Here is a 430,572-nt window from a genome sequence, read left to right on the forward strand (position 1 = left end):
CTTTGCAAAGGTGAAAGGACGCATAAATTGTTATAAGCCCTTTTACCTTTAGGCACGCGAATTGTTTTTGGATAATTTAACAATTACCGAAAAGAATTAGGTTTTAAATCTTGTAAATATTTCTTGTGGATCAAGAAGTATGTTAATTTTATTTATTATTTATTGATGTCTAAATAAGGCCCGTTTTGTCGAATCTCAGTCGAAAAAGTAAAAATACAATAAAAATTGATAATAAAATGACTATAGACAAAAAAATTGCATCGAGCAAGAATCAAATCTGGGCGGACAACAAGGTAAGCTACCATTCAACTATTGAATCACCGATGGGCTTATAATAATAAACAAAAAACATTATTTATTTAAATAATTAATCACCTAGTCCACTAATTATCTATTAGTGCCTGGAGTTTATTTATTACAACACTAATTTTCGAGAGATATTAATCTCTTATCTGAAAATATTGTCAGTAATACGGATTTCAAATTTGCCATCGCTGTTTTACTGCTTGATCCACAAGAAATAAATAATTATTTTTCTGAAGACGATACAAGTCCTCGGAAAATGATAAAAAGTCTCTCTTACATTTATAATATATTTTATTTGATATGTACTTATGGAGAGTAGACTCGGAGCCTGGACACTTAAAACACAGCTCTTTAAAAACAATGCAATGATCTGAGATCTGCTGACCCACCCTGACTCTTTGACCCTCATACTTAAATATTAAAATATTCTCTATACTTATATTGTATTATATTCCTCAGTGCATTACTCACCGACAGTTTTATACTCACTTTAATCTTCGATTCATCTTCTATTATTTAAAATAGGAACTGTCGTTTGATAAACACAAAATAATTTTCATTAATGAACCACCAAGATAAATAAATTTGCTCCGAATATGGGTGCGCAGCAACAAAGATTAGTTTGTATTATTGTAAATTAAAGAGTTGCATTATGAATCTGTGAGTTCAATTGTAGAGTCAACGCCCGCATTAAAATCCAGTTGAACTCGAAGTCAATTGATTATTTGTCTATAGTCACTACAGAGGAGGCTTTTTATTTTTTTTTGCGAGAATTTTGCGGGAGTAACCCGAGTTGAAATTTAAATCGTAGATTTAACGTATTGAACGTTAAAATCGTCATTTAAACGTAATGGACGTTAAAAACGTCTTAAAAACGTACATAAATATGAAAAGAACCAATAATGGCTGAAAATAGTAATATTAAAACTGCTCAAATAACTACGCATTTTTAATTTTCTTAGCGAGAAGTTAAAAATTTCAATTTTTTTCTGTAAAAATCCACACAGATACAATTTGAACGTTCAATACGTTGAATCTACGATTTAAATTTCGACTCGGAAAGTAACTGAAAATATTGTATTTAATTTAAAGTTACAACAAGTAAATGCGTAAAATAATTGACTGGACCCGAATAACCTTGTCTGGAATAGTTGTGTCTGGTTTTAGTCTAAATATGTCACGGTTAGGTCATGTCTTGTACTCCTTTTCTCGTTAACAACTTGCACTCTGCTAAGTTATGCCGGGTTTTGTGTTTTGTGTTACTTTTGCTCTACTCTTTATATTGGTCGAGCAACTAACCAGTATATTCCAAGTAAACGGGGATTCAAGAATAGATTCAAAGGTATTTACCCTGTAAATTTCGTGTAAATGGAATTGAGCTAATTTATTAGTACTGGTGTTCTTTATTTATCTAAAAAAAAATTTTTTTGTATACAAATAATTTAAAAGGACAATTTAATTTATTTTTACCATTAATAATTTTTTTTTTACGGAATAAAGTAACTCATAAATTGTAAATTACTCTCAAAGGATCAATAATTGAATAAAGCCAAAAAATCCTCCGAATCAATAAAGAATAAAAGATATAAATATTAAACGGTAGCCGTACGAGCGGGTTGTAAATGCTGCGCGGAAAAAACTAGCGATGTTATTTACGCAAATCCCCGGGTAGCGAATCGGTATACATTTATATATTTCTCGCACAGTAGGAACCCTTTAATTTTATTTTTTTTTCTTTCATATTACAATCTTTCATTTATTTATTTCTCTCCCTTACCTTTTCCTTTTTTTTTTGCTATTTTTTTTTAATTCCAAGCGAATAATCCGGGGATGTTTGCTTAGCGCTCAACTTTCCGTGTGTGAATGCTAATTAGCCGACCGCTGGTCTATGGAAATTATTGTGGTCGTTTTGTAACTTTAATCAGCATGTGGAAGGTTTTTGGTCTAACAAAAGTCGAAATTGTCATAAAATATACACAGAAAAAAATTAACTTCAATCGGGTTAATTATTTTAAGAATTTTCTTGAGTAAAAATATTTTAAAAGAAATTTTTCTCTGTTTAAGAGCGGTTGATAGTTAATTTTCAAACGTGTTTTGCTTATGTATAAGATAAAATTTAGAAAAAAAGCGCTTTGCTCTTCGATAGAAAATTAAATTATCGAAGAGCAAAATGCTTTTTTAAAAATTTGTATTTATTTATGCATGAAGTGCATTTTAAGATTCCATTTGTTGTACAAGTATGACAAAGATACTTTCGTTTGTCCAATAGAGAGCAAGAGAGAAAAAAAATGTAAACCCTTCTTCTCAAGTAAATTCTGTCTTGATTAAAAAACTCTTCAAAATTATCTTCTTGGCTTAAGAATTTTTCTTTTGCTTTTTTTTTCAAAGTAACTTTTTTTTTTTTTTTCAAAGTAACTTTTTTTTTTTTTTTTAATTTTTCTAAATTCAGGTAGAGAAATTTTGAATAAAAATTCACAAATTTTCTATTAAAAATTCTGAACAAATTAATTTCTCACTAGCAACATTGCAGTCACTGTGTGACTCGTGAGCTATAAAAAATAAAAATTTAACTTTATTGAATAATGACTTTTGTTAAAGTGCTGTACTTTCTTAAATATTGACGTTTTTAATTATATAAGCTCATCCTGATGTTACACCCATCAAAAGCTTTCATTTGAGTACCCACATGCATTTTGATATATTTTTCATATATACATATATATCATACATATAAATATATGAAAAATTGATGTGGGTACTCAAATGAAAGGTCTCGATGAGTGCAATGTCGAGGTGAGCTTATATCTTTAAAAATGTCAATAGTTCACGAGATACAAGGTCATTTCTTAATTACAAATGTATCTAGAGATAGAGGATTTTCAATGACCTTAAATTTCACTAAAAAAAAACTGATTTTATCATATGACTATCTAGGAAACAAAATTTTTTTTAAAGATAAATTTATTGTCTCAATGTCTATAAGAGTTGCAAATTACTAAACTGCCTCGCATCAATTAAATATTGTTATTTTAATAGCGATTACAAGACATTGTTGTGGGATTGGAGTGTTGTCTGTTAGAAAACGGTTAAGTTAACGAGCAAATATATATTTATGTATATTGTATACTGTATATAGTATATAGGAATAAGAATGACTAAGAGAGAGATTGGTATCTGGTCTGTTGGGCCAACTGTGGGCGGTAAACGTCAGACTGCCGTGCGTATAAGTTGTTTATGGCCAAGATATACCAACTATGCTATAAAGTAGTAGTAGTTGCTGCGGAGCATATCCTACATAGTATACTATAGCGTCGGGAGACATTCAGAATAGCAAGAAAGAAGAAGAGCAAAAGAGAATAAATTGTGGAAAGGACTAGGCTAAGAACAAAGTATAAGGATGAGATGGAAATTAAATGGAAAGGAAGGAGAATATCCTGTGGGCTATAAATTTGATCCGATGTCTCATGCTCTTCTCCTTCTTCCTCCGAAAGAGTGTCTGAAGGATTTAAGCTGATTTAAACATTTCTTGGGGCTTAGACCTCGTCCTTGATAAATTTTAAGGACTTTAGGACACGCTTTGAATTTTTTAACCTGCAAATATTTTATCAATAGTTTTAAATTCAATGGAAAGTATTTATTTTTACTTACCTTCGTTAGATATATTTACGCTACTAAAATTAAAAAAAAAAAAAAATGCAATAAACTGTTCTATTTAATGGCGTATACGGAAAAAAGTAAACTGTAATAAATAATAGTCTATTTTTAATAAGTAATGATCAACTGCTAAAAATTACTATTTTAAACAGGAAAATCGTGATTTTAATTATTACTATGTAATATTTATCATTTAAATGCAACAATTTATTCTTTACATGGAAGAAAAAACTATTTCAAACAGTAATATTCTCTACACGGAAAAATCAAGATGACACTGGATATCATCCTAGGTTATACTAAGTGAAAATTTTTTTTAGACAGTAGCTAGTATAATCCAGATTATAATGAGTATAATCCAGATTATAATAAGTATAATCCAGATATCACGCAGTATAATCTAGATTTTTCTAGCTACTATCTGAAATATTTTTTAACCACAGATATCACTGAGTATAATCTGGGATGATATCTAGTGTCATCTTGTTCTTTCCATGTATGTGAATGTCAAAAATGTTAAAGTATAATAATTAAGAATTATGACTTTGATATTTATTATATCGTACTTAAAAAATGATCGCTAAAAATGAAACTATAATTATTGACTTGCTTGGACTGGTAAAATATATATTTTAAGGGTAGAATTTTTACTGTTTCAAATTTTAAATTCTCCCAGAGTGAGACCCCCTTCTTCTGGTTCTATGATTCTATATCCTCGGACAAAATATCTTGGACAAAATATCCACATGACAAAAAATCCTCCAGCCATAATATCCATGGACAGAAAATCCTTGGACAAAAAATACATAATTTAAAGAATTAAATTGTGTGTGTTCATTCGATTTTAGACCGACACAAACGCGGGTAATCATGCTGCGCCCTTTTAACATGGTTTTTGCGTATCTTTTTTGACATTATAATATTTTGGTTTTTAAACTTCTTTTTTAATGAATTTTAAGATATTTTGTTCACAGATATTCTGACAAATGATATTTTATCCTGAGGATATTTTGTCTTAAGGATATTTTGTTAGAGGATATTTTGTCGGGGATATTTTGTCCGAGGATATAGACTCCGGTTACCTTTCTCCTCATAGTATGGACTATTTATTGAAACGGCAATTTTTACTGTTTGAAACTGTAATTTTTTAAAATGAGAGAGTCGTTATTTACTATAGTGACAGCTACTAATAATTTATTTTCGATATTAAATTATAAATTGTGGCTTTTACACTTTCTACATCAAGTTCTGTAATATTTTAATTTTGGTCACCCCGATGTCCGCTTTACTGTTTGAAACTATAAAAAAAGTTTAGGAAATCCAAAAATCCACGACTCAATAATGTTCATTTAATTATGAAATAGTAATAAAATAAAGCGAATGTGAAAAAAAATATCAAACAGCTAAAATAGGATGATTATGCCCACGTACCTCTAGTGGGATAAATGTATTCCATATATATAGATATAGACTCCTTTAACTTTTATTGAATTTTATTAATTGTAAATAAACGACACTAAGTTACCTAGCTATTCGCATTTGGTGACCTACAATTCTTTCAGAGAATAAAAAAAAAAAAAATTTCACTCAATGAATGGATTTTTTCGCTAGTTACGCTGTTTTCAGGGTTTCATACATGACGGATAGGAAAATTTTTTAAACTAATTTGATGTTTCTTCCGTTTTTATTGCACTGGATAAATTAAAAAAAAAACATGGAATTAATCTTCATTAAATTATCTTGACATTAGTATGCAAAATATCTTGATTCTGTGAACAAACCAGTATATAATAATGAAAATAGTTGCCGAAATGAGACAAAAAAATTTTTTTGATCGTAAAGCACTCTCTTATGCTTTGCATCATGAGTCGTGCAATTAACCGAAACCCGAGTGAATTTTACAGTTGACTTTTTTCCGTGTAGTAATCTAATAAATCAGGTACTTTATTGCCGAAAGTAAAATATTTAAAATAAAAAATGCAGGATGGGTTAAAATAAAAGCCAAGCGTGTATAATTAAATAATAATAAAATGTATTAAAAATCGTATACAATTTTGATTTACGTATGGTAAAAAATTGTCAATTCTAATTAGAACTGACACTATTATTAATATTATTATTATTTTAAATATATTAATAATTATTCTTTTGGGAAACAAGAGAAAACATAATGGCAGTTGGAGAGTAGAGACCGAGAGAGTTTTAAATAATTATAATAATTCCATAATTAATGAAATTCTTTTTTTTTATTATAATTTTTTCATCAATCGTGACAAAAAATGGTTTACAAATTTAAATAGGCGTACATTTCTCCCTCGTCTCTACGAATATCTATTCCTCTTATTAATTCGTTATTTTCTTTTAATTTGTCCTCCAAATCTTTAATTAAATGTTACAATCAGTACGAGAATTATATTCTAGTACTTAAAATTAGATTTAAAGTTTTATCTGATATGTGAGACTAATTCTCCGTGACTTTTTCCTACTCAATACGTTCTTACATTACAGTTTACAATTACAATTACATTTAATTACGTTTTGTTAATTATATCAATTTTTAATTTGTTCATCCATTTATTCACTTAAATTGCGTGTTTATTTTACTTCTTCTCAGTATTGTTAATTTATTAATAATAATAATAATTTTTATTAAGATGATTTTTTGCATTTGGCAAGTAAAAGTCTGACAAGACGTTTGCATGAGGCAGGTATCGGTTAATTTAATTTTTATTTTTTCCTACTAAATTTATTTTTCAATTGAAAATTGTTTTGAATTTTTATTTTTTTTTTTTTAAACACGCATTTGTTTTAGAATTGACTTTACACTTGGCAATTAAATGAGTCAAAATGTTATTATTTTATTGGATTTATTGTTTAACAGTGACTTAAATGACTTATTTATTTGATAATTGCATTTTGGTCTCTACAACTACAAACTGATTTATTTTTACACGGAAAAAAAAATTTTTTTTTCATCAATTTTAGTAAAAAAAAATTTTACAAAAATTAAAATAAAATAATTTTATTAAAAAAATTTTATAAAAATTAAAATAAAATAATTTTACTAAAAAAATTTTATAAAAATTAAAATAAAATAATTTTAAATAAAATGAAAAAAAAAGAGAGCTAATTTTTTTTCCGTGTACTCGGCGGAGATCATAAAATATTATTATTAGCATTAATTATTAATATTATAATAATAATTATAGGGTCTCGAAGACTTCCAATACTACTTTCACGTATACACATAACATTCAGTGTTAAACTACGGTGCACGTGATTAATTTGTTTTTTGTATTTATCAATACATAAAAAATCAATCTCTTTCTCTCCCTGTCTTTTGTTAATTGTTAATTATTATTATTATTATTATTTTACTTAATAATAAGTGGAATTAGCAAAACGATAAAGTACATCGGAGAGTAAAGATTTTCATTTTAATTTTTATTAATTTTTATGTGTCATAATATAATATTTAATATATTATATCAAATCTATGGAATATTAAACAATGACCAGTTATCTCATTAATTATTAATCTCACGGTAAAAAAAACTGCTCTATCATATATATATTTATATTTATATATTTATTTATATTTATATACTTTTGTTTGTTTTTTTTAATAATAATCACACATTATTGAATAATTAATAATAATTATTTTATTATAAAATATCTGCCGAAGATTTCTCTCTCGTGACTCGAATTCTGTACAAAAAAATTTCCCCAATCATTCATTATTTTTACTGTTATTTACAATGACACTATCATCTAATTATATATTTATTTAAATATTTACACTTTAATAATTATAATAATAATAATCATTTTTTTTTTAATTTCCACAGTAAAAACTACCCTATACATCCTTCAAATTTTTTAATAAAACTTAATGTTTTATTCGCCCTACTATCAGTAGACCAAGCAGCTATATAAATACATCCACAATATATATATATATATATATATATATATATATATATATATATATATATATATATATATATATATATATATATTTATCATTATCAATATTATTAATATTATTTTTATTTAAATAGAGACGGACATGCACTCGAGCCTATAAAGTCAAAAAAAAAAAATATTTCAAGGAGGAGAAATCTTAGGGCTTTTAAATAAACCAATATTATTATTATTATTAATATTATATTCATTCTCACTTTTCATTAAATATATTAAACATACAAAGCATTCAAAATTTTATTTTTACACTCACTAGTGTTACTTAGTACTTATTACTAGCCAGAGACAAAGTCGTGCCATTTTAAAAAAATTTTTTTTTTTTATTTTCCTTTAATTTTAGTCTCACACGGACGGTAAAACTTTCCCCGGCGTCGATAAAAAAATAAAATTAAATATACATATTTTTAAATATATTATCAATTAAAAAAAAATAAACAAAAATCACTGCTACGTTGACTCGATAATTATTTTAAATAATCAGTCAATTTCTCGACAAATTATCCAAAATTTTTACGTATATACGGCAAAAATATATGGCAATATTTTTTTCACCCACACGCAAAGAACAAGATGATACTGGATATCATCCCAGATTATACTCAGTGATATCTGTGGTGAAAACAAATTTCAGATAGTAGCCAGTATAATCCAGATTATACTAGTTGATATCTGGATTATACTCATTGTAATCTGGATTATACTAGCTACTATCTGACATTTTTTTCATTCAGTATAATTTGGGATGATATTCAGTGTCATCTTGTTTTTTCCGTGCACACAGTAAAAAATTTTGCGTCAAAAAATTTAGTGTTAAAAATTTTTGTGTTAAACATTGAACACTTTTGTGTGTAAATTAAAAATTTTTTTTTGTTAAATCAACACAAAAAAATGTTAAAAATTTTAACACAAAATTTTTTGCCGCAAAATTTTTTACTGTGCACTAATTCGATAAATAAATTAGTTTGTTACATTAATTACTGAATTAATAAATTAATCAAAAAAGCTACCATAGGTTGTTACCAAAAGAAGATGAGAGATTTGATCAGACATCAGTAGCTTGAGTGTAAGAGGGCGCGAGACCGTGGGCAGGGGTGAGAGGTCCCGTGGTAGAAGCCAGCGAGCGCCTGGAGTAGATAGTGGCAGCACTGTGTGGGGTGTGTGGCGCAGTGTGGGCGGGTGTGTGCCTCCTGGACGAGGCGGAGGCGAAGGGCTAAATGGGTCCGTAGTTGCTCAGGGCGGAAGGCCTTTCGTTGTGTTGCTGCTGCTGTAACTGTGACTGCTGTAGCTGTGACTGGGGCTCGCACCCAGCCGAGTTCATGTCGCCTCCCGCCGACTGGTGACGTCATACGTGCGACAGCGGGGGTTGTTTCAGTACATGATGATGCAAGTGGTGCTGGGAGGCGCTGGCGACGCTCCCAGGTGGAAGGAGCGCACTTCCAGGCCCGGAGGCCGTGTAGCTGGGCATCATAGACCGTCCCTTCATGCTCGCGCTTCCGATTCCGCTGACCCCTGTGACCCCCGCAAGGCCGGTGTTTCCGCCAGCGGCAACTCCGCCGCCGAACAAGCGTCTCCAGAGCCGCCTCCAGGAGTCCAGAGTCTTGCCACTCCAGATCCAGACTCCGGAAGTTATTCCCACCGCCAGCGCCATGAAGTACTTCAGCATCAGGATTGAATATATGGGCTTTGATTGGGGCCTGCAAGGACACGCCAGGTGAGCGATCCACTCGTCGCGTTGAGTCGACTCGTACAAGTAGCATCCCAAAACTGCGCTAGCTGGCACTGTGTAGAGCACCGAGAAGACTCCGATCCGGATCATCAGCTTCTCCAGCTTGTCCGCCTTCGCGCCGGGCTGTCTTTTTATCACCGAACGTATCCTGAAGAGACTGACGAACCCGGCTAGAAGGAAACTCGTCCCGAGGAGTAAGTAGACTAGAAGAGGCACGAGGATGAATTTCTGGACTCCCTCCGGCGCGACTGTGCAGACTCCGGCCACCGGGTCCCCAGCAATTCCTCCAGCCAGAAGAGCCCACACCGTTTGGGCCGTCGGGGTCAGCCAGGCTGCTAAATGAAAGTACTGGGAGTAGGAAGTTATCGCCTCGTTTCCCCACTTTAGACCCGCTGCCAGGAACCAGGTGAACGCCAAAATGACCCACCAGACTGACGAGGCCATTCCGAAGAAGTAAATCATGAGAAAAACGGTGACGCAGGTCCCTGGGCCTTGAGCTCCTGATCTCAGCGCTGGGCCATCGCAAGCAATCTCCTCGTGGCCCAACACACTCCTTGCCAAGTACCCTAGAGATACTACGAAGTAGCAAGCTGATAAGAAGACAATCGGCCTTTCCGGGTACTTAAACCGCTGAGTGTCGATGAGGAAGGTGATTACGGTTGTGAGGGTGCTTGCGGCGCAGAGGCCGCTCCAGAGAGTTAGCCAGACCGCTGCGAAGCCTCTCTCCTCGGGGGAGAGGAGTACTCCGTGGCAGGGCAGAGTGCAGTCTCTTACCCCGGCAATGCCCGGGTAGTTCGGGTTGTTTGTTAAGGTTATCGTGTCCAGTCCGATTGGCGAAACCGGGACCCCGACGATGTGGGTGGCTCCGGCCCCCACTCCCAGGATTCCCGCCGCGTGGCCGCTTGTGCCTATGCCGCTGCTTGTTACCCCCAGAGGCACGAGGGGAGCTTTGCAACGGCACAAGCAGTCCCTTGCCCTTTCCCCTGGAGGATGCTGACAGTTTTTTGAGTTCTTGCCTTTGCAACGAGAGGTCGTTGAGGGTTTAGTAGGTCGAGGGGGCCGCGGAGGTCCTGGAGGTAGGGGAGCCATGCTAGCTGGGCCTCCTGACCCTCCAGAGCCGCCGCTGCTAGTGTGGTTGTCTTGCTCCATGCAGAGGTTCTCCGGGTCGCCCTGATTGGGCAGCCGCTCGCAGGCCATTCTCTCCGGCCAGGAGAAGCCGTACTGCTGCATCAGAGGGGCACAACCCGCGCGAGCCCTCTCGCAGACGCTTCGGCAAGCTGGTAAGGGCTTGCTGTACTCCGGCAGGCAAATCGGCGTGTACATCGAGCAGAGGAAGAATTTCAAGTCCGGAGAGCACTTTATCTCCACCAGCGGCCAGAACTGATGGACCTCCAGCCCCGCTTCATCCTGAGTATCGTGGTTAAGCTCGTTGGGCATCGCTGTCAGGTTGTACCCAATTCCTCGACACATTGGGATCGTGATGTCCTCACACCTGCCATTTCCGTTGGCACTTGACGCAAGAACAGATGATGAGTGGCCGATGCCTGCCAATCCATCCCCTATACCGACACCTGTTCCTGGAATCGCACCGATTGACCCACTCGAGGACGTCGAGGAGGATGACGAGGACGACACTGCTGATAATGACGAGGCTCCCGAACCGGCTGCTGGAACTCCAGCCCCAGAGGATCCTGGCAGAGAGGAGCCCGAGGAACCGGAGGAGCCAGAAGAGACTGATGCTGAGGACGAGGCTCCTGACAGAGGGTTGACACTATTCGCAGGCCCAGAGGCTGATTCTGAACGCACATTTGGTACGGCTAACACTGATGTGGAGGTCGTTATGCTGAGGAGGACTAGGGGAAAGATAATTGTGAGAAAAATTGCTGGCATTCCACCACTGGTTTCCGGAACTACTCGTCTCCGTACCATTGCGTCCTCCTGGTTTTTTATGCTCTCGAGGTTGGCATCACTGCTCTGTCTGGAACATTCAAAAAATTCTTACGTTAAATTCCGAATATTTTTACACTTTTAAGGTGTCAATTTTTATTTTTTTTTTTTTTTTTATATCAAGATAAGAACAAAAAAAAACTTTTTGCAGCAAGAAAATTTTAAGAAAGACAAAAATTATTTTGGAGTTAGAAGAAATCTTCCTTAATATTTTCTTGAGCCAAGAAAATTTACCCTCAAGTCAAGAATTTTTTTTTTTTTCAGTATAGGTGTTGTATTTTCTTAAAGATCGGGTTAGCTGGTCTTTAAAACGGGAGATGACGATTATATTAATAGACAGAGCATATTGTAATAGCTTAAGACTCAGGACACGTGACACGTGACCGTAACCAATGAAATGTTAAATGTTATTGTACGAGGGGTTTCTGTTAGTTTAAACGTTTGTTAAACTGACTGACGACTGGTTTAATGTTATTATTCAGTATTAGTCGATTACCAGGGTTTTCACGATGACGCAAAAGTATTTATAGGGTCCACACATTCAAACAACAGTTGTTATTATATGTTGTATGCATACGTAATATATGCAGCGTGTGTGGTAGAATATCTGTTGATTCAGGGGACTTAATAATAATATATACACATATACTTAATAATTTATTAATTTTATAAAAATACGATGACAGTTGTGTGAAGACGGCTTTTTGTTTTAATCAAGTGTGACGAATCATATTTTCTCCTTTCATTTCTATCTACTTAAAAAGTTATAACGGGTCGAGCACTCGAGTGCTGACTCGCCGGATAATATAATCGCCAGGTTATATTTCCTTATAACGTTAATGAGAAAAAAGAAACTCCGGTGTTTTAAAGTTCAAATAAATAATTCGAGAGAAATGTTTAGTTGGTAAACTAAATAAACGGCTGCTCGAGCTCTTGAGAGCTTGAATTTTAATATTAAGAGTGTTTGACGTTTAAAAATACAAAGTGTATACATGCCAGCAGGTAAAATTCGTTTTTCTTTCTTTAAAATTGATGAGAATGCATTTTTTTTTTTTTTTTTTTTTTCGGGTAAAACAAATAATCGAAAAAAGTAATGTTTGGAAAATGATTCACGAATTTTAAAATTGCCAACATCATTATTCATTAAATAAATTACAATATTATTTTGACGTGACGTTTAGCAAACATGGTGGATATTTTTGCTGTGCAATAACTCCCCATTAGAAGGATTTTACCGGTTGGGATGAACAGTTTGTGGGCGAAATGCCCTACAGAAGATAAATAAAAAGGATGATGTAAGGACGCGAGATGTCTGTACTATATAATATATATGGAAGAAGCTGTAGAGAACTATCGTTGAGAAAAGAGGGAAAGGAGATAAAAGGACATGATGAATCAGAAGAGTAAATGTATATATATATATATATATACATATATATATATATATATATATATATATATATATATATATATATATATATATATATATATATATATATAAGAATAAGAGTTTAGTTTAGTTGGAAAGAGAACAGAGCACTCCCGGCAATGAATCAGTTTTAGAAGCCCGCCCTGCCACGGATATACGCAGACCGTTGTTTGGGTTATGATATACACTTCTTGTATGTAAATCACGCTCGCATGGCTACAGTCCATTCAAGAAATATTGCCTCCGCTTCCTGTTCACTGTACCACATTGCAAATAAAAAATTATTTCCATCTTCGAAAATTATTTTAAGAAAAATAAAATAAAATAAATTTAATTAAATTACAACAAATTGGAATTTAAAATAAAAAAAAAATCGTAGAAGAAAATGAGAAAATACGTCAAAGAGATAAATAAATTTGCTGGGACTTAATATTATTCATTATTTATTTTACAACTCAGTGTAATATAAGTATCTTTCGCTAACCATGTCAGTGCACTGTCTTGTGCAGAATTTAACGCATAAATTATTTTCCTCCTTTTTCTATGCACGACTGTGGGTAGGTGCAGGAGGTCAAGGGGAGAGGGGATCCAACGAGGTAGAAAATATTAACGTCTGACGAGGCAGCAGTCGAGTGGAAAAGAATAAAAAGAATAAAAATTATATTATAATAAAATATAATATAATATTATGTTGAGGTAGAGGAGAATAGAGGATAGAAAAGGATCTTCTTCGATGTCCCGTGGAGTTTTCTTAAATAAACTACAGGTAGGCGCGATATTCCTCTGCTCGTGATGCTGCAGTCACGACCCGTACTCGTGGTACTGAGTAGACGCGGTTGTCCTCCATCTTTAACTCTTAAACTTTTGCCTCCTGGCCAGCTCTTTCACTTCTACTTATTCTTTTGCTTTTACTTCACCTTAAAGACCTCGGCCGAGAGTTCATTACCTCACGCAGTTACGATAACAATCTAATTTTTTGCCATTTGACACTTTTAATATTTATACTCTTTTAATTGTTTCTTTATAAATTTATAAGTTAGAAATTTTCTTTATTTTTTTTTTAGGACAGTGTTTCTAATATTTATTTTATTTCATTAATAGTTAATAAATACATTTTTTTAATTAATGATTTAATAAATTATTTATTAAACATAGTAAATATTTTTTTAACTGTTAAGAAATTTTTAGTTTGAAGTTTGAATATAAAATTAATGTCAAAAATTACTTAAGAGGGTATTCTGGTCTAGAAATTTGAAAAAAAATCGATTTTTTTTACATATTTTCGAAATTTAGATCCTTAAAAATATGTCCTTAAATGGATTTTTCAAAATTCGAATTATTTTCGGAGATACAGTGGATTTTGTGACGCAGTTGCTTCAGCTTCTGCTTTTTTAAAAGAAAGCAGAACAGCTCGATTAGCACAAAAAATTTCACAAAACATCGAGTATGAAGTAGAAGAAGGCCCAATGTATGGATCTGGGATTGCCGATTAATCCAAAGTGAAAAATAAATATTATTTTACGAGTTATTCTACTGAATTGTTTCTCAAACTTTAAACGCGGTTTTCTCGAAACTACTTTTTTTGAAGTGGTTGACATGATATCTCAAGTTCTACCCAACTGATTCCTTTGAAATTTGGTGAGAATCTTCTTTATATATCTGTCTATCGCGATTGCCTTGGATTTTTAAAAATTTCAATTTGGAGCATTTTTAAAAAATTCGAAAAGGTAAAAAAAAATTGACATTTTATGTCGACGCTATTTTGTGAATTTTTTTTTTTTTTTTTTTTTTGGCTAAAGTCAACGCAATAGCGACATCTTTACAGATTGAGAATTTTCTAAATTTTTTTATTTCAGATCACTACAAGGGCTGGAATTATATCAACCAGGGTGCACCGTTTTTTTTTGTAACCCCCACTTCACTGGCCTGTAACTTGTCAAATTTATGTTTGTTTTTTTTTTTTCAATTTTTTTTTTTTATATTCTTGAAATGTCAATAAACATCATTTAAAAAAACGGATGGTAAAAATGTTTTTCATCTTTTTTTATGTTAGTTTGAAAAATACCTAAAATTTAGGCTTCTAGACCAGAATACCCCTTAATGGACAAATGTGACCGAAAAAATTTGTAGAACTAAAAAACTATAAAAAACTTCTCCAAAAACTTTAAATAAAAAATTGACTCCTAAAAAAATCTATAAAATCAAACTTTTTCCAATAATTTAAAATACACTTTAGAAGACTTAATTTTAAAAAACATTTTTATATAATTTATAATTTCATAAAAATTGCTGTTTTCTGAGTAAAATGTAAAAAATTGCTATTTTTTCTTCTTTAAGACCAGACCAGACGAGAATACCCCGTTAATAAATAAATTAATTTATCAAAATTTAATGAATTTTTTTTCTTAACATGAAATTAAATTTTTATTTAATATATTTTTCATTAATTTACTTGCACTAAAAATTGATAGTAAGAAAATAAAGATATTTTGGATAGAATTAAGTGGATGAGTAGCACTGATCTAGGGACACAGTAGATACTTGAGTAGATAGAATATCCTCGTCGAGTCGAGACAATTTTTACATCGTTGGCGTGGAGAAAAGGGTAAAAGTATATAACAGAAGCTAAATAAAAAAACTAAAAAAAAAAAAAAAAAAAAAAGACGGATGGAAAGTAAATGAACGAAGAGAAGAGGTTAGGACGTAGCTTCGTAGGATCGAGGAACCTCCGGGAGCACACACTAAAGAGCTGAGAGTGCCGTTTACACACGCGATATTTTTTTCTTTTATTTTATATATTTTTTTATTCATCCTCGCATCCTTTTTTCTCGGAGGTCTCTTTCACTCGACGGCGCATGCAGTGAGTACCTATGCAATGAAAAATGGACCGAGTTCGGAGTCTGGGCTCTTCTTCAGCCAGCAGCTCAGTCTGGTGTGTCTTCTCCGGCTCTCCTGGTGAATTAAAAAACCCTTAACTCTCACTGTTGTTTTTATTTTTATTTTTATTTAGTCATGTATCCATATTCTCTCGGGTCGTTTATTTTTTTCTTTAGCCTGAACTCTTAACTGTCCCTCCTCATCATCCACTCATCCATTCTCAGTTTGCAGCCCATGCGAATGTATTTACTAAAGAAATAATCATCCGAGATGAAAGATTAAAGATTAACTAACTGAATAAGATACTGTCCGTATTATTTTATTATTCACACACAGTTAACCAAATTACGCTCTACACACATTCTACAACTTTAATAACTCTTTATATAACACTGCTCGGTACACCGGTTACCGGACACAATTTATTATCAACACCCTTTTTGTCTATCCGTGTCTTTTTTTTTGTTCTTAATTATTTAATAAAAAATAAAACTGACAATATTTTTTTTAAATTCAATTATTAAAAAAAAAATATAATGAATTTTAATTAATAATTTTTCTGTAGTAAATGATTTAATAAATATTTATTAATTATAAACAAAAATTTATTTTGAAATTTTATTCAAATTCTAAATAAATTGATACTCAATCATTATTTTTAATAGATTTCATATAAATCTAACTATTGCATTGGTCCTCATGTCAGAATTTTCAAAAAATTTTTGTATATTCTTACTCAGCTCGTCAATCTGAGTCAGAAAATGTATATGATTCAAAAGTTTATGTATATACGATATAACCGGCCTTGTCTCTACTCTAACTCTCTCAATTTTTAACGGATCTTTATTAAACTTAGCGTCCATATTCTACGGATAATTACCGAGGTTAAGTTCAAGGATGAGCTGAATCGGTCGGTTATTTTAGAAATACGTGCTGATTCAAAATTTTGAAAAATTTTGAAAAATTCAACTTTTTTTGGTTTTCCTTGCAATAACTTTTCATATTTTTGTAAATTCAATTTCCATGCTAATTTATTTCCCTCAATCAAGTAGATCACGAATAAGAGCAGATTAAAAATTTCAAAAATCGCGAAAAAATTCAACTTTTTTTGGTTTTTCTTGCAATAACTTTTGAATGCGATGACTTCGTTTTTTTCGTAAATTTCATCTGAAAGCTTATTAAATAAGCTTCAATTCACATGCTGCATTATCTTTCTTAATCAATTGTGTCAGAAATGACAGCAAATTAAAAGTTAATTCTAGTTAATGAAAATTTGAGTAGATTTCATAGAAATGTCAGAATTTTCAAAAAATTTGAAATGACTTCTTATAATTTTCAGTACACAGAAAAAAAAATATTCTAGAATCAAGTATATATTTTCGAAGAGCTTAATATTCTTGATTTGAGGAGAAAAATTCTTGATTTAAGAAAATTTTTCTTAATTTAAGGAAATTTAAATTGATTCAAGAATTTTCCGTCATGATTCAAGACACCCTCTTCAAAATTATATTCTTGGTTCAAGAATGTTTCTCTTGAATCAAGTTAATTTTTTTTCTGTGTAGATTTCATAGAAATCGAACTATGTCGTTGGTACTTCATGTCGGAATTTTCAAAAACTATTGTACATTCTTACCCAATATATATATTTTTTTTTCAATGGCTAGGCATTCAGTAATAAATTATGAAATCTACTTCCATTTCGGCTGCCGAATTTTTTTTTAATTTATAAAATTATTAAAAATAAATAATATTAATATAATCTTTGAGAAGTAATATATTCATATAATATAAGGCTTTATTCAGACGGTTGGCTGGTCGGTGGTAGCGTAACACGTCGATACTTCCATAAAGTACTCACACATTTACTCCGCATATTAATATAAACCCACAGATAACTTGTATTGGGAGTTATATTAACTTTTCTCTCTATATATGTCAGTCTCGGTCTTGTATTTTGCATCGAACCCCTCGAGTTACACCGGGAGCTAAGCAAAGAGTTTTTACTACGAATCTCAAAGGATACAAATAAATAATATTTTTAAAACATCACCGTAAAAGTAATAATTTTTCATCAATATATATTATACTTGACACACTTAAATCCCTTTTTATTTGGTGCGGATTGAATTCCTCCTAAACTAGTTTTATTCTATTGGCCATATACATACAAATGGGTGTAATAACTTTCATCATACATAAGCCTAAGCGTTTAGTTATTGAGAATAAAATAATAATTAGCGTTTGATAACAATTTATGTTCATTTATTCATATAATGATCTCGAGAAAATAGTAAAATAAAAGTTTATTTAATTAATGTTGAGTACTTATAAATTCATTATTAGTTAATTTATTTCAATTAAACTGACAGTTGAAATGAAACTTGTTTTATAATTAAAAGTTGTAAACTCATTAGTTAAAGCAGAGTTTGTAATTACGCATATGTTTTATCTTGTTATTAAGAGAATTCAAAGTATAATTTTATTATTAATTAAATTTTTTAAATTTGAGTTTAATTACACACAGAGATAATATTGAATATTGCTGAGATTTTTTGTCAATAAAAAATAAAAATTCTAGTATATTAATTTTTTGTCATCAATGGATTTAAATGCAGACTGTCGTATTAAAGTATCGATAAAAAAAAAAAAAAAAAAAAAAAAAAGGAAAAAGTTTTTCACGTGTATTTTTTTAATCAAGATTAACAAAAAGTATAAAAAAAAATTAAGTAGGATAGCGATTGGAATATGATGATGATGACGATGGCGAAAGAGAATAAACGAAAAGAGTTGGTGATTCATTGTCTCACGTCAAGGATTACCGAGATATCTGCGGAGGAAGATGAGGAAAGATTGATGAGACCCGGATAGATAAAACCGATGGAAATAAATCTTTTAATTTTCTCTTGTGTGTTAAGCTCAACCCTTTGTGTGCACTCAGGGATATCGATATGGATATTTATATATATTATGGTTATTATTATTGTTATTTTTGTTATTATAAATGTATGTCGCCTTTATCTTTATCTGACGATCGTCGTCGTGGCCGACCCACGCTCCCTGCCCCTGCCCCAGGAGTAAAAGACATTATTGGGTTTACACGCCGATACCGAAGATATATACCAGATATTTCAGGTAGCACAGCATGTTACAAGTGACATGTGCATAAATCACTGAGAAAACTTTATTAACAAACGGGGATAGGACCGATAAGGAGAGAAGCAAATATATTGGGTGTGTATATTAATAAAATAAAAATATTCTTTTTATTTTATATTTATACGAGATCTTTCGAAAGACACACATGTAACACACGACGACATTTGTATGTAATTAATTAATCTCTACTGGAACTGGTTGCCGGTATTATATATTATATTTTATAATTTAGAATTTAAAATAGCTAGTTTATTTTATTTTTATTTATTTTATTTATCATTTCTCATGGTGAATCATGAGAATAAATTTTTCTCTGATTTATTTCTCAGTTTTGCTATTTTTAATCTGACTAATTTTGTTTACTGATTATTTTTAACTGTATTTATATATTTGTCACTTAATTACTTGCCTTTTTAGTTGAGTAACTTTTATTTATTTAACAAACTTTCGCGGTTCACTGGTAATTGACAAGCAGTTAGTCAAGATTTATTTTTTTTTTTTTTTTTTTTTTTATAAATATGTTTAGGTAAGTCATTAAGATTATTTATTTTTTTACAACTTTTATATCTTGTAAGATCAACTTTTTTTTTAAGTCAAATTAATTTTATTTAAATTTTGTTGAATTCCAAAGTTCAATCCAATTCTTTTCATTTACATGGAAAGAACAAGATGACACTTGATATCATCCCAGATTATACTCAGTGATATCTGTGGTGAAACAAATTTTCAAATAGTAGCCAGTATAATCCAGATTATACTGAGTGATATCTGGATTATACTCATTGTAATCTGGATTATACTAGCTGCTATCTGAAAATTTTTTTACCCAGTATAATATTCAGTGTTACTTGTTATTTCCATGTACCATTACAGTAAAAACATTTTCGTCAATCCGTCAAAAAATTTTTGTGTTAAATATTTAACACTTTTTTGTGTTAATAAAATAATTTTTTTGTGTCAATTTAACACTATAAATGTTGAATTAACACATAAAAGTGTTAAATATTTGATACAAAATTTTTTGAAACATTGACCCAAAATTTTTTACTGTGTTTATAATCCACTTCTTGGATTTACTAAAGATTGTAATAGGATTCACAATAATTCATTACTTTCATCAACTTAAGAAAATTTTTCTCTTGAATATTTGATACCCATTTTATATCATTTTAGCGTGTAATTATACATATGAAATGAAAATAAATGATTTAATATTATTTGATCTTCCAATTTGACATGTTAGTCAATAAAAATATTAATGAAAATTTACTATCAAGATATTTAATTTTTTGGAGCAAGAGAAAAATTTTCTCAAGGCAAGAAAATTTACTTCTATTAAGAACAAAATTTTTTGGAGCAAAAAGCTGAATTTTTTTAAAACAAGAAAATTTTCTTGGACCAAGATACGTATTTCTTAAAGGAAGAGAATTAATTTTGTTGGAATAAGTGAAATTTCTTGTGTCAAAAAAAAATTTTTTTTTTCGCTCAAGAGAATAATTAGGATGAAAAATTTTTTTTTTGGCTTAAGTGAACCTTTCTTTCTGTATAATAATATTGTCTACAGGTTATGGGCCCAGTACGCTTCCACTGCGCCACTCTGCTAGTGCAACGGATAAATTTTAAACGTTGTAAATTGTAAAGAACTATTAAAGTTCACTGCATGAACGAAGAACAGTAGTAAAATAATGATAAAAATTTAAAAATCTCATTATAAATTTTCCAAAGCCCATAAAATTATCCCCACATAATTTAGTAAATAACTATAATCATATAAATCTTGTAAAATAGAATATAATAACGGTATTTAACTTGTTTTCTTGACATCAATGCAGATTACAACCACCGATGTATTATACGAAGCTGTCAACCCGTTCGTTATTTCGCGATAAACTTTCCAGCTCTCACACCGACACACATAATACGTAATACCATTAAAGCAACTCCGGTGTTGCCGTGCTGGAATATGTGTTTGATATACTTACTACACGGAGTAACTAAATCTGGATAATATTGTATTAATATTCAATGATCCTTTTCTACTCACCGAGAAAATTCGCTGTGGTTTTATTTAAACTTGTTGAAAAGTTTCGCTTGTACATGATCCTATCCATGCAAGTCAACCGCTGTAACATCTAAGCTTTTAAAGATACACATCCATCCCATTATATATTTAGCAAACAGGAGTCGTGTTAAAAGTTTAACTTAGCTGGAAAACAACCGGTTGTTGTTCCAAAGTTGTCTATCACGTGTTAAGTCCTTAGCAAAACTAAACTCGTGAATCGGAAAAAGGGGCTTTTTATTTGCCACCACACCGTGAGATGCCCGAGTGAATAACTTCAAGCCAAATGAGACGTGTACATCCAATAAGAAACTGATAATTTAAATAAATTTATTTATTCTAAATCGAGGTGTTTGTTGAGGAAACTTACACGTGTTCTTTGACGTATACCATTTAAATAAATCGCCGAGAAAATAATCCACCCGGAAAAAAAAGTTGTCGCGACATTTTTTTTTTTTTTTTTTTATTTAATTTGTTTATTTTTGCTGTATTGGTTAAGTATCAAAGTTATATCTGCACCGGCTGGAATTCACTGGAGAAAGAGAGGTAGAGATAAATACCCCGTGAATAAAATGAGGATGAGGATAAACGAGTGTCGTAAAAGCTATCGCGTTTTATTCGCTTCAAACTGCCCGCGGGTGTCGTATCGTATCCATAATAGCCAGCTATACATATATCTATATATAAGACAGTAAATAAAATGTATCGAGGCTCTCTACTCTTGATCAAATGAGATGAGCACCGTACCCAGAAGTTCTGCTGGGAAAAAGTTTAAGAACAAGTCTTCGTACACGGAAATAAATATGTAGTAGTTAGTAGTGTTATATTATTATTACTATTGTTGTTGTTGTTGTTGTTGTTGTTGTTGTTGTTGTTGTTGTTGTTGTTGTGACTACTGGTATTTTTATTTAGGTACAACTTTTTAGTCAAGACATATATGCAGTAAAGGATCTATAGACGACTCTCGGGGTTCCGATTAATTTGTCGGAGGCTTCTATCGATAAGATAGTGTTGGGATTACTCCAACTTCCAACTTGGAACTTAACACATACAAAGCGTGTTTACTTTTTTTAAAATATGGAAAAGGACGTGTATAGAAGAATTAAAATATTCATGAGAATTTTTTTTTTTAATATAAATAATATGTTAATGAATTTATATATTTATATTTTATTTAGGTAGTAAGTCGTGTTTAATTAATAGTCACGTTTTATTTAGATGATTTAAATATTGTTGTTATTTATATTTATGTATCTTTAGATTGAACTCTCTGTTTCGTAATTGATTGGATCGAATATTTTTAAAGGTGCTAGCTAGTCTTTGTGTTATTGATGCTTGGGGTTTGATTTATCGACAGTTTTAAATCTACACTCGTTTTATTTTATCGAGATTTACAAAAATGATTATTTCAATGCTGAATTTATTATTAATGATGTTAATATTTTAGATAATAAAGTATTGATGATTTTTTTTTGATTGATGGCTGGGTATTTATTTATTTTAAAGATTGAATGATTAATTTATCAAAATATATTAACTTCCCGCTAAGAAAATTGAAAATTTTCAAAAATCGGGAAGTTATTGTTTTTACCCCGTTTTCAGAAAATCGAGTTTTCATCAGATCTTGACGTTTTGAGGTCCTAGGAAGCTTCCCTGACTATTCCTGTGATTTTGTCTTTATGTCTGTATGTATGAATGTATGTATGTATGTGTGTATGTATGTAAACCTCTCATAACTTTTGAACGGCTTGGCCGATTTGATCGCGGTTGGTGTCATTTGAAAGGGCTTGACCAAACTTAGATTTTGAATACAATTTGGACCGATTCCGACCGGTAGATTTTAAGGAATCTTAAAAAAAACTACGAAAAAAATTTTTTTCAAATCAAGTTTTTTTTGAATAACTTTTAAACGGCTCGATCGATCAATTTCAAAAACTAATCAGCTCTTAACATCAAAAAAACCACGTCGATTGCCACCAAGCCGGTTAAAATCGGTTGATTCGTTCGTGAGTTATCGTTGACGAAAGAAATCGAATAAAAGCGTTTTTTTCGAATTACACCGAAACTTCCGGTCTTATCAATTTGTGTTTAAAAATGTATCATAGAATTTGAAAAACTGCGTCGCTTGCCGCCAACCGCGTGAAAATCGGTTCATTCATTCAAAAGTTATTGCGGTTTAAAAATTCAAAAAATAGTGTTTTATTAAACTTCTATCAGACTTTTGAGCTCGAAAAGCTCAAAACTACATTAAAATTATATTTTTGAGCTCTTCGAGTTCAAAAACGTAATAAGCGCAATTTTGAGCGCTTAATTACGAATGTAACAGGAAGTTGCAGGGATGGCCTTCAGGGTCAACCGTTTTTCTAATTTTTTTATTAATTTTAATAAAATAATTAGAGGCAATAACTAATGAAATAAAGTTAGTGTGAAATAAACGTTGGGCGTCGGTCAATATGGCGTGTGTTGAACGACCACTGAAAGTCTCCCTGTATATATTGTACATAAATTGCACAGAGTAAGAGAGATTATTCACATTGAGTAATGGCAAGAGAGAGAGAGAGGAAGAAAAGAGAGGATTATCATCGGTGGGTATAAGCGCGAAAGAGAGCCACGGATTGCTACGAGTGCCTACTACTTGGTTGCGTTTATCGATCCGACAGCTTCCCAGGAAGGAGGGCGATCCGCTGATACTTGAACAGAATTTTCTCTCCCTCGTGACTCGTGTAGGAAGGCTGAGTTGTGTTTGTGTGTATGGATAGACGTCTACGTGTTTAGGTTTAAAATTCACCTCGAATGATTTTAAAATAAAACCGGAGAAATTATTTTAAAATTTCAATCAGATCATTGAGATGATTGATGAAAAAAGTGTGTAAGACTTGTAGGTAAGCGTTCAACCGTACCACGGCAAGTCCAGATCGTTAACAAGCGCTTACTCGATTAATGCATTATACATGGATAATATGGAAAATTACCGGAAGCTGTTTTACACTGAAATGTATTTTGTAATGGTAATTCAAAGGATTTCTTTTTTTTATTCCGATTAGGGATGAATTTAATGCTCAATTTTTTTTTTTTTAATTTTTGTTTTTTTTTTCTTTTTGAGAAATTTATTTTGTTAATAATCTATATTATTAAGAAAATAAGAAAAACTGTGTCCGGAATAGTAATATGATATAATCGGTTTTTTTAGTAAAATTTAGTGTCATTGCAAAGGTTTTAATTTGAATTTGTGCTTTTCAAGATTTCATATCATTCTCATCGATAGTCAATTTATTATGAAAAATATTCAAGTTGCATTCAAAAATGCTGTAGATACATAATTAAGAAATGACCTTGTGACTTGTGAACTATGGACATTTTTAAAGATATAAGCTCACCTCGACATTACACTCATCGAGACCTTTCATTTGAGTACCCACATCAATTTTTCATATATTTATATATTATATATATTTCACAAATACCATATATGTAAAATATATAAAAAATGCCATGTGGGTACTCAAATGAGAGGTCTCGATGAGTGTAACATCGAAATGAGTTTATATCTTTAAAAATGTCAATAATTAAGAAAGCACAGAGCAATTTAACAAAAGTTATTTAATAAAGCAAAATTTTATTTATTTATAATTTAAATAATTTGATAAATATATTCCGAGTTTATGAAAAAATTTTCTGCGATTGTGATCAGCTTGTAGTTTTTTTGGAGAAATTTATAGCGGTAGAAAAAAATGACTCAAAGGTCCGTTAAATTTAAAATTAAAAAAAATCAATATGCCAAAATTATCGGTAATAAAAGAAAGAAGTCAGTCTAGACATTGAGTTATTAGAGGTTAAAATTTCTGAGAATAGTTTGCAAAAGTACGGCAGTGATAATAATAAAATAAAAAGTTTGTCATTAAATATAAAAATAATTTATGTCACGACTCGATCAAAGATGTAGATAGTGACCTTTTGCCGATTAAGGTATTGGCAAAAGAAGGAATTTAAAGTTTATAATGCCAATGAAAGAGAGAGTGGAGAAACGCGATAAATTGGTATTCCGGACACCTCAAAAATAATTCTTCTCTTTATAAAACAGTTTTTTTAAAACATAATATAAATAAAAGTAGCAGTTGTATTTAGTATTTACTATTTTGTTTATGTTAGTCATCCCGTGTTTTATCTTATCGAGCCTTGAAACCGGCTTTCTATTATCCGTAACCATATTCCCACTAATGTAACTAAACTTTATATGTACTACTAAAGTTACAAATGTGTGCAATGCACAGTTCCACGTGTAGTAAGTGCTGTGAAGATGGCTCAAGCAGTTTACTTCCAATGGATTATTCTAAGATTACGTCGCTATGCGATAATAAAATCTCGGCTCTGCAAACATCCTTCCACACACCTCGTTTACCGACCTCGCCCATTTATTACTCCTCAAATTTATTTAACTGCATATTACACTCTACAATAGTTTCTTTCAGCTCAATCTAATTTTCGATAAATAGCTAAACATATAACTTTGTACTTTTGATTGTTTTTATTTCTCTCCAACAATGTGAGGATAAAAAAAATTTTATCTCATTGAGACGCATCTGCTTTCCGCTCACTTTAAGCCAAGAGATTATCTCAGTCTCAGATAAATATAATAACAAGCTTAAATACTTGACTGGATAAAATAAAATAAGTAGAAAAAATTTTATTTATGAATTATTTTTCAGCTACACAGAAAAAAAAATTTCTTGACTGGAGAACAAAATTCTTGATTCAAGAAAATTTTCGGGTGTCTGAAGGAAGACCCAAGTTGTGTTGGCCGAAGTAAAAATTTTTTTTGAAATTTTATTATTGGTGGAAGTCGTTTTTTCTTCATACAAATTATCATAAATATTTGATACAATAAATTTTTATATTTGATCAAGATTTTTAGATACTTTAGGAAAGCAGCATCACCTATTTCAGCTAAGAAAAAAATTTTCTCACTCTGAGAAAATTTCTCTCTTGAATATTTGATACCCATTTTATATTATTTTAGCGTGCAGTTATACATATGGAACGAAAAAAAAATGATTCAATATTATTTGATCTTCCCCTTTGACATGTTAGTCAATAAAAATATTAATAAAAATTTACTATCAAGATATTTAATTTTTTGGAGCAGGAGAAAAATTTTCTCAAAGCAAGAAAATTTACTTTTATCAAGAACAAAATTTTTTGGAGCAAGAGGCTGAATTTTCTCAAAACAAGGAGATTTTCTTGACTTAAAAAAATTTTCTTGGATCAAGATACGTATTTCTTAAAGCAAGAAAATTAATTTGTTGGAATAAGTGAAATTTCTTGTCAAAAAAAAAAATTTTTTTTTACGCTCAAGAAAATAATCAGGAAAAAAATATTTTCTTAGCTCAAGTGAACCTTTTTTTCTGTGCAGAAAAAAAAATTTACTTGAATCAAGGAAACAATTTTGAAGAATTTCAAATTCTTGATTTGAGTAGAAAAATTCTCAAACTAAGAAATTTTTCTTGGTTTAAGTAAATTTTACTTAATTCAAGAATTTTTCGTCTTGATTCAAGACAATAAAACTCTTCAAAATTATTTTCGTAGTCCTAGAATTTTTTTATTTTTTACTTGATTCAATTTAATTTTTTTTTCTGTGTGCAAAAAAATTATTAATTAAAATTTATAAATTTTTTTTTTTAATAATTGAATTTAAAAAAAATATTATCAGAAAAAAAATATTTTCTTGGCTCAAGTGAACCTTTTTTTCTGTGTAATTAATTTAATCGAGTTGAATAGGACGACGAAGGAAGCTTCAATTGAAGTTTTTAAGAAAAATTTATTTACAAATAAATACTTAGCAGTATTTATCTCGCGTCTCAATGGCTGAGATTTTATTTAAAACGCTGAGATTTTATCAAAAGATTTTTATTTAATAACGCTACAGCGCCTTTTAAAAGAAAAATTGGTAATTAAATTCTTATCTGAGACTGAAATTTAATTTATAAAAATAAAAATAATAGATTTGATGTTGATGGAGAGAAAAATGAATGATAAAAACGAAAGATGAAGGGAAGCTATAGTAAACTAGTGTGTTTTATTATTGGCAAGGCGTGAACTACACTCGTGGGTATTGTCGCTAAATGAATTATTTTTAACGAGCCCGCATTATGTTTGTAACGACAATGGAAAAGTTGGCCAGCGACCCCACTACCGAGTAGACAAAAAAACGAGCAGAGAGAGAGAGAAACGAAGAATGAAAAGAGTTGAGGACAGAAGACAGATAGAGGAAATGGAACTAAAACAACCAACAATACTAAACTTTTTTTACGACTCGGGATTTTTTCCGAACGTTGTTTTGGCAGCCCTTTCCTCGTGACATCACCGTCGAAAATAAAGGAACTGGAGAAAAAAGGAACGCCGGTGCAAACATTCTTTTTCTTCACAGTGTAGCTTTTTTCCTCCTCCTCCCCTTCGCCACACAACTACAACGTACAGACGCTAGTCCTGCTTTCCACCCTCCCTGCCGTGTGCGTCCCCTTTGTCGACGTTTTTCCACCGCATGCTCGGGAACATTTGCCTTTCGTTTCATTTCTTTTGTTTTTGAGTTTTTTATTTCTATCCACCTTCCAGGGGCCTAAATTTTAAATTAAGGCTACTCGAGTAAAGTCGATACTTATTTGCACCCCTAATGACTGTCAGTCTTTCCCTCTTTTATATAAATAACTAAACCCTCTACTATTACATATTTTTATTACACTTTTACCGAAATATCCTATTCGGGTTTTATTACTCCCTTGCAATTAGTCACTATCATTAATTTGTTTTCATCATCACAGACTTTACCCGAGTCGAAATTTAAATCGTAGATTTAACGTATTGAACGTTAAAATCGTCATTTAAACGTAATAGACATTACAAAGGTATGTTGAACGTACCCAACGCATTATAAATATGAAAAGAACCAATAATGGGTGAAAATAGTAACATTAAAACTACTCAAATAACTACGCATTTTTAATTTTCTTAGCGGGAAGTTTAAAATTTTAATTTTTTTTTTGTAAAAATCCACACGGATAAAAAATTTAACTTGACTCAAGATCAAGAATTGTGAATTAAGAACACCATTTTGAAGAAAATAACACTCTCAAGAAGAAAAATTCTTAAATCAAGAAAATTTTTTTTAACCAAGAATTATATCTTGACTAGACAATTTAGCCTCTTGACTTAAGAAATTCTTTTTCTTCAAAATGGTGTTCTTGGTTCAAAATTCTTGCTCTTGAATCAAATTAAATTTTTTATCAGTGCAGTGGTACAAAATTTTATAAAAAGTTATCATTTCATATAGAGATTTATGAGGCCATTTTTTGTATAAAATTGTATGAATGATATTTCATAAAATTATACATAATTTTGAAAACCATTCCGAGGGTAAAAAATTTCGAAAAAGCATTTCCGTCAAAAAAAATGGTAAATTTAAGTTAAGAAGTGTAAAATCTCCCTAACAAAACTGAAAAAAAAATTTGTTTTTGTCTATTTACGTTTCAAGCATGTTCAGTTATTTGAGTAGTTTTAATATTACTTATTTTCACCAATTATTGGTTCTCTTAATATTTATAATACGTTGGATACGTTCAACATACATTTTTAACGTCCATTACGTTCAAATGATGATTTTAACGTTCAATTCGTTGATCTTACGTTTTCAACGTCTAATACGCTCAACTGACGATTTGAACGTTCAATACGTTTAATCTACGATTTAAATTTCGTCTCGGGTACCTATAAAAGTGTTGAAATATTTATAAATTCATTAAATTAAATCTAAAGCCAATGGATTGAGATAGTGGCTTTAAATTAGTTTAATTGTCAGTAGATAAAGTGTCTATGCATGTATGTATATAAACTAAAGTGATATTATATTGTAGTACCGAGGTTGTAGAATGAAACAGAGCAATTTATCACGAGTAATTTAATTAAATTTGTCTTAATGAGTACAATCTTGTTTATAATGGTTAACCCGATTTATCACGTGGAAAAAATAAAAGGGCATTAGAGTTTAATAAAAAGGCAAGTTATATATGTATAGACTGTAGTACACTGGTATACTTTAGTAGCGTTTTACTACAATATACGTCAGTATATTTGTATTAGGCAAAACAAGATTTAGAACGGTCAAGTTAACTCGTATTGGTCTGTTTTATTTTATGGATATAATATACCCAAGCGAGCGTGGAGTATATAGAGGTATATAGCGGTGGATCGGGTCTTGGGTATTTGGAATACATTTATCCATGATAGGATTGGATCTGTACATAATATAAATACGAATACGAATGTAGTCGAGCAGACAGAAGATCGAGAATACATAAAATGATCGAGTTAAATCCGTGACGCAATAATAACGTTACCGGGCAAATGAAAGTTCTCCTCTGTTCTTGTTCTTGCTCTCTTCTCTTCTACATTCTGCATCAATCCAGACAAACTCCAAACTAAGAGTAGACTCCAGCAACAGACCGAGACTGGCTGTAGTTTCTCTCTGTCTCTGTTACATATCTATATACTCTTCTTAGAATTTATCCGGGAATAGTTTTGCTTTTCTTATACGGACGAATAACATATTATATATTTGCAAGTACGTGTGTGTTAGCATTATATCAGGAATTAAAGAACGAGGAGCCAAGGAAAGAATAATTAAAGTAAAGGCTAAGTTAAACACGGGCTGTTTTAAACACCACCAGGATCCGCGACCAGGGAGCACGTGGCTTTTTGCAAACATACTCTACACTATTTTAGAGTTTTACTCAGACTTGAGACTTGTTTTATCGGCAAGCACAAATAAAAAGCTAAGAAAAACATTTAAGCTTGGCTGTAGAGTCAAATGTTTTAATTTCTCCGACCCTGGGAGCTGATATTGATGTAAGGCAGTTGCTATCCCATAATAAAATTGAGATGAAATGTATGTGGCATCAAACTATTTGTAACGTGATTGGTCGAATATATCATGAGCATGAAAATATATGCAAACGCTATAGTAAGGCGCGCGCTTGCGCGCGCAAATTTGAATTCTAGTTTTCGATAAAAGAATAACGACTTTACTTGTTTTAAAGTTAAACAATCAAATCCAGCCACGTACTGCCGATCCCAATCTCCTCCTCTATCTTGCACATTGATTCTCTATTTTATTCTTTTACTTTTACTTTTTATAAAGATTTCGATCTAATACCTCTTTTCTTTTTTTTATTTTTTGTAGCCTATTTAATTTATTCCGAATTTCTTTGTTTCCGAGAAATTTATAGAGTTTCTCCAAGTTTGTAATTAAAATTTTTATCCTGTTTGATTTGTTGTAATATAATTTAAATAAATTTTCTACGGTTCATTTTTTATAAAGATTTATATGAATTATTTATGATTATTTTAATTTATTAATTAAAATTGGCTCCAAAATTTTTTTAAATAAATAAATTGTAATTTAAAAATTTTTAATAATAATAAACTAAGTAATTTTTTTTTTCTAAGAACTTATTACAAAAACAATGGCAAATATAAGAGGAGAATATTGAAATAAATGTTGATTTGTGCGATAAGATAAAAGTAGCAGAAAAAAGTCTGAAGGTCTCGTAGATAGGCAGATAGGGGTACTCGATTGGTCGCCGAAAAAGTGTCCAGCGAATACTTGAGAAGTTAACGATAAAAGAGAGTCCTGGGGCCTTTGCTTCTCGCAAAAGAGAGCCAGCCAGCCAGCCAGCAGTCTCAACTAGTTTGTAACCCTCGTGAAATAAAACCAAGATAGATGTACGGATATACACATAAATCGAGAAAGTAAGCGGGTGAAAGAGTAAAAGAGTGAAAAGACATAAGAGTGCCCGAAGAAAGATAAAGATAAAGATAAAGGATAAAAGACTACAGCCGTTCATTTCGTATTCGGACTACGAATGTGGGGGTGAAACCCGGGTGCCGGGGTGCGTACACACACGTCCTCCGAATATATAGCTATAGATGGTTCTATTTTATATACACACATACGGCTATACTACTCGGGATCGCCATCAGTCGTTCTTTGTATCAAGTTCGACCGCATGTATATGCTATTTTATTCCAGCTCGAAAAAATAATTTTATAAATTGTAAAAATATCTCACCGAAATGAGTATTTGCCGGTTTAATCCATTGTCATCATCAATCCAGAGTAATAATAATAATAGAACTAAAACAAATCTGCACACGAGTAAGTATGTGTTGCAAAAAGGGTTAATCACACATAAAACACAGAACGAGCTCTTAATCAGTCTCTGCGTCGTCCCACACGCTCCGTTAATCAATAAATCAATCACACTAGTCAATCACGGGCATAACGAGGAGAAAACACGTGACGCGAAATAATTACGATTGTTTTAACGTCTGTTTTGCTCAACTGGACGTTTACTCGACGAGGGTCGAGCGCTTACTGGCTCGACTGTTGGCGTCCAGAGATCGAAAAGCGTCGCGGTTCCGAGTTCCAAGTAGTCGACTCCGAACTGTAGCTATAGTTGTAATAGTGGGGACCGCGTACACCCAACACCGTGGATTCTTTGCGCGGAAGAGCGAGAGGGATGGACGGATAAAAGTAGTATAGACCAGCGGCGGGGATACGAGCGATCCCAGTGGTGTAAGAAGGGGTAGCTAGCAGTAGGGAGACTTGCGCTCTGTAGTTGTCAGTGGAGCATGTGTGTGTTGTGTGCGACAGGACACTCTCCTTTGGCTCTTCAGCTTCAGCTTCAGATATTATATCCCCTTACTCGCTGCACACAACTCTACGTGTCCCCGAGTGAACTCGTCTCAATTGGCCATGTCTGCTCTATACTAATACAACACACACACACACGCGCGCGCGCATATACTATTTAGATGTACCGAGCGGGGCTGGAGCTACTACTGGAGTAGTGACGGTGACGTCAGATCGGGCGACGTGGATAACGAGATCGTTTTTAGTACGTCGTTTTATTTTATTTGTTGTTTTTATTAAAAACTCTTATTCATGGGCTGTCTTCTTATTACAATCGCTAATTATCGAACTCGCACCCGTACTTTATTCCTTCAAGTCTTATATCACTTTTATAATTAATTTTTTATGATACCAAAGAGAAAAGAGAGGGTGTAATTATTTTTTAATCTTGTGTGTGTGTGTGTCTGGTATAAAAATTGAAATTTAATATGTATACAAATAGGAAATAAAAATGAAAATATTATGGTGGGTAATAAATAGTCTGAGAAGCAATTGGATGGAGAGAAAATAAAAATACAAAAGTTTGTAGAGGAGCAGTATCGTAATCTAAGTCTGAGGATCGTCGAACGAAATAATGTTACGAAAAGGATGTCGCGGAGAGAAGAGAGGAGAAAGAGGATATAAGAGTTTACTTCGGGGACTTGTTGATGGCAAGAGTTAACCTCTCGACGATTTTTGTCTCGCTCAAGCGCGTATAAGACTCACTCCGAGGTTCGCCGGTCGTGAGTCCCGTGAATCGGGACCCACGATCTCGGTATAAGGGCCTCTTTTTTTTATTCTTATTCTCTTCTTATTCCTCTTCTCCTTGTTCTTTTTGGATTTTACGAGGATCAGAGAGAGAGAGAGAGAGAGAGAGGGAGAGAAGGAACCGGTCACGGGCGTTTCTCGTGTGTATACACACATTACCGATGCCACCAGCGTGCATGCCGAGTCACGAACAAGAACTAAACCCTTGACCGTAGAGCATCGTGTTGTTACCACCGTGCTATCTTATACTCAATATACACAGACTGCATCCTCATACTCATCCTTGGATTATTTTCCTTGGTGAAATTCTTGCCTGTGGCCAGCCAGACTCAACTCCCAGCTGATTTATATCTTAAAGATCTAAAAAATCTAAATAAAGAATAAAAAAAACGGAGCAGTTAAATGAATTAATTTACTCCTCTGTTTACTTTGCTTTTATTTCGGATATAATAAAAAAAAAAAAAATTATTAAATTAAATACTCTGATTACTTCATTAGGGGGCTCATTGTTTGTCTTTTTAATGTTCACCTTTTTTATCGCTGCGTGTTTAAGCGCTTTACGAGTCTGTTTATGGGAAAGTTTAAAATTTTATGGAGTAAATAAAATAATAAAATAGAGAAATTTATTTGACAATGGATTTGTTATGTTTAAAATAAATAAATAGAGAGTCAAAAAAAAAATTGTTTAAGTAACGGTCGTTAAATTGGCGGGAGTTAATCCGCTCGTGTCTTATTCTTTCACGAGCAATAAAGCTAAACGTCAACAGCGTAAAAAGAGACTTTTCAAAACATGCCAGTCACAGAAATTAGACACGAGGTTCCACATAATTGCACCCTGCTGTTATGAGTACGAGAACTCGGTAACCCTCTTGCGGAGACTGATATAATGTAAGAAAAAAAAATTTAAGAACAGATACTCTCACTCTATAATCCTCACGCTGTACTTTCTGTGTGTTTGTAAATTTGCTACCATAAATTTAAGGTGCAGAGCACTTGAAATAGATGTAACAACTGAGCCAAATACGTGTGTAAGTGCCTCAAAATGTGTAAATGAATTTAAGTTAGTCTTGGTATTTTGGTGGAGATACAACTGGGTTTTTTTTTTTTTTTTTTTTTTTTTTTCCCGGGTAATGGGAGGGCACCGGTAGCCAGAATGACGGACGACCATCAGGCAAAATAAAAACCCGTCATTTGGATTATCATCTCACACTAACTATTTTTTTTTACCACATGGTTATCCTTTGCTCCGTTTATACACTTGGGTTCATCCATCCACTAGTAATTATGATAAATTAAACCAACAATCATCTTTCCAATGAAATTAAATAAATAAAGTACTGTTTTATTTACCCAACTCGGGCTTTAAATAACAAATAAGGTACCGGCGGGTAATAAGGCCTAGCTAAAGGAGATTTTGAAAAAAATCGAAAGTATTGCATTTAATTATTGTAATGTATCATTAATTTTTAAATTAATACATTAGCCATAAAATATAATGAAGTAATGGTAATTTTCACCATAAACAAACACAAAATTGAATTTTTTCAAAAACCTTGCGAATAGGCCTTATTTTACTACGGTAGGGTAATAAGGCCTGCGGGTTATACATGCACTGATAGAAAATTTATGTTGACTCAATAGATATTTTTTTGATCTAAGAATTTATTTTGGAAGACAAATGATTATTTTGCTTTAAGAATTTCTTGTCTTGATTTAGATTTTCTTGGCTTAAGAGCTATATTATCTTCAATCGATACATTTAGTTTTTCAACCAAAATAACATTATCGTTTAAAAAACTTAAAATAATTCATCAAAGTATATTTCAAAAACTAAATAGTCTTTGTTATACCGAAAAAAAAATTATTTCTTGGAAATAAGTAAATTAATGACTCAAAAAAAAAAAGCCATTCTTAACACAAGTCGGTAACATCTTGAATCAATGTTATCGTCTATCTTGAACCAAGAGACAAAAATTCTTGAAAGAAATATATCTATATCTAGTTTCAAAAGTTCAAATTTTGAATAAAAAAAGTTTCTTCAATCAAAATTGTTTTTCTATCAGTGTGCTGGAAATAATTATACTATACTTGATAAAATTGGTATCAGAGATCAATCATCTCAAATTTACTTAAATCAATTTTTAGGAATTCTTCTGCGCTATTTTAGCATATGACAGATGATGAAATATAGAAGACAAAGAACGTTGTATCGAGACTCTATAAACTTGCAGCGACATTTCTATGCTAGACGCTTCTACTGAAAAAGTCTTTAGAGGAAGCGGTTATTTTAAATAGCATTTCTATCACTTAGGTCTTATTACCCACGAGTACCTTATTAAATCAATAAATCCAGCTTGAATTAATTTTTTATATATAAGTAATAAAATGAAGTTCAAGAAAAGTAAAAAGAGAACATTAACATATATAAGTAGCACATTTTGGATAAAAGTTTGCAGAACTATCCGGTCTTTTCTCGTCTACGTCTCTCTGTAAAAAGACAGTAATAAAGTTGACGATCAACGTCTTCTTTGGTATTATTATGACGTGCTTTGAGGGTTGCCCGAGTCTTTGAAAGCCCCCGCCTTCCGTCTTCCGCCATGTGATGGCGATTGTCGTCGGAGAAATACATAAAAAAGAAATGAATAAAATCGAGTGGGAGGAGGAATGTTTGCAAACTTTCAGAGCCACCCAAAACTTGAAATAATACCGACAATAAATACTAGAGAACGTACATTGGCTGTGTTTTTAGTCTGGCTGAGCTAAGAACAAAGTTAGGTGAATTTTTTAAAATTTTATTAAGATATTAAAGAGGGTACTGTCGTAATTGTTATTTGACTAGTGTAGCGGTTAAAGTTAATGAGCTTATTCAGTATTCATTTTGAATTCATAATCACCAGGGTCTTGTTATTTTAGTAATTCAATTTATTCGAAAAAAGTTTCCGTAATTTTGTTGGCAACTTTTTTCGTTTAATATTAAATTGAATTTTAATTTTTTTTTTTTTTTTTTGTGATAGAAAGTTAAGAATTTTTTGTCGCTGCTAATGCGGAAAATTAATTGGTTATTCTAAGGAAGCGACCGTAGATGGCGCTGGCGACGCGTCACTTAAACTGTCACTAATCTCTCGGAGATGACAGTGATATTTATTAGTAGAAATGAGGATGTATGCCGGCCTTTATGTCAAAAAACTATTTCGACGGAGAAAAAGATAAAAAAAAAAAAAAAGAGTAGGGAGGGGAGAATAGGAACCCTCGCAAATAGCTAACCCTATTTTTTGCCGTAGTTTGTTTCCTACTTTTATTTTTTCCTGCCATTACAGAGTTACACACTCAAGATAAATTGGTTCTAAGGGATTTTCAAAGCCTTACTGCTATGCGCCAAGCAGAGAAAACCCATGGGATTTGGGTTTGTTAGGCCAGAGATTCTGTCATTCTTGAGTTTACTTTTACGTCAAAGGACAGTCTTATACATCGTGTAGACACACTTTTGTACGTTTAACTCGCGTGTACCTTAAAATTCCAATTGACGTGGTCGAAGAATTTCGCTTTTCTTTTCCGAGGACAGAAAAAAATAAAAAATAAAAAATAAACATAAAAATAGTTTTGTACAAAAATGAAAAGGAATTATCTTGTTAAACGGCAATAATAAATTCGTGATGTCGTTGAAAATGTTTAGAGAGCTAAAGTTTAACCGAGCTGAAGTAGTCTTGTAAAGTTTCGCTAGAAGGAGATTTGTCGGTTTAATTATTATTCACAAGTTTATGCAAGGAGTTTCAAACCCGCAAAATAGTATCCTCTTTCCTCGTTCTTTCAACAGCAATTCTTATCCATTCTGGACCCCCCCCCAACCCATACCTATAACTATACCCCTACCCATACTACTTGCAGGGCATTCAGCATTCTAACTGTTGGTTGCTCGTTTTATTTTGACTATACCGAGCACGAAGCTCCTTTTCCCTTAAGGCTAATTCGATTTCCCGAGCACTCATTCTACCTTTATATATTTTAAAAACCTCTACTCTGACTTTTTAAAAGTCTTGAGACATAACAATCCCAACAATGAGACAAGAAACACTAAAAATACTTTTTATAAGTATATATATATATATATATATATATATATATATATATATATATATATATATATATATATATATTGCTGGAAAATAAGAAAAAAACAACTTGGGAAATCAATTTTAGTAACAAGTTAAGTTATTGTTACCGATTTTATTCAAACTTTGCGAGATATTGAAAGACGTAAAAAATAGTTATTGAACCTTATTACAAGTTACAAGTTTTGTAACTTTATAAATTGTCTCGAGCGATTAAAAAGTATTATTTTTTTAGACAATTTTAAACTTTTTCTCTGTATTGATTTTTTATTATCTTTTTAAATTTTATTATTATTATTAGCAACCTTGCAGTCACTATGTGACTGTCGTGACTTGTGAACTACAGATAAATAAAATTTTGCTTTATTTAATAATGACTTTTATTAAATTGCACTGTACTTTGTTAACTATTGACGTTTTTAAAGATATAAGCTCATCCCGATGTTACACTCATCAAGAGCTTTCATTTGAGTACCCACATGCATTTTTATATATTTTTCATATATACATATATATAATATATATAAATATATAAAATATATGAAAAATTGATGTGGATATTCAAATGAAAGGTCTCGATGAGTGTACTATCAGGGTGTGCTTATATCTTCAAAAATGTCAATAGTTCACAAGATACAAGGTCATTTCTTAATTACATATGTATCTAGAGATAGAGGATTTTCAATTGCAGCCTAAATACTTATCATAATACATTGACTATCCATGAGAACGATATGACATCTTGAAAAGTCACAAGTTCATATCAATACTTTCGCAATGACACGAAATTTAACTAAAAAAACCGATTTTATCATAAGACTATTCTGAAGACAAAATTTTTCTTATTCTCTTAATAATATAAATTATTATTATTATTATCGTTTTAATGGCGAACGACTTTGTATTGAAAGTTAAATATTTATTCAAATGTGTAGTTTGTTGAGTTTAAGCCTAAAAAATAAAAAATACGTGAGTGAAAGACGCGTTGAGGCTGATGTAGCTGGTAAAATGACAACAAAGGGAAAAGAGCCTCAACAAAATTTAGTCTCTATACCATCAACCACCGGAATATTCAGGCAAAGAGACAAGAAGGGCGTCGGTAACTCGATACAAGACAGACTTTACGCAGAAAGATCTTCTGCAGAACGAGATTTAATAAATGTCTCGAGGGTTGGAGTACCAACGGAAGAAAAAATCAAGGAGAAAGACCAAAATAAAATAAAATAAAATAAAGATCTGGTTTAATATTATATGAGTAAGTAAAACGACACATCTTTTTGGCGTTAACAAAAAAAAAAGGATCCTATATAACCGGGGTAGGGGGTTAGTCGGGTTTCCTTCGACGCCATAATCGCCTCTTTCTTCGTAACAATAACCCGAGGAATATCAACTGCAAACAATGCGCTGCATCTAGCACATGTACTGAGGTATGAGTATACAGCACAATAACTATTTTTTGAGGTGTCAAATTTTTTTTTACCTTTCTTATAATTTTTTCCTTGGATTATTCTGTTCACCGATTTATAAAGAATCAAAAATTACTCGTCACCTATTTATATTTCTCAGAGGGTTATAATAAAAATTCCCGATCCGATGAATAAAATAACTCGAGCGAAATGGCTTAAAGATCATCCGGAAAGCGATTTTGAGCGATGAAAATAAAAAATAACGGAGGTGATAGAACAAAGTTAATGTCTGTCTGCAGTTTCTTGGGGCTTGGTTACGATTAGCAATAAATTTCATCAGTTTTATTATTCCGAGGAATTATAGCAAACATATATGTAGGGAAGAAGGGGGTTAATTGAACCAAAATAAGTTTAGTAATTTTTTACTATTCAAATTAAAACTAAATAATAATTTTTTTTTCTTGGAATGGTAGTTCATTATGTCTACTATCATTATCAATACATGAATTAATCAATAAACAACGTGAATTTTTAAAAATTATTAATTCATCCAAACGCGTGGAATGGTTCAATTGAACCCTTCTAGGGGGCAATTGAACCAATAATATTTAAAACTCAAACCCGAACTTTTAATAAATAATACATTAATTGTTACTTGCTAATATTACTGTTGCATCGTTTTAATGCACATATATTATATTAAATAAATAAAAAATCAATTTAAAAATAATTTTCATTATAAATTCAGTTCATCAAATTGTTAGGTTATTTCCCTGAGTTTTTTCACGTTGAATCAAGATGCGCGCGCATGTCCCATGGTTCTCCGTATGGTTCAATCGTCCCCGGGACTGCTAGTTCAATTGACCCCATATAATTTTATAACAATTAATAGTAAATAATAAGCAAATAATTTATTATATCACTATAAACAAAGTTGAGGATTATAAAGTATAAGTATATACAACGACTTCAATTCAAACTTTATCAATTAATTCAAAAATTGAAATATTATTAAACAATTTGTCATCAGCCAAAAAAAAAGTTTGCATGCCTAAAAATAAAAAAATCTCAATTTTTCAAAATTTATTAATGGCAATGATTTCAAATTTTGATTATATCCGAGTTTAACATACACGGAGAGAAAAGAATAGAACTTATTCCTAAGTATAATGGTAACCATTACCATGTTACGCGCAACTGCTGTAGCATTTTAGCATTGGCGCGGCCGTATGACAAAAGTTGCGCGGAATCCTATTTTCAACATTAAATAAAAATTATTGTTTTTTAAGCTAGAGTTTTGAGAGTCGAGATTATTTTTCAGAAATTTCCTCCTCTTTAAGGATCTTTTTTCCGATTTTTGACATCACCAATAGTTATTGAGTTATTTACGAAAAACTGAGATTTTTTATTTTAGTTATGGTTTTTGTTAATAAAAAATTGAAATTTTCATCATAAAAATAAAAAAACAACAAAATTATTTTCAGAATTCAACTATTCATATTTTTATCACAATTTGTAAGATTTTTATTAGCAAATTTACAGAGTCCTCACTAAAATTTCGGTTACTATGTAACATGGTAATGGTTAACATTCTACATAAGAATAAGTTCTATTCTTTTCTCTCCGTGATATTAGAATCTAATAATTCTAAGAGCATGAAGCGTTTTTTCAATTTTTTCGATTTTTTAATTCGAATGGTTAAATTGCCCCGTGGTTCAATTAATCCCCTTCTCCCCTACTAGCAGTGTTATAGATTATTATCAGAATAAAATAGCTCTCGACAATACAATGGGATAAATAATTAATAAAATTCTAAAAATGTAAATATATATAAAAGCATAAATACTGGTTTTAAAAGAACAGCCGAGGGTTTAACTGTATAGTACGGCGAGTAGCGAATGATAAAAATGAGTAGGCCTCACACCAATAGTGTCATAATAAAGTCGTTCTACAACATGAGGATAATAAATTCATGAAAAATATCGCCCCGTCTGGAATAACTGCTATTATATATTACGTATACATATACATATATATTTATATAAGTATATAGTATATAATATAGTTGAGATACCTCTACTCGAGTGGAGTAGTCTCTACTCGTATTTCGTTTCCACTTGAATGCCGTAATCGTTGTTGAAATTTACTGGCATCAAGCTTTTTATTTCAGGCTGCCAACCTGCCATAACATCCTATCCACGGTGTGTATACCTGATCGTTGATTCCTGATTCCCGATTTCGAATCCTCCAACACATCACAACACAACTTTTTACATTAAACGACAACGGTAAGCTATTTTATTCAGTAGTTTCAAATTTCAGATAAAATTAACTCTCACCATCCAAGTTTTACTTTACACATTTTATTTATTTTTTATTATAAATTTATATTTAAAAATCGAAAAAAAAAATTTCGGGATAATTAGTGTCACTGGTAAGTCTGGATACGAGTGACACGAAGCAGCTGTATGCTCTATGCTCTAACTGGCGCTACACTAGCTGCTGTTATGTTATGTACCCGGTAAATGTAGTGTGTAGTCTATTCCATTAGATCTGGCGCTAGATCCCGAGCGTATGTTCTACGGATAGAATCAGAAGGAAGACGAGTGGGTTAAGCTGATACGATGGAACACATCGTGTAGAGTATTTAGCGTTGGCACACACTCCTCTCCTCACATCACCCAGATCCGGCTTCTACTGTTGCTATTACCATTACCATTACTGTAACTATCTAACTATCCACACACACACGTAAACATGTGTGCGCTCTTCAAATAAAAAACTGATTAATTTTATTAATATTATATTTTTACCTCCAATCACACGGTATATAAATATTTAATTTTATCAACAATAAATGAGTAAAGAATCTTTAATCAATTATGTACTTTATCTTTTGTCATCATAGAATATTATAATATGTTTAATTTTATTATTATTTGAATAATTCAGATGGATAATACTTTCTAGAGTCTACAGCTTAAACGTGAATTTATTACAAAATAAAATTTGTTATTCAATGAGGTCAGGACATGAAACATCTTATCGATTTTTATTTCGTTTTTTTTTTCTGGCTTAATTCGTATACAATTAATTCTTTTTGTTTATCGAGCAAGCCAATAGACCTAAATCATATTTTTTTTAAATACATTTTTCAGCGTTGGAAATATTTAAAAATAACCTGTATTATTAAGAGAAATAAGCAAAATTTTGTGGCCAGTGTATTTAAATGATAAAATGAGTTTTTATGGTCAAATTTGGTATCGTTGGAAAAGTCTTAACCTGGAGTTGTGTCTTTTCATGGTTTTGTATCATTCTCACCAATAGTCAATTTATGATGATTATTATTTGGGCTACATTAGAAAATGCTATATCTCTAGATACATTATTAAGAAATGACCTTGTATCTTGTGAATTATTGACATTTTTAAAAATATAAGCTCATCCCGATGTTACACTCATCGAGACCTTTTATTTGAGTACCCACATCAATTTTTCATATATTTATATATATTATATATATAAATATGAAAAATATATCAAAATGCATGTGGGTACTCAAATGAAAGCTCTTGATGAGTGTAACATCGGGATGGGCTTATATCTTTAAAAACGTCAATATTTAAGAAAGTACAATACAATTTAACAAAAATCATTATTTAATAAATTAAAATTTAATTTATTTATAGTCCACAAGTCACGGCAGTCATATAGTCACTGCAAGGCTGTTAGTAAATTATAATTGTAATTATTTCAGAGGATGTTTGAGGGGTCACTTCCGGCAGCAGAAGCCGCTCGAGGTTTTAGGGAGCGAAGGGAGCAGGACGGAATGGGAAGTACACAGAGAATCGAGTAATAACTTTTGAGATTTTTACATGACATCAGAAATGGTATTCAACGTGGCATACGGAAATAATCGTGAGAGTTGAAGACTCTCCTGGTGGCTCAGCGTGGCATATACTGTATGTGATATGTGATATGTGATATGTGAATATGAAAATGTAAGGAGAATTAAAATAACACACCGGGCACGATGCTACTGACTGCGACCTTGAATTATTCATGGGGACAGTAGAATTTTAACTTAAGCAGAAGAAAAATAACCAGCATCCTACATTCTACTCTTCTCTCTATTCTTTTATACATTTCATTTGATTTTTATTCCACATATATTACCGGTGAGTATCATCAGTACTCTATCGGACTCGATCATCCACCCTCGCCCTCGTCAAGCCATCAAAGCACGTTTCTTCAAAATAAAAGTTTAGTTTTTTTTTTTTTTTTTTTTTTTTAAAGAAAATTCTTCAAATTATTTTAATATTTTTCTACTCATCCTTCACTTTAACCTCGAACCATTTATGTATCAAGATGTCACATCTAACCGTTTTTTTCCTATTGAAAATATTTTTTTACCAGACTAAAAAAGATCAAACGATCCGTTAGAAAAATAACCTTAATTATTTTAAAAATTTTTTCACTTTAACCAATTTTTTACGTCACTTTTAATTGATTATACAAAAAAAAATTTTTTTCAACTTCTAATTGATTTGTTAAAAAAAAAGTTGAAATTTTTTTAACCATTTATCATAGTTACACAAAAAAAAAATAATTTTCTAAAATTCAAATTCGCAAATAATAAAATTTAACAGCGATGATAAAATAAAAAAAATATAAAATTTTTACGAGTTTGAGGTATCATCAGCATCAGTAGCGGACGTAAAAATTTTGTTCTCTCAATATATTTCTCTCATCGTCGACGTCTCGACCCACGCAAAAACACGATATAGACAGAGACTAAAATACATGAGCCAACACATCGATCGTACATACATTGAAAAGTTGCGTGTGCAATACAAGTAGAACCCACGACTTTTTCAACACTCCCTTGTACATTTCCTTTCCCTATGTATAATGTATAATGTATTAAGTGTTAGTACCTATAGATCGTTGGAGGAGGATTATAGGGGAATGATATGAACGTTTGTCATGGCCACGATGGTGGGTGAACCAGGGGGTAGGAGCTGAAGTGTTGAGTGGTGTATGTATCAGCGGAACCAAAAGAGCTCAAGTTTCGGTTTAAATTCTTCCTCACACTTTTCTACACGGAACAGAATACATAATGTTCCCTGGGTTCTCAAGAGAAATGTGTCCAGTGGTAAAATAAAAGGTATAAATAATTAAGTCAATTTATTTATATATATATCGGTTCTGCGAATCAAAAACGAGAGAGTTACAGGAGTTAAGTTGGAGGACTTACAATTTACGAGACATTGGCTCTCGCTCGGGGCTATCAAGATCTAATTAATTAAGAAAAAGGTCAACCGGATCCTAGAGCGACGTCTACGAGCCAACATTCGGGGAACCTCAAATGATGTTCGACTATCTGATATTGAATATATTCAGCTGGCTGCGGTCATTTCGCGTACAATCTCTATACTATCTGTTTATGTTAATGTGTGGAGGCTAGCTGGGAGCTGGGAGTGAAACAACAAGAACAAGAGAATTAAATGACGAAGGAGATAAACGGTGAGCTGAGGATACAGGAGGAAATCGGAGTCCGTGAGTCGGGCCCAGCGGGATACGACGCGACGTCCTGGTGTTTGGACATGCACCAGAGTGTTCAGGACGTACGTCCGAGCAGGACGATCCCGGTGGTAACTCGACCGCATAACATGCAAGTCAGATACTACAGACAGCCAGAGAACAGGGGACTTGCCATGGACAGTAGACAAGAGACAAGAGACAGCGACTCTGAGTCAAAGTCAATAAGATATTCTTACTACAATCGTAAAGAGAAATATTGACGAAAGTATAAAAGCTTTTATAAATTAACCAGTCAACATGATTTACTCTAAAAGGTACATTCATTGTCGTTGAAAAATAAACTTACAATTATGTCAATCTAATGATTTAAAAAAAAATTTTTTTTATGATTTATTTTTTCAAATCGACAAATTATACACAGTAAAAAATTTTGCATTAATGCGTCAAAAAATTTTGTGTTAAAAATTTTTATGTTAAATATTTAACACTTTTTTGTGTTAATTTAACACAATAAATTTTTAATTTACATACAAAAGTGTTAATTATTGAACACAAAATTTTTTACTGGATAGTTTTAGATTTTTTGACTGTTAAATTTTTGTTAATTATTTACAAGTTGGACCCACCTTATTTTTGGGCCATATCTAGATGAAAAATTAACATTTTTTAATTTTTTTTATTCTGCTTGTTTTTACAGCGCATTTATGATAAAAAATGTGAAAAAAAAAAATAAATATTTAGATAGCTTTTGTGCCTTCAAAAGTTGGAAAAAATTTTGGCTCTTATGTTTTTGGATAAAATTTCTATTTAATTTTTTTTTGGAAAGTACAAAAAAAAATGAACTAAAAAAAAAAAAAAGTTGAATATCACAATTTTCAAAAAAATTAATAAATTTTTTTTTAAATTTGTAAAATTTTTTAAAATTGTGATAATCAATTTTTTTTTAATTGTTAATTTTTTATGTATTTTTCAAAAAAAATATATCAATAAAATCAAATAGAAATTCCGATCAAAAAAATGAAAATGAAAATGATGGACCCCACTTGTAAATAATTACCGAATTTTTTTGTAATCTACTTTGAAAGATGATGAATGGACGACAGTAAATTATAATAAACAAATAAATAATAATAAAGATGTAAGATGGTAAGAGTGTATGATTGATTGAAAAGATTCTGTAAACTGATAAAAATGTTGGAATATTTTTAACAGAGAAGGGGAAGGTCCCGAAAATGAGTTAAGGTCCCAATATGAATATTGAAATAGTAGGGATGAGACCCGAGCAGCCTGGAGGTGGAAGGGATGAGAATAAGTACGCAGAGTGACTTACGAGCAACTCACCAGTGGTTCTCACGTCTATAAAAAAATGACGCGGTAAAAAAAGAGCTGGTATGTCAAAAAAAAAATAAAATGTGGAAGGGGAAGGGGTTAAATATAAATAAAATATGTAAAAGTAACATTAAAAGATTGTGCTGTTGGTTTTTAAAAAAACGTGTGGGCTGTAAGTAGGTACTCGAGGTGATCAGTTAGTCGACGGGTCTCACAGCGTGGAGCTGAACCCGGATAGAGACAGGGGGAGGATTTATTTTAAATACACGTTTGTTTAATGAGAAGTTGAATTTTTAAACAGGGTAGTTAATTAATTTCTCGATTGAGTACTCTCTTTATCTTTTTCTCGAGTACGAGGCTGAGGCAGAGGCAGGTGTACGTACCACGGTTTGCAATTGAGCCTTCGTTGAGATTATTACGATCCAAGTCTGCGTGCATCTCCTTTCGAGATGAGTGCTTATTGTGGGGATGCAGACAGATGCTCGTCCACAATTACAATGTGGATTCATGGGCGTACCTCGGGTTGTATTTCGTACGTTAATCAATCTCGATACTTTTTATTTCACTCGTACATTTCATTATTAATTTTTAGAGTACGTTTATTTTTTTATTTATTTATTTTATTTATTTATTATTTTTATCGAAGATTCGAATCTCTGAAGAATAGAAAGACAGAGAATCAATTCTGCAGATCACTGTACGACATTCGGAGATTTCAATTTTATTTTATATACACAGAAAAAAAGATTCACTTGAGTCGAGAAAATATTTTTCTTCCTAATTATTTTCTTGATCGAAAAAAAAAATTTTTTTTTTGACACAAGAAATTGCACTTATTTCAACAAAATTAATTCTCTTGCTTTAAGAAATACGTATCTTGATCCAAGAAAATTAATTTGAGTCAAGAAAATCTTTTTGTTTTGAGAAAATTCAGCCTCTTGCTCCAAAAAATTTAGTTCTTGATAGAAGTAAATTTTCTTGCCTTGAGAAAATTTCTCTCTTGCTCCAAAAAATTAAATATCTTGATAGTAAATTTTCATTAATATTTTTATTAACTAACATGTCAAATTGGAAGATCAAATAATATTAAATCATTTTTTTTTCATTCAATATGTATAATTGCACGCTATAATAATATAAAATAAGTATCAAATATTCAAGGGAAAAATGTTCTCAAGGTGAGAAAATTTTTTTCTCAGCTGAAGTAGGTGGCGTTGCTTCCCTAAAGTATCTAAAAATCTTGATCAAATATAAAAATTTATTGCATCAAGTATTTATGATAATTTGAATCAAGAAAAAATTACTTTCACCAAAAATAGAATTTCAAGAAAAATTTTTACTTCGGCCAACACAACTTGGGTCTTCCTTCAGGCACCCTAAAATTTTTTTGAGCCAAGAATTTTGTTCTCCAGTCAAGAAATTTTTCTTTCTGTGTATCTCTAGATACATAATTAAGAAATGACCTTGTATCTCGTGAACTATTGACATTTTTAAAGATTTAAGCTCACTCCGACATTACACTCATCGAGACCTTTTATTTGAGTACCCACATCAATTTTTTGTATATTTTATATATTTATATATTTCACAAATACCATATGTATAAAATATATAAAAAATGCCATATAGGTACTTAAATGAAAGCTCTTGATGAATGTAACATCAGAATAAGCTTATATCTTTAACAACGTCAATATTTAATATAGTACAATGCAATTTAATAAAAATCATTATTTAATAAAGCAAAATTTTGTTTATTTATAATTCACAAGTCACGGCAGTAACACAGTAACTGCAAATTTTACTTTTATTTTATTATTTTTATCAAAGATTCGAATCTCCGAAAAATGGAAAGACGGACAATCAATTCTGCAGATCACTGTACGACATTCGGAGATTTCAATTTTATTTCATACAAGTTTTTGAGGACATAAATAAAGGATATCTGTATAATCCTGTATTCAGTATCAATGACAAAAAAACGTCAGAATTAAAACTGGGAGAGGTGAATTAAACCCCCCGCTGATGTGTCGTAGTAGGAGCGTTTGTTGAATTTATTATGCGTGATTCGTCCGAAGAATTATCGTGTTTTACTACAGTCACGCTATAACCGTTTGTCATTCTGATTAAACGACCAGGATTATAAGTACCACGTACGATTATATTTTTTTGTCTGGTTATAACCAATTATTTTTATCGCTCTCTTATATTCCATTTGTTTTTTTTTATATATATTTTTGACAAATTTAAAGCTCAACTTTTTCGCAGTATTTTTTATAATTATTTTTGATGGCACTGTTTTCTCATAATCATTATTATTATTATTATTATTATTATTATTATTATTATTATTATTTTTGTCAAGTGCAACGGACTGTTTAGACTCTCGCTTGAAATGTCATCCCTTTTCGACGCTAATGGAGACCACAGCAGTAGTCCAAGCAAGCAAAACCAGACGACGCTTATTTCTGTCTGCATTTTTATTTTTATCACAATAATAATTAAAATACTTCTTTCAAATATTTTTTAATTAATTATTTAAATATATAATAATAATAAAAAAAAATGTGTAACCTGAATTCTTAGTCTTTAAACTTGTGAATAATATTTAAAATAAAATTCAAGATGATAATTTTTTAAATAAAAAATATAATTAATTTTATTGGAAAATAATGTGCCGAGTGTTGAGAATCTTAAGAAGCGCTGTGCCGACGAATAAAAAAATAATTTGCCAAGGTGTGAACGAAGAACCGCAAGTTCACTCTTGGAAGCACAACCCCAGTAATTTGACTCCTCTTTGCGCAACATATATGAGAGTACATGCAGTAGGTAAGTAATCCAAAGTAGTACGAGAATAAAAGCTTGTGTGTGTGTATACGCTATTGTATTTTACAGCGTGACACCTTTTACTTAACGATGGGTAGTGTCGCGACACCCGTCACCCTTCATATCCGTCTTTAATCAATCCTCACACATTCGATCGGCAACGACACCCCAGGCTCTCACATGTTTTTATTTAACTCCATCGAGACTCGAGATATCCGTTACTCGCCCGTGTCTTCTGATACTCTTACTCTTACTCCATGAGAAAACAACGTCAATAAGACGCTTTCGACTCGTTAAGTAAATAAAAACAAACCAAGAGATACCTACATACTACATACTACATGTATGTATATTATCAGCTAAAAAATAAGCTAACGAGTAACTGGCACCGGGACGGTGTATGGACCGGTCTTCTGTAGCCTCTACTGTGTAGTTTGAAGCCCTGGCTAACAGCCAGACTCACACGGGAGGTCTCATTTTAAATACGCGGTGTGAGATGTCAAAAGTCAGTTTCAAATATCCACGACATGACAACTACAATCCTTCTCTCTCTTTGCCGATATATTTTTCTTTTTATTTATTATTATTTATTGATACTGTCATATTTTATTAAGATTTATTACACAGTTTATTCGGTTTTAAATTTTTGTCTTGATGTTTAAAATAAATTTTGTTTTGTTTTTTAAAAACAAATAATTACTCAGAAAATTTTTTCAAAACATCCATTTGATATTTGTGAGTTACTGTGTTTTATTTTTTAGTTTATAAATAAAATTATTGTATTCTTGGTAATGTAAATTTTAATCAACAATTCCCGAGTCGAAATTTAAATGGTAGATTTAACGTATTGAACGTTAAAATCGTCATTTAAACGTAATGGACGTTAAAAACGTATGATGAACGTACCCAACGCTTTATAAATATGAAAAGAACCAATAATGGGTGAAAATGGTAATATTAAAACTACTCAAATAACTACGCATTTTTAATTTTCTTAGCGGGAAGTTAAAAATTTTAATTTTTTTTTGTAAAAATCCACACGGATAAAAAATTTAACTTGACTCAAGATTAAGAATCTTGAACCAAGAACACCATTTTGAAGAAAATAATACTCTCAAGAAGAAAAATTCTTAAATCAAGAAAATTTTTTTTAACCAAGAATTATATCTTGACTAGAAAATTTTTCCTCTTGACTTAAGAAATTTTTTTTCTTCAAAATGGCGTTCTTAGCTCAAAATTCTTGCTCTTGAATCAAGTTAAATTTTTTATCAGTGCAGTGGTACAAAATTTTATAAAAAGTTATCATTTCATATACAGATTTATGAAGCCATTTTTGGTATAAAATCATATGAATGATATTTCATAAAATTATACATAATTTTGGAAACCATTCCGAAGGTAAAAAATTTCGAAAAAGCATTTCCGTCAAAAAAAATGGTAAATTTAAGTTAAGAAATGTAAAATCTCCCTAACAAAACTGAAAAAAAATTTTTTTTTGTCTATTTACGTTTCAAGCATGTTTAGTTATTTGAGTGGTTTTAATATTAATTATTTCCACCAATTATTGCTTCTCTTAATATTTATAATACGTTGGGTACGTTTAACATACGTTTTTAACGTCCATTACGTTCAAATGACGATTTTAACGTTCAATTCTTTGATCTTACGTTTTCAACGTCTAATACGTTCAACTTACGATTTGAACGTTCAAATCGTTGAATCTACGATTGTAATTTCGACTCGGGTAATTACTTTCATTTGGTACAAAAAGTGTGTAAATTATTTTGTTAATTTAAGTTTAAGTATTTAATTACTTTTATAGCCGGTAAATTTAAATCCTCATAAAAAATGAATGTTTAAATCTTAATAGTGGGATATTTCCTTAAAACAACCGAGTATAAAATAAAATTTACAGAGGTAAAAATTGAAATAAATTTTTTTTGTATATAATAGAGCCGAGAACGGCAATATTACATGTATATAGAAGATAATCGAGTGAATGGGGCACTCAATGGTTAGGAGCGATAAAAATAAATATTATCCACAGATATTAAAACGGTTAAATAGATAAAAAAGGCGATATACAATTGGCGTCTGGTGAGTTGACCGCTGGGCTCGAGATCAGACACTGCATGCTGTTCACCGTAGACTGGTACATTGGCCCCGTACCCGGTTGCCAATATAATAGCCGAAGGAGAATAATAATACAATGTGGATACTCAGATATAGAGTAAAGTAAGAGAAGAAGCAGAAGAAAGAGCCAAGAATGGAATGAAGAAGCAAAAAGCAAGAAACTCTGCATGCCGTGGGCCAAGTAAAGTGAAATGGCGCGTGCCCAGAGGATTTCACGGCGCGTTAGCTACGCCTTCCCTTTCTATAACCCCGTATATACCTATGTCTATCCATTTTTTCATATTTTTCAAACTATCCCATCGAATATTATCTACGTCTAATATATTTTACAGATAAATATAAATTTGTGGAACTGAAGTACGATACCGCGGAAAATCTTTTTACCTTTTTTGTATATATTTCGCACCCCAACAGAATCCGTCCCCATCTGGTAAAATCCAATACAAGATGGATGAGATATTAAAATGCCAATATAAAATTTTTTTTCAAATCTAAATTTCCGTTTTTATTAAAAAAAAAAAAAAATTTCGATAATTGAAATAATCTATATGATTCAGGGAATAAGTAAAATTTTGTGGCCAGACGGAAAGAACAAGATGACACTGAATATCATCCCAGATTATATTAAGTGAAAAAAAATTTCAGATAGTAGCTAGTATAATCCAAATTACAATGAGTATCATCCAGATTACAATGAGTATAATCCAGATATCACCCAGTATAATTTGGATTCTACTAGCTACTATCTAAAATTTTTTTCTCCACAGACATGACTAAGTATAATCTGGAATGATAACCAGTGTCATCTTGTTCTTTCCGTGTAGTGTATTTATATGATAAAATGGGTTTTTATGGTTAAATTTGATATCATTGAAAAAGTCTCGACCTGGCGTCGTGCCTTTTCAAGATTTAGAAGAATAGTCAATTGATGATGATAAGTATTTAAGCTGCATTCGAAAATATCTCAAGTTACATAATTAAGAAATGGCTTTATATCTTGTGAACTATTGACATTTTTAAAGATATAAGCTCACCCCGACGTTACACTCATCGTGACCTTTCATTTGAGTACCTACATCAATTTTTCATATATTTATATATATTATATATATGTATATATGAAAAATATATCAAAAATGCATGTGGGTACTCAAATGAAAGCTCTTGATGAGTGTAACATCGGGATGAGCTTATATCTTTGAAAACGACAACAGTTAAAAAAGTACAGTGTAATTTAACAAAAATAATTATTTAATGAAGCAAAATTTCGTTTATTTATAGTTGAAAAATCACGGCCGTTAAATAGTGACTGTATGGTTGCTTGTAAATTAATATTTTAATTGAAAGCGTTAAAAAATAAGTGTCTAAGTGATATGCAAATAATAATTATTGGAGATAAAAAAAGGCCAGCAGTAGAAGAAGCAATGAAGCAATAAAATAAACATTCGAATGTGTAAATAAATAAAGAAGTAGCTAACAAGGATATCAGAGTCGATAAGTAACGAGGAATAATAAAATATTAAAAATATGTAAGGTGGAAAAAAAATGTACTTTCGAAAGAGGAAAGACTGAAGAGCTCTCTGCTCGGTCTGGACTCTTATTGTACACACTAGTGCCAGACTCTAGTATGTTATGTATCTACATAAATTCTAGCACATAAAATGTATAAAATACATAACACAGACGCAGATTTACCTATGCGCTTGTATTTAGTGTCTATAGTAATAATAATAATAAGACACATGAAGTAGGTGCGATAACAAGAATTCTCGAGTGACCCGGTGGTTGGTGTGCCTGATGCTTGATCTTGATGCTTGATGGTGTACTGGCTTCTGACTATATCTCTGGGTGTGTCTCTATCACACATATCACATCTATGTATTAACACTCACGGCTATTTTTCATTCTCTTTACTCAAAGTGTTTATTATTTCCATACCAAGTACCTTCTACTGTAAATAACACACACGTTACAAGTGAATTGCGTCGGGTATTTTTTATTACATGTAATTCTAGTACCCACACACATGCATATAGATTCACATATGTTTATATTAAAGGTCCGTAAATATATATGGTATGTATAGGTATATAGAATAGTATAGATAGAAAGCGAGAGACAATGAGGTCCGCGTTAAGCATATAAATAATGTCGATTTATCCTCGGTCACAAAGATATTCATCGAGCGACTCTACTGGTAGTAACACAAGACGAAAGACGAAAGACGATTGAATACGAAAGATACTGAATTAAATAAAGTATATATATATATATATATATATATATATATATATATAATAAAATAAGTATCGAGTGTGGAGGAAATAAAGGAAACGAACCGAACCGAATAAAATCGAATGAAATGAACAGCAATCGCGTTTAGAGGTTTAAGTATTGGTAAATAATGATATGATTATAAGATATAAAGTATGTAGGCAGTATATAGTAGGTTACATGGAGAATGTACGAATGTAAGTACGTGCAAGGAGCAAGGACGTGTGGGTGTACATTTGAGTTTATGTTCGTACCAGTATCGCCCTCTCTATCTCTGTAATTCTCGTGCTTGGGCTCGATCAGCTACGCAGATTACTCCTCGACCGCACAAATCGCTTCGCACGATCATGTCTCTTCTCGCCCAATTTCACTCTTATTACCTTTACCTGCATTCCCAGTGTGAATCTGCTAGCCACTCTGTGTAATGTATAATTTATATTAATGATCTGATTTCACTGCGGATACTTGTGTCTTTAAACTCCCCGTGTTATTTGCTTAATTAAAATTTTTAATCAGTTTGACTTTTAATTATTCCGGAAATATCTGATTGTGGATTGTGTATTTATTCGGTTATGTAATTGGAGGGCAAATATGTGCGAGGGTTTGTTCATGTTGTGAATTTATTTTCAAGGGTGAATTATTTTAAAATTTTATGATAAAATTTTTTTCTTCACAATATTTATTACTAGCAACCTCGCAATCACTGTGTGACTGCCATCATTTGTAAACTATAAATAAATAAAATTTTACTTTATAAAATAATGATTTTTGTTAAATTACATTGTACTTTCTTAAATATTGAAGTTTCTAAAGATATAAGCTCATCCTGATGTTACACTCACCAAGAGATTTTATTCAAGTACCCACATGGCATTTTTTACATTTTTTATATATACGGTATTTGTGAAATATATAAATATATAAAATATAAAAAAAATTGATGTGGGTGCTCAAATGAAAGGTCTCGATGAGTGTAATGTCGGAGTGAGCTTAAATCTTTAAAAATGTCAATAGTTCACGAGATACAAGGTTATTTCTTAATTATGTATCTAGAGATACACAGAAAGAAAAATTTCTTGACTGGAGAACAAAATTCTTGGCTCAAAAAAATTTTTGGATGCCTGAAAGAAGACCGAAGTTGTGTTGGCTGAAATAAAAATTTTTCTTGAAATTCTATTCTTGGTGGAAGTCATTTTTTCTTAATTCAAATTATCGTAAATACTTGATACAATAAAAATAAATTTTTAAATTTGATCAAAATTTTGAAATGCTTTAGGGAAGTAGCGCTACTTGCTTCAGCTAAGAAAAAAATTTTCTCACCTTGAGAACATTTTTCTCTTTAATATTTGATACCCATTTTATATTATTATAGCGTACAATTATATATATTGAATGAAAAAAAAAATGATTTAATATTATTTGATCTTCCAATTTGACATGTTAGTTAATAAAAATATTAATGAAAATTTACTATCAAGATATTTAATTTTTTGGAGCAAGAGAGAAATTTTCTCAAGGCAAGAAAATTTACTTCTATCAAGAACTAAATTTTTTGGAGCTAATTTTTTTACGCTCAAGAAAATAATCAGGAAAAAAATATTTTCTTAGCTCAAGTAAACCTTTTTTTCTGTGTAGAGTATTTTCGAATTTAGCCTAAATAATTATCATAATAAATCATCATCGGTGAGAATGATATGAAACTTTGAAAAGGCATAAATTCAAGTCAAGACCTTTGCAATGTCACCAAATTTCACTAAAAAAAAACGATTTTATCATATGACTATCCTGGACACAAAATTTTTCTTATTCTCTTAATAATATAGATTAGTTTGATAAATTAATTGTTTCTGAATAAATTAATTTATTGACAGATACTTAAGTTTTTCATTAGTGTCAATGATGTAGAAAGATAAATAATAAATGTAAATTTAAGTGGATTTCTCTCGAGATTAACATATATAAAATATTTTTGACCTGATTTAATGGATAATTTTCATAGATTGAAGGATTTATGAGACACTGGATGGAAAACTAGAGGATTAACGTCAAAAATAGGTGCCGAGGAAAGGATTACTGTTGATTAAATCGACAGAGAACTTATTGATAATATCTTAAAGCGGAATTGTCACGACAGGATCAAGAGAAGAATATGATTATTGGACGTCAGTAGTCTTGTTGTCAGTGCGACAACGAGAATAGCACAAGCGATAAATGAGAGTAGAAAAAGGCTGCATTTAAAGACTGGCGATCGAATAGATGGGACATATTTAATATAATATGAAAGCGAAGCAGAAGGAGCTCCTATCCTGGATCCAGGAATAGAAAGATTATTTGAAATCGTGTTGGGACATAATCCGCTTTTCGCTTTTCGTTCAACCAACGTTCACCCGCCGCGTATCACAATATATAAAGCCCGATGATATATCTCACGCATCGATGAGTATCTCTCGAGAGCTCGGGTTTAAATTTTCCCTTTTGAGTCATATTCTACCCTTGGAACATTTTTTTTTTTTTTTTTTTTTTTTTCAGAATTTATTCGAGGGAAAATTGCATATGCTACGAGAAAAAAATGAAAATGGACAATGGCAGAGGTGAAATTTGCATTTTAATTTTTAGTTTACTGGAAAATAAAACTCCAAAGCCGGAAGGGAAATGAAAATTTGTTGGCGTAATATTAAGTTGATATGGGGGAATTTTAACCGTCGAACTTTGAACGTCTGACAATAAATAAACAATGATAATAAAATGAAATAAAATAAAATAAAGATGGGAAGGAACGAAGAAAGAGTAGGAGGAGGAGAAATGACGTGATAAAATCGTGGAATTTCGACAGAGTACCATCTAGTCGGCATACAAAAACATTTTGATGCTTCTTTCGAATACTAATCCACCCTCAAGTGTTATGTGTCTGAGTCTGAAGCCAGTGGAAACTCGCAAAGTTAAAAAATTCACACGAGCTTCCCCCATTTACATAAAAATATACAGCGCGTGATTTCGTGAGACGTGAATCGTTTCCGAGGACATAATATATTTCTTCACATATATTTTTTTACAACTAACTTTACATGGTGTATTGTATATATTTTATCTTTGTATTTAAGACTTTTAACCACATGTCATTATCCCAAGTGTCGTTTCAAGGTGTGAAGGTGCATCTAAAAAATTACTATGCACGCCGAATGATGCGCTGTACTCATTTTAAAAACATCCTCATTAATATTGAAACAAATGTTATTTTTTTTTTTTCTTTCGACAAATTCTTACGATTAAAAAAAAAAATAATTTAATCAAAGAGTTTATTTATTAAAAATTAGCTCGATGGGTTCTTATTGAAAAATTAAAGAAAATAAAATAGTAAAATATTTTTGAGCCCGAGGCAGCAATAAAGAGGCTGCTTTGTAGCTTTAGTACTATACCCTTTGAAAGTATATTGAGTCCCGAGTATCACAATGATCCCAGATGGACAGAGAAAAGCCCCGAGGATAAACGCCGGTCTCTATTTTTTTTTGGAAAATAAATCAGAATCCCTCTTTGCCGTTCTTATCCGAAATTACTCTTATTCAAAAGCGAGATGCCAAGCCTTGCAATTTCACCCAAATCAATACACGTGTGCAATATTTAATAAACTTAAAATTTTTTAGGAATTTTAAACAGAAAAAAAGGTTCACTTGAGCTAAGAAAATATTTTTTTCCTGATTATTTTCTTGAGCGTAAAAAAAATTTTCTTTTGACACAAGAAATTTCACTTATTCCAACAAATTAATTTTCTTGCTTTAAGAAATACGTATCTTGATCCAAGAAAATTTATGTAAGTAAAGAAAATCTTCTTGTTTTGAGAAAATTCAGTCTCTTGCTACAAAAAATTTTGTTCGTGATAGAAGTAAATTTTCTTGCCTTGAGAAAATTTCTCTCTTGCTCCAAAAAATTAAATATCTTGATAGTAAATTTTTATTAATATTTTTATTGACTAACATGTCAAATGGGAAGATCAAATAATAATGAATCATTTTTTTTTTCATTCAATATGTATAATTGCACGCTAAAATAATATAAAATGGGTATCAAATATTCAAGAGAAAAATTTTCTCAGAGTGAGAAAATTTTTTTCTTAGCTGAAATAGGTGGCGCTACTTCCCTATAGTATCTAAAAATTTTGATCAAATATAAAAATTTATTGTATCAAATATTTATGATAATTTGAATTAAGAAAAAATGACTTCCACCAAGAATCGAATTTCAAGAAAAATTTTTACTTTGGCCAACACAACTTCGGTCTTCCTTCAGGCACCCGAAAATTTTCTAGAGCCAAGAATTTTGTTCTCCAGTTAAGAAATTTTTCTTTCTTTGGATCTCTACATACATAATTAAGAAATGACCTTGTATCTCGTGAACTATTGACATCTTTAAAGATTTAAGCTCACCCTGACATTACACTCATCAAGACTTTTCATTTGAGCACCCTCATCAATTTTTTGTATATTTCATATATTTATATATTTCATAAATACCATATATATAAAATATGTAAAAAATGCCATGTAGGTGGCGCTGCTTCGCTAAAGTATTTAAAAATCTTGATCAAATTAGAAAATTTATTGTATCAAGTATTTACGATAATTTGAATTAAGAAAAAATGACTTCTACCAAGAATAGAATTTCAAGAATAATTTTTACTTTGGCCAACACAACTTCGGTCTTCCTTCAGGCACCCTAAAATTTTCTTGAGCCAAGAATTTTGTTCTCCAGTCAAGAAATTTTTCTTTTTGTGTAGACATCAGATTAGGGTGGAATATTCTATTCGTGCATATATACGTAAGTCAGGCTCAAAAGTTACGACAGTTAAACACGCCACGTACCAACAACTATGCTGAATGCATTTCCAGCTTGAACGTAACACGTGCTTATGTATTTACCTTTGATCTTTGAAGCTTTGTTGTAGTTGAAATTTTTTATTAAATTATAATGATAATGATATATTTAGAGATGGAGAATGGATTAATTATTACCCGTGGATAAGTTAATCAAGCATTAATGCATTAAATTAGGCGAAATAAAATAAAATAAAGCCTGCGGTAGGAGACGGAGACAATAGATGGTGAATAATGGATAATGGATAATTGTAATACCTTATTGTATAGTTAAATTAATTACAAGTTGTTACGGAAAACGTGACATTAAATTAGTATATAAAATTATAAGACACATACATGAGCGACATGAAGTAGGTAGATAGAGAACGTATAGCTTTAACCTAGTGTAGCAATTACCCTAAAGCTATGCATCACAATTAATTCGTAATTAAATCCCCGTGACAGGGAATGAAGGCGTGGTACACGCAATATAACCCGTACCGGCAGCCGAACAGTCTGTAGCCGCTTGTGAGTCTATTCTGTTCGGGTAAAGACAGAGACAGAGTTGAGGGAGGAGAGACTCGATAGAGAATATGAGGTTCAAGGGAATGAGAGGACAAAAGAGAGTAAGAGGAAAAGAGTAAGAGACTAAGAGAGAGAATTAAAGGTTGAGTGGGTGGGTAAAGCGTATTATAGAACCTACAGTGACAGCCGGAAATAAAGGGACGGCTCTCTGCATTAACGTGCAGCTCGGTCAAAGGGTTGCTTTCTCGTTTGTCTCTCGTTGCTCTCTACTATTATTATCTCGATCTATATGTGTATGTAACAGCACTAATATACTCCTCTTCTCTCTCCTCCCGAAGCTCTCCGTGTATGCAGTGTTACTTCTCGAGTAGTCTTCCAGAGACTGCTGTGTGCCGTTCTGGGTATAGGGGTCGACAACGTGACAGCATTAAATTGCCATTTATCGGACCGCGAAAATAGTCGATGTGACTCAGACCACCGGGCGAGTACACCACAGTCGAGATGTCAATTTACGTGTCTACTGCCCAAGTTCAAACTCTCGGGATTTTACTTTTGGCACATAGATTTATTGATTCTTCATTTTTATTACTTTATCATCAATCTTGTCAACACTTTTTTTTTTTTTTAAATATTTATTCATGTTTTCTTGATTAAATATTTAGGCAACTTTTTGTGCTCGATAAATTTTTTCGGGCATAAATTACGGAGGCGGGATCTGAGAAATATTTGGTTGATTATTATTTAAATTTTCGTCCATATTTAAAATTTTTAAATAACTTAATCTTGGAAATTTGGACAACAAATTAAGATGTTCAATTATAAGAATTGCAACGTTTGGCTGATTTATTTCAGTTTCATCAGGCGAATCTTTTAGCTAGCATCCTCGTCTACACAGTGAAAAAAACATAAGGATTTTTCTTATGTTGACATAGAAATTTTTCCAATGTTAACATGAGAGTTTTTTCTTTATTAACATGATAGAAATATCCATGTGACTTAGAAAAAATTAATTTCTCACTAAAGTTTATGTAACTCAATTTAATAATTACAAATTTACATAACACTTTTCTCATTCGAGCATAAGAAAAAAGAAATTAAAAATGATTATTATAAAGAAATTTGAAGTTTTTTCAGAAAATCTAAAAAATAACGATGAAGATAGGTTTGAATAATTTTTTTCTATTTTTTCCCAAAAAGAACATTTAATAAAAAAAATTTTGAAAAAAGAAAATGTCCCGATAAGTCAATTTTTGAAAAAGTTATGGCAATTCAAAAATGAAAAAGCGGTTTGGTTGAAAAATTCATAACTTTGAAAAAATTATGAGAGACGTTTTTGATAGGGTAAAAAAAAAAGGAATGACTTTTAGCCAAATCAAAAGGGGTCAGGGTCCATAATCTGCTGAATTTTTAATTTTTTTGACATGTAAAGCAAAATTTGAAAAAAATTTCCTTGTATTTTTTTATCACTAACCGACTGTATATCACTGTTTTACTTTTAAATTATCTGAAATTGCTCGAATGAGAAAATTGTTATGTAAATTTGTATTTATTAAATTAAGTTACATAAATTTTAGTGATAAATAAATTTTTCCTATGTCACATGGATATTTTCATCATGTTAATAAAAAAAAAAATTCCCAGTATGTTACCATTGGAAAAATTCCTATGTCGACATAAAATTTTTTCTGTGCAAAAATAAGAAAAATTACAATATCAACTTGTTTAGATTTCTCTGAAATACCATTCAAAATAATAAAATAAAAAGATAAAATAAAATTCAACAACGTCTATCTGTCAAGTGTGTTTACAACTCAGCAAAACGTTGCAATTCTTATAATTTAACATCTTAATTTACTGTCCAAATTTCCAAGATTGTTATTTAAATATTTGATTGATTTTTAACAAAACTTTGTTTTTTTTTTTTAAATGATACTTAAGTGAGAAAATTTTTAAAAAATTGCATTTGTATTTTTCACAAGAATTTGTCAATTAATAAATCCTAAAATAATTTAAATTTAATTATTTTAGAAGATGACTAAAATGACATTGGATGTAAGATTTAATTGAAACAATAAATCGAGCTGAGAAGTGGAAGCATAATAGAGCCGAGCACAAACTCAGAGGGCCCAGGTGTTGATGAAACTGAATTAACAGACCGACCGATTGGGAATAGAACACGATTACACAATCTAGTCTTCATGCTTGATGTCAGTCAGGTTCATTTAGAATAGCCCATTATTGTTATTATAAATAATGTCTTTCGTACATCAGAGCGTATAAATATATATATTTATATACACGATAACGCGTTGTCAAGTAAAGCAAACATTCACGCGTGTATACCTAATAGTTATATTATGTATATTATAAGAATAGCTACAGAAATTATGCTCGTAAAAATTAATTTTATTCCCCTAATTTATAATTAATTCCCCGGCTTAAATATTTCAAATATTTGCTGAAGAAATTCCAATACCCGAAATTAAAATCAATCAACTTCGTTCGTATTAAATCATCCGTAATAGATAAATACATTGTAAATTATCATAATAGTTTGATTCATTAGCTGCGCAACAAAGCATATAAACGAATAAATAGAAGATATACGGAGAGTTGAAAATAGAGAATAGAGTGTGCTATACAGTTTTTACCTGATTATCTCATCAGATTAGATTAAAATTAATCCTCGAGCAATCTCCTTGTTAGCAATCTCTTTAAATCAGCCTCAAGTTTGCAATTAAACTTCACAGTTAGTACTATAAATTTTTTTTAAAAATTAATTACCGTCGCACAAAATAAATGCAATTAAAAATAGTTTTGAATAACACTTCACTTGAAATAATTGGCAACACTTGTTATTTTAAAATTTAAAAAGTAAAATGGTAATGCCGATTGAAATTACTTATTCATCTGCCGCGAATAAACTTGTCACACGTTTCTATCAATGGTTTGATACAGAATGTATCAATGCAATTGAATTTATTAAATGCAGCGATGCACCGAGTTAATAAATGAATAAAGAGATTGAAAGTTAAATAGAAAATGAAAAGTTATTTACGCGACAAAGCTCCTGTAATTTTTTTTTTTTTTTTTTTTTATGATTATTGCTTTTAAATGAGTGTTTGTTATTGATTGTGATTAATAATCGTGGTTGTTTTTAATTGTTGTCAACATGAACTAAATAGCAGAGTAGACACGCGAGAAATGCACGGTTGCTCGAACGCGTTACGCTTTTATCGATGCTGTGAGACACGCGCGCGCATGTTTTATAGACTTGCGTCCGCGACGTCTATCCGACGACAAACGACAACAGCTACACTATAAACCTGAAAGAGAGAAAGATAAAAGTTTTGTGTCCTCTTTTTTCTCACTTGGTTTATTACTCGGTGCTCTGTACTCAACACACTCGTATCTGTATCGGTTGGTTGGCGTTAAAGCTCCACACTGATAGTTTGTCCATTCTATTGCATCTCCCGCCCACCACCCACCCCTGATATCACTCAGTAATAATAATCTACATTACTGGTATGTCCTAAAAATTCAGTAGTAACCACAGCAACAATTCACGCATGTGCGATCACGTTGTGTCAATTCCCGTTCGACGTATTATTCTAGTGCAGAGCCAAGGAGAACAAACTTTTCATCTTTCGCACTGAAAAGAATAACCTGAGAAATAAATGCTGATGGAAAAACCTTTTCAGTGTCAGCTAAAACCCTTTTGTTGATTGAACTTTTTTTTATTTTATGTCCTCTTTTTATTTTTTTAGTTTTATTCAACGTTAGTCGGATCACTTGACATTTTTTTTAAATTAACATTCCTGGGTTTTATTTTATTTCATTTTATTTTATTTTATTTTATTTTACAGATCCCGATGGATATTATTTTCAACTTTCAATTTAAAAATTCAAATTTATTCTCCAAAAATTTTTTCTTGTTTTTTACACAGATAGAAGGATTAAGTTCTATTTAACAAGATTTATTTATTTAATTTAAATACCAAGGCAATGGCCGAATGGCAAATGATACGAAATAACAAGTAAAAAGTACATATATACAGAAAAAAAAATTTACTTGAATCAAGTAAATAATTTTGAAGAATTTCATTTTCTTGGTTTGAGTAGAAAAATTCTTAAACTAAAAAATGTATCTTGGCTTAAGTAAATTTTACTTAATTCAAGAATTTTTTATCTTGATTGAAAACACTGACTCTTCAAAATTATTTTCTTGTTTCAAAAATTTTTCTCTTGATTCATGTTAATTTTTTTTTTTCAGTGTAAGAATATAAACAGATCTACATAGATAAATTGACAAAGTTAGGATTGTAACTAATCTAACAAAGCATACGGTTTAAAATTTGAATAATAAAATCAACTCATTTCAAGCAATAAGAATGAGGTGAGTAAAAGTGGACAAGAATTTGTTGTTTGAATAATAAATGTCAGACTTGAATTTGAATTTAAATTTTAAATTTAAAGCTCTGGATAAATTTAGTAATAGTTACTAAAGTATTTAGAAACAAACCTTTCATTACCGAAAATTTAATAATAGTAACTAAATTGTTTATTAAAGCCCATTTATTTTCAATAAATAAATATTTAGTAGTATTTAACAAATTATTTATTGCTACTCAATAAATCGTTGATTGGTATTAAAGAAATTTATTTTTTAACTAATTTTAGCGTATAATATGAATTTTTTACTCAAAATAAATCAAAGTTATTAAAATAAATAATTTTAAGTCAAAATATAAGGTATTATAAAGGAAAGAATTTCATTACATTATAATTTCTTATTTGAGATATTTATTAAATTTCAAAAAATAACTCTTAAAAATTTGTAAGACTAACAATGAGAATTTGTTGGAATGACAAATAAATTTGTTACAGTAAATTTTATAAGAATACATTTAAAAAGCAACAAATTAGTTTTGTTATTACAATGAAATCACTTTGTAACAGCAACAAAATAATTTTGTTAGAGCTACAGATTGATTTTGTGATTTTACAAACTATAGCTTTATAATGATATATAAGCTATGAGGTACACGGAAAGAACAAGATGACACTGGATATCATCCCAGATTATACTCAGTGATATCTGTGGTAAAAAAAATTTCATATAGTAGCTAGAAAAATCTAGATTATACTGCGTGATATCTGGATTATACTCATTATAATCTGGATTATACTCATTATAATTTGGATTATACTCATTGTAATCTCAAGTATACTCATTGTAATCTAAATTATACTCAATATAATCTGGATTATACTCAATATAATCTGGATTATACTCATTATATTCTGGATTATACTCATTGTAATCTGGATTATACTAATTATAATCTAGATTATACTCATTATAATCTGGATTATACTAGCTACTGTCTAAAAAAAATTTTCACTCAGTAAAATCTAGGATGATATCCAGTGTCATCTTGATTTTTCCGTGTAGTCCACAGAAAAAAAAAATTAATTAAAAAAATTTGAATCAAGACGAAAAATTCTTGAATCAAGTAAAATTTATTTAAACCAAAAAAATTTCTTAGTTTAAGAATTTTTCTACTCAAATCAAGAAGATGGAATTCTTCAAAATTATTTACTTGATTCAAGTAAATTTTTTCTTCTGTGTATGTGTGTTTTCAAACGTTTGATAAATTTTTCAAAATCGAGCTGAATAAAATAATCTGAGTCAGTGAATAAGTTATGTATCACATTGGAAGTAAAGCATAGCCATCTACCGACAATACTTACCAAAGAAATATTTAGTAATTACTATTAAATATTATTTGGTGAAAACAAATATTTATTTTGATATAATAAGGCTTTGTTCATATTAATCTACTTTATTATTTAGAATAAAAACTGTAACAAATAATTTTGATGGGTAAAAAATATTATTTTCTCCCAAATAACTGACTAAAAATTTTGCTCCTAAATCAGTACGATCCTTCATCAGTGTATCTATTCTTTAATTTAGATGAAAAATATGTAAATATATGTGTCCGCAAACTATTCATAACGTGATTGGTTGAATATATCATAAGCATGAAAATATATGCAAACGCTATAGTAAGGCGCGCGCTTGCGCGCGCAAATTTGAATTCTAGTCAAATCATTATTTTCCATTGGATGCAAAACAGAAAATGATTACTATAAATATCGCACTTGAGAGATAATTAAAAAAAATAATAAATAGAGTTTTTAGCTGAGAATCTCGAGTGTAATATATTTCCAAGATATTATTTCTTGTCAACCAGACGCCTTTGCAAAAAGTTTCCAGCAGTCATGTCGCTGTGATTAAGATATTAATAACACAATCTTCATTTCTTAATCGTTGGCTTACATATCCTCTCTCTCTCTCTCTCTCTCTCTCTCTCTCTCTCTCTCTCTCTCTCTCTCTCTCTCTCTTAGCCTCCATATTCTCATTTTATTTACTATTCTTTCTCATTCTGTATTATACATTCGAAAATTTTTTTTATCCTTAATTCTTCTCCTCTTCGCTTAATCTTTTATTCCTGATTCTGTCGCCATGAGAAGAGACTTCGACACAATTTTTATCTCCGCTCGTCAATCTTCTTGAGAGATTGATCCACCAGCACTACACATTCATTTCAATTCCCTTTGGATATACTTAAAGACTCGAGTACAAGTTGAAATCAATTCATAAACTACAAATATAAATATAAGAATTTTCGTTCCTGTCTTCATTCTTAAAAAACTTTTTATTTATTACTTTTTTTTTTTTTAAGTTAAGTAAATCACACTTGGAGACGTGCTCGGTATATCTGAGCAGTATCGTCGTGTCTCCTCTAAGGTTATTCTTGTTAAATAACTACGATTAATGGTAACGACTCTCGTAATTCTCCATGATGATAGTATTCTGGGGTAGAAACATAAAATTTGGAGGTTATATAGTCCTAGTTAATGTGTACAGTGTTTAAGATAGAATGTGCGGTAGCGGGAACAAGATACCGAATGAATTATTGTTTTCCCTAAAACACTAAAACTTCAGTTATCTCTTTGCTCGGTAAGCTGCACTACTTCTAGAAAACTTGAATTATTTTGCCACTAAATTCGACGAATCTTACCGAAGAAAAGCTTTTAATAAAATGATATAATTATTATTTAAAAAATTCTAAAGAATTTAATGCGCAATAAAATCAAACTGACGGTTTATTTATCATTTTATTCACACACAAAAGCTCAGAGTGACAAGAATCACACAATGCCAGTTTGTGTAAATGCTCCAATCCAGTAAATGCTGATAATGACCTATCTGTTGGAGTCTGGGTGGGAAAAACTAGCTCCACATTCAGTTAAAAATAAACATATCCAAATGTATTCAAGTCACCGGCAGCCTGCAGGCAGTCTAGCAAATCGGAAGTGCTGTCGTGACCACACTTCAACACAATGGACCTTTAGCCTTCAGTCCAAACTTTGCTTTCATTTGTATTTCGAAAATATGTATTTTAAATCAAAATTACCGCGAACTAAAATTCTGGTGGATTATTTTTAACAAATTTGCAGTCACTATGTGACGGCCGTGACTTGTAAACTATAAATGAATAAAATTTTGCTTTATTAAATAATAACTTTTGTTAAATTGCATTGTAATTTCTTAAATATTGACGTTTTTAAAGATATAAGCTCATCCTGATGTTACACTCGTCAAGAGCTTTCATTTGAATACCCACATGCATTTTGATATATTTTTCATACATACAAATATATAATATATCGTGACCCAAATGCCAAAAGGGCGCACATAAATTTATACGCTCTTTTGGCTTTGCAGTGCCAAAAGGGCGTATAAATTTTTTTTTTTTTTTACTAATCACTTTATTAACACTCTAATTCTAAAAATAAAAAAATAAATTTCCAAAGCTAAAAGGGCGTATGTTTTTACTTATACGCCCTTTTAGCTTTAGGACATTGAAAATTTAGTGACCTAAAGCCAAAAGGGCGCATAATTTTTTTGCCGATTGCTTTAAATTGTGATTTATATGTCACTAATTTTGCTGCAGAATTGAAAATGTACATTGATTATTAAATTACAAATAGGTATTTTTAAAAGTTATTAAGGTAAAAGACCCAGTTATTGACACTTGCAATTTTATTTTAATTAAAAAAAAACAAATCAACTCTAATAAATTAATAAATATAATTTTTGAATTATAAATTTTAAGAAAATTGGTTTTTTGAGAACATTTGATTTTTTTAATTAGAATAAAATTGCAAGTGTCAAACAACTAGGCCAGTGTCAATAACTGGGTCTTTTACCTTATTACAATTTTAATATGAATTCTGTTTATAATTTTAATTGAAAAAGAAAAAAAAACAGTTGCGATATCTAACATGGTTGCTGAGTCTGAAGCGCGAAATTCAACAATATTAAATGATCTCGATTTATTTTTTAGAGTTAAATTTTATATTTCAGAGCAATATCGAAAGTTTTATTATGCGCCCTTTTGTCTTTAGACTAAATTTTTTCTAAAGCCAAAAGGGCGTATGTTTTGAGATATGCTCTTTTGACATTAATACGTTGAAAATGTTTTTTTGACAAAACTTTACGTTTTGAGCAGTTCTAAGTTAAATGGCGAAAAAAAATTTTTTTATTCGCCCTTTTGGCATAAAACCCTATTTAGCTGCTGTAATATGACCTTTTGGCATTTGGATCGCGATTTATAAATATATAAAAAATTGATGTGGGTACTCAAATGAAAGGTCTCGATGAGTGTAACATCGGGATGAGCTTATATTTTAAAAAATGTCAATAGTTCACACGATACAAGGTCATTTCTTAATTACGTATCTGAAGATAGAGCATTTTCGAATGCAGCTTAAATAATCATAACAAATTGACTATCAGTGAGAATGATATAAAACCTTGAAAAGGCATAAATTCAAATCAAGACCTTTGCAACGACACTAAATTTCACTAAGAAATCCGATTTTATCATATAATATGATTATCCTGGACACAAAATTTTTCTTTTCTTAATAATATAGATTATCACCTCAAGCTATTCAACTGACATTTTATGTAGAAAAACATTTTTATAATGATTGTAATATTAAATATAATCTGTAATTATTATAAATGGTTATCTTCGGCAAACTGCTTATTGTTTACCAATAAGTTATTGGCCATTACTTTCTATTATGAAAATATGATAATTTATAATGTAATGTAATATGATATCCGGTAGGTAAATATAACGATGTTTATTTTAAAAAAGTAAATTGACAATTAAGTGAATAAAAAGAGTTCGTTGGGCAAGAAAGGACATAAAAATTCATATTTTCCACCGGCGAAAACACTTTTCTCATTAAAAAAACCAATTAACCCTCGTTACAGGCACATACTATCGTTATTTTCTTATCATCTCCAGCTGACTTTGCCCCGTGGAGCCGGCTAATGTAATGACTTGCATAAAAATTTTTCTTTGTTCTCAAACGATCTTCATATCTTCACATTCTCAAGAAGCCTTTTATTCATATTTTAATATTCCTCTCCGAAAATCTTTTTCTTGTGAAGAAAAGCTCATCGTATCCACGACATTGTTACAAAAGTAATCATCAGAGTCCAAGTTCTGATGCAGTACCTGGAGATTTAGCCCCCTGAAGAGACATATAAAACAGAAGCATTCGAGATCTAGCTTATTTTCAGGGTATTGTGTAAGAGTAGTTGGATATTAAGCACCAAGCATCAAACTTGAACAACGACTTTGACTCTCTTTCAGCGGCTCTAGATTGAAGGAAGACGAGCTTGTACGTTTGTAGGTAATCAAAGGGATTTTGCGTATGTCGGTAGCATTCTCCAGAGTGCTCGTTCAAATAAACCACCCACACTTTTATATATAAAAAGTACTAATGTAGAAATGAGTCGAGTAGAGTAAAACAATTGTGTTTCGGGACTTTGAAGTTTGTGCTTGCCTGACCCTGATGAAGCCGCGGGGTTTCTATTCTCACCCCTTTAGATCCCCGCAGAACCTATTTTAGCTTTTGTTTTTACCTCCTTTCTCCTCCTCGAGCATCACCAGCAATATATATATGTATAAAATGTCAAACGTCAAAGAGAGAGAAGCCCGCTTTTAACTCAGCTAATTATTTGGTGATTTTCCGGGCTCTTCGTTTCTAACAATCACTTACTATTTACGATGAAAATTATCCTTGACGGTATAATATAAAGTAAGAAGCAAAACTTGAACTCGTTGCCGTTGAACTCGGTGGTCATCATTGAATATATGAAAAGCCAGAGATACTTGGTAGCACTTTAATTTCCTTTGTGGGTTACACCGCCGAGAGTCTTCACTCCCTCACTTGGCTAATCAACCAAAAGGAATCTTCACAAGCATCACACACACCAGAGTGGGTACTTTTACAACTGCTTCCCTTTTTACTTGGATTTTTTACCGCCACTTGTCGACGGGAATGTGTGTAAATGTGAGCTCTGCAAGCCTCATCTGATGGATGGCTTTACTTTCGTCGTTTTCATTTTCATTTTTGCTCCTATATGCACAAACTTGTACTTCTCAATCTCATTGGATGTGGATGATGCACTTACGATGAATGTAAGCCACTCTCTCATCTCTTGTGGAAACATAAAGATAAAGGCCTCTACCTTCTGACAATATTCTTCTGATTGTGAGGAGTCCTAAGCGTAAGAGCCGCTAAGAGATTACCTTTGTGATGAGGTAATTAGTGTGCCTATTACTTTGTATGATAAATGATAAGGAAGTACAGCAGTGCAATAAAATATCTTTGTGGGCTAGCATAGGTTGATGCTGTGTGTGTGTGTGTGTGTGTGTGTGTGTGTGTGTGTGTGTGTGTGTGTGTGTTTGTATGTATAGGGGGGAAGACGTACGAGCGGACTGCGTAATAAGTTAACCGAATAGGGGATGAATGAAGAGGGAAAAAGAGGATGCTGGTATCGCGAGCGACCGGGGAATCCAATTATTATTTCTCTTGTACGTCAATTCGATTGTGCCTACTATTTTCTCGATTCTTCTGTGTCACCAATCGCGAAAGGTTCCCCTGCTCCAGTGTGCGGGTACTGATGCGGTTTTTGGACGATGTGAGGCTATCAGTACGAGAGTGGGTGAGTGTATTGCGGGTTTCGGATAAAATAGATAAGTGAGTTTTGACTAACTAACCTTTTTGAATTTCAACTCTCGTGGTTATTGCCGCTGGAGTACTCTAATTTATTTGGACGGCTAAATTTTATTTTCATCTAGACCAACCACCGAAAACTCAATTTAACTCCAACGAGAAAACTTTTTTTTTTAAGTTTGTTAATTGACATTTTTAAAATCACTCGGCGCTTTTAATTAGCCTCAATCTCAAAGAAGATTTTTTATTAGATCGGGCAATAATAACCAATTACCTTTTAGGATCATCAGTTTCAATGAAAAAAGAATAAAGAAAAAAGATTATAGAATGGATCTTTTTGTAACTCACCCTTTAAAGTTGTCTCACCCTTCACCGCGTGTCTCATGTACTTGGGCGCCTTGCTAAAAAACAGAAAAAGGATTTGTACTGTAGAGAGAGAGAGAGAGAGAGAGAGAATAAACGTGTAGTATAGGTAAGTAACGCAAGTAGTAACTCCCAGGGTGCAAGGGCCACCGCCGCTTTTGCACCCTCCCTCATATATTTCTTTAGCTTTAGCTTTTTCTCCAGCCGCCTTCGCTCAGCTTTCTCACCACCCCCCACACCTTATCCACCTCATCCACTGGCGTCCCTACATCACGGCCCTTCACTTATTCTTCTTCTTCTTTTTCTTTCGTTTTATGTTTTTTTAATTTTTTTTCCTCCCTTTTCTCACGCACTCACACGCGTGTCGGCACGTCGATGAATTCTTTGATCCGCACTGTAATTAGTCGGTGGCAAGCCTACTCCCATCATCATCATCAACAAATATATGTATATGTATATAGAAAAATATAAAAGGGGGTAACAGCAAAAATGTTTGAGTGGCGATCAAAGTAGTGCTTTGCTGCTACTCATACGCTACTCAGTTTTTCTTTTACATCTTTCTCGCTTTTCTCAGACCTAACATGTCGCACTGCCGGCACATACATATATAGAATAGAAGAGGGTTCACTGGAGTTTCGCAAAAGAAGGAATAGAAAGTAGAGGGTGTGTGACTTTACGAATGCTGTTTACTACTCACCGACAAGGAACGTACGGCGTCACAGAAATTACGTACACGTATGCATATGTGAGTATATATGTGGCTTAGCAATTACTTACATATGTGTTCATATATATTCAGTGCATAGATGATGCTTTGGAGTTTACCAGAAGCTTGGATAAACAACTATACGGAGATGATCCACTGATTTTCAAAGAGAGTAAAAGCTTTAAGGGATATCTCCAGATTTAGCGTCCATTTACTTTTATTTTACGCTCGAGTTCAAGCTCTATTTTTTTACAATTATCTTATTACTACTAGCTGTTGCCCGCCCGCTCCGCTGAGTACTTGATAGAATTATAGTTTTAGATCTAGACTTCAAATTCAATTCGAGTATTATTTTCACTTGCACAGGTTCCACATTCCATCGAATCGGAAGTAGAATTTATTGAAATCCGTATTGAGATGATCTCTACATGACAAATAAAATATCCTTATCACATTTGCAGCTTTTTGAAGCTATATTTCAAAAATTAAGATTTTTTATTGTTACCACCCACCCCCGCGATCTTTATTGGAGGTGATTCGGTGTAAAATCCGTTCTTAGATCATTTTTGTATCACATGTAGACGACTTCTATTAAATTTGGAGTCTATAGGAGCTATAGCTTGGAAATTAAAAACTTTCATTGTTAATACCTACTCCCGCAACCCTCTGTGGGGTGAGATATCGTAAAATTCATTGATAGATTAATTCTACCTCTCTTACAGAGGATTTCTACCAAATTTGAAGTCGATAGGAGCTATAGTTTAAAAACGGGAATTTTTGATTGGTAACGCCCGCGCAACTCCCCTTGTGGGTGGAATTTCGTAAAATCCGTTCTTAGCTGACCTTTACTCGGCAAAAGGAATATTCCTGCCAAATTTCAAGTCTCTAGGTCTTATAGTTCCAGAGATATCGTGATGAGTGACTATATCTATAGAAAGTCTTCTATCTTCATATATATATTTCTTGTGTGCGTGTGTATGCCACTGAACTCCTCCTAGACGGCAGGACCGATTTTGATTAAATTTTTTGTGTCAGTTCAAGGGGATTCGAGGATGGTTTAGATTCACAATTTGATCCACGGGTAAATGTTTATTTAACTAATGTTTAATTTATAAGTAGTTGTTAATTTTGGAATGTTTTACATTGGATCCGGTAGACAGCGCTACCATCGCAGCATCAAATATTAAATATTATTCTATTTTAATTTCAGTTTGTCCCAACAGTTGGTGCTGCGATCAAATTGAGAAAAATATTTGAAATTTTGTGTTATTATTGTGTTCGTTCAAGTCGTGTGCTAATTAAAATATTAACTACGAATAGAAATTGATGTTTGAAGAGTTTTGAAGTGTGCCTAAAAAACGATAATAATTTTCATCAAAACAGTCCAGATTGTTACAGCTTATTGAAGAATATTTGAAATTTTCGAATTAATGACGTGTGTACAGGACAACGTCTGTCGGGTCTGCTAGTATATATATATATATATATATATATATATATATATATATATATATATATATATATATATATATATATATGGATGATTGGACCAACATTTTTACGATTAATAATTCAATTAATGAACCTCAATTATTGTTTGTTTGTTTTGATAAATTCCACGAGGGTAGATTAGATTTCTGTTATTGAATATAACCGGGAATATTCTGTGTAATTAATTTTAATTGTTATTTATGTTTGTTTGGTGGATAGGAGACTTGTGATTAAAAATAATCGGGTTTCAAGAGATTTATGACTCTGAGGTCAGAGATCCAGATAACTTATTAATGCAATTAAATATATATGAAATGTAATTCCTAATTGTAAATTCTGGATTGTGGGTTGTGGATTTTGATTTGTTTGTAAAGTTTATGAAATAGTTTAACATTTATATTGGAATTTTGGCTCGGAAAATCAAATATCAGGTTTATTTCAGGATTTATTTGATACTTTTTAGTGAGATATGTGGTTGGATGTGTGCCGGTAGCAGTAAGGTACACTTTGTAGGAAGAAAAAAATAAGTGGAGCTCAAGTGGCTTACTGGGTTTTTCTCAAAGCCAAAGTCGTTTCCGTCGAGACGACGTGGCGCACAGAATGTACTATTACTATACGTAACGATATGTAGCACTCTCCGTGTCCCTTGATCGTTGCAGACACGAAATCTAAAGAAAAATTCAATGCATTGCCAACTCTTGGAGGTGGAATGAGAAAAATGAAATTCTTTTCTGTTGACTGAAAATTCCGCCAGAGAAAATGACGAATGTAAGTGTCTTCAATCGGCTTTTTTTTATACAAAAAAAAATTATTTTATTTATTTTTGTGAAATTTATTCTTTATTATAATGTTGAAATAAAAATAGAAAAAAAAAAATGTATTGAGTGGTATAAAAAAAAAAAAAATTATCCGAGGTATGTTCTGGAGATTAAAATATATATGAATTATCATCAAGTGTTATTGGAGAGACAGGAATGAAAAGCATAGAGAGATATGTGTCTAGCGTATGCAGGGGTTGATTTTAGTGATTTAAATGCAAACGTTAAAAATAATAGAAAAAAAAAAAAAAAAAAAAACAAAACTGAAAAAATAAAAAATTCTTAAGCAGATGCACTTGTAAGTGTGCGATTATTGTGAGTACATTTTGCATTTCCGTATATAGTTTTAAAAGGGGTTACGCTCTGCCCAGCACCCCCTTTGCTGTGAAAAAAAAGGAACGAAAAAACAAAAAACACAGGAGTTTTCAAGGGTTCCAAACACTTTGGACGTGAATTTTCGAACCCCAGAATCCAGAATATTATTGCTAGGTTGAATTCTCGGGTCTTTTTCTCACATCCACACGAATCCTTTGCACTTACATACTCCACGCATTTATTTAATGCCAGAGAATATATATTTTCCTGCGATATCTCACTCTTGAGATTTAACTCCTTTCTCACATTTTCTCTCTTTGGTCTCTACCGACATGAATCTCCCCGTAGCCCATAACACCATCGTTGTATATATATAAACTCCCAGGACGGAATAAAGGGCACAAGTAATATCTTAATCCGCTTATAAATGCAAACCCAAACATATCCGCACACCGCCAGAGGCTGAAAAAGGTTTGCTCGTGGCTCTGTTTGCAAACTACCAATCCCTCGATAATAAAAAACATAAAAAACAAAATACGCGGCACGCTCCCTTACCGATTGGCTGCCCTTGAATCGAGAATAAAAGTCCAATGGGGCGTATAGCGACCGATCCGTCCAATGATTCCGTGCGTATCGAGTTTTACAAATAACGCTAAATAAAAAATATAAATAAATTCTCTGAATGCTTTTATTTATTCCACTAAAATTTTTCTACCTATATTTCTACTTAATGGATTTTATTTATCATTTTATCGTATAATATGCATTATGATAATTAAAATTTATATGTACCTATCTCAGTATCAATTTTCGTGTAATAAATTAATTTCGCAATGTTTAAATTATTTATTTTTTTACCATTTATTGAAACAGTTGGATAATTTGATTGAATCTGGATATAATATCACGCGAGTTAAAATTAACTAAATGCATTATTCAATTATTATATAATAAAGTTGATAACACTGTTAAATGAACTTAAGAATGAAAAAAGAAACTGATATAATTGAAATCCGTAAATAGTTAAATATCTAAAGTTAAGTTAGTTAATATTTGAATGCTAAAGAGCCAATTTAACATTTAAATGAAATTGAGCGTCAGAGTATTAGTTCTTGAGTTGGCAAAGACCAAAGCTTGAAAATATATATGCGTTGAATATAGTTAGTTGATGGTGTGAGTGATAGCGAGAGATAGAGTAACACGAAAGAGGAGAGGAGTAGCTTATTCGTTGATCGATTTTCCATTCGGAGAGTTGAAATTCCGTGAGTTGATCTCCCGTCCTGTACAAGCGAGTGATCGAGACAGCTGCAGCTGAGCGTGATACCAAAGAGAAGAGAAGTTATATACCGTGGAGTAACAGAGAATAGAGTACTTCCCGAGCACTGATGCACCGAAAATTTCGTTACAGTTTGTAACTAAATTTTGCGAGGGTGGCGAATATAACGGGGGTGAAAAGTGAGCGCCGGGTATAGACTATAGGGTATACCGGGAACTGGGAACTGGGAACTGGGAACTGAGAGCTGTTTCCGAGAGTAGCAGGGACTCTCTTCTCTATATACTTCGTGTACAGCATATATCGAGGTATATGAACTCAAGTACACTCGTACATAGAGAAATCGATGACTACATGAATGTCATCAACGACCATCATGCTGAGGCCGGGGTGTGTCCCCTATCTACTAGTTCGGCTTCGATCTTCATCGGTCCTCAACTCACCCAGCCAACCAAACCGCCTGGCATCCACCCACGACCCTCTCAACTCGCCCCAAAACATCTGTGTTGCAATTACTGTAAATACATTGCACATATGTCTATGTCTATATGTGTGTAGATCAACCATCGCCCATCAGCATCCAGCATCATGATCACTGCATGGATTCGATGATGATTGACATTTCGCTGGACAAAATTCTGTAGTGCTTCATTCACTCCCTTGATGCTGGACTCTATTGAGTTTGTTCATCATAAACTCACTCGCCGATGACATAGCGACAATGTTGTATTGTATTTACAGCTATTCAGTAGCTACGAAGAACTATATGATAATTTCAATGCTAAAAGTATTATTCATGTTATTTTTTTGGACGTCGTGCTAAATGGAGAGAATGGATAATCTGGTAGAGTATCTGGTCCTTTTGTTCGCAACGTGCTCTCTGTCATATCAATTTAACTGGATAGTTTGTTGTGTGTTATTTGGGAGATATATGTAATGGAGAGTTGTCGAGAGTGTACCGTCGTTGACATATTTAAATGTGTCATGTGAATAAAGTAACAGGTTTTAAATTATTCAATGCATTTCATTTTTAGTTGTCATATTTCAAATTGTTCATCATTGAACCGGTATTTTTGTTTGATATTCAAAAAATATTCTCTAATAGTAAATTAATTGTGAGTTGAATTTGATAGATGACGCAGAAACTTCAATGTAATGAATAAAAGAGTTAATTGCCGAGAAATTATTTCGGGTATACAAAATTAAATACAACTGTATTTAATAATACGATCGTTAAGTTTTTGATTTAAATGGTATCCCTAGGGCCATCAGCGGCACAGAAGCTAACACGAATATTGTTCATCCATCCCCATTGATGGTGAGCTGTATGTATGACAGAAATACGGTCTAGTTGTGCGCAATAAGGCTGTTATTTGGTATGGTGACTCGGCAGGCACACTAGAGTCCAACTGCAGATTGTTTGAATCCGATGAGTGTGTGTTGCTCGTCGAAGGAAGGGTGAGTTGACAAAATTTTCCAACTGGATATACAAAGGAGTGAAAGAAACTGTTTATAAGTGTATAAATGCGTGGATGTCGATGTGGGTATAATATGAATTTGGGTGTAGGGTGTAGAGGGGAAACCAACCCCTGAAATTCTAAGCTGAATATTGATTGACACACAGTGACAGATTTGGTTATAGTTTGCCACTATACACCCTGATGGCTACGCACTGTTTCTACCGCTCTCCCTTCTCTCTTCTTAAACCATCTTCGTATACATCTTTTGTTATGTTAATTCAATACAAAGATACTTTGGTATAAATTTAAGTGCTTTGTTCACAATACGAGAGCTTTTATATTATATAAATATAATAGTTTACATTTTAGGATTTTAGATTATCATCCTAAAGGCACAACTGTTGGATTCAATCTTCTTTGTTTTATTTTTTATCCCTTGTGTATAAGTTACAATTCAAGATAAAAAAATTATCGGGTTTTATTTTTATCCACGTGATTTAAATTTTCCGCTTTAAATAGAATTAGATGAGGCTCTAAAGTTTAGGATAGGTTAATTTCGGGTAAGTTAATTCACAACTTCAAAATGGGTAAAGTTCAAGTTAGTTTAGATTGAGAAGTTCAAAATAGGTTTACCGAAATTTTAATGACATGATGGCTGCGAGCTGTCATCAAACACACCAACAAATTAATTTAAATAACTCATTATCGTTTTTTTTCTTTTTCTTTTTTTTTCATTAAAGAAAATTTTAAGGAGATCCAAGTACCCTCCTAGTATAAAAAATGATACGTAGAAATACTTTTGTTATGCATCTTAAAATTAATTTTTTAATTGATTTAAATTTAAATTTTTTAATAAATTTTAAGCGGAGTTGCCAAGACAAATTCAACTTCATCTAATTACCTTCAATTTAAACTATCATTTGTCTCGTTCTGATGATTTTTTTAATTAATTCTGTGATTTTGAAAATTTTAAAAAATTTTACACTAACGTTTTTCGGCCCTTTTTCTTCAAATAATTTTTAAGCCGTAAAAGATAGCTTGAATCTATCAAATTTATGTTAAAATTCACATAATTATCTTTAATTTGAGCTATTTTTCGTCACCTTTTGATACTTTTTTCAATTTATTTCGCAGTTGGGAAAATAAAAAAAAATCAAGAATAAATTAATTTTTAGCTTTTATCATCAAATGACTTTCATCTGTTATAATTTCTATTTTTTGGATAGATGTCTATGAATATATATTTGTTTTAGTGGGTCTATTATCGTTATTTGCAAAAATATTATAAAAAATAAATTTCACAGCATTATTGCCTTTTAATAACGTGTTTTTTTCAATATTTAAACAAGAAAAATACCTATCCATGTCGGATGCGGCTGAATGGAGCTTTTTTTTTATTTTTTTATTAGCTATTAGCCTCAGTAGAATGAATTTTTAAATTTTCAGGAAGTTTTAACAATTTGACAACTTTGCGTGGATCTCCTTAATTCAAGAATTATGTCTCTCATTTTATTTATCATAAATCATTCCTTTCACTGGAGTCTTATTTTACTTGCAACAACAAAATTCACCAAATATGATAAAAAAACACAAACAAAGAGCTGTTTGACGTAGCAATAAGTCCAAGTACAATGTAGACTATTGTTACTCACCGTTTTGATGACGGAGAGTTTTAAATTCCGCAAGATTTATATTTTAAGTTACGCTTCTTATTGTTCTACTTTGATAAAATATTCTTTTAGAGCATAAACTCTTTTACTAAGAATTAAAAGGCTCCCAAAAAATCCCACGCATTAATAAATCATTTTTTTTTTGAAAACTTCAAAAAGAAAACTCAAAAAAACGAGTGGATAATTAGACGTAATTAAAATAACAGCCGGATAATTGATATCTTTATTACAAAAAGTAGCTAAAGAATATAATTTTCCTGTCGTGAAAAGTGTCACTTTACCTGTCATCACGCCGTCACCAGGAGCCCCTTATTAGAGGCTCTCACACAGATAAAGAGAGACAAACAACGATTGTTGATATTTACCCATCGATTAAGACTCCTTCTAATAATTTATGCAGAGCATCGATTTTAATTATAACCCGGATGCTAATTGCCCGTTATTGGAGACCAGTCGTCGAGTGGCGAGCAAACAAGCCTGCGGCTGGTCCACGATGACGATCAAGTAGAAGAGTAGTACTGAGAACTCACTATCCAACGAACGAATGAGCCAACCAACACAGTCATCCATCTGTCCATTCGTCGACAGTGTTTATTTTTAGAAACCTCATAACTGCCTTTTCTTTCTCCACCTTACAGTCTTAAACTTCTTTTTATTTGCCTTTAATTTTTTACGCGACGCCACAAAACTACTTTACGAGGTACACAACCACGCAAATGTGTGAGACATCTGCCAATGGGGCATAATGAGCTAGTAGATGCCATTTCACTGCTAGTATATTATGTATTATGTATTTCAGTTATTAAGAGCTACTTTAACTAAACCAGCTAACCTATACTAACATTAACCTCCGTACATTATATTAAACTCTTCTGTATCTTCTGTATTATGTTAATATTACAGTATTCTGTATCTTCTGTAATATCTTCTATACGATAGACATTAAATGTCTTCAGATTGTCCATTCAACTCAATGATTACTGTCATGACGTGTTAACGATCATTTTACGTGTCACCGTCAATTTGTCGGACTTTTTCACACCACAAGATAATATAATTATTATTTATTATTTATGGTTTATTTTTACTCGTACAACTGTCATAAATACTCGAGTTGTAATTGTCCAAGAAAATATTATTATATCTTTTACATATAAATTTCAATGAAGTTTATTTATTTGCGTCGCGGTTATCTTTTTTTTTTTTTTTTAATGACCCGCATATCAACTCACATATTTATTTATATTTATTGTTATTCATTGAATTTTATCAACTAAAAAATTAATTTATATTCAATAAATTATTTTGATAAGAAGTTTAATTCAACACGTCTTATAAATAATAATAATAATAATAAATATTATTATTTTTATAAAAATTGTTAAGTCTGGTGTTGATATACAAACTTAAGGAGTACGTCGATTAAAAATGCGCATAAATAATACCCTATTAAAATTAACGTGATAATTTATTATTCCATTATTATTACAGGATGAATCCTGTGATAAAGTGGGATTGAATTAAAGATAAATAAACGGAGATTACCAACTGTCGAGAACTTTGGCACACACTGAGTACATAGAGCTTCAGCCCACGTTTGTGTAGTCCATATACGTTCTATGTACCCGGCATAGTGAGTAGGATGAAAAACAAAACAGGAGAACAGAGTAGAGCACACAAAAGGTGTTATAAGCGTAAGCCATCTCGAGGCTCAAGCGTTTGCACACCCTGGTTGGCGCCAGGACAGTAATTATCGGTAGAGAGAGATGCCGAAGTCATGTCGCGGAATAAATTTCATTTAATCGTCCTATTCTATGATGCCACCGGAGAAAAAAAGGAAATCCCCGAGAAGACATATATATATATATATATATATATATATATATATATATATATATATATGTACCTAAAGTAAAAGCAAAAGCAAAAGATCGAATAAGAGCCATGCAGCATAGACAAAAGAACCTCCAAGTATGAGATGAGGATCACCGAGATGCTGGAAATGAGGAAAAGACCGAGTAAGAAGGCATAAAGCAAAGATCTCGAAGTGGAAAATGAAACCAGCTTGCTCCGATTACCGCAAGCTCATCGAAAATTTCCGTGATCCCGCTTGACTTTAATCGATCCAGACTCAACATTACTGATATAATAAGGGAGTGAGAGGGAGAGTGAGGATAACGATTACTCTTTCGTCTCTTTTGCTCACCACTTTACTCCGTCTGCAGCTTCTATTTCAACGTACAGTAGCTCAACCAGTCTTGGTCTTTTTGACGTAAAATCAAGACAGATGGATATTAGAGTGCATGTATTGACGAGCCGTGAGACAAGACAAGAGTGTTTGTTCATCAGTAAGAAGAGAATAAAATTTGGCGTGAGAGTGAAAAGTAATTGAGCAAAGAGAATTTAATTGTAAGAGTGAAGATGAGCATCAGTTTGACATTGTAGTTTAAAACGGGCGGCTTGGACCAAGTGCCAACATGAAGACGTAATTGGTCGACAGTTCGTGACAGTCGCCGTTTCATTTGACGTGTAACATGATTCAGAAGCACATCCAGTCCTTGTCACATCTTCAATTTCCTCTGACATATCAGCCCAATCATCGCTGGCTATCCGTTTATTATATTGTTTCATATAAGTAGGAGGATGCCGATAATGTGTTTTTATCTTATTAAATATAACTATCAACTTTGTTTTTTGACCTATTCAGTTTGTGTAATATTATTATTATTTTTTATAATAATACTCGACTCGAAATTTAAATCGTAGGTTTAACGTATTGAACGTTAAAATCGTCATTTAAACGTAATGGACGTTAAAAACATATGATAAACGTACCCAACACATTATAAATATGAAAAGAACCAATAATGGGTGAAAATAGTTATATTAAAACTACTCAAATAACTACGCATTTTTAATTTTCTTAGCGGGAAGTTAAAAATTTTAATTTTTTTTTGTAAAAATCCACACGGATAAAAAAATTAACTTGACTCAAGATTAAGAATCTTGAACCAAGAACACCATTTTGAAGAAAATAATACTCTCAAGAAGAAAAATTCTTAAATCAAGAAAATTTTTTTTAACCAAGAATTATATCTTGACTAGAAAATTTTTCCTCTTGACTTAAAAAATTCTTTTTCTTCAGAATGGTGTTCTTGATTCAAAATTATTGCTCTTGAATCAAGTTAAATGTTTTATCAGTGCAGTGGTACAAAATTTTATAAAAAGTTATCATTTCATATACAGATTTATGAAGCCATTTTTGGTATAAAATCGTATGAATGATATTTCATAAAATTATACATAATTTTGGAAACGATTCCGAGGGTAAAAAATTTCGAAAAAGCATTTCCGTCAAAAAAAAATGGTAAATTTAAGTTAATAAATGTAAAATCTCCCTAACAAAACTGAAAAAAATTTTTTTTTGTCTATTTACATTTCAAGCATGTTTAGTTATTTAAGTAGTTTTAATATTACTTATTTTCACCAATTATTGGTTCTCTTAATATTTATAGTACGTTGGGTACATTCAACATACGTTTTTAACGTCCATTACGTTCAAATGACAATTTTAACGTTCAATACGTTGAACCTACGATCTAAATTTCAACTAGTAATATTTAATATTATTAATTAAAATGTCAGATGAAATTGTACTAATAAAGTGCTTTGTGTAACATAGATCCGTATACTCATGGAAGCATTATCATCTCATGGAGGTAAAACTATCCAACTGCTAGCAGAGTGGGGTCTACAATACTCCAGGCACGATAAACTCCCAGTTAGAGTACCGAGTTACTCAACACTAATATGGTTTTACCACAAGTTAATCTCCCAGCAGCACTAAAACTCGTGTATACGCTCGTATATGTACATCCAAAAGTATATGTTTCTAAAATTATCACACTACTCTATCCACCCAGATTATATTCTCGAGCATTAAATGGCAACAGCCATTTTGATGCAATCATACCCGATTTAATTCACCGAATAATTACGCAATGAGTACTTTTCTCGCGGTGACAACTCTAATGGTAATAATGGGTTTAATTTAGGATAATAAGAACAATAACAATTACAAGAATAAGAAATATTAAGCAGATTAGGAACAACCGTGTTGAAATTACCGGTTTTAAATGTTAACCTCGATCCTGCTAAACTGGTAACTTGGATATTTGGAATAAAACCAGTGAGAAGTGTAAATTATCAACACGCAGCCGCTTTTATTTCGCACCTGTCCGGGTCGCGTGGCTCCAAACCGAGTATAATATTAAACTGCACTTGCGGTTATCATTATTATTGTATTGATGAGTTATGGCATAAGATGTAGACGTAATATGTTATATTTGGACTGTATATCCGAGTCTATAAATGTGAATAGAGATATAAATAAATAGAATAGAGGGAACGAGGAAGTAAATGCTACTGAATAAGATGAACAGGATGTAGATGTAGAGATGAAAGGTTGTTGGGCAATAAACCGGTCGTTAGAGCGATCGTAAAATGGGCGCGAACCCTCTGGCTAACTGGGGATGATGCTCCGCGACATTCAACATTCTCGTGGTTACCCTACGAATTATATAAACCTAATCCTGATTTATTTGTTCTCTAATTTTTATTGCTGTTCTGTTGGTCATTGTTGGTTATTCTATATTTAGATTTATTGAGATAATTGATTGCTCGAACGATATCAAGAGAAATATTGTTAGAAGTTGGAAAAAAATAGCGTTTAAGAATCGCTTGTCTCCGGTGCCCCGGGCCGAGCGAAAAATGTGAGCACGGTGGTATTCTCAATGGAGTCGTTAGTTTTAAACAAAAAGAATTGTCGTGGAATGAAAGTTTTAGCTGCTGGTGAATGTCAGATGCTAGATAGAGACAGATATTAAAATAAAAATGTTTAAATGTTACAATTGGAAGAGTTGTGGTTTATTATTATTTTTTTCAGTGAGATTGCATTTCTCAGAGCTTCCAAGGAAACTTGGACATTTTTCTTTTGTCATCATAAAAAAATATAAAGACTAGAGGAGAAAATAAAAATCGATGTACCAAGACGAGTTCTCGCGGTCGAGGTTGAAGAACAAAGCGAGTGTCCTTTTTACTTTGCGTATCGTAATGACAGAGAGCTAGGAGAGATTCTTTGTAAAAAAAAAAAAAAAAAGAAAAAAAAATGAAAAATTATACCGAGTAAAAAAAATTTTGCAAAGATGAAGAGAAAATAATAATTACAACGATAAAAAATGTTTTTTTCTTCGCGATAATATTCAGGAGCAAAGTATTAAACAATGACTTTCAATCGGTCCTTAACAGTTTCCAGGACGTGAAATTTATCTTTTACGAAGATTAATAGAGTGTAACGGCCCCGGGGAAATTGATAAAAGATAATTGGTTGAATCTGGGAAGAGCCTTAATTACGAATAAATTGATCTTTCACGATCTTCTTGACGGTATGTCTGAATTACGAGAGTCTGGGTAAGTGTGAGTTCAAGTGAAGTGAAGGAGTCAATGGTCTAAGGACACCAGATATGAGATATGAGAAACGAGATGGGACATTAAAGTATGCACAAAGTAGTAAAGGGTAAAGAAGAGTGTGGAGAGAGCAGAGGAGCCGAATGAGTTTGGGGTTGCTAAGTCAAACAACGGGGGCCACGTGAAATCAAACTTGCGGTTGAGTTGCTTCGAGGGGTGATTTTACATCAGGACTCTCGATAATTAACCTTTCACTTCATATTATTGACTATTTTTTTTTTTTTTTAATATTCCTACAAATAAAATTACATTAATACTTTTGCAATTGTTTCTCCACAAGTAAGTAATAAGGCCTAAGTGATAGAAATGCTATTTAAAATAACCGCTTCCGCTAAAAACTTCTCTAGTAGAAGCGTCTAGCATAGAAATGTCGCTTCAAATTTATAGAGTCCCGATACAACGTTCTTTGTCTTCTACATTTCATCATCCTAAATATGCTAAAATAGCGCAGAAGAATTCCTAAAAAACGATTTGAGTAAATGGTAAACATTTTTTATAATTTTATATTTAATAATTTAAAATCATTCTTCTAATTTTTATCAACATCTTAAAAAGTATTGTTGCTCAATTCAAGTGATGATTGATCTCTAATACCAATTTTATCAAGTATAGTATAACTATTTCCAGTATGTATAACCCGCAGGCCTTATTACCCTACCGTAGTAAAATAAGGCCTATTCGCAAGGTTTTTGAAAAAATTTAATTTTGTCTCTGTTTATGGTGAAAATTACCATTACTCCATTATATTTTATGGCTAATGTATTGATGTAAAAATTAATGATACATTGCAATAATTAAATGCAATATTTTCGATTTTTTTCAAAATCTCCCTTAACTACACACAGGAAAAAAAAATTTCTTGAACCAAGAAAATTGTAAGGAAGACCGAAGTTATTTTGGAGCAAGAAGAAATTTTCTTGGCTTAAAAAAATTTCTTCTTGCTCCAAAATAACTTCGGGCTTCCCTATAAGTTTCTTGGTTCAAGAAATTTTTTTTTTCTGTGTAGGCCTTGTTACCCGCGGATACCTTATTGGATGTGTGCAGGAAAAGTAAGATATAAGTGTGGAGAAAAGGTGAAAAAGCTTTTGAAAATTCCGGGCAATTCGTATGAACGTTTGTCTTTATTACTTTTAATACCAACATTTACGTGTATGCTGTAAGATTCGCTTTGAAAATATTTAGCAGTGAAAATTTCCTCAAGGCTCGCTGGACTAAGGAATTAAACATTAAAGTATACGTAACGCTTTGACGTTCTTTAGAAATATTTTTTTATTTATTTATTTAAAGTAAAAGGTTATTCGAATGTAGACTTTATTTTTTTAATTTCCCGCATATTTTTATTTCTTCAGTAGGTAGGAAGGTACCTGGGACTGGATACTTTTTATTCAAGTAGGTTTTCACATCATGAAAACCGATTACATCATTTCCTTTTTCTCACTCACCAGTTAAGCTCTTATTACTATTTTATTTCACTTTATGCCAAACGGCTTTCACTCATCGTCAGCGTCTTCATCCTCATGTTTTTCTTCAAAGACCTCACGAGCTCACTAAAGAAATGCCCACTTTACTTATTTTGCGGTCTTTTTAACATTCTAGAGCGTCAGTAAGACGCAAGCGAGACTCTGCTCATAAAAGACCAAGTTAAGAAAATCGAAATAAAAAAAAAAAAAAATAACTGATCGTCTCGAGTGTTTTTTTACCTCGATTTAAAAGACATATTTCATCGGTTTGACGTAAAGTAGACATTGATAAAATAATATTTCATTTTTTCCATCCACCCCAAGCATGCAATCGACAACAATAAAACTAAAACGAAAAAAGATAATAGTTTTAACATTTGAATAGCCGCGTTTGATTTTGATTGATTTCTTGTCACGAGCGGGGAGACTTTTTTAATTTCCTGTTGCCAAAGTTCAAACGGTTTTTCAAGTAGCCAAATATATAATATAATAGTTACACTAACTATACTATATCTAACGATTAAATAAAAGTACTGGCTGTTATTTAGTACGTGATGGCCCCCCATAGAGAGCCTCAGATTATCGCAATAACAGTGGAATAGAAGAAGAAATTTTGTTCGTGAGCAGAGGGGCCGTCAAACGATTAAGAGACGCGCCGATGAAAATAGTTGTGTTTCTTTTGTGGACATACTCACTTGAATACCGTTCAAGTGCTCTCAAAGTAACGCCCCTTCAGTTCTTTAGATACATTTATGTAATAAGGGTGCTGAAACGGGGAGTGTCCTATCCCACGGTTTTATTGCAAAAAATATTATTTCTCTTTTATACTTATTCACTTTACATTATTTAAATATACCTTTTTATCTTTAATTATTATTATTATTATTATTATTATTCCAGGTGAAATAAAATTTCACGAACATAGTCAAGAGAAATAGAAGAAATGATATATATTTAAATTTGATTAGGTGACAAGATCGATTATCTTCGCGTTGGAGTTGATGTACAATTTCCCGAGGTGTCAACGCTGTTTTTCCCAGGTAATTCTCGTTTCAATCCGCGTGCTAAAACCACTAATGCCACTTCCATTATAACGTCACTTCCGATTTAGAATTCGTGCAGTAGGCGGTAAAGGGAGTGACACAAATGTTGCGAGACCACAAGGTCCACATGACGCCATTTACTATTCTGTGTTGCGTTGTTCACTCTATCTAATCTGATGAATTTTATTTATTTGACATTTTAATTCAACATTTTTTTACGAATTTTTTGTCTTGAATTTTATTTCAACTGGACTTTTAAAATTTATACGCAATCTAGTATGTGAAAAATTAACCATGACAATTTTTGCATTTTCAAGGATTTTATAGAAACTAGATTCAATAAACGATAAAATATTATTGATGTGAGGTTTAATTAAATTATAGAAGAGCTATCACTGTTAAAACACGGATTACATTATTATTATTATTATATAAATAAATTTATAGTAAAATGAAAATTGTACAGGAAAATGTGAATGTCATTGTAAATTGTACCACAAGCATAATAATTCATGTGTCAGGATGGGTTTTGTGTCCATAATATCACTCGACATTTTCTCATTTCCTTTTGCAAATAGTTGGCACGTTCGTTCGTCCAATAAACGACAATGACAATACAACGGCATTATTTTACCGAGTCATCGCTCGAAAAACGCTTAATAAAAAATCTATAACGCGGAAGTTCGATAAAAACTATTTTCATCGTACCAACAAAAAAATGTAAAGCCTCCAAAATATAGCGAGTTTTTTAATTTTTGTATAGATGACAGTATAAAAGATCGCGCCTCAATTTTTGCGGGAATGGAATTACAGGGACCGTGGAACTTCGGTGAGGCCACAAAAAAGCCGCGAATGGTCTAGAGTCTACTGTGCTCTGTAGACTATAAAGTGTGGGTGTGAAGAGTGCGAGAGTGTGAAAAAAGCGTCGAAAAACCGCGAAAAGCCCCCGAATAGGCATTAGGCGGTGGATGCTGGATTTTATTTCCTTTCCCTCATATCAAATGAATGTAAACGTTTTTTTTAATTCATTTTGTGGGCAACACAAGCACTTACGACAATGCGAATTGGTAGTAGTTTGAAGAAGTATGCGTACCCAAGCAGGGGATGACGATGACGGCGAATACAAGACAAAACTCCCACGTAGCTGTCTGGAAAAAGCATACACGTTTATACTCGAACGCGTTTCCCTGAACTGCACACTCAGTTTGCTCTGTACCATTACTTTGCTTGTACACACTCTATCTTTATTCCTTTCACCTATTATTGTCACGTGAATGAGCTCCATTCGATACATAACAACAGTGGAGAGATTCGATTCGATTCGACTCGACGGTCTCTCACTATTTTAAACTTTCAGCTGACACTTTTGTCTCGCTGTCAGTCTATCTTGCTGTACAAATCGATATAAATATAATAATATGCAGGCGCAAATGCATTTTATCTCGCGTCTCTGTGGACTACAATTGTCCGTCACAGTATTGTAATTTTGGAATATATATCAATATAAATATATACTCCATCATTCGTATCAGTATTCAGGGAAAATTTGAACACCAGTGGTATGAATAAAAATGATTCAATCAACAAATCGATTCTATATGTATATATTTTTTTGTTAAACGGTAATATAATTTTATTTTCATGTTCAAGCGATAAAAAAAATGGTATTGCCAATCGATTGACTGATAAAAATATCAGGGTGAGGGCTAAAAAAAAAAGTAACAAGAATCAAGATGAAGGTGACAAAAAGAGTGAGTGTAAGATAAAGATAAAAGTATGTATCTGTCTATATATTATTGTGAAAAAAAAAAAAAGAAAAAAAAATATGGGAGCAGGAAAAAATGGGAAACTACAGCCCAAGGCGTTGACTGTTCGATAAACGATAAAAAGAGTGGGTATTAAATGTCGAGAGAAACTTTTTCGTTCATTCTTCATTGAACAATTCGAATGTGGTTCATTGTCGCGACAATTTGTTAAACACCCCGCAAAGTGTAACATTTTTTTTTTTGTTAAATCAATAGACAATACACAAAGAAGTTAAGGGCAAAAAGTAAGTTTTAATGATTAAAAAAAAAAAAAAGATATAATTTAATTTGAGCTCTAAAATTTATTGTTATTGCTGTTGAATGACTGGCATTGTAGTTAGTGTTGAAATAAAAAAAAGTTTATATTTTGTAGAATTGTCGGGAATGGTATTTGAATTTGTGAGCCGAATATACAATTAGTAAAGCAGTAATTATTAACAACGGGAATTGTCGAGGCAAGTATTATTATAATAATGAGTGGTGAAAATGCAAGAAAACAAGTAAAGGGTGCAGAGCTGAAGAAGAAGCGAGTGAGAAATAAGTCTTGATAAGAAATTACTACTGTGAAATGCAGGCATAATTTTGTATAGCTGAAAAGATTTCTCTTGGGGAAAACGCTCCCGGAAAAGAGACCGAGAGAGACGGACCGCGAGAGCTAGGGTGAACGGTGGAGAAAAAGATTGCCAGGGAAACGATCTTTATTCGCTTACATCGCGTTCGCGCGTGAAATAACCAGCCTGTGTAAATGAAACTCACGAAAAAGGAGAGAGCTTGATTCAAAACACGCTTTTACCTCTCATACTGCTCCTACACCATTTTCCCCATTGTTATTATATTTTCTTCTCCGTCCAGTCTATTGTTAATCATATTTAATCATATTTTAGCCTCTCCTTCTCCTTCTTTGCTTACTCCCTCCTCATTAATTACTTTTGTCTCTTGATTAAATACTATTATTATTTCATTTTTGGTAATTACATTTATATTTACAGACTGAAAATAAATATTGATTACAAAGAACAATTATCATACGTATATCTTAAATGAAAATTTTATTGGGCTCTTGATAAAGCAGCAATAACTCAGACAATTTGCTCTGAATGATAATAAAAATTTTTTCATACTCCATTAGCATCAAAAGTCTATTTTTTTAAGTATTATGTCTCTGCGGTAATAAAAGTGTCCAATTTATATTGAATTATGCTATCATTAATCTTGAAAAATTTTTTTAACTATTTTTAACAGCTGTAGCACTTGAATTTTCTCTATTTATTGTTTTACAAATTTATTTAAAGAGATAAAAAATGTAATAATGGCAAGAATCTTTATTTTCAATTCTCAGGAATTTAAAAAAAAATAAAACATTAATGGATTTTATCGTGCACTTGACACATTTCAGCAAAAGCGATAGAACAATAACGGAGCTACAAAGCGAGAAGGAAAGACGTAAATAAAACGATTTAGTTATTTTTTATAAGAAGAGAATTTTCTTCTGTAGAACAAACAATCAAAAAGTTTAAGTAAAACCTTCAAAAACTTGAGTCTGTTTCTGACACTCACCTACAAATCTTTGGTTATTTTTTTTTTTATAATTATTATATCTAATATTTTGTGTACATAAATTCCATTGTGTGGTTGAGCGTACTGCGTTTAATATTTATTCAGCGGAATTTCGTAATAATTCTGTCCGCGATAATCATAGTTACAGCTGTAGAATAAAATCCAGGAAAATTAAAAATTATTAGTGTGTTTGCAAGCGTTTAATTGAAATCGTGTGCAATCATCGAGTATCTCGTGCTTTGATTACCGAATCAATTGTTTTATTATCCTCACATATTCATCATCGTCATCATCACGTACACAGTAATTTCTCTCTTGGATTTATAATCACTATGTTTACTATTCAAAGTAAATTTTTGTTATCATTAATCAATCAAACAAATACCAAATGGTAATAAATCGTTACAAATATATAATTAATCATAATTTTGGTATAATTATCATTACTATTATTTAAAAGCCCAACAAACGGTTGATTAATTTTTAAATTTAAAAAATTATCACTAGTAATAATATAGTAAAAATAGTCACTCTAAGTTTATTAAAATTGAATACTTGGTAAATTTATGAATATTCGATTATTCGAGAGTAAATTTAGTCAGAAAATTTATTCGTTCAATCAACACTGAAATAAACCCTTCATTAACTTAACTCGGTTAATTATTCAGAGAATTCAATAAAATATTTATTCACCGTAGAATATTCATCGCAAATATCCTCAATCAATAACAACATAATTTACCAGAGAACAATTCCGTAGCGATCAGCTCTATTTTACCGTCAAGCGAGAGATCTACATCGATTTTTCCTGTTTTACCTTCAAATACTACACTAGGAATTTTTTCTTCTCAACTCTTGAGACCCTAAAGTACACCTGAGATACCTGAGAAGGGATACAGACAGCGGGGGATCTCAGGAATTCCGGTTTTCCCATTAAAAATAAAACAATTTCAAATATTCAGCTATAACCATCAAAAACAGAAAGTGTTTTTTGAAATTAAGGATAACAGCAGTGATCTCTGTGAATTTTTAGGGTATTTATCGAATCAAGGTACGTTCAGATAAAATATTTAGCAAACTTCTGGTTGAGAGTTCGAGTCCTTGGAGGTCGTTATACCCGGAGCTGTTATGTATATGTATCGTATCGCGAACCTGCGTTAGAAAAGCGAGCGCGTCCTTTTTATTTCGCTTTCGGTCGCTTTCGTTTCAAGTCTCTTAAGTTGTTCTGGTGGTTCTTGTGTCTGTGCGACTACTATACACAGTTTAACTAAATCCGGCATCGTTATTATTATATTTTATTTGTTTCTCAACACATTTCACTGATTGTTTAGTGGTTTTCAAAAGTTTAAGTGCCAAAGAAAAATTCAAAAAACTCACTTTTGTGGTTTTGATTGTTTACCGAGTCGATAATTTTTAGAGACTATTCAAGAGCCAAGTGTTTACTCGCGAGTCCACGTGGTAAATGAATTTTGATGATAATTTTATAAACGTTTGTTATTATTTAATCTACAGTAGATAATTATTTCACTTAATTTGATATAACGTCGAGTTATAAAATTTTAAACTCGGGCATTTGATTTATTTGTAGTGCAGGATAGATAATTGGGGAACAATAAAAACCGCTGATGAAAAATATATGAAACATGAAACCACGTAGCACATATGATAGAGTATCGGGTTATTTGGTCCAGTCGAGAGACCGAGTAGTGACCAGAAGCTACACTAGAGAGTAGAGAGCCTACACTAGACACAAAAATTAAACCCACACCGTCATATTATTCCGGATATTTCTATATCTATATCTATGATGTGATGAGCTGGGTTTTATTTCGCGCGTCTGCTCTACACTGCTTTATAAATATGCATGTATGTAACAGCGAATCGTATATACGGTATATTTATATGTGTGTGTGTAGTGAAATGAAACAATGATAATGCAATTAGCGACGATTGTACTCTATTCATTTTTATTTGTTTTTTTATTTTTTGCTATCTCGAGTCGAGGATAAAAAATTGCTGGCTATAATTGTTGACAGATTTTACATGAATGACTAATACTATAAATATCGCTGGGCTTTAAATATTAATTATATTTATTTTTGTTTTACTTTTCGGGTGAATTAATAAAAAAAAAAGGTATTTTTTATTTTTAGGGGTTTATTGTTTCAGTTTTCGAGATAGAATAGTGGCGAATAATAATGGGCACTAGAGCTGTAGGATTAGGAAGTGCTGGAGGAGCTGGAGTGGTCGGAGAAGCTGGTCTAGCGGGTGTACCACGACTTCTTGAAGATTTGACGAGACTTTCTGAGGACAATGAGTCTGCGGACATTGTTTTTCTACTTGGGAGAGACGAAACTCCTGTTTATGGTCATCGGATTATTCTTCAAGTCAGGTTTGTTAAAAAACAATATTTTATTTAATGATATAAATTTACTTTGACGAGAAATGGATGTGTAATATTAATAATAGTAATGTATGTGTTGTGAGTAGAGATGAAACAGTATTAAATTTATATTGCAGAGTGTACAAAGTATACATTAAATATCAATATTATGTCTCTTTGAAGATAATATTTGTACGGTATTCCATTATTGTGCTTTGTGTTTCTGTTGATGTCTTCGGCATCAAGAGCCGGAACATCAAAACGTCATACGCACGCGTTTAATAGTTTGAATTTTCAGAGTTTCTTGTCTTGCAATCAAGCCTCTCTGCTCCTATCGAGTGGTTTCCTCTGTATAACAATACGACTATACACATAACAGAACCAGAAAATCGACCGACAAAGCATCCCTACACTGCGAACCATTTCTGTCTTTGACTTCCACGTCAAAATCCACTTGACGAAATCCTCCCACTGTAAATATACCGAATATGTCGATGCAAAATTAAGGTAATTCGACTCTTCCTATTGACTCTATAATTAAGGGACTATTTCTCCGTAAAATTGCTTCGATTCTTAATTTACTGAATATTGTATAAGTCTTCGGGGTTGAAAGGCCAAATATTCAATATCGGAATTTAATTATAATCTTTAGAATTGAAATCTCATTCAAATTTCAGTCTCTCATTAATGTTTACATTAATATATTCCTCAGGAGTTATTTTACTGCAGTGAAAAAAATGTTTTTTATTTTTTATTTTTTATTATTGACTCATGAAACGATATTACAAGCTACCGTTAAATGGTTATGATTATCATTAGATTGGTATACGACATCTGCCAAAAACACAATAGAATCCTGGACAGTGGCAACACCCTCTGTAGCACTAAAAATTAAATAATAATCGTTTATTGTTAAAATGACTGCTTTTTGTTTGATATTAAGGTACCGGCGGGTAATAAGGCCTAGGTAAGGAAGATTTTGTAAAAAATCGAAAATATTGCATTCAATTATTGCAATGTATCATTAATTTTTAAATTAATACATTAGCCATAAAATATAATGGAGTAATGATAATTTTCACCATAAACAAACACAAAATTAAATTTTTTCAAAAATCCTTGTGATTAGGCCTTATTTTACTACGGTAGGGTAATAAAGCTTGCGGGTAATAAATACTGGAAATAGTTATACTATACTTGATAAAATTGGAATTAGAGATCAATCATCACTTAAATTGAGCAACAATACTTTTTAAGATGTTGATAAAAATTAGAACAATGATTTCAAATGATCAACTATAAAATTATAAAAAATGTTTACCGTTTACTCAAATCGTTTTTTAGGAATTCTTCTGCGCTACTTTAGCATATGACGGATGATGAAATATAAAAGACAAAGAACGTTGTATCGGGACTCTATAAACTTGTAGCGACATTTCTATGCTAGACACTTCTACTAGAGAAGTCTTTAGCGGAAGCGGTTATTTTAAATAGCATTTCTATCACTTAGGCCTTAGTACCCGCGGGTACCTTATTTCAGAATTGTCTGAATACATACTCTCTTAAAACAAGATGATCTATCTTCTGGTGATGATAATACACATATCACACTTAATAGTGCCAGAAAAAGAAAAATAATAAAAATCTTTGACATTTTTTCACAAGTTTGGTTAACTAAAAATTTGTTCAATTTCAGAATAAAAATTAAAAATTGTACTATAATTATAAATAAATAATAAAAGACTTACCAACAGTTCTAGAAACTTGACAAATTTTCAGAGCTTTAATTTTGAAAACGAAAAACACGGTATTAATGTCAACCACAACGAGCAAATAATGAAAAAATCTTTGAATTAATGGTAATGTAGAAATCATAATGCGTTATTTCAATTTAGAGTGATATTAAAGTTACTTTTTAACGACCTTGTAATGATTTTTTTCAATTGAAGATGTTAAATTAAATAGTTCTTATTGTGTATTTTGTTTAAATATTTTTTTTTCGTTCAAAGAAACAAAGAACTAACAATAAAAATTTAAGAATTAATTAATTGATAATAATAAAAGTAATTTAGAAATCTTAAAGCACCGTTACAATACAAAGGAAAGATAACTGATGGTCTTTGTTACGCTTATTTGGGGATTTTTGTTATTAAAAAAATTAAATTTAATAATTGTCAATATCTTTTTAAAAATAATAATAATAAACAGGACAAGATTTTAAATTAAACAGATGATCTAATTAAAAAAATGTAAAAATTAAAAAGATTAAATTCTTAATTAAAGATAGCAATTAACTTGACTGAAGGATCTACTCTCCTTGAGACGCAATCAAAACGACAAACCTGAACGGAAACCACTGAGTAACGGAGGGTAGAAGTTGAGTAGGTGTTCTGTATATACGTATAGGTATCGAGGCAACCAAAAGTAGCGATCAATCTGTCCTGGAGCTATTACTACAATTGGACTCTCACTACCCAGTCTGTGGATGCTCTGGATCTTTGTTCCTCAAAAGAGAGTGCAGGAATTGGATGGAAGTGAGGAGAAAACGAACAAAGACAAAGCGGAATAGGAAGAAAAAACGCCCTCGAGCAGTTGGTACGTGTAACGGACAACTCCCGCGGTTTTTTCGCGCAGATCGGTTCTTCTGGTTCTCCTTCCCGTGATCCCGAGAGGGTATAGGGCATAGGGGGCGTATAATCGTGTGCTTGGTCGTTAGTGCCAGCAAACCCTCAGGCAACATTGAACCCTTGCCACCGACCACCTTTCCCGAGTGACAAGCCCCAAACCCTCAAATCCTTATCACAATCTTTTTTACTTTCCTCATCATCTCTTTTTCTCTCTTCCCGTATCTAGCTAGTCCTTAGTCTCTTTGCTCTGCTACTATATCACATCCACACTATTTTCATTATTTATACCAGTCCTCGCGGATTCTCTTTGTCATAATATATAATAACTAAGGCCTATTGTCGTCATTTTTAATTTTTGGTTTGCCTTCAATGCATCACTTTTTAAATTCGCGTGATTAGAGAAAATCTCTTTGTAATGCGAAAATTTTTTTTTCTTATTATTTTCCTCCACAACTATTATATCCAAAGAATTAAAAAAAATTTGTTTATATTTATTTAATTTTTCCAGTTGATTTATTATCAGAAATTATGCATCATTAAAATTGACCCACAATTTTTCCAAGAAAGATTGACAATTGTAAGCAAGGTGTAAAAATAAAAAAAAGAAAAAATAACAGCACTCAAAAAATACAAGGGATATTGCGCAATGCGGTTGATGTTGAGGCATTGAGAGGTAGGAAGTACCGGATGGGCGAGAAAAATGTGTGGGAGAAAGAGAGAGAGAGTGGGAAAGGTGGTCAGGGGGTGAGGGGTAAGGAGTGAGTTTTTTCCTCTACAACACCCTCGTTGGTGCTCTCGAGACTGCGGAAGGGTTTGTCCTTTTGTCTTTACATCGATCCATACATGTAACACTGAAATCAAAACCTTATGTCTTTTTAAAAATAATAAAAAAGTTTACGACAGTACAGGATAGCCCTGGAGTAGTAAGGAGTAAGGACGCGCTTGTATGCAGTGAAACTTTTTCCTGGCAAAAAAAAAATCTCGAGAAAATCCGATAAGCTCGGAAAAGTTTCTCGCCTGGGATGACTTTTTTTTATTTTATTTTATTTTATTACTATTTTTGTTTGAGAAAAATTATTTTGCGATAAAATAAACTAACTTTTGAGATGTTTGAAGAAGTAGTCATGCGAGAGGATGATAAAGCTTGCTGGTTTTTCTTACAGACTACAAACTTTTTTTAATACACCAACTGTGAACATTAATTCTAAAATGTGACAAGTTTCACCTCCATTCTATTCAATCAACCGTGTCTCAGATATCACCGTAATTTGAACACAACTGCTTTTATGTTTTATTAATATTGTATTTCATATCTTTTTATACAGCGTTTAGTTTACCAAAATTAATAGAAGGAATAATTATTGTAGAGATTTTATTATTATGTGTTGCATTTAAAATCACTTTATCGGCTCAGCGGGTTAAATAACGAAAATGTAATTGCAATCCTGCCATCTTTTAATGGAAGTTATTCTCAAGTTGAAGGATAATTATTAATGAAGTAAATAAAAAAATAAAAACGAAAAATAATCTTTTGAAATGAGACTAGCTTGATCTCATTACTCATTTATCTTTCATGTTATGTTGAAGTTAACTTCCAGCGTAAGCATAAAGGTACAAAGAATATTGAGCTCTTGTAAATCTCACGTGAATGTTCTATTCGTTATTCAAAAAGTTTTTGATTTACAGTAGTTATAAAAAGTGTCAAAGGCGCGCAAAGCCTCGCGTTTGTCAAAAGAAAAGCTCGAGACCGTGGAGCGCAGTAAGATAGAAAAAGAGAGACCAAAAGAAAAATCAAGAGTCGTACATCATCAAACGAACGAAAACGTTGCAATTTTTTTCGAGTGTTTTCTGGTATTTTTTCTCGCATTAAAATATAGAAAAACACAAAATATACAGTCCAACAACCAACAGGCAACAGCCAACAGCTGTTCTGCACTCCTACGTCTATATAAATGTATATTTCTCTATTTGTCTACTTTCTTTCGTATCAAAGTACACCTTTATTTTTCTATCTCGTTCTCTTTCCCTTTTATTTTAACATATTTTTTTAAAGTCATACGCAATGCCAGCAACAACCTTGCAGCCTTTGACACATTTCTTTTGATTCGATACTACTCGCTTTGCATATTACTTACTCCTTCTTTCGATAGCTTTTCTACCTACTCCTTTTATTTTATTTTGCTTACTTTTTCCCTTTTTTTTTTTTTTTCATCTATTTATTTACTAATTTTTTTCTCTATTCATAAAAATTCTGAAACCCAACGATTTTACTCTCATAATCTTGGCTTTTATGCTAAATCCTGAAAGACTTCTCAATGGCTTAAAGAGATATTCATTTTAAATCTTGTCAAGTACTACAACTATTATATCACTCAAGTAATTTAAGGGTTGATCAATTAAATAGAATAAATTTTTATTTAAATTATAAAACAGTTAAGCCTTAGATAAAAACTCTCCACTTGTCTCTGTCTATGCGATAATTGAATCAAAAAATATTTTATTATCTTCTAATTTAGAAGCTAAAATAAAAAGTATTTTTATTTTATTATTATTTAACCAAAGAAATTTTTATAATATAGTATATAGTCCAAGTATTTTTACTTTTTACCCAGCCGAGCATTGTTCCACTGACGAAGTCAATTAAGTTCTTTTGCTAAGGGGACTAGAACAGTTACAAGTGCTCGGTGATGAACAAGTCGTTCTATTCTTATTTTTATACAAAATTCACACACCACTGGAGGAATTAATTATCGTCAAAATCAATTTATATAAAATATTCTCCAAGGAATTTAATCAAATGAAAAATTTCTAATAACTGAAATTATATTTTGAATCAGGTGCAAAAATTTCACAACACCAAAACGTATGGGGACCTCGGGGAACCCAACGCCTATCAGAATGCCTCATGCTCACCCCGAGACATTTCGACAGTTCATTCACTACGTCTACACGGGAAAAGTAAATATTTTGGATTCCTGGGCATTGACCAGCAAAAATGAAATTATTAACACACGACTGAGCAGGGAATTCAGAAATAGATGATTAAATCTCGTATGTTTCCAGATAATGCTTCAAGACAGCGGAATTTTTGAAATGCTCGCTTTGGCTCAAGAGCTTGGAGTCGAGGAGCTCTGGAGGAGTTGTGAAGAACATGTATCAGCAACTTTGAGTCCCGGAAATGCATGTGCGCTTCTTACGGCGGCTCTGGATGCTCAAGACCGAGTTCTTGGTAAGATTCAATTTTTTTTTTTTCCAAGATTTTTTAAGTGGGTTATTGAATTTATATAAAAATAAGAATGTCCAAGACAGACTTATTGACATTAAAGTAAATTTAATCTTGTAGTATAGAGAGTATCTTGTTGAATTATTTATCGAATCGTGTCTCGATATTGGCATTGCCTCGGAAGAGAGTCTTCTCTCTACTGTACTCCACTCCGAGTAAAATCCCTCAGAGTTTTTTTTTTATCGAACGTTGACGTTACTCTTTCAAGTTTGCCCGGTTTATATTGCATGTTTTAAATCACGAGCGAATTATCGATTAAAGCTCCACGTAAAAGCGTTTTACTTGGCTTTTTTACTTTTTAAAGAAAGCAACTAAAAATAACCAATGAAATTGGCTTTACGGTAAATACCATTAGTTACTGCATAGACTGGTGTCTGGTGATGCGATCGTGTAATAAAAAATTCAAGTGAGCTTACATCTACTCTAGCTAATAAATATCTATTTGTGTAAAATTTTGTCCCTTTGACAACGAAACTCTGTTCATTTATACATCACAGACACCTGTGTATTATATACCAGAGTATGATATCATTTTTAAATTCGTCAGCATCAGCAGAATGTTTTTAAAAAAAAGTTTCTACGAAAAAATTATATATTCCCAGGGTGTCATCAATCTTCATTATTTTAATTTAGATTTACGTTTATTCCCCATTCTAGTCACCGGAATATATAGAGCCTGCTGGTGAGAAAGCATTGCGAAAATTGATGTGGGGGAGATTTTATCCGGCTTATATAGTCTTTCCAGATATATACCTATAAGCCATCTTGCTGTCTACCTAACAAACTATTATTTAGTTCAAATAAATTGCTCCCTTGTAATTGCCGTCAATTATTATTTATTGCACTTGTTATTTTACTTTTTTTTTACCAACAATGTTAAAAAAAAAATTCATTTTTTATCCTGTGATGGTTTGGAATGATATTTGATGGAAAGTTGAAAATTTTGTCCAAAAAAATCATAAAAAAATAATTTTCTTTAATTTATATTTAAATTAATGTTTTGTTTTATTCAGTCCTAATTTTTTTGTAAAAAAACTTTTTTTTAATCTTTGAAATTTGATAAAAAGTCTTACTTTTTTTTTTTTAAGAAAAATAACATTTAAGCTTTGATATATACACTTTAATGTTAATGTAAAATAAAAATTTTGAATTTTCCGCTCAAGTATCTTTTAATACAGCAAAAGATAAAAAATATAAACATTTCCTAAAATATCGACTCGTGTTAATCGGTCTCTACATTATCTAGCTCATTCCAATGTGGCTTCAGCTGAATTTTTCCCTCTCAGCAACTGTACATAAAGCCGGCTAGCGTCTCGGTAATACTTATAGCTAACCAACAAAAAGTATTTACAAATTACACGCGTCTAAAGTGACCAAGTATTTAATTTAATTAAGTAAATAAACAAAACTCCGAAAAATGTCGTACAAAGGCCTCCAAAAAGTGCAAAAAGTGATGGTGCAGCCCATCAACTTGATCTTCAGATACCTACAGAACCGCTCTCGCGTCCAGGTCTGGCTTTTTGAGAACATTAACCTAAGAATAGAGGGACACATTGTTGGGTTTGACGAGTACATGAACTTGGTGCTGGATGACGCCGAGGAGTACTACACCAAGACCAAGGTCAGGAAGACGCTTGGGAGGATCATGCTCAAAGGAGATAATATAACTCTGATCCAAAACACCAACCCCAATGGAAATTAACCTCCGATTATTCAAGTATCATCTCCATCAACATCTGATCTACTACAGGGTCACTCAAGAGTCTATTTTGATTAATACTGTGTTTAATTATTATCAAAAACATTCAGATTAATTTAAAGTAATGTTTATAAATATGGAAAATAATAACTTATTAATTTAAATAACAATTTTGTAAACTAAAATCAGCAAAATTAATAATAATGAAAATGAAAATGAAGTTAGCCAACATTTTTAAATTTTTAGAAATTTTTATTGAAAAAATTTCAATTAAATAATTTTTAAAAAAATTTCACTTCTAAAAAACTTGAAAAACTAAAAGTGTAATTTTTTATAAATATTTTTTTAGTTGTAATTTTATTAATTAAAAAAATCAAAAATTTTCATACGTCTGCTAGCTTCAGTGTCATTAATAATAATTAACATTCAACGTGAATTTTAATAAACAGAATTATTTTTAAGTATCATTTGTTGTAAATTGCCGGATAAATAAATTAGATAAATTTTTTGAAGTACGTAAATGTTTTTTTTTTTTTTTTTAATTGTTAGGCCTTCGTTTATTTTTTATTAAATTTAATTATTTAGGATTTAGTATTTAGTTATTTTAATCAATGGAGCGGAAGTTAAGTATGAATTTTTTAATTTTTAGAATTTTAGATGGAGAGTAAGTAAAATTATTTGAACTAATGATTGTAAAAATTGCTCAACAGGCGGAAAAGGAGCTTGCTCGTCGTTCATCGAACGCTGTTTCGCATTTATAAGCGACAATGCTATTGATACAGTAAAAACGTCAGCTTTTAGCAACTTACCTAAGGATGCTCTGGTGAAATTGATCTCCTCTGACTACTTGGGACTCGAAGAAGAAGACGTATGGCGTGCTGTCCTCAATTGGGCTAAATATCAAGTAATTTTATTCACTTTTTCACCACTTCACTATTTATTGTCTTAAAATCAGCAAATACTCAACAATGTATAAAGAACATCAGTATCAGCAAACACCAGAGCATTTTTATTTTTTTTATATTTAAATGGCTGATTATGAGATTAGATTTTGGAAAAAAAATATATTTATTAGTTAAATGAGTCTTGAGGACATAAGTCATAATTATTTATTCATCAAAATACTTTTTCATAATTTTTAAATCAATGTATTGCTAAGTGTCTGCTGATTCATGGTACAGATATTTGAAAAATTTCTATTTTAGAAAACATTAAAGTCAAAACTAAATAAAATTCAAAGAAAAAATTAATTAAAAGTTCTCAGACTCGCAAAATTGGATAAAAAAAATTTTTTTGATGATTATTCATTTAGAATAATAATTTTCAAATGTCAATGGTATTTAAATCAACAGATATTAAATTATCAAAAAACGAAAAATAAATTTTTAAATTCTAAAAAACTTTAAAAACTGGCAGTACAATTTTTTAAAAGTAATTTTTTTTTCTAATTTAATTATTTAAAAAAACTCAAAAAGTTTTAAGCGTCGACTAACTTATGAAAATTAATTAAGCCGACATTAAAAAATTTTTAGATTATTTTTTATTGAAAAAATGATTACAAAAAACTTGGAAAAAATTTTTCACTTGTAAAAAACTTTAAAAACTGGCAGTGCAATTTTTTAAAAATATTTTTTTGTTTTAATTTAATTATTAAAAAAAAAAATCAAAAAATTAAAAACGTCGGCCAAATTTAGTATAATTATTTTTTTAGATTCTTCGTTAATAAATAAATTATTATGATAAAAATTTTAAACAAAATTTACTTTTATAAGGTATTTTAATTTTTTCAATTATAATTTATTCATAAAAAAATAAGATATCTGCTGATTCGAAATTATCAATGACAGATTTATTTATCTAATCATTTACTTCAATATTATCAATTTTATTTAAAACCAAACTTTGTCATGAAAATAAAGTTAGCTGACATTTAAAAATTATTATGACTTTTTTTATTAAAGAACTATTACAAAAAAATGGCAAAAAAATTTTTTTCAATTATTAAAAATTTGAAAAGTTATAAGTGCAATTTTTTAAAAATTGTTTTTAATTATGATTTAATAAATTAAGCAAAATAAAAAAATTATAAATGTCGGCTAACTTTATTATTATAACTTTGTCAGATATCTAAAGTTTTAATAATTATTCTATTACTATAAATAAAACAATTGACAATTGTCAAAAAAAAAAATAATTATTTAAAAGGATATCAAACATTTTTCAGTGGAAAAATGTCAAGTATTTGCTGTTTTTATCGTGACAATTTTTTCATTAAAATTATTGTACATATTAATTTGTTTTTAATTATTTATTTAATTTGATTATTAATTAATTATTAAAATCACTTATTTCAATTACTAAGTACTTAAATCATCAAAATTACATTAAAGAAAATTTTAACCGAGTGCCACACGATCCGACCGCGTCAACTGCCATTTTGTTTATGTTAAAGTTTGAAAATATAACAACAACAATTCGACAATCGAAAATAATCGATTTAAATTTTATAAACAATTTTATTATTTCTCAATGTTTTCTATCAAAAATATTAATTATTATTATTAATTCTTTATTTTCTTTTATTTTTACATATTTGTTAATTTTAAACAGCATTTAATTATTAATTTAATAATTTTTATTTTTAACAATCGAAACTTCGAGAATCGATTGTAATTCAAATTCTGAGCGCTGATTGGTCGAAATGTTTAACGGTTTTTAGACGGCGCTGGACTGTACTAACTTCAGAGTCGACAAGTCTTTATTTGTAAATGTAGCTCCTGCATTTCTGCTAATAATTAATTGTTATAATCGGTTTAATTAGGCTATTAACACATTTTAAGTATTCAATTAGCTTTATTTAAATATTCCGCAGCTACTGAATAATAAATTTCGAATAATCGCTAAAAGTAATAAAAATATCAATCGGAAAAAATTCGGGCCCGGGTCAAATATTTTGTTGACTTTGTTAATTTTTTTTTTCGTTATTTTTTCATAAATGATTGCTAATTAATTCTAAAAGTCGGGTCAATAAATAATTTTGATTAAATTAGGTCGATAATTGAATAGTAAACGGTAAAAAATAGTTTAGAATGATTGACAAGTGGATTTACGCGCGTAATTTAACAAAATGGCCGGCCATTGTTTTTTTTTACGTATTTAATTTTTTTAAGTGTCGAAATAATTCATGATAATTAATTTAGCATGTCATTAAAGTTAGCTGTCACGACAATTTTTTTTATTTTCTTCAACAAAATAATTTGTTCTAAAAAATTATTTTTAAAAAATTTCTTAAAATTTCTACAAGTCCATTTTTTTAATCATTTTTTTTTGCTATAATTTATTTGTAAAAGAAAATTAAAAAAATTGTGAAATGACAGCTAAATTTAATGTCATTAATTTAGCAGATTGTTGATAATTTTAAGAATTTTTCTAACCAATAAATGATGAAAAAAAAAATTGACTTTTAAGAATTTAAAAAAATTAAAAATGCAATTTTTTAAAAATAACTTTTTGGAACAAATTTATTTGTTAAAAAAAATTAAAAAATTGTTGTGATAGCTAAATTTAATGTCATTAATAATTCTCGGGATTAGATTAATGCGTTTAAGATCGCGTGTGAAATAAAAAATCAATAAAATAAATTAATCGTGTCAGAAATTTCGACATCAAGGGTCAGTGTCATGAGCAAAATAAATTTTTAAAATAAATTAATTTACAAGTAAAAGCTATTTTGATAATTATATTAATTATACAGTAGATATATTTTTATTAATTAATTGATTATTTCAGGCAGGTGTTACACAACCGACTCAACATTGGACCGAAGAGGAGCGTGCTCGTGTTTGTCAACATCTAGCTGGTGTTATTAATCACGTTCGATTATTATTGATCGACAGTCATGTATTTGCTGAAGAAGTCGAGCCAACTGGTGCTGTGCCCATTGAACTGTCACTTGAAAGGTAATTTTTTTGAATTATAAATTTATTTTATTTTATAAAATCAATAAATGAATATGAAAATTAATTTAGCAGATTTTTTAATAATTTAAAAAAAAAATAAATTATAAGCAGTAAAAAAAAAAATGACAGAAAAAATGAAAAAAAAAATTAATAAAAAAATTGAAATTGAAAAAAAAAAAAGTACAATTTCTAAAAATAACTTTCTAAAAAAAATTTATTTGTTGAAAAAAAAAGAAAAAAAAATGAAATAGAAGTTGAAAAAAAAAATACAATTTTTTAAAAATAACTTTTCAAAGAAAATTTATTTGTTTGAAAAATGAAAAAAAAAATTGAAATAGAAATTGAAAAGAAGAAATATAATTTTTTAAAAATAATTTTACAAAAAAAATTCACTTGTAGAAAAAAACAAAAAAAAACCAAGTAGCTGATTATTTCAATGTTATTTAATAAATTAGTCACTAAAGAAATTATTTAAATAATTCTAGGTATCGTTATGCCGCAGTACCCAACAAGTATTCTGAAATTTGTGCTGACAAGCGCCTGCAGCCCCGAATCGGGCCTCTGCTGTTCCCAGGATCTCAAATCCTGTCTCGAGACAAAATGGGATATCAACGACTGCTGAATCAGTGGTATGGAAACCCCAAGCAAAATTGGCGACTAATTTATCGCGCATCCAGTAACGGGTACTCAGCATCAGCATTCCACCGTCATTGTGACGGCGTCGCGCCAACCTACACCATCGCCTTGGTAAGTAGCTCAATTTATTTAATTAATTAAATACTAATCAACAGTAGAGTGATTAATTCATGTCAAGTTATAGCTGATAATTGACAGTAAAAAGTAATTAGCAATTATTACGGTGATAATTATAGAGAAATAAAAAAAAAATAATTAAATGAAACTTTCTCTTTGCCTTCAGGGTGCGCGAGGCGAAATATGCGGTGGGTTTAGCGATGTTGCCTGGGACAAAACAAGTGCCAAGGGTCACTACATATCTGCTGAGAAAGCATTTCTTTTTACGCTCACCAATAATCAGGATGTCCCGCCAACTAAATACGACCTTATTAAAAAGCCATTCGCTATTTGCTACCATCCTGAGTAAGTAATTTATTTTTATTTTTATTTTTAAATATTTTATTACCAAGACTTGTCCTATTTTTATTTATTAATAAAATAAATTAAAAAAAATTTTTTTTTGTTGTAGTATCGGCCCAATCTTTGGAGCAGGAGCAGACCTGTTGATATCTAACAATTGTAACGTTAATTTAGAAAGTTACAGTAATCTACCTCACACCTATGACGGTGAAAATGCCTCAAGTACAATTTTAATGGGCGATTATCACTTTACTGTCCTTGATTATGAAGTGTTTACTTTAAACGGCCCGATTTCTAAGTCTGAAAGACACTAAAACTTTAAAAATAAATTACATTCCTCAAGATAACACTTGAACCTGACAGTACATGACTCAAAACACTAACCCAGTGTCACAATCCACTTATCCAGTTTTATCCAGTCCAGAATTTTTTCTTTTCACGTAAGTCACATTTTTCCTTAACTAATTTTACCATTATCAGTTTTTTTTTCTTATCATTCTGTCCTTTATTACATTTACCTGATTGCTTATATGAAATCCTTGAAAAAATTTTAAAGTTATGAAAAATTCATATTATTTCATTAAAATTATTATAAAATAAAAAAAAGAACGCTATTCGGCTATACCCCAAATGGAAGGTAGATTTCATAGAATTAATTATCATATTATCCCATTAACTTTCGTCTGACATTAGATAAAATTTTTAACTAACGTTAGTTAACTACTAGTTGAGAGATATTAAAAAAAAATTCCGAGTAAATTCCAACATGAGGACCAATGCAAAAGATTGATTTCTATGAAATCTACCTAATTACAATAATAATAATAACAATATTTTTTTTTTTCATTAAAATTATTATAAAACTAGCTGTTACCCGCCCGCTTTGCTGGGCGTTTACAGAATTGTATTTATACGCGTAATCCCTTTTGAAGTCAGAATTCGAGAAAAGCTATTTCTAGCTGAATTTAACATCATATGTGAATTTATTTTGTTATTAATACGCTGAAAAATATGTAACCTTGAAATTATTAAAATATTTTTAACCGAGAACACCATTTTAAACAAATAAATTTTCTTGAGTCAATAGAAAAAATTATTGCCTCAAGGATAATTTCTGGGCAACAATTGATATCGCGACATGTTAAATGCGTAAGAATTATGAGGTAGATGTGTAGGAGGAGGTGGGTAGATCAAAAGTATTTTCAAATTCAAGGTTTGCAGGAGCTAAAGCTCGGATATTAAAAATCTTAATTGTTAACACCTATCCCCGCAATCCATATTATAAGTAGGCTATCATAAAATCCGCTCTTATAGCATTCCTACATCACATACAAAAGATTCTTACCACATTTAAAACCTGTAGAAGCTATAGCTTGGAAATTAAAAATCTTAATTGTTAACACCCACCCCTGCAATCCATTTTGAGAGTAGGTTGTTATAAAATTCGCTCTTACATCATTTTGAAATCACTTATAGAAGATTCCTACCAAATTTGAGAACGATGGGAGTTATAGCTTGAAAATTAAAAATTTTCATTGTTAATAGCCACCCCCGCAACCCTTTATGGGGGTGAGATATCGTGAAATTTGTTCATAAATAATTTCAACATCTCTTACAAAAGATTCCTACCAAATTTGGAGTCGATAGGATTAATAGTTTAAAAACGGGAATTTTTCATTCTTAACGCCCCCGCAAACCCCTTTGGGGGAGAAATTTCTTAAAATTCGTTCTTAGCTGACCTCTACATGGTAAAAGTAATATTCCTACGAAATTTCAAGTCTCTAGGTCTTTTAGTTCCAGAGATATCGTGATGAGTCAATCTACCTATAGAACAGCTCCTATATTTTTCATTGTTAACGCTCCCGCAAGTTCCTTTGGGGATGGAATTTCTGAAAATTTGTTCTTAGCTGACCTCTACATGGTAAAAGTAATATCCCTACTAAATTTGAAGTCGATGGGAGTTATAGCTTGAAAATTAAAAATTTTCATTGTTAAAAGCCACCCCCGCAACCCCCTGTGGGGGTGAGATATCGTAAAATTCGTTCATAAATTATTTTTACATCATTTACAGAAGATTCCTACCAAGTTTGGTGTCGATAGGAGCTATAGTTTAAAAACGGGAATTTTTCATTGTTAACGCCCCCGCAACCTCTACTCGGCGAAAGGAATATTCCTACCAAATTTCAAGTTTCTAGGTCTGATGGTTCCCGAGATATCGTGATGAGTGACTATATAGATAGGAATCTCTTATATATATATATAGATAGATGAAAATGATAAATTTATCAATTTATTATTATTGCCATAATTTTTATTTTACAATAATTTCAATGAAATAATATAAATTTTTTTTAACTTGAAAATTTTTTCCGATTACTGTTTACATGATACCTTTCCAATAATTATAGACAGTTTAGGGATTAAAGTCTAACAAGTGTCATGATTAATAATAATTGAGAGATTTAGTGGCTATGAAAGGTATGGAGCCTGGTGAGAGCTCCATTTTTAGCTTAGTATTTATTTAAATGCTCTGAATAAATTTGTCGTTAATAATATTAATAAAAAAAAAATAAAAATGATGCAGGAAAATTGGGTAGGAATTAATAATTTTTTTTTTATTTTAAATTATACGGTATCCGTTTGGCATGACCCCCCGGGGTGAATTGCAACGCCTTTAGGGCCTATAAATCGGTTTAATTGATAAGTAATAGTCGCGGCTGGAGCCAAATCTTGTTTGCTCTTTTTCTCGGTTGTCTTTTACTTGAGGAATGCGGCCCACTTGTAACTGCGTCGACATATTTCAGGTATAAGACCAGTTGTTACTCCAACTAAAGACCTGTTGCTTCGATTGGTCAGTAAAATTCTAAAATTCCTTGTTAAAAAAAAAAAAAACAAAACTTCCATTGGACTATTTATTATCTTTATCAACAACGGAATTTTTATTTGAAAATTTAATTATTTTCCATTTAGTAGAAAACAGTAAGGTGTAAAAATAAGATAATTAAAAACTACGGATTAGATAAAAAAAAAATAAAAAAAAAGTAGAAAGAATCGTATTTATGGTCTTGAGATTAAAATTCCCTTTTGGATAATTAAAAAAAATAAATAAATAAATAAATAAAATGTAGTTGAGATAAAAACTAAAATAATTTAAAATAAATTACAGTAATTTATTGAAGGTTTTTAAAAATACGTAAGATGTATTTATTTTATGTATTTTTATTTTTAAGTAAACTCCCACGATGATGGATAAGTATTGTGAAATTAAATGGAGTAAAATATAAGCTAGGGCTTTATTAGTTTTGCCAAGGGTTATAGAGTATACACAACAACATCTGAGTTATAAGTTGCATGACATGCAAACGATAAATACCTATCCCGTAATATTAAACTTAAGACTCTAGGCACGATATACATATTTAAACATATAAATATATTAATATATATATATGTGTATGTTGTGTTATGTTATGGTATAGGTGATTATTCGGTAGTAGGAAAGGGTTGTAGTTTAGTAGTCTTAACACTGAAGGATACAAAGTATTATATGTACAACAACAGCAAGAGCAACAAGAGTAAGAGCAAGGAGTATCTTTTACAGGCAGGGGTTGAGGAGTAGGTGCATGAGCGTGTTTCAGGTGATGTATTACATTTAGCAGGGATGAACTGTGTGGTTTAATAATAATAAGAGGTGAACCGTAACTCAGCCGAGGTAACCCCGTGAACCGCGGTCACATAAACCACGGATTTATATGCTTCGAATACTACGGAGTCAGCTAGAGCTATAATACTATTAAAGTTAAACTTATAAGTCGAGGAGACGGTGCATACTCTTATTATATTCCCGGGATAAAGAAGGTGAGAATATCGATGTATGTTTTTTTAATTCTACCTTAAATAATAGCCTCTTATTTACGTGATGAAATGATTAATTGTTTATCCTGGTGTATACTTTGTACGTATTATATTACGCTATTTTTATCAGCAGTACTTTTATTTTTTATTAAAAAATAATTTAATTACACTGAAAGAAAGGAAGTCTTGAGTCAAGCGTAAATTTTCTTAAATCGAGAAAATCTTAAGGAAGATTGAAAATTTCTTGAATGAAGTTGAAATTTCTTGAACGAAATTAAATTTTTTTAAGCCAAGAAAATTTTTTCTTGCTCCAAAATAACTTCGGTTTCCCTTACAATTTTCTTGGTTCAAGAAATTTTTTTTTCTGTGTATTCGTAAGATTTAAATTTAACGTTTACTAAAAGCTTTTAATAATAACTAGCAACTTTGCAGTCACTACGTGACTGCCGTGACTAGTGAACTATAAATAAATAAAATTTTACATTATTAAACAATGACTTTTGTTAAATTGCATTGTACTGTTTTAACTATTGACGTACTTAAGGACATAAGCTCATCCCGATGTTACACTCATCAAGAGCTTTCATTTGAGTACCCACATGGATTTTGATATATTTTTTATATATACATATATATAAATATATAAAATATATGAAAAATTGATGTGGGTACTCAAATGAAAGGTCTCGATGAGTGTAACATCGGGATGAGCTTATATTTTTAAAAATGCCAATAGTTCACAAGATACAAGGTCATTTCTTAATTATGTATCTAGAGATAGAGTATTTTTGAATGCAGCCTAAATACTTATCATCATAAATTGACTATTAGTGAGTATAATGTGAAACCTTGAAAAGGCACAGCTCCAGGTCAAGACTTTTCCAACGATACAAAATTTAACGATAAAAACTCAATTTATCATATAAATACACTGGCCACAAAATTTTACTTATTCTTTTAATAATATAGATTAATAATTCAAATTTGAATATTTATAAAGCATCTGGCGTACGATAGTTAAATGCAATCCTTAATTATCCATTAAACATCACCAAAACAAAAAAAATTTTTACGAGCGCATCTATTAAACTTGATTACTGTGGTATAATAACAAGGGTTCGTCTATTAAACCGTTAAAGCTTTGTCTCGTCTCCTGACTAATTGATATTTAAAACCCAAGCTATTTATTCTCACGTACCGCGAATTTTTTCCCCAATACATAATACATAAATATATAAATATAAATACAAATACATTAATATATATGTATGTGTATATGTAAATAAAAATCAAAAGATAATCTCGGCGTGTGTTATGATAGAGCTGAAGAACAACATAACACCGAGAGAATAGAAGAAGAGATGAGGGCAAGAATTTATACTGCGTGTACGTTGAATATTCATGCCCCCCGACCGCCACCGCCGTACATTATAACTCACTACCTCAGCCTCTACCTCTATCTTTTATCCCAGCTTCATTATATTGCCTATTTATGCTCGTAACCTTTTCTTACCGAGTTCATACGCAACCTCGCATTTTTATCCGGTGCTAAATTCATTTTTCAGCCCCATTTTGCTAAACTTTAAATTCCGATACCTCAAACAAATAAAAACAACAAGTTTTTATTTTTTTATTTCTTATTTATTTTTTTCCAATTTTTCAATTTTTTATATTTTACAAAAAACTTAGGTAAAATTTATTATTGTTCTTGAACTTTTTTTTTTTTTTTCATAGATTTATATAATATATATATATACATATATATCTTCATAAATATATATATTTACAGTAATTTACTCAACTGGCTTCAGTCCCTCTTTTAATTAATTATTACAAAAAATTAAAACAACTTTTAATCTTAAATATTTACATGTTCTCTTTTGCTTTTATACAACTTTATAAGTACTCTATTTAAATATTCGTGTGTTTAATAAACATTCGCTTATTATTAAAAGTATATCTGTAAACTTAATACAGTAAATTTAATGATTGCACCGTGATTATAAATTTAAATAAACAAAAAAAAACAATAATTTAAATTATAATTATTATTATAATTTAACAACTATCATAATTACTGGCCGTTAAAATAACTAATAAAATTATTTACATCTTAATGAAAAGAATAAATTCTTTTAAAATAAACCGAGCATTGACAATTTTTTGTCAATTTAAACATTATGCCAAACACGCAACAATTTTTTATTCGGATTTATTCTATTTGACAGATAAATCTTCAACTCGTGTCAATTCTCAACAAAAAAGACAATGCAATATATTAAAATCCCAATGGATTAAATAAAAGTAAAAAATTAGTTCGACAGTGTTGTAAAACAGCGAACAAACATGGTTTCAAACCGTTGATATTGCCCATAAATTAACGTCATAAATCCGATTAGCATTTAACAATATGAAAGACGCGATGGTATTCGTTACTTGTTGATCATTTGCAATCGATTACGACCTTGTGGTGAGATCAATCGGCGCAGGCCGTCTCATAATAACCGGGCTCTCTCGATCGCTTTCGAAGTCCATTTCATCTTGGGTCTGGCGTTCATCATCTGAGTCCTCGCTGGTCGCGATCACACTGGGTGCTTTCATCGACAAGTCAATCGGCGTGTCTTGAGGAGGTAAACAATCATCAGGGGAATTAGTTTCGAAGCGGTCGCAATCTGGCTCAGGGCTTTCATCGAATCTCGAAGAGTCTAGTCTCATTTTCTTCAACGAAGGTGAAGGTAGTTGGTTTTTTAGGACAGCATCCAAATAGACCCTCTTTTTGGTTGGTAATTCTTCGACTACGTTGTGGTTAGCCGCGTATCGGTTATTATTGTTGATATTCTTGCACTCGTTGGTGATTAGCGGCGTATTGCTTTCAGAAATCGAGGAGTTCAACGAGTGAGAGATTAGACTAGGATTGTGAGGGTAGGAAGCGTAGAGATAGGGAGAAATCATGGACATTGAGGGTGGTAGGAACGCCGGAGGCATCATGGGCATGCTACCGAAGGGAAAGCCCAGAGGGAGCCCCATCATGTCTTTTCCGAGTGTTGCTAGGTCTGGTGTTCCTAAATGAGAATGCAGAGGCCTGAATCCAGGGTGGAGACTGTAAGCTGCGCGTCTCTCTGACACCTCGATCGAGCTGTCACTGTTCTGAGACTCTGGCGAGCTAATGGATGGTGAGGTCGAGTTTTTGTACTCGTCTAGGCCCAGCATCAGGGAATCTTCCTTGCTGCGCTGTTGCAGCCTCGGAGGGGTCGTGTTTTGGGGTGTCGGTCTGCTGGGAAGACTCTGTTGCTGTTGGTGATGAAGGTTCTGCTGTTGCTGCTGGACTTGCTGCTCTTGCAGCAAACAGTGGATCTTGAACCAATTCGAACGGCGTCCGTACCTCGAACCCGACTTGGACATTCCGACCATCAGGCATTTCCTCAGACGGCAGGCTTTGCAAGCAGTACGGTTTTTCTTGTTGATGACACACTCGCCCCCGTTTTTGCACTCGGAGATGCTGCTGAGGTTGTTGTAGGATCGCCCGAAAAATGACTGTAACAAAAAAGGAAATAATATTCATTATATTGCTAATAATTTAAATAATTATTGTGTTAAGCAGGTAGGAGTTTTATTGTGACAGTAGGTAGAGGTGGATTGAGGATTGTTGCAATCGCGGTCTCATTGTCTCATTCATCGGACTGTACACTTGTAATACAGAGACTACTGTAGTGTAACAGTTAGGTTTAAATTATTATATGCAGTGGGTGCTCGGTATGAGTTTGAATTGTTGAACATAGAAGGGGATCAAGGCGCGTGCGCGGCCTACTACTCTTTCGCCCTCTAATCTCTAATTGTCAGCGGTGGTGAAATATTTTTACATGATTCCAACATCGTACAGCAAGTATAGTAGACATAAACATGCTACAACATTACCATTATTGTCGCTGAGAGTATTATTATTTAAAAAGGTAGTCTATTCGGGCAAGTAGAGGTAAAAGTCTAGGTATATAGGCAAAAGGTGGAGATGGAGGTGGATTTTGCTTGATACAAATTACCGTGCGAGTGGTGGCTGGTAGCACACGCGGTAAACAAAGTAATTGCAGTTTCGTTTTCTCGGTTAAGAGGGACACGGTCGCCGCTGATGGAACAATAGAACAACACAGCCATGCAGTTGTAATAATGTTACGAATAAAGAAATCCAGATGAATATCTCGGTCTACCATCCAGGCTAAAGCCTCCTGGTGCAATATACTCCTCATAAACTTGGATACTTTTTTAATTACTCTTTATGGCTATAAATGAGCACATGTTTACTTTTTTAGAGCTAATAGTCGATTATAAAATTGATTTTATATTAATAATTTGTTGGGTAGGAAGAAATTATAATCGTTAAAATATAAACTGTGAAAATGAAAGCACTTAAAGTAATTATATGTATACGTGAACATGAACATATAGGTAAAAAAAATAAATAGATGTATATTAAATATAAAAATAGCCTCGACGTTTTCCTGCGCTTTCCCTTTTTTCCGGCCACGTGGATTATTATATTAATAGTTTCCGGTCGCTCTGGTAGGCGTCGTCTTAGTCCTCGATGTTCATAGACGCGTAAGAGTTAATACTTTTTTTATTATAGGGCGTTTATATTAAAGGATAAATATGTACGCAACAAGTAGCTCGTTTAGGTAATATACAGTCGGACTTGCGATAAAGTTAACTTTTATGTTTTGGTTGTCTTCATCGATGCGATCTAAAAAGTGGTAATATTTTTTTCTTGTTCTGTCGTTAGTCCTTAGCTCGTTTACTCGGTGTTTTCAGCCTAACTCATTACACGCTCGGCAAAAGTACACACAAAAGTTTTTTTATTTAGTGTGTATGACTATGACTATGACCATTACCATTACCATTCGGGTAATTTCAGGAGGATTACAAAAATTACAAGAGTACATCGTCAACCACGACGCTCTTCGGACTCAACTAGCTCGACTGATGATGGCTAGGTGATGACACAATCCCCGGTGTCGTGAAAATGCCACCATTATGCACAACCACGCTCTTTACTCCTTTACTCTCTTTTACTCCTAACACTATTACGCAAGTACTTGTATAGGTACACATTATTGTTGACGATGTTGTGATAGTTAACCTCGTGCCCGAGTTTACGCTCGCGTTACGCTGCCAAATTTAATGACCACCACAGTATACCGATCAGTGAAATCGTTAATTTATTTAATGCTTACAATTAATGTCATTCGTTTTTTTTTATTTAAATTATCATTTTCTGAGCAAACAAGATGTTGAATTCTCCTTATAAAAATGAATCTCAGTTTATAATTTTTTATTTTGTTATTTTAGCTTCACGCTTAGATTTTAAGCTTAAAAACTCAAAATTTAGTTAAAGTATTCTTAGAAAGGGAAATTTAGTCCTAGCTTTGTTTTATATCCTGGACTTTTTCTGTATTAATATAAGTACACTTTCCTCATAGAATTGAACGTATATTTGGGTAAAAACATATGTAATTTTTATGGTACTTAAGGAGAGATTTAAACCTCGTTGTAAAATATTTTCGTTAGTTTTTAGTTAGTATAAACGGACTCTTTCAAGCGTAAGGACGTTTATCAAAACGCAGTTTTTTAAATAAATACCAAGTATTAAATATAAAACCTTAAATCACTGCGTTCTATTTAACTAGCCTATCTATAATTTTCTATACAAGACTCCAAAAAAATTTAATAGTACGTACTATGACCTACTTAAGAAAATGAAAACAAAAATGTAATTTTAAGTAGACGATAATTGAGTGGAGTATAAACAAAACAAAAAGTAACGATATCAGATCCAGAGATAAAAAATAAGTGGATTTAAATTTATCCGGCGCTTCGCACTTGCCCGCCACAATTGTTTCCGCCCTAGTTAACGATTACATAACCCGCGACATTGTTTCGTTTCGTTATTTTCGTTTTCAGGCCCATCGTAGCATGTCACCTCCCACCATTAGCATTAACTATTACGTTGCATTACATTACTCGACTCCCGTTCTAATCTGTTTCGTATTTTTTCCACCACCGCCTCCACGCTCGACGATCGACTGCAGACGTCATTGGAACCATCACCTACCACACGGCTCTGTGGATTTAAATTTATTTTTTTTTGTTCCATCCTTTTTTTAGAATTTCACGTGTCGTACATGGTTGTCCGTTTATTTTACAAGTCTGGTTGGTTCCTTTATTTATCTTTATTTTATTTAATATTTATTGTTATTTCTTTTGGTACTTGGTTGGTAGCCCGTGGTACACAACTCCCTTGGACACTTTCGGACTACTCGCGGGGTCGCTGCACGCATGCTTAACCAAACGTTTAACCTCGGGTCGTGAAAGCGATTGCCTTGTGGCTTTGCGACATCGACGGGAAATCATCAGCGGGAAATGTACATTCTTAATTCCTTTTTTTGTTATTGTTATTTTATTTTTTTTTTTTTTTTACTATTATTATTTTTATTATTTCTTTAATCTTTTCTGCAAATGTTTCTCATCAAATTCATTTGACATATATTCAGCCTACGCAATAATAAACACTTTACTCTTTTTTAATTTTATTATTTTTCCTTGACTTTAATTCTGATTTTAGAGTAATCACTAAAAAAATTTTTTTCGGTTAAATAATTATTAGATCACGTAAAGATTATTCAATAACATTCAAAATTATATATAATTAAATTGTCTTTAAGTTGAAAAAAGAAATTTATCATCAAAACTTCCGAATAAGTATGCTAATTTAAAAAAAATAAACAAACCTTGCAGCCTTCGCAAGTAAATGCTCCAAAATGAAATCCCGCTGCCGGTTCCCCGCAAACTTTGCACTGCTGGTTCATCTGTAACAAATAAAATGCATATTTAATAGAAAAAAAAAAAAAAAAAAAAAATGATTTCTCAGTAATTAAAATCAATCGACAAGTCCATGGACTTTTTGTTCAAGTCTATTAATTCTCAGAGCAACTGGACCGTGAACTGAAGAATTATTACGACCATCAACAAAACCATTAAAATAACAATAAAAAATAATAACAATGTACCTATATTTATAGAGAATGAAAATTATATATCTGTTCTCGGGTAATTTTCTACTATAGGCAAATAAAATCCTTATTATTTATCCAATATTTATGAGAACAAACATCGTGTCACTGGTACTCGTGGCGGTTCAAGTGAGTGATCGCGAAAGAGAAGAGGACACCGGCTTAACTAGAACTACACGGGACATTTATTGTGCAATTGGTTCTCTCACTCAGCTCGGTCTACTCGCGAGTCACTCAATCGTAGCGATATAAAACTTAACCACTATGCTAGTATAAGTAAAGTATACGTAAATAATACAAGTGGGAGCGCGTGTTACGTTAAACAAGCGGAAAACTCACCCTCATACATTTTCTTTATTGTTTTCGTCGAGCTTTGTAACGTAATAATGAATAAAATTATCTTATCAAAATTATCGCTCTCAAGGTCTCGACAGCTCAATATAATCCATCCATAGTTGGCTATGTTTTGAATAATCAGGCGAGAAATGACCTGGATTTTATGGCTTTCATACGTGACAACCGATTGCTAAATAGTTGAGCAAATTTAAAAATCAATTCGGGTCTAACGAAAACAAACAGACTCGACTGTTAATAAATCCTAAAAATTTTTGACCTGGTCTATTAAGAAATTATATATTTGTATATTTATCCGGTATACTGTGGTCTATTTTAAAAGCAAACACCTCGACACGGATATTACAATTACTATTACAATTACAATGGTAGTAAAGTAATTATGTATATTTATATTTTTCCATTTATCCGGAGAATTTATATCTTAAACCGCATCTTCAGGGTTAGAAGTGAAGTGGAGATGTTTATCGAGCATCTGAGTTCATCGTCGATAAATTAACGTCTTCCCGAGTGTATACTCGTTCACCGCTGAGCTGACTCATTCTCGGTTTTGTTAAAGAAAATAAAAATATCCATATATTTAATCTATGTGTGTTATAATATATGTTTGTTCTTCCCGTATATTTCTCAGACCCGGCTACCGCAAATAGTTTCACAACCGTTACCAGACTAGACATTTTTCGAGTCAGCCTCTGCCGATTCAAGATTGAAAAGCGGATGCAGGCCCAACGACAGCTACTGAGCTAATCTTTGCGGTTTTTCGCTGATTCCCAGCCTTTTTTATTTCCCCATTCTACAGTTTCTGCGTCAATATTGCTAATTAATTATCAAATTAACTCCAAATGGATGAAAAAATCTCCCTGGAATTTAATAGGAATGCCAGTCGAGGGATATTTGCGCCAGTAAAAGTAATAATAAAAAGAGAGGAAGAATTTGTTACGGAGAAAATAACTACAATGAAAAATTTTAATCTTCTAAGTAAATAAAAAATTAAAACTCTCTTTTAAGCCTCACATATTTAATCATTTTATTGCAATTGTGTCCCTATGTATAATTACTTAGAAAAAAAAAATGCCTGACTTGGTATTGGTTGTGTACACTCGAATTTCAAGTACACACGAATAACGACACTAAATATAGTACTATCAACTCTCTTTACTTATACAAACTTACCGGCTTAGTAAACTGTACTAAAGTGTAAGTGTAAGTCTTTCACATTATATTTAAGCCTGCAGAATTGACTAAATAGTACCATAAACGAAATTACGGTTAAAGACAGCGTATACGTTTTTTTTTTTTTTTTGAACTGAGACATTTTTTATGCTCGCAATAAAATGACTAAAAAACTTGGAAAAAAATGTACATTTAGGGTGAGCTGTAAATGTACGCTTAAAAAATGAGTAAAAAAAAATGGAATGTTTTTTTTTTTTTTTAAATCTAGTTGGAAATTAGGGTCAATATAATTTTTCGTTTTTTACTTCATATTGTCATCAATATAACGGTAAAAAATTTTTTACCTTTTAATTTTTATACATATCGAATTTTTTAGGCTCAACATTTTATTTTTTTAGAGAATTTTTTTACTAGCAATAAAATATTTGAAGATAACCAAAAAAAAGTATTTTTTTTGGATAACAGAAAATTAAAAATAAAAGTAAAACTGCAATAAAAAAAAAGGGTTTAATAAAGAAAAATAAAAATAAGGAAAATAATTTAGTCCGTGAGCTGCTTAAGGCATAAACGAGAAAAGTAGCTGCTGGTACGATTCTCTCACGGCTTGATTCTTAAACTCGTCGAATATCTGTCTGTTAGCGTCGGCGGGAATATCGCGCAACCGATTTTCTACATAGATCACAGTAAACCAGTAAGCGCAGGATATCACACAAGTTTCGAGCGAGCCAGCCAGGCTCATTCCCGAGTAGTGCCTCGTGGCGATTCCCGATCTCGATCATCGTCGGCGGCTTCTCATTCTTTTGTAAAGCGATCGAGCGAGATCCGTGTGCCGGCGTCGGCTGCACGCCATCATCACCAACACACCATCCATGCTCATTTAACTAAAAACGACTGCCATGCTCACTCCTCGAACTCGGTACCGTCTTTCATGAAAATACCAGCAAATATGTATGTTCAAAACCATCAGGCTCGCTCGCCTTCATCCTCCGATTCTTACTTGTATCCTTGAATCCTTCTCTAAGTCCAAGGATAAAAGATAACAATGAGATTATTTTATTAAAAACCCCCGAGAGTATTTATTGTTGTAAAAAAATTTATCTACTTAATCTTCTGATTAACTTGTGCTTTTAAATTTATTTTTTTTCCTCTTTTTATTTACTATACAATTCACAAAGTAGTCCCCGAAGGATACATCCGTGTTACTGGAGGTTAAGACACCTGTAAAACTATCGCCTGTGAAAATATATCTACACACCGGATACACACCTGTTAAATGCATTCGGTGCGGGTCCAATTGTCGCTTAAAGCGCGGATATTACTTTTATTAAATAGAAAGTTTGATACTTTTTTCGTAGTCTAAATTCAAACAATAAAAGTAGAAATATAAATTTATGATAATAAAAATAAGTAATTAATTTCTAATTTTGAATATTTTCACGTTAATTATTTGAGTAATTTAAAAGTAATCTAATCTAGTGATTAAAGAACGTCAATAATACATCAGACAAGATCGTAATATTGAAAAAAAAAAAAAAAAAAATCGTCACGGATGATCGACATGAGGAATAATTGCATAATTATCAGATACCCGGTTAATTATCGAGTACTCATTAGCCGTGACAATCGAATCGTTAATCATGCTTCGAAAATATCCCTCGCCCCCGTAAATATCTATCTAAACCCATCGTCACGATCTGGTTAGCCTGCGCTCTGTCAGCTCTGGACTCTGCAGTAATGTTCCATGAGCTGGTCCGCAGTAGTAGTAAGAGTTTTCGTTCTGACGAAATTTTTGATGTTCGTGACGCACTAGTAAATCCTAGCACCATCAACATCACCTTCAGCCAGATAGATATTGTTGTTATGGGTTATGGCATTTGTTTATTATTTCCCATTGTCTTGGTCTCTTTGCGTTCCATTCATTTATATTTATATTTATATACGTATATTATCTATGTGCATTGGATAAATATATTTACTGGTTACTCGACACATACCTTTCACTCGATATTTGATTCCAAGTGCAATTTACTTTAAATATCGTGCGATTCAATGATTTGTTGTTGCTTTATTATTCATGTGCGTTTTATATCCATACATCATACAGATTTGATATTACAATAAATAAACACAACTATAAATATATTATTCACCGATTTACTCTCAGCTGACGATCATTAAAGTCTTCACCATGAGTTTTGAAATTATTAATTATACAATTACCTAGCGTAATTTCTTTATTATCATTATTTATCTCTTTTCCTTTTTTTTTTTTTTTATTTTTTATCTGCTTTTTAACTAAAAAAAGGGCAATCATAAATCAAATCGAAAGCGTCCAGGTGTTGCAATCAGAGTAGTCGTAATAAGACGACTTTAATTTTTTTTTTTTTTTTTTTCGTTAAATACTACTACTGTTATTATTATTATTATTCATTGGAAGAACCGGCAGTAGTCCATTAGCCGCAAACTAGACAAAATTAATTGGTGGACCGTTTAAATTAATCTTCACACTCGAAAAAAATTTTTATTTTTTCAACCGCGAGAGAATAAATGAAATGAGATAAATTACATATTTTACTACTGACCTTTGATTATTAATTTTACACGTCACACGATATCCTCAGGCTTTTTTTAATTGACAATTCAAAACCGACACTCCGGAATGGAAACCACTTTTTGCACTTCACTCACTTTGATTTTAAAATCCAGAAAAAAAAAGAAAACTAGTAATAGGAATAATAATGTCCGTGCATTTATTTCAAAATCGTCTTCATCGTCTCAGTTCGGTGTTAAAATTTTTTTATAATTTTTTTTCATACGATTTATTTACTAAATAAATCAACACACTATCACAAGCACTGACTCAATCGTAGTCGAAGCCAAAGTAATTAATTTAGTGGGTATGAATGATGACCGCAAAAAATGGAAAAAAAAAAAAAAACTGAATAATAAAGCAAAGGTGTTGATGCGATGATGACCGACGGGTGAATGACTCTGTTGTGATGGTGGTATCGTAGATTTTAAAATCACCTTTGCTTAAAGTACCCCTTCCCTTGTCTGGAGGTATTATCCTTCCTCTAAGTGCTTCTTCTTACTGCCGTATGAACCTCTGAGAAGTAACCTCTCGGCGTGTATGGTAGAGGTGTCTCGTGTCGTCTAATGAGTAAGCCGATTGATTACGATGCAATGCAAATAGAAACTTGTTGTATGTTTACGAAGAAATCAATCGGGAAAATAGTTGAGCAAAGCACTTTTTTACGATCTGAAGCCAGGTAGACATTGAGCAGCCCGGAAGGTATTGAATTGACCGAGAGTCCCAAAAGATATTTATCCTCGATCGTAGGTAAAAAGTAGTGGCTATCTGGAGTGCGTGGATCGATCTTGAGCACACTAGAATCACTGAATGTGTAGTCGCATAAACGGAGAAGTGTGTGCGCAGTGTCGGCTGCCGCCACCAGGTAGAACACAGGTGGGCCGTTTGGTCCCCGACTGCTGGACCCAACTGCTAAGCTATCAACCGATGGTGGGGATGAATTGCAAGGCCCAGGGTGGGAAAATGCTTCGACGACGCCTCGATTTAACTCACGTGGAACTCTCAAGAAGGGGACTTATGGGGAGGGGCTTCTATAAAGTGTTGGCACTCGTTTTAGGGCTCTATCCCCTCTACTACATATGTGTATATGTGTATATGTATATCTATTTGTTTTAGGCTTATAGGGTTGAGTTATTGATGACCATTCATGTCGATAATTACTGGGAAAAATTTTTTTTGAAAATTATCACAATCCTGTGAGTTTTTGAAAGATCAATTCTTGGAGAGATAAATTATGTGCTTCATTTAGGAAAAATGTTTATGCTTAGAAAGTGAAGTTGCAATAAATAATTTTATCGATATTAATTTTTAAAAAATAATTAAGTTAGAGTATTAATAAAAAAGCGATAAAATTTTATTAGAGAAAAATGAAATTTAAAATGTTTAAAGAAATTTTATTTTATCGAATAATAAAATTTTTTTTTTAATTTGAATCTTAATGACTCATGTAAATTAATAGTAATAAATATTGGTTGTGTAAAGGTCAAATTTAATTAATAAAAATGTATAATATTATTATTATTGTCGTTAATAATGTTAATGTTACATTAATATATTAGCCTTACGGCATAATAACATGATTAACGACTAAAAAAACTAATCGATAGGATACAAAATCAATTTTCAAGTTTAAAAAGTTTGATAATGATCAGTCGTTTATAAAGTGTATAATTATCGGTAAAGAAAAGTTTCTTCTACTAATTTGATAATAATAAATACGGTTGGATAATACTATCATAGAAAATCGATTTGTAATTATACATACAAGTATTGAGAAATATTTCAGAGTAGACGTCTAAGTCTTACATTAAAGCCGATGAAATGGAATTCTTTTTTTTTTTTTTTTTTTTTTTTTTTTTTTTTTCATTTATGGGGGAAAAAATAAGTATTTATGAAGGTCACAATTTAAGTACACTAAGTCCCGTTCAAAGTTCTCCAGGGAATTAAATGGATTAGATCAACCCAGTTTATATTTATGTTTATGGAACGCGATAATAGTTGCAATATTTTCGTGCTCGTAAAAAATGTCGCGTCATCGACTATTTGAGTAAAAGACTACTGGCTAATCACCAAAGATTAGAGGCTAAAAAAGATATAGACTGTGAACCAGCGTTTGTAGCCTGTTGGGAAATTACTTCAATACGTACTTTTGAGACACTACTTGACCGTCTCAACAGTAAGTATTCAATGCAGGTATATTGCTTTAACAATCCTCCAAGTAATCCGTGTAATAGTTTTCCTTTCAAAGAACAATCTTCACTTAGCGATAATTTGATGTCATAAAAACAAATTCGTAATGTCCGTTTGGTAATTATACCTATCCTAAGTTCTTTTATTGGGGGTCATCTACATTTAAAAATAGTTTAAGGTTGAGATTTACAAAAACTTAGTTTTAGATTTTTTTCTAAGAAAAAAAAAATCATTTTGACTAAAAAATTCTTTTTCTTAATGACCGCAATTACGTTTTCCTATGGAATTGAAGGGAATATTACTATTTAAGGAGAGTTATATTCAATTAATATCTACTAAACAGCAAAAATCTGATTCTATTTCAAATATTAATAAAAAAATTAACAAAATAGCTCAAAAAACTAAAAAGCGCAATTTTTTAACGTTACACGAAGAGAAAAGTATCGTTAGAATAAGGATACTTGTCGTTATTCTGACTATACGCTGTAGTCATTTTTTTTAGAGATACACTATATACCCAATTCAGCTATACAGCGCATCATCAAAATGACGATCCTTATTTATTATTTTAGGTGTTACATTTAGTTAGGGGAGGTAGCCTAGGTACTCGCAGGTACCTCGCCCAAAGCGGGTAGGTGCTGTTTTATTGTGACACTGAGTGCGAATGTCAAAGTATGCATTTGTAGTGATCATGGAAACACTCCTGAGTATTTGAAAGTTCTGATTGGGTGTTCCAGTTTTGACAGAAAGTCACAAAATACAAAATAAAGAAATTGCTAAATTTGTTACAATCACGAATGAAATGTGTCATCAGATGATTCGGGCACTATTACACTTATGATAATATTGATGAAACCATATTATTTTGGTACCATTTAACTCTAAAGGACGATACAAGTTCGGACGGTTCCCTTCGTATTTTCAATTTTACAATTGTTTAGCGAAAAAACGTGTACTGGGACAAAGCGGGTAGGGCAAAGTGGGTACTTAGTATTATCAATTTCAATAGAAAAATGCTTATTTTGCTTAAAATTAATTAAATAAAAATAAGATCGTTATTTGAATGATTGCAATGCCTAAAAATCTTCTTTTTATGTTAGCTAAATACACAATTTTATTATCAAAATTAGTTTTATCATTAGATTCGTCTATTTGTAGTGCTTATCCGCTTTGGGCTAAGGGGTAGTGCAAAGCAAGTTTTTAAACAGTTTTTATTTTTTATTGATAAAAAATTTTTAGACCCAAACTAAGACAATATTCCTATCTAATATTGAAGTTCGATCACTACTATGTCGGATAGAATATTATTCGTTAGTAAGTCGAAGAAAAACTAAAACTTCTAGGCCTTCTTCGTTAGCTTTAGGCTATCCTCCTCTAAGTGAAACAGATGAATTCTTAAATCAGAAATACGGATCGTTATTTTAAGGAAACATCATTTAAGGATACATTAGATAGTCATTTTAACAATATTTTTTTTTCCGTATATTGTTATTCTAAATATACGCCGTATATTTATTGTTTTTAATTGTATAGCCAATTCAGCTATGCAAGGGATCATTAAAATGACGATCCGTATAATTATTTTAGGCGTTACATTTAGTTGATTCAACCTTACAGATCCTCACGTTAACAAAACCGATGCCTGTTTTGATGAAATTACATATATTTACAAGAGCTATTCTCCGTATGCTCAAGTGAAACAAATGAATCCTTAAATCAGAAATCCGGATCATTATTTTAAGGAAACGTTATTTAAGGATACGTTGGATAGTCATCATAACAATATGTTTTTTTCCGTGTATACGAAAGTATAGAACGAATCATTAAGGGTGATTTCAACGCTTGTAACGAAGCTTTGGTTCGGCGCTCGAGCCCAGAGATGGCGCCACGAGCCTGACGTGGACGCTATTGATGCTTCATTCTCTGGAAAGTCATGTTTATCGTTCTCTCGTCGATAACAATGGTTTTTAATCGCGTTTTAACTAACAAAAAGTCATTTTTAATGATAAAAAGGATTTTTTTTAACAAAACGATGTGTGTTATTCATTTTTTTTTTTTTTTTCTATTAAATCCCTTATTTGAAAAGTGTCCTTTAGTTTGAACCGTGTATCCTGGCTCGTTGGTCTAGGGGTATGATTCTCGCTTCGGGTGCGAGAGGTCCCGGGTTCAAATCCCGGACGAGCCCAAACAACCATATTTTTTGGAATTTTAGGATCTGATTATCGCCGTTCCTAGAATTTGAATTTGGAAATCGAACAATAACTTCGGGTGTCATTTAGAACTGATTACAATGATTTCAAAATAGGTGACACTATTATTACTCACCTCCGGCCTCATTAATGTTCCATTTTCCTATTAATACAATTGAAAAGATAGGCTATCGGTACATTTTGTACCTTATCACTTAACTGTAGTTTCACTTTATCCAGAAATATTTCAAGCATTATTTATCGACACTTTACATTCTTTTATACATGATTGTTACTTCATTTTATGGAAAGATATAAAGGTTTTGGAATTTATATCTAGATTTATGTAGATAGTTAATCCGAAATTTTTGTGTTAAGTATTAGTATTACGTTGGGTATATTTATAAATCAAAGACGTACAATGAAATTTTCTCTAATTTTTCATTATACTGAACAGCATGGTTCCAAAATCTTGAATTCTTCTGAAACATAAACTACTTTTGGTTTATAAATGATCTCATCGCTTTTGAAAAGTGTCGAGCGCGAAAAAATCAATTCTTATGGGTTTATTGACCCAGACTAGATTATGTATAAATAACGTAATAACACATTATTTATATCATAAATATTTAAAGTATAGATATTTTTTAAATTTAAAATGATTTTAAATAAATTTGATATTCATTTTTTTTTTTTTTTGGTGATATAAAAATAATTATCGACTAGTAGTTTTAATCTATTTTTATAACACTTCCTTATTACATATACATTTTTATTTAGCAATTAAAAGATTTAAAAAATTAAGGAATACATTCGAAAGTAGCAGCTAAATTGTAAAAATCACTTGGGCATTTATTATCTCGTGTATGAATTTTTTTGCTTAGCAAAGTGAGTGTTTAGCCGAAAATTGCAGCAATTGAGAAGGCATTAAGCCTAAAATAATGATTATTCTATAATATACATTCATCTCATCGCTTAAAAAAATTTAATCATGTATATAAAAAAAATAATTGTTAATATGCGAATTAATAATTGATTTAAAAGGTGTCTTTACCTTAATTAAATTGTTTTTAACGTGTTGTTAAAAAAGTGAGAAAATTTTTTTTTAATTTTTGGAACTTTTGGGACGTTCCTAAAATATTATCTAGAGGCTGCAGGTGAGAAAGGTGAAAGCGTGTAGTACTCGAGCTGAATTTGTCGAGTTGATGATGATCCCATACGTACACTTTTGGAGTATTAATTCCCTCGGGGCTATAACGACTCTCATTTTCCCAATGGACCCAAAAAATAACAGCGCTGGTGTCTTTGGTTGCATGGGAAGCTGATATATCGCCGAGTACAAGATCAAAAGACAATGAGTTACTTTTATATATATTTATAAAAGTTAACTCTGCCGTGGGATCAATCGATTACGACGTTGATACAGTACTGAGGTGTCGCAAGTACCTTGTACACTCAATATAACGTTTCACCTGCGTCATTTAATGATATTTACGGACATCGTCGTTAAATGTATATGTCTACATATTATTTTATATAAAATTGTATGATTATTAATTAGATTCAGAAACTAATAAAGATGTAACTTTCTTTTAAAATTTCATTTACTCGGGTTAAATTATTAAAATTATCAACATTACACCGGTAATTTTTATTCTCTCGATGGTTCATTCTTTAATGACGATAGTATTTAATAATAATTACCGCGGTATAAAACAGAATGAGCTCTACATTCATAATAATGAGCCTTAAAACATTCCGATGAATTTATTAATTTAGCGAAGTATTAAAATAATAAATAAATATTAATAATGAGGATAATAATTGTTCAGGAAGTTTTTAGAGTTTTAAGAGGCTGGGAAAGTCTCCGCAAAGATATCTAAGCACGTTGAAAAAAATAATATAAGTAAAAAGGAAAAAGCAAAATAAAAAAAAAAAAAAACAGCAACTAACTACGTCTAGAATTAAGAAGATGATTGAATAACGTTAATAATAGCTTCAGCTGGTCATAACTTTCAGCATCTGACGGGCTCCTAGCTCGAAATAGCGTCGTAAAACATCATTTGCCATCTTAACTGTTTTTATTTTTATATATAAAACAAATAAATTTTTTTTTTTACTCTGCAGTAAAGGAACTACCGTAAAGTTAGAAAATGTTAGCAATGTCACCGAGTGTTCTTTTTGATCGCTAAAAATTTTCCTTTGACATTCGACACCCATTAACGTCTATAAATAGTAAAAAAAAGGTGGGATAGTCACCAACTTATCAGCTTCAATAGATCAAGTATATATTAATTATGATAATTTAGCTGCATATGCGTGTCAGACATTCGTATTCTCGAATTTTTTGTTCACCTTCATCATCGCGGATTTAAACTTTATTTTTTATTTTTTACCGTTTATAATATTGCACGTTGCGTGTCCTCAGCTCATCACCTTTTCTTAATTCAATCTTACACTCTACTCACATATCCCAAGCACACATTAATGTATATTAAGCCCAAACCTCCTTTTGTATTTAAGATCATAACATCATATTACTTGAGCAAAAAAATTTAAACGCGTGTTTAATTTTTTTTTTTTTTCAGGTTTTATTGGAAATTTGGAGTAAACGCTGGTTGATCATCGCTCAGTATATCGGTGAGTGGTTAAGAAATAAAAATAATTAACTTTTTTTATTTATGACGAGTAAAAATATTTAATAGATATATTTATCAATTAACGTCTTCGGTAATAAATTAATAAATTAAAAGGGAATAAGTTTGCAAGGTTTATAAGTAAATTGCTCACCCACGCGTATAAATATTTTTTGAGTAGAGTCTGATACTCGTATCTTTTCTATATTACTATACATACTCTCGAGAGCATCAAATCAAGGGTGGAGACTGGCGCAGGTAATAATTAAAACGCGGAGGTGGAGAAAATACATGGTACCTTCTCGAGACTTACAATATCCCATCTTATAAACTTAATATAATTCAAATAAAACCGATCCACCGTACACCCATTACATACACACTTGGATATATATATATATATATATATATATATATATATATATATATATATATATATATATATTTATAATATAATATAATACAACATTAAAGTTATAATACATTCCCCAGCTGGTATAACGGTTTAAATGGAAATAAATCCAAGGCCTAAAAAATTTTATTTTCCTCTTGGATTCAATCCCAAAGCAATATACCCAACGTTTTATTTATTATTTTATACATTTACACATACATCCACATAAATACCATTAAATATTCATCATTTTTTTAGAAATACGATAAGAGAGTCATTGACGAAATAGTTTCTTGGTCCGGTACTAATGTATGTACCCAGACACGACGCATTACGTTTTATTAAATTCAATAATGATATAAAAGACGTTATTAAATACAAAATAGAAAAATAAAAAATTATCGTCAATTTCACGGACTTTAATCGATCATTAAGAAGACCTGATTGGATTATTGCATATCAGTAGCTTTTTTAAACACCTATATAATCCATCAGGCATCATCAGGTATCACTTAAATCTTAAACGTGTTACCTGTGTACGGTTTTTATTATAAAATTAAGAAAAGATTAACAACTTTATCGCACGCGATTCACTAGTTTTAGCCTTTTTGCCACTTTGAGATCTCGTGAAAACAGATCTACTAAGTGATATTTATTTTTATTACTTTAATTAACTCATTATTAACATAGTTTTTTAGTTTTTATTCGTTTATTATTCCGGAAAAAAATTTATTCAATGACACTGTTATTGAAATTTTTGAACGCCTAGGAAAAGCATACGTATTTCATCAAATATTTAATTTTTGTAAAGGTTATTTCTCAGAAATCTACATTCAATACAATAACACTCAAGTGGTTTGAAATATTTTAAAAATTAGACAAGCTTAATTTATTTAAATTTATTTTTATTAATAAAAAAATTATTCCGGGATTTTTTCATAACATAAATCCACATTTTATTATATCGATTAATAATTTTTTCTGAAGCATCAGTTTTGACATTATTAATAAATAGATTTTAAAAAATGATAGAGCGTTAGAAAATGGAATTTAAAATGAATTATATTAATGAGTTGTACTAAAACATATAGAGAGATGATCACGTGGTTGTAATGACTGTGATGGGTTTGATAAAGAGCTTCACCCCGATTTTTCAGCCTCCGTATATAATTATTAATCCAGTAGACTACTCTCTTATAGAGAACTAATGGTTAAAAGAGGCTATGCTAATGAAAGCCAAGTGAGCCTTTTATCCTCGTACATTTTTCTCCTTCAACCACTGATACACACTTTACTTTATATACAGACACACACAAACACAGAGCAACCTTTACTCGTGATTAGCGTCCACTGGATATACATATTACATTGAAGGAGGTTGGATTATTCCTCAATGTCGCGTTTCGATGAAGACCTAACCGTCTACATACATAATACACCACGTCTACTTTCAACTGATGGATTTATCATCGTAAATCTCATAATTTTCCTCTTACAATCCATTCAATTCCCTGTTTCTTAAGCTCAATTATAACGCTACTATATACTAAATTCACCAGCTCACTGCTTATTTATTAATATCGATTAATATTACTTTTTTAATAATATAATTACCAGTGTAATGACTCAATTACCCGCCGAAAAAATTCATTACCTGTTTATTTTATTTTATTTCACTTTTTTTTTTCCATTTTATTTTGTTACTCTTTGGCTAAATAATTACCAGTAATTGATGTACGTAGATGCAAGTCGAGAATAATAGACTAGGTTTTTTTTTTTTTTTTTTTTTCGAGCTGCAATAAAAGACTTTGATAAATAAAATAAGACAGTGGACTTGAAACATCCGGTTAGATTGAATTAGACCGTGTTTAACTCCAACAAGACCATATATACGGTACAATAATTTTTCTCATCACTCTTTAAGAAATATAATCACAGCATTATAAGACACATTGCGTAATGCAATCAGTATTACGTTATAAATTTTATACAGCTATATATATGTGGGTTATTTGTGTGGACGACGAGAAGAAAATAATTTGCAATCCGGTTTTTTTTATTTTCGGGCGATGATGCGACAATTTAATTTTATTATTTTATTTATATGTACTTCCTTATTTTATTTAAATACTTTGGCGTTTTGGGGTCCCTTTAATTTAGTGTACCGTGACTTGTAGAAGTATAAAATAAAAATAAGGTTTATATAGTTTAGTGTTAAGTGTAAACACCCGATAATTTTATTTTTTGAGTCATCGGTGGCATTAAATTTAAAAAATTACTCGATTTATCTCGGCGAGAGGCGCGAAATTAAATTTCATTGCGAGAGCTGTTGCTCTCTTATTCGACGAGTAATATAACAGTCAACCGAGTGGTTATGCTGCTATGCGCAAGTTGTTAAATGTCTTTATAGCACTTTTGGTAAATTAACAGTTACATTCGCCCACGGTGCTTTTTTTTTTTTCCTTATTTTATTATTTGAGTCTTATAACTGCGGATTTTTTGTCCAGCCAAATTATTTATAAACTATTAATACCGTCCCCATTTCTTTAATTAACAAATAATAACAATTCGTTAATTTATAGGTCCTACTTGGAGCTTGATTATAAATAAAACTCTAATTAAAGTCTATTTAATTAAACCGGTTGGGATTGATCGTAATAAAGGGATTGAAATAAACAAAAAATGATCCCGGATCAAGTTTGAGTACTTAATAGAGATGTCGAAAATAAAAAAGTCTACCTATGCCCTTTATTCCCATTCACCCTCTCTTTTTTTATATATTTATAATATAATAATCCTCAGAAGAGATTCTTCTTGGACGTTTGTCAGGATTAGGTCCCTGGGTCATGGCAAAACGGTTAGCGAATTCGTTGCTCTTTCTTCTCCTGGCTTTTTTATTATCCAATACATATATAAGGCAGCAACAGTGCAACGAGATCACACGAGTAATACCTTCCAAGTCCAAGAACGTTATGTTATAATACACAAAATTAATACGACCGGGGATTTAGAGCCAACCGACGAGCAATAAGCCAAGGACGTTCTTTATTTTGACATTCAAATATTTATAACTCTTTAAAAGTCTTATTCATTATATGTTTTTTATTATTATACTTAAGACCTTGTAATCCGATTCAGATCATTTAAGCTTGTCCTTTCTTCTCAATTTTATTTTACTTTATTTATTCCTAAACGGGTATCAAAAATTATACTGAGGTTTTATTTTAGTTGGGAAAATTAATACACAAGAAAAATAAGTTACTAAGCACGTGCTTCGTTTTCGTTAACAGCTACATACACCTGGTATTAAATAGGTGTAACCAAGTAAATTTAAACGTTTAATTTTAGTTAGTTAAACCTAACCCGTATACTGTGAATAATAGAACGATATATATATATATATATATATATATATATATATATATATATATATATATATATATATATATATATTATATATGTGAGTCCTCTGTATGATGATTTTAACCAACGTCCGGAAAAAAAACTCGAAAACTTTTCTTTCAATAATACACATAACTCTCAATATAAAATATGCATAAGGGACGAGTGTGACTTGTCGAGAGGATACGTTTTTAGTACACAACCCGAATGACAAATAAGTCAATTCCGTTTAGACTTTTAAATTGTCGCAGTAAAGTATTTCTCACTGTACACCATACACAAATATATGTATACCTACTATACAAACTACACTCAATAACACAAAAGGAAGTGCTTTAAAAATACCTCACTAAATTTTTTAATTTTTTTTATTTTTTCATCCGCGTCTTCTTAGAAATAATGAAATAATTTACATTCTCTTTGGTATTAGCCTTTACAATATTGCTGCTAGTAGAAAAAAAAATTACAACGCGTGTAAGTTAAAAACAAGTGTATGTATTTTTTTAATTTAGAAAAGAAAAAAAATGGAAATGGAGTGAAATAATGACTGTTTATTATAAAATAAAATGCGATGAGCTGGAGATTAACCCGCGAAAGCATTATATTAGAAGAGTGTCCTAAGACAATGGGCGTTTAAATTGCGCAAAGTTTGTTTCCGGCCTATGACTCTGCGACTTAACATTATTGTACATCCATCACACTTAGCATTACACTGGTAGTACAGTACCGAGTGCAGTGCCCCGATAATATTTCGCAACTGCGCAGGATGTCGGCGAGGCTGCATAGTCCGGATAGAATTGGAGTCGCGGATAGATCCACACTTTAGCCTTACCTGGCATGCAATCGAGCAGAGTCTGTTGTTTGGTTAATTCATTAAATGCCGGTTACTAAATGTCGAGAATCTAGTCTCTACTCTTTACTTCGGTTGTTACGTGCTGTGCGGGAGCATCCATGAGGAGATAATACAATAATATAAAAGGACGCTAAGACTTGAGACTAAATCCAAGGTGAATTAGGCATTAGAGTGGCCAGATTGCTCCCAATGGAACCGGCAGGGGGGGGGGGCGTTTTAGACCCACTAAAGAGGACGTGGTACTTCCTCTGCTCGACACAAGGACGCTGAGAAGACCTCGCGCTAGATGCATCCTCATGCGCCAAAGGTTTGCGTCCTGTTTGCTGCTTTCTGTATTTTTTTTTCTTCAATCTAAGCCATCGCGTTTGAACATTTTATTTAATTAATTAGACATTGCAGAAAATTTTTTGCTTAATTATTATTAGCGAAGCTTCTGTTGAAACGTTAAATATTTTTAAATGATTATTAAAAATTGCGGTGATGTTTATTGATATGATTTGGCTCTTAGGCGAGATTTATGGTGGGTACCAGTGAGCAGTTAGCCATTCTGTTGTTTTCTTATTCATGTATTCACCACGCCCCGGTAGTAGAGTAAAATACTATAGAGCTTCGCTGGGTAGTCTGTCTCAATTCTGAATGTGTGTTATTTTATTACACTACATCTGTACACGTGTACTGTATCTGTGTAAATATTATTCGTATGCATATATGTATATCAGTGGTACACTTTTTGTGTCTGCGTCTCAGCTTCATTAGCCAGTGCCTGATTTAACATATCCGAGTAGAGGCTGAGACCTGAGAGTTAAACTTATTAAGTCAGAGTAAAGAGGAGTGTCGTGCTGCGACGAATTAAAACGTCTTGGCAATGAGATACATTCACCAGTTCACTTCAAGACAACTTTTGCAATAAAAAATTCATTTTAGATAAATAAAACAGAGTTACGAGTCGACTCTGATTATCTGAATTATTCACCACAGTACATTAGTATACTACATTATTATACCTTAATTATCAAAATTAAAATATTAATTATTAATAATTTTAGTTTTTATCCTTTATATTATAATAATTTTTTTAATTGGAGATATAAAGACTTTATTGAGTAAATTTAAATTTAATTTATTGTTATCGGTAAAAAAATTATTTTTTTTTAGGAATAACTAGCAACCTTGCAGTCACTATGTGTCTGCCGTGACTAGTGAACTATAAATAAATAAAATTTTGCTTTATTAAATAATGAATTTTGTTAAATTGCACTGTATTTTCTTAACTATTGACATTTTTAAAGATATAAGCTCATCCCGATGTTACACTCATCAAGAGCTTTCATTTGAGTACCCACATTAATTTTTTATATATTTTTCATATATACATATATAAAATACATATAAATATATGAAAAATTGATGTGGGTACTTAAATGAAAGCTCTTGATGAGTGTAATGTCGGGATGAGCTTAAATCTTTAAAAATGTCAATAGCTCACAAGATACAAGGTCATTTCTTAATTATGTATCTAGAGATAGAGTATTTTTGAATGCAGCCTAAATACTTATCATCATAAATTGATTATTAGTGAAAATAATATGAAACCTTGAAAAAGCACAACTCCAGGTCAAGATCTTTCCAACAATACCAAATTTAACCATAAAAACCCATTTTATCATATAAATACACTGGCCACAAAATTTTTCTTATTCTCTTAATAATATAGATTAAATTTTAGACAATTCATTAAATAATCAAATTTAAAAATTTTAATTCTAAATGATTTACTTAATAAAGTTCTCGTTTCTACGACTTAGATAATTATCACTTATAAAATCTTGATAGGAATGAAATAAAAGCAAATATTTGAATTAAAAATAATGATAAACAAATAAATAAGGTATGTCAATATTTTAGTTTCACGCATACCAATAAAAAAGTGAATTATAAAAATCCGCTGCTGATAAATCATTCCTCGAGGTATTGGATGAGATACAAATCGGTATGGAGATTTACGATTGCGAACTGATACAACAAAAAGACCACGAGAGAAAGAATAACAGCCAGAATAAAAATAAAAACCGTTGTTGGGCTCAAAGACGAAAAAAAAAAAAAAAACAAAAAAAAAAGCAAAAGAAGAATATAAGAAGAAAAGAATGAAGCGACGCGTTTCGCGCGTGCCAGATTGACAGAAGATCTCGATCCGCGTCTCGAAAAGAATCACACGGAACGTTGTGTCGTGTTATTGCAGCTCCGTAAAAAAAACAAAGTCGCGAGGTGGCCAAGGGTTGCTCGGGTATCGAGGCCCGATCCCGGCAAGGTAACGCAGTGCCATCTGAACGGCATCCCCGGCACGCCGAGGCTGTTCGAACGGCAAGATTAATGGGGCTTTAATAACGTTAATTGAAGCCCTCCGAAGAATCGATACAGAGCGGCGATCGCCGAGATCCGAGATACCGATCGATCTTATGATAAATAGTCAGCGGCACTGCGGGCGACCGCTCCGACGCCCTCTATCTCATGCTCTGACCTCTCAAGACCGCCCTCTCTTTTTTATTTGTTTTTTTTCATTCATTTGTACCTTTTTTTCAATCTAAAAGTTTAATAGATCTGCTTCGGTTTCTCATCAATAAAATTCTACAAGCATCATTTATTCACTTTTTATAGATCCTCGTGATCTGGGTCATGTGAAAATTCCTTCGAGTCTGTATATTTCGGGGCTAAAAAAGGATCTAAAATTCTCTGATAAAAATTAAAAGTTTTTCAACAAAGAAAACTTTCAACTTTAATTTAATAATAAAGAGAGAATAATAAGGATAATAAAAAAATGAATATATACGGATTACAAATAGTTTTTATTGCAGTCGGTGGTTATAGAATAGACTAAGTAGTATTTTATTTTCTCATAACGATTAATCCGACGACACGGGACAATGCTCTAGGTACATTGCGTCACGACAATTAGCTAGCTCGCGTATACACATTATTTGCCGGAGGCGCGCGTGCACATTGTCCATTAAGGGAAGCTTGATCCTCTGCATTTGTGCATCAACATCGTCAAGCTGAGCACGTACGTTCACCTGCCCTCTTGTTCTTGCTATTCTTATTACTTATTACTATTGTTGTTATTATTATCATCATCGCTATTATTGTTATCGTGTTGTGTCGTAGCAGTTATTCTTATGTTGAATATGAAGAAGAGTGTACGAGGAGGGTTTTGTATGTGGAGCATGGGATCCAGCATTAAGTTCCAGGCATTGTCTATTGTCTTACTTGCGATTATTATTCTCCGGGTCATGGTCTTCCGTTCATTTTTAATTTACTAATTTTTATTACTCCGTTCCTGCTTGCATTTTCCTTCTTAGTATCCCCGATTCTGAAAGCTCAGGCCCGTTTGTCAACTCGATTACTCCAACAAAAATGATATCATACCCAGACCTACTAGTAGTGGTGAGTCCAAAAGATTGATCGTTTGTATAAAAAACAATTTCAAGGTCTCAATACAATGGTTGAAGACAATGAAGCAGCGAGGGCGCAATTTCTTATTCTCGCGGACTTTATAGAGGCATCTCATTGCTCTATTCTTGCGTAATCTAGGTAAAGAGACTTTTTATGTACAACTAGACGGCGTGTATACGTGATCATGATCATCATAGTCACTGACCCGATGCCACGCGAATGAAAGGAAAAGTGTAGGATCCCAAGATTGTAGAAAAGAGGGCGTCGATTGTTGTTGTTATTATTTTACAATTTTTCATGTCTATGTCTAGAATGAGCGGAGAAGAGAGAGAGAAAGGATAGGATGAAATAAAAAAAAAAAAAAAAAAAAAAGATATGTTTTGGACCCACGCCCGCATTGTGTTCCGCGTCCAACTCCAACTTGTCGCTCTGTGATCGTTCATTGTGTTTGCCTGGTCTTCGCATCCTCCTCCTCCTACAATGCTTAGCTCCTCGTCGCTGGTTTGGAGCCGAGTTGAGTCTCTCTGGCTCAACTCGTATTTGAGAACACACCGGATTAGGTGGGCAGAATGAGTCACTCTGCACTGTGTTAACTTGAGGTGCTGCATAAGAGCGCCAAGTCGACGCCCTAACCCACATAATAAATTTGTGCCATTAGCTTTTGTCTGGTTGAGTATACTTATGCGGTTTGAATCGAATTTTTTTTGTCTAAATTCAAAGAAAATATATTTTTTGACGATTTGAAAATTGACAATAAATCAAACGTGATATGTATGACTGTGGCGAAGCTCGTAAAAAAGAAAACAAGGATCTGTTGTATTGATATACGGCCATGAAGTATAAACTCAGTCACTCAGTCACTCACGAAGGGGAATTGAAATTGGATAGAGGAATAAATGTATTGGAATGAGCAAACGAGCAAACGTGATCCTTGAACGTCTTCACGCGAGACAAATACTGTTTGTGCGTGACCAGGGCGGCAAATAAAAACGATAGCGCGATATCTCCAGCTCTGAGTTGAGTTAGGAAGGAGCCGAGGAGAGTGTTGAGAATAAACTAAGGCTGCAACACGGTCTTTAACTCATCGCGATAAACTCTGCAAACACCTTAGAGCTTTTTCAATGTTCCTATTACATTTTTCACTGTTCTGATTACAAATTGGACGATCGATAAATGTACCTCTCTACTTCTGGTATAATATAAGGATACCAATACACTCAATAAATTTATATTCATGTTATATACTTACATAAATTTTTTGTCTGGCTTATAATCGATCCACACTTTACTGTTATATTTAATTTATTATTCATACTTGAACCCGATGATTGTAATACAAATATTTAACCATTTAATTACTGATTTAAATAATTATTATAATTATCAACCTCCAGTATTTATTAATTGCCCATAATTAATTTATTTTTTATCATATTTTAATACCGATACCTGAAAGTCATCTGATAAGAAATTATTACTCGGAAAAAAAAAAAGATTCTTTTAATTTTTTCTTAGAAAATATTTTTGAGTCTATTTTTCTCGTCTACTTTTTATCAATGTCTATTTATACGTGTTAATTCATTCAGTCTCGAATAAAATGATTAAGATAACAATAAAATAAAAAATCAAAGCTAAAATTTAAGTGCCGTCAGACGTGAGACGTGTAAGATGATGGAATTTATATTTATAACTACAGATATACAATATACAATTCAGAAGTAAAACTTATTATTACATTATACTATATCGTATCTGGGCAATAAAATGCATTAGGAGGTACACACTGTGTTCGTTTTACTATGTGAATAGTGTAATATTATAGACAGACAGACGTAGTAAAGTGTAATAAATTGCGTAAAGACCAAAAGCGGTTTACCGTGTGATCCTAAACACACTTGGACAATAAACCCCGATTATCGTTCCTCTTTCGACGGTATTAGTACTTCCATATCTAGATATCCTCATATATTTACATTAAAAGCCGAGAGTTTAGTAGTTTTTTTTATCTCTCTCTCTCTCTCTCTCTCTCTCTGGTCTCTCGAGCAGAGATATTCATGATTTAAACCAGAGAACAGGTGCAGATAAAATAGTAAATGCTTCGGCAGGTCATCTCTGGTATAGGTAAGTCTCCCTCCATTAAACTCGCCCAAAAGCGTTAACCATTAAATTAGGACTGGCTCATTTCATCTGTTCTCACCAAACAGGTATATATAATGTACATATATGCCGATGGTGCCGGTTCGAGTCTCTACATCACCAGATACAGATACGGAAGGATAACACTAAACTCAAATATTTCCGTCTTCATAGTGTGTCTATGTTACGACCCAAAAGACTTAAAGATCAATTTCATCTTTTTTATTCAATACATAAAAAGGAATTATAATAAATCAAGAAATCTTTAAAAAAAATTTTATTCCGCTTTGAAGGCAACCGAGAAAGCTTTTTTCAGTAGTTAATGTGTAGAGAGGTAAGGGTAGATGAATAAAATTAAAGTTAAATAAATGGATTGAGGTTTGTTTAAATTTAGTATTGCTCGATGCAGTGGTAAAAAAATGAAACAATCGATTGTGCAAGCCAGAACAATAAAATGGAATAATTATTATTGAATATAAATTTTTTTTGTACAGTAAAAATGTACGACATGCGAATTAATAATAAATATAAAAGAACAAGTCATATAGAGATACATATACATACCTTTCTACATGGATCTCAAACTCAATAATCACCAGCAGGGAAAATAATATAGTAATATTTTCATGTTGTTAAATAACGAGGCCACGGGAATCGCGGGGGCGACATTATCGCGTCGTCGACTCACTCTACAGCTATATAACTATCATCAGGGAGTGTGTTTATATTATTATTATTATAGTTATTATTATATATATTTATAAGAAAGAGTATTAAGGCGACGCGCGTCGTATCGTGTGTTAGACCCCATGGAATGAGTAGTCTATAATAATATAAGGAATAAAGCATACACAGTACAGCAGTTGAGTTGAGAGAAAGAGTTAGAAGCCCACACGGTAGCAAACATTGTTATTCAAATCAGGCATTGTCTCCCGCGCTCGGGCAGATGCTAATTTTGTGGTTCCCCCCGCTTATTACACGATCGGCGTTTCTAATGTGTTGCCGGTTTATATTATACACATCTAGAGCTCTACTGCTCCACGACAGTATTATAATGACATGCCTGTACACTCTTAGCCAGCTCGCCAAGATATCTGCCCATTCGACGCTCAAATCGCGACGAGGTGGCGAGATAATATCCGATAATCTAGACCACTTATCATTATTCCCGATTATTCGCGTGGGATGTCCCTCAATTAAGGCACATTAATTATTCCCGGGCTGTGCATTACGAAGTCGGATTATTCAAATTCTTCGCTCGATTCTCAGTCCTATCCTACATTCTTATTTTACAAGTTATTTATATTTATATTTATATTATTGTTTTAAGTTCATTCTGTTAGGGCTCGCGCTAAACGATTCGATTTATCGACCCACACAATTCATTCCCATTTAATTATTTTTAACCACTCCAAAGGTTATGAGTACACGTATTATTTTATGGTTACGATATTTACACACGACATGATGCGAGTACCGCTGATAAATGTTTCTGTTCATTTTAATTCAGGAGCCATTCATTAACAATCAATTATTTTTTTTTTCTATCCTGCAATTATGCGGCTTGAACTTTCAGAGTTTATTTTTTTAATCATAAATTAATTAATTAATTAATTTAATTTTACAATTAATTATTAAAAATAATTAATTGTAAACGTAGAATATAAATTGATGGATTGTAGTTAGAGATAAAAGTGATAACTGTTTGTTATTTATTTAAAAGTATTTATCTTAAATAAAATAAATAGGCAGAGTATAAAGGTGAAGTGGTGTGTATGGTTGAAGAAAATCCTTAGGCCTGTAACATATCCTGGGCCACATGAGCAATGGCGAGTTATAAATCATCAGCACTCGGATTGCATTTAAATGAGTCTAAAAGGAATCACTCTTGTGTCTCATTGTGAGTGTATGTATATATATATATATATATATATATATATATATATATATATATATATATATATATATATATATATATATATATATATATGTATATATATATATATATATATATGTATTTATAATAACGCTGATGTGCGTTCGTTACACATGCAACACGCGCGCATCCGGTGCAATTGAAACCGTCCGCATATATCGTACGTCCCATACTCATACGTAATCCATCTACACCATACATATATATATATATATATGTATATATGTGCATAGGTATTATTAAATTATATATGAACTACGAACTTCAAACCCCGGTTGAGGATAATAGGAATCTAAGAGTAGAGCCCAACTTCTGAGTCATTGAATTGTTAATTGAATATTTAATTTATTTATTTAGCGATTATTATTATTATAAATTATAAATGTGTTTAAAAATCATTTGTTTTATTACCCAGGCGATAAATCATAGCTTCTAATCGCCAGGTAATTGACGCCCAGTAGGTAACAAACTTTCACAACGTTGTTATACGTGTGGGCGAGTGTGAGGAATACAATGACTGACATACGAGGCATAACAATATATGTATATCATAATTTCCTGTGTCTTATTTTTATATTATTAGCTAACACCAAAACAATACTAAACGTTAAACGCCAATTTACTCCGGTGATTTTTTAAATTTTATTAAAACGCTCTCAAAGCGGTTTTTCTTGAGTGATCATCATCATTATGATTGTGATGATAATGACTCGAGACATACTTAATCTCCAAAAAAATTGGGTGAAAGTGACAATTTAATTTATCCAAAAGCCGTAAAAAATTCTAAGCTGACATGTCAGTAGTATTTAAATATCATAATTATTTATCTTTTTGATAAAACACTGAAAGACCGCGGAGATTTACTTGACGAGGAGTTGACGGACGTATATGTATTTAAGACGTGGAACGCGTGCCGTTTTTATCGTGTCTGTGTGATCGATCCCTCTCGCACATAATACATAAATAAATAAATATATAAATATAGGTGTAGAGAGAAGCAGTAGCAGCAGTTAACCTGTTAAATTGAAAAGAATGCGCTCGAGTTAAATCTCAAGTCCCCATGTACCTTTTAGTAGACTATCGGGTTTAGTTGGCTGAAGGCGACGGGCTTAATTGAACGTTTTCACTGTGAAAACGAGTGACAAGCGGTTGAGGCCAAGTGTTAAGCGTCACAATCTCGTTATCGGAGACTTAAATCTTAATTCCTATCCGTCTGAGTTAAAATTGACACGGATGCAACGATCGAAGCTGAGTATCAACATGTTTATTGTCATCGATCACCGATTATTCACTCGATCAACAACATCTCTAATCTTTAAATTGACTCTATCGATAGTGATCTAGATCACGATCGAGGATCGTCTGCAGACTAGTCTCTCTCTGTTAACTTTCAATTCTGTGTCTGACTGTCTGAAAAGCTCGCTGATTTATTGTCTGTATTTTTTTTTTTTTATTTTATTTTCTTCAATCGGATTTTTGCGTGTCGTCGATTGATAAGTATCGAGACACGCACACCTGAATGCAACGCGTGATGAAGGGTGCGTAATGCAGTTCTCCAAGTACGTGACCAGACACGTGGACGTTTTGTAAGTCCAACAGAACAGAAGGAGAAGGCTAAATATATACATGTGTATGTTGTTTGCTGTATAAACTACATAATAACAAGATGGTAGCTCAGGTAGTAGATGATGTTGATGTTGATGTTGATGATGATGATGTTGATGAGTCAAAAGGTTCGTTGAAATGTCAACGGCGGCGGCGTCGGTCTATGTGCCTCCAAGAATACAAATTATCTCTTGGAATCTTCTGTCTTTTATTATTTTCTTATTATAAATTATAAATAAATACTTTGAACTCTTTTTGTTGCTCGGTAAATAAATTAACGAGTCAATTGGGTCAAAAAATAGGAATGGGAAAAAAAAACAATTTTATTATAAATAAAATAAAAATTAAATTGTCCATATAGCCGCGAGTCTTAACTCATCTCTCGTGTGAATATAAAATATAATGCATTGAAATGTATTCCCCACGGCGTTTACAAGCGACGCTTCATTAACACGATATATTTAAAAGTATTTTCTCCTTCACTCAATATCTCTCGGCTCGCTTCTTACATTAACTCATCCCTCTCATCTTACACTTGCGTTTCACATCAATTTTATTTTTCCCCTCTTTACTTACATCTCCTTCGCAAACGTCCTCTCAACTCTCGACTATTATATTCACTTATATACACACTTAAACTTACACCGGTTGTCTCAGCGATAATTTAATTATTACGTTAGATCTGCTAATAAAATTCTCGCGCCGGTCGGCTCTTTAAAGTCCGTAATTTTTAAGCCCGCCGCCTACTCTTAAATTAAAAAAAAAAGTACATATATACATCAAATATCAGAGTCTATCTCTCGCTCTTTACCTTTTCCCTGCATATAATTACACTAAAAGATAAAATAATAATTAATTAAAGCGTATAATTTAATTTAAAGAGTAAGCCAGATTATAATATTGGATAAAACATTAGGATTTATTATAACCAAGTCAGTGGTAATCGTGTAATCTGAGACAAAACTTTCTATTCGACAGTTTGAATATAATAATCGTGATAGTCGTTGTTGTTGTTGTTGTTGTTGTTGTTGTTGTTGTTGTTGTTGTTGCTATTTTAAAGTGTTTAACTCTCACGCGCTGATCTTTAAACTGTGATATAAATATAAAATAAATAATAATAATAGAAAAATAATAAGCAGCAGCACATGCACACCGAGTAGACTATATTTTATGAGTGAGATGATAGACGAGCCAAATCTCAAGTCTCAAGATCGCCAACTAAAGTATTTTAAATGACTCGTTACAACTAAGCAACAAATCTCTTTTCTATTTAGCCCCCGTACCCTTGATCGTAGTATAATAATAATAATAATAATAATAATAATAATAATAATAATAATAATAACAATAAAAAAAATAATAATAATCCACACATTTAAAGAGGAATATTCATCCACATGTATTTATAAATTTACTCACCAACATAAATGCATAAAACTTTTATTCTTTTCCTTGTTATGCTACTTGTAACAAGACTGATATTAAACTCTCTGGTTTAGGTTTACTCTGTAAGAGAGCTCGTTAACGTAGCAAAACCCACAGCCGCGTAATCGTCAAGCAATCAAGACGGCTCAGGACTTGGGTTGAGTTGATGGCGAGACATTATAAATGTATTAAGTCGAGAAAACAATTACCATTTAGACGAAAGATGACAAGAGAAAGAGAGAAAGATAGAGAGAATAAGACCGCGACAAACTGCCTCGCGGTTCTTTACTTTACTCGTTATACTGTTACTTGTTATATTATACACTGGCTTTATTTAGATAAATATTGTGCGTGTAGTATAAATTCAACCCCAGAAAGTACAATTGGTTTGGCGACCGTTCTAATGTGGTCTACAGCCATTATAAACTATTTTACATATACACATTATTATATTTATATATTACTCTCTACGGAAGTCATTTGTATTTATATTTATATTTTACATAACTTGACTATGACCGTGTGAAAAATATTCGCCGTTATTAATTATAAATTATAAATTAGTTGTGAAATTAATAAAAGTATATACTTGGCACAACAGCAGCCTAAAGTTGCGAAAAAAGTGCAGTCGTCAAAGAGGACGCGTGTCGTGGAAATAAAATAAAATAAAAACAAAGAATAAAAGTGTAAGTGTAACCAGGCAAAAGGCAAAAGAGCCAACTAATGGAGGTAATGGAGAAGGAAAGAGGCTACACGTCCTCCGATTGTGTCACAGATGTCATAATCTTGCGTAATAAAAACTACAGTAACAAAGTTGCGGGCAGACACGCGAGTACTGTAGATTATTTGTAAACTCCACGCATAAAAGACTTTGGCTCGCATACGCACAATAATTACCTACCATTGATACTGTAATTACAGTAAAACCTTTCAGGAAAATTTATCCAGCGACACCCACGTAATAACAATAGACACATCAGCGATGAAATCCTCGAGTAGAAAAAAAAATAAAACAGATAATCTAAATTATTACTCATTGCAGTGACGGTTTACGGTTGACTTCCACCGGAAATTTCATTTGGTAAATTGTTAATTTGTATTTTAAGTCTAGAGTCTGGCTGCGTATTATAAATTATAAATTTATATTTACCATTTTGTACACAATGAAAATGGTAAGACAGACACGTCGCAACATTTCCGAGGATCCTATCGGGGATCAAACTTGCATGAGTTTATTATACCTTATACCTTATAGCTGAGAAAGACACAAAGACTCGAGTCAAACTTGGAGAAAAAACAACTAAATAAAAAAAAAAAAGAAACAAAATACACCAGAAGAAACCGACAGCGATCGCAGGTAGCCGACTTGTGTTTCCAGATCCCGCTGATAATATGCGCGGCGTTGAGAGAAAAGAGCAAAAGCCATATTGTGTTTATTAAAATTATACATGCCCGGATACGCGTGAGTCTACCTCCCTGGCAAACTTCCGGTCGTAAGTTCTAGCTTCTGCTTTTTAACTTCCCTCCCTACCCGGATTATTATTCGTAAAACCATCAGCTCATTACCTATTCCGAGCAAGCGCCATCTACTGTCGCCACTTTGCCGACTCAAGGCCCTAAATTTTTTTCCCAATTACAAAAATAGTTTATCATTTTTTTTACGAACTTCACGGAAAGAACAAGATGACACTGGATATCATCCCAGATTATACTCAGTGACATCTGTGGTAAAAAAAAATTTCAGATAGTAGCTAGAAAAATTTAGATTATACTGCGTGATATCTGGATTATACACATTGTAATCTGGATTATACTCATTGTAATCTAGATTATACTAGCTACTATCTAAAATTTTTTTCCACTCAGTATAATCTAGAATGATATCCAGTGTCATTTTGTTTTTTCGGTGTTGATTTTGTTATAATTAATTTTTATTATTGACGCTTGGATGGATGATCTAAATTCAAGTTACGCAATCGGTGTAATGAACGATAGCGAAGAAAAAAGTGACAACTAAGTATTCAGCAAGCGTTATGGCGAGTACGTCATCGCTACAGATTTGGTAAAGCCGAGTGTAATATATTAAATAAAATATAGAGAGCATTGAGAATTGAGGCCCGATTATTGCCCCTCGGCAAGTTCCATCACGTCGATACCTTCCTTTTGTTCTAAATAAAATTGGTATTCACCTGACGAAAACTAGTAGGCAAATTGAAAAAAAAAAAAAAAAAAAAAAAAAAGGAAAAATGAATGTAAATTATAATGAAAACCATAAAAATGATTGTTACAAAGTGCATGGTCATGCTCGGTAAATAAATAATTCTTCCGTACTCGGACAGAGTTATTATGAATCAGATAACGAGCGAGATGACTGGGACTAGCGCACCAGCAACGGGTATGGGAGATGATGATGAGGGCGTACAAGAAAACTCGGTAGCCCACCTGTCCCCTGCGGTGGAGAGATAGGTCGCCAAGATTAAAAGATCGTAAATCGCACGCTTTTCTACTTCCTCCACCTCCAACTCTGACTGCTCCATCTACATCTACATCTCGTATTTATTTTTCTCATTTCTCTGCACCGCGAGTTCACCGGCACTCGTTTCTTTAAAACTTATTGCTCTATTCAAAATAAAATAAAAATAAATAAATAGAATGGAATAGAGCAGAATATATTAAAGATGGAAAAATATTAAAATGCCTACAGACACACGCACTCGGGATACAATGAGCAGTCGCGACGTGCTCTGGATACTGTGTTCAATGGCTTTCCTCATTTTGCCTTCAGATTTAAAACTTTTTCTCTCACGGTTATTGTGATGCTCTTCACGCAAAAATTGGAAGGCCAGTTTTAATTTTAATTTTTTTTTTTTTATTTAAAAATTTTGCTCTACATGAAGCCTTCCCTTGATTTTTTCCTTTTTCTTCTTCTTCTTCGTCTTCTTCTGGTTATTTTATTATTTTTTTTTGGTTCTTCATCTTCATCTCGCTCATCTCTTCCTTAACATTTTATAAGTCGAGTACCCACAGAAATTGGTTCCAGCAAAATACACCGAGGTCAAAAGAGTACTCTGATATACTAAGCGAATAAGAAGTTGGAAAAGATCGCGTGCATCTGATCTTAAGACTCATCCACACTCAAGTATTAACTATAAGTACCAGTTATCTATATACATTATAAAGAATATACATAACCCAAGAGTATAAATAATATAAATAATATATATAAACACCATACTCGCCCATTGTAAATCATCCTTTTTCTCTTTACTTCTTCTTATTTTTCTTTTTTTCTCTAAATCCATTTATCAATTTAAAGTAAATACCCAATATCAAAGTGTTAAATAAAAATTATGTACGTTGATAATACCCATACTATCATATTACCTTGAAAATTTCTCGGGCATTGGAATTTATAAATAATAAAATAAATAAAAGAAAATACCCGTAGAGTATCAGCCTTTCTTCCTTTGCAGACGCCTGAGAATTGCAGCCTAACAAAAGGTTGCTAGGATAAAAGTTAAGAATAAGCTCAATTCTTATTCTTAATATATAATAATATTAATAATAAAAGACGAGAGAGGAGATTTGAGCGTGTGATCACGCGAGTACATTTGCCGTAAATTTACACAGTAACTGCGTCTGGCTCAGTTGCTAGATCTCGAGCATCGATATTATTATTTAGCTTCTCAGATCTAAATAACCACGTTCGAAATATCTCAACACTCATTTATGCATCATATAATAATAATAATAACATCTGAAATAAAAAAATATTATCAAACAAGATTTAACTTTACTAGCATTATCGAATTATTAACTAACTTGGTACGCGATCTATCTTGGATTTTATCGGCAGCATATTATTACGATATTCTCACGTCATCACACTCATCTACTCTCCTTGGAGCCGGTACAGAGTACAGATCCCGAGTAGAGCGATTAAAATCTAATTTTATATTTTTTAGATAAATATAAATAAAATTTGGAATTATTATTGTAAAAATATGATGCAAAAAAAAAACATAAGATTGATATTTAAGTCATACTAGTCAGTTTGTTTATTATATCTTTTCAAGAGCTAGTGGTGGCTTGGTTGGCTGTTGGCTCAACTCGCGAATCACGCGGACTATAATTTACGGTGAGATTGGAGGCCGACGCACGATTATCCGTATTTACCATTGCCAGATCCCGACAGACTCTAATTGCCTTGTGTAATTCTCATAATCGTAAATACACGCGTCGGGGAGGTGTTGAAACAGCAAGCACGCCTCAAGGAGCCCGCTCGATAAATAAATCACGGCCGGCGAGATACGTAATCTAATTCTGCGATACATTGGGAGCTCTACTCCAATACTTCAATGTGCTCTGGTGTGTAAACCCAAGACCCGAGCAAAGCTGAGCGTTCAACGAGTCCTCGATACCTTTACCTTCCACACTTCCACCAGCACTTATATTATTATATATAATGCAACTCGTTATATTACTTTAAAGAGCCCATGCCAAGTAAAGATCCTCGCAAACTACAGGCTCATCCTCATAATCATCCCAGCTCCTATTCGTGAGAAAATAATTCATTCATTCATTCATTTCTTCCTTCGTTTATACACATTTATTTATTCGCTATTCGCGTAGTTTATTCCAACCAAGATTATAAATGAAAAATAAAATATATATTTTTACTTTCAATGGAATTTGTTGAATTGAATAACACGGATTGAAGATATGTCCTTTGACATTCGAAAAACGTCCACAAAATGACGGTCGCTCATCGAATTCGATCACGTATTGCTTTAACGCTTTACATTGACAAGAGCGCGTGCTGTGCGTAGAACGTGCCTCTGATGGGGTTTTATTACGCTCACATTATATTATTCCCGGTTTTATATTTGTGTCTTTCTGTATTGTATGTATCAGAAGACAATTCAATACTACGTGAGTTTTAAACACGTGAACTTGCACATCAATTTGTTTTATTTAAGTATACGCAATCTTTATTTTTTCAACAATCGGAATTTAATGAATTTTTTTATTCACAAAATTAAAGTGACTTTTAAATATATTTCTTAAAATTAAAAATAAAAAAAGACTAATACACAATCCGGCGAATTGAGAGTTTTTTGTTACGAAATTTCGATGCGTCGAGGATAAATAAATTTATCATCGCTATGCAGAAGAATAATTGATATGTGACGCTCGATCGAGGCTTCCTTGAAAAAGTTTCTTACCGGATGCGAAGGAGCTTCTCAGCTACCTATCGTTCAAGACAGCATTGTCGAAGGGGCAAGTCTCTTTTATCTGACCCGACATGTGTCTCATGCTGAATGCATTTCAATTTAATATTTATATTATCATATATAACAATAATAACAACGACAATATCAGTGCATGGGTATTATATAGGCATTTGTGTTGAAAATTTTTCCAGCACCTTCCAAAGTCGTTATAGCTTTATTTAATACGAGAATAATTTGTTTAAAAAAATGAATAATGAAGACGGCAAAGTACACAACCTCGAGCAAATGAGAAAAATGTTTAGGTCGTATATAGTTCCACTTAATAGTGAGCGATTTTAAACCGCTCGGGGCATTACCCATACGAAGTATAATGCCACAAGTTAATCTCTGTGGGTTTAGTCTTTAGTACAGTATAGATATATGCATACTGCATCATCCAGAGAGTTGAGAGTAAAAAGAATTTGTATCTTTCTCTGTTCTCTGAATAAGTCAGAGGTTCTGAAACGTTAACGTAAACATCTTCATCGCCATGATGATGTAGATCGTTGAGAAAACACCTTGACATGCGAGTGAATTATGACGGGCAACACCCACTTCCTTCGTTGATTACTCTCCATTTCTTTAATCCTTTTATTTAGTCCAACGAAAATTTTTATTTTCATCACCCAAAATTGACAACTTACTCACCATAATAATTACAAATCATTAAAATTATCCAAGGCATTTTAAATAAAATGAAGAAACATTAATTGACTGACATAAATAATTTAAATAATTATTAAGTTAATAATGAATTCTAATGATATATATAATTAATGGATGACATCAAAGCCTTGGGATTATGACGGTCATCTTGTTTGTCATTACTTATTATTTATTGCTTATATATTTACACATAATACGTTAAACTGATGTTCGAGCTGATAATGGGAGTAATTGACAAACTGGGGATGATGGAGACGAGGTAAAGAGCTGAAATGATCTTTGACTCTTAAGTCGGTGTTACCATCCAGCTATAACAGAGTGGGGGATAAAAGAGTTAATATACGAAGGATATATGTAATGCAAAAAGGTCCGATAGTATCGGACGGGACCCCCGCGGGTAAATCATCGACGTAGGCGGATCCAACTGATCGATCGCGGCAGCGAGGATGACGATCCGCGTATCATTCGTAATGATCTTAATCAAGCGTTGCATCATATTGGTGCCTCACTCTTCTATCCGTAAGTTACTACAAGTACTTTGTAAGTGGTTGTGCAGAGTGGTATATATTTAAACGATGTAAATACCTTCCCAGGCTTATGACTATTCCGCTGCATTCAGAATCTTTAATGGAAGAAGCTGATATCAGCTCTCTCACTTCAGATCTATTGATATTTATTTATATATGACCTTCTTTTTTATTTTATTTTTTGTTGATTGGAAAAAAAAAAAAAATTTTTTTTATCGATCGAAATTATTGATTGACTTTTTATGGTAATTACTTCTATTTATGTGTTGTACATCTAATTACTGTATTTAAAGAATTTAATTTTGCAATTTTTTTAATTATACAATTTTTTTTTTTTTAATTTAATTGAATGTAAAAAACATTTTAGGAAACAAGAGTAAAAGAATGTTCGACGGATTTTTTTTTATAAATTTCACTTATTACTTTCGAAGATAATTTTGGTATTCTAGTCAATTCAGGATCTGTAAAGTTGATAGAAAAAATTCCGTATCTTTTGGAGTAGCCTCTGGTCCATTCAAAACTGTCAGTAAGTGACCAGGAAAAATATCCGCGGATATTAACACCCTCAGAAATGAGTTTTAGTACGTAATAAAGAGTGTGGTGATAAAAAATCGCTCGCTCTTTATCGTGTAGCTCTCCACTATCTTCGTAACCGCTTTTGGTGATAATGATGGAGGGAATACTTTTGTACACTTTTAACACGTGTTTTATCGCTTTTGCCATGTCTTCAGGCGTACGCTGACAAAAAATAAAGACTTAAATTAATTGATTATTTATTAAATCGTAAAAGTAACTGGAAATTAAAAAAAATTACTCTAGCCTTAGGCGTTGCTGAAAAAATTGATGTCATTCCTGTATCCTCCGTAAAAGAAACACTTTTATTGAGATGATGAGGCAATTTTTTAATAATCACTGAATGATTAAAACTAATCCCCAAAAAATCTGCTGAATTTTGAATCATATTAATTTGATTCTTCGTAAAATGTGGCAATCGCGATTGTGAAAATCTCTGTTTGCGACTGAGTTCACGTACCCGATGCTTCATAGTATGCAAATAGTCACCGTGCTTTCCAAAAATTGGGTGAAGGAACCAACTGTTCCAAAACTCCCAGGATAATGTCGCTCCATGAACTTCGGTGGTTTTATTTGCATGTTCGGCAATTTGCCACGTTAAAAATAATTCGATTCCTATGTAGCCTAAAACATCGGTTGATTCAACATTTTTTAGTCTTACAATTGAATTGGCTTAATGGTAAACGTAATAATAGACAATTAACTATTGTTTTTTTAGTTAATGACAAAATAGATAAGACAAAAAAACCGTTATGCTGCTGATGAAATTCTTGGTGATACATCCGGTAGGTTTTGGCGTGAGCTATTAAAGCGTGATGACCACATAGATAATCCCCAATGCCCGACTGATTGAATCCAGGTGCAAAGTCTCCGTTGTATCCAAAATAACACATCACCGACGGCTCGGCTATTGTTATCCAATATTTAACCTTTAATTTACGCATAAATTTAGGTGTAATCAAAAATCAAAACAGGCTTTTGATGGTTATCTGTGCTTTAGGATTACCCGATCTCCGAATGCGGTGAAGAGAACTTTGGCGTAATCGACAAACCAGTTGACGATCAAAGGATTCGCCCATCCTCCTAGCTCTTGTAATTTTTGAGGTAAATCCCAGTGATAAATTGTGACTACAGGTGTTATATTTTGCTCCGTCATTTCATTGATTACATTTTCGTAATATTGGATCCCTTCAAAATTAATATAATCACTGAATCCGGTAGGCAAGATCCTCGGCCATGATATTGATATTCTGTAGGAATTTCCCTGAATATTTCAAGCAAAAGTTTATTCTTTAAAATTTTATTGATTTTAAGTAAATTTGACTTACGTTAATCTGTTTAATGAGATTAATGTCTGTTTTGTACATGTTGTAAGCATTTGTTGCAACGTCGGCATTGGTCTTATCATTTACTGCATTCGGATTCTGATGAATCATTCTGTCCCAAATTGACTCTCCTTTTTCTATTATTATGCAATAAATTGAGAAAATTTGTAATTAGCTAGTTAATAATTAGATTGAGGATTTACTTACGTGATAAATTCCAGGCTCCTTCGGTTTGAAATGCCGAAGAACCTGCGCCGAGCAGAAAATAATTAGGAAAGTTTGTTTTAACGGTTGCATTTTCTTCTTTAATTTGAAACTTAATATTTTCTGTTTTTGCCGCAAATATTTGAAGTAATATCAAGAAGCCGATTAAGTAAATTAATTCATTCATTATGATTTTATACTTTATACTATAGCAAAATATACAGCTTTTATCGCTTACTATTAACGCGTGCTGTTTGTTACAATAGTTCAAAAATAAAATTAAAGTCAATAAATGCAAAGCAATATTTATGTGGAGTGATACTTCTTATCTAACGAGTTTTTAATGATGTCGTTTTTACTTACTTTACGAATTATTTTTTTATTTTTAAAATGAAATTTAAAATTGTTTTATGGAAATTTTCGATGCTTAATTTAATGAAAATACTTTGTCATTTTTTTTTTTTTTTTTTTTTTTCAATATTAATAGGATAAAAATAAAGGTAGTATTTTTTTTTATTAATGAAATAATTTGTACAATAACACTTTTAAATAAAAAAATTATCGAATGGGTTAAATTGAGCAATTATAAAGGAATTTAATTAGTTAAATTATTTTAACTTGTTTTTTTGATGATTTCATACAAGCGACAAATAATTCTGATAAAATATAAAATTTTATTACAGGCGCTTTTGGTATCAGTAATTATATTTCAGTACTTTAACAAGAATAAAATTATGATTACTTAGATAAAAACTTTTTCAATTTGTCTTCAAACTTTTGCTTGTAATTCTTCTGAAATAGTTTATAAAGAGCTACGGAAAGTTTTAAAAAATTAGTCGCATTCCTGTATTTTATAAAAAAGATATTGATTTTTGATATAATGTGTGTTCATGCTTTACTAAATTGATTCTTCAGAGACGAACAACTCTTTTAGTAAATAATCTTATCTGGTTTCGTAAGCAGCTGATGTTACAACTAACTGATAATTTGCTTCCTAAATATTAAAATGTCTCAATTCGAGCCCACTTGACCTTGATATTTATTTGGAAGTAAATAACCAAAAGTTTCTCTAAAAAACATCCAAATCAATGATTGTAACTAATTAAAAAATGATAAACACTCCATCAATAAATTTTTATATTTCATAATGATACAAAGTATCTTTTTCAAACAGCTGTTATGTTGATGGTAGTCGAAAAAGACGAAGGAACAATTTTGGATTTATAAATTTGAGTTATGAGTTTTGACGACAATTTAGGAGTTCGCGTTCGTTTTGGATCCGTTAAATTAACGGAAATAATTCCGAATTTTTCTGTGTAGCCGTTGCTCCATTCAAAATTGTCCAGAAGTGACCAAGCGAAGTATCCGCGAATGTTTAGTCCTTCTTCAAGCAATTTCGTGACTTCAGTAAGATGAAGGAGGTAGTATTCGGCTCTATTCACGTCGTTTAAGCCTCCGACGTCCCAGTAGCCATTTTCAGTGATATAAATTTCCGGAATTTTGAACTTTTTATTGATATATCTCATTATTTTTGACATGGCCCATGGCGTACACTTAAAATACAAAAAATATTGATAGCATATTAATTAATAATAAAAAAGCAATTCGGCAGCCGAAATGGAAGTAGATTTCATAATTTATTACTAAATGCCTAGAATTTCTGACACGATTGATTAAGGAAGATAATGAAGCATATGAATTGAAGCTTATTCAATAAGCTTTCAGATGCAATTTACGAAAAAAAACGAAGTTATCGCATTCAAAAGTTATTGTAAGAAAAACCAAAAAAAGTTGAATTTTTTCGCGATTTTTGAAATTTGTAATCTGCTCTTATTCGTGATCTACTTGATTGAGGGAAATAAATTAGCATGGAAATTGAAGGTTATTAAATAAGCTTCAAGATGCAATTTACAAAAATATGAAAAGTTATTGCATTCAAAATTTATTGCAAGAAAAAACCAAAAAAAGTTGAATTTTTCAAAATTTTTTGAAATTTTGAATCAGCTCGTATTTCTAAAATAACCGACCGATTCAGCTCATCCTCGAACTTAACCTCGATAATTATCCGTAGAATATGGACGCTAAGTTTAATAAAGATCCGTTAAAAATTGAGAGAGTTAGAGTAGAGACAAGGCCGGTTATATCGTATATATATAAATTTTTGAACCATATACATTTTTTTGACTCAGGTTGACGAGCTGAGTAAGAATATACAAAAATTTTTTGAAAATTCTGATATGAGGACCCATGCAATAGTTAGATTTCTATGAAATCTACTAAAAAATAATTAATTAAATAATGACTTACTCGATCTTTGGTAAAAGGTTTAGCAGTCATAATCATTCCAATATCGTGAACAAAAGATACGTTATTGATATCGTAATTAGTTAATTTAGTTTCGTATCGAGCTGCGTAGAAATTGAATCCCAAGTAGTCTGCTGAGTTTTTAACCAATTTTATCTCATCTTCAGTGAATTGAGGCAATCGTGATCGAGAAAATCCTTGAATATAACTGTAGTTAGCGATTCGGTTTTTCATATCTGGAGGGTAGTCGCCTTGATTAGAAAAAATCGGGTGTAATAACCAGCCGTACCAAAACTCCCATGACAATTTAGCTCCAGCTACTTCCTCAGGATCGTCGGGGTTTAGTGGAACTATCCAACCGAACGACATGACAAGGCCAAGCTTACCTAAATTTAATTATATTTTAATTAAACATTCGATATAATATTAATCAAGTTTAATAAAGTAAAACCTTGTTGCAAGTTTTCAAATTCCTCTTGGTACATTTTGTACGTTTTAGCATGAGCAAGCAAAGCATTGTGACCACAAGTATAATCTCCTCGTCCAGATTTATCGAGTCCGGGGGCATATATGCCTAAGTAACCGATGATACAAAAGATATTCGGCTCATTTAGGGTTATCCAATGCTTCACCTGATCAAAAGTAATCATTAAATTTTGAAAAAATTTTTTTTAATCATTCAACACTTACCCTATCTCCGAACTCACTGAAGACAACTCTCGCGTACTCGACAAACCAGTTAGAAATTTCTGGATTCTCCCACCCACCCAAATCTTGGAGATTTTGAGGCAAATCCCAGTGGTAAATTGTAACAAGCGGCGTGATATTTTTCTCAAGCATTTCATTTATTACATTATTGTAGTATTGGATTCCTTCCTTGTTTATCGAATTATTGAAACCATTTGGCAGAATTCTCGGCCATGATAAAGAAATTCTGTAAGCGTTTGCCTGAAATTTTTTATAATTTTTTAATAATTATTATTATACTCAATTTAATGAAAACTTACTCCAATCTGTTGAATTAGTTCAATGTCCTCTTTGTATTGATAGTAAGAATTATCAGCAATATCTCCATTACTTCTATCGACAATTTTATGTGGCCTTTGGTGAGTCATTCTGTCCCAAATCGACTCACCTTTATCTGAAATTTATTTCTCACATTATTTTTCGCCAAAAATAATTATTGAGACTATGATTAATATTTTATACTTGAAACATTCCAGGCTCCTTCAATTTGGTAAGCCGCCGTAGCAACTCCGAGAATAAAGTCATCAGGGAATCGATTTTCACCTTCATGGGTTCCAGCACTACTTCCAATTATTGTCAAGGTAAGAATCAAATTAATTATATTCATCTTAATGATTTAGACTTTAATTTTTCATGCCTGTCTTCCACTGCGATTGTTTTATTCCACGCAAAAAAATTTTATGAGTGGGGCTGTAAGAACAGATAACTCTTTATATATTGATACTGCTGTAAAAATGCCATATGGCGACAGAAGTTAATATTAGATAGCAGCAGCGACTTTTTATAGTGCCCTCTGTCTGAATAAACTAGACATTTGACATTGTCATTGAACCAAAACCCGTAAAAAAAAGTTGATAATTACAGAAAGTAATTTCAAACTTTAATTTTAAAAATACTATTTCAAAACACTAGTTACATGATAATGAAAAAAAAAAAAAAATAAAAAACTTAAGAGTTTCACTTTAATTTAAAAAATTTCGCCTCAATAAATCAGTAACAGTATTAAATCATTAATTTTATATCCTCTTAAGTGATTTACTAATTTTCTGATCGGACAAACATTTGATTAATTGCTCATTTAAAAGTACTTAGATCAAACTAATGAGATTTTTTTCTGTGCGTTATACAACTTTATTATGAACGTTCTTCTTTAAAAAATTCCATATTTCTCTAATCTCGTAGTCCTATAATCTAATCTGCCCTCGTAAATCACGAGAGACTACCAATATGTCATTCTAAAGATTTAAATGGTCAATTTGAAGGTCCTTTTAGTGCCGACAGTTTATCTCTAAAAGAAACAGCCGAAAAATTCTTTCAAATTTAAAAAATTACATAATTTTCTCAAGAAGAAATATTTAAGTAAGTTGATAAAAAATTGATCAATTTACTTAAATATGTCAATTTCTAATCTACATAATAATTACCAATGTATTGTGTATAAATTTGTTGTTTATCGTCCATCGACATAAATTTATTATCATTTTTAATATTGTAACATAACAGATAATTCAAAGATGGAATCAAACAATCGATTGTAGGCTTTAATCATACACGTAAAATCATTATATCGCAATTAAAAATTAAACGATTATAAGATTACTTGAAAACGATAACCAATATATTTTAAAAGCAGCATCAATATCAGCGTAGAGTATCTGTATCTATATCCGTATTCAGTATTCTGTGTAAGATATAAATATGTGTGGTGTATGAGAGACTCAAGTGTTGGGTTGTGAGTCTTGGAAAGCGGGAACTGGCGTACCGAATTGATGCACACGAAACGGCATGCCCGGAATGTTATAATCGCAAACCTTTGAACCCAAAGCCAAGAACTCCCACACCCCGTTCTCTCGCAAGTCTAGTCAACTTTTCTCTCCTTCTTTATCCTTTTCTTCGCCTTCATCTTAAAGCTGTCTTGTCTTTCTCCATCTACATCACATCATCTTCAACCACCATCAGTACATGTATATCAGCAAAGTTTTCATCCTCCAGAAATTGCTCATTTTTTTTTTTTTTTTTTTTTCTACAATATTTTAACTAAATAAAAATCCAGTAGAGCAAAAAAAATAAAATAAATAAGAGATTAAATAATAACGTTTTATTATATTGGTATATGGAGCCCGGAGCAATTCGAGGGGATATCTTAATTATCGAGGGGAAATTAATTACAACGACGCCCACCGTGGACCCTATGGCGGGAGAGTATTGTGAGGGTGGGCGGTGTTGGTGTGTATCAAAATCGTACCACGAGAATTTGCACGAGGATGATAATTTGATAACGACTAAGACGACATGGAGGATACAAAACGACTCCCTAGGGGGCTGTCGTGGGAGTGGGACACAGCCAGTTGCCGGTTGCTTTCTATACGTATATTATAATATAAATATATATACTTAAAATTTATTCTCGGGACCTGTTTACATGACCTGATACCACTTTTCATAAAACAATTATCTCAACATAAACTTTTAATCAAGATAACCCCAGAAAAATAAATAAATAAACAGAAAAAATGTCCAGCGAGTGGATTGCGGAAAAAAAAAATAATAATAATGATAATAGTATTTATTATTTTTTGTCCAGTCAATAAATTAAACAAACAAGGCATTAATTTAATCCATGTCATAAAAAATGAATTTTAAAAATGCACCTTCCGTGTACTAGTGCACACAACAAAACATTTAACGTTACCAGTATAAATATAAGTACGAGTATGTTTATAAGGCCGTAGCATCATCTACATGAATTTCGCGGTCTCGACTCACGCGCGAGCGTATATTATTAATTGTTTCATCGCCGCCTCGTTCGGTGCCTCCCCCGAGCACGACTAAGCAAATACAAGAGGCGTAACCGACGGAGTGATGTACGAGCTTAAAAGCTGCTCTCGAGTATCAGCCAACAACAGCAGGCAACTCTCCCCAAAGGCCATGCTCTTCTTGCTGCTCCTTCCTTATTTTTTAACCGAGAAGAACAAAATAAATAAAACAAAACAAAACAAAACAAAACAAAACCCCTTTATACTTTATACAATTTTGTTCCTCGTACTCGGCTTGCTTCTTTATCTTACGCCGGATTGTAATTTAAGGCTGGGCTTTTCCGGCTCTGAAAACGTAATTGGTTTGAGCGTGGATCCTCTGATGCACGATAACACTCTTATAAATGGATCCGTGTATTAAAAATAAAAATATAACCAAGTTAATAGTACGAAGAAGATCAGAAAATATTATTTTTTTTATCTTCTCACAATTTCGCGCCCTCGATTCCTATCTTCTTCTTCCCTTGCTCGCTAATTTTGAGATCGTTTCTCAAAGCACACGCGAATGGACAGAGCATGTTCGATTTAAAGTTCGGATGTACTCAGAGACTTAACTTATATTGTGAACGAGGTGCAAATCGAGCATTAAATAAATGAATGCTCGTTATTTTCTTGGGATAATTCCTCGGCTCTTGAGTTATTCTTTAACGAGTGAGTTATTGTGAGATCAATATGAGAAAGGATTAAATCAGAGATCAGAGGCTCACTCTCGATTATTTACAATTAAATAAACACATTAGTAATTAAATATTTTTTTTTCTCAATCTTATACCTCTATCTCGTTAACTTTTAATCTCGTTGATGTTGATACACTGGTGGATCTTGTTAATAAGTGTTGTTATTTTATTTTTTTCTCAACAACTCGGCATATAAATTGATATGCTTAATGATTTTCTGAGAATATAATCTAACTTTGTATTTAATATATTGTAAGCAAATCAAACGGAAAATTACCGTGGAGGGAACGAGAGAGAGAGAGAGAGAGAGAGAGAGAGAGAGGAGTGATTATAATTATGCTCTGATATTATGACTGTGAGGAAAATCCGGGCTCGCAGTACCAGCTTGTGTGAATATAATTGCAATCAATCCGAGAGACCAGAATTACTAGTTTTAATTTACTATTTTTTTATTATTATTATTTCATAACGCAACATCGTCGTTAGATATGATATATGATATATTGTATATTACACTGATGAGCACTAAAGAAAAACACATATATTATTTGTTGTTGATGTTATTGTTATTGTAATTGCTGTAGTAGGACACGTGTAATCATTAGATTGTCGTATTTATCGAGGAAATATAATAAAATAAAATATCTTCAAGGGTGTACGTACAGCGTCAATGTTAAAGTGAGTAAAGTATAATAAATGTGGATATTAATTACAAGTTTATAGGACAGGAATAATAATAATAAATATAATAATGGGCAGCAAAGGGCAACAAATAAAATATTTAACCGGGTATTCAGTGAAGGTTTAGTTGGATGAATCAGCCGAGTCATGTTGTTCGTGGACGTGAATGTGCTCGAGGAACGGTTAGGTACAACGGTGCAAAGAGTAACGATGGAAAATAGATGACAGTAGACAAAGTTCCAATGTTAGCCGGGTGATTTCGCCAATAAAGCTTTTCTAGACTTGCTTCACCGATACGACTCAAGAGATGGATTTATGTCGGCGTCATTAGGGGTTAATTATACGCCTTGTCAGCCAGCTGATGCGCTCCGAACAACCTCAAGAAGACGAACAAGTAACAGTACTAAGGAGGACAACAGCAACATCTGAAGCTAAAGAAGAGTAAGAAGAAGAAGAAGAAGAAGAAGAAGAAGAGGCAACAAAACAACAAGAGACTTATTCTCAGTTCCACTTGCCCGATAAAAAAATACTAAAACACCAGCAGCGCTTTCTTCCTACGCAGAATCTTGATTTACACTTAACTTTAACAGTAAGTGTCTTAGTTCCCAGTGCGTTCCTCTGCCAATGTACTGAGCCTACCGAGATCTCAGTGATCTACGATCAAATAATACACCATCGGAAAGCATTCATTTGTAACCCATATAAATATATATATATATATATATATATATATATATATATATATATATATATATATATATATATATATATATATATATATATATTCTTCAGCTCACGTATGACTGTCAGCGTAAGACAATCTTTTAAATTCCAAAGAGTTTAAGACACTTGGCATGGTAATCACGCGTACAGATCATCAAACTTTCCTCATTCCGTTCGGAACTGTCTATATGGTATGCCGGCTCGGGATCATCACATGTGATGCAAAGTCGGCTGGAATACTACTTAGAACATCAAAGACATCATCATCATCATAATTATTGCAAGAAGAAAAAGACTGCTGAAGGTCTCTATCGATGCAAAATCTCGGGTAAAAAAATGGCAGACCTAGAAAAAACTCGAGCCAAACGACTCACTCATGACGTTAACGCGGACATCACGTAGCACCTTAATGCCAAATGTAGTATCCATTGTGTTGCCTTATAAGTTTAGAGCATTACTATCAAACTCGTGGATCCGCTTAATCCAGAAATCTCAACTAAGTCGGTACCCTTAATACCCGACATAACGTCTTCAACCCTTCTTCTACCTCCGTGGGAAACGGCCGCTAATATACATACGCCGTACTCGACTCAGCGGATAACTTTACTCGTACGCAAAGGAGAAACTCACGCATGCATCATAAACGCAGACAGGTCTGAGGTCGAATTACTTCCACACAGCTCGGAACCAGAAATTACTTCAACTTTCGCTTAAACTCAATATTATTCATTTATTCCTTTTGTATCAGGCGCTAATTCCACCGTGACTAATTTAGTGTCAATTGATAATTAAACGTGCGAATAGCTAATTTCCTCTCAGTGAAATCTAATTCTAATTCGAGTTCTAACGAAGGTGGTCAGGGTGCCGTAGGGAATCGCTCGAGTTAGAGGAATGCACATTTCTGGTGCTCGCCCACACCAGCCGGTAGGTCCGATTGTTCTCAGGATCTCCTCGGATAGGAACTGTTAGACTCTTTCTTATTCCCTTGTATATTAGCCCAGCCTTCAACCTGGATACCAGCACAGGATACCCGACATAGTTAGCCTCGGGCGCGAGAATCACTTACTCTTGCATTATTGGTTTCAAGAGTTTCTTTGTTGCATTCAGATGAATATATTCGTGAGCCGATCTCGACCAGCTGAGCTGAGCGGTATTCTCTTGGCTCTCCTTAAGATCCTGCAATGCGTTTCTCTCGTTGTCGCTGGTTCTCGATTCGTAGTGTCTATTCCCGAGGACGTGGCAAGTCTCACCCACGCCTTGCTTCGGCTACATCTGAGACCAGCCACCAGCGAGTCTCTCACCGGATTTCAAATTAGCCTATGTCTTTTCGCCTGCACACCTGTCGACATATTTATTACAATGCAAATGGAAATTATTATTTTTTCTTCAGCTCCTTCTTTCCCTTCTTTCATCCACTGACTATGTCAGTATTTTTCATTAGACGGTCTGTATTTACAACCACTGGATCTTTGACAGACTAACTATCGTCTAACTGGATGGAGATGAGTTATCGCCGTTCTCGAGCATATTATTTTGACTAAGCACGATCAGACAATTCGCTGATTATCAGTGTAGACCGTTTTTATCCGAGAAGATCAGGGAAATCGGTACTAACTCTCTGTAATATAAATATACGGACGTATTTCAGTTATTCGTAAATCGAGATTGGCTTTGTGGCCTGCCGTCTGAATCATTCTATCTATCTGTGGTGTAAATATCATCACCATCTCTTTTATAACAACACCAGCAGTAACAATAACTCGGTGAAGATGTTGTTATCGTCGCGAGACCTAATAACAAGCCGATCTCACTTCTCGGTTGCCCTGCATCCTTTCTCATTTAAATTCTCAGATTCTACTGATCATTTACGTATCCAGCGCAACAAAACCAAACAAAAGAAATAAAACCACCAAACCACTTGAACCCACTGAGAATTTTTTTTTTCTTTTAATCCACGAGAAAGTTTTTTAACTTATCCTGTAGAATAATAGATCACAGTAGGGGAAAAATTTCATTTCTTTTACACGATTACGATGAGAACTTTGCTGTTAAGTAAAATAACAACAAAATAATGGAAACAACTGTTTGCTTATAAAATAATTTTGCGGGCTGTGGATACCTCGAGACTGTAATTTACCGTCAGTTGATTTTAAGTTCCCAGTAAATTAATAAATATTATACTTGTAAATATTGTAATTTTAATTTATATTTATAAATATTTTTATCATTTTTAATACATTTTAACTCGTCGCCGTAGCTGGTGGTATTATTATTACTTGGTGCTTGGTTCGGCTAGCGGAGGATGGAGGATGAGTTAGTTGAAACAGGTTGAAAGAAGAATCGAGGTCCGAGGTGGTTCCAATCTCAAGCATGAGTTACGACTGACCCCATAAATCCATACAGGTCACCCAGTAATTGGCGGGGCCCAATTCTCGCACCCAATCAGCGCTTTACCTCTGATGTACGATGACGTCATGTATTACCAACGATTTACACGGGAAAATTAGAGTCCACTTCTATCCCGGGTATTCTCAAATCAACATTCAACATTATACATTATCGGTAAATACCTACATATATATACATCAAAGATCCACCCGATGATTGTCCAAGTTAAACTCCAGTACTTCGTGATGATTTGCCCTCTACTGTTAAACTCCTTACTTTACTCTAGATTTATTTATCGTGATTTGATTTATCGTGATTCACGATCCCACTGAGAACTCGCTAAAATCGGTTACCAGCGTATTGAAACAAAAAAACCGAGAATTTATTTTATTTAATAGCATTTCTCTTTCTATTTATGTTTATGCTTCTATTAATAATAATAAACGTTTGCCGGATGGTTATATTGTTCGAGATTAAAATCAATTAAATTATTATTAAAACAGTTTGATATAAATTTAATTATAATAATTATTAAAGTTAGTAGATCGTCAATGGTGAATCATAGCTAGAAATCAGAATAACTATTAGGACTTTCTAAGAATTAATCATTAAGCGTCCGTTATTTTTATTAGTCGTTATTATAATGTATATCTCGGGATCTCTGCTAACTGATAGAATTTTTTTTTTTAATTTAGACGATATAACACAAGAATTGAATCGCGTCAAAGTTAATGATAACCTTGGACAGAATCGGGAGTATAGTAGCCGTATCTTTTTAGACCTATCTCTACGATAAACTCGATTTAGGGGGAGCTTATTCTTGTATATTAACAAAAAATTAAACTAGGAGTACAAAAAAAGGTCTGGTAATCCGGTTTGAGGTCACCCGATGAGCCGTCTCTGCTGTATACTTGTTACGGATGAGCATTAGAGTTAGAGTAAAAGTAATAAATAAGAAAGAAAAAGAATAAGAGAGTTGATATTAGTTTTTAAAAACTAAAATGAGTCGAGAGACAAGTGTATGGTACTGCTGGTAGAATAGAGTAGTATAGTGTGTCCCCACCGTTAATTTCTCTTGGTATTCTGTCCACCCAATGGCAATTAATTATCGGCGATCCGGTTTTTCGGGAATGCTCTTTTGATAGTACTCCTCACTCTTGTTGTTCTTAGTTAGTTGCTGGCTGTAAGTTGTTGTATTGGTTGGTGCTGATGCTGATGCTGATGCTGGATCCTGGATCCTCGATGCTGTTGTGTTGTTGTACGCCGTTACTATAATTCACGATGATCGTTAGTAATTTATTTAAAATATCTCTATATAAGTAGAAGTAGAGGTAAAGATAGAGTTAAGGACCTCCTCTCGGGTCTTCTTCGAGTTCGGAGGACTCTTAAGCTCGTTTCCGGTCTTAATAAAAAATTATTAGTGTCCAGAGGTAATTTTAATAGTTAATACTAAATCGTAACTCAGCTTTTATTTTTGCTGTTATTCTTGAATTACTGGATTTTACGAGTTGGCTCTATCTATTTTATTATTTTTATTTTATAAACCCAATAGTATTTTATCTTTTTTCATTTTTAAATTCCTTTTTATCATTTACTCGATTATTGCGCGCTGATACTTACTATATGCCTACGGCTTACTCGTGTGGGCGAGGGGTCGTAGGTCAGACGCACCGGCCAGCGGCTCTCAATTCCGGATTCTCGTCCCTTTTCATTCATTATTTTTAACCTTTGTACCTCCCTTTATCTTATTTTATTTTTATTTCAAATTTTAAAAACAAATCGACTTTTTAATTATTAAATTTTTTGACTCTGCATTTTTTAAAAATTTTTATTAAAAAAAAAGTACAGTAATTAATTAGTTAGAAATTTTGGTAATTATTTACAAGTGGGGTCTAACATTTTAATTTTAATTTTTTTGAAAAAAATTTTTTTTTGGAAAATTTTGATATATATTTTTTTTTTGAAAAATACATATAAAAATGAACAGTTAAAAAAAAACCACAATTCTAACAAATTTCACAAATTTTCAAAAAAAATTATTAATTTTTAAAAAAATTGTGACATTCAAATTTTAAAAAAAATTTTTTTTTTTTATATACTTTTCAAAAAAAATATACCAAAAACATCAAAAAAAGATGAAATAGAAATTTTATTCAAAAATATGAGATCCAAAATTTATTCCAACTTTTGAAGGCAAATAAACTATTGAATTCTTTGTTTTTTCCTTTCAGGATATTTTCTATCATAAATGCGCCGTAAATACAAGCAGAATAAAAATAATAAAAAAATGTTAATTCTTCACCTAGATATGGCCAAAAATAGGGTGGATCCCACTTGTAAATAATTATAATACGGAAATTAGCGGCCAGCTGTCAATTTAAAAATTTTTTTTAACAAATTAATTACAATAAAAAAATGCTTCTAAAAATTTTCACTTGTAATTTTTATTAATTTTCACATGTGAAACTTTTTAATTAATTTTTTTTTTAATAATTTAATTGCTATAAAATTCTAAAAAAGTTTTTAACATCTGTCAACTTCAGTGTTATAAATAATTACCGAAAATTTTCTTTAAACAGATCATCATCTAAATGTTTAATACAGATTTGTAATAAAAAAAAAAAAAAAAACAAAAAAAATCTTTATCAACCACTGAAAAAATAAGCGTAGTTTGAATTGGTTTGCAGTGCTTTGTGGCTCGTAATTTAATACTTTTATTTCGGAATAATTTTAACGTGCAAGGGGATAATATAAAGTATGGTACTCCCGCAGAAGCAGTTACACTGATTGCCGTGTTTTAAGTCTCGAAAAGAACAACTACTCCTCCCGACAGTGGCCCGTGGGAACCGCGAGCCCGCAAACACCGCGGTCCACGTACGCGATGATGCTGTAGGTACTCTGGGGTCTGAACACACATAATAAAACATAAACAGGGAGCTGAGCCAAGAAAACAGAAAACAGAAAACATTAGTTGCGTACTGCTGAAAGTCTCAAGTCATCCGAATAGCCTAAAAGACTTCTGAGGGTGACTTGACTCATTCTATTCCGACTACTGATAAAGTATCTGAGCCTCGAGCCGGAAGTTTGTTGACAAAACCGTGCGAATATTAGGAACGTTTAATTTAAATGTTCTCTGTCAGGTTAAATTAAGTAACCAGTGATTCATTCTCTGGCGATCAACAACATCTCGGCTCTCCCATTACGCCTGTTGGCTATATACCATGCAGCCAAGCGGTGACTAATAAACTCTGCTCTTAGGGCGGGTATATATATATATATATATATATATATATATATATATATATATATATATATATATATATATACATTTATATATTATGTATTGGTATTACATTATATGGCAGGCCGAGTTTCGTAATTCAGTGTTTAAACGCGGTCAACAATGTCTAGTCAAGTATCAGGGACAAGCCTCACCCCTGCTCGTGGGTGATAGTGAGAATTATTTATTTTTGTTTTTAAAAAATAATTTGTCACCCACATAAATTTTCACAAGCTCACTTTTGAATTCTTCTCTTCTGAAATATTAAATTAGCGATTAAACAAAATGATAAAATACTTTCTATCGTATAATATAAAATAACAGGATAGTTAGCTAAAGGATAGGATCAAAAAATAATGATGATGATAATAATAATTAATAATATCGTAGATGATAAATATAAAAAAGGTACATAATATAAAATATAATATATAAAATTCTCATAATTAGCTCGTGAAAATATCTTGTGAGATGGATCATCATCTTAAGTCATGATAAACCACCGACAAACTCCCGGTAATTGGCTACCCGTTACATAATGTATAGAGCGACGATATTATCAATATAAATATATATATATATAGATATATATATTTTAAAAGCGCGTCAAGGAGGAATTGGTATTAATGTACCAGCGATATTAACGGAGTGATAGGAGCAATAAATAGGATCGTGAAAAGCTGAGCAATAATCTCTCTTTCTATTCTCTCGGGAGTTGACTATCCTTGTCTCGTTTCTGTATCAATGTTCGCCATCTATCTATCTGGCTCGGGCTCTAGCTCTGGATCTAGCGTGTTTCTATCCCGAGGTATAAAGTATGAGGTGTAGAATATTTAACACCGGCATCGCACACACAATCCGGCAATAACTACGGTAACTCGAGCGAGACCGTTACCGTTGTATCTATCAATTAAGCGATTTGTTTGAGGGTGGGCTTTTTTAAATGTTTTTATTCACACTGTTCTTGCCGAGTAAGTCGTTCTGTACTTCTGTGAGTTAAGGGTCTCTAATTTATTTATACTGGGCAGATATCACGCGTTAGATATATATCGTTAGCAAACTCCTCCGCGATCAGATACCATCGGCTTACTAAGATACCGATCGGCCAGCTGTTATGTCGAGTCTTTACTTGTTGGGTATCACACTTCTGTGTACTTTAACTCTACTTCAGGATAATTATCCAATCTACAGTACTTTATTGCACTGGATTATTTTCATTTTGTCAATTATTTTTTTCAAAAATTTATCTTGGCTCGAGAACAATATTTTTATCTACAGAAAATTCGGTAATTATTTACAAGTGGGGTCAACCCCATTTTGGGCCATAACTAAGCAAAAAATTGACATTTTCAAATTTTTTTTTATTCTGCTTGTTTTTACGACGAATTTATGATAAAAAATGTCGTAAAAAAAAAAAAAAATAAATAAATAAATAAACATTTCGATAGTTTTTTTGCCTTCAATAGTTGGAAAAAATTTTGGCTCTCATGTTTTTGTATAAAATTTATATTTTATTTTCTTTTGATTTTTTTTATATATATTTTTTTCGAAAAGTACATAAAAGAATGAACAATTAAAAAAACAAAGTTAAATATCACAATTTTCTAAAAAATTTATAATTTTTTTTAAACTTGTAAAATTTGTTAAAATTGTGATAATTAACGTTTTTTTTTTTTTTTGCATGCCTTAAGCGCGAAGCGCGCAGGTATGCTCTACTCTCGCCTAAAAATCGTGATTTTGAGTAAAACGTGATTTTCATAATTTTAACGAAAAAAATTATGGATAAAAAGCATATTGAAATAAATAATAATAACTCCCGAACATGTTAAAAAAATTTTCTTATCGATTAACTAAGAGTTCTCAGAAAAAACTCCTTTTTTTGATGAATTAAATGAATATGTGCTTGGTATTCACGGGAGCACTGGGCTTGATAACACTACAACTTTGTCAAAAATCACTTTTATGATTAAATTTTTTTTTAATTTTATTCCTGAGGATGTTTGTCAGAACCCTTGTTAAAATTGCGAGTCAAAATAATTCCGTTTTGATACAATTAATTTTTTTCGATTGTCAGTTCTGTTACTTTTCTGCGATTTCGGCAGCCATAATTTATATTATTTTTCATAAGACAGGATTGCAATAACTATAAACAAGCCGCAACTATACGTAAATGATGGTATAATAACTAACTGTTTTATCATCGGTTAAAATTTTCCTTCAGCTCGATCTACAGAGGGGATAATACTGCTCGCGGGAAAATTCAAAAAACAAAAAAATCGAATACACGAAATAATCGTCATATTCCATTATTGATTTAATTTCATCATATAAAATAAAATCAAAGAAAATATAAAACTTTGTTCGCTATTATTATTAAAAAATTATTAGAAATATTAGAAAAAAAAATAATTGCATGTTTTTATTATCATTAAATCGAACATAAAATTGCAGGCCTTAAGCGTGAAAACTATCATTCACGCATTTTTATTACTGTCTAAAATCAGAAAAATGAGAGAAAAAAAAGTACGCCATTACTTCAGAAAAAGAAATGAACGAACAAAAAAAAAAATTTTTTTCTTTCATTTTATTATTACATTTTTTGCATGCCTTAAGCGCAGAGCGCGCAGGTATGCTCTACTCTCGCCTAAAAATTTTTTTTTTTTTTTTAATGCACCCATCGGAAGCGGTAGAGCGCTCGAATCGCATTGAGTATATGTTATAAAATTTAAATGAATTTCAAGTCTTGAAAATTTAAATATAAATATAAGAAAAGAATTATGAATGTAGTTTTTAACATATTTATGTATATTATGAGCGCTTAAGGCATGCTCATTTGGATTTTCCAAACTTTTTTTTTTCAAGTATGTCAATAAAATCAAATAGAAATTTCGTTCAATAAAAATTGAAATGATTGACCCCACTTGTAAATAATTACCGAAAATTTAGAAAAAAATTATTTAATGGATAATTTATTAAAATTAAATTATTTCTCATTTAAATATAAAATATTTTGAATTTTTAAATTCAATTTTTTTTAATTCTACTGTTAAAAAAAATTTTTTTTATAGTTCGAAAAAATTCAAGACGACCAAAATGCTCTTAGCTTAACTTAACCTTTTTTCTGTTAATTTACAACATAACAATACAATTTATTAAAAAGTGAATGAATGAAATAATAAATAATAAATGTCGAAATAACAGTTGAGTAAAAAGACGAGTCACGCATCATCAGGTAAATGGTTTGTTACCCACCCACAGATTCGATTGTCGAGTGTTATATCACATGAGCACTGCACAGGGGCGTTAAAAGCTGCTGCATCTCGTCTCTTCTTACTCTTGCTCCATTCTATTCTATTCAATTGTTTAGTTTTTACGAATCGGTGGGTGCAAGCGTCTCTCCCGGTTATTGAGTAATTGGAACACGGCCTCAATACACATTACAATATTATTTCTCTGCCCCTAAATGGAAACACCAGCAAAGGAAGCTCAACACTCGTAGATACACTACCGGTAATTGATGAAATGTTTTTTTTTTTAAACAATATTTATGAATTTATATTTAATTTTTTTTTTTTATTTAGTCATAGCATTGTTTTAAAAGTCAGTCTCTTTACTCCTCTCGTTTGTATTTAATGCACCGTAGACTAACACACTCACAGTCTCTCTAAGATCCAAGAGTGTATGTATCCTATCCAGCAGTATTCACTTTCGCATTAGGCTTCATTGTCCTCCCACGAGGATTTATGCTAATCCGATTCCCTCAGTTGTCTGACTATGTCGGAAACAAACCAAGGAGTGTCGCCAGGATATTGCTAATAATTTGTCTTTTTCTCACACGAACTCTAAACTCTATTGACACCTGTATTTCCTTTTTTTTTCTAATTAACAAAAAAAAAATATTTTTTTAATTAAAATGTATAATTTTGGAGTTTTTATACTATAAATAGTTATTAATTGAGACCTATGACCGGGTGATTAGATAAAACCACAAGTAATTACTCAACGAAGAGATTTTTAACCTTTCAGAAAAATTTCTACCTTACGACACTTTGAATTAATCAATAGGTAGTGCCGAAATTAATTAAACCCATCCGACATATGACATCCGACCGTCTATTGTAAATCGAAATAAAGCAATTAAGAAAATGTTTGTCGAGATAAAAGTATAAAAGTTTTCTTGGTACATAAATAAAAAAAAAAAAAAAAAAAAAAAAAAAAAATATTTACTCTAAATGATTGTCCCTTTCTCACGACCCAAAAATTCTTAATAGGTCACTAGTCAGAAGACACTAATGACCGAAATGGTAATAAATATAAAAAAAAAATCTTCGAATATCAAACGATTACCGGTGAGCGTCGAAAAGGCTGAACACATAATAAACATTTCTATATATTTTCACTTTTTCCACGGCAAGGTTACTAAATATCATTAACATCATAAAATAGTATGTCCTAACATAACGACAGTGCTCCCAAGTTCACAGGGCGTATCATCCTTTCTCTTGTTCGTCTATAATTAGGCCGTTCTTATTCTGTTTGACTTTAATGTAATATTTCTAGATTTTTTTTAACATCATCTTTACTTTCATTTATGCTTACGCCTCTACCGCTCCCTCTGCTTTAACAAATATTTAAATATTTAAATAATAAATAATAAAGTTTCTCTTTATACTTTTGGTAACAGTAATAAATAAATAAATAAATATTTATATAAATAATGAGTGTGATATCGGGTTATCACTTTGTTAGTATTTCTTGATCTCAGCAAAGATGTCAATCATCGTACTTGATAGTTGAGGTTAACTTCTTAAAGATGAACTACTTACATAGAGAAGATTTATATCTGACACTCGGGTTTCGCGCAAGGGTAACTCAATTTGTAGTTACAAACGAGGATAATATGATAATTGGTTGCTCTTGCGCTGTTAAACTTTTAAAAGAGCTCGAAACGAGCCACCCACCTGTGCTCTGTCATTTATTAACGTCTGTCAATGATGATCCTTTTCAATGCATTACAAGCATCCACGATCCGAGTCAATCGTGTTTTGTATTTCCAACACGTCACTCTTGGGGTTCTTAACAACTACAATACACTCAAAATTTCGTTTTATTATGTAACAATTATTTTTTTAATTACTATAAAAATTATGGGCGGCTGCTCAATCAAATATTTAAATTATTATCGGAAAATATTTCAAGAATTTTTCGTCGGTATTTTAATTTTCTTAATTGAATTAAAAATATAATTATTTACCTTCAAATTTATTCTAATTATCGAACAAAATTTCTTAATTTTAAGTCATTTTAAAAGAAATTAAATTATTTATGAAAAATGAATAAAATAATAGTTTGATATAATTTAAATGATGAAAGGATTTCATAAATAATCTACCGATAAATAAATCATTCCACTTAATAGCTAATAGACTTAATTTGAGGCTCGAAAATAAAAAAAAAAAAAAAAATGATTGATGATAAAGAAGCAACCAGTTCAAAGCAAAATACGAATGTAATATGTGAGTCAAAATGTTATAATTACATGTCTATTGGACGTTCGATAATTTCCCGTCTCTTTGTTGAGTAAATACCTCTTTCCTTTCATCTCTCTCTCTCTCTCTCTCTGCGTCAGTTATTCTTGAATATTTTTTAAGTTCAGATGATTTTGGCCACCGCCAATTACAAGAGGTCTGACACCGACGGCGTCGCGATTGACGGGTTGATTGTTAAAAACAATCGATAGATCCATCGATCATGATCGAAGCCGTCAGAATTTTAGTTTTTTTTTTTCTTAATTAAAAAATGAAGGGAGAGATCAACAGGAAAGAGGGAACAAGAATTAAAGGTAGACACAATAGTGTAGCAGGTAGATAAAAACGTATTGCCTAACGAGGTTGTGATTATCAGAAGGAATAATGGCCAGACAAAAAATATAAATAATTATTGTAGAACTCGCGTATCCTCTAAAATTATTTATTTTTTCTTTTGTAGTCCAAATAAAATATAATACTGATATTTTTTTCCTCATTCTGAATGTCTATCAATCTTCATACCTAAATTATTATTATTATTATTATTAATTGTAATAAAAGATTTGAATAAAGAAACTTTTATTGTGAGTACAATGAAAAAGTTTGAGTGAAAATGGAATAAAACAGAAATCAGTTTAAGGATTTATGGCCGGTACGGAGGGAAATAATCGAGAGCTGACAAGGATCGATGTCGATCCTCGGCAATCGATAGGGGGTCACTGGTTTCATTAAACAAAAAGTATTTTAAAAAGCGGTAATTCTTTGCAAGTGATATTATAACACATAACACATAAGAGATAACATACGGCATTATGGTCTTTAGTCATGAGAGAGCTGAATTTAAAGCGAGCTATCGGGGCGTGGAGAACGTATATGAGGTACCAGACCAGATATATTATAAATGTAATGTGTATAACCCCTTATACGCGAGCTATCGAGACTGGACCACTGGCTGTGCACAATTAGGCCTCGGTGTGGAACGAATTCATCTTCGTTTAATACGTTTCAGACTTATGGACTTTACTGAGGTTAAGTATTAATGTATATGGGGTTCTCCAGAGATCGATTATCAATCATACCACCTTGGATTATTATTTGCAATCTCACTCGGGAATATTGTTTCCCTTTCATCATTTTTCCTCACATTCATATCTAGATATTTTATTTTATAATTGCCGTTTATTTCACTATCACTCTGCCGGTTATTTATCGCCCTCCTTTTATTAATTAAACAGATAAATGCAAATACTGATATTAAATGTTAAATATTATTTTCCGGATCAAAGTTTTTATATTTTTTTATTTAAACGCTTAAATTGTGATAACAAAAATTGTTTAGATCACTTATGTAAGCGCGTCTGACATTTAATCAAAGATTAGAGTCAAGATCTTTGACTCGTACAATGATAAATAAAATGATGACTTAAAATTTATTTAAAAAAAAATTAGTCTATTTTAGATATTTTAAATCTAATTATAAAGTTAAACATGACTGTCGATTATAAAAATTTAAAAAAGACTTTGCATAAAAAAAAGATGAAAATAAATATTTAAATTTTTGAAACAAGCTTTGAATAATAACAATGAATAATCGTAGAATTACTAGAAAGAATATTTTTTAATAAAAAAATAAATCTCTTAAAGCAAAGTCTTATCATCAACAAAGTCGTATATATACAAAGTGCATCACAATTAATTTATTCATCGACCCGTGTCGCTTTCGCTTCCACTGCACACAGTTAACTCACCCGTTAGATTTTAGTTTCACGACGTCAAGTGAATGTAAGTAAATATATTTGCGTAAGTAAACGAAACTCGCATCATTTAACTCGTCTATTGCTTCTATCTACGCTTACACACACGCATTCCTCTTGAGTTAAAAATTATCCTGTATAGTAAATCACAATAATATCCTAAAAACTAAATTTTAAAAAATATTTTAAAATAAAATTCACCGAGCAGAAGATATGTATATATAAATATTCCTGTAAAAATAATTTCTATTCATATTGTAAACACATAATTTATCGTTTACGTTGACTTAACTCACCTCTACACAATGCTAACACACAACACACAGACTCAACAGATGATCCTCCATAAACAGTAAACACCAGCATAAAAGTTAATACTACTAACTTGCTGTTCTGTTGAGCCAACAGAAAGAACAACCATTATTGCGAAAGTTTTAATAAACTAATCGACGCATCTTCACGTCATGTTAAACTTAAACTATTTCACAATATATATATATATATATATATATATATATATATATATATATATATATATATATATATATATTTGTACGTACCTTACACATGTCAAAGATCATATTTTACATATTTACGTAAATATTATTATATATATTTCTATTATTATTCATTTTTATTACCATTATCATTACTCATCTCTTCAATCAAATTTCTTCTATAATATACAATTAAATTGCTTATTAATTACACCAATAATTTATAAATTAACTTTTATTATATTATATTATATTATATTACATGGTTTGATTGACAATATCTATTAAAAATATATTACAAGCATTAGAAAGGCAATCTTTTGATTGAAATAATAATAATTAAAAATCGTGATCAAGAATAATAAAACCGGAAACTTATTCACTAAAAAGAGTTAATCGTAATAACAATTTAAGCGTTTCACCGACTGGAACAAAGCAAGAGCAATAATAAACGATAAAAACATTTAAAAAAAAAAAAAAATAAAAAAAATAAAAAAATATATAAACCGAGAGACCTAAAACTAATATCGAACGAAACCCGCAATTGTGGTCTCGCGGACTTGTCCTCGCTACTGTGGCCGCCCCTCGGAACCTCCTAAAAACCGGGAGCTCGGTCTCCCCTTCATCAACCCCAGAAAGGCTGCGCGGTGAGATCCACCGGGTTCGTAACCTCGCGGCACCTACTCGTGCCGACTCTCCTCGCGGAAGGCTCGCCAACAATTTCGCGATCGGCAGGACTAATTTTGAATGCCATTAGTTAGCACACACCGACTTTAGCTTCTGCATAAACTTCCAGACAGATAATCATAATCATAATCATAATCATAACCATAATAAATAAATTAAAGAAAAATAAAAACAAAGTAAGCCGAGAGATCTGAGATGATACGGAATTATTTTCTCCACCCTGTTTGCTCCTTTGTACTTTCTTCAGTCTCGCTCGAGGATCTCGCTCTCCATCCGACAGTTGTTTATTACTCGGAATCCCTTTTTTTTTATCTGGCTTCATGGCGTCTTTGTTTTATGCATTGTCTGATTGGCTCGGGCCTTTAATATACTTTTATTCCCCTCCTATTACGGCACAATTTTAGATTGCCAAGTTGGCTCCCGTTCAAGTTTACCCGCAGAACAACACGTTAAACCTTAAAAAGAGGATGAGGATGAGGATGAGTTTATATGCCACCGGCTGAGTAGCTACTGTACCAAAGTACATTCATCCTATAGGTACCTTCATCAGGTTTATTTCCAGCATTATCATCATAATCCTATCCAGACGCCGATACACGAGTGGCGCCACCCTGATCTGTAGATTGAATCGCCAAGAATAACACAAATAAAAGTACAAATATCTATTCTATTATCCAGATTCTGCACATCAGCCTTCAATACACATCAATCTTATCCAATTTGTTCCCTCTGGAACCTCCATATCATTATCGATAATAATAAATAATAACAAAAGTTTATTATCAATATTTCATCCTGATGAAATAAATTAATTTTTAAACTTTTACGCAGAAAAAAAAATTTCTTGACTGGAGAACAAAATTCTTGGCTCAACAAAATTTCCAGCTGGCCGGAGTAAAAATTTTTTTTGAAATTCTATTCTTGGTGGAAGTCATTTTTTCTTAATTCAAATTATCATAAATACTTGATACAATTTTTATATTTGTTCAAGATTTTTAGATACTTTAGGGAAGCAGCGCCACCTACTTCAGCTGAGAAAAAACTTTTCTCAACTTGAAAAAATTTTTCTCTTGAATATTTGATGTCCATTTTATATTATTTTAGCGTGCAATTATACATATTGAATGAAAAAAAAAAAATGATTCAATATTATTTGATCTTCCCATTTGTCATGTTAGTCAATAAAAATATTAATGAAAATTTAGTATCAAGATATTTAATTTTTTGGAGCAAGAAAAAAATTTTCTCAAGGCAAGAAAATTTACTTCTACCAAGAACAAAATTTTTTGGAGCAAGAGGCTGAATTTTCTCAAAACAAAAAGATTTTCTTGACTTAAATAAATTTTCTTGGATCAAGATACTTATTTCTTACAGCAAGAGAATTAATTTGTAGGAAGAAGTGAAATTTCTTGTGTCAAAAAAAATTTTTTTTTCGCTCAAGAAAATAATTAGGAAGAAAAATATTTTCTTGGCTCAAGTGAACTTTTTTTTCTGTGTACTATAAAATATTCTAATTGATGCGTTTAATTTTCTAAAAGCAAGAAAAATTTCTCGATTTGTTTTATTTTATTGAATACGACGTCCAGCAAGTATCACGTAGTTGTGCTTTGATGTCTACCGCAAAGCTTATGCACCGCGGATATGATGCATTATAATGCGTACCCGGTACCCGGATTTACTGACAGAGTACAGAGTACCTAACCCGCGAAAGAATTATCCCACGGGGTTCGCGGGGCTTTCGGGGATAAGCCATCAACCAGCAGCCTTCCGTCGATAATCAAGTGTACATACTGTACTATACAGTATGTACATACCGTAACTCGAATTATTGTTGTTATTTAGATTTAATGCGAGTGTTCGTTTGTACTACTGGGTAGTAACGCTAAACCGCAACGTCAATAATCCGGAGATTGTATGAATAGAAAGGCTACTGTCTTTCACGTGAAAGTTTTTTATCTTTGCTTTAAAATTAACAATAAATTTTATTTTTCTATTACCGCTAGAAAAAAAATCAACGCAACAAGTGCTGAGTACTTTTTTTTTTTTTTTTTATCATTTATTATTATTAGTATGTGTGAGATATAATATGGGACGTGGATATAAAAACGCGAACCGGCGAGTAACAAACAAAAGCGAAGAATAAGCTTCTGAGTTACGCGAATGATATTTTATTTTATAAAATTCAAGTTGTTTATTTTCATCGGGCCTTTTGTTACTTTTTTTTAATTTATTATTCTCCTGTGTATAGTATCTCCGATTCGAGCAGTGGCCGAGAGCTGAGGAGAGGGAGGAGGGAGATGTTACGTGGCCTGTAATTTACGCGGTCAAGCCCGCGGGATCTCATCGCGATTCCTTTATGTTAGTTACGAATAATACAACTTTTTCACTGGAATGATATTCTCGATTAAATTTTGCGAGACTTGCTTTAAATAATAATCAGATCATTAAATAGAATTGCCTTTTTTTTTTTTTTTTTTTTTGTTGCTTACTGTAGTTTGTTTCAATAAAACCGCTTACCAAGTGATATAATTCGTTTTCTGTGAGAGTAATTTGTAATTAATCAGTATCGAAGGTAGAAAATTAGTTGGCAGTGATTCAGTTTGAGTAAGAGTCTAGAGAAATTTAAAGCACGCCGCGCGTTATTTTTTTTAATTCCCACGCGCATGACTGACCAACAGTATACTTACGGAAGCAGCTTCTTATTTTTAATCCGATTGGCCGAGAGATTCTATTCGACCGGTGAACGTGTTTAGTAATTAGAAATTTAAGTGTTGGTCAATTTTCGTTTCTAGTGCTATTAACTCTGTAACTAAATAACACTGGCGCCTTTTGTGCTACAAATAATTAACATTCGGTTATTTAAGCTGTAAGCCGGCTTTGTATTTTTATTTAGGATCTTCATCTTCACTTTCCCAGTTTTATTGACCTCGCTCATTTATCATCACCAGTATTATTCAATTACAACATCATTGAGCGTGATAAATATTTTATTTTAAATCTTTTAAGTGAAACAGAATTGTAAATTAATTTTTTAAATATTTTATCTTAAAAAAAAAAAATTAACTCGACCGAATTTAAAAATTTAATTTTTCTCTTAAATCAAAGCTACAAAATAACTTACACCGGAATTTACCGACTCTGGAAGCTTGCAAGTCAATAAAAGGACAATAAATAATTTATTAACACCCCGAGTCGAAATTTAAATCGTAGATTTAACGCATTGAACGTTAAAATCGCCATTTAAACGTAATGGACGTTAAAAACGTATGTTGAACGTACCCAATGCATTATAAATATGAAAATAACCATTAATGGGTGAAAATAGTAATATTAAAACTACTCAAATAACTACGCATTTTTAATTTTCTTAGCGGGAAATTAAAAATTTTAATTCTTTTTTGTAAAAATCCACACGGATAAAAAATTTAACTTGACTCAAGATCAAGAATCTTGAACTAAGAACACCATTTTGAAGAAAATAACACTCTCAAGAAGAAAAATTGTTAAATCAAGAAAATTTTTTTTAACCAAGAATTATATCTTGACTAGAGAATTTTTCCTCTTGACTTAAGAAATTTTTTTTCTTCAAAATGGTGTTCTTGGTTCAAAATTCTTGCTCTTGAATCAAGTTAAATTTTTTATCAGTGCAGTGGTACAAAATTTTATAAAAAGTTATCATTTTATATAGAGATTTATGAGGCCATTTTTGGTATAAAATCGTATGAATGATATCTCATAAAATTATACATAATTTTGGAAACCATTCCGAGGGTAAAAAATTTCGAAAAAGCGTTTCCATAAAAAAAAATGGTAAATTTAAGTTAAGCAATGTAAAATCTTCCTAATAAAACTGAAAAAAAATTTTTTTTTGTCTATTTACGTTTCAAGCATGATGAATTATTTGAGTAGTTTTAATATTACTTATTTTCACCAATTATTGGTTTTCTTAATATGTATAATACGTTGGGTACGTTCAATATACGTTTTTAGCGTCCATTATGTTCAAATGACGATTTTAACGTTCAATACGTTGAATCTACGATTCAAATTTCGACTCGGGATCTGATGGATTAGATAACATTGTTCGGTAAAATATCAGCCGGTAGTCTTGTCCAATCGAATATTAATAAAATAAAATAAAATATGCATATAAAAGTTTAGAGTAGTATTGAGTTATTTAGCGAAAAGGATCGATGTGCATTTATTTGAATGAGGAAAAGAAAATAGACAATGGCGCGATAATTCCTGGAACTTTTCCCAAGTATTTACGAGCATATATATCGTACTGAAGAAGTTACAAGAAGCACGTTCTGCCGGCAGCCGTTCCTATATACTATATATAGCATGTATGGAGTACATAGACTACATACATTTCTGCATCACCAGTACTAGAGACTAAGACAGTATTCTGTTGGCTGTAAACTCTGCCCTGTGCAGAGAACAGATCTGTGACTATGTATGTATGTGGCTCACACACGAGCATTGCTCAGTGTCTTATCTACTTAACTTAACTTAACTTAACTTAACTTAACTTGTTGTATGTACCATCGCTTTCAATGTAGATTCAATGGGAATAATATTTTGTTGTATGAGATGTACACCAGAGGCGCGTCGTCTATGAAAATGCCTACCGTTGAATCGTGTTCTTGTTCTTGTTTTTGTTTTTTATTATTATCATCATTATTATTATTTAAGCCAGTCGCTGTTATTGTTGGGGAGATTTTTTACGAAGAACCCGATCCGAGAGAGAAAGGAGCCTTTAAATAAAGAGACAGAATCACACATTACTATCAGCATCAACCGATTCAACGGTATCCATTTCACCGGTACGGTGTATATATCAAATACTGTATAGGCACTATGTGCCGAGTAGAGGATCCCAGTGTCATATATAGATATATGTTATAGAGTAGAGCAGACTGGATAATATTAATGAAGGACGAAAAGGACTCGCCGGTGGTCTTGGGTTAAACGGACACCAAAAAGTAATGCGTTGACTTGATTAATTGTCGGTAGACCTCGACTGGACGAAAAATTTGTATTGTAGGGCAGCTTTTTTTATTTCTTTTTGGACTTTTTGTTCTTTGGTCAAACAAAGGACCGTAGCACGGGTCCATAGAAGAACAGTCGACAAAGAAGGTGAAAAGGGAGACAGGAGTGGCTGGCTTTCAACGTACGTGTCGCTCCGTGTAGACGAGTGGCAAGCGTGGGTTAGCCCACGGACAGAACCCATTACTTAGTGAGCTATTAAAAGATCTTTCTCGTGTATCAATATTGAGATTATTCATTCGGCTCATGTATTACTAGATATCCAAATTATTCTCAATCATTTTTTCGAGGTGATATAACAGCCATCATATATCTTACATATGACTCACTAATATTTTTGTTGTCTAGTTTTTTTCCTAATTGTTTTATTATTGCTACATATTTTTTAAATTCAAATTTTTTAAAAATAATAAAATTTTTAGTAGTTACTAGCAACCTTGCAGTTGCTATGTGACTGCCGTGGCTTGTGAATTATAAATAAATAAAATAATTTTGCTTTATTAAATAATGACTTTTGTTAAATTGCACTGTACTTTCTTAAATATTGACGTTTTAAAAGATATAAGCTCATCCCGATGTTACAATCATTAAGAGCTTTCATTTGAGTACCCACTTGCATTTTTGATATATTTTTCATTTATACATATATATAATATATATAAATATATGAAAAATTGATGTGGGTACTCAAATGAAAGGTCTTGATGAGTGTAGCATCGGGATGAGCTTATATCTTTAAAAATGTCAATAGTTCACAGGATACAAGGTCATTTCTTAATTGTGTATCTAGAGATAAAGCACTGTAATTGCTTAACTATCGATGTTTTTGAAGATATAAACTCATCCTGATGTTACAATCATTAAGAGCTTTCATTTGAGTACCCACATGCATTTTCATATATTTTTCATATATACATATATATATAAATATATGAAATATATGAAATATATGAAAAATTGATGTAGGTACTCAAATGAAAGCTCTTGATGAGCTCATATCTTTAAAATAGTCAATAGTTCAATAGATTAATTATTATGCCAATAGATAGATTAAAAAAAAATTAATTATTGAGAAGTATTAACATTTTTTCCTTAATAAATATTTATTAAAATTTTAAAAATAATTATTTATACTAAATAAATTTTTAAAAAATTCTTAACTAATAAATTTATTAAATATCAATAAAATAAACCTTCCAAAAAATGTTTAATAAATAATCCGCGTAATAGAAGCGATTTGTATCAAAGTTAGGGATTTTGTAAATTCAAGAATCGTGATCAGCGGTGGCTGGATAAGTCCGTCAGGGCTTCCGGTTGGCGCCAAGTCGGTATTTACAGCTCTGTCATTACCATGTGCTCGCCCGTGGCTTGCTCACGCACGATCGTACACACACAGCGACTGAAGTATTAGTAGAGTGCACTATCGCGATTCCACATGTGTGTAATGTATAATGTATAATATATATAGCTCACAAAGACAGCTAAAACAGAGATTACACGGACTGTATCTGTAGATAAATACCAGCGAGGCATGTATGTAATGCGTGAGCACGTGCACGCGCAACTAAACGCGTGGGAGTCGACGACGAGGTGTCTCGCTCTCCAGGATCCATTGTCCGACATAATAGCTCTGCACGCGCGAGAAAATTTACTTCCTGACCTCTATCCCTTGGAGCTTTCTCACCGAAAATATTTTCGCCCCGATACTTACGCAACTCAATGACTAATCCTCAACCTGCACTAATAATGATTATTATTATTATTATTATTATTATTATTATTATTATTATTATTATTATTATTATTATTATTATTATTATTATTATTATTATTATTATTATTATTATTATTATTATTATTATTATTATTATTATTATTATTATTATTATTATTATTATTATTATTATTATTATTATTATTATTATTATTATTATTATTATTATTATTATAATTGCTCATACATCTATATTTTTTAGAGCAATAAACAATAATAGAATAAAAAAGTAAAACATGAGATGTAATGACGAAGGCAAGTGAGTACTTACAAAGTAACTAAAGCAGCGATTTAAGTCTCCGCAATGCCCTCAGAAGTTGTTTCCACAGAACACTGGTTAATGCATGCTGTTAACTTGAAAGGAGAATAAAAGAGACGGACGAAATAAGTTAAGTAGTGAGTAGTAAGTAGTGACTGAGGGAAGTTAACTCTAACTGTGTAACTTAACTCAAGTCCGAGCAATAAGACTTTACTTCGCACGACTAGTCATAAAATTCCACTTGAGATCAACTCCAGTTTAATTTGTAGTTTGCGTTGCAAATTATTTGTAGGGTCTAATTCTAATTTAATATCACTTTTTTCTAACTGTGATCTATTTTTAAATACAAATTATTGCGATCAATCATCAGAGCAAACAATAATAATTTATAATACTTGATGATTAGGTTTTTTTATAAATGCAAAAAATGACCGAGTTAAGATTAATTTTTTGTGAGTATTAAATGAACAAATTCAATTATTATTTCCTAGTTGAGTACTCATATAAAGTTGAGATATAATAATAGTTCATTTATTATTTACAAGTTAGCTAACGTGACTTGTCCGTTAACTTATCGTTCCTGTGGATATCGTGCAACGCGTGGGCCACTTATTACATGTATATTATCGTAAAGTTTATCCCACGATAAATCGATATATCGGTTTTAAAAGTCTTTATCAACAAAATCCTTATAATCTTATAATCTCATCATTATCATCGCTATTATCATTATCATTATTATTACTATTACTATAAACAAGTAATAATTCAACCCTGGCCATTGTCACACGTCAATTCGATCATTAAGCAAATAAAATATAATTCGACAATAGACACGCAAACTTGTTATTGACATTATTTAGTTGTTTAAATAAAATAAAAGTGACGATTATTATTGCTCAAGACTTTCACAATGATCTTACAATTTTTAACGTCGATAAATATCAAAAAATCAAAACTAACAATAATAATCTCAATCTGTTTTTATTTATATTTAATGTAATACAATACATTATTAATTACATTAATATCTGTTCCCTACCAGAGTTGTCACAATATTTTTATTTATATTGCAACACAAAATTTTAATACACTAATAAAACAGATAATTTAACTCAGCCCAGTAAAAAAAAAAAAAAAAAAAAAAATATTTATTTATTCAGTAAGTTTAAATAAAAATTTTATTACTCATAAAAAAGTAGCTTCGATTGATTTTTATTAATTCTCTCGTGAATTATTAATTGTTATTATTAATTATTTTATTTTATTTCAAGCCAACTAATGTCGTAAATATTTTATTAATTATTGGGCAACATCTGAGAGCAAAAAAACCAAAAAAAAAAAAAAAAAAAAGAAATATCATCTGAAGAATTAAAAAAATTAGTAATCTAGATGTATAAATAATAATAAAGCATACATATATTTGTGTGTAAATATAAATATAAAGGTGGTGCGAGAAGATCATGAGGTGAAAGAGAGTGGGCGAATGTTGGCGAGTCCAATCAGGAATTCGGCCCGGATCTTAAACTCCTCGAGGGTCGAACAAGGAGAAAAGAGAAAGATAAAAATAAAAGACGAGTCACTAGCACTATTCCTGTATACTGTAGCGATGCTGCTCATCTCTGCTTCATATATATACATATATATATATATATATATATATATATATATATATATATATATATATATATATATATATATATATATATATATATATATATATGTATCTATAAAAGAGAGAAGACCATTCGAATGCGGGTCCACCCCTCTTAGCTCTCCACTTCTTAGCTCCACCGCTTTAGCTCAGCTTGGTACATAAACTCGGACGCGTAAAAGGTCACTCGAGGAAAGGCCTTCTCTCAACCGTTTTATTTTATATACTATACATACATATAGATATAAATGTATAGCCAATCGCTGTCAGCTGCCATTTCTGGCAAATAGAATCTCATTCAGCGTAGGGCAATGTTGCATCGGTCTGTCGCGACGAGAAATCGACTTTCCATGAAGTTTTATCGATACATACAAATACTTAAAGTCCTTAAATTTCTCTTAACGCGCTTTTTTAATCCGAAAATTAAACATCAACCCCTCGATCACGCTATCAGCGATTAAAATCTCGGAGATCATTTGCAGAAACGCGAACGAGCAGATAAAGTAAGTGCAGTCGCGCCCAGCCAGTCATTAATTCTCATGGCGAGGAAAGAACAATCGGTCGATTCGCGCGAGCGCGTAAGTTGGGCGTGTTTAAGAGCGACCGAGAGATGGCTCGATACATTTTCCTCCTCGAGAGAACGACATTAATCCACTATTTACATTCACACACAAGTGCAACAATGTTTAAGAGAACGGGAGAGTGATCTCGTTCGGGTGAGAATGCCGTGAGCGGTAGGTGCATGCATATCCTGTAATAATGGATAATATTATTATACATTCGATTTCTTTCACTGAGATTGAGACTCAGCTCTGTTATATTAAATTACTCTCAATACTATCTAGGAAAAAATAAAAATAATCTGTAATATTTAAATAGTAGCGTACGTGTTGTGTTGCGCAAATTCCTTCGCATCTCCTTATTATATATCCTTCTCCAGTACGGGATACTCACTTTATCATGTTTCACACAGGGTCATAATAAATAATACTATTATTATTATTATTATTATTATTATTATTATTATTACTATTGTTGTTTTTGTTCTTTAGTTTGTTTAATTGACGTGTAATACCTGTTCGACATTAATTGTTGTTATTATTAATTACTATTACTATAACAATAATTAATTATTAATAAATAAGTAACAAATAACAGTTAATAATAATAATAAATAAATAAATACAAGTAATTACAATAATTATAAATTGTTTTGAATAACTAAATATTCATATTATTCTGTTGGAATGATGCGCAGCATCTTTCATACATATTTTATTCAACGATTGATGATTCTCCGTGATCAATTAAATAATTACCTCATCTGGATACTGAATCATATCACAAATGTACATCTAGTAACCGTTTATTTGAATAACCTGTTTCCGGGTGACAAATTATTTTTAAAAAACCATTTTAAATCATTGTCTTCTTCTTCTTCTTCTTCTTCTTTCTCTTTTAATTACATCGAATAAATTCCACAATAATAATAATAATAATAATAATAATAATAATAATAATAATAATAATAATAATAATGACATATACCGGAAAAGTATATAGGAATGATTTTGCTTAAGTAGTACAGAGAATGATCGGATCGAAGTACGTCGCCTCTGACCCGATGGCAAACGACTGTACCGGTAAGAAGCGACGTCTGATTTATAGTCGATCGGTTCGCGGTGTAGTTGTGTGGCTGCAACCACGGATAGGACGCGCATAAGGCAACCAACGCTCAGCCGCATCTTCTTCCGCTCCGGCGTCAATGTTCCACCGATTAGAGATGGGGAAAGCTCGTTTTCCCCCTGAACTCACCTCCAAGACTCCACAGACGTTATATTAGCTTAAGCTCGTAAGAAAAATAATGTCTCTTCTTCACACACTTACAAACACAAACACACAAACACACACACACACACACACACACACACACACACACACACACACACACACACACACACACACACACACACACACACACACACACACACACACACACACACACACACACACACACACACACACACACACACATTCAATTCATCGTTTTATGCGTTTGCTTCCTTTATTTATATAAAAAAACATATTATATATATAAAACATGTTTATATGCGTATATCTATAAAATGTCCATTGAATTCTTCGGAGAGAATCTTTCTCTCAACAGAGAATCTCTAATATTTTCACCTGATGCTAAACGATCGCATATCTATCGAGCTGATCCTATTTCAATCCCAGTCGGTGATACATTAATTCTTTTTGCCATCACTGGTGACTTTCTGCTGCTGTTGACGGTGAGTTTACTCAACTTCAGAAGAAGAAGAAGAACAACAACAACAACTACAACAGTAACAACATATCAGAAAGGTTTACATTAATGTATGAGCAGGGCAATCGTAAAACTCGATGTCTACACAATTCTCGATTGGATATTTCCGCAACAACATCGACTAAAAAATTATATTATATATTCTGAATTCTGACATTACTTGTCAGATCCCAACTGACGCAGTGTTATTTTTTTTTTTCATTCATTCTATGATCAATGCGTCCTGGAATATTATTTTTCATTCTATATTTCTACCGTCAGATTTATATATTTATATTCGCAAGATCGCTCTGTTGGCTCTGTGTCAGTTGCGTGTTGCCGTCTGTCAATTCAGCTCTGGTATTTACTTTGTGTTATATGTGTTTCAACTCAAGTATTTGTATTTATATTTGTGTTTGTGTTTGTGTAATGCCAGATAAGTGTAGAGGAAAAAAAAAAAAGTAACGGATAGGATGCCATCGCACGCGCGAGAAGGCCACGGGTCGAGAGCTGAATCGGTAAATTAGATCTACGACAGATAGGGTGGCTTATAGAAAGGTTAAATCACGCCTTTCTCCATATATCTTCTTATATATTTATATATATATTAACTTCATTCACTTTTCATTTTAAAATTACGCGAAAATAAAAAAAAAAAATGTTTGAATTTATTTGAAAAAAATAATTTATAATAAAACAATATAAAGCTTGACATAATAAATAAAATTTACAATAAAAAATTTGCAAATCATTGTTTGTCGAAAGCCATTTAAAATAAATCAAACGAATACTCCGAGTGATTTATTATCATACTCAAGGTATAAATTATCATAATAATGTCACACAAACAAACAGGGCATATATATTCATGTATATTTATATGTATTTATGCGTTAGTATTATTAATTTAAATGCGTCTGACTCACGCGGAATTAATCTACTTACGATTCGACATTATTCTCTCACGAGCCGTTACTACTTAGAAAGTGCTCTACTCGGTCAGCTCGCGAGCACTGCATCACTAAATACAACACACAAATACAAATGCAAACATAAATACATCTACATAAACAGTGAGATAATGTAAGCAGCGATGAATCCGGATCACGCGTTTAGTTCCAATGAAATTTCCTCGGCATTTTCACCTTTACCAAAGGATAGAGATCCTCTGTCCTTTGCTCGAGCCTATACGTCTCCCTGGTGCACACCGCTCAGCTATTACGACGACATGACAACACAAACTCCAGCTTTAACTTTGTGAGACGAGGACTCGTGACTAATTACGCGGACAATGTGTAACACGCGCGGGCGTCCTTTCGCGGGCTCTCAGTCGTACTCGCTCGCACAAGTGAAATCAACATTTATGCACTTACACATTAGTACCTTATACCATTGAGAACAAATAAATGTCTCGTCTGGTGAAGCTGCTATATTTGAATGCTAAAATCCTACGATCACTCGTTAGCAAGGAATTTGCCCTCGGGATCATCCTCGCCATTTCAAATAGCTTCACGATTCCCCGTGATACACATCGGAATCTTGTGAATGCGTCTCTTGTGTATTTGGTCTCTTTCTATATATTTTCCAATAGATCCAACGGATAATCTCATCGAAAATATTCAATATATTTTTTTATTGTGTGTGTGTTACGTAAATTCAGTAATTCTCAGGCCTTGTTTTTATTTTACGTTTAATTGTACCTGATCAGATTTATGAGTCTTGTTTGTGAAATTAATAATGTGTAATGTTAAATTAAAACTCGATGAGCCGTGATAATTAAAAATAAAATGTTATTAGATATTAACAAGTTACAACGCTTGAAAAGTAATTATTTAATTGCACGAAAGAAAATAAATTTTTAGTTAATTATTTAAGTGGGTAATTTATTAAATAATTAATTGTTAATTACTTTAGTTTAGAAATTTTAAAATTTATTACAAAAGATAAAGAGTTGTTGAGGTTAATAAAACGTGTCCAAGGTCTACTGGTATATTTAGACCGAAAGATAAAAATAATAATAAATATTAAAATCCGATTATTTAAATATTAATAGCAGATGATAATCAGAATCAGGTTAATTAATGGGTGACAAAAATATAATTAATATTATATTTTAGGGGAGAGTTTAGTATTAAAGTGTAAAGTAAGAGTATCACTGAGGACAATTATTTTTAAAAATGTATTTATATTTGCGAATAGCCGAGTGGAATGTCGGATTAAACTCCTAATTGCCGAGTATTACCGGCAGTTACAGATATATACTCTGGGACATTACATGCGTGCAAGAGAATTGAGTGTGAGAGATGCGGTACGTAACGTCCGTGAGAGACCGAGCAGTAGGTTATAATGTGCATAAGAGAAGTGAGGAGTGTGTGACTTGTTGCAAACTCTTCTTCTTCTTCTTTCACTTCTTCTTTCTTGGATGCTGGTTCTTATTTCTTCCCCTTCTTGTTCTGAGGCAAAGGAGCATCGAACAAGTCACGTATGAGCATAAATGTATTGGTAACTATCGGGTTTGTGCGCGCGCTAATGTCTTCCGATGCATACGCATATTCTCCAAGACAGATAGAGGTATTGAATTTTATAAAAAGAGACAAACGGTTTACTATAAGACCATGGAGACCCTAGTCTTGCTTGCAACGACCTCTTCAAATTACCGGGCTCAAGAACTTTACCGGAAGATATTTATTCAAATAAATTTTTAATAAATCTTCCTTCTATCATTTAAAATAATTCTCTTTCTGGTTTTCTTACCAGTCTACAGATTAATAAAAGTAATCATTTCTTATTATTTATTTTTTTTCCTAAGCCTCGCAATTATTTGAAATGTTTATGAATTTTGAACCGTGGGATTAAAATAAATAACAATGACATTTAAGATAAAAATATTAAAAGATTAAGCAAAGGAACCGCGAGCGGAGGATCAATATTGAATAGAAATATATGGGTTTTGAAAGAAGATCCGAGCTGGCTAGAGTATAGATCGTCTCAGTTACAATTTGTGTTCGCACTTAAAAGAAACATTACCCATGCATTGGGACCGCGGGGCTAGTACCAGTCCCTTATACATACTGTATGTGTAGAGGCTGATCTTCAACGGCAACACTCTGCGTGTGTGGTCTTCTCGCGTAAGTCTGACCCGTCTAACCGACCGTATCTCGCCGTTTGTTACCGATTCGATTGTCGTCCAAACTCCAACTCAAACTTCTTCCTTTTTTTTCTTTTATTTTTATAGTATCTTACTCACTCACATTCGTATGATAGAGATCCATTTACCGAAACCAGCGCAGTCCTGACAAAAATCCGGGTTTAATTACGCCGTTAACTGGATAAGAATCAGACACTAGCTGAATATGAGAGACTTTGTCCTCGAACTCTACGCTCAGCTGTCTTTTCTCAACATGACGTTTCTTGATTAGTGATATACAACTATTTATTTATTCAACTAGTTAGACATTAAAAAAAAATTAATAATAGAAAAAAAATTTTAATTATTATTATTAAAATTTTTTCTCAAAATATTTATCGAATTAAAGTCACATAAAAATAATAACTAGCAACCTTACAGTCACTATGTGGCTGCCGTGACTTGTGAACTATGGATAAATAAAATTTTGCTTTATTAAATAATGACTTTTGTTAAATTGCATTGTGCTTTTTTAACTATTGACGTTTTCAAAAATATAAGCTCATCACGATGTTACACTCATCAAGAGCTTTCATTTGAGTACCCACATGCATTTTCATATATTTTTCATATATACATATATATAATATATACACTAATTACAAAAATTAAAGGATATCAAAAAAATTCGAAATTTTTGGGTGACTCAATGAGCTGTAACTCCGAGGAAAATGATCGCACAGCAAAAAAAAAAAAAAGCAATTTGTAGCTCCAAGTGTCTAGTTTTTAGATATGACCATGAAAATTTTTCATTATGTTCAGATCTGGAGAAATCCTAAGAAAACTACAAAAAAAAATTTTTCCAAATTTTTTCTCGGCTTAAAAAAAGGTCTACAGGCTTTAAAAAAATTTTTTCCATTGTTTTTCTCAAATGCTTTTAGTGAATTTAATGCCCTTCAATTTGACGTATTTAAAAAACCTGTACGATCATTTGCCGCGGAGTTATCGTCAGTCAAAGCAAAAAAGTACTTTTTCACTTTGACAATCAGTAACTCTGGAAATAATAACCGTATAGGAAATCGAAAGACGGTTTTAAAAACTACTCAATATTCTCTATAAGATACCGTGAATAGCTTTTGTAAAAAAAATTTTTTTTGAATTGATAACTTCAACTGGACAAACGACAAAAATTCGCATAATTAAGGATATTTGGATAACTTGGTATAACTTTGGATAAAATGAATGAACAAAAGATATCGTCGGTAATTTTTCAACCTCTGTTTCCCCTAAAATCCCTAAAAAATTCAAAGCGCTGCGATTTTATTTTTATAGTGCCCCGAAGCTTCAAATTCTTTGTTTTTGCAAAAATCACCATTATGGGCAATTTTTCGATTTTCATTTATTTCTTCAATGGAAAAAAATTTTTTTTCTCAAAAATCTTTATTTTTCCAATGAAAGAAATTAATTTTTCAAGAACTTTGAAAAAAAAAAAATGATTATATTTTATTATATGAATACACTGGCCCCAAAATTTTTGTTATTCTCTTAATAATATAGATAAAGCAGTTATAAATGCACTTGATCTCATTTTTTGCTTCTAGTTCGATCACAAATCAATGAGTCAAGGTCTTTGCTTATACAAATGTCATCTTTATTATTAATTGATAATTTTTTATTCAGTCATTGAGTCTTACATTAATCACTGAGTAAAAAAATTTGTCAAATGTCAGATATATAATTAATTCAATTGATTCAGTTATTAGTCTTGTATTTCTTTATCATTGGACTGTATTGAGACCAAAAAAAAGAAAAAAGATCAAAAGGATTATTATATATGTTACATAATTTTTATTTAATAGTACAGTGTAGAAACCGGATGAATGGTAGATCCTGAGTGGGTAGATCATTAAGGGTCACTCTTTTTATTTTTTTTTTCTTATTTTCTGGTGTTTAGTATGTACTCTACGGTAGAGTTTGTACCGAGTTAGAGTAGAGTATTGTATATGTCTGTATATGCTTTCATTGAAGCCCATGTCGGCTGACACGGGCGTAGGCAGATAATACCCTTGTAGTTCTCCTGGTTGATGCTTAGACAGTACGACTACGAGGACGTAACGCTCCGCTGGAACAAGGTAATTCCCGTTTTTTGGAGACACGCTGTTAAGTCTGCTCGTTGTGTTCCATCGGCTCCATACACACCTAACATACACGCTCCGTTGGCGAAGGACCACTCGCCCACTGACTATTATCAATCGAATTACACTGCTGTATTGTTACATTGTTCTACTACCATTTTTTACACCCGTCTGCATTTTATTTACCTGCTAAATAATTCTATTCTCACGGTACCACTTATTTTATTTCAATACTTGTTGCTATTATTACAGTATAAATCCGATGGATAAATTTATCTAAATTGTTTCCCAGATGTGTAATTGAAAAATCAACTTTTTTTTTTATCTTAATTATATTTATTTTTTATTTAAGGAGATCCACGCGAAGTACTTAAATTTTTTAAACTTCTTTAAAAATTGTAAATTTAATCTACACAGAAACAAAAATTTCTTGAACCAAGAAAATTTTTAGGAATACCGAAGTTATTTTGGAGCAAAAAGAAATTTTCTTGACTTAAAAAAATTTAAGTTCGTTCAAGAAATTTTAACTTTATTCAAGAATTTTTCAGTCTTCCTTAAAATTTTCTTTATTTAAGAAAATTTACACTTGACACAAGACTTTTTTTCTTTCTGTATACGTAGCCTAATAATTAATAAAATAATTAAAACAGTAGGTTTCCGGGATGTGTAATAAAATAATTAGGTTTAAAAATTGTAATTTTCACATGTACACTAATAAAAAAATTAATTTGACTTAAGAGCCAAAATTTTGAACCAAGAATACCATTTTGAAGAAAATGATTTTCTTGAGTCGAAAGAATAAATTCTTGAAACAAGATAATTTTCTCAGATCAAGAGTAATTTCTTAACTCAAGAATTCATTCTCTTGACTCAAGAAAATAATTTTCTTGAAAATGGTATTCTTGGTCCAAGAGTTTGGCTCTTGAGTAAAGTTCATTTTTTTTATCAATGTACACGGAAAGAACAAGATGACACTGGATACATCCCAGATTATACTCAGTGATATATGTGGGGAAAAAAATTTTTAGATAGTAGCTAGTATAATCCAGATTATGCTGGGTGATATTTGGATAGTACTAATTGTAATTTGGGTTATATTCAATGTAATCTGGATTATACTAGCTACTATCTTAAATTTTTTTACCCAGTATTATCTGGGATGATATCCAGTATCATCTTGTTCTTTCGGCGTAGGTAAATGGAGATTCCACCATAGTGCTATATTTTTTATTAGTCAATTAAATGTTAATAATTATTTAATGAGTGAATTTATCGGAAATTTCCTCAAAAATGTTATTAATTAATTTTAAAATGCATAACAAAAATATTTCTGAGTATTTTTTTTTATAGACATTTTTTACACTAGGAGAGTACTTGGATCTCTTTAATTGGAACATTTTTTTGATATGTAATATCATTTGTAAGTTTTGAGGGGAATTATTAATAAAATAAGCCCGAAGGTTGGGAACTCAGAGCAATAAATTCGCTGATAATCCTCATCGGGTGGATTATCAAAAAAGATGAGATGCAAATGGATTGAATATTTATATTTGTAATAAATATTATTATTTTATACGTTTTAGAGGTATTTTATTTTAGATATAAAGTCTACTTAGCGGAATAATTTATCTATTAATCAAAGCGTGTAGCGTAGATAGTGATAGTCTATCACCAATCTCGAACAATCTCAAAATATATACACATATATACTAAACCAGGCTCTAATTTCTTAGTCGCTAGCTGATGTAGCTGGTTTGCTTTTACACGCCAGTATTTTTAATTCGTATATTATATACATATAGAGATTTTTTTTTTAATTCTCAATTCTCGATTAAAAATATTACAAACCCGTTATAATAAGATACATCCCGATCGTTAATTATCGTTTTAGTCACCAATACATTACTCTCATTCTTAATTTTGTTAATCCCAATTTTAGTATATATGTTGTTTACCATTACCATTAAATATAATAATATTATTAATTTTATTAAATGATGGGTAACCCACTTGAAATCATTAATATGGAGATTTTTAAATATTTATAAATTTTAAAGAAAAAATAATAAATAAATAAATTAACTCGTGGTAAATTAAAATTTTAGCTTTAATTTTATTTCGATATACTGTGAGAAAAAAAATTAAATCGATAAATTAGTGTATTGATATATTTATTTGGTGAAAAAATAAAGAAATTTAGTATTCACACGAGTTGCGAGTGCGAATATGAGGAACTAAAAAATTTTTTTAAGACAAAATATATTTAGAATGAAAGAATATAAAAAATTTAAAAAAAAAAAAAAAAAAATTAAATGTGGGTTTCTCGAAATGGACGTGGGCTCTCACCATTTAATCGCGTCCGGGGATCGCGGGATTGTAAATCGCACGATCAACTTCAGGTCGTTAAGGTTCTTTCTCTAATCGTAAAACTAACGTTCTTAGTTTCGTTGAGAATACACTCATATATATTTATATGCGAAGATATAGATATACATTAACAATCCTGGGTTAGGTTATTTCGACGGGAATTTTTTTATGTCCAGAATTCCATTTGTATCACGATAAATTGCCCAGTTGCCAGTATAGTAGTGTGTACATCTTTAATTATTTTTATTTTATATACCAAATTATATTATTTGGTTATTTATTGGCGACAATCTCCCGATTACTTTATATATTTTATGCTTTTATCTATTCTAGACAACCCAGCGTCTATTTAATACATTTTTTATTGTTACCATGTCTTTATTACATACCCAATTTGTTTTTTTTTTTTTTTTTTTAATTTAATTTTATTATTTTTTTTTTTGCAAACTCACGAATTAAATCCTGTTTCTAGAATTTTAAATTTTACAACACCACTATTTATTAGTCTCATTATTTAAATTTTAAATCCATTAAGTTTCGATAATTATTAATTAATTATTTAAACTCGATATTCTTTAAGTAAAAATCAATTTTTATTTAACATTTTACACTACCTCTAATTTTTACTCCCCAAAAAAATCTGGAAAACGGTTGACCCTAAAGGCCATCCCTACAACTTCCCGTTAATTCCATATCTAAATGCTTAAAATTGCACTTATGACGTTTTTGAGCTCTCCGAGCTTAAAAGTCTGATAAAAGTTTAATAAAACATTATTTTTTGAAAGTTCAAATTGTCATAACTTTGGAATTAATCAAGAGATTTTTACGTGATTGACGGCAATCGATGTAGTTTTTCATGTTCTTTGAAATAATCGGCAACAAAAATTTTTTAGATTTATAATTTCGAAGTAATTCCAAAAAAACACTTGTTTCGGGTTTCTTTCCTTCACGATATCTCTCGAACGAATCAACCGATTTTTACCGGATTGGTGGCGATCGACGTGGCTTTTAAAGGTTAAGTGCTAATTAGTTTTTGAAGTTGATCGATTGAGCCGTTTAAAAGTTATTCCAAAAAAACCACTTTTGAAAAAAAATTTTTTCACAGTTTTTTTTAAATTTATCGAAATCTATCGGTCCGAATCGGTCTAAATTTTATTTAAAATATAAGTTTGGCCAGGCTCTTTCAAATGACGCCAGCCGCGATAAAATCGGTCAAACCTTTTATGAGAATTTGATTTTTGCAAAACGGGGTGAAACCAATAACTTCTTGATTTTTTTTGAAAATCTTAAATTTTCTTAGCGTGAAGTTAAAAAAATAAAACAATTATTCACCCTTATTTAACGAGTGACGAAAAGAGGGAGGTGAAAAATAATTTACTAACAATAAACCCCATAAAAAAATGAGTAATGACATTAAAAGATATCTTTTCCAAGAATGATCTCGGGCGATTCGTCGTGGCATTCTCCATGGACGTAAGGGCAAACCTCGCGACGAACATATAACGCAACAGAGAGTATAGAATATAAGTAAAGAGTCTTTGCCAATTATCCTTACCTACGGCGCGTGTAATGCGCGTTAACTCGGCCAGCTCTCTCGCTCGTGGACGAACCGGCATAAAGGCATCCCCCGAGTAAATTGTACCGTGCTCTTGTGCTATATACAATATCGTAACCCAGCTCAGAAGACATATCCGCGAGAGCAATAACACGAAACACAAGTGCATGCGGCTTATTAGCGAAGCTCCCCGCGTCGTCGGCGAATCAGTGACACAAAGCTCCGAGCTCCACAAAACTAACAATAAAAACAACTAAACAAACAATCTTGCACATATTATCTAGACTCACGCAAAACTAGAATCAACTATCAAGGGTAAATGCTCCTTCAGTCGCAACATGGTGATTTTAAAAGAGAAAAGGATCTATATAAGATACCGCTACTAGTTTTTGCTTCTCAACAAACGGCCTCAATATAACACGATCCTTTTAACTTTATTTCCCGGTTTTTAAAATATTTCTAATGAATAATTGCGTGCTCGTGAATTAATCTGTTGGATCTTGTATGTTTATTTATGATAATGATAAATGTCGAAAATATTTTATTCATGGGCCAAAAAACGTTTATCCTATTTCATTAGAACAAAACTCATTTAATTGAAGATAATAAGAAGAGCCTGAGGATTTATTTACTGCAATTTTTAACTTTGTTAATTTCTGATTATCCGTTGAGTAAAAAAAAAAAAAAATAATAATACAGAAAGCCTGATGGATGTGGATTGAGGACGCGGGTATTTTTTATTGAGAAATTAGTGCTGGTAGACGGTGAGACGGTGAGACGGAGGATAAACCGAGAGCAAGAGGACGATTTGGTGCTCCGTCACTGTCACTGGTGTATTAAATGAAACATTGGTGAGTAATAGTTGTTAGCTTCTGAGTAATTTTCCGTAGTAATGACTTTAAATTTATAGTAATAATAGTAATAGTAATAAAATTATTATTACAAAGGTGACCCACATTATTAGCATGGATTTTCTTCCGCATAAAGTACCTCGATTCACTCGATTCAATAATATATATTATAATCGAATTGAATAAAATTGAATAGAATGAGTTTATGGCCAGAAATATAGGTATATAAACGGTGTTGCACTGGAGGTATATAAATAGTGACAAATGTAAGTGGGACAGTAATAGATAGAGAATAGAGTAATAAAAAAAAGGGTAATTGAACAATCATGTGATTACGGTGAATAAAGTAAAGCGCGGATAGTATAAGAGTAAAGTGCAGATCGTGTTGATTGGTAGATGTGGGATCGCGGATCGAAGGCCACGTTGAGCCTTCACCCGATCATTTTCCTCGATTTATATAAATCCCCGGTATTGGCACAGTACTTTGTACTAGACACCAGCCACCAGCCACCAGCCACTAGGACACGGTGCAGCTGCATATATATACATTATACACGATATACATATCCAAGCATTTCAATGTTTAATCCTCCCCCGTTTATTTGCCAACTCTCTGATTCTATAGTTATACACCGAGGCTGCAGGCTAACCGCTGCACCGTACCGGTGATTTACTGTCTCGTGATCGGCAAGATTGCGCCCCGACCTCGACATCGATACCCTTTTGACTCGCCAGCCGAGCCGACGATCAGATTCGTATCAAAGCCCATCTTTTTTTATCTCCTTCTTTCTTCAGCTAAACTCAATCAGATGATTAGATGCATTAGCGCGAAATCGTTGCGGTAATTAAAAAAAAAAAAAAAAAAATTTTTTTTTTTCCCAACATCACCCTCGGAGCAATAAATAAATAAATATATAAAATTAGAATTGAAAAAAGTAATTCAGCCGTGAAATAAAAATGATAAATCTTAAAATGGAATTATCTAATTTAGCAGTAAATTTTCTTGGCGCAATTTAAATAGACGTAAATGTGTTGGTAAATAATGTATGTAGAGTAATAATGATAATGATAATCAGTGTACATGGGTTGTTAGTATCTCGACACATGCTCGGTGGTCCCAATCACGGGAAGCAAATTATCTCGACGCTTATGGATGGACAATGCGTGTTGCGAGGGCATTACAGGTATCTATTATATTATGAGCGCGGACTTAATCGACATTGCGAGAGATGAGCTGTAGAGTGGATCAGAACTTTACTCTGTATCACGAGCGCGGGTCTTTTTACCTCTGAATTTCCAGTTTTATACTTGTAAGAGCACAGGTGAGAAGAGCCAACTTATAAATGTACTCAACTTGGATAATTTATATTTTTTTTTTGTTTTATTTTATTTTATGGCTCTTTGTTTTATTTGTTTTATATTAAAATTGTTGTTGTTAGCACTGGTCTTATTCTAGCGTATCGCAACGGTTTATGTCCCAGGCGCGGCGAGGTGTCAAAAGCGTTTTAGTTATCTCACGGGTACGTAGATAGCGGCACTTCTTCTCCAGGCCATAGTATAAGAATAATCCGCGAGTGGACTCCACACGGCGTATTTATTCCCGCAATAATACTTTACTTTAGGGATTCAAAAATCCTTTTCATGTTTATTTTATTATATATTTCTTATTATATCTCATTTAATGTAGATTACTTTTATTCGTGTCTATATATTACCGCCAGAGATATATCCGACAAATATCCAGATATTAAGTCGACCCTCGGACTCATAATGGACTCTGAGAATATTTTACTTTTTTACATTTACATTTCTTGGGTATCATTTTCAATTAATTAATTATCCTAAAGAGATCTTTTAGCGTCACGTTTGTCAACTCAAAAGCCTCATTTTTAAGAAAATTTCTAACATTTTTTTCAAATTTTTAGTTACAAAAATTAATAATAATTTTTTATAAATATTATAATTAAAAAAAAAAATTAAAAATAAATGGCATAAAAAAAAAATATAGGGATTTTTCCTATTTTTGCATAATAAAAATTCCTATTTTTTGCATAGGAAAAATTCCTATGTTGACATAGGAATTTTTCCAATGTTAACATGATAGAAATATCCATGTGACATAGGAAAAATTCATTTATGACATGAAAAAAAATTTTTTTTTTCAATTAAAAAAAAAATAGACATCAAAATAACACTATTCTGAAATTTTCAGGATATTTGTAGAAAATTTCAAAGTTTCATATGAAAGAAATAAAAAAGAAATTAGAAATGTTTATCATCGAGAAATTCGGAGTTTTTTTCGGAAAATCTAAAAAATAACGATGAAGATAAGTTCGAATAATTTTTTTCTATTTTTTCTTGAAAAGAACATTTAATAAAAAAATTTTGAAGAAAAAAACGTCCCGATAAGTCAATTTTTGAAAAAGTTATGGCAATTTAAACCACACCGTCCATAATCTGCTGGATTTTTAATTTTTTTCGAAATGTAAAGCAAAATTTGAAAAAAAATTTTCTCGAATTTTTTTTATCACAAACCGACTGTATATCACTGTTTTACTTTTAAATTATCTAAAATATCTCGAATGAGAAAATTGTTTTGAAAATTTTTTAATTATTAAATTAAGTTAGATAAATTTTAGTGATAAATGAATTTTTCCTATGTCACATAGATATTTTTATCATGTTAATAAAGAAAAAATTCTCAAGTTAACATTGAAAAAATTTCTATGTCAACATAGGAATTTTCCCTATGCAAAAATAGGAAAAATCCCTGTTTTTTTCATTGTGTAGAATTTTTTTTTGCCAAAAATTGAATTTAACTAAAATAAAATAAAATAAATAAAGGTGTATGTTAAAGTGAGTGGAATAAAAAAGCCAACCAACAGAGCTCGTCATCCGGGAACAGTGGAATATAATAGAGAAGAGTGTGAGAGAGGTGTCGTAACTCCAAGACGAGGCAGATGGCTATCCTATCTAGCTCTGACTCTGGGTGAGGAGTGAGCATAGGAGCTTGAGAGGATAGGATAGGAACGCGACCGGCACTCGTATCGCGTATGCCAGCCTAAGAATATAAGTACAAGAGATACTTTTTACCCGAGCAGACTAGGGACCAGGGGACGAGGATAAAAGAATATTATAACAACAACAATAATAATAAAAGTAAGTGAGTAAGGAGAGAAGAAAGAGGTTGATGGTGATGGTGGCGAAGAAGAAGAGGTTAGATCGATTTTTCATAGCCCTCGAGAAAATCGGTCTACGTCGGCTAACAAGCGCCAGATGCAAATCGCATGAGGGCATTCTCGCTTGTCCTCTCTTTTATTCCTCCGACTTTTGTTCCTCTCTCTCTTTTTATATTCTAGTCTCTCTTCTCTATCTTCTCCATGGGTTTTAATCCGGCACTTGTGCCAGTCAAACACTTGAGCAGACTCTACTCTCCTCGTTATTGTTATTATTGCGTCTATCTGTGTCTACAGCAACAGATTGGATGAGTAGAGAGGAAATTGGATACACTTCTGATGAATATTATATACTTACATGCTGTACCTCGTCCCTCACACCCGTAATATATTTTGTATTATAAATTTCATATAAATTTGTCCGAGTATCCACTTAAAAGTTAAAAAACATCTAATTCTGATCATTTGTAAAAATTTTTCAAATTTGATTCGACGCCCACTTGTATTATTATCATTATTATTATTGTTATCCTTATAAACTACATTAAACTCTCCTCGTCCATTCAGCCTACGTTTTAAAATCACCGTGAGCAATATTATTCTAATAGATGCGAGCGAAACACCTGGATACATCATGTGTGAGTGACAACGGGTTTGCACTAACAATGAAAATTGACGTATGTAGATTACACATTATTTATTTTTTTGGTCAAAGTTGAATGTCCCCGCGGGCGTAATTATACATATAAATAATATTTTAACATAATTTACTGTTCCGTTTAAAATAATGAATCGGTAAATAAAATTCCGGGGATAAAAATTATGACATTAGCGAGCGGATTGTAAATAAACCGGGACTCGAAGCTAAAAAATGTTCGGACTTTACACCATTAAGCTAACGTCTCATTCTCCATAAAATCGTTTGTCACGAGAGACTAGCGAGTTAGAGATGCTAAAACAAAAATAAAGAAGATACCAATACCAGCCCGATAACAATCTAGCCGTGATGGTGTACATCGCGTTGAGTCTCCAGCAGGTGAAATAAAAAAATTTAAATATCTAGCATTCGAACCACTTGATAAATGTATATGTAGATCAAGGAATTCTACGGAGGGATTCCCCGGTTACACACACAACAGAGGGCTCAGGTACAAACAGTACCTTATGGGGCCTCGTGAACATGAAGGTCTTTTATACCTGCTGCGAGCCACTCGTAGCGACATTAAATTCACTGTCTAAGAATATACATCCATACTCTATATTTGTATATTTATATATTTATACATACAAGACAATAAAGTATCTCGTTGAGACATTCCCTTGCTCGAGATATCAGCCATCCAGATTATTCGATGACATAGCGCTTGGGGTTTTTAAAAATTAAAGAATGCGACGCATCTGCATGAGCATACTCCAGTCATTTACTTTCGAAGTTATCATCACCCAAATCTTTCTCATCCTCGACTATCTTTTATTCGCTATTCTTATTTTTTTACTAATTAATTTTCAAAATTTAATTTTATTGAGTGAAAAAAAAAATTTTCGATTTAAATAAAACTTTTTTTTATGTGAAATTCTCTTTAAACATAAACTAGCAATCTTGCCAGTCATTATGTGACTGCCTTGACTTGTGAACTATGAATAAATTTAATTTTGCTCTCAACTATTGACGTTTTTAAATAATACTGAAGTTAGCGGTCAGCTGTCAATTTTAAAAATTTTTTTAACAAATTAATTACAATAAAAAAATATTTGTAAAAATTTTCACTTGTAATTTTTATCAATTTTCACATGTGAAACTTTTTAATTAAATTTTTTTTTTAATAATTTAATTTCTATAAAATTCCAAAAAAATTTTTAATATCTGTCATCTTCAGTGTTATGTTTTTAAAGATATAAGCTCATCCCGATGTTACCCTCATCAAGAGCTTTCATTTAAGTACCCACTTGCATTTTTGATATATTTTTCATATATACATATATATAATATATATAAATATACGAAAAATTGATGTGGGTACTCAAATGAAAGGTCTCGATGAGTGTAATGTCGGGGTGAGCTTGTATCGTTAAAAACGTCAATATTTCAAAAGATACAAGATCATTTCTTCATTATGTATTTAGAGATAGAGAATTTTCGAATGCAGCCTAAATATTTTTCACCATAAATTGACTATCGGTGAGAATGATATAAAATATTCAAAAGGCACAAATTCAAATCAAGATCTTTGCAATGACACTAAATTTCACTAAAAACACTGATTTTATCGTATGACTATTATATCCAGAGCACAAAATTTTTCTTATTCTCTTGATTATATAAGTAAAAATTTCCTTGAATAAAAATAATACTTACCAATTTTGAGTCCAAATTGAACTTTAAAATTTTCACTATGACAAAAAATAAACTTTGGTTTAAAAAAATTTTTTTGAACCAAAAACAACCATTCAAGTTATTCAAAATAAATTATTTATCAGTCTACTAATTGCTCTTGAATAAATAAAAAGAATTGACTGTAAATTAAAACAATTTTGTGAAGCCTGGTCTTACAAAGCTGAGGAAATGATGTCTGGGGTCAAGGCGATGAGCAGGTGGCGGATATGTTTGTCTGAGGGCAGAGTGTAGAGTGAAGACTAAGACAGAGCTGGAGATTGTAAATAGAAGCAGGCGATGAGAGCGTTGAGATCACGTCCATATTTTCTTCCTCTTCATCGCCATCATCATTATCATCATGATTATAATGATGACGATGATGATGATCTCTGTTAACCAAAGAGTCTCGGTGGGTATTGTGCTAGATAGGGCATATTCACAAGAACGACGACAGCGGGCCCTTGTTCGCTCACTCTATATAATTTGGAACGTCCACGTGACCCGGGATAAAGATCATCCTCGGGTCATCGGCACATTTGTAATCTTCCGAATGCCGGCGCGACCTGTTCACGCTCTTCGTTCTTTCTCCTCCGTTATCGCACTCGGGGGTTATAGTTATAACTATAACTATACTGATATATTGATCTGATAGGAGGATCGATACCGATACTGATACTGATACTGATACCAATTCCGAGATTGATACCGATCGCTGATCCGCTGTGTTGTGTGTAAGATGTTGCTTTTAATGTAGACTAGACTAAACAATGATGATGAGTTTGTTAAAACGTGTAACGTGTAGGGTACTTAAAAGTATCTATGTCTCTATCTATGAGGTATAAAAAGGGAGATAAATCGGTACTGAGAGGAGATGAGGACAGGTCGATCTCTATTGGCCTGTGTCGTGAATCTCAGGGTCTTATCCCAACCATCTACAGTTATCGATCTCGGCCATCGATCGGCACGAGTCTCTACACGCTTCCGGGCCCCCTTAACCCCCATAGCCCTCTGTCCTCTACTCAGTTTCTGTTATATCAACTGACGAGAACAACAACGACACTACACCGTCATTATATAAACTAGCTATTCATACATTTAATTTTAACCCGCTGACAGAGAAAATAACCATCGTTTACTATTAAATATTGTTTTTTTATTTTTTAAAAGGTTACATTGCTCAAGCTCTATTTAAACTATTAAAATTTAAAAAATTTTTTATTTTTATTGCATTAATAAATTATAAAAATTCTGAAAATCCGAAACTGCACGACTCATAATGCTCATTTAATTATGAAATTATAAAAAAATAAAGCAAACATGAAAAAATACAGAAAACAGCTGAAATAGGACGATAATGCGCAAGCGTCCCTAATGAAATAAATGTACACAACGAGTCTGAGTTACCTAGCTATTCGAATTCGGTAATCTACAATTAAAAAAAAAAAAATTAACTCAAATAATGGGTTGTTTTGCAAGTTATAATGTTTTCAGGGTTTCACAGAAAAAAGAGAATGGGAAAAATTATATTATATAATGTACTGTGGTGCTTCATATAGAAAACTGAAAAAATTACAGTTTTAGATTGTAATTATTACAGATTTTGTAAACGGATAAAAAATTTAACTTGACTCAAAATCAAGAATTTTGAACCAAGAACACCATTTTGAAGAAAATAACACTCTCGAGTCACAAAGAAAAATTCTTAAATCAAGAAAATTTTCTCGAACCAAGAATTTTATCTTGACTAGAGAATTTTTCCTCTTGACTCAAGAAATTATTTTTCTTCAAAATGGTGTTCTAGATTCAAAATTCTTGCTCTTAAGTCAAGTTAAATTTTTTAATAGTGTAAAAATTACATTGTAAAATTCAAATATTACACTGAAAGCTCTGAAAATTAATATTCAAAGTTTGAATTTATAAAAACATTATTTCGAACTGTAATTTTTCTAGTTTTTTACATGAAGCGGCACTTATTACTATTCATAACGTAATTTTTACATTTTTCTTTTTTGCGTGTTCATACCTAACGAGCAGGAAAATTTTTCAAACTATTTTTATCTTTTTTTTCCGTTTTATTGGACTTAATAAATTTTGAAACGTATGAAATTAATCTCAATTTAATTATTTTGACAATAGTATGCAAAATATCTTGATTCCGTGACCTAACAACGCTATAATAATACAAGTAGTTGCCGAAATGAGGCAAAAAAAATTTTTTCGATCGTAAAGCATCATGAGTCGTGCAATAAGATCTTAATATTTAAAATAAAATAATGTTTTAAAATTTTAACGAGATCAAATGTTACATAATTTAATGGAAGAATGGAATAATATAGAAGAGAAATCTAAAATGATGTTATGATGTTGAGTATCTCAGTCTCGTAATTCGTGTAGATAAGCATAACGAGCATTTAGCTATCTTTGATGTTCAATGTACCTGTAACTGCACGCTTACACTTACAATACATATTTTAAGTACTGGAGAAGTTAACGTAAGGGTTAAAAGGTATACGCGCCTTACAGGATAGTCCTCGACTGCGATACAACGTCCTAACATTATATCGAATGGTTGTACTCTACTCTACATATATACAGTCCGCTGGAGAGAATGAGGAGTAAGGAGGCCGGTAATGAGAGTGCTCTGGTCATATCACACCAAGGAACAGAGGACCAAGAGAATAGGCGAGAGGAGGAAAAAGGAAAGAGAAAAGAGGATTACATACTGTGTATGGATCGACTATCAACAACCTCAACCTCCTCCAGGTTCTTTGCTCCTTTGGTTTAGTACCGGCATATATTAAATAGCATGTAGACTCGTGATCGTGCCGTGTGAAAACAAGTGCCGATCGCTCCAATTACCTTTCGAGCCTGCTGGTGTATCCCTCTGGTATGTGCCCTCTGGAACATATCACGACCCTGACTTAATATTCAGCTATTTAAATAATTATTTTCAACATTGGATTTAAAATTTTTACGGCTGTTAATTACATCTCAGATGTTTGAGTGGATGTTATATGGTTATATTAACCAGCAATCAATCAGAATTGACGGTGAAAAATGAGAGAACTGTTAAGAGAAGTTGAAAATTTATTTCCCAATCGGTCGGGTTTATTTAAATAGAGTACAGCAATAAAATAAATTAAATAGAAGCAATAGAGAACTCTTAACACACCAGTAAATATATCAAGCTCCAGGGAGATCGTATCCAAGATACGCCCTCTGTCGTCAATCTCGTCAACCGGATCACGAGAAAACTCTAAATAAAAGTAGGCAGAGCATCGCTCATGCTCTTGGCTCCTATACCGCGGTCTTTGCTTTTATCTCATCATTTAAGCTCGACGCTTGCCCCATTGCAATTGACAAACGATCTTAAAATCGTATTTAAGGCTCTCATTCTTCACTCGACCGAATCGACCAAGAGCAAAACACAGTTTAAATATATAAATAGAACCAATAGAGTGGTTTCCTTACTTAATACAATCACTATTGCTCATATACATACTCGTATGTAGAGATAAAAGAGCGGTACGTCACGACGAGTTAAGACACTGCTGTCGTCATAAAGATCAGCTCAGCTCTTTCAACGTTCGACTACCAGCAGTCTGTTTTATTTTTTATTTAAACTCTTTTTTATTTTTTCCGTCATATCCACTTGTCAGGCTGGCCTCTTTGCTTAACCTCCCATTCGGTCCATTCGGTGGTTTACTGGCTCATGTAGAGTACACTCTCTACTCGGTAGACCTTAGTTTAAGATTAAGGCTGACTTGAGGATTCAATAGCAAGACCATGACCAAGAAACTTTAGACGTACTACTGCTCGCTACTAAACTACCGATCCTTGCTACCATCATACCGTCTTTATAATACACGAACTAAAGAGTAACTCGTGACCCAGGAGCTCAACAGTTGAGATGCTCTCTCACGAGTTACAAGTAGACCGATCATCCATCCGATTCAAACGATCCATGACCATGAAACTACTCTTCTCAACGACCTATGCATTAAATTATTTTACTGGTTCACTACTAAACAATAATATACCCAAAAATTAAAACTAAATAAATTTTTTAATTTATTATTATTATGATTATTATTAATATCTACTAAATTTTAGGATAATATTATAATATTTGGCAATAGAAGGTTTGCTTAGAAATAATATCTAAATATTTTTTCAAGTCGTTAATTAATTCAAAGGCTTTACAAATGTAAATAATATTCTAAAAACATAACACGATATTTGAGAGGTTAAGAAATAAAAACTCTTGTACTCATTACCATGGTCATTAAAATAAACTAAAATAAAACAAGTAAACCGTGTTCTATCACTCGAGAGATAAATATATATTTATATAAATAAATAAATATAAGTAGAACAAAATTTAAAACGATAAATTTGCCGCTATCAACCTCCAAGAGAGCCTTAGCTCAGTTATTGATGTAACCCAACCACAGCTACGCATCACCTAATGGATTGTAATCAGTATCACATTGACGAGGTTTTTAAAAAAAATATAAATAAAAAATTCGAGCCCGATAAAAAAAAGGTATAAAATAAAAATGAAATCTAAAAGGTGTACTGTCACTATAATTAATGACCTGATATCGAGAAGATGGGGAGCATCTTAAATTCCTTTTGCTTATACTCATTTTAGTGTCCAGCTTGGAGGTCGCCACGAGGTCGGTTGCGCAACCTCCAGATACTATTGAGTACACATTCACACACAAATTACAACTTTATGTCCAAAGCTAACCCATACGAATAATTTCTAACGCGCTTAATCTCGAGTCTCGATCGCACCGGACGATATTAACTTGCTCTCATCTCTTCTTCTTTCTTCTGATCTCGAGCTTCGGCTGAGTATCTTTGCTTCCACTTCTTCTTCTTCTTCTCCTTCTTCTTCTTCTTTTCGAGGTATATTTATGAGCTGGCGGGCTCTACACACGACATGATCAACGATTTATACAAGACACAACATCATACAAACCCTAACGGTTTGCTTTGGATACACATATATGGTTTTAAAATGATGACACACACCGTTTGCTCTCCGGCAATCAGAGCGAAATTTTTTTTATTATTCCCGGTTAGAAACCCAGGTTAGAAATCCACGTGTTTAGTTCTGCTGCGTACCTTTTTTTCGACACACATTTTCGATTATTTAAATTACCTTATACATTTTAGTGGGTCAATTTATTCATTCAAACAACGCGCAAGAATGGCCCGGCCCGTTCATGAATCAATCATAGACAAAGAGACCAAGGACTACTACACTCGGAAATCGAAAAAATATCATCATCATCTCTCGAATTGATTCGTTGAACTTTAAACCCGGTGCATTATACTGAGTACGTGATACACATACACGTTCCTCGGGTATGCTGCAATATTGCAGAATTCTTTTAAATTAATCCCCCGTAAGAATGAGAATGAGAATATAAGAAGAAGATACGGTACGCGTGCGTGTTCCCAGTACGATGTACTGACGATCGCATCTCTCATGGAATTTCTCTCGTTCTGAAGATTCCTTAAGCTTTTTCATCAGCACTGGTACACTATTATATCGGCCAAGTCTTTGTGTATATTTATTGCTCAGCTCTTTGTCTGTCGAGTGAGAAGAAACTTTGATTATTGCGAATAGAGAGTCGCTCGAGCGCAACGACTTCCGACTTTAAGCACCGCGTACGCGTGGGATATATAAAACACACATATATCGGTACATTTATTTATTTTTTTTTTTTTAATTGATTCAATCATTTTCACGGAAATTTATGCCCAGAAAGTAATTAATATCCCTTGGGTCGTTACGTGACTTTTTAAACTTTTTAATTTCTCTAATTGGGTGAAAAAATTTATTTCGATAAGTTACAGGTTAAATTCCACCGAAGGACAAGGACGCTCAACGCTTAAGTTCTGATGGAGAAATTTTTTTCGTAACCCAATTTTATATATAATTTAATCAAAAATTCTTTTTACCCATCACTATTTGAATTACAAATTAAAAAAAAAAAAACATATATTTAATTCTAATGAAATTTATTTTTTACCGTCACAAAAAAAACATTTATTTAATGATTTTGTTTATCTAGATCTCAAAGATACTCTTAAAAAATAACGCGGTGTCTTTTTATTTTTATTTAAAAGTTACAAGTCTCTTTTTTGGTTATTATTAATGAGTATAATCAGGAAAAATATTTTTCATCAACAATCTCGGAATTATTATCGGTATTTTTATTAAAAAAAAAAAAAAAAAACAAAAAGGCCAAAACACTCGACTCATACCTACCGAAATATCAAATATAAATAATAAATACAAGACAATTAGTGAATGCCACAAAAAGTCAATCAATTTTCTCACATCAGACTAGCATGTTACAAGACATTTTTTAGTAACATATCAATTATAAAAAGGCACTGTAAAGCTATTTAATTGATTTAATTTTAATGATTACATCTTCTTTTCTTCGGTTGGAGCTGAAAGAAAATAAAAGAAAAAAAATTAAGACGAGTAATAAAAAGGGACGTATAAATAGTTACGAAATGGTGTTATTAGGGTCACCTGTGTCTCAGTGAGTCTGCGGAGGACTTGTTGAGAATAAGAATAAGAATAAGAAGTTGATATGAGCGTATAGAGAAGTGCTTTGGAAGAGGACACGAGTCTTGCCGATATAGTATAATATAATATAATATAATATAATATAATATAATACTATAGTAGAGTCTAGAGTTGAGGTGAGTTGAGTTGAGGATATAGAGCCAACCTGTTGGCCTTTCGCTCTATCCTCTCACGGTCTCTTTCTCCCACCTGTGTGTTATATATGTATACACATAACACCATAATACCCCGTATATGCCGTGGCGTACAATTATATGTATGCTTAACTGTCGAATAAAATACTATCGATCACGATTGCGTACCATCCTTATCCTCATATAACAGTGTGAGTATAAATGAGCAGTCGGAGTTGTCGTTCTCTATTTATTTATTTATTCTATCTGTAAATCCAAATGTAAGATCACACATTTGTAATGTGTAATGCGTTTCGTCAAAAAACCAAAATCCGAGATTCACCTTCTCTCAACATAACAAGAGTTTGTTCTTACTCTCACACTCGTCGGCCCTATACTAACTTACAGCATAACATTACATTAGTAGAAACATATAACATTTATATATGTATACATCTATACATTTCCTCTCTCTTTTTTGTGTCTTAGCGTTTTATCGCACCGTAAATAACGCCCGTAATCCACCGATAGAACTCGAGACTCGGATCGTAAAGTGCTATAATTAAGAATCCTCAACGAGCTGTAAGGATAACCTCAGATAAAACCACTGAGAATGAGAGAAAAGATTATTTATTTTTATTTATTAAATTAAAAAAAAAAAAATAATCTTTTTGTTAAATATTTACACAAATAACTAAAAATCATTACAATTTTAATGGAACACAAAGGTTTAATTAATTATTTTAATTATTGTGATTATAATAACATTTTTCGGGGATATTTTATACAAACTAAATAGGTATAAAGTATATATACCGATGATAATACACCGAAAGAAAGAAACGGTGAAATAGGTGTCGATTGTCGAGACTAAAAAGGATTATAATACACAGCTAAGTGGTCGAGTCGTTGACCCGATGGATGGTTTAAATGACACAAGAGGCTCGGACTTGTAATCCTTTTGAGTAGTCGCGATCCCAAACAGAAAACAGCTCGGTAATGTCTTGTGATAGTGCTATAAAACACCGCAAGTGAACAAAATCCCGGATTTTATTTTATTATAAGACTTTTTAAGAAATATTGTGTATACGGGTATCGAGTATACATACACATAAATTTTTATGCGTGTGTAATGCCGATCCATTGAGAGAACGTGTACGTCTGAGACACGTTCTGTCACTTAATTGCGCAAATTAAACGCGTCAACCTGCAATTTGTCCGTTATTGTTTATTATCCTTCCACATATATACAGAGATACACTTCTCTTGTTTCATTAAATTTAAAGTGCTTTTTTTTATTTTTATTTTTACCATATATGAATCACCGAACAAGTTGGCTGTTTATTTCGCTATAAATCCCGAATATATCGATGGGAATTTAAATTTATTATTTATAATAATAATTATTATTTTTATTTATTCAAAAAATCGATGAATGAAATTTAATCTTAGTTGCGGAATTTACGGAGAAATAAAAATCTTCAGGATTCAATGGAATAATAATCTATGGAGGAAGAAATCTCGGTCAGTAAGCAGTTAGTTATAAATTGTTGGGTAGAATAGAATATCGAGAGATTGAATTAAGAAGCTGCTAATAAAACGGCTGAGGAAGAGGAAGAGGATAGAGGATAGAGAATAAAAGATAACAGGGATGCATACTTATATATACAATGATACTGATTGCTCAGCTGTAAATTCAAACGGTGAGTTCTCACAGTGTTGTCACTGGGAGGCGATACCGATCTAATAACCCTATACGCACTTGGTGACAGTTCCCATTGGAAGCGGCGGCTACTGCAACTGAAACAGCAACAGCTACTGTGCAGAGTGTAGAATGCACTGAAGTTTTGTTTTATCGAGTGTGTGCTAGTGTGCACATAGAACACTACTACTTGCCGGTACTGCTTTGCGGCGACTTCCGCGAGTTTGTCGTCCAGTGGGTCCACGATGTGCATTCAACCAAACGCACCAGAGACTTGTAGGTTTATATGGAGACTAGTGGTGTATGCATCCGCGGAACTATACAAACACGAGGGGACCAGAGGGAGGACCCAAAGCGGTATTCATTGATGTCACATGGAAAAATTGGCCCAGAAAAGTACCGCGTTGCAACAAACGCGTTTAAATGTGTCCGCTCTAACTCTGCATTATCTTAAGACTCACCTGAGATGGTGAGTCTGAGCCCGAGGCTCAGGTATGTTCCCACGGATTTAAATAATTCCTCTTTCATATTATCATATACCTTTATTTATATTTATATATATTGTATATGTATTACTATTATGGATAATTAATCCTTTGTAATATTCAACTTTATATTTTTATTTTCATTCATCATTTATCTCATTCAAAATAAATTTGCAAAGTAATAGTTTTTAACAGCTCTTTACTTGCTTACTTTTTTTTTTTTTATTTTTAATATCTGAATACAATGTCTGAATTTTTAGGCCCCACAGATATTTCTTTGGTTTGGAAATATAAATGGTTTAAATTATTGACAGTAAAATGAAAGCTTTAAATCATCACTATATTAGAAATTTATTAAATTTTTAATTAATTCAATTAAATTCAAGCCTTTAATCTTTTTCTAACTTTATAAAAATTTATAGTGATAATATTTATGAAAATGAAGTTAGCCGACATTTAAAAATTTTTAGAATTTTTTTTATTGAGAATATTATTACAAAAAAATTAAAAAAAAATTTACACATGTAAAAAACTTTAAAAATTGAAAGTGCAATTTTTTAGAAATATCTTTTTAGTTGTAATTTAAATAATAAAAAAAAAATCAAAATTTTTCAGACGTCTGCTAACTTCAGTGGCATTAATATTTTTATGTGATAAATAAAAATTAACTTTAAATCATCCCAATATTAGAAATTTATTAAATTATTTTAAATTTTTTATTAATTTAATTAAATTCAAGTCTTCAAATTTTTTTTTAATTTTATAAAAATTTATAGTGATAATATTTTTATAGAATCAATAAAAATTAGCTTTAAATCATCCTTATATTAGAGATTTATTAAATTATATTAATTTAATTAAATTCCAGTTTTTAATTTTATAAAAATTTACATTGATAATATTTTTGGGCTTGATAAAAATTTGATAAAATTTTAATAGTAAATTTTCTATCGAGTATATCTATTGATAAATAAAAAAAAAAAAAAAAAAATAAAAACATGAATCAGTAAATGTACATTAAGAGTTTGGAAAACAGAAGTCAAACGTTGGTCGTGTAATTTGATGCAAGCAAGGTACCTCGGTACCTGAAGCCCGGGGAGCGAGAGGAAAGTAGGAAGCAAAAGGAGTACCATGTAAGCACGGTAAAGTACAGCGTCTTAGAGAGAGCAGGTACACTCTTGTCTCCTTTGGCGGATAGGAGCACGGAGGGTCACGCGCGCGTCCACGACTTAGAGGAGCCGAAGATCCAGCCTGCATTCTGCTCGAAAAATAGCCAACAAAGCGACTAATAAAACCCGACAAGACATAACTCCCCTCCTGGCTTATCTAGCGAGGATGTAACCAGATCACGACGCAGACAGAGGAGCAAAGAGCAACGCATTGGAGTCAGCAGCCAAAGAAAGAGCTATTACGATTATTAACAATTACGACTGATTTAGCATTGTTCCACTGGAGGTTGGCATTATTTAAATTTATTCAAATGACATGCTCGTATGGGTTACTGCCAGAGAGAATAACCAACATCCTTGCATCCTCCCTTCACCCGCTCCCGATCTTCGTATTGGTTAGTTCTGTTTAAATAAAAGGATCCTGTACAACAAGACACTCTCTTGTCTATTCAGTCCTGTGCCTGATGCTGTTGTCTCTCCTCGGTCTCTGCACCATATATACCTTATATACCTCACCTCCAGGCACCTCCAGCCTCGAGCCTCCTCTACCCCTGGGGGTCGTTAGACCTTACGAATAAAGGCCACGTACGTTAATTGGCTCGAGCCATTTTTGGTCCCGCTCCCGCGAGAAGAGAGAAGAGAATCTCGGTGCCGTTAGTTCTGGTTCATGGGTTTATAATGCAGCAGCTATCTGGTCTCTGTTCTCGCTTATAGGGTTGCCAATGTCAGCTCTAAGGGTCGTCACGAGTTGTCTTCTGCTTCAAAGAGAAATACTATTTTCAGCGATGCGTGGAAATGTTTCATTGAAATTTTATTTTAAAATAATCTATATTGTTAAGAAAATAAAAAAATTTGAGTCATAAGATAAAATCAGTTTTCTTTTAGTAAAATTTAGTGTTATTGCAAAGGTCTTGACTTCAATTTGTGCCTTTTCAAGGTTTCATATCATTCTCACCGATAGTAAATTTATTATGATAAGTATTTAAGCTGTATTCGAAAATGATTTATCTCTAGATACATAATTAAGAAATGACTTTGTATCTTGTGAACTATTGACATTTTTAAAGGTATAAGCTCACTCCGATATTACATACATCAAAACCTTTCATTTGAGTACCCACATCAATTTTTTATATATTTATATATGTTATATATGTATATATGAAAAATATATGAAAATGCATGTGGGTACTCAAATGAAAGCTCTTGATGAGTGTAATATCGGGATGAGCTTATACCTTTAAAAACTTCAATACTTAAGAAAGTACAACGCAATTTAACAAAATTCATTATTTAATAAAGCAAAATTTTATTTATTTACAGTTCACAAGTCACGGCAGTCACATAGTAACTGCAAGGTTGCTAGTGTTTTACTTAAAATATTAAATCCGTATAATTTTATTGGGATAAATGATGTAGATTTATTTATCGGGAAACAAATAACACATATAAAATTTTGAAGGCAAGAGTAGCGAGCACAGCTGACGTATAAACTCACCGTTTTAAATTAAATGCCCCTCGAGGGGGTAAATACGGTGGTGAAGATAATATGAAGATGTGCAATGGAGTCGGCGTAAAATCAGTAGGGAGTCTTCTTCTCCTTTATCCGGCTCAACTGTTAACTGTTAGTAGGCACTGGTACTCGACTCTTTCCTCATATCATCCTCATACTCACCGATATCCACTCTGCTAGCCAGCATAATATAACTGAGATGATTTTACACTAACGCTCTCGCGACGTCATTGTAAATATCGCTTGCTATATGGCCTCGTAAATATCTACCTCATATATAAATTTATTTATATAAAATAAAAATAAAAAGTTCTTGCCTTTTAATACCCAGTTTATCGCAATTTTTCTCGACAAATTTTATTTTATTGTTTTGCCGATTAAAATTTTATTAATTTAATACATTTTATTTTACAGCTTGTATTTTAAAGTAATTATTATCAACTGTGTGATAAAATTAGTCTCGAACATGCTGGTAATTAAATAATCACCTTAATTTAGTGTTCATTTACTGTACTACGTCCTACGTGAGAACGTTTCGGCTCTCAATTTACCGTATGCTAATTTTCATTAACCTATCACGGATAAACTTTACATCTATCTAATAAAATAATCCACTTAATCTTAATTATACTCACTAACGTTCAAATGACATGTAAAAAAATTTTTTGATAATTTTTTTTTTTATCAAAATTCAATTTTTATTTTATACGGAAAGAATAAAATAACAATGCATATTCTTCTATATTATACTCAGTGTAATCTCCGATTTGACCAAGTAATTTTTCTATTTATACCGCTCCAGATTACACTGGATATAATCCGAAAAAATATCCCGTTTAATTTGAATTATACGTAGTAAAATCTTGGATTATATAATTTTTTAATTTATAAATTTTTTTTAAAATTTGTAAAATTTGTGAAAATTTTGATAATTAATTGTGCATTTTTTTTTTAATATATTAATGAAGTCAAATAGAAATTTCGTTTAAAAAAATAAAAATTAAAATAGTGACCCCACTTGAAAATATTTACCAAAAATTTTTCAATCCCAAATCATCGGAAAAATTGTGCTTGAATGATCCTTAAATATTTTCTATCCATGCATTGCATTGCATTTTTGAAAAATACATACAAAAATGAATAATTTAAAAAAAAAAAATTAACTATCAAAATTTTAACAAATTTTCAAAAAAATTTATAAATTAAAAAAGAAAAAATTTGAATATCACAATTTTTGAAAAAATTATATAATCCAAGATTGTACTGAGTATAATTCAAATTATACGGGATATTTTTTCGGATTATATCCAGTATAATCTTACGCGGTATAACCAGAAAAATTACTTTCTGTTGTCAAATCGGAGATTACACTGAGTATAATATGGGAGGATATGCAGTGTAATTTTGTTCTTTCCGTGTATAATACTTTACATATAAATTTTCTATAAAAATTATATTTTGCTTGAAATAAAAATTGTCCTTAGAAATTTTTTTTTAACAAAAAATTTGAATTTGAAAATTTTTAAATTAGTCTTTAAAAATCCGGAAATGTTTCGGGGTAGCTCGGTTTAAATATTTTCCCCGAACCGGTGAGTTTAGTATTTAAAAGAGCAGCAAGTTGGCCAATAAAAAGCTGTGTTCGGGATGACTGGCCGGCTCGACTTGATACAAGAGACAGGAGACAAGAGACAAGTGAGTGCGTCGCCGGCGGTAAAAGAGATCAAAGGGACTATGGTATTGAAGTCTCTGGCCGTTTCCCTTCCTCGGTACCGATCTCCTCATGTATGCCCATACCCGGGAAGTTTTATTATACAGGATTGAGTCCGAGTGCGTGCGCCGGGAATCATAATCAGGGCTCCACAAAGTATCTCCTACGTCCAAGTCCGAGTCTCCTCCGGCTTTGTCTCTCGAGTCGCTCTGGACATCTGGAAGAAGCTCTTTCAGTTTATCTACTCTCCTTGGACTCTTATAAATATAATAACAACAATAGTTGTAAGAATGAATATAGAATATAGAATATACCGTAATAATTTCTTTGTCGAGAGCTAAACAAATAGTATAATGAAATAATAAGAGTCCCGAGAGATTTAAACAACTCCGAGTGAGTAGATAAATCCATTAGTCCTGCTGAAAGACTCAAAGAGCTTCATTACGTCAGTACATTTACTTTATTATTACTATTACTATTACTATTACTATTACTGTGGTACTCATTGAGAAAGTTATAAGAATAGCGATAGTAGTAGTAGTAGTAGTAGTAATAAGTATATTTATGAGTAATTCAAATAAAAAATTTAAATATCCCCAGTCCTCGACACCTGATGCATATTCAGGTGTTCGCTCATCCGTAACACCATTTAAAACGCCATTAAATCTTACTATTTAAAATCGATTATTCGGCTCTCGATTTTCTCTGAGAGATTCGAGACGGCCGCGGGCTCTGGGCAGATTTAGAAGGCAACAGTCAACCACCGAGTTATTTATCGTCGCCATTTAGAGCACACCGTATAATAATACATCTTTTGCAACAAACTATTTCTTAATGTCCCAGAACTCACCCAGTTATACTATTTTAGAGTTTTATGATAATAATCCTTAGCTATTTCCCGTTCCCTGTAAAATAGTTCTAGTTCTCTTATCTTCATTCTTAACAACTACCGGGTCAGAGTTGTAAATTATTTTATTTTTAAATTTAAAACTATTTTTATTACTGTAATTATTTGAATTAGGGGCATTCCATAGTGACTGGTGGGACACTTGACTCTGGAATTCGATCAATTGTAAGCTACAATTATGTGACTGAAATTTGTACTCTAGTAAAATTTATCTTATAATATAGAAGAATAATTAATTAACATCATTTTGTCAAAAACTTCGATTACTTTTTAAATTTCTCGTAATTATCGTTTGACTGAGTGTGATTGGTGGGACATCGAAAAATCCTTCTCTCTTACCGCGGTGTACTTAAAGTCGAATTTCAGTTCGACCATTAAGCTTTTAAATATACTTCCCTCTCAATACAAAATTTATCATACAAACATTCAATATTATGAAGAATTAGATTGATTATCTGTGTAAGAACAATTAGAAAAATTTTTTTTATTGTGATTGGTGGGACAAGTACAAAATGCGTACATAAAGTTGTTTATTAAGAACCTTTCATATTATTCTAACCTTAGAAGCGTTATTGTTTATATATTAAACTATTAATTATTTAGGATAAATAAAATTAATAACAAAAGAACACAAATAATGGATTAAGCATACTGATAACACAATCGTGATAAACTTCGGTGTTAATTAATAGAGAACATACAATAAATTTTTTCTTAAAACTCGTCCATTTTTTATCGGGTTTATAAATAAGGATGACACGCGAAATCGTGAAGCGTTTCACATTTTTGAAATTAAATAATTTTATTAAAAATCGCTAAATTAATGATTATTTATGTTAAAAAAAAAAATTAATCATTTAACTGAAGATCACTAAGAGAAACAAAGCTGTAAATTTCAGCACTTGAACTAAATTCTTTGATGCATTGACTATAAGCCAGATGTGACTGGTGACATGTGACTGGTGGGACATATTTCAAATGATCCTCAAAACTATATTTTGGATTTTTTGTCAATTATAAGAAGTTTAAACCATTTTCAACATGTTTATTGTTACTTCTACAAAGAAAAAAAATTGAACAAGTCAGATTTGAAGTTGGGAAAACAATTTTCCTATCTTTTTGTGTGACTGGTGGGACATGTGATAAGCTTATGTTCAAATACGAAATATACAAAATCTAACATATTTTTTCGTTTGAATCAAACGTAATTCTTTTCTTTATTTAATTCTTTTTCTTAAATAAAATAAATCACTAGCTGGAATTGATCAGATGATTAAAAAAACGTGTTGCCAACTTAAACAACATTTGGCCCGGATACTAGTTAATACAACTGAAAAGTTACTAGGAAAGAAAAATCGATTTTACCATTGATTAAAAAAAATTTTCTTTATAAATAAGTAAAATATAGACTTTTAATAATAAATTAGAACTAAATTAGAATTAACTAGAGAAATTTTAAAATTTTAGTCATTTTCCCATTTCGCATGGAATACTTCATTATCGATTTTTTTTATTTTAAATAAATTAAACTCATTCAAAAAATATTTAATTAATTTTTTTATTAAATAAAAACTATTTTTTGTTACAGAATCACTCAATACTTCACCAAAAGGACAATCATCATTGATCTCCAGCATAGTAAAAAAACTATCCTGAAAATTTCTCCAAAAAAAAAAAAAAACTTCACACCTGATTCCAGTTTTATCCTACCCAGTACCAGACTCCAGAACTAATGTAAGTCACAACCTTTCCTTAAATTAACTATTAATCTAACTTTCCTCTCAATTCATTTCCTTAAACAATAATCAGCAATAAATAACTCGGATACTAAATTTAATCTAAAAAGCACCTATCAACACAATCTAAATTATTTCTCGTAGCAATTAAAAAAACGAAAGTAATAAACCATTAGATTGAATATAAATTTTTTTTAGAATATCGATCAATCTGTAATTCCCGATAAAAGTATAATATCAGATGATAGGAGCGATTAAAATGTAAATCGTCCGGATCCCGTAAAGCATATAGGTATAGGTAGTCGCACACAACACGGTGTATTGGTAACCTCTCAACACGATGAGTCATTAATGAATAAGGCTGGATCTTGTATATTGTAGAGCGTATATTGCATACATCGGTCTCTTACACACCTGTGAGGAGCCGCGATATCTGGTTGTATACGTTTTACACGCGACGCCTTGATACCTTGATGCACGATCCTGTTCTCTCTCTTAGCATGTACGCGGTTATTTTTCTTTCATTTTCTCTGTACTCTAAACTGAGTACCAGGTATCCTCTTATATTAACACAATCTTGTCTTTCTCGTGCACTTATCCACCTATAACTATAACTGCATTATAAATATATATATATATATATATATATATATATATATATATATATATATATATATATATATAATATATATATTAGGGTGGGTCAAAAAAATCGAATAATTTATGTTTGACTTTATACTCTGAAAAATAGGTTCGTAGACACCTAAAAAGAATTCTCTCCAAGTATAAGCTCTTAATTATAACGGGAAGGTCCTCCGCTTTGCGGGTTTCTATTTTTTCGAATAATCAGATAAAAAAATTTATATCTCGCTTCCAACTGCTTGGAAAAATATTCCGTGGCATAGATTTTGTGAGAAATTGAATGCTTTACAAAAAGGTCTCTTATGACTTTTTCAAAAACTCAACCGATTAAAAGATATTCATAGTTGAAGTTTGGCTATTTTAAGGAAAATATTCGTTTTTATTATGAATTTTATAAGTCGATGAAAAAAATTATTTCGGATTGCGGAACTCATGATTTTGTAGGAAATTTACTGCTCTACAAAAATGGTCTCTTATGATTTTTTGATTAAGTGAAGCCGTTACGAGATATTCATCGTCAAACATTAACGAATATCAATATTTCCAGTTTTTGATCAATAATTCGATAAATTTTAATTTAAACTATGAGTTTCAGGAAAATTTACATAAATTTGAGTTTCGATCGATAAAGAAATGTTATAATAAGTTAGATAAAGAATTATTGGAATTATCATTGATTTTCCTTGGAGAAATGCCTCAAGAAAAGATTTCTTTCAAACGTCCTGGTGCTGTTCATCATGCTAGATGGATGGCTAAGGCCATTTATAGTTTGAAAATGTATCTATTCAGAGATGAATTCAAACTCTCTCAGAAAGAATTGCATGGTCTTCGTCATTTCTGTATTTTTATAGTCACATTGTATTTAAAAGCTTGGTTTTCATCAACTTCTGCAACAACTGCTGCTTATCATGACTTGCAGTTTATGAAAAATTTATTGGAGTACAAACATATCAATCCTTTGATTTCTTCAGCTACGTGTGAAAAAATGATTTCGCACTTATGGTATTTGAGCGATGAACTTGCCATTTTATCACTGTTTGACGATGGCGTTCCATTAGAAGTAAAAAAACGTATTGTTGAAGCTGTTAATACTCGTGAAGGTACAGATTCTAAAGCTAAAAGATTTGTAATTGCTAAAAAGATTTGAATTCATTGGCGCAGAGAACTCTGAGTGACTTTGTGTCTAAAAAGTCATTAAATCTTTTCAAAATCTTCGATCTACCGTATGACTTTCTTGATGTCGATGTTGAATTATGGCCTACTAATGAGAGTTATCTCGAAAATAAAGAATACTTTCAACAACTAAAAGTTGTCAATGATTCAGCAGAGCGAGCTGTTGCATTAGTCAGTGAATATAATCAATGCTTGACAAAAATGAAGAACAATTCCAGTACTTATTGCAAGTTGTCAAAGAACATCAAAAAACATTCCCAAATTGTAATAAAAGAAATTATTTATAGTAATAGCGTACTGTTATGTTAAAAATATAGACAATTATATTGCAATTGATAATTCAATAAAAAATTTATCTATAAAAAAGTTAAATACTGGTTGTTTCTCACTTGATTCAATACTTTTCATATTAAATTTGACAAAGAAATATGTCATTCACTTCAAATTAAACTAATCATTGGCTATATGTCGAAAAAAATGCTCTAATTTCTTGTTTTAATGCAATCAAACAAGCTCAAGACTGAAAACAATATTAAAAAAATTGTTTATAACATTTCTTTATCGATCGAAACTCAAATTTATGTAAATTTTCCTGAAACTCATAGTTTAAATTAAAATTTATCGAATTATTGATCAAAAACTGGAAATATTGATATTCGTTAATGTTTGACGATGAATATCTCGTAACGGCTTCACTTAATCAAAAAATCATAAGAGACCATTTTTGTAGAGCAGTAAATTTCCTACAAAATCATGAGTTCCGCAATCCGAAATAATTTTTTTCATCGACTTATAAAATTCATAATAAAAACGAATATTTTCCTTAAAATAGCCAAACTTCAACTATGAATATCTTTTAATCGGTTGAGTTTTTGAAAAAGTCATAAGAGACCTTTTTGTAAAGCATTCAATTTCTCACAAAATCTATGCCACGGAATATTTTTCCAAGCAGTTGGAAGCGAGATATAAATTTTTTTATCTGATTATTCGAAAAAAATAGAAACCCGCAAAGCGGAGGACCTTCCGTTATAATTAAGAGCTTATACTTGGAGAGAATTCTTTTAGGTGTCTACGAACCTATTTTTCAGAGTATAAAATCAAAAATAAATTATTCGATTTTTTTGACCCACCTAATATATATATATATATATATATATATATATATATATATATATATATATATATATATATATATATATATACATACATAAAGCTGTGTATTCTAATACATAGAGGCTCATACTCTACTCCCCGGGATACTTCTCAGCATTCACAGAAGCCGTCGCTACCGAATGTAACGCTCTTGGACCGACATATTGCACTTACTACTATAGTCCTTAGTATTTTATATTTATTTATACTACTACTCATGTAATATAATACAACTCTTGATCGTGTATTATTATTACACTTAGGCTCATTCGATAGAAAAGAGGGAAGCAAATATAATAAAGCAGTAGGGTTTGCCATGAGAACCCAATTGTGCGAGTGACCTATTCCGATCCAAGGCCTCGCTAATCGATTGTCTCGCGATAGGTCGATACAATTCGATACCCGAGTTATTCAGAGTATTTCGCTATCTCGTGTGAACATTTAATAACTACATTTAGCTTTATTATTTTGTTATTGTAATGTACGTACATTGCAGACACGGTGATTACTGATTAGAGAATTTATTTGGAAGTTCAATCAATTGTGGAGATATATATATATATGTACATATATATCATTGTAACATATTGACAAAGACTTACATTTACATTTGAGAGAAAAGTTTAAGCGCTGGGCTCTTTAAAGCGGAGGTTAATTTAAATAATCGGTGATGGAAAAAATAAATTACCGATAAGTTGTTTTTTAGATGACAGTGTCTGGGTGATTGTGACACGAAATTAATACCGGACTAATTTACTTAAGAGTTTTTCGAGGGTATTAAATATTTAAATAATAAAAAAGAAATATGGGGCACATAAATATTAATAATGATAAAAAAAAAGCGTTAGCATAATCGTTGTAATACACCGTAAAAGACATAATGGAGGGCGTCAAAGAGAGCGGATCAAATTGAACCTGTCCTGAAGCTTCTGGACCCTTTCAACGTCCGTGTCAGTGTCAGTGTCAGTGTCGGTGTCGGTGTCGGTTTCGATATAATGTATAATAAAAAAATCTACATTATATAAAGTTAAGGTGAGAGTATGTCGATATGTGGATGTGAATAAGATACTGTCAGAAGCCGGGAGGCCTTGGGCCAAGGAATAGGTCACCTGCTCTCCGATCGGATTCTCGAGAATAACTGATTCGATAATTCCACAGCATCGCGGCTCAATCTTACATCTTATACATTTATAAATTGTATATAAATGTATACACGTATGCTTTACTCATCCTCCAATCTCCAATGAGTAGTAGGTATTTTTAATCGAGGTAATTGCATCATTGCGCATATCACTTTTACATATTTTTCACAGAATTATCTTGCTCATTAACTCATTACAAACGGAGTGTGTAAGAGCCATACCACGCTGTGGATTATTCGATCTATCCATTTAACTATATTATTTATTTATTTATTTATTTATTTATTATTATTATTATTATTATTATTATTATTATTTTTCGTGTCCTCGATGCGCTCGATTTGATGCAGAAATCATCCGTGTGCAATAATGATAATAGCAACAAGAGTAATGGATTAAAAATATAATAACAAAGTATGTAATATAAATACTTTCGCTAAATGCCTTGAGGTGCTGGTAGAAAAGTTGACGACCAACACCAGACCGTTTGTCTTCCGGTATTATTATTATTATTATTTTTATTAATACGAATAACTGATCGTCTTTTACCCTTACCTTGATCTACCTGTTCCCTGTTCTTCTTCTCGGCCGTGACAAATTTTAAATTATCCCCTGTGCGATTAAGATTAATTGAATTTTTTTTCATAATTCACTCTGATTATGGTACTTACATACTTTTGGCTATTGCCCAACTCTTTATTGCTTTAATTTATTCACTTACTTTATTTTTTCCTTCATTGAATTTCCGAGAGCCGACATTACACGATAAAACTCTAATTATTTTTATTTTTAAATATTACAAATTATTTATTATTTATTACTCCGGTCTAGTACTCGCAAACGGCAATTATTATTTCTTTAATAATTTAGATAGTTTATATTACTTGTATTAACTTCATATTTACCGTTTTTATTTAATTGATCAGGTTTACAGTGAATTTATTCACTTTTTTCCACCCACTAAAGACACCTAAGAAGTTGATAATAAATATTTAAGCAAAAAAATAAATTCTTGTTTTTAGACAGATGTTGTAAAGAAAATAATGAGATTCATTGGATAAAAATATGAGAGCAGATAATTATAAATAAGTAATAAGTAAAAAGATAAAAAATAGTAAATATAATAAACACTACTGTATTAGAAGCTTCCCACGTGAGCTCATCGTGAACATTAATTGAAATGTCACTTGGAATAGCGACATTTTCACGCTTATTTGCTGGCTTCCTGGTTGCGCCTTATTAAAAGGTACACCACACCACAAATATTAAATTAACATAGCCATGCGGGATAAATAGAGTGCGAAAGACTACTCGGGTAAGAGATATTAAACACCGAGAAAGTATTTATTTTCTTTCTCCCGTGTCTCTATCTCGTGATGTGGCTCCTTTCTCCTCCGCCCTCCGCCTCCTCTATATATACTCACACCATAGATACTCTTATATATCTGAACTAAACTTTTTAGTTAACTTTGTACACAGTCAGTACCAGCCTTGTGCCTTGTGTGGATCGTGCATTGCCAAGGGGAAATTTATCACCATAGAAGCAATTAATGGGATTTTTCGCGTGTCTCTTTTGCCCTCAGTTCACGATCCTCATGCTCATGCCAGCGTGCTCACGTACTCAACGTATTAACTTACAGACACTACATTACCGGGTTGTTACATCATTTTTTTTTAATATTAATATTTACTAAAAAACTCATCCAGCTTTTTTTTTTTTTTTTTTTTCGCGGCCCCTAAAAATTTATCTTATCAATAATTATTTTTTTTTATCAAATTTTTTATTTTTATAAATAAATATTTACGAGTAATTGACCGCTTGAAGAACTTGCTTTTTAAATGAAACTTGTATATTATATATTATATGTCTGTGTGAAGTAAACGACAACATGAATTAGCGAGTGGTTCGAGAATCAAGACCATTTATTTCCATAACGGGAGTAAAAGGTCGAGAGTAAATAAATATATAAATTTGTAATGCGGTCTCTGTTATTACCTTATAATAAAATTTATCAGTACAGTATAATATAAAAATAAATATGAATTTAAAGATAGTTAATGAATTTTTACAGAGCGATTTAATATGAACAAAAAAAAAAATTTTAAGATCAAAATCAAATGATTTAAATCCGATAGATTGGGCGCGAGGATTTAGCGCGAAATAACGTCAGCGAGTTTAAGAGGATAGACAAAAAAAAAAAAATAAAAATAAGTAACTACAGAAAGCGTGCGCTCGAGTTTGACGTTAATTGGCGGTAATTACGGGGCGAAGCCGCTTAATTAGGCGGAGGGATTCCAAAATTTATCGGCGACGGCGTTATCCAGAGTTGAGATTGCGGAGATCGGGGCAACAACGAGCTCAGAGTACGGAAAAAATCGGGAGAATGAAAGAGGACTCGAGAAATAACGCAAAAGAGGTAAAAGTATCGCTAAGTCAAGTTCCAGCGCTATCAGATCAACCGATAGAGCGTAGAGGCGTTAAGCTCATGCTTTTGTCGTTAATTAAGCGACGCCACCGCTTGAGGGCGCTGTCCGATTTAATTCAACGGTAGCACCTGCGGGTTTTACTTTCGATCTCTAAAAAAATACTTTTAGTCTTTTTGTCGCCTTCGAGAGCCAAGGGGGTTAAAGGAAGAGGCGTGCTCTTCGAAGTTCGAAGGACAATCTGCCCTTTGGAATCGGCTCGCGAGACTCGAGTCCGCAGTTAGCCGGCAAGTTCCTTAAAGAGGTGTTAAGGCGCTTGTAACCGAGATAGCCGTATCGAGAAGCGCTAATCGCGTGTCTACTCGATATCCAACACCCACTACTATACTCGGGCTGGGCATATTACTTAAATACTTTTCGTAAGCCCTAACTCTTAATCACATTTTTTTAAATTATTTTATTTAGAAATAATCATTGATATGTTATATAATCCATGGGAAAATAGATATTTATAAAATATTATTTCTGATTAATTTTAAATTTATTTCCGTATAATACTGTCGTTAATTTATAATCTTGTTATACCCGATATTTTTCCTCATTATTCAAATGATATGTATTATGTATCATAACATTCATTGTATTGTATTTATATGTGAGGAAAAATAAAAATAACTCGACGATAAATCGGTTTGGTAATTCGTTTGGATGTCATTGCCAAGATACTCAATACACTTTCAATAATTTAAGATTACTTATTCCGTGTACATATGATCAATAATCTCGCATATATATCCGTTTATATGTATGTATAAATGCAAATCGTTTGTCGATTGACTCTGCTTGTCAAACTAGTCCGCCCACATTACATCCTATCGGATATACTGTAAGTACTGTACAGTGTACACAGGACGATGATTTATGGTACCGAGAACAATACTTATTGCGTGATTTTCCGGGTACAAATAATCATTAAAATTATTTTATTGAAGACTTTTTTTTTGACACCTAGCTAATTGTTTTATTTATTAGCCTCCCTGTTAATTGTTTTCACAACACTTCATCAATCATACACGCTCATACTTGCATCACATGTCCTTTAAAGTTTGTTATAATTTTTTTGGGCAAGCAAACATTTTTTTAACCACATTATTGATTAGTCGACAGGACAAGTGGGTGGTTTTGCAGTTTAGTCCAGGAGGAATCAGCGCATGAGTACCGAAAACTATTCCACCTCAATTTTTTTACGCGATCCTCTTCAAATTGCCCTACTGATGATATAAATGCATGTTGCCATGGGGCAACCCGGTGCCATATTGTTTAAACAATTGCAAGGAATTGTTATTTTTCAACCGGACAAATTTTTTTTATATTTTTTATCGAAATACCAATAAAAAAGGTCCTATTACTTTTCACGGTAAAGTTAATATTTTCAAAGATATGAATTTTTTAAGGATTGAAAAATCTCAAATTTGGGTACTTTCGACCCATGAAAAATATATTTAAAAAAAAAAATAATATATAAGTAATATTTTTTTTTTCAATTCTCTATACAATAGTTAATAATATTGTTAATAGAGATTTAAGAAAATTTCATTGTTTATATCTGTTTTTTAATTGTTAACTTCGCGCGCTCACAAGTATGCACCGCTTACCTTTAAGTATCGCCTTCTCTCTCTGACTCATGCGCTGCATCGGTCTCTTTGTGTCTTGAATCATTATTTATCATTTATCTTAAAAACTATCAACTATATCAAGATTTTTAAAGAGAGCAATCTTATTAATAATTAAATTGTCTACAATTTGTTTCTTAGAAAATTTTTTTCTAAAATCAATTTTTTTAAAGTTATTTAAGCATAAATCGAAAAATGTAATTAAAATTATTTTTTTATCAGTTTATATTACTTTTTTGTTATTGAAACAGAGAGTAAGGTAAAAGACCCAGTTATTGACACTGGCCTAGTTGTTTGACACTTGCAATTTGATTCTAATTAAAAGAATGAAATGTTCTCAAAAAACCAAAGATCTTCAAATTTTTAATTCAAAAACTGTATTTATTAATTTATTAGAATTGATTTGTTTTTTTTTTTAACTAAAATAAAATTTAAAGTGTCAATAACTAGATCTTTTACCTTATTAAATACATTGAATAACTTCTTCAAACGAAAGTTATAGATGGAGAAGTATGAAATAATAAAACAAGATTTAAAAATAAGTATTTACTTATTATCAATATTATTTGTATATATTATATTCTTACAGTCTTCTGAATCACAACCACATAGAAGTATGCAACTTGTGATTTCAAAAAATGTTCAAATACTATTATATCTTATTATTGTTAAGATAAATGCAAAAATTACTTATGATAATAACAAAAAAGTAATATAAGCTGATAAAAAAGTAATTTTAATTACATGTTTCGATTTATGCTTAAATAACTTTAAAAAAATTGATTTCAGAAAAAAATTTCTAAGAAATAAATTGTAGACAATTTAATTATTAATAAGATTGCTCTCTTTAAAAATCTTGATAAAGTTGATAGTTTTTAAGATAAATGATAAATAATGATTCAAGACACAGAGAGGCCGATGCAGCGCATGAGTCAGAGAGAGACGGCGATACTTAAAGGTAAGCGGTGCATACTTGTGAGCGCGCGAAGTCCCATAATAAAATTGAGATGAAATGTATGTGGTATCAAACTATTCGTAACGTGATTGGTCGAATATATCATGAGCATGAAAATATATGCAAACGCTATAGTAAGGCGCGCGCAAATTTGAATTCTAATTAACAATTAAAAAACAGATATAAACAATGAAATTTTCTTAAATCTCTATTAACAATATTATTAACTATTGTATAGAGAATTGAAAAAAAAAATATTACTTATATATTATTTTTTTTTTAAATATATTTTTCATGGGTCGAAAGTACCCAAATTTGAGATTTTTCAAACCTTAAAAAATTCATATCTTTGAAAATATTAACTTTATCGTGAAAAGTAATAGGACCTTTTTTATTGGTATTTCGATAAAAAATATAAAAAAAATTTGTCCGGTTGAAAAATAACAATTCCTTGCAATTGTCTAAACAATATGGCACCGGGTTGCCCCATGGCAACATGAATTTATATTATCAGTAGGGCAATTTGAAGAGGATCGCGTAAAAAAATTGAGATGGAATAGTTTTCAGTACTCATGCGCCGATTCCTCCTGGACTAGTTAAATAGTTCGAATATTTTCTATTGCCTCAACGTCCCGGTAGCGCAGATGGCAGCGCGTAAGTCTCATAATCTTAAGGTCGTGAGTTCGATCCTCACCCGGGGCATTATTTTTTCACTATACCGGTAATTTTTTTTTATAGAATTAATTTAAACAACAACTGAGAAGAAATTTTAGAATTAATTGTGAGAAACAAACAATTACTTATTTAATTAATTACGAGACAATTCTACAAGTCAAAAGTAAAAATAAAACTTTAAATTTGATAGTTTTTTTCGATTGGCGCAATTTGAAAATTTTTGACCATTTAGTTTCAGAGATATTTAATTTCAAAGTTTAAGTTTTGAACGCTTTTATACATTACGGTATACGGGATATCCAAAAGTTTACCTACAAACATTTTTATACCTCAGAAACTTTTCTTAGGATCTTTTTAAAAAACTAGAGTAACGTTAACTAACAACTAAACAATGTTTTAAAAATAATTTCATTGTTAATTACCACACAGTTTCATAGATATTTATTAATAAGTAATGAAAAATTTACCAGACTTTAGCCGAGGAAGGGATACGTTAATAAAGCTATGACAACAACGCAAGTTTTGTGAGCCGCGAAAAAAGTATGAGACGCGCATGCGCTGAAAAATTTGAAAAGTTTACTGTACGCAAGGTGTAATATTATAGTTATTAATTTTATTTATTTAAAAAATAAGTAACAATGATTATTTTAGGAAAATAAGTATTTTTCTATAATTATTGAAAATTCAAAAAAGTTAACAATTTTAATATAATAATATATATTAATCTTTCATAAGTTATAAAAATAATAGTCAGATGAAATAACAAAAAATAGTAAAATTTAAAGCCAGTTAATTTTAATCCATCAACACAAAAAATTTAATTACTGATTTTTCTGAAAAAACAAAACAATACTGTCAATTATTTTTTTTCAGACATTGTAATTATATTTCCGAATAAATGTATGTAAATAAATAAATAAACGCATGTATCAAAACAGAGGTTAGTCTACAGCTGGTCCAAAACACTACAGTTTAACCACTATAAAATATCTTACCGCTAATGCAGTATTGCCACACTGATAAAAAATTTATTTTGACTCAAGAGATATTTTCTTGATCTAAGAATTTATTTTGGAAGACAAATGATTATTTTACTTTAAGAATTTCTTGTCTTGATTTAGATTTTCTTGGCTTAAGAGCAATATTATCTTCAATCGATACATTTAGTTTTTCAACCAAAATCACATTGTCGTTTAAAAAACTTAAAATAATTCATTAAAGTATATTTCAAAAATTAAATAGTTTTTAATTGTTATACCGAAAAATAATTATTTATTGGAAATAATTAAATTAATGACTCCAAAAAAAAGCCATTCTTAACACAAGTCAGTAACATCTTGAATCAATATTATCGCCTATCTTGAAACAAGAGACAAAAAATCTCGAAAGAATTATATCTTTATCTAGTTTCAAGAGTTTCAATTTTGAAGAAAAAAAATTTCTTGAATCAAGATTGTTTTTCTATCATGTGCTGACTTTTCAAACGATCAGTTCAACTTTCTCGTTCGTGATTGGCTAAAATAAGTACATAAACAGCAAAAAGTTTTAGGCTTGTCAATAATGACTCTCAAATATACGTACCGTACACTCTAACATAAACTTTTGACTACGGAAGTCGCGAGGGTTCTACCTTGGGTTTAAGTAAATAATCTAAATTGATAAATTAGTAAAAAAAAGTGGGTGTAAGAAATTAAAGTTGAAAAAATAAAATTGAATAATTTTCTCCCGGAAACAGAGTGGATCTATAAATGAAATATTAAAGTAATAATGATGATGATAACAATTATAATAATAAAGATAAATATTAAAAAATAATTCCCGCTAAGTAGAAGTAGCGAATGGGAGAACGATGTCACGGCTCGGTAATAAAATTCACGTGACATTAAGCCGCTCCCGCAGAGCATCTAAGTCCTCTTGGCCGCATCGCATCATTCGGATACGAAGAGTGAGAGGACAATAATAAATATAAGTACTTGGGTGATGGTTCTCGCGATTAAATCGCTGCATGCCTTGGGAGCACAAAAGAGACGGCAATACCCGGCTGGCTGAAGCTGACTGAGGACAATAAAAAATAAATAAATAAATAAATAGATGAGACGGTACTTGAAATGAAGGATCTTAGGCCATTCGAGATGGACGACTCAGTACTCGTGTGTGCAAACGTTCTTACATATTTATTATCCGCTGGCCTGGAACTAGACAGATTTAAAAACGGTTGTCCCGGGTAAATGTCACCAGGGAGCATCCAGGGAGACGGTTTTGCTTAATCAGGGGGTAGGGAATAGAAGGGACACTGGTTCACACGGACTGTGGACTCATCTCCTTTACTTAACTTTGCTTTGAGAATTTCATTTCGTTCCGTTTCCCCGTACCGGTACTATACGGGTGAGACGTATAAACGATTGTTTCGACTCGAAACGAGCCATTAGCGTCACGCGAACGTCCCACTATCTCTGCTCTCCTCGTTTAGTTTGCCGTGACGCACTCCCGATCGGTTTCGTTCTTCATTCTGATGGTATACAATAATAATAATGGATGTTCATTCACTTATCAAACACACAAACACACACTGATACTCTCTGACGCTTTTTATTTATCGTTCGATTCAGAATTTACTATCCAGTATCCAGTATTCAGCATCCTCTAATGTTTATAACGATTTATTTTATTTATTTATTGCCAGCCAGGAGTTGATGTAACCGATGTTTACATCAGTCCTTTTAAATGAATTAACATCCACGATTTTTATTCAACAGGTGTCTCAATTCTCGTAAATCATCCTCTCTTTAGTATTTATTATCAATAATCAAGATTTTTGCTTTTTAAGATCCACGCAAAGTATTAAAGGTTTTAAACCTTTCTGAAAATTTGTAAATTCAATTTACACGGAAAGAACAAAATTACACTGCATATCCTCTCATATTATACTCAGTGTAATCTGTAGTGAAAAAAATTTCAGATAATAATAAATATAATCCAGATTATACTAAATTATTTTTAGAATATACTCGGTCTTATCTCCGATTTGCCCAAGTAATTTTTCTGGTTATACCGCGTAAGATTACACTGGATATAATCCGAAAAAATATCCCGTTTAATTTGAATTATACTCAGTAGAATCTTGGATTATATAATTTTTTAATTTATAAATTTTTTTAAAAATTAGTAAAATTTGTGAAAATTTTGGTAATTAATAGTGCATTTTTTTTTTAAATATATCAATGAAATCAAATAGAAATTTCGTTTAAAAAAATAAAAATTAAAATAGTGATTTCACTTGAAAATATTTACCAAAAATTTTTCAACCCCAAATTATCGGCAAAATTGTGCTTGAATGATCCTTAAATATTTTCTATCCATGCATTGCATTGTATTTTTGAAAAATACATACAAAAATGAATAAAAGGAATAATTTACTGAGTGACAGAATTTATTTTTTGTTAAATAGATCTAATACTAACTATTAAAAAAACTTCTGGACAATTGGATCTTAATCTACAAAAATTAAAGTTTTTAACAAGCATTAGCCCTCGTTAAAAAATCACGGAAGTAAAACCACACCGGATCTCGGCAATATTTCAAAATAAATTACCCATTGAATAGAAGATACTAGAATAGAAGAAAGATGTAGGATAGGAATTAAAATAAAGGTAGATCGGTATGCAGCGAGTATAACAGCTCGAAACGCCCGATAAATTCGAGCTGGTGATAGTAATCGCCCAGCTCTGAGAACTCTGTCTTCCTAGTATAAGTACTGCTAGTACTACAAGTAGAGTTAATACTCAACTAATACTCTATAACTGGAGGTGAGTGAGACACCCGCGTTTATCTCCTGTCGAACACAGGGATCATGAGAAAGCCCAACTCAATACTCCATATAAATATCGAGAGCAGCCGATCGTCGCCCCAGATCGTATCGATCCGTCGCTACCGTTCAATATAATATACCAAGTCCATTTGATTCCGTTTCTTGATCTTGATCGGCATTCTAAGACCGTCATTCGCCCTTTTCATAATAGAGACCTCTGTTTACTGACATAGATATTATTTTTATTCTATATCTGTATTTATATCTGTAGAAACTATTGAAAACAATCAATACTTTTGCAATTAAAAATTACTAGCGGCCTTGCAGTCACTATGTGACTGCTGTGACTTGTGAACTATAAATAAATAAAATTTTGCTTTATTAAATAATGACTATGGTTAAATTTTACTGTACTTTGTTGACGATTGACGTTTTTAAAGATATAAGCTCATCCCGATGTTACACTCATCAAGAGCTTTCATTTGAGTACCCACATGCATTTTTATATATTTTCCATATATTTATATGTATAATATATATAAATATATGAAAAATCAATGTGGGTATTCGGATGAAAGGTCTCGATGAGTGTAACATTCGGATGAGCTTATATATTTAAAAATGTCAATATTTCACAAGATACAAGGTAATTTCTTAAATAATGACTTTTGTAAAAATTGCAGTGCACTTTCTTAAACATTGGCGTTTTTAAAGATGTAAGTTCATCCCGATGTTACACTCATCAAGAGCTTTCATTTGAGTACCCACATGCACTTTGATATATTTTTCATATATACATATATATAATATATATAAATATATGAAAAATTGATGTGAGTACTCAAATGAAAGGTCTTGATGAATGTAATATTGAGATGAACTTATATCTTTAAAAACGTCAATAGTTCACAAGATACAAGGTCATTTCTTATTTATGCCTCTAGAGATGGAATATTTTTTAATGCAGCCTAAATACTTATCATAATAAATTGACTATCGGTGAGAATGATACGAAACCTTAAAAATGCACAAATTCAATTCAAAACTTTTGCAATGACACTAAATTTCCCTGAAAAAACCGATATTATCATATCACTATCCCGGAAACAAAATTTTTCTTTTTTTTTTAATAATATAGATTATTATTTTGATGTTATTATTATTATTAATTCGGAGGGAAATAAAAAATCGTTAGACAATCTGCGGCATCTACCAATGAATAAAGGAACTCAACAGTCTGTCTTATCAATTCGATCTCTGAATGGTCCATTCTAATAACCATTTAACTTGAAGAAATCTTCTAATTACTTCATCATTTTTTTTATTGAATAATGATAATAATAATGACCCGTGTGAATCGTTTGATTTTTCATATTAATAATTTTTCGAGTGTTTCTAAATAAAATAGGATTTTTTTCCGCGAATAAGAGAAAGATTATGTGTAGGCGACGTTCCTTCGGAAAAGACAAGAGACTTCTTCTAGTCTTTAGACATTTGCTACTTTCGCGTTTGTCAATGTCGGGCAATTAAAACCTAAGGCTTCCAGAGTATCGCTTTTATATATATGGACATTTATAGAGACCAGAGGACAAAAAAAAACGTGATTTATATTTATTCTTCGCTGACACCATCGCGGATTTTAAAAATGAACAATTAAATCTCGTTATTTACTGTTAATCTTAATCAATTAATAAATTAATGAAGAGTCTGTTAATCAATTAAATTATTTAAATTTGTTAGCGAGTCGCTGTGAATAATAGAGTTTAAAATAAAAGTGCGTTTGGCTCTAAATGATGAGACTTATAATTAGCCCTGACGGGCTGACATTAGGCCACGGATTTATACAGTAATTACACTAATTAATTTATCATAAGATCATGGGTCATAATACCATCAAGTGGTAATTTAAAATATTATTTTTCTAGATTATTACCGAGTGCATGATGAGTAATAATAAAATAAAATAAAATAGAATAATAATAAATGAAATGAAATGGCAAATAAAAGTAGTATTGAGATAAAAAATTGTTAGCTAAAGAATATTTCATGATTAACACTGACATTTAACAATATCCCGTCAATTATACGTTCATCGTGGTTGCCTTTATTGGTGAATAGAAAAAAAAAATATATAAATATAAAAATAATGAACGAAGACGCTACAGATTTGATTGATCGCTCGTTTATTCGCGCCCGAACCCAAAATTCTCCGCCTTCTCTTGTCTACAGTCTACATTGTTCGAAGTAATACCACTGATTCGAGTGAGCCAAAGCCGGTGAGAGAATCAGATTGAATTCAAGTGATAAAAAAATAATAAAAATAAATAAATAACTCGGATATACAATTGAGAAAGATAAAAAGAGCGAGAGATGTGATAGTTGTAGTATAGTGGGCGCCTGCCTTTGCTTGATTAATCAATAATCCCGGATTGTTCGACGTCAGAGTTAAGATATTTAAGATCTTTATAATATTATACCTCGAGTCCCTCACGAAAAAAATTTATAATTAGAATATAAAAAAAATATATTCCATTTTATACACAAAATATATGTGAAATATATTTGAGCTATATTCAAAATTTACTTGCATATATTTCAAACTAGCGACCCGGTCCGCTTCGCTGAGCCTCAGTCGAAATGACTAAAGTTTTTGTTAAAAATTAATTGATCATTATAATAAAATAAAAAATTATTAACTTCGAACAATAAGTTCAATACAATAATAATTAATCTAGAGCAATAACTAAAATTAATAAAATCATAAGTAATCAATTTTGCACTATTCATCGTCAAATAAAAGATTCCTACCAAATTTCAAGTCTGTAGTAGAAGTTACAGTATGGAAATGGAAATTTAATATTCTAACACCCACCCCCGCAATCCTTATTGGGGGTGGATTGTTGTAAAATCCGCTCTTAGATCATTTCCGCATCACATATAGAAGACTCTACCTAAATTTGCCTTCTGTAGGATCTACAATTTGAAAGTTAAAAATTTTCATTGTTAATATTCACCCCCGCAACCCCCCTGTGGAGCGAGTTATCGTAAAATTCGTTCATAGATTATTTATATATCTCTTACGGAAGATTTCTACCAAATTTAGGAGCTATAGGAGCTATAGTTTACAAACGGGAATTGTTCATTGTTAACGCCTCTGCAATCCCCTTTGAGGGAGGATTTTTTAAAAATTTTTTTACATACAAACCTTCTCCTAAAAATTCTGAAAAAAACCAAAAAAATTTAGCTCAATCGGTCCAGTCGTTCTCAAGTGATGCGTGGACATACATGTGGCATTTTATTTTTACTTATATAGATGTAAGCAAATTATATTTGGTTCACTGGACTTTTGGTCGTTTTTGGTAAACGAGAAATATATTTCAAGTATTAGTAAAATATATTATTAATACATTTATTTTATATAATAAATATAAATTATGAAATATAATCGGAATATACGAGCAATAAATTGACTTTATGTGAAAAATATAAGCTGCAAAATATATTCGAACTATAATTTGTTTATATAAAAAATATACCAAAATAACATTTGAAATGTGTACTAAAATTTTAAATGTCCGAAATTTTTGGATGCACCAGAAACTTAGAAGAACCCATGTTTATTTAAATGAATAAGTTATTAAGTGCACGACTCATGACGCATATATTTTAAATATAATTTCCGTATATTTTTATTATATTTTTCACATAAAAAAATTATAATTCGAATATATTTTGCAGCTTGTATTTTTCATAGACAGTAAGTATATTTTTCATATGTTCCTGTTATATTTCATAACTGATATTTGTCATATAAAATGGATATATTAATAATATATTTTACTGTTATTTGAAATATCTTTTTCATACATAAAAAAGTGGCTAAAAGTTCAGTAAACCAAATATAATTTGCTTACATTTGAAATATACTTGAAATATATGCAAGAATATTTTTAACATAGTTCAAATATATTTCCGGGATATTTTGTGTGTAAAATGAAATATATTTCTTTTATATTCTAATTACAAAATTTTCTCGTGGGGGCGTACTTTAATAATTAGTTCTTTCATCAATTTTTATCAATAATTTTTTCCCAAATTAAACTTTTTATTTTTAATTTAATAATTAAAAAAAAAAAAAATTATGAAACTACAATTAAAGTAATTGTTTTAGTGTTAAAAGAAAAAAAAATGACGAAACAAATTAATTAGTTTTATACAGAAAGTAATTATCAATTAACTGAAAGATAAAAAGAATTAAATGCTCTAATTTGTCTTGTAATTGATAACAATAAACAAGTTGTCTTCTCGGCATTCTCTTTATTGTTGCCCGCTTACTTAAGGTAAATCTTATTAAGTGAGAGCGAGTTTAAAAGAGGAAGCGATTTTAGTCGCGTAACGACTTTAACGCGCGCGGTAATCACATTGTTCTTGTGGTAATTGCGCATTAATAGATGAGAACTGGGTCTTGCTGCCTCCGGTCCCTTGCGCAATCGCCCGCGCCTCTCTTCGAATGATCCTCAATCCTCAATCCTCACCGCAAGTTTAGTTCCACTCGAAATATCCCAATATAATATTTAACTCGAATTTAAACTTCCTGTAATTAATCATGTGTCGATAAACCCATCCATTAAATTCGTTTGAAAAAATCTCAACCATCTTATAAAATATAACTATGGCAGCCTAGATTGTAACCTTGAATAATTATTCCAAAGCTGTTACTCAATTGGTGAATCAGCGGTTTCTATTCAAGTGTCTTAAATTATTTAGAACATTTTTTCAGTATCAAATAAATAAATAAATAATACGGGCAACCTTGCAGTCACTATGTGACTTCCGTGACTTGGGAACTATAAATAAATATAATTTTGCTTCATTAAATAATGACTTTTGTTAAAATGCACTGTACTTTCTTAAATATTGACGTTTTTAAAGATATAAGCTCATCCCGATGTTACACTCATCAAGAGCTTTCATTTGAGTACTCACATGCATTTTGGTATATTTTCCATATATTCCATATATATAATATATATAAATATATGAAAAATTGATGAGGGTACTCAAATGAAAGGTCTCGATGAGTGTAACATCAGGATGAGCTTATATCTTAAAAAATGTCAACAGTTCACAAGATACAAGGTCATTTCTAAATTATTGATATTTTTAAAGATGCACAGAAAAAAAATTAAGCTGATTCGAGAGAAAAATTCTTGAACCAAGAATATAATTTTGAAGAGGATAATTGTTTTGAATCAAGACGAAAAATTCTTGAATCGAATCAAATTTGCTTAAATCGATAAAAATTTCTTTAAATCGAGAATTCTTTTACTCAAATCAAGAATATTAAACTCTTCAAAATTATGTACTTGATTCAAGAACATTTTTGTTTGTGTGTAAGCTCATCCTGATGTTACGCTCATCAAGAGCTTTCATTTGAGTACCCACATGCATTTTTATATATTTTTTATATATACATATATATTAGGGTGTGCCAAAATGTAACTTCCTTGATGGACCTTTTAAAATTGGAATTTTCAGTTCCGCTTTTGAAATTAGCTGTGTTTAGGCCTTTCCTAAGATATTTTGGGGTAAGACGATAGATTTTATTTTCATAGAATTTTTTAGCAGGAGGTTTAATTGGGCACTTCCGGCGAAAATTTGAATTTTCAGCGGAAGTGCCCTAACTAAGCTTCAGTTAAAAAATTCTATGGAAATCAAATTTATCGTCTTACCCCAAAATATCTTAGGAAAGGCTTAAACACAGCTGATTTCAAAAGCGGAACTGAAAATTTCAATTTTATAAGGTCCATCAAGGAAGTTACATTTTGGCACACCCTAATACACTAGTCACAAAAATTAAGGGATATAAAAAAAATTCCAAATTTTTTGGTGATTTTCAGCGAGCTGTAACTCCGAGGAAAATGATCGCACAGAAAAAAAAAAAAAAAGCAAATTGTAGCTCCAAGTGTCTAGTTTTTAGATATGACCATGAAAATTTTTTGTCATCGTCAGGTCTGGAGAAATCCTAAGAAAACTACTGAAAAAAAATTTTTCGAAATTTTTTTTCGTCTTAAAAAAGGTCTACGGGCTTCAAAAAAATTTTTTCGATTGTTTCGTTTAAAATCTCTTTTAGTAAATTTAATACCCTTTAATTTGACGTAATCAAAAAGCCTGTACGATAATTTGCCGCGGAGTTATCGTCAATCAAAGCAAAAAAGTTTTTTTTGACTTTGGAAATCAATAACTCTGGAAATAATGACCGTATAGGAAATCGAAGGAGGGTTTTGAAAACTACACAATATTCTCTATAAGAGAACGTAAACCGCTTTTGAAGAAAAATTTTTTTGAATTGAAAACTCGGACTGAAAAAAGACAAAAATTCGCATAATTAAGGATATTTGGATAACTTGGTATAACTTTGGATAAAATGGATGAACGAAGGATATCGTTGGTAATTTTTAACTTCAAAGTGTCCCCTAAAATCCCTAAGAAATTCAAAGCGCTGCGATTTTTTGTTCATAGTGCCCAGAAGCTTCAAATTCTGTGTTTTCGCAAAAATCACCATTATGAGCAATTTTGTGATTTTTATTTATTTTTCCATTGAAAAAAAATTTTTTTTTCAAAATTCTTTATTTTTTCGATCAAAGAGATTGATTTTTCAAGAAATTTGAAAAAAAAAAAAAAAAAAAAAATTTTCAATTTTTTTCGAAATTTTCTCAATTTTTTTCGACTGTTGTTTTACCGCCGGCATTAGCGTTACCCAAAGCGTACTACGTGGAGGTTGCTCGGTCGGATTTACGCTTCTCACACACGTGTGTGTGTGTGTGTGTGTGTGTGTGTGTCTTTGTCTGCGTGTTTGTCTGTTTGCAGCTGCCGAATGACCTCTGTACGCACGGCAGTAACTGCTCAGTACCGTGTATTGCCACCTCTGTTCCGAATCACAGCTCGTAAACGCTCTTGCATGTTGATGCATCGTCGAATATCACGTTGCGAAATTCCTTGCCAACAACGTAACAACGCTTGAGTCAACTGATGAAGATTGTGCAGTTGCGGATAGTCTCGCCGCAATCGACGCCCAAGCATGTCCCAAACATGCTCAATTGGGTTCAAATCAGGACTCATCGCTGGATGATTAAGCGTTGTTACGTTGTTGGCGCGGAGAAAAGTTCGCGTACGAACTGCAGTGTGAGGACGAGCATTATCCTGCATCAAAATGAACCGTCTTGCTCCCATGCGTGTGCGCATAGGCAGGACGTGTGGCTCCAGAATTTCGTCGACGTACCTATCGGCAGTCAACGTCCCACGAACGATGACCAACGGGGTTCTGGTATTGAAGGACACGCCTGCCCACACCATGACTGATCCACCTTTGAAAGCTGTAACTGGTCTCGTAAAACCATCCCGATCTCGTTCTCCACGACGGCGCCAAACGAGAGATCGTCTATCGCTGCCATGAAGACAAAATCGAGATTCGTCAGTCCATAATACACTGGTCCACTGTCTACGACCCCAATGGTGATGATCATGAGCATAGGCCAATCGGGCTCGGCGATGTCGTGGAGTGAGCATAGGCACGCGATTTGCGCGTCTAGCACGTAGTCCTTGCTCTCGAAAGCGATTTCGAACCGTCGATGCCGATATGTGTTGTTGGGGAGGACGTTGTCGACGATTGCGAAATTGATGAGCGATCGTGTGGGCATGCGCAGTAGGGTTTCGACGAGCTTCTCGAATGATAGCTCGATCATCACGCTCGGTAGTGATTCGTAGTCTACCTTGACCCGGACGACGATCGTAACTTTGAGTCGCGTTAAATCGGGCATAGGCCCGACTGATAACGGACTGGCTCACTCCCATAGAAGCTGCTACTTCCACCTGACTGTAGCCCTCTTGAAGGAGGGTAACAATGCGAGCCACATCTGTGGCAGCTAAATGTCGACGAGGCATATCAAAAGGTGCTTATCAAAGAAAAGCTTACATAAAATTCACGTAAGGAATTTAGGCTAAAAAGAAAACGTAAAATTCAAGTTTTGTGTGAGGAAAAGCCGAACTCCGCGGGGGTATATCAATTTGTTTTTATTGAATTTTTAAAATGAGATTTAAAACTAAGGCAGTTGTAGCGGACAGAAAAAATTGAGTTAATTTTTTTGACAATAGTGAAGCATTCTGAAGACGATAAAAAAAAAAATTAAAAAAAAATTTTTGATAAAAAAATTTCGAAAAAATTTTCGAAAAAATTGAAAATTTTTTTTTTTTTTTTTCAAATTTCTTGAAAAATCAATCTCTTTGATCGAAAAATAAAGAATTTTGAAAAAAATTTTTTTCAATGGAAAAATGAATAAAAATCACAAAATTGCTCATAATGGTGATTTTTGCGAAAACACAGAATTGAAGCTTCTGGGCACTATGAACAAAAAATCGCAGCGCTTTGAATTTCTTAGGGATTTTAGGGGACACTTTGAAGTTAAAAATTACCAACGATATCCTTCGTTCATCCATTTTATCCAAAGTTATACCAAGTTATCCAAATATCCTTAATTATGCGAATTTTTGTCTTTTTTTCAGTCCGAGTTTTCAATTCAAAAAAAAATTTTTTCTTCAAAAGCGGTTTACGTTCTCTTATAGAGAATATTGTGTAGTTTTCAAAACCCTCCTTCGATTTCCTATACGGTCATTATTTCCAGAGTTATTGATTTCCAAAGTCAAAAAAAACTTTTTTGCTTTGATTGACGATAACTCCGCGGCAAATTATCGTACAGGCTTTTTGATTACGTCAAATTAAAGGGTATTAAATTTACTAAAAGAGATTTTAAACGAAACAATCGAAAAATTTTTTTGAAGCCCGTAGACCTTTTTAAGACGAAAAAAATTTCGAAAAATTTTTTTCAGTAGTTTTCTTAGGATTTCTCCAGACCTGACGATGACAAAAATTTTCATGGTCATATCTAAAAACTAGACACTTGGAGCTACAATTTGCTTTTTTTTTTTTCTGTGCGATCATTTTCCTCGGAGTTACAGCTCGCTGAAAATCACCAAAAAATTTGGAATTTTTTTTATATCCCTTAATTTTTGTGACTAGTGTATATATAAATATGTAAAATATATGAAAAATTGATGTGGGTACTCAAATGAAAGATCTTGATCAGTGTAACATTGGTATGAGTTTATATCTTTAAAAATGTCAATATTTCACAAGATACAACGTAATTTCTTAAATAATGATTTTTGTTAAATTGCACTGTACTTCCGTAAATATTGATATTTTTAAAGATATAAGCTCACCCCAACATTACAGTTATCGAGATCTTTCATTTGAGTACCCACATCAATTTTTCATATATTTATATATATATTATATATATGTATATATGAAAAATATATCAAAAATGCAAGTGGGTACTCAAATGAAAGGTCTCGATAAGTGTAATGTTGAGGTGAGCTTATAAGTCATTTGTTAATTATGCATCTAGAGATGGAGTATTTTTGAATGCACCCTTAATACTTATTAAATTGACTTTCGTTGAAAATAATAAAAAACCTTGAAAAGGCACAAATTAAAGAGTAAAGACCTTTACAATGACACTAAATTTCAGTAAAAAAAACCTATTTTTTTTTAATTTTTCATATGACTATCCTACAGACAAAATTTTTCTTATTTTCTTAATAATATAGATTACAATAGAGTGAACGGTAAAAGACTTTTGTAAAAGAGGGAGCATCAAAACAAAATATTTTCTTCAACTATATATAAGATACTAGATACCAAAGTAGGAATCCGGAAATTCAGGATCACACGGCATAAATTGGCTGTCTGTGGATTTCTTGAGCCTCGATACTGAGACTCCAACAGGACGTTTGATTCTGACGAAGACGAGTATCTGTGTCGCAACCAGATGTTTATTATTTTTAAAAAAATCGAGTACTCCGAATAGAGAGAAGATATATCTGCCGGTGAGATGTCATAGTCCTGAACAGCGGCACCGAGTTTAGTTGCAAGGTGACGAGCCGTGCGAACGACAACTGTCGGCTTTTAACACTATAAATCTAGCCGGGAGATTGCCAAAGAACAAGTCCTTAAAAAATCTTCCACCAACAATAAAAATAAATAATAACAGTCGTGTGGGGTAAAAAATAATATTAGATATGTACAGTAAAAATTAAATGTACGGAATAAAAAAAGGACACGAGTAACGGACAATCGGAGACTCGGAGACGTGAGAATGGAAGTTTAAGTAGGATTGCAAGAGTCAGGACGCATCCGTGGGTAATTCGTGCGACGATAATAAAGCGATGTCGTCATATACCCGCTCACGACGACCAATACTAATACTGCTCTAGGAAGACTATAGGATCCGCTGGTGCATATACGGCCCTAGTAAGAAGCATGTAACGGTCACTGGATGCTACTCTCCATGTGTATGTACTGTACTCTCTATGTGTAGTCACTCTGGACCATTCTAATATCAAGGACTTAACTCTGGTGGTTGCTAGCACCGGCACCAACTAAATTATACGAGCTGGATGTGGATGTACTCTATGTATGACCGTACATACGTTCCAGACACGAGCTCACGTGCATCTGTTGATTGTATAGGACAAGCAGTTTGAGGAACAACGAAGAGGTTGGCCTTACGGATCGGCCGAAGGAAGGAGAGATGACCTGTGAACCAGCACGATTAAACCTCATAGGATAGATATCCTATCATACACTCTCAGATGACAAGTCCTGTCTCATGTCAGCTTCTTTTATTTATTTATTCATTGGAAAGAATAAAATTATTCTTTTGGCTTATTAATTATAATTAACAGAACTGGAAAATAGTTTAAAGAAAAAAAAATTAGGAAAACCGTTGACCCTGAAGGCAATCCCTGCAACTTCCCGCTACTTTTGTTATTAAGCGCTCAAAATTGCGCTTATTACGTTTTTGAACTCGTAAGTGCTCAAAAATATAATTTTGATGTAATTTTGAGCTCTCCGAGCTCAAAAGTCTGATAGAAGTTTAATAAAACACTATTTTTTGAATTTTCAAACCGCAGTAACTTTTGAATGAATGAACCGATTTTCACGCGGTTGGCGGCATTCGACGTAGTTTTTCAAATTCTATGATACATTTTTAAACACAAATTGATAAAACCGGGAGTTTCTGTGTAATTCGAAAAAAAACGCTTTTATTCGATGTCTTTCGTCAACGATAACTCACGAACGAATCAACCGATTTTGACCGGCTTAGTGGCGATCGACGTAGTTTTTTGATGTTAAGAGCTGATTAGTTTTTGGAATTGATCGATTGAGCCATTTAAAAGTTATTAGAAAAAAACTTGATTTGAAAAAATTTTTTTTCGTAGTTTTTTTAACATTTCTCAAAATCTACCGGTCGGAATCGGTTCAAATTGTATTCAAAACCTAAGTTTAGTCAAGCCCTTTCAAATGACACCAACCGCGATCAAATCAGCCAAGCCGTTCAAAAGTTATGAGAGGCTTACATACATACACACTTACATACATACAGACATACAGACACTATCACGGGAATAGACGAGGAAGCTTCCTAAAACCTCAAAACGTCAAGATCTGATGAAAACTCGATTTTTGGAAAACAGGGTAAAAACAATACCTTCCCAATTTTTGAAAATTTTCAATTTTTTTAGCGGGAAGTTAAAAAAATTTTATTGGCTAAAGATAAAATAAAAGTTTGCGGAAAATAATTTATTTATGAAAAAAGCGTAAGCAGTTTAAAGTTTTTTTAAAAAAACGTGAGACGCCTGGAGCTGTTGGCTGGTCGACATTCTCTATAATAATATTTAACTTTATACATGTATATATTTATTATATGTATCGAGGGAAGAACAATAACTGTCCGCGCGAAAGATAAATATCGAAAAAAATAAAAGTATCTAAAATATATACCGTCCTTAGCAGACAGAGTAGACATTATAAAACACTGAAAACAAATAGCCGTGAATTTTTTTAACAATTTTAAAATTGAATTAAATTACACGGTGCAAAGTAATTTGACACTCAATTCCTCGACTATTAACGTGTATTTATTTATTATAAAAATATCTACGTAAATTTAAATCGCAATCGATTTAATTTTGAGTAGTTTATTTTATTTTATGTTTTTTTTTAATATTTTTATTGTGACTAGTATAACCATTTCCGGCAAAAGAGTGTATATAGTAACGCGTGCGGACGTGATCGTCGATTGCAATCGTCCTACGAATAACCATTACGTCTTACGGGACATGATTATTGGACGATCGAATAATAATCGTAATCATCGCCGAGTACCAGCTAGGAATAATGACCAGGGAGGCGCGAGAGACCCTAAGATTATTATAATAAAGAAAGAGAATGTCAAAGGATGAATGGTAGTACATAAGACCGGGTATTTTTTAAAAATTTGAAAAGCTAAATAAGTATTTATAAAGCAGAGGTGACGGTGAAGGTGACAGTGCTCGGCAGACAGGAATAAATTCTTTACAATTCAAGACTCGAGAGTTAGTCCATACTTGAGAGTAATAATGAAAAAAAGGATCGGCAATTGTTGTAGTGAGCGAAGAGTGAAACAATCTGCACCTATCCGCGGATTGGCAGGCACGACCTAATGTTAAGGCAACAGCTGAAGCCATCAGGAGTGAGCTCTTAGGTCTGAGTCGCCCAACGACAGGCAAATGGCTAGCTTTACTTTTTAAATCATCAACTTAACTATTCACTTCACTTATAACTCAACTTCATGTTACTTTACTCGCCTGTTTTTACATCACCTGTTATAAATATTAGCATGTGGGTGTGTTATATGTTTCAATCGAGAGCCATGATCCCTCTCTTCATCTCACATCGATCTCAGACCAAAGCTTTGCATTTTATTTTTTTAATTAGTAATTGTAATTAGCGGTTACTTTTCTTCGCTGTAAAATTAACAACATTCTTCCTTATTTAATAATAATAATAATTATAATAATAACAGATCGAATTATTTTTTTAATCAACTCTCAAATTGATCCCATTGATAATTTTCTTTTTAATTCAAAAATCGTCAATAAGTAACAACTTAATCGGTTAATAAATAATTAATTTTTATTGATTCTCGATCGCTGATAAGATCCACAAAATTATTTACACTTTGCGGTAGAATTAAAATTTTATAATTAGATATTTTATTAAAGAAGTTTGTTAATAAAAATAACCGAGATTGAGAAAAGGAAAAATAAATTAGAGGCGTGTATCTTTTCCTCGCCTGGAATAACGCTCTGGTTCATCCGAGAAAGTTTAATCGCGGAGATCGATTTTAAAGGAACTTAAGATAAGGAGTGTATAAGATGGTCCCTTGTAATCAAGACTCATATCTCTCTGCTCGTCGAATAATATTCGGTTAATACTGAACAAAAAATTAAGAGCAATAATTTTGTTGGCTCCGTGCTAGAGAGTTAAGATCTCAGATCAAGAATCGAGAGTAGACCGCATTAAACACTTATTTTCATCACTTGTAGGGCCTCTTATTTTTATTTTCATTTTTTTTTTTTTTTCGTCCTTTTTTATTATTTTTATTCTGGTAGTTGGCGGAGTTATTATTATTCCCAATTCTCATTCGTGTCCTTAGGCGGATAATCAGGTAGCTCTTAGCAACTGTGGTTACGCAATAAATCCTCTTCCTAATTCTTTTCTCTGAACCTTTGTGGTACACTGAGGAAGATCGATATAATATATAATTTACAATACGTACAAGTTTGGGTGAAAAATAACACTCGACACACCTTGGATTCTAATGCCGGTGATTCGGCACCAAGAACACGCACTATCGTCTCTTACTCTGAAGGACAAGGCCATTCTCATCGAAAATCCTCAACGTGATCGGCATCGTTTTAACGCTAATTAAACTCACGGTGATACGACCTTCAGTTCCGCTCCTCCCTCGTTATAATACACTTCTTTTTACGTAGTCTTCACTAACACAATTAATCGACTTACAATTGCAACTATTTTTATTTTTTAATTTTATTAATTTATTAATTGATTTATTGTTAATTAATTTTATTATTTTAGAATTTAATTTACTGAATTGAATTCTAAATAGGGGAAGGTGACTTAAAGCGGGTAAGCTAACGAAGAAGGCCTAGAAGTTTTAGTTTTTCTTCGACTTACTAACGAATATTATTCTATCCGACATAGTAGTGATCGAACTTCAATATTAAATAGGAATATTGTCTTAATTTGGGCCTAAGAATTTTTTATCAATAAAAAATAAAAACTGTTTAAAAACTCGCTTTGCCCTACCTTTTAGCTCAAAGCGGATAAGCACTACAAATAGATGAATCTAATGATAAAACTAATTTTGATAATAAAATTGTATATTTAGCTAACATAAAAAAAAGATTTTTAGGCATTGCAATCATTCAAATAATGATTTTATTTTTATTTCATTAATTTTAAGCAAAATATGCATTTTTCTATTGAAATTGATAATAAGTTTTCAATCAAGAATGTATTTCCGCTTTTTTCTTATATTTACGTATTACTTGATAATATTGTATGACAAAATAAATATAGAATTGGATCAGAGCAGCGCAAGTAGGTATCCACTTTGCCTTACCAGCTTTACCCCAGTACACGTTTTTTTGCTAAACAATTGTAAAATCAAAAATATTAAGAGAACCTTCCGAACTTGTATCGTCCTTTAGAGTTAAATGGTATCAAAATAGTATAGTTTCATCAATATTATCATGAGTGTAATAGTATTCGAATCATCTGATGACACATTCCAATCGTAATTTTAACAAATTTAGCAATTTCTTTATTTTATATTTAGTTACTTTCTGTCAAAACTCGAACACCCAATCAGAACTTTTAAATACTCAGGAGTGTTCCCATGATCACTACAAATGCATACTTTCATATTCGCACTCAATGTCACAATAAAACAACACCCACCCGCTTTGGGCGAGGTACCCGCTTTAGGCTACCTATCCCTAATTAATTTATTGTTAATTAATTTTCTTTTTTTAAAATTGAATTTACTGAATTAAATTCTAAATTATTCTTAAAAATACAAAAAATTAAAAATAAATTTTTTAATGACAAAAAAAAAAATACAATTTTTCTAAATAAAATTCTTAATTAATTTTTCTTTCAGTGTATCAAAAAAATTAATGTAAATATCCTTAAAAAATTAGAAAAAGAAATAACAAGTTGATCGATTAATTAAGCGTTAGTTGAACATGTTAAATGATCTGCAAAAAGTAACTCCATAATAACGAAACAATATTTTTTTGCAGCTTACGTACACCTTGTACTGCCACGAGTACTTGTCAGTAACTTACCATGCATGTATATAGTTGGCGCAACGATGAGTGAGGTACCTTGTTATGCACTCGTTTTATCTCGCTTCCCGCGGAGTTGCCGTACATCCATACACATATACATAAATATAAATATAGATATAGTTAAATGTACAGCCATATAGCCTACAGACCGGCGTACTCTAGTGCAAGACACGATGACCTGTCAGTCACGTCGTACACCGCGACACGGCGTTTCATTTAATCCTTTTAACATTTATTCCATTGAAAATTCAACACATTCCTACAAAATATCAGCTATCAAATCTATAAATATAACTTTGTGGTTTTTTTTTTGTTGTTGTAAATTAAAAGTATGAGGTTTAAGATGGCAGGTCGTGCACCTGACATGCCTGACAATTTTCGAGGAGGAATTGAATAATTTATTGCTAAGTATAATAGAGGAGTTGGGAGTTGTAAGTAAAAATAGCATTGAAAGCAAATCGAGGAGTTCAAGAGCAAAGTCTTGACATAACATTAGTGCTCTTGGGCAAGTCGTAAGTCAAGAACTAAACAGTCTGCAGTAGAATGGACGAATGTAGAATGAAGTGGATAGAAGGATGGAAGGATGTAAGGAGTTGTGAGTAGGATGAATAATCCGAAACAAGTTGAGGAGACTATGTGTGAGGAGCGACAGAGTAGAGAGACAATAGGTCGAATGTAAATGTGGGAACGTGAGTCCCATCAGTGATCGTTTCAAGTTGGGACTGAGACTCTATACTACTCGAGTAGAGTCTTGATGTATTTATCGAGCTATCAAGATTCCCTTGGCCTCGCTCTCCTCTAACTATAACTTTTAGCTTCTCTACTTTACTTACTAAACTCCTTTTATTATTCATTTGCCGCGGACTTTTTTTTTTTTTCTTTGATTAGCGCTCGACACTAATAACACGTGGAGAGGGCACAAGTAATTTGCAGTAATAATCTTGAGGATTATGAAATCCTCGAGATTTATCAGTAATCCAAAAAGTAAGTGGAGATTGATGGAAAGATTTAATGGATGGGATGTATGGGAAAAGGGCGATTTAGTCTGCTCGAGGCGATATGCTCCAGTGTATGCATACTCGACTCGTGTTTGTATAGTTTTTAACTCGTGTTTAACGTGTGATTAAATGTAATGCAACCAGAGTGTTATCCAGTTAAAAGATAAATTTTATCGCGAGATACTTACCTTTACTGAGGATCTAAATGTTGTTAAGAGATAATCCTTGAGTTTATTATTGTGTTTCTATTCAGCTACTGTTTTTAATTTCATACGATTTTAATTTTATACGAAAAATTATAAGATTGTACGTTTTATCATTTTTTAAGGAAATGATAATATAATTTTATCGTTTAATAAATATTTATCAAAATGTTTTAAGACACGTTTTATAAGATTATAATTTAAATAGATTAATTGTTTAAAAAATAAATTTTTTTCAAATAAATATAATTTATTTTTTTTTTTTTTTTATATAAGGTACCGGCGGGTAATAAGGCCTAGCTAAGGGAGATTTTGAAAAAAATCGAAAATATTGCATTTAATTATTGCAATGTATCATTAATTTTTAAATTAATACATTAGCCATAAAATATAATGGAGTAATGGTAATTTTCACCATAAACAAACACAAAATTAAATTTTTTCAAAAACCTTACGAATAGGCCTTATTTTACTACGGTAGGGTAATAAGGCCTGCGGGTTATACATACTGGAAATAGTTATACTATACTTGATAAAATTGGTATTAGAGATCAATCATCATTTAAATTGAGCAACAATACTTTTTAAGATGTTGATAAAAATTAGAACAATGATTTTAAATCATTAAATATAAAATTATAAAAAATGTTTACCGTTTACTCAAATCGTTTTTTAGGAATTCTTCTGCGCTACTTTAGCATATTTAGGATGATGAAATATACAAAGAACGTTGTATCAAAACTCTATAAACTTGTAGCCAAATTTCTATGCTAGACGCTTCTATTAGAGAAGTTTTTAGCCGAAGCGGTTATTTTAAATATAATTTCTATCACTTAGGCCTTATTATCCGCGGGTACCTTAATTTAGCCATTGAAATCTCCAAAACTAATTAAAAAATTTGTTCAATAGATCTCCTTGGCAAATCAATGACCAAAAAAAAAAAAACAAATAAATAAAAGCGATTTCATAATAAAGTAATTTCGAATAATATTATTAAATTACAAGAAGCAATTAAAGCATTTAATTTTTCACGCCCTACTTTCAATTGAATTTCTCAATTTCAATTAAAAATAATTAAGACGATTGTCATCAACAAGATCACTTAATCACCCGCAAAAGTAAAAAGGCTTATCGGGGGAATTAATTTTAAGCACGCGATGTAAAAATCATGGCAATCCCGCAGCCGGTGCGTTGCGCAATTTTATATTTTTAGGAGCAATATTTCAGCGGATACTCTGGTAGGCAATTAACCGTGATCCACCGATAATACTCGTACACTTCCAGCTCCAGCTCCAGCTCAGGCTCTCACTCTCATCGCCATTAAAATTAAAATATATAATATTAAAACAAGGCTTTCATTTACTTCATTTTATTTCACCACAATTATAAAATCTACCTAAAATTTAATATCCCTGCGCTAACTGCCCCACAGCAAACGTTATACTTACTAACTACCAACGGGTTTGACACTTTTTTTATCGGCGATATTAATCTTTAAAGATTTCCGTGCTGTATAACCCTCGAGAGGCATCTTTACCTCTTTACAGCTTACTCCGTGAATAAATTTATTTCGAATTATTTTAATTGTCTATCCTTAATGTTATTACACCTCCCGAGGCAGAGGAGAGAATCTTGATCAGTTACCAATTGCGAAAATAAAGTCTACCTACGGTGAGATCGAGATTTAAAGTTCGATAGTTAAATATTGAGGGTTAAGTATATAGCATGTAGTGTCGATAGCGTGGCGGCACACGTTCAATTTAAAAGTCCACGAGTTAAGTGTGAAGACATCAATCGAAACATGACAGACATGTTGACGTTAACATATCACCAAGTCCTTCGACATCATCACTGACTAACACTATAAGCTAAAGACGTATCAAGGTGATCGTGTCATCAATGAAATCGACTCACTTATTTCGAAATTATTTTTATCATTCACTTATTTATATTTATTCTACTTTTTTGTGCCCATTTATTTTATTTCGATTATATTGTCTCACTACTCTGCTCCCAAACTTTCTTAAATAATTCCGTCTGCACTGATAAAAGGATTTAGTACGGAGTAATAAACTGATTTAGTAACAAAATTTTTAGTTATTTATTTGGGAGAAAAAGACATTTTTTATCCATCAATATTATTTGTTACAGTTTAATAAATGATTTTTTTATTCTAAATAAATTATATTAAAATAAACAAAGCCTTATTAATCGAAGTAAATATTTGTTTCTACACACAAAAAACAAATTTATTGGGCCAAGAAAATTTTAAGGAAAACAAAAGTTATTTTGGAGCAAGAAAAAATTTTATTGGTTCAAGAGATTTATCTTGTCTCAAGAAACTTTCACTTCATTCAAGAAATTTTCAATCTTCCTTGATATTTTTTTGAGCCAAGAAAATTTACACTCCAGTCAAGAATTTTTTTTTTCAGTGCACCAAATAATATTTAGAAGTAGTTACTAAATGTTTCTTTGATAAGTATTGTCGGTAGATGGCTAAGCATTAATTCCAATGTGGTATATAACCTATTCACTGACTCAGATTATTTTATTCAGCTCGATTTTGGGAGATTTATCAAACCTTTAAAAACAAACATTCTCCCACATGGCTTATGTCATTTCTCAGAGGAGTTTAGTTAAAATTTTTAATTTGTCTATTATTGATATGTTAAAAACTTGTTGAATTTTAAATTTTATGAGTGTCTCAAATAAAAATTTATAATTTATTGAGATTATTTTCTTTATAATACCTTATATTTGTACTTAAAATTATTTATTTTAATAATTTTGATTTATTTTGAGTAAAAAAGTTATATTATATGCTAAAATTAGTTAAAAAATAAATTTCTTTAATAGACAGAAAGAAAAATTTTTTGACTGGAGAACAAAATTCTTGGCTTAAGAAAATTTTCGGGTGCCTGAAGGAAGACCGAAGTTGTGTTGGCTGAAGTAAAAATTTTTCTTGAAATTCTATTCTTGGTGGAAGTCATTTTTTCTTAATTCAAATTATCATAAATACTTGATAAAATAAATTTTTATATTTGATCAAGATTTTTAGATTCTTTAGGGAAGTAGCGCCACCTACTTCAGCTAAGATAAAAATTTTCTCACCTTGAGAAAATTTTTCTCTTGAATATTTGATGCCCATTTTATATTATTTTAGCGCGCAATTATACATATTAAATGAAAAAAAAAAAAAAAAAAAGAAAATGATTCAATATTTTTTGATCTTCCAATTTGATATGTTAGTCAATAAAAATAATAATGAAAATTTACTATTGAAGTATTCAATTTTTTGGAACAAGAGAGAAATTTTCTCAAAACAAGAAGATTTTCTTGACTTAAGTAAATTTTTTTGGATCAAGATACGTATTTTTTAAAGCAAGAGAATTTTGTTGGAATAAGTGAAATTTCTTGCGTCAAAAAAAATTTTATTTTCGCTCAAGATAATAATTAGGAAGAAAAACATTTTCTTGACTCAAGTAAACCTTTTTTTCTGTGTACTAATAAACAATTTATTGAGTAGCAATAAATAATTTGTTAAATACCACTGAATATTTATTTGGTGGAAATAACTGAGCTTTAATAAATTATTTAGTAATTATTATTACTAAAAATTTGGTAATGAAAGGTTAGTTACAAAATCATTTAGTAACTATTCCAAAATCTTATTAAATAGATAAACTACTCATAAAAAACAAATTTCTTGTGCCAAGAAAATTTTAAGGAAGACAAAAGTTATTTTGGAGCAAAATAAATTTCTTGGCCAAGAAACTTTGACTTCATTCAAGAAATTTTCAATCTTCTTTAACATTTTCTTGAGCCAACAAAATTTACATTCCAGTCAAGATTTTTTTTTTTCAGTCTAAAAATCCTTATATAAAATCCTTTTATCAATGAGATAAAAAATTCTATTAAAAATTTTTCCCCAAAAATTTAAAGATTTTATTAATACATTACTTGGCAGGAATTATTAATTGGTTGCGATCTTGGCGAGGTGAATCCTTTTACGTGGGTACAAATAACGAACACGAGCCATGAAGAAGGAGGAAAATGGAGAAGAAGTTTAACCAGATAAATGTTTTAAGCAAAGTTATAATATAGGATATGAGAGAGGCACCCACGCTCTTTACTCAGCTCTCAGAGATCTGCTCTCCTGGATCATCAGTATATCCTTACACATTACTCACCACTGCGTTATATTATACATAACAGAGTTGCCGACACGCGCACACGCTGGCTCGAGGTCCTTCTTCGCCCATAAATAAGTCCCCTAGTCCTGAGTCCTGAAAGCTTTCGAGCCAAGCTAAATACTAAGTACACTGCATACACAAGTTGAAACTAATACTCACCCTTGGTCGGAGGATGATAGCACTGTATAGCCTTGAGCCGCGAGATATCTCCGCAATGACACGTAACGAGGGATCTAATGGGTTTGCAGACACCGGCCGATCTTATGCTTCCTCCATTCTGCATGTGCTGGATAATGCCCAGGACTTAAACTCTGACTCTTATTCTCATTATGTGTGTGTGTGTGTGTGTGTGTGTGTGTGTGTGTGTGTGTGTGTGTGTGTGTGTGTTTGTGTGTGTGTGTGTTGGGATGCACAGCATCACTTGTCCGTTTACTCTACTGAGAATTCGCCCACAAGTTATCACACGGCATCAAGATGTGGAATGCCTCGAATTAATTCTCCTTTAATCACCTTCCTCGTGTTTATTCAACTCGGTACCATGTTAACACATTCATGCTCAACCTTGTCATGTCGCTTGAGTATTTCAAGATCTTGCTACACATTTTTTTTAATTTTTTTAATTTAACAAATTCTTCTTTTTATGTTTTATTAATATTTTTTTATTATATTCATTATATTCAGGAATTTTAATTTTTGACTAGGAAAAAATGTATTATGATTAAATTTTTCTTTTCAATAAAAATTAGTAAATTAAAAAAAATAAAAATTAATAATCTTCAAAGATTAATTAGTGATTGCATTTTTTACTTATATAAATAACAATTTTTTATATTGAATTTTCATTAATTTTTTAATTTTGCCAATTAAAAAATTGACTTTGTCAATTATTTAATTTTATTTATATAGGAGAAGGTAACCTAAATCGGGTACCTCGCCCAAAGCGGGTAGGTTCTGTTTTATTGTGACATTGAATGCGAATGTCAAAGTATACATTTGTAGTGATTATGGGAACACCCCTGAGGATTTGAAAGTTCTGATTGGGTGTTCGAGTTTTGACAGAAAGTAACTAAATAAAAAATAAAGAAATTGCTAAATTTGTTAAAATTACAAATGGAATGTGTCATCAGATGATTCGAACACTATTACACTTATGACAATATTGATGAAGCTATAATATTTTGGTACTATTTAACTCTTAAGGACGATACAAGTTCGGATGGTTCCCTTTGTATTTTTGATTTTACAATTGTTTAGCAAAAAAACGTGTACTGGGGCAAAGCGGGTAGGGCAAAGTGGGTACCTACTTGCGCTGCTCTGATCCAATCCTATATTTGTTTTGTCATACAATATTATCAATTAATACGTAAATATAAGAAAAAAGCGGAAATATATTCTTGATTGAAAATTTATCATCAATTTCAATAGAAAAATGCTTATTTTGCTTAAAATTAATGAAATAAAAATAAGATCATTATTTGAATGATTGCAATGCCTAAAAATCTTTTTTTTATGTTAGCTAAATACACAATTTTATTATCAAAATTAGTTTTATCATTAGATTCATCTATTTGTAGTGCTTATCCGCTTTGGGCTAAGGGGTAGGGTAAAGCGAGTTTTTAAACAGTTTTTATTCTTTATTGATAAAATATTCTTAGGCCCAAATTACGACAATATTCCTATCTAATATTGAAATTCGATCACTACTATGTCGGATAGAATAATATTCGTTAGTAAATCGAAGAAAAACTAAAACTTCTAGGCCTTATTCGTTAGCTTACCTGCTTTAGGCCACCCTTTCCTAAATCTTCGAAATAAAAATTCTAAATTAATAATTAATGTTAATTAAAATTTTTCTAAATAATAAACATTAATAAAATTAAAAAAACCAGAAAATTTTTTTACCTAAAAAAAAATTCAAACTTTATATAAAAAAAAAAGTGCAACCAATAATAACAACGCTTGAAATTACTTCAATCTTAAAAAGAAAAAAAAAAGATGTTCAAGCAGCAGAGAATTTCCATAAATCGGTACATTCAATTAAAAAACAATAAAATTTCTCAAGACTAGCCTTCAAATCGGTATCATTGAAGCGAAAACCGGTAGTGATCTAATTACAATAATTATTTAATGAAAAATATGTAAATCGGTGAGCTGGAGCATGATGCTTCTTAACCACAAACCACAAGGATCCGAGCGCAGGTTCATCGGAGTTAACCTTGAGAGTATGATTAGAAAGCAAAAGGTTCCCCGTCGTTTGCCGATCACGATTCGTCCTCGGTGCTCGTTGGGAGCCTGGACTGCGAGCCGGTGAGTCGGTGCAAAGACATATCGTACGATCGTCGCTCGGGAAATAAAAACGGCAACATCGGGTACAGGTGCCGACTATCAACAATCAACTATCGACTATCGACTATCGACTATCGACTATCCGCTACCGATCTCTCAACTCCTTCTCGGATCTCGGATTAACTTATTTTAAAAATAGCTAACGGACTTGGACTTATTATCTCACACGCTCAATCCTCAAGGAGCCTTTAAAAATAAAAATAAAAATAAAATTAAAATTAAGCTCTAAGCTCGGGTTAAGCGTATTCCGTGTGAACATACAGGTTTCGGTAGAGATCGTAATCGATTAAGCGACGCCTTGCTCTTCTTGTCTTGTGCATCCTCCGAGTTAACCAAGTAAAAAGTAAAGAGAGTACACATAAGTGAGCTTTAGCTGGAATATATGTATATACGATCTTATTCTCCACCCTCGATAAATTTTCGTGGTCAAGCCTAATCGTACGGCTGAATCTCAAGATCCCGAGGTGTGCTGATAAATTCACCTGAAATAAACGATACAAGAACAACGTTAAGAGGAACTAAAAATAAATAAAATGATAACAAAAAATAAAAGATTAAAATAAATCGACTGCATAAAGTCACGATTGAGGGAGCTCTTACAGGAGTTTGTTACCGGAGTAATTTCACTTACACTCGCCACCAGATCTTCACTGTCTTCCGATAATCTCAGGCCTCAATAGCAAAACAACAACACCGAGTTGAACAACTCCAGCAACAACCAACAACCAACAACCAACAAGCAACCAGCAACAAGACCATGATCGATAGCACTCGAATAATGGATAATCTAGACCACGTTCCTCCTGCTAGCTGGTAGCTCTTTTACTCTCTCTCTCTCTCTCTCTCTCTCTCTCTCTCTCTCTCTCTCTCTCTCAGCTCTCTGCTATATCGAGAGCTATCATCGATATTCCTCCTCTCGGATAACGAGTACACCAGAATACGGAATAAGGAGTAAAGAATAAAGAATAAAGAGTACTAGATTTAGAAAAGGAAAGAACCATCCGGAATCAAGTCCTGGGACTTAATCGAGGTTAACTGACACTGAACCGTTCGATTTCGTTCCAGCCTTAATATCAAAGCTTGGAAAAATGAGGAGGCGAATGATGAAAATTGATAAATCAGTGGAATAAAGAGGAAGGAGACCTCCCTAGTACACTCGGTATGTTGTGGACGTCGAGGTTTTACGAGCAAATAGCGGGAAGTTGGTCTTTGATAGATTACGCGAGGAGTGTAGCAAGGTACGGAGACTTTAGTGGAGTAGTCAGGAAATAATAGGATTTTTTTTTTTTCTAGTTATTTATTTTCAGTTGTTTTCTCGTGTGCTATTTCCTCTTTGTCTCCGCGTACCACGACAATACGTTGAGTGAATTGGAAATTATTTTTCGAGAAATGGTTAAAATTATTTCACGGCGGTCACCGGAAGCCAACACATCTAATCATGGAATCCTTTATTCGCTATTGATACCAAGAAATTTTTTTTATTAATTATCGATTTTATTTTTTATACACAGAAAGAAAAATTTTTTGACTGGAGAACAAAATTCTTGGCTCAAGAAAATTTTCGGGTGCCTGAAGGAAGACCGAAGTTGTATTGACCGAAGTAAAAATTTTTCTTGAAATTCTATTCTAGGTAGAAGTCATTTTTTCTTAATTCAAATTATTATAAATACTTGATACAATAATTTTTTATATTTGATCAAGATTTTTAGATACTTTAGGGAAGTAACGCTACTTATTTCAGCTGAGAAAAAAATTTTCTCACCTTGAGAAAATTTTTCTTTTGAATATTTGATACCCATTCTATATTATTTTAGCGTGCAATTATACATATTGAATGAAAAAAAAATGATTCAATATTATTTGATCTTTCCATTTGATATGTTAATCAATGAAAATATTAATAAAAATTTACTTCTATCAAGATATTTAATTTTTTGGAGCAAGAGAAAAATTTTCTCAAGACAAGAAAATTTATTTCTATCAAGAATTACATTTTTTGGAGCAAGAGACTGAATTTTCTCAAAACAAAAAACTTTTCTTGACTTAAATAGATTTTCTTGGATCAAGATACGTATTTTTTAAAGCAAGGGAATTAATTTGTTGGAATAAGTGAAATTTCTTGGGTCAAAAAAAATTTTTTTTCGCTCAGGAAAATAATTCCGAAGAAAAATATTTTCTCGGCTCTAGTGAACCTTTTTTTCTGTGTAGGTAATTTATATTTTATATTACAAGATAGGTAATTAGTTTATTCAGCGGTAATTAAAATATCAAATTTATTCACTTACAACGACAGATTTAAAAGAAGATATTATATTACTGAGTATTTTTATTTTTCGTGGTACCTTGTCAGAATTTATCGAGGATAATTTGCACCTACAGATCATCTTGCTCGAAGATCTCAAGAAAATATCTTGAAGCATTTTTTACTCGATTTTACGACCCACCAAAAAGGTTCCAATGCTCGGTACTTAAATGTTTTTATTTTTTTCATTTATTTACACTAGAGTAATGAATATGTAACAAGTGATTAAACAAAGAATTTTAAACATTATTTCCCTTTAATGGATAATCAATTGAACCGGTAACTTTATGTAACAACTACTTGCTGTTTAAGACAATTCAACTTTTTTCCCACTCAAGTAATTATCTCTGTAAAAAATAAATTTTCTGGTAAAAATAAATTACAATTAAATAATTTGTGTCTATTTTTATCTAAACACAAATATTTTCTGTCCTAACTGAAAACATTGTTCTGATAAAAATAGATAGTACCGAATAGCCTAGATTCTCTTCTATCTCTTCCTATTAATGTTTCCGAGCACTTAGAGGCACTGAGAGAGGAAGTGACTGAACTTTTTCAGCTAGAAAAATCCATTTAGATCTCTCCGATCGCCGTCTGAGCCTCAATATCCCGCAATTGACGCGATAATACGGCCTGCTAATGGAATTAACTCGGCTGGCTCATAAGTCAGATCCAAACTCACAAGATAATAGTAACGACGCCGAGACGAAGACGGATACGGATGTACTTGTAAATCCATTTACATTACACTTTACTTTAAGAGTATACATATTACTCGATAACGCAAACCCCGTCTGTTCGGAAATGCAACTCTATATTGGCCTTGTCATCCTTAACATTAACAATCATTATCATTAATGGTAATGTTAACACTAAAAACCGTAACTACTTCCTCTTTTTATTTAAGATTGAATTTTTTTTCTGATTAAAAAATTATATTAAAAAAAATTTTTGAACCAACAAAATTATTTTTTGACAATAACAAGCAGAAAAATTTTTTATTAAACAAAATTCTTTCAACTCAAAAAAAAATTTTTTTTTTACTTCACTAGAAAATCGAACGCTCTTCGCGCGCTTTTATCAAAATATTTATTTATCGACAATTTAATTAATCAATATTTTAAAAAATTCTACTCATTAATATTTAACAGTTTCCATGTTAACCTTTGCTATAGTAACCGTTGCTATGGTAACTGTTGCTTTAGTAACCGTTGCCAAAATGGTCACTGTAGCAACGAAAAGCGACAACAAGGAAAACGTCACATCAATTTTTTGATGAAGGATTAAAAACAAAAAAAAATTTTTCATTAAATTTTTTGAACTAAAAAATTTTTTTTTCAATCAAATAAATTTTCGGTAATTATTCACAAGTCCATGGAAAGAATAAGATGACACTGGATATCATCCCAGATTATATTCAGTGATATCTGTGGCAAAAAAAAATTTCAGATAGTAACTAGAAAAATTCCAGATTATACTGAGTGATATTTGGATTATACTCATTATAATCTAGATTATACTGAGTGATATCTGGATTATACTCATTTTAATCTGGATTATACTCATTGCAATCTGGATTATACTAGCTACTATCTGAAATTTTTTCTCACTAACTGTAATCTGGGATGATATTCAGTGTCATCTTGTTTTTTCCGTGTGGAGTCTACCATTTTAATTTTAATTTTTTTGAACGAAATTTTTTGTTTATTAATTTTGATGTACATTTTTTTGAAAAATACATAAAAAATGAACAATTTAAAAAAAAAGTTGATTACCACAATTTTAACAATTTTACAAATTTCAAAAAACTTTATAAATTAAAAAAATTTGTTATATATAACTTATTATTATTTTTTTTAATTGTTCGTTTTTTTATCCACTTTTCAAAATATATTAAGAACATCAAAAAAAGATAAAATAAAAATTTTATCCAAAAACATGAAATCCAGATTTTTTACAACTTTTGAAGGCAAAAAAGCTATCGAAATATTAATTTTTTGATATTTCCGATATCACCACCATAAATTCGCCGTAAAAATAAGTAGAATAAAAAAAAATAAAAAAATGTTAATTTTTCACCTAGATATGGCCAAAAATACTTTTGCCCCCACTTGTAAATAATTACCAAATTTTTTATCAATGTAAAATTAAGATTTAAATATAATTGTATAATAATAATGTAAACCAAAATTTTTTTTTAATTATTTAAAGCGTTATCGGTAATTACTGTCCAATTATTAATTATCAATCTCAATTACCACCAAAGTAAAAATTGGGTTTAATTTTTCTTAAATAATTTATTCATTTTTGAGTTAGCTGGAGGGAATTCCTTGACGCAATTCCCCTCGGGTAAAACGAAATGCCCAGCTCGAGCTCCAGCAACTCTTAAACGACTCAATCATCCTCACAGCCATTGAAAGCGATCTGTCTATTCGCACACCGGACGATTATAAACTCGTTCGCGGTAACCGGAGCCTCGGCGAGCAGACCACCTTACTCTATTACTGCACTCGGTCTTGGTCTTGTAACTCGACGCCAGTACGGGTAATTACACTTAACTCTCAATGCGTCTCAACTGTATAGGCCGAGGAGGCTAGACACACAGCCGCTCTTTCCCTTATCAGACACTTGCTAAATCATTCGATCGCGAAATCCTCATACCTGTCAATTATCAGCAAATGATAGATGACAACACCCAGCTGATGAGACCGGCTCTAATCTAATATCTTATGATTATAAAAAAGTTATAAACACGTATTGTAATAGTCACTCTCACGAGTGTTAGTCTTGGTTCTTGTGTATCTCTAGGCGTCGAGGCAATTTCCCTGAAACCCCATTAACCCCTTGAAGATGAACGGTCCAGGTCTCGTTTAAATATAAAGGAGCAGAGCGAGAGGGAGAAAGCGAAACTCTTACTTAGTGTCGTTCATAGCTCTTCCTTCTTTCCTCTTGCTTTCGTGCATTCCTTCGGCTGGCTGTGTTCGAAGAGGCTCTTCCACGCTGGCTTGACTTTACTTTACTGGACTTGTACTTGACCTCTTCCTCACATTATACTTTGTATTGAACGCGTAGATATTATATCTGAGCTCCGTTCCGGTGAAAGAGACCCGTGAGGTCACAACCCCACCGCTTATGTAAACCATTTATCTAATAATATTACGGTTCAACTATTATTTTTCTTTATTTTGTCCTCTATCCTTTATTCCTTGGATTTTTTATTTAGAGAAGGGGTGTGTTAGCTTTCACATTTTATCGATGGATAAATTTATTTCTTATTTTCATTTTTATGAAAATAATTCAAGTTGAGAAAATTCATAAGCCCATTTTATTATGATTAATAAATTAAAAATAAATTTATTACATTATCAATTTTTATGAAAAAAAATTTTTTTTAATTATTACACTGTAAAAAAAGCGGTGTTAAAAATGGACTTATTTAATACCGCGCGGTGTTAAAATAAAATAACACCGGCGTATCGGTGTACTTTTCCGGTGTTAAATCGATATAAAAACGGAGTAATAAACAGAAAAAAAAATGTTCTTGAATCAAGTATAAATTTTTGAAGAGCTCAATATTCTTGGTTTGAGTAAAAAAATTCTTGATTTAAGGAAATTTTACTAAATTCAAGAATTTTTCTTCTTGATCCAAGACAATTACCCTCTTCAAAATTATATTCTTGGTTCAAGAATTTTTCTCTTGAATTAAGTTAATTTTTTTTTCTGTGTACCAGTGTAAAAGCAGAGTAAACAGTCTATTTAAAATATCAAGATTATAAAATCTATAAAACATAATAAAACTTAGTTCTTAAATCAAGAAAATCAATAGAAAGTATATTAAAATAGTATTCATTACACCAGCCCAAAAAGAAAACTTCAGATTCAAATTCATAATAAAAATCATATTTGATCCGGGTCCACAAAATTTACTCATCGCTGTGACTAGTTTTTCGCAATTTTTGCCTTTTTTTGGAGTTTTTTGCATTTTACTCAAAATTTTGAGGGTGTACGGGCAAAACTGACTTCAGATTCGAATTTAGCGCTTCAAAATACATAAAGATAGGTAGGTCCAGTCAAAAGTACAGACGACTTTTTTTTGTAGGCTAGTGTTATTTTATGATTTTTAGTGAAATAAACAAAACTGTGCCTATAAAAATTAAGAAAAAAATGTATGACATAAAAAAATGTAAAAAGTCTATGAGTATCATTCAGAACAAATTTTAATTTTGGTTTGTAGTTATTTAAATTGTTACCTATGTAATATGAAATTTATTCAAAAATTATACAATTTTTCAGCTACCATTTTAATAATTAATAGTTTTATGAATTAATAAATATACTGTCCGACAGTAGTAATTTAGTGAATAAAAATATTCACAAAGTAAAATATCTTCAACATCGAAAAATATTTTAACACCGGAAAATTTTTAACGCCTCTTTAACACGGAAAAAAAATATTTACACCGGCAGCGGTGTTATTTTAACACCGCTTTTGGTTTTGAAATTAAACACCACAAATTTTAACACCTACATCGCTTGGACTTATCCCGTTTTTTTTTTTTTTTACAGTGTACATAAAGTCTCAAAAATTTTTATGTTTCTTTAATTTGTTTTCGTAATTTTTTTTGCTCAAAATAAATTTTCAAAAAATAAAAATTAGTTTTCATTGAATTATCTCTGCAATAGTATATAAATAAAAATGTTAATAATTTTTTAACAAAAATAAAATAATAAAAGTAGTTGCAAAGAAGAAATAAAAAATTTTTTCGATACTCATGAGTTGTACAATTGTAATAAAATATTAAAAAAAATAAAAAATAACAAATTGTTGTTTTTAATAAAAAAAATTGTTGTTTCGCAAGTAAAGAGAAATACGTATGTCTTGTGGTTTGATCTCGCGCCCGTTGACAAATTTGACAAGGTAGGCAATCGATTGCTCTTAATCGGTGGTAATCGATACAGCGATCGGGTCCCATTAGTGCTGCGGGCATCGGCGGGTAAGTCATCCCGCGGTTCTTACTTTTATATATATAAATACAAATACAAATACTTGGGAATAGCGTGGACCAGATCGCGAGTTACCAGTTAAGAGTCGCGGTTATTGCATTTACTTTTCGATCACGTCCTGCACTCCTCACCCATAAGACCAAGAAAATCGAGTGGAGTTTTCTCTGCGCCACGTCACTTGTCACAGCGATGCTGACTGAAATATTTTTTTTGCAATCGAAAAAAACGCGCGTTCCGTCTCCTCCATCATATATATATATATATATATATATATATATATATATATATATATATATATATATATATATATATATATATACATATATACATATATACCTATACATACATGACTATCCCGGAGAGTACCTTCGACAGTTGTGCGACCGTTTACGTACTCGTATGATCCGTATCGCTCGCGGTTTTATATATATGTATGTACTTTCACGATGATATGCCATTCACGTTTCTCGTGCAGACATTTTAACTGAAAAAACATTATATTCTTAAACTTTATCTTACCAACAAAATACACACATAATTTCATTTTATTGTATCCATTATCCATTTCATTATTATTATTATTATTATTCATTATATTTATCGAATTTTATTCACTCAATAAATTATTTATCTTTCAAAGGTTTTCAATCGAAAAAATAAAATAGTTGTTTAATTAATGATTAAATTTAAAAAAATAATAATAAATTTTTATTTAATATGCAATTTTTTTTCAATTGCAAATATGTATTGATTTTTTTTTAATATAAAAATTTGGTAATTATTTACAAGTGGGGTCCACCTGATTTTTAGCCATATCTAGGAGAAAAATTAACATTTTTTAATTTTTTTTATTCTGCTTGTTTTTACGGCGTATTTATGATAAAAAATATCGTGAAAGATAAAAATAATGATTTTAATAGCTTTTTTGACCTCAAAAGTTGAAAAAAATTTTGGCTTTCATGTTTTTGGATAAAATTCCTATTTTGTCTTTTTTTGATATAATTTGAAAAATACGTCATAAAACGAACGATCAAAAAAAAAAAGTTGAATATCACAATTATTTAAAAAACTTATGAATTTTATTGAAAATTTGTTAAAATTGTAATGATCAATTTTTTTTTAAATTGATGATAGCTAGTATAATCTAGAACATCACGTAGTATAATCTGGATTACAATGAGTATAATCCAGATATCACACAGTATAATCTGGATTTTTTTTAGCTAGTATCTGAAATTTTTTTTCCACAGATATCACTGAGTATGATCTGGGATGATATCCATTGTCATCTTGTCCTTTCCGTGTACCTTGAAAAAAAAAATTTTTTTTTAATTCTTGAACAAAAAAAAACGTTCTGAAAAGCTTCATTATTTTGATACAAGTAAAAAAATTCTTAAACTAAGAAATTTTTATTGATTCAAAAATTTTTCTGTCTAAATAAATTAATTTTTTTTTGTAAAATTTTAAAAAACTACAACTAAATTTTTTTAATAAAACTTTAAATTCTAAAATACTAATTAATGACTTTTACAATTAAATTAAATAAAAAATTGTTGTAAATTATTCTGACAAAAATTCAAAGTTTAATTTTCTTCTTACAATGCTGATTGGAAAATAATCAATAGTGTATTAAAATAAATGAACTAATAATGAAAATGAGTGTGCAGTGTCTAGAAAGATTGTCAGATTGTCGATCGTGAATTTATGGGCCACCTTAGCGCTAAAGGACTTGGACTGTTGGTTAAGCGCGAGCAAACAAGTACCACACACACATACACACACATGAAGTCAAGAGCGAGCTTACTAAGCGAGTACCGTGATCCAGTGATGCAGCGCATGAGTCTGAGGCCAAGAGAAGATCTTAAGTAAAGTAAAGTCGTGCCAGCGCGGCCCAATTACTTTAAATTGAGTTATAACCGGATCAAATTGCCGATAATTGGCGATTGCATAGCTTAATCGGCATCCCCTTTCTGCCCTTACTTGTTTTTCTCCGCCCCACGTGCCTCTACTCGCCTTTCCGCCTTTTTGTATCTTAAAAAATCCTCTCAGCAAAAAATAATGATAAACTCGAATTTAATTGACAATAAATAAGTCGAGAGAAATTAAGACATTTTCGGATCAATTACATGCGAGTTATTTATTTATTTATTGATATGTCAAATAATGAATACACTTATCCGGTGGTTGCTTTCTTAATTTATATTTCTATTTGTAGTTGTATTATAGATTTAAGTTAAGAGACACAGTAGCGTTTCGCGTTGCCTAACTCATGCATAGAGTCATGACAGGCTTTAACGATTACTTATTGCCTGTACCGGTGGTGTGTAACCAGTCGCAATAACAAACTGAGGCTTATAAGCCGCTGGCCACTGCTATTTTATATTTTATATTTTATTTGTTCCTCTTTATGTATATGTTACACTACATGGAACCTGCTCACGACAGCATGTGTATATCCATTAACTATTATTGCACGTACGCGTGCATTTTATTTATTCATTTATTTTTGATCAAGGGTGTTAATAATTACTTTTATTTATTAGCGCCTTTTTCGTATTTTTTTATTAAAATAAAAATTAATTTACAAACTTAATCTTACACAGAAAAAAAGGTTCATTTGAGCCAAAAAAATATTTTTTTTTCTAATTATTTTCTTGAGTGAAAAAAATATTTTTTTTTGACACAAGAAGTTTCACTTATTCCAACAAAATTAATTTTTTTGTTTTAAGAAATACGTATCTTGATCCAAGAAAATTAATTTAAGTCGAGAAAATTCAGCCTCTTGCTCCAAAAAATTTAGTTCTTGATAGAAATAAATTTTCTTGTCTTGAGAAAATTTATCTCTTGCTCCAAAAAATTAAATATCTCGATAGAAGTAAATTTTTATTAATATTTTCATTGATTAACATATCAAATGGGAAGATCAAATAATATTAAATCATTTTTTTTTATTCAATATGTATAATTGCACTCTAAAATAATATAAAATGGGTATCAAATATTCTCAAGGTGAGAAAATTTCTTTCTTAGCTGAAGTAGGTGATGCTGCTTCCCTAAAGAACCTTAAAATCTTGATCAAATATAAAAATTTATTGTATCAAGCATTTATGATAATTTGAATTAAGAAAAAACGAATTATCAAAAAAAAAAAGTTGACTATCACAATTTTTTAAAAAACTTATGAATTTTATTGAAAATGTGTTAAAATTGTAATGATCAATTTTTTTTTTAAATTATTGATTTTTTTATGTATTTAAAAACAATATATATCAAAATTTTCCTAAAAAATTTTGTTCAAAAAAATAAAAATTAAAATGGTGGACCCCACTTGTAAATGATTACCAATGACAACCAAGAATAGAATTTCAAAAAAAATTTTTAATTCGACCAACACAATTCCGATCTTCCTTTAAGCACCCGAAAATTTTCTTGAGCCAAGAATTTTGTTCTCGAGTCAAGAAATTTTTCTTTCTGTGTAATATAAATCTTTCAATTGCTTTCAAAAATTATTTATTTATTAATAATTATTTTTAATTGATATAAATAAAATAAAAAATAAAAAGACATTAAAGAAAAGATCACTGCATACATAAACCCGACAAATGAAGAAGTCAAACAAGAATAATAACCATAAATAAATAAATAACACGTTATTTGTTTGTTTTTCCAACGCAATGAATGAGTAATTTAGCAATTGATCACCTGAGCATCATCATCATCATCATCATCATGCTCGTCCTGATGATTATTATCAGAAAACCGGAAAGAATGCCGCGACCCGACAAGGTCAAACGTCACGATCCTTGATTTGTGATTCGCTGTTTGCTATTCGCGATCCTTAGAGCCACTCGATGATTTAGCAATCGCTGCTTCCTGGTGGAATTGATTGATGGTACCCACTCTCCATCGAGTAAACAAATAACAACCTACTCTTCAATAGCATCCACATAAACTACTATTTCATTTTACAACTTTTATCCTCACACAACTCTTAGCTTTAAAGTACCACAATAAGCCATCAATATTTATCTCTGCTTCGAACACCAACAACAATCTATAAAATCAACATTTAATGTATATATTGGATTTGTATCGGCAGCAGGAGCAAAATCGAACATCCTCATCTCACCGAAGTTGAGTTAAGTGCAAAGTTATACAACTTGTTGCCGGGTGTTACAACGCAGACGCATAAACTCGATAGCTTACAAGTACACGCCAGTGATAGTCTTTGTTTGTGAGGAACATTAGGTGTACATTGAATTTCGCCCACGGTAATACCTCCAGAATGTCTGGCTCTTCTGCAGTTGCAGTTGCTGCTGCTGCTGCTGCTGTTTGAGCTTTTCACGGGTGATTTATATGCCAGCTAAGTGATTCCGCGTGTAGTTCTTCTCGACTCCTGAAGAGAGCTCAGCAGAAAGATCCTCAAGCCTTTTACTTAAACTTTTAACCAAACTTGAATAGAACCTTTTTACCTTTTACTTTCTTTTCTTATGCGCTCTGGTGTGCGTATTATTGCTCCGCACTGGCTGAGAACTTACCAACCTGAAGGATTTAGGATTAACCGCGGCCATAAATTCAACGCATAAACATCGCCGTTAGTCGTTAGTCGTTACTTAATCGCACAACATTTATATTACTTTTTTTTTTTTTTTTTTTTTGGTTAGATTATACGCTCTTTGTTTTGCTATTGGATTATTTATTGTAATTATAATTATAATTAATTGTGTCGGGAGGTTAATTAACTCAGATTATGTAAATACAATACGAAAAATATTTATTATTATTTCTTTAAATGTTTTACTGGCCTCTCAGATCACCTATTTACACTTATGTAAAAACTTTATCATTTATTTACACCTTTTTTTATTTTTAACAATATTTATTATCATTATTAATAATTTAAAAATTATAGGCAAATTTTTAATCAAATTTATTATTCATTTGGTAACTATATAATTCTATTTTTGAACTTTGTTTTTTTGACAACTTCAAAAATAGGAAAAAGCGTAATTACACAATTACCCAGAATAATTTAAAAATATACTTGATATTTTATTAAATTTTTTTTTTTTTTTTTTTTATAAATTGACAATTTACGCTAAAACTTATATCTAGCTTATAAAAGTAGCAGACATTAAAGGTATTTAAATATATCAAAAAGTGAGTAAAAATTTTTTCAAAAAAATTATTGCTCTGCTACTTTTTCATTTAAAAAAAAAAAAAAATAATTTTATTACAAAAATTGTAATAAAATTTTTTTTTTCTCAGTATTATTTATAATTTAAATACTAATTAATTAATTAAAATTATTTTAATATTAAGTCACCTACTGGCCATTAATACACTCGACATCGGACTTCTCACATAAATGACAAAAAAATCCATATCCATTAAAACAATAAAATAATAATAATCATAATAATAATAATAGGAATAATAATAGTTATTAAAATAATAATAATAAAAATCTGCTAACTATTACAATAAATTAATTGTCTGCATAAAAATATATATATATATATATATATATATATATATATATATATATATATATATATATATATATATATATATATATATATATATATATATATAAAATGTATGTATATATATTTACAGATTGAACACAGTTATTTATGAGCCACGACCTGCATGTTGGGTCCGGCCTCACTCGTAAAATCATTGTTTAAAAATAATAAAAACAATTAAAACCCTCAACAATGAATTTACAACGAAACCGGAAGTTCTGGCCTCTTAACAGCAAGCGTCAAGTCCAAGGGTTTTCCTTTCGTCGCGGTTTCCTCGCCGGCGTTATGGCTGGTCTCGGGGTGGTCGTCCACCTGAAGGTGTTCAACGGGGGACTCCACAGGCCGGGGTGAGCTCCTGGAGCACTTAACACTAAGATCAATCGGTTGGTCCTGTTCTACGGCGACGCCGCCAGGGCTGGGACTGACGAGGTTGAGGTCACCGCCGCGAGGAGAAGGTTGAGAGGCGACGGGAGTCGTAACGAAGCTCCCGCTCGAGTAGACTAGTTGCAGCGGATGTCGAGGGAAGGCAGCGACAGTCGGGATGGACTTGACCGGAGAGAGATTTTTGTAGTAGTCGGACTCGCTGCAGGACTCGCCGTCTATTGAGGAGGCGCCACTGTCGCTGGGGGTGTCGGCTGCCCTCTTGAAGGAGAACGGCCGGAAGACTCCCGGAGGGCTGGTGTCCTTGGGGTACACCAAGCAGGGAGCCACCGCGGAAGTTTTGTAGTTGTAGCTGGAGGGAGGCGAGGTTTCGCGGGGAGGAGTCCCTGGGCCCTGGTGCTGCTGCTGGTGGGTCAGTCGCTCCTGGTCCCGCTGCCAGGCGAGCATTCTCAATCTCTGCTGGAGCGCAATGTCGTCTGGGTGCGGGGACTTGGTCCTGTCGAATTCCTTGTTGATCATCGCCATCTGAAGCAGGTGCCTGTGTATGTTGAGGTTTTCGTCGCTGGCCGAGGCAATTTCCTTCTCTTTCAGGCTTCCGTCAACTGGATTCTGCGACGGCATAAAGCTTGACATGTAGCCGGCGGGAAAGGGGGACGCTGATGCGTGGTTGTGCGTCTGCTCTTGTAAAAGACAGTGGATCTTGAACCAGTTGGAACGCCTGCCGTATCTTGATCCCGATTTTGACATTCCTACCACCAGGCATTTTCTTAAACGACAGGCCTTGCACGCAGTTCGGTTTTTTTTGTTTATTACACACACTCCGCCGTTCTTGCATTCGGAGATGCTGCTTAGGTTGTTGTACGTTCGTCCGAAGAATGACTGAAACAAAAATTAATTTTATCATTAGTATTTTGAGTTTAAATTTAGATTATTATTAATTTTATTCTTTTAAATAATTTTTTTGCTTTAGAAAAATGTTTGGCTTGATGATTTATGATCTAGTCAAAATACATAAGTTCATAAATTTTTTGAAATAATTTTTTATAAAATTATTATGAAAAAAAAATTAACGTAAAATTTTTTAAATAAATGACTAAAATTATAAAATGTAGAAATTCAGTTGACTAATTAAGATGTCAATAAATTAAAAAACAAAAAAAAATGAAAATGATTAATTGCAAGCTGTTAGTTTTGGATTTAGAGCTGCGGTTTATTATACGAGTGTATCTCTGGATTAAACGTCAAGCTAAAATGTTACGCGCGTCACGAGAATTAGCGTGATGCGCTTCAGACATCAGACATCAGCGAGTAGGAGAGCAGAATCACAAGAGAGCTCAATGCTTTGGGGTTTTGCTCTTCAGCCCGTATATTGTATATTGTATATTGTATATTGTATATTGTGCGGCGTGGTCGATCGTAAAACGTTAAACGCTTGTCGGCCGACGATAAAACCCAGTCAAAAGGGATATACGATGTACGATATACGAGAATACCCCGGATAGGCCACGCCAGAGAATAACCAAAGGATCTTAATGCATATAATATAATATAATATAATATAAACTGAATTCTCTGCTCTTACAAAAAGTATTGAGAACTAATTTATTATCACAGACCAGAGGTACAATTATGTCAGTCTTTGTAGAAAGCCGTCGATTGGTGTTTTAAGTTTCGAGACAGTACATAGTTGTAGAAAAATTTTAATCCAATTTGTCGATGTACTTGTATGGGAATTGGTCGCGAATGCGGTAAGAATTATTTAAAAGTAAGTGATAAATCGATTAAAATAAAACAGAGGTAAATACCTCTATTTAATCCGGATTTGTTTTATTCGATGGCAGTAATCGCTTACAACGGGATTCGCGCGTACTTTTATGTAATACCTAATAGTTGGAGTTGTACTTAACCATCAGAGCTACCTGCTAAGAGGTAAATGGTATATGGTAAGCAAAGTTACTCGAGGTAGCAGCTAGATCAATCTCTTAGGGGATTTCACCAGTTTTTGTCTTATTTGCCGGAGTGTCCAGTGGCAGAACACGTTGTTGCGGGTTCTCTAAACGGCGAGCTCCACTACACACCATTTAGGGGTCGCGTGCGACAAATCCGTCGCACGCGGACAATCTTACTCTACAATATACAGCCGAGGATTATCTAAAATCAGCTGGCACGCCCGGAATCCCGGACCGATTTGTTGCCGCAAACTTGCTCGAGAAAAACCGCTCAAGCAAATAACAGATACAAATGTATTTTATTTATTTTATTTAATCCCCTCCAGATAAAAATGGATTTATTTATTCTGGAATCCGGAAAGACGCGCTCTTCTATTCAAGACCATTGAATAACTGTTTTGAATTATTTAAACGTTTAATTCAACCGGCGGTTAAAATTTTCCGGGGCAAAATTATTTTCCACACAGAAAGAATAGTTTTTTTATTTATGGTTATTTTAATTTATTTATGGTTATTATTCTTGTTTGACTTCTTCATTTGTCGGGTTTATGTATGCAGTAATCTTTTTTTTAATGTCTTTATTTCTTATTTAATTTAAAATAATTATTAATAAATATATAAATTTTGAAAGCAATTGAAAGATTTATATTACACAAAAAAAAAATTTCTTGACTGGAGAACAAAATTCTTGGCTCAAGAAAATTTTCGGGTGCCTGAAGGAAGACCGAAATTGTTTTGGCCGAAGTAAAAATTTTTCTTGAAATTCTATTCTTGGTGGAAGTCATTTTTTCTTAATTCAAATTATCATAAATACTTGATACAATAAATTTTTATATTTGATCAAGATTTTTAGATACTTTATGGAAGCACCGTCACCGACTTCAGCTGAGAAAAAAATTTTCTCACCTTGAGAAAATTTTTCTCTTGAATATTTGATACCCATTTTATATTATTTTAGCGTTCAATTATACATATTAAATGAAAAAAAAATGATTCAATATTATTTGATCTTCCCATTTGATATGTTAATCACTAAAAATATTAATGAAAATTTACTTCTATGGCGATATTTAATTTTTTGGAGCAAGAGAGAAATTTTCTCAAGACAAGAAAATTTACTTCTATCAAGAACTAAATTTTTTGGAGCAAGAGACTGAATTTTCTCCGAACAAGAAGATTTTCTTGACTTAAATAAATTTTTTTGGATCAAGATACGTATTTCTTAAAGCAAGAAAATTAATTTTGTTGGAATAAGTGAAATTTCTTGTGTCAAAAAAAATTTTTTTTTTCGCTCAAGAAACTAATTAGGAAGAAAAATATTTTCTTGGCTCAAGTGAACCTTTTTTTCTGTACAGGCACTAAAATTCGCAAAGGAACATTTACGTTATTGACCGACTAGACTCATCACTTAAATAATAACATATAATAACAACTTTTGTTGAAATAAGCTGGCTCTAAGCAGTCATGACTGTCCCGAGTCGAGTTCCGAGGCCGAGTGTCCGTGTGAGTGCACTCTTACTGTGTTATATTATATTCTACACTACTCCGCGTATCAACAATCTATATTAAGGACGTGGGAATGTGAAATGGCCTGCACTCTGTACTGTCCAGACGTTTGCCGAGAGCCATGGCATGCAGTTGCCGGCTACGCTCGAGCAGTCTGTAGCTCGTGCTATGCACTCATAGTCATATTCAACTTCAGTGTGGTCTGTGCCGCATCTGAATTGCGTCTCATCCTGCTCGTGTGTCGCCTCTGCTGACCTCTAGTCAACCAGAGACCGAATAAAAGTACAAGTTCCCACACCCACCTGCCAGGACACACTCTTCCGCAGTCACCTGCTATGCTAATTCATATAAGGAGAAAATAAAATCAACAATGTTATTATTTATCGATCGAGTTTGACGGGTTGTCATTGATCGATTTGATAAATAAAACATTTCACTCAATTAATCACGAGATGTAGAGAAGACGATGATGATGCTGATGCTGCTGCTGCTGGCGATGAGTCACCAATACTGGACGCCGGTTGATCTCCTACGAAATCGAGATCGTTTCCTTCCTCGTAGGATCGCATTCCTCGGAACATGACTCGGCTAACAAATGACCCATATATTGCATATTTTATGCCGGCTTTAATTCCGCCGGGGACTTTTAACGTTAAGAGATAATAATTAACGCTAAGTGTCTCATTAGTGTGAATTACCGTGACTCTGACAAATATATAATCTAAAATGTACATAATAATGTCGAATCAAGATCATTTCCTTCACTAATTTTTTTTTAACTTCATTTCCAACTAATTCAACTATTAACTTTCTTGCTCATGCTCTGGACCGTGACTAATCTCTTAAATATTTTTTTTCCGGAGAATTGCGTCACTTGTTTTTGTTTGTTTTATTCGAGGAACTCGGGGTGAGGTAACACCTGGGGTTTTTTTAGAAAAAAAAAAAAAAACTATTTTTTATGTAAATCAATAAAATCGTAATTTATAAAATATAATTGAAGGTAAAAAAAAAAAAAAACTAAAATCAAGTGAGTTTGTGAAAGGGATTGAGTATCAAGTGTACATATGTGTGTTGAATGGTCATATATATAAATCGTTTTCCGTGGACTTGAGAGATCACAACTCAGCGATCTAAACTCTCAAGTTAAGCTGCCGGACTGGCGAGTCAAGATAGAGCACACTGAAAAGTAAAGAGAGTTTCCGTCCAAGTCGTTTTATGGCAAGACACTCCAGCAGGATCGTAAGTCACTATTTTTTACCGCGTTTATTTTTTATTTTACCGGTGGCGTGTATCCTTGGCTACCGATACGGTAGGAGAGAATTTGTCTGGAACGATTTGCTCGCATCAGTTTTTCGAGATCGTCCTATCCTATCCATTAGATTTTAAATCCGAGAGTAGACCAGAAGCTAAAGCTAAAGAAGAAGACTCGATTTATTTAAATTAACGTTATAATAAATATTTAGATAAGTGTATGAATGGACGTATAAATGGATTCTCGAGTCCTGGTCGGATTTACGGATGCGTAAACGCACCACACATGCAAATTTCTTATGCAAATTATTTAATAGTTTACTGGTTGGTGCAATACATAAAAGATTGACAATAAGAGATGGATTATTCTTACGAGCAAGAGCTTTAATAAAACATTTGCCGGTTTGTTTCCGAGCTCTGCTCTTTACACTTATACAAATACATCTATTTATATAGATACATTTGACTCGCCTTGTGTGCGATAGATCCACTCAAAGATAAAGTCACGCCGGCAATGGCAAGAATCTACGGTCAATTATGTGCGTACTCTGCCTACTGGCAATATAAAAACTATTTTTCTAGTACGATACAACGGGCGATTAGTTCTCTATTTATTTAGCCTTTTTTTTTTCACCCTATTGCAATTCTTAAGAGTTTACTTTGCCACAGAAACAGATTCGCAAGTTTCTATGTCAAATGTCTAGTGTGTAATGTGTAATCTTTAATGTGTAATATGCAATGGGAATAAGTTTTACTTTTTATATTAACTACCAGCTACAACATATTCGGATTGCAAAAACAGAAGATGGACTTGATGAATGCGTAACGTGATCTCGATTCGCGATTATTTCGATTGCGTGCTAGGTTACACAATTATCTTATTGAATTAAATGTACAATAGTACTTACTATACCAAGTGATTTGATTATATACGTCTGATATGCTTTTCCTTCGTGAATACTAATATTTTTCGGACCCGGGATACCTAAGTGGTTCAAGGGCGGCTTTTTTTTTTTTTATTGCTGCTGCATTTTAATCATTGAGAAATCGATTTCCTTTTTTATTCTTACCCGGTAATTAAATTAATATCTAACAACAACAATAATAATTAATTTAGCAGATAGGAAGTTGTAAAAAAAATTTTTAAATAGTGGATTGATTGTAAGTGGTATTAAAGGAGTGATAAAACCTCGGAATTTAGCAAGAAAATAAAAAGCTAAGTAAGGATTATTATTACCACCTGGTGTTTGGTTTAAAAAAAAAGCAAGTTACGGCTATGACAAAAGTTTTAGTGTGCATGCATGACGATCTTAAATTTTACAACCGAATTTATTAACACGGTTTTTTTTATTTGTTGTTATTTTGTGGGTTGCGAGCTGTTCGCGGCGCCAGAGGATACTCTGATACCGATCATTTCGGTGGGACTAAATTTATTCCCTCGTAAAGAGTAGTCGTAAAGGTGGAGGATACTGCGTCGTATGTCGTATGTCCCGTCTACATTAAATACAAGTATTGGTGTATCTTCCCTGTAGACACTGACACTACTGCAAATAAATAAACACACACACACACACACACACACATACACACACATATACACACAAACGGGACAAGAGTGGCTTGCTTGGCCCACATACGGGGGTCCCGGGTTAATCCGTAGGTGGGCTCTTGTATTATGGACTCGCTCAAAACACACAAGACTAAACACAAATATCCTCAGCTTTGTGCTTATAAGTCATGCTGATACCTGTGTAATACTGATACTCTACCACATAATACAGCTTGTGAATGTTATACATACACATGCTCATATGTCACACACATGAGTGAGTAAGCCCGAGAAATACCGAGCCATAAATCGTTGGCTTATGGATGCGATTGTGTTGTGGTCTTAGTACACCAGTTTTATTTTATCCTCGCGAATTTAACGATTTCAGATTCAGGCATTCGGAGTAAAAAGCTTTAATTTATTTGGTTAATAAAACCAATAAAAATAAAAATAAAAAAAAAAGATTGAACAGAGGTAAAAAAAAAAACGTAATTGCTATTACCCAGTCCCGGCTGGATAATTATTTTTCTCCATATCAACAAACATGATCCATTTAATTCAATCCATAGCAGATACCCGATAGTAGGATGAAAATTTAATAGCTTAAACAAGTATGTGGTTTAGTTAGAACAGAAACTTATTTCAGAAGATAGTTATTTCAAGTAATCAAGAGTTTAGTTCGCAAGTGAATCGCTAGTTGAGCGTAAGCACCTGCTGGAATCCGAATTGCAGGTAATTAACCGTATAATCACCGTGTGCTCCCATCAACTATTTTTCTCTTTCTCTTTATTTTTATCTTTATCTTTATCTTACTAGTTTACACACATACTTATTGTAGAGTTGGTTTGAGCACGTGCGCAATATTTACTCGGATAATTAATATTATTTATATATCTAAAGTCTTAAGCTTTATGATGCTCGGGTAATCGGTGGTTATGATTGGGTTTAATCTAGCTTTATCGTCTTCATTATTATCGCTATTTATCATCCTGATTATTACCATCAACATTATCCACATCCGGAAATTAAATTACGGTTAATGTCTTGTGTTTTATGTTTAATGTAGTTCGCTAAGTGTCTTTAGTGATTGCCGGAAGTTCTTTTTCTATACAGATATAAATAATGCAAAGTGACTTTTCACAAAACCAAAACGGGATTCTTCGTCACACTCCCCCTTCTTACAGAGCATCTCTTTGTCCCCGATGATCTAGAAGCAACAAGGACAATATGAAGGAAGAATAATAGGAAGCATCGACCTCCGGAGAAAAAATTCGACACTTGTTTAACTAAAACAGCTCGGTTTTTAAATAATAACCGAGTGAGTCATATTTTTGGTGGTCGTATACGTTTGGGATTTCCATCTTGCATAAATATTACTTCTATTCTGTTTACTGTCATTGTTTATTCATTGTTTGTTGTATTTGGTACATTGTTGAGGCGACAATGAGCAACTCATTTACATTGAACAAAGCCGCGACCTGAATTGCCGGAAAGCTGATGACCCTTAACGAGAAACAAATTTAAGAAGACCGTTTTTATTATCCCGAGAATGTATATATGTACAATATACAACCTGCTGCTGCTGTTGCTGCAGAGTTACTGATGGACGATACATATATGGATTGAGGAAGATGCTCTGTGAGAAAAATCACCGTTAATATTCATGCGTTTAATTTTTTTTTAAAACCTTCCTCGTTCTGCTTTCGTGTTCTGTGTTATTCTCAAATTTTTTCATTTTACTCTTCAGTTAATTTTCGTGGGATAATATACGCTTGGTTATTCTTTTTTGGGGGATCAAGAGGTTAAAATATATCAGGAATTTTTTACTCAACAATTTGTTCAAATATTTTTAAAATTATACGGCATTAAAAAAAAAAAAAAAAAAAAAAAAGCCATTCGGCAGCTGAAATAGAAGTAGATTTTATAATTAATTACTAAATGCCTAGCATTTCTAACACAATTGATTAAGGAAAATAATGAAGCATGTGAATTGAACTTTATTTAATAAGCTTTCAGATTCAATTTACGAAAAAAACGAAGTTATCGCATTCAAAAGTTATTGCAAGAAAAACCAAAAAAAGTTAAATTTTTCAAAATTTTTTGAAATTTTGAATCAGCTCATATTTCTAAAATAACCGACCGATTCAGCTCATTCTCGAACTTAACCTCGATAATTATCCGTAGAATATGGACGCTAAGGTTAATAAAGATCCGTTAAAAATTGAGAGAGTTAGAGTAGAGACAAGGCCGGTTATATCGTATATATATAAATTTTTGAACCATATACAATTTTTGACTCAGATTGACGAGCTGAGTAAGAATATACAAAAATTTTTTGAAAATTCTGACATGAGGACCAATGCAATAGTTAGATTTCTATGAAATCTACTAAAAAAGAAAAAAAAAATTGTTTTAAATGAGTGGAAAATATTTTCTAATTACTAAAAAATTATTAAGAAAATTCCAGTTTAATATTATAAAAAAATAAAAAGGCTGTAAAGATGAATGAGTAAAAGAAAGAAAATTACCCATATTACAGAGCAATAAAAATATTTTAATATACTTTCTCGCGATATATAAATCTGTCAGGGGTATATATAAATATATAAATAAAAACAAATAATAACCCGAGAAGACATTTAAATACTTTAATAGTAGGAATTTAAGAGACTCAAGTTATTTAGAAATTGTTAATTCGGTTCGTTAGACAGCCGTTGTTTAACGAGCTTTTAATTATTCTGCGTTTTCCACCAGAAGCGCATCTCGGCAACTATTCCCGGATTTATGATTGCGACGATCCGAGCCTTGGAAAATTTTTTTCAGTCGATACTGCAGAGTCCTCAGATGAGAGAGACCTTTTGCTGTTGTTATAATGTAAAAGAGCTTTCGGGTTATGATATGATGGGCAGAGCTCGATTTAATAGACGAGCGTGCTCATGTACTAAGCAGAGATATGAACCATTTCCCGTACCGGCGGTTATTTAGTTACAGTCGACATCAGCCTGCAAGGTGAAAGGATTCGTGAAAGTGTATACCGTAACATAACAAATAACAAAGTGTATATTTTATACTTATACGAGCACATACACCAGGGAGTGAGAATAGTTTTTTTTTTTTTTTTTTTTTTTCGCTAGCTCTAACTCAAATATAAATTTATATTGCATATATCTTTTGTATCTGTATCTATAAACGCTGAGGATCATTTTATAAATTACTTTAAATATCCATCGGAACGTCAACTAGTAACTGGTAACTACCATCCAGCTGTAGATTGTACTGTCGATAATTATTGTTTGTTATAAAATATTATTCAGAGTCATCAGACTTTCATTTTAAAGGAGACTTTTATGATTTTAATTCTATTTATTTTTTTTTAATTTATTTATTATTATTATGAGTGTATAAAAGTGTACTGTGAGAATATGTAGAATTTGAATCTTAAGAAAGATGAGAAGAGAGAAGAGATAATCAATTCGGTGCGCTGGATTCCCAGCAACCACTTACGGATTCGAAACGGGCGTTAGTTTTTTCCACGCTTTTCGCACCTTATGCTCTTTTATTCGAACGTGTTGATTAGTATCGGCTTATTAACCTTTTTTTAAATCGACAAATTAATTTACACCTTTTATTTATAATTAACAGATGATTTTAATTAAATTATCAATTTATTTATATTAATTGAAGTATTAAAAATTAGGAAAACGGTTAACCCTGAAGGCCATCCCTGCAACTTCCCGCTACTTTCGTAAATAAGCGCTCAACATTACGCTTATTACGTTTTTGAACTCGAAGAGCTCAAAAATATAATTTTGATGTTGTTTTGAGCTCTTCGAGCTCAATAGTCTGATAGAAGTTTAATAAAACACTATTTTTTGAATTTTCAAACCGCAATAACTTTTGAATGAATGACTTGATTTTCACGCGATTGGCGGCATTCGACGCAGTCTTTTAAATTCTATGATACATTTTCAAACACAAATTGATAAGACCGGAAGTTTCGGTGTAATTCGAAAAAAACGCTTTTATTCGATTTCTTTCGTCAACGATAACTCACGAACGAATCAACCGATTTTGACCGGCTTGGTAGCGATCGACGTGGTTTTTCGATGTTAAGAGCTGATTAGTTTTTAGAATTAATCAATAGAGCCGTTTAAAAGTTATTCAAAAAAAACTTGATTTGAAAAAATTTTTTTTCGTAGTTTTTTTAAGATTCCTCAAAATCTACCGTTCGGAATCGGTTCAAGTTGTATTCAAAATCTAAGTTTGGTTAAGCCCTTTTAAATGACACTGACCGCGATTAAATCGGCCAAGCTGTTCAAAAGTTATGAGAGGTTTACATACAAACACACATACATACAGACATCATCGCGAAAAACATTAAGGGAAGCTTCCTAGGACCTCAAAACGTCAAGATCTGATGAAAACTCGATTTTCGGAAAATGGGGTAAAAGCAATAATTTCCCGATTTATGAAAATTTTCAATTTTCTTAGCGGGAAGTTAAAAAAAAAAATAATTTTTACCTTGCAACCCTCGCACGTAAAAGCTCCAAAATGAAAACCTGCTGCCGGCTCGCCGCAAACTTTGCACTGTTGATTCATCTGTAAAAAAAAAATAAACAAAAATTATTCATGAGATTATTAAACAGTAGCTCTTAAAGTAAAAAAAAATCTCAAGGTCAACCGTAAAAAAAACGTTTTATAAAAAGTAAATTCCCTCTGAGAGGAACAATCAAAAGGCAACAAAAGTCGGGGTAAAAAAAAGCAGTTCTATAAAAATGCGGGGGAGATAACCGGTTTACTCCAAAATTAAACACATATCCGAGTTGAGTGTAAAAAAATAAAGTTGACCGGTTAAATTTTTCCTTTATCGACGGTTAGTAAGCATTATTCGGTGTTTATGGTTTTAGGCTCGCTCTTTATGCTATTCATCTTGTCTCGGTATTCGTTCAAAGATATGGATTAGACTTTATTTTAGAATTTAGAGGAACCATATATTAGGAAGCTTCGTTAGAGCCAACGGAAACTCGTTCTCTGTGTTCATAAATCAGCGCTATCTGCCCGCCCGGTGCCATCTGCCGGACGGAGTTCCCTCGATTCGTTAGTTCTCTTCTACTTCTTCCACCCTCTAAATGAATATAAACATACAAATCCAAATAACTCGGATATGTACTGCATGCTCATACAAATGCTTGTTCTTAAATTTAAAAACTAAACGGGAATAAAATTAGGCCAGGATCTGATAACAAGCCCGCGGCCTTTTTTACAACTGCTGTCTTTTTTTTTTTTTTTTTAAAAAACTTTTCTCACTATTTTATTACAGTCCCCTGCTCGGTACTTTCTTCGTGTTTGCTTTATCTAGGCCTTTTTGCTTCGATATAAATTAAAACGGTCACCGAGTTGGAATTTTAACGGTGAGAACATTGAAAAACAATTAAAACAATAAATTTAAAACTCAACAGCCCTTGAAAAATTTTTATTTTAAATTAAATTATTTAAAAAAATTATTAAACAACTTTAAAAAAATTATTTAACAAATTATTAAAATTTAACGGTCTAAATAATTTATTTATTTATTTAAAAAACGTATTTATATTTATTAATTTTCAAGCCACGTTTACATCTCAATTTAACCATCAAATTTCCCCCGGGCGATAACGTGTTTAGATATTTTATTAAAAAAAAAAAATTATAATTCTTACAGAGAGAATTCTCAAAATCCCGAATAATAATTTATCAAAAAAGCAAAAATTTAACTCGAGGCAAAATGAAACTTTGCGAAGCAGGAAGCAAGTAAATGCCCGTAGGAGTCCGAGATTGTGCGTCGAGATATGATGATTGGTTTTAAACTCTGTGTCCCTCTATCGCTTAGAGGGTATAGTACATACCCAGCCAAGAGTGAGGGTAAAGGGCGACTAAAAGGTGCCTCGGTAAAAAAGTTACTAACAAACAGCCGGGCGATCGTTAACGAAGAGCAAGGACAATAACGAGCGGACAAAGCGTTGTCTCCGTTTTAACGCAATTATCCAGGAGTCAACGCTTCGTCCGCAGAGAGTTCTAATTACCCAGTGAGTTCTCGTTAAAATACTCGGCTCAGAGTCTCCTCTTTGTATGTTTATATGTATATACCTCCGGCAAAAACATCCCTCTTGATACCGGTAAGACCATTAAATATTTCATTCCCGAGCTCATTTATCCTCGGAATTTTTTCACAGTCTCTTCTTTTCGGCAATTTCGACTCGGCTCCAATTAGCTTACATTCAGCATTTGCATTTTATTTTATTTCTTATCGAAAAATTTTGAGCTAAAATAATTTAGAGGGTTAAAAAAATGACCCAGTGCCCCAGTTGTATTTTTCTGAGTAAATATTTGCTGGTTAATGAAGTCTGCGGAGCAACGCGTGCCTCAGTCGGCAAAATACTTTCGAAGATATATTATATGTAACATGTACATTTATTTCCCTTATTTTTGGGGTGAGTATATTCAAACGTCTACAAGAAAAATAACACGGACTGGTATTTGCTTTATTGTCTGCTCGGGTTAGCTCCCGTCAGACCTAGTTGACTTTTTAAGTAAACTCAAGAGTAAGATATATATTTATGTATGTATATGTACGATGTATAAAGAAGAGGATCGGACGAGGGGTGAGTCGTGGTACCCCAGTTTACGCACCATTAAATTCGAGCACAAAGTTAATCCCTTTCATGACCTTTATTATTGTTATACTTTATATTCTGTTAGAAGCGAGTCCCCATTCACCCAAAGTTAAGTTGAATCGGAAGTTGGGGCTGATATCTCAACCCTTTTGACTCTTGTCACTTTTCACTCTCATAAACTAACTTTCTCTATACCTGATCCGATTTTGCGCTTGTCCTGTTATTGCTTTCAAAACCAAAAAGAGACTACTTGCAATTTTTTTTTTTTTTTTTGTAAGCTATTGTTCGGAAACGATGACTAATTGTTGTACAAAGAATATAAATACTTTTTATTTTTTTTTTTATTTAATTAAATTTATTAAAAATAAAAAAAAATATTTTTATTTTTAGTAGACTGAAAAATAAAAATCATATTAAATGTTTGTGTATCTTTCTCGATTTTTAACGATCATTCTGATGGATGGATCGACATTGTCAAGTGAGCTAGCAAAAAAATAAAATAAATGCTTAAAAGAAGAGCGAGAATAATAAAATAAAATAAAAAAAAAAGGTAGGAGTGGATTTAAAAGAGCTTATTCGAGCTAGAATTGATCTAAACAGAGCCAGAGCGAGGGGAGGCGAGAAGCAAGAGGGTGATGTTTGAAAAATGATTCTCCTGGAAAGACATCCACAGAAATTCATCCACCGGGGGACAACGAATATCTTTCGGTTAATATTTTCGCGATCAAGCAACAATGTAAAAGAAGAACCAGGAGCCGTAGACAATTAATAACTTTCTTCTCGAGGATCGTTTATCGCGACAGTTTAGTCTGCTGTCTGGTTATTATTTCCATTCTAAAGAGTGGGGACCCAATACTGCCTAGTCTTCCACGCCGATCTAATAAAACTAAATAAAAAATTATACAGGGAGAAGTGGCCGAGTAGAAGATTTTAAAAACCTACATTGTTCGACTTCTCGAGCCGTGACCGATTCAATTTTTAACACGAGCCTATATACTCGCTCAAAGCCACATTTCAATTCTAGGATACGACACTTGAGCTTGAGAGTTTATATATCTGCAGATGAAAGAGCCAAACCCTTTTCAAGCAGATCCTTGCGCTGTATTTATTTTATTTTTTTTTATTTCTTTTTTTTTTTTTTTTACATATGTACATACCTATATCTACTCTCATAGTTCTCAGAATATTACAAGAGTAGCGTGGCATTACGTCTTGGCAATTCGTCTTGCCTTAAAAAACTTACACGATCGCCAGCTGTTGTAATTCCTTCCTACCTTCTGTATTAAAGCTAAAGATCTTTACCGGGTCGCTCGATACTCGATACAATTCAACTGTGACTCATTATCTCTGTTATTTTTTATTTTAATAAATTATTTTATTATTAAGAGACCTTATGGTTCACGGAAATATTTACAAGATTAAAATCAATTATAATAATAGAATGTTATTTTTATTTATTCAATTTTAAATAAATAATTATTTATTTTCATTACCATCATCGGCAAGACGTCATTATTATTGTAATTTTAAAAGATTGCAGTTCTCACGCTCATACTTAGTAGCCTTGTTAATTATTTATGCATTTATTCGCTTCAATTCCTGAGAATACAAGACTATTATGTTAAAATTTATGTGCAAGCAATTTTTATTTTTAAAGTGATCTAATTATTCGTTTAAATTAAAATAGCTGAGATTGAGGGCCGAATTTAAGGAAGTAGTACGAGTAGACGCAAGGGACTGAGGTAGTCCAGCACCCGGCCGACAATAAAGTGACACACCGCAGCCCTTTGAGACGCTTGTAGACAAAAAAGGTTAATAAAAGAAATGCAATGGTAATAATGAGGGTAATAATCCGAGTAAGGACAGAGCAAGAAAAGAAACGAGTGCAATAAATATATTTTGACATGGGAGTGCCTTTGTGAGTTTATATATGCATAATAATTGTAACGTTTGCTTCGGCACTCGAAAGAGTCCTTTCAGAGAAAAAGAAAGAGATGGAACCAGGATCCTTTTTACCTTTGCCTTGACTTATTTCAGGCTTTGTTCTCTCGAATTGCCGGGAACAAATATTTTAGCAACACAAACCGACCACCGCATTGCTTATTGAGGGACACTACTTTAATGTTTTCATTTCGCTGGAGCACGTGTGCCGAGTTTTAAGAGTTTGTCTTTATGTCTAAGTCTATAGTAGGGATATTACGACCGCTTGTTATTTATTGCAAGTATTTTTTACTTATGAATAAATTAAATAACTGACAAAAATTAATGAAACTAAAACAATTTATTTTTAGGATAAAAAAATTATTTGTTTTACTTTTTTTTAATTAAAAATTTTAACTATTAAAAGTTTCATTAATTTTTTAAAAAATTATTCAAGCTTTAAAAATTTATTTTTAGGATAAAAAAATTATTTGTTTTAATTTTTTTTAATTAAAAATTTTAACTGTTAAAAGTTTCATTAATTTTTTAAAAAATTATTCAGATTTTAAAAACTTATTTTTCGTATAAAATAAATGATTAATGTTACAATTTTTTTATTCAATCAACAAATTAAATTTAATACAAGTTTAATTTATTTTTACAAAATTATTCAAACTTCACAAAATTAAAATTATAAGATAAAAAAATAATCGGAGCATTAAAATCACCAGAGATAGCATTGAAGTCACCAATGATGTCTCTTACGTACCTTTTAAAATAAATAACTCCCACGACGGAATCCAGCAGACAGTAAGAACGTAATTGAATAATTAACTAACTAGTTTGTTAAATTTAGGATAAATCACAAACACACTGGGTCCTTGCACTAAAACTTTAAAGTCCACCATCAAGTTGATAAAATATTTATTTTTATTTATAATCACTGAGTTCGTAAGCGCAAGCGTGGATGACAATTAAAATTATGACTATTAGTTTTAATAAATAACGATTGAATAAATAAAATATTATTGAGTAACGTCCGTGGCGCACGAAGGAGACGAGGTGCGGCCACGTCGATGGACGGGAGAGGACTAGCGCACTTGGAGCGTTGCGACCTGTTCGTCTGGCCGAAGGTGAGGAGACACACTCAGCACAAGAATCTCTCTTACCTGGCTCCGCTTCGTCAATCTTTCAATCCTCTCGCGACATAAGAATGGAGGGAGAAATGGGACCGACCGGCTTGTCACGCCTGTTCACCGATCTGCCAATTGCCGACCGAGGGGGATCGGTATCCCAGCCAATCCAGCATCCCAAGATGAAGAACCCTCCCAGGTTTAATAATCTTTAACAGATTTATCCGGATCGGGGGTTTTAATATGTTCCGCTTGTAATGTTTATTTAATTATTTGTTTTCTAAATATTTGTTTTTCTGAACTGGTTGTTTATTTTCTTTTCAATCTATTTTATTGTCTAAATTTTAAAGCGAAAAATTCATTTTAAATCACATTTACTTGAGAATAATTAAATTTTTTATTTATAAATTTTTTTACTCAAAATTTTTTATTAAAAAAAATTTTTTACTTAAAATTTTATAAACAAAAATTTTTTTTCTTCATACCTAGGTCGAAAGTACGTACTTTCCTCTCTAATGGCAGGAAAGAAAGTTTAACATTTACTCCCTGTGAGAAGTACACGCGCGCCCTCTGTAACGGCGGGAGGAAAGAGTTTCTCATGCGTAATTACACTTGTAACTAGGGACTGTTTATTCCGTCACTATAGCAAATTCTTAATCGCTGTAATTTCTATTGCTACCTCTAACCTTAAAAATATTTATCAATGTTGTTTTGTCATCTGTTAAATAAGAAAAATTTCTGAAAATAATGTTCCTACCAGTAAACTATCATCAGAATACTCATCTAAAAATTTTAATTTGAATAATCAAGTTATGAATTATCAAAACTGTATACTCAGTGGAGATATAATTTTTAACTGCTCCAATATCAAGTTTGAAAACTATGTATTTTATGGAAGGATTATTAATAATTGCGATCATTCAAGAGAAAATTGAAACGATTAAAAAAAATGCAATAAGAGTTTTTCGCTTATAATATGTTTTGTTTGATAAATTTTATAATAACTAATATAGTTTGTTAAACTAATGAAAATAAATACATCTTTGAAAAAATGAAATTAATTTATTTTTAAAAAGTATGACCAGACTTGACTCTTCGAATGTATTTGATGCCTGCCCCCACGACCAGCAGCACTCGCTTCGCTCGTGCCGCAAATGTCGGGGCAGGCATCAAGACATACTTATCTGCACTTGAAGTTAAAAAAAGTAAAATTGATAACGTACTTTCGACCGGCTATGAAGAAAAATCGTATACACTACACAGGCCAAAAGTTGAATTCTCGGTCTTGCGCGTCATGGCATCGCATCATGACGCGCAGGGCCGAAAATTCAACTTTCGGCCCTACTAGTGTAATATACTATTAATATTTTTTAGAAGTTAAAAATTTTGCTAATAGATATTTTGAAAGAATTTAGTAATTTTTGTTATTAATTTTATTGATCTAATTTTTTGAATATTAAAAAAAATTAAATAATATTTTTTCAATATTAAAAATTTTTAAAAATTACAAAAAAATGTGAAGAAAAATTAATTAAAAAACATAATTGTAAAAAAATTTTTTTTTTAAAGGACGACAAACAGGTTCTAGATGACCCTTGAAAGCATTTAAATAAAGAGCTGACAGATATTTGAGTTTTATAAGTGAGTTTATACCCAAAATACAGCCATCAATAAATAATGAGATTATGCTCGGTATTTCTGAAAAAAGAATTGTCCAGGTTCATGATTCATAAAATTGACATCATATTTTACAGAATTACAAGTGCATTCAGTAGCTGTCGGCTCCTGGGATATTCTCGACCTAATTTATAAAGCCCAAAGTTTTGAGGGCGGAGAACTGATTATGTCCCAAAATATAAATTTAAAAATTAATATATTAGAATACTCAAATTAGCAAAGTATAGCAGAGCTACGGGCACTGTCCAGCATCTTCCTTTTATGAATTGTACCCCTAAAAATTAACAATACTGCATTACTTTGTCGATAATTCACGGTACTTAAATAACTGACTCCAAAATATATTTCACTCCTTTACAAAGGGATTATAATCTTCTTTCCGAGAAGTGACAAGACTATAATTGTATACATTAACTCTGCTATGTTACTTACTCATTGTGTTCATCAGAAATTTGGGCGGAGCGGTTGAGCTATTTTCAAATTATAAAGAATGTATTTTCACTATTTTACCCAAGTGTCCAAATATTTTATTATTGTTCATTTAGAAAATTTTGACAAGTTAATTAATTTTTTTTTTTTTATATTTCCTCAAAACTTTGAGTAACTAGAAATTTGAATAGCGTGCTACGTGCTAATGAATACACAGAAAAAAAGGTTCACTTGAGCCAAGAAAATATTTTTCTTCCAAATTATTTTCTTAAGCGAAAAAAATATTTTTTTTGACACAAGAAATTTCACCTATTACAACAAAATTAATTTTCTTGCTTTGAGAATTACGTATCTTGATACAAAAAAATTAATTTAAGTCAAGAAAATCTTGTTTTGAGAAAATTCAGCTTTTTGCTCCAAAAAATTTAGTTCTTGATAGAAATAAATTTTCTTGTCTTGAGAAAATTTTTCTCTTGCTCCAAAAAATTAAATATCTCGATAGAAGTAAATTTTTATTAATATTTTCATTGATTAACATATCAAATGGAAAGATCAAATAATATTGAATCATTTTTTTTTTCATTTAATATGTATAATTGAACGCTAAAATAATATAAAATGGGTATCAAATATTCAAGAGAAAAATTTTCTCTAGGTGAGAAAATTTCTTTCTTAGCTGAAGTAAGTGGCGTTGCTTCCCTAAAGAACCTTAAAATCTTGATCAAATATAAAAATTTATTGGATCAAGTATTTATGATAATTTGAATTAAGAAAAAACGACTTCCATTTGATATTTTTGATAAATTTTTTTTTGAAAAGTACATCAAAAAACGAATGATCAAAAAAAAAGTTGAATATCACAATTTTTTAAAAAACTTACGAATTTCATTGAAAATGTGTTAAAATTGTAATGATCAATTTTTTTTTAAATTGTTGATTTTTTTATATATTTAAATAAAAAATATATCAAAATTTTCCTAAAAAATTTTGTTCAAAAAAATAAAAATTAAAATGGTGGATCCCACTTGTAAATGATTACCAATGACAACCAAGAATAGAATTTCAAAAAAATTTTTTTACTTCGGCCAACACAACTTCGGTCTTCCTTCAGGCACCCGAAAATTTTCTTGAGTCGAGAATTTTGTTCTCCAGTCAAGAAATTTTTCTTTCTGTGTAATTTTACATTTCAATAAAACAAAAAATTCCATTAAAAACATATAATTAAATAACAATTGTATAAAATTGAATTCGCGTATGCATTACACGGTATTTAGATCCGATAAAATGTCGAAGTGTGCTCGAGGCAAGTTAAAAGTTACACCTCAACAATAATTCCTCATTCAGGAAATAAATAACATTAAACTGATACGAGAAACTGGTTTTCGATAATATTTTTCAAAGAGAAACTATTTTTATCTATGATTTTATATTCAATCTGTCATTGTAAAAAACCTTGATATCTGTGAATAACAATAAGAAATAAAATATAAATTGAAACTCCCCATAGCATAAATATCCACGTTAGTCCCATTTAAACTAACAATTTTGATTTACGCGTCATTTAAAAGCGAGTGAATTAAATTTGAGCGCGAACTTTAAAAGCCATGTGACAAACCTAGTAGGCTCGGTGATTGTTGATCAATTGGCTGTGAGCTAATTCGGCTCAGAACGTTACACATAACTTTTTAAGAATACACATTGTATGTAATAGGTATATAGACAGACAAGTCTTCTATTGGTCCCGCGTGGAATCCGTCGGGTTGACTTGCTCGCCAAAAGCTTCACACTCTTACTCTCTTCCCAAATAAAAATAAAAATAATGTACCCGCTTATGTAACATGTAACAGATAGATATTATTGTTGTTGGACTATATGCTTGCTCGTTCACTCGGAAGCTTATTCGAGGAGGCAGATGGGGCTAATATGAACTCGATTCCGTGTCACAAAGCTTACAAATATAGACTCACTCTTTCGGTTTATCCACTGGCACGGAAATTTACAACATTAATCATCACACGTTTTTTATCTACAGATTTTATTCATCCGATTTGTTTGCTCTCAAAATAATAATTCCCAAAATTAACATGCCTATTTTAATATATGCTTAAAAAAAAAAATTTATTTCAATCAAGTGAATTATTAACTTCCCGCTAAGAAAATTGAAAATTTCTAAAAATCGGGAAGTTATTGTTTTTACCCCGTTTTCCGAAAATCGAGATTTCATCAGATCTTGACGTTTTAAATTTCTAGGAAGCTTCCCTGACTATTCCCGCGATGTTGTGTGTGCGTGTATGTATGTAAACCTCTCATAACTTTTGAACGGCTCGGCCGATTTGATTGCGGTTGGTGTCATTTAAAAGGGCTTGACCAAACTTAGATTTTAAATACAATTTGGACCGATTCCGACCGATAGATTTTGAGGAATCTTAAAAAAAATACGAAAAAAAATTTTTTCAAATCGATTTTTTTTTTTAATAACTTTTAAACAGCTCGATCGATCAATTTCAAAAACTACTCAGCTCTTAACATCGAAAAAGCAACGTCGATCACCACCAAGCCGGTCAAAACCGGTTGATTTGTTCGTGAGTTATTGTTGACGAAAGAAATCGAATAAAAGCGTTTTTATTCGAATTGCGACGAAACTTCCAGTCTTATCAATTAGTGTTTAAAAATGTATCGTAGAATTTGAAAAACTACGTCGAATGCCGCCACCCGCGTGAAAATCGGTTCATTCATTCAAATGTTATTGCGGTTTGAATTAACTTTGATTCTATTTTGTGAGGATGTTCAAAGTGTCAAAAAATTTTTCCAACAAAATTTACCTTAAAAAATCCCAAAAATTAATTTATAACATCAAAATAAAAAAAAAAAAGTTTGAAGCCGTAAAAAATGTATAATGACCAAAAAAATATTGAAATTATCTGATAAGAAAAAAAAAAAAAACTAAAAATATATTTAATCAAAAAAAGTCTCTCACTGGGTTGCATATTTATTTGACAAATGTTAAACGAGTGTCAGTACAAAATGACTTCCGATTTTATTTAGTGTCCATGGTATGTACCCAAGACACCTCGGGCCTCTATAAACCGAGTGAAACCTGAACGTGTGCCCGTCCCGAAAATAAAACCTCGTGTCGGTGATGGTGAATGGGCATTCGAGACTCGAAGCGTCCCAAACCGTGTCCAAAGTATGTTTGCCCACAAGACGCTCGCGGGACTACACACTAGAACAGCAAGGGTGATCCTCCAAGGTGGTCTCACCATTTTTCTTCGCCTCAATTCACTTATTCACACGTTAAACTTTTATCTACTCCATACACTCCCACGCCCGGTCCTCCTTATCCATACCAGGCGATATTTTTCGTTTCATAATTTAGATTGATAATTCAATTATACACGATCGATCAAATATTTAATATCAGATGAATTGCGCAAGAAAGGGAAAGTCTAGCTCAAGCACGTGGGAGACTATTTTAAGAATTAAACAAGATGCCTCTTGTCTTTATTTATTTAAGAAAAAAAAAACCTTTTGGTATTCCGTGAAAGCGAAAATGTAAAACAAAATTAATGTGATGAAACAAAATTTGTTTAAATTGTGTTGAGGTCATGTGTGTTCTTTTTTTTTTGGGTGCTTAAAAAGGAGAAATGAGGTGAAGGAGCTTGTTCAAGTTGATCATCCGGAGAATTTGAATCTGAAGCATTTAAAACTCGCCCGTGATTAAATATATTTATTTATGTGAATAAATATATCAGTGGATGAGTTGAGATTAATTAAATATGCATGTTACACAATTTTTCGAGTATCCATTTCAACTTTCGTCTCTAGTATTTAGTTTAAACTATAAATTCCTGGCTATGAAAATTTATATTACACACTAAAAAAAAAAATTAACTTTAATCGAGAGAAAAAATTTTTGAATTGAGTAAAATAAGTTTACAAATTTTTTTACTTAAATTAAAAAGACTAAATTTCTTAAAAAATTATGAAAATTGTTGACCCTGAAGGCCATTCCTGCAACTTCCTGCTAATTTCGTAATTAAGCGCTCAAAATTGCGCTTAATATGTTTTCGAACTCGAAGAGCTCAAAAATATAATTTTAATGTAGTTTTGAGCTCTCCGAGCTCAAAAGTCTGATAGAAGTTTAATAAAACACTATTTATTGAATTTTCAAACTGCAATAACTTTTGAATGAATGAACCGATTTTTACGCGGTTGGCAACATTCGACGCAGTTTTTCAAATTCTACTATACATTTTTAAACGCAAATTGATAAGACGAAAGTTTCGGTGTAATTCGAAAAACGCTTTTAGTTGATTTCTTTCGTCAACGATAACTCACGAACGAATCAACCGATTTTGACCGGCTTGGTATCGATCGACGTGGTTTTTTTATGTTAAGAGCTGATTAGTTTTTGGAATTGATCGATCGAGCTGTTTAAAAGTTATTAAAAAAAAAATTGATTTGAAAAAATTTTTTTTCGTAGTTTTTTTAAGATTCCTCAAAATCTACCAGTCGGAATCGATCCAAATTGAATTCAAAATCTAAGTTTGGTCAAGCTCTTTTGAATGACACCAACCGCGATCAAATTGGCCAAGCCGTTCAAATGTTATGAAAGGTTTACATACATACACATATACACACACATACAGACACCATCGCGGGAATAGTCAGGGAAGCTTCCTAGGACCTCAAAACGTCAAGATCTGATGAAATCCCGATTTTCGGAAAACGGGGTCAAAACAATAACTTCCCGATTTCTGAACAATTTTCAATTTTCCTAGCGGGAAGTTAAAAATTGAATTGATTTCTGAATTCAAATTTTGTTTTTTTATCAAAAATTTAAATAAAAAATATTTTAATTTTTTGTGATTAAACATAACTTAAGCTTTTTTTTTTTTAACAAATACCTTAAAATCATATCCCAAAAATTTCTTTTGAGTCCCCGAAAAGATTTACAAATGTGCAAAAAATAAATTTGAATAAATAAAGGGTAGAATAATGACTTTACCCAAAATCTACCAGCCAAAAAATATTACAACGAATTTTTTAATGAAAACTATAAATGATAATGAAAGTCGAGTGTTATATTTATCCAAAGAATAATAATGAAGGATAGAATGTGTAAATCTGGCGAAGAATAGAAACATATGTATGTACAAAACGTCAAAAGCGTGACTAATTGGAAAAGAGAGAGGCGAAACCGCGATACTAACTAGCGTCAGAAAGGCATATCGACATCTGTCAATTCGTCCCGGAGCTCGTCCTTGGTAATTTTTCAAAACCGCACCCGACACAACACAACAACGGAGTCTAGTCTCCAGTATCGACATCTCCAGTGGTACGCTACCAAATAACCGGGGAGATTTTTCAGTAGCACCACTCAAGAGTAGCAAATGTGTGTGAATAATTGATGAATGGCTCTAACGAGACTCTAGTATACATTATACAATATAATAAACTCTGGTCATTAATCGTCATTATTATTGTCACTGAATATCACTTAACGCGGACGTGTATTCACATGCTAAGACGTTTTTAATGATTTATTAGTTTAAATAAATAAAAATAAAAATGATTACTACAGTTATGACACCACCCAAAAACTGTAAGTGTTTAGTGGGACATAAAATATAATCGAGTATCGGCAATACATTATTAAATTAGCTAAATTTGTCTAAAAGTTGTTAAAATGTCCATAAAGTTTTAGTTTTAACGATCCCGAGACACTTAACGATTCATGGAACACTTTTTATCTGTCCTTGTCTTTTTTATTTTCATTTATGTTCATATTTTTTATTTTATTTATTTATTTATGTACTTTAGTTTTATTTACTAAAAAGAGGAGGTAACGGCAGTTACTTTTAAAGGATCTGCTTGAAGACCGGATGACCAGGAAATATCAAGATTACGAGTATCGAGGCATTTTAGCAAACTTAATTTCTTTTTTGTGAATGAAAAATTTACGTTTCGTCGACTCCGCGGGAACTGAAACGCGATATCTTTGGCTCGACTACCAGCCAACCATTTTGTCCTCTCGGACGACACTTAATATCCCGCTGATCACTATTTTGCTTTTTTATTTTATTGCTTTACTATATTACATTTTTAAAGATCTCTGTCCTTGATCACCGACGCCCACCTTACTATTTATAGTTTATAATTTAATATAAATACATTTAACATCCATTATTTCATTATATTTTACATGGCTTTTGGTTCTTGTTCATACAGCTGTAAATTTTATTTTAATTGCTTCACATTACTGACAACAGTTCAAATAGCCATAATTATTCTCTAAATACGTCAAAATTTCTTCTAAAAGACTACTATACAGTCAAAAAGAATAGACTACTTTTTTAAAACGCGAGTAACTTATATTTAAAAAAATGTCATTGAAATATGACACATATCGATCGATGAGTCAAAGTTTTATGTAACTCTATCCAAAATTGCTAATTTATCAAAAAATTGTTGACAAGAAATATAAACAATAAAAGATTAAAAAACTAAGTTTTTTTGGGGTCTTAAAATAAGCATCAACTTTAGACTTCTGTAAAATCGTAAATTCAAATTTTTTGTTCACGCTAAATTTTTTTGTGATTAGTTGAACCCTCTGAAATGCAATGATGAAAAAAAATTTTTGTTTTTTTCATAAATTATTATCATAATATATAAACAATGGTCACTCACTATCTTTTGATCAAATAAATAGAAATTTGTTTCGAATTGGCATTTGTAAAATGGTAAAATATTGGAATTACGTACGAATTATGAAATTTTTATAAGATTATAATTTAAAAAGATTAATTGTTTAAAAAATGTTTATTAAAAATTAATTTTTTTTTATATAAGGTACCGGCGCGTAATAAGTCCTAGCTAAGGGAATTTTGAAAATTTTGAAAAAAATCGAAAATATTGCATTTAATTATTGCAATGTATCATTAATTTTTAAATTAATACATTAGCCATAAAATATAATGGAATAATGGTAATTTTCATCATAAACAAACACAAAATTAAATTTTTTCAAAAACCTTGCGAATAGGCCTTATTTTATTACGGTAGGGTAATAAGGCCTGCGGGTTATACATAATGGAAATAGTTATACTATACTTTATAAAATTGGTATTAAAGATCAATCATCACTTAAATTGTGCAACAATACTTTTTAAGATGTTGATAAAAATTAGAACAATGATTTTAAATTATTATTATTATTATTATTATTATTATTATTATTATTATTATTATTATTATTATTATTATTATTATTATGAGTTTTACTTGTATACCAATTTTGGCTTTTACAAGGCTGATTGTCTCAGCGTCTTCACGTATAGTTTTTTCTCTCTATTATCAATCGTATGTTCCTCGCTTTTTTATATTCAACACAATCTTTCAACCCTCATCCACTTTTTATTATCAACATATTCCACTGTCTCTCCATTTTTTTATTATCAACATTTTTTTTTGCACTCTCTTTCAATATTATCAATATATTATTCTTGCACATATCTTTCATTACTCTCGATGCGGCTGTGGACCGACTTGTGCTTTCTGTACCGCATTTACCACCCTATTCCTCACCTCTTTCGATTGGTTGTTGGAATAGTGGCGATGGGGAAACCACAGAGAAAACCCATGCCAGTACAGTTCGGCTACCGGAGCGACCCCCGACAGTTGGTGTTGAAACTATTCTAACAACCGTCGGGGCTCGAACCCTCGCCTCACGGCATGATGTGCGACCGAACTAACGGGATAATGACTTAGTCCGCTCGGCCATCATGCCGCTATGATTTTAAATTATTAAATATAAAATTATAAAAAATGTTTACCATTTACTCAAATCGTTTTTTAGGAATTCTTCTGCGCTATTTTAGCATATTTAGGATGATGAAATATAGAAGACAAGGAACGTTATATCGGAACTCTATAAACTTGTAGCGACATTTCTATGCTAGATGCTTCTACTACAGAAGTTTTTAGCGGAAGCGGTTATTTTAAATATCATTTCTATCACTTAGTCCTTATTACCCACGGATACCTTATTTTTCAACGGCAATGTTCACAAGTTTCAGCCTTTGGTCTCTATTCCCCAGGGTCACGGTCCCTTTTCCAAAATATGTGTAAGCAGCTCCTACGAGACTTAAATTTGTACAAAAAAAAACTATGCGGTGGTAAACAGTATCTATACCTAATACACCAGAAATTGCAAGAAAATCCCAGAAACTGACGTTAAAAATGTCAAATTATCCGGATTGTTTCTTCGGCGACGGAAATCCGCCCTTCGTCTTTCGTCTTTCGTCTTTCGAATTTGGAGATCCTCCAGGGACTATGCCGGTGATCTTGGCTTTCTTCTGAAAGAAATGGAAGCAAAAGCATGCACATGAGAATAAAACTGACAACTATTCCAAGATTTCATAGCTCAGCTGGTTTTTGGACATCTTCGTACGAACATTAATCACTAAAATTCTATTTCCAAAAAACATGGCATTATATTACATTATATTGTATTATTGGTTTTCTCAAAAATAAATATTGTAAAATACTGAATGAGATATATGATGTCCCATTAAACTTGTGATCAGACAATACAATAAATAACATAATGAATGCGGCCACATCCCGACCGCAGATTTGCGCCGAAAGTGTACCAACGTACAGATAATAAATCTGTGAAGCATTTAACGCTCTCGTCTCCCATCTCCCGGCAATATAATATAATAATACACACGTTTTTTCTCCATCATCAATGGCTCTTTCTCCGTTAGCGTCTGGTATACGCGGGAGAATGAATGGCTTTACGGACCACCGAGCAGACTCAAAGAGACGCTCCGCGTTGACACGCCAGTCAAAATATTGGGGGAGTCACCAGTGATTTCTCGACTATTATCACCAACCGGGACACTTTTCGAAGCGATAAATCGTGCTTTGGTTTTTGAGCTTCGATTACTTTTCAAAAACGGTTGGTGAGTTTTATTTGGATGACAACTTTTGGATCCAGCAAGCCGAAATAAGTCCACTTGAAACTGAAGAGTTTGATACATGGGGAATCATAGAATCATAGAAGAAAAAGAAGGGAAGATAGAAGAGATTGAAAACTTTTAGACACGCTTGAAAAAGTTCTGTTTTTTTGTGCTAATGGCCAATCAAAACCGGTTGCTGGTGATAATCCAGAATCTAGATTAGAAGAGGATGTAAACAGCGATTTTTAAGTGGGTTTGCTTTATCAGAGAACGGAAAATAATCAAGTGTATTGTAAAGGAAATGGAACAACTTAATTTCGCGGAAAGTAAACAATTGTGTAGCGATAATAGCTAATAACAACAATGAGAAATGATTTTCTCGGATTTTGTATACGTACGCGGCTTACTTCTGTAACGGGATCATCGTGGTTTGCTTCCGATCGAGTGGTTGTTTGTATTTACGACTCGACACGATAAGCTCCGGATGAGATCAAAGACAACGTGACAGTTTTAAGACGTAAAAAAAGTTTAAGCAAGAGGTTATTCCCTCACCGCTGTTATTATTTGAAGAAACTTTCTCAGAAGCCAAACTTATCAAAGAATAACTAGCCGGGTATATTATGCTAGACTGAGTAGTAAATAGGAACGACAATAATGAAAAGTTGAGATGAAACGTTTAGCACAAAAGTTCTCCGCCCTTTTTCTGCTACGCTACAAATCTGAAGCAGATTTTCCCTGCACGCAGACTCAAAACAAGTTAGTTTATTCTCGAATAGATTATTTTGGGCTGCTGACTGCTTTCAACCCTTTTTCATACTTCAGGTATAATATTGCTATACCTCTAAAATATGCATGGACTTTTTCTCGGGCTTGGTCTTTCACGAGATTCTACCGTGTAACCTAAGTCCAGAACGCCTACCGCGCTTCGGTTTTATTTACGACTACAGTAGTGACACTTGTGGGTGACCGCATGTTGCAGGAAAACGCTCGTAAATTTTAAAAAGACAGCCCACATTTCCCTCAAGATTATTTTTAAATTATTTCTTAATAATTATGGTATTTTTTTTTCTTAAAATTTGTTTTTGACAGCTTTAAGAAAATATTGGATGTTTCAATTTTTTTGGAACACTTTTGAGTCAAATTTCCTAAAAAATTAGGAATAAATTAAAAAAAAAAAAGGTCATTCGGTAGCCGAAATGGAAGTAGATTTCATTAACAGCTACATTTATCCATAATTGATAATAATAATAATAATAATAATAAATGAATGTAGTTAATTTTTTAAAAACAGGATCGAAAGAGATCAAGGGGGCATAATCGAAGAGAAATTACTAATCGAAGTATATGACAAAAAAAATTAAATCAAATAGAAAGATGAAAAATATTAGACAAATTACAAGATACAAATAAAACAATAACTAAACGATAAATCATAAATGATTTTAAATGAATACAATAGTAAAATTTCATTAATGATATGGGGAATTTTTGTGTTAGAAACTTATGCAAAGGCGCGCAGTCGCCTATCGGATCCGGCCTTTGCTTTCCAAAATGCTTTGGACTGGTTTCGGGTCCGGCGTACACCAATGAATATTTTCAATATTTAAGTGTATTATTCTGCTGAGCCCAAAAAGATAAAACGAGTTCCAATTACAAAAAGTTTACCCCCTACCGTAGACGCTCATTAGTAGTTTATGCGACTTTAAACAAACAAATAAAAAAAAAAAAAAAACAAACTTATGCAGATATGTAAATAAAAGCTAATCTTATGGACTTTAACATAAAATTTACAGAAATTAAAAAATAAATCGCATTCAAAAGTTATTTGGGGAAAAAGTAGTAAAATTTTAATTTTTCAAAAATTTCAAGTTGCTGGCATTTTTTGAATAATTAATCGATTTTGCTTAAATTTGAACTTGACTTGGACATTCATGTAGAGAATATATATGCTGAGTTTCATGAAGATCCGTTGAAAATCGTAGGAGTTAGAGTGGACACAAGCAGCGTCATATTGCATATATATACATACATAATTTATAGATAAATTTGTTAGTAAAGACAAATTTGGGAACTGGAGGAATGAAGGATAAAGGGAGAGGGGGGACCTTACTCAGGAGGAATTTTTCGGTAACCGAAAAAATATTTCGGACAACCCAGACCGGGATTCGAACCCGGATCGTTTGATTACGCGCCAAAGGCTCTCCTACTCGGGTATGTATATATAAGAATAAACTTTTGAACCTTTTGTATTTTCTGAATCAGAATGACGAGCTGAATCGAAATGTAGCAACATTTTTTGAAAGTTCCGTCATAAAGAGAAATGCAATAGTTAGATTTCTATAAAATTTACCAAAAATTGAGGAAGAAAACTAATAGCAAAAAAAAAGAAAGAACTTTCTTTCCACAAGTAGAATATTCAAAAATGTTGACATGATAATTTATCATCGAATATAAACAGAAAATGTGCTGTATGTTCTGTTCTATTCGGTACCCTTTAAAAGTTGTTAGAATTGAAATGTGTCCGAGTTAAAAAGAAGGCTCGTTGTCGTACAGAGAATAAGTGGAGGGTAGAAATCATTTTGTCGCCGATTTCACGGTGGACTTGGGTGGATCTTAACTGTGGACAGGATTACCGCTAATCCTAATAATACAAAAAGAGTCTACGAAAAGCGAGCTCTCCGAACCGCCCCCTCGGGTTTGAACTTTTCGGCTGCATAGGTGTGCGATATATCCACATCCAACGCACAAAATTCAAATATATATACCCATCTCCCATCAGTGGCTCACTTTGTCCGTTCCGCTTTTGTGACGATGAATCCATTTAAATTCGGATTAGGACCCGTTGGCTCGTTGTCGTCGTTGTTAGGTCCATCCTCAACTATCCTCCTTCATTTCTTTGATATCTCCATCCTCCTTGGGGGCCTCAGCCTACAGGCCAGTCTTCAGATCCCTCCAAAAAAAACCCTCATGTCTTTTTTTACCTCTGTCCACTCTTTATTATTTTTTCGCGCCAATTTGCTCTTCCAAACCTTCAATCCCAAGGATTATACATCTGTATCATCAATTCGGCTTTGCCTAAACCGGCTTACTGGTCACCGAAACCCGAGATACGATCTCGTGATCTAATTTCGTGGACGTTTTATTTAACATCTGTTCCATGTTATTTTTCAAAAATATTTCGCTCAAATAAATAAATAAATAAATCATTTACCAAGTTCAGGGCGTGGTTGACCTTTTTGAGAAAGAGTTTTACTCGGCGAAAGCATATCTAATAGAATTATCCTAAAATCCTTGTAAATACATCATGCTATTGCATTGAATTTCTTCAAAAGTACCCTCATAACTCAGACAAAGACTTTTGGAAAAGTGTAGGTCTTTTTTTCCAAACCAAAAATACTATTTTGCGATTTCTCTTAAGTTTAATCCTTCTAGTACAAAACTAAGACTTTTCGCGGGAGGAGTAGAAACTAGGATACGTTGATATTGATAAGTTGCTCATTTATTATCGGGTTAGATCTAGAAAAGGTTCAAAAATCCTTCGACGAAGTTTGTAAAACATTTGGACACCTAGAGAAAATCCCATTAGTATAGTATTTGTCCAAAACTTGCGAGTCATTCAATTACTATTGATCCTCATCGAAGAGTAGTCTGAAGAAGAAACTTGACAATTTTGGACTGTTTTGTTGGACATTTGCAAACAACAACATAAAATAGAAAAGCAAAAACGAAAATGACCATCAAAAATTTATAAACTTATCTATGACGTTTCGTTAAAAAAGAAACCTCTGTCTTTTTGAACGGGTTCAAAATTTTTTGACCATCAGACAATCAATTGTTAGCTTATCAACGGAGAACAGTCAGTGGGAGGGTCCTGCAAGGAGATTTTGAGAACTATTTTTAATTTAAAACCCTGAGAATAATGGCATGGATCGTAAAAAGTGTGAATGACACGCGTTATTAGATACAAGTTATAACAGTATAAAAAAGTACCACATTGTGTACAAATGGACGTGATTTTATTGTAAGATCGTCGATCGACACAAGATCGTGTAACAGTAAATTGACCCGCGGTGTAATATTGATATAGATTATTCCCGAGCCGATCAGATCGTGAATTGAGGCTATTGTGATTCAGGCTTTAGATACGCATTTCAAATTCATTAGAGTCACTTTTAGATACTAAACTCCGAGTCCCCCGGAGCGAGATTCAATGTGAACCCGATCACCATTCAATAACGAATAATTTTCTCGAATGATATCGCAATTGATCACACCCATATAAATATCTCCACTATCTATTAATATTTTATTTAAACTAAAAGTCATTGTCAGAGTTTCGGGCTCCATTGCATCTAAGTTTGGCGTTGCAATACCAAATCGTTTAATTTGTTAGCACATATGCCTAAATTTTATTCATCAGATCAGATTACTTATGATATTAATGTTGACATTAATCTCAGTTGCCAACAAATTTGTATAACTTGGATCAGATTAAATCTGAAGATTGATCAGATTCAGGCGATCGATCAATCATCTGGTGACTTGTCTGTTTACAAGAAATACAGTCTCTACAAAGATCAATCTAAAAATGTATACACATTGGATAAACATACCTGCTGACGTCCTAAAACCCATCCATCTAGTTTTTCGAGTCACACCCAGGGCTATTTGGTTTGCCACCTAGCCCAAAAATCAATAAACCATCTTCAAAATAAATTACTATCCTCCGTGGGACCAAAAAAACAATTAGCGCTCTCACGAATGATAATCGAGATGTTATCGTGACTAATATTATCTTTATCACACCTGGAAGTCTAAGACCAGACTTAAACTCTTTATCAAGCCAAGAGCGAGTTTAGTATCGTCCGATGGATCGGGAATGTTTTCCGAGCAAGCAGTTTCCAGGGTAAGCCAACACTTGAACGGCTGTACACATATTTATACAGTCTACGAAGTTGAGAATCGACTTGGGCTTTCCATCAGCATCAGGATCAGCATCAGCTCTATCTCGAGCGAAGCTGACCGGAGGCGACTCGAGTCCGGCTACTGTGGCAGGCACGAGGCTAGTTAAGATAGCGATCCACGGGAGTCGAACAATGCCGTAAAGAAGCCGGTGAACCGGGCGTTATGGCGAAAACGTGAACGATTAGCGTTGGGATCTTCTCTGTCTTTGGTCTCAGTCTCAAGAGTGTAAAAGACATCCGCTCAGGATCTATCTTTGTACATTTCTTCAGAGTTACATCCACGGAGCATCGGTAGATGTAGTTATGTATTTATTTATGTATAGGGAGCTCTCTTAGTTTGATCATCTCATCCAAGTTCGTTATCTAGAACACGGACGCTGTCGATGTTAGCCGATGTAATTGCTAAATTGCGATTGATCCTCATAACATTGGTCCCAGTGTTTCTCCCTGTGTGGTCCACTGTTCAATGTCCAATGTCCAATCGGTGATTACCACCAAAGGAACTTTATTATTATAAATTCGATTTTTTAGCAACGAGACATTTACACGTCTCGCTCTCGAGAGGTTAAAACGGTTACACGATCATTTATTATCAATTTGTCAGGACAAAAGATACGTCAATCAATCAGCTAGTTAATGCTCTAGCGGTTATCAGTTCATTATAAAATAATCTGACGTATCATCAAATCTTGATACTTTATTTTAAATCCAGGATTTATTTGAAGAATGTTAAAGTTTTCCAAAAAATCACGCATGGGAATTAAAAGACTCTTGAATCTCAAGGATGGAACAATCGCTCGTCAAGGACCCGTCAAAACATCCCCAAGAATCCATAGCGAATGAGTGAGCGAGCGTCATTCAGAAAAAAAAAGTGTCTCGATTAAACGCTGTAGGTCTCCTGGGATTGTATAGCGTTCTGCATAGGATCGGTACACTAGTATATTTAAATGCAGCGGATGTCTACTGGGTCGGTTCCACTTATTCTGCGCTCACGGAACAATGTGTGACCGCAAACAAACGAGCAGAAGCGATAGGGGGCGCCAATGGTTATTCAAGAGCAGACAGACTGTCATTTGTCACGTCTTTCACGGGGTCTAATGATACGCACTGCTTTTGCCCGTCTTCTTATACCAACCTGACACCTGGTACTCTTTATTATTCCCACTCTTGAATTTTTTCTCCACAGAGCTCGGATCTCGCATCACCCTCCACCGTTTTTTATTCTTTTCTGTCATACCTTACCAGCTATAAAACTGACGGTTGAATTCGATTTGTTAGGATTAAGAGCCTGAAAACATTCTGTTAGATATCTGATTCGCGAATCACCAGTTACTAGCTACGCACTAACAGTAATTACAATCACCAACTCTAATTAATGAGCGTGGGAAATTTGAAGAGTTTAAAAAATAATTAACATCTTTCAACTGTTGCAAATTAAAGACAAAGCATCATAACTATTTGGCATACCTAATGCAAGAGGTGATGCATCTTCAATTCCATTAGCATCAACTACCGTGCTGATGATTTAAGCTTATTGGATGTCTTTCTGGAGTGGATCTGTCGAGGCAGTGGTGTCGGTCTGTCAGTTTTAAAAAGGTTATTTTTACTTTCAAGACCGAGCAGAGATGAAGATGAAAAAGCAAAGGGCAAAGAAGACACCGCGTATTGCGGTTGCTCCCAGCTTCCAGCTCCCAGCAACCAGCTACCAGCTACTTTACCGAGTTGTGCTCGACACAAAACAACAAAGCGGTGGAGCTGTAGCATATAATATTGTGAGCTCTTTCTTTTATTCTCCCAACCACCCGGTTTGTGATAGCTTCTGCAGCAGCAGCAGCAGCAGACTGGAGACTTAGAGCCTGCTCTGGTCCTGGTTGCTCGAGGATGGAGGTACGAGGACTCTGTGCCACCCACCTGGTGAGAGACCACGAACTCAAACATGCGCTACTCTCTTTGCGGCACGTTGTTCCATCCTACGTTTCATTCTATATGCAACCGGGACGAAGACATTTGCCTGTTGGCTTCTGCTTCTTCTTCTTCTTCTTCTTCTTCTTCTTTTTATTACAATATTTTTATTTATTCTCTTATTATTATTTTCCTATGTCACGTTTCTTTTGTCATGGGCTACCACACATCCACCTGACTCTGATGCGCTCTTAAAAACATATCAAACATCTCGAAGCTTTAACCTCCAGAGCTCCAGCTTGAGCTTGTAGATGCAGATGCTCAACCAGTAGCAGAAGCTAGTAGAATGAATCGCTTCAGACTATCGATGACCACGTGTTTCACATAAAAAATAACCAAAGAAGCTGAAGGGGACAATTGCAATGTCAATAACGGTAACGGTCTCGTGGAAGCGATTAAAAAAATTTACCGGGCCATGCTGAATAAATTATCAGAATAACTTAATGCGGTAATAAAAACAGAAGTTATGGTTATTTTAAAAAAGTTATTGGCCCGCCCATACGCTGCTGATGCAGAATGCAGGCAAGTACGCCGTTCCAAGAGGACGTCGTGACCTCGTGCAGATAAATCAAGAGATATTAAGAATCATGCTTGCCTTTTTTATATATCCTTTTTATTCGTATATATCTGCTCAACCTCAAGACTCCAGGTCTTTGTGTTCATAACCAGTCCAAGGTTATTGAGTTGAGGTTAAATTGATCCCCGTCAAAAATCACAAGCTAGCCTAGATCATTTTTTGATAATTTATTTTTTCTATTAACCGACGCACCAAATACCTTGGGATGAGTTAGTTAATACTGCCCCATTACTCACCTTTGTATTAATAAACTAAACACAAGCTATGAAATATGTGTAGCGATCTCCCCTTACAAACTATCAGCCGAATGACGCCAGGATTAATGAGTGCATCTCAATCAGGCTATTTTTCGACGTCGCGGTCTAATGCGGAAACACCGGGGGGTGTGAGAGGGCTATATTACCTGATCAATCAAAACCAGCAAGCAGCTACAGTCTGACTCGCTTCATGATTTTTTACACTCCAGGCATCACTCTCATTTTAACTCCGGGTTAAATAATCGAATAATACCAACAGCATTTGGATTTTCAATGTCTGAGTCTGACAAGGAGAATGCAGCTCACCCTTCTGATGATAATCCTCGTTATTTGTAAGTCAACCGTTAGTTCTGATCCTGTCGAAAGTTAATAACGTGCGATATATTAATAATTATTCCATCAATCATCCGAAACAGATTATTTTAATCAGCGGCTGATCAATCATGCATTGTCATTGGTGATTCAATGCAAGATATGTATTTGATATTTTATAGGTAAATACAGTGACTGGGGCAGCTTTGTGTACTTTGCGTTGGTCGCAAACGGATGTAAAAATTTATATTTAGATCTGTTGGTTGGTATGGACGCTTACACAGCTACTGAAGAGACTTTTGGGTTTATTTTGAGGAAGCCGGGGTGGAATCTACCTGCTTACGCCACCACGCCCACTGGAATCTTGTTGTGTACATAAAAAATTAAAAATATTTTGTTCTGCTAGGCATCGTGTGAAAATCTCCGGGTATTATGTAAGTCATAAGTCAAAACTATCTTTTTTTGTATCATTCATTTCTAGATCAACTATATTTTTGGTCTTAAACTTTTACTTTTTTTAGTGTAATCCTGTGGATAAATACATTAAATAATAAATTTCCTGTCATAAATTCACCTGGACGGTTTTTGTTGGTATAATATTACTATTATGCTTGAGATTTAGTTTAGTTTCGTTGATTTGGATTCTTCGGAAACGGTTTTGGGACAAAAAACTGTACCGATTAAAATAATTAGGGAACTAGCAGCAGTTGTTTCGTTGATTAATTTTTATTTTTGCCATTAAAAAAGTATCTAGCTGATCTATATGGCTTGTAAATAATTACAGGGTCTTGGAAATATATATAAGTCATCGTCTAGTCGTAATATGCCCGGCGTTATTAGTTAATATATAGTAAAATAAAAGTTATAAGAGGCAAGCTTGAAATTAGAGTGCCTTAAATTTATATCTAATATAAGGTTGCCCACTACTACTACTACTACTACTACTACTACTGCTATATCGCTATATTGTCGTGTTTTCCATGAAGATTGGGCCATTAACTAGCTAACAGGAAGTTATATATGTGCGCTGGCAAATTATCGTAATCTCGAGTGAAAAAATAAAAAAATGTTAACTCACCCTATCTTCATATTATTTGTTAGTTAACTTTTCAACGTTGAGGATTGTCATAAAATGATATCGACAATTGATCCGATGACATTTCTCGAGATCATAAATTTGCCTGGGTGAATTTGATCGGAGATTGGAATGCCGGTTGCCGCTTAATAATTCGATTTGCGGTCACGAGGACCCAGGACCCGAGTTATGCAGGTAGAAAGCTAGATTCTGGATGGTGCTCTCTCGTGCTGGATCCCCGGATGATCACGATGATGATGATTATAATGATGATGATGATGATGATGATGATGATGATGATGATTATGATGAAGATGAAGATGAGGACGAGGATTATGATCCTTATTCATCTCTACACATGTACGCTCCGTAAGCACGATCCGTTTTCTCTCTGATTGATCTGATTAGTCTGGACCCTTAGCAACTCGACCGGCAAATAATCCGTCAGGTCTCAATCAGCTTCTGAAAAAAATTATAAACATTTATATTCCTCTATTATACATTCTACTCTTTAAAAAAAAATATTTAGAAATTAATTACAAATTCTTTGCTCTCTAAAATACAATTAATTTTATTTTTATTAAAAATTTAATTAATATTTTTGAGAAATTAATTTAATTAATATTCTTGATCCTCCGTAAAAATATCCCCGGACAAAATATCCCAGAGAAAATATCTCCGAAACTAAATATCACACAAAATCCATGATAAAAAGGCACAACACGGTAACAAGCTATGAGATGTGTTAGTAATTTAATTATTTAAGATATTTTTTTTTTTTTTTATCACAAACAAAAGTTATATGGAATGTTCCTACAGAATAAAAAATACAATAAAACAACTGTGAAATAATTGAGGAGTTGATTGTCAAAAAGGTATCTTTTCATATTTTAAAAGAGCAGTTTTTTGAACTTTTTAATATTAATTATTTCAAGAATTATAAAGATTCCGGAATAAAAATCGAATTGTAGCTTCATAACCGACAGCACTTTGAAGCTAAATTAAAAAAGTTCAATAAAAATATTTATAATTCAAAATAACTATTTTTTTGTCTCGATTAATAAAAAAAAAAAAAGATCCTCTTTTGAAACTCAACTCCTCAATTGTAATAAATAATATTGATTTTTTCTTAGCTGGCTATACTAAATAGATCTCGCCAAGAGTCATATAGGAAAAATTGCACTTGTATAGTGTCAGAAATATAAGTAATATTAACATTTTTAGTTAAGTCAAATAGTTTTATGAGAGATGCCAAAGTTGTGAAGTATAAAAGCATCTAAATGTGAGAACGTGACTTTTTTTTTTTTTTTGAGAAGTTCAATTTTTATTTACACAAAAAAAAGAATTTACTTGAATCAAGTAAATAATTTTTAAGAATTTAATCTTCTTGACTTGAGTATAAAAATTCTTAAACTAAGAAATTTTCATTAGTTTAAATAAATTTTACTTGATTCAAGAATTTCTTGTCTTGATCCATGACAATGAAACTCTTCAAAATTATTTTCTTGGTTTAAAAACTTTTCTCTTGATTCAAATTAATCTTTTTTTCTGTGTATCACAAACAAAAGTTACTTGGAATTTTCTTACAGAATAAAAAATACAATAAAAAAACTATGAAATAATTGTAATAAATAATATTAATTTTTCTTAGCTGGCCATACTAAATAGATCTCGCTAAGAGTCATATTTAAGATATTTTGTCCGGGGATATTTTATCGGGGATTTGTATTGGATATTTTGTCGGAGGGTTCAGAATCATGGAACCGTGAGAGAAACAATTGTTTAAAGGCAAAGTAGGCTGGTCATTTATTACTCGTGTATAAAAAATCTTAGTTGGAAAAAAATAAATATTATTTGTACTTGTAGTTGGTACGGTACTAGAAATAACAATTTTATTTTCTTAATATTACTATAAAAAATAAAAGCGTAGGAGAATAGGGTAAAGCCCGAGGCTCTTTCTTCGATTAACGAATAATTGCTTGGGTGAAGTAAGGTTTATATATGTTTAATATTTTATTTAAACGTCCAACTCTTCCTTAACTATTTATACGTTAGATCTTTTCTCTCGGGCTGTCACACCGCAAGACGGACTGCAATCCCTATTTTCTATTCCTCAGATACATAGATTTTTATTTTATTTTTCTCAAGTCATGCCTTCAACAAGGTAAATGACGACCTAGTCTAACGCAGGCATTAGTTCTTTTATTTTAAATCTGGCGCCATGAGAATTCTCCGAACCAAACTCTGCATTTGACTAGACAATATAAAATATTTTTATTTTCATAAGTGCTAAAAGTCACGACTCTAGATTTTATATTTAAATCTACAAGTGGTTTTTTTTTGTTGTGATAGCAAACGGTTTTCGACAGAGTCATTTCCGGGATAATTGTTCTCCGTGTCGTAGAGTTCTATTGTTTAAGCGTTATTTTGTTGTAAATTATGATCAGGAAAATGAAAAAAGCAACTTGTTGCTCACAATCATCACCGAAGCATGCTCTGGTTCTATGAACGAGTACGAAGATGATAAAAAACACAAGACGGTGGAACTTAAAAGGCAATTTAAAACACCGTACAAAACACGTATGCCTGGTCACGCACGCGTAATCGTCTGTGACTAACCATTTGACGAGTGACACGTTTTAAAACACTTTAACGCGTACTCGAAACTCTGGACATTATTATATGCTTTAGATTGATGGCCGTCTGATATTATTGTAAGAATATATAAGCTTTCAAGAATTTACTATTTTTTTAAACAAATAATCTTTGTTTTTTTTTTTTTTTTTTTTTCCATACATACTGTGCTTGTTTTTATCTTTTTGCAATTAATTTTATCAGTTGTTAACTCTTGTTAACCTTGGCCAAAATTTTTCCTACTTTTTTTAATTTAATCACTGAAATTTTTATTTTTTCATAGTTTAATTTATTAATTATTCAAAATAATAAAAATAATTATTAGTAATAAAAACAATTAAAAATTTATCTTATTAATCATAATTAAAAAATACTATAATTTCGAGAATATTAAAAAAAATTCATCAAATTTTATTATTAAATTTTAAATGAATAAAAAAATTTACTAATTGACAATATTAATTTTTTAATTAGTAAAATTTAACATTATTCATTTAGGTACCTGCAGATAATAAAACCTGTCGGGTAATAAGGCCTAAGTGATAGAAGTGCTACTTAAAATTTCCGTCGCCGAAGAAACAATCCGGATAATTTGACATTTCTAACGTCAGTTTCTGGGATTTTCTTGCAATTTCTGGTGTATTAAGTATGAATACCACCGCATAGTTTTTTTTTTTGTACAAATTTAAGTCTCGTAGGAGCTGCTTACACATATTTTGGAAAAGGGACCGAGACCCTGGGGAATAGAGACCAAAGACTGAAACTTGTGAACATTGCCGTTGAAAAATAAGGTACCCGTGGGTAATAAGGCCTAAGTGATAGAAATGATATTTAAAATAACTGCTTTCGCTAAAAACTTCTCTAGTAGAAGCATCTAGCATAGAAATGTCGCTACAAGTTTATAGAGTCCCGATACAACGTTCCTTGTCTTCTATATTTCATCATCCTAAATATGCTAAAGTAGCGCAGAAGAATTCCTAAAAAACGATTTGAGTAAATGGTAAACATTTTTTATAATTTTATAATTAATAATTTAAAATCATTGTTCTAATTTTTATCAACATCTTAAAAAGTATTGTTGCTCAATTTAAGTGATGATTGATCTCTAATACCAATTTTATCAAGTATAGTATAACTATTTCCAGTATGTATAACCCTACCGTAATGTATTATCCTACCGTAATAAAATATGGCCTATTCGCAAGGTTTTTGAAAAAATTTAATTTTGTGTTTGTTCATGATGAAAATTACCATTACTCCATTATATTTTATGGCTAATGTATTAATTTAAAAATTAATGATCCATTGCAATAATTAAATGCAATATTTTCGATTTTTTTCCAAATCTCCCTTAGCTAGGCCTTATTACCCGCCGATACGTTAATTAATTAAAATTTTACTATCTTTTCAACAAAAATAATTACCAAATGGGTTAAAAAATAAATACTATCAAAAATTTTACTGGTTTAATTTTAAAAAGTCCGAAGAATGATGAAAATTTGATAAACTCTTGACAAATTGAAGAATGAATGGTTTTCTAATATTATTATGAAAGCGTCTTAATAAATAATCTAACAATTGAATGTAAATAGTAAAAATATAACTATCGATGATGATAATGATTATAAATAATGAACAACAATAATAATAATAATACAAGTAGAAGAAAACGGACATTGAAATACGATAGTGAGAATGACACAGCAGCCCTAGCGTGTTGATGAGGCTCAGCACCAAAGATCTTGGCTCTCAGTGATGTGTCTGCCAGCTCGACGTGGGATATCGATACTTTGACCTCCCGACGACCCCAGAGATCACAATGATACTCCAAAATCCAAACAAAAAATAAACGTTACACACTTATAGTTGTATGGGTTGATTGCGCCATATGTATATCGGAATTGATATTAATATTAATGGATCGACTGGTTCTACCTCCTAGCGATCGGACAAGTGCCTGATAAAATTTTTTAAATAAAATTTTCTCAACTTTGGAGGGAAATTCAAGACTAATATGCAATAAGCGGGTTTTTATTTCTAAATCCATCTGTTGGAGGATAAATTATACTAGGAATCGATTCTCGGTGCAAGCGTGCAAGCGTGTAAGGGCTGAATGATATGCGATGTGAGAAGACGATGATGAGAGTTGCAGGAAAGGGGTAGCTGGGAAGAAAAATATTTCATGGATTATACATTAAATAAATAAATATATATATATATATATATATATATATATATATATATATATATATATATATATATATATATATATATATATATATATATATATATATGTGTGTGTGTGTGTGTGTGTATGTTGCACGGGCGGTCTCACGGCGTGCCAGCGCGGTAGGAGTCTAATAAGATGTAACTAAATTATGATTGGATTCATCATTGGCTCTCGTGGGATTGAAATTGCCCATGAAAAGGGCCAAGGGCCCGATGTATTATTTTACAAATGTACGGTCAATTTTTAAACTGCCTTCAGCTATTCTATATGAAGCGTTACGTGATATACCATGATCTCAAATCTTGAGTGAGCGATTGCTAACCGCCGGATACTCTATTCCACTTTTTTTTTTTTTTTTTTTTTTTTTTTTTTTTTAAATAAATATTCCAAATTTTGTGCACTGATTTATTTGAATTAATTAAAATTTTTTTTATTGCTATTTAATACGATGGAAAAAATTTGTTATTTATAAATGAAGTTGCATTTAATTAAAAAAAAATTTTTTTTATTTTTTATCCTAAAAATTAAATAAAAAAAAATTTTTTTTATTTTTTATCCTAAAATTTAAATAAAAAAAATTAGTAAAACGGTTGACTCTGAAGGCCATCCCTATAACTTCCCGTTACTTTCATAATTAAGCGCTCAAAATTGCGCTTATTATGTTTTATGAACTCGAAGAGCTCAAAAATATAATTTTAATGTAGTTTTGAGCTCTCCGAGCTCAAAAGTTTGATAGAAGTTTAATAAAACACTATTTTTTGAATTTTCAAACCGCAATAACTTTTTTAATGAATGAACCGATTTTCACGCGGTTGACGGCATTCGACGCAGTTTTTCAAATTCTATGATACATGTTTAAACACTAATTGATAAGACCGGAAGTTTCGGTGTAATTCGAAAAAAAACGCTTTTACTCGATTTCTTTCGTCAACGATAACTCACGAACGAATCAACCGATTTTGACCAGCTTGATGGCGATCGACATGGTTTTTCGATGTTAAGAGCTGATTAGTTTTTGGAATTGATCGATCTAGCCGTTTAAAAATTATTCAAAAAAAACTTGATTTGAAAAAATTATTTTTCGTAATTTTTTTAAGATTCCTTAAAATCTACCGGTCGGAATCGGTCCAAATTATATTCAGAATATAAGTTCGGTCAAACCTTTTCAAATGACACCAACCGCGATCAAACCGGCCAAGCCGTTCAAAAGTTATGAGAGGTTTACATACGTATGTATACCAACACACCATCGCGGGAATAGTCAGGGAAGCTTCCTAGAAATTTAAAACGTCAAGATCTGATGAAAACTCGATTTTCGGAAAACGGGGTAAAAACAACCACTTCTCGATGTTTGAAAGTTTTCAATTTTCTTAGCGAGAAATTAAAAATTGATTTCTTAATGGGTTAAAAAATTTGAAAAAAAAAAGAAAATTGCAATAAAAATTATTAGTAAAACGTTAAAATAGATAACTTTTAGTTCGAAAATTAACAACCCTGTGTATTTATTTTGAACACTAAAAATTCTTTCAATTGTAATTTCCAAATGGTCAAAACATGTTTAACAAACTAAAAAAAGCCGACCATAAATAAAACCAACAGAGAAAAATAATCAAATACTTTTTCCGACAATAATAATAAAATATTTATGATTTTAATTTTCCTTAAAAATTTATATTTTACAATACATTGTCGAGAGAAATTTTTTAAGCGCGACACTCTCTAACCCCAATAACTAGCAACTGACCAATAAAATCTAAAACTACAAAAGTACAGTCCAGGTATACGATAGTTTTATTTCATAGAGCCATTACCTGATTCGATAATTATCAATCGTCGTTTACGACGACCAACACTTACCTGAGTGAGGGCAACAAACCAATAAATCAAATAGAGTAAAAGTAAAAAATTTTTTAAATACTAAAAGAAAAATAACTCAATCGAACTCTTATTCTCCAAAAATAATTTTATACTTTCGTAGTTCTCACCATAAAAAATAAACTAAAAAATTCTTGAGAGCGTTTTTCCGGTGAGGTGTTTTATTGCCAGTTTATTGCAGTCGAGAGAATTTTTTAACTAAACGTGTAACGCTCTAATATAACGGTTGTTTGTGTTTGTCAGCTTTCTTTGACCTTTCTGAGGTCATATAGTTTTTTACGAAGAAAAATTTCATTCTCTTCTAATCTATGTTGCTACGCTTAGCTCTCCGAGTGCTCTAAACTTTATGAAGAGCACACCCACGGGTAATTCTGGGTAAAAAAGCTAAATAACTCCAATAGAAGTACGACGTTTGGTCTCGGGTCACCCGACCGTCAAATATTGGGTCAAGTCGTAAAAAATGCTAAAACATTTCAAGCTGGGGGTTCGGACAATAAATAAAAAATAAAAATAGACTACCCCATCGTTTACTTTAAACATTTCACCTTTCTCCGTCTCCTGACTTATACTCGATTGGGAAAAAAAAAAAAACAACTAACTTTACCCTCTTAGCATTTTAGCTCCATAAATTTCCCTTCAGTCTTTCCCACTCGATTTTCTACCGATGAAAATTCCAGCGTACTTCTCACTCTGAAGTCCCCCAAGATTTGGTCCTGTTTTAATCTACAATCTCGGACAAAGGACAAGACAATGAAGAAGCAAGTTAAGAAAAGTAGATCTGTTCCAAATCCTCGGACCTAAAAAAGAAAAAAAAATAAAATGATTTTTAGTTTCTACTTGATCTCGTTAAAATACAAATACGGCCTAGTTAACGATCGAGTTTGCCCACGTGACGGGCAGAATTCACCCCAGGGTTCCCGGCTCCAGTCTCCGGAGACCAAACTTTCTTTTCCTCTATTATATTAATCTAACACAGACGAAAAAAATTTACAAACTAATTCAAACAACAAAACTAACGTTTATGTTTTGCATAAGTGCAGAGTCATGCGTGCCTTTTTATTTTCTTTTCATCCTCCCTTAAGAGTTTTGACGTCTAAAGGAATGTACCAGGTGATCTAATATTAGAAACTTATTTTTTTTCGCTTCTATTTGATCCTTTTTTTTTTTTTATATAATACATGATTTTTCATTTTTATACTCTTCAATGCAACAATTTTTTGGGCCATTGAATATTTTTTCTATTACCTCGCAATTATACAATTTAAATTCTGAAAAAGTTATTCAGAATTTAAAAAGTAAATAAGAAATTTATTTTCGGAAAAGTTTTATTTTTTTTTGTTTGGAAATGAAAAGATCTAGATTTAAATGGAAAATAGGATCAGTATTTTATTTTTTAAGAAGATCAGTCTTTCATTGAAGCACGTTTGATCTACATTTTTTTCTTTATTTATTTTTTTCCGATAAGTTAAATGTTTAAAAAAGAAATTTTAGTGAAGAAATTGTCGAAAAAAAAATTTATTGTACATTTTTGATAGAAAAGCGTGTAAATCATTTTATAAATAAGTCACGAATAAAAAAAAAATTGAAAATAAAAATCTACAAAAAGAAAAAAAATTTTAATAATAATGCTCGAGTTTTTATAAAATAAATTTGAAGTCTTTGACGGCTGATCCCAAAAGTAGTGATGGATCGAAGATGATTAATTTAAGTAGATCAAAAGGTGAAAAAAAAAAATATGAAACGGATCGGCGAGTAGTTTCCCAGATGACTTGGCAGGTAAAAAAGCTTGAGGCTAAGGGATGCTTCTGCTTCTGCGACCGTGGGCGTCATTTAGATCAGATTAATGACATCATAAACCCAATAAAATATCACGGGAGTCGGGAACAATGCGGGTGGATCTCCGGAGAGCTGTCGCTTAAGAAATTTAGCTCTAAACTTTTATTATCGATTTTTTGTGTCTCTCATGCTCGTCGCTGATGGATGATGCAAATATAACTGTCTACTCTCGATGCAACGCACTACACTATATAATACACAATAAAAACACGCTTAAAAAATTTGAAACGCCGTGTTGCGACTGCAGACGTAGACAAGATCTGTCCGAACAGTTTTCTCAGCAGGTGGGTCCAAACCGAGCTGATGGCTTCTCGCTTCATCAAGGCGTTTAGTTGTTAGATTTTTACGTATTAGTTAAAGGGGACTCTCAGATTCAAAGCTTGGGTACTGAAAATAAATAAATAAATATACCAGACACGCTTACGGCTAAATAGTTATGATTTTTCGGCTTAGGAATCGATAAATTTAGTTTATTGTTGAAATTTAAAGAAATTGATAATTTTTTTATTAAAAAATTTAATTAAATAAAATAATTAATTTAATATTTTTCAAATTTTTTTTTTACACTGTTTAAACTATTAATGCAATACTAGCAACCTTGCAGTCACTATGCGACTGTCGTGACTTGTGAACTGAAAATAAATAAAATTTTGCTTCATTAAATAATCATTTATGTTTAATTGCACTGTACTTTCTTAAATATTGACGTTTTTAAAGATGTAAGCTCACCTCCATGTTACACTCATCAAGAGCTTTCATTTGAATACCCACATGCATTTTCATATATTTTTGATATATTCATATATATATAAATATATAAAATATATGAAAAATTAATGTGGATACTCAAATGAAAGGTCTCGATGAGTGTAACATCGGGATAAGCTTATATCTTTAAAAATTTCAATATTTCACAAGATACAAGGTCATTTCTTAAATAATGACTTTTGTTAAAATGCAGTGTACTTTCTTAAATATTGACGTTTTTAAAAATATAAGCTCATCCCGACGTTACACTCATCAAGAGCTTTCATTTGAATACCCACATGTATTTTCATATATTTTTCATATATTCATATATATAAATATATGAAATATATAAAAAATTGATGTGGGTACTCAAAAGAAAGGTCTTGATGAGTGTAACATCGGGATGAGCTTATATCTTCAAAAATGTCAATATTTCACAAGATAAAAGATAATTTGTTATTATGTTATGACTATCCCAATGACAAAATTTTTCTTATTCTCTTAGCAATATAAATTAAAAGTGAGACATAAATAAAAAAATTTTTCTTTAAATAAATAAATTTATCAACATTTAATTAAATTTTTGGACTTTGTTATTTATTTTTATTATGTAGTAACAAGATATTGTTATAACAACACAAAAGAATACATAAATAAAAACCGTTATAGTACAGTAAATACAAGCCCAAGAAAATAATAACAATAATAAAGTACGGGGGATAATTTTAGTACCGGTTTTGACAATAAGGAAAAATTAAGATAGCAATCGACACTTCCTTCTCACTTCATCTGGCGAGCGTGACATCTATAGCATAATGCAATAATGAAACATGGGTATCGAAATAACAAACAAACCGATAACATAACTGATATGGATTGTAAGCGCAAGAAGAAGAAGAATATTTGTACACAAGCTGCAAATTGAAGGTACAAAACACTAAATTGAGATGAGATCTACAGAGTATGTAACAAAATTCGGAAGATTTTTCCAAGCTTTCCGTTTCCGGTTGAAGCAAATAGAACGTTAAACGTAGCATTTAATAATTTAGTTATTGCTATTAGATCGTGAGGCGATTTCGAGTCTGAAACGATCGGAAAATCGATAAATCAAAACAGTTGTACGATGAACACACCTGGTCTGGTATTTCACATTTAACTCACGATGTCTAACACCTGCACACAACAAAATGGCTGCTGCGGGGGACGGAGGCGATTGTAGACAACATTAACATCGGGGAAAATCATACATGAGAGTTATCACGCGAAACCAAAGTACAATACCGATACAATGCCCGATCGATTCAACGATCCGAGTACACGATCTCCTGCTGGGATCTATGTGGGCTACGAGTACAACAATTTCTGTTTCTGTAGACATTATATTATAAATACCCATTCAACTTTACATTTTTTTTTTTTTTAATTCACTTTTTTTTTTTGGTAATTGACTTTTTTGGCAATTGTTTTTTCGTAAGTGATTTATTTCGATCATTTTTCAGTTACTGTTTTTATAATTCTCACATTATCGTCTTTTTTTGATAATTTGTTTTTAATATTTTAATAATAACAATAATTAATTATATATTTCATCATATTCGAAAAAAAAATTTTTTTTGAATTTTTAACAGTTTACTTAAAATTAAATTTCAAATTTTTAATAATAATAACTTTTTTTTTTTAATTAATTATTGTTATTATTATTAAAAAAAAAAAATAATAATTGAAATAAAATTGTATAAAAAATAATAAAATAATAACAATAAAAATTTATTTTTCAATGAGAATAGATTATAAAAAATTTGAAAAATTATTTTATTGATTATAAGGTACCGGCGGGTAATAAGGCCTAGCTAAGAGAGATTTTGAAAAAAATCGAAAATATTACATTCAATTGTTGCAATGTATCATTAATTTTTAAATTAAAACATTAGCCATAAAATATAATGGAGTAATGGTAATTTTCACCATGAACAAACACAAAATTAAATTTTTTCAAAAACCTTGCGAATAGACCTTATTTTACTACGGTAGAGTAATAAGGCCTGCGGATTATACATACTAGAAATAGTTATACTATACTTGATAAAATTGGTATAACAGATCAATCATCACTTAAATTGAGCAACAATACTTTTTAAGATATTGATAAAAATTAGAACAATGATTTTAAATTATTAAATATAAAATTATAAAAAATGTTTACCATTTACTCAAATCGTTTTTTAGGAATTCTTCTGCGCTACTTTAACATATGACGGATGATGAAATATCGAAGACAAGAACGTTGTATCGGGACTCTATAAACTTGTAGCGACATTTCTATGCTAGACGCTTCTACTAGAGAAGTCTTTAATGGAAGCGGTTATTTTAAATAGCATTTTTATCACTTAGGCCTTATTACCCGCGGGTACCTAAATTAATATTGTTAAATTTTACTAATTAAAAAGTTAATTAGTAAATTTTTTTATTCATTTAAAATTTAATAATAAAATTTGATGAATTTTTTTTAACATTCTCCAAATTATAGTATTTTTTAATTATGATTATTAAGATTAATTTTTAATTGTTTTTATTACTAATAATTATTTTTATTATTTTCAATATTTGATAAATTAAACTATAAAAAAAAAAAATAAAAATTTCAGTTAGATAAGAAAAGATCATAAAAATTACCAGAAAAAAAAATCTAAAAATTACATTATAAATAGTAATAAATAATAGTTAGAAATAATATTTTTCTAAATTCAAATTTTGAATGTTAATTTTCCGAGCTTTCAATGTAAATATTACATTCTACAATGTAATTCTTATAAAATCTGTAATAATTACAATCTGAAACTGTAATTTTTCCAGTTTCCATCACGGAGCGCCACGTTACACACTATATAATGTAATTTTTCTATTTTTCTTTTTTCCGTGTAATATCATACTTAATAAAGTTTTCCACAGCATAAATTTCGTTACAAAAAGCTCGACTAATGACAATAAATAAGAAAAAATCTAAAACATTAAACAATTTAATCCAATATTGAGTAACGGTCAATAAATAACATGAAGTACCAATGTAAAAAAATGTAACGACATTCTCGGATAAAGATTAGCATCAGAATATGAGAAACATCTGGTGAAAATGATTAGACACGGAAGCGCTTAGGTTGATCGACGAAAACTGACTTGTTCACGCGAATTTATGTGACCCGTCAGATTAATCTAAGACTTCTGTACCCTTTGTTGCGGCTGGAGTTTACACAGTCACACATAATAAGATTCGAGCACATAGCTCCGTAACACGTCTATCCATCTGCGGGCGTCGCTATCGAGTAACCTTTTCATAAAATAGATTTGTATTCGTGAGAAAAAAACACCGCGTTATTTATCACATGATTTAAAATTGCGTAGACACATTATAATTATTACTATTGACATAATACACATGTGGGCCAAGATACACCTATGTTTGATTTGTCGTCAGTAGTGACATTGTACGCAAGCTGTCGATGTTAACCAACAATTGTTGTTATTATCCGAGACGATGAAGAGTGAATTATTTAAATTAGATAACGATAAATGACATTTAATTTATCAGATCGTCAATATCAATACTATTCTGTCATCATGACCTTTTTTTTCACTCTCCATACACATACCAGAGTGTTAAAGTCAGCGTCAGCTTTTTCGATCTTACTTAATATTAATAAATAAATTATTGAATATAGACGTTTTTATGATTCTGTCATTTGCCCGTCAATGATGATAATAATGATGAGATGAGATGAGGATTATGATACATATCTGTGAATAAATCAGTGTTGAATTAATATTTTTAGTTTCTCTGGACCACCAGCCGCGTAATCGATTATTTGTTTATGCAAACAACCGTGTATTTATATATACTTATCTTCAATAATATTGTTGTGTAATTTTTTTATATTTAATTAATTGACTGTTTTAGTGGCACGTGAGAACACGATAATTTTTTTAACCATCGACATTTACTGTCTTTTTTTCAATCTCACATGCTTACATACTACAATTAATTACTTTACCAAATAAAAAATACTAATTGCAATTATCGTACCCGCAGAATCTTGTCAGTAATTTATGCTCGCAAAAAATTCAATAAAAATTTTTTTTGTCTTTCTTTCAAGATCTTACAAAGAACTTTTGAACTATTCGATTTGCGCAAAAAAATTCAATGTTACTTTTTTTTTTTTTTTGTATTTTATTTATTAAAAAAAAATTTTAAAAAAATATTAATTAGAAAAATAAAAAGATTTTTTTAAAAGGGTGCGATGAACTTTTCGAAGGAGCAATTTTTCAAAGAACCATTCGACTTATAAATATAACGATCCGAAGATTAATTGTTGTAATTAATCAGAAGAAGAATCACAATCGGCTGTAATCTGTATCTCGAGCGAAGTTATTAAATATATTCATGATTATGACGAAGGAGCGAGAGAGGTATATCACTTGAAAAAAAAAATATATTAATATAACTAGATTGTGATAAATATCATATGGGTAAATAATTTATTTGAGGCTATTAGTTTGGTAAATTAAGATCTGTGGGTTTAAACTTTCCATAACAAAAAATAAAAATAACTAGAGGAAAATAAGACGTCGTCATTGTGATCGAATAATCACTGGAATTTTTCGGGCAAACAAGTTATAAATTCCTCAGGTCAATTAGAGCGTCGCATTATTGTACTGGTACACACAAACGGCAAGCCAGCTCTTCCGGGCGTGCCCTATTACACGCTGTTTATTCGGGGCAAACATAATTATTTTAGTTTGGGAAAAAATTTTGGTTTCAACCCCTCTGGTCCCATTTCCGAGCACTGAGTGGCTAGAGTGACCTTTTTCTGGACATTTATTGTTCGGACCTAAATCAACACCTTTTTCTTCCTCTGTTTCTTTGAGCTAACATTACATTGTAGTTTCGTTTGGCCTTCTTCTAGTTTTGAGTGCTCATAAAAAATACAAATTCTTTACGCTTCTCTTTTTATTTTATTCGAACATCTAAATATTCAAACTATTTTTATTGCTCTTTAAAAATTTTTTTTTTTATGTACAAACAGTTATTAAACTCTAAAAACTATTATTATCTATACCATTAAGAGGATAAGAAAAATTTTGTGGCTAGTGTATTTGTATGATAAAATGGGTTTTTATGGTTCAATTTGGTATTATCAGAAAAGTCTTGACCTGGAGTTGTGCCTTTTCAAGGTTTCATATCATTCGCACCAACAGTAAATTTATGATGACAAATATTTAGACTGCATTCGAAAATGTTCTATCTCTAGACACATAATTAAGAAATGACATTGTATCTTATAAATTATTGACATTTTTGAAGATATAAGCTCATCTTCATGTTACGCTCATTGAGACCTTTCATTTAAGTACCCACATCAATTTTTCATATATTTATATATAATATATATATGTATATGTGAAAAATATATCAAAAATGTATGTGGGTACTAAAATAAAAGCTCTTGATGAGTGTAACATCGGGATGAGTTTATATCTTTAAAAACGTCAATATTTAAGAAAGTATACTGCATTTTAACAAAAGTCATTATTTAATAAAGCCAAATTTTAATTATTTAAAGTTCCCAAGTCCCGGCAGTCGTATTGACTGCAAAATTGCTAGTTATTATTAATTTATAAAATAAAAGAAAATATGTGTGAAATTAATTACCAATAATTATTAGTATCATTATTATTATTATCATAAAATTGAAAAATAAAAAATTTTTTATTTTGGTATATTAAAATTTAAACTTTAATAAATTTTAATTAAAAAAAAAAATTTATTAAAGTTTTCTTAACCAAACAAAAGTATAATGAGAGACGATAAAAAAATTAATTAAGTAAATATAATTAATGTACAAGAAAAAAAAAAATTAAATTACTTTTGTATTCATAAAAGAGCAAAGTATTCATTATTATCGAAAATATAAGGAGGATATATAATATAATGATATTCAGAGATTGATTAAAAAATCAAATGCTCGTAAACTACAAGAGGATGATGAAGCCTGAACGTTGAATCGTAATAAGGATAAGAAAAGAAGATACCAAGATAAAGAGTGCAAGTAGAGGATGGTATACTTGTACAAGAAACAAGAAAAGGAAAGGATAAGAAGAAGAACAAAGAGACTGCAAGGTTAATGGGTTCGCCAGCTACCTGTCATGAATATGGGCTCGGCTATTAAAAAACTGAACAAATGGAAGTAACAATAAAAATAAAACTATCGATTAAACTATCGTGTGTATTATGTGTATGCACTTGAACGATATTTACTGCGACGCATAACCGTCTAGGTATATGCAAATGCAGAAAAATCAACCGCGATTGGTAAAATAGCGTATGACTCGAATTATCTGCTCGGTCCAAAGGGCAAAGAGCTCGCGAACCCAAAGTATGTGCAGTGTACATAGGTAGTGGAGGCAATAATGTGGTATCCTGTTCTAAATTCAAAACAAGATGCCTGCTTAGCATATACATACACTTGGGTTATTCGAGATGATACTTTACTGCATTATATACACACAACACATACATTAATGCTTGTACTTGTGATGCACTCGTCCGCGGTATGACATTCGCAATTCAAATGATACATTTCTATTACCATTTTAATTCCAAGGGCAAAATCCCCAAGTATTTCTGGTCTGTTCTTTACTCGAGAATTTTTAGCTTTTGAAGTTTATTATTATTTTTTTAATTAAATATTTTTCTAAGTTAATGGGAGGAAATTACTAAAATCTTTTAAAATATTAAATTTCAAATTTATTTTATATTTTTAGTACACGCAAAAATCAAGATGACACTGATTATCATCCTAGATTATACTGAGTGAAAAATTTTTTTAGACAGTAGCTAGTATAATTCAAATTACAATGAGTATAATCGAGATTATAATGAGTATAATCGAAATTACAACAAGTATACTCCAGATTACAATGAGTATAATCCAGATTACACTTAGTATAATCCAAATTATAATGAGTATAATCCAGATATCACGCAGTATAATCTAGATTTTTCTAGCTACTATCTGAAATTATTTTTACCACAGATTTCACTGAGTATTATCTGGGATGATATCCAGTGTCATCTTGTTCTTTCCGTGTACTTGAATTTATCAAATTTCATTTTTTTTTTCACAAATAATTTTGTTAAAATATTTTATTTGTTTAATTAAAATTTTTCATTAACTTATAGTGCAAATATTTTTTGAGCTGAGTCAAAAAATAGAAAAATTTTTCTAAAATTTCAACATAAAAACTCTGAAATTTTCCAAAACATTATTTTTAATTAAAAGTTGTATTTAATCGATTTTCAAAACAAAAACAATAAGATAGCCATCATTAGAACTTGTCTTTATTTAAAAAATTTCAATTCCATTTTAAAATAGAGACTCGAAAATGTTGTAAGCTTGTGGGAAGAGAACTAAATCTATTTTTCGAGTCGATAAATAAAACTGAAATTGGAAAAAAAAGTAAATAGATGGCGTCAATAAATAAAACTGTAACATTTATTTTTACGAGCGACGATCCGTAGAGATTAAATAAAGTGGAGAGATCACTAACGAGAAATAGATTCTCCTTTGAGTCATCTCTGAAATAAAAATAAGTAACGTCCCATTGAGAGTAGATGACCAAGAATCGACCCAGAATATCGAGCTACCTGCAGGAAAAATAAGGAAACAGGCGGCGCTCACCACAGAACATATTTTCTAAGATCAACATCTTTTATTGTCAGATACCCAGATCCCGGCGAGCTGTAATTTATTGACTCGAGTACGTGTCATTGAGCAAGAATCCCGATTACCAGAAATCACATTTTTTCTTCTTTTATTTATTCTCCAGCTCTGTTGCACGATCTATGATCTACCGTGTTAAATAATAAATATATTTATTATTTATTTCATATAACACCTACGTTATAATACACGGTGTTATGTTACAGGAGATCGAGAGGTGTCATAGGGCATTGAGGGAAAACCAAAACATCGTCTTGTTATAAATCCCGGACAATAAACCTGGATAGAGTCCCCGGAGCCCTTTCATAAGCTACAATGCAGATCTATGGCTTTGCTGAAAGGAACTAAAACTACTTTCATAGATTTGGACCAGACTACTAGAAGAATTGATGTCTGGTCCGATGGCCAGTCCCCAAAGAAAGGACGAAAGAAAGAAAGAAAGAAAGAAAGCTAAGGTAAATCTAAATGGAACTAGAAATAAAATGGACAAAAAGGAGATCTGATATATGTAAGTGCTCTTCACTCCATTTAACCTCCCGACCACGGTCCAGATCACAGATAAGTTTGGCATTCGGGGATTTTAGATGGAATCTCCGGGGATGTGTCGCACACGCCACTTTTCTTGCTCTTCATTCAATCGTGAGTGCCATTGTAAATGTAATTGACAAAATATTTAAGATTTTAGATTTTTATAATACAAAAAAAATTTGTGAGCGAATAATAATAAGCTCCTTCTTCTTGGTGATGATATTTAGCTCGACACTTTGACGTGTGGCCGACTTTTTAAAAGGTCTCAATATTCAAAAGTAGATCTGATAAATTTAAGAGATCGAAATTTTGATTTTTGTAATCCTTAGTCTGGAGTTTGACTATTTTTGGGCACAATGCAAAATATTTTGACGGGCAATCATAGCCAGGAAGTCTTGTGTCTTGAATTTTAGGTGGAAAAAATTATGGTGTCAAATTAACACAAAAAAATGTTAAATATTTAACATAAAAATTTTTAACACAAAAATTTTTTGACGCAATGACGCAAAATTTTTTACTGTCCATTATTTTTGGAGTTTACTGCTAAGTTGGCCCAGAAAAATTTAATTTAACCCTGCTGAAAGTGTTACAAGCTCATTAGTATTCAAATAAGGGCAATAAGTAGTAAATTTGTTAAATTGATTCGAATATTTAGAGGCTGGAAAAAAATGATTATACGAAATGGCAAGGAGAAAAAATTAATTTAAAAGTGGTACAAGAGCATTATTAATATTTGAACGAGTTGAGATTCTTGCAAAAATGGGCTTCTGATTCATAACTTGTCTGTTACGTTGATATCTGGCGGGTTTATGCACCCGGAAGCTTGGAAAAAAAATAATAATAGTAATAAATGTCCAAAAACAGCGCATTAATTGAAGAAAATTGAATGTCAGTTTTAAAAATTTAGAATCGGAGTCTTATAAATATATTGTGAGTCTTGTGAACCTACGCTGTACTTATAATACTGGAGTTATTATTATATTACATTCACACAACAAATAAACGTTAATGCCGGTGATATCGAAAATTTTATTCGCTAAGTATAAAAGAGTGTCCGTTCTTTGTAACGAGTAAAAAAAGGGAAAAAGACAGGGAGAGCCTTCTTACAAGAGATTTTCTTAGCAAACCGGTAGGTTCACCAACACTTGCGTACTATGCGACAGGTGTTATGATAATATTTTCTTGAGAAATAAAGGCTACTCAGGCTATTGCACAGGACCCCGCCATACGCCGTGGGTGGCCATATACTACTCACATTAATGCACACACAGCACACACACAACAACTATTTTCCTGATGTCCCCTTTCTGTAGCCCGATCTCGGTCTCAGTACATCTATGATCCTCTTCGATATCTCAAATCCCAGTATTAGTAAGAGTTCTTCCAGCATAACCCATAACGCCATATGCAGCCCACAATACTTGTCATATACACTCGTACAAACACATTTATATGGGACTATAATACACACAAGGATGAGGATCGTTGCCGCGATGATTAAAGCCTCTTTTAATCGGCTGGCAGGCGGAGAAAATTCACCTTTGACCTCACCACCTTATGCCCGGTTATATTCTTCTATGCGTTACGTTGGAAATTATTATTTTCGTCTTATGCGCTTGTGTACTTGTATACATTACACATGCGTCTTCACTTTTATCATTCTTAGCAAAAATTCATATGTGTCTTTTATAACATATATATATTTTTTTTTGTAAACATTCGAGATATAACACGAATAAAAAAAAATTATTCTCCGAATTTTTCAATCAATATAAACTTTTTATAATTACAATAACAATAATGTTTTTTAAAATTTTAACAAAAATTTTTTTATTAATTTTTATACTCATTAAAATTTAATTAATTTAATGATTAATAACAAATTTTTTAAATAATAATAATAATAATAATAACTTGCATTTAAAAAAATTTATTATAATTATTGTAGAAAAAATAAAAATAAAAAAAATAAATTTTTTTTCATTAAAAATTGAAATAAATTATACAATAAAAAAAAAAATTATTCATCATAAGATTAATTAACGAGGATTAATCACATAATCAGATCCAGAGACTGTGTCATATAATAAATATAAATATATATATATATATATATATATATATATATATATATATATATATATATATATATATATATATATATATATATATATATATATATATATATATATATATATATTAGGTGGGTCAAAAAAATCGAATAATTTATTTTTGACTTTATACTCTGAAAAATAGGTTCGTAGACACCTAAAAGAATTCTCTCCAAGTATAAGCTCTTAATTATAACGGGAAGGTCCTCCGCTTTGCGGGTTTCTATTTTTTCGAATAATCAGATAAAAAAATTTATATCTCGCTTCCAACTGCTTGGAAAAATATTCCGTGGCATAGATTTTGTGAGAAATTGAATGCTTTACAAAAAGGTCTCTTATGACTTTTCAAAAACTCAACCGATTAAAAGATATTCATAGTTGAAGTTTGGCTATTTTAAGGAAAATATTCGTTTTTATTATGAATTTTATAAGTCGATGAAAAAAATTATTTCGGATTGCGGAACTCATGATTTTGTAGGAAATTTACTGCTCTACAAAAATGGTCTCTTATGATTTTTTGATTAAGTGAAGCCGTTACGAGATATTCATCGTCAAACATTAACGAATATCAATATTTCCAGTTTTTGATCAATAATTCGATAAATTTTAATTTAAACTATGAGTTTCAGGAAAATTTACATAAATTTGAGTTTCGATCGATAAAGAAATGTTATAAACAATTTTTTTAATATTGTTTTCAGTCTTGAGCTTGTTTGATTGCATTAAAACAAGAAATTAGAGCATTTTTTTCGACATATAGCCAATGATTAGTTTAATTTGAAGTGAATGACATATTTCTTTGTCAAATTTAATATGAAAAGTATTGAATCAAGTAAGAAACAACCAGTATTTAACTTTTTTATAGATAAATTTTTTATTGAATTATCAATTGCAATATAATTGTCTATATTTTTAACATAACAGTACGCTATTACTATAAATAATTTCTTTTATTACAATTTGGGAATGTTTTTGATGTTCTTTGACAACTTGCAATAAGTACTGGAATTGTTCTTCATTTTTGTCAAGCATTGATTATATTCACTGACTAATGCAACAGCTCGCTCTGCTGAATCATTGACAACTTTTAGTTGTTGAAAGTATTCTTTATTTTCGAGATAACTCTCATTAGTAGGCCATAATTCAACATCGACATCAAGAAAGTCATACGGTAGATCGAAGATTTTGAAAAGATTTAATGACTTTTTAGACACAAAGTCACTCAGAGTTCTCTGCGCCAATGAATTCAAATCTTTTTTAGCAATTACAAATCTTTTAGCTTTAGAATCTGTACCTTCACGAGTATTAACAGCTTCAACAATACTTTTTTACTTCTAATGGAACGCCATCGTCAAACAGTGATAAAATGGCAAGTTCATCGCTCAAATACCATAAGTGCGAAATCATTTTTTCACACGTAGCTGAAGAAATCAAAGGATTGATATGTTTGTACTCCAATAAATTTTTCATAAACTGCAAGTCATGATAAGCAGCAGTTGTTGCAGAAGTTGATGAAAACCAAGCTTTTAAATACAATGTGACTATAAAAATACAGAAATGACGAAGACCATGCAATTCTTTCTGAGAGAGTTTGAATTCATCTCTGAATAGATACATTTTCAAACTATAAATGGCCTTAGCCATCCATCTAGCATGATGAACAGCACCAGGACGTTTGAAAGAAATCTTTTCTTGAGGCATTTCTCCAAGGAAAATCAATGATAATTCCAATAATTCTTTATCTAACTTATTATAACATTTCTTTATCGATCGAAACTCAAATTTATGTAAATTTTCCTGAAACTCATAGTTTAAATTAAAATTTATCGAATTATTGATCAAAAACTGGAAATATTGATATTCGTTAATGTTTGACGATGAATATCTCGTAACGGCTTCACTTAATCAAAAAATCATAAGAGACCATTTTTGTAGAGCAGTAAATTTCCTACAAAATCATGAGTTCCGCAATCCGAAATAATTTTTTTTCATCGACTTATAAAATTCATAATAAAAACGAATATTTTCCTTAAAATAGCCAAACTTCAACTATGAATATCTTTTAATCGGTTGAGTTTTTGAAAAAGTCATAAGAGACCTTTTTTGTAAAGCATTCAATTTCTCACAAAATCTATGCCACGGAATATTTTTCCAAGCAGTTGGAAGCGAGATATAAATTTTTTTATCTGATTATTCGAAAAAAATAGAAACCCGCAAAGCGGAGGACCTTCCCGTTATAATTAAGAGCTTATACTTGGAGAGAATTCTTTTTTAGGTGTCTACGAACCTATTTTTCAGAGTATAAAATCAAAAATAAATTATTCGATTTTTTTGACCCACCCTAATGTAAACCTCTTATAATTTTTGAACAGCTTAGCCGATTTGATCGCGGTTGGAGTCATTTGAAAGGGCTTGAAATTTTTTCAAATCGATTTTTTTTAATAACTTTTAAACGGCTCGATCGATCAATTCCATAAACTAATCAGCTCTTAACATAAAAAAACCACGTCGATCGCCACTAAGCCGGTCAAAATCGGTTGATTCGTTCGTGAGTTATCGTTGACGAAAGAAATCGAATAAAAGTGTTTTTTTCGAATTACACCGAAACTTCTGGTCTTATCAATTTGTGTTTAAAATTGTATCATAGAATTTGAAAGACTGCGTCGAATGTCGCCAATCGCGTGAAAATCGAGTCATTCATTCAAAAGTTATTGCGGTTTGAAAATTCAAAAAGTAGTGTTTTATTAAACTTCTATCGGACTTTTGAGCTCGGAGAGCTCAAAACTACATTAAAATTATATTTTTGAACTCTTCGAGTTCAAAAACGTAATAAGCGCAATTTTGAGCGCTTAATTATGAAAGTAGGGGAAAGTTACAGGGATGGCCTTCAGGTTCAAACGTTTTCCTAATTTTTACCAGAAAAATAATAAGAATAATTTAATGTTTTTAAAAATTTTAATAAAAAATAGTTTTATTAATTTTTATACTTATTAAATTTTAATTAATTTAATGATTAATTAAAAATTTGTTAAAGAGTAATAATAATAATAATAAAAGGGTAAATATTTAAATATAAATAAAATGAATTAAATGACGAATATGAGGACGATAGAGGATGGAGATGAGGCGGAGGAAAATATTCAGTGAAGAGAAATGTAAAATTCTCATATCATATAGAGAGCTAAAGCTAAAGCCTAAAGCCGACTTGTACAACTAACGATGTCCAGAGGTCGCGACGCGAGTCCGCAAACGATGTAAATCTTAGTGACAAGCGCTTAATAAACGGATAATGCGGCTCGCAGTGGTTTTAACCGGGTACGGGTACGGGTACAGGTACGGGTCCGATACCGGGGACCAACTGGCCGAGATATTACGAGCTAGGCAATAACAAATATCTTTAGTTTACATACTATATGTAATATGTAATATGTACCAGCAGAATATCATTATCATTATTGCACATCTTATTTCTTGTATTGCTCTTCTCACGATCCACTAATTTATAATTTTTATTTTTCATTTAATTCTCATTTCAATTATTCAATTATTATTATCATTATAATCGATGGATATTATAAATGGCGAGTGGCGAATGACGAAAATAGGTTGAGAAATAAGAAAGGAAGAAGGGTTATTTCCATTTAGACAAAGAGAAGTGAAACAGAAATAAATACACTATTTATTTTCTCGGTAGTCTTGCAATGTATCGCGGCAGTTACAAGAAACCGAGTTCCATTCAAGAGTCAACAGACTGAATTATAAACCCAATGTTACAACAAATCAGCACTCAACTTCTTTAAGGTATTCGATTGTTTCGAATCAAGAATTCATTATTTCGATTTACTTATTTTCTGATTATCTGGTTCAAATACTTTTTTTACTCCGTCTCAATTTTATTCTCAAAATTAATTCCAACATGCAAGCCGAATTTTTCTTTCAAGTATAAAATTATCTCACACGCAAGAACTAATTACTGGCGCGAACTACTTACACGGAGAGTTAAAATATTGATACTTAACATTCAATTTAGTAAGTAGAATAAAATTAATTATTATTTTTCTGGTAAAAATTAGCAAAACAGTTGACCCTGAAGGCCATCCCTACAACTTCTCGTTACTTTCGTAATTAAGCGTTCAAAATTGCACTTGTTACGTTTTTGAACTCGAAGAGCTCGAAAATATAATTTTCATGTAGTTTTGAGCTCTCCGAGCTCAAAAGTCCGATAGAAGTTTAATAAAACACTATTTTTTGAATTTTCAAGCCGCAATAACTTTTGAATAAATGAACCGATTTTCACGCGATTGGCGGCATTCGACGCAGTTTTTCAAATTCTATGATACAATTTTAAACATAAATTGATAAGACCGGAAGTTTCGATGTAATTCGAAAAAAACGCTTTTATTCGATTTCTTTCGTCAACGATAACTCACGAACGAATCAACCGATTTTGACCGGCTTGGTGGCGATCGACGTGGTTTTTTTTATGTTAAGAGCTGATTAGTTTTTGGAATTGATCGATCGAGCCGTTTAAAAGTTATTCAAAAAAAATTGATTTGAAAAAATTTCTTTTCGTAGTTTTTTTAAGACTCCTCAAAATCTACCAGTCGGAATCGGTCCAAATTGTATTCAAAGTCTAAGTTTGGTCAAGTCCTTTCAAATGACACCAACCGCGGTCAAACAGGCCAAGCCGTTTAAAAGTTATGAGAAGTTTACATACTTACATACATACATATATACATACAGACATACAGACACCATCGCGGGAATAGTCAGGGAAGCTTCCTAAGACCTCAAAACGTCAAGATCTGATGAAAATTCGATTTTCGGAAAACGGGGTAAAAACAATAACTTCCCGAGTTTTGAAAATTTTCAATTTTCTTAGCGAGAAGTTAATAATTAATATCTTGCATTGTAAGTAACTGAATATCAATAATTTTTTTAGCAATCTGTTTAATTTTTATTTCAATAATTTACTTAAATTTTTCCACTTCAATTAATTTGTTTTTATTCATAACAAAGCTTATCATTTTTAAAAATTTTTCTTATCAAAATTTATAAAAATAAAAAAATTATTTAATATATTTTGATTAAAAAAATGTATAATTATTTTCATTTATTAATTAATTAAATTTTTTATAAACTTATTAACTAAATTATGAATGTAAATAAATTATTAATTAAATTAAATTAAATAAAAAAATTAATTCGATTAAAGAAATGATTTTTTTACTTCAATTTTTTTTTTCTTAGTACTAAACTTAAATTGTTTCCAAAAAAAAGGACTAAGCATATGTACATGTATATTTCAATCAATTGAAAGACCCTGAAGTGATCCAAAATAGATTGAAAGCAACTAACGAGGTATATCCATTGTGGAGCACGCGCGAATCCCGTCGACTTGGATTTATTCCCGGATATATCTCTGACACGGGAAATAAATCCTGCGGGACGTCCTGCTCGGCTCTCGAGAAGGAGCGAGACGTGAAACGACATCCAGTATTCAGTCCTCAGTATAAGCAAATGAATAAGACAACAAAAAAAAAGAATTTTAAATCTTTTAAAGCATTCGAGGATCTCTGCGTCAGTCGCTATCCATGGGAACCCATTAACGATTGACTCGTTCAACTTTCCCGTAAAAATCCTCAATAAAATTTCCCTCACACCACATGAATTTAAGAGCACCGGTGCTCCTCGGTACACGTATCAGCTCCGTGCTTTGCAAACACACACAGCCTCTCCGGTTTGCTAACTACTCACTGCTCAAATAAATAACGCACTTTGATCTCGTTAGTCTCCAATAAGATAACGAGCTCGAGGAATTCTATTTTAGAGGCTTTCTTTTCGCAGATAAATAATTATTTTTTCCTTCATTTTCAAATAGTTATCCATTAAAGTCGATAAATTAACGAGAGAATAAAAATTGATCCACTGATAGGAGGATTTAGTTCTATTTAATAAGATTTAATAATAGGTACTAACTCATTTATTGAAACCCATTTATTTCCACTAAATATATATTTAGTCGTATTTAACAAATTATTTATTGCTACTCAATAAATCGTTTATTGGTATTGATGAAATTAATGTTTTAACTAATTTTAGCGTACAGCCTAACTTTTTTACTCAAAATAAATAATTTTAAATAAAAATATAAGGTATTACACAGGAAAAAAATTTTATTTGTCGGGTTTATGTATGCAGTGATGTTTTCTTTAATGTCTTTTTATTTTTTATTTTATTTATATCGATCGAAAATCATTAGTAATAAATAAATAGATTTTGAAAGCAATTGAAAGATTTATATTACATAGAATGTCTTGACTGGAGAACAAAATTCTTGGCTCAAGAAAATTTTCGGGTGCCTGAAGGAAGACCGAAGTTGTGTTGGCCGAAGTAAAAATTTTTTTTGAAATTCTATTTTTGGTTGTCATTGGTAATCATTTACAAGTGGGATCCACCATTTTAATTTTTATTTTTTTGAACAAAATTTTTTAGGAAAATTTTGATATGTTTTTTTTTAAATACATAAAAAAATCAACAATTTAAAAAAAAAATTAATCATTACAATTTTAACACATTTTCAATAAAATTCAAAAGTTTTTTAAAAAATTGTGATATTCAACTTTTTTTTTTTGATCGTTCGTTTTTTGATGTACTTTTTCAAAAAAAAAAATTTATCAAAAATATCAAATGGAAGTCGTTTTTTCTTAATTCAAATTATCATTAATACTTGATACAATAAATACTTATATTTGATCAAGATTTTTAGATACTTTAGGGAAGCAGCGCCACCTACTTCAGCTGAGAAAAAAATTTTTTCACCTTGAGAAAATTTTTCTCTTGAATTTTTGATACCCATTTTATATTATTTTAGCGTGCAATTTTACATATTGAATGAAAAAAAAAATGATTCCATATTATTTGATCTTCCCATTTGACATGTTAATCAATAAAAATATTAATGAAAATTTACTTAGATCGAGATATTTAATTTTTTGGAGCAAGAGGCTGAAGTTTCTCCAAAAAAGAAGATTTTCTTGACTTAAATAAATTTTCTTGGATCAAGATACATATTTCTTAAAGCAAGAGAATTAATTTTGTTGGAATAAGTCAAATTTCTTGTGTCAAAAAAAATTACTTTCTTCGCTCAAGAAAACGTGTGTAATATACTATTTCTTGACTCAAGTAAACCGTTTTTTCTGTGTAAGAAATTTTTCTTGGTTTAAGTAAATTTTATCCAATTTAAGAATTTTCCGTCTCGATTCAAGACAATGAAACTCTTCAAATTATTTTCTTGGATCAATAATTCTTCTCTTGATTTAAGTTAATTTTTTTTTTTCAGTGTGTAAGGAAAGGAATCTCATAAAATTATAATTTTTATTTGAGACATTTATAAAATTAAAAATTAAACACGTTTTTAACATATCAATAATAGACAAATTGAAAAATTAAAACTAAACTTCACAGAGAAATGACATAAGCTATTTGGGAGTATGTGTGTTTTCAAAGGTTTGATAAATTTCCAAAAATCGAGCTGAATAAAATAATCTAAGTCAGTGAATAGGTTAATATATCACATTGGAATTAAACCATAGCCATCTACCGACAATGCTTACCAAAAAAATATTTAGTAACTACTTCTAAATATTATTTGGTGGAAACAAATATTTATTTCAATGTAATAAGGCTTTGTTTATATTAATATAATTTATTTCGAATAAAAAAATAATTGATTTATTATTAATTGATGAGTAAAAAATATTTTTTTCTTCCAAATAAATGACTAAAAATTTTATTACTAAATCAGTTCATTACTCCGTACTAAATCCTTCTATCAGTGCTGGAGTGTAAAATTGAGAGTAAAAAAAAAAGGAATCAAATGTAAAATGTTAAATGTTAAGACGTTGGAGGTTCTTTAAACAATTTTCTCCGTATGACGTTTTATATTAATTAGTTTTGCGTAGCAGTTTCTCCGATATATTTATCTCGTTATTTTTAAAATAATATTCTAAGGCTGAATATGAGTTTATATATTACTCGGGTGAGGGAGAAAGAGAAATGATAATATGTGAAAATAACAACTTGGCGAAAATATATTAATGCGTCACGTAAAACGACGACGTCGTTCGATTATATCGAGAATATCTTTCGTTGTTTGCTTGGATAATTATTTAACTTTGTACGCCGATGAAATTATGTGAAATTACTTGTATATAACTTGGATCACTGCTGTATATTATTCACATTCATACATATATGTGTATATACAAGTGTACATTGGACAGATGGTGCGCAAGGATAATCAACGGTGAACTCTAGTCATCGGTAAAAGAAAAAAATTTACTATCGGTAAATAAATCAAATGTTTCCTAGAACCAGCGGATGAGTATGAGGCTCTGCTGCTATGCGTGCATGGATAAATGTTAAGTGTGTATATATGTGTGGGGATAGATTCAGCACCTCTGTACGTGCATCTCTGTCTCGTGAAAGTGAAAAAAAAATTTAAAGAAACACGTTAATAAAAATGAAGGAGAGAACCATGGGCATTGTGCAAACGCCTTTCCCATACCTAAGAAAATCATTTACATTGATCCGTGATTTTAATCAGCTCATCCAATCGCCGGCTTCATCTATCCACATGGGTTTTTAGGAAACCCTACAAATTTTATTTACAATGGTAATAATAACAATAATAAAAGTTTTTTCAAATATAATAATAATAATAAATTTTTTAATGCAAGATATTATTATTATGATTATTATTTGAGATGATTTGCATTGAAAAAAATAGCAACATAACCATGAAGAAAAGAATAGATACAAAATAATTACATAAATGTTATATAAATTTGATCAACAGTTCTAATAAATAAATACTATACACTCAGATAAATATAATGTGAGATAAAAGATTTATAATACCGTAAAGTAATTAAACATAATCAATTTATCCTAATTAAATCTATATATATATATCGAAGACTTTCTATAGATATAGTCACTCATCACGATATCTCTGGAACTATAAGACCTAGAGACTTTAAATTTGGCAGGAATATTCCTTTCGCCGAGTAAAGGTCAGCTAAGAACGGATTTTACGAAATTCCACCTACAAGGGGGGTTGCGGGGGCGTTAACAATCAAAAATTTCCGTTTTTAAACTATAACTCTTATCAATTTCAAATTTGGTAGGAATCTTCTACAAGAGTTGTAGAAATAATCTATAAACAAATTTTACGATATCTTACCTCACAGAGGGTTGCGGGGGTTGGTATTAACAATCAAAATTTTTAATTTTCAAGCTATAACTCCTACAGACTCCAAATTTTGTAGGAATTTTCTGTAGGTGATGAAAAAATAATTTATGAACGAATTTTACGATATTCTACTCAATGAGGATTGCGGGGGCGGTAATAATGAAAAATGTCCGTTTTTAAACTGTAGCTCCTATCGACTCCAAATTTTGTAGGAATCTTCTGTAAGAAATGGAGAAAAAGTCTATGGACAAATTTTACGATAGCTTATCTCACAGGGATTTGCAAAGGTGGTTGTTAACATTAAAAACTTTTAATTTTCAAGTTATAGCTTCTATAGGCTCCCAATTCTCATTTCAAATTTTTTTCTTTGTGTCAATTATTATTCATTTTCGAAAGTCAAAACAATACTCTAATAAAATTTCAAGTTTAGATCTAAAAATACAATTCTATAAAATGCCCAGCGAAGCGGGCAGGTAACAGTTAGTATATTGTATATGTAATTGTATTGATCTGTGATAAATATGTAAATTGAATAGTCAGTGACTAAATGTAAATAAATAAATTATTATTATTATTATTTTTATTATTATTAAAAATACAATTATTTAGATTAAATAATAAATGTTAATAATTTCTGAATTAAATATAATCGATTATTTAAATCAAACAATTATTCGACTGGCAATAAATTACAAAAAAAAAATAAAAGTCCTATATCTCAGCGGCAAACTTTTCTCATCACGTCCAATTGTGAAATAAAAAATTTATTTGGAGCCATCGTCTATCTATTCAGTTTAGTCTCCTTCTATATCTGGTGGCTTGTGATATACGGGCACTAAAAAGTGTCGAGAATGCCGGTTTGGAAATAAAAACTATTTTAAATACCCAATTGGAGCGGCTGCATTCCGACTTTGATTTTTTGAGATTAAACTTCAGTAATTTATAGTCCTGAAATTAACATAATCCGGGAAGATTTTCTCACATTAGCGGAATAACCTGATCTCGATAAATAATGTTGATTAATTCGAGTCAGTGGATGATCGAGTTTTTGGTAGAAACCGAGCGATTCACGGGAGAGGGAAACAATCGTTAGTAGGAGCTTAAACTCGAGTTTTGACACATTTTGACACAAAGACCACACAGCGCGATTATTCGACGTGCCAGAAAACATCGGCGATTCCGAATTACCCGGCACAGCAAAGAGTCCCCAGCTGAGTAGAGTCCCATCTCTTATGGTTCTGTTTCTCCTACCTCAACTTCGATCAGAGTTTTAGACAAGCAAGAAGTGACATCCGGCGCCCTCGCTTCCCAGATAAATTATTAGCGAGTCTACACACCAGCAAACAACAAATTCAACCTGAAGAAAGAACAAACGAAAGCAGACTGCTACCAGGATATCAATAAAATAAAACCGTCCTCCTCGATGTATTTATTACTGGCAATCCAGTTTTTCCGAACGATCAATCAATCCAACATCAAAAGCTATTCGCTTTTCGTTTTCGCCCGATACATCTCCCGCTTATACTTCTCAGTTTTTTATTTTTATTTTTATTGGTTTATTTATTACCAGAGATTCAATTTAGGGTTACGCGTTTATGTCATTATCCGATCGGTCAATATTTTTTTGACGTATTCAAAGTATCAATGATTTATTTATTACTAACTAGCTGACCCGGTGAACTTCGTATCACCTACAAAAATTTTTTTTTTTACAAATTTTGATTTGTGATTTTTAACCTGTAAACTCTAATTTATTTTTGTCAACAATTAACACTGGTCGTATTGTAGACGGTTAAGTTGGTATTAAGTTATTAAATGAAACTTGTTGGTCATTTTAATATGTTTTATGTGTTTTATTTATATAATAAATGTATAACAAATTATAGAGCCTTTGGCGCGTAACCAAACGATCCGGGTTCGATTCCCGGTCTGGGCTGTCCGAATTACTTTTTCAGTTACCGAAAATTCCTACTGAGTAAAGGTCCTCCCCTTCCCCCTTTATCCTTTATTTCCCCCAGTTCCCAAAAATTTGTCTTTAATGACAAATTTAGCTATTATATATATATATATATATATATATATATATATATATATATATATATATATATATAAAGTTACCCAAAGTATACTTGTACATATCTTCCTGCATATTGGACAATTTTGTATACTCTTGCAACCTTGAGACTCAAGCGTAACAATAGCGATTTCGATACAAAATTAACAATTTTTTATTTTTTAAGCTGAAATTTTTTTCAATTCCAAAATTCCAAAATTTTTTTTCTAAACCATCCCTGAACTATAACGAACAAAACAAAAAAAAAATTTTGAAAATCGGTCCAGCCGTTTTTGAGTTTTAGCGAGACTAACGCACAGCAATTGATTTTTATATATATAGATAATTCATATTTTTTTTTCGCTAAATAAATTTTTGAAAACGTCAAAATAAATTTTTACCAAATTCTCTGTACAATTATTTTTTATTCCATTTATATAACTAACAAAAGAATAATAATAAAAATAAATTTGATTAAGAAAAAAAATTTTTAAGCCACCAAATTATTTTTAGTTCAATTAAATTTTGTTTAATTTAATAATTTTTCTGCCTGATTTAAATTGAAAAAATTTCTCCAAGCTTTTTTTTTTTTTTTTTTTTTAAATCAAATAAATTTTTCTTATCGTTCACACGGAAAAAACAAGATGACACTGGATATCATCCCAAATTATACTCAGTGATATCTTTGGTGAAAAAAAATTTAAGATAGTATTTAAAACAATATGACTATCCTAATATCTAAATTAAAGCTAGCAAAAAAATGCTGGAGATATCACTGGGTGTAATCCAAGATTCTACAGATTATAATCCAAATTATACAGAATACCATCACGGATTATATCCAGTATAATCAGAGATATTACTGAGTGAAATGAGAGATTATAATCTGGATTATACTAGCTACTATCTAAAATTTTTTTCATTACAGATATCACTGAGTATAATCTGGGAGATATCCAGTGTCATCTTGTTTTTTCCGTGCATGATTAAATATATTAAATAAATTAAATATATCCTCAATTTTATTGAAACAAATTAACTGGCAAGTAATAATTCAATCTAACATAAAATGATTAAAAATTTTTCGAATGATTGTGATTATATTAACCATCAAAGTCAAAAGCCAGACGAGGTCAGCTGGGCAAGAGGCAGGTGAGTGAGGCCAATTGAAAATACTCATCGATGTAATATATAATATCCAACAAATATGACTGTGTGTAACTCATATGTCGTGTATATACCCATTACACTATTACTATTACTATCAGTACATACGCAGCGGATGGTTTCCCATGACACGAGACGCCCACGCTGGAAGCCGGTGTCATCGCTCGCGGGGGCATAAAAGTGTCCGGAGGATCCCAAGGACCACCTTGCTTGGTACGTGGGCGAGCTTGCGCAAGTTCTTATTCGACAAGCTTGACACTTGACGACAAGTGGACAGTGATTAGTTTTACTTATATTTTTCAGTCCCCTTCCTTCCTTCGAAAAAGGTGCTAAAAATCCATTTAAAATTATTATTATAAATTACTCTTGGCAATAAATGTCGGGGGGTTTTCTCGGAACGGTCAATAATTATTTAATTGATATAGTTGATCTTGACTGGTAAGTGCAGAAATAAAATTAGTGTTGTAGATAAAATTCCATAAAATAAATAAATACATGGGAATATATGGATGTGTAATGCATAAGTAGTAAATATACATTTTATATACGAGTATTAAAGTATGTAGTACTAAAGAGAAGGATAATACTGAGCGTAATATGCTACGAAAGGCGCCGTCAGGACATTTAACAGTCTCGAAATGTCATTTAACGACAATATCAGGTTCTTTTTATCCATTCTGTATAATAATTTAACGACCACACACCTCGACGCTATCGTATGAAGAAGAAGCTTCTCAAGGTTTTCGAGATACCGCCAGTAACAACAATACATATTTGTACTCATATCTATGCATAGCCTTGATTTTATTTTAATAATAAATAGTTATTTACCTCAAAGCATAATTATTCCCTTTTTTTTTTATTGCTATCAATGAATTTTTACTCTCAAGAATTTACTGTGCTAACAAAAGTTCTTACATGGGGATGAGAACGAGAATAGTATAGAGCGAACACGTCGTCATAACTCTATGGGTATTGTAAATCACATCGGACGGGTGATATGCACCCATACAGAAATGGGTTATATGTATTCGAGTATAACGCCTTTACTTACACTCCAGACTTGTACTGTACCCACCACGAAGTTCCTCAGTTATACTTTAATAGTAACAATAAATTATTGTAAAAGTTTAAACCACCCGGTCAGTCTAGTGCCGATGAAATCCTTAAAACTTTTAACGTCAAACCTCCGGCAACTTTAGAATGTTTTATTTACAGTTTTTTGAGCTTTTATATTTTTTTTTTTTGAGTAAAAAAAAATTTTTTTTAGATTTTAAAATTATTTTTAATTAATAGAAATGTTAATTTGGAAAATTTAATTAACGAAAATAGAGAATTTTAGTAATTTGTCAGGAATTAAAATTTTCTACCAAGTAAAATTTATTTGAACCAAAACAAATAATTACTAGGAGATTTTTAATTATTTTTGGAATTTTTATGGCAATTAAATTTTAATAAAATAATTTATCAAAAAGCTTTCTAGATAGAATTTGTAAAAAAATGAATTTTTTTTTATTAAAATTTTTTCTTTTTTTTTAATCAAGTAAATTTTGCTATCACCTATGAGACTTCTGAAACAGTAAATTATCTCTTCATTTCAATAATAAGATTAAATATTGAGTAATTCGACAATGCGAATAATGTAAAAGGTGCGAATAATAATGATATTGACTTAATTTATTACTTATTACAATAAAATAATATCTGCGAGAAGCACAAGTAGTAAAAATTAAATCTAACATGTGTATAAAAGTAAACATAGATATAAATTTACATTATAAAAATTTCATGAAAATTTATGAGTACAGAAGTGTTGTCATTTTGTAAGAATTAATAATATTTATTTATTACTTAATTCATAATTTTTTTAACTTCCCGCTAAGAAAATTGAAAATTTTCAAAAATCGGGAAATTATTGTTTTTACCCCATTTTCAGAAAATCTCGTTTTCATCAGATCTTGACGTTTTAAATTTCTAGGAAGCTTCCCTGACTATTCCCGCGATGGTGTGTGGGTATACATACGTATGTAAACCTCTCATAACTTTTGAACGGCTTGGCCGATTTGATCGCGGTTGGTGTCATTTGAAAAGGTTTGACCGAACTTATATTTTGAATATAATTTGGACCGATTCCGACCGGTAGATTTTAAGGAATCTTAAAAAAACTACGAAAAAAAATTTTTTCAAATCAAGTTTTTTTTGAATAACTTTTAAACGGCTCGATCGATCAATTCTAAAAACTAATCGGCGCTTAACATAAAAAAACCACGTCGATTGCCACCAAGCCGGTCAAAATCGGTTGATTCGTTCGTGAGTTATCGTTGACGAAAAAAATCGATTAAAAGCGTTTTTTTTAGAATTACACCGAAACTTCCAGTCTTATCAATTTGTGTTTAAAAATGTATCACTGAATTTGAAAAACTGCGTTGAATGCCATCAACCGCATGAAAAACGGTTCATTCATTCAAAAGTTATTGCGGTTTGAAAATTAAAAAAATAGTGTTTTATTAAACTTCTATCAAACTTTTGAGCTCGGAGAGCTCAAAACTACATGAAAATTATATTTTTGAGCTCTTCGAGTTCAAAAACATAATAAGCGCAATTTTGAGCGCTTAATTACGAAAGTAGCGGGAAGTTACAGGGGTGGCCTTCAGGGTCAACCGTTTTCCTAATTTTTTCTATGTTTATAAACCTTAAAACTTTTGATGTACAAAAAATTATTTTCAATTCAAAGAAATATCAAAAGTATTAATTATTTCCAATTAAAAACATTAATTATTTCTAATTAAAAACATTAATTATTTCTATTAAAAAATATTATAAAAGTTCAACGATAAAATTTTCCGGTGATAAAAATGTTTCTAAATAGATGACTCAAGGAGATATTTAATCGAATTAGAGATCAATAAGTAATATTATAATAATAAATAATAATTCATGATAGTAAAGAAAAATCAATGAGATAACATTCTGGCCGCGTTAAATCATGTTACAAAATAAAAAAAGCCTGAATGCATTTATCGATTTAATTATTGAATAATAATAAATTTAATAAAACGAGCAATTATGTCAATTGTAACGTGAAACAGATGTTACTCAAAAGTGAGCAAACAACCAATTGAATTAAAAATCAACAGAAACAGATACGTTAAAAGTTGATCTTTGTTTGAATAGTTTCAGTCTGACGTACAAGTCAAATCGCTATTCAACCCAACCCATACAAAGTTCGAAAACCGGCCCATCGACGGGCGAAGGATACTGATTGACGGCCGATCATTGGCGACTTTTAATGGCCCACGGACGGCTGAATGTCCAAATGATAACAACGGCCCATTAAAGGCAGTTGATTATCGGCCGATTGTAAAAAAAGTTATCGGGCCGATAATGGCTGATCATCGGCTAAGTATGTTAAAATGAAAAAACTAAAAATTTACCCGATATGTCCTAGAATTTTTTATTCCTATAATCGTATTGGCGTTATGAAGTCAAGTAGTAGAAGATGTAGCACAGGAGCGTCGATCCTAGTCGAATATTCTGAAAAAATTTTAAAGGTTAAGTCGAAGTAATAATTAATAAGTCAAAACAATACAATAACTTAACTGTTTTTATCTTATCGGTCGATCATTAATGTTAATGGGCTTACAATAAAAGTACCAGGCGGCTCTTCAAATTCGTTAGTCAATTCAGAGTGTCGATAGTTGATGTAAATATCATATAAAGATAAAATGAAGCTCAATATCGCCTCGATTTTTTTGTTTATTTGTACATGCAATTTTGTATCGACAATAGAAGCTCTGAGGGAAAAGGAGATGATAAATTTGCCCCTCAATTATTACACTTTATTGTGGGTCAATACTTTGACTGAATATATTTTGAACAACGAAAGATATCAGCGTAAGTAAATTGAAAAAAAAAAATTTTTTTTTTTTTTAATCAAAAAAGGAAATGTTTAATTTACATCATTATAATTAAAAAGTATAAAAATAATTAATAATTATCATTGGTATCCGGGGTTAAAGTTATAATTAAATTTATTGGACAATTATTAAAACGTTTAACGGCCACTATAAAAAGACATTTAAAAAAATAAACTTGTGTAATTATTATACTTACGATCGTGATAAATTAAAGATATTTTTATCAATACTTTTGTGAAAATTTTCAATTTCTATAATTAATTTTTTTTTTTTTTTTATTGATTTACTCTCTATTGAATTAATAATTGATTATTGATAATTAATCTATAAAAAATTCATTTGAAATATCACCAATAATTTTTTTTACTGTATAAATGAACACTTTTTAAATCACATTTTTAATTGTAATTTTTTTGACAAAATTTAACGCATTAAAGAAAAATTTTTTTTAAATAATTCCACGGATAAAAAATTTTAAAGGTGACCAAAGCAAAGCTGAGGACTTTTTGCTGCGCCGAGGATACATACTGGCGCAGTTCAAAAAATTCCGACGAGTTGGCCGAGCCAAAAATTACTTCGCCAGAAATTACGTTTACAAAAACACGTTGAGAAGACGAGGCCTGCCACCGCTTATCAAGCCTGATTTGGGAAACGATGTGCAAATCACTAATATTTAGCTGGCGATTTAATATCTTATCAGCGAACAGCTGCCGGTTTTTGTACAGTCTACAGCTCATGCGAGCTTCCTAATTGTATAGTTTTTTCTAATAAAATATTTAAATTAAATTTATTAGTTTGCATGTAAATTAAATAAAAAAAAAAAAGAGAGAAAGAGAAAGAAGAGTTGAGTTGTAAAGATTTCTCTGGAGTACCAGAAGAGAGTCACGTGTCCGCCTTGACGTTTAGTTACCAAATGTTTATCTTTCTCACGATATGGTAACACACTGATGACTTGCACCAGTACTCAGTGGGTCTTTTAACGCCCATTTCATGTGGGTTACAGAACACTCTACACGGAATGGGTTTAAAGACCAGCTAAGGATAAAAAATAAACAAATAAAAAATATGTTAGTTAAATAACATCATGTGTGATGTAGAAGAGTCAAGTTATACCTTTACCTTAATATTAATATACTCCTTTAGTCTCTTTCCACTCTCTCGGCTCTTGTCAATTTAGCTTCTCACTCTTGTCCAGTCGTTATACACTCCACTTGACTAAGACTCGTAGCCAGGAGATCTCGAGACAAGACCTGATAGAAGGATTTGTTAATATTTAATGAGATTTATTAAATTTTCAATTTTCTTCGATAAGATTTTTATTGGGCCAAGAAAATTTTTAAATAGGGGAGGAGGGGGTCAATTGAGCCAAAAAAAGTTTAGCAATTTTTTTATAATTAAATTAAAACTAAATATTAACTTTTTTTCTCTTAGAAAGGTAGTTTGTTAAGTCTACTATCATTATCAATTCATAAATTAGACAATAAATAATGAGAATTTTTTAAAATTATTAATTTACGCAAATGCATCAAATGGCTCAATTGACCCCCGCTCGGGAGCAATTGAGCCACTGCTTGGGGTCAATTGAACCATCAATATTTTAAGTATGAAATCGAACTTTCAATAAATAATATATTAATTATTAATTCTGCAGCTACTACAATTCACACTTTATATAATACTCAAAAAGTGTAAATTTTATTAAATAATTTCTTACCAGCCGAAAAAAAATTTTGCATACCTAAAAATACAAAAGTCTCAATTTTTCAAAATTTATTGATTGTAATGATTTCAAATTTTGATCATGTATGAGTTAGGCACATTAGAATTTAATTCTAAGAGGATAGAGCATTTTTTCAATTTTTTCGATTTTTTAAGTCGAGTGACTCAATTGCCCCGTGGCTCAATTGACACCCTTCTCCCCTACAATTACAGCGTTTAATTTTTTTTATCTAATAAAAATTAATAAATTTTATTAATTGAAAAATTTTTTTTAATTATTTTCTTGGTTCAAAAATTAATTTTATTTTTTTTAATCGCTTTAAAAAATTTTATTTCCAGTTTTAAAATTAAATAAATAAAAATATTCTGTACTTGCAACAATTTATCGATAAAAATAAAATAAAATTACGAAAGATATAGCTAAAAAAAAAAAAGGAACATTAATTGCCCATAGAAAGCATAAAAGTTTAGCTCTAAAGAGGCAATAACGTAAAAAAGGTTAAAAAATAAAATAGTATATGAGGAGGTTGGAGAAGTGAGGACATACGAGATTCGTTACGGTGATAACTACCGTGTACCAGCTTATAGCCTCACAATCGAGCTCTCAGAAGTGACGATTGACGTGAGGACACGCGTTTTAAATACGCAAAGGTAATTATTCTCCGGATAACAGAAAATATCTCGTGACTACCCAGCATACATGTCGCTACTTAAACAAACTACACGTCCAGCAAAAAATAAGTGAGCAAATATAATTATAAGAAATAAAAAATAAAATATTCGAGGACTTTCTCGCAATTACGACCGAGACTTCCCACACTTGGCTCTAATAATTATCGAAATTTTTTCGATATCTCGGCTCATTTGCTCTAACAATACCGAGCATTGTCTAGCTGAGTCGTAATTTGCAATTAGCCTTCTGATTAATTATCGATGCATCGCTTAATTATTATAATTATAGTTTTGAAACTCGTGCGCGGGTTATCGGATGAACCCGAGAGCTCGCTCTATCTATCGGTGCTCTAAGTTAGTTCTCAGTCCGTTCTCGGGCTAGGCTGTGTATTTGTTTGTCTAACGTATAGTATACATAATCCTGCTTATACTTAATACATTTTTTGATAATGGAGGCGATTAAACCGATCTGGGATCGGGATAGGGTTGCCTAAAAAAACCAAGGGTTAAATTATTTAACGGAAAGGGCGGACAACAATGCTAAATAACTTACGTTTGTTTTATTAAATAAATTCTCATTGAGCAAGTAGACTCCTAAAGTATCCGAGATGGTTTATTGGGGGAGTGGTAGATTACCGATTATCCAAACCGTTCAGGTTAATTATTTTTTCTGTTATTAATTATTTATTACATTTTAATTTTATCTTCAAGCTTTTGTTCTTTTTTTTTTTTTCAAATTATTTCTTATTTAAATTTTTTTTATATCATAGATTTTTTTCAATTCTACAGAAAGTTTCCTGAAAAATGAGTACCCACATGCATTTTTAGTCATATGTGAAGCTACGGTCACATATCAAATGTGTAAAGTCACATATGAGTAGAAAATTTTTATAATTTTTTAATATGGGCTTGTGGGTAGTCATTTCAAATGGAATTTCATCCTCGATCATAAAAACATCATAAAAAATTTTTGTTATTATTGTTATTAAAATTACCTGGTTTTTAATAATTTTAATAAACTTGAAAAATTGCTTTTTTGTAAAAAAAGTGTTAGATTGAGTAGTAATTACAAGTGAAGAATTAATTCAGATTAATTATTGTTTTTGTTATTAATTATTTATTACATTTTAATTTTACACGGAACAAAAAAAAGATGACACTGGATATTATCCCAGATTATTCTGAGTGAAAAAAATTTCAGATAGTCGCTAGTATAATCCAGATTAAAATGAGTATAATCTAGATTATAATGAGTATAATCCAGATATCACGCAGTATAATCTGGATTTTTCTAGCTATTATCTGAAATTTTTTTTCACCACAGATATCACTGAGTATAATCTAGGATGATATCCAGTGTCATCTTGTTCTTTCCATGTATCTTCAAGTTTTTGTCTTGTTTTTTTTTCAAAATATATTTTACCCAAATTTTTTTTATGATTTATCATATATTTTTTTCAATTCTACGAAAAATTTCCGGAAAAATGAGTACCCACATGCATTTTTAGTCATATGTGAAGCTACGGTCACATATCACATGTGTAAAGTCACAATGAGTAGAAAATTTTTGTAATTTTTTAATATGGGCTTGTGGGTAGTCATTTCAAAGGGAATTTCATTCTCGATCATAAAAACATAATAAAAAAAATTTACTATTATTATTATTAAAATTATCTGGGTCTTAGTAATTTGAACAATAAGAAATTACTTAAAAAAAAAAAAAAAAAAAAAAAAAAAAAAAAAAAAAAGTGTTAGATTGAGTAGCAATTACAAATGAAGAATTAATTTAAAAAAAATAAGCTGAGAGATTTAAAAAATGAAGTGTATTAACTCAGAAGTGATTGGGCGAAGCTGAGAAGAAAAATGAGTTCTCTCGGGCAAACGCAGAGGGTTATTCTCCACTACTTATATTATACTGGATGGTGCATACTGTAAATGTAACCTTTATTTTATCCTTATTCTCGTTCCTCGAAGCGAAAGCCTCAATCAAATAAATAATTTTTAGGGCGAACAGGGCGGGCGCGAAGCCACGGCATAAATTATACGCCGACGCAACGAGGCGAGCATAATACCATCTTTCTCGGGCTTGTATACACTATATTACACTTCGAACAAAGTATGTACCAAGTGATGCGCTGCGAACGGCAGTACCGTAAAAAGCAGTTCCCAAAAAAAAAAAAATAAAAAAACTCGTAAAGTAAATTTTTAAATAAATAAATCGAGGGATTACGAAAATCGGCGGTAGTTTTAGTTTTTGTTGGGCCGAGTATTGGGGAATTAATTTTTTTTATGACAGACGCGTGACTCGATGTGAAATTAAGTGGCTTGTGGCTCATCAGATAACTAGACGTTTTTTATTTAGAAAAGAAGAGCAGTGTGCGCTGCAAGAGGAGGGAGGAGGGACAAGAGGGCAAGAGGAGGAAGGAAAAATATTTGACCGGCATTGTTTGCGTCCCGGCGAACGATAATTCAGTAATGAAGGTAAGCAAACGTGACGAGGGCTATAATTACCGATACCACTATGGATAAAGAGTAAAACGATCCCTTAACTCCGCTGAGGTGCATTCACGGTGCTGCGCTCTACCGGGCCCGGGAGACCGAGATGGGACCCGAGCTTTGACTTTCAGAGTACGGACCAGAGGGAAAAAACCGAGAAGACGCTCTTAGAATATGGGCAGCTCTAAATTAATAAATCAATGGCAGCCTTATCCGATCAGCCGTGGGTGGAGTTTGTTTGTTTAAGAGCTGGATTTATTAATTTTTCGCTGGGTGGTATTACAAACCTTCCATCCGGTCTATCGTGACGCCCCTATTGATATTTTCTCGTTCCTTCTGTGATGGCTCCACGCGGCTAATATTTTATTATTTTAACCACCCGAGGTCGCGACCTTTCAGCTCTACCAAATTCTTTTCATTTTATTTTTTCAATGTCGCAGCGCAGACATTTAATTTAATTTGTTTAATTTTTATCACGTTCTGTAAGCAGAAAAAAAATTTCATTAAATTACGTAAATTATTTTTAAGGACTTCTTCTTTTTATTAAAAAATTTATTCAAAAATTTTTTATCTTAATTTCGGAAAATAAAATTTGTCAAAAGAAGGTAGCCTAAAGCGGGTACCTCACCCAAAGCGGTTAGGTGCTATTTTATTGTGACATTGAGTGCACGGCAAAAAAAACATAAGGATTTTTCCGATGTTAACCTAGGTATTTTTCCAATGGTAACATGGGAATTTTTCCTTTATTAACATGATAGAAATATCCATGTGACATAGGAAAAATTCATTTATGAAATGAAAAAAAATTTTTTTTTCAATTGAAAAAAAAATAGAAATCGAAAAAACACCATTCTGAAATTTTCAGGATATTTGTAGAAAATGTCAAAGTTTCATATGAAAGAAAGAAAAAAGATATTAAAAATGTTTATCGTCGAGAAATTCGGAGTTTTTTCGGAAAATCTAAAAAATAACGATGGAGATAGGTTCAAATAATTTTTTTCTATTCTTTCCTAAAAAGAATATTTAATAAAAAAAAATTTGAAAAAAAAAAACGTCCCGATAAGTCAATTTTTGAAAAAGTTATGGCAATTTAAGCCACACCGCCCGTAATCTGCTGGATTTTTAATTTTTTCGAAATGTAAAGCAAAATTTGAAAAAAATTTCCTCGAATTTTTTTATCACAAACCGACTATATATCACTGTTTTACTTTTAAATGATCTAAAATTGCTCGAATGAGAGAATTGTTATGTAAATTTGTAATTATTAAATTAGGTTACATAAATTTTAGTGATAAATGAATTTTTCCTATGTCACATAAATATTTCTATCATGTTAATAAAGAAAAAAATCCTATGTTAACATTGGAAAAATTTCTATGTCAACATAGGAATTTTCCCTATACAAAAATAGGAAAAATCTTTATACTTTTTTCACCGTGTGCGAATGTCAAAGTATGCATTTGCAGTGATCATGGGAATACTCCTGAGTATTTAAAAGTTCTGATTGGGTGTTCAAGTTTTGACAGAAACTAACAAAATACAAAATAAAGAAATTGCTGAATTTGTTAAAATTATGTATGGAATGTGTCATCAAATGATTCGAACACTATTACACTCATGAGAATAATGATGAAACTATATTATTTTGGTACCATTTAACTCTAAAGGACGATACAAGTTCGGAAGGTTCCCTTGGTGTTTTTGATTTTACAATTGTTTAGCAAAAAAACGTGTACTGGGGCAAAGCTGGTAAGGCAAAGTGGATACCTACTTGCGCTGCTCTGATCCAATTCTATATTTATTTTGTCATACAATATTATCAAGTAATACGTAAATATAAGAAAAAATCGAAAATACATTTTTGATTGAAAACTTATTATAAATTTCAATAGAAAAATGCTTATTTTGCTTAAAATTGATGAAATAAAAATAAGATAATTATTTGAATGATTGCAATGCCTAAAAATCTTTTTTTTATGTTAGCTAAATACATAATTTAATTATCAAAATTAGTTTTATCATTAGATTCATCTATTTGAAGTGATTATTCGCTTTGGGCTAAGTGGTAGGGCAAAGCGAGTTTTTAAACAGTTTTTATTTTTTATTGATAAAAAATTCTTAAGCCCAAATTAAGACAATATTTCTATCTAATATTGAAGTTCGATCACTATTATGTCGGATAAAATAATATTCGTTAGTAAGTCGATGAAAAACTAAAACTTCTAGGCCTTCTTCGTTAGCTTACCCGCTTTAGGCCACCCTCCCCTAAATTAAGTAACTTCAATTTAACATTATCATTATAAATAATGTTCATGATTTTTTATTAATTTTTGGAGAAAAATTTTGGTTTAAAAAAATTTCAGAAAATTTTTAGAAAATTAAATATGATTTGCGATAAAAAAAAATGTTGAGACTATTCTGCATCAAATTGAAAGGAGCGGCATTATAATTGCCGGTCGAGGCCCATTAGTATCGAAATAACCGATGGAAATTGGATTTTTATTTAAAATTCATTTCTCGAGTCGGAACTCATACCAGCAAGTGTTTCACGGTATTTTCGCCCACGAGAATTAAATCCTCGGAGGGTCCTTCTTCGCTTATCCTTGTACTTAACTCGGATACGGAGGATAACATATAATATAATGTAATAATAATAAGAAGTAAAGAAGTAAAGGGAATGGAACTAAACGAAAAAAATTAAAAAGTGCGCGGGCGCAAACGCGGCACCTTTAAAAACGTTATCGACGCACGCGCTCGTCACCGATCGCCCGATCCGCGGCTCAGCTGAGACGGACCGCCGCGTACTTTCGTCGCGCACGAACGCTGGTTAATAACAATTTGCCGCTTGGGCCGTACTCTACGCTTCGAGTGTATATTGTATATGTAGTAACACGGGATAGGATATAATATATGTGTACACATATGAGTTGAGGCTTTAACTCGCTGTAGGACGACCCACGGAAAATCGCACGTGCGATCAACGCATCTCAGATCCAGCTAATTGAATGATTCTCTTATGCAATATTGTCATTGTTATTGTTGTTATTATCATCCTTTCTATTATTATTCAATAATTATTGGTAATTAATTTAACACGTATGTTTTTTTTATAATTTAATAATAATAATGAATTACTATTTAAAAATTTTATTATTATCTATATTATTAAGAGAATAAGAGAAATTTTGTGTCCCGGAGTCATATATGTATTTAGGCTGCATTCGAAAATGCTCTATCTCTAGATACATAATTAAGAAATGACCTTATATTTTGTGAAATATTGATATTTTTGAAAATATAAGCTCGTTCCGATGTTACACTCATCGAAACCTTTCAATTGAGTACCCACATTAATTTTTCATATATTTTATATATTTATATATATGAATATATGAAATATATATCAAAATACATGTGGGTACTCAAATGAAAGCTCTTGATGAGTGTAACATCATAATGAGATTATATCTTTAAAAACGTCAATATTTAAGAAAGTAGAGTGCAATTTAACAAAAGTCATTGTTTAATAAAGCAAAATTTTAATTTCTAACCCAGAAAAAAAAATTCATTTGAATCAAGAGAAAAATTCTTAATTCTTAATTCTTAATCCAAGAAAATAATTTTGAAGAGTTCCATTGCCTTGGATTAAGACGAAAAATTATTGAATCAAGTAAAATTTATTTAAACCAATAAAAATTTCTTAGTTTAAGAATTTTTCTACTTACATCAAGAAGATAAAATTCTTGAAGATTATTTACTTGATTTAAGTAAATTTTTTTTTGTGTATGGTTTACAAGTCTCGGCAGTCACATAGTAACTGCAAGGTTGCTAGTTATTTTTTAATTAGTTTATTTATTTCATACCAATCAAAAATCTTTTTCAATAAAATATTCAACATAAAATGAAATTATTTATCATATAAAAAGAGATAGTTATAGTTTTTTACTAAAGTCAATATTGACATTTTTAAAAATATAAGCTCATCCCGATGTTACACTCATCGAAACCTTTCATTTGAGTACCCACATCAATTTTTCATATATTTTGTATATTTATATATATATATATGTATGTATGATAAACATATCAAAAATGCATGTGGGTACTCAAATGAAAGCTGTTGATGAGTGTAACATCGGGATGAGCTTACATCTTTAAAAACATCAATATTTAAGAATATACAGTGCAATTTAACAAGTCATTATTTAATAAAGCAAAATTTTATTTATTTATAGTTCACAAGTCACGGCAGTTACATAGTGACTGCAAGGTTGCTAGTTATTTTTATTATTAACTTAAAATTTTTAATAATAATACCAGAAATAATAATAGTGATAATAATCATAATAATAATAATAAATTTATATCGATTGAGAAATTCCGGGAATCTTTTTCTTCATTCATGTTATATCTTCACCTGTGATTCCACACGTTCCGTTCGAATTCCCGTAATACCAACAACGCCCCGCATACATGTGAGAAGATAACGTCGACACAGCGTACGTAATAATAGTATCAGATATAATAATCTAACTCGCAATATTGCAATAAATCACCAATTGTACAAAACAATTCTTCCTCACTTCTCACTTCTTCTATACTAATCTTTAAAAATATATATTCATTCTTCTATACAAAAGATTGTGATTATAATAAAATGCGATTGGCAAAAAAACAAGACGCGGGGTAAAATAAAAAGTACACTTATGTGGATAATAAACAAATTATCGTCGATTTTGTAGAGTCATACTCTGTAATTAAGACTACCGGGTAAACGTGGGTGGAAGAAATTTATATACATCTATTACATGAATTTATACATGTAATACGTTTGAGGGCGCAATGAGTCGAGACGTAAGCACACGCACAAGTGTGTAGCGAGCCTCAGGCGATGTATTATATTTATTTATACTTATATTTATATATATTTATATATATATATATATATATATATATATATATATATATATATATATATAAGATGGAAGAGAATAGAAGTCGAGGAGAGAGAATAAGTACCTAGCCATAACGGTGCCTCGAATCCCGGGTCATTATTGAAGGGTGAAAAGTGTGCCGTCTTCGATCCCGTGGAAGCTTCTTCGAAGCCCAAGACCAAGAACAAGAGGAGGAGAAAGAGGAAGAAGAAGAAGAAGAAGAAGAAGAGGAAAGCCGCGCCCTAGCATTGAAGTCTCACGACCTCTGAACCCGGTCTCGTAGTAACTGCAAATGAAATGAAAATATTAGAAGCCTCGAGCGATACCTCATCACCTCGAGTTGTGCCGTACTCTCTCCGCGGTGTGTATTATAGTGGATTGAAAGTATTTTTCGCGTACTGCTTAGACGTGAGCCGAGGAAACTTCGTCGAAAATTTTTTATTTACATTTCAATGCCTCAAAAAAATATCCGATTGATATTTTATTTTTCATACAGTGATTTATTGTTCAAGGAAATGTTTTCTTCAGTCATGGGATAAAGAAAAATTTCTTTAAGAATTTTTCAATGATTAAAAAAAAATATTTAACTGTAAAAAAATTGGCACTTGAAAATATATATGATAATTATTTTTAACTAGCAACCTTGCAGTCATTATGTGGCTGCCGTGACTTGTGAACTGTAAATAAATAAAATTTTGCTTTATTAAATAATGACTTATGTTAAATTGTACTGTACTTTCTTAAATATTGAAATTTTTGATGATATAAGCTCATTCCGATGTTACACTCATCAAGAGCTTTCATTTGAATACTCACATGCATTTTTATATATTTTTCAAATATACATATACATATATTATATATAAATATATGAAAAATCGATGTGGGTACTTAAATGAAAGGTCTTGATGAATGTAATATCGGGATGAGCTTACATTTTTAAAAATGTCATTAGTTCACGAGATACACCCGTGTAAAAAAAATTGTTTTAAAATTGTCGTTTGTTTTACATCTTAAACGTGACACAAACCAATACTATTTTAAGACTTTTTTAAGACGCCAAAAAAAAATTCTGAGAGCAGATTTTTGAAATTTGGTTCTCGAATTTGTTATGAAAATTAATTTTTAAACAATTTCAAGACTTTCTAACTGCTACGTTTTTGAGTACGCTCTTTTTAAATTGAATTTGAAATTGTTGAAAACTTATTATCGGACAATTTTAAAACTTTTTTAAGATGTTCCGTTTTAATGTTTTCGGGCTTTGTCGCTGTTAGCTTATTTTAAAAAAGTCACGAAAAATTGAAAAAAAAATTTTTTTTGAGACTATTTTAAGATTTTTTTCAAGACTATTTTAAGATTTTTTCAAAACTATTTTAATATTTTTTTAAGACGATTTTTAGATTATTTCAAGACTATTTTAAGACTCTCTATTATCATTTTCCGGAGCTGTCTCTGATATTGTCTTATTTTCATAGCAAATTCGAGAACCAAATTTCAAAAATCTGCTCTCGGAATTTTTTTTTTTGGCATTTTAAAAAAGTCTTAAATAGTCTTGGTTTGTGTCACGTTTAATATCTTAAACAAACGACAATTTTAAGACGATTTTTTTACACAGGCAAGGTCATTTCTTAATTATATGTATCTAGAGATAGAACATTTTCGCATGCAGCCTAAATACTTATCATCATAAATTGACTATTCGTGAGAATGATATGAAACCTTGAGAAGGCACAACTCCAGGTCAAGATTTTTCCAACGATACCAAATTTAACCATAAAAACCCATTTTATTATATAAATACTCTGGTTACAAAATTTTGCTTATTCTCTTAATAATATAGATTAAAAAAAAAGAAAAAATTTTAGTTTAATTTTTGAAATTAATAAAATTTTTTTTTAGAATTCATAATTATTAATTTTCCAAATGAAACACTTGAATAAAATATTTGAATATTACAAAAAAAATTCAAAATATTAATCTAATTTTTAAAATTATTTATAAATAATTTTCAATTTAAAATAAAAGTACAAATAATTTATCACTAAAAAAATTTCCATTGAAAATTCTTAGAAAAAAAAAATTTTTGCTATTAAACAGTAAAGTAGTTTTAAATTGTAGAGTAATCAATACTCGAACATAAATAATGAATATAAAATAGTAATATATTAAAAGCAGTAGTCAATAAAATAATATCCCTCATTCCGGTGGTCAGGTCTAGAACCCTCTTCTCTTTCCTCTTTTCTCTTTCGAGCTTGACTTGAGGATCTCTCATAAGGTGGTCCGACTCGATACTGATTTACCGCTCATCTAATTTGTAGGCGGGCGCCATTAAACAATCCATAAAGGCACCGCGCGTAAAACACTCGCTGCAAAATGAAGAATCCTTGATCCTGCAAGCACCGAGTTTACAACCCTAGACCAGCGGCAAGTACCGAATCTCCATACTCAACTGAGAGTAAAAATATCCAGGTACTAGAGTCTAGAGTCCAAAGTCCTGAAGTGTTGGTCTAGAGTCACAATGAGCAGCACACTTCTTATCCTTATCCTTATCCTTCCGTACTCACTTGGCAGCCATCGCCGATTTATTCATATTCAAATGCCGGCGAGTCTTTACGATCTCTCTTGTTCGTTGGCACGTACAACCGCTTTTTTATCATCCAGCTACTGCTGCATATACATAAACACATGTCGTTAGCCCGAGCGCATATAGTTTCATTCTCTTATTTTCCTCCTCCTCCTCCTCTTTTTCTATCCGCTACCAGCAACAGTAAGCAGCAAGCAGCAAGCAGCAACCACCAGCCATTGATGTCCATGGACCTGGTATTGCTCTCTTGCTAGTATTCAGTCTTCTTATGGGTTCTTGGAGCTAATTCTCGGTGCTGGCTGGCTCATATATGCACAAAGCGAACTTCTGGACGTGAATTATGGCCCGTTATTTCTCTCGCTATAGATATTAGTGGCTTTTACAGTAGTTTAACATTTATAAGTCCAGACAATTTTTTTTTTTTTTTTTTTTTTATGACTTATTCTTGTGACATTGGTCAATTTATTAGAAATGTTATTATTTATTATTTTCACTTGTAGAGACTTTTAAATTAAAATTTTTAAATATTAAAATATTTAAAAAAATATTTTTTAAATTTATATCATTTAGAGAATAAGCAAAATTTTGCAGCCAGTGTATTTATATAGTAAAATGGGTTTTTATAGTTAAATTTGGTATTGTTGGAAAAATCTTGACCTAGAGTTGTGCCTTTTCAAGGTTTCGTATCATTCTCACCAATAGTTAATTTATGATGATAAGTATTTAGCCTGCATTCGAAAATGCTCTATCTCTAGATACATAATTAAGAAATGATCTTGTATCTCGTGAACTATTGACATTTTTAAAGATATAAGCTCATCCCGATGATACACTCATCAAGACCTTTCATTTAAGTACCCACATCAATTTTTCATATATTTATATATATGTACATTTATATATATGTATTTATATATATATATATATGTATTTATATATATTATATATATGTACATATGAAAAATATATCAAAAATGCATGTGGGTACTCAAATGAAAGCCCTTGATGAGTGTAACATCAGGATAAGCTTACATCTTTAAAAATATCAATAATTAAGAAAGCAAAGTTTTATTTATTTATAGTTCACAAGTCACGGCAATCACATAGAGACTGCAAGGTTGCTAGTTATTTTTTAATCAATTTATTTATTTAATACTGATCAAAAAAATTTTAATAAAATATTCACAATAAAAAAAAATTATTTCTCATATAAAAAGTTAGGTATAGTTATAGTTTTTTGTTTAAGTCAATATATCAGTGCAGTGGCCATGTCTAACGGGTAATGTACGCCCGTATTAACTCTAGAGACTCACACAGTCCCGTAGAAAAAAAAAACTATAAATATATATAATAAAATATATACTCCTTAGTAGTCCTTTCACGTGTACATCTGACAAATAATCGCAATTAAAGTCTCGGAGATTCATCGTTTCTAATTATAGTTCAATAGAAACAAAAAATTCCCGGTGATAGTTATAGTTACAGGTTAGATGGAGTTACACTTGCTTCTCAACAGTATTAATATTAATTTTAATAATAACAATTTCAGTGCAATAAATATGGACGTACTCATTAAAAGAAAGGAAATAAACGGGGGTCTGAGTCACCGAGTCCCACTATTTAATATTTGATAATCACCTTTAGAAAAATAAAAGTTCTTTTCTGTTTGAGGAAACGGGTCTTGATCAGGCCGCTTGTCTAATTAGCCTCGCAACTTGTCACACAATCTTCCTAATATAATACAGAGGCATTTGTGGTTGGCCCGAACAGTGTGTTACCTGCCAGTAAGTCTATTTTACAGCCTAGCAGCCTCCAGGGCACCAGATACTAACTACTGGTATGTTAATAAAAATTGCGCTGATTATGTTAAATTATTTGCTTACGCATGTCCGACAAATTAACCGGATTTTTATTAAACTTCCCTCGTAAGTCGTTACTTCATACATAATTTTCATCTTAGTTTTTTTTTTTTTTTTTTTTAATTAAATTGAACTATTAATTACTTTAAAATTGAATTAAAAATAAATAAATTTTCCGGTGGATATTTTAATTGAAAACTCGGGAGTAAATATTGTTAATGGTTAATAATTTCATAAATTATCAATAAAAAATAGTGGAGTATTTTTTTGTTAATTGAATGAGAAAGCTATAAATCGAGGTGGCTTTAATGCAACTCGTTAAACATCAATCAGCGGAATAAAGTAGCAGAAGCTGGAAGTTGGAGAAAAGAGTAAAAGAGCTGAAAGCAGGTAGCTGAAGAGCAGAATCATGAATTTCACCATCGACGGATTAGTTCAAGATCGAGATCGTAAATCAGGAGGTTTTTGTCGCCCTCGGACGTATTGGAAGTGCCCGAGCGTCAGCCTGGGCTCCAGGAAGACGCCGAACATCTTTCAGGATTTACTTTCAATGCCGCTGCACTTCTATTTACATCCCGCATTGTCAATTTTTTTTTTTTTATCGCTTGAATTGATAGACCGAGGTTTGATTTTAATTAGCGCAGGGTGCAGGGGGGTGAATGAATTAGCGGTGATTGTGTTTAATAGTGAATTTGATGGGGATATAAAGCGTTAGGTGGATTATCGGTTATGGCGCACCGGTAGGTACTAATTTACAAGATTCACAGAGCCATCCCTCATCTGTGAGAAAACTTGTAGTATAAAGTATACTAGATATAATAGTTGGTGCGCTCTCTGACTCCCCGTGAGTCCTGAACTGGCCAGCTGATGATAATGACAGTAACAGGTGCTCAAGAGCCACCTTCATATAATTCCTATAACGTCATTTGTGATATTCTTCCGTATTATATATCTATTTACACTCTTTACTCTTTTTTTCTTTCATTAATCTTTTTTATTCTCGTTATCATCACTTTTTTTAACATTTTTATTATCACATAAATTAATAAAAATTTAATAAGTAAAAATTTAATTTTTCATAAAAATTATTTATTGAAGATTTAAATTCAATAATCATAAATTAAACTAGCAACCTTGCAGTCACTATATGACTGTCGTGACTTGTGATCTATAAATAAATAAAATTTTGCTTTATCAAATGATGACTTTTGTTGAATTGCACTGTACTTTCTTAAATATGGTCATTTTTAAAGATATAAGTTTATCCCGATGTTACACTCATCAAGAGCTTTCATTTGAGTACCCACATGCATTTTCATATATTTTTCATATATTCATATATATAAATATATAAAATATATGAAAAATTGATGTGGGTACTTAAATGAAAGGTCTTGATGAGCCTAATATCGGGATGAGCTTATATCTATAAAAATGTCAATAGTTTTCCAGATACAAGGTCATTTCTCAATTATATGTCTAGCGATAGAGCATTTTCGAATGCAGTCAAAATACTTATCATAATAAATTGACTATCAGAGAGAATTACTATCCTGGACACAAATATTTTTTATTCTCTTAATAATATAGATAATAAAGTCTTGAGTGCTTAAATTTGAAGCTATGTATAATTTGATACAAATGAAAATAATTAAAACATTAAAAGTAATTCTTGAGCAAAAGATGAAGAGCATATAAAGAAGATGAGACAAACGTTAAGAAGTTTATAAATGTATTGTGTATGTGTGTATGTAGTGTGTAATCGCAGACGTGGATATAGCGGTAGACCGCTGGCCGGGACCAAGAACCCATTATATCCAGTAAGAGTAAAAGAGTCCTCGAGACAGGTGAGATAATCAACCTGCGGCCATACAGTCTCATGCTTATATTATTGTACACACAATATATAGGTATATATAATAGAACAATTATTCCACATGCTTTAATGTCACTCTCATTAATATTTTTTATAAAATTTAATTAAATAATTTTAGAACGGGCAGCACTGTTATAATATCGAGGATTGGTGAAGCGGTTCTCAGTAGGTTAGAGTTTAGCTTTATGTAAATAATAAAGATTATGATTGTCGGTTGATGATTCAACAGTAAATTCATAATATGATGCGTTGAAATAACGTTAACGTTAACGCGGAGACGAGAGAACGGAGAACGGGATGAAAGAGAGAAGAGTAAGCGTGAGACATTGCCTTAGGCCGTAGTTCCAACTAAGCTACCTTACATATATGTACACTAAACAACTATACAACTATACAACTATACTGGTATACCCCTTACACACTACCTTTATATTTTACCTTACTATTTACTATTTACTATATATATATATATATATATATATATATATATATATATATATATATATATATATATATATATATATATATATTTATATTTATATATGGTAGATATATCTTACGGCAAGAAAACACTGACAAGAAACACTTACAACTGTGTCCATCTTATTTCTTTACTCTGTGACTTTCGCACGACTCTCCATTTGCCAATTTTATTCCGTAACTAATTCTACTCTTCATAAAAACAAATATATATATATATATATATATATATATATATATATATATATATATATATATACATATATTTTATTTTACTTTTATATTTTTTTTTTTCGAAATATTTATGGGATTTTTTCTCAGTTTAATTGAAAAGTAAATTTTTCATAGAATGCTCCATATTATAATTATTATTATTATTTTAGAACTACAATTCATGGTTGAGTTTGTCATGAATAGGTGACAATAGTAATTGTGGACAGTGTCTCGGATAGCTTAACAGGTACACGACGAAAAGAACATAGGGATTTTTTCTATTTTTGCATAGCAAAAATTCCTATGTTGACATAGAAATTTTTCTAATGTGAACATGGAAATTTTTACTTTATTAAAATGATTGAAATATCCATGTGACATAGGAAAAATTCATTTATCCCTAAAATTTATGTAACCTAATTTAATAATTACAAATTTACATAACAATTCTCTCATTCGAGCAATTTTAGATAATTTAAAAGTAAAACAGTGATATACAGTCGGTTTGTGATAAAAAAATTCGAGGAAATTTTTTTCAAATTTTGCTTTACATTTCGAAAAAATTAAAAATCCAGCAGATTATGGACGATGTGGCTTAAATTGCCATAACTTTTTCAAAAATTGACTTATCGGAACGTTTTTTTTTTCAAAATTTTTTTTATTAAATGTTCTTTTTGGAAAAAAATAGAAAAAAATTATTCAAACTTATCTTCATCGTTATTTTTTCGATTTTTCAACAAAACTCCAAATTTCTCAATGATAAACATGTCTAATTTCTTTTTTCTTTCTTTCACATGAGACTTTGACATTTTCTACATATATCCTGAAAATTTCAGAATGGTGTTTTTTCGATTTCTATTTTTTTTTTTTCAATTGAAAAAAAAATTTTTTTTCATTTCATAAATGAATTTTTCCTGTCACATGGATATTTCTATCATGTTAATAAAGAAAAAATTCCTATGTTACCATTAGAAAAATTACTTCATTACCATTGGAAAAATTCCTATGTTAACATTGGAAAAATAGAAAAAATCCGTTTTTTTTTTTTTTTTCGCCGTGTAGAGCCTTTGGCGCGTAACCAATAGATCCAGATTCGAGTCCTGATCTGGGCCTTTCGAATTATTTTTTCAGTCAAATTTATCTTTAATGACAAATTTAGATATGAATTAACGATAAATTGTTTATGCCTGAAGGGAAATACAGACTAACAATGTTACGAAAAAATTAGAGAAAAAATTGTTGTATTAGACTGGACAGCCAATAAAAAGTAAAAATATAAAAAGTATTATAAAACCAGTCTTTAGAAAAAATAAATATCGAAAAATTATTATTATTATTATTAATAATAAAAATCTAAAAAAAAAATATATATTATTAACAGAGGTGTTTAAGCCCAATGGCATTATAAATATAATAGTCTCCGGACAATTCCGCGTGTAACGTGTGAAATTACTCGCGGGCAATCCGACGCGTTTTCTCACTCAGGTGTGAGCTATATCCACAATATCTCCCCTCCTTGTCTTATTTTCTGGCTTGAGACGCGAGTAATCTCTCACTAGACTGTGCTCGACTGAGATTGAGCTTACCTGATGCACTAACTATAACTATAACTACTAACGGGTGTTCAATGGACTGCGTGGCGAATCGAATTGGAAAGCTGAGAAATCGATTCCTTGATCCCTTTCCGGGGGAGCTTTGCAGCAAATATCCTCATCCTCATCCTCGATCGTTACAAAGTACAACGTGGGATAGTTTTGATAGGATCTGATTCGAGAGGAACTACCAGCCATCAGCGGACAGCATAAGTACAAATGCGAAGCACTCGATACGTGCTATCCGAACGAACCAACGAATAAATAATTTAGCCGGGGTATCGAACATCACATCGGGTGTTTATTTTTTCGTGTTAGCAGTTTGGAGTGGATTAAAAGGACGTGCTGCAAGTGGCGAGCAGATAGGCCGGGATAAAAAATAAAAATGAGAAAACAAGTGAGAAAAGTAGTTGAGCAGCATCTATAGAGCTGGAAATAGCCCATAAACACCATTACGGCTCGCTCGGACGACTTACTGCGCACTTTGCCGGAATTATGACACGGTCGTGCTTGAATTAGGTACTCGTTACCGGTATTACGTTTCATACCCTCTCACTATTCTATTCTATTCTCTCACTATCCCTTGCTGTTGCTATTACTAAAATATACTTATTTTTATTATCGTTATTGTTATTATGCTACATACATATTTAGAATATATCCTTGAGTCTACATCAACTCAGTCGTGACCAATAAATTTTTAATCGACGGCTAATATTATACAATTATTTTATTTTATTCTTATTTGATATTTATTTAATGCCTTTATCTTTAATCATACATTTGTTTTCAATTACGGGTCCGGAATTTTTCATTTAACTATCTATAAATAAATATTTACATTTACTTTATTTTATGTTATTTTTATTACTTTTTTTAATATCAAAGCCTTATCAATATTTTAATTTGACTTTATTTTTTTATTAAAAATTGTGATAATATTTCAACTAAAATTTTTTCCATTCAAGTGATTTTTTAAAACTATTATTACTGTTATTATTACTAGCAACCTTGCAGTCACTACGTGACTACCGGAACTTGTGAACTATAAATAAATGAAATTTTTCTTTATTAAATAATGACTTTTGTTAAATTGCACTGTATTTTTTTAACTATTGATGTTTTTAAAAATATAAGCTCATCCCGATGTTACACGCATCAAAAGCTTTCATTTGAGTACCCACATGCATTTTGATATATTTTTCATATATTCATATATATATATATATATATATATATATATATATATATATATATATATATATATATATATATATATATATATATATAAATATATGAAAAATTGATGTGGGTACTTAAATGAAAGCTCTTGATGAGTGTAATATCGGGATGAGCTTATATCTCTAGAAATATTAATATAGTTAATGAGATACAAGGTCATTAGACCTTGAGATACGAGGCACAATTTCAAGTCAAGAGTTTTCCAACGATACCAAATTTAACCATAGAAACCCATTTTATTATACACTAGTCACAAAAATTAAGGGATTTAAAAAAAATTCGAAATTTTTGGGTGATTTTCAACGAACTGTAATTCCGAAAAAAATAACTCGATTTTTTCTGACCGCTGCAACTGCCTTGGTTTCAAATCTCATTTTCAAAAATCAGTAAAAAAATTCGATGTTCCCCCGCGGATTTTGGATTTTCTTCAAATTTTGTGTGAATTAATTTTTTCAATCAAAGAAATTGATTTTTTTAAGACGAGAAAAAATTTAGAAAATTTTTTTTGTGGTTTTCTTAGAATTTCTCCAGACCCGAACACGGTAAAAAATTTTCATGGTGATATCGGAAAATTATACACTTGGAGCTCCAATTTGACTTTTTTTTTTTTTGCTGTACGATCATTTTCCTCGGAGTTACAGCTCGTTGAAAATCACCCAAAAATTTCGAATTTTTTTTATATCCCTTAATTTTTGTGACTAGTGTATAAATACACTGGTCACAAAATTTTGCTTGTTCTCTCAATAATATAGATTATACTTTTATTAAAATTCATAATTTAAAATTTTTTAATTCATTAAAAAAAATTTTTTTTATAATTTTTAAAATACATTTCAATCATTAAAATCATAATATCATAACTAAAAATTAAGTTAGTTTTTTTAATTGAAAAAATTATTAAAAAAAATTTTTTTCAATTTTAAAAAACTATAATTGCAATTTTTAAAAAATAATTAAAAAATTACAAACATCGGCTAACTTAAGTATTATAAATACTAAAAAAAAAAAAAAAAAAAAAAAAAAAAAAAGAACCAACGACAAAAAAAAACTGAAAAAAATCCAGCCTACTTAACATAATAACTAAAGAAGAATAAAAAATTGTGTGACATATGGATTTTTAGTGTCGACCGCACGTATAACCGATGATGCTGGGAACTGTAGGCCGAAGCAAGACTCCACGGCCGAGATCTCGCGGTCATCCTGATTCTAGTCAGCAACATAACAGCGTAGAACAGAGATAATGTGCATTCTTCGGTTAGCTAGATGGAAATGTAATTTATAAACCAGAGATAAAGATTAAATTATTTAATCTCTTGTTTATTTTCTTTTTCCCCTCGCTCATTTTTCCTCATTTCATTTATTATATTATCTGTATTCATCCTTCCTCTTGTTCCTCCTCATTATTTTCCAGACTTGCATTTAACCAGCCGGGAAACTGAATCAGCGTCAGCACAGGTGAAAGCGTCCTCGCTCCTCACGTTTATTTAAGACCCAGACCCTCAACACACGTACAAATATATAAATATATATCAGCATGATTATATTTGTTAGTGAATGATTGCACTATTCGTCTTGAGTCCAGCGAAATAAATCAGTCCACGGTGCTCCCATGTATGTAATAGTAATAGCACCACTGATAGAGGCTGGAAGAAACCGAAGAACCATTGAGCGCATTGACTCCGGCAAAAAATCGTTTACCGTCTGGAAAATAATAGCTGAGATGCCTCCTGGAATTACCCTCACGTCTTTGTGCCTCGGGCTTAACTACTGCTAGCTAGCTAGACACATATATCTATACAATATATATATATATATATATATATATATATATATATATATATATATATATATACAAACATATATGTACGTACAAGTACTGCGCACACTCTTATGTACTCCAGTAAGGCTTTAACTGCGGCAAAGACATAAAAGAACCCTGGAACGATCATCATTGCCGGTAATGCTCATCGCGGTGGAGCATTTCGCTCCTGTGCCCTGTCTATGTCATGGAAGCATTGTGTTCCAGTACTACCTGTTGCTGCTTCTTATTCTTACTCTTATTTCCTGCCACAATACCGCGGGGATGTTATTGCCCCTGCCTATTGCGTTATTATTTTTAACTGGTAAATTTCTGGTAAAAAATAAAAAATTTGTTTTATGTCACAGACAGATACCAGATGAAATATTAAATGACCAGCCGGTTTGTTGCCTCCAGACTACTTAAAATGCATAGCCAATAACCTCTCAAGCGTCACATCTATACACTCAAGACACTTTTAGTTTTATACTGGGGTTTATTTTATGCTTTTTCTATTGTTATTTTAATTGGATAATTATTTGCTTTGTTTTATTGAGATTTTTTTTAAGTTACAAGATTTTATTACTATTTTTTTTTATTTATACACGGCGAAAAAAACATAGGGATTTTTCGTATTTTTGCATACACACAAAAAATAAATTTCTTGCGCCAAGAAAATTTTAAGGAAAACAAAAATTATTTTGGAGCAAGAAGAAATTTTTTTGGCTCAAGAAATTTATCTTGTCTCAAGAAACTTTGACTTCATTCAAGAAATTTTCAATCTTTTTTTATATTTTCTTGAGCCAAGAAAATTTACACTCCAGTCAAGAATTTTTTTTTTCAGAATAGGAAAAATTCCAATGTTGACATAGGAATTTTTCCAATATTAACATAGCTATTTTTCCAATGTTAACATAGTAATTTTTCCAATGGTATCATGGGAATTTTTCTTTTATTAACATGATAGAAATATCCATGTAACATAGGAAAAATTCATTTATGAGATGAAAAATAATAGAAATCGAAAAAACACCATTATGAAATTTTTAGGATATTTGTAGAAAATGTCAAAGTTTCATATGAAAGAAATAAAAGAGAAATTGAAAATGTTTATCATCGAGAAATTCGGAGTTTTTTCAGAAAATCTAAAAAATAACGATGAAGATAGGTTCGAATAATTTTTTTCGATTTTTTCAAGTCAATTGTTGAAAAAGTTATGGCAATTTAAGCCACACCGTCCATAATCTGCTGGATTTTTAATTTTTTCGAAATGTAAAGCAAAATTTAAAAAAAATTTCCTCGAATTTTTTTATCACAAACCGACTGTATATCACTGTTTTACTTTTAAATTATCTAAAATTGCTCGAATGAGAAAATTGTTATGTAAATTTGTAATTTTTGAATTAAGTTACATAAATTTTAGTGATAAATGAATTTTTCCTATGTCACATGGATATTTCTATCATGTTAATAAAAAAAAAATTCTGATGTTAAGATGCGAGTTTCGACTATTGGTTAACTTCACACTCTCATGTATTTTTATTGTTGGGATTTAATTTATATAATTTTTAGATACATTTCTTTCATAATAATTTAATTATTATGAACATTTTAAAAATTATTAAATTCCAAAAAAGTTTTTTAAATACATATTTAGAAAAAAGTTAATAAAAATTCTGTATATTCATAATTCTTATTAAAGTAATTTAAAATTAAGCATAAAAATTCTATAATAAATATTTTAATAATTCAACTAAATTCCATTGAAACTAATAATTTTTCTGATCAATTCAAACCCCATAAACCCTTCAAAATAATCTTAATTTTTTATCACCATAGAATTTTAATTTATTTACCATTATACGGAATTTCAAAAGCCAGTAACAGGAAGTAGTAATAAAAAATGAAGAATTAAACCCAGTAGAAGATGTCAGCGTTCGATATCCATAAAACAACCGGCATTTAATTCATATAAAAGTAAAAATCCCAGAATTATTAATACAAATGATAAAAGCCGTTACCTCGGAGGACATATAAGTGAAATATAATCTTGATACATAGACTCGATATTTGATAGTATTCACGGAGAATAGATTTCCAACGCACGTGCGCAGGCATTCAACCCATGCAGTCCACTGTTCCGCGCATTCTGAATAATAACCCTCTCAATTCTCCATTGAATTAAAAAATAATTTTTTTTTAGATCTATTTAATTTTTTGAATTTTTTGTCAATTAATTTAAATTAAGTCGCTTCAAAGAGTTATTGTTATGTAACTAGGTACTAGGTAATGCAGCTTAGTACAAACAAGTAGAAATGTATATTCTCAAGGGATAGAATAGGATTTAATAAAAAAGATAAAAAAGGAGCAAGCAAGAAGCTTAGCGAGTGGAAACCAGCAAGTTGATGGTCTAATAGAGCTATACCTCATTACCGAGGAGCGAGCGTGTTCTCACGAGGATGTAACCCCCGTCTTTCCTCTACTCATCGTCTTCATCATCCTCATCCCCGCGCACCTGCAGTGACTATCGCTATCTTTAGTGACCTCTTATCCTTCTTACTTGTAAACACACACACATACACACACATAGACATGCACGACTATGATTGTAAAAATTTACAAAAAATAATCTTCAAAATTTACACAGCATATATTCTTTAAAATTTACAGAAAAAATAGGTAATTATTATTTGTGAGTTTACGTTAAAACTATGTTTTTTTTTGTAAAATTTACACAGAAAAAAAAATTTCTTGAACCAAGAAAATTGTAAGGAAGACTGAAGTTATTTTAGAGCAAGAATAAATTTTCTTGGCTTAAAAAATATTAACTTCATTCAAAAAATTTTTAATCTTCCTTAAGATTTTTTTGATTGAAGAAAATTTACGCTTGACTCAAGACTCTCTTTTTTTCTGTGCACAGATAGGTTCTATGAAATCTCCTTGATTAAAAAAAAAAGTATTGAGAAAGAGAAAAAAGTATTGAAAAGAATTGGTTTTCTACACAGAATGAAAAAAATTCTTGAGTCGAGCGTAAATTTTCTAAAATCAAGAAAATCTTAAGGAAGACTGAAAATTTCTTGAATGAAGTTAAAATTTTTTGAACGAAGTTAAATTTTTTTAAGCCAAAAGAAAATTTATTCTTGCTCCAAGATAACTCCAGTCTTCCTTATAATTTTCTTGGTACAAGAAATTTTTTTTTCTGTGTACTGAATCCGATACTTTTCAATACTTTTTTCTTTGTCTCAGTATTTTTTTTTATTCAGGGCTATAAGAATATTATGTGATTGTTGCAGAGTAACTTCTCGAATTAAAATTATGTTTGATTATTGATTAAAAATTTAAACAGTAATCTGTTAATAGTAAATTAAAAATTTTTATCATATGTGAACAAATTTTTTACTTCGCGCTAAGAAAATTGAAAATTTTCTAAAATCGGGAAGTTATTGTTTTTACTCTGTTTTCCGAAAATGGATTTTTCATCAGATCTTGACGTTTTGAGGTCCTAGGAAGCTTCCCTGACTATTATCGCAATGGTGTCTGTATGTCTGTATGTATGTATGTATGTATGTATGTATGTATGTAAATTTCTCATAACTTTTTAACGGCTTGGCCGATTTGATCGCGGTTGGTGTCATTTGAAAGGGCTTGACCAAATTTAGATTTTTAATACAATTTGGACCGATTCCGACCGGTAGATTTTGAGAAATTTTAAAAAAACTACGAAAAAAAATTTTTTTCAAATCAAGTTTTTTTTTTAATAACTTTTAAACGGCTCGATCGATCAATTCCAAAAACTAATCAGCTCTTAACATCAAAAAACTACGTCGATCGCCACCAAGCCGGTCAAAATCGGTTGATTCGTTCGTGAGTTATCGTTGACGAAAGAAATCGAATAAAAGCGTTTTTTTTTTTTAATTACACCGAAACTTCCGGTCTTATCAATTTGTGTTTAAGAATGTATCATAGAATTTGAAAAACTGCGTCGAATGCCGCCAACCGCGTGAAAATCGGTTCATTAATTCAAAAGTTATTGCGGTTTGAAAATTCAAAAAATAGTGTTTTATTAAACTTCTATCAAACTTTTGAGCTCAGAGAGCTCAAAACTACATCAAAATTATATTTTTGAGTTCTTCGAGTTCAAAAACGTAATCAGCGCAATTTTGAGTGCTTAATTACGAAAGTAGAAAGAAGTTGCAGGGATGGCCTTCAGGGTCAACCGTTTTCCTAATTTTTTTTACTGATTATAAAAAAATAATTTGTCTTGAAATACACTGTAAAAAATCATAAAAATTAAAATTTTTGAAAAAATTCAAAACCATGACATAAATTAGTTTGCAATGACGCTGACAAGTAATGCTTTTTAATTAATTACAATAAATTTCCAGTAATAATTACAAAAAAAGTTATACTACAATTACAGGCTCAATTTATTAAATTTACATATTTATAATAACAGAATTTACCACGTAAAAATAACATAGTAAGTTCTGTAAATATTACATGAGTCGACTTATAGATAGAATTTTGTAGATTTTCCAAACTTTTCTATAAATTTTACAACCTATTTTTTCCGTGATGCACTCTTATTGGCTTTTTGCTCTTTACTTTGAGCGAATTATCGAGGACAAGGGTCGGAGCGGAGAGAAAAAATTGCTTTTTATTTTATTTAATGTTTTAAGTTATAAATATGGTTTAGTTAAATGTATAGGAAGGTATTAACACCCCGGTAGATTTACGGCGAGTCAACTAAATGGTTAGTTTGTTGCGCCGAATTTGTTATTTATATTTGGCTTTAGCTTTTTAATGAAACGCTTAGCTCCAAATGAAATAAAAAGTAAATTAAAGTTTGAGAGAATGAGAGTAAGAATAAGAACCGTTCTGCCCCCTGAGGGTACTCAGAGCTCGGGTTCAGGTTCAGACCTTTGAGGAACAAGTGTGGCTGGAACAAATCCTGCCAATTCTGTAGTTTGTAACGCGAATAATATACTGGTGATATTTCTTTTAGACCCCTCACTGAGCCATAAAGGATTTTAAACTAGACTCGTTAAAAATTGGTATGAAATTTTTCCTGAGATGAAAATACAAGATGGAATTTTTTTTAACCGGCTTGCTTTGTCATTTTTCAATATTAAAATTAGTTAAAGGCGTTACTTTTATCGAGGCGCATAACAATCGTTTTAACATGATTTACAGCCATATGGCACGCATTCGCCCCCGCAATTTTCATCTTGTTAACTGGCTATCATACGTCTGGAGTTAAATAATCTCAAGGTGCTTTTAATTTAAAAATCTTGAGGAATCATATTAATAATAAATAACAAATTATAAATGATAAATTACCCGAGATTGTGCGCTGATAGAAGAAATTGTTAATATTTAATAAGGTTTATTAGCTGTTAAATTATTATTTTTTTTTTTTTATTAGAATATATTTAGTTTTAATCAATTATTTATTGAATTAAATTTATTAAGAGATAACAAATATTTTTTATAGATTAATTAATATTTGAAGCTTTAAATAAAACAAAGTATAAATTTTTTTCAATTAATTAAAAAAAATTTTTTTTTACGATTATAAAAAAAAAAAAAGTAATTTTCATAATTTTTCTTTAAAAAAAATATTTATTAAAAAATAAAAAAATTATAAGCTATATTATTAAGAGAATAAGCAAAATTTTGTGGCCAGTGTATTCATATGATAGAATGGGTTTTTATGGTTCAATTTGGAAAAGTTTGGACTTGAATTTGTGCCTTTTCAAGGTTTCATATCATTCTCACCAATAATCAATTTATGATGATAAGTATTTAGGCTGCATTCGAAAATCTTCTCTAGATACATAATTACACAGTAAAAAATGACCTTGTATCTGGTGAACTATTGACATTTTTGAAGACATAAGCTCATCCTGATGTTACACTCATCAAGACCTTTCATTTAAGTACCCACATCAATTTTTCATATATTTGTATATATTATATGTATGTATGAAAAATATATCAAAAATGCATGTAGGTACTTAAATGTAAACTCTTGATGAGTGTAACATCGGGATGAGCTTATATCTTCAAAAACGTCAATAGTTAAAAAAGTACAGTACAATTTAACAAACATCTTGTGAAATATTGACATTTTTAAAGAAGTGAGCTCACACCGAGATTACACTCTTCGAGACCTTTCATTTGAGTACCCACATCAATTTTTCATATATTTTATATATTTATATATATATATATATATATATGAATATATGAAAAATATATGAAAATGCATGTGGGTACTCAAATAAAAGCTCTTAATGATTCCAACATCAGGATGAGCTTATATCTATAAAAACATCAATAATTAAAAAAGTACAGTGTAATTTAATAAAAGTCATTATTTAATAAAGCAAATTTTTATTTATTACAGTCCACAAGTCACGGACAGTCACATAGTGACTGCAAGTTTGCTAGTTTTTACTTAATAAATTAATAAATTGTTTTTAAATAAATAAATTTATTAAATCATTTTATTTTTTAATGAAAAATAAAATTTTCGAACATGACAATGAAAATTTCATAATAAAATTGTTTTTACGTTTTATAGTTTACATTTAAGATTTGTTGAGTGTTTGCCCCACTTAGCGACTATAATAAATTAAACAAACGAAATATAAGGTCACAAATATGTTTGACTAATGAGTAAGATCGTGAGATAGTTAAACATTAAATTAGCTCTGTTCGATGAGATCTGTAGCGTGTCTTTTGTCTCTTGTTACCACACAGATAATATAAATAATAAAAATAAAAATCTACACGTATGTAAGTACACACTGTGAGGTATAAAGTATGTGTACTAGCTGGTGTATTGAGAGATCGAGTAGAGGAACTGGCGTGTGAACACTTTACTGGGATGTTTGGTAAAATAGTTTGATGGAGTTACATAATTGCCGAGTAAACGTTGACTGTCTTCGCTCCTCTACTCTATGTACAATTGTACACGGAGCTGAAAATCTCCCGATTGGATATTAAATAAAAAATATTTAAAATAACACAAATATTTAAGACAGACTCCAGACTACATTGTTCCAATGCACCGTTCTCTACTAAAAAAATAAATAATTAAAAAATGTGGTGCGTATACAAACACACGAGACACGAGTCTTGTCTCAGGCCTTTTAAAGTTTATGGTAAAAATGTTAATTTTAGCTAAAACCAAACTGCGAATTAGCAAATTTATATTTTTTATGAATAGCCAAAAAATGTGCGAAATATGTTTCCATAAATTTAAGAAAGAAATGGATTAGCGGGTTGCTAAAATCGGCATGTTGATGTTAAAAAAAATTTTTTTTTTTTTTTATTTAATTTAATGTCTTTAAATTATTTTTTTTTTCTACAGTTAAAAAAATTTTTGAATTAATTGCATGCCTTAAGCGCGAAGGGCCCAGGTATGCTCTACTCTCGCCTAAAAATCATGATTTCGATTAAAACGTGATTTTCATAATTTAAACAAAAAAAAATTATGTTTAAAAAGTATATTGAGGAAAATAATGATAACTACAGAATACGTTAAAAAAAATGTTTTTATCGATGAAATTAGATTTCTCAGGAAAAATTCGTTTTTCTGGCGAATTAAATGAATAAGAGCGTACACAGAAAAAAAAATTAACTTAATTCAAGAGAAAAATTCTTGAACCAAAAATATAATTTTGAAGAGGGTAATTGTTTTGAATAAAGACGAAAAATTCTTGAATTAAGTAAAATTTCCTTAAATTAAGAAAAACTTTCTGAAATCAAGAATTTTTCTACTCAAACCAAGAATATTGAGCTCTTCAAAAATATATACTTGATTACACACACACACACACACACGCGCGCATGCATACAGAAATACAGACACCATCGCGGGAATAGTCAGGGAAGCTTCCTAGGACCTCAAAACGTCAAGATCTGATGAAAACTCGATTTTCGGAAAACAGGGTAAAAACAATACCTTCCCAATTTTTTAAAATTTTTAATTTTCTCAGCGCGAAGTTAAAAAGTATAGAAGTCTTTATGAAAAAGTTAAAAAATCATTATGTAAACATTCAATCTCAATAATTTGTGTATGACATGAGCGCTTAAGGCATGCTCATTTGGATTTTCCAAACTTTTTTTTTGAATTATAAACAAGTAGAAAAAAAAAGATTTTTGAAAATAAAATTGAGTGTGACGTTTAAATAATTTTTTAGCGTATAAACAATAGTAAAAAAATAATTATAATGAGCCCTTTAATGTAAAATATCATAGAACATATATTGCATTAAAGTTACGCGTAATTGCGTGTGTACATTACGTAGGATACTGCTGGGAAGATGAGAGTAGAGAGTTAACGAAAGCATTTGATTTATGTCTTCATAAGCGAGTTCATCGGATCTGAGCGTGGGTTAAACTAATGTACGTGTAGAAGATACGTAAGTGATCGACGTGGTTAGTAAATCGATCGGTAATCTCGGGCCTCTAAAATAAATAAACAAAAAATAGCTGCTCTCATTAGTATTAGAGGATGAAATAATAAAAGGCCGAGGAGAAAAAATTTTCGAGTATAATGAGAACGAGTATGAGTATGAGCAAATAACAAAAGTGTAAGAGAGTTCGAGTAAAAAGCTTTTAGAAGATAATGGAGGACTCGTCGACCTGTCAGTCACCTGGAGAGCAGAAGCACCCGCTGAATGTTGTACTTAAAGTCTTGGCTCTGAACTTTGTAGTAAATAAGTAGTTGAGTAGGATGCTCGGCTCGTTCAGTGTGCACTGTATAAAATAGGGCCTAAGTATAAAGACTCGAGGATGAGGATGATGATGATGATGATGAAAAAATCTAAATAAAAAAGGAAATAAGTGATGTGAGAGCAGGAAGGGAAGCAGAGAAGAGGTGAGAGGTTAGACAAACACGCCGTGTCTTATCTGATGGCCCGTCGGCGGCGTTCGGGCGCCAGTCAGGCCCACTCCCTCCACCGCAACACGGGACTCATCCCCACCTCCCACCCGACACATTTTGTTACTTTATTTACATCCTACGACCGGTCATATCATCTAGAACAGATTTTGTTCTTCGCTGATGAGTGACTACAGTCTACTAGAGAGGTTGATGACATATTCTCACGACTTGATGGACTGAAGAATTAATAATGAGGACTACAATGCTTCATTAGATTATTGTTGGTGCAACAATATCGTACAATTAGCTCACTCGGGTTATTGTAAATGGTTTAGTATACTTAAGGCTCAGTTTATTATCGACTATCGATTTAAGATCTTTATGACAAGCTGATTTTTTTTAAGTTATTAAGGCCACAAGAGATTTTTTTAAGTAATTTTATAATTAAAAAAAAATTAATTTTTTTTTTATATATATGTAGTATGTCGGCTAAAAAAAATCGAAATATTTAATATTTATAAAAATATTACACATGCTCAAAAGCTAAAATTTTTTTGTCACACCAAAACTTTAAATAACATACTAGCAAACTTGCAGTCACTATGTAACTGCGGTCACTTGTGAATTATAAATAAATAAAATTTTGAATTATTAAATAATGACTTTTGTTAAATTGTACAGTACTTTCTTAACTGTTGACGTATTTAAAGATATAAGCTCATCCCGATGTTACCCAAATCAAGAGCTTTCATTTGAGTACCCACATGCATTTTTATATATTTTTCATGTATACATATATATATAAATATATGAAAAATTGATGTGGATACTTAAATGAAAGGTCTTAATGAGTGTAACATCGGGATGAGCTTATATATTCAAAAATGTCAATATTTCACAAGATATTTATTGAATTGCACTGTAATTTCTTAACTATGTATCTACTAATAGAGTATTTTTGAATGCAGCCTAAATACTTATCATCATAAATTGACCATCTGTGAGAGTGATATGAAACCTTAAAAAGGCACAAATTCAAGTCAAGGCTTTTCTAATGATACCAAATTTAACCATAAAACCCCATTTTATCATATAAATACACTGGCCATAAATTTTGCTTATTCTCTTAATAATATGGATTATTGAAAAAAATTTTTTTAAAGAAATTTAAAATTATTTAAAAAAATATTCCGGAATAATTAAAATTGTTTTTTTGCCGTTTAGATTTTCCTCTTTAAAGATAAATTTTAACAGCAAATTGTTTAGAATGTGTAATTAAAACATAGACTCGAGTTTAAAAATAAGTAATTAAGTGTCGAGAGGTAAGAGCGTTATCAAGCCGGTAGAGTCGGAGTTTATAGTGCTGGTATATCTGGTAGTATAGCGTCCAGCTCAGCGCAGTTTCTCATTTGGAGTTTCTTCCGTGACGACAAAGTCGCTAATGAAAATTCCGGTAAAGCGTATGGTATACATTTGTATATATATAATACGTAACCTAGGTGAAGCGGAGATCCCAGCTGAGACAGAAGAGTAGATTCCGGTGGAATGCAGTCCAATTAGAGGACGCACTAGCGTATACTTACTACAGATTCGAGTTTTCACTACCGACGAATTCCTCCGGCGGAATTGGTTTATTATACCTTTTATTAAGTTCTGAGATATGAGGACACCTATCATTTTTTTATCGCGACTTACCAGTTAGCTTTTCCTTTTTTTTCTCTCGCCGTTTAATTTCTCTATTTTCAGGCTATTTCAGCGCTTCCCTTTAATCAACTGGCCAATCAATTCAATGTTGATTAATGGGCTCCTAATTGCTGGATAATTACGCCAGCAATCACGTCTAATTAATCTCCAGTATTTTACTTTTTTTTTATTTATATAAACTTTTCATTTTTTTATGGCGATTTTAGTTAAAAGTAATTATTATTGACACTATTTTATTTTACGATCTTATTTTTATTAATTAACATAAAATTTTTTTTTTTAATAAAATAAATTTCAAAAATTATTGCTACAAAAATTCATAGTTTTTTCTTGTTTTTTATTTAAAAAGTTTTTTAATTATTTTATGCGTCAATATTTAATTTAAAAAAAATAAAAAATCTAGTCATATTTATTAAATTGTCTGTAATTAGTATTTTGAATGAAATTTTTTTTTTCTCAACAAAAAAATAATTTTCTGGATGAAAAAAAATTTATAAATTCACAAAAAATCAATATTTGTTAATTAAAAATAAAAATTTTAATAATTTGTTCATTTTCATTTAATAAACTTATTTAAAAAAATTTTTTAATTATTTCAAGCGTAAATATTTAATAAAAAAATAAAAAATATATTCATATATATTTAAATGTCAATAATTATTATTTTAAATTGAATTTTCTTTATTTCTCAACAAAAAAATAATTTTCTGAATTAAGAAAAATTTATTAATCAAAAAAAAACAAAATTAATATTTATTAATTAAAAATAAAAGTTTTAATAATTTGTTGATTTTTATTTAATAAAATTATTTAAAAAATTAAAAAAATTATCTTAAGTGTAAATATTAAATAAAAAAATAAGAAATATATTCATGTTTATTAAAATGTCAATAATTAGTATTTTAAATTAAATTTTCTTTATTTCTCTTAAAACAAATAATTTTCTGGATTAAGAAAAATTTATTAATAAAAAAAAAAAATTACTATTTATTAATTAAAAATAAAAATTTTGATAATTTTTTCAATTCTATTTAAAAAATTAAAAAATTTTTTTTAAGTGTAAATATTTAATAAAAAACTAAAAATTCTCGTTACATTTATTAAAAAATCAATAATTAGTACTTTACATTTATTTTTCATAAAAAAATAAATTTTCTAAACTAAAAAAAATAATGTCAAATGTAATTAAAAGAAACCGCGACATAAAAGATGAAAAATAATAAAATAAAGCGGATATAAAATGATTGTTGGCTATACTAGCAGAACTAAAAGCTTCTAAAGGCAAGATGCTGTATACAGTGAAGAGTCGTATAGAAGAGCCTCGGTGGAGCTAAAGCAGCACCAAAGCCAAAGCCAGCGCGTTCTCTTGTATTTTCTTCCTCTTGTTCGTAACGGGCATATCCGCCTTGAAATAAAATCGCCGATAGTATCTCTCCTCAATGAACTCTCCCACGCCTATGGACTGGACCCTGGTACGGGTCTCCCCCCACCGTTGGGCCCGCAATTCCCGGGTAAATAAAAGTGTGTGTGCCAGAGTCTTAAAAGTTTAGTGTCTCGTCTGAGTGTGTGGAGAATATTCAAAATAAAAATAATTAAATGAGGCTGAGAATCAAGTGTAGTAGAATAAAATCACTTGGTGGGGGACGAGCTTGCCGTCGCGAGTCTGTGTTGCGTGCGTTCGGTACAGTACCTACAGTAATAGTAAGGTAAGGCGAGAGGCCTCATGTTAGCCCATACCCGCTAAATATACCAGGAAAGGGGCAAGCCTGGTCCAGCCGACGTTCGACCTCTGACCCCAGCACGTATTCGCCACACCCGCGCAACGACCCAAGCTCTGTACTAGCGAATGAACGCTAAAAATTGAAAAAATAATAAAGACGAGGTACGGCCGGGGTTTTTTATTCTTTATGGATTTATTATTAATTATCTATATTATTAAGAGAATGAGCTAAATTTTTTGGCCATTATATTTATATGATAAAATAGATTTTTACGGTTGAATTTGGTATCGTTGGAAAAGTCATGACCTGGAGTTGTGCCTTTTCAATGTTTTATATCATTCTCACCAATAGTCAATTTATGATGATAAGTACTTAGGCTGCATTCGAAAATGCTCTATCTATAGATACATAATTAGAAGTGACCTTGTATCTCGTGAAATATTGACATTTTTAAAAATATAAGCTCATCCCGATGTTACACTCATCAAGACCTTTCATTTAAGTACCCACATCAATTTTTCATATATTTATATATATATTATATATATATGTATATATCAAAAATATATCAAAAAGCATATGGGTACTCAAATCAAAGCTCTTGATGAGTGTAACATCATGATGAACTTGTATCTTCAAAAATTTCATAAGTTGGCAAAATACAAAATAATTTTTTAATTATTGACATTTTTAAATATATAAGCTCATTTCGATGTTACACTCATCAAGACCTTTCATTTTAGTACCCACATCATTTTTTCATATATATTATATATATGTATGTATGAAAAATATATGAAAAATGCATGTGGGTACTCAAATGAAAGCTCTTGATGAGTGTAATATCATGATGAGCTCATATCTTTAACGATATTATAAGTTGACAAAATACAAAATAATTTTTCAATTATTGAAATTTTTGATATAAGCTCATTCCGATGTTACACTCATAAAGACCTTTCATTTGAGTACCTACATCATTTTTTTATGTATTGATATATTATATATATTTATATATGAAAATATATATATCAAAATGCATGTGGGTACTCAAATGATAGCTCTTGACGAGTGTAACATCAGAATGAGCTTATATGTCCAATAATGCCAATAGCTAAAAAATTACAGTGCAGTTTAACGAAATTCATTATTTAATAAAGCAAAATTTTGTTTATTTATGGTGATTCACAAGTTAAGGCAGTCGCATTATGACTGTAAGTTTGCTGGTTATAATTATTTATACAAAAATCGCTTGATGATAAGTTAGTGATTAAAAGTATAAAATAGGAAATATAGTTGAATTTATTTGTTATTGGAGGGCGTACCAAACGGGAGTGAGTTTAAAAAAGATTAAGAAGATATAGTCGATCGTAAAAAGCCTCTTGCCCTTTTTTATACTTGTGCCGAGTATAAATGTCGTAAAAAGTTTATTCACATGAGTGTATACGAGTGTAAGGGGCATGTGTGTTGTCCCATCGATTTTATAAATCTGTCCCCGGTGGGGATTGCTCGACGTGCTGAAAGTCACGCGGTGGCGATTCCCGATTATTTGCGAGAGCATAAATTCTGGGTGGGCCTACTGGAGATAAAAAGAGTTCACGAGTTTGTTGTTGGTTAACTTAAACTTTATTCTCTTTTACTTTTAGATTTACTCTCACATTCTTACTCACATAAGCATGGCTTTCAGTATAAGAGATAATATTCTACGGTAAAGCCGTTCATAGGGGTCACGTCGTCTATGCAAATTAAACGAGAGCCAAGATTCCACGGGATCATCCTAAGAAGACGCGGTGTCGCGTTACGATCGATAAATGAGTCAAGAAAAGATTCTCTTATTGTATAAATATTAAATAATAATAATAAAAAAAAAAAAAAAAAAAAAAATTTTTACAGCAAAATTATTGAGAAAAAATTACACATTTTTTTACAAAAAAAGTCGGACCATTAACGCCGCTTCTACTGGAAAATTCTACGCAGGCGCGTGAGCTAAATCTGGAAGAGGGGAGCCAAACTAGGAGTAGGAGAACGCGTCAAGAGTTAGTCTTAGATTAAATGTAGTACGACGTAGAACCTGAGAGCGTTTAATTTCTGCGTAGGCGCATATTGTCAGTATGTTTATGCGAAGAGCTTGATGGAGCGGTCTGACATGTGTCTAAATATTGACAAGCTACAACGAGTAATAAATATCCATTTAATAAGATTATGTCTACAATGAATATTTTTAATTATAATTTACGAATAACCGACTTGATAATAGAATTATTATTATTATTATCATAAAATATAATATATCATTTTTAAGGTGAAAATAATAATAATAATAATAATAATAATAATAATAATAATAATAATATATATAATATAAATATAATATAAATAAAAATAATTTTGCGTGTCATCCTTTAATAATAATTTGTTTAAAAATTATTATTATTATTATTAATTTTTTTTTCTTTTAATACAATGAAGGAATTATTATCCAGAATATGAATGGAAGAGTAAATGATATAAAAAGGCAGTAAATAATTCAAAGCCAGAGACTAAAGTTGAGATGGTAAGTGATTCTATATTGAGATAGGCGCATCACCCAGAAGTTACGAGCATTCGTGTACAACTCGTTGAAACAATCTCGACAAAATTCTATATACATACCAGCAAGAGCACCACCGAGTAGAGCAAGAGATCGGAGTCTTATTTAATTCATTCTCTGCATATGTTGTGTCTCTTATAAATGTTGAGTCTCTATACGCCAGCCAGCTCTACGGCTCAGGTTTTATTATAGTTCTGTGTTATGTGTCTCTGAGTTAACCGTTCGCTTGTCTTGCTCTTTTTATCTCTTCCACACATGCATATGAGGGCACATGTGTAATGTATAATACACATTTAAAAAGTATCGAGATGAAATGAGAGAGTTGGCGAAGCGAACGAATAAATTCACCCACATCAGTCACTTTCTTATTATTATATAGGGGTCGTCTTAGCGACGACATTTTACAGCGGGGGGTCAGCGTGTTTCACATCGGTACGTCACTCAATTTGATTGTTGGTACAACGACGTTCGCCGCGCCTTGCTCTTGCTCTTCATATCCCACAAATACATTTATAGATACTATATACAGATGTATATATTAATTGATAAATCTCAAGTGAACGATGACGAAGAATTTAGATGATTGTCAAGTACTCTTCAATCACTATGACTGTTATTATATTTTCCCACGATATTTCGTTCAAGTTTTGATCCTGTTTTGTCGAAATTAAAATTATTTATTGATTTATAAATTCAAAAATTTACTATAATTTTTTTTATAAAAAATTTTAATCTATATTACTAAGAGAATCAGCGAAATTTTGTAGCTAGTGTATTTATATGATAAAAAATGGGTTTTCATGGTTAAATTGGATATCATTGAAAAAGTCTTGACTTGAATTTGTGTCTTTTCAAGATTTCATATCATTCTCACCAATAGTCAATTTATAATGACAAGTATTTAGGCTGCATTTGAAAATGCTCTATCAGTAGATACATAATTAAGAAATGACCTTGTATCTCGTGAACTATTGACATGTTTGAAGATATAAGCTCATCCCGATGTGACACTTATCAAGACCTTTCATTTGAGTACCCACATCAATTTTTCATACATTTTATATATTTATATATATATATATATATATATATATATATATATATATATATATATATATATATATATATATATATATATATATATGAATATATGAAAAATATATCAAAAATGTATGTGGGTACTCAAATGAAAGCTCTTGAAGAGTGTAACATCGTGATGAGCTTATATCTTTAAAAACGTCAATATGTAAGAAAGTACAGTGCAATTCAACAACAGTCATAATTTAATAAAGCAAAATTTTAATTTTTTATAGTTCATAAGTCACGGCAGTCATATATCGCGTTACAGATGCTATAAGGGCGTATAAAAATTACACGCCCTTATATCACCTAGGAACTACAAGAGCGTATGATAAAAATTCTGTTATTTTTTCTAAGTCCAAAAAAGTTTTTAGTTTGAAGAAAATATTTTTTTGTTTTTCTACACGTTTCATACAATAATTGTTTTTTTGGGAACTGACATATTTTTATATGAAACGTGCAGAAATACAAAAAAAAATTTTTCTTCAAACTAAAAATTTTTTTGGACTTGGAAAAAAAAACAGAATTTTTATTATACGCCCTAATGGCCCTAATGACCCGAGGTGGGTCCCGGGAGTGATAAGTGCGTGTAAAAATTTTTTTTAGTACTTCTCCATATTTCGGACAAAACTAAGTCGATTCCCGAAAAAAAAATTTTTATACGCCCTTATGGCATCTGGAACGCCATATAGAGATTGCAAGGATGCTACACTGAAAAAAAAAATTCTTGACTGGAGTGTAAATTTTCTTGGCTCAAGAAAATATCAAGGAAGATTGAAAATTTCTTGAATGAAATCAAAGTTTCTTGAGACAAGATAAATTTCTTGAGCCAAGAAAATTTCTTCTTGTTCCAAAATAACTTTTGTTTTCCTTAAAATTTTCTTGACGCAAGAAATTTGTTTTTTGTGTTTAGTACAAATAAAGGATTTATTGAGTAGCAATAAATAACTTATTAAATACTATTAAATATTTAGTAGGAATAAATAATTTAGTAGCTATTACTAAATCTTATTAAATAGAACTACATCCTGTTATTAAGTATTGAAAATTTATGTTTCTAACTTAAAAAGAGTTTTATTTGTCTTAAATAAAATCCGAGGATAATTAGATCAGGATATCAATAAACTAGCCCCTGAAGAATGCCTGGGAGTTAAAAATGAGAATGGAGCAAGTAAAGGTGAGAAAGATCGAAGGTGTTTAGCTGAAGCTAAAAAGAAGAAGGTTTTGCTCTTATTTGCCACCTTTGTGCGTGTAATTTCTTAGCAAAGGCGTTAATGAGGGGCTTGCCCGAGGACGGTAGATCACCCGGTTCCACTGTATGCACCCAGTGAAGGAAAGAACAACCGAGAAAAGCACAGCAGTTAACCGTCCCTCTCGTCTCTCGTCGCCTGGCTGCACTTTACACAAACTTAAATCTTTTATTTCGAGTTAACTCGAGGTCTCTCTTCTCTCTCCTATCTTCCGAGCAGTCCCTTTTCCACCCACCGGCCTCCATTTCTCGGCCCCTATCCCTCGTCCACATATTGCGCTATTCCCGGTTTGCTCAAGCCTCCAGCCACTGGCTACCGTGTACCTGAATTCCGATCTACGCCGCGATATCCTCAAGAAACTCTGGCAATGGTGCCCATCTAGATGCCGTAGTATTCAGGATAGACTTTACCTTTTTTACCCCGACAACACACACAACTTTCCATCACGGCTTACGCCTCTTAAATCTCTCTGTAAATCCGCTGATACTTGCATTCTGAGGTGTATTCATTTTTTATTTATCATCAAGCCGGTAATATTCAAATTAAAAGAAAAATTTCATTTTTTTTCAATACAATTTGAATTGTTAATTTTTTTATTTTGTTATTTATTTTTACAAGGAAAATAAATTAAATTAAACTAAATAAATAATTTTATTTCGATATACTAAGGTTTTGTATAAATTAATACACAGAAAAATTTTGAGTCTCACTTGAACCAAGAAAATATTTTTTTTCTAATTATTTTCTTGAAAGAAAAAAAATTTTTTTTTTTACGCGAGAAATTTCGCTTATTCACGGAAAGAAAAAAACTCAAAAAAATTACAGTATATAATGCAACGTGGCGCTTCGTGATGAAAACTGGAAAAATTACAGTTTCAAATGTAATTATTACAGATTTCATAAGAATTACATTGCAGAATGTAATATTTACATTGAAAGCTCTGAATATTAAATTAAAAAATTGAATTTAGAAAAATGTTATTTCAAACTGTAATTTTTCTAGTTTTGATTACGATGGGACCGATTTTACTGTACCGAAATTACATTTTATACTGGAATTTTTCAAGTTTTCTTCTTTCCGTGTAGTTTTGATAATTTTCTTAATTAATTCCGTGATTTTGAAAATTGGTAAAAAATTTTCAATTAACGTTTTTCGGCCCTTTTTTTTAAATAATTGTTAAGCCTTAAAAGTTAGTTTAAATCTATTAAATTTATTTTAAAGTTCACATGATTATCTTCAATTTAAACTATATAAGATTATAATGAGTATAATCCAGATATCACGCAGTATCATCTGGATTTTTCTAGCTATCTGAAATTTTTTTCACCACTGATATCACTGAGTATAATCTGGGATGATATCCAGTGTCATCTTGTTCTTTCCGTATATTTGTAATAATTTGAATTAAAAAAAAAATTACTTCCATCAATAATAGAATTTCAAGAAAAATTTTTACTACATCCAACACAACTTCGATCTTCCTTCAGGCACCCAAAAATTTTCTTGAGCCAAGAATTTCGTTCTCCAGTCAAGAAATTTTTCTTTCTGTTTATCATTTATTTAAAATAATCAAATCACTTATTAAACTGTAACAAATAATATAGATGGATAAAACATATTTTTTTCTCCCAAATAAATGATTAAAAATTTTTTTTACTAAATCATTTTATTACTCCGTACTCCTTCTATCAGTGTAACTGGTGTTTATGGTGTTTATTAATTAATGCAGCGTAACCTCCTCGGTTGACCTTTCTCCAGTAATTTTATTCGGTATTTAATGGTGGTGAGATGAAACAGAACGGAATTTTTTTTTTTTTTTTTATTATTTATATTTATACTAAAACATTTTATTTCTTTAATTCTTACTGTGGTAGTTGTTATTCTCCGACTCCATATGCACCTTACGAGTTTCCTCAACGGCGGGATCTAACCTCACGCTGTTCCACGGGATTTATTAATAATTTAGTCGCGAAAATCTCGACGAAAGTACAAGCTTTAAAATATATTTTTAATTAAATAATTGATTTAATTAATTAACATCAGATTGATACTAAACATTAAATATTATCCAGTGATTAAATGAAATTAATAGCCCGATAAATAAAGAGAATTATTATAATATTTATAAAAAAGTGTTATGTCTGGTGTCTGGGTAATCTTAGAAGAGAGATCGAGTGTCGTCGTCTGTATGCATGGATAGGAGCGGCCTGCCCGTTCCAAAGACGAGATAATTTAGAAACCGGGAACGACGGATCGGTAAGCGTACCAACTAAACGTAATTACCGAGAGTTCTTCGCCTGGGGTTAAAGTTAAAGCTTTAATAGGGCGCGCGGGTCAGACGTTCTTACACACACACACACACACACACACACACACACACACACACACACACACACACACACACACACACACACACACACACACACACACACACACACACACACACACACACACACACACACACACACACACACACACACACACACACACACACACACACACACACACACACACACACACACACACACACACACACACACACACACACACACACACACACACACACACACACACACTGAAATGAGTTTTGTTTATATTTATTTAAATATTTCCAATATGTAATGTGTAATGCTTGGATTGAGAATATAGAAAGAGAGTGAATGGTGGGAGGAGGGACATCAAACACTACTAGGTGGAGGTGAATGTGTGGCGCAAGCAATACAAGTGAAGAGTTATATCTGAGTAGTGAGGAAAAGGAAAAAGTTTAAATATAAATATAAATAAAGGAGGCTTAAAACAAGAATCGGTGGATAAAAAGAGAAAGATATTCACCTGATTTATGCCACGTGCTTTATGAGCTGCACTTTGCTTCTGCCTCCCGCAGCTCAAGTTTTGTCCGGTTTTAAAGTTATGCACTAAGACACTTAATGTAACCCCATTTGACTTTTTTTAATTGGTATTTTTCATTTATTTTTATTGCCAGCTTTTCAAGAATGTCTTTTGATAAAATAAATTTTTGTTATTTCTACGGACACTGGATTCCTTGGGACACGGAAGTTGACGTGAAAAAGCCCGTCAAACGGGCTTGAAACTCGGGATCAAAAAGGTTCACGTGCCTAATCATTTTTATTTGGAAGAAAATTTAATTTCACGCCTCATAACGCGAAGCGCTTATTATTTTCATAAAAATTAAATAAGCGTTCTGAGGCGTGCAATTTTTGGTTTTAAAAATTTTGAGATTTCATTTTTTGGTAGTTATTCACAAGTGAGGTCAAACCTATTTTGGGCCATAACTAGGTGTTTTTACGGCGTATTTGTGATGAAAAATGTCGTTAAAAAAAAATAAAGATTTCGGTAACTCTTTTGCCTTCAAAAATTGGGAAAAAATTAGGAAAACGGTTGACCCTGAAGGCCATCCATACAACTTCCCGCTACTTTCGTAATTAAGCGCTCAAAATTGCGCTTATTATGCTTTTGAACTCGAAGAGCTCGAAAATATAATTATCATGTAGTTTTGAGCTCTCCGAGCTCAAAAATCTGATAGAAGTTTAATAAAACACTATTATTTGAATTTTCAAACCGCAATAACTTCTGAATAAATGAACCGATTTTCACGCGGTTGGTGGCATTCGACGCAGTTTTTCAAATTCTATCATTCATTTTTAAACATAAATTGATAAGACCGGAAGTTTCGGTGTAATTAAAAAAAAAACGCTTTTGTTCGATTTCTTTCGTCAACGATTACTCACGAACGAATCAACCGATGTTGATCGGCTTGGTGGCGATCGACGTGGTTTTTCGATGGTAAGAACTGATTAGTTTTTGGAATTGATCGATCGAGCCGTTTAAAAGTTATTAAAAAAAAAACTTGGTTTGAAAAAATTTTTTTTCGTAGTTTTTTCAAGATTCCTCAAAATCTACCGGTCGGAATCGGTCCAAATTGTATTCGAAATCTATGTTTGGTTAAGCCCTTTCAAATAACACCAACCGCGATCAAATCAGCCAAGCCGTTCAAAAGTATGAGAAGTTTACATACATACATACATACATCCACACACACATACATACAAGCTTGCTAGGACCTCAAAACGTCAAGATCTGATGAAAACTCGATTTTCGGAAAACGGGGTAAAAACAATGACCTCGATTTTTGAAAATTTTGAATTTTCTTACCGGTATGTTAAAAATTTTAGCTCTCATGTTTTTGGATAAAATTTATATTTTATCTTTTTTTGATATATTTTTTTTGAAATGTCTATAAAAAAACGAACAATTCAAAAAAAGAAAGTGGGATATCACAATTTTCTAAAAAATTTATAAACTTTTTTGAAAATTTGTAAAATCCGTTAAAATTGTGATAATCAACTTTTTCTTTTTAATTGTTCATTTTTTTATGGATTTAAGAAAAAAATTTATCAATAAAATCACGTAGAAATTTTATTCAAAAAAATGAAAATTAAATAATTTTCTTTATTTAAATTAAATAAATTTTAGGATTTAATTTTTTTATTATTTAAGGATTTTTTATTATTTACTATTATTTTTTATTATTTAAGAATTATTTAATTCAGAAATAAAAAATTTTCTCGGGGATAAATATGTTAATTATCAATAAAAAAGTTTGTCACAGCGCGAGCAAAAGGACTGGAGTTTAATTGCCAGAATGATGGAGTAATATGTTGAAAATACTCCTGTGATGTTATCGCAACAAGATCATTATTAATAATGTTACAAGTTTATTCAAATTAATGGCTAACATTATATAAATTAATAAATATTTAAAGTAAAAAAAAAAAACGAAGTTTTTATTGTTAGTGTAGAGTGTAGGCTTTATTATTATATTTAAATAATTAATAATCCATAAAATTTTAGTGAAATATAATGAGCGGTAATTGTTAAATTATGGTAATTACAATGGAATCGATTATAAAGCTGGATGTTAAAGTACTCGAAGTATTTACATACATGGTGGATATTGAATTAATCCGGATTTCTTGATGCACAATATTTCTTCTGTGAAATTGACTCGTTAGAAAATGTACAGCTCACATTAATATCACCAAGCGTTACGCACGTAAGCACACAAACTTATCTAAGTATATTTATTTATTATATTTATATTTATATTTATATGTGCAGTATTGGGTTCCTGGCATCATGATCATTAATCAATAACAATCAATCTTGTAACCACAGTTTGCAGTGAGCCTAAACCACATGCCGAGTTTATCTCAATTAATCCTCGACAGAAGTATTTTCACTGGTTTTAAAACTTTACATCTATCCAATATAAATAAATATTTGCAAATATATTTTACGTAAACCATCAGATTGATATTTATCAAACATCAATCATAACCTTTTCATTCGTTTCGATAATATAAATAATATATTTTTATTTTTTATTAGTCGCTGCAATCGAATGAAGAAATTTTTATTCTTCTCTAATATATCGAAAGGTAATAAGACCTTTATTGTAGTTAAATAATATTTAATTAAGGAGATCCACGCGAAGTAGTAAAATTTTTAAAACTTCCTGAGAATTTGTAAATTTAATTTACGTTAGCCTACACGGAAAGAACAAAATTACACTGCATATCCTCTCATATTATACTCAGTGTAATTTGTGGTGAAAAAAGTTTCAGATAATATCAAATATAATCCAGATTATACTAAATTATTGTTGGAATATACTCAGTGTTATCTCCGATTTAATAATAGTCTTGACTATTTATTAAATGAATAGTTTGTTAAATGAAATTATATAATAATAATAATAATAATAATAATAATAATAATAATAATTATTATTATTATTATTATTATTATTATTATTATTATTATTATTATTATTATTATTATTATTATTATTATTATTATTATTATTATATTATATCATATTATATTATATATTATATATTTAATTCACAAGCATGTATGTTCATTTAACAAACAAAAATTTATTAAATATTTATAAATTAATAAAAGTAATTCATATATAATAGCTAAATTTGTCATTAAAGACAAATTTGGGAATTAGGGAAATAAAGGATAAGGGGAAGGGGAGGACCTTTACTCAGTAAGAATTTTCGGTAATTGAAAAAAGTAATTCGGACAGCCCAGACCAGGACTCGAACCCGGATCGTTTGGTTACGCGCCAATTTGGATAATTAAAAACAGTCTTAAAAAATCTTAAAATAGTCCTAAAAATATTTTTTTTTAATTTTTCGTGACCACTTTAAGATGAACTAATTTTTTATTAATCAATTAAATGTTAATAATTATTTAATGAGTAAATTCATCGGAAATTTTCTCAAACATGTTATTAATTAATTTAAAAATTAATTTCAAGATGCATAACAAATGTATTTCTACGTATTATTTTTTATAGACATTCTTTACACTAGGAGGGTACTTAGAGCTCCTTAAATTAATTAGATGATAAAAAATAATTAAAATTAAACTGATTAAATTTTCGAGAGTAAAAAAAAGAATTTATTGATAAATTAAATCCAAGGCAGGCTGAGATATTTTTATCCGAGTGTGTGAAACTGAAGAGAAGATAAAATAAGCGTGTGGAGATCGCCTCAGAAGAGCTGAAATAACAAAAGTAACAAAACAATGAGCAGAGAGCAATAAGAAAAGGTTCGAACATTCAGTTTAACCTTAGAGGTCGAGGAGCGACATCTTTGGGTGTAAGGTAGCGCGAATTTATCGGTTTTCAAGAACGCCTTGGAGCTGGAGCCGGAGGACTACAATGACACGCGGTATAGAATCTTCTGGGATCGGCGGGAGCACGGACGCAAGGTTAAGGGGAACGGGAATAAAAGTAACAAAGTAAGAGGAGATAGAGAGTAGAGGAAATAAAATAAAGTACGAGATGAGATGAACCCGGAGAATGGAGAAGAATGGAATAAGAATTTTTAGTCCTCGTTGACCATCCGCTCATTCGAGATGTGCCAACTCTGACCCGAGAACCGAGCAACGTTCACCCAAGTTTTACTCGGCTTACGCACCCACAACGCTATTTTCTTCTGCGTGCAAATTTTACTGCCGGGATTCCTTCTTTCAACAATACTGCACTTTTTCATTTTTAATTAAGCTCACGACTCTTTAGGTTGTAATTAATTTTGAATTGCTTTCTGCAAATTTTCAAAATATTTTTAATAGAGACAAATTTAAATATTTATAACTAGCAACCTTGCAGTCATTATGTGACTGCCGTGATTTGTGAACTATAAATAAATATAATTTTGCTTTATTAAATAATGACTTTTGTTAAATTCCACTGTAGTTTTTCAACTATTGAGGATTTTAAAGATATAAGCTCATCCCGATGTTACACTCATCAAGAGCTTTCATTTGAGTACCCACATGCATTTTGACATATTTATCATATCTACATATATATAATAATATATATAAAATATATGAGAAATTGATGTGGGTACTCAAATGAAAGGCCTTGATGAATGTGACATCGGGATGAGCTTATATCGTTAAAAATGTCAATATTTCACAAGATATTTGTTAAATTGCACTGTATTTTTTTAACTATTGAGGTTTTTAAAGATATAAGCTCACCCTGATGTTAGACTGATCAAGAGCTTTCATTTGAGTACCCACTTGCATTTGTGATATATTTTTCATATATTCATATATATAAATATATAAAATATATGAAAAATTGATGTGGGTACTCCAATGTAAGGTCTCGATGAGTGTAATGTCGGGGTGAGCTTATATCGTTAAAAAAATCATTAGTTGACAAGATAGCAATGTCATTTCTTAAATATTGACAATTTTAAAGATATAAACTTATCCCGATGTTACACTGATCAAGAGCTTTCATTTGAGTACCCACACGCATTTTGATATATTTTTCATTTATACATATACATAAATATGGTTATTAACTCAAAGCTAGTTAGGTCCTTACAAACCTTATAAAAGGTAAAAAAACACGCTGGATTTTTTTTTTGGCTTTGAACTTCTGGCAGGCGACTGTACTTAATACGCCAGGGACAAACTTTGGTTTAATGAATTTAATGAAACAAATTAACATTCGGTAATTTTTTTAAGTTTATAAGCATTATGGACCAAATTATCTATTATGAACGAATAACTTAAAATTTAATCTTAAAGTTTCAATTTTGGAAATGGGACAGCTCAGGGGACTGTTATTTCGGTGGTTTATGAATTTATAGCAAAGAAACCAAAATTTATTAAATTTTAATTTTCAATGCTCCAAATAGAAATGTTTTTTTACTTTCGTAATAAATTTCTTTTAATTACAAAATAACAATTTTTCTAATAAAAACATACCCGGGACAGCAAAAAACATCCTTACAGAGAATCACCCATATATATAATATATGAGGAGCTGATTTTCAAACGGGTACCTTTTCATATTTTAAAATAACAGTTTTTTTATCTTTTAAATAATAAATACTTCGATAATTATAAAGATTTCTAAATGAAAATCGAATTGTAGCTTCATAACCCATAGCACTTTATAGCTAAATTAAAAAAGTTCAATAAAAATATGTATAATTGACGATAACCAGTTTTTTGTCTCGATTAATCAAAAATTAAAAGATACCCTTTTGAAACTCAACTCCTCATATAAAAATATGTTAAATATATAAAAAATTGATGTGAGTACTCAAATGAAAGGTCTTGATGAGTGTAACATCGGGATGAGCTTATATCTTTAAAAATGTCAATCGTTCACGAGATACAAGGCCATTTCTTTATTTTGTATCTAGAGATAGAGCATTTTCGAATGCAGCCTAAATATTTGTCATTATAAATTAATTACTGATGAGAATGATGTAAAACTTTGAAAAGGCACAAATTCAAGTCAAGACCTTTGTAATAACACTTAATTTCACTTAAAAAAAAAAAAAAAAAAAAACATTTTATCATGTGACTATTCTCGAGAGAAAATTTTTTTTATTCTCTTAATAACAAAAATAAATTTTTGAAGAAAAAATTTACAAAATCTAATTATAATTATGAATATTCATAAAAATACTATAGCCAAAATATTTTTATTCCAAGCAAATTTGACAATCAAAAAATTTTCAATTTAAAACTGACTCAATTTTGGAAAGTATTTTTCTAAAATAATGTCTGACATAAAAATCAAATTGGGTTAGTTAATAAAAAAAGAGATAATTTAAAAAGCAAGAGGCCACTAAATTTAAATAAGTAAAGTGTCTAAGAAGAGTATACGACACACCTCATATCGCAATATATACCGGTTGGCTTTGATTTCATTAATGGATCTCATGGTTACTAATGCGCGTATTTGCCGAGCTCTCGACTCGCATTAGGAATACACACATACCCATAACTCTCTCACCACACACTTATTTATTTATTTATTTAAGTTATTCTTTCTTTGCGAGCAAGAAGCTCCTGCTTCCTGCGTTTACTACATACACATCTTACTCTTCATCCATCTCAAGGAATTTTGAATATTTTTATTTTTATCTCTTAATATTTTAGCATAACCTTATTCGCGAAGTAATCCTAGAAGAATGTGTGCGTTGTGCCGCGATTGCGGTCCCGGCTAGCGGAAAATTAACACTTGTAAACGTTTAAACGTTTGTTTATGATAATGGGAGGTGCGTGTGTAAGACTGCACCTATGTCACCTCAAATATATCAATTAACATCCTCATCAAGTGACTTGCCTCTTCGATATTTTCTTTTCCCTTTTCGCGAGAATTCTTATCTCTCGCTTGAGTTTATACTTCTGTTTGTCGGACGACAAAGAAGCGCACACCGCTTTTGTTTGCCGAAAAAATTGGCGCTGTTAGTAGGTTAAGAATCTGTGGGAGACCCGTGGTGAAAAAAATAATTAAAAAAAAAGTAGTAACACGATTTAATGATTGGTAATTAACTTTGCATAATTATCTGGGCATTAGTCACGATAGTTTAACTGAGATGAAAGCATATATGTATATATCTAGCATACATCTGGATTGAAATTTTCACGGTAGATCGATGTGATCTTTAGGGCTGATACACGATCGTCCTAATTAGTTTTGGGAGCTGATTTTAACCTCGACATCACTTGATGTTATTCCAAGATGTATATTTTTATTTCTGTTACGTGTACTTTTAATTTTATAGCGTTTTAGATTTTGTAATTTACATAATTACACTCTTCTTTTTTTTTTTTTATAAAAAAAAATTTTTTTTTTAAGTTGTAACATTAATTAATTTTTATTAATAACTAAATAATAATTTATTTAATAAAAATAATAAATATTTATACTGATAGAAAGATTTCTTTGTATTCAAGAAATCATTTCTTAAACATCATTTTTTAGTATTAAAAAAATATTTCTTAGTATTTATAACATTTCTTAGTATTCAAGAAATATTTTTTAAATACTAAAAACTATTTTTTAAACACTAAGTAATGATGTTTAAGAAATGATTTCTTTAATACGAAGAAATCTTCTTAGAGAAGGGTGGCCTAACGCGGGTAAGTTAACGAAGAAAGCCTAGAAGTTTTAGTTTTTCATCGACTTACTTACGAATATTATTCTGTCCGACATAGTAGTGATCGAACTTCAATATTAGATAGGAATATTGTCTTAATTTGGGCCTAAGAATTTTTTATCAATAAAAAATAAAAACTGTTTATAAACTCGCTTTGCCCTACCCCTTAGCCCAAAGTGGATAAGCACTACAAATAGATCAATCTAATGATAAAACTAATTTTGATAATAAAATTGTGTATTTAGCTAACATAAAAAAAAAAAAGATTTTTAGGTATTGTAATCATTCAAATAATGGTCTAATTTTTATTTCATTAATTTTAAGCAAAATAAGCATTTTTCTATTGAAATTGATAATAAGTTTCCAATCAAGAATGTATTTCCGCTTTTTTCTTATATTTACGTATTACTTGATAATATTGTATGACAAAACAAATTTAGAATTGGATCAGAGCAGCGCAAGTAGGTACCCACTTTGCCCTACCTGCTTTGCCCCAGTACACGCTTTTTTGCTAAACAATTGTAAAATCAAAAATACAAAGGGAACCGTCCGAACTTGTATCGTTCTTTAGAGTTAAATGGTACCAAAATAATATAGTTTCATCAATATTATCATAAGTATAATAGTGTTCGAATCATCTGATGACACATTCCATTCGTAATTTTAACAAATTTAGCAATTTCTTTATTTTGTATTTAGTTACTATTTATCAAAACTCGAACACCCAATCATAACTTTCAAAATACTCAGGAGTGTTCCCATGATCACTACAAATGTATACTTTAACATTCGCACTCAATGTCACAATAAAATAGCACCTACTCGTTTTAGGCGAGGTACCAGCTTTAGGCTACCTTCCCCTAACATTGATTAATTTTTCCTAATATCTAAATAATAATTTATTTAACAAAAATAATTAATATTTACACTGATAGAAGGATTTCTTAGTATTTTAGAAATCATTTCCTAAACATCAATTCTTATTATTAAAAAAATGTTTCTTAGTATTTAAGAAATATTTTTTAAACAATAAGAAATAATTTTTTAAATACTAAGAAATCTTCTTAAATACTAAGGAATCCTTCTATCAGTGTATAACTAAACTAGCAATCCGTCTCGGCTTCGCACGAGTATTTAAAAAAAATTTCAAAATTAATTATAATACAATATAGCTTATATCACCCGGGGATTTTAGGAAAGAATTTTTTAAATCGGTTCAGTAGTTTCAGAGCCTATTTAATGCAAATAAACAAACAAAAAAACAATCAAATCTTTCCTCTTTGTAATATTAGTATAGATGACATCCCAGGACATCTTAGGCTTTAAAACTTTCGATGAATTTTTTTCTAATAATTGTTATAAGCCAATAGAATTGTTTTTACATCTTCTATAAGGTTTTAAGACCAAAAAAATAATTAGTTTATTAATTTTTTAGAAACTTGGAATTTTCAAAATTAAATCCTCACGTTCATATCCTTCTAGCAGTCTGTCCGGCTTCGCACGGGTATTTAACAAAAATTTCAAAATTAATTATAATCTAATATAACTTATGTCACCCGGGGATAGTGTAGCTTCCCAGCAGTGAAAGCATTTTTCAAATCGGTTCAGTAGTTTTGGAGCCTATTCAATGCAAACAAATAAACTATTAGAACTTGAGGCTGGAAGATTGAGATAATATAATATAAAGGATTTATGGAGGAAAAATATTATTGCAATTTATTGTCTTTATTAAGTATGATATGTCCCGATATCACTGCATCTACAGTATCGTTGCTATTTTCAACACAAACAAACAAATAAACAATCAAATATTTCCTCTTTATAATATTAGTACAGATAATTTTTTTAAAAATTTATTTGAATATTTTTAAAATTAAAATTGTAGAAATTAAAAAACATTTTTAATTTTTTAAATTAAAAATTTTTCAAAATTAATTTTTGAGTTAATATTAATTAAATTCAATTATTAAAATAAATTAATAAAATTAAAATGACCAAAATAGCGAGCGAATGAAAAAGAAGAAAAAAGGTTTGAAATAGTCCCAATTAATTAAAAGTTTACTTTTAAAAAATCGAGGAGTATGTATGAATATATTCACCTCGGACAAGATTGTTGAGTTTAACCGATTGCCTCATACACACTCTGGCCGGTACTCGGTCCAAAGAATCGCATCCTCGAATTCCGTTCGTTCTTGTATCCACCAGCACTACACGCCGTCCGCCCTTTGTCCGGACATTATTTACTGGCTGGGCCACGAGGGGCCACGGGGACCGAGTAAATTATGGCTGGAACTCGAGTTTCATAAATTCCCGAGCGAGATATGGAGCGACAAATTCGCCGTCTGCCGTCCGGGAATAAGACACACTGGGCCTTTATTTACTTCTGATATTATATTATTGCCCTCCCCTCTCAAGACCCTTTCCATTATGCATATTATTCTTCTTGACTCGTGTCATCTTCCTCCTATACAATATATATCCAGCCTCATTCTCGTTACATTTAAATAAGAACTTAAATCATCCCCCCTTCTGTCCAATAAATAAATTTTTGTATGATTTGCCGTATTCAGACGGAGAATAATTGCCCATTCGTTTTTTTATCTTACTTGTACCATTAATATTCAGTTCAAAAATATTTATTCATTGAGTTTAATTTTTTTTTTAAATAATTGTACAAAAATTTATTAAAATTATCCATGTTAATATGAAAATAAGCAAAATTTTGTGGCTGGTGTATTTTTATGATGAAATGGATTTTTATGGATAAATTTGGTATCGTTAGAAAAGTCTTAACCTGCACGAAAAAAAGAAAAATAGAAAAATTACAGTATATAATGTAACGTAGCGCTTCGTGATGAAAACTGGAAAAATTAAAGTTTCAGACTGTAAGTATTACAGATTTTATAAGAATTACATTGTAAAACGTAATATTTACATTGAAAGCTTTGAAAATTAACATTCAAAGTTTGAATTACAAAAATGTTATTTCGAACTGTAATTTTTGTAGTTTCGAATAAGACAGGACACTTATTACTATTTATAATGTAATTTTTCAAGTTTTCTCTTCCCCGTGTGAAGTTGTATCTTTTCATGGTTTCATATCATTCTCACCGATAGCCGAAAAATATATCAAAATGCACGTGGGTACTCAAACCAAAGCTCTTGATGATTGTAACATCGAGATGAGCTTAAATCTTTAAAAACTTCAATATTTAAAAAACTACAGTGTAATTTAACTAAAATCATTATTTAAGAAATGACCTTGTATCTTGTGAAATATTGGCATTTTTAAAGATATAAGCTCATCCCAATGTTACACTCATCAAGATCTTTCATTTAAGTACCCACATCAATTTTTTATATATTTATATACATTATATATATGTATACATGAAAAATGTATGAAAATGCACGTGGGTACTCAAATGAAAGCTCTTGATCAGGCTAACATCAGTATGAGCTTATATCTTCAAAAATTTCAATATTTAAAAAAGTACAGGGGAATTTAACAAAATTTATTATTTAATAAAGCAAAATTTTATTTATTTATAGTTTACAAGTCATGGCAGTCACATAGTAACTGCATGGTTGCTAGTTTATTTTATTTAAATAATAAATAAAAATTTTTCAAATAAAAATCAATGATTTGTAGTAATTGATAAAGCTATTAAATATTAAAATTAAAATGTTAGATAAATGTCCGAGCCAATCTATTAAATTTTCTGAATGAAGATCCGAATTGAGACTAACCAGGTGCAGGTAAACGTGTGAAAAAACCTCAAAGTTTGGTAATAGAAGAGCGCAAGGTGCAGGGTGGTGTATTCTCAACAGTTTCGAGTGTTACTGTGCGTCGTATGTGCGCCATACATAATAGAGGTTAGCCGCAGGATGGTAAATCACGGGACGGCATGCGGGCGTAGTTATATCGTGCGTGCGTGATGGAAGATTAGTCCTGTATTGTAAGAGCACAGAGGTGGCACGCGATGATTTATCGCTTACGAAAATACAAGCATGGGTGTCTTCTGAGCTTTTAATATCTCAAGACTGACTCACAATCTTCTACACGATTTAATAAATAATCCTTTCAATTTCATATTCAATATTTTGCACAAAACAGGATCAAGGGTTGATTTTTTTTCACACTTCCGCCCAATTTAAATCAAATTTGTTGAATTAAAGCAGCCAAAAGCTAAGTTACTAAATTGTTGAATTAAATTCAAGGTTCAAAAATTCTCACGTCAGAAAAAAAAACCAAAAGGATAAATTTAAAATCGGAGGCTTCGGAATTGAAATAAAAATAAAACAATTCCTAGTGGTACAGAGAAGATCGGGAAAAAAAAATTTAAGTGTCCGTTTAAGACAGTATAGTATTTTTCGCGCAATGCTTAGCTCCTGTGTATTATTTTTAGCGAAAGTTCTTTTGCTCCAGAGTTCCGTTGTCGCTTAAACTTAGAGTTTAACATCTTTGGATGTTACGCTGGTGCGTCGTGACTCCTCAAAGACCACCTGAACGCATACAAATTGCATTGTTTGCCAAAAAACGTGTCTCTGTCTCTTAATAGCCCCCCTACTCAAGTTCCACAGGTTTTTTTACTCCCACAATACACACGATATTATTTTTATTTGGTTTAATTAAAAAACTCAGCCTGGTTAAATATTGACGGCAGCTAAAACCAGAAGCGACGAATTATAAATAAGAAAGAAAATAACAATAATAATAATAATAAATGCTAATATTGGACCTGGGATGTTACTCGGGAGTTAAATTGTATAAGGAAACTATTTGTGGTAAAGACAACTGCTGCAGCAGTTTAAAGGACACTGGGTAATAGATGTCATGACTAAATTATGGTGATTGCCAACTGCTACCATTTACAGTACTGTCTAGTTTAAATAAGTCTTCAAAATTATTTATTTTATTATCATTTTTAACTGGATTTATAAATAAATTTTAAAATTTTGGTAAAAAATTTTTAAATTTATCAATGAAAAAAAATTTACAAGCTTTTTTTAATCATAAATATTATTTGTAAGTCAGTAAAAAAAAAATAGTCAATTAAAAAAAAAATATGGCTTCACATTTTTCTGGCCATAAAAAAAATTGAGATGTTGAAAAAAAAAAAATTAATAATAAAGGCCTTAATTAAAAAATTTTAAAAATAATTCTGACCCATAAAAATAAAAAAAAAAAACTAGCCACCTTGGAGACACTATGTAACTGCCGTGACTTGTGAACTATAAATAAATAAAATTTTGCTTTCTTAAATAATGACTTTTGTTGAATTGCAATGTATTTTGTTAACTATTGACGTTTTTAAAGATATAAGCTCATCCTGATGTTACACTCATCAAGAGCTTTCATTTGAGTACCCACTTGCATTTTTGATATATTTTTCATATATACATATATATAATATATATAAATATATAAAAAATTGATGTGGGTACTTAAATGAAAGGTTTTGATGAGTGCAACATCGGGATGAGCTTATATCTTTAAAAATATCAATATTTCATGAGATACAAGGGCATTTCTTAATTATGTATCTAGAGACCGAGCATTTTCGAATGCAGCCTAAATACTTATCATCCTAAATTCACTATTGCTGAGAATGATATAAAACCATGAAAAGGTACAACTCTAGGTCAAGACTTTTCCAACGAAAGCAAATGTAACTGTAAAAATCCATTTTATCATCTAAATACGCTGGTCACAAAAATTTGCTTATTCTCTTAATAATATTGATTACTAAAATTTTTTATCAATAATTAATTTATTTAAAATACGGTCGATGTAAGCCAACATTTCAATACATAAAAACAAATTTATTTTTTACTATTAAATGTAAAAATAAATAAAAAAGCTGCAAGTATACGAGTACAGAAAAAAAATTTGAGAAGAAAAATTCTTCAGCTAAAAAATTTATCTTGATTTAAGTAAATTTTACTTGATTAAAGAATTTTAGGTCTTGATTGAAGACAAGGCAATTTTAAAAAAATATTTTCTTGGTTCAAGAATTTTTCTCCTAATTCAAGTGAATTTTTTTTTTTTTCCAGTGTATGAATTGACGTTGACTCTCATCACGGGAAATAGTACGGGACCGGCGCTTAACGATCACATTTGGGCGGACCGTTTCACGATCCCGTGGCTGTTACGAGTTCACGACTCTCTCATCTCGGATCCAGGAGGATCCAGAGCCTAGTATCGAGTATCCAGCACAGCATCCAAGAGCGAGGAGTCTGGTTGCCGGTGTTCTGGCTGGGTCACAGCTCACCTTACCTTATACACCTTATACACCTTTAGCAGCTATCCCGGGTGATTCGTGACCCGCACGTATCGGCTGCCTATGCCAATGATAGTGTTTACAGTTTCCTTGAAAGCACCTACTACGGCGCAAACGTGCGCATTATAATATACCGGGCTCACATTCGCTCTTTTTCTCTCTCTCTCTTTCTTCACCCCCGCGTTCGCAAACACTCGATGGAAAATATCGCGTGATTTCACTCGTGGCCAATTTGCGCGTCGTCGCCTCAAGTCTACTCTTATATATAAACATATTCCCATTCCATTCTCATTCTCATAAATACATAAACCCATGCTATAACTTAGATTCCCGCGCCGGTACACCGTTTAGGATCTTTTAACTTAACAGCTAACTCATCATCAATCAATCCCATACTCTTTCCCATCATCCAGTTTTATATAAATAATAATTACTTTATTATTATCATCACCATCATCATCATCATCGCGATTACTGTTATTATTAATTACTTGATTACTAAGATGATAAAAAAATTTTTAGATGTTTAAAATATTTTAGTAACAGTTAGAAATTCCATTTATTAAACTCAGTATGTTTATTTGTAATTAATAAATATTTTTTAATTTTTAATAAATTTTTTTTAATCGGAAATAAATGATATTTTTAACCTTTGATTAAAAAAACTGACAAAATTTTTTTTTATGCATCAAAATATAAAGAAAAAGAAAAAATATTATGTAACTAGCGACCCGGTCCGCTTCACTGAGCCTCAGTCAAAATGACTAAAGTTTTTGTTATAATTTTTTATTTTATTATAATGATCAATTAATTTTTAAGTTCGAACAATAAGTTCAATACAATAATAATTAATCTAGAGCAATAACTAAAATTAATAAAATCATAAGTAATCAATTTTGCATTATTCATCGTCAAATAAAAGATTCCTACCAAATTTCAAGTCTGTAGTAGAAGTTACAGTGTGGAAATGGAAATTTAATATTCTAACACCCACCCCCGCAATCCTTATTGGGGGTGGATTATTGTAAAATCCGCTCTTAGATCATTTTCGCATCACATATAGAAGACTCTACCTAAATTTGCCGTCTGTAGGATCTACAATTTGAAAGTTAAAAATTTTAATTGTTAATATCCACTCCCGCAACCCCCCTGTGGAGCGAGCTATCGTAAAATTCGTTCATAGATTATTTATATATCTCTTACGGAAGATTTCTACCAAATTTGGGAGCTATAGGAGCTATAGTTTACAAACGGGGATTATTCATTGTTAACGCCCCCGCAATCCCCTTTGAGGGAGGATTTTTTAAAAATTTTTTTACATACAAACCTTCTCCTAAAAATTCTGAAAACAACAAAAAAAATTTAGCTTAATCGGTCCAGCCATTCTCAAGTGATGCGTGGACATACTTGCGACATTCTATTTTTATTTATATAGATAAATTAAATTTTCTTTCCAAAAAAAAATGAAATAATAAATGATTTTTAAAATAAATAAAAAATCTTGAAACTATTTTATCAGAAAACTATTGCTATTTATTCAAATAGATTGAAAGTAATTTCGTTAGAGGATTTGCTGTCTCCTTAAGGCTGAACTCTGTACAATTTTATAAGATGTAATGCGGTACTTGAAATAGGATATAAAAAGGTAATGCGGAGATATAATTGCCTGATTTCGATGGACAGGGAGAGTTGAAAAGATAAAACAGAGCTGGTGATCTCCGCAAAAGTAACAACCGCGGGATTTATTCACGTGTAACGAGGAACGCATTTCCATGCCGACTCACGTATTTGGGTCCTACTAAGTCACTCGTGTCTCTCGTCTGTGTCCTTTGGCCATCTTCAGTCGAGAGAGCGTCCAACCAGCCACCATCCTATATAAGCCTTAATGCTAAATAAAAGGAACAACCTTTCTTGACCTGATAGCTTACGCAGTTTCTTAACTCAATAAAAAATACAAGCTACTATTTACATAAATAGAAATTACACATTCAACATTAAACAGTAAATTCTAAATATATGATAAATAAAAGTATCTTCATCTTTCGTAAATAAAAAAAAATTTATAAAAATGTAAAATGATACTTGAGTAAAATGAGATGAAAGTAAATGACAATTACGCGTGCAGCATTTTAATTTTTTAAACTAAGAAATAATTATATTTTTTTAGAAAATTATTTTTTTTTAACCGGAAAAATTAATAATTTTATTTTTCAACTATTAGATCAGAAAAGAAAACTATTTTTCTTTCTATTTATTAATTTAAATTAATAAAAAAAAAATTGTATCTTACTTAGAATTATTCGAGTTTTAATTTAAAATTAAAGAAAATTTATTTGCAATTGTTGAATACTTAAAATTAAATTGGAATAGTTAAGATATTAAAGTCTGGTAAAAATAATATTTATTGATAAATTTTATGCATAAATATTATTAATATTATTGAATAATATAAATAAAATGTTTGATAATACAAAAATTAATTAAGTTGATCCTAAAAAATTATAATCTATACACAATAAAAAAATTTGCGTCAAAACATTTTGTGTTAAAAATTTTTATGTTAAATGTTTAATTCTTTTTTGTGTTGATTTATTAGAATTTACACTTAAAAGTTTTGAATATTTAACACAAAAATTTTTGACACTAAGTTTTTTGACGCAATGACGCAAAATTTTTTACTATGTATTATTAATAGAATGAGAAAAATTTTTTCTTTAGGATAGTCACATGATAAATCCGTTTTTTTAAGTGAAATTTAGTGTCATTGCAAAGGTCATGACGTGAATTTGTGCCTTTTCAAGGTTTCATATCATTCTCACCAATAGTCAATTTAAGATGGTAAGTATTTACGTTGTATTCGAAAATGCTCTATCTCTAGATACATAGTTAAGAAATTACCTTGTATCTCGTTAAATATTGATATTTTTAAAGATATAAGCTCATCCCGATGTTACTCTCATCAAGACCTTTCATTTAAATACCCACATTAATTTTTCATATATTTATATATATTAAAATGCATATGGGTACTCAAATAAAAGCTCTTATCATAAATATATATTATTTCATGTCAAATCGATAAATAGTTGGAATTGACCCCTTTCGATTTGAACAAATTTTGGTCAGAAGTTTTTTTTTATCATTTTGAATTTTGAATTTTTGAAAATCGTTAAAAATAAAGTTTGCAGTTAAAATTTTGGCTCAATTTTTTTTTGTTAAATACCGATCTTACTGATCTTAAAAGATCCTAAAATTTTTAGAAGGGTGCTTTTATTTTTTTTCAAATATCTGAACGTTTGAATTTCCAAAAAAAAATTTTTTTCATTTTTTGCAACCTTTAATTAAGGTTAAATTATGCAGATACAAAGTATTGTAATTTTGATCATTAAAAAATTAAATGCATGACGTGGAAATATTAAATGATAATTTAATTTTAACTTTTGTTTTTTTTTTTTTTGGACGTTATCTTGAAGTTATTTTTAATGCATGAAATAATTCGTTATTTGTCTTTTTTTTACTTCATTTCATTTAAGTAATTTTCATATAAATTTTCATGTAATTTTAATTATTTATAGTTCACAGATCACGGCAGTCACATAGTGACTGCAAGGTTGCTAGTTACTTATTATCGTTATTCCAAAATTAATATTAAATTTTTTCAGAGTATAATTGTTTATATTTACACAGATCAAGGAGGTGCGGTGGTTATAAATATTTTTTATTACCTGTTTGTTGAATTCCGTTGCTTCCTTATTCCGCGTTCGCGGTCCAGTGTGTGTTTTCAGAGTGTACCAGAGTAAATAAGCCGGAATTTCAACGTCGCATTGTTTGACTTCCCGAACAGACGGCTAGGGCGACGGTAAAGGGACCGACTGATACAGCGACAAGACTACGAGAGACAGCCGCTGATTTGCCAGGAGCCAGCAGCCATGATCATCACTTCAAACTGGACACCAGGAACTTTTTGATGCTGTTTTAAAATTTAAAAAAAAAAAAAAAAACAACTATTTCAATAAACTCAATCAATATACAGTAGTTTTTAAATCAAAGTTTTTGAAATTTAAATTCACGATAAATTGAAAGACAGCTGATAATTTTATTTTAATTATTGAAAAAAAAATGTTAAAAATTTTTTTGTCTGTAATTTTGGATTATTACTTAAGATTTTGCTTGCAAGAATTTTGTTTTTGATAGAAAAATTAAAAAATTTTTATCAGATGTTTTTTAATTTTTAAATTAGGTTTTTTTTTAAATACTTATTTTTTTATTTGACTCACCTATTCCTAATTTGCCTTGTAGATGATGGATCCTTTCAATAATTATTTGATGAAAAATCAACAATTAATTCTCCAAATAAGTCTCTAAGTAAGGGGACAAAATAATCAATATTAATTAGGTACTTAATCTTTATATATATAGGAGACTTTCTATAGATATAGTCACTCATCACGATATCTTTGGAACTATAAGACCTAGAGACTTGAAATTTGGCAGGAATATTCCTTTCGCCGAGTAGAGGTCAGCTAAGAATGGATTTTACGAAATTCCACCCACAAGGGGAGTTGCGGGGCGTTAACAATAAAAAATTTCTGTTTTTAAACTATAACTCTTATCGACTCCAAATTTGGTAGGAATCTTCTGTAAGAAATGAAGAAATAATCTATCAACGAATTTTACGATATCTCACCCCACAGAGAGTTGCGGGGTTGGGTCAACTATAAAAATTTTTAATTTTCAAGCTACAACTCCTACAGACTCCAAATTTTGTAGGAATTTTCTGTAAGTGATGAAAAAATAATTTATAAACGAATTTTACGATATTCTACTCCAAAGTAGAACCAAATGAGAATTTGGGGTCTATAGGAGCTATAGCTTGGAAATTAAAAATTTTTAATGTTAACACCCACCTTCGCAAACCCCTGTGAGATGAGCTATCGTAATATTTGCCCATAGACTCTTTCCACATTTCTTACAGAAGATTCCTACCAAATTTGGAGTCGATAGGAGCTATAGTGTAAAAACGGCAATTTTTCATTGTTAACGCCCCCGCAAATCTCCTTGGGGGAGGAATTTCTTAAAATCTGTTCTCAGCTGACCTCTACATAGCAAAGGTAATATTCCTACCAAATTTCAAGTTTCTAGATCTGATAGTTTTCGAGATATTGTGATGAGTGATTATATAGATAGGAATCTCTTTTAATAACATAGATGAAACACGAACAAGCACACACCCATTAGAAGCTGGTCGTGACGTTTTCATACTTTATTAATGTACCTCATTACCAGCACTCCGCACCAAATCACTCATTGCGGAGCTCGACCGGTGCCTAACTCTGACTTATATTTATCTCTATCCTTTTACATTATTGTATTTTTATAACAAAACTCTGTAAGTCTCTTTTTCCAAAAAAAAAGAAAATTAATCGAGGTCTCAAAAGTTCTTAATACAGACGAATAAGATGTTCGATATTTTTCTTGTTTTAAAACCTTTTCGTGTCGCTGAGATTGATTTTCGAGACTTCTCTCTATCCGTTGATACGAAGAACTCTCTTAGTTTGTTTACTAAAAGATATTTTTTTAAGCCTCGGGACCTCGCAGGTTTATCAGAGCAATATGTCAACGTTCTGACAAACAAGAAAATTTTGATATGAAAGTGTGTGTGGATATCCGTCATGTCATTCGCCTCCTTCTTGGGTTATGTTTTTAGAATTTTTTTTTTTATATCAAATTTGAATTTTATATTTGGTGTGAAAATTTTTATATAATTTATTTTAAATTATAATTTTAACAACAAAAAAAGTCATGACTTGTTTTTTTTAATTTTAACATTAAAAAAAAAGTCATAACTTTTTTTTTTAATTTAAATAAAATTTTAATTCAGGGAAAATTTTTTTTAAATCATTGACAATTGCTGTAATAAAATCAGTAAACATCTCATCTATATTATTAAAAGAATAAACAAAATTTTGTGATCAGTGTATTTATATGATAAAATGAGTTTTTATGGATAAATTTGGTATCGTTGGAAAAGTCTTGACTTGAATTTGGGCCTTTTCATGGTTTGATATCATTCTCACGAATAGTTAATTTATTATGATGAGTATTTTGGCTGCATTAAAAAATACTTTATCTTTAGATATATAATCAAGGAATGACCTTGTATCTCGTTAACTACTGATATTTTTAAAGATATAAGCTCATCCCAATGTTACACTCATCAAGACCTTTCATTTAAGTACCCACATCAATTTTTCATATATTTCATATATTTATATATTTAAAAAATATATGAAAATGCATATGGGTACTCAAATGAAAGCTCTTGATGAGTGTAACATCGGGATGAGCTTATATCTTTAAAAACGTCAATAGTTAAAAAAGTACAGTACAATTTAACAAAAGTCATTATTTAAGAAATTACCTTGTATCTTGTAAAATATTGACATTTTTAAAGATATAAGCTCACTCTGACATTACAGTGATCGAGACCTTTCATTTGAATACCCACATCAATTTTTTATATATTTTATATATTTATATAAATGAATATATGAAAAATATATGAAAATGCATGTGGGTACTCAAATGAAAGCTCTTGATGAGTATAACATCAGGATGGGTTGATTTGTTTAAAAACGTCAATAGTTAAAAAAATACAGTGCAATTTAATAAAAGTCATTTATTTAATGAAGCAAAATTTTATTCATCCATAGTTCACAAGCCATAGCAGTCCCATAGTGACTGTAAGGTTGCTAGTTAATTTTTCATTTTTCAACATTTTAATTAATTCTAGATATAATTAAGAAGAAAAAAAGTTAATTGAAATTTAAAAGATTAAGTTATTTTGTCTTACATAAGTTAAACTTATTTTAACAATTAAATAAAAATAAAATAAAACAAAGCTAGAAGAAGCAGCAGGTTTACAGTGATTAAACTGTAAACATAATCTATTGAATTTGTCGGTCGAGCAGCTGGTCATTTATAAACATGCAAAGAGTGATAGTTTTATCTCGAAGATAAATAAAGAGGCATTGAGATTTTTCCTCGTGTGTACTCGATACTCCACTCGGGTTATTCTTTCAAAGCTCGGTCTTTTCTTTTCCCTCTACTATGTTGAGTCTCTGTCGCGGTTTTCCCCCCTTGTATTTATGTGTTGAGTTGGCACACACGTCCCGCGGCCAGCTCGTGTCCTGGGACTCTCGGAGAGATCGAGATGCAAACGAGTCCCGCTTGCTTTAAGCTCGCCGCTTCCGAAGCGGATAAATTCGCCCGGGTCTCTCGATCTATTAATTCGAGACGCCGTCACTGCACGCGGCATTCCAATGCGTGTACCGACTATTCTTCTTCTTTATTCATTATTCTTCCCTTTAAACTTAACTTCTTTGATAAAAAAAAGACACAGTGTTTCTTTACTTGACCTACGCAACATAAAATAAACAAGAAAAAATATGTATGAATTGTTTTCAGGAAAAATTTTTAAGCGCTTAACATTAATTTTTAATCAAATTGATTAATTTTTAAATTATTAAGTTTTTAGATTAAATAAATTTTACTAATTTCATCATTTTTTCACTTACTAAAAAATGATAATTGATTTTCTAATAAAAATTAATTGTGTCAATAAATTAATTATCTGAAAATTGTCCAAGAGAATTAATTTTTTAAGAAAAAATTAATAATAATCTTTTTTTTCAAGCGCTTAATTTCAATTTTTAATCAAGCTAAAGCGGGTAGCCTAAAGAAGGTAGCCTAAAGCGGGTACCTCGCCCAAAGCGGGTAGGTACTGTTTTATTGTGACATTGAGTGCGAATGTCAAAGTATACATGTGTAGTGATCATGAGAACACTCCTGAGTATTTGAAAGTTCTGATTGGCTGTTCGAATTTTAAGAGAAAGTAACAAAATACAAAATAAAGAAATTGCTAAATTTATTAAAATTACGAATGGAATGTGTCATCAGATGATTCGGACACTATTACACTTATGATAATATTGATGAAACCATATTATTTTAGTACCATTTAACTCGATAACCATAAAGGACGATACAAGTTCGGAAGGTTCTTTGTATTTTTGACTTTACAATTGTTTGGCAAAAAAACATGTACTGAGGCAAAGCGGGTAGGGCAAAGTGGGTACCTACTTACGCTGCTTTGATCCAATTCTATATTTATTTTGTCATACAATATTATCAAGTAGTACGTAAATATAAGAAAAAAGCGAAAATATATTCTTGATTGAAAATTTATTATCAATTTTAATAGAAAAATGCTTATTTAGCTTAAAATTAATGAAATAAAAAAAAGATCATTATTTGAATGATTGCAATGCCTAAAAATCTTTTTTTTTATGTTAGCTAAATACACAATTTAATTATCAAAATTAGTTTTATTATTAGATTCATCTATCTGTGTTGCTTATCCGCTTTGGGCTAAGGGGTAGGGCAAAGCGAGTTTTTAAACAGTTTTTATTTTTTATTGATAAAAAATTCTTAGGCCCAAATTAAGACAATATTCCTATCTAATATTGAAGTTCGATCACTACTATGTCGGACAGAATAATATTCGTTAGTAAATCGAAGAAAAACTAAAACTTCTAGGCATTCTTCGTTAGCTTACCCGCTTTAGGCCACTCTCCCCTAATCATTTTTCTGCTTAATAAAAAATGATAAATAATATTTTATTAAAAATTAAACGATTTTCAATAAATTAATTATCTGAAAATTGTCCTAGAAAATTAATTTTTAAAAGAAAAACAACTTAAATATTTACTTTTTTTTAAGCTCTCAACCTAAATTTTTAATCAAGCTGAACAATTCTTGAACTGATAAGTTCTTATTTTATCTAAATTTTAATCATTTAATCATTTTTTTACTTAATAAAAATGATTAATAATTTTTTTTTTTAAATCAAATGAGTGATAATAAATTAATTATACCTAAAATTGTCCTAAAGAATAAATCTTTTCAATAAAAAATTAACATTTGTCTTTTTTTTAACGCTTAATATCAATTTTTAACCAAGTTGAAAAATAAATTAAAAAATTTTTCTCCTTAATAAAAAATGATAAATAATTTTCTATAAAAAATAAAATGAGTGTCAATAAATTAATTACTTAAAAATTGTCCTAAAGAATTAATAACGCTTAGCGAGCCCAAAGAAAGAGAATCCACCCACTAAAAAATAATCCGAGTTGAGGTTTGCTTACCTTTTAATTATCAGGTGAAGCTGTCGGCTTGGGATTAACTGATTCCCGGGCGGTTCACGTGCTCCTACTCCTCGGAGTAGTCTAATGTCGAGCTGACAGAGCTGGTGAACGACAGCCGTGTAATTACCAGTGACTTCTGGCCGAGGTTCGCAAAAACCACCACCCTTATATTAATACAAGCCCCGTTCTCTATTTTACGTATATGGATTTCTCAAAACGTGATATGATCTGATGTGAAGCGCGAGAAAGAAGGCGGTACTAAGTGCTTGCGCAACGACTTGGTCTCGCCTTTAATTCAATAATTGTAGTCTCGAGACTTTTGACGCGGCTCACTACATATAAACACCCTCAGTATGTGTTTATGTTTAGTTGAAGGTGCTTAGGGTCGTGATTTTTTTTTTTTTTTTTTTAAATTGCAAGTTGCAAGTATGGGTGAATTTTTAAAATTGCATTGAGGAGTGAAGAAGAGATTCCCAGTTCTAAGGTTGAAGGTGTCACACTTGGTAGGGGGTCCCAGCTAGCTGGTGCTACATCATCCATGGGGACAGCGCATATCCACTTGTTAGCGAGACCGGGCACTGCCTACCTACCTACCTACAAATACGTGTTCCAACTCAAATGATAAATGGACTCCGAACTCGAAATATACCCTGGCATTCTTACCACGGGCGCATTCGCTCTCACTTGATTAATGAACTCTATAACAAAATGCATTTCTCCTAACAGCGTTTAATCCTACTTATTTTATTTTATGTTTAACTAAACGTTAAATATTACCTCACTTTTTGTAAGTGTTAAAAGCTGATAATTATTGCACGCCGTTTTATTATTTGATAGAGGAAAAAAAATTATTTTAAAATTAATAACTAAAAGGAGAAATGCACACTTTGCATTAAAACATAAACAAAATATAATAGATTAATTTTATGTTTAGGGGAACGTAGCCTAAAGAGAGTACCTTGCCCAAAGTGGGTAGGTGCTGTTTTATTGTGACATTGAATGCAAATGTCAAAATATGCATTTGTAGTGATCATAAGAACACTCCTGAGTATTTGAAGGTTCTGATTGGGTGTTCGAGTTTTGACAGAAAGTAACAAAATACAAAATAAAGAAATTCCTAAATTTATTAAAATTACGAATAGAATGTGTCATCAGATGATTCGAACACTATTACACTCATAATAATATTAATGAAACCATATTATTTTGGTACCATTTAACTCTAAAGGACGATACAAGTTCGGAAGGTTCCCTTGGTATTTTCGATTTTACAATTGTTTAGCAAAAAAACGTGTACTGGGGCAAAGCAGGTAGGGCAATGTGGGTACCTACTTGCGCTGCTCTGATCCAATTCTAAATTTGTTTTGTCATACAATATTATCAAGTAATACGTAAATATAAGAAAAAAGCGGAAATACATTCTTGATTGAAAATTTATTATTAATTTCAATAGAAAAATGCTTATTTTGCTTAAAATTAATGAAATAAAAATAAGATGATTATTTGGATGATCGCAATGCTTAAAAATTTTTTTTTATGTTAGCTAAATACACAATTTTATTATCAAAATTAGTTTTATCACTAGATTGATCTATTTGTAGTGTTTATCTGCTTTGGGCTGAGAGGTAGGGCAAAGCGAGTTTTTAAACAGTTTTTATTTTTCATTGATGAAAAATTATTATTTCCAAATTAAGACAATATTCTTATCTAACATTGAAGGTTGATCACTACTATGTCGGATAAAATAATATTCATTAGTAAGTCGAAAAAAAACTAAAACTTCTAGGCCTTCTTCGTTAGCTTACCCACTTTAGGCCACCCTCCCCTACACACAAAAAACAAATTTCTTGCGCCAAAAAAATTTTAAGGAAAACAAAAGTTATTTTGGAGCAAGAAGAAATTTTTTTGGCTCAAGAAATTTATCTTGTCTCAAGAAATTTTGACTTCATTCAAGAAATTTTCAATCTTCCTTATTATTTTCTTGAGCCAAGAAAATTTACACTCCAGTCAAGAACTTTTTTTTTTAGTGTATACTTACATTTTTTGAGAAATCATTATTAAGAAGAGACATAATAATATATCAAAGAATTAAAATTTTAATTTCTTTTAAAGGAGAACACCACTGTGACAATCGAAAAAAAGAGGTGATTTTTGGGAATTTTTTTGACAGGGAAAATAAAGGAATTTAGGGATCAAATTTTTTTTATTATATTAAGGGTACATTAAAGATTATTACCCTAAATTTTTATTAAAAAGTATTTAATTATTACAAAGTTATTAACAATCTCGTGGAGTACTAGAAAAAATTGCTCCCTCCATAGTCGGTTCGATAACTCAAAAATGAATCATCTGAAAATAAAAACTGAAACTGCTTTTTAATCAGTAAGAATGTAGTTATCGTCGCATGTACGGAATTTTGGAAATTTTCATTTAAAAAAAAAATGGCGACTGATTGAAAATTTTCTCACTATTTTCAATTTTTTTTTGTTTTAACTTAGCTAAAAAAATCTTTAAAATTGTTTTCGATCAAATTTTTAATTTATTTCCGCACCGAGCTGCTCGGAAAACTTCGAAAAATTCCTAGGAATAAATCGGAGAAGTAGTACTGACGCTTCACCCAAAAAAAATAATTTTTATAATTTTTTTAAATAATTTGAAATTTTTTTAAATAAGTTGAATATTATGAGACGTTATAAAAGCTTAACACCTCGGGGGGTGTTAAAAAATATCACAACATTTTTCCATAATCTAAACCACCCAATAAATAATATCAAAACACCCAATAAATATCTTTGAAAGGTAAATTAATTAATCTTGTTTATTAAGATGATAAATAATAGCAAAAAAATAATAAAAATTCTTGAGGATTTTTTAGTCCTCGCTGTATAGCCCGAGGCTACAATTTATAGGTCGTCAGTCGTTCCTATGTAAGTTTAAAAAAAAGGAATTAGAAGAATGTAGAGTGATCTAATACAGGGCTGTAACGATAAATCAATAGGAGAGACACTTTAGTAACCCCAATGCTCATAATAAATTCAGGAATTGTGAAATAATAGTTAAGTGTTCTCCGTTCAACTGACCGTGGCAGATTGGATTTGTTGACACCAACCTGACCTCACTAAGACGCTGACTATATCTCACTCAATACAATCAATACTTTTTAAATTTAATAAATTTTTTTTTAAGTAATTAAGAAGTAAAAACAAATTTACACTTCAACATTATGTTATATATTGCGATCCAAATGCTAAAAGAGCGCATATCAATTTATACGACTTTTTGGCTTTGCAGTGCCAAAAAGACATATAAATTTTTTTTTTTTTTTTTACCAATCGCTTTATTAACACTTTCTAATTCTAAAAATAAAAAAAAATAAATTTCCAAAGACAAAAAGGCGTATGTTTTAACTTATATGCCTTTTTAGCTTTAGGACATTGAAAATTTAGTGACCTAAAGGCAAAAGGGCGCATAATTTTTTTTGCCGATTGCTTTGAATTATGATTTATATGTTACTAATTTTGCTGCAGAATTGAAAATATATATTGATTATTAAATTACAAATAGGTATTTTTAAAGGTTATTAAGGTAAAAGACCCAGTTATTGACACTGGCCTAGTTATTGACACTTGCAATTTTATTTTAATTAAAAAAAAAAAAAAAACAAATCAACTCTAATAAATTAATAAATATAATTTTTGAATTATAAATTTTAAGAAAATTGGTTTTTTGAGAACATTTGATTTTTTTTTAAATAGAATAAAATTGCACGTGTCAAACAACTAGGCCAATGTCAATAACTGGGTTTTTTACCTTATTACAATTTTAATACGAATTCTGTTTATAATTTTAATTGAAAAAGAAAAAAAAAAAAGCTGCGATATCTAACATGATTGCTGAGTCAGAGGCGCGAAATTCAACAATATTAAATGATCTGGATTTATTTTTTAGAGTTAAATTTTATATTTCAGAGCAAAATTGAGAGTTTTTATATACGCCCTTTTAGCTTTAGGCTAAACTTTTTCTAAAGCCAAAAGGGCGTATGTTTTGAGATGTGCCCTTTTGGCATTAGTGCATTGAAAAATTTTTTTTGACCAATCTTTACGTTTTGAGCAGTTCTAAGTTGAATGGCGAAAGAAAAATTTTTATACGCCCTTTTGGCATTTGGATCGCAATATTATTTAAAAAGCCTGTTTGTTGTATTTTTATAATTATTAATAGGACTATAATTTTCAAATGAAATTTTTTAAGAATAATTTAATCAAAGAATTTTAAAAATAATTCCCTGGATTTTTATAAAAATAAATTTATAGTTAATGTAATAGATTGTGTAACAAATAATCTCGAAATCTGAGTGTAGATCTAAACGTATTAATCGATTTCTCTCGAAACGATACCGTGTTCCTCATAAATTAGCTTGACCCGCATATCACGAGGTTGCCCATCGGCCTTTCAAATCCGCTTTTTTATTATTTTTATCCTATCCGTTGATTTAAAAAAAAATATAAATTGAGCATTAGATTATGTATTAAAATTCTTAACCATTATAATGTCAGAATTAAAAATAAAATATACAATAATTATAATTATTACAATGCCTGATACAAGTCGAAAGTAAACACGAGCATAGAGACATCAATGACAGGAGAATTGCGGGCGTGAATTAGTCGCGGGACGTCAAGTCTTAGTCATTAACGACAGAGCGACAGAGACGGAGATTAAGAGCCGATTAATCACCATGAACTCTGGTGACAAACAATCGCTCTTATATTCCCGCAGAATAATTTATTAAAATTTCTAATTAACAATAATGAAAAAGAAAAAAATACTCTAATATCAGTAGAATGATTTCAGGTGTTGCGTAATTAAGATAATCAAATCCCATAAATAAAAACATAAAAATGTAAATATCTAGGAGTAATAAATTAAAAGCTTACTAAATAGGATTGCTCCTGGTCGATCATTCATTCATTTTTTTAAAACCTCTCATATAAATACTATTCTCTAAAACTAAATATATTTTTTTTTTCATAATATAATATTCTCATTTTTAAACACTTAATTTTATTTTTTATTTTTTATCTCGATGAGTCTGTGTATATATACATATATACTTATGGACATAGGTCGTAAAAACTAAGCAAACGCGCGTAAAACCCAGAATTTATGAATACACTCCAGGGGACTCTGCGGGAATTAGAAATCGACCTCTATCTTATTTTTATTTATATTTATAAGTATAAAAGGCAAGGTGGAGAATCGTTATGATAATTTTTAAAAACTGGAATTAGAGTATTGTGTTCCTTGAATAATTTAATTTTTTATCTATTTTAATGATTAGAAAAATCATTTTATTCGAAATCTCCAAAATTAAACTTTATAAATATTACCCTGTAAATTTATATTTATATAAAATAAAAAAAAAAGGTAATTATTTACAAGTGGGGTTTACCATTTTGAGTTTCATTTTTTTTAACGAAATTTTTTTTTAATTTGACATATTTTTTAATGAAAAATAAATAAAAAAAAAAAAAAAGAATGATTTTAAAAAAAAAGTTGATTAGCACAATTTTAACGAATTTTACTAAGTTTCAAAAAAATTTATAAATTTTTTAGAAAATTGAGATATTCAACTTTTTTTTTTCATTTGTTCGTTTTTTATGTACATTTAAAAAATAAATCGAAAAAAGATAAAATAGAAATTTTATCCAATAACGGGAGATCCAAAATTTTTTCTAACTTTTGAAGGCAAAAAAGCTATCGAAATATTAATTTTCTGATATTTTCGATATCACCACCATAAAACCGCCGTAAAAAAAAAAAATAATAAAGAAAAATTAGAAAATACTAGCAACCTTGCAGTCACTCTGTGACTGTCTTGACTTGTAAACTGAAAATAAATAAAATTTTTCTTTATTAAATAATTAATTTTGTTAAATTGCACTGTACTTTCTTAACTATTGAAGTTTTTACGGTTGTAAGCTCATCCCGATGTTTCACTCATTAAGAGCTTTCATTTGAGTACCCACATTAATTTTTCATATATTTCATATATTTATATACTCGAAAAATATATGAAAATGCATGTGGGTACTCAAATAAAAGTTCTCGATGAGTGTAACGTCGGGATGAGCTAATATCTCTAAAAATGTGAATATTTCACAAGATAAAAGGTCATTTCTTAATTATGTATCTAGAGTACTTGGACTGTACTTTTTTCAATCTTAATATTTTTAAAGATATAAGCTCATCCCGATGTTACACTCATCAAGAGCGTTCATTTGAGTACCCACGTGCATTTTTGATATATTTTTCATATATACATATATATAATATATATAAGTATATGAAAAATTGATGTGTGTACTCAAATGAAAGCTCTTAATGAGTGTAACATCGGGATGATCTTATATCTTTAAAAATGTTAATAATTCACAAGATACAAGGTCATTTCTTAATTGTGTATCGAGCGATAGAGCTTTTTCGAATGCAGCCTAAATACTCATCGTCATAAATTGGCTATTGGTGAAAATGACACGAAACCTTAAAAAGTCATAAATTCAAGTCAAGACTTCTGCAATGACATTGAATTTCATAAAAAAAAAACCGACTTTAACATATGACTATCCTGGCCACAAAATTTCGCTCAGTTTCTTAATAATATAGATTCATTTTTCACCTGAATAAGCTCAAAAAAAACGTTTGACTCCACTTGTGAATGATTATTAAAAGAAAAGCATAATTATTATATTAATTATATAAATATAATAAATTTACGATATAATACGGGTACGGGTTAGTATACTGTGATCAGCTGAGAGTCTTTGAGCGTGAGAAGGTAATGCACAGTAATGACGTCACAGTGGACGTCCAACGTGCTCGAAGAAATAATTGCAGCTCTATGGCAACAAGTGTCGTGTCATTAAAAGACCTTATCATTTAAATTTTGTCGTCCGCGTACTCGCTAACTCCTCATTAAATTAATGATCAATCATTAATTATTATATTTATCTATCAAACTCACAGTACTTCCTATCTACTTATCTATATTTATAAAAAAAAATCTATTAAATACCACCGGAAATAAGTATAAAGGTTGTATTGAGCGGATCGTAAATATCGAGCGGGAATCTATCGATGAATTAACCGAACGCATGCAATGCAAGTAAGCTTCAATATCTTAAAACTTATTTCCAGATAATTAAATTTTAAAAATAATGTTTAGTTGTTGGATCTTACTTTTAACTTAGCTCTTTCCTCTTGTATAGCGAGAAGATAGTGAAGGGAGTAGTGAGTAGTGAGTAGGGAGTAGTGAGTAAAATCCAGAGGCGCGTATTACCGTCGTTTTCTTTCCGACGATTGTTATCTTCTGGCGATATATTAAGCGCCATTACCAGTATTTAGAAGCAGCCACAAGCTCATACACATAACAGTTAGGCTTTAAATACATTTATACATGCATTTATGTTGCTGAGAGTTGAGAGTTGAAGTAGTAAGGTCCTTATCGAGATCGAGCGTGCGAACCTACTCCAAAAGACCTTGGACCTTATATTACTTACTATTGGTGGATTATTATTGAAAAAAAATTTTTTTTTTAATCTATATTATTAAAAGAATAAGAAAAATTTTGTGGTCAGTGTATTTATATTATAAAATGGGTTTTTATGGTTAAATTGGGTATCATTAGAAAGATCTTGACCTGGAGTTGTGCCTTTTATAGGTTTTATATTATTCTCACCAATAGTTAATTTATGATGATAAGTATTTTGGCTGCATTCGAAAATGCTCTATGCCTAGATACATAATTAAGAAATAACCTTGTATCTCATGAAATAGTGACATTTTTAAATATATAAGCGCATCCCGATGTTACACTCATTAAGACCTTTCATTTGAGTACCCACATCAATTTTTCATATATTTTATATATTATATATATGTATATATAAAAAATATCAATAATGCATGTAGGTACTCAAATGAAAGCTCTTGATGAATGTAACATCGGGATGAGCTTATATCTTTAAAAACATCAATAATTAAAAAAGTATAGTGCATTTTAACAAAAGTCACTATTTAATAACGCAAAATTTTATGTATTTATACACTGAAAAAAAAAAATGTTCTTAAATCAAGTATATATTTTTGAAGAGCTTAATATTCTTGATTTCAGAAGAAACATTCTTGATTTAAGAAAATTTTTCTTGATTTAAGGAAATTTTACTTGATTCAAGAATTTTTCGTCTTGATTCAAAACAATTACTCTCTTCAAATTAATATTCATGATTCAAGAATTTTTCTCTTGAATCAAGTTAACTTTTTTTTCTATGTAGTTCACAAGTCCTGGCAGTCACATAGTGACTGCAAGGTTGCTAGTTTACTTTTTTATTTTATGCTGTAGTTATTTTAATTTTCATACGTTGCCTCTTTCAACTCCTGGAATAATAACAAGAAGAAGAAGACTAAAAATATCGATACCGATAAAATGTCACTCGGTTAAAATAAAAAGTTGTAGTATACTTTATTACTTTTGACATCAGCAACCCGGTCAGTTTTCATTTTGTTTTTATTTTAGACTCTGACAAATAAATTACTTTGTTTTTGTTGCAATTACTCGGGGAGAAAAATAAAAAACAGATAAGAGTATCGGGAATTATTTTATTGGCTCTTTGGAGCAGAATATCGAGCGACCGATCTCGGACGATTTGTCAGCGGTTCAGCTCGTGTACTCAGCTTATCAAATATATATCGAACCCCGTGTATTTTACTGCTTACGTGAGCTTGTATGTAAACACAGAGCTTCTTATTTTCACTTGGTAATTTTTTTTTGTATCTTTGCATAAATGCTTGAAAAACATTCAAATTATTTTAGTTTAAATAATGTTACAGGTCTTATGATTTTATTTTACTCTATTGCCAAGGGGCAATTGAACCATTCAAATTAAAAAATTGAAAAAATTGAAAAAACGCTTCATGCTCTTAAAATTAAATTCTAATGTGTTAAACTCGGATATGATCAAAATTTTAAATCATTGCGATTGATAAATTTTGAAATATTGTGATTTTTTTATTTTTAGGCATGTAAACTTTTTTTTCGGTTGGCGACAAATGGTTTAATAATATTTCAATTTTTGAATTAATTGATAAAGTTTAAATTGAAGTCGTTGTATATACTTATACTTTATAATCCTCAAGTTTATTTATAGTGATATAATAGTTTATTTATTTATTTATTATTTACTATTAATTGTTATAAAATTATATGGGGTCAATTGAACCAGCAGTCCCGGGGACGATTGAACCATACGGAGAAGCATGGGACATGCGCGCGCATTTTGACTACGTTAAAAATCTCAGGGAAATAATCTAACAATTTGATGAACTGAATTTATAATGAAAATTATTTTTAAATTGATTTTTAATTTATTTAATATAATATCTGTGCATTAAAACGGTGCAACAGTAATATTAGCAAGTAATAATTAATGTATTATTTATTAAAAGTTCGGGTTTGAGTTTTAAATGTTATTGGTTCAATTGACCCCAAGCAGTGGTTAAATTGCCGCCGAGCGGCAAGATCAAAATTACACTGCATATCCTCCCATATTATACTCAGTGTAATCTCCGATTTGACCAAGTAATTTTTCTGGTTATACCGCGTAAGATTATACTGGATATAATCCGAAAAAATATCCCGTATAATTTAAATTATACTCAGTACTATCTTAGATTATATAATTTTTTCAAAAATTGTGATATTCAACTTTTTTCTTTTTTAATTTATAAATTTTTTTGAAAATTTGTTAAAATTTTGATAGTTAATTTTTTCTCTTTTTAATTATTCATTTTTGTATGTATTTTTCAAAAATGCAATGCAATGCATGGATAGAAAATATTTAAGGATCACTCAAGCACAATTTTTCCGATAATTTGGGGTTGAAAAATTTTTAGTAAATATTTTCAAGTGGGGTCACTATTTTAATTTTTATTTTTTTAAACGAAATTTCTATTTGATTTCATTGATATATTTAAAAAAAAAAATGCACAATTAATTACCAAAATTTTCACAAATTTTACAAATTTTTAAAAAAATTTATAAATTAAAAAATTATATAATCCAAGATTCTACTGAGTATAATTCAAATTAAACGAGATATTTTTTCGGATTATATCCAGTGTAATCTTACGCGGTATAACCAGAAAAATTACTTAGGCAAATCGGAGATAACACTGAGTGTATTCTAAAAATAATTTAGTATAATCTGGATTATATTTGATATTATCTGAAATTTTTTTCACCACAGATTACACTGAGTATAATATGAGAGGATATGCAGTGTAATTAATTTTGTTCTTTCCGTGTACCATTCAAAGAAAAAAAAAATTATTATTTAGTTTTCATTCGAATAGTAAAAAATTACTAAACTATTTTTGGTTCAATTGATCCCCTTCACCCCTATGATTCTAATTTTTGTTTTATAATATTTAAAAAAAAAAGGGTAAATATTTAAAAATATTTCTTAAAGGTAATCGTGTGTGGTCGTTCGTGAATAGGGGATAGATTAGAACGATCAATCAGCGTCGATCTGGGTTCATCTTAATGCCCTCATTCGGGCCCTTTTGCCTTTTACGCTGACTCTTCTCATAAACTCCCTCTTTCTTTTCTTCTATTACAAGGATCGAATCATGTACAATATATAATAACAATAATTACGATTATTATTATTATTATTATTATTATTATCACAATACAGTTTTTCCCAGTGTAAGTATCACGCCCCCGTAAAACGTAACCTCTCGTGTGCTGTGTGTGGTGTTTCTCGCGGTAGGTTATCCCCGTGATATAATAACGCGAGGATCCATAGGATATATGTTATGGAGTATGTGGTGCTGTGGAGCGTGTGTGCGAACATTAAGATGTCGTAATCGGCGGGCGAGTGAGTATGAGCGAGGGGAGTAATATCTCTATTAATAATGTAATTGCTGGGCGCCCGGGATGAGAATAAGAAGAGATCGTGCATGCTCACACGACCATTAGGCGGCTAAACTTACTCTCGCGTTGCCTTGCCTCTTCTACTTTACTTATACTCCGTTGGTTCTCTCTTCTCTTTTGGTTTGCTATTATTTTTTCTCTCCTGGTCTCTTCTCATACATACACCTATTTATATGTGTCTTGTAATCCTTATCTGTGTAAGATCGTGATCCTTAACATTAAAATCACGCCCCCAAAATGCACTTACTATCGCATCATAACCGTAACGAATTTTATACGATCACGCAAATTGACTGTTAATTTTTTATTTTTATTCTTTCGTTTAACTTTAAATTATATACATTCTTTATTTATTTATTGTAATTTATGGTATTTATTAGTTGTAATAATTAGTATTTTATAGTATTAAAAATTTATTTATATTGTAAAAAATTAATCAAACTTTTTTTAAATAATTAATAAATTTTGCAAAAAATTAAAAATATTTATAACAAATATTTTTTAAAATATTTCAATCTTTTTTTATCATTATCTAGGGGAAGGTAGCCTAATACGAGTACCTCGCCCAAAGTGGGTAGGTGCTGTTGTATTGTGACAATGAGTGCGAATGTCAAAGTATGCATTTGTAGTGATCATAGGAACACTTCTGAGCATTTGAAAGTTTTGATTGGGTGTTCGAGTTTTGATAGAAAGTAATAAAATACAAAATAAAGAAATTGCTAAATTTGTTAAAATTACGATTGGAATGTGTCATCAGATGATTCGAACACTATTACACTCATGATAATATTGATAAAACCATATTATTTTGGGAGCATTTAACTCTAAAGGACGATACATGTTCGGACGGTTCCCTTTGTATTTTTGATTTTACAATTGTTTAGCAAAAAAACGTGTACTAGGGCAAAGCGGGTAAGGCAAAGTGGGTACCTACTTGTGCTGCTCTGATCCAATTCTATATTTATTTTGTCATACAATATTATCAAGTACTACATAAATATAAGAAAAAAGCGGAAATACATTCTTGATTAAAAACTTATTATCAATTTCAATAGAAAAATGCTTATTTTGCTTAAAATTAATGAAATAAAAATAAGGTCATTATTTGAATGATTGCAATGCCTAAAAATCTTTTTTTTATGTCAGCTAAATACACAATTTTATTATCAAAATTATTTTTATCATTAGATTGATCTATTTGTAGTGCTTATCCTATTAAAAGCGGAACTCAAAATTCCAATTTTAAAAGGTTTTTCACGGAAATTACATTTTGGTACACCCTAATATATATATATATATATATATATATATATATATATATATATATATATATATATATGTATTATTAGGGTGTGCCAAAATGTAACTTCCTTGATGGACCTTTTAAAATTGGAATTTTCAGTTCCGCTTTTGAAATCAGCTGTGTTTAGGTCTTTCCTAAGATATTTTGGGGTAAGACGATAGATTTTATTTTCATAGAATTTTTTAGCAGGAGGTTTAATTGGGAACTTCCGGCGAAAATTTGAATTTTCAGCGGAAGTGCCCTAACTAAGCTCCAGTTAAAAAATTCTATGAAAATCAAATAAATCGTCTCACCCGAAAATATCTTAGGAAATGCCTAAACACAGCTGCTGCTAAAAGCGAAACTCAAAATTCCAATTTTAAAAGGTTCTTCACGGAAATTGTATTTTGGCACACCCTAATATATATATATATATATATATATATATATATATATATATATATATATATATATATATATATATATATAAAGATATGAAAAATATATCAAAATGCATGTGGATACTCAAATGAAAGCTCTTGACAAACGTAACATCAGGATGAGCTTATATCTTTAAAAACATCAACATTAAAGAAAGTACAGCTCAATTTAATAAAAGTAATTGTTTAAGAAATGACCTTGTATCTTGTGAAATATTGACATTTTTAACGATATAAGCTCATCCCGATGTCACATTCATCAAGGCCTTTCATTTGAATACCCACATCAATTTCTCATATATTTTATATATATTATATACATGTAGATATGATAAATATGTCAAAATGCATGTGGGTACTCAAATAAAAGCTCTTGATGAGTGTAACATCGGGATGAACTTATATCTTTAAAAACTTCAGTATTTAAAAAAATACAGTGCAATTTAACAAAAGTTATTATTTTAGAAAGCACAATTTTATTTATGTGTAGTTCACAAGTCACGGCAGTCACATAGTGACTGCAAGATTGCTAGTGATCATTAATAAACTATTTAACATTAAAAATAAAATAATTTTAGGAACTAAAGGGATTTCCCTTAAAAAAAAAAATATTTCAAAGATTGAATTTTTTGAAATTAATAGACACTAATTGACGGTAATAGCTGGGTACATAAATAACCATAAAGATGAAATAAAAGAAACGCTAGCGCCTCTTTGTTGGCTGGTAGAATCTAAGTATTTACCCTGGTGTCTGGATCGGGTGATTTAACGAAATAGTAGTTGGCCTCACTCCCCTGAGCCAACGAGAAAATAATTGATACTCGTGTGTATAAGCAACGTGGCATGATTAATAAGTCATTCATTAATATAAATGGACTCTCGAGCCGCGAATGATTCCATGATGAATCGGCTGCATTTAACGGTGCGCAGAACGCCCCGCGGGTGTGAATCCTTACCGTCAATTTGCTCTTTCAAGTCGTCACTGCGTGGAGTCTTCCGCTTCCTATTTTTATTTATTTTCGTATTAATAATAAAGGTCCCGGGATTTTTTTTTCACCATCATTTATTTAATATAATCAATTTATTCGAATTACAAGTCGATTAATCGATTAATTAAGGGTATTTAAATTTGTATAGTAAATTAACGATTGTGTGTAACTTTTACTTGGACAACCCCTCGAGTACGAGCACACCTGTCAATTGCGATCATTAAACAGCTTCATTTAGCTCTCAAGTCTTAATATTTATGTTTATTCGTTATTATATCCCACATGAAACAAGCCAATCAATGTTCCGCACATGTTTCTTCGCACAAGACACAATAAGTTGATCATCGATCGACATCTGGTGAGAATACACTGATGGAGAAAGCTCAAAGCTGATTAAATGATTCGCGATAATTAACCCGCGCTATTGTCGTGTCATCGATATTATTTATTTAATAATTTATAAATAAATTTATATGTTAATACTGTAGCGAATATAAGAGGTTGATTAAATCGTGGGTGGTCGAAAATAAAATGTGTTGATTTTTTTGGTAACCAAAGAACTTGCGAGAGATAAGAAGCCAAGAGAGTTTGAATATAATAATGAAAACATTTATATTTGTATTTATGTTTTTATTAGCGGTAAATGTAGTAATGCAGTAATGTGTGTATGAGTAATGTGTAATGAGGGGAAAAGAATGAGCTGATGCTTCAGTGTATTCTCAAGGCTATGATTTGCTGTTCTTCTTGTATATTATACGTATGGTTGTTATGTGTGTTGTGTGGCACATGAACAACCGGGGATGGATAACGGTGTGAAACTACGTAGGTAACTCTCGAGAAATTGTCCCTGGTCGTAAAGAATGTAATGTATTATAAAAGGTGAGTACTATAAAGGTGTATGCACTCTGACGTGCCATTGTAAAATTGTTGATGTTGCTAACGCTCGACCGGCTAGTCGTTAATGTTTTACAAAAAACTCTTCTTTAATGTTTTAAACAATCACTACAGTTCAACGGCTTACGGAACTATAATTAAACACACGTCAATTATTGACTGTAATAATTTTTTTTTTTTTTAAAAAAGCTTGTTAATATTATTCATTAGTTAAAAAAAATATTTATTTTTTTTTTTTTTATGGTTATAAAAATAATTCAATAGTTTTTTAAAAAAAAATTCATTTTTTTGCATACAGTAATAGAAATTTTTTAAAATTAATTTTTCAAAAAAATTTTTATTTAAAAAATTATTAAATTTCAAGTTGTCATCTGTAAAATTGAAACAATTATTTTTTTGAGTAAAAAGTACAATAAATAATAACTAGCAACCTGGCAGTTACGATGTGACTGTCGTGACTTGTGAATTATAGATACATAAAATTTTGCTCTATTAAATAATGACTTTTGTTAAATTGCACTGTACTTTTTTAACTATTGATTGATGTTTTTAAAGATATAAGCTCATCCCGATGTTACATTCATCAAGAGCTTTCATTTAAGTACCCACATGCATTTTTGATATATTTTTCATATGTACATATATATAATATATATAAATATATGAAAAATTGATGTGGGTATTCAAATAAAAGGTCTTGATGAATGTAACATCGGCATAAGCTTATATCGTTAAAAATGTCAATAGTTCGCAAGATACAAGGTCATTTCTTAATTATGTATCTAGAGATAGAGCATTTTTAAATACAGCCTAAATACTTATCATAATAAATTGATTATCGGTGAGAATGATATGAAACCTTAAAAAGGCACAAATTTAAGTCAAAACCTTTGCAATGATACTAAATTTCATTTTAAAAAATCGATTTTATCATATATGACTACCCTGGGCACAAAATATTTCTTATTCTCTTAATAATATTGATTACAATGATTTTTTAATTAGAAAAATTTTTTTTATTAAATTAACAACATTTCAATATAAACATCCTTTTTGTAACAAAATTATGTTTGTAATAAAATTTTCCGTATCCGAAAATCAAATGAATTAAAATTTAACATACAGCATCATTAAAATGTACAAAATAAAAATCAAACCAATTTTACCTCCCTTAAAATTCTAATCTATTTATAATTACTTCGAAAACTTTTATTATTATAAATTAATTATTGTTAAAAATGATTAAAAATTCTACTAGTAGAAAACTCCATTTACAATCAGGCAAAAAATCCTCGGATATTAAAATTCTCTGGATAAACTTGTCCTTAATATGATTTAAAAAAAAAAATTACCATCTCTGCTCGGTTCAGATTTCACATTATATTACTCCGAGTAAAGAATCAAGATTATATTTAAATATTCATGACTTGGGAATTACGCAGCGCCACCAAAAATGACGAAATTATTATCATAATTAAAAGAACTAAATCCTCGTTTTATTTTATTCTCTGGTTTGTTTCAAAGCTAGTGCCCCAAAACTGGACAATAAAACTAAACGATTGTATCAGGATCATTTTATTAAATTACATGTTTTTCGACCACACGTCGCGCACACGCATCCACGCTTCATTGCGACAGGAGTAAAGAGAGAGTTTACTAACAGAGAAAAGTAGTATGAATGTAAATAAAAATAAGAGACATGAATTTTACGAGACCGGATGGTGACACCTTGATTGTAACCCGATACTTTAGATTCCGGGTCTCTTATTATTTTCAAGACACAAATACTCACTATATTAGTTTCAGTTATTTGTACACACGTGATACCGGGGTCAACGACCATTGACAATATTTACCGGCATTTACCGTCTAATTAACCGAGCGCTTTTAAAATTTAATTATCCTATCGTTTATAATTCTTGTCTCGTGTAGTATGTGCGCTATTTCTTTTATCAGTTTAAACATTACGTCTATTTGAAGATATTTAACAACAAAAATTATTAATTTAACTTCAATAATGTTTTATATTAATTTTGCACTTATGTAAACCGGTAACTAAGCGCAGAATTTTATTTTATCTGTTTAAAATCGATTACATAAATCGGAAATTATTAATTAAATTTCTATGGGTTAAATATTTTATATTAAAAAAAAAGCGCCATTCGGCTACACCCGATATGGATGGGTAAATTTCTTTGTTGAATATTGAAAAAAACACGTTATTAAAAGGCAATAATGCACAGAAAAAAAGGTTCACTTGGGCCAACAAAATAGTTTTCTTCTTAATTATTTTCTTGGACGAAAAAAAAAAAATTTTGTTTTGACATAAGAAATTTCACTTATTCTAACAAATTAATTCTCTTGCTTTAAGAAATACGTATCTTGATCCAAGAAAATTTATTTAAGTCAATAAAATCTTGTTAGAAAGTAAATTTTCTTGCCTTGAGAAAATTTCTCTCTTGCTCCAAAATATTAAATATCTTGATAGTAAATTTTCATTAATATTTTTATTGACTAAAATCTCAAATGGGAAGATCAAATAATATTGAATCATTTTTTTCATTCAATATGTATAATTTCACACTAAAATAATATAAAATGGGCATCAAATATTCAAGAGAAAAATTTTCTCAAGGTGAGAAAATTTTTTCTCAGCTGAAGTAGGTAGCGCTGCTTCCCTAAAGTATCTAAAAATCTTGATCAAATATAAAAATTTATTGTATCAAGTATTTATGATAATTTGAATTAAGAAAAAATTACTTACACCAAGAATAGAATTTCAAGAAAAATTTTTACTTCGGCCAACACAACTTCGGTCTTCCTTCAGGCACCCGAAAATTTTCTTGAGCCAAGAATTTTGTTCACCAGTAACGAAATTTTTCTTTCTGTGTGTCCTAAAATTTATTTTTTATTATATTTTTGCAACAAATAGCTATTCAAAGACATCAACCTAAGAAATAAAGAATACAATTTATAATAGATGAAAGTCATTTAATGAAAAAAGCTAAAAATTAATTTATTCTTGATTTTTTTTTAACTTTCCCAACTACGAAATAAATTGAAATAACCCGTGTAAAAAAAATCGTCTTAAAATTGACGTTTTTAAATGTCTGGGGCTCTGTCGCTGTTAGCTCATTTTAAAATCGTCTCGAAAAATTTTTTTAGAACTTTTTAAAATCTATTTTAAGATTTTTTAAGACGATTTTTAGATTATTTTAGGACTATTTTAAAACTCTCTATAATAATTTTCCGGAGCAGTCGCTGTGATATCTTCTTATTTTCGTAAAAAATTCGAAAACCAAATTTCAAAAATCTGCTCTCGGAATTTTTTTTTTTGGCGTCGTAAAAAAGTCTTAAAATAGTCTTGGTTTATGTCACGTTTATGATTTTAAACAAACGACAATTTTAATACAATTATAAGACGATTTTTTTTTTTATACGGGAAATATCAAAAGTCGACAAATAATAGTTTAAATTGAATATAATCAAGTGAACTTGATTAACATAAATTTAATAGATTTAAGCTAACTTTTACGGCTTAAAAATTATTTTTTCTTCATACCTCGGTCGAAAGTACGTACTTTCCTCTCTAATGGCAGGAAAGAAAGTTTAACATTTACTCCCTGTGAGAAGTACACGCGCGCCCTCTGTAACGGCGGGAGGAAAGAATTTCTCATGCGTACTTACACTTGTAACTAGGGACTGTTTATTCCGTCACTATAGCAAATTCTTAACCGCTGTAATTTCTATTGCTACCTCTAACCTTGAAAATATTTATCAATGTTGTTTTGTCATCTGTTAAATAAGAAAAATTTCTGAAAATAATGTTCCTACCAGTAAACTATCATCAGAATACTCATCTAAAAATTTTAATTTGAATAATCAAGTTATGAATTATCAAAACTGTATACTCAGTGGAGATATAATTTTTAACTGCTCCAATATCAAGTTTGAAAACTGTGTATTTTATGGATTATTAATAATTGCGATCATTCAAGAGAAAATTGAAACGATTAAAAAAAATGCAATAAGAGTTTTTCGCTTATAATATGTTTTGTTTGATAAATTTTATAATAACTAATATAGTTTGTTAAACTAATGAAAATAAATACATCTTTGAAAAAATGAAATTAATTTATTTTTAAAAAATATGACCAGACTTGACTCTTCGAATGTATTTGATGCCTGCCCCCACGACCAGCAGCACTCGCTTCGCTCGTGCCGCAAATGTCGGGGCAGGTATCAAGACATACTTATCTGCACTTAAAGTTAAAAAAAGTAAAATTGATAACGTACTTGCGACCGGCTATGAACAAAAATCGTATACACTACACAGGCCAAAAGTTGAAATCTCGGTCTTGCGCGTCATGGTGCCCTCGGCTTCGTCACGGGCATCATAACGCGCAGGGCCGAAAATTCAACTTTCGGCCCTAGTAGTGTAATATACTATTAAACCTTTTTTCCTGTTCTTGATAAATAAAATATATATATAGTCATACTATGCTATAATTACACTTTTTATTTAAAAAAATGACATGTTTTTTTTTACTTATCATTGTTATTTTATTACCTTTCAAAAGCAGAAAATGTATAAAAAATATTTCTTATCAATTCTTATAAATTTATTACAGATTTTATGTTATAAAATAAACAGTTTTAAAATTAATCAATTACAAATCGTATTGAATGTGTTTATGAGCATAAATAGAGTATATGGCCTGTGTAAAAGGACATTTTTCCTTGGCATAAATAACCAGGACAGCATTTTTTATCATCTAAACACTACAAAAATTTATTTTATTTAAACCAAATTAAATATTTAAAAGTATCTTAAAAAATTACATACCGATTCACCGTGAGTTGGGCACAATTTTATTATTGAACTCATTACAAAAGTATTGATAATCATCATCATCATGACAAAAAAAAATTATATGACTTTTAGACATGTTAGACGGCTACAACAAGTTCACTTATTATACTAATGTTGACAAAATTTTATTTATAAAGCAGTTTGAAACGTAGTTTGAATCCTTCCTTTATTAAAATTATCTATAGGTCAATAAAATAATAAATTTCTTATCTTTAAGAATCTTCCGCTGATGTTTGTTGACTAAAAATATTATTTTCTATTAAAAAAAAAAAGAACATTCGTCCACACCCGATATGGATAGGTAGATTTCTTGGATGAATATTAAAATAATTTTTTTTTTTTATTTTCTAAAGTACCAAAAAAATTAAAAACAAAAAATAAAAGTGGGCAAGCAAAAGCTTAATCTGAAGATAATTATATGAACTTCTACATTCATTTAATAGATTTAACCTATTTTTTGAGGCTAAAAAATAATTTGAAAATAAAGGCTCGAAACACACGTATTGGAAAACTTTTTCAAATTTTTGAAGTAGCTAAATGAATTTGAAAAATAACCAAAATTAAACGAATAATAACATAAATTAAAGATAATTACGTGAAATTTATAATAAATTTTATAAATTTGAGTTATTTTCTACGGTTTAAAAATTATTTCTATAAAATTGACAGAATTATAATTTTTTTTGAAAATAAAAAAAATTTTCCACACACCCACAATTCGTAAACTAACCGGCCGATTTTGCTCATCTTCAAGCTTGACCTTGGTATTGATCCACAGAATTAGCCCATAAAATTTTACAATGATCGGTTGAAAATTGTGAGCGCAATCTTGCTGACATGGCGCGTTATGTCACATTTATATATCGCGACCCAAATGCCAAAAGGGCGTATTACAGCAGCTAGATAGGGTTTTATGCCTAAAGGACGTATAAAATTTTTTTTTTCGCCATTTAACTTAGAACTGCTCAAAACGTAAAGATTGGTCAAAAAAAATTTTTCAACGCACTAATGTCAAAAGGGCATATCTCAAAACATACGGCCTTTTGGCTTTATAAAAAGTTTAGCTTAAAGCCAAAAGGGCGTATAAAAAAACTTTCAATTTTGCTCTGAAATATAAAATTTAACTCTAAAAAATAAATTCAGATCATCTGATATTGTTGAGTTTCGCGCCTCTGACTCAGCAACCATGTTAGATATCGCAACTGTTTTTTTTTTTCTTTTTCAATTAAAATTATAAACAGAATTCGTATTAAAATTGTAATAAGGTAAAAAACCCAGTTATTGACATTGGCCTAGTTGTTTGACACGTGCAATTTTATTCTATTTAAAAAAAAATCAAATGTTCTCAAAAAACCAATTTTCTTAAAATTTATAATTCAAAAATTATATTTATTAATTTATTAGAGTTGATTTGTTTTTTTTTTTTAGTTAAAATAAAATTGCAAGTGTCAATAACTAGGTCAGTGTCAATAACTGGGTCTTTTACCTTAATAACCTTTAAAAATACCTATTTGTAATTTAATAATCAATATATATATATATATATATATATATATATATATATATATATATATATATATATATATATATATATATATATATTCAATTCAATTCTGTAGCAAAATTAGTAACATATAAATCACAATTCAAAGCAATCGGTAAAAAAAATTATGCACCCTTTTGGCTTTAGGTCACTAAATTTTCAATGTCCTAAAGCTAAAAGAGCGTATAAGTTAAAACATACGTCCTTTTGGCTTTGAATATTAATTTTTCTATTTTTAAAATTAGAAAGTGTTAATAAAACGATTAGTAAAAAAAAAAAATTTATACGCCCTTTTGGCATTTGGGTCGCGATATAAACTTTTGAGCCAATGCTATTTTTCTACATTGCTCGATCAAACGAAACGCATTATGACAAAATTTTTTTTAAATTACTCCATGTAACCCGCTCTAATAGATAAATTTCTAAAGAAATCTACCTAAATATATTCTAGATGGCTCTAATGTAAGACATTATCCTCATTAATATAAACGGAGGATTAACAATTGGATTTATAAACATTAGCATAATTATAGTTGTTTGAAAAAGATAAATAGTGTATGCAATAATAGTAAATGTTATAAATGTGGATTTCTCACGGGCGGACTCAGCGATTAATAATAGTAGCGTTTATCTCTGATGTCTGATGTTTGATCCGAAAAAAATGCTCCAGAGCAGAGCGATATTCGCGAGTGCGAGTTTTCCATCGGCTTAAACTACTCTTAGGTACTTTACTTGGGGTTCTATTCCGAATTACGGCAATCAGCGACACGCAATCCGACCGCGGATTGCAGCAATTAATGTTCCGTGCAGATAGAGAGCCGCGGATGGGATACGCCACCGCTCGGATTACCTCGTTTCGCAAAACACATCTTTTATGCATTTTATATTTTATATTATAGTATGTGATATGTGAACACCGGTTATCTTTTCTAATGCTTGTTATATTAATATTGTTATTGTGCAATAACTGATATTTTAAATATTTACAAGATAAATTGTTGTTTTTCAACATTTAATTGCCTTATTTCATAAATAAAAAATATTTAAAGCAGAAAAAAAAACATAAAATGAATTAAATAAATTTTACTAAGTGAAAATAATTAATTATTATAATGTAGATATTTAGCAAGCTTATTTATAAAAAGAAAATTCACAAGATTAAAATTTAAAAGTAGCTTTAATATTATTCACATCACTTATACATATATATATGCATATAGAGTCTGGGGAATCGAAAGCACGATTTCCTCGTTCTGACACCGAGAATCTTAACCCTCGCAATGTGAATGTGAATGTGAAGAATATTTAATCCTCTCTCAGTTTTTTTTCTCTCTCTATCTCTCTCTTACTGTTCACTCTCTGTCGCGGTCTAAAAGTTAAGTCCAAGGGATTCTGCAGGACGCATATATATGCTAAAGAAAAAATATAAAACGAAGCTAAAGCAAAAATACAGAGCCTCACCTGCCTGAGGTTCAAGGGTTACCACGATTCTTCAGTGCGTGGTATTGGCACGCATACTCCTTGTTCCGAGGTTATGTATAGGATAGAAAGCCCACGCGGACACTGCATATACGGATAGGAATTATTGATTGAGCCTTTCAGTTATTTTTATCACTTAATATTTTATCTTTTCACAAACAAATTATATTCTATTATAAAATCGTTATTATTATTTTGATTTTTAGATTTTTTTTATGTTAAATGATAAATATTTTGAAAAAATATTTTTTTGGATCTTTAATTTAAGATCTTACTTAAAATTAAATCTTTAATAATAGTAATAATAATATTTTACTTCATTCTCAAGACTGGTTTATAATACTTTTAGATTTTTTTCAGTTAATTGGCTATTCAAGTATAAACAATTTAGCCACAATTCATGTCTAAATTTGTCATTAAAGATAAATTTGACTGAAAAAATAATTCGGACGGCCCAGACCAGGACTCACAGACCTGTCTCGGATAGCTTAACAGGTTGAGCTTTTGGCGCGTAACCAAAAGATCCAGGTTCGAGTCCTGGTCTGGGTCGTACGAATTATTTTTTCAGTCAAATTTATATTTAAGGAGGTGCACTGATAAAAAAATTGATTTGACTCAAGAGCCAACCTCTTGAACCGAGGAAGCCATTTTGAAGAAAATTATTTTCTTGAGTCAAGAGAATAAATTCTTGAAATAAGAAAATTTTCTTAGACCAAGAATAATTTCTTAACTCAAGAATTTATTCTCTTGACTCAAGAAAATAATTTTCTTCAAAATGGCTTTCTCGGTTCAAGAGTTTGGCTCTTGAGTCAAGTCAATTTTTTTATCAGTGTGCTTTCGTCGCCAATCCCTACAATGAAAATATATGAGAGTGTGAAGTTAGTCAATAGTCGAAACTCGCATAAAAATGAGACCTGATTTCTTATTGGTTAAAATTAAGGCGCGCGCTATTCAAATTTCTAATATAAAATAAAAAATATTAGATTAAAAGTAAATTTAATTATTTTCTAAAAGTAGTAAATTTAATTTTTTGAAAAAAAAATTTTTAAATGTTGGTATTTGTTCAGAGTTTTACGAGAAAGTCAGACGTTTACAGTATTTCTCACAATATGCTATCAGCCATCGATTAGATGAAAAAAAAAAAAAAAAAAAAAAAAGAGATTTTCGAAATATTAAGGTTTCTTTTTTTTGCAATAAAATATGTCAGTTACCGAGATATTTATTGAAAAATTGATATTTAAAAATCACAAAGAATTCTCAAGTAACCTACATTAAAATAGAGTCTGAAAAAACTTAAACGTGGTTAAGATTATATTGTGCAAATGAAAATGTAAATAACCGAAATACAGCGTTGCCAGATCGCGGACAGGTTACTAACAGTTGATTTACAAAAGTCAAATGAATTTTTGTATTTAGCTATTTTTTTTTTTTAATTTTCAAAATTTCAACGATTAATGCCTCATATATTGCTTATTTTTTAATTTTAGGAATTTTTATGAGTTTTTTATTTTAATTTATCGAATATTGATTACTACAGTTGTTTTGACTCAACTGGAGCGAAAAGACTTCCTTAAAGACAAATTTAAATATGAATTGTGGCTAAATTGTTTATGCCTGGAGGGAAATACAGGCTAACAATATTAAGTAAAAATTGTTGTATTAGACTGGATAGCCAATTAACTGAAAAAAATCTAAAAATAATAATAAATTGTTTTAAAAAATTATTATTATTAAAAAAATAAAAATTAATCCGTTTATTAAATATATATTGAACATTAATAGTAATAATAATAGGCGATTTTATTTGAAAGGTGTTGAATAATAATTTAGTGTTCTTTGTCGGTGGAGATGAAACGCATTAAAGTTTGCCAATTAGTTCTTCTGGATCAATCAGTCCAATTGAGAATGATGACACGGCAAACACGATGCAGCATGTCAGCTGTAATTTTTTTTCCACCAACAATACTTTTTCTCGTGTCTCGCCGTACCGACTCAGAACTAAAACGTTAGACCGCTTTCAAAGGAAGAAACAAAGCTTTATCTCCCTATATACATCCACACATTACACATAATAAAATATAATCCACGCCTTCGTTTCTCGGTCTGTTCTCGTTGGCTAAAAAAATTTTTTTTCACATCTACGACCGGGTAATTGACGTGAGGCTGCGTTCCTCCAGCGCCGACACGTCAACACGTTTCTGATTGCCGTCGCTATTCAATATATACAATTATTAGTAGTACTTATCAGCGAGACAATGACATATAGAGTAAGGAAAAAATATTAATCAATTGATCTGCACGAAACTAAAGTTTCAACCGTCGTCTCTTTACGTATGTATAATATTTATTAACAACTTGACATTTTTAAACCGCTAAAGTTCAAGCATATTTTATTTATTTATTGATAATTTCAATTATTAGTATCATTAGGATCTAATTTATTTATTCAATAAATTTTAATGGTTGAGATTTTTTTTTTCTCGTTTAAAATAAAATAAATGACTAATGATGAGTTTAAATTTTCCCGCTTAATGTTTTTAATTAGTCACTGTGGCATACGCCCCATTGATTCGCAGTTTCTGTTAGAAAAAAATTTTTTACGCTGTAGGGGGCTTACTTTTGATAGACTCTTTTGAATATCGCGAATTTAAAATTATTCAAAAATTATGTGTACCTTTAAAACATATTTTGATTAAATTTTTTATCCCTATAAAAAAAACTAATAATAATAATAATCGATATTATTAAGAGAACAAGAAAAATTTTGTCTTCAGGATAGTCCTACGACAAAATCGATTTTTTTAATGAAATATAGTGTCATAACAAAGATCTTAATTTGAATTTGTGCATTTTCAAGGTTTCATATCATTCCCACCGATAGTCATTTTATTGTGATAAGTATTTAGGCTGCATTTGAAAATGCTCTATCTCTAGATACATAATTAAAAAATGACCTTGTATCTTGTGAACTATTGACGTTTTTAAAGATATAAGCTCATCCTGATGTTATATTCATCGAGACCTTTTATTGGAGTACCCACATCAATTTTTTATAAATTTATATATATTATATATATGTATATATGAAAAATATATCAAAAATGCAAGTGGATACTCAAATGAAAGCTCTTGATGAGTATGACATCGGAATGAGCTTATATCTCTAAAAACGTCAATATTTAAGACAGTACACTGCATTTTAACAAAAGTCATTATTTAAGAAATGACCTTGTATCTTGTGAAATATTGACATTTTTAAAGATAGAAGCTCATCCTGATGTTACACTCATCGAAACCTTTCATTTAAGTACTCACATCAATTTTTCATATATTTTATATATTTACATATATGATTATATGAAAAATATATAAAAATGCATGTGGGTACTTAAATGAAAGCTCTTGATGAGTATAACATCGGGATGAGCTTATATCGTTAAAAAAGTTAATATCTAAGAAAGTACAGTGCAATTTAACAAAAGTCATTATCTAATAAAGGAAAATTTTATTTATTTATAGTTCACAAGTCACGGCAGTCACATAGTGACTGCAAGATTACTAGTAATAATAATAATAATAATAATAATAATAATAATAATAATAATAATAATAATAATTATTATTATTATTATTATTATTATTATTATTATTATTATTATTATTATTATTATTTTGTTATTAAATGCTCAGGGGGGTTATCCCCGGAGTCCGATTCTCCGAGGGCCCAGCCTGAGCTCCATCCGTTACTGCTGGACCACTCCGCACAACAAGGCGGTTAGTGATCACAGCAGGCCAAAGTCATTTCCCATAAGAGACGGAGAGAACCAAGTAAAACAGCCTTCTGCATCCTAACTGCCAAGAACTCAGCTTTTGATGAGCAAGCTGGAACTGTGGCAAGTGAGGATACAAAAGACTGTTTCATCCCTCCTAGGACGCCAACAATCAGGACGACAAGCTTGACACGGTAACCTGGGTAAAGTTTGCCAATTTCAAACAGGAGATCCTGATATATTTGTCTTTTGTGCTCTTCTTTGGCTGAGATGTTGTATTCAGCCGGGGCCGAGAACTCAATGACATAAATGTCACGAGTGGCCTTGTCGAAGAGCACAATATCAGGTTTGTTGTGATCTATCCGCCGGGTTGTTGCAAATGGCATGTTCCAATAAATTTTGCAACTGTCATTCTCAACAACCTGGGGAATATCTCCTGGCAAATAAGGCAGCACTGGTGTCACGTCAATACCGTAGCAATGACGAAGATAGTAGTACAGTACTCTCAGGGCAGCATTGTGACGCTGGATATATGCACCTCTCGCCAGCACTGGACATGCCGACAAAAGGTGCATAAGCGTCTCCGGATGTTGTCTACACCTCCTACAGGACGTGTCCGGAAGCTGCACCTGGAGCACCTTGCTACGGTACTCAAGAGTGTTAATGACACCATCTTGGCAGGCAAATATGAACCCTTCAGTCTCGGACATCAGGCCCGCTGACTTTAAGAAGGAAAACGTCAGCTGGATGGACAAGCCATGATCACGCACGTGTTTAAAGAACACGCTGTGCATGGACTTATCCATCAGTTCGCCAAGGAGTAGTTTTTCCTCGGCGTTCCTGATGACGCTCTTAAATTCCTCCTTTCGGAGTTCCATAAGAGCGTTTATTTCTCCAAGACCAAGGGTTCTTGCCGCATATATTGCTGCCTTATACAAGAATGACCCCTTATACGCATTTTCATGTTTATGTACAATTTGCATAAGAAAGTCATCCTCGTCTGCAGTGAAATTGACAACTTCGTGAGTTAAACCCAGGACCAAACGGTCGTGAAGCCGCTCCAAACTCTGCAAACCTCTCCCACCGATGGACCGGGAGAGGTATAATCTGGCGACTGATGAATTGGGGTGCATGCTCCGATTCATATTAATGATCTTACGGGTTTTGATGTCGAGATCTCGTAAATCCTTTCGGGTCCATTTCAGGACACCGAAAGAGTATAGTAAGACTGGGACAGCGAGCATGTTAGTAGCTGAGACTTTGTTTTTGCCGGAAAGTTCGGAGGACCAAATTTTCCGGAGTCTCCTAACATACTCGCTCTGGAGAGTTGTTCGGACTTCAGAGACCGCATGCATGCGGTGCTCTTCCATTCCTAGATATCTATACAACTCCCCGGCGTCTAATTGTCTTAAGACACTCCCATCTACTAACTCGACATCATCACCAGTATCAGAGCACTTACCCCTCGACAGATGTACGACCGCACACTTGTCCAACCCAAAAGACATTCCGACATCTCGTGTGTACTCTGCTACGATGTTGAGGGCTGCTTGTAGATGATCTTCATCAGCACTATATAGCTTCAGATCATCCATGTAAAGCAGATGGGTGATCGAATATTTTCGATCACCCGGAGGCCCCACAGAGTACCCACGAGTTTTACGGAGAGCAACAGATATAGGCAGCAGTGAAATGCAAAACAGCAGAGGGCTCAAGGAATCGCCTTGGAAGACCCCTCGTTTGTACTCTACAACTCCGGTTACTTGCAATGCGTTTCCACTTCCAATGTGAAAACGCGTTCGCCAGAGCTGCATTGTACGTCGAATGCATTCCACTATTTCGGGATTGACTCCCAGGCATTTGAGTAGATATAAAATCAACTCATGTGGAGTTGAGTCAAATGCCTTGCGATAGTCAATCCAAGCCATTGACAGGTTGCGTTGATAGTAGATCGCATCTTGTAAGACGCATCGATCCACTATCAGGTTCTCCTTGCAATCTGACAGGCCTCTTTTACTGCCACGTTGTTCATATATCTGTTGCCATACAGGCTCTATCTGCTGCAAGATACGGTTATTTAAAATTTTTGTAAAAATTTTATAAACCGCATTCAAGCAGGTGATAGGCCTGAAATTCTTAGGGTCAGACAAGTCACCTTTTTAGGTATCAGTACGGTTCGCCCTTCTACAAGCCAATCCGGAATCGGATCGTCAGCTCTAATGTATGATGTAAATATGCGGGCCAGATGGAGGTGGGTAGAAGTAAACTTCTTCCACCAAAAGACATTAATGCCGTCTGGTCCCGGGGCAGCCCAATTTTTGCTGCCATTTAGAGCTGAACGAACTTCATCCACACTGACTGCAGGGCTCTCTTCATCAGCATTCTGTCGACGGTTTTCCCGACAGAATACTTTGAAGTCGTGCAGAGCTGGAGTGTTGGCGTTCACGTTTGGTTGATCTCCATACAACTCAGTCCAAAAAGCTTCCACCCGCTCAGGTGTTGGATAATTCCCGGTAACATCGGTCTTTGGTGTCAGAAACCGTGAAGGGCTGGATCGAAACAACGAGTTGTCGACCAACCGCTTCAGCCTTTTCTCTAATAACTTTTTAGCAGCCACTAGAGCCCGCAATTTATTAAGAGACTCTTCCTTGATGACATGAAGAGTACTCTTGTTCAGTGTGTGATGACGCCACCGAAGTTCAGCAGCAATGCGCCGAATTCGGGGCGTGTATGGTGTTTGAGTTGTGTCGTACTCAATCACACACTGAATGCGGGAGACCTGTTTCCGGGACATGTCAATTTTCAAGCCAAGTTGTGAGATGCGCTGTTTCAACCTTGCCTCGATCGAGAGACATTGTCTCTCTCTCGGAAAAGCCGAAACTGCTGCACCATACACAACCTGGCTCACAGTGAGCAGGGTGGAATCCTCCAGGATGTTTGCACGGAGATCTTCGTTTACCGCGTCAAGCTGTTGTTGGGAGTAAGTTATCTTTTTAGATATACTTACTTGCCGTCCTACAAAGGGATTGTTGTTGTCCAAGGAGGAACGGCGTCGCTCTTGGTGTAGTTGCGCCGGAAAGGAAAGTCTATTAGACTGCCTTCTGTCCGGCACAAGCGATCTTCTATTTCGCCGAAGATGAGCGGCATAATTACGCAGGTGTTTGGGCGTAAAATGCGCTAGCTCCGGATGCATGTCACTCCAAAGAGTGTGCATCCGGGCCATATAGCCGCTCACCCCCGGCTCGCTACGTTGGTAGCACACCAAGAGATCGACTCTCAGTTCCTCCGTCCACTTAAAGTAAGTCCTTAAGGCGCCAGGGTCGTCATCATTCATCGGGTCCGGCGTGCTCCTCCCACCTGATGAATGGTCCTCATCCGAAAAGGACCGGTTGTGGGGAGCACTTCTGAGTTGGTATCTTGTGGTAACTCAGTTATTTCCATGCAGTGGGTAGTTGGCCCACTGCACGGACTACGTCGTTCGCCTACAGACCTGATGTTATGGTCTGCGTTTCCCGCGATGCGCCGCTTGGAGGCCACATAGCAAGCATCGCTATTATTATTATTATTATTATTATTATTATTATTATTATTATTATTATTAGTATTATTATTATTATTATTAT

At 31.4% G+C, this 430,572-nt stretch overlaps 6 protein-coding genes, 2 long non-coding RNA genes and 2 other non-coding genes across 19 annotated transcripts; 5 read left to right on the top strand and 5 right to left on the bottom strand.

The window, feature by feature from the left end:
* Positions 1-8,030: 8,030 nt before the first annotated feature.
* On the bottom strand, positions 8,031-99,142 carry Fz2 (frizzled 2). 5 transcript variants are annotated; one of them, XR_012480548.1, is made up of 4 exons: positions 99,028-99,142; positions 92,358-92,390; positions 92,168-92,283; positions 91,387-91,493 (listed from the first exon to the last, which is right to left on the bottom strand). XR_012480548.1 is itself a non-coding variant. In XM_074254891.1 (2 exons), exon 2 carries the CDS (start codon positions 11,600-11,602, stop codon positions 9,290-9,292), a length of 2,313 nt encoding a protein of 770 aa, XP_074110992.1. In that variant the 5' UTR covers positions 11,603-11,651; positions 99,028-99,084; the 3' UTR covers positions 8,031-9,289. The 5 variants fall into 5 exon arrangements, 4 of the variants coding, with proteins under 4 accessions (XP_074110992.1, XP_074110993.1, XP_074110991.1 ...); XM_074254891.1 differs by lacking the exons at positions 91,387-91,493; positions 92,168-92,283; positions 92,358-92,390 and adding an exon at positions 8,031-11,651 and having other exon boundaries at positions 99,028-99,084; XM_074254892.1 differs by lacking the exons at positions 91,387-91,493; positions 92,168-92,283; positions 92,358-92,390; positions 99,028-99,142 and adding exons at positions 8,031-11,651; positions 69,088-69,205.
* Positions 89,427-152,692, top strand: LOC141535101 (kelch-like protein 20). 3 transcript variants are annotated; one of them, XR_012480549.1, is made up of 11 exons: positions 89,427-89,684; positions 90,380-90,618; positions 96,074-96,194; positions 96,300-96,465; positions 98,929-99,122; positions 102,008-102,177; positions 102,663-102,924; positions 103,097-103,275; positions 103,382-103,712; positions 125,270-125,321; positions 152,611-152,692. XR_012480549.1 is itself a non-coding variant. In XM_074254893.1 (9 exons), exons 2-9 carry the CDS (start codon positions 90,425-90,427, stop codon positions 103,584-103,586), a joined length of 1,491 nt encoding a protein of 496 aa, XP_074110994.1. In that variant the 5' UTR covers positions 89,427-89,684; positions 90,380-90,424; the 3' UTR covers positions 103,587-105,669. The 3 variants fall into 3 exon arrangements, 2 of the variants coding, with proteins under 2 accessions (XP_074110994.1, XP_074110996.1); XM_074254893.1 differs by lacking the exons at positions 125,270-125,321; positions 152,611-152,692 and having other exon boundaries at positions 103,382-105,669; XM_074254895.1 differs by lacking the exons at positions 125,270-125,321; positions 152,611-152,692 and having other exon boundaries at positions 90,396-90,618; positions 103,382-105,669.
* LOC141534467 (putative small nuclear ribonucleoprotein E) lies at positions 97,806-98,625 on the top strand. The gene has a single exon (XM_074253832.1). It carries the CDS (start codon positions 97,937-97,939, stop codon positions 98,219-98,221), a length of 285 nt encoding a protein of 94 aa, XP_074109933.1. The 5' UTR covers positions 97,806-97,936; the 3' UTR covers positions 98,222-98,625.
* On the bottom strand, positions 108,747-119,172 carry LOC141535103 (knirps-related protein). Its single transcript, XM_074254897.1, has 3 exons — positions 118,295-119,172; positions 113,904-113,981; positions 108,747-110,661 (listed from the first exon to the last, which is right to left on the bottom strand). The coding sequence occupies exons 2-3, from the start codon at positions 113,979-113,981 to the stop codon at positions 109,585-109,587; spliced, it is 1,155 nt and encodes a 384-aa protein (XP_074110998.1). The 5' UTR covers positions 118,295-119,172; the 3' UTR covers positions 108,747-109,584.
* Trnap-cgg (transfer RNA proline (anticodon CGG)) lies at positions 122,606-122,677 on the top strand. Its single transcript has one exon. It is a non-coding gene; the product is annotated as a tRNA-Pro (tRNA).
* Positions 147,277-153,612, bottom strand: LOC141535332 (lactase/phlorizin hydrolase-like). The gene is made up of 13 exons (XM_074255200.1): positions 152,597-153,612; positions 152,395-152,528; positions 152,078-152,335; positions 151,839-152,019; positions 151,391-151,773; positions 150,256-150,636; positions 150,142-150,181; positions 149,087-149,407; positions 148,883-149,016; positions 148,561-148,818; positions 148,303-148,483; positions 147,796-148,178; positions 147,277-147,719 (listed from the first exon to the last, which is right to left on the bottom strand). The coding sequence occupies exons 1-13, from the start codon at positions 152,739-152,741 to the stop codon at positions 147,345-147,347; spliced, it is 3,174 nt and encodes a 1,057-aa protein (XP_074111301.1). The 5' UTR covers positions 152,742-153,612; the 3' UTR covers positions 147,277-147,344.
* Positions 153,613-159,515: 5,903 nt separating this feature from the next.
* On the top strand, positions 159,516-392,034 carry LOC141535105 (uncharacterized). Of its 4 annotated transcripts, none has more exons than XR_012480550.1 (3): positions 159,516-159,593; positions 213,596-213,741; positions 391,257-392,034. It is a non-coding gene; the product is annotated as an uncharacterized LOC141535105 (long non-coding RNA). The 4 variants fall into 4 exon arrangements; XR_012480553.1 differs by lacking the exon at positions 391,257-392,034 and adding an exon at positions 336,456-336,743; XR_012480551.1 differs by lacking the exon at positions 391,257-392,034 and adding an exon at positions 317,150-317,499.
* On the top strand, positions 223,534-223,606 carry Trnam-cau (transfer RNA methionine (anticodon CAU)). Its single transcript has one exon. It is a non-coding gene; the product is annotated as a tRNA-Met (tRNA).
* LOC141535104 (uncharacterized) lies at positions 263,348-279,631 on the bottom strand. Its single transcript, XM_074254898.1, has 3 exons — positions 279,261-279,631; positions 274,440-274,517; positions 263,348-264,542 (listed from the first exon to the last, which is right to left on the bottom strand). The coding sequence occupies exons 2-3, from the start codon at positions 274,515-274,517 to the stop codon at positions 263,481-263,483; spliced, it is 1,140 nt and encodes a 379-aa protein (XP_074110999.1). The 5' UTR covers positions 279,261-279,631; the 3' UTR covers positions 263,348-263,480.
* On the bottom strand, positions 307,268-337,137 carry LOC141535106 (uncharacterized). The gene is made up of 3 exons (XR_012480554.1): positions 337,095-337,137; positions 335,493-335,592; positions 307,268-307,379 (listed from the first exon to the last, which is right to left on the bottom strand). It is a non-coding gene; the product is annotated as an uncharacterized LOC141535106 (long non-coding RNA).
* Positions 392,035-430,572: the final 38,538 nt, after the last annotated feature.

The sequence above is a fragment of the Cotesia typhae genome, unplaced genomic scaffold, assembly GCF_013202065.1.
Source record: "Cotesia typhae breed Kobodo isofemale line unplaced genomic scaffold, CoteBio_Ctyphae scaffold_13, whole genome shotgun sequence".
NCBI classification, from domain to species: domain Eukaryota; kingdom Metazoa; phylum Arthropoda; class Insecta; order Hymenoptera; family Braconidae; genus Cotesia; species Cotesia typhae.

Excerpts from the sequence above, each read along its gene's own strand:
- Fz2 (XM_074254891.1), bottom strand. The coding sequence starts at position 11,602 with ATGGTACGGAGACGAGTAGTTCCGGAAACCAGTGGTGGAATGCCAGCA.
- LOC141535101 (XM_074254893.1), top strand. The coding sequence starts at position 90,425 with ATGGGCACTAGAGCTGTAGGATTAGGAAGTGCTGGAGGAGCTGGAGTG. Across the intron at positions 96,195-96,299 it reads ACTACGTCTACACGGGAAAA|ATAATGCTTCAAGACAGCGG; the intron begins GTAAATATTTTG and ends GTATGTTTCCAG. Across the intron at positions 96,466-98,928 it reads TGCTCAAGACCGAGTTCTTG|GCGGAAAAGGAGCTTGCTCG; the intron begins GTAAGATTCAAT and ends ATTGCTCAACAG.
- LOC141534467 (XM_074253832.1), top strand. The coding sequence starts at position 97,937 with ATGTCGTACAAAGGCCTCCAAAAAGTGCAAAAAGTGATGGTGCAGCCC.
- LOC141535103 (XM_074254897.1), bottom strand. The coding sequence starts at position 113,981 with ATGAACCAGCAGTGCAAAGTTTGCGGGGAACCGGCAGCGGGATTTCAT. Across the intron at positions 110,662-113,903 it reads TTACTTGCGAAGGCTGCAAG|TCATTTTTCGGGCGATCCTA; the intron begins GTTTGTTTATTT and ends TTTTTGTTACAG.
- LOC141535332 (XM_074255200.1), bottom strand. The coding sequence starts at position 152,741 with ATGAATATAATTAATTTGATTCTTACCTTGACAATAATTGGAAGTAGT. Across the intron at positions 152,529-152,596 it reads AGGAGCCTGGAATGTTTCAA|ATAAAGGTGAGTCGATTTGG; the intron begins GTATAAAATATT and ends AATAAATTTCAG. Across the intron at positions 152,336-152,394 it reads AACTAATTCAACAGATTGGA|GCAAACGCTTACAGAATTTC; the intron begins GTAAGTTTTCAT and ends AAAAAATTTCAG.
- LOC141535104 (XM_074254898.1), bottom strand. The coding sequence starts at position 274,517 with ATGAATCAACAGTGCAAAGTTTGCGGCGAGCCGGCAGCAGGTTTTCAT. Across the intron at positions 264,543-274,439 it reads TTACGTGCGAGGGTTGCAAG|TCATTCTTCGGACGAACGTA; the intron begins GTAAAAATTATT and ends TTTTTGTTTCAG.